Raw genomic sequence first — 573,469 nt, 5'->3', positions numbered from 1 at the left:
AAAGTATTAGATACATACCAAGTACAAAAAATTAACAAAACACTAAGGAATTTGTTGCAATTGTGATTTTACAACCAAAACTCATTTCACGAATAGTAGAACATGCAATTTGAACCACCAGGAAAATTTCTACAACACAAGGGTGATCCACCCATACCGTAGATAAGATGGAAGGAACAATTTGTAACATACATTAAAGCCATTGATGGTGAACGCATGGGAGCAGAAAGGAAGAATAGTATTTTCTTACATTGTTTAGGATCAGAAGGACAGGTAGTGTTTAGAGCCCTACCACAAGTAACAGCACAAGAGGGAGAAGAAAATATAAATGTGTATGTGGAAGCAATGTTAAGAATGGAGAAGAGATTTAAACCAACAACTAACATCGCACTAAACAGATTAAAATTTTATACCAGGGCACAAAAAGAGGAAGAAACTTTTTTTTTTTTAAACAGATTTTATTGATTGCATGGTGGACACATATCAAGTAATGCTCTGAAAGCCAGGGACAATCACTAGAATCAAATTATCCCTCACAATGACATGCCATGAGTTTCATAGATAATCAAACAATTAAGGAAAACAACAGAAACACAGAAGTGGCACAACCCCCGCCCCCCACCCACCCACAACCCCCCTCCCCCCCGCGCACGCCGCTGCCTACTCCGCCCGTGTTTTGCATAAACATATTACACTTGCCAAGCGTGCCACAGTGTCCGCCCGTATCTCAGGCTGTCGGGCCATCAAGCGAACTGGAGGACATCTTCCTCTGGAGGTGGTTCCAAGTCCAGGCCCCGATAGTCCGTCCACCTCTTCCATATCTTGTAGTGCTTGCGCGGGCAGCCCCATGCTACATATATTGGCTGTTCCAGGCCCATACAAAAGTCCATCCCATTCTGCCATGCCATAAGTGACGGGGCTCGGGGTGCTTTCCAAGATCTCGCAATGTCCCTTTTGGCCAGGGTTAGCCCCAACAGTAGTAAATGACGCTTATACCGATTGCCCCCCACTCCAGCCAGCACGTGAAGAAGGGCCAACCTGGGATCTTTCTGAAGCTCCCAGGCCAGGGCCTCATTCAAACATCTGAACACCCCATCCCAGAACCTCCTTATAACCCTGCAGTCTCATACTGTATGCAGCAGTGTACCCACATCTGATCCGCACCTAAGGCAATCTGGGGATGCTATCAATCCCGCCCTCCACAAGCGCTGTCTAGTGTAATACGTACGATGAAAGTACCTGAATTGTATTAGTCGCAAGCGCGTGGAAATGGCCGCTCCCCTGGGTCCCTCCAGCGCCTCCACCCAATCCTCCTCATCTAGCTCCCCAACATCCCGCTCCCACGTGGTCCTAAGTTGGGCAAGGTCTGTGGAGCAGTGCCGCACTAAGGTTTGATAGATGCAGGATATCTTTTTGTCTGGTAGTTCTCCCATAAAAAAAAGAGGAAGAATCTTTTGACGTTTTTTTAACTGCTTTGAGATCGTTAAGTATGCATTGTAATTTCGGCATAATGGCAGATGAAATGATTAAGAGATCAGATCATTGTACATGTAAGAAACAAGAAAATACAGGAAAAGCTTTGGGATATGGGTGATCCAAAATTATCAGAAGCAATAGCTACAGCAAAAGTACTAGAGCAATCAGAAAAGTGGATGCAAACAGTGAGACAGAATGTTGTTAAGACATGGGGTGGAAGAAGTATGTGCGCTAAAAAACAAAAGTGAACACAAGAGTGAGGTACCACATTCAAAATTTGGTGTGGGTAAATACAACAATAGCAATTCTTTTAAATGATATGATAGTTATGTAAATCAAAATTCATGCGACAGGTGTGGTAGTAGAACCCATATGGCATCATTCATGGGTTGCCCTGCTATTAACAGAGAATGGAGGAAATGTGGTAGAATTGGACATTTTGGTAATGTTTGCAGAGACAATAGAAGGAATTTTACTCAACCACGTGGTATGGTGTCTAGCATATCTGAAACTAATAAAGTAAATAACGATAGTGAGTACAAAGAAAATTCTGAATGTGAGAAGGGTTTTGTGGTATCCATTATTAATAATGGAGTAGATTCGAAGGAAGGGAGCATTTTGAGAGCTCCTAAATGTGTTTTATTAATATTAGGAGCAGAACTAGAGCTTATGTCTGATTCTGGTACCCCTTAGACCATAATCACTCAACAGTACTACAATGAAAAAAATTGTGAAATATGTAAAGGTAGGCAAATACAAGCGACCAATATTGTAGCCGAAAGTTTTGATGGATCAAAAATCGATATATTATATTTTAAAGGAAGATGTGCAGAAGTAAAATGATATATTGCTGTGAAAAGTGTAAACCGTCAAAGTTGGCGTGATCAGTGGAAGTTGGGCATCATTTTGAATCCACGATCAAAGGAACCAGTGATGTTAAGTGATGATATGAACCAAGAAAACATTCTGATTATAAGTAGTGGTGAAAAAGAAACAAAATTAATAAATGATTACAAGAATGTGTGAGAAGAGTTAAGAGATATGCTTAAGGAACTCGCAAGTGAAGGGATTATTGAACAAATTGAATCCTCTGAATGGGTTTCCCCCATTGTTTTAGTGCGCAAACCAGACCAAAAATTGAGGGTATGTGTAGATTTGAGAGCATTAAATTCAAATGTCATTATAGATTGTCACTCTCTTCCCAACATAAATTAAGTGGTGTCAATGTTGGAGGATGCAAACATTTTTTCTACGCTAGACCCCAGATCCGCTTACCACCAGATCGAACTCACGGAAGACTCAAAAAAACTTACAGCATTAATCACACCTTAAGGTTTGTATCAATACACAAGAATGCCTTTTGGTTTGGCGTCAGCTGCGTCCGTTTTTCAAAGAGTAATGTTTCAGATGTTTAGAGATATTGATCAATATATAAAATGTTTCCAAGATGATATCTTGATTTTTTCAAAAGATGAGACAAAACACGGAAGCATTTAAATGAAGTTTGAAAGAGGTTAGAAAAACATGGTCTCACCCTCAAGGCACATAAATGCAAATTGTACAGGAAATCAGTTGAATATTTAGGGCATACTTTGTCAGGGGATGGTGTAATTCCCCAAAAATCTAATGTAGATGCTATACTAAATGTGCCAGTACCAAAGAACAAGGATCAATTATTATCATTTGCAGGCATGTGTGAATATTATAGCAAATTTGTGACAAAGATGGAACCTTTGAGAACATTGTTAAGACAAAATACGCCCTATGTGTGGTCAAATGAACAGCAAAAAGCTTTTGAGGATATAGAGATTGTTGGTGCTGTGGTAAATAAAATATTACCCTGGCTGAATTTCTAGGCAATAACAATTAGCATGCATCAAGTGAGAAGCAGAGTCCGTGGTATCTGAGTTAAAATGGGCTTTATTCCAATAACTCGAGTCAAAGGGAGAATATGTTCCATCACCACAGAGGTTCAGGAAGAGTCTTCTAACATTTAATAACAAAACATTATATTATATACTTTTTACTCCTTGTACATAGGAGCAGGCGCAAGACAGAAAATGAGATAAGAGCATGTGGGCGTGCATGAGGGTGTGTACTTTGATGAGTCATAGGTGTGTGATAGGTAGGTGTCATAGGTGGGTGGGTACTTAGAGGAGGAGTTGGCATGACCAGCTCAAACTGTGCCCTAATTGTGCAACTTTGAGCATGACGTGCAATTGACGTGTAACTGGGTGGAGGCTGACTTTCAACCTAGCAGAGAGATCTTTTATGTCAAGGCGACCAGCACATCTAGTACAACTGATATCTAGAGTCAGCAAGCAAAAGGAGCAAAAGGTTGTTCGTCACTAAAAGACAGAGAGGGCATATTTATTCGTTGCATGAGCTTTCTATGGGTGCAAGCACTGTGATTTACTTAAATGGAGACAAGAATGGCTAGGCCTATCTCCCTCGGACGGGTTCTGTTTACTTTTCCTCACCGGGCAGATATGTGACTCCGTACAGCAGACAGATAACTGTTATTCATAAATAATACTGTCTTGGCAGGCCTCTTGCTGGGCTTCTCTCGGCTGAGCTAGAAGTATGCGAGGTCAGAGGGACGTAACTGCAGCTTCAGTGTGTCAGGAGTCATGAACTGCAACTACATAGGCCTTATGCTACCTTAACGTTTGGGAGACTTTGATGACTGGCATTTCTAATGCAGGACATGATTGCAGGGGCCTAGTGATTCAGGCCACTACGGGAAATATGCATGGGTGACATGCACACACATGTAACATAGGGTATATGTAGTGGACATATTTGGTCAGGCAAAATATAATTTTCCTCATTCCCTCCTTGTTCCCTACATAACCCTTTAGGATACATCTATATTCATGAGACCGTATAGTTCATCATACAGAATCATTTGTTCATCTTTAACTCTTTGTTTACGTGGATGGGGAATACAGGCAGTGGCACACAGGCCGCAAATCGCCGGACCACACTGCAGACAGAGACAGCAACCAAATACCATAAGTAGGGCCATTCCTAGGAAGGACATAGCTTTCCATCCCCATGCAGATATTACACCCCAGAACCAACTGGACCAAGTCCATGTGCCTGGATCTTGATGTATGGCATTAGCAATCTTGTGGAGTCTTGTTATTGCTTCGTACACAGATGGTGCATTATCTGGGATGAAAATGCAACAACTAGATCGGATCACTCTACAAGCTCCGCCCCTATCCGCCAAGATGACGTCTAGAACGAGGCGGTTTTGAAGAACGACAAGTCTAATAGCAGACTGTTCCTGGGTTAAGTTCGCCAGGGCAGATGCAGTTACATTTACAACTGTTTCAAGAGTCCTTGTTAACCTGCGTATCAGTTTACTGTTTTGGATGGGACCTATGAAGAAAAAGAATCCTCTGTTGAAATCTGTATATTGCTCCCATGCTGTTTCAGTCTGATCGATACCTGCAGAATCTGTCTCTCTCTTTTGTCTAACATGTTCTAGTCGTGAATCTCTATGATAATTTGATGGGGCTAGAAAAACGGGTGGCAATAAGAATGCTATATAACAAGTCCCACCCCAGTCTAAGGGCAGATGTACGTAGGCTGTCTGACCGCAAATGAAATAGGTATGGCGTGATGTTTTGAAAGAAGATAGTCCGTTATCATCAAACTCTACTACAGTGTTACACTTGCTGTGTCCCATATGTACTGAGCCTTTCTTACTAACACATAAATCACCTTTTGCTGGCAGGACTGAAATAAACGGTGGACCTGTATTTTGCTTGGGCTGAACATTTAACATTATAAAATTAACAGATGCATTTCCCTGTTCGTACTCTTCATTCTCTAAATCGGATCCCTTTCTTTGGGGAAATCCGTCTTTGTCTGGGAAGCATGCTTCATTCATTACTTTATTCAGGGTTCCATATATCCAGCCACCTGGATAAGCTATGTACCTTCTATCTATTGAGGTCATTAGAGCAAACCATGCTCCACACGAACCATTGTGTGAGAACGGTAAAGGGTAGAAGGGCAATACTCCCTCCGTTTCTTGATAAGGTGGCATTTGGCCACATACCCAGCAATCGGTCGCATTGCTGGTCTGATGAGAATGGTGTAACATTCGAATAAATGTATTGTTACGTAGTGCAAGTCGATATGACAGTTCATGGGGAGGCAGGTCACTAAATGTGTGCTCTGCGGTGATGTTACTGGAAGAGTGTATATGTGAGGAAATAGGAAAGAAAACATGTAGCAATAAACTAACACCAATTATAATAATGCACAGAATAAAAAGGATGATCAAAGTAACTATACACCTACTGCGTAATCTCTTGCAGTACTTTTCCTTCTTATCTCTCTTCCTACTATTCTCGTTTTTACTATTCTTGTTTGTGATCTTATACATGTCAGAAAACTTAGTCTAACCGATTCACCACCGGGTGGGCTTAAACAATTAAACTACGTCTGACTTACTAGTTCTTAACCTATACTCTTGCTGAGGGGTATTTTCTAGCAAATTTTCTAGCAAAAGTTTCAAAGTTCCAATGTTCCAAAGTTCCAAAGTGTCTTTTGTAGTGATGAAGGTGAGTTCGGCCTTTACGTCCTTCCACCAACTTCGGCGTCTTCCAACGTGGCTCAAGGGGACTTGAACGATCAAAGATCCTGAGGAGTCCAAATTCTCCTGGTGCTATGGCATGTTCCTTGACCTGGGTGTTTGTCAGGGAAGGCGGCAGCAACCTGTGAATGAAAAGAGAGTAGTGCAGAAATCAAGGAAGCCAGGTAATCTGTCAGCATGTTACTGTCAACATCAGTTATTTACTTAAGCATAGGTGTACCCCACATATATACTCCATAAGGAGATAGGCCTGTTCTGGAATGAGCTACCATACGCATGTAAAAGAGGGCGACCGGCAAGGCCACCATCCAATCCACGCCTTTTTCTGTACAGATCTCAGCAACTTTTGTCTTAATTGTCTGGTTTGTCTTTCTACAAGGCCTGCGGCTTCTGGGTGTCTGACACAATGGAATTTCCTCGAAGGGACACTTGTTTCATTAATTCAGAGGAGAATGGCTGATCGTTATCTGAATAGATCACATGAGGTGATTCATAGCTGGGGAAGTACTGCGCACTAATTGTCTGGCTGTTGTAACAGCAGTATAATCTGGAACTGGATATGCTTCTGTCCATCTAGACAGTGCACATACTACTAAGACATATTTGTAACCTCTACATCTGTCCATTTGGATATAATCAGGAGGATGAAATCCGCCTAGTTCCACCGGAATGCCTTTATCTGGATTGAACTGACAACAGATCATACATGTTCGCACTTTCTGTTGCACATAGGTGCTTGTTAAACCAAATATACTGTAAGCTGTCTATCATCATCTATCATCTTCTCTCCTACGTGTGTTGGACTATGTGCTGAGAAGAAAACAATGTACCTTTTCCCTTAGTCATCTAACCTTGGTTAGTCTGGACCCCTCCTTGTAAAGTCCATTTCTTTATCTCATCTGTAGTGGCATGTGTCTGTATGTCAAGTACATCTTGAGTGGGATCCCTGACTGTCATGCTTTATGTCAGTAATGGTACCTCTGTCCTTGTCGTGTCTGGTGGTGTCTGTGCTGTCTGAGCTGTTCGGTCTGCCAGGTCATTACCCTGGGTAATGGTGTCTGTAACTTTGGTATGAGCTTTATATTTCAGGATAGAAACGGCTGTAGGTAAATGTATGGCCTCTAACAGGGCCTGAATAAGCTGGCTGTGCTGAATCATGGTCCCATGGGAGGTCAAGAAACCTCTCTCTTTCTCCTCAGAACCCCGAAATCATGAACAACGTCAAAAGCGTATTGTGAGTCAGTATAAATGCTTACTTTCAAGTGCTTGGCTCTTATGCAGGCTTGTGTCAGAGCAATAAGCTCTGCTGCTTGAGCAGACAGTGTGTCTATTTTCTGTGTCTCTATGACTTCTGTGGTCACGGCATACGCTGCTACTAAGTCTCCTGTACTTGTTCTCATGCATGATCCATCAACATAAAGCGTCAGGTCTGGGTCTAGAAGTGCAATATCTGTCAGGTCTTGTCTTGGTTTATTCATTACTTCCACATAGTCATGTGGTGATGCATTTACTGTACTTGAGGGCAAAAGCGTTGCAGGATTCAGAATGTTACAACGTCTGATCTCTATGTGTGGTTGAAATAATGTCAGTTCATATCCTGTCAGTCTCGCTACAGTCAAATGTAAAAATAAATAAAAACAAAAAAGCATAAAATGTTTACTGTGACATGGAGTCGCTAAAGCTGGCGCGTGACATAATGCTCTTTTTAATTCCTCAAATGCCAAGGTGTGTTCTTGTGTCCTAGGGAGAACAGTCAAAATGGCTGCCTTCTGTGTAGTTCACTGTATGAGCGGTTTGCTAGATATGCATACTGGGGAATCCATTGCCTACAGTAAGAAGTGAGGCCAATAAAGGCACGTACTTCCTTTTGTGTCCTGGGCTGTGAAAGGTTAGTAATGAGCTGTATGATTCTTGTGTTAGCTGTCTACCGTGTGTACCCTCCTTGGAAAGCAAGTGTTGTACACCACTTGCTTTACACAGAAAGTGCAAGACTGTCAGAGATGCAATGTCACAGTCTGGTTCTGATCTTGCTGTAATTAGAATGTCGTTTGTGTTGGTAGGCATGTAAACACTGTCGAACCGTTCCTTTAGTGTCTGACTGTAAATGCTAGGGCTCACTGTCATCAATCTAGCAAAAATAATTATATAAAAATAAATAAATAAATAAAAATGAATTCTCAATTCAAAAAGCACTATTTTATATTGGGGAACCTCTATCCAAAACCTCTGCAATTTTACAATAAATCCCACTCTAAATCCTGGTAATAGTATGACCATACTACCTACAATATGTTCTCTAAATGTATCTGAATAAAATCCACATTATTCTTGTCATAAACAGAAGGCCTAGAAGCCTCGATACTCCTTTGAGAAACAGCCCCTCCCTCTAGAATTATGTTCGCGCTCGGAGCTTTGAATCAATTCCAAGCCGGGCTACACTGTGATCTAAAATTGAATGACTGCCAGATGCTGAACTCATTGCAAGAGCAAGACTCCTGCCAATTATTCTGTTTACACTACTGAGGGACAAACTTATACATTTGCAAGCGTGACTTATCTGAAGTCAATGAAGCTGGCTGCAAGGAAGAGCCTGACTCAGCTGGAGGACAGCCAATAATCGTCCGCGGAAAGGAATTGGAGGATGGCCAATATCAACAGACAGGCACTCCAAGAGAGAAAAAGCCCTCCCTTTACATAAACAATTACTGGGAGCCAGGCCATCTCGGTCTCGGACTGTGTCTCAAGGTCAAAAACACATTCCTTGTACTTCAAAACATATCTGTTCCCAGGCCAGAGCTTTTCTAACTTTAACTGAAGCAAAATTTAAAACGTGGTAAAAAGTAAATTAATAAAGACATATATTTTTCTGTAACTGAGTGACATGCTAGCATTTTAAAATAATTCTGTACTGCTACTAGCTGCAAGGGAAAAAATAAACAGAACAAAACAATCATGGCATGGGAACACACCATATTTTACTTTTTTGAAAATAACATGTCGAACTTCTTAATTCTGCATTGCATAACCAATATTTTCATAAGTAAGTGTGTCAGCTTTTCTATTCTACCTATTAAAAGGGCCAGATTCATACTTTTTCAAAAGGCCATGTTTTCTAATTTTAGTGGGGACTGTTCTCTGCACATATTAATTGAATCAGCCTGTCAAAGTACATAGGTGAGCCTTGAAACTAAATGAATGCAAACTAAACTAATGTAGGGGACTCCTAGCAATGCACTAACATGGTAGTGTATTGTAGCTATCAAAAAGGGCCACGTTCATTAATTTACAAATAGCCACTTTCCTAAGTGAGTGGGATAACTGTCACACGCTATTCTAAAGGGCAGCTTGCATTGGGAAAAATAATAATTCATATTTTGTAGAAACATCCCTATTTAAACAAAAAACACTGTTGCATTACACTAATTTAAAGCACATTCTAAGATGGGTCTGTTTCATATTTTCTTTCCAACCGTGAAAACATTGAAGCACTTTTTGTGCAAACCTTTATCTCAATTCGACTGGTCTATTTACAACTATACCGACCTCTGAGCCAAACACCCTTAAGGCAAAACCCTTACAAATACACTTCTTTACTCTCCATGCAACATTTTACCATTCAATCTGCAAACTGAATACGCCCATTGGATAACATGGCAAATCGCACCTCCACACAAAACATGCTTTTTCCACCACTTCCACAGCTCAGATCCTTTTCAAATTTTGCATCACAGTAGTCCAAGCTATTCCCTAAATCCTCACCAAAAAGCAACTAAATCCCTCCACTGGAACGGGTAGGAATTTCCGCTCAAAAACACGCCCCCCGCAAACACCAAAAAAAAAAAAAACGCCAAAATTCCTCAACACCTTGTTAAAACAAATACTGCCTTCTCAATAAAAGATATTAACTCTTTGGCAGCCGAAGCACAATCATTCCCCAATGACTGCAGTACATGGGAAAGTCATGAACTCATCTCTCCACGTTATCACATAACACATACGCACATCTTCAAAACATTGTCTCTAAGCACTTGAAAGAGATCCAGCTCTCTCCTGCCTAACGTAATGGCTAGGGACCTGATGATAACATGCTCTGCACAAAACATAACTACATGGCGCTATTTACAAGCCATATTTACAAGAAACTCAACAAGTCACAAAAATGACACGCTATTCACAAGGCATATTTACAAGGAGCTATACTTAAGAAAATTCAACAAACTACTCACAAGTCTTAATCTCAAGTCGCTATTCACAAGCAACTACAAGCCATTCACAAGGCGTTACACACATGGATGTAACAAACTATTCACAAGTCTTAAGCACAAAGCGCAATTCACAAATAAACCAACTAGTTACTCACAAGGCACTTGCGCAGTCCAGAAGGGACTTGTCTAGATACAAGGAAATGAACTCTTCAGATGTTGTTGGCTTTAATTCTACATACTCTAAAGGGTACAGGTGGTGGCGTTCTCTACCTACTGGGTCTTTCTGAGGTGGTCACTTTAGCTAGTTTTTCTGACAGAACGGGATAAATACCAGTTAACAACGGCATTTCTTGGCTTGTTTAGTTCTCTCTGCTTTATTGAATTCTTTCTCTGTTCTCCTATGTGACTCTTTGCGCCATAACTCAATGGCGTCTTTCTGAGAGGGTCTTGACTTCTTTTTCCAAATGGCGTCTAGCCCATGCTTATTATGCATAACATGACCAGGTGTGTCTCTAGGCCGTATTTTAACTGTCTATTCTAGTAAACCTCTTCTGGTCCCTATCTGACGTAATTTTGAAAACAGAAACCAATACAATGGAAACACAATACACAAAAATAGACTGTAACAATCAACAATCATTCACACTAAACAATTTAAACATTGAAACACTAAAACAGATACAACCTAAACTGATACAGAGAGTTAAACATGTACTTGAAAAACAGTTTGTGCACTGAAAATACAGTACAACCATACCGGTCTCAAAAAAGAGACACGTCTTTACCGGGCCCACCTTTTACCGTGGGCCCGTCTTGACCGTTCTCATTTAAAATGAGCCCGTCTTGAAACTTGATACATTTCCCATAGTGGTACTCACCGGGAAAGCAGAACTTGAAACTTGAAGGCCTCGGAAACTTGACTTGACTACGCTTGCGCCTTGGAACAGGTGGACCTCTGGAGACCTCGGACCTTGCTCTCTCACGGGCTGGGCCTCTGGTTGAGACGACCCGCGTTCCTCACCGCCTCACATGGATGCCTGGTCGCAGTCCGTCCTCCTCCGTGGGCCTGAGGGAGTGGCAGGAAGTCCTGCTGGTCCGCTTTGAAGTCCGTCACGGCTGTAGAAGGGGGCAAAGACTAGACCCACAACTCCGGCGAGTGGGGAAAGGGATATGTCCCTGTAAGGGCGCCAAATTATGTGGTAAATAAAATATTACCCTGGCTGAATTTCTAGGCATTAACAATTAGCATGCATCAAGTGAGAAGCAGAGTCCGTGGTATCTGAGTTAAAATGGGCTTTATTCCAATAACTCGAGTCAAAGGGAGAATATGTTCCATCACCACAGAGGTTCAGGAAGAGTCTTCTAACATTTAATAACAAAACATTATATTATATACTTTTTACTCCTTGTACATAGGAGCAGGCGCAAGACAGAAAATGAGATAAGAGCATGTGGGCGTGCATGAGGGTGTGTACTTTGATGAGTCATAGGTGTGTGATAGGTAGGTGTCATAGGTGGGTGGGTACTTAGAGGAGGAGTTGGCATGACCAGCTCGAACTGTGCCCTAATTGTGCAACTTTGAGCATGACGTGCAATTGACGTGTAACTGGGTGGAGGCTGACTTTCAACCTAGCAGAGAGATCTTTTATGTCAAGGCGACCAGCACATCTAGTACAACTGATATCTAGAGTCAGCAAGCAAAAGGAGCAAAAGGTTGTTCGTCACTAAAAGACAGAGAGGGCATATTTATTCGTTGCATGAGCTTTCTATGGGTGCAAGCACTGTGATTTACTTAAATGGAGACAAGAATGGCTAGGCCTATCTCCCTCGGACGGGTTCTGTTTACTTTTCCTCACCGGGCAGATATGTGACTCCGTACAGCAGACAGATAACTGTTATTCATAAATAATACTGTCTTGGCAGGCCTCCTGCTGGGCTTCTCTCGGCTGAGCTAGAAGTATGCGAGGTCAGAGGGACGTAACTGCAGCTTCAGTGTGTCAGGAGTCATGAACTGCAACTAACTACATGGGCCTTATGCTACCTTAACGTTTGGGAGACTTTGATGACTGGCATTTCTAATGCAGGACATGATTGCAGGGGCCTAGTGATTCAGGCCACTACGGGAAATATTCATGGGTGACATGCACACACATGTAACATAGGGTATATGTAGTGGACATATTTGGTCATATTTGGTCAGGCAAAATATAATTTTCCATCACTTTAACGCCATTTTGTATGCAGAAGGAATGTTTTATCACAGTTGAAGCAAGTTTATATGGTATAGGAGGAGTGTTGTCACAAATAAGTGGTAAAGAGGAGTGGAATGTGGCTTTTGCATCGAGAACACTATATGAAACTGAGCGCAAGTATGCTGTGATCGAGAGAGAGTTACTTGCATGTTTATGGGCTATTGAACATTATCGATTTTACGTGTGGGGCAGCAAATTTACTTTAAGGGCAGACTATAAACCATTAGTCAACATTCTGTCTTCAGGTGATGGTTGAAATTCCCCGGCAAAAATCGCTAGGTTAGCATCTTGACTCCAAGAATACAACATAAAAACTGTGTATGTTCCTGGAAAGAAAAAACGTGACAGCAGATTTCTTATCACTGTTACCTAATGTTCACAATGAGGTGAATGTTGTCAAAGATTCTGATTTTATGGTCAATATTAATGATGTACCTGTGCAGTTTAATGATATAACTGAGAATGTATGGGAAGAATGTGTTCACAATGATAATGATTGGAAGGACATACAAAAATTGTAACAGAAGGATGGCCAAGGAAGAATGAAATCAGAACTGAATTATTACCTTTATTTAATGTGGCTGAAGAATTGGAGTTTGAGGGTCATCTACTTTTTAAAGGTAGCAATTGTGTTCCTCCGAAAGGAATGCAAGATGCAATTTTAAAAATTGATCACAAAATGCATCCTGCGCCTTTCATCCTTGAAATGGTTGATTAGGAATTATTTCGGGTGGCCCGGTATGGATAGATTTATTGATTGGACAGTCAGGGAATGTGAAGTATGTGAGTATCTTTATTGTTTGATTAATAAAAATCATTACAATAGTGAACATGCGAGCACTATAAAATGTATGTCATGAACAGTTAAAATATTTACATTTATACCATCACAATGGGAATAAGAGATAAAATTCATCAGAAAAAAACAATTTAAAATCCTAATAACCTGTTAATAAAAGTAGTTGTAAACAGTAGTTATCTGTTCTAGTTTTTCCATCTAATCGGATCAAATGCAGACATTTGCTTATAAGAAGCAACGTTTAATGACTTTAGTAATATAGTTCGGGGTTTGTGGTGGGGATCCTGGGGTTACAGTCCATTTATGTAATGAACCCCCTGCATACAGTGTTTCAAAGGATTCCCAGGAAAACAGGTCAGTCCATGTGCCGGAGCCATTATCAGCTGTTCTTGCGTAATAGAAAGGATTGTAGAAATCGGGTGAGAGTACAACATGGGCACAGGGTTTCGTCTGCTTTTTTAATGGATAACCGTTAGCGGCTTGCAGAGCCTAGCTGTTTATACATTTTCTTGCTGTTGCTGTAACAAACTTGGTGAACATGATATTAAGCTGTGGATTATCTGGGTTAATTGATGCAAGAATAGCCTGACGGCGTGTGCGAATGCCAAGTTTGTTCCATTCGCCCTTTAACAATTTCCTTCGGTCGTCTTGAGCTGCAACACAAAGATATACCACGTGCTCGATTGTTTCTGTACTGCTCCCGCAGCCTCTGCACGTTACATTTGAGTTTGCACATCGCCAACCCGGCAGGTGATACAGAAATGGCCATTCACCCATTCTGAGGGCCAAAAATCTTTTTTTCCACTGCAATGAGTAGGTACATGACAGATGTAGTCCCATGGTCCCTGGCTTGAATCCTGATACAACTGTCCAGGCATGCTTACGTTGAACCAGTTGAGCTCTGTCAGAATGGAAGGACCAGAGACGGACGTTGCTTTTGATATGGGTTTTAACTACCTGCTGCAGTGGATTAGAGGTCCAGATTTCTTCTATATCGAGGAGTTGTAGAGAATTCTGCAAGTAGCGCCGATATGAGCTACCGATTTGGCCGGCTGAGATCTCCAGCCACAAAAGGGCCCCCAGGCTTCCCTCTCTGGAGTTGCGCAGCTTGTTGTGGATCACTGACAGAATATCGACAGTCAAAATATCGACATGCCAAAATATCGACATGCCAAAATATCGAGGTAAAAATATAGAATGCCAGAATATCGACTTCCTACCTACAAACAGGTAAGTACAAAAATATCGACTCCAAAATATCGATAGGAAAAAATATAGACAGTCAAAATATCGAATTTTTTAAATATCTTAAAAGTAATTTACAACGAATATAATAATAAATATAATTAATTTAAACATTCTTAAAATACTTAAATAAACTTAAAATTAATAAATAATTAATGTAACTTTAAAATAAATTTAATTTTTTTTTTTTAAAACATATATATATATATATATATATACATATTATTAACAAAACATATTCAGTATTTTTTCCGCAGGATAGCGAGAGGGTTAAATTTACTATTCCCACTCCAGAGAGCGCAACAGTAGTTGTTGGATAGCGTAGGGGTAAAAATTACTATTCCAAATCCAGAGAGTGCAACAGTAGGGCAAGCGTTGGATAGTGGGAGGGTAAAAGTTACTATTAACACTCCAGAGAGAGCAACAGTAAGGAAAGCGTTGGATAGCGTAGGGGTAAAAATTACTATTCCCACTCCAGAGAGCGCAACAGTAGGGAAAGCATTGGATAGCGTAGGGGTAAAAATAACTATTCCCACTCGAGAGAGTGCAACAGTAGAGAAAGAGTTGGATAGCGTAGGGGTAAAAATTACTAATCCCACTCCAGTGAGTGCAACAGTAGGGAAAGCGTTGGATAGTGTAGGGATAAAAATTACTATTCCTACTCCAGAGAGTGCAACAGTAAGGAAAGCGTTGGATAGCGTAGGGATAAAAATTACTATTCCCACTCCAGTGAGTGCAACAGTAGAGAAAGCGTTGGATAGCGTAGGGGTACAAATTACTTTTTCCACTCCAGTGAGTGCAACAGTACGGAAAGCGTTGGATAGCGTAGGGGTAAAAATTCCTATTCCAACTCCAGGGAGTGCAACAGTAGGGCAAGCTTTGGATAGTGGGAGGGTAAACATTACTATTCCAACTCCAGTGAGTGCAACAGTAGAGATAGCGTTGGGATCAAAATTACTATTCCCACTCCAGTGAGTGCAACAGTAGGGAAAGCGTTGGATAGCGTAGGGGTAAAAATGACTATTCCTACTCCAGATAGTGCAACAGTAGGGAAAGCGTTGGATAGCGTAGGGTTAAAAATTACTATTCCCACTCCAGTGAGTGCAATAGTAGGGAAAGTAAAATTTTCATATATAAATATAAATAACATAAATATTAATACCAATTACCAATTAATTAACATTTTTTACTATTTTATAAAATATATTAATTAATCAATTAAAATAACAAATAAAAATTAACTAATAATGAGAATTACCTACTAATACTAATTATTTACAAATTACCAATAAATTAATTTACAATATAAAAATAATTAAAAATTAAACACAAATAAAAATATTAAAAAAATGTAATTACTTACAATTAAATTACTTCCCAAGCTATTCCCCTATAAACACACAACCCACTACAGAAAAAAATGTAGTAAAAGTAACATATTATCAATCAATTAAAATAAATTACTAATTATATTTTAATTAATTACCAATTATTAATTAATTGAAAATTAATTTTAAATAAATACCAATAAATAAAATAACATATTTAATTAATTATAATTAAATTACTTCCCACCCCATTCCCCTATAAACCCACAACCCGCGACAGAAAATAAATTACTAAAATTAACATATTTATCAATTATTCAATTAAAATGAATTACCAATTATATTTTAATTAATTACCAATTAATAATTAATTGACAATTAATTTTAAATAAATACCAATAAATAAAATAACATATTTAATTAATATAATTAAATTACTTCCCACCCTATTCCCCTATACACCCACAACCCGCTACATAAAATAAATTACTAAAATTAACATATTTATCAATTAATCAATTAAAATGAATTACCAATTATATTTTAAATAATTACCAATTAATAATTAATTGACAATTCATTTTAAATAAATACCAATAAATAAAATAACATATTTAAATAATCATAATTAAATTACTTCCGAGGGGGAGGAGCTACGCTAGCAACCAAGATGGCCACATAAGCTCCCGGCTCCGTCGACCTCCGTCGCTGGTGGATATATCCTGAACTTAATCCTGACCTCCCGCCAGACTCCCGTGTGTCCGAATCGTCACTGAGTCCAGGAACGCAATCCCGGAGTCTTTATCACCTTTTTTGACGAAGTTACACCGTCTGTCATTTTCGGGCCTTCTCCAGACTGTAAGCCGGGGCCTCGAGTACTGACCCAGCCGGGTTTCAGTTGAACGACATCGGCCGCGGGTACCTGGCAGGGTCCGGTCTCATTGGAGTGACACAAATTCTCGATCCTGGTGGTTGTCTCGAGTCCCTGCGTATATTCGCTAGACAGCGACGAGACGTGGATGCCGTGGTGAGTGGGGGTCCGGTTCCTGGGACCCTGCTGCAGCCCTCGGGGTCCGCGGGGGGGCCCCCCGCTCTCGGCAGCGGTGTACCGAGCGCACAGCCTGACAGTCGCCAGTCGACTTCGCCCACCCCACTCCAGTTGGTTTACCCGGAGTAGCCGACCTCCGGGGTTGATGACCTGCTTTTTCATCAATTAAGCGGAGATGGATCGGAAGGCGTGTAGACCGACGCTGGGGACCGTCATGGCCGCCATCGGGGCTCTTCACTGGCAAATGGAGGCTGCTCTCCACAACCTAACCGTACGCATCGAGACTGTTTGTTCGAGACCGGACCCTAGCCCAGAGTCAGACCCGCACCATATGGTGACCCCCGCAAAGTTTGATTTTATCCGGGAGGAGAACCCCGAGCATCGTTCTTATCTGACGCCTATTATATCTGCGCAACTACAGCGGCCCGCGACTGGAGCCCCTAACCAGCCAGCACACTCGGCAAAGTCATCGCCCTCACAGGACTTTTTTCTTTCTTCGTTTCTGGGGACCTCCATCGATATTCATTGGATTGACTTTCGTATCCCTGATAGACTTCGAGAATTGACTCTTCTGACCCTTTCATGCTATATAGATCTTCTCCCCTTTCTACAACGTTCTGACTCCTTTGCTATTGTGCTGGTCCTATTGGAGAGGGTTTGTGTGATGGATCGTAGAGGCCAGGGTTGAACTTGACTGTTTTAATTCTGTACAGAGACTTCCTTTGACACTGCTGGGTGGTATCGGTGGGAGTGAGGGCCATATGGGATTCTTCTTTTTTGGCTTTGGTGTACTGACTGTGTTCGACAATGGGATTTGCTGCCTCTGTTATGTCTGGGGCTGGGCGGGATGGTATTTTCTCTCCTGGTGATTTCTCCATCAGTTTGCTTATAAGTCTGCTTTACCTCTCTTAGTACCATGGTGGGGAACATCTGTTCGCGGCGGGGGGGAGGGGAGTCCGGGAGCCCGCATTGGGTCGTAAGATATTCCTCCTCCGTCTTTTCCCTTCCTTGGGGTGTAGTTTAGGGGGCGACAGGCACACTGCTAGTGGGGTTAGGTCGTAGCCATCCGCAGGGGTGCAGGGTGGGGGGTTGTGTTTTTTTTTTTTTTTTTTTCCTTTCTTTTGTTCTATGACCTATCTTTCCCTTTTCCCCTCTCCACAAGAGATGTGGCATATTCTCCTGAGCCTGTTGTTATGCATATTCGGGTGTCGAGTGTCTAATTTTATATCCTGTATGCTTGGTGGGCAGAGTCTGATAATATTTGCTTATGATTATTTGTCTTATATTGTTTTGACCCAGCTTCGGCTGGTATTGATGCTTTCCAGAGGCCTACAATTGGATTGTATTTCTTTATTCATCTGCCCGTTCGCCACTGTAATATGTTATACCAATGATACCCGAAATGTACATTTCTACTCTTGTGTTATAATTAATAAAAATATATAAAAAAAAAATAATTTAAAAAAAATTACTTCCCACCCTATTCCCCTATAAACCCACAACCCGCTACAGAAAATAAATTACTAGAATTAACATATTTATCAATTAATCAATTAAAATGAATTACCAATTATATTTTAATTAATTCCAATTAATAATTAATTGACAATTAATTTTAAATAACTACCAATGAATAAAATAACATTTAATTAATTATAATTAAATTACTTCCCACCCTATTACCCTATACACCCACAAACCGCTACAGAAAATAAATTACTACAATTAACATATTTATCAATTAATCAATTAAAATTAATTACCAATTATATTTTAATTAATTACCAATTAGTAATTAATTGACAATTAATTTTAAATAAATACCAATAAATAACATAACATATTAATTTAATTATAATTAAATTACTTCCCACCCTATTCCCCTATAAACCCACAACCCGCTACAGAATTATATTACACAAAAATTAATATTAACTTACCTTAAATTCGATATTTTTGTTGTCTATATTCTGTCTAGTCGATATTATGTCCATTCTATATTTTTGATTTGATATTATGTCCATTCTATTCGATATTAAAATTTTCTAGTCGATATTTTGGTAGTCTATATTCTGTCTAGGCGATATTATGTCTAGTCTATATTTTTTACTCGATATTATGTCTAGTCGATAATAAGAACTCGATATTTTGACTCTATACCGCTTGTTGCACAGCCTGATGTACGCTCCGCGCCCTATTGCTTGGTGGTCTTGAAGGCCAAATTCAAGACGTACTTGAGCTCGGGAGGAGGACTTAGGTAGGCCCAGTACCTGTTTAAATACTCTTGTTATTATTTTGTTCACGCAACTGTTGTCTTTCCCTTGCATGATCTCCTGGCTGTAAGTGAGGAAATTGATGGTTTTTGCCTTCATTACAGTTATAAGTGGGGTTAGACTTGGGCCTGACAGATGTCTTGCAAGGGTCTTAAAAGCAACTTGAATTGTCAGGGCTTTAGCTTACACCTCGTCTCTATGTTTAGAGAATGTTCCCCTTCTGTCCAGGTGAACCCCCAGGTACTTATAGGAATGAGCTCTGTCAACGTTTTTGCCATTGAATTGCCATCCGCCACCTTGATATTTCCTTTGCCCAAAGGTGATTGCCTTTGTCTTAGTTAGATTCGGTTCCGTTTTCGATGGTGTATAGGGACAGCTGATCAAGAAGTCTCTGCAGGCCCACCCTGGAGTGACTGAGCAGTACCAGATCGTCCGCTTACAGTAGGTTACTGACTCTTGTCCCAGCCAGTTTTGGTGGATGGGAGTTGACTTTGTCAAGTAACTGCGACAGATCGGAGATGAAGAGGTTGAAGAGTAGGGGCGCCAGCACACACCCCTGTTTTACTCCACGGGTTGTTTGTATTTTCCTTGAAATGTGTGATCCATCCACAAGTTTTATACGTATCCATGTGTTGGAATGTAGCGGGATTATGGCTTGAGGTAACGTTGGTGGAATCCCCCATTTCTGCAATTTGAGCCATAATCTGTTTCTGGGAACGCGGTCGAAGGCGGCCTTGAAATGGACAAAACAGCCATGCATCAACATTCTTGAGGTGGACACTTTACCTAACAGAACAGAGATTGCGAGGAAGTTTGTATGGTACCTGATTTTTGCACAAATCCTGTCAGATTGAAGTTATGAGATGTTTTTTTCCGGCCCAGGATGCCAGATCTTGAAGCAGCAGTTTAGAGTAGTATTTTGATTCCACGTCCAATAGGGTAATCATACTATAGTTTTTCGGGTCCGATCTCTTGCCGCTTTTATAGATTGGATGTATAATAGCTCCTTGCCACGATTCCGGTAAAACCGAGTTAATCCGGCAATAGGAAAAAAGAGGTGCCAACTTGTTTGCCCAGAATTCTATGTCCTGTTTGAACAGAGACTGGGGTAAACCGTTTGGCCCTCGCGCTCCGTCTGAGCGGCCCTCTGTTATGGTTCGGGCAATTTTTTCTACGAGTATTTCTAGGGTTATCGGGGCATCTTGTGATGTTTCTATGGGCTTGGGCGGAGATTTCATATCAGTTGTCGTTGGAGCCCTTATGTATGATTCGGTGTAGATTCCTGGTGTCTTCACATCCATTATGCCTGATGATTGGCATATTTTAGGTTGTAAAGCATTGGCTGATGATCTAACCAGCAGGGCTTCTTTTTCTGGTTCATCAAAATGAGTTGTTAGGTAGGATACCCAATCGGTTTCAGGGATGTTAGCGCTGCTTTGTCCTCCTTGTTTGTGTATTATTTTTGCTTGCGTGTATCAATTTCAGCCAGAACTGCTCAGATCGTTTATTTTTCTCGATGAATATTGCGTTTCTGAGAGCTTTTTGAGCCTGCTTAAAATTGTTTTGATTATGGTCTTCCCCTGGGTGCCTGCGTGCCTGTCTTAAGGCGCTGTTACGTGCTGATTTTAGATTCCTGATTTCGCCAGTTGTTATTACCTGATTTCCTTTTTCAGTTTTCCGTGTGATACGTGGAAATTTCTTAAGCAGTGCCCGGTAGAAGACCTCCCATGATGTAATGGGCCGAGGTGTATCAATACGCATAGAATTTTGCTGTGCTCCGCATTCGCTCATTATTGCTGGTATGGTCGAATCAGTCCATTTCAACCTTTTGAGATTTTCAGTGTGGTTACCTTCTGTAGTCTGGCTGGTCGTGGCGTGATGTGTTAGGAGAAATGACACGGTGGTTACTTGGGGACGGTGGTCACTTTCTCCTCGAACTGCTATGGTGTAGTCTAGGGAGGATTTCCTTACTACAAATGGTGTAATCTAGGAACGAATGGGTTTTTACCATTTGTTCTTGTCCAGTTGGGGGGATTGTCCTTGGGGAAGCGACCATTTAAGATTGTATAACCCAAAGCAGTAAGTTTCAGCACCATGTATTCGCCTAGTTTGCTATGTTTGTTGCCAGCAGGTTTTTTTTGTTCCATGGTGTTTGGCCATGGTGCGTCATACTCTTCCGGGACTTCTTGAAAAAGATTTGTGTTGTAGTCTCCGGACACTATGCAGGCTGGTCTTTTCTAATTACTTTGTATGTTACACAGTACCTGGATTAGATGGTTAAACGTAATTTTTTTCTCCCTGGCGCTTGGTGAGATGTAGATATTGATCAGGATCAGTTGTTCGGTCTGTGTGAAGTTGTTAATCAGTACGCCAGAGATCCAGTCTTCTTCAAATGTCAATTGTGTTATATTAACATTTAACTTGGTTGAAATGTAGATTGAGAGGCCACCGCTGGGTCGACCGGACTTATGCATTTTCTGAGCGGGTGTTCTATATTCCAGGTATCCTTCTAGTGGGAGGCTAACCAAGGACCATGTTTCCTGCAGTTATATAACCTCGTGATCTTTAAAGAAGTTTATCACGTCTGGGGATTGAAGTTTTGATGGGAGGCTGTTGATGTTCCATGAACACACTGAGAGACCGGGTTGAGTTCAATTGTGGTTACCGCCGTCCAAGGCCGCTGGCAGCCAGGCCCAGTCTGCCACTGATGTTTATGTCTCCTTAATTTTTGGGTGGCTGGCCCTTGCTGGGGAACAGCCTTTGGCTGATCTTAAGATTGAGAAGGATCGTAGACCCTGTTTGTCTGATATGGCCGGGGGTTTTGCAAGAACCGAGGGGTACCGTGGTTCCGATTGGGAACTACTTTAATACCCCATTTGTGGAATAAGGCTGACCGTTATATTATTTCTTCCGTGAGTGCTACAGTTGAAAAAGTAATTAGCGTTTGTTCTGCGAACTGATTGCTTCTCATCAGTTTAAACTCAATAGAGATTAATTCGTTGGGTTCAATGTGACGCAGTTCGGGATGAATTAAAAAAGTTTCAGGATGTTCCCTCTATTCAGGATGTCATGTGGTCCATGGCTATAATACGTAAAAAAACAAAGAGAGAGTGAGGGTTTTTTGAGAAGGGGTTTCACTCCTTAGTCCCCAAGTCAATTCAATAATAACAAAATAGAAGGAGTGTTCCCAGGACAGGACGTCCTAGCACGGAGAACGAGGATTGCGAGAAAATAAAGTTCTTTCTTTTTTAGTAAACCCCTCACTCCCCGACCTGGTCGGTGACATGCTTCATCATCGGGGTCCACCCGAGTGACCGAGTGCCACTCAGGTGCGCTGCGACGCCTGCAACTGCAGCGGAGCTGGTTTTTTTGGGAAATGGTGAAGATTAAAAAGTGTAATACGTGTCCTCCCTACAGACTTTATTGTGGAGTCAGTAAAACACTAATAAAAACAAGTGGGATATACTATTGGTGTAAATTGACCAAGGAGTATCAGATTCTGAGTGAAAAGATGGTCAACATGTTTCAACCTTGTTTGATTTGTAGGTTTTCGTCAGGACCAAAGGAATGAGCCAGGGGGTCTGCACGCGCTAAGGTGCAACCGTCCCTGACTCACCAGTGTGTTAGACCTTGTACTTACGATTTAGCTTTATTACGACCTTCCATGTAAGCGTAATCTGAAACAATAAAACAAAGCATAATGATGGTGCAAAGGTTTTTCAGTTGTGGTATAGTATCTTGTTCCATGCTATCTGTTTAATGTCTCCGTGTTTTTTTCAATCTGTAATGCAAAAATACATTCAAAAGTGCATGCTGTGTCACACCATTTGATGAGCCACGTGTGACCCAGCTGGGTGTTTTTTTTTAGATATCGTACATGCCCCACTATGTGATCACATTCAATTACGGGGTGTCTAGCGTACAACGTAGTGATTTTTACGGATGCTATTTGACTATATTTAGTCAATGTGCGCATAACGTCAACAGACATATGTGCACACAATCATGCAAACATAGGGCGAGGTGGCCGAGGTATCCTTCACTAATGAATTTGCAGGTATGATTATTGAGCACACTCAACAGCGGACTTACTAGTTTCTTTTATAAAAAGGCACCCCATGGATGTCAGTCGGGGGACACCTAAGAGCGTTCTGTGAACAGAAAGACAGATTATTTTAAGCGTTTTTAAGTATGCTCGAGCATTATTTTGTCGTTAAAAACAACACTCGCACACCTCGGAATAGCGAGGTGTGGACCCAGTTTTTTAGCATATCCCCCCGCAGGACTTACTTGTCTGTAGGCAGTGGCCCGTAGGATACCTATCCAAACCATACGACATCCCGAGGATAGTGCGGGTCGCACTTCCGTGTATTTTAAAGGTGTCGTGTGATTTGATCAGCGCTAGCCTATCAGAGCGCGTGGTTCTTAGTCAGGTGACCGCGACTCGAAAGGCGCGATTGCAGAGTTTCATGGGGAGCGGGGCACAATGCACTAGTCATGATTCTGCAGTAAGGGAGCTGGTAGAAAAACGAATATATGTCACACTTTGAACTTTATTGATCATTCTTTATGGTTACACAGTGTTACTCTTGTACGGTAGCTTAAAGAATGTTCATCTTGCATGTTTTTCACTTGACAGTGTTTCTTAGGAATCAGGGCACAATGCACTAGTTGTGATTATGCAGTAAGGGAGGAACTAGTGTATGTCACACTTTAAACTTTATTGATCATTCCTTGGTGACACAGTATCACTCTTGTATGGTAGCTTAGACGTATGTTCATACATGCATAGGGATCTTGCATGCTTTTCACTTGACAGCCCGACAAGGTATTACAAATGTCCCAGGCGAGGTTGGTCTCACCATGGGATTGTTACTAGGACGTGAGCCGCATACTGTATTAGTCCCGAAATCGTGTAGGATAGATCATCTCTGTCTGACCGTGTTCCAGGGTATATTATCGTTAAACCAGATGTGTTGGTAGAAAGTCTATAGATCCATCTTTGTTCTTTTTCGAACAGACGCTGTGTGGTATTTCCGCCTGGTTGGACAAGTTCAATTATGGTCCACCTCATGTCATTCGTGGTGTGGTTCATTGCCAGGAAATGTTCTGTAAGTTTTGTGGTCGCCTTCTTGCACCTGATTGTACTTCTATGTTCACAAATGCGTTGTTTCACTTTTCTCCCTGTCATGCCTACGTATCGTAGGCCACATGGGCAGGTTACTAGGTAGACCGCATTTTGACTGTTACAATTGGTGTGGGTTCGCTGTGTCCAGATTTTTCCTGTTTCTAGTTGTAGGGTTTTTGTGGCAGTGGTCAGGTGACACACACTGCAATTGCCACATGGGTGGTGCCCAGTGACTTTAGGTAGGCCCCAAGCAGTGAGTGCTGTGGTTTCTTCATTTTGCCACCCTAGTTTGGGGCAAGTGTGTGTACAAGGGATGTATGACGTTACAACGCATACTTTTACAACGCCTACCTTTACAACGCATTTTTTACACCGCAACATCCATTACAACGCACACCATTACAACGCATGCCATTACAACGAATTCTTTGAAACTACCTTTACAACGCATTCCACTACAACGCATACTACATTTACAACGCATACCATTACAACACATTACATTGCATTGCATGTAAGGTAAGTGTTGGATAGTGTAGGGGTAAAAATTACTATTCTAACTCCAGGGGGTGCAACAGTAGGGTAAGTGTTGGATAGTGTAGGGGTAAAAATTACTATTCTAACTCCAGGGGGTGCAACAGTAGGGTAAGTGTTGGATAGTGTAAGGGTATAATTTGTTGTAATGCTATACGTTGTAATGGTATGCGTTGTAATGACTGCGTTGTAATGGTATGCGTTGTAGTGGTGTGCGTTGTAGTGTCATGCGTTGTAATGACTGCGTTGTAAATGCATGCGTTGTAATGGATGTTGCGTTGTAAAAGTTTCGTTGTAATGGTAGTGCGTTGTAAAAGTTGCGTTGTAAAGGTTGTATACCGTGTACAAGTGTGTCTTTTATACTTCTTGCTCGTTTGAATGTATTTCGTCATTTTGTTAGATAATGTGTTAAATATGGTGACACATGTAAGAGGTGGCTGTCTGTTCTCTTTTACTTTTTCTTCGAGGAGAGCGTCCCGTGGCTGGTTTCTGGCTCTTTTTTGGCCTTTCTTCAGAATGTGGTTAGGATAACTTCTGTCTGATAGTTTTTCAGTAAGCTCTTTTGCCTGGCTCTGGTTGTCTTCTAGTTTGCTGCAGTTTCTTCTCAAGCAGAGATACTGGCTGTATGGAAGGTTTTCCTTGAGTGCCCGCGGATGGAAGCTTTCATATCTCAGGGCATTATTCTTGGCTGTGGGTTTGTGGTGGGGTCTAGTCTGCAGACCCCCATCTTCTTTTGTTATGACTAGATCTAAGAAAATCATACTTTTACTGTCAGAGCAATGGGTGAATTTTAGATTTTCATCACACGTGTTAATTCACGTGATGAATTCACTTAATATGTCCTCCGGTCCTTGCCAAATGGCAAGGACGTCATCGATATACCTCTTCCAGAATACTAGGTATTCTCCGAAGGGGTTCACTTCCCCCAGGATGAATTTCTTCTTGAAATCGAAGACGTATAGTCCGGCTACGCTGGGAGCGAAGGTGCTCCCCATCGAGGTACCCCCAATCTGTAGAAAGAGGGCCCCCTCGAACTCAAAGAAATGTTTTTTTAGTGCTAAAGTCGCACATTCGAGTTCAAAGTGTTTAGGGACATTGTACCACCAGGTGGTCTCTTCTAGAACCTTGCCTAAAACCTCTAGGGTTTTATCTTGGGGCAGGCTTGTGTACAGGCTTTCAATATCAAAGCTCGGTAGGATCGTGGTTTTGTCTACTTGAATGGTTTTTAGAAGTTGGAGGAGATTTTTCGTGTCCTGGAGGTAAGTTATTGTATTCTGCACCATTTCCTTGACAAAGCAGTCGCAATATCTGGTGAGAGGTTCCAGAAGGGACCCGATGCCCGACACAATAGGTCTTCCGGGCGGTGGTGTTTTGTTCTTATGCATCTTTGGTAGAACGTAAAAATAACTGATCCTCTCTTCACTTGTTTTCAGAAAATCGGCTTCCTGTTTTGTTATGTAGCTGTTGGATTCAGCTAGATCCACTAGAGATTTTATTTCCTGTTTTAGTGTCTGTGTGGGGTCAGTGGTCAGTGGTAAGTAGTTCTTAGTGTCAGATAAAAGGCGTTGGCATTCGGTTTGATATGCGGCCTTGTCTAGTACCTCTATCCCTCTTCCCTTGTCAGCTGGTTTTATTATGATCTCCTCCAGTTCATTAAGTTCTCCAGTGCTTGTTTTTCCTTTTTGTTCATATTGCGAAAAGGTCTGTCTTCACAAATTTTTTCAATGTCATTGTATACTGCCTGTTCGAAGGTAGATATTTCTACAGGCGTAGTGTGAAGGGGTGGTAGGAATGTGGATTTGTTCCGCAGACCTGTGTTTTGTTGAGTTTGTGTGTCCATGATCTCGTTTCCTTTTTCAAAGTATGCCTTTAATTTAAGTTTTCTAAAGAAACCAGCTAGCTCACAGTGTAGTGCAAACTTGTCTACTCTGGCTGTGGGGACAAAGCCCAGTCCTTTGTTGAGTGTACTCAATTCCTCCTCAGTTAGGGTCCTAGTGGATAGATTGGTCACTAGGTTTTTTTGCTTGTCCCTGCTTGTGGAGTTTGTGTCTTGCTGCGTGTGTGGTTGCCCACATTGTCTTGTTCCTCCCAATGTACCTGGTTGTTCCCCTTGCGTCGTCCTCTGCCTCTCCGACCCATTCCTAAAAAAGGTTGGCGAAAAGGGTTCTGGGGGAACATTGGTTGCTGAAAAGGGGGTTGCCAACCGTATCCTTGGAACTGGTTGTGTACATTGAATGGGCCTGGATAGTGCTCCATCATAGGTGTGTTTTAATGTTGCCATGGAGGTTGACCTCTGCCTCTTCCCCTCTCTCTGTTTCTACCGCTACCTGTACTTGACCCGCTGCTGATAGAGGAGTCATCACTGGATGCTTCTGAGTTCCTAACTTCTCTTTGTGGAGGTTTAAAATCGGGGTCTGAGTAGGGATAGGTTTTTACAAAGGAGAATCTTTTGAGATCCTTCTGTAGTTTCTGTGCTTTCTGATGTGCTAGATTTTCTTTGTATTCATTGAGTTCTTTATTTATCTCGTCTAGTCTTTTTTTATAGCCAGTGATAGTGGTTTTTATGTAGCTCTCTATCTGTTGGATTTCTATCATGATAGCCTCAGATAATCTAACAGCTGTCTTTATGATCAGGACGATCCAGTCGTGTGTACAATGCCATGCGATCTGGGCCCAATCCGGTCTGAAAGTTGGGTCATTCAGAAAAATTCTAGGTGCATTGGTTACTAGAAGTCCTTTCGGGCGGTGTTATTTGCCAGGTGTTCTCGTAAGATTGTCCCATGTAGTATGGTTCTGATCCTATCTTTTTTCATGTCTGACTGTTTTTCCCAGTCAGTGGTTTGTGCAATTTTTGAGCTATGTTCGCATCTGCAAACAATGAGCTATCAGCTAGGATAGCCTCTACCTCCTCATTAGTGAAAGACAAGCCTTGGTTTTCACCCATATTTGCTAGAGTAGTATTCCTTTTGTGAGGAAGAGAACTCTCACAGCTGTGCGCTGCCTAGGATACGTAAAAAAACAAAGAGAGAGTGAGGGTTTTTTGAGAAGGGGGTTCACTCCTTAGTCCCCAAGTCAATTCAATATTAACAAAATAGAAGGAGTGTTCCCAGGACAGGACGTCCTAGCATGGAGAACGAGGATTGCGAGAAAAGAAAGTTCTTTCTTTTTAGTAAACCCCTCACTCACCGACCTGGTCGGTGACATGCTTCATCAGCAGAGTCCACCCGAGTGACCGAGTGCCACTCAGGTGTGCTGCGACGCCTGCAACTGCAGCTGAGCTGGTTTTTTGTGAAATGAGTGAAGTGGTGAAGATTAAAAAGTGTAATACGTGTCCTCCCTACAGACTTTATTGTGGAGTCAGTAAAACACTAATAAAAACAAGTGGGATACTACTTTTGGTGTAAATTGACCAAGGAGTATCAGATTCTGAGTGAAAAGATGGTCAACATGTTTTAACCTTGTTTGATTTGTAGGTTTTCGTCAGGACCAAAGGAATGATGCGGGGGGTCTGCACGCGCTAAGGTGCAACCGTCCCTAACTCGCCAGTGTGCTAGACCGTGTACTTACGGTTTAGCTTTATTACGACCTTCCATGTAAGCGTGATCTGAAACAATAAAACAAAGCATAATGATGGTGCAAAGGTTTTTCAGTTGTGGTATAGTATCTTGTTCCATGCTATCTGCGACTTAACCGGGGAGAGGTGGAGAAGGGGAGTGGATGTAACTGCTCTTGGTTTTTGATTCTCTCTATTTTTTCCCCTCTTTTATTTATTCCCTCTTTTTTTTCCCTCCTTCCCTTCGCTTAGTATCCTTAAGGTGCGAGGAGGGGGGAAACAAGGGAAACAAGGTGGGGTCCCCCCTAAACCCCTCTGAACCCTGCTCAACCCCTCTTGTCTATCCGCACTGCCCCCAGTCACCTCTTTGCGCTTAATCCCTTGTGGCTGGTACCTAAATCACAGTGTCCACCGGCGGTTCCACAGGGGCGGCACTGCTGTTGGTAGACTGGCTAGTTGTGGGTTGCACGCCTCTTGGCCCCCACAAGCGGTACCCTCGCTTGGGCTACTGGTGACAGTGGCTGTGCAACTCCGATTTGAGCGGCAGAAATGCTGTATAGTTGAATGCCCGGTGCACCAGCTCGCCACTCGCTGTTCTCTCCTCACCCTCCTTGGCTGCAGGTCTTATGCCGCTCTCTCCCGCGGTCTCCTGCGGTCCTGCTGCAGCTCCGGGTCTCGGATGGGCGTGGCTTGCGCAGCTCGCGGCTCTCGGCGGGTCTCCCCCGTTGAACTTGCTCCAGTCTGTAATTAGGTGATTAGGCAGTCCGCGGCAGGCCAGTGGCACCAGTATGCCCGAGTGGTGGACAGGCGATGAGCAGTACTGAGGCAAGCACTGCCACGCTGGCCTGGTCGGACCTGGCCCTTTAGCCTGCCTTCGTCTGTCCTCTCCTCCTCCTCCTCGTCACAGGCCCGACAGGCTCCGCTTGTTGCACTCTCCCTGCTCTCAGTTACTCGGTCCTCGGTGCTGGCAGACGCACAGGCGCTGTTACAGGTCACTCACCCCCCTTGCAGCTCCTCACAGCTCCTTGCATAGCCAGTGCCGGTGCCGGTTTGGCAGGAGAGGGAGCGGGAGGGGGTAGTGAGACAATACAATTCGGTGAGTCTTGGTTGTGCTCAGTTGTTCTCAGCACTCGGTCGTCCCCAAGGCACGATGACAACAGTATAGAGGACAGCGAGGCCGAGGATCAAGCGGTAAGCGGTAACTGTCAGGGTGAGAGCCGAGAGCCAGGAGCAAGGAGAAGCAGATCAGCGTCCTCCTTGCCTACCTCCTTGCGTGCACAAGCTCAGGCTTCAGCTGATGCGAAAACACGGCGACTGGAATCACTGGAATAGTGACTCGTGAAGTATGTGTTTTTGGTGAAAAAAATGTTGAGAGTGAATATTCCACCTTTAAAAATGGTTGAATGGCCCATAGAACCTTGGCAAAAACTTGCTTTTGATATATCAAGACCTTTTAACATGTACCAGAAAATAGCATTGGTCTTAGTTGATTACCATTCAAAACGGCCTGAGGTGAAATTTGTGTTATAAGTTTCCTGAAAGAAGTCTTTGCACGTGAAGGTTGTCCTTCCACTTTAATTTCTGATAATGGCGTGCAATTGACCTTATCAGAAATTAAGTCATTTTTAAACGATTGTGGCATTAAACATATACTTACATCTTTATATGGATCACACAAGAACGGTCAAGTTGAACGCTTTAATCATGTTTTGAAGAGTTTTGTTGTTGAAGCTGTCAAACAAGGAAGTGGTTGGTTGAGTGTTTTAAGGGAAAAAATATGGTTATACCGTATTACTCCACATACCATGACAGAAATTATTCCGTTCAAGTTGTTGAAAGGAAGAGAACCAGCCTCCAGTATTTGTTCGTGGTGGTTCATAAAAGTGTAGGAAGGATGGTTCTGAGAGAGAGTGTGTACAAGACACTGCATTTAGAGTCAAAACCAAGCAATGCAAAACTCAGTCATGGTTTGATAACAAGTGGAGAACCAAAGTACCCTCTTTTACATTGGGAGATCGGGTCAGGATTTTGAAGCCTGGTCTGATGAGTAAGAGTGCGAGCAAGTTTGGTAAGGCTATCGAAATTAAGAAAGCGTTTAGGAATAGCATTGCAACTCAAGATGGTAAAATATGGAACATAAGAAGGGTTGCCAAATGTCCACATAATATATTTGCAATAAAACATGTTTGACATTAAAACGAATAATCTCAGTAATGAGCACCTTGCGGTGCCACATGATATGCCGCCTCGTGAAGCTGGAAATGACTCTGTTTCCTCAAGAGTTAAGGTCTCTAATTGGTTGAGGCAATTTCCAAAAAGATTTGATGATTCTGTGTAGCATTACATATTAGTTTTCACTAGAGATTATTATTTCCTGCAAGTTTTTTATTTTTATTCCTCCTTTTCCCCTTTCTGTTGTTTCATTTAACCCCTTCGCTGCTTCTGTTGGCCAAAGCCGTCGCGAGCACTACCTCCATAGTGCTGCGCACGTCCGTTGACCGACGCGGCCCTGACCACCTAATTAAACCATCGCAACGCGGCGGAATTCATGCCACGGTTAAGCAGTTAATGAGGGGGGTGTGTTACATTCTGTTACCATATTATTTGTCCTATATCTTTAACAAATATGAGCTCATGCTTTAGATTACGTGGCATGCGCTTTGTATACTTTCTTATGTGTTCCATGTTCCATGTAGAGTGTCAGTTTGTAGATTCCAGTTGGGTTTCAGTTGCATCCGGAGCCAAATCTGGAGAGATGTATTTTGCCGTGCTGTGATTAATAAACCAATTATCAAGCTTAAGGATTTCAGTGGATTATTACACACCCTTTCACCCTATCCATCCGTACACTCATCCATCCACTCTTCCACCCATCCATCCCTTCAGTCATCCATCCAGCCCTTTACCTATCCAGCCATGCTTTCACTTACTCATTCATCCACCCAGTCACTCATCCTTCCACCCATTCACCCTTTCAGTCATCCATCGACCCTTTCTCTCTCTCCATCCCCCTTTCACTTTGCCATCCATCCTTCCATCCACCCACCCAGACACACTACTTATCCACTCATTAATCCATCTGTTAAACCTATCACTCATCCATCCTTCACTCATCCATCCTTTCGCTCATCCATCCACCCTTTCACTCTTTCACTCAGTTCAGTTCAGTTCAAATACCTTTATTCGGCACTTCAAAAGATACCATAAAAGATAAACATACATTCTTTAAAAACATTATTTAAAAAAGACAAGTTAAAAAGACATTTAATATAAAAGTCCTAAAATGGGGCGACACGCTCGTTAATAGGGTTTACCAGAGTCTGGGGCTAGGTTACAGATTAATAGAGTCCACTGCTTCTCGTGTGTTCCTTAGTCTCATTGCCATCTTGATGAAGCTTATTATACATATTAAGGTGTGGGGATCTGAAGCTTCTTGCAAAAAAAGTAAAGCTGCTTTCGCCTGTCCCAGCTTCTTTTTTTTCAGAATCCCTACTAAAAACCTACGCCTGGGGACTGAATAAAAGGAGCATAATAAAACAAAATGAAGGGTATCCTGCGGAGACCTAGTGTCGCAGCCGCAGGTACCCTTCAACTCCACTGATCTTGTAAAACCCGAGGAGACGGCGAGTAGATGGTGTAGGAGATTTAGTCTGAAGCGAGTCATGTAAAATCTTTCCTGCGCATTATACATCACCGACAGGTATGGTTCCATTCTACATGATTTTTTCAGCAGGCAATGCGCCATAACGGACGATTTCCCCTTTTCCTTAAGAGCCCTTTTCGATGACATCCAGTCAGAAAAAAGTTTTTTGACCTCAGTCCTATTCTGGTTAGTCATGGACTCAGGGTCCGAAAAGGAGTTCTTGCAGCCAATTGTTTCCAAGGAGTCTTTTACGTACTTTAACCACGGGATCTGTCCCACTCTGTCCCGGCTCATACAGTCTTTAATGATTTGTCTACTAAAGTTAGCCTCTGGGTTGATCCAGATTTTGATCCAAGCCAGAAGCGGTCTAATCATTATTCTGTCTTCAATGTATGATTCCCCTAGTTCGTTATGTGTGATGTACGAAGGGGTGCACTGGGGAACCTTTAATAACCTTTTGAAGAACTTATTTTCCTCTGCTTGGATCTGACACACGTGGTTGATCTTAAAACCCCATAATTCAGCCCCGTAAGATGCTTTGGAACAAACAATTGATCGATACAGGTTAAGTATCTGCTCCGGCGACCATCTGCCAAGTCTCCTCCCGTAGGCCATAATGGCACCCGTTGATGCCACCAGTTTCGCTGCGTGTTTTTCAATGAGACCTTTGAATTCCAATTTCTCATCAAAAAGGACTCCTAGGTAGGAAAAAGACTTTACCCTTCCCAGCCTATGGGACCCTATCTTGTGTGCAAAGTCCCTTTTGGTGCTTGAGCCTATTGACATGACGTACGATCTATCCATCCTTTTGTCCATGTACCCACCTTTTCACTCACTCATCCAGCCTTACAGCCACCCTTTCACTCATCCGTCCATCCATTCACCCTTTCACTTATTCATTTATCAATCCATCCATTATTTTGCTCATCTATTCACCCATTCACTCACCCATCATCTACCCTTCCACTCATCCATCCATCATTTCACTCATCCATCCTGCCATCCACCCATCCCTTCACTCACTCCCTCACCTTTTCACATTAATTATGAGCTGAGCCTTTGTCTGCAGAGTTGCAGACAGAAGAGACCCATCAAGAACTCCACCCTCGTTGTAGTTCCTAAAGCAAGGGGTGAGGTGGGTTCACTATGCTCCTGCACATAGGCAATTTGAAAAAGTGGAAGTCATAAGTCATGCATGATACACTGTGCCAGGACGTGAGGCGACTGTGACATGGTGTTGTTTCCAGAGCTTTAAGTGGGATGAAAAAACTAGGGGGGTCTCTCCAAAGGGGGTGTTCAATAAATTAACGGCGTGGCTTAAAGCACCTAATCAAAACATCTGTGCTTAGTATAATGTGCCACCCGACTGGTATTTTTGTTGCTTCTTTCATTGCATCCAGATACATAATACAACAAGTAACGTTTCACCTAGAACAAGTAACGTTACACCTACAACAAGCCATAACTTTTGGCTTTGTCAATGGTTGTTAGTTGCATAACATTAAAAAAGCAGCAACCATGGCTTCCTTAATTATAATATTGAAAATGCATCAGTTCTAAAATGATACTACTCGGAAAGAACTATAATCCTTTCCTGGGAACTTTTTTCACTGCCTTCTTTTGATCAACTGGATTCTCACGTAGCAACAACATGTGCGTTTTTGCACTTCCGTGTGACAAAATGCCCTGCCCTAGACCAAGGCTGGCGGAGGCCACCACATGCTGTACCAGCCCAGACTGACCCATTGTCATTCTGTATGTGGCAATCATCAGCCCCACACAGAACGACAATGGGCGGAGTGGGGCTGCTCTTGTGGTCAGACGAGTGCGAGGCGGCCCCATCAGGGAGCAGAGGCCTCTAGCAGGGGAACAGCTCTGCTCCATGAAGGGCCCCAAATTACGGACAAAAGGCATCCGTAAAAGAGATCCTCACGGACAACAGACGTGAGGTCCAAATTACGGACAGTCCGTGAAATTTAGGGATGGTTGGTCACCCTAACTGGAAAGGATGTGAATTACCACATTTGTTTCGCCCAGGTTACGGCGTATACAGCCTAGCATGCACCATGTGAAGGCTACATAGTGGCAGTGTATGTTTGGAGCAAGTACTGGCAAAGAGAATAGGTACGCTCCAGCATTCTTTTATTAACCACATCGCTGCGGCGGCTATTCCGCCGCAGCGCTAAGGGGGCGGGGGGTCGTGCGGCGGGCGCATGCTGGTGACGGAACCGCTCCGTCACCAGCCGCGGTTGAGCTGTGCTCATGACGAAGCGGTTCCGTCATGGCCCCGCCCGCTCAATAGAACGCGCCGCGCAGGCGCGAAATCAGCGCCGCGCAGGCGCGTCGGGTGGGCCATGACGGAACCGCTCCGTCATCAGCACAGCGCCACCGCGGCTGATGATGGAGCGGTTTTGTCATCAGCATGGAACCGGTTATCAAGACACTACATCTCCTGCCTTGTTAAATAAAAAGTCACAACTTTAAAAAATAGAAAAATGCATAAATAAATATATGAACAAAATACATTAATAAATATATAGATACACAAGCATTTACAATTCTAGCGTTGTGGTACCTGAGTCACATGTCATGAGCAGGTCACTGGGAACTGGCAGTCGAAGTGTCAGTGAGCTGCACAGGTGAGGTGGAATTATCAGCAGATACAGAGTAATCAACAGTCTTCCTAGACCCAGTCTCTACATTGACTTCGATGTTTGGTGAGTGATGGGCCACATGTAAAAAATTAGAGGAATCTCTCATAAGGTACTTCCCAGGACGCTGGGCAGTCACCATGTGTTCTTTGGTGTTGGTGACATTAAAAGGTTCAACCCCAAAAGAATCATCAGATTTCCTTCTACTGTAATGTCTAACAAGCACTCAATCTCCTCTTGTAAAAGTGATGTCCTATGCATGAGGTCGCCAGTCAGCAGATGTTCACATCTTCTGTTTGCGACCAACATCCATATTGTGAATGTCTTCCCCATGCCTCCGGGCATTCGTTGCGCTTTAAAAGTTTTATTTTCATTTAATTTTTATTCTTAGGTATGAGGTTGGTCCATTTGGGTAGCTTGGTTGTCCTGGCTCTTCCAAACATGAGAGTTGCTGGGCTTTCCCCGGTGGTTGAGTGAGTGTACAAACGGTAAGCCTGAAGAGTAGTGTTTAAAACCACTTTGAGGTAGAGCTTCTTCACTCAACAGCTTTCATTAGAGTTCTCCTGAACTGTTCTACCAGGCCAATGGCCTGAGTCAAAGAAGAGTATATTTTTGCTGCTTTATATAGTGGTAATTTTGAAAGTCTTTAAATTCTTGGCTATTGAATGGTGGGCCTTTGTCAGACTTCAGAACTGCAGGTACACCCTATGTCGCAAAGATACCTAATTTGTGAATGACCTTTTCATATGTTGTGGATGAACGGTCTTCCACCAATGGATAAAGGGAGTATTCATCAACAATGACTAGAAGATGAAGTCCATTTTCCAGGGTATTTTCAGATCACAACCCGGTTTGTTTTTGCTTCTCACCCGATCTACAGTGGGACAAACTGGATAGCCCTAGGTTTACTTTCCTGCTGCATTTACTGATGCCTATGCCGCGTTTTCCTCCGTGAGTAGTCGCCCTGGGGTTCTACCATGACGCGTGTCTGATTAAAACCACGCTCCCTATCTTGCCGCTGCCGTTTTGCACTACTAAGAATCGGCAAGTGATTTATAATTAGCACTTTCTCCGAAGCTACTGAAAATAATCAACTCAGGCTAATGTATTGGTGAAGAGTTACCAGCCTGATATTTCACATTGAAGTTCAAGCAAAAGACATGTAGTGGTACATGTGCTTATGAGTAGGATAGGAACCCCATACACACTGAAGAGAACAACTGGACAATACTCTTATTGGATACATAAGGACTGAGTTACCTTGGAGTGGAAATTCATGTCCATTTCATCCCGTGAAGGGGTCATCAACGAGATCCCTTGCCCCGTCCTATCTGTCCTGAAGAAGACTCGCATGGCCCAGGCATAACCCACCGCAAGGCCGCAAGACGAGTCGAAACGTCGACACCTACTAAAAAACCTGGACCACTAATGTTACCCCCCTCTATTAGTGCAGACATTTATACATCTCATGTCTTATGAATAGCATTAAGGACTGCATATTGACTTATTGAAGTGGCCAGGATATATTGTTCCGGCATTTATTGGCTGGTGTTTTTTCTGAATCATTGAGAATAATTTTTATATACTCTGTGTGATTTCTTTTCCTTTTATCTTATCACGATCACGCTCTTTTGACACTTCTTTTTTCTTTACTGCACGCTCTTGATACGGGGCATTATATATAAAATGTACATAATACTGTGAATTGGCTTTTCATTATGACAATAGATTAAAATATTGCATATATTTGGAGCTTGTTGCTGTTGCCTATTTTCTGCTCTTCATTAATTGAGTAAGGTTCGTTAATATAACATAAGCCTCTAATTATTTAAATTTTGACCTATTGCTTTCATAAATAGATTGGTCTCGGACCATTGTTTGTTTATATTAGCATTTACTGATGAACACTGAATATATGCAGTCTAGCTCAATTTTGCTTAGGGATTTTTTTTTCCAATAATAGAGGATTGGCTTCCCCTACACTAGTATGGGACACTATGAAAGCATATGCCCGAGCCATAACATTACAATATGTGATTAAACAAAACAGAGCTCTTACAGAACAAACAAACACTCTCCAGCAAACTGTTCGCCAACTTGAGATACAGCATGCCCTAAAAATTACTCAGGATGCTAGAGATGAACACCAAATATTTTGCCAGTTGCTAGAATTGGGATCTCGGGCTGAACATAGACTGAAAGAACAGGTAGCGGCTAGGATTATAAAATATAGACAACTGCAATATGAATATGGGGAAAGGGTCCTAGCACATCAAATTGCAGAAAAACAAACTAAGGGTAAAATTCAGGCCATTCAGGGGTTGGATGGTAAGCTCCATACCAAATCTAAACTTATTCTAGAACAATTTTCCGGGTTTTATAGTAAGCTGTACAGCTAGTTGCAGAAGTTTGATCAGGTTAAGTGCCGGGATTATATTTAACAGTGTCATCTACCTTCTCTTGAAGAGAAGAAGGCATATTATTTACAGACAGAAATTTCAAGTCTGGAAATTGAAGCTGCATTAATGGCCCTATCCTCAGGCAAGGCTGCTGGAGAGGATGTGCTCCCGATTGAGTTTTATAAGACGTTCGGGGAGATATTGAGGGTGGAATTCCACCACGTGGTGCTATATATTCAGGCAGGAAGGACTATTTTGGAAAGCTGAAACACAACTAATATTGTAGTTTAAAAAAAAACTAAGGACAAACTTGCTGACGACTTGAACTCTTATAGACCCATTTTGCTGATTAATGCAGACACTAAATGTTTTGCCAAATTTTTGCCTCCTCTTCCATTGATTTCAGGTCTAGTATCTCCACAACAACATGGATTTTTCCCAGGTAGAGATACTACAGAGCATACTAACACAGCTATTACAGCATTTGATATCACTGGAAAATGCAATATGAATGTGGGCAGAGAAGGCATTTAACCAGGTGGTCTTCGATTGCAAATGGGTCACGCTTCCTGCTTTTGGCATAGGCGCTGAATTCGTTCAAATGATCCAGGCACTATACATATGCCCACATGCTGATTTGCGTATGCTGGGAGCTATTCTAAGCTGTTTAGTATTCATTGTGGGACAAGACAGGGGTGTCCACTCTCACCCCTCCTCTTTGCGCTCTACATTGAATCTTATTTTTAATCTCTTCTGAGAAACACAGATATTTAACCATGGGTCTTTGCCGATCAGTAGCTTAAACTCAAAGTTTATGCTGACGATGTGGCAGTCTTTTCTCCCAACCCTGCCTCAGTGGTTACTCAGATTTTTCATGCAGCTAGTACTTTTGGGGAGTTCTCTGGCTATAAAATACATTTAGGTAAAATGCAGGTTCTTATGAATTATAAGGCCAACTCTCCAATTCAGGGGGTCACTACCTTAATGGTTTATTTAGGCATTGGTTTTTTTATTATTAGGTCACCAGTCCCCTAGGGTAGCATGGCACGAGCGGGTAGGCATCCGAAAGCACATGTGTTAAGCGATCATGCAGCACACACTCACACTGAGACAGAAACCTGGGCACGCAATAAATGACTCCACTCCAGAGCTTGTATAAAAACAAGTGATTTGTATTAAGATAAATAATTAAATAGAGCAGGATCAGGGAAATCATAAATTCATTTAAAATACATGTGTCTCAAGACTTGCAATCAATATTGGATGAATAAATATCCGTTCTGCAATAAATATTAAATATTGGATCAATAAATAGTTAAATACATTTTTAGTGGGACACAGGCCCGACCTACGCCTTGCTTCTTGGTCAGTACCTGAAAGGAATACATCTCAAAGTCATAAGAACAACACTGCATTAAGCATCAATATCAATTTCCTCAGGTAAACAAAGGGACAGTTCCATAACAGAAACATCTCCCCGCTGTAGGAATAAACAATTCGTTAAGTGTAGTTCAAACATTTCCTTAAATATGAAACATTTCATTTGCCACAAAAGTATGTGGACGTAACTCTCCTCCTGTAATAGGAATTAAACATTTCATTAAGAATAATTATTCCATATAACAAGGTTGGGCATCCCTTTGGGAGAACTTCTCATTGGGCCCAGCTAACCATTGCATTAGCCAGCACTAACTAGGAGAAAACATTGCAATCTAGGTAACCATCCCCTTGTGCAGGTTTAACTGTATCAGGGCTACACCAACATTCCATCAGGGAAGTAGAAATCCCTACATTGAGCAGGTGTAAGTAGATCTCTGTTATAGCAGGGGTATGAGACCCTTCCCTGGGCAGGAGTAAACATTGCCTCAAATGAGGTCAACACCTTTCATTAGGCATAAAGTATTCCTTTAGGCATCACACACCATCCTATTACCTGATGCCTGAACAGGCAGGACCTTCCCCCTATTAATCAGGAGCTTACAGGTAAAACATTTCCTGCAATAGAGATAATCAGTTTAGCAGAAGTAAAACACTTCACTGAGGGTAAAACATTTCATTAACCATTTCCTTAGGCAGGAATGAAACTCCTATGGCAGGAATAAAAACACGCCACTGCGGATAAAACATCTCATTAGGCAGTGTAACTATATCCTTATAGCATTAACGTTCCCCTACTCAGCAATCAACAGTTAACAACTCTTCAAGGCAGAGATAACCATTTTTAACAGGCAAGCCTGAGCTTAGAAGACTTGGTTTATGCATGTAAAACCTTTTAGTAAATGTAAACATTTCTTTAAAGCAAGGAGCACCTCACTCCATAACTGTGGACATGTGCTCCACCTTTCAACCAACATGAATAAATGTTTCATTAGTCAGCAGACAAAGTTCATTATGCAGCTGTTGGCATTTCCACCCCCAGGCCAGGATCAACATTCTAATTCCTACATTAAGCAGGCATAAACCTCTCAGCACCCAAGAGTAATCCTGTAAATAAGTAGAGGTTATAACACTGGGGCAGGGGTGTAATAAAACTTCTATAGTTCAGAATAATCCTGGTTCCAAGCAGGAATAACCACTTCAAAACTCTTCCCCAATCATAGGTAACATCCCCCTAATCAGGAGTAAACATTACAGGGAAGGAATCAGGCATAGGCATTTCATTAAGTAACTTATAAATAGAACATTACTCATTGCTAAAGAGCAACATCTCATTAAGCAAGCACAAACCTTGCTTTAGATTAGTAAAACATTTCTGTTAATTAAGGTGAACATTTCAATAAGCAATTCAGTAAAGCATTCTCAATGAGCATTTTACTATGCCTTGGACTCCCCTATGCAGGGCTAAGCCATCGCAGGTGAACTCAGTATGTCTTTAGGCCTACGCCGGAACCAGGGCCCAAACAGTTAATGAATGGCAAGCCTGTCCTCAGGCATAAACAGTAACTTAATGGCCTCCACGTCACTAGAGGCACATAGGGGCCAACAGGTGGGCACTTAAGGTCAAAAATACAGCGTTTCTCTGGGGCCTACAAGAGAGCGCTTGGAGGCACAATTACAGCGCTTCTATGGGACATTCAAGAAAGCGCTTGGAGTGAAATTACAGCGCTTCCCTGGGCACTACCTCAGTTCCTCACATGACAGCGCTTGGCCACAGGCAATGCTGGGGACAGCGCTTCAGCAGGCAATCAGGTTTAGATAATAGCACCCTGCAGGTACAGCACTTCACAAGGCAGCAACCCCCTTCAGTACCTCAGCACTCTTCACAGGGACAGCAAAGGAGCATTGGGGGAGTAGGGAGTCAGCACTTCAGAAGGCAGCAACTTCTAGAGCCACAGAAGTTCTTGGTGACACAGCGCTTCAGGGGGATAGCACTTTTCAGGATTCACAGCGCTAAGATATAGCAGGCAATTCACAGCAGAGGTAGCGCTCGGCAGACAGTTCATTCCAGGTAGCGCTGCTGAAGGGCACCACAGAATATAGCGCTTCAGGCAGGAATCACGCCCAGGATTCTAGCGCTTCACAGACAGCAGGGTGCAGGGCTATAGCGCTTTGGCCCACACGAGGTGGGGGCAAGACCAGCAGGTCTAATAACATTCAGTTCAGGGTGCTGCAGTTCAGGCAAATATAGCGCTTCAGAAGGCAGCAACCCCCTCCATTACTTCAGCGCTCTTCACAGGGTCAGCAAAGGCAGCGCTAGATATACAGGACAGGTGACACCCCAGTAGCAGGTTAGCAAGGGAGACCCCAGGTGACATCAGGAAACGCAGGGTCAGTACCGCGCCAATACCTGTTTGCTTCTTCAAAAGTCCTATGATGATTTAATTTCTTCTTAGCGCTTTAGGTTTCTTGCGCCCTTGTAAATAGAGGCTTAGTTTCTTGTTGGCGTGATGTTTCTTGCGCCCTTGTAAATAGAAGCTTAGTTTCTTGTTGGCGTGATGTTCCTTACGCCCTTAGTTTTGTTGCTTGGTTTCTTGTTCCTTGAAGGGGGGAATAGTTTGGTGGCTGGTGTTCCAAGTTCTTCTCAGCCAATCCCTTCAAGTGGTCCCTGGGGGTTCCCTGCCGCGGGGTTAGGTCAGTGGGGGGGGTACAGGATGCCTCAATACTTGTAAAGCAGCACACTAGGCCCTGTCATTCCAGCATCATAAGACCCTGCCCTGACCCCCACTGCCTATCCTCCTGCGTAGGTACTTCCCCAGGTCTCCCCTTAGTCCCTCTGACAGGAAAGTTTACCTTCCTTTCCTTATACAGTGCCAGTTGACAGTTGGCAGTGGCAGTTGGTGTCACCTCACCTGTTCCAGAAGGTTCCAGGGGGTTCTAGGAGGTTCCACCATTCTACCTGTGGGCAGGCTGGCAGGCTAAGTTGATACATTGTTTGGAGGGTTCCAGCCAGGCCCTGGCCACTAGAATGCGCCCACTAAACCCCGCTGCAGCAGCAGTGGTCAGTGGCAGCCATGTTAGGGGTATAAGACACCTGCATCTTAACATCAGTTTCACAGTACACAGGGCTTTCCTCACTACACAAGGCCTATACATTGTTGTTACCATGAGGGCATTCTGATTTAAAAGGGAAATAAAAAGGCGAAAAATTTTGGGGAAAGGGCCAAGTCTCACACATTTCCCCCCCAGCCAAAAGCCAGGGTAGACCGATCATTCCCTTGATGGGCTTCCCTGCTTGGGGCGGAAAAAGGTGGACGCAGGCCCAATACCACCATGACATCCTCGCTAATCCAACCACCCCACTGGTGTTCCTAGTGGGATGCGGCCAGGACAGACCTCCAATCCAGATGTCTCTGGCCCTTACTCTCTCTCAGAGTGGGGGGCAGTCGCCCCAGGCCCGTGGTACCTTTTTCCACTCTCCTCCTCAACCTAGGGTCTAAACCCTTAAGTTGAATTGGTGACAGGGGCGAGACCTACCTCTCCCTGCACCCCCTACCAGGGTTCCACACCCTCCCTCCTGGATGACACATCGGGACAGCCTAGTCTCCCAACCTGGGGTTCTCTTAAAGAACACTCCAGGCCCAGTGACCACAGCTGGGGCACCTCGGGACACCCCTGAGAGTCACAACCGGGGGAACTCTGAATACAGAGATTCCTCCCGCCAGGTCAGGCAACCCCTGAACCTGGCCACCCAACCCAGGATCTTAACCCCGTGGCTGGACCGGTGCCAGAGGAGAGTCCTTCCTCCCTCTGCACCCCCTTCCAGGGTTCCGCACCCTCCTCCCCGGATAGGTACCCCTGGAAGTCACAACCGGGGGAACTCTGAATACAGAGATTCCTCCCGCCAGGTCAGGCAACCCCTGAACCTGGCCACCCAACCCAGGATCTTTAACCCCGTGGCTGGACCAGTGCCAGAGGAGAGTCCTTCCTCCCTCTGCACCCCCTTCCAGGGTTCCGCACCCTCCTCCCCGGATAGGTACCCCTGGAAGTCACACTGGTAGGGTCCATAGTTACTGGTACCCCACCCTCCAGGTCAGGCAATCCCTGCACCTGAAACCCCAGTCCAGGTTCTACACCCCGTGACTGGTCCAAACCCCGAACCTCGGGTACGCTGCCACCATGGAAGTACCTGGCACACATGATTTCAAGGTCTTCAGCTCTGTCTCTGTTTAGCTGAAGCCTGTGCACCAGCTTCCCTTCCTTCATTGCAAGGCTCACACTCTCCCTTTTCTGCTCTAACCTCTTTGATGACACACACCCCCTTCCAAGGTTCTCTGGTGTGCCCGCCTCCCTGGGTGTGACCTGCCCCTCCTGTCCCCATCCCCTCTCCCCTCTGGGTGGGCTCCTACCCGTGCCCCCAAAGTGGTACGGAGTTCCTTCTTCCCGCCGCCCAACAGGCACCCCCATCCCCTGACAACACTCCAGTACGCCAGGTGGGGACTCAGATAATTCAGGAAAAAGGTTCTAGGATGTGGCGACAGAATGAGGTCCAACAGGCCCTGATACACTCACAGGCTAGACAGTGGAGGGGTCAATTACTAAGGCTTACACACACAATAATTGTGCAGCCCAATTGCTGTGCACCCTGTCCCAATGGAGGGTGCTGCATGGTCACAGGTCCTGGATCCCACCGCTGCCACCAATATGTTGGAACTGGGGTCACCAGTCCCCTAGGGTAGCATGGCACGAGCGGGTAGGCATCCGAAAGCACATGTGTTAAGCGATCATGCAGCACACACTCACACTGAGACAGAAACCTGGGCACGCAATAAATGACTCCACTCCAGAGCTTGTATAAAAACAAGTGATTTGTATTAAGATAAATAATTAAATAGAGCAGGATCAGGGAAATCATAAATTCATTTAAAATACATGTGTCTCAAGACTTGCAATCAATATTGGATGAATAAATATCCGTTCTGCAATAAATATTAAATATTGGATCAATAAATAGTTAAATACATTTTTAGTGGGACATAGGCCCGACCTACGCCTTGCTTCTTGGTCAGTACCTGAAAGGAATACATCTCAAAGTCATAAGAACAACACTGCATTAAGCATCAATATCCATTTCCTCAGGTAAACAAAGGGACAGTTCCATAACAGAAACATCTCCCCGCTGTAGGAATAAACAATTCGTTAAGTGTAGTTCAAACATTTCCTTAAATATGAAACATTTCATTTGCCACAAAAGTATGTGGACGTAACTCTCCTCCTGTAATAGGAATTAAACATTTCATTAAGAATAATTATTCCATATAACAAGGTTGGGCATCCCTTTGGGAGAACTTCTCATTGGGCCCAGCTAACCATTGCATTAGCCAGCACTAACTAGGAGAAAACATTGCAATCTAGGTAACCATCCCCTTGTGCAGGTTTAACTGTATCAGGGCTACACCAACATTCCATCAGGGAAGTAGAAATCCCTACATTGAGCAGGTGTAAGTAGATCTCTGTTATAGCAGGGGTATGAGACCCTTCCCTGGGCAGGAGTAAACATTGCCTCAAATGAGGTCAACACCTTTCATTAGGCATAAAGTATTCCTTTAGGCATCACACACCATCCTATTACCTGATGCCTGAACAGGCAGGACCTTCCCCCTATTAATCAGGAGCTTACAGGTAAAACATTTCCTGCAATAGAGATAATCAGTTTAGCAGAAGTAAAACACTTCACTGAGGGTAAAACATTTCATTAACCATTTCCTTAGGCAGGAATGAAACTCCTATGGCAGGAATAAAAACACGCCACTGCGGATAAAACATCTCATTAGGCAGTGTAACTATATCCTTATAGCATTAACGTTCCCCTACTCAGCAATCAACAGTTAACAACTCTTCAAGGCAGAGATAACCATTTTTAACAGGCAAGCCTGAGCTTAGAAGACTTGGTTTATACATGTAAAACCTTTTAGTAAATGTAAACATTTCTTTAAAGCAAGGAGCACCTCACTCCATAACTGTGGACATGTGCTCCACCTTTCAACCAACATGAATAAATGTTTCATTAGTCAGCAGACAAAGTTCATTATGCAGCTGTTGGCATTTCCACCCCCAGGCCAGGATCAACATTCTAATTCCTACATTAAGCAGGCATAAACCTCTCAGCACCCAAGAGTAATCCTGTAAATAAGTAGAGGTTATAACACTGGGGCAGGGGTGTAATAAAACTTCTATAGTTCAGAATAATCCTGGTTCCAAGCAGGAATAACCACTTCAAAACTCTTCCCCAATCATAGGTAACATCCCCCTAATCAGGAGTAAACATTACAGGGAAGGAATCAGGCATAGGCATTTCATTAAGTAACTTATAAATAGAACATTACTCATTGCTAAAGAGCAACATCTCATTAAGCAAGCACAAACCTTGCTTTAGATTAGTAAAACATTTCTGTTAATTAAGGTGAACATTTCAATAAGCAATTCAGTAAAGCATTCTCAATGAGCATTTTACTATGCCTTGGACTCCCCTATGCAGGGCTAAGCCATCGCAGGTGAACTCAGTATGTCTTTAGGCCTACGCCGGAACCAGGGCCCAAACAGTTAATGAATGGCAAGCCTGTCCTCAGGCATAAACAGTAACTTAATGGCCTCCACGTCACTAGAGGCACATAGGGGCCAACAGGTGGGCACTTAAGGTCAAAAATACAGCGTTTCTCTGGGGCCTACAAGAGAGCGCTTGGAGGCACAATTACAGCGCTTCTATGGGACATTCAAGAAAGCGCTTGGAGTGAAATTACAGCGCTTCCCTGGGCACTACCTCAGTTCCTCACATGACAGCGCTTGGCCACAGGCAATGCTGGGGACAGCGCTTCAGCAGGCAATCAGGTTTAGATAATAGCACCCTGCAGGTACAGCACTTCACAAGGCAGCAACCCCCTTCAGTACCTCAGCACTCTTCACAGGGACAGCAAAGGAGCGTTGGGGGAGCAGGGAGTCAGCACTTCAGAAGGCAGCAACTTCTAGAGCCACAGAAGTTCTTGGTGACACAGCGCTTCAGGGGGATAGCGCTTTTCAGGATTCACAGCGCTAAGATATAGCAGGCAATTCACAGCAGAGGTAGCGCTCGGCAGACAGTTCATTCCAGGTAGCGCTGCTGAAGGGCACCACAGAATATAGCGCTTCAGGCAGGAATCACGCCCAGGATTCTAGCGCTTCACAGACAGCAGGGTGCAGGGCTATAGCGCTTTGGCCCACACGAGGTGGGGGCAAGACCAGCAGGTCTAATAACATTCAGTTCAGGGTGCTGCAGTTCAGGCAAATATAGCGCTTCAGAAGGCAGCAACCCCCTCCATTACTTCAGCGCTCTTCACAGGGTCAGCAAAGGCAGCGCTAGATATACAGGACAGGTGACACCCCAGTAGCAGGTTAGCAAGGGAGACCCCAGGTGACATCAGGAAACGCAGGGTCAGTACCGCGCCAATACCTGTTTGCTTCTTCAAAAGTCCTATGATGATTTAATTTCTTCTTAGCGCTTTAGGTTTCTTGCGCCCTTGTAAATAGAGGCTTAGTTTCTTGTTGGCGTGATGTTTCTTGCGCCCTTGTAAATAGAAGCTTAGTTTCTTGTTGGCGTGATGTTCCTTACGCCCTTAGTTTTGTTGCTTGGTTTCTTGTTCCTTGAAGGGGGGAATAGTTTGGTGGCTGGCGTTCCAAGTTCTTCTCAGCCAATCCCTTCAAGTGGTCCCTGGGGGTTCCCTGCCGCGGGGTTAGGTCAGTGGGGGGGGTACAGGATGCCTCAATACTTGTAAAGCAGCACACTAGGCCCTGTCATTCCAGCATCATAAGACCCTGCCCTGACCCCCACTGCCTATCCTCCTGCGTAGGTACTTCCCCAGGTCTCCCCTTAGTCCCTCTGACAGGAAAGTTTACCTTCCTTTCCTTATACAGTGCCAGTTGACAGTTGGCAGTGGCAGTTGGTGTCACCTCACCTGTTCCAGAAGGTTCCAGGGGGTTCTAGGAGGTTCCACCATTCTACCTGTGGGCAGGCTGGCAGGCTAAGTTGATACATTGTTTGGAGGGTTCCAGCCAGGCCCTGGCCACTAGAATGCGCCCACTAAACCCCGCTGCAGCAGCAGTGGTCAGTGGCAGCCATGTTAGGGGTATAAGACACCTGCATCTTAACATCAGTTTCACAGTACACAGGGCTTTCCTCACTACACAAGGCCTATACATTGTTGTTACCATGAGGGCATTCTGATTTAAAAGGGAAATAAAAAGGCGAAAAATTTTGGGGAAAGGGCCAAGTCTCACACATCTCCCCCCCAGCCAAAAGCCAGGGTAGACCGATCATTCCCTTGATGGGCTTCCCTGCTTGGGGCGGAAAAAGGTGGACGCAGGCCCAATACCACCATGACATCCTCGCTAATCCAACCACCCCACTGGTGTTCCTAGTGGGATGCGGCCAGGACAGACCTCCAATCCAGATGTCTCTGGCCCTTACTCTCTCTCAGAGTGGGGGGCAGTCGCCCCAGGCCCGTGGTACCTTTTTCCACTCTCCTCCTCAACCTAGGGTCTAAACCCTTAAGTTGAATTGGTGACAGGGGCGAGACCTACCTCTCCCTGCACCCCCTACCAGGGTTCCGCACCCTCCCTCCTGGATGACACATCGGGACAGCCTAGTCTCCCAACCTGGGGTTCTCTTAAAGAACACTCCAGGCCCAGTGACCACAGCTGGGGCACCTCGGGACACCCCTGAGAGTCACAACCGGGGGAACTCTGAATACAGAGATTCCTCCCGCCAGGTCAGGCAACCCCTGAACCTGGCCACCCAACCCAGGATCTTAACCCCGTGGCTGGACCGGTGCCAGAGGAGAGTCCTTCCTCCCTCTGCACCCCCTTCCAGGGTTCCGCACCCTCCTCCCCGGATAGGTACCCCTGGAAGTCACAACCGGGGGAACTCTGAATACAGAGATTCCTCCCGCCAGGTCAGGCAACCCCTGAACCTGGCCACCCAACCCAGGATCTTTAACCCCGTGGCTGGACCAGTGCCAGAGGAGAGTCCTTCCTCCCTCTGCACCCCCTTCCAGGGTTCCGCACCCTCCTCCCCGGATAGGTACCCCTGGAAGTCACACTGGTAGGGTCCATAGTTACTGGTACCCCACCCTCCAGGTCAGGCAATCCCTGCACCTGAAACCCCAGTCCAGGTTCTACACCCCGTGACTGGTCCAAACCCCGAACCTCGGGTACGCTGCCACCATGGAAGTACCTGGCACACATGATTTCAAGGTCTTCAGCTCTGTCTCTGTTTAGCTGAAGCCTGTGCACCAGCTTCCCTTCCTTCATTGCAAGGCTCACACTCTCCCTTTTCTGCTCTAACCTCTTTGATGACACACACCCCCTTCCAAGGTTCTCTGGTGTGCCCGCCTCCCTGGGTGTGACCTGCCCCTCCTGTCCCCATCCCCTCTCCCCTCTGGGTGGGCTCCTACCCGTGCCCCCAAAGTGGTACGGAGTTCCTTCTTCCCTCCGCCCAACAGGCACCCCCATCCCCTGACAACACTCCAGTACGCCAGGTGGGGACTCAGATAATTCAGGAAAAAGGTTCTAGGATGTGGCAACAGAATGAGGTCCAACAGGCCCTGATACACTCACAGGCTAGACAGTGGAGGGGTCAATTACTAAGGCTTACACACACAATAATTGTGCAGCCCAATTGCTGTGCACCCTGTCCCAATGGAGGGTGCTGCATGGTCACAGGTCCTGGATCCCACCGCTGCCACCAATATGTTGGAACTGGGGTCACCAGTCCCCTAGGGTAGCATGGCACGAGCGGGTAGGCATCCGAAAGCACATGTGTTAAGCGATCATGCAGCACACACTCACACTGAGACAGAAACCTGGGCACGCAATAAATGACTCCACTCCAGAGCTTGTATAAAAACAAGTGATTTGTATTAAGATAAATAATTAAATAGAGCAGGATCAGGGAAATCATAAATTCATTTAAAATACATGTGTCTCAAGACTTGCAATCAATATTGGATGAATAAATATCCGTTCTGCAATAAATATTAAATATTGGATCAATAAATAGTTAAATACATTTTTAGTGGGACATAGGCCCGACCTACGCCTTGCTTCTTGGTCAGTACCTGAAAGGAATACATCTCAAAGTCATAAGAACAACACTGCATTAAGCATCAATATCCATTTCCTCAGGTAAACAAAGGGACAGTTCCATAACAGAAACATCTCCCCGCTGTAGGAATAAACAATTCGTTAAGTGAAGTTCAAACATTTCCTTAAATATGAAACATTTCATTTGCCACAAAAGTATGTGGACGTAACTCTCCTCCTGTAATAGGAATTAAACATTTCATTAAGAATAATTATTCCATATAACAAGGTTGGGCATCCCTTTGGGAGAACTTCTCATTGGGCCCAGCTAACCATTGCATTAGCCAGCACTAACTAGGAGAAAACATTGCAATCTAGGTAACCATCCCCTTGTGCAGGTTTAACTGTATCAGGGCTACACCAACATTCCATCAGGGAAGTAGAAATCCCTACATTGAGCAGGTGTAAGTAGATGTCTGTTATAGCAGGGGTATGAGACCCTTCCCTGGGCAGGAGTAAACATTGCCTCAAATGAGGTCAACACCTTTCATTAGGCATAAAGTATTCCTTTAGGCATCACACACCATCCTATTACCTGATGCCTGAACAGGCAGGACCTTCCCCCTATTAATCAGGAGCTTACAGGTAAAACATTTCCTGCAATAGAGATAATCAGTTTAGCAGAAGTAAAACACTTCACTGAGGGTAAAACATTTCATTAACCATTTCCTTAGGCAGGAATGAAACTCCTATGGCAGGAATAAAAACACGCCACTGCGGATAAAACATCTCATTAGGCAGTGTAACTATATCCTTATAGCATTAACGTTCCCCTACTCAGCAATCAACAGTTAACAACTCTTCAAGGCAGAGATAACCATTTTTAACAGGCAAGCCTGAGCTTAGAAGACTTGGTTTATGCATGTAAAACCTTTTAGTAAATGTAAACATTTCTTTAAAGCAAGGAGCACCTCACTCCATAACTGTGGGCATGTGCTCCACCTTTCAACCAACATGAATAAATGTTTCATTAGTCAGCAGACAAAGTTCATTATGCAGCTGTTGGCGTTTCCACCCCCAGGCCAGGATCAACATTCTAATTCCTACATTAAGCAGGCATAAACCTCTCAGCACCCAAGAGTAATCCTGTAAATAAGTAGAGGTTATAACACTGGGGCAGGGGTGTAATAAAACTTCTATAGTTCAGAATAATCCTGGTTCCAAGCAGGAATAACCACTTCAAAACTCTTCCCCAATCATAGGTAACATCCCCCTAATCAGGAGTAAACATTACAGGGAAGGAATCAGGCATAGGCATTTCATTAAGTAACTTATAAATAGAACATTACTCATTGCTAGAGAGCAACATCTCATTAAGCAAGCACAAACCTTGCTTTAGATTAGTAAAACATTTCTGTTAATTAAGGTGAACATTTCAATAAGCAATTCAGTAAAGCATTCTCAATGAGCATTTTACTATGCCTTGGACTCCCCTATGCAGGGCTAAGCCATCGCAGGTGAACTCAGTATGTCTTTAGGCCTACGCCGGAACCAGGGCCCAAACAGTTAATGAATGGCAAGCCTGTCCTCAGGCATAAACAGTAACTTAATGGCCTCCACGTCACTAGAGGCACATAGGGGCCAACAGGTGGGCACTTAAGGTCAAAAATACAGCGTTTCTCTGGGGCCTACAAGAGAGCGCTTGGAGGCACAATTACAGCGCTTCTATGGGACATTCAAGAAAGCGCTTGGAGTGAAATTACAGCGCTTCCCTGGGCACTACCTCAGTTCCTCACATGACAGCGCTTGGCCACAGGCAATGCTGGGGACAGCGCTTCAGCAGGCAATCAGGTTTAGATAATAGCACCCTGCAGGTACAGCACTTCACAAGGCAGCAACCCCTTCAGTACCTCAGCACTCTTCACAGGGACAGCAAAGGAGCGTTGGGGGAGCAGGGAGTCAGCGCTTCAGAAGGCAGCAACTTCTAGAGCCACAGAAGTTCTTGGTGACACAGCGCTTCAGGGGGATAGCGCTTTTCAGGATTCACAGCGCTACGATATAGCAAGCAATTCACAGCAGAGGTAGCGCTCGGCAGACAGTTCATTCCAGGTAGCGCTGCTGAAGGGCACCACAGAATATAGCGCTTCAGGCAGGAATCACGCCCAGGATTCTAGCGCTTCACAGACAGCAGGGTGCAGGGCTATAGCGCTTTGGCCCACACGAGGTGGGGGCAAGACCAGCAGGTCTAATAACATTCAGTTCAGGGTGCTGCAGTTCAGGCAAATATAGCGCTTCAGAAGGCAGCAACCCCCTCCATTACTTCAGCGCTCTTCACAGGGTCAGCAAAGGCAGCGCTAGATATACAGGACAGGTGACACCCCAGTAGCAGGTTAGCAAGGGAGACCCCAGGTGACATCAGGAAACGCAGGGTCAGTACCGCGCCAATACCTGTTCGCTTCTTCAAAAGTCCTATGATGATTTAATTTCTTCTTAGCGCTTTAGGTTTCTTGTGCCCTTGTAAATAGAGGCTTAGTTTCTTGTTGGCGTGATGTTTCTTGCGCCCTTGTAAATAGAAGCTTAGTTTCTTGTTGGCGTGATGTTCCTTACGCCCTTAGTTTTGTTGCTTGGTTTCTTGTTCCTTGAAGGGGGGAATAGTTTGGTGGCTGGTGTTCCAAGTTCTTCTCAGCCAATCCCTTCAAGTGGTCCCTGGGGGTTCCCTGCCGCGGGGTTAGGTCAGTGGGGGGGGTACAGGATGCCTCAATACTTGTAAAGCAGCACACTAGACCCTGTCATTCCAGCATCATAAGACCCTGCCCTGACCCCCACTGCCTATCCTCCTGCGTAGGTACTTCCCCAGGTCTCCCCTTAGTCCCTCTGACAGGAAAGTTTACCTTCCTTTCCTTATACAGTGCCAGTTGACAGTTGGCAGTGGCAGTTGGTGTCACCTCACCTGTTCCAGAAGGTTCCAGGGGGTTCTAGGAGGTTCCACCATTCTACCTGTGGGCAGGCTGGCAGGCTAAGTTGATACATTGTTTGGAGGGTTCCAGCCAGGCCCTGGCCACTAGAATGCGCCCACTAAACCCCGCTGCAGCAGCAGTGGTCAGTGGCAGCCATGTTAGGGGTATAAGACACCTGCATCTTAACATCAGTTTCACAGTACACAGGGCTTTCCTCACTACACAAGGCCTATACATTGTTGTTACCATGAGGGCATTCTGATTTAAAAGGGAAATAAAAAGGCGAAAAATTTTGGGGAAAGGGCCAAGTCTCACAGTTGTGTTCTGTGGTTTTTAATATCGTCAAATGAAATTATGAAACCCTACTATCTACAACAATTACCAAGTTAAAATCATGGAATAAGCTACCACTCACCATTATTGGGTGAGTAAACATTATTAAAATGGACCTCCTCCCAAATTGTTTATATTTGTTAAGGGCTCTTTCTTTTTTTAGATGTCTAGAAGGTGCTATCAGTAGCTTTATCTGGGGGTATTGACGCTCTAGACGCGCCAGCCATTTTGTGAAATCCTCCTATAAAACAGGGCTGGCTCTCACTTCCGGACTTTAAGCTTTACTCCTGGGCCACTTTTACTGGCCGCATACTTAGCTTACTGACATATGGAGATTTAAATCAAATACCCCTATATATTCAGCTCGGTCTGGGAGTTGAACCCAGGCTTTTCTTTTATCAGCTTGATGATCCCAATTATTACAAAAGGGTACACTTTAAAGTTCTCAAAGATATTATCTGTAGTTGGAAGGGGGTTTTTAAGAAATATTCTTTAGTCTTTTTTAATCAAGATACCCCTACATGGGATAATCCTGCTTTTCCTTTTATCTCTTGCGATGCAAGTTACAGAATATGGGCAGATTGCTGGATTACAACAATAGGCCAATTATTTGATTTAAATGGTTTTAGATTCTTTTCTGACGTGCAAAGTGCCTATAAATTACCTCATCATTCCTTCTTCAAATATCTTCAGTCGAGGGATTATATGAGGGTGGGCTGAGGGCATGGGCCGGGTATCAACAGCTCAGAGTTTTCCTCATAATATTTTAAGCCTGATATTAAACCAACAATTAGTATGACATATCAGGCACTCTCACAGCTAGTTATAAATGATACTCCATTATTGGCGGCAAAATGGAGTAGACTTCTTACATCCGAAGTTTCGGCTGGTGAGGTTCAAATGGTGTTAGACCTGTTGGTCTGCTCTGTATACTCTGTGAATCTCAAACTACAACATTAGTGCACGGTGTGTTTTTTATATTATGCTCTGGATGTTATTCTAAAATGAGGAGTAACTCCGTCAGTAGACAGGGAGGATAGAACCAGATGTCTTAAGTGTAACCTCCTTGCTGCGGATGTCTTGTATTTGTTTGCGCTTTGCCCGTGTATACAAACATTTTGGAAAGGGGTGGCAAGCTGTATGTCATTAGGTTTGGGCCTCCTGATACAACTGTCTCCTAAAGAGATAATGATGGGTTGTACACATGAATTTAAAGGAGGCTTGCAGTAATTGGTCAGAATTATGTTGATATCTGCCTGACTTTTTATTGCTCGAGCATGGATTTCAGAGACTGCCCCTAAAGATGCAGAATGGTGCACTCTTCTTTATCAGATATATGAATTAGAATCTGCTTTTGCTAAGGATAAATGCCTTTCTTCATTGCTAAAATTTGATAAGATTTGGAAGAATTTTAGATGGGATTTTATCAATGCTCATGATGTTTAATAAAGTATAGCAGAGCATAGTAACAGTTTTATCTCCTAGCTATACGTGCCCACACAGTTTATAATTTATATTATATATTATCATAGTTTTAGCCTGTTTAGTAGTAGTGGGATTTTTAATTTAATGATTGGAATCAATCGGGTATATCTACCCGTACCTTTGGATTCTCTACGGATGTTTGATTACATGTGCTGTTGGAGGGGGGGGGGGTGAGGGGTCCTTTCCTACTGATGTTTTATTCTGTATGAAATGCACTTGATGTATTGTTTTATGACATGACCAAAAAAGTTTAAAAGAAAAAAAGAAAAACTTTGTAAATGCTACATTAACTGAAGCAGACGCACATTGCACAGCCAACACTGTAGTGCCGAAGTGATCCATGCCGTAGTTAGGTCATGGGTGACAAAATACCAGGGTATACTAATAATTTATCAATAAGTGAAGGACGGGTCCCTCTAGGGCCATGGGGTTCTTACGACCACCTGCTATGCCTTCCCAAAATGAAGAGTCGGTCAGACAGTAGAGAATGAGAACTTACATTTATTCAGGTATGTACTCTGCAGAGGAGCCCAGTCAGACCTTCACCCTATGATGTCTGTCGAGGGGACTGACTCCCCAGGGTACGCTAATATATAATAAACCTTTCTGGAGACTTTCGACCATGCCTCTGGTGAAAAATTACCGGCTTGAGCGGGGCATGAACAAAGGAGGTACACAGAGATTTGCTAGCTCCTGCCAGAGGGGTGCATTATCAGTAGTTCAAGGCCACTGTGCCGAGTCTCAGCATCTCCTAACGCGGGTGCAGAACTACATGAAAAGATTAAAATGTGCAAATAGAATAACAGTTCATTAGCAAGTCGAGTTACAGCCTTGGGCAAAAGAGAATAATGAAGTACAATTTTCTGCGGAGGCAAGCCTGTTAGGGAAGTAAGGCCTAATGTGAGCACAGCCGAAGCAGTCTTCTAGTGGTTACAAAATACAAAATGGAGTCACAGGGGCTAACTAAGGCCTACATGACGTGGGTTCCATAACATGAATACAAATGGCGTCAATTTTAGCTACACATTGCTAACCTAACATGGCATAACGGGTGCACTGTGGAAAGGGAATTTTAAACCTAACAAACCATCCTTTTAGCATGAAGCTTTATTGCTATCTGGCTGTGTCTTTACAATTCTAGGTTGGGAGGGATATACTACCTAGCCATTCATTGGTCAAAGTGAAAACACAGCAAATGCAAGCATAACATTTTTTTTCCAAAGATCCCCTCATCGATTAACGTTATTGACTGTACTTCTTGCATCATCATGAGGGAGCACTTATTGTCACGTTTGGGCAACAGAACACTAGGAGTAAGTTTGCTTATGCAATAGGTGTAGCAGGCTGGGAGACAATTAATACATAGACATCACGTGAATATGACCCCTGCAATGGCTACCAGGACAAGAAGTATCTTCCGACCCCATGACGTCAATAAACCCCAGAGCCAACCCGAGAGGGACCATGTGCCATTGTCTTTGTGAAGTTCAGAAGCTAGTCTGTGCAATTTCTGTATTGCAGAATATACAGCCGGGGCACTGTCTGGTATGTACACACAGCATCTGCTGCCGATGACGCAATAGGGTCCACCCCTGTTAGCCAAGATAAAATCTAAAACCATCCGGCTTTGAAGCAAGACAAGCCTCGTAGCCTGGAGCTCGACTGTAATATTGGTCAGTATGCCTGCAGTGGTATTAATGACTCCCTCAACTACCCTGGCCAGGCGTCGAATATTTTAGGCATTGAACATGAGGCCCCCAGAATGGTATGAACCCCTTCATTATGTCGGTAAACTGCTGCAAGGAAGTATCTGTTTGGTCAATATCGTCTGGATCTATAACCCTTTTAACATGGAAAACTGGGGCATCCCTACGCTGCAGGCTATGTATTCTGTGGTAGTTGGAAGGAGCTATATAAACGAGGGGAAGGAGATAAGATAGGTAGCATCGCCCGGACCATCCCTCAGGTAGCTACACATAACCACGATCACCACAAATGAAGTAAACATTGGGTGGTAGGATCAAAGGTGGGCTCTTGAGCATTCGCAATATGGAAGTGGTGTTGCATCTAGTGTTCTCTACCTCTATGTGTCCCGTCCCTTGAACACAAAATGGGGACGGCACATCCAACACTGCCAGGGGTATGGGCTTATTGTCAGTGACATTGCGAGCTTAGAAAGATTGTTAATATTCAGATATATTGAACTGCCAGAACCTATCTTTGTCCACCCCTGTTCTCTTCACCTTCCTACCTTCATTTGCCACACTGAGGCTAGAACTCAAGAATACTCGATCAAATCGTCTATCTTTAGGGGAAACACCATGTGGGGATCTATGCTGAGAATACACATTTATTGTCAGAGAACGGGAACTGGTGCCCCTGTGTTCCAAAGAGTCAGGCTGGGATAATTAGCAGATCAAACTAAGTGAGGTGAACCAACCCTCACAGCTATCAACAAGGGACAGAGGCATAGGCAGCAAATTCTTACTGTGATGCGTAACCGAGGGTAACAACCCACACACCCAGCATTTCTATGTGTTATAAACAGCATGTGTTTGATGCAATGTCTGAATAATCTTTATAGGAATTCCGGTGCTCTTCTTTGTGAGGTGCTGAAGTGCCAATAATATGTTCAGAAGATGTCAGTGTGGTACTTATCCAAGCATGCACAGGATATTTCTCTTCTAGAAAATACAGTACCCCAAATACAAAGAAAGCTAAATTATTAGCACCAATACCACTTTAGTCTTAGAGGACCAGGAGGACAAAACGGGACCATGCGGAGCGGGACGCGGAGCTGCAGAGGGCTGCTCCTCATCAGGAATGGGGCGACCAAAGGGATACATTTTCAGAAAACACTTTTGGGAATTGGAGCTGCAATACAACCGGCCAGAGGGGTATTCTTCTTTCCTGTGTCTGTTATGAGCCTCACAGGCAGGCTCCTATCGTTCATCAAACACTCCCATGGTGAAGCTGCACAATTGCAGCCCTTGCTGGAAAACAACCGCAGCCCTTATTGAGAAACTATCCTTCTTCTTTCAGGATAGGGCAACCTCCCTCCAGGGCAAATACCCTCAGCGATCCTGTCCAGTGTCCAGAGGCAGTGCACCAATGTTCTTCACTCTAATCTAAAGCAGGCACCAGAGGCGCAGCACCTAGAACCTAAGCTCAAGTCCTTCCCTAACTCCTAGATTGCTCTACCGGTGCACTGTTTCTGTCTGGGCCGCAGATTGTACCTGGTGCGCCCAGGCTCTTCCTCATTAACAAATAGGGCCAGAACTCAGATTCAGTTCGGGATCGGTACTCAGATGTTTGCACGCCAGTTGCTGGAGTATCCGGGGCGACCCTTATCTCAGGTGGTATCGCCTCGAATAAGGCCTCGTCACTCTCCTTGTCTGTTCGTGTCCCTCTCATCCGGGCGTTGGAGAAAGGGACAAAACGGGGAACCAGCTCTCCTTCCTGGTTGGCGATCCCGTTGCACACCAAGATGTCGTATGGAAGACGAAGGGGCACCCTCTTCACGTGGGAGGCGTGGACCCAGTGCTTTTGGCCATCGATCTTCACTGCAGTGCAGGTGGCCAAAAGCACCTGGGCAGGTCCCCTCCACCTCGGCTCCAAACAATTTTTGCGCTGAATATGCAGAACATCACAAAATCCCCAGGCTGGATCTGGTGCCCTGGGCCCTCTGGCACAGGTTGTAGAGCAGTGTGTATCTGTTGGTGGAGAGAACGTAGACCCTTAGACAAGGCATACAAATAGTCAATCAAAAGAGGGTGCTCTATCTCAGAAAAACGCATGGGTCTTGGGATTCCCCAGATATTGGCAGGCCGTCCGAAGAGACCCTCATAGGGTGACAGCTAACCCTGGGCGTAGTTCGCATAATAGTGCTACGCGTAGCTATGGCAAGTGCTGTTCGCACTACGCAAGCTACGCGTAGCTACACAAACTGCGTAGTGCACCATGCAAAATGCTGTTCGCACTGATTGCACAGTGCCGGATGCTTGTCCGCACTGTGCAATCATTGCAAACCGTATCTTGCACAGTGCAAGCAGTTGTTTTCTGCCGCTCGAATAGATTTGTACTCGAGCAGCAGCTTTCTCAACGCGGACTGGTAGTTTTTCGTCGCGAGCATACGCGACCACTCGCAATGAGAAACCTGACCTACCCGCATTGAATATCTCGTCCGGGAGGTTTATTTTCCACGTTCGCGATCGGCAATTTCATGTTGCTGTTCGCAAACGAGGAAAAAGTCTTGCTGGGATGTTATTTTGCTCGCTTGCAGTCCCCAACTTGACATTTAGGGCCGCTGGCAAGCAAAAAATGCCCGCTACGTGTTTTTGCACTGTGCTATGTGCAATTCGCGTTCCGCGTAGTTGCACAAACTACGCGAGCGTAGCATAGTCCTATGCCCAGGGTTAGTGTCCTGGAATGTGCTGTCACCCTTGTGGACAATAACGCTAAGGACAACGCATATGGCCATTGCAATCCTGTGCTTTCATGTATTTTCGCTAGCTTCAGTTTGAGAGTACCATTGTACTTCTCAACAGACCTGCTGACTACGGGTGATTTTCTGAATGAAATGTCTGTGTAATCTGTAAGCCCTCACACACCAGATCAATGACTTTTGCATTGAAGTGGCTCCCATTGTCACTCCAGATCACGCATGGCAATACGTAGGGGGGGAAGTACTCTTTTAAAAGTGCCTTTGCCGTTGCCATGGCTGTATTCTCTTTGGTTGGGTAGGCCTCGATCCACATACTGAATGCGCAAACTACAGCTAGTACATATTTCAGGTTATTCATTCATTCCATCTCAATGAAATCCATTTGGAGAACCTCGAAAGGCAAGGAAGGCAGTAGAAAGTTACCAGCAGGTGTAGGGGTGCCCTTCCCAGGATTGTGCTTTTGGCAAACATTACAGTAATTTAAAAATGTGCGGCAACCTTAGGGATAGTTTCGTTCTGCCATACTGGGTCTAACAGTTTACATATCCCTTTGGCACTAATGTGCGCCGGGCCATAAGCCATGGTGATTACGGGGAGGATAAATGCATTTGGCAACAACCATCTCTGCTTCCCTGACAAATCAGTCCAGAACCCATCCTCATCCAAACGTCCTGTCCTCTCCTCCCACATTTCCAGTTGGTCTACAGTCCCCTCTCTTTGTATTTCCTTTACACTTTCCACTATATCCTCAAACATCCCATTGTCTGGAACCCATCGAGCAGGACCTGCCACAAATATTTTATTCATTTTTGATCTAGCTGTCTCCTTAGCTGTTTGGCCAGCAGAGGCATGACCCCCTTCTAACATCATCCACAACAGCCTTGTGTGCGTTGGACTTGATTATAGCCAACCTGTCCGGAAGCGTCAATGCTGGCAACAACCTAAGTATCAGGGGACCGTGCTGTATCCTTTGCCTATGGGATGTCAGGAACGCTCTCTCTTCCCAGAGGCGCCCAAAATTATGGGCCACCCCGAAGGCATACTGACTGTCAGTGTAAACATTAACAGCCAGTCCCTCACTCAACTCACAAGCTCTCAGAAGGGCGACTAACTGTGCTGCTTGGGCCGACTTGTATGAAATGCGAGATGTCTCAACTACAGTGCATAGCGTGGTTATCGCATAGGCATCAGTGGTAGTGCCTTCCAGCAATTTGAAACAAGAGCCATCGATATATAGTTCCTCTTGAGGGTCAGATAAGGGAACATCAGTCAGGTCTACCGTCCCTTTGTTTCCTCTTCGGTCTGGAAGAAGCAATCATGGACATCATTGTCCTTTTCTTCCGAAGGGAGGGGTAGTAACGTGGCTGGGTTCAAGGTAGCACATCTTTTGATGGTAATGGCGGAGCAAATAATGTTAGCTCATATCCAATGAGACACGCACTGGTGAGGTGATGCGTCTTTGTCTTGTTCAAAAGCGTGTCCACAGCATGAGGTACATAACTGTGAGGTCAGTATCAAGAACGAGCCTTGACGATTGCCTCATAGATACTGCCACTGCCACGGCAGCTCTCAGGCAGCTCTGGAGTGCTCTGGCAACATTATCCACAATGGCAGTGAAGTATGCACAGGGTCTCTGCTTACCACCAAAACCCTGTGATAGTAAATAGAGAGCGCAACCGTCAGCCTCATGCACAGAGAGCACAAAAGGCTTCTGGTAGTCAGGAGGGCCAAGCACAGGAGCAGAGCAAAGCGCAGTCTTTAATTGTTCCAAAGCTTGCTGGCATGCAGGCGTCCAAGGCAAAGGCTCATGCACATCTTTGGTGGTGAGGTAAAGAAAGGGTTTAGTTAGTAAGGAAAAATTCGGAATCCATTGCCGACAATACAAAGTTATCCCCAGTAACGCGTGTACCTCGCATTGGGTTTTAGGAACAGTCATGTTAGTAATAGCAGCTATGCATTCAGGTGTTAGCTTGCGACCCTCCTTCGACAGTAGGTGACCTAAGTAGGTGACCTCCTGTCGACAATACTAACATTTCTAAAGTGGCACCTTGTATCCATGTTGTGCCAAATGTAGCAACAATTTCATTGTGGCCTCTTTACAGTCTTCTTCAGTGTCTGAGGCCACTAGGAGATTGTCAACATATTGCAGCAACACATTACCAGAGGGAAGTTCCAAAGCATCTAATTGCATTTTCAAAGCCTGTCTATAAATACTGGGGCTTTCTGTATAGCCTTGTGGAGCACGACAGAATCTAAAACTCTGACCGGCTATTGCAAAACCGATCAGATGACGGCTGTTGGGTGTATTGGGATGCTAAAGAAAGCGTTTTTCAAATCAATTACTGAGAATAATTTAGCTGTTGGGGGAATCATTGTCAGGATCGTGGTAATGTCAGGGACCACAGGATATTGAGGAACCACAACTTTATTGACCTCTCTGGAACTCAGGGCATCCTGGCATTCTCCTTTATCTGTATAGAGACTGGTGGGATCTGGAGCAACCCCACATCTGTATCTCCTGTAGCCCATGTGTGCTGCACATATCAGAACTCAGGAGGGAGGGGATCATCGGTGCGAAGCATTGCTTAGCATGGGCAGCTAGCAGGCCAACAGTCATGTAAACCCCGTCTGGGTAACAGTACATTGTTGCTTTGCAATCTTTTCAACAGATCCAGTCCTATTAAGTTCTCCCCACAATTGGACATCAGTAGGAATGGTGAGTCAACTGTGAAGGGGCCAATAGTGAAAGCAAGGGGCTTGGAAATGGGGCTAACAACTGGTACGCCTGAGAAACCCACCAAAACATTGTTTTGGCCAGATAGAGCTGCCCATGGGACCAGTGAACGGGAAACAGAGCTATTCATAGCCCCTGTGTCAACCAGAAATTTCTCTGAGGTACCTTGTAAATCTGCAGTAACATACGGTCCATGCTGATCTATAAGCACCGGAACTAGTCCCTCGCCCTTGGCTATCCTAACTGTGAGACAACCATGTCACTTCGTCCATGTCATAGTCGTGGTGATAATACTGTCTTCCCCGAGGGTCATCAAAATAATTCCCGCTCTGCCTGTTGTAACATGCGTCCTCTGACTGCGTCCCTTCTCGACCTCCTCCTCGCCTTTGCCCTCTGCCTCCAAAACCCTGACCTCTCAGAGCCCCACCTTTCTGCAACAATTCCGGACACTCATTATGCCAATGTCCCTCCTTTTTACAGTACACACATTGGTTGGGTCCCACGGGAACATCTGAAGCTCCACCCCTGTTTGTTCGTGGTGGCCGTGGACCCAAACCCGAACCTCGTTCTCTACCTCTCCATTTCGCAACTCGCTGTATATACACCCTCATCTTCAAATCTTTCGACTTCTTTTCCACCCTTTCTTTATCCTCGTTCTCTCTTTGGTCATAGTACTGTGCCATACTCAATATTAACGACGGGGAGAACGTCGTCCAAGTACTTTCCGAAGCCTGCAACCTAGTGGCAACCTCAGGGACAAAGTTAGTGACGAATCTGTTCACAAACAAACGGACACCACCCTCTTGTGACAAATCCTGACCACTAAAGTCGAGAAACACCCCTTCGAATCTGGTGAAGAAATCTGACATACTCTCATCCTTTTTCTGACGACACGCAATCAACTTACCCATATCCACTTTCTTCGGAGGGATAAAGGAGTGCATATAGACAATAATACATCCCGGTAAAGCCAATAACTGCCTTTGGCGTCTCCCAGGCTTTTGCTCCTTATCCAATGCTCTAATCTCGTCCCATGTGCCGCCCAACTCCAGAGCATGGTCCTGCGTGTGGACCTGCCTCCATATATCAACCGGTACTAACACAGCAAAAAATAACTCTATGTCAGCTAATGTTATCACTGTGGAGGAGGCCGCCTCTGTCAGTTCTTTATAATATGCAGTTGTTTTTAGTTCGTGGGTCTGGCAACTTTCCAAGGAGTATAGATCCATTGCTCCTGAAACCGAGCTTCGACTCGCGGTCTTATTACTGTATCCGTAGAGTCGTGCAATTCTGGTATTTCAGGATGATAAATAGGATGGACTTCCCTCATGGGATACTGCGTCCCTAGCATAGGAACCTTCTGGAGTAACCTGCAGTGGTAACCCACCAAGGTACACATTACTGAAAACTTAATTTGGGGCCATGTCTGTAACATACACTCTGTCCCGTGTGTCATAGATGATCTGCGGTGAAGTACCATGGAAACACTTCTCCCACAATTCTATAAATGTGGCCAACATGTGTTTAAGAGCATGCTGCTGTATAAATGGCTCATAATCTTTCATCACATTCCACACATCCTCCCGCTATAGATCAGGTAACGGGCCCACTGGGCTGCCTGATTCACCACCATCTGTTTCTCCTTGGTACCCACAGCAGAGCGTACCAACACTTTTTCCATACAATCTCGCTCTGCAGCCCAATTGGCCACAGAGAATTCCTTGTGCAGGTGTCTCAGTATTCAACGGTGTTTGTGGCATCGCACCCATAGGGGAAAGGGCATATGCTGACACAGGCACCATCATGTAGGGGGACAGAGTTGTAGGTGTAAAAGGGAGTGTAGTGGTTGAAGCGGAGCCAAAGGACAGGGCAGAAGAAGGGAGAGCCAAGACAGGGGAAGTGGTGGTGTCCACCCCTGTGACTGGCGGGGATACGAGGGAGGCAAGTGGGGCTGTAGCTGGGATCGCAGAAGCGAATGGGGCTGGGCCCGAAGCAGCAGTACCAGAAGCATCAGATGGAACAGCCCCGGAGGTCGAAGACGAAGATGTTGGGACCATTGGATATATCCGATGTGGGGCATAGGGTGGTAGGGGTTGAGAATTCAAAAGCTCCTCAACAAGGTCATCTCCTTCCTCCCTAGCAACATACCTTTTGTCGGTATGTAGCCGAAACTTCCTATCTGCGCACTCGGGGCGTGGCTTAGCACGCAATGGAGAAGGACGCGCTGATGTAGAGCTCCGATCTGAGCTCCTCTTCTCCAGGCGATTTCTCAGTTAAATTTCTCCGTTTCCAGCCCAAATTCAAGGCGCTGCAGAGGGAAGCTGGCGGCTACAGGCGGGTGACTTTTGAGGCCCGGAGTGCAATCCCGCCCACACCGGAGGTCTTGCGACCCAAGCGGCGATTCCATTAACGCTAGACCGAGGCTTCAGTCACCGGTCGAGGCCCCGAGGTGCGGGCTAAAAGTAGAGGGGTTGCGACAGATTGGAGACGCTGTGCCTCGCGGAGGGGATTGCCGTGGCGATTCGGAGGTACGCTGGAGGTGCCCCTTTCACCCGACTGTTGCCTGTCCTGAGGTGGGTCCCCCCCCAATCTGCTGAACTAGATGCCCACTTGCGACGCCCGGGGGGCGAGGAGCACAACATTGACTGCGGAGCGGCCTGTGGAGCTGGAGTTGCCCGGGGTGGGGAGAGGCGGAGGCACTAACCACGAGGAGCCTGCACAGCGACCCCCCCCTGCGCACACGTACTGAGGCCTCACAGAGAAGGACCAGAGGTCTATAGGAGGCGCCTGGGGAGGCACATACGAGATCCATTGCCGAACGCTGGGCGTGAGTGCTGGGTGGGCCTGAAGCAGGACACTGACGGCCTCCCTCGCTGACGCGCCACTGGCGCATGGTGGACCATCGGGGCTATACGCGTCTGGGGCGCCCAGCAGAGCCGTCCCATTACAGCCCGCTGCACCCGGGCGCCAGTCCCCTTCCCCCCCCTCCAGCGCCCCTGGCACTAACCGGAGATATACGGACTGTGGGGCATCACCACGCTGAGCGCCGGCTCCCCACGCACTGCGCCGCCCATGTCTTGGGGTACCTGGACGAGAACTGGCTCTGGTAGTACACAAATGAAGGGGAGAATGGAGAAATCCACAAAACTAACAGATCCTGACTCAACTGCGACCAAGCTGGACACAATGCTGGTGGCTATTGAGCGATTGGAGAAGTCAATGCAACTCACCCACACCTCCCTGGAGATCGCGCTGAGGATGCAGAAGGGCGGGCACGAAGAAATAACGTAAGAATAGTAGGTGTGCCGGAACGATGGGAGGGAAGAGACCCTGTGAGGCATATGGAGGGCTGGCTGAAAACTCTATTACCAGACAGAGCGTTATCACCTCAATTTGTCGTGGAGCGAGCACACCGTGTACCGACGAGACCACTGCCTACGGGATCTAACCCCCGACCGATGCTCCTCAGAATATTGAATTACCGTGATCACGACTCCATATTGCGAGAAACCAGACAACTTCGAGACGTCCGCATTGAAAATGCCAAAACCATGTTCTTGCCAGATTACACGATTCAGGTTCAGCGTCAGAGACACTCCTTCCTAGCTGTCAAGCAAAGACTACGCCAACTGGATCTTAAGTATTCCCTCCTTTTTCCCGCCAGACTGCGAGTGGTAGCACTAGACAAAACGCACTTCTTTGCCAGCCCAGAGGAAGTTGAGGCTTGGCTAGACGGTGGAGTGACTGCGGAACCCAGACCAACATCAGTCCCTTCCTCATTGCCACGTTTCCGAGGGCCACAACGACGCCACAGGAACAGGTCATCGCCAGCTCGCAGGGTACGAGGAGAGACAGAATTTGGTCCACCTGAGGAACTCATACACAGTGAACAACAGGACGCTCTTAAAATGGTGGCGGAACTCAGTGGCTCCCCGAGCACAGATGCTGCCCTAGACGCTAGCCCGCGTGAATTGCCCAGCGATGATGAACACATCTATGGCCTACCTGACTCCCAGATGTCCACGGAGCAGCCGGACGTAACTCCACAAACTGCAGACCTGATTCATTGACTGGATGGTTCCATTACTTGCAACTGTTTCTTTGCCCTCCAGTAAATTTGAATTGCTGCCAGTCCAAACGTTGGCCGAGCCCTCGGCCCTGACGACGTCCAAAAACTGGATGCGTAATGCACCCTTTGCCATCGACATGGGTCGCAGTGAGTACTGGTGCTGGGGTGGTTCTACTCTGGGGGGGAGGTGTACTGGCGAGGGCTCCCCGGTAAACTGTCTGGGTGAGACTGAACTGGCTCCTCGCTGCCTGGGCGAGGAACTGTGGAAAATGCTGGGCCCTCTGATGGGATTTGTTTTGACTCTGGCACGCATATTTAATACGCTGTCCTATTTCTAGCTGGAACATTACACATCGGCTGCACCTGACATAAGATGCCTGGGGAAGGAGGCATCCATACTAATTGTTCAACAGTTGTAACATCGCGGCTGTGCCATGCGCGCAGCGACCCCCCTTGACTTGAATGTGTGTTACCTCATTAGAGAGTTTGGACGGCGACATGTTTATTTGCCGACCTTTTGGCATTCCCCATCTGTTGTGTTCCCCTAGGTTGCATGCACTATTTGGATTGCATTTTTATTTTTATTTGGCGCAGACTTCACTAGTAATTACTGATGTGTCTTTGGTGGTCGTGAACGGGGGAGCAGTGGGGAGGCCGGAGTGGTTACCTGCTGTGGAGATGTGGCGACTGCGGGGTGGGGAGATTACCTAAAGTTGTAAATGTCAATGGTTAATATATGTACGTGGAATGTACGGGGCATGCACACACCCTCGCGCAGATACCAAATTCATTCTTACCTTAAACGGCACCATATACATATAGCCCTCTTACAAGAAACACATCTGAGTGGTGTAGAGGTGATAAAACTCTGTCGCAGGTATGCTACTGAATACTCGTCTTATGCCCGCGGGGCGCTACTGTGGGTGAGGCCCGGGACCCCTTTGCGATCTCCCATTCCCACATAGACCCGGAGGGCAGGTTTGTCATTGTTCAGGGCACACTGGATGGTCAACCAGTGGTCCTGGCTTCCTAATATGCCCCCAATACGGATCAGGGAGGTTTCTTTGCGCAGTTATCTACGGTATTGGCACCTTGACATGGGGTCCCCTGGGTGCTGGGATGCGACTATAACTGTATACTTGATATAGAATTGGACCGTTCCTTCCCGCCCCTGCCTGGCGCTCCTGTGCACGGCGCTATGAAAGCACTAACAAACTGGGCCCTACAGTGGGATTTGCATGACGCCTGGCGGAGTCGTAACCCAAGCATGAAGATTTATTCCTACTATTCAGGCGCACATACACTGCATGTCCGGTTAGACAGATATATTTTATCGGGCGAGCTGCTCCCACATGTCACGGACGCCTACTACATGGGTCGCACTCACTCAGACCACAATCCGCACGTCCTGGAGTTGGCATGAGAACGCCCACACCCGCCCATACCCACATGGAGACTTCAGCCCAACTTACTACTTGATGCGCCCTTTCGTAATTCGCTACACACATGTCTTGCTCACTATTTTGAAGAAAACAACAGCACCGCATCCACCCCTCAGTTTGAATGATATGCATTTAAGGTTGTAATCAGAGGTCACTGTCTGGGTGCACAAGCAGGCATGCAGAAGCAGTTAGATGCAGAACTGACACGCATTGAGACTGACTTACTTGATAGGGAGCGCAAAGCGCTGGAGGGTGACGGGGAATCACTGCGAGAGGCACACACGGAACATGCACGCCTACTAGAGAGGTTACGTCACCTTAGCTATGCGGCCCATTCGGCGCGTACTCACCACCTTGGAGATAAACCGGGAAAATTGCTGGCGTGGCTGATTCAACGAGATGCACGGACAACGCCCGTGGTGGCCATACGCAATAGCCAGGGGGACATAGTGTATACGCAACGCAACATACATGAGGCTTTTGTGCAACATTATTCGGAACTATATTGCTCTAGACTGCGAATCCCTCTCGCTGACATAACTGCATACCTCACTGACATAGTGCAGCCGAGGTTAGATGACGCACAACGCGACAAACTGGAAGCCCCACTTACGCCTGACGAACTGCGTACGTCATCTTTTCCCTTTCCAACAGGAAGTCCCCGGGCCCGGATGGACTACCAGCCACATTTTTTAAAGCCTACTCAGATCTACTGATCCCTGAGCTTTTAAGAGTATATGCGGCGGCCATTTCAGACTCCTCCCTCCCCCCCCCACGATGAATGAAGCTAACCTCATTTCACTCCCTAAACATAACAAAGACTGCACACAACTAGGCTCATATCGTCCCCTGGCCCTTCTCAATACCAATTACAAGATACTTGCTTCTACATTGGCAAAACGACTGGCCCCATTGGTCCCCACCCTTGTGCATAACGACCAGAATGGTTTTGTGTCCACCAGGAACACCTCGCACAATATCCGACGCTTGTTTAGAGTGCAGAGCTATGCCACGCAGCGGTGGCCCCGATCCAGGTGCTTAGTACTTGATCTAGAAAAAGCTTTCGATTCGGTGGAGTGGCCTTACCTTGTAAAAGTGTTGAGGAAATATGACGTAGGTGACGATTATATCCAAATGGTTGGCTTGTTGTACCAGAGACCTACGGTACGGGTACCCACTGGTAAATTGCTGTCGGAAGCCATCCGCGTCAAGAGGGGTACCAGGCAGGGATGCCCTCTGTCCCCGCTCCTTTTCTCATGGAGCCCCTGGCAGCACTACTGAGAGCACAAGGTGTAGAATGGGGGATTCCTTTAGCAGATGGCCTACATACGGTATCTCTATACGCCGACGACTTACTATTATACGTCAGGGACCTGATTCACTTGCCATTGACCCTGTCTGACACCTTCCGCTCATTTGAAGCCATGTCGGGACTGAGGGTCAACTGGGCCAAATCTGGAGTGTACTCCTTCAGCGCAGATACACAGGAGTGTGAGATCCGTATTAACAATGAGAGACTTACTTGGTACCCCACCACATTCCGCGATCTTGGAATATACATCTATAGAACCCTACCAGATGTGCTGGAGGGTAATCTAGTACGAGCCATATCCTCCCTGCAAGCGCAGATGTCCTTCTGGAAAACCCTCCCTCTGAATGTCCCTGCTCGGGTCACATTGACGAAGATGATCGTCCTATCTAGACTATTATACTATAATGCTAACATCCCAGTGTATGTCCCGACTCGTATATTTCGAGAATTAGAAACCTCCGTTAGAGGACTAATATGGAACGCTGGGAGGCCACGCGTAGCGCTGAAGAAACTCTAAGCGCCCCCGGATGCTGGAGGCCTGGCGGTCCCTAATCAGGAGCTGTACTACCTAGCAGCGCAGCTGCAGTGGGTGACCGGATGGATGAGTGGGAAGAATTTGGGCGACACTACCACGGACGACATGATCTGGACCCACACACAAATTCACACGCTGTTTCATCCTCTGACAAAAACTTCCTGCCCGAAGCAATTACACCTGGTGGTAGCTCGCAAATGTTATGTGAGAAGCCTAAAGCTCACCTGTGCTGTGACACCATATGCACCAGTGCTCCCACTGCTGGATACACCCAGGGACAGAGGCGTGGTAACGGAAGCAACGCTGGACACTGGCTGGTGTAGACACAGTGGGGGACCTCTATACAGAGGGCGCCCTGGCTCCTTTTCAGGCGCTAGCAGCGATACGGGCCTTCCGGCCGGGCAGTTTCTCCTACACGCAGTGCTTTTGCACACGTTCTCTCAGAGCTGGGGCGACCTCTCTGAGGAACTGCCGACACACTTGCTGGTGCAATATCTACATGTCATGGGACATGGTTCACACGTGGTACATTGGCTAGTGCAGGCTCTACTGACTCACACGCAATGCTCCTCCCAAGCCTTGCGTGATAAATGGGCAGGAGACAGGGGAAGGGCATGGACGGATAGGGAATGGGCGGCAGTTCTGGCAGGCGCCACCAACATCCTGCGCTACTCCCGCTTTAAACTTATCCAATTCTATATAATACACCGCACATACCTGCCGCCTGATAAAATTAATAGATATTTCGAGGTCACAACATCTGCGTGCCAGAGATGCTCACTCATAGGCGCGGATTTCCTCCACATGCTGTGGTCATGCCCCACGCTACAGACGTACTGGCATACTGTGACGGAGATCCTGACGGAGGGGGTGGGCGACGAGCTGCGACACACGTGGGAGGTATGCATACTGGGCCTGTACAAGAGAACGAACCTGAACAAAGTCCCTTCTAGATTCTGGGACCTCCGCCTTATCACGGCGAAGAGATTAAACACTAAACACTGGAAACGCAGCGAACCCCCACGGGCAATACACTGGCGCAATTCCTTTGATAACTGGGCAAGGGTGGAAAGTGTAACACTGCATAGAGAGGAAACTGCGGGACTACGAAAGTACCCCATCGTGCAAATCTGGGATGACACCATGAAGTCCTTCCATCGGGTGTGTCTTAGTAGAGGAGTAGATCAGGCATAATCCTTTCTGGCCCCACCAGACGCGCGGGAGAGTTAGTGGAGCTGCCTGTTTAGAAGATTGCTTTGTACTTGGTACCTGAATGCAGCATTTCTTAGCCACATCAAGCAGCTGCGTGACAGATCCACTCTCTGAGAACTCTACCCCCACAAGATCATGGGCCTGAAGCGTTTATGGCGCAGGCACTTAAATATTCCCCTTCAGGGGGATCCTGATTGTAGTGGGATTTCTGGCCTTCCGGCTCCCGCACTGACTATTCCCCTGCAACGAAGACACACGTTTACACCACCAAACAGACACACTCCATGCGCGCCTCTTTTGTTTTCCCTTTTCCTTTCTTTCCGTATTATAATTTAGTATTCCAACACTATTTTTAGAGTTTTTCTAGTTGTCAAGATGCTTTGAATATCGTACTATCCGAACTCTGCCCTTCATGTATTAATATCCGTAAACGACATTACCTGTAACATTAGATTCTGCGTCCGTTTTCCGACATGGACAGAGGGAGACTCATGGCTGGGAAATTATACGCTTAGTGTCACACGCCCACAAGACCCGAGGGGTGCACATATTATAAACATACAGCTGCACACTCTCTACAGCTATTTCTAACATACACACCTGCTCCATTTGTACGGCTTATGCCATGGGCCTACTTACATTTCCCTAGCTCCCAAAACACTCTCCTTATTCAAAATGAAACTACTGTTTTTGGGATATGTGATTTCCCTTGGCTACGGCAGGGCCCTTGAGGGTGTTCTTGCTTTATGCGATATGATACATGTAAGATGTTTTGCAGACATTCATTGTACTTTTTCGAGTCATTTTGTATGAATGCAAGATGTTATATTGCATTTTTCCGCTTAACATAATGTTATGTACTGCAAATGAATAACAAAAAATCAATAAAAGATATTCAAACAAAAAAAACGTCCTATCTGTGCACTCTATGCCTTTCTCTGTCTTTTTCCTTTCGTAGGCTACTGCCTTCTGTGTAATTGTTTGTGTCTGCTTTCTCCAAACCTCCTTCTCTGCTCGCATGCATCGCTGCTTCGCTTCTTTCTGCCATACTCTCAAAGAATCAAACATGGACTGCCTACAATTTGTCCTGTAGGAAATTTATTTTCTGCTCATCAAACGAGCCAGTAAGTGGCCATTGCAGCTCAGCATTGTCCCTCGTATAATTATTCCACAGTGTGTTAAACTTAATAGGGCCAATACAATGTATGACATATATGCAAAAATTCGAGGTACCCTCCGTGCGGGTGGCTCTTTTCCAACCGAGCATCAGTAGAACAACATTGACACCGAAAACATCCTAACTTACTTAAACAAGGCATCTTAATATAAGACTCACGCAGTGTCCCCAACGGACAAACAAAAACCCACAACGGTAACACAGAAGATGAGGTAACATAGTCGCACAAGAGCCAAACCAACTGTTTGGAAAGCACAGTCACTCCTTACTCAAACACACTGTTGGACCCGGCCTCGTGGCGTGTGTCGCGCCTGTCCCACCACACCCTGCGAGCTTAGGCCTGCACCCTGGGCCCCCTGCGCAGCATCCCCGTAAGAGTAGCCTGCACCCTGAAGCCTGGTCGTCTCTCCCCCGATAAGCCCGAGCCCCCCGTAACCCACGACCAGGTCCGCCTGTCCCCGTCCCGCTCCCGGCTCCGAGCACCTAACCTTGCATGCCCCACAAGGCCCGGCAGCCATTTTCCCTTCCCGAGATCCCTGTCTCCCTGGGCCTAGCGTGACCCCAGCCCCAGCGAAACCCAGACTCCAAAGGCGCGCCATTCCCGGCTGGGGGTAAAGGGCTCCCCGAGTGTGATAAGCCAGGCAGTTTCGATGGCACCTCCGTCCTCCCCTGAGAGACTGGTATCTGTCACACCTTTGGCCCTCCCCTGTGGGCCATTTTCGATCGCTCCTTTGGCCTCCCTGAGGGCTGGCTCCAGACCTGCTGGGTGTCTGGGAATTCCCGGACCCATTTCTCAAAGGATCAAAGAGCCCCTGGATTATATCTGGGCCCGCCCGACAACTGGCGGGCAGTTGTATCTTGGACCTGAAGCCTGCTGATCTGATGGCGGCTGACCCTAAGAAGAACTCATCTGGAACATCGGAGCCCTGCTGACGCTGTCGCGGCTCAAGCTGAACTGTAACCATCGGAGCCCTGCTGACGCTGTCGCGGCTCAAGCTGAACTATAACCATCGGAGCCCTGCTGACGCTGTCGCGGCTCCTCCCGAACTTCTCCAGAAGAAGCCCTGCTGACCTCGTCGCGGCTCGAGGAGTACTCTGATTGAGAGCTGTCGCGGCTCAAGCTGAACTATAACCATCGGAGCCCTGCTGACGCTGTCGCGGCTCAAGCTGTTCTTGTAACCATCGGAGCCCTGCTGACGCTGTCGCGGTTCAAGCTGAACTATAACCATCGGAGCCCTGCTGACGCTGTCGCGGCTCAAGCTGAACTATAACCATCGGAGCCCTGCTGACGCTGTCGCGGCTCCTCCCGAACTTCTCCAGAAGAAGCCCTGCTGACCTCGTCGCGGCTCGAGGAGTACTCTGATTGAGAGCTGTGCGCTGGATACGCCTCGTACCGGCCCTGAGACTAAAAGACTGTCCCGCTTCCCCCTTTCCAAACCCTCCAAGACCTTGTGGTCCTTCGATCACTGTGTAAATAAGAGTGCTTCCTTCTTTTATCCCTTATATAAAGAACTTATTACTAGAATCCAACGGCGTGGTGTCTGTTCGTAGGTGTGGTGTGTGCTCCGTGTGTACAATCCTAGGCTCGAAGTCCTCCCCGGTGAGGACCTCACAATAAGACTCGGCAAGATGTGTAGGAGAGGTGGGTCTTGGGGTGACCGGGTGAGCATAACCTGGCCCTCGGAGACTGCCCCTTCTAACATTGGTGGCAGCGTCGCGATAAGAACCTACGTCTAGGGATCGTACAGTACTGACACACTACCCGAACAGAGAAAAACAACCATGAGCATCACGGAAGACAAGACTACCTTCCGGGTGGAGCTCCTGAAGGACTATACGCACCGGCAAATGAAGCAATTCTGCAAAGATCTCCACATCCCGACAACGGGATTAAACACCAAAGAAGACTTTCATCAAGCCCTGACCGCCTGGGTGGAGGCCGGAGCACAACCTCCCCCGCCGACAGAAGACGGGGGAGAGGGAGCACCCCTGACCGAAACCCACGCCCCAGAGCAAGAAAGAGCAGAGTCCCCGACGCGGACTCACAGCATGGAGAGAGGTCTGTCTCGAGAGGAGATGACCGACCGAGAACGCAACCGAAACCACGAGCTGGAACTAGCCCGTCTGAAAATGGAAGGAGAACTCAAACTGGCCGAGAAAAAACTAGCCATCGAGCAGCTGCGGGTGCAAGGAGAACTGGAGGAGAAGAAACTCCAGAGAGAACACGAAGGGAAAAGACTCCAGCTGGAGCACGAGCGCAGCATGAAGGAGATCGAACTAAAGGCCCGGACCGAAGACAACAGAACATCGGCAACCCGAGAGTCCGTTCCCCCGGTGGAACCCAAAGTCCATATTCCCAAGGATGTGGTCAAAGAATACTATAAGAACGATGATATCCAGCAATGGTTCAAGGCCTACGAGGTCGTCATGACCTCTCACCGAGTTCCGCAGAAAGATTGGGGAGCCGGGCTGTGGGGTCGATTCTTGAGTGAAGGGAGAGACACCCTACTCGACCTACCATCTGCCGAACAGACCTCCTACAGCCACATGAAAGAAGCCCTCCTCACAAGGTACGGTCTCACCCCTGAAATGTACCGCCAACGCTTCAGAGAATGCAAGAAGATCCCCGGCACCACATGGGTAGAATATGTCAACTTCTACAGTCGGGCCCTGGAAGGGTGGATCAAGGGCAGCCAGGTGTCCACCTTTGAGGGGCTCATTGAACTTATTGCCTACGAACATTTGTCTCTGAACTGCTTTGTGGAACTCCGACAGCACCTCCTGGACAGAAAGTTGGCTGACCCCCGGAAACTGGCCGTCGAGGCCGATCGCTGGGTGAGCACCAGAGTACCCCGGGGGCCCGGGGGAGACTCTGGCCGAAACGAACAAGGACCTTCCCGCCCGAGGGGAGGGGGGGGGTCAGAATAGACAGAGGGGATCCCAGATAGGGTCCCCACGCAGTCCCCCCAGAAACCAGCCCGGCACCTCACCTCCCACAGCGCGCGCAGGGTTCCCCCCAGCCAGGCCAGGGCCCCGAGTCAGCCCAGCCTGCTTCCATTGCCAGCAACCAGGGCACTATGCCAATGACCCCCGCTGCCCTTTATTTAAGAAGCCTGCCGCTGCAGGGCCCCCAGTGCGCCACATCACCTCAGTAGCCCTAGAAGAAGAGGGAGAAGAGGAGTTCGAGGCAGCTGACCCCGCAGCTATGATGTTAGTCTCCCTGGGTGATAGGGAGATGGTCCCAGGAGCCCCCTACCCGACAACACCGAGAAATATCGACAGCAGGTGACTGTCAATGGCCACCACATAGGGGCGCTCCGGGACACCGGGGCCAGTATCACCGCAGTCAAACGCCACCTAGTCACCGAAGCCCAGATTGTTCCCCACATCTCCTGCAGGGTGATCGCAGCTGATAACTCCGTCCGCACCTGCCGGATAGCTCAAGTCCCGTTCGAATGGGGGGCGTCTCCGGAGAGTTACGAGTGGCAGTCCGCTCAGACATGCCCGTAGACTGCCTGCTCGGCAACGACCTAGAGAGCTCCCCATGGCAGCGGGTTGAGAAGAGGACCCACCTGGAGATGGTGGGCCTGCCCGAATGGGCCTGTGTGAACACCCGGTCGATGACCGCCCGAGGGGCAATTCCCGAGGCAGCACCGGCTACCCACGAGGACCCCGAGGTCCCTGAATCCTCTGAGACCCCTGAGCCGTTATCTGGGGAGAGCTTCCCCCCCGACGCAGGTCCCCTCGGTCCTGGCGTAGAACCGACCCTGAGCTTGGACGACCTTCCTGAGCTGGCCCAGTGGCGCCAGGAAGGAGGACCGTCCCGAGAAGACTTCTGCCTAGAACAGACCTCCTGTCCGTCCTTGGTCGGGCCGCCGGTGACCAGTCCGGCTCCCACTTTGTCTATTGGGAAAACGGCCTCTTGTACAGCGAACAAAAATCGGCCGAGCTAGGGTCGGCCCGAGTGCTGGTAGTACCTCTACGCTTCGGCGGCTTCCTCCTGAACCTGGCCCATGATGTGCCCCTGGCGGGACACTTGGGTCAAGACAAAACGTATCACCGCCTAGTCACACACTTCTACTGGCCGGGCATGCGCTCTGATGTGGAGGCCCACTGCAAGTCCTGCCCCACGTGTCAGTCTAGTGGAAAGAGCGGCGGGAGGCGCAAGCCCCCCTCCAACCCTTCCCCGTGGTCAGTACCCCCTTTGAAAGGGTGGGAATCGACATCGTGGGCCCACTCGACCCCCGGACCTCCTTGGGCCACCGCTTTATCCTTGTCCTGGTGGACCATGCCACCCGCTACCCCGAAGCCATTCCCCTCCGAACGGTGACGGCCCCCGTAGTGGGGCGGGCCCTCATGGGGATCTTCTCTCGGGTGGGATTCCCCCGAGAAGTTGTCAGCGACCGAGGGACCAACTTCATCTCGAAATACATGAAGTCCCTCTGGCAACAATGTGGGGTGACGTACAAATTCACCACCCCATATCACCCCCAGGGTAACGGTCTGGTGGAACGATTCAACCGGACCCTCAAGGGAATGATCATGGGTCTCGAAGAGCCCCTGAGGCGTAAGTGGGACGTCCTCCTTCCCTGTCTCCGCTTCGCATACCGCGAAGTCCCCCAGAAGTCCCTGGGGTTCAGCCCCTTCGAGCTCCTCTACGGGCACCCCGTCAGGGGACCCCTTAGCCTGGTCAAGGAAGGTTGGGAGATGGCGGCCCCAGAGCCCCCTCCGGATGTGTTTCGATACATCCTGGCCCTCCGGAACCAGACTAGTAAGTTCCGAGAACTGGCCGAGGCCAACCTCGAGGCCAGTCAGGAAGAGATGAAACGGTGGTACGACCAGAATGCCACTCTGGTCGAGTTTCAACCCGGACAGCAGGTCTGGGTGATGGCCCCCGTGGAGCCCTGTGCCCTGCAAGACAAGTGGACAGGGCCCTTCAAGGTGGTAGAGCGCAAGAGTCAGGTGACCTACCTAATCGATGTAGAGTCCCCCAGGAACTCCTTGCGGGTCCTTCACGTGAACCGCCTCAAGCCCCACTTCGCCCGGTCCGAGTTGAGCTTGCTCCTCGCCACGGACGACGGGGAAGAAGAAGAAACGGAGCCTCTCCCCGATCTCCTGTGTACCAGAGAGAAAGACGGCTCCGTAGAGGGAGTGAGTCTCTCCTCCTCCCTCCCGAGCAGCGGGAGGATTGTCGCCAGTTACTGGGACAGTTCTCAGACCTCTTCTCACTCACCCCCGGCATCACCAGCTGGTGCATCTACGACGTGGACACCGGGGACAGTCCCCCGGTACGGCACCGAGCCTACCGCGTCCCCGACCGGGTCCGGGCCTGCATCAAGGCCGAGGTATCAAAGATGCTAGCTCTCGGGGTGGTCGAAGCCTCTGACAGCCCATGGGCTAGCCCCGTGGTCCTGGTACCGAAGGCAGCCGCCCCCGGTGCTGTTCCCGAGCTGAGGTTCTGCGTTGACTACCGCGGGCTCAACGCAGTCACCAGAACCGATGCACATCCCATCCCCCGAGCAGACGAGCTTATTGATCGCCTCGGGGCGGCTCGCTTCCTCAGTACCTTCGACCTGACCAGCGGATACTGGCAGATCGCCCTCACCGAAGGGGCCCGAGAGAGGTCCGCCTTTTCCGAGTGATGCCTTTCGGAATGAAGAACGCCCCTGCCACCTTCCAGAGGCTGGTGAACCAGGTACTGGCTGGGTTGGAGGAGTTCAGCGCTGCATATCTGGACGATATCGCAGTCTACAGTTCCCACTGGCCCGAGCACCTCCAGCACCTCTGGGCGGTGCTGACCGCCCTGAGAAGGGCTGGTCTCACCATTAAGGCAAGCAAGTGCCAGATCGGACAAGGGTCCGTAATCTACCTCGGGCACCAGGTCGGAAGCGGCCTCGTAGCCCCCCTCCAGCCCAAGATCGATGCAATCGTGGCCTGGGAGGCCCCCACGACCCAGACGGAAGTACGGGCGTTCCGAGGACTCACAGGGTACTACCGAAGATTTATCAAGGGGTATGGCAGCATTGTGACCCCCCTTCACGGAGTTAACCTCCAAAAATCAGCCGAAAAAGGTCAGCTGGACCCCCGCCTGCCAAGAGGCGTTAGAAACCTTGAAAGATGCCATGTGTACGGCCCCAGTCTTACAAGCCCCCGACTACTCCAGAGAGTTTGTAGTCCAGACGGACGCGTCCGAGCATGGCATCGGAGCAGTTCTGTCACAGGTGAACGAGAACGGCCTGGATCAGCCAGTGGCGTTCATTAGCCGGAGGCTGCTCCCTCGAGAACAAAGGTGGAGCACCATCGAGCGGTAAGCCTTCGCGGTGGTTTGGGCCCTGAAGAAGCTGAGCCCTACCTGTTCGGTACTCACTTCCGGGTTCAAACCGACCACCGACCTCTCCGGTGGCTAATGCAGATGAGAGGGGAGAATCCCAAATTGCTGCGCTGGTCCATCTCCCTCCAGGGGATGGACTTCACTGTTGAGCACCGGCCTGGTGTTGACCACGCCAACGCAGACGGCCTGTCCCGCTTCTTCCGCCTCAGCGAAGAGAACCCCCAAGAGGATGGGTAGTTCTCCCCGCCTTCAGCTGGGGGGGACGCGTGTTGGACCCGGCCTCGTGGCGTGGGTCGCGCCTGTCCCACCACACCCTGCGAGCTTAGGCCTGCACCCTGGGCCCCCTGCGCAGCATCCCCGTAAGAGTAGCCTGCACCCTGAAGCCTGGTCGTCTCTCCCCCGATAAGCCCGAGCCCCCCGTAACCCACGACCAGGTCCGCCTGTCCCCGTCCCGCTCCCGGCTCCGAGCACCTAACCTTGCATGCCCCACAAGGCCCGGCAGCCATTTTCCCTTCCCGAGATCCCTGTCTCCCTGGGCCTAGCGTGACCCCGGCCCCAGCGAAACCCAGACTCCAAAGGCGCGCCAGTCCCGGCTGGGGGTAAAGGGCTCCCCGAGTGTGATAAGCCAGGCAGTTTCGATGGCACCTCCGTCCTCCCCTGAGAGACTGGTATCTGTCACACCTTTGGCCCTCCCCTGTGGGCCATTTTCGATCGCTCCTTTGGCCTCCCTGAGGGCTGGCTCCAGACCTGCTGGGCGTCTGGGAATTCCCGGACCCATTTCTCAAAGGATCAAAGAGCCCCTGGATTATATCTGGGCCCGCCCGACAACTGGCGGGCAGTTGTATCTTGGACCTGAAGCCTGCTGATCTGATGGCGGCTGACCCTAAGAACCTCGGAGACTGCTCTTTCTAACACACACATTCTACCAACATTGTCACCAGCATTAGTCTGCAGACCACACAACACCCAGACACACAAGTACATCACAGGTCAGCTCGAAGGCTGCATCCCGTTCAAAACAACAACCCAAGAAGCCATACCAAGTTCAAGGGGACAGGCTTTAACCCCAGACCTTTTGAGCGTACGCCAATTACCAGTGACCTGGCAGATTGTCCGTGAACAGCCCCAGACCTTTTCAATATGCAAGCTGAATTACCGGTTGGCCTTAAAGGCTGCTCGCAAACACTATGGCGTCGATTCCGATCCGGAAAAAAGTGCTCCGAATTGCCGTTGGGAGCGTTTTTCCCCGTACGAATCGTACCCGTAAGCGTCCCCGTACGAATCAGCAAGTACGATCACGACCTAAAGCGTCACTCCCTACGTCTCGTAAACAACGCCGTACAAATCGGAAGTCCATACGAATTGCTGCCGGCTGACGCTCAACGCTACGTCCGAACGTAAATAGACCGCGTCTTCCGAACCAGGAAGTACGATACATGTTGAACACACTCCGTACGGCTCTTTTTCTACGAGAGCTCAAAACTACCGTAAAACCACAGTCCGGCACGAACTGCACACCGGTACGCAACAAGCAGGACATGAACGCCATCGTCCGTCTCATCCCAATCCTGTACGGCCACCACCTCGTACTTAGAAACCGACGACGGCGCAGAAGGTGAGTACAACGAAGTCCAACATACCTGTACGTGTTGCCACATGCGCACATCTCCATTGCATGACTTGAATGTCTGGGTACGTTGCGCCACACACTCCCGCACATCACCAGTGTAATACGGAGACGTGCCGCACCTACGTCATGGCCCTCGGGGTACGGTACGTCACCGCACAACACCAGTGTAATACGGGGACGTGCCGCACCTACGTCATCGCCCTCGGGGTACGGTACGTCACCGCACAACACCAGTGTAATACGGGGACGTGCCGCACCTACGTCATCGCCCTCGGGGTACGGTACGTCACCGCACAACACCAGTGTAATACGGGGACGTGCCGCACCTACGTCATCGCCCTCGGGGTACGGTACGTCACAGCACAACACCAGTGTAATACGGGGACGTGCCGCACCTACGTCATCGCCCTCGGGGTATGGTACGTCACCGCACAACACCAGTGCAATACGGAGACGTGCCGCACCTACGTCATCGTCCTCGGGGTACGGTACGTCACTGCACAACACCAGTGTAATACGGGGACGTGCCGCACCTATGTCATGGCCCTCGGGGTACTGTACGTCACCGCACAAGACACGTGTAATACGGAGACGTGCCGCACCTACGTCATCGCCCTCGGGGTACGGTACGTCACCGCACAACACCAGTGTAATAGACGTGTGGGACATACGTCTGCTATGTAAGTGTAAGAGGTGTGTAGAAAACACCCCCAGCAGTGCCCAGCATTAGAGTGTGTGTGTGGCTAAGACCCCCACCAGTGCCCACCAGTGCCCAGCAGTGCCCAGCATTAGAGTGTGTGTGTGGCTAAGACCCCTACCAGTGCCCAGCAGTGCCCAGCATTAGAGTGTGTGTGTGGCTAAGACCGCCACCACTGCCCACCAGTGCCCACGATTGCCCAGCATTAGAGTGTGTGTGTGGCTAAGACCCCCACCACTGCCCAGCAGTGCCCAGCATTAGAGTGTGTGTGTGGCTAAGACCCCCACCAGTGCCCACCAGTGCCCAGCATTAGAGTGTGTGTGTGGCTAAGACCCCCACCACTGCCCACCAGTGCCCACCATTAGAGTGTGTGTGTGGCTAAGACCCCCACCACTGCCCACCAGTGCCCACCAGTGCCCAGCATTAGAGTGTGTGTGGCTAAGACCCTCACCACTGCCCACCAGTGCCCAGCATTAGAGTGTGTGTGTGGCTAAATCCCCCACCACTGCCCAGCAGTGCCCAGCATTGGAGTGTTTGTGTGGCTAAGACCCCCACCACTGCCCACCAGTGCCCACCAGTGCCCAACATTAGAGTGTGTGTGTGGTTAAGACCCCCCACCACTGCCCAGCAGTGCCCAGTATTAGAGTGTGTGTGTGGCTAAGACCCCCACCAGTGCCCACCAGTGCCCAGCATTAGAGTGTGTGTGTGGCTAAGACCCCCACCACTGCCCAGCAGTGCCCAGCATTAGAGTGTGTGTGTGGCTAAGACCCCCACCACTGCCCACCAGTGCCCAGCAGTGCCCAGCATTAGAGTGTGTGTGTGGCTAAGACCCCCACCACTGCCCACCAGTGCCCAGCATTAGAGTGTGTATGTGGCTAAGACCCCCACCACTGCCCACCAGTGCCCAGCAGTGCCCAGCATTAGAGTGTGTGTGTGGCGAAGACCCCCACCACTGCCCACCAGTGCCCATCAGTGCCCAGCATTAGAGTGTGTGTGTGGCTAAGACCCCCACCACTGCCCACCAGTGCCCACCAGTGCCCAACATTAGAGTGTGTGTGTGGTTAAGACCCCCCACCACTGCCCAGCAGTGCCCAGTATTAGAGTGTGTGTGTGGCTAAGACCCCACCAGTGCCCACCAGTGCCCAGCAGTGCCCAGCATTAGAGTGTGTGTGTGGCTAAGACCCCTACCAGTGCCCAGCAGTGCCCAGCATTAGAGTGTGTGTGTGGCTAAGACCGCCACCACTGCCCACCAGTGCCCACGATTGCCCAGCATTAGAGTGTGTGTGTGGCTAAGACCCCCACCACTGCCCAGCAGTGCCCAGCATTAGAGTGTGTGTGTGGCTAAGACCCCCACCAGTGCCCACCAGTGCCCAGCATTAGAGTGTGTGTGTGGCTAAGACCCCCACCACTGCCCACCAGTGCCCACCATTAGAGTGTGTGTGTGGCTAAGACCCCCACCACTGCCCACCAGTGCCCACCAGTGCCCAGCATTAGAGTGTGTGTGGCTAAGACCCTCACCACTGCCCACCAGTGCCCAGCATTAGAGTGTGTGTGTGGCTAAATCCCCCACCACTGCCCAGCAGTGCCCAGCATTAGAGTGTTTGTGTGGCTAAGACCCCCACCACTGCCCTCCAGTGCCCAGCATTAGAGTGTGTGTGTGGCTAAGACCCCCACCACTGCCCACCAGTGCCCAGCAGTGCCCAGCATTAGAGTGTGTGTGTGGCTAAGACCCCCACCACTGCCCACCAGTGCCCAGCATTAGAGTGTGTATGTGGCTAAGACCCCCACCACTGCCCACCAGTGCCCAGCAGTGCCCAGCATTAGAGTGTGTGTGTGGCGAAGACCCCCACCACTGCCCACCAGTGCCCATCAGTGCCCAGCATTAGAGTGTGTGTGTGGCTAAGACCCCCACCACTGCCCACCAGTGCCCACCAGTGCCCAACATTAGAGTGTGTGTGTGGTTAAGACCCCCCACCACTGCCCAGCAGTGCCCAGTATTAGAGTGTGTGTGTGGCTAAGACCCCCACCAGTGCCCACCAGTGCCCAGCATTAGAGTGTGTGTGTGGCTAAGACCCCCACCACTGCCCAGCAGTGCCCAGCATTAGAGTGTGTGTGTGGCTAAGACCCCCACCACTGCCCACCAGTGCCCACCAGTGCCCAGCATTAGAGTGTGTGTGTGGCTAAGACCCCCACCAGTGCCCACCAGTGCCCAGCATTAGAGTGTGTGTGTGGCTAAGACCCCCACCACTGCCCACCAGTGCACAGCATTAGAGTGTGTGTGTGGCTAAGACCCCCACCACTGCCCAGCAGTGCCCAGCATTAGAGTGTGTGTGTGGCTAAGACCCCCACCACTGCCCACCAGTGCCCAGCATTAGAGTGTGTGTGTGGCTAAGACCCCCACCACTGCCCACCAGTGCCCAGCATTAGAGTGTGTGTGTGGCTAAGACCCCCACCAGTGCCCGCCGGTGACCAGCCGTTAAATCAGAAACATACCATTGTTAACCTCATTACCATCATGAGATAGACACATGTTAACATACCCAAATGTGAACATCACACCAGCTCCCAGGCACACAGCAGTCACAGATATCACCACACAAACTAATGTTCATAAAAAGAAATAAATAGCTTTATTCAGCTTGTTCAAAATAGAAAAAGCAAATAAGAGTCCTTGCTCAGAAAAGGTCAATGGCCAGTCCCAAAAAGTCTGATCAACAGTTTGTGCCTCCATGGGTGTGCTCACACCCAAACTTGCCTGCACATGGAGTTTAATCCGCTGTGGAAACTATGGGGGCACCATCTGTGGAATCCTCCGGCACTGCTGGGACAGGAGATGGAATGAGAGGTGGAGTGGGTGCAGGTGTAGTGGATCCATCCACACTGGTTGGTGCATCGCCGAAAGTAGCTTCAAATACCTGGCTGCACACCTCAGCCAGTGCGGAAAAACTACCACCTGAACCCGGGGACACATTGGGGGTGGAGGTAGAGGGCTGTGAGTCTGTTCTTCTGGGTGTGTGGATGTGTGTGTGTGCTGTGTCCCCTCTCCATGTGGGTGTGCCTACATCCCCTTGAGATTGTGTGCGTGGAGCTTTGAGTTTCTTCTGGTGTGTGGGTGTGCCAGGTGTGTCTGACCGGTGGCGTCTGCGTGTATGTTGTGTATGTATGTGAGAGGCAGAGGTGGATGGGTCTGAAGGATGGGGGGGACAGATGCTGCTGGGTGTACATAGCTGCCGTCAGTGTTGACTCAATGGCAGCCAAACTCCGACGTAGATCAGACATGGCCGATGACATGCCCTCCATGAACGACACCAACTGTGTAATGAGTCGTGTATGTCCATGGAGGACTGCCAACATGGATGTCTGACCTACTGCAATCTGCCGGAGTAGGTCCACAGACTCAGCACTGAGGGCAGCAGGGGACACAGGGGCAGGGGCTGCGGTGCCGGGAACAAAGGAGACACGGGGGCTAGCATGGACACTAACGACTGGGAGGGTGGAGATGGTACTGGAGGAGGGGCGGCCAGCCAAAGATGAAGATGTGACCATTGCTGCATATTCCCCCTCCTCCTGAGAGTCTGACTCGGAGTTGGCATGGTAGGATGTGTCAGTCACATGTCGTCCGGCCTGCAGACTCTCCTCACCCTCCGTGCCACTGCCTCCCTCTGATTCCTCAAAGCAGGTGGCACTGTCGCTGGGTCGCTCTGCCTGGTCCGCGCCTGTGTCTCCTCCAGATTCAGATGATGATGCTGTTGGCAAGGAGATTAAGAAAAACATATCAGTCACCTGTACACATCAGACATATCATCTAGAAATCCATTGGTCACATTTCTAAACATGGCATGCATTATGATTCACATGACACTGAACTCTGCACAATGCTAAGTCTAGTCTTGGCCAATTGTGAGAGACACAACGCTCAATGTATAGTAGGATACAAGCGACAGGCAAGGCAAAAACTTGTATGAGAGACACAATGATGATCCACTGCCTGACAACAGGATAGCTGATGATGCATCACAGTTCATTTCCCAACCCTGCCACCCAATCCCAGACCTGCTCATGTTTGATTTGCTTTCGCCTTGTGCCACATGGGAAAAGTCCTGCCTGAACGGCCATGTGATGCCATCCTGGGACCTGAACCAAGTGTACCATCACCTCACACTGGCATCACAGCTGGCTACACCCTAAGCCACATTGTGTGGCTGCCCATCAATAATATTTCCATACCAACATGCAACATATTTTGAGATTATGCACACACGCACTGCCCAGTGTGAGTATGCGTAAGCCCAAAAAATAGCACATGTACATTGTGCACCTGTAGCTAACACATGACAATTAGAAAGTGTACCATGGACAAAGGCCAATGATGCTGACTCGTGCAGAAAACACATGTTGAGACTCAAGATCATTCACAAAATATGAAGAAGGGCAGACACAGTGCACATGTGGTGCTACATGTAAGGTACCAACAGGTGTCACAGACCCCCTCCAACATGATGATGTACAAAGGAAGATGCATACTAAGACATTGCACCATAGGAGTACATGTGAAAAACAATCATTAGCCAAAGCGCTGGTCAAATGTGGAGTAGGGCAAGGCATGTAAAGAAGCATCTGTAGAAACTGGGCCATTCTTATGCCAATGCATAAAGTGCCTGTCTGACCACACCACTCCAACTATGGGAGTGTTACCATGCCTCGGAGCACTGCAGGTAGCATGTGACACACATGACAACAAACAGACATGTACATACCCCCTACTTGCTGCTGTCCCTCCTGCAACTGCCTATGGAGGTCTGTGAACACCACTTCCAGGACCCGGAGCATGTGGGGGGTGAGGTGGCGGGTGCCGCCATGCCGGCGTGGAGCTTCCAGCGTCAGCTGTACTCTGGCAATGCGGCGGGTCCAGCACCGGATGTCCTGCCACCTCTTCTTGATGTTTCTGAGCCTCCTGCGAGGGCCCCCCTCACTCCTGACAGCCCTGGCGATGTCCAACCAGATTTCACTCTTCTCATAGGCAGATACCTGTCACAAATGTAAAGTAAAAGACCATCAGTACACTCGGTCCATGTTCCAAAGACACACATATGTTCACAAAATACTTGATGACAACAGGGCATCATATGCTCCACACATTTGCATCATTGTCCAGGAGTATGTGGCCTGTGAGCAAACACTACTGCATTACATGCCATTGAAAGGCTACAGATGACATGAGGGGTGCAAAACACTCTTTGAGCATTGCACTCACAGAGCAATATATGCTACATCTGGGTGAACTGCAGCACGTGACATGCTGTCACACACCCCACTACAACAAAGTACTCTCTTGAAACAACACTGTACACCCTGGCACTCACTCCCAACAACATAGCATCTATCCACTATACATACACAGTGGCTATAATGTCACACACACAACAGGTGCACACTCCAAGGTAGTGCACACATCACTCACCTGATCCTCTGGTCTCCCATACAGCTTGCTGTAGTTTAGCAGGAGGGCATCCAGCAGGGCCTTGTTCTCAGCATCAGTGAATGCAGGTGCCCTCTCCATGCTCAGCTAATCAGGGTCCAGAGGATACAGAGACAGCAGCTGTGGTTACCACTCCAATGTTGTGCAGGCAAGTGCCCTCCCTCAGCCACATGCTGCCTTATATCTGTGCTGCAGAGGGTCTGTGAGTCCAAGGAGTAGTGTGTGATAGGCCACCATAGTTAGCATCCTATGTTCCATCCAATCACATCACACAGAAGGCCATGACACACATATGCATGGTTTGAAAAATGAGCAAGAGCTGAACAACAACTTTTGCAACATTGTATACTTTTGCCCAACTGAATTTTCTAGTACACCTGTAGGAGGCTCAAAACTCTCTGTATCCATGACAACCTGGTTGAATTTTGATCATTCCACTGTTCCCCTAGATGTTCCCAATGCCTTTTTTTTGAATACCCACACAAGTATGGTGCCATTTTTGTTGCTAATGCAACCCATTCAATGGTGTAACGAGGCGTACACACGCACGTACCGTTGTGGTACGCTGTGCTCGCGTATGGCTAACATGCAATAGGGAAACGAGGCGTACACACGCACGTACCATTGGGGTACGCTATGCTCGCGTATGCTCAAAATGCAATAGTGAAACGAGGCGTACACACGCACGTACCATTGGGGTACGCTGTGCTTGCGTATGGCTAACATGCAATAGGGAAAAGAGGTGTACACACGCACGTACCATTAGGGTACGCTATGCTCGCGTATGCTCAAAATGCAATAGGGAAACGAGGCGTACACACGCACGTACCATTGGGGTACGCTATGCTCGCGTATGCTCAAAATGCAATAGGGAAACAAGGCATACACACGCACGTACCATTGGGGTACGCTATGCTCACGTATGCTCAAAATGCAATAGGGAAACGAGGCGTACACACGCACGTACCATTGGGGTACGCTATGCTCGCGTATGCGTGTGTCATTGGCGTTGTGTGCGCCGTGATGACGTTGTCTGAGTACTCATACGTTGCCTCTGCGTGCTCATGTCAGGTCCTCTTTTTTCACACCACCAGCGCTGTTCCCGTATAAATGTAATCTTACTCAATTTTTTAACCAATTCATAGTACGATCACTTCTGACCATTTCACTTGGATTGTCTGACTCAGGACGGTGCCAATAGGGATGTCCGTTTCATAGCCTGTGAGGATTGCGAACGACTCATGTCGGTGACTGACCCTCACCGTCGGTGTCTCCACTGTTTTGGCGTCAAGCACGACAACAAGAGCTGCTCCGACTGACGGGAGCAGATATATGAAGCCAGGTGTGAGTGGTCCCACAAGCCGCTTAGACTCCAGCAGTTGGCCCAGCACCACAATAGCTCATGGTCTGGACGTAGGAGGAGTGCCTGGGCGTGGGTGTTGAGACATCAGAGCCCCGGGATTTTACATCAGTCCTCCAGGGCTAAGTCGTCAGGTAACCCCAAAAAGTCAAAGAGACGTCATTGCACATCTAAATCACCACAATGCACGTGCAATGCTGCATGGGATTCCGGTGACACCGGCCACGCGGCTCCGTCTGATTAGCAGCTGTCGTAGCCTGCACCACGACCTCCGGTCCCTGCACAGCATGCAACGCAGGAGGACTAAGTGCGCTTCGTCATGGCCATTATGTCCCTCACTCCACCAACGGCCTACGCAACGGCATCTGGCCCAGCGGACCCATCTGGGGGCACTAGCGGGTCTGGTGCGTTGCCCCTGACACCGTCACTCACTTTGGCTCTGACGCAGGCGGCACATTCGTCCCGGCCCCGCTGGGACAGACAGGATCTGATTGTTGATCCTGGTCCTCGCTGGTCCACCTCACAACCTCACCGGCAACAGTCCCCCAGGTGTCAGCCTTGGCGCCGTCCTCGGGTGGTGCTGTCCCCGATACCACACACTATACGGCTCCGGTGTGGGAACTGCGCTGCAGAACAACGCAGTTAATGCTGCATGGGGAGTTAAACTTCAACGAGCCGGGCACAGATTATGACAACCCAGATAATCTGGGAATGGGTGATAAGGAGTATTGGGAGGGTTATGAAGACCCACTGACACGTGAGTGTCAGTCCCAAAACGACAGGACAGGTGGACTGGGGGATGCGAGGGGTCTGGACACCTCGCACAGTGCAGTGCGGTCACTCACATGATTCTCTTGTCCCGTGCAGCATTTCTGTGCGACGGTAGGGTATCATTATGTTGGTTGGACCAACATCACTTGCTGTTGAGTCATTTTCAAACTGCTTGTCATGTTTAGCCTAGTGATGCAAAGTTGATAGGGCAAAAGACTGCCTACAGAGTGCCTTCATTGCATGTAGGTCATGAGCTTCCTCATCATATGTGATTCTTACAGCTGTTGTGGGTGATGTCAAGTTTGCCTACATGTCCCTTACGGGTACACATTCTCAAATACAGCTATTACAATTTGCGTAATTAGCATTGCCATATGTTTTAATTTGTTTGCTTTTTCCACATCATCAGAGACAGTGAATTAGTATTTGTACACATAGATCTCATTGCATGGTAGATGACTTGTGAGCGTTGCACAAGACTCAAATAGATGACAGACGTTCCTAGGTTGTATGTGTCCGTGTCACAGCATTGGATCTCATGTGATTGCATAATGAGTGAGCTCAAATTGGCTACAGCCGTTACACTTCACATGTGTGACTGGTACAGTGTATCTCATGCGGTATGTTTAGTGTCAGTGACATGAGAAAGTACTCCTAATGGGTCTTTGCCTTTGTTTCAGGTCTCCCTCCCTGCAGTTCCCATCCTCTCCTTCCCTCGCCTGATCACCCTTTTGTGTCTGTCATTTATACTCAGACCAAGGGGCTATTTGGAGGTGGAACCCTTTGAGCATCACACCACTCTGATGAAGAAAGGTACGCCCATTCCCTGGCAGGGTTGTAGCGATTACTTATGCTGCATTACAGGTGACATCATTCATTAACTTATTATTTTGTCTTCTTGCCAATGCCAATGTCCATGTATGTTGGATAATGCTCCATGGCCTCACAAGGTAAATAATCATGTTGTGCATGACGTGTGATTTCTAATGAATATTGTGCCTCCTTGATGTCAACGCACATGTCCTTCTATTGTGCATGTATACTATATGACATGAAGTAAGCTTATGCTTGTTATGTGTTTACGTGTACAGTGACTAGCATGGTGTTGATTAAGGCTAAAATACTATACTGTGTGTGAGGTAGATGGCTGTGTAGCTGCTGGTTAGCTTGGAACACACTAGCTGTACTCTACACCTGCTGACGCTGTGTGTCATGTGCCCCACTTGTCCCTAAGGGGCCTGGTCCCGTGACCATGATCTTTGGTGATTACTGTGCCATATTATTTGCAGTGACCCTGAGTGAAGCAGACCCTCATGCATTCACATGCACATGTTACTTTGTGGCTTGCCAATGCCCTTGTGGTATGTGCTTGTTTTGTTAGTTGTCACACCCCTCCTGCCGTCATGTCTTCACTCATTCCTGGTGCTGCATACACAGCCACAATGCAGTGCACACTATCCAGGACCACACACGCCTACTGGATACCCCTCCTTCCATCCATTTGTAGAGCATGCTCCAGCCACCCTACACACAGAGGACACCAGACAATCATCCTCCTGGTATCACGATGCCTCAAACTCAGCCCTCACAGCTTCTATGCCTGTGTGTGCAACACATACTGGCAAGACTATGCTGAGGCACATGACATTGTGTCTACGTACCACCAGGTCATGTGCCTTGTACAGCACATACACCCCTTCCATGAGCATCATATTGTACATTGTTACCTTGTCAACACCACAGCATGAAAAGTTGGCTTCCTTACAGTCACGTGGCAGTACACGACCTGGTCACACCACTTCAACATAGCCGTCACAGTCAGTCAAGTAGCCACAGGGGACACACACCATGACCACGTCTCGTGGGCGTGGGGTGATTTGGCCGTTCTGGTGTAGAGAATTGTCAGACGTGGGTAGTTGTTCTGGATGCGTTGCACCCATCACAGGAGTATAGTACTTGTAGCTCCATAAGGGGAGGTCACCTCATCAGGTGAGCTTGGGTAGAGTGCTACAGCCCATTGCCCACAGTCTGTCCTGCCACCCTTGTCCTGTGCCCCATTCATCACATCCACAGTACAGCATCATGCTGATGATAGTTCACATACCTGACGACACAGATGTTGGTACTCCCTACGTGGACAACTAGTTTTGTCACACTGATCTATACACCTCAAAGTGACTCTCCCCGCGCCTGGCTGTTATTGCAGTTTTGTGATCCAAAAACCCCTTCAGCATTGACTATTCCTCACAGGTGTGTCTTTCCATCCCTGTATGTAGTTGTTAGGAATTTGTGACCAATGTGTGCCCTCACCCGGACTCAGATCCAAGTGTGTGTATGGCTGCAGTTTGGTGAATACCCTTGCATTTCATACATTTGCACATACATTTCATTTTATACTGTGGCTAGAAGATAACTCACCAAATGCGTTTGATCTTTAGGATATTTATTGGGTGATCTTGTGCAGGAAACGTGAATAGGTGCTGTACAGAGAGGGGTGGAATCCAAAGTTCACAGCTGGAGATGAGATGCCTTACAGTTTCAGTCAACACAGTCCAGGCCACAGTGCTTGGCATCATTGGGCAGACTGTGACCAGCAAGTCCATGTGGGAGAGTCTCATAGGTGATGCTGTTGCACCCAAGGTCAATATGCCAGGTCCGGTGTCCTGGGAGTAGTGCATGGCCCACTGCCACTCAACGTCTTAGCCGTGGACGACCCACCTTCCTTGGGGGACCCTCAGGTGCAGGCCTGGACGATGCATGGGACGCTACGTCAGACTGTTCCTCCTCCTCCCTCCCTGTGTCTGGTGTTGCACTTTGCCTAGATGTAGCTGGCCTGGTGACACAGGCAGGGTGCTGCATGTTGGCAGCAATCTGACGTAGCGATTGGCACATTTCCTGATGCACCGTCAAGAGCTGAGCCAGACTTGCCTCCACCCGTCCATAATGTAGGTCTTGCCTGGTTATTTGCTCTGCCTGCTGCTGTTTCACCTGGTTGAGGGCCTCCCCAAGCTGGCTTACCTCCCTGGTGTCCCGCCGGTATGCCTCCAGGATGTTATGCAGTTCAGGCATACCGGGCCCTGCAGCTGACTGGCCAGAATCTCACCTCCGCCTTGCGCCACTCCCACCACCCTGACCCACACGAGCACGGCCTGCGCTTGTTGGCACATCCGATCGACGGGCCCCCCGATTGCTGGCAGGGTGGAGGTTGTCTGCCACCTCAGGGGTGCCCGACAAAGGGTGTCCCTCATTTTCAGACAGGCTCTCTGGTGGATCATGGGCAGGGCTCTGACCTGTCTGCTGGGATGTGGTGGGAATGGTTCCGGTGGTTGGCAGAGATGTAGCTGGTACAGTTGCAGCAGGGGTTTGGGATCCAGAGGAGCCAGGTTGGTTGGGGTCATCCACAGTGCGTTAAGTGGCGTCCCTACGGTGGGGTCTGAGTCCTGCTGAGCCTGGGCCTGGGATCCTTCTCCCCCTGGTTGGGGGGGGCTCCACACGTTGCCCTGTGTGTGGGAGAGACAGACACTGTTAACGCACTATCAAGTGACATCTAAATAAGTTATCAATTTTCACCATCACAGTTCCACAAGCTTTACATTGATGTAATTGTTCAGTTGTGTATGTAGTGGTAGTACATTGACATGTACTCTGGAGTTATTTCCTTCTTCCATTCTCTTGACAATGACTGACACGGCCATTGCTGTGTCTTGTCTTGGCGACACAACACATATACAGCAGTGCTCAGGTTCACGCAACATTCAGGATACGGTGTTAATCCTCATGTCAGCGTCAAGCATGCACAGAGTTTAGATGCAGCGTGTTCATGTAAGAGACAGAGCATTGTCTGTTCTACTATTTTGAAGTGAGAACTGTGTCCTTTGAGCCAGGTAAACTCAAAAAGTACACCACCAATCACAACACCCAATACAGCGTTGGAAAGGGGAGGTCCAGTAGATGGACATAGGCTATATGAACTGTCACCATATACACTCAAAAGGGGGGGCGCCATCAGTGGTAAAGTAGTCCCTTCTGGCCGTTAGATGTGTCCATTAACTTTCAGAGAGGCAAGTTGTGGGCGTTAGATGGCGAGGAGAACATTGAGATGCGAGGAGATGTCACTGTGCAAAACCAAACACACCATTGGCACTCACAGTGCAGAGTATTTCAAACGCACAAGAATCACAGTGCAGCATGTTGCAAACATGAAATATTCACTCACACACAAATCTTCGGATAGGCAGATTCATTGACCTGGCCATTACCGTTGTACGCTGACACCCGGGACGGGGCTCAGCTTGCATTCACAGGCATCCAATCACGCCACATAACTCGCATAACACATGCAAGCATTGCAATGAATATTTTAGTTACGATTTCACCATTGGACACGCTCCTGTTTGTCACAGGGGGAAGACCTCAAGCAAAAGAGGTGCCGCTTACACGGCGTTTCAGGGCTTAGGCGAGTCTGCGTTCTGCCAGACTGAAGCTGCAATATTTATTGCACAGAGATATTATACATCAAAAAACAGGCTTTTGCATGGCCCCTAAGCAAGGCAGCTTTCAACACAGTACTTGCATCCTAAACCTAAGAACAAAGCTACGGATTCACTAGCCGCTATCTGTTTTACCACTGTGACACTCCCACTTATTGCGGCGCTAAGGAGAAAATTTGACCTCAGGACTTGAAGAAATTTTTCACTCGGCAACATCAACATGTGCTACATAAAATATTGTCTTGTCAGAAGCATAAACATTCTCACGGGGGAGGGGGCGATGACAAAGTAGGAAACACAAGTGACATTAAGTGGAGGGACCTTTGGCCGACAAATTACACAATTTAGTTTTCTAACCGGGACAAAGTTGGGACGGGCTGCTAGTTTTATTGCATGTATTCATCTACATTGGATAGGTGTTGCTGTTCCGTGTTGGCCAAACAATGCCAACACCCCTGGACCTGTACACCCACTTCTAGATCATGGCTTTGGAACGTGGCACTTCTGTAAGACGCATCACCTTGTCAATACCCATGTCCATGTTGATACTTAAGTGCATCCACAACGTTCATGAGATGGGGCACGTGCATTGTGTGAGAGGTACAATGGACTGGAACATCTGCTATGTGCATGTAATAGTTGTATGCGTATTCATATGAGTGAGTGTTTAGTTGTGGTACATGACAATTGGGACAGTGTTGCACTCCATTGCCTGTCCCCAGGGGTTGAGTTTCTGTAAGGGGGGTGTATGACAGGCCATGCTAGTAGTTTGCGTGTGATTATCGGGCGTCCATCCTTCATTATTTTGCTGTCCCCTCATGTAGCATGCTGGCATAATCGTGGTTGTGTGTTCCTGCACAGGATGTTTGACCTTGTCATGGTGTTTGTGTTTGCAATGATCACAGGAGGGACTTGTGCTGCCTACACCTGTGCCCATTGTGTACTACAGAGCATTCAAAACTGTGTGTCCTGACACAGTACAGTGTCGCCTGCAAATGGTGGTTGTGTTGCAGGCACTTAGTAGATGACTGCTGGTAATTAGGAGACATCCCTAAACATTCTGCTCTATGTTCTTTGTAAGGCCTGTGCAGTGCTTGGGTGCAACATGTGTTTGGCCAGGCAGCTGGGGTGAGGTGACAGAGGGAGGAACACTGAGGGATGGATACAGAGGGAGGGACAGACACAGAGGGAGGGAAGGAGACAGAGGGAGGGAGGGAGGGAGAGGGAAGGAGGGAGGGAGACAGAGGGAGAGGGAGACAGGGATGGAGGGAGTCAGAGGGAGGGAGGGAGACAGAGGGAGAGTGAGGGAGGGAGGGATACAGGGAGGGAGGGATGGATACAGAGGGAGGGACGGACACAGAGGGAGGGAGGGAGACAGACGGAGGAAGGGAGAGGGAAGGAGGGAGGGAGAGGGAGGGAGGGAGACAGAGGGAGAGGGAGGGAGGGAGACAGAGGGAGAGGGAGACAGGGATGGAGGGAGTCAGAGGGAGGGAGGGAGACAGAGGGAGGGAGGGATGGATACAGAGGGAGGGACGGACACAGAGGGAGGGAGGGAAACAGAGGGAGGGAGGGAGAGGGAAGGAGGGAGGAAGAGGGAGACAGAGGGAGAGGGAGACAGGGATGGAGGGAGTCGGAGGGAGGGAGACAGAGGGAGAGTGAGGGAGGGAGGGATGGATACAGAGGGAGGGACGGACACAGAAGGAGGGAGGGAGACAGAGGGAGGGAGGGAGAGGGAAGGAGGGAGGGAGAGGGTGGGAGGGAGACAGAGGGAGAGGGAGACAGGGATGGGGGAGTCAGAGGGAGGGAGACAGAGGGAGAGTGAGGGAGGGAGGGAGACAGAGGGAGGGAGGGATGGATACAGAGGGAGGGACGGACACAGAGGGAGGGAGGGAGACAGAGGGAGGGAGGGAGAGGGAAGGAGGGAGGAAGGGAGACAGAGGGAGAGGGAGACAGGAATGGAGGGAGTCAGAGGGAGGGAGGGAGACAGAGGGAGAGTGAGGGAGGGAGGGAGACAGAGGGAGGGAGGGATGAAAACCGAGGGAGGGATGGACACAGAGGGAGGGAGGGAGACAGAGGGAGGGAGAGGGTAGGAGGGAGGGAGGGAGACAGAGGGAGAGGGAGACAGGGATGGAGGGAGTCAGAGGGAGGGAGGGAGACAGAGGGAGAGTGAGGGAGGGAGGGAGACAGAGGGAGAGGGAGACAGAGGGAGACAGAGGGAGAGGGAGACAGAGGGATGGAGACAGGTTGTTTGTGCTTGCTTGCTTGCTACACTGCCTTACTGTGTCACAAAATGATGCATCTCCGGAAGGTGTGTCTGCAAAATGAAATAGTTTTTAAGCTGTGCTCTACTATCTTGTGTGATATTTCCCTATCCCTGTGCATTGGGCATGGTGCTTGGGTGTGTCCCTGGGACATATGGGATGAGAGCAGCCTCCTACCCTCCACCTTCCACCCTTTGTGCCTCCCCCTTGCAACTAACCCCATTCTGTTGTGTCCTGGTGGGACTCATGGCCACCCACCCTACGCTGCTGGGCACTGTTGTTGGTCTACCCATGTAACTTGTGTTTTTTGTACACTCACCAGACTCAACGGCTCCTTCGATTCCATGTACTCCCACCAGTGGCAGCAGGGCCATAACTTTCTCCTCCCAGGGATGGTATACAGGAGGTCTGCGGGGACCACCACCTCCAGTGTAGTGTGCATTGGCGTAGTCCTGGTCCATTTTCTTCTTGACCATCCTCCGCAGATCATACCACCGGCTCTGGCATTCTCCCTTGGTGCGCCGGATGGGTGAAACAGCATTGACCCGGTCTACGATCCTCTCCCACAGGCGTGTTTTTTCAGCCATGCTGGTCTGTCTGACCAATGCGCCAAACAGCTGTGGCTCGACTCTGATGACTTCACCTGTAAGTATCTCATTCTCCGGGTTAGTTAACTTTGGATTCTTGGGTGTGCTCATGGTGTGGGGTGTATGTGATAGAGGGGGTGATGGTGTGTATGGATGAGGGTGTGTGGGTCTGATTGTGAAGGGGGTGGTGTGGGTGTAGATGAGATAGGGTGTATGTGTGAAGGTGTGTGGCTGCAATTGTTTGTGTGCTCTCTGTGTCTTCGCAATAATGGGTATGTTGCAAAGGATGATGGGTTGTATGTGTGGACCCTTTTATTGGTCAAATAGTGGGTGTGGCTTATTTTGAATTGGTGGGGTGTGTGTTATATGGGTTGGGTGTTAGTGTTGACCTCTGTTTGTCAGTTTGGCTGTGACCAGGACATTAATTCTCAATGTAGTGTACACAGGAGACAGGTTCAGTGTTGTTGTGCGACTCGTTTGCATGGTCCTTGTGCTGGTTTGGGTGTTGGCGTTATGTGTGCGTGCGATCGAGTTGTACGGACCGTTGGCGGGTGGGGGGTTCGCGTAGGCTTGTTGGGGGGGTGTGCGTGTCGTACTTGTGCATGCGATCGAGTTGTACGGGCCGTTGGCGGGTGGGGGGGTTCGCGTAGGCTTGAGCGAGGGGTACACGTGTGGTATGTGTTGATGGCGCTTGCTGTGAGGCGAATATTCCCGTATGAATCATTCTTCAAGCGTACGAATCGTGGACAGCCTTCCCGTACAGGATCGTACTAGTGTGTTTGTATGGGCTGTTTACGATTCGTACGGTAGGATTCCCGATGCTTATTCCTACGGGTCATCGACTGTGGTTCGTACGGTTCGCTGTTATTCGTACGGCATTCAACGGAAATGGATCGGAATTCGCAGGTCGGACGGTAATTTCCCATTCGTACAGATTCTGCAACGAATACGAATCGTACGGCGGTTTATTTTACCGGATCGGAATCTAGCCCAATGTGTCCTTTACAAGGGTCCGCAAACCCACCAGATAAAAACCAAGATGGTGTTAAACCGTACCAAGACACAGCCCGTCGACTCGTGTCGTTCAAACAAGGCAGTTCAGAAACTGCAGACAAGACAGTCCGAAAACTGCATCAGGACACAGCCCAGAGGCTTGTGCCGACCAAGAATGGCGCCATTTTCCCCAAGAGCCAAGTCACTCACCTGGTGCATACAGGTCGAGTCAAGTTATTCTCCACTGCCGACTTTTCGGACGCAAACTGCTGACTCCAAGGTTTCGCCTTCTCAGGAACCCAGCCAGTGACCACTAGCCGAGGATCCGCCCAATCGGACAGGGCAGCTGCGAGAACCAAGCTTGGTCTTATGAATGTGGGGCCCCGATCCGCCCGCCAGAGCGACCAGACACCACCTCGGCACCTGCAACCCGATTACGGGTGAGGGGGCCACACTTCGAGTGGTCCCTGTTTGGGTACCAACTGAAGGACGGGGCCCTCGGGCCACACAGGTTCTTACAACCACCTGCTATGCCTTCCCAAAATGAAGAGTCCGTCAGATAGTAGAGAATGAGAACTTACATGTATTCAGGTTTGTACTCTGCAGAGGAGCCCAGTCAGACCTTCACCCTAAGATGTCTGTCGAGGGGACTGACTCCCCAGGGTATGCTAATACATAAAAAACCTTTCTGGAGACTTTCGGCCACACCTCTGGTGGAAAATTACCGGCTTGAGCCCGACATGAAGAAAGGAGGTACACAGAGATGTGCTAGCACCTGCCAGAGGGGTGCATTATCAGTATTTCAAGGCCACTGTGCTGAGTCTCAGCGTCTCCTAACGTGGGAGATGAACTACATGAAGAGATTGGAATGTGCAAACAGTATAACAGTTCATTAGCAAGTCGAGTTACAGCCTTGGACAAAAGAGAATAATAATGAAGTACAGTTTTCTGCTAAGGCAAGCGTGTTAGGGAAGTAAGGCCTAATGTGAGCATAGCCGAAGCATTCTTCTAGTGGTTACGAAATACAAAATGGAGTCACACGGGCTAATTAAGGCTTAAATGTTGCAACGATAATTCAGTGGGTTACATAACACGAATACAAATGGCGTAAATTTTAGCCACACATTGCTAACCTAACATGGCATAATGGGTGCACTGTGGAAAGGGAATTTTAAACCTAACATAAGCAAGCATTATGACTTAACACCACACTTCCCTGCCACTGCTGGCATTCCCCTCCAACCACCTCTGCTGTCGCGTCTGGCTCTGCCGCTGGCCTGGCACTGGTGGCCTGTGTGGCTAGAAAAACATTCCACATTTTAGATGCCAGATACGCATCCATTATTAGTTTTTTAACAAGGTACAACCACAATACATCACCACTGTTCGGTTAGTATCTGCTATCAAAAATATCACTTTGGGCATTTTGCTAGTTAACAGTGTTAGAAAATCCAGGTAGTCAAGCCAAACAAAAATGTTTCATATTGGAGGGCTAGCGCTTTGATGACTCTGAATCATTGCAGTGCATTGAAGGAGTGGAATAAATTGTCAATGAAGGACAGATAGTCTTATTTGGCAAATGCAATGGAAGCTCATACTACTTTCCTGCCATGCTGCACTGTCATGGAAACTGCTGGTATACTGCAAAAATGAATGATAAAACAGCACAATTTGGGGGGGGGTCCACCATTGCCACTCTCTTGTTTTATTTTTTTAGCATGATCAAGAAAAAGAAAGCCTTCTCAACAAACATGCATAGAGAAAAATAGCTTGCCGGAGCCTGCAATCTTCAAAAGTATAGTACCTAAAATCTGTTCCCTTGCCCTCACAGTACCAGTCCACAAGCTATACTAGGGGAGAGCGAATGCTTACTAATAAAGCAGAAGAAATCCACAAACTAGTACAGGCAAGAGGAAGTCAGCTACAGAAACATGAAATAGAAGAGGAGTTAAAAAATGAGACAGTCTAGAAAAATGAACAAGGCGAAATTATTGTAAATAGGGAAAAGTAAAAGTTCAGAAAATAATATTAATAACAGGACTTACTGGGGCCAGAAGATCTTTCGCTGTGACGCTGGTAGTGGTGGTGATACTTCCACCTACCGCGGCACAGGTGATAGCAGCCCCTTCACCCTGACTCACCTTTTATGGTGCCTTCTTCTTGCCCAGGGGTGCGGATGTACAGAAGAAAATAGGATAAAAAATAAATTGATTAGTGGTACAGTTAATCTCCCAAATATATTTTGACAGGCAAAGACAAACGCAGTAACATTGTACTTTTCTAAATCAGATCGCCTATAGTACTTGTATTGAGTTGACCTATTCCTAATTTCCTAAACCCTATTCCTGATTTCCTAAACTACAATTGGAACTACTAATGCACTGCAATGAATGATCTTTGCTTTTCAACCCTGTTTTTATGGACCATCTCAGTCTCCCTTTTCAATGTAGATGCGTACTACAGATCAATTGGAAACTGGGACTGTATGAGCTACATAAAGAAAAGCACTGAGAACGCTAACCCACTGATAATACTTTTACCACTATCTTAGAGACAGGACAGAGGAGTCTGCATGACTTCTTAAATAATCAGCCCAAGCGAGCACCGATGAGTACGATTAGGTAGCACCAAGCACCTGGCTAGCTCAAACTGGATCACATAAAATTCATAACGTAAACGTAACCTACCTCTGAGTGTGAGCAGCATGCTATTTGAAAAAAATCTTTTGCATTGTAGAACACAGCAGATAAATAATTATTCACTGAGCCCCGCAATCTCGAGGCCCAGCAGGTTGAGCAGGTCCTGTTCCGAATCGAGTACAGCGGGTCAGTGGTGCATCAGCTGCTGCATGGTACGCTGGACTCCAGTGCTCTGGCGCATGCACCGGCACATGCTCACCTACAGCACCTGATGCTCTTGCACCCACTCCTAAGCGTTCTTCGTGCTGCCAGCATAAAGGGCAGGTGGCGCTTGTTGGACCCGGTCCTTTGGGCAGGTTCACCCCGAGACTTTTTTCTTTTTCCCAGCCTGTTTTTGGAACCTGGGTTGGTGATTTTTAGGCCTCTGCGCACTTTTTCACTGTGGTACAGTGTAAAGTGCGTGTGCTCTCCGTGTATGTGTGGTGAGCGACCTGCCCTCCCATAGGAATGAATGGGGAATATGTATGCCCATGGTAGATTCCTGATGCGTGGGGAGTGCAGGGTCGAGTTTGATATGTGTGAACTCGTGAGAATGAATGCTGCATAATGGTATATGCGGCATGGCTGTGTCTAGTCTAGAAGTGCCACTTTTAGAAGTTGGCATATTTGTGTAGTGAGTCTGCTGGCACGTGATTGGGTGATGAGCCTGGCCCAGGAGTGCCTGGGCCTGCTTGTGGATTTACTGTCTGGTTTGAGTGGGACAGGGGCTGCAGGGCCCCCGGAGGGGGGTCGGAGCCATCCCAAGGATGAAAGGCCCCATCTGCTATCAGGGAAGGGGGAGGAGATGGTGCCGGGCTGTGTCTGTCAGCCCACCATGCTGGCTCTCCCTCCTGATGGCCCACTGTCACCTCTGACCTGAGGCTGACAGGAGAGGGAAACCAGATACACCCAGGGTTCAGGGCTCGCTGGCACAAAGACTTCAAAGACTTCAAAGCCTTTTCTGTGTATAAGAAGGGGCTGTGTCCCCTTCCAAAAGGCTCTTGCTCTTGTCTTGTTCTTGAGGCTGACTTGAATCTACGGGGGGTGGGCGCTGCCCAGCCCCTGGATGCTTGGAGGACTCCTGATGGACTCTCCTGGATCCCTGGACTCCTGGGGGACCCCTCTGCCCTACCTGGGCTGATGGGGGGACTTGGCTTTACCCCATGGAAGCTCTGGGACCGTTGCAGCATGGAGAAGCTGCATCTTTCTGTGGAAAGCGCTGGAACTGTGTTTCTAGCGCCTGGAGGCGCTGAGCTTCCCCCTGAGCGCTCTGCCTGTTTCCTAGCACTTGGGAGCGCTTGATTTCCCCCTAGCGCGTAGGATCGCTTTATCCTTGGCCATAGCGCTTAGGAGCGCTTTATTGTGCTCTGTTTATTTGATTGATTGGGCCGATCGAGTGCCTACCTCGATTTATTCTTTGTTAAAGAAACCGGTGCCCACCCGGCATTTGCCTCCCATTCACCGCCGCCGCCCGGGCTTGGAATTGCCTAAAGAACCGAAGGCGCCGCGCTCTCATTGGCTGAGAGAGCCAAGCCCCCTCACCAACGCCGCGACGGGATAGGCCCGTGCGGCGCAGCGTCATGGCCCTTGTCGTGCCGTGATTGGAGGAGGAGAGGAGACTCGTCAGCGGGGCCGCGACAGGATTGGCTGGTCGAGGCGGCCCCGGGAAGAAAGGAGAGAGCGCGGGAGATGGCGGCCGTTCGCGGGGCTCCTCTCGGCTGAGGGAGCCCCGAGGAGAAGAGGCGGCCGGTTGGCAGGGCTCCTGTGTGCCGAGGGAGCCCTGCAGAGAGGAGAAGACTCGTGGCCTGCTGCTGGGGGCTCCCGTGTGCGGAGGGAGCCCCGGCGAGGAAGAGAGAAGGCCGGCGCGAGGCTCCCCGCATGGAGGGAGAGCCTCGAGTGAGCAGAGACCTGCCGTCGCCCCGCCCGCGATGGGCTGCCGGTGAGTCTGGGCTGAGGGCCGGGCCGAGTGGGGCAGAAGAGAGGAGGGGCGCCGGGACACGTTGTCGATGTCCTCCCCCCCCCCCAGTGGCGCGAGCTCGCGCCTGTTGCCAGTGCAAAGCCACGAGGGCTCCAAGGGCGGCCCCAGTTGGCAGTGGGTCGCCCCCACGTGTGCGAGCCCAGGGAGACTCAAGGGGCCTCATCTTGTTTGGCGAGCCTAGAGGCTCGTAGGGGCATAATTGACTTTGGGTGCATCTAGGGCGGCCCCGGATGGCAGTGGGTCACCCCAACGTTGGCTCGAGCCCACGAGGCTCCCCAAGGGCAGTTGCAGTTTGGAGGCCTGTGTGGCTCCAACGTTGGGCGCGAGTAATGCCAGAGCCTGTGTGGCTCCAACGTGGAAATAGGTGTGTAGAGCCTGTGTGGCTCCAGCGTGGCGCAGTTCGTGCCTGAGGGCCAGTGAGGGCCCTGGCGCAGTGTTGATGATTTTCCAGCTGCCCAGCAATTAGTGGGCAGCTGCACCGTTTAGGCGCAAGATGGAGAGGGAGTCCCTGAGAGGGACAGAGAGGGCACAGTGGTGCCAGGCCTTCACAGCTGCGCAGCACTTAGTGCCAGCTGCAGCGTTTAGGCCCTTGTGAGTGTTCCCAGGTGCCCAGCAAATAGTGGGCACCTGCATCGTTTAGGCCCCTGACATTGAGACTCAGGGCGTTCTAGCCCCAACAAGGCCAGTTGGCCTAGGGACTGCCACAGGTGGTGGCTTATGTGAGCTTTTGCGCAATTGTATGGTTATTGCACCTCTGAATGTATTTCCTTGCATCATGTGTTATTCCTGCACCTCTGAATGTTTGTAGACATCATGTGACTTTTGCGCTACTGTATTATTCTGGTACCTCTGAATGTATTTTTATTTCATCATGTGCTTTATTCTTAACACCGCTGAATGTGTAGGTTTATGCATTATGTGTTTTTCTTTACTACTCCTCTGAATGTATATTTATGCATCATGGGTAAGGTGTTCTTTCTTAGACCCCTAAATGCTGTGTGATACTTAGGGTGTTGTTCTTTTTAGTACAGGTGGTCCTAGTGAGGTCCTGGTCCCCTGCGTGACAGTCTCCTAAGGGTTTAGGGTTGCGTAGGTGGTACTTACCTGTTCCCAGTAGATACTGGATGTGATCTATAACTGTTACTTTGTGTTACAGTGAAGTTTATATACTTTTATTCTAATTTCTGACAAGTATTTCTATATCTGCGAAGTGTTGATTCTGACAGTGGCCCATGTGGCCCTGTCTTGTAAATAATCCCTTGTGAATATTGCCGTGCCAGTTGGCACAATGTACATGTGTGATTTCTATCTGATATTTTTTGACAATACAAAAGTTATTTTAATATAACCTTGTGTGGAGTCTCTTTTGTGGTGTACCTAGTATGTTGTTGCTGTTGTGCGCTGGCGCAAATGCTTTACACATCGCCTCCGAGTTTAGCCTAGACTGCTCGTGCCAAGCTACCTAGAGGGTGAGCAGGGGTTATCTTGGCGTGTGACTTCCTTGCCCTGACTAGAATGGTGGTTTCTGCCTGGCTTTGGCATCAGCCTTAGCCTACCAGAAATAGCCGGTTCTAACAGCACTGCTTATGAAAAATAAGTGCAGCAAATTCGGCCTCAGAAAGATGTGGCGGAGCAGCACTCCTTGGTAGCGCCGGAGAGCTCAAGGTGTGAGGTTAGCAGCCAGACTGGCACCAATGCTTCTGCTCTGGTGCTTCTCCTATGGCATTGCTCTGGGTAGGAAAAGAAAGGAAAAGTAGGAAGGAAGAGAAGAGAAGGGAAGGGAAGGGAAGGGAAGGGAAGGGAAGAGAAGCAGGAAGAACAAGTCACAGAAAAAGTAAAAAAACATAAAATACACAAACACAAAGGCATGCACTGATAAAATAAAAGTAAATGAGGGGTGGATGAGTGGGATGGGGCGGATCGGAATAAATTTAAATGGATTTAAACACCAGGCACAGCACATGCAGAGTCAAGAAAGCAAGCAAAACCAAATGGCCACACCCATATGGACCACGTGGTGGCACTCACACTGATTTTTCAGCGCAGAATGTACTACTTGCATGAAAAATCGGCACAAAGGGGCAGCCAAGCATTCTTCCGTCCATTTGTGGAGTTCTACAGAATCTCAATTCGTTTTTTAGGACTCCGTGGAATTCCACAGAGCAAAACTCCATGAACTCTTCCCAGGCTTGCTTAAAATGCCCTTTTAACCATCCGCAAGAACCTTAGACCTTCTGGAACCCGTTGACCTACTCCTGTTTAGTAGTAAGATTCACCTTATATGTTTCAACTCACTGTTTACTGCACACCATTGTCTGAAAGCTGTTCAGATTTGCAGCTGAACTACTGGGGGATTCAATCCAGTGCAACATGCACCATCATGATGTCATCCTCATTTACTGAGAGCAGTCAGAAATTTCCTTTCTGAATACCAGGCATGAAGATTGTGGCAACAAAGACCACTGGGCATATGGATGCCTCGAGATTGAATGTACTTCAGTAAAGCTATGTACTCAACACTCCTGTAATTAGTTTTACATTGTGATGAACTGAAAAGCATGCTTGTAGGAGTCACACATCCCCCTCATATAGACGGTTAGGAGTCATATCATGAACATCTTTATTCAGTTTATCTTTGTTATTTGTTTAACAAATCGAGCAGCAGATAAAATGTACAAAAAGAATTTCCACCCTACTCCCCAACAATTTCAACAACCCACAAGAAATATGAAATGATACAAAATAAATAAATCACAACAAAAAGTTCAAATAAGTAGAAGCTATCAAAAATAACCTATTAAAATAAATGCAATAAATAAATCTATCAAATTAAAACATTTACATAATAAGTAATATAATTATCCAATTGAAATAAAAATAATTAACAATTTAAACCAATTGTTAAATAATGAATACATTACAAATGTGTGACTGATAACCTCATTAAGGAATTGAAAAAAATGAAATAACAATGGTTAAGATTAATTAAATAATCTTTCGATTAAATAATTTACACAATGATCTAATCAAATTGTAAAAAGTGTACAAAATGTCTAAAAATGTAAATATATATTTAAATATCACCCCACCGACTCTCCTACTAATCCAACAACCCACCTATAATGGAAAAAGTGAAATAAATTCAAAAACAAGACTTTAAATAAAAACTGAACAATAAAACTACTAAACAAATTACAAACAACTAAAATGAACATATTAATAACTTCAACACACAATCATAAAACATTACAAAACAATACAAAATAGATAATATACACAACTATATTTAAAATGATTTTAAACACTTAAAAACAATGTACTTACCTTTGATATTCTGTTTCACCATATAATTGTCACAACAATATTTTTTAATTATTTTTGTGTCAGACGATGTTAATGTTGTTCACCAAAAGATGCACAGATTCTGTAAAGAAGAACATTTCTACCATTGTAAGCTCCCTATGTTACTTGATTATTTATGTTGAAAGTTGTGTCTCACCCCTTTCAACAATGAATTAATTTTGATTGGAGTGTACCATTACCTTAAAAACGTAAAGAAACCATTTGTCATCACAGCCCCTGAATAATTCCTGCAATATTTTACAAAATTGGATTCCGTAGCTTTCACTCCTACAAGACTCATTTGTTCACATATTTTTTGGGGCAAGTTAGTTTTATCAGAACATGAAAGCAGTGCTGCATACATAGTGGAAACCATATCCAGCTTGTTTGTTTTAGCGTATCATAGATGGGCCATTGTGGATCCTTGTTTATCTTGATTAGCTAATAGCCAATTTCTAAACTGCAGATATTTAAAAACCTCTACAGGACAAATTGAATTCTTTCTGCAGCTTGCTGAAACATCATGGGCTTCATTAAAATTGTGCCCGCCCAACTGCCGTATCACTGTTGTGGCAGTCGGAAGAATGCTGCAAGCCAACAGCATCTCGACCACCGCATTACGCGTAAAATACCGGGCCACCGGTGTGCCGGCAGCGGTCTTGAGGCAGTGGCATGCTTCGCCTCACAGATTGATCCTGGCAGTGGCAGTAGTCTTGTGGCAATCTTACCTCTCTGATCATAATCTGGTGGTCAGAGTACCTACTCAGCTCTTTAATGTTATTTCCTTAGAGAAGGTCTCCATTTGTTGAAACACCCCTATCACACTAGTCTCTGCTTTTTCCAAATGATACAACAGAAATATGTATCTTCCCTGTATAGGGGTCAAATCAAAGCGATCGGGAATCTTAACCATCTTAACAATCAGCCAAATTATTCTCAGTGAATTGATGAGAACTTGGGACCATACTTCCTTAAAGTATCTTGAGTGGCCAAACCTACAGGAAAATCCACACATCTAATTCACACATGTGTATTTGTTGCTCCCTAGCACACGTAAGGAATTTATACAGTCAAATACAGGTGTTTCCACATTACATTTCATACAGCAATACACTAAAAAAAATTTGTCAAGATCCTTTTGTTCAGGGTTTTGTCGTTGTTTAATGAGGAGACGTCACAGCCAACACGTGTTTCGTCGTACTGGGGAATGTAACCCCCGACTTTTTCAAGGCTGTTTAAAGAAAATTGTAATGTTGTAGTACATTGCTACTGATTAAAACAATCAAATTAAATTTAAACAAATTGCTTGTCTGATGAGATAAGGTGGTAGTGCATGCATCCAATTTCATCATACTATGCATGTTCAATATTCCGTCTGGTTCAATATCGCAATTTTGTGCCTTATTAGTTAGATTTGGTGCTTTTTAACATCATTGTGTTTCAAATTCTGTGTCTGTGCTGCAATTGCGGCGGGTTCTGACTAATTCCCCGTAAGGGATTGCCTTTTTTTGGTGTTCCGGGTGGGCACTCGTTGCATGTAGCAGGGAATTGCAGGCCGTGCTTTTTCTATACAGTCTGCTTTGTATTGTGTTGTTCTCAATAAAGAATTCCACATCTAAGAATGGTAATTTTATTTTGCTGTATTCCATCGTGAACCTAATGTTTTGATCGTTGGTATTTAGGTATGTGTGGAATCCCTGTAATTTATCTGGAGTACCTGTCCAGATCATGAAACTGTCATCGATATATCTGCCCCAGTATAGTATATCCTTATTCCATTCTGAGGCCGGTGGACCCCAGATTCTCGTCTCCTCAAACCTCCCCATTACTAGGTTGGCATACGAGGGCGAAAATCTGGAGCCCATCGCCACTCCTTGTTTCTGTCTGTACCACTGTTCCTTATAAAGGAAGCTGGAACAATAAATAACAACGATAGCTACACCGGAACCCAATTGAGGGTTGGAATTATCACCTCAACCGACGTAAGTAGATTCTCGGGTCCAGACCTATAAAATGTGGCCTTCTTAAACATAAGTGTTCAAAGCAGGCCGAGTTTTACGCTTATACACTGCTTCAATATTTCGCCCCCACAGAACGAACTACAGCAACGGAGAATAGGTATCTAAATGGAATGGTTCTTTATAAGCATGTTCCCACTATAACTTAAACACAAACAATCACATGATAAAAGTTTGCATGTCACCCCAATGATAAAGATAAGCTCACACGCACCGGGTTCTCTCCATACCTCCTAATGGGCTCATAATCTCTCCAAATGATGTTAAAAAGCACCAAATGTAACTAATAAGGCACAAAATTGCGATATTGAACCAGACGGAATATTGAACATGCATAGTATGATGAAATTGGATGCATGCACTACCACCTTATCTCATCAGACAAGCAATTTGTTTAAATTTAATTTGATTGTTTTAATCAGTAGCAATGTACTACAACATTACAATTTTCTTTAAACAGCCTTGAAAAAGTCGGGGGTTACATTCCCCAGTACGACGAAACACGTGTTGGCTGTGACGTCTCCTCATTAAACAACGACAAAACCCTGAACAAAAGGATCTTGAAAAATTTTTTTTAGTGTATTGCTGTATGAAATGTAATGTGGAAACACCTGTATTTGACTGTATAAATTCCTTACGTGTGCTAGGGAGCAACAAATGTCCGTGGCTTAGCCTAACTAGAAGAGGGAAGTGGTTCTCTTCTCCTTTTAGCACCGTTAAAACTATTACCCAACTACGTATATACTAGAAAAGTGTAACTTTCCCAGTGGCGCCAGAAACCTAGTATAATCTACCACTATTCTAGAAATAATTCACACATGTGCCCTTCTCTTTTCACGTTTCTCCCACATGAATTGTTCTCTCTCGTCCTGACCCCTCTGAACCTTATTACTTTCTTTTCCTTATTTGGTAGTTCTGTCGCGCAGCCCCCCCCTCGCAGGCCGTTCTCAGCCCCGGGGACCGCTACCTCCACAGGGCAGGCCCTACTGAATTAAAGGAGGGGGCTGCACTGCCCTACTCCTGGAGCCTTAAATGGCCCTAGGGACCACCACCCCCCAGAGACAGCTCCTGAACCGGGGTGCCCATTCCCTGGACATAGCTGTTTACTGTGGCTTGACGGAAGCTTTAAAAGTTCCCACCAAGCCATGACAAAAGCTCCTGATCCAGCAAGTGAGAGCAGTAAAAATGCACTTGCTTGCTGGATGCGGAGCATTTGTCTATTTCCCTTTCTACTGTCAAGCGAGTAGGCAAACAGACAAATAACTTTCATATTAGGAGCTGCATGTTTAGCAGCTCCCTGTGTGTGTGAAATCAATGTCGGTGACTGCAGGAGGCGGGAAGCAGGCTGGGACTGGGAGGGCCTTAAGGTGCCCCCCACTGTCCAGGAGAAGAGAAAGGCTGGCTAAATAAAGGTCAGAAACTAGCAGAAAGAGGCAGAATATAGGTCAGAAAGAGGCAAAATAAAGGTGAGAAATGAGCAAAAAGAGACAGAATAAAGGTCAGAAACTAACAGAAAGAGGGAGAATAATGGTAATCAGAGAGGGGCTAAATAAATGTGAGAAACAAGCAGCAAGACCCAGAATAGAGATCAGAAATTAGCAGAAAGAGGCAGATAGAGGTCAGAAACAAGCAGCAAGAGGCAAAGTAGAGGTCAGAAACAAGCAGGAAAAGGGTGAATAAGGGTCAGAAAAGAGCAGCAAGAGGCAAAAAAGGGTCAGACACAAGCAGAAAGAGGCAGAACAGAGGTCCAAAACAAGCAAAAAAAAAAGGCAGAATGAAGGTCAGAAACGAACAGTAAAAGGCACAATAGAGGTAAAAAACTAGCAAAAAGAAGCTGAATAAAGGTCAGAAATGAGCAAAAAGAGGAAGAATAACGGTCAGCAGAGAGGGGCTAAATAAATGCGAGAAACAAGCAGCAAGAGGTCAGAAATTAGCAGAAAGAGGCAGACAGAGGTCAGAAACAAACAGCAAGAGGCAAAATAGAGTTCAGGCTATAGAGTTCAGACCCGCGTTGTCAGTCCTTTACCGTCTGGAGCCTGAAGTACATCGCCGATTCATTCGTCCTAAATTTGCCGAACCCGCGGCGGCTGCCGCTCGTGTTCGTGCTGTGAATCAAAAATCTGCTCACAAAGGCACATTTCCCGACCTTAGGTACATCAGCATCCCTTATCCGTGCACTCGCACTTTAAACATCAAGGTAGCATCCTGATATTCCCAGCATAAGCGACAACGACCTCCCCAATCCTTGTCCTGAGGAGAACCCTTTAAACTACTGAACGGGTTCGAAACGCGTCGGCGTCCTGCTCCACCCAGATACTGAACTGTCAGGGCACAATAGGAATATAACTTACACACAACTCTACATTGCTGCATAGTTCTGTGTCTTCCTATGTTGTGCACCATGTGATGAATTGATTTATGTGTATCTAGTGGTGGTTATAACAAGTAGGCTAGTTTGTCATCTCAGCTGTCCACTTGTTTAGTTGTATTCAGGATTGGTGCCTCAACAAAGGGATTTTTTTGAGGCATTCCACAGTTGTCTTTATTTAATGTTATCACAATTGTTATATGTGTATGTTTTGATCTAATGTATTGTTTATGGTTCGTCCAATGTACTTGTGAACCTCTGTAAATGCGGTGTGAATCCTTTTGATGCCAAAACATTTTTTCATAATCTTTCTTTATAAAAATACAAGTGACTAAACACAGATGGTTTGTCAGCCTAGCAATTTATTATACTAGGCGCGTACTTGTGTCAACCAACTAACACTGCCCGGCAATCTGGTTTGTTTAGCACTCTGAAGAGCACTGAAGGGCCTGTGCATGCTCTCCAACCAAGCAGTCTATGACAGCCGGGTTGGAGAGGTTGAATTATGCATGTCTGTTTGGCTGTAATAATGTAGCCAGCCAAACCAACATGGGCAATTTACACTGAAAGGACCACTCGTTATTGCTGACACACAGGCCCCGTCCTGCAAGCTCCATTCGGCAGAAAGCCGGAAAACTAAAATTGTAATATAACTCTTTTATTACCATTTTATTTTTCCAGTTTCCTGCAGTTGTGTGCAAAGGGGGGCGACGCTCCTCCGCTCCCATGGAGGAACCACCGCTGAGTAAGAGGCAAAACCAGAAACTGGCAGAAAGGCAGATTAAAGGTTAGAAACTAGCAGAAAGAGGCAAAATAATGGTTAGAAACTACCAGAAAGAGGCAGAATATGGTCAGGAACTAGCAGAAAGAGGCAAAATAAAGGTCAGAAATGAGTTTGCTGAGAATTGCTGAGACCTTGTTGGAGGCCCTTCCCCTTTCTCAACCTCTCTGCACAGGGGCTGGTGAATGGACTCCCCTTGGCTGCTGAGGGTCATTGGGGTCCAAGAACCCCTATTGTGGCCACAATTAAGTCCCCCACAGCTGGATTGCTGAGACCTCATTGAAGGTCCCACTCCCTTTCTCAACAACTCTGCACAGGGACCTCCAGCTGCACTACTGGTTGGGGGATGAACTCCCCTTGGCTGCTCAGGGTTGTTGGGAGCCAAGAACCCTTATTGTTGCGACAAATAAGTCCCCCCACAGCTGGATGACTGAGACCTCGTCGAAGGCCCCAACCCCTTTCTCAACCACTCTGCAAAGGGGCCTTCTGGTGCACTACTGGTTGGGGGAATGAACTCACCGTGGCTGCTGAGGGTGTTCGGCTGTTGGCGAGCACCCATCAAGTCTTGTCATGCTCCCAGCATGCGCGAAATGACCTGACGAGCGCACCAACTGAAAATCTGCTCCGTTGCAGACTTTTTCAGTAACTCCTCATTCTCTGCGAAACGCAGAATTGCCAAATTGAGCAAACTCAGTGAGCAGAGCGGACTTTTACACCCAGGCTTAGAAAAAAACAATGGTTACAGGCACATTATAATTAGGAAATAGAATTAAAAAAACCTTTAAAATTCACTGAAGAAACCAAAGGGTACATAGACATTATAGTTAGGCTCACCTTTCACTCGCATAAAACCAGTGAAATTCGGCAGTTATAGCTACCTAAACTAACAAAATGCACTGCTTATGACCTCACTTATTATATCACTCATGACATGGTTACTTTTACTAATTCTACTGCAGTCTAAACAAGAGTAGGTAAAGCACTTCACTTTAAACACATTACATATATAACTAACACCATGATTGTTGAAAAAATATATAAACTTTTAAAATAAATATTATTTAGTAACATATATATATATATGTCATAAAAAACATTCATTTTACATAATTTCTGTATCTTAAAATAATTGATTATCAATTAAAAAATAATTGCCATTCAATTAGTAATTAATTTCCCACCCTATACGGAGCGACCTCTGACCCTGCCTTCAGGTTAGGTCGCCCCCACGCCGCTGCCGCCTGCTCACCCCGGTCTCCTGCTGCCTCCTTCGCCGCACTTTTCCCGCCGCTGCCTCCCTGCGGCCCCACCCCCCTGACACCCCATTCGCTGCCCCGCTCCCGCCACCCAGCTGCTCCTCCCTCCCGTCAGCACTCTGAAGGAGATCGCGCAGCAGCGCAGGGAGCGACCTCTGACCCTGCCTTCAGATTAGGTCGCCCCACGCCGCTGCCGCCTGCTCACCCCGGTCTCCTGCTGCCTCCTTCGCCGCACTTTTCCCGCCGCTGCCTCCCTGCGGCCCCGCCCCCCTGACACCCCATTCGCCATCCCGCTCCCGCCACCAAGCTGCTCCTCCCTCCCGTCAACACTCTTACGCAGACCACGAAGCGGCTGCGCGCAGCGGGCATGCCGCTGGCGCGCCAATGGCAAGCCCGTCTGCGCCCGTCCGCGCCTGGACCGCGCCCAGCGCCAGGACCCCTGGCCCCCGACGATGCCAGCCCACACGACGGACTTACGATGCCGCCACCCTCCACGCACTCAACGCTTTCGGAACCCCGCCTGCTACCGAGCCATCTGAAACGCACCCACTGACCCTTCACCTGCCAAGCCTGCAAATTCACCTGCCTTCCTAACCTGCACCACTCCCGCCAAGCCAGACACCAGCAACACTCACCTCAAGTGCATCCTGCTCAACACCCGCTCCGTTCACAGACACGCAGTCCAACTCTGGAACCTCCTGGACACAACATCACCAGACGTCGCCTTCCTCACGGAAACCTGGATTAACGCCTCCTCAGCCCCAGACATCGCCATAGCCATCCCGGATGGCTACAAGATCACCCAGAGGGACCGCGTCAACCAAACCGGAGGAGGCATCGCCTTCGTCCACAGAAACACCATCCGAATCACGATTAACTCCGACGACACCCTCACCGCCGCCGAGCACCTTCACTTCCAGATACACACCGACCCCAAGACCACCCTCAGAGGCACTCTCATCTACAGGCCCCCGGGACCACGCACACAATTCAGCGAAGCCATCGCAGACTTCGTCAGCCAGCACGCCCTAATCTCCTCAGACTACATCCTCCGAGGGGACCTCAACTTCTACCTGGAGAACAACAATGACAGCAACACCGCCGCCCTGCTGGACAACCTCGCCAACCTCGGACTCAAGCAACTGGTGAATACCCCCACCCACTACGCCGACCACACGCTAGACCCCATCTTCTCCTCCAGCAAGCACATCTCCTTCAGCCACTCCACCGGACTACACTGGACGGATCACAGCTGCGTCCACTTCAACTTCAGGAGAACCACGACCCACCACCACCCGCAACAGGTTCCCCGCAGAAGCTGGAGCAAGATCACCGCCGACCAACTCACCACCTCCCTCAGCCAGAACCCTCCCACCAACACGAGGGACCCCAAAGAAGCAGCCCACATCCTCACACAGTGGCTCACCAACTGCGCCGATGACCTCGCGCCACTGAAGAACCCTCCCAGCAGACCCAGCAGCAAGAAAGCCTTGTGGTTCACCAACGACCTCAAAAACTCCAAGAAAACCTGCCGCACCCTCGAGAAAGCCTGGCGCCACGACCAGACAACAGAGAACATGACAGCCCTCAAGAACGCCACGCGCAAACACCACCAGCTGATCCGCACCACCAAAAGGACAACATTCAAAGAACATCTGGACAACAACACCCACAACAGCAAGGAACTCTTCAGCATCGTTAAAGAGCTCTCCAACCCCAGCGCCTGCAACAACGACATCACACCTTCGCAAGACCTCTGCGACTCCCTCGCCTCGTTCTTTCACCGCAAGATCGCCGACATACACAACAGCTTTGGCACACAGACCACGCACCCAACCACCGAACCAGTGCCCCCCACCACCACCCTCTGCACCTGGACCCCGGTCAGCACCGAAGACACCACCCGCACGATGAACACCATCCACTCCGGCTCCCCAACCGACCCCTGTCCACACCACATCTTCAACAAAGCCGACTCCATCACCGCACCCCAACTCCGGGACATCATTAACAGCTCCTTCGCATCCGCCACCTTCCCGGAGACCTGGAAACATGCCGAGCTCAGCGCCCTCCTGAAGAAACCCACCGCGGACCTCAAGAACGTCCGCCCCATCTCGCTCCTCTCTTTTCCTGCCAAAGTCATCGAGAAGACCGTCAACAAATAACTCTCCGCCTTCCTCGAGACAAACGGATCCCTCGACCCCTCGCAGTCCGGTTTCTGAGCAAACCACATCACCGAGACCGCCCTCATCGCAGCTACCGACGACATCAGGTCCCTGCTTGACAACGGGGAAACAGCTGCCCTCATCCTCCTGGACCTCTCAGCAGCCTTCGACACCGTATGTCACCGCACCCTGATACAGCGCCTCAGCAACACCAGAATCCAAGGAACGGCCTTGGAGTGGATCATCTCGTTCCTCGCCAGAAGAACCCAGAGAGTCCGCCTCCCCCCGTTCCGATCCGCGGCCACCGAAGTCATCTGCGGCGTTCCGCAAGGATCCTCGCTCAGCCCCACCCTCTTCAACGTCTACATGAGCCCCCTTGCAGCCATCGCACGCCAACACAACCTAAACATCATCTCCTACGCCGACGACACCCAGCTGATCCTCTCCCTCTCCAACGACCCCGCCACCGCCAGAGCCAGCCTCCAGGAAGGAATGAAAGACGTCGCAGAATGGATGAAGCTCAGCCGTCTGAAACTGAACTCAGACAAGACGGAAGTCCTCATCCTGGGACCATCCCCCTCTGCCTGGGATGACTCCTGGTGGCCCCCTGCCCTGGGCATCGCCCCCAAGCCAACGGACCATGCACGCAACCTGGGCTTCATCCTGGACTCCTCCCTCACAATGACCAAGCAAGTCAACGCCGTCTCATCATCCTGTTTCAACACCCTGCGCATGCTCCAAAAGATCTTCGGGTGGATCCCCAGAGAAACCAGGAAGACGGTCACCCAGGCCCTCATCACCAGCCGACTGGACTACGGGAACACCCTCTACGCTGGAACCACAGCCAAACTCCAGAAAAGACTCCAGCGCATACAGAACGCTTCTGCACGACTCATCCTGGACATCCCCCTTCACGGCCATATCTCTGCCCATCTGAGAGACCTGCACTGGCTCCCCGTCAGCAAGAGGATCACGTTCAGACTCCTCACCCACGCACACAAGGCTCTCCACGACATGGGCCCCAAATACCTCAACAGCCGCCTCGCATTCTACACACCCACCCGCCAGCTCCGATCCGCCAGCCTCGCCCTCGCCACCGTCCCACGGATTCGCAGAACCACCGCCGGAGGAAGATCCTTCTCCTACCTGGCGGCCAAGACATGGAACTCCCTCCCCACCTACCTACGTCTGACCCAGGACCATATCTCCTTCAGGAAACAACTCAAGACCTGGCTGTTCGAGCAGTAGCGACTCCCCCTCCCCCCAGCGCCTTGAGACCCTAGCGGGTGAGTAGCGCGCTATACAAATTTGCTGATTGATTGATTGATTGATTGATACGGCTATAAATCCAGCAGGCAGAACCTAAAACATAACTTTAAAAATAAGCATTCCTGAATGTATATATTTAAAATCAATTAAATAATTAATTGACTATTAATTGTTTGGTTTTTTTTTGTTTTTTTTGGTTAAAAACTTTTATTGAGCAATCAGATAAAAAGTACAAAGATGGACCTACAACCACACGGGCTGGCCGCTAAATCGCAAAGCACGACACATGAGGTAAACAATCATTTCCGTGGCCAGGACGAAATCATAGAGTAAATATTGCTCCAGACATAGGACAGGACATAACAATTTTCTATATTAAACATTAAAATAACGAACACCAAACAAGGCGAATGCAGCAATCAAGTCAGCCCGAATGTCAGAGGGGAGGGCCACTAATCAGGAAAACAAAGGTAAATCAATGAGACTCGGCAAGGCCGGGGGAGGGGGGAAGCAGGGAGGACAGGAAAATCCTAAAACAGAATGAAACATTTCGGGAACGTCAGCCTAGGGAGACAGGGTAATATCGGAGGTGTCAACCAAGGGAGGGGTACAATTTTCTCCACGATATGCATTCCATTGACCCCAAATTTTCGTCCACGCCCCGGGTCTGCCCCTAGCTACATAGACGGTCTTCTCTCGGAACATGCACCAGTCCATGTTATCCTCCCACACCGAAACGTCTGGAGGTCGGGATGCGCCCCAAAGTTGCGCAATGTCACGCTTCGCGACCATGTAACCCAAGGTCGCCCATCTAGTCTGGGCCACAGAGTAATCGGAGGGTTCCCACACGTTCAGCAGGCATCGTCGGGCCTCAGGCCGCAGGGCAACACCAGTCACAACAGTCATTATCGCAAGTACATCCACCCAGTAGGCTGCCACCACAGGGCACTCCCAAAGTATATGCATAAAGGTAGCGCTCATCCCACACCCACGCTTACATAAGCCATCCGGGGAAAAACCCATTACAACCAGACGCGGACCAGTCACATACACCCGGTGGAGGATCTTAAGTTGCACCAAACGAAGACGGGCAGGAATGGCGACTTCTTTCGGAGAGGAGAGTGCCGACTGCCAATCCTCGTCATCTAATTCCAATCCGTCACCGACCCACATCTCTCTGAGCCGGACCAACAAATCAGCGCGAGTATGAATCAATTTCTTGTAAATAAGGGAGATAGTGCTGTCGGGCAGGTGTCCATCTAGTATACGATCTTCAAGGGGGGAGGACTCGGGCAGGGCCACATCAGGAGTCAGAACTGAGGACAGGGCATGCCGGACCTGCAGATACCGGAAAAGCTCTCTATCATTCAAGTCGTATTCTGCCTTAAGGGCCTGGAACGACTTCACGCTACCATTCACACAAACATCACCCACCTTACAAATCCCAATCATATCCCAGCGTTCAAAGCCCTTAGTAGACCAGAGACACCCCAAACGTTCAGAAGCATAAAGCGGAGTCGCCAGCGTCAGTCGATTCTCCCATCCCAAACTCACATTCGCGGCGCGCCACACGTTGACTGCGGCCGATCTAGAATAAAGCGCTCTATTAAAGTCCCCTCCCGGCAGCTGGAACCTATCCATCTCAAAGGCCGGATCGCGACCCGGCGAATACATCGCGTGGTTAATGGCAGATAGCTGGGCAGCCCAGTAATATCTCTTGATGTCAGGGAGCGCCATGCCCCCGTCGTACCAAGGGATGGTAAGTTTCGCAAGGGCTATACGTGGACGCCCGTCCCAAATCAGTTGTCTCTGCAGACTCTCGATCTCACGGAAATAGGTAGCGGGAATGTCGTCATAAGAATTTTGAAGTGCGTAGAGGAACCGCGGCAAGGACATCATTTTAAAAAGAGCTGCCCTACCCAGAGGAGATAGGGGCAGCTTACGCCAACGGGCCACATCCAGTCGCAGTCTAAGAAGCGGGGGGAGGAGATTACGCTCAAACCGGAGGGAGGGGTCCAGGGTAATAAAAATCCCCAAATACTTGAAGCCAGACTGGACTACCTGGATAGGAAATCTGTCCGGCAAAGGGGGCAAAACACCCAAAAGAACATACACGCAGGACTTAGCCCAATTAATAACAAGGCCCGAGTTAGCACCGAACGAAGTAAGAACATCAAATAAGACATTTAAAGATTTACGCGGGGAGGTAAGATATAGAAGAATGTCATCCGCGTAAAGAGAGACACGGTCCTCAAAGTCCGGTGACCAACGGATCCCTTTGAGTGAAGGCTCCCATCGAAGCCACGCAGCCAACGGTTCCAAGGCAAGCGCGAAAAGCAATGGAGACAAGGGGCAACCCTGACGGGTCCCCCTACCAAAGAAGTAAAAAATGGTAAGGGGTTCTGCCCACTTAACCCTCCCGTACCTGAGCAGGAGACATCTAAGGATGAGAAAGTAGAAAAAGGGGGTACTGAAGGGATTAATCCTTTTTTAATTTTTCAACAAGAAACTTCAAATTATCTTGTGAAACACCAATAAACCATTATACACATGTGTAAGAAAATTCATATACGCACATATGAGCGGACATCTAGGGAAGTACGACAATCAACAATCTATATACAAATGATCACATATACATTATGTACAAATATAGAAGACATATACAATCTCGACAAACATTTATCTGTACCCTAAATTCAACAGATATATACAAATATATATATACACAGATTTGAGTAAATGCCTCCTCCTGATTTACAAGGGAGTGCACAACAAAAATGAAAGTCCCAAGACAAAAGCACCAGGGGGTTAGACCATTAACCCAATGTCAAATTGTATAGGTGCACAACAGAAACAAATCAAATCTTTTTAAGTTATAACAAGGGACTCCATTAGAAAGGTGTCGACGGGGAAGGCAGAAGGGGACAGAAACTCTACCGTTCACCACTACTTGCGCTAAGGGTTCAACGTACAACAACTTCACCCAACCAATAAACTCAGGTCCAAAACCAAATTTTTCGAGAGCTGCCCAAAGATAGGGCCACTCTACAGTGTCAAAGGCCATCGAGGCGTCTAACGAGGCCAAAATGGCCGGCTCCGTCAGAAGCCCCGCCCTCGCAACAGCACCGTGGAGACGACGTAGGTTAAGAGCCGTGTTACGATGTGGGATAAATCCGGATTGATCCGGATGAACCAAGCCACTAATGACCGTCAGTAGGCGGGTCGCCAGGAGCTTAGCCAGGACCTTAGGCTCAACATTTAACAGGGAAATGGGCCTATAAGACGAACAAAGGTCCCGCGGTGACTATTAATTGTTAATTAATTATTATTCAATTAACTTCCCAGCTGGACACCTACAAACCTAGCAGCCCCCAACTAAAATATAATCAGAATAATTAAAGTCAATGATTTAAATATTTAAAATTCAATTGAAATAAATAAGTAAATTAAAATAATAATAAAAAATACATTAATTATTAATTAAATACTTCCCACCCTATACACCTACAAACCTAGCATCCTGCAGTTAAAATATTAGTACAACTATTCTGTATTCCATATTTTACATATTATTATTTTTTTAAATATTATCACATTGTTAATTAATTATAACTTAACTTCTCACCCAAAACTCTTATAAATCTAGTAACCCACACCTAAAATAGAAGTAAAATAAATAAGTATTCCATATACTGTAATATTAATTAATTATTAATTGATAAATAATTATTACTCCATTTACTTCTTACCCTATCCCCCTACAAACCCAATAACCTGGTACAACTTTATAAATTACTATTACAAAAAATATTCTAAATCACTTTTAAATAACAAACTACAAAAAAATAACCTTTATATAAACAATAGTAACACCAAAAAATTAATAAATGAACTAAAACACATTCAAATAATTAAAAAACAATATTATTTACTAGTATATTATTGAAACGGATATTAAGAATATCAATGTTAATAAAAATGATAATACTTAACTACAAAAATGATATCTTGTCAACGATAGTCCTACAACACGATATTTGTGTATCACAATATTTATTTTCTGATATTTCCGCCTCCCGGTATTTTTCATCCAATTGTTTTATCCAAACACCCCAATTTCATTGCTTCCATATATCACTATTTAACTAGTGAATATGATTGTGCAATTGTAGGGTTTTGTAGAGAATAATTAGCTCTTGAACTCATTTCAACTGAGATTTTACCCCAACCATAGCATGGAGTTGGCTGTGGTTTAAATTCTGGAATAACTGTAGTGCATTGAGAAAAATGGAGGTGCAGAAGCCCTGATCTTTTTAAACGTGTCAGTTCCAGCGGCCTTCAACCACAAAATCCTACTTACTCAACTTCTGAACTGGCCATTTGTGGCTCTGTTTTGCAGTTTGTGAATTCTTTTTTCTCAGACAGATGCCTTCAGGCTCAGCTTGGTTCCCATACCTCTGGCCACAGACAGGTGCCTTGGGGTGTGCTGCGAGGCTCCGTGCTTTCACATTTGCTTTTAAATGTTTTCATTGTGCCATTGGCACACTCATTATTGAGCCAATGGCAAGCCCGTCTGCGCCCGTCCGCGCCTGGACCGCGCCCAGCGCCAGGACCCCTGGCCCCCGGCCCCCGACGATGCCAGCCCACACGACGGACTTACGATGCCGCCACCCTCCACGCACTCAACGCTTTCGGAACCCCGCCTGCTACCGAGCCATCTGAAACGCACCCACTGACCCTTCACCTGCCAAGCCTGCAAATTCACCTGCCTTCCTAACCTGCACCACTCCCGCCAAGCCAGACACCAGCAACACTCACCTCAAGTGCATCCTGCTCAACACCCGCTCCGTCCACAGACACGCAGTCCAACTCTGGAACCTCCTGGACACAACATCACCAGACGTCGCCTTCCTCACGGAAACCTGGATTAACGCCTCCTCAGCCCCAGACATCGCCATAGCCATCCCGGATGGCTACAAGATCACCCAGAGGGACCGCGTCAACCAAACCGGAGGAGGCATCGCCTTCGTCCACAGAAACACCATCCGAATCACGATTAACTCCGACGACACCCTCACCGCCGCCGAGCACCTTCACTTCCAGATACACACCGACCCCAAGACCACCCTCAGAGGCACTCTCATCTACAGGCCCCCGGGACCACGCACACAATTCAGCGAAGCCATCGCAGACTTCGTCAGCCAGCACGCCCTAATCTCCTCAGACTACATCCTCCGAGGGGACCTCAACTTCTACCTGGAGAACAACAATGACAGCAACACCGCCGCCCTGCTGGACAACCTCGCCAACCTCGGACTCAAGCAACTGGTGAATACCCCCACCCACTACGCCGACCACACGCTAGACCCCATCTTCTCCTCCAGCAAGCACATCTCCTTCAGCCACTCCACCGGACTACACTGGACGGATCACAGCTGCGTCCACTTCAACTTCAGGAGAACCACGACCCACCACCACCCGCAACAGGTTCCCCGCAGAAGCTGGAGCAAGATCACCGCCGACCAACTCACCACCTCCCTCAGCCAGAACCCTCCCACCAACACAAGGGACCCCAAAGAAGCAGCCCACATCCTCACACAGTGGCTCACCAACTGCGCCGATGACCTCGCGCCACTGAAGAACCCTCCCAGCAGACCCAGCAGCAAGAAAGCCTCGTGGTTCACCAACGACCTCAAAAACTCCAAGAAAACCTGCCGCACCCTCGAGAAAGCCTGGCGCCACGACCAGACAACAGAGAACATGACAGCCCTCAAGAACGCCACGCGCAAACACCACCAGCTGATCCGCACCACCAAAAGGACAACATTCAAAGAACATCTGGACAACAACACCCACAACAGCAAGGAACTCTTCAGCATCGTTAAAGAGCTCTCCAACCCCAGCGCCTGCAACAACGACATCACACCTTCGCAAGACCTCTGCGACTCCCTCGCCTCGTTCTTTCACCGCAAGATCGCCGACATACACAACAGCTTTGGCACACAGACCACGCACCCAACCACCGAACCAGTGCCCCCCACCACCACCCTCTGCACCTGGACCCCGGTCAGCACCGAAGACACCACCCGCACGATGAACACCATCCACTCCGGCTCCCCAACCGACCCCTGTCCACACCACATCTTCAACAAAGCCGACTCCATCACCGCATCCCAACTCCGGGACATCATTAACAGCTCCTTCGCATCCGCCACCTTCCCGGAGACCTGGAAACATGCCGAGCTCAGCGCCCTCCTGAAGAAACCCACCGCGGACCTCAAGAACGTCCGCCCCATCTCGCTCCTCTCTTTTCCTGCCAAAGTCATCGAGAAGACCGTCAACAAATAACTCTCCGCCTTCCTCGAGACAAACGGATCCCTCGACCCCTCGCAGTCCGGTTTCTGAGCAAACCACATCACCGAGACCGCCCTCATCGCAGCTACCGACGACATCAGGTCCCTGCTTGACAACGGGGAAACAGCTGCCCTCATCCTCCTGGACCTCTCAGCAGCCTTCGACACCGTATGTCACCGCACCCTGATACAGCGCCTCAGCAACACCAGAATCCAAGGAACGGCCTTGGAGTGGATCATCTCGTTCCTCGCCAGAAGAACCCAGAGAGTCCGCCTCCCCCCGTTCCGATCCGCGGCCACCGAAGTCATCTGCGGCGTTCCGCAAGGATCCTCGCTCAGCCCCACCCTCTTCAACGTCTACATGAGCCCCCTTGCAGCCATCGCACGCCAACACAACCTAAACATCATCTCCTACGCCGACGACACCCAGCTGATCCTCTCCCTCTCCAACGACCCCGCCACCGCCAGAGCCAGCCTCCAGGAAGGAATGAAAGACGTCGCAGAATGGATGAAGCTCAGCCGTCTGAAACTGAACTCAGACAAGACGGAAGTCCTCATCCTGGGACCATCCCCCTCTGCCTGGGATGACTCCTGGTGGCCCCCTGCCCTGGGCATCGCCCCCAAGCCAACGGACCATGCACGCAACCTGGGCTTCATCCTGGACTCCTCCCTCACAATGACCAAGCAAGTCAACGCCGTCTCATCATCCTGTTTCAACACCCTGCGCATGCTCCAAAAGATCTTCGGGTGGATCCCCAGAGAAACCAGGAAGACGGTCACCCAGGCCCTCATCACCAGCCGACTGGACTACGGGAACACCCTCTACGCTGGAACCACAGCCAAACTCCAGAAAAGACTCCAGCGCATACAGAACGCTTCTGCACGACTCATCCTGGACATCCCCCTTCACGGCCATATCTCTGCCCATCTGAGAGACCTGCACTGGCTCCCCGTCAGCAAGAGGATCACGTTCAGACTCCTCACCCACGCACACAAGGCTCTCCACGACATGGGCCCCAAATACCTCAACAGCCGCCTCGCATTCTACACACCCACCCGCCAGCTCCGATCCGCCAGCCTCGCCCTCGCCACCGTCCCACGGATTCGCAGAACCACCGCCGGAGGAAGATCCTTCTCCTACCTGGCGGCCAAGACATGGAACTCCCTCCCCACCTACCTACGTCTGACCCAGGACCATATCTCCTTCAGGAAACAACTCAAGACCTGGCTGTTCGAGCAGTAGTGACTCCCCCTCCCCCCAGCGCCTTGAGACCCTAGCGGGTGAGTAGCGCGCTATACAAATTTGCTGATTGATTGATTGATTGATTGATACGGCTATAAATCCAGCAGGCAGAACCTAAAACATAACTTTAAAAATAAGCATTCCTGAATGTATATATTTAAAATCAATTAAATAATTAATTGACTATTAATTGTTTGTTTTTTTTTTGTTTTTTTTGGTTAAAAACTTTTATTGAGCAATCAGATAAAAAGTACAAAGATGGACCTACAACCACACGGGCTGGCCGCTAAATCGCAAAGCACGACACATGAGGTAAACAATCATTTCCGTGGCCAGGACGAAATCATAGAGTAAATATTGCTCCAGACATAGGACAGGACATAACAATTTTCTATATTAAACATTAAAATAACGAACACCAAACAAGGCGAATGCAGCAATCAAGTCAGCCCGAATGTCAGAGGGGAGGGCCACTAATCAGGAAAACAAAGGTAAATCAATGAGACTCGGCAAGGCCGGGGGAGGGGGGAAGCAGGGAGGACAGGAAAATCCTAAAACAGAATGAAACATTTCGGGAACGTCAGCCTAGGGAGACAGGGTAATATCGGAGGTGTCAACCAAGGGAGGGGTACAAATTTCTCCACGATATGCATTCCATTGACCCCAAATTTTCGTCCACGCCCCGGGTCTGCCCCTAGCTACATAGACGGTCTTCTCTCGGAACATGCACCAGTCCATGTTATCCTCCCACACCGAAACGTCTGGAGGTCGGGATGCGCCCCAAAGTTGCGCAATGTCACGCTTCGCGACCATGTAACCCAAGGTCGCCCATCTAGTCTGGGCCACAGAGTAATCGGAGGGTTCCCACACGTTCAGCAGGCATCGTCGGGCCTCAGGACGCAGGGCAACACCAGTCACAACAGTCATTATCGCAAGTACATCCACCCAGTAGGCTGCCACCACAGGGCACTCCCAAAGTATATGCATAAAGGTAGCGCTCATCCCACACCCACGCTTACATAAGCCATCCGGGGAAAAACCCATTACAACCAGACGCGGACCAGTCACATACACCCGGTGGAGGATCTTAAGTTGCACCAAACGAAGACGGGCGGGAATGGCGACTTCTTTCGGAGAGGAGAGTGCCGACTGCCAATCCTCGTCATCTAATTCCAATCCGTCACCGACCCACATCTCTCTGAGCCGGACCAACAAATCAGCGCGAGTATGAATCAATTTCTTGTAAATAAGGGAGATAGTGCTGTCGGGCAGGTGTCCATCTAGTATACGATCTTCAAGGGGGGAGGACTCGGGCAGGGCCACATCAGGAGTCAGAACTGAGGACAGGGCATGCCGGACCTGCAGATACCGGAAAAGCTCTCTATCATTCAAGTCGTATTCTGCCTTAAGGGCCTGGAACGACTTCACGCTACCATTCACACAAACATCACCCACCTTACAAATCCCAATCATATCCCAGCGTTCAAAGCCCTTAGTAGACCAGAGACACCCCAAACGTTCAGAAGCATAAAGCGGAGTCGCCAGCGTCAGTCGATTCTCCCATCCCAAACTCACATTCGCGGCGCGCCACACGTTGACTGCGGCCGATCTAGAATAAAGCGCTCTATTAAAGTCCCCTCCCGGCAGCTGGAACCTATCCATCTCAAAGGCCGGATCGCGACCCGGCGAATACATCGCGTGGTTAATGGCAGATAGCTGGGCAGCCCAGTAATATCTCTTGATGTCAGGGAGCGCCATGCCCCCGTCGTACCAAGGGATGGTAAGTTTCGCAAGGGCTATACGTGGACGCCCGTCCCAAATCAGTTGTCTCTGCAGACTCTCGATCTCACGGAAATAGGTAGCGGGAATGTCGTCATAAGAATTTTGAAGTGCGTAGAGGAACCGCGGCAAGGACATCATTTTAAAAAGAGCTGCCCTACCCAGAGGAGATAGGGGCAGCTTACGCCAACGGGCCACATCCAGTCGCAGTCTAAGAAGCGGGGGGAGGAGATTACGCTCAAACCGGAGGGAGGGGTCCAGGGTAATAAAAATCCCCAAATACTTGAAGCCAGACTGGACTACCTGGATAGGAAATCTGTCCGGCAAAGGGGGCAAAACACCCAAAAGAACATACACGCAGGACTTAGCCCAATTAATAACAAGGCCCGAGTTAGCACCGAACGAAGTAAGAACATCAAATAAGACATTTAAAGATTTACGCGGGGAGGTAAGATATAGAAGAATGTCATCCGCGTAAAGAGAGACACGGTCCTCAAAGTCCGGTGACCAACGGATCCCTTTGAGTGAAGGCTCCCATCGAAGCCACGCAGCCAACGGTTCCAAGGCAAGCGCGAAAAGCAATGGAGACAAGGGGCAACCCTGACGGGTCCCCCTACCAAAGAAGTAAAAAATGGTAAGGGGTTCTGCCCACTTAACCCTCCCGTACCTGAGCAGGAGACATCTAAGGATGAGAAAGTAGAAAAAGGGGGTACTGAAGGGATTAATCCTTTTTTAATTTTTCAACAAGAAACTTCAAATTATCTTGTGAAACACCAATAAACCATTATACACATATGTAAGAAAATTCATATACGCACATATGAGCGGACATCTAGGGAAGTACGACAATCAACAATCTATATACAAATGATCACATATACATTATGTACAAATATAGAAGACATATACAATCTCGACAAACATTTATCTGTACCCTAAATTCAACAGATATATACAAATATATATATACACAGATTTGAGTAAATGCCTCCTCCTGATTTACAAGGGAGTGCACAACAAAAATGAAAGTCCCAAGACAAAAGCACCAGGGGGTTAGACCATTAACCCAATGTCAAATTGTATAGGTGCACAACAGAAACAAATCAAATCTTTTTAAGTTATAACAAGGGACTCCATTAGAAAGGTGTCGACGGGGAAGGCAGAAGGGGACAGAAACTCTACCGTTCACCACTACTTGCGCTAAGGGTTCAACGTACAACAACTTCACCCAACCAATAAACTCAGGTCCAAAACCAAATTTTTCGAGAGCTGCCCAAAGATAGGGCCACTCTACAGTGTCAAAGGCCATCGAGGCGTCTAACGAGGCCAAAATGGCCGGCTCCGTCAGAAGCCCCGCCCTCGCAACAGCACCGTGGAGACGACGTAGGTTAAGAGCCGTGTTACGATGTGGGATAAATCCGGATTGATCCGGATGAACCAAGCCACTAATGACCGTCAGTAGGCGGGTCGCCAGGAGCTTAGCCAGGACCTTAGGCTCAACATTTAACAGGGAAATGGGCCTATAAGACGAACAAAGGTCCCGCGGTGACTATTAATTGTTAATTAATTATTATTCAATTAACTTCCCAGCTGGACACCTACAAACCTAGCAGCCCCCAACTAAAATATAATCAGAATAATTAAAGTCAATGATTTAAATATTTAAAATTCAATTGAAATAAATAAGTAAATTAAAATAATAATAAAAAATACATTAATTATTAATTAAATACTTCCCACCCTATACACCTACAAACCTAGCATCCTGCAGTTAAAATATTAGTACAACTATTCTGTATTCCATATTTTACATATTATTATTTTTTTAAATATTATCACATTGTTAATTAATTATAACTTAACTTCTCACCCAAAACTCTTATAAATCTAGTAACCCACACCTAAAATAGAAGTAAAATAAATAAGTATTCCATATACTGTAATATTAATTAATTATTAATTGATAAATAATTATTACTCCATTTACTTCTTACCCTATCCCCCTACAAACCCAATAACCTGGTACAACTTTATAAATTACTATTACAAAAAATATTCTAAATCACTTTTAAATAACAAACTACAAAAAAATAACCTTTATATAAACAATAGTAACACCAAAAAATTAATAAATGAACTAAAACACATTCAAATAATTAAAAAACAATATTATTTACTAGTATATTATTGAAACGGATATTAAGAATATCAATGTTAATAAAAATGATAATACTTAACTACAAAAATGATATCTTGTCAACGATAGTCCTACAACACGATATTTGTGTATCACAATATTTATTTTCTGATATTTCCGCCTCCCGGTATTTTTCATCCAATTGTTTTATCCAAACACCCCAATTTCATTGCTTCCATATATCACTATTTAACTAGTGAATATGATTGTGCAATTGTAGGGTTTTGTAGAGAATAATTAGCTCTTGAACTCATTTCAACTGAGATTTTACCCCAACCATAGCATGGAGTTGGCTGTGGTTTAAATTCTGGAATAACTGTAGTGCATTGAGAAAAATGGAGGTGCAGAAGCCCTGATCTTTTTAAACGTGTCAGTTCCAGCGGCCTTCAACCACAAAATCCTACTTACTCAACTTCTGAACTGGCCATTTGTGGCTCTGTTTTGCAGTTTGTGAATTCTTTTTTCTCAGACAGATGCCTTCAGGCTCAGCTTGGTTCCCATACCTCTGGCCACAGACAGGTGCCTTGGGGTGTGCTGCGAGGCTCCGTGCTTTCACATTTGCTTTTAAATGTTTTCATTGTGCCATTGGCACACTCATTATTGAGCCAATGGCAAGCCCGTCTGCGCCCGTCCGCGCCTGGACCGCGCCCAGCGCCAGGACCCCTGGCCCCCGGCCCCCGACGATGCCAGCCCACACGACGGACTTACGATGCCGCCACCCTCCACGCACTCAACGCTTTCGGAACCCCGCCTGCTACCGAGCCATCTGAAACGCACCCACTGACCCTTCACCTGCCAAGCCTGCAAATTCACCTGCCTTCCTAACCTGCACCACTCCCGCCAAGCCAGACACCAGCAACACTCACCTCAAGTGCATCCTGCTCAACACCCGCTCCGTCCACAGACACGCAGTCCAACTCTGGAACCTCCTGGACACAACATCACCAGACGTCGCCTTCCTCACGGAAACCTGGATTAACGCCTCCTCAGCCCCAGACATCGCCATAGCCATCCCGGATGGCTACAAGATCACCCAGAGGGACCGCGTCAACCAAACCGGAGGAGGCATCGCCTTCGTCCACAGAAACACCATCCGAATCACGATTAACTCCGACGACACCCTCACCGCCGCCGAGCACCTTCACTTCCAGATACACACCGACCCCAAGACCACCCTCAGAGGCACTCTCATCTACAGGCCCCCGGGACCACGCACACAATTCAGCGAAGCCATCGCAGACTTCGTCAGCCAGCACGCCCTAATCTCCTCAGACTACATCCTCCGAGGGGACCTCAACTTCTACCTGGAGAACAACAATGACAGCAACACCGCCGCCCTGCTGGACAACCTCGCCAACCTCGGCAACTGGTGAATACCCCCACCCACTACGCCGACCACACGCTAGACCCCATCTTCTCCTCCAGCAAGCACATCTCCTTCAGCCACTCCACCGGACTACACTGGACGGATCACAGCTGCGTCCACTTCAACTTCAGGAGAACCACGACCCACCACCACCCGCAACAGGTTCCCCGCAGGAAGCTGGAGCAAGATCACCGCCGACCAACTCACCACCTCCCTCAGCCAGAACCCTCCCACCAACACGAGGGACCCCAAAGAAGCAGCCCACATCCTCACACAGTGGCTCACCAACTGCGCCGATGACCTCGCGCCACTGAAGAACCCTCCCAGCAGACCCAGCAGCAAGAAAGCCTCGTGGTTCACCAACGACCTCAAAAACTCCAAGAAAACCTGCCGCACCCTCGAGAAAGCCTGGCGCCACGACCAGACAACAGAGAACATGACAGCCCTCAAGAACGCCACGCGCAAACACCACCAGCTGATCCGCACCACCAAAAGGACAACATTCAAAGAACATCTGGACAACAACACCCACAACAGCAAGGAACTCTTCAGCATCGTTAAAGAGCTCTCCAACCCCAGCGCCTGCAACAACGACATCACACCTTCGCAAGACCTCTGCGACTCCCTCGCCTCGTTCTTTCACCGCAAGATCGCCGACATACACAACAGCTTTGGCACACAGACCACGCACCCAACCACCGAACCAGTGCCCCCCACCACCACCCTCTGCACCTGGACCCCGGTCAGCACCGAAGACACCACCCGCACGATGAACACCATCCACTCCGGCTCCCCAACCGACCCCTGTCCACACCACATCTTCAACAAAGCCGACTCCATCACCGCACCCCAACTCCGGGACATCATTAACAGCTCCTTCGCATCCGCCACCTTCCCGGAGACCTGGAAACATGCCGAGCTCAGCGCCCTCCTGAAGAAACCCACCGCGGACCTCAAGAACGTCCGCCCCATCTCGCTCCTCTCTTTTCCTGCCAAAGTCATCGAGAAGACCGTCAACAAATAACTCTCCGCCTTCCTCGAGACAAACGGATCCCTCGACCCCTCGCAGTCCGGTTTCTGAGCAAACCACATCACCGAGACCGCCCTCATCGCAGCTACCGACGACATCAGGTCCCTGCTTGACAACGGGGAAACAGCTGCCCTCATCCTCCTGGACCTCTCAGCAGCCTTCGACACCGTATGTCACCGCACCCTGATACAGCGCCTCAGCAACACCAGAATCCAAGGAACGGCCTTGGAGTGGATCATCTCGTTCCTCGCCAGAAGAACCCAGAGAGTCCGCCTCCCCCCGTTCCGATCCGCGGCCACCGAAGTCATCTGCGGCGTTCCGCAAGGATCCTCTCTCAGCCCCACCCTCTTCAACGTCTACATGAGCCCCCTTGCAGCCATCGCACGCCAACACAACCTAAACATCATCTCCTACGCCGACGACACCCAGCTGATCCTCTCCCTCTCCAACGACCCCGCCACCGCCAGAGCCAGCCTCCAGGAAGGAATGAAAGACGTCGCAGAATGGATGAAGCTCAGCCGTCTGAAACTGAACTCAGACAAGACGGAAGTCCTCATCCTGGGACCATCCCCCTCTGCCTGGGATGACTCCTGGTGGCCCCCTGCCCTGGGCATCGCCCCCAAGCCAACGGACCATGCACGCAACCTGGGCTTCATCCTGGACTCCTCCCTCCCAATGACCAAGCAAGTCAACGCCGTCTCATCATCCTGTTTCAACACCCTGCGCATGCTCCAAAAGATCTTCGGGTGGATCCCCAGAGAAACCAGGAAGACGGTCACCCAGGCCCTCATCACCAGCCGACTGGACTACGGGAACACCCTCTACGCTGGAACCACAGCCAAACTCCAGAAAAGACTCCAGCGCATACAGAACGCTTCTGCACGACTCATCCTGGACATCCCCCTTCACGGCCATATCTCTGCCCATCTGAGAGACCTGCACTGGCTCCCCGTCAGCAAGAGGATCACGTTCAGACTCCTCACCCACGCACACAAGGCTCTCCACGACATGGGCCCCAAATACCTCAACAGCCGCCTCGCATTCTACACACCCACCCGCCAGCTCCGATCCGCCAGCCTCGCCCTCGCCACCGTCCCACGGATTCGCAGAACCACCGCCGGAGGAAGATCCTTCTCCTACCTGGCGGCCAAGACATGGAACTCCCTCCCCACCTACCTACGTCTGACCCAGGACCATATCTCCTTCAGGAAACAACTCAAGACCTGGCTGTTCGAGCAGTAGCGACTCCCCCTCCCCCCAGCGCCTTGAGACCCTAGCGGGTGAGTAGCGCGCTATACAAATTTGCTGATTGATTGATTGATTGATTGATACGGCTATAAATCCAGCAGGCAGAACCTAAAACATAACTTTAAAAATAAGCATTCCTGAATGTATATATTTAAAATCAATTAAATAATTAATTGACTATTAATTGTTTTTTTTTTTTTTTGTTTTTTTTGGTTAAAAACTTTTATTGAGCAATCAGATAAAAAGTACAAAGATGGACCTACAACCACACGGGCTGGCCGCTAAATCGCAAAGCACGACACATGAGGTAAACAATCATTTCCGTGGCCAGGACGAAATCATAGAGTAAATATTGCTCCAGACATAGGACAGGACATAACAATTTTCTATATTAAACATTAAAATAACGAACACCAAACAAGGCGAATGCAGCAATCAAGTCAGCCCGAATGTCAGAGGGGAGGGCCACTAATCAGGAAAACAAAGGTAAATCAATGAGACTCGGCAAGGCCGGGGGAGGGGGGAAGCAGGGAGGACAGGAAAATCCTAAAACAGAATGAAAAATTTCGGGAACGTCAGCCTAGGGAGACAGGGTAATATCGGAGGTGTCAACCAAGGGAGGGGTACAAATTTCTCCACGATATGCATTCCATTGACCCCAAATTTTCGTCCACGCCCCGGGTCTGCCCCTAGCTACATAGACGGTCTTCTCTCGGAACATGGACCAGTCCATGTTATCCTCCCACACCGAAACGTCTGGAGGTCGGGATGCGCCCCAAAGTTGCGCAATGTCACGCTTCGCGACCATGTAACCCAAGGTCGCCCATCTAGTCTGGGCCACAGAGTAATCGGAGGGTTCCCACACGTTCAGCAGGCATCGTCGGGCCTCAGGACGCAGGGCAACACCAGTCACAACAGTCATTATCGCAAGTACATCCACCCAGTAGGCTGCCACCACAGGGCACTCCCAAAGTATATGCATAAAGGTAGCGCTCATCCCACACCCACGCTTACATAAGCCATCCGGGGAAAAACCCATTACAACCAGACGCGGACCAGTCACATACACCCGGTGGAGGATCTTAAGTTGCACCAAACGAAGACGGGCGGGAATGGCGACTTCTTTCGGAGAGGAGAGTGCCGACTGCCAATCCTCGTCATCTAATTCCAATCCGTCACCGACCCACATCTCTCTGAGCCGGACCAACAAATCAGCGCGAGTATGAATCAATTTCTTGTAAATAAGGGAGATAGTGCTGTCGGGCAGGTGTCCATCTAGTATACGATCTTCAAGGGGGGAGGACTCGGGCAGGGCCACATCAGGAGTCAGAACTGAGGACAGGGCATGCCGGACCTGCAGATACCGGAAAAGCTCTCTATCATTCAAGTCGTATTCTGCCTTAAGGGCCTGGAACGACTTCACGCTACCATTCACACAAACATCACCCACCTTACAAATCCCAATCATATCCCAGCGTTCAAAGCCCTTAGTAGACCAGAGACACCCCAAACGTTCAGAAGCATAAAGCGGAGTCGCCAGCGTCAGTCGATTCTCCCATCCCAAACTCACATTCGCGGCGCGCCACACGTTGACTGCGGCCGATCTAGAATAAAGCGCTCTATTAAAGTCCCCTCCCGGCAGCTGGAACCTATCCATCTCAAAGGCCGGATCGCGACCCGGCGAATACATCGCGTGGTTAATGGCAGATAGCTGGGCAGCCCAGTAATATCTCTTGATGTCAGGGAGCGCCATGCCCCCGTCGTACCAAGGGATGGTAAGTTTCGCAAGGGCTATACGTGGACGCCCGTCCCAAATCAGTTGTCTCTGCAGACTCTCGATCTCACGGAAATAGGTAGCGGGAATGTCGTCATAAGAATTTTGAAGTGCGTAGAGGAACCGCGGCAAGGACATCATTTTAAAAAGAGCTGCCCTACCCAGAGGAGATAGGGGCAGCTTACGCCAACGGGCCACATCCAGTCGCAGTCTAAGAAGCGGGGGGAGGAGATTACGCTCAAACCGGAGGGAGGGGTCCAGGGTAATAAAAATCCCCAAATACTTGAAGCCAGACTGGACTACCTGGATAGGAAATCTGTCCGGCAAAGGGGGCAAAACACCCGAAAGAACATACACGCAGGACTTAGCCCAATTAATAACAAGGCCCGAGTTAGCACCGAACGAAGTAAGAACATCAAATAAGACATTTAAAGATTTACGCGGGGAGGTAAGATATAGAAGAATGTCATCCGCGTAAAGAGAGACACGGTCCTCAAAGTCCGGTGACCAACGGATCCCTTTGAGTGAAGGCTCCCATCGAAGCCACGCAGCCAACGGTTCCAAGGCAAGCGCGAAAAGCAATGGAGACAAGGGGCAACCCTGACGGGTCCCCCTACCAAAGAAGTAAAAAATGGTAAGGGGTTCTGCCCACTTAACCCTCCCGTACCTGAGCAGGAGACATCTAAGGATGAGAAAGTAGAAAAAGGGGGTACTGAAGGGATTAATCCTTTTTTAATTTTTCAACAAGAAACTTCAAATTATCTTGTGAAACACCAATAAACCATTATACACATATGTAAGAAAATTCATATACGCACATATGAGCGGACATCTAGGGAAGTACGACAATCAACAATCTATATACAAATTATCACATATACATTATGTACAAATATAGAAGACATATACAATCTCGACAAACATTTATCTGTACCCTAAATTCAACAGATATATACAAATATATATATACACAGATTTGAGTAAATGCCTCCTCCTGATTTACAAGGGAGTGCACAACAAAAATGAAAGTCCCAAGACAAAAGCACCAGGGGGTTAGACCATTAACCCAATGTCAAATTGTATAGGTGCACAACAGAAACAAATCAAATCTTTTTAAGTTATAACAAGGGACTCCATTAGAAAGGTGTCGACGGGGAAGGCAGAAGGGGACAGAAACTCTACCGTTCACCACTACTTGCGCTAAGGGTTCAACGTACAACAACTTCACCCAACCAATAAACTCAGGTCCAAAACCAAATTTTTCGAGAGCTGCCCAAAGATAGGGCCACTCTACAGTGTCAAAGGCCATCGAGGCGTCTAATGAGGCCAAAATGGCCGGCTCCGTCAGAAGCCCCGCCCTCGCAACAGCACCGTGGAGACGACGTAGGTTAAGAGCCGTGTTACGATGTGGGATAAATCCGGATTGATCCGGATGAACCAAGCCACTAATGACCGTCAGTAGGCGGGTCGCCAGGAGCGTAGCCAGGACCTTAGGCTCAACATTTAACAGGGAAATGGGCCTATAAGACGAACAAAGGTCCCGCGGTGACTATTAATTGTTAATTAATTATTATTCAATTAACTTCCCAGCTGGACACCTACAAACCTAGCAGCCCCCAACTAAAATATAATCAGAATAATTAAAGTCAATGATTTAAATATTTAAAATTCAATTGAAATAAATAAGTAAATTAAAATAATAATAAAAAATACATTAATTATTAATTAAATACTTCCCACCCTATACACCTACAAACCTAGCATCCTGCAGTTAAAATATTAGTACAACTATTCTGTATTCCATATTTTACATATTATTATTTTTTTAAATATTATCACATTGTTAATTAATTATAACTTAACTTCTCACCCAAAACTCTTATAAATCTAGTAACCCACACCTAAAATAGAAGTAAAATAAATAAGTATTCCATATACTGTAATATTAATTAATTATTAATTGATAAATAATTATTACTCCATTTACTTCTTACCCTATCCCCCTACAAACCCAATAACCTGGTACAACTTTATAAATTACTATTACAAAAAATATTCTAAATCACTTTTAAATAACAAACTACAAAAAAATAACCTTTATATAAACAATAGTAACACCAAAAAATTAATAAATGAACTAAAACACATTCAAATAATTAAAAAACAATATTATTTACTAGTATATTATTGAAACGGATATTAAGAATATCAATGTTAATAAAAATGATAATACTTAACTACAAAAATGATATCTTGTCAACGATAGTCCTACAACACGATATTTGTGTATCACAATATTTATTTTCTGATATTTCCGCCTCCCGGTATTTTTCATCCAATTGTTTTATCCAAACACCCCAATTTCATTGCTTCCATATATCACTATTTAACTAGTGAATATGATTGTGCAATTGTAGGGTTTTGTAGAGAATAATTAGCTCTTGAACTCATTTCAACTGAGATTTTACCCCAACCATAGCATGGAGTTGGCTGTGGTTTAAATTCTGGAATAACTGTAGTGCATTGAGAAAAATGGAGGTGCAGAAGCCCTGATCTTTTTAAACGTGTCAGTTCCAGCGGCCTTCAACCACAAAATCCTACTTACTCAACTTCTGAACTGGCCATTTGTGGCTCTGTTTTGCAGTTTGTGAATTCTTTTTTCTCAGACAGATGCCTTCAGGCTCAGCTTGGTTCCCATACCTCTGGCCACAGACAGGTGCCTTGGGGTGTGCTGCGAGGCTCCGTGCTTTCACATTTGCTTTTAAATGTTTTCATTGTGCCATTGGCACACTCATTACATGTGATGAGCTTGTTCTTCAACACTTATGAGAACAACTCACAGATTTGCTGAACATAAGTGTGGTAAGTGATTAGGGACCGCAGATCTACCCTGAGCACTGCGGATGAACATAAATGATTTCAAGCCGAATCCAACTAAAAACAAGAACTTGTCAACACACAATCGCCCAAACCTTAATATGGTGGATTATACCTTTTTGCATCAAAATTTTAATTCTTATCCATTTCCAGCTTACCACTTGGAGTGTCTTAATTCCGACTTTACGTTGGATTACACAGTCTCAATGAATTTCAAGTGCTGCTTTTTCAATTGTAGAGCTGCCCAGAATATTTCCTTTTCTATCTTTCATTCATAAGATCATTTGGGCCAATGTTTTTATACATTCAAGATTGGCTTATTGGGATCTTCTTACAGCTGTCTTCTAAACACTCCCCTAAACTGCAGCACACTCAGAATGATGCTGCATAATTGTTCTTGGTCCTCAGGATGTTTGTTTCTGTTTTAATCACATCAGATGCTTACACTGTCTGCCTGTAAAAAATGTGTCATCTTCGAGGCTCTCTGCCTTCCCATAAAGTTGTCTATCTGAACCATCCTCTCGTTATTGCTCACAGCTTTACTAGCTGTGCTTTGTGCACCTTGCATTCTGAGTCTAAGCTCCTCATACTAACACATAGTTTCAAAAAAAAGAAAGGAAGTGGAAAAACCTTCAGCGTACTGGGTATGAACTTGAGAAATCCCCTTCCAGTTTCCTTCAAACCGGCAACCAAATTGGACACACTTCCGAGGGCACTGAATAGCTGACTCTTCGATTTGGTGATAGCATCCAAATTGGACCTGTGGTCTAGGCATCTCTTAATAGGACCAAGAGACATTATGTGTTCAGTGGACATTGACCTCTACAAATGTCCATTTGAACTGGATAGTGTTCTAGCTATAACCCCTCCATAGATCTGCCGCCACAGCAGTGTGTGTAGAAGCTAACAAAGAACATGTGAGACTAATATGAGACTAATCACCAACAGTGCCTAATGCCCTATTCAAGCAATGACCAAGGAGGAATGGCAGTAGGTTTCATCACCTGCCAATAAGGGAAATTGCTAGAAGAACCCAACTGAGAAGAAGGGCCATTGAACAGAAGAGGCTAAGAAGGAGCCGCAAGCCTTGATGGCATCAGATAATAGCCATCTGTATTGGAGGAAGGTCTTCTGGTGAGGATCAGCTACATTATCGTGCCTCAAGCCTTGATGGATTGACTTGTATAGTAGGCGAATGCCAAACTTAAAGGGATGGGAAAAACAAAGGTAGAAAACCAACCAAAAGAAAAATGGGACATCATTTTGCAAGATGAGAACACGTGGTCTCAAGGTTTACCCAGATCCTACCCATCCCCATCCAACAAACCCATGCACTGGGCAAGGAACATCACACAAATCCCACTAATGGAGCTGGAACCTAGGATCAGCTCACAACTACATTCACAATATCTCCCTCACACCATAGATTACCTCACAACCCACTGTTGCTCAGCGACGACAAAGCTTCTTGATCAAGTGGCCCGCTCAAACTAAAGAAATGTAGAAAAACCCAATCTAGAACCTGTTTCAATGCAGACCTTAAGGAAGAGAGGAGACAACTGAGACAGACCAAAAGCTTATGGAGTTACAATCCCTCACTGGCCCACTTTTCATTCCTCAGATCTGAACGGCTCTCCTACAAAAAACACATCTTTAGGGGAAAAGCCACTTACTTTCGTAATCAACTTGACTGTAAGAAGAGCAGACGGGGGGAGCTCTTCAACATAATAAAACAACAAACTACCCTTACCTCCTAACATGAAATAATAGTCACAAATGAACGCTGTGAAGAAATAGCAAACTTCTTTACGAACAAAGTTGCAAAAATTGAACAATCTATTTTCCATGACAAAAATCCAACTTCCCGGCCCACCTCAAACGTTGATACACAAACCACCACGAAAACTCCCACCTCAAGATTGAGTGGATGACTAGAATGTCCCTATAAAAAAAGAAAACAATGATTTTCAACAACTGAAAAATAATCCTAAGTGAACAGATTTCTAACCTATAACAGAAAGAGAAGTCTTAAAAGAGAATTGTGTACTTGAAGTCCACATCCCACACTACAGATCCCTTCACTTCCTCCGTAGTACAGAACCTCAACCACATCATCTCGGTTTTAGACCAAAATCATCACTGCTTCTCTCTCGTCAGGCCGTGTGCCTGACTCCCTCTAACTAGGCCAAGTCACACCCATCCTCAAAAAACCTGGTGCCTACCCAAATGACGTCAATAACCTCAGACCTATCACCAATCGACTTTTCCTAGCTAAAACTATTGGTTAATGTGTCTTACTGCAACTCAACCAACACATAGATGGATTCAACCTCCATGACACATGTCAATCAGGATTCAGCAATGGCTGTAACACAGAAACTGTTATGCTCCATATATATGATGACATTTAGAGATCCTTCGATGAAGGTGACTCCTGCTTCCTAATCCCACTCAACTTATCTGCAGCTTTTGATACAATAAATCTTCAGGCATTGCTTGAGACACCCAAGAACTGAACTTGTATCAATGGCACAGTCTTCAAATGGTTCACGTTCTATCTGCAACATTGTTCTCAACAAATAAAAATCAACACTTGTCTCTCGAAGCCTGCTCCAGTTCCACATGGTGTTCCTCACGGATCAATCTTCTCTCCAGCTCTATTTAATCTCTTCATGTAACTATTCACAGTTGTCCTGAACCAAGCAGGGGTCAAATATCACCTATATGCTGATGACACACACATCTACTACAAAATAACATCACCAAGTGGCATCTGTCATCTAAATACCACAATAATTAAGATACAAACCTGGTTAAACAACAGTCACCTAAAACTGAACTCCAGCAGGACTGAAGTACTTCTCCTAAACTTTACCAGTCCATGAATGAATCAAGAATCTGGATGCACTAAACTGTTCTCTTTCACTTTCTAACTCTGTAAAGTCCTTGAGTATCACCCTGGACAAAAACATGTAACTGAATGAACACATCAACAATGCAGTCAAAGGAGCACTCTTTGCACTAACACATCTAATGAAAATTGAACTGTTTATTCCCCCTGACGATCTTAAGATGGTAGTGCAATCACTAGTCCTCTTGAAACTTGACTACGGCAACGACATCATCACTGGAACTCCGAAAAGCCACCTTGCTATTCTCAATGCGGCTGCCACACTCCTCACAGGAATCAAATGTTTGGATCACATCTCACCTGCCCTCAAGAGTCTCAATTGGCTTCCCATTGAAGGAAGATGCACCTTCAAAACAGCTTGTATCACTCACAAAGCCCTCATACAAAGAACTCTAAATACCTAGAAATCAAACTATCGAGAGCAGGAAGAGGCGGGCACAGAAAAACTCCAAATCACTTCTTCTCATAACTCCAAACCTGAAAAATAAATCATTGCAGTCATGTTCTTTCTCAGGAAATGCTCCTAGGATTTGCAACTCACTACCTAAGGGCCTCCACTGCTAGCCCTCTTTTTCTTGCTTCAAATGAGATCTCAGATCTCTACGGCTTAACAACTACTTCAACACGCTCTCTAACTGATCTAAGTTTCCCAAACATCCAGCCCCCATCAACAGGATCTCTCAATTTGATCACCTGACTCACTCAGTCTCCATTCTGTCACCAATGCTGTTGCCATAATGCTGCAATGTTATAGACATATTTGACAACCTTAATGCTGTATAATTGTGTACTCCTTTGCTCTCTGTTTTTGACCCAAACGAATCCTCACATGTAGTTCAAGGAAACGTATTCACAGAACATGTAAAGCGCTCTGATACCTTCGGGTGACTCTTCAAGAAATAAAAGAGACATCCTTGCTGGAAGTAGAAGAGGCAAACCTTTTGGAAGAATGGGAATCAGGTCTGAAAGTGAGAAATTGGAAACATGCGATACACTAGGAAAGAACATGCAAAATAATGAAGAAAGCAATGTAAAAGGAGAAACTGTGGGTAATAACCGCTTGGATCCGGACTGTTTTTATGTCTAACCTAGGCAGCCCATGCACTGTCTCTTAGAGACATGCTGTTATCTACTGTGTGGGCTATCAGCCCGCCCAGTGCTTTCCAATGGTTGTTTGGTATGCCTTTTGAAATTATTTTGATTTCACTGGTGAATACTTTACATTTGTCTGGCATTTTGGCGGTTTTGTTTCGCCCTGGAGACTGCCCTGCTACATGGACCCTTTCACTCTCGGCCATACGTTACATTTTGATGCACTACTTTTTCTTTGCCCTCTATCCTCGTTTCTTTGGTGGTTTCCCATTCCCACCGCCAGGCTTCTTTCCAGAGTTGGTTTTGCATTTGCAGCACTCTCAAGCCATGCGAAGGACTCGTTGATTCCAGTGCCTTGTCTGTGTTTTACCAATCTCATTTTGGTGTCCACGTCACGGAGCAGTTGCTATTTTCTAACTCCCCATCACCTCACATAGGAGATGAAAAGCCTCAAGCTCCCTCTGAGCTCTGGGTTATCAATCAATCAATCAATTCAAACTTTATTTGGATTCCAAGAATCCAAAAAAGCAGAGTAAAATAACAATTATACAGCAAGGTAATAAAATCCATATAAAAATTAATTAGACAGTTCATGTTAATACACCATTAACGATTCATCAATTAGTTTAGCAGAGTTTTCATGCAAGGTTAGAAATATGAAAAATTGGACATCATCTTACGGGCTTGGGTGGCAGTTTTCAAGAAGGTGCAGTGCGGAAAACTAATTATTCATTATTTAAAGAAAGCAGCATTGGTTAGGCTTTGTCCAAGGGGACAGGTCTCTGCTTTTTAAAAAATGGGGTTAAAAAACACTTTACAATATTTTAAATAATAATTTTTAAAAAACTGAAAATGCAAGTCAGTTTGTACACTCACCCCGTCACAAGGGCATAGTGTATGATGAAGATTGGGCTGATAGCCAAAGGGGAAACATAACATAAATTTAACGGTGCCTGCTCTCAAACAAAATAAAAGGCTCCTTTCCCAATAAGTCATAGGCAGAGTAAGATATATTGGTAAGGGATGCCTGTACAGTTCTATGCTCATATAACTTACTACGGAAGATTTCTTAGATTCCGCACTAATCCTTCCAGAGTTATATAGTGTGTAGAGTGCGTTTTTTAACTAATTTTTATGGAGTGTGTCTGCTATACTCGGGTTTAAAAAGAGGCTACCTTTGTTAATGCTGCAGAGACTCTGATAGACCCCCGAGAGCCAAGCAATACCTCGCATTTAACACAATCGCTTATAATTTCTCTGGATAGGGATGCTGATTGGTTCCTCCAGACTGAAAACCAAAAGAGGGCAAGGGGAGCATTGATGAAATCGCTAATAAAATTTAGGTTGAGTTCCCTATGGCAGATATATTGGGAGGTAAAAATTGGGACATCCAGCAGTTTTCTACAAAACCTGTTTTCTTCCTTCTGGGTGCAGTGACTGTTCTCAATCCCCCAGATCTCTGCCCCATACGTAGCTACTGGGACGCATTGCAGTTCAAAATATTTTAAGATGGCTAAAATAGCACCTGTTTTCTTTGGCCGGGGTAGACTGAGGATAGAATTGATGGCCTTTGAGAACTTGCTCATGGAGTGAGCCAAGTGCTAAGTCCAGGAGCCGTTCGCAGCAAAGACCATCCCAAGATAGGGAAAAGTGCCAGTGGACGTCAATTTGTCATTGCCTACAGATATAGAATTGAGCTGGCGCTTTCCTGGCCCGCACGACATAATACAATTTTTTTTTAATTAACACATAAGTCCAGACTGTCCATATAATTAACAAAAGTCTTAACTAAGATACACAGGGAGTTTGGTGTGCGACCTATGAGGACCGCATCATCTGCGTATAATAGTACCTGTAACAATTTACCAATAATTATGGGGACATCTGGAGTCGACGGTTTCAGGGAATTGCTCAGACCATTAATATGGATAATAAAAAGCTGGGGGTGCCAAAACACACCCCTGTCTGACTCCCCTGCCCACCCCGATAGCTCCCGAAACCTCACCCCCTCTGCCAATCCTAACCTGGGCCTTAAGATCTTTGTGGAGATGTGCCAAAAAGTGTACCAATGGCTTATCCAATCCGTAGGCCAATAAAATAGACCAGAGCTTGGACAAGTTAACTAAATCAAAAGCGGATGATAGGTCCATACAGGCCAGATAAACTGGGGAAATTGGGCGATAGTATATTTACCAATGACCAGATTAAGATTTAAACACTGTTCAATGGTCCCAACCTTACTACGAAAACCCAGTTGGCATGGCTCTAAGATACAGCTTTCTTCTGACCACTTTAATATCCTATTGTATATAACTCTGCCCAATATCTTTAAGGTGTTATCGGGCAGGGAAATGGGTCTATAGTTAATAGGTTCCGATCTATCCCCTTTTTTAGAAATTGGGACTATGATGCTCATGGCCCAGGTGCTCGGCAGCGGGGCAAAGGGTAAATTATTAAAAACATTCAAAAGAAGTGGGGCCCAAAACTCAGGTTTCCATTTAATTAGATCTATGGGTAGCCCATCAGTGCCAAGGGCCTTTTTACCAAGGATCTGTTCAATTGCCTCTTCCACCTCTGGCAAGATAATTTGCAGGCGAGATAATTGGCCAGGTTCATACTGATCTGATCCCGGTAAGGGAGTGGCATACATTTGAGAAAAGTGACTCTCCCATGACTGGCTTGAAATGGTACAGCTAACAGGTGTTAGTAGCTGACCCATAGTACGCAGATCCCTAACAGCCGACCAGAATATATTGCCCTTTTTTATACCGGCTGACTCAGATAAGGCTTCCCAGCGATTATTGAGGAGGGCACCCTTCCGCTCACTTATCGCTATGTTGTACCTCCTCCTAGCTGTTCTCACATCTGCGATGCCCCTTGGATTAGAAGTCAAAACCTTTCATAAGTTCCTATTGGCCTCTGAGCACTCGTGGTTAAATTACCTCAGATCTTTTTCTACCTGGCAGATTGGTACTGACAGAAGGGTTTTAATTGCCAAACAAAGTTTGGTAAAATCCTTAATCACCCTTGAATGTAATTCATCAGTTGATAGGCACGAGGTGATTAGGTGCATGTTCCCCTCTGCTAATGTCTGAAACAGTTTGCCACTATCAACACCCCTCCATTTTAATCTTAGATTAAAATGAAATCAATAGTTGAGGAGCAGTTCCTTCCTCTAAATGTAGGTGCTTGATGATTTATAACAGAAGCACCAGATGTGATACCCGCAACGTCTATGACGTTAGTAAGGTTGTGTTGGCTCAGGAAAGTATCCAGCTCCGCGCACATGTGTACAGCAGGGTCCGCCGGTGGAGTATCTGCACCATACAGTTTGGGTGGGAGTTTAGCATTAAAATCTCCTCCTAATAGGATCCCACTAGCCCCATCTGAACCTTGTTGTCTGTCTAAGTTAGAGATATGAGAAAAAAGCTCAATAAAATTCCTATTAGGAATAGAATAAAAATCATTATTACAAAAATTAATCAAATAAAGAGGGACTCTCCTTTTATATCTCAATATTTGAATGTTACAGCTATTGGTCGGTATAACCTTGATACTCCCTCCAGAGGCTATACTAATCCCAATGAACAAACCCCCAGATGCGCGGCCAAACTTGGGCTTGGGTGCGATTACGCTAAAGCAGTGAAAACCTTCTATGTATAATTCATGTGTGGCCCATGTTTCCTGGAGCATTACTACATCTTGGTCAGATATCGTACGGAGCCAGTTCTCATCACCTAGCCTTGACTCCAGACCTGCTACGGTCCAACTCACGACATTCAAGTCAGTGTCAGCTTTGCTCTTGTTGGGGGTTTGCACGATGTTAGGCATATCAGTGAGGACTGGTGATACTGGTCCTGTGTAATTTCCTACCTGTTATGAATGATTAATTGGTACCAGTGTTTGGCTATTATTTGATTGCCGGGCATCCAGCTGCTCCATATGGGTAGCTGGTGTAGGGCCTGATGTATTCTCTGATCTGTTCTCCACATATTCAGTAACACCAACTGACCTAGGTGGTTGTCAATCTTGGGCATCTAGGTTGGAAAGAGCCTGAAACCTGTTACTTCCCAAAGGGATAACATGAGCATTTGTGACAGGAGTGTTTTGGGGTTTATAAAAATAAACCAGCGGTAATGCGCTAATGCTGGTATTTAGCGTTGAAAATTGCTATTGGGCGCTTAGTAATCGACGGACCATTTGAGGTTTACGAAAGTTAATAACAATTCAATCTCCACTGATATTTTTAGGCGAATGGCCAACCCACCCTACTCGTCTGACCATTTCATTCATGTCTGAAGCATGGAATCTTTTATGTTTAACCAACCAGTCTACAAATTTATTGCGTAGGTCTACCCAGGACTCCCTCCGATCCCGGGTGAGATAAGGGATGCCAACTAACACCAGCACATATGGGCAGGCATTTGGAGGTAGACTCAAAACATCATCATTCGGTCTCATACAATTAATTTTGATGTGGTCAGTAGCAGTTGCACCCCTGCTTGGGTTAATTACCTCAAGACCAGGAATGTTACCAGGAGGTGCATGCCTAGAATAGCTATTACCTGAGTTTGTGTTATTGACATCAGGGACTCGGGGTATATTTTGTGTCATCCTTGGGTCAGGGTTGGACTGTAGGGCAGGAAGGTTAATATGGTCCCCACATGCACTACATAAATTACTTGCTATGGGATCAATATACACAGCGGATCTTGGCGGAAACATATCAGACCTATTGTTTATAGGGGTTGCTACTAGCAGGCTGCCCCTCCCCCCATCATCAGGGGTGCACTTCTCTTTAGTACCACTAAAATTGTCCATTGATAGAATCCATCCTTTGAAGCCTTCCCCAGAGTAGGTCAAAGTTCTTATTGATCGCCTCTTTAAGTTGAGATAATGCAGAGTCCAAGATTTTCTCTACCACATTTACGAGCATGGTTTCCACAATATTAGTATCACTTAAATTCACATGTTGATTTGAAATAATATCAGTCTGCGTGCCCCTAGAGTCCAAATTAACATTAAAAGGGGTAACTGCAGAGTCAACTGGGGGATTTCATTACAAGACAGGAGGCTACATTATGCATTAATCCTTTTAATGCAGCTCACGAACAGCCGCTTACATCACAAAGACTAGAATAAGGATAAGTGACATCACAGTATCCATAAAAGGCATGTGCCAGAGAAGATCAGCCTCTTTTAAATGCGGCTCTCAAACAGATAAATTGCCTTTACTGAAGTCTCCTTATATTTGCTTATCTCCTTTGATATTATTTATTGAAACCATTTGTTTATAGCATATGTTTAGAGCTTAACTTAAGCTTTGTGATAATTGAAACCATTTGCTTATAACATATGTTTAGAGCTTAACTTAAGCTTTGTGATAATTTCTCTACTTATGACCTTCCCTATGTTTGCCATAGCTAATTCTTTGAACTCCTTGTGGTCGTGTTACCCTTACTGTAACCCCCCTCCCTAAGACTTCCAATTTACGGTTGTCTTCCCCTTACCTTCGCGACGCTTTTGTCTGTCCTTCTTTACTTCCCTCCACTCTCGTTTTCGTCCCCATTTAAAACGCGCGCTCTGCTTGCAATCCATGTTAAATAATGGATACTCTCGTTATTATCATCTTCCATGTTTAATATTGGTGTTACTCGCAATCCACTGTAAAACGGTGGTCTTTACCCCTCGCGCTTGCCTCGCGCTCTGATACCGATGCCTCGCACATGCTCTTCCCCGCATTAGAGGAATGACCCTCGGCAGCGGCGGCGTAACGCCCCCTGCCTCCTACGGGTCATTCCTCTTTCCCTCGCGTTTACACTGGCTCGAGCGTGTCGGTTACTACGAGAAGCTCTCTCTCGTTACCGATCAGCTGTTTCCTTGTTATTATACGCGCATAACCCGTTCCTGGGCAATCGGCTTACTTTATATAAAAACTCGTTTCTGGGCAATCGGCTTACATTATATAAAAACTCGTTTCTGGGTAATCGGCTTGCATTTTTAAAAAAAATTTAAAAAAGGGGGCAATACTGAATACAAGTAGTTTGATTGGACTACATCCTGTAAAGGGGCATTTTAATAGAGAGTACATTTAATTGGAGTTCCTAACTGAACTCTTGAGACACTACTGAGGTACATCTCATTTCCTACCCCTTATCCCCCTTTATATATTGTTTTATACCAAACATACATTGGCATTATGTCTGATTTGGAATGTGACGACGCTGTCGCAAGTTCCCCTACCCACACTAGCGATTCTTTTAAGAATTTTCTTAAAAAAGAGATGAGATCATGCATGATTAATACTCTAAAGGAAGTCATGTCTCATAAAAGAGCGCTATGTACTGAAGGCGATACAACTCATGATTCTTCCATATCTAAAGCCACTAAAAAAGTCAAGCACAATCAAGGCACTACTGGTATTCTTAACCCAGTTGACATGGGAGGTCCTAGCACCTCACGCAGTATGGGAGGCCATAGCGCCTCAAAAGGTGTTGGTGTCCCTTGCGACACAATAAGGATGGGTGCCCCTGGCGGTACAATTTTGGGAGGTGCCCTTAGCGGCACAATTGGTGAAGACGCCTGTGCTGACTCAGACTCCTACTCCGATGTAGAGGAAGTCTATGATGAGCCTTACGACGAGTTCGTTTTTGATCTTGATGATAATGACTTGGACGACATAGATCTAAACGCGCTTTCTGAGGCGGACTCCTCCCCTTCCTCTAAAGACGCTATTCTTGACCCTTTAGGTGGAGAAATGTTCTCCCCTAACAATATCTCCCGTCCAAATAGCTCTGGATGGTTCCCTCAGGACCATGTCTCTAAGTTTATTACTAAGTGGCTAAGGAATACTCTTGAAACAGATACACGCAATACCATGCGATCTGAATGCCCGAGGCCATGGATTGACGATAAGGTCTGCCAGACCCCCAATCTAGACCCGGACCTAATAAAATTCTTATTTAAACTGGGAAAAGATCCCAGGAAAGGCCTGGAAAGAGCCCTTAAGGCTTGCCAAGACCGCCTCCTCGATGTCCTCGGCCCACTTACCAAAATCCTTGATTTAGCAGACGAATCTCACATCTCTAATACACCCCTTGACATTGGGCTAATAAGAGGTTGGAGCCAGAGGGCGATTGTGCTCCTAGGGAACGCTAATTCCGGTCTTAATATGGAAAGAAGGAAAACTGTTCTCAACAGGATTAACCCCAAACTTGGGGACCTCGCTGAGAAAGAGCCCTCCAATAAGCCCAAAGGTCTCCTATTTGGAGAAGACATGATCAAGACAATCGGAAAGTATGTCTCCACTTTCACCGCTTTAGATAGGGCCCAGAACAACATGAGAAAAGTTTTTCCAACAAATGTTTTTGGGCAGGCCGGAAGAAGGGGCCGCTCTTCCGGCTGTGGAACCTTCCGGCCCTTCTCATCTGGCAGAGGAAGAGGCTTCTACCCTTCCAACAAACAATTCTACCCTCAACGAGGACGTGGTTCCCGTGGCAGAGGCTTCTCCTCCCGTGGAGCATCAAACAACAATTCTCAAAGTAAGTGCCCTTTTTTCTCTCTCACCTCCCAGGGTCGGGGGAAGACTCAAACTCTTTTTTCACGTTTGGAAAAGATTTACACAAGACCCGTGGGTTCTAGAGACAGTTCGGGCATTCAGGATAGACTTTGTAGACACTCCTTACCAGACCACTGCCCCCAGACCTCTAGACCTTCCTTTAGAACATCTAGCAATCGTCAAAGAGGAGGTTTCCTCTATGCTCAAGAAAGGTGCCATTATCGAGGTGCCTTGGTCCCAAAGGAAATTTGTAAGTACCCTCTTCTTAGTCGAGAAGAAGGACAAAGGTTGGAGACCGGTGATAAACCTACGGGAAGTAAACAAATACCTTGTTTATCGATACTTCAAGATGGAAGGGATCCATCTTCTCAGGGACCTTCTCCTTCACGGAGATTGGCTGGTCAAATTGGACTTGAAAGACGCATATTTTACCATCCCCATGGCCGAGGAACATCAACCCTTTCTCCAATTTATTTGGGACGGTCACCTCTATCAATTTCAAGCTCTCCCTTTCGGTCTTTCGTCCGCCCCTTGGTGTTTCACCAAGGTAATGAGAACGATTGTTTCCATTCTGAGAGCAAGAGGTATTCGACTAATTATCTACCTAGACGACATCCTCATCATGTCTCAAACTCATGCACAAGTCTTAGAGGATCTCAAGGTCTCCATGGACCTCATAGAGGACCTTGGCTTCGTTATAAACAGGGAAAAATCCATTCTGACGCCCTCAAAATCCCTAGAGTTCCTAGGCTTCACTGTGGACACCTTCAGCTGTCTCCTCCTACTTCCCAAAAAGAAAATTGCCAAAATTCGAAAAGAGATCAGGTTTGTTCTGAGACAACAATCTCTCTCTCTCCGAGAATTGGCCAGACTCCTGGGTCTGCTTTCTTCTTCGATCCAAGCTATCTTCCCAGGTCCACTGAATTACCGTGCTCTCCAGAGGGTGAAAGCCAATGCACTTCGCTCCGGTCTCTGGTACGGGGACCATGTTTCTCTAGATCAACAAGCAAAACTGGAGCTCTCTTGGTGGCTGGACAATTTGGACGCCTGGAATGGAAGGGCTATCTTTGGCTCGACCCCAGACTTTGTTTTGAGTCAGACGCCAGCCTTCACGGCTGGGGAGCACGTCTCCTCGACCAAGACACCGGTGGAGTATGGACCCATTCAGAGTCCTCTCACCATATAAATTTTTTAGAAATGACTGCTGGTCTCTACGCTCTTATGAGTTTCAGACACTCCCTTCAAGGCAGATCTGTCCTTCTGAAGATGGACAACGTTTCTGCAGTCTCTTATATCAACCGACTCGGTGGTACGAGGTCTGCAGACCTATCAGATCTGGCCAAGAAACTCTGGATGTTCTGTCTGGAACACAAGATTGCTTTGAAGGCGGAATACCTCCCAGGGAAATCCAATATCTCAGCAGATTGGAACTCGAGATTCCTTCAAGATTTCAGCGATTGGAAACTCGATACGACAATTTTCAAGTCCCTGAATCATTTCTGGGGTCCTTTCGACGTCGACATTTTCGCCAGCCGGTTGACCTTCCAACTCCCTCAGTATTTCAGCTGGATGCCAGACCCGGGTGCTCTGGCTGTCAATGCTTTTCTCCAGCCTTGGGCTCCTCTTCACCATTACGCTTTTCCCCCGTTTGCAATGATTCAAAGGGTTCTTCAGAAAGTGAGACAAGAACAGTGCTCTCTTGTCCTGATAACTCCTTTCTGGCCGTCTCAAGCCTGGTTCCCCACGGCTCTGGAACTTTCTTGCGACGTTCCCTTCCTGATTCCCGCAACTCAGGGCCTCCTCTTAAACGCAAACGGGGAAGATCACCACCTGGTTCTTTCAGGGAGTTTGAACCTTCTTGCTTGGAAAGTGTCAGGCAATGTAACCAATTGTCTGGACTTTCGTCATCTGCTCTCACTCTCCTTGGTGAATCATGGGCACCAGGAACCCACTACAGATATAATAATATCTGGAAAAAATGGTCTCGTTGGTGCTTGGAGAGGAACTTGGATCCCGTGGAGACTCCTATCGTTAACATAGTTAACTTTTTGGTAGAACTCTTCGATAATGGTCTCTCCTATAGATCAATTATTTGTTTTAGATCTGCAATTTCAGCTGGGCATTCTCTCGTCAACGGTAAGACGGTAGGTAAGAATGTTATCATTTGTAGAGTACTTAAAAGTATTAGACTTAAAAGGCCTCCTTGCCCCAAATATCAGTCTATTTGGGATGTTAAACTTTTGCTTGACCTTTTTTGTTCATGGCCTGACAATTCTCTCCTTAACAGGAAATGTCTTTCTATTAAACTTGCCTCTCTTCTCTGTTTAGTCTCTTGTCGCAGAGTTTCAGATATTAAAGCTCTGGACATCTCTAATAGATGTTATGACATGTTTGGTGTTAAATTTGAAATTTTTAGGAGAACTAAAACCATGTCTGACTTTGTTTTCTATCCACGTTTTGATTTTTGCAAAAAACTCTGTGTGGTTGATTGTATGAAGGAGTACGATTCTAGGATGTCTAATCTTTGCCCCCCAGATGCAAATCAACTTCTTGTTTCCTATGTCAAACCCTTTAAACCCATCTCATCCTGCTCAATCGCAAGATGGGTTAAATTGGCTATGAACTTCGCTGGTATTGATCTTTCAAAATTTCAAGCTCATTCACTAAGAAGCGCAATGGCCAGCAAATCATACTGGTCAGCTGTTTATGGTTATCTGATCATGGCACAATGCACCTTTAATGACACTTCACAAAGCATTCCTTACCAGGACCACTGTTATCACAGCAGTGCTTACCAGAGCCATTGTGGCAGAGCCTGGCATGATATAAACTTCAGGGGGCACTACTCACATAGGGGTACTAACCATGGTGGCCCATTGAAGCGGTACTTGCTACCTCAGAATAGTAGTGTATGAGGAGCATGTCATAAGCCAGTTAGGTCGTCACTTGTGAGACAATAGTGTTCACCTGAGGCCTAGATTAGTGTAAGGATCTTGTTTGCAATGTTCCTACCCAAACTGCATTAGTCACTTGGAAATCATGGGTAAGACGATGACACAAAGCTGGGATGTATAGGAGGGTAGTGGACACAACACATGTGTTATTGGAGGTGCAGAGGGCGCACCATGGTGTCTCTCTTGGGCTCTTTCAGTGCCTGCGATGTGGAAATGAGGAAACCAAGTGCCCAACGATAGACACTGTGGCTCTTTTTGTTGTGAATGTTTCCAGTGCAGATGGCGAGAGGAAGTTAAGTGGACAAATTTGCCATCCTGTTGGTGTTTGAATATTCTGGTATCCTTGGCTGAAAACTGCCCTTCCTGTTTGCTTCTTTCATATCATGGGTCTGGCCTCGGTTTTAGTGTCAGACTCAGCTAATGCTTGGGGAGGGGAGAGCTGGCCAGGGTGGTCTCCCTCATGGTGTTAGACTTTGTTAGGTATCCGTGGCTGTAGGCTATACTCTGCCTCCTACTCCCCTTTGTACTGCAGCTCACAAGGATGTTTGTTCAGTACCAAAATCCACAGACAAGGCGATGCTTTGCTTGCCAGTCTCATCCAAAGGCATCGTTCACTTACTCCTTGCAGCACGCATGTGGCGTCTACCCATCCACTTATGTGTGTGGCAAGCCCAGCTGCGAGCCTGGGCAGGCCTGGCCCCATGATCATCGCCGACTCCTTTGGGCCTGAGCAGACTTTCCAGGAAACCCGTAGGTCGGTGTTGAAAGAAATGCTGCACCTCATTTTTTAGATCTCGCCTAGACAATGTCTTATTAGTTATATATAGGGTCACAAAAATGCTTATAACACTTTTTTATTATAATTTTTCAACATGCTGCACAGCGCCGACGCTGCTCTACAACAACACTTAAAGACATTGGCAAAGCGCTGGTGAAACACTTATAAGGTGCCAAAAGCAAGACCTCTTGGCTATGCCAATGCTTGTTTTGATGATGTCAGCTGACAATAGGAAGCTCTACTCCCCCATCTCTGAGTGTTGGGTGGGAGGTGTTGGACGGCCCTGGCTGCAACGTAACCTGTTCCAAAGCGATTTTACGAGCTGGGTTTTCTGCCTGGTAAAATTAAGGCTCGGTGATCCACACAAGGGAAACACCTGGGGCAGATTTACGAGCCCCGTGTGCCACATTTGCGCCACCGTTGGGTCAATTTTGTGACACAGCAACGGCGTAAACCATGCGCCACGTTGTGCCCTATTTACAACGTGATGCATCTAGGGAGATGCGTCACATTGTAAAGCTCTGCGCCACATGAAACCTGCATCAGGTTTCATGAGGGCGACCGGCGCAGGGTGGGCGTTCCGTCGCAGGAACGCCTCGGAAAGTGCCTCAGTGAAATCTACAGATTTCACGCAGTCACTTTTCCGATGCCACTGTGTCAAAACCTTGCGCCTGCTTGAAGCAGGCTTAAGGCGTGACGCACCATGTTGCCTCCAGCACTGCGCCAACCTTACGCCGGCAGATGCGACATGCATCTGTTTATCCTTGCGCCATGATGCGCCGCATTGTAAATACGTAGGGCCTTATTTATGAAGGCCTTGTGCCGCCGGTGCGTCACTTTTTCCCATGTTAAAATTGACGCACCGGTGGCGCAAGGCCTTCATAAATAAGGCCCGTTGCATCTATAGTGGCGCAAGGGTAAACTTGCGTCACGCATCTTTCCTGGCGCATCCCTGCTGATTTGCAGGGATGCGCTAGGAAACGTAAATCCGCCCACTGAGTGCCTAAATCACCGGACGGTAATTGCATTCACCGATTTTTTTCTAAATCGGGCCGAAGGCTTGTCTGGAAATTAAAGTTATAATGTTCTTGTAAATAAATAGTGGTAAATGTCTACCAGTAGATGGCGCCAGAAGATAGAGAATCGTCAAACTACTGCTAACTTTTAAGTAGTTTTGAGAAAAATATCACCAACATCTATTCCGTTTCATAAATGCTAGAAAAACGGTGTTAAAGCGAACTTGCAAAAATTGGCACATTCATTTTCACTGCCAACTAGCACTTACGAGCAAATATTGACTCTCTAGGTCTAGAGGAAATACTAGAATCCTAAACAATTATTCAACTTCTGGGTGAAATCTTAAAGTCTCACCCTCTTCACAGTCTGACAATCTTTTCATGTTTAATGATGGGAAGATTATGTGTTGATCCTCCAGTACAAATCTGGCCCTGCTAGATCGCCTTTTTTAATCCCTCAAACCCAACTCTGCCTCCCTTCTCCTGCCACTCTTTAATCCTTCTCCTTCTGACCTACTCAGTCGTGATGTGACCTCGATTGCCTGTCTACCGCCTCAAGGACCCCCGCCTCCCAGGTACCGTCTGGAAACCTGGCAACCTCCAAGGTCAGGACCCAACTGGTGATTGGCACTTTCTACTTAAGGGGCTACACCCAAGAGCCACTAGTTTAACATGCTTGCTGGGGTTAAAGAGGAAGAAAGTTGCACTTGTAATTGTAGTATCCTGTATTGATGTAGTCCAATACACATCTTTTGTTTTTTTGTTCATTTATTTGAGATAGGTCCAATATGGCAAAGCAAAAAAGGACAAAAGCAGCCGGGCTTTCTCAAGGCAATAGGTCTTTGTTAAAAGTCACAATTTTAATTCGTCTGGTGCAGTCTCTGCGGTCCTGATGAATGAAAGTCTTAGATTGGGACTTTCATTCATCAGGACCGCAGAGACTTTAGAGGGCGACTCTCACTCACCGGACCTCCCAGGCAAGGGGTGGCTGCCTTCATCCCCCAATCACTATTGGACCCTGCCAGCTGTCTCCCCCCGCCGCCGCAGCCTCTGACACCGTGCTGCGGCCGCCGAGCGGGGGAGACTACAAATCCCGGCCTGCATAGCGGCAGGAAGCCGCCAGAGCACACTTCCGCGCCAGGAGGCGCTACAAATTCCCCCTACAGACCCGCGTCGCGGGAGCGCGCGGGTGCTCCGGGCTAAGCCCGGGCAAAGGGCGGGCCCTCTACGGCCCTCAGAGGCACGAGGAGGCCGGGACGGGCCACCCCACTTAGTTCCATCATAAGAGGAGGTACAGATACATTTTACCTTATTCATTATTGTGTACGAACTACCTTGTCTCGCTATCGGGCCTTTGGAGTCCTGCCATCATGTCTATTTGGGATGAGCTTAACGCTGTGTGTGGTACAAACTATGCCCCTGACATATCAACTCCCCCCACAGTGTGGAGCGCGACCGACCCCAAAAACTGTACTATTCAGGATGTACTTTTATCCCCCGAAACAACTCTGTTTCAAAATAATACACTGCCTCGGGAGTCACCCAGTAATAGGAACAACGAGGTGATTCCATTAAATATCGATCAAATGTGCTGTAGCTCCCTATCTTTCCCCGCTAATCGAACTTTATCAATGTCATATAATGCGGGTACTACATTAAATGACTCTGTTCTCCCCCTCCAATCGACCCTACTGGCCCAAATTGAGCGATTGTTGAATACAGCTCTATCACCCCAGTTCACTAAAATTAAGGATCTGGGAGACAGGTTGACCAGCGTGGAAAAAATAGTAAAGAGGATCTATCCATCATCAGAAAATGCTGCTGTTTCCCCACGTTCTACGCTCTCTACCAACTCTGACAGGCCTAAACCCATTGAACATAGGAAAGCACGATCAATTGACTCTTCTCTGAGCACACCTATCCCAAGGGGCCGTAACGTCACTTCTAAGCCCACTCATGCCCCTTTTAAAGCTCCTAGGTTTCCTCAAGAAAGAAGGCGACAAATTAATTTACCCCCCCAAGCTGCCCCCTATGTGACTGTTCTTTCCGGGGTCCCTGAACTTCGACAGGGCAGACTAGAAACAAGCGAGGAGCTGCTAAATAAAACAATGTTTTGGCTTAACAACAATAGACCGCTCCCACCAGCCCTAGATGGCGGAATCCTGAGCGTCAGGAGGGTGGGGTGGCTAGGCATGTCGCGCAAATACATTCCGGGAGACCTGATATTAATCAGATTTAAACACAGAAACATTGTTCCCTTTTTAAGATTTTCTCAGCCAAAACCTGGAGATGGCTCTATTTCTACCTGGGATTTATTTGATTTTTACCCTGGCCCCAGAGTATTCAACAATAACACTTGCTGAAAGGGGGCTCTGTCTACCATGCGTTATTACTTTTCATCAGATTGATTTTAGCTTGCTTTAAATAACTGTTGATGTATTTTGTCGTACATGGTATGCTATTTCTGTGTATTTTACCAAATTTAGGAAATCTTTGCAAGGCTCATTGTAAATATACTGTTTGGTTCCCCGGATCTTTATTTTTTTAAATTGGATAATTTGTGCTGTCGTATGTTTTTTTTTTTTTTTCTATGCTATGCATGCTTGTATGATATTCTTTGAAATATCGAATAAAGCTTATTTGAGTTTGAGTTTGAGTTTGACTTTAGAGGCTGCCATTATGCATGTATCTTTTATCTTATATTCAACACTGATTCTCTCCCGCTTGAGCCTCTGACTGTCAGGCAAGGACACTAGATGAAACAGGCATCCTCTGGCAGTGCATCAAGGATCTGGAAATCACTCCAGCTCTTCACACAACCTCCAGTGTGACCACATTGAAAAGGGAACTTGAAATGATCATATTCGAGAGATATTTTCAGTGAGGAAATGCCTCTTTTTGTGTGGTCTCTGTCAAAGTTTTGGACTGATACTGCTGTTTTTTTCAACTCTAAGAGGCCCTGAGGCCTGCTAAACAGAGCTCAGTGCCTGTGCCCTGACCTTAATGTGAGCATGTTTGCTTGGCTTTTGTCCACTTGGCATACGGTAACATACTTGTAAATCCCTAGTATATGGTGCCCAGTGTACTCAGGTCCTGTCAGTTAGAGGGTCACCCCAGGGACTGCAGCACTGGTTGTGCTACCCTGCGTGTGACAAAAGTAAAACGTGGCTCCTAGACTAAAAATGCAAACTGGAAGGGCAGTTTTAAAGAGCTAACTCAACATTGCCATTTAAATATTGACAACGCCAAGTCCTCCCTTTTTATTAATATATGTAAGTCACCTCTAAGGTAGGTCTAGCAGGCCCTAAGGCAGGGTGCTGTATAGTAAGATGTGGACCATATGTTTTTTACATGCTCCAACAGTAACAAGCATTTGCAATGCAATAGGTCTCGCATTAGGAAAGTTTGAGCTATTGGTCTTGTAAATGACACATTTTTTATTTATGTGTTTGTTTTGAAAATAGCGAAATTAATAGCTTTGTCATTTTCAATGCCAATACTTTTATCTTTTGTAATTGTGACACCTATAGGCATTTGTAATGCAACATGTTTTGTATTTACGTGACTTAGATGTATTGATATTACAAATAACAATGGCTTTTAATTTTTTTAAATAATTAATACTTAAATAAAAGTTATTGTAACTTATAATGGCAATATCTTAAACTTTTGTAAATAACTTTTGTGAAGAATATGTTCAGTGTATTTTATTGTGATGAAAATCCAAGAACAGAAGTGAAATATTACCAACTTTTTGTGACATTTGTAATAAAGCTTGAAACATTGAGAGAACATATTTGAACCAGTTGTTGTTGAATGGTTGCACAGATTGATACTGTGGTGGCGCTGAGTGATGGTGTGGCGTTTAGTGATGTTATGGTGCCCCTGAGTGATGCTGTGGTGCCCCTGAGTGATGCTGTGGTGCCCCTGAGTGATGCTGTGGTGGTGCCATAGATTGAGTGAGGGCGATAGATAGGGTCAGGGCGATAGATAGGGTCAGGGCGATAGATAGGGTCAGGGCGATAGATAGGGTTAGGGCGATAGATAGGGTCAGGGCGATAGATAGGGTCAGGGCGATAGATAGATGTGTGCGGTTGTGTGTGTGCGGTTGTATGTGTGCGGTTGTGTGTGTGCGGTTGTATGTGTGTGGTTGTATGTGTGTGGTTGTATGTGTGTGGTTGTATGTGTGTGGTTGGGTGTGTGGTTGGGCGTGGTTGTGTGCGTGGTTGTGTGCGTGGTTGTGTGCGTGGTTGTGTGCGTGGTTGTGTGTGTGTGCGTGGTTGTATGTGTGTGAGGAGGGTGTGTGATGGTGAGGTGTGAGGGTGGGTGAGGATGAGGCTGTGAGGGTGTGTGATGGTGAGGTGTGAGGGTGAGTGAGGATGAGGGTGTGAGGGGGTGTGAAGGTGAGTGTGTGTGGGGGTGTGATGGTGTGAGTGAGGGTGTGAGGATGTGAGGGTGTGTGATGGTGAGGAGGTGTGATGGTGAGGAGGTGTGATGGTGAGGAGGTGTGATGGTGAGGAGGTGTGAGGGTGAGGAGGTGTGAGGGTGAGGAGGTGTGAGGGTGAGGAGGTGTGAGGGTGAGGAGGTGTGAGGGTGAGGAGGGGTGAGGAGGTGTGAGGGTGAGTGAGGTGTGAGGGTGAGTGAGGATGAGGGTTTGAGGGTGAGTGAGGATGAGGGGGTGAAGGTGAGTGAGGGTGGGTGAGGGTGCGAGGGTGGGTGAGGGTGCGAGGGTGGGTGAGGATGTGAAGGTGTGATGGTGAGGAGGTGTGAGGGTGAGTGTGTGAGAGGGTGTGAAGGTGAGTGAGGGTGTGAGGGTGGGTGAGGGGTGTGAGGGTGGGTGAGGACGAGGGGGTGAGGGGTGTGAGGGTGGGTGAGGGTGTGAGTGAGGGCGTGAGGATGTGAGGGTGTGTGAAGGTGAGGAGGTGTGATGTGAGTGAGGGTGGGTGAATGAGGGTGTGAGGGTGACGAGGGTGAGTGATGGTGTGTGAGGCGGAGGGTGTGAGGGTGAGGGTGAGTGAGGGTGAGTGAGGGTGTGTGAGGGGTGAAGGTGAGAGGGTGTGAGGGTGAGTGAGGGTGGGAGGGTGAGTGAGGGTGGGAGGGTGAGTGCGGGTGTGTGAGGGTGAGTGCGGGTGTGTGAGGGTGAGTGCGGGTGTAGGAGGATGAGGGGGTGAGGGGTGAAGGTGAGGGGGTGTGAAGGTGAGTGGGGGTGTGAGGGTGATGGGGTGTGAGGGTGAGTGATGGGGGGGTGAGGCTGAGGGTGTGAGGGAGAGTGAGGGGGGGTGAGGGTGAGTGAGGGTGTGTGAGGGTGTAAGGGTGAGTGAGGGGGTGAGGGTGTGAGGGTGAGGGATGGTGTATGAGGATGAGGGGGTGAGGGGGTGAGGGTGTGTGAGGGTGAGGGGGTGTGAGGGTGTGAAGGTGAGTGAGGGGTGAGGGTGAGTGCGGGTGTGAGGGTTGTGAGGGTGAGGGGTGTGTGAGGATGAGGGGGTGAGGGGGTGTGAAGGTGAGTGATGGTGTGTGAGGGTTGGTGAGGGTGCGAGGATGTGAGGGTATGCGATGGTGAGGAGGTGTGAGGGTGAGTGAGGATGAGGGGGTGAGGGTGTGAGGGTGGGGGGTGTCAAAGTGAGTGAGGGTGTGTGAGGGTGAATGAGGGTGTGTGAGGGTGGGTGAGGGGTTGAGGGGGTGTGATGGTGAGGAGGTGTGAGGGTGGATGAGGATGAGGGGATGAGGGGATGAGGGGGTGTTAGGGTGTGAGTGAGGGTAAGGGTGTGTTGGTGAGGGTGTGTTGGTGGGTGAGGATGTGAGGGTGTGTGATGGTAAGGAGGTGTGAGGGTGAGTGAGGATGAGGGTGTGTGAGGGTATGAAGGTGGGTGAGGGTGTGAGTGAGGGTGGGTGAGGGGCGAAGGCGAGTGAGGGGGTGAGGGTGAGTGAGGGTGTGTGAGGATAAGGGTGAGGGGGGTGAGGGGGTGTGACGGTCTGAAGGTGTCTGAAGGTGTGTGAGGGTGTGTGAGGGTGTGTGAGTGAGGATGAGTGAGGATGAGTGAGGGTAGGGTGAGGCGGTGTGAGGGTGAGGAGGTGTGAGGGTGAGGAGGTGTGAGGGTGAGGAGGTGTGAGGGTGAGTGAGGGTGAGTGAGGGTGTGAGGCCTGCAGTTTTGGCCTGCAGGTGGCGATAGGCGACCACGTCCCGAAAGAAGGTTCACATCACAGGAGGGGGATAAAAGTTTGCGGCATTTAAAAACCAGTGGCTTACATAATGTCATCGACTTTCACTTAAAATAGTCACTCTCAGTGAGAGACGGGTAGATTCCATGTGCGGCAAGAGGGCCTGTAAGCCGACATCACAGGGTGTGGATAGAGGGGAGGGTGTAAGTAGGGAGGGAGAGCGAGAGCAGGGAGATGAGAGAAGAGTTGAAGAGAAAGGCAGAGGGGAAAAGAAATTGTATTGAGGCGGTTGATATAAAGCAGAGAAGAGAGAAACAAAGGGGCAATATGTAGGAAAAAAGGCTTCATTTGTGTAGCTTTCGTGAGTGTCTGCCACCAGGACAATTAAATTCACTCAGTGAAGGCGCTGTTTAACAGTGGGCTATACAAAACTAATCTATCAGGTTTTTTTTGCTTAAAGTCCAAAATCATTGTGTTGTTTGAAAGTTTATTTGTTCAGGCAGTCCTGTATTTTTAGTCATCGCCACTTGTATGTTGGACCGGGAAACCCATGCTTGAATGGGAACAAAGCTAAGTGCCTACTGTAACGCACAAAGGAATCTATTTCTTATATTCATTTTATTACAACAACATAACTGCCGCCTTCTACTCGCAGTGAAGTGCCTCTCAAAAAGTTTCATACGTTATCAAAATGTCACTCATATAGTGAGATGCGTGATGAGAGATAGCATATGCGGGTATGGGATAAGAGAATCAGTGCATAGGCTAGTAATAGTGTTTATAAAAAAAAAAATTAAAAAGACATTTACCGTAAACCTCTTGTGCTCGTCTGATGGCTCTGATCGTCCAGCGGCTGTTCCAGCGAAAGCAGGCCGGGCTGGGCGGAAGTCAGGCAGCCCTCCTCGAGACAGAGGCGGGGCCTGACCAGAAGCAGGAAGTCGACCGCGACCGGAGCTTCCCAGGAGGCAGGCTGCAATGGCTGGCGCAAGGCTCCGGAGCAGAGAGAGGAGAGCCCTGCGTGCAGCCGGCGTCCGCCCGGGAAGCCAAGGAGCGGAGTGCCAGTGTCCCTGTGCCCGTTGACGCCGGAGGGAGCAGCCCGGAGCGGGACGAGTAGAAGTCCGGGTGAGTGGGGCTCCGTGCTTGCGTGTCTGTGTGTATGCAGGGGGTGCAGGGCGGCAGTGTGTATGTGTGTGTGTGTGTGTGCGCCTGTGTGTGCGTGCGTGCATGCAGAGGGGTGGGGGCCACTCATTTAAATTTAAAAGTAAATATGACGCCAAAATAATAAATAAATAAACCAGCAACTTGACCCATTTATTCACTGTGATGCTTCCGATAATTAAAAATGTGCCTTTACAAAGAAGTGTTTTAAAAAGAATACCAGCGTGCATGTTCATTACAAGACGGCTAGAAATAATTACTCATGATGTTCAAAGCAAGCCTGTTCATTTCAAGCTACCCTCAGCCAGCCTCGGAAAAAACGAAAGTAATACAAAAGCGAAACTGACACTGCCACTGCAGACAATGCTGCGCGCTCCCGAGGTGAAATCCGGCACTGAAAACGCTCGTAACACTTTGGTGTCCACTCTCCTAAAAACGGATCACATTAGTTGTCGAGCTGACAGCATTCATGCTTCGCATGAATGCTAACGTCAGCTCGACCTAAAAACCCACAATTGTCATTTTTACTTTGGAAAAGGTAGGTAGCCCATTGGTGAGTGCAGAGTTGCACGCTGCCACAGCAGCCCTTCTAACTTCTGATTGAGGCTACTAAAGTTGGTGCTATAAGGTATAAAACAACTAGTTACATTGATACCCGAGTCGGATTTAATGTAACTTGTTGCAGTGTGTAACTTTTAGAAAGTTGGTACTCTGTGCCTGTTCACATTTGCAGATAGGTCAGTCCCCGACAGAGCTTTCTGTCAGCATGGCGAGATATGCACACGACTGCTAGGAAAGGAGATAATGTAAGCCTGCCTGGAAGAGAGGTGTTACCTCTCCTTGGCTGGGAGCCACACAGGGCTTAGCCCAAAAGCAGAGCTAGAAAGGAGAAGCCGCCTTTAAAGGGCAAATGGTGAACACTTGGGAGAGAGGCTGCTCTATTGTTGAATTAGACAAGTTGGTACTTGGGAAGGAGAGGAGAAACCAGTCGCCAAACTGGTTTTCAAGGGGTGTGTAGCCCTCTTAATAGCCACACATCTGAACTGGTCTAAGAAGCTCTGTACGCAAAGAGAGGGTTTCTGCCATGTTGGAAGTGGATAGAATAGTGGATCCTGGGATAGCCAGATGTCGCACTGCACTGGAAGTGGTCATTAGGAGGGAGAGAATTTAGTAGCCCATTGGTTGGTTCCTAACTTCATCTTACCCTGAAGGCATTTTCCAAGCATAAAAAGGACATCCATGGCACCCAAAACTCAAATCTCATTGATCTGGAGAAGATGACCAAAGAAGAACTGCCCAGCTGCACCAAGGACTTGGCAAAAAGAGCCTGCACCTACGTAGACGGCATCTGCTAAACCTGATGGCTAACAAAGAAGAAGAGACTGACCCTGCTCTTTCTTGCTCATGGAGAAGTCCAGAGCTCAGACAAAGTAAGAGACTCCAGTGATCAGTTGGTTGACCTTCTGTTCACAGCACAGGGCCACAACAGCTGAAGAAGCCTGCTGGGGCAAGTTCGTAACCCAGAACTTCGCATTGCCACCACTCACCACCATGCAGCACCAGAGACTGGGACCCAATGCTCAAAATTGCAGCCAAGTCTGCTGGACTTAGAAGAGTAGTCAAAGTGCTGCTTGGTCACCCAGAATACAAGTAACCATCCAAGGAAGAATTCAGCTCTAACCGCAATACCGGGCAACTGGTAGCGCAGTGGCAACTGAACGTCTTGCAGGACCAAAAGGACTTTGAGGGATGTCGACCCCTGTTGCCAGGACCACCTCCCCAAGCTTGTGGACCGAGGAGTAGCCACAGAAAGTCCCCTGTAGACCGAATCGCATCTACAGCATCCCTTGAGCATCTTCAGTATCCTGCATCCCTTGCATCAGGACCACTTCGATAGAAACCTGTAGCAAGAGGATAAAAGTGTCTGGAACTAACGAAGACTGTTCTCCCTCTGAGGTAACTGTTTCTGACAACGTTGCTGGCTCCTTGACTGGCTCTCTCCCAAAGTTGGTCACCTAAAGTTACTGGAATTAACCACATTGATATTTACCTACATTTTTCTTGAAAACGTTTCCAAGTTTCAAATTTCTTATCTTATCTTATCTTATCCAGAATTTGTACAGCGCACGTACACCCGAGGGTTTCATGGCGCTAACCAACAGTGCTAGGAACTAAACCCATGAGTGAAAAAGGGGGGTCTCGCGAGCGTCTGCACAAAGATCCATGTCTTAAGTTGCTGCCTAAACTGGAGAAGAGTGGTAGCGGAGCGAATCTCCAGGGTAAGAGTATTCCAAAGCTTGGTAGCAAGCGTGCAAATCTGCTGAATGTACCAATGTTTGTTAAAAGTGGATATTTAACATTCCTTGTAAATTCTGTATCTCCGGAACCCGATTGTTGATCTTTTTCATTTTGGTGTCTAAAAATGCATAACCATACAATCTATATTTACAAATTAGTGTTGGGTTTCTTGAGTGTCTCGTTTGTTTATTCTTCAATTATTTTTGTGCTGTTTATATGCTTAACTCTTGTTCCTTTGTGTAAGCCTGACTGCTCAGAGCCACACTACTCAGGGTTAGTGAAATGGGGCATAAGTCTCTAGAGGTTTCCCTTTGAAGTCCCCATGCATCCTGCCTTACCTGCCCTGGCTCCAGACTAACTACAGGGGTTATGCAGCCTTTTGTTTGAAGTCAGCACACATCCTATTCAAGTGTAGGTGGGGCGGTGACCAACTCCTCCCTTCCATCCTGCCAGTGATGGCCCATCCAGGCACACCTAAGCTCCCTATTTTGTGTGGCCTTCTAGGAGGAATACACAATGCTCAAGTGTAATCTACACCCAGTCATGTGGACCAGGTACAAACACTAATTGGCTAAGGCAGAAAAATGACAACTTTCTGAAAGTGGAATTTTTTCATTTTACGTTCCAAAGACACCAAACATGAACTGGTATTTATTTATTTGTGCGTTTTTATATAGCGCGGACCTTACCCGAAGGTGTCAGAGCGCTTCACAATAGGAACAGAACTGATACATGAGAACATTACAAGTGAACAAAATACAAAAGCAAACGTTACATTAAATGAAGCAAAAAAGACAATCGTGAGCCAACAAACTACAAGAGGTAGCAAATGGTGCATTACAAAAGTGACAATCGTGAACCAACAAAATACAAGAGGTAGCAAACGGTGCATTACAGGAGGAAAAAGTGACGTGTGCAGGTTACAAAAGCGTACAAAGTAAACATAGAGGTATAATACTGCAATATATGGAGGGCACTCAAGCACAAGAACAAACGTTACGTAGGCCATGGTGGCACTTGTGCAGGTATCGAAAATAAACAAATGTAAGAGGTAGAAAACAGTGTGTTACAAGAGAAAGTGACGGGTGCATGTTCCACAGGAGTACCAAACACAGGAAGAAAGATAATACTGCAATAAATGGCAGACTCTCAAACCACAAGAACACACTGGGAAGACACTTCCATAGTCATGTAAAGTAGATTTTTCTATAATGGAAGGGCTTCCTTCAGATAATAGAGAGGGCATGAATTACATTTGGAAGTGTCTTTGAAGGAGGAGAACTTTGAGGTTAGTTTTGAAGGCCTGGGAGGAGGTGGTGGTCCGGAGCTGCGGCGGAAGGGAGTTCCAGATTCTCACCGCGTTGCCTGAAAAGGATTGTGCCATCGTTCTTTCCTTCTTGAAAGTGGGAGGTTCAAGCAGAAGATTTTCCACATTACGTGATGGTCTAGAGCCTCCAGAGAGTTTCAGTTTATTCGCCAGGTAGCGAGTAGAGGAGGAGTGCAAGGCTTTGTGGGTGATACAAGCAGTCTTTTAGATGGCTCTAGCCTCGATTGGAAGCCAGCGGAGGGTGTATAACATTGGTGTGATGTGGTCGCTTCTTTTGGCCCCATAAATGAAACGAGCTGCTGAATGGAAAACAGATTTAAGGGGGGACAGGTGGGATTTGGGGAGGCCAGTAAGAAGAGAATTGCAGTAGTCAAGTCTGGAGAGGACCAGCGATTGCACCAGGGTTATAAGGTCCTGCTCCGGGAAGAAGCGACGGATTCCCCAAAGAAGGTGCAGATGGTCTCGAGCAGACTTTGCAATGGAATTGATGTGGGGGGTTAGATTGAGTTTTTTGTCGAGAATGACACCCAGGGATTTTGCACTGTCGGCAATGATGGGTTTAGTGTTCAGTAGATTCAACTGATCCATCCAAGATTGCACCGGGGGAGGAGAGATTGAAGAGGAGAAGAGGAGGAATTCGGTTTTGGAGGGGTTCAGAATCAGTTGATGAGTAAACATCCAGTTATGAATGGAGTCGAGAGTAGAGCTTAGGACAGAGAGATCGTGAGTGGAGGCAACCTTGAGGTAGATTTGAGTGTCGTCAGCATAGAGATGATAATGGATCCCGGATTTACTTAGGAGATTTCCTAGTGGTTCTAAATAGAGGTTGAACAAAGTGGGTGCAAGTATAGAGCCTTGAGGAACACCTTGACCTACCGACACAGGAGATGAAAGACTGTTCGCTATTTTGATCATTTGTGATCTATCAGAGAGGAAGGAGGCAAACCATTTAAGAACAGTGCCCTCCATGCCATTCTCTGTTTAAAAATGTTGAGGAGGGTGTTGTGATTGACAGTGTCAAAGGCTGCAGAAAGGTCAAGGAGAATTAGAAGACAGGGTCCCCCCCCCCCCGAGTCGAGGATCCTCAGAGCGTCATCAACCACTTGCAGTAGGGCTGTTTCAGTGCTGCAGTTTTGAATGAAGCCAGACTGGAAATTCTCAAGAAGATCATTGTCCTTGATATGACGAGAGAGTTGTTTCGCTACACATCTTTCTGTAATCTTCGCAAGAAAGGGTAAGTTAGTGATGGGGCGGAAGTTGTTGAGGTCAGACGCATCAGCAGTTGGTTTTTTAAGAAGCGGGGTGACCTGTCCAGTTTTGAAGGAGACAGGAAGGGAGCCTTGATAGAGGGAGAGGTTGACCAGAGTGGTCCAGTAGGAGAGGGAAAGGGTATAAAAGTCAATGGCAATGGCACTGTGGATGGGGTCCAGATGATGGTTGGAGGGCTTTGTTTCGCGGATGCACTTGAGAAGGGCATCTTCAGATATGGGGACAAAGTTTTGCCAAATGACTAAGGACTTGCACTCCTCTGGAGGGGTAGGATGAGCGACCTGATTCACAAGTGATTTCACTTTTTCGTCGAAGAATATAGCGAAATCCGCTGCTCTCTTTGCAGAATCCTCCAACTTGGAGGAAGAGGGAGAGCGGTCAGGACTCTATTGGAAATTGCAACTTATTAAATGTATTAAGCTGACTCCAATGTTAGGCTATGGGTGAATTAAGCCAAGACTTCATGCTCACTCGCACAGCTTCCGGCTGCAATGGCGCCAATCTAGTATTCTTAGTGCCACTCGCAAACGGAGCAGTCGAGCAGCTTTCTGCTTGAGAATGCATTTGGAGTGGATTTTCTTCTCAAACTGGCTATTGGAGTTGATTTTTTGGACAAGAAGCCATTTAGAAAAAATCAAACCAGAAGGAAGTAACCCAAAGACTCCAACTTCCTGTTCCTGTCGAGCAGGCTTGTCCCAGTGCTTTGTCCCTCTCCTTGTCACTTTTCATTGGGATTTGGAGCTGAAAGAATGTTTCTTCTTGTCTGCAGCATATAAACAATTGTATTTAAGGACTTTGTTTTTGAGATATCACAATTAAGTTGAAAACTGGTATATAAGGGTGTTTTTGCAGTTAGCAAATAGGGGAGCACATTGCAGTATGCACCATTTGCCACACAAATGTTAGTCGAAGTAAGCCTGGTACACATTATGGTACTGGAGGCCAGACGATCCACATGAAAAAACACCACACAATTAAGTGGCAGGAGCACCTTAAAAAAATTGCTGAATGGGGTCGTTGTGGTAGGAAGAGCCGTGGAACATCAGCTACAAGTCCAATCACGGTCGAAGGTGATGATGATGTGGAAGAAGAGGGTGACATCTTCATGCAAAGCAGCCCTGTCCCCAGCAGTGTGCCAGCAGATTCACACACCTCAGCAACTTCACAATGGCACAAGAAGACTCACAGTGAGATGGAGACACTACAGCATACCGTGACTGCCCCACCACCACCATGCTCTTTGAGTCTACCACTAGGATCTACTTCTCAAAAGACACCTGTGTCAGTGACCCAAGAAAAGAGGAAAATCCAGGCTACTATTATAGGCATGTTTAGGCAGTAAGGGCCCTATGAGCGAAACCACCAAACCACACGTTTGTACAATGGGAAGCTGGCAAAAATTTTATCCCTGGACCTACTCCTGTTTTCTTTTGTGGAAGCAGTGGCATTCTTAGAATTTGTGGCAGCAGTCTGCCTAAAATGGAAGGTACCATGTTGGACCTATTTTGCCAGAGTGGCTGTTCCAGCACTGCATCATGATGTGTTGCAGTTGGTTATACAAGCTTTGCAGCAAAGTTTTTGTAGGGGTAAAGCAAAAGATGTCTTTAGATCTTGACCTTGAAGAAAGTTTTAAGAGCATTCAGCGGCATGCAACAGTGGCCATGTTCGCGATGGAGAAATCACATACAGCTGTAAACATCTTGGAAGAATTTAATAGCAAGTTGTATGAATGGCTGCAACCCAGAGGTCTTAGAATTAGATTTGTTGCCACAGACAATGGCAGTAACATAGGCAAGACCTCAAAACAGAGATAGAAAAACAAATGGAAGCAGACGATTGGATAAAGACTTTAATTTACATTAATGCCAGATTGGATGATCATGCGAAAGAGGTTCATGAACGTAAACTTAGGAAGTTTAATAGGGATACTATAGATTACAAGCTAGATGACGTCTACACATGGGCATAGGCTTATGCCCAGAAGAGGGTATTTCATAAACATGGAACATCGTCCTCTGAGGAGAGTGTGGTCACGGATCAGGAGATGACACTATCCAAGGCTCCTGTACCATCTACCATTGGGAGCGTGGTAAGAGCAACGGAATCGGACGCACCAACCACAGTCACGAAGGAGACTTTTTTAGGGCAGGGCCAAACTTCCAACCACCCTCCCGAAGAAAGAGAGTTGACAAAAGGAAGCGAGTCAGGAGGGGACAAAAAAAGAATTGCAGAGTCATCAAGGACTCTGAGGAATCTCAAGAAATCTTAGTTATGAACATTTCACACTAGTCACTGGGTCATCAAGACAGTATTGAACAAAGGGATGTCGTTCATCCCAAAATATGTGTCAAATGCTTTGGAGGCTGAAGTGGCATTTTTTAAGTTGATGAGAAAATTGAGACTGCGCTGTTTTTTTCACACCATGTCAACTACTGAGCAAGCTTCCACTGGAAGTACCTCCGAGAGATTTAAACCAAATAGCGTATTCATGACCCCTTTCTCGCACAAATGGATACGTTTGAAACGCTGGTAAAAAAAGTTTTACAACGTAAGAAGTGTCAACCACCATGACGAACAAATCTCATATTAAAGGAGCAAAGAATTTTGAGGCACCTGAGTCATGACAAGTCATTTCTCAACCAGCGGAGAAGGGGGAGCGCTTGTTGTAATGGACAGAGAATTTTATGTGTGGAAGGTAGAAGATCATGTCTTTAACAAGGATACTTATATTCGTCTGGAGTCTGACCTGATGAAAGAGTTCATGTTGGTCTTATCCACTTTGCTGGATAGAGCTGTTGAGATGGGATGGATTAATGACACTACAAAAAAAAATGTTTTTCAGAATTTCCACAGCACCAACACACATACATGCTAGCAAAAATGCATAAGGATGCTAATGATCCACCATTTCGACACATCATGGCAGAATGTGGTTCGCTACATGAACCTATCGGCAGATTTTTGGATTATCATTTTCAACCTATAGTTCAGCCATGGAGCTCTTACGTTAAAGACACAACCCATTGCTTAATAAAATTGGACAGGATTCAATGGGAAGTCGCCAAAGATACATGGTTATGTACCATAAATGTAGCAGCATTTTATACGTTTTTTATTTATTTATTTATTTGCAAAGTTTTATTTAGTGCTGGCTAGTCCCAGAGGGATCAGAGTGCTTTCCATGAGGATCAGTGAGTTACAGGTTCCATAATTACATAGACAAGTATAGACATAGGAGAATAGAAAAAAACAAAAAACATGAGATTACACAATAATGTGAGAAGTATTATCGTGTACACACGTCATGCGGCGTGCAAAGGTAGAGGGGGAATGATAAACGGGGATAGGGAATGCAGGTAGGAAAACATAACAGGGAGGCGAGGAAAACGGTGTCCGATGTCTGGTTGGGTAGGTGCTGGACGAGTGGTGAACCAGAGCCAAACTCCTATTTAGCTCCACTGGGCATCAGCCAAAGTTGCTAGGGCACTGCAGTATTATTTGCAAAGTTTTACATAGTGCTGGCTAGACCCAGAGGTGGTTGTATGTTCTTACAACACATTCAGTTGCAACGCATGCCTTTACCACGCATGCGTTACAACGGAATGGTATTTCAACGCATAACCTTTTCCTCGAATTCTTCCATGGTGACGTCATACGTCGTTAAGAGGAAGCGGAAGTTTCTTTCCGTTTCCTCTTAAACGACGCCGATTGCGGAAACATCCTGCCGTGACTTCAGGTGAGAATTTTTTTGGAGGGGGGAGACCTGCCCCAGCCCCCCTTTTTTAATTTGAACCTTTACCACATATGCCTTTGCTACATACCTCGTAGTAAAGGTATGCGTGGTAAAGGCTTTCGTGGTAACCACGCATGCGTTGTAATGCATTTGTGGTTAATGTATTAGTGGAAATGGCCGCGTTGTAATGGCCGTTTCCCCCCAGAGGTATCAGAGCGCTTTTTATGAGGATCAGCGAGTTACAGGTTCCATAATTACATAGACAAGTATAGACATAGGAGAAAAGAAAAAACATGAGATTACACAATAATGTTAGATTATTAGCGCATGCACACGTCTTATGGGGAGTGAAGAGGTAGAGGGGGAATGGTGAACGGGGGTAGGGAATGCAGGTAGGAAACCACAATGGGGAGGCGAGGAAAACGATGTCCGATGTCCAGCTTTATAGGTGCTGGCCGATGGGTGGACCAGAGCCAAACTCCTCTACAGCTGCATATGACAGCTCCACCGGGCATCAGCCAAAGTTGCACGGGCGCCATGGTAGGTACAGACAGTTTTGGTTTCCGCCCAGGGGAGATCGTTAAAGTTCCATCAAGAGCACCAGTCACGGTGTTGCTAGTAAACGCCGTCCGCCTCATTCTCCAGTTCGCCCCCAGGTCAAGAGTGGAGAGAGCAGAGGTGGAAGGGACAATTCCAAAGTCCGCAGATCTTCCCCATTCCCAACAGCAGTGGTGAGTGTTGGGCATTTGAATGAATAAATGAATGAATGAATGAATGTTGAATTTATAGAGCACGTGGTTACCCTGGAGCGTCCCAGCGCTGTACCACTGGGGAACCCGTCATGGCTTTCCCTGTGAGATGGTTCCTTTACTGGGCATCCCCAAGGTGAAGCCAGGCATCCCCGGCGGTGGTGGGGCCGGAGTGGAGATTAAGCAAGCTATTGCCCAGAGTTGCAGCGTGGGACCCCATGGTTAGAGTGGCACCGAGGCGAGATTTATCGGGCCCGCTGATACTGGTCCTGCACCCGGCCGCTTCGGGAATTAAACCCTGGTCCCGGGCCGACCTCAGCCTCCGGGTCTGCCGCCTCTAACCGTTGAGCCACACTTCTCCAGAAGGATCCCAGTGGTATGGGAGCCCTGGGTGTTTCGGAGTACTCCTTCCCTACCTAATCCGGAGCAGTCTCCCTGTATACTCCTGCAGCTGTACCTCTCTCGGAAGCTCCGCTGGGCGCTCTTATGTCACGGCATAGATCAGCCTGCATTCCGGTTGAGGAATCGTTGTTTTGGGTGGGATAACAGTGCGGGGGCACACCGCTCAGAAAGCTGGTGAGAGGGTTCACCACGGAGCATCAGTTCCGCACGGCAATGTTGGGGAAAGGGTCCTCCTCCTACCAAGCTAACAGGTTCTCTTTGGTTAGCGCCATCTCTCCTTCTTGTCTGCCTTCTGTTGATGGCCCCCTTGTCTCCGTAGGAGTAACGTAGCTGGAGACTCTGTTTGTTTGCGTCTTTTTAGGTGGCATAGGGTCCTTAGTGTCCACTGAGCGCCCCCTTCGGAGATGAGTGGCACCTTGTTTTGTGCTATATTCCCCTTCTGTGTGCCGCTCATCCGAAACCTGTGTTTCTCCGTCTGTCAAAGATTTTCATCCGGGCTCTGGCCTATGTTTGGGTCTGTGGGCTCAATGTTCCCGTCTGGCATCTCGAGTGCTTCTTGAGTGACCCCCTTGTCCCTGCGTCCCCATGCCTACCGTGGATATTCCCAGAGTAGAGGTGGATTTTACCACAGCGGGCACCAGGTGGGTTCGCGCTAGGTCTCTCCTGATCTGCCAGCAAGGGGCCCGGTCGCCCCCTTCAGGCTTTTCCCCCGCTGTCCGGGGTATCTCCCCCGCTTTGAGTATGGTCCTGCAGGGAATCAGATCCCTTCAGTGCCTTGTAGAGTCGAATTTTCTGTGAAGTCTCTGTGGCTGTGGGAACTTCTTTTTGTGTCTTAAGCTGTTCTATTACCAGTGGGTGGCCGCCATGTTGAGGTCAGGCACCTAGGGGTTCATGAAGCTGCCATGTGGGGCCCCCAGAAGCCTGCATTGCCCTTTGTGTGCTTCTTTCCCGGTCATCACTCACTCTTCGGGCAGCTGCTCCATCTTCATCCGCCCCACTGGTGTCTGCAGCACCTCGGGCCCGTCCACAGCTCATCTGGCCGCTATCTTGGAGTCAGGCGTCTGTCTCCGCGTGCTCCCTGAGAGCCTCCCTAGGTCCGGTGGAGGTCTTCCGATTATTCCCCCGGTGCTCCCACTACCATCTGGGCTTTGTTATCTCCCGAGGGTGGCAACGCTTGAGGCGCCGGGTGCAATCGTACGTCTCTCCAGCACAGCAGGAGCTCTCAAGTTTGCTCCCAGGGCTCATTCAATTTTCACGCCCCGTACAACCTGCTGTTTTCCTCTGCCGGGGGTGGCCCTCTGATTGATACGGCTCCTTTCTGTTGGCCGCTGCCCTCCTCGATGTCGTCCCGGTGCCCCCTGGGGTTACCGCATAGCTCCGCAGCTTCGACGATTCCCGATTCCTGTTGGCGGACCCCTGGTGAGAACTTGGTGCCTCTGTTAATACTGGATACTTAGCGCATTTTCTGGGTTAAAAATGTGCCTTCATTTGCTCATTTAGGTGACTTTCTTACAAATTTCACCACGGAGCCTCAGCTGTTAAGGTCTGCTCGGCCATCTTGACTTCCATTCGTCAATTCCTCATGTGAGGGAATGGAGGCAGTTGAGTGGATGAGTGGATGCTCCTGAATAATGATCATATGGGAACCAATGAAATCTTTTTGATGGAACTGTTACACTTCAACTTGTTTCACAGTTATTTTGTTTGCAAAGATTAATTTTTCTTCCAAAGGACAGGAACATCGATGGGCTTTCCTGGTGTGCCGTCGTATGCCAACATGTTTATGGCTTCTTTTGAGCATACATACATTTTAAGGAAAAAAACATGGACAAGGTATCTTATCATTTACATGTGATACATAGATGACATTCTAGTTATCTGGAAGGGCAACCAGCAGCAATTGGAAGACAACATCAAGACACTTAACGATCAGAACTCATGCACCAACTTCACACATCAGATACATCGAAACACAATAAATTTCCTGGACATTCAGATCACCAACACAGGCACGTTTTTAAAAAACCTACTGACAGAAACAATGCATTAAATGTTTCCAGTTTTCATCCTCCGTCCTTGAAAAAACATTTACCATTGTCCCAGTTCATCAGAATAAAAAGAATTTCATCCACTCAGACACAAGTGGATGAAATGATTAAGGAGCAATACCCAAGAGACGTCATGGTGACGTCATATGTCGTTAAGAGGAAGCAGAAGTTTCTTTCCGTTTCCTCTTAAACGACGCCGATTGCGGAAAAATCCTGCCGTGACTTCAGGTGAGAATTTTTTTGGAGGGGGGAGACCCGCCCCAGCCCCCCTTTTTTAATTTGAACCTTTACCACATATGCCTTTGCTACATACCTCGTAGTAAAGGTATGCGTGGTAAAGGCTTTCGTGGTAACCACGCATGCGTTGTAATGCATTTGTGGTTAATGTATTAGTGGAAATGGCCGCGTTGTAGTGGCCGTTTCCCCCCAGAGGTATCAGAGCGCTTTTTATGAGGATCAGCGAGTTACAGGTTCCATAATTACATAGACAAGTATAGACATAGGAGAAAAGAAAAAACATGAGATTACACAATAATGTTAGATTATTAGCGCATGCACACGTCTTATGGGGAGTGAAGAGGTAGAAGGGGAATGGTGAACGCGGGTAGGGAATGCAGGTAGGAAACCACAATGGGGAGGCGTGGAAAACGATGTCCGATGTCCAGCTTTATAGGTGCTGGCCGATGGGTGGACCAGAGCCAAACTCCTCTAAAGCTGCATATGACAGCTCCACCGGGCATCAGCCAAAGTTGCACGGGCGCCATGGTAGGTACAGACAGTTTTGGTTTCCGCCCAGGGGAGATCGTTAAAGTTCCATCAAGAGCACCAGTCACGGTGTTGCTAGTAAACGCCGTCCGCCTCATTCTCCAGCTCGCCCCCAGGTCAAGAGTGGAGAGAGCAGAGGTGGAAGGGACAATTCCAAAGTCCGCAGATTTTCCCCATTCCCAACAGCAGTGGTGAGTGTTGGGCATTTGAATGAATAAATAAATGAATGAATGAATGAATGTTGAATTTATAGAGCACGTGGTTACCCTGGAGCGTCCCAGCGCTGTACCACTGGGGAACCCGTCCTGGCTTTCCCTGTGAGATGGTTCCTTTACTGGGCATCCCCAAGGTGAAGGCAGGCATCCCCGGCGGTGGTGGGGCCGGAGTGGAGATTAAGCAAGCTATTGCCCAGAGTTGCAGCGTGGGACCCCATGGTTAGAGTGGCACCGAGGCGAGATTTATTGGGCCCGCTGATACTGGTCCTGCACCCGGCCGCTTCGGGAATTAAACCCTGGTCCCGGGCCGACCTCAGCCTCCGGGTCTGCCGCCTCTAACCGTTGAGCCACACTTCTCCAGAAGGATCCCAGTGGTATGGGAGCCCTGGGTGTTTCGGAGTACTCCTTCCCTACCTAATCCGGAGCAGTCTCCCTGTATACTCCTGCAACCGTACCTCTCTCGGAAGCTCCGCTGGGCGCTCTTATGTCATGGCATAGATCAGCCTGCATTCCGGTTGAGGAATCATTGTTTTGGGTGGGATAACAGTGCGGGGGCACACCGCTCAGAAAGCTGGTGAGAGGGTTCACCACGGAGCATCAGTTCCGCACGGCAATGTTGGGGAAAGGGTCCTCCTCCTACCAAGCTAACAGGTTCTCTTTGGTTAGCGCCATCTCTCCTTCTTGTCTGCCTTCTGTTGATGGCCCCCTTGTCTCCGTAGGAGTAACGTAGCTGGAGACTCTGTTTGTTTGCGTCTTTTTAGGTGGCACAGGGTCCTTAGTGTCCACTGAGCGCCCCCTTCGGAGATGAGTGGCGCCTTGTTTTGTGCTATATTCCCCTTCTGTGCGCCGCTCATCCGAAACCTGTGTTTCTCCGTCTGTCAAAGATTTTCATCCGTGCTCTGGCCTATGTTTGGGTCTGTGGGCTCAATGTTCCCCGTCTGGCATCTCGAGTGCTTCTTGAGTGACCCCCTTGTCCCTGCGTCCCCATGCCTACCGTGGATATTCCCAGAGTTGAGGTGGATTTTACCACAGCGGGCACCAGGTGGGTTCGCGCTAGGTCTCTCCTGATCTGCCAGCAAGGGGCCCGGTCGCCCCCTTCAGGCTTTTCCCCCGCTGTCCGGGGTATCTCCCCCGCTTTGAGTATGGTCCTGCAGGGAATCAGATCCCTTCAGTGCCTTGTTGAGTCGAATTTTCTGTGAAGTCTCTGTGGCTGTGGGAACTTCTTTTTGTGTCTTAAGCTGTTCTATTACCCGTGGGTGGCCGCCATGTTGAGGTCAGGCACCTAGGGGTTCATGAAGCTGCCATGCGGGGCCCCCAGAAGCCTGCATTGCCCTTTGTGTGCTTCTTTCCCGGCCATCACACACTCTTCGGGCAGCTGCTCCATCTTCACCCGCCCCACTGGTGTCTGCAGCGCCTCGGGCCCGTCCACAGCTCACCTGGCCGCTATCTTGGAGTCAGGCGGCTGTCTCCGGGTGCTCCCTGAGAGCCTCCCTGGGTCCGGTGGAGGTCTTCCGATTATTCCCCCGGTGCTCCCACTAACATCTGGGCATTGTTATCTCCCGAGGGTGGTAACGCTTGAGGCGCCGGGTGCAATCGTACGTCTCTCCAGCACAGCAGGAGCTCTCAAGTTTGCTCCCAGGGCTCATTCAATTTTCACGCCCCGTACAACCTGCTGTCTTCCTCTGCCGGGGGTGGCCCTCTGATTGATACGGCTCCTTTCTGTTGGCCGCTGCCCTCCTCGATGTCGTCCCGGTGCCCCCTGGGGTTACCGCATAGCTCCGCAGCTTCGACGATTCCTGATTCCTGTTGGCAGACCCCTGGTGAGAACTTGGTGCCTCTGTTAATCCTGGATACTTAGCGCATTTTCTGGGTTAAAAATGTGCCTTCATTTGCTCATTTAGGTGACTTTCTTACAAATTTCACCACGGAGCCTCAGCTGTTAAGGTCTGTTCGGCCATCTTGACTTCCATTCGTCAATTCCTCATGTGAGGGAATGGAGGCAGTTGAGTGGATGAGTGGATGCTCCTGAATAATGATCATATGGGAACCAATGAAATCTTTTTGATGGAACTGTTACACTTCAACTTGTTTCACAGTTATTTTGTTTGCAAAGATTAATTTTTTTTCCAAAGGACAGGAACATTGATGGGCTTTCCTGGTGTGCCGTCGTATGCCAACATGTTTATGGCTTCTTTTGAGCATACATACATTTTAAGGAAAAAAACATTGACAAGGTATCTTATCATTTACATGTGATACATAGATGACATTCTAGTTATCTGGAAGGGCAACCAGCAGCAATTGGAAGACAACATCAAGACACTTAACGATCAGAAGTCATGCACCAAATTCACACATCAGATACATCGAAACACAATAAATTTCCTGGACATTCAGATCACCAACACAGGCACGTTTTTAAAAAACCTACTGACAGAAACAATGCATTAAATGTTTCCAGTTTTCATCCTCTGTCCTTGAAAAAACATTTACCATTGTCCCAGTTCATCAGAATAAAAAGAATGTCATCCACTGAGACACAAGTGGATGAAATGATTGAGGAGCAATACCCAAGAGACGCCAATAGAGGCTATCCTCAAGAGGTACTGGAAAAAGCAAAAAGTAGAGTAACACTTAAATCCTGCGAAAACCTATTAATTCCAACACAACAACTCAAGACTAGAAGATAAGTTTTTGTTTTAAAATTTTCCACTCAAGCATCAAGAATAAATTGAATCATTTCAATAAGATGGAATGTGTTGGAGCAAGAGCCTGACTTTAGCATACTATTCATCGCCAAGCCCATGTTGGCACACTCACGATCCAAGAACATCAGAGAGATTTTGAAATCCACAACTCAGCATGATCAACAAACTCATACTGGGAGGAGAAAATGTTGGACTTGCAGCCATTGAAGGAATTTCATACCAGGAAATGTATTTTTACATCCTCAGACAGGCAAGAAGGTAGCACTCAAGCATTCCTCCGATTGAAATTTGGAATCTGTGATTTATGCTATAAAAAATGTCCATGCGGCTTCACAAATGTGGGATGCACTTCACGTAAAATTAAAACAAGGATCACTGAGCACAAAAGTATGAACAGGAAAAAAAACACAGGAATTCTTGTTTGGAAGCTCCTTGACTAGAGGCACAAGATTCAATACCACAACTCCGTTTCACAGTTCTAGAGAGGATACCCATAGTGTTAGGCAAGGACACACAAAAACAGCTTGCGCGTAGGGAAATGTTTTGAATTAAATATTTAGACACCTTGATTCTTAAGGCATCAATGATAAATGTGAAATTATATGTTTTCTATAACACATTGAGTATAAATAATGATGTGGGTCCCATCATGTGGCACCCACTTAGGATTCTGAAGTTTTAAATATCATAATTCATTTGTGAACTTTGCAATTCCATTGCTTGCGAATATCGTCTCAACCTTACACCTTCAACACTCATGCATGCAATTTGCTCCAGTATTGGAACTTTCATAGATTCCCATGCTTTGTATCATTCCCCCATCGTCGGAATGGGAGCCTCGGTAAATAAAAAATACCATAGCAGTAAGCACAAAAGAGAAAACTAGGCTTAGGCCTCACCTCATTTTGTAGCTTATCCACCTCTTTTTGTAAAAGAGACCAACATTCTGTAACAACCAATCAGAACAGCCTCACCCCATAGAACCCTCCTGAGAGAGCCTCAGAGCCTTAGATTTTCTACCGCACGTTGTGCTAGGGAGTCTCCCCTGAGCTCTGCTCAGTTTTCTCTTCAGATTGGATTCTTTTTCCATTTCCTTATCTTTGATATGTCTGACAAGGAGAAGAAGGCGTTATTTAGAGCTTGTGCTACCTGTTCTAAGAAGAGGCTGTTTGTGGAGGACAAGCATGAGGACTGTATCTACTGCTTGTACCCGGACCACACGGCCACAGATTGTAAAATCTGCAGAACATTCTCTACAAAGACCTTGAGAGACAGGGAAGGCCGCTTGTTGACTTGGCTGCAGAAAATGAAGTCACGTAAGGAGGTTATGTCATCTGACAGTGAGGATTCTTCCCCAGCTGCGTCCTCCAGAAGATCCAAGAAGAGGGGTAGGTCATCCCTTTCAACTTCTATTGAGCCCCCTGTGAAAGCCTTACAAAAGACCTCTGATAGGTCTGAAAGGCTTGTCCCATAAAATCTCCTCACCGAGGTGTAAAGGAGAGGCTGGGACAGACTGAGGAGACACAGACAGCTAAGAAGGTGAAGAAAGGTGTTTCTGTTACTTCTCCACCATCTGAAAAGGAGAAGGGAGGCAAGAAACCTTCTACTGTCCCTCAGGAAGGAAGATCGGACAAGAAACTACGTCCGTCGACGACAAAAACAGCTGGTACTTCGATGACAACTTCCAAAAAAGACTTGGGTTCAGGTACAGCTTAGTCAACGGGACCGTCGGCGGCGCTGATGTCTTCGTCGACGTTTAAGGTACCTGTTTCCTGCTCGTCGACGATGGTGTCTACATTTTCGACGTCGACGATAATGACGACGAAGGTAGTGTCGACGACGATGACAAGGACAACGTCGACGACGACGACGTCGACGACGGCAGCCATGATGATGATGACGACAAGCTCGTCGACGACACCTTCGACGATCAATCCTCCGTCGACGATCAATCTTCCGTCAACGACGATTTCGCCGACGCTTCCGTCAACAACGAGTCCGTCGACAACGTCGTCGACGATTCAAAGGGTCCGTATATTTATAAAAAGGCAGTAAATTACCCCAGAGATGACATCTCCTCGGCGTGTAACACCTTTGCCTCCCACTATGCTTCTGGATGAGGAGTCTGATGACGATGAGGATGGTACTTATGGAGATGCTTATAGCCCATCCCAGTTACAAGTGAAGTTCCAAGATTCGGATTCTGATGAGTGCTATGCTGAAGAGCGCCAGTTTGTTCAGCAAGAAAGGCCTTCTCAAAAGTCACGTCAGGATATGGTGGCTATGCCGTCTGCTCTTATAACGGACTTGCAATTGATTCTACAGGATTACAAGAGGAGGTTTCCGTCGCAGACTGCGGAGCAGCAACAGCGTCCTCCTTCTCCATCCATTCCTACTACTCCTGCAGTTGCAGTGACGCCTTTGGTTTCTCGAGTTTCGGAGCCAGAACCCAGAGAGAGCCATCAGGAGGTTGTGCCTATTCAGGATGATGATGTCTCATCGGATGGAGATCCTCAGGTTGATCCTTCTCATGACCCGGATAGAGGTTGGTACGATGATGTCATTCAGGATCCAGATTCACCAGTGCCGGATACTGCTACCTCCCCTCCTGCTGACATTGGAGGTTTCCATAATCTTATGGAAAGGGCGTCCAAAAGATTTGGCCTACCTATTACGACAATACAATCAGACTGTTTCCTTTACGACTTCAAGGAACCTTTCAGAAAATCCGTTCGTTCAATACCAATTATCGAACATGTATGGTCCGAAGGTATTAAAGTGATGCAGAATCCGGCAACGGTAATTCCTGTTCTTCCCCGGCTGGAGAAGAAATATAAGGCTCCTGAAGGTAGTCCTGCTTGCCTGACTGGTCAGCCGAAGCCGGACTCAGTTATTTCCCACTTAATTCAGACACTCTGTTCATCACCACCCCCTTTTCTGAATCGTTTTTGGCCACTATAGGTATACTCAGACATGAGTCCCTTGCTCACTACTCCATCAGGATTCAAGCAAGCCGGGCCGACGAGGCTGAAATGCCAGAAACCGGTCCCCGGTAGCTTGTATCCTTTCTGGTGAAGAATTGGCTTGGTAGTTTGGTCTGCCCTGTTCCCATGATGCACTGGGCCAGGGACAGACTAATTTGCATATAGCCAGGTTCTGAGCTGGGATGGGGCAGTGAGCTGAATAACGGTGATGGATCAAGCCCTGATCTTTGGACTGGGTAAGAGTGGTCTGCTTAATTCAGACACTCTGTTCATCACCACCCCCTTTTCTGAATCGTTTTTGGCCACTATAGGTGTGGCAGGGTATACTCAGACATGAGTCCCTTGCTCACTGCTCCATCAGGATTCAAGCAAGCCGGGCCGACGAGGCTGAAATGCCAGAAACCGGTCCCCGGTAGCTTGTATCCTTTCTGGTGAAGAATTGGCTTGGTAGTTTGGTCTGCCCTGTTCCCATGATGCACTGGGCCAGGGACAGACTAATTTGCATATAGCCAGGTTCTGAGCTGGAATGGGGCAGTGAGCTAAATAACGGTGATGGATCAAGCCCTGATCTTTGGACTGGGTAAGAGTGGTCTGCTTAATTCAGACACTCTGTTCATCACCACCCCCTTTTCTGAATCGTTTTTGGCCACTATAGGTGTGGCAGGGTATACTCAGACATGAGTCCCTTGCTCACTGCTCCATCAGGATTCAAGCAAGCCGGGCCGACGAGGCTGAAATGCCAGAAACCGGTCCCCGGTAGCTTGTATCCTTTCTGGTGAAGAATTGGCTTGGTAGTTTGGTCTGCCCTGTTCCCATGATGCACTGGGCCAGGGACAGACTAATTTGCATATAGCCAGGTTCTGAGCTGGGATGGGGCAGTGAGCTAAATAACAGTGATGGATCAAGCCCTGATCTTTGGACTGGGTAAGAGTGGTCTGCTTAATTCAGACACTCTGTTCATCACCACCCCCTTTTCTGAATCGTTTTTGGCCACTATAGGTGTGGCAGGGTATACTCAGACATGAGTCCCTTGCTCACTGCTCCATCAGGATTCAAGCAAGCCGGGCCGACGAGGCTGAAATGCCAGAAACCGGTCCCCGGTAGCTTGTATCCTTTCTGGTGAAGAATTGGCTTGGTAGTTTGGTCTGCCCTGTTCCCATGATGCACTGGGCCAGGGACAGACTAATTTGCATATAGCCAGGTTCTGAGCTGGAATGGGGCAGTGAGCTAAATAACGGTGATGGATCAAGCCCTGATCTTTGGACTGGGTAAGAGTGGTCTGCTTAATTCAGACACTCTGTTCATCACCACCCCCTTTTCTGAATCGTTTTTGGCCACTATAGGTGTGGCAGGGTATATTCAGACATGAGTCCCTTGCTCACTGCTCCATCAGGATTCAAGCAAGCCGGGCCGACGAGGCTGAAATGCCAGAAACCGGTCCCCGGTAGCTTGTATCCTTTCTGGTGAAGAATTGGCTTGGTAGTTTGGTCTGCCCTGTTCCCATGATGCACTGGGCCAGGGACAGACTAATTTGCATATAGCCAGGTTCTGAGCTGGGATGGGGCAGTGAGCTAAATAACGGTGATGGATCAAGCCCTGATCTTTGGACTGGGTAAGAGTGGTCTGCTTAATTCAGACACTCTGTTCATCACCACCCCCTTTTCTGAATCGTTTTTGGCCACTATAGGTGTGGCAGGGTATACTCAGACATGAGTCCCTTGCTCACTGCTCCATCAGGATTCAAGCAAGCCGGGCAGACGAGGCTGAAATGCCAGAAACCGGTCCCCGGTAGCTTGTATCCTTTCTGGTGAAGAATTGGCTTGGTAGTTTGGTCTGCCCTGTTCCCATGATGCACTGGGCCAGGGACAGACTAATTTGCATATAGCCAGGTTCTGAGCTGGGATGGGGCAGTGAGCTAAATAACGGTGATGGATCAAGCCCTGATCTTTGGACTGGGTAAGAGTGGTCTGCTTAATTCAGACACTCTGTTCATCACCACCCCCTTTTCTGAATCGTTTTTGGCCACTATAGGTGTGGAAGGGTATACTCAGACATGAGTCCCTTGCTCACTGCTCCATCAGGATTCAAGCAAGCCGGGCCGACGAGTCTGAAATGCCAGAAACCGGTCCCCGGTAGCTTGTATCCTTTCTGGTGAAGAATTGGCTTGGTAGTTTGGTCTGCCCTGTTCCCATGATGCACTGGGCCAGGGACAGACTAATTTGCATATAGCCAGGTTCTGAGCTGGGATGGGGCAGTGAGCTAAATAACGGTGATGGATCAAGCCCTGATCTTTGGACTGGGTAAGAGTGGTCTGCTTAATTCAGACACTCTGTTCATCACCACCCCCTTTTCTGAATCGTTTTTGGCCACTATAGGTGTGGCAGGGTATACTCAGACATGAGTCCCTTGCTCACTGCTCCATCAGGATTCAAGCAAGCCGGGCCGACGAGGCTGAAATGCCAGAAACCGGTCCCCGGTAGCTTGTATCCTTTCTGGTGAAGAATTGGCTTGGTAGTTTGGTCTGCCCTGTTCCCATGATGCACTGGGCCAGGGACAGACTAATTTGCATATAGCCAGGTTCTGAGCTGGGATGGGGCAGTGAGCTAAATAACGGTGATGGGTCAAGCCCTGATCTTTGGACTGGGTAAGAGTGGTCTGCTTAATTCAGACACTCTGTTCATCACCACCCCCTTTTCTGAATCAGTTATTTCCCAGGCGGCGCAAAGCAAGTCCAAAAATCCATCGACACCACTCACAACACCGCCAGACAAAGAAGGGAGACGTCTGGACAATGTGGGAAAAAGATTCTCTTCTATGGCCAACCTCTTGGTCTGAGCTGCTAACGCTCTTGCTATCTTGGGCAGATATGATCGCCAGATGTCGTGCGATTTATCCCCGTTTGTGGACCAACTTCCGGATGGATCGAAAGATGAGGCCAGGAAGATACTGGTGGAAGGGGAGCGTTCCTCTCCAGAGGTGATAGATTGTGCTATGGACATAGCAACTACAGCTTTCCGTGCACTAGCGGGTTCAGCAGTTTTAAGGTGTCAAGGCTGGTTACGAGCAACCTGATTTCGCCAGGAAATTCAAAATAAGATCTTGTACTTACCTTACGACGGAGAGATGCTTTTTGGAAAGCATGTAGATGAAATGAATGAAATGAAAATGTGTTTTGTAGAGCGCAAATAACTGCCCAGAGGCGTCCAAGCGCTGTGACTGGAAAGTGTTCAGACAGAAGGACGAGTAACACAGGGGGGGGAGCGAACCTATTTATTGAACAAAAAAGTTTTCAGGTGCTTCCTGAAGGAAGTAAGATCTGAGTTGGACCTTAAGTGGAGATGATACCCTTCAAGGTATCAAGAAGGACACGGACACGGCAAGATCTTTGGGGTCATTGAATTACCGCAAAGTTCCTTTCAGAGGTGCGAGGGGGAGAGGGTTTTCCTCGTACAGAGGTGGCAATCAACAGCGCTACTCTTCATACTCGCAATCTTACAAGCCACAATATACACAGCGCTAAGGCCAGTCGGCGTCTTTCTCTCGCCAGCCACCAAGAGGGCGTCAAGGCAGAGAAAATTCTAAGCGGCAATAGCGGCTTCATGACTCTTTCCACTGTTCCTACCCCTCCGATAACATTAGTGGGGGGCAGGATTTCTCATTGCCTACACAGCTGGAAGGTTATTACATCAGACCAGTGGGTTCTGAATATCATTCGGAGTGGCCACACGTTGGAGTTTCAACAGCTTCCTCCAACCAGAGCTCCGGGCGCCAACGAATCGAAAAATCTGGGACTTTTACGTCTCGAAGCCCACCAACTTTTCATCAAGGGGGCAATAGAACCTGTTCCTCACTCCCAAAGGGGGAAAGGGTTTTATTTCAGGTTCTTCCTGGTTCGCAAGACAAAGGAAAAGTGGCGTCCAATATTAGATCTAAGGGAGCTCAACACCTATCTCATAAAGCTATCCTTCAGGATGGTCACCCTTCAGGATATTCTACGGCTACTGAATCCAGGAGACTACATGGCGACTCTGGATTTAGAGGATGCATACTTCCATGTGCCGATCCACTCAGCTCACAGGTAATACCTACGCTTCACAGTAGGCAAGAGCCACTTTCAGTTCAAAGTGCTTTCTTTTGGTCTCAGGTCCGCACCAAGGATCTTTACAAAGGTACTGGCTCCGGTGGCTGCGTTTCTCCGAAAACAATCTCTAGAGGTCTTTCCCTATCTAGACGATTGGCTGATAAAAGCTCCATCTTTCCAGGCAGCGTCCAAGGCAGTCACAAGCTGCATTCAACTTTTCAAACAATTGGGCCTTCAACTCAACAAGGAGAAATCGATCCTTCTTCCTTCCAACCCTGCAAAGTTTCTAGGCTCTATCCTGGACACAAATCGCTGCAAGGCCTTTCCATCGGAGGAACGTCAGAACAAACTTGTTCTGTCAGCTCGTCTCTTGCAAAAGAAGAAATCAATGTCGGTCCGTCTCTACAAGTCGCTGCTTGGATCGATATCATCCTGCATACCATTGATTCCGCACTGCAGGCTTCGAATGTGTCCACTACAAGAGCAACTGGACAGGCAATGGTGCCAAGCGGAAGGCTCGTTTGACGACAGGATCATGGTGACACCAGCAATGAAAAAAGCAAGCAGCTGGTGGTTGGTAAAAGACAACATCTCAAGAGGTCTAACCTTCACTCTTCCTCCATCTCCCATGGTTCTAACCAAGGACGCCTCGCTGGAAGGCTGGGGAGCGGTGCTACAAGAGTTGAAGGTGAGCGGTCATTGGGATCCAGACCAACGCACGTTCAACATCAATCTATTGGAACTCAAGGCTATTCGCTTGACCCTACAGGCTTTTCTTCCGAGGATTCAGAATCACACAGTGCTGGTTCGCACGCACAACACAACAGCCATGCACTATATAAACAAACAGGGTGGGACAAGATCCCGGGCTCTGTCAAAAGAAGCTCAGGAAATTTGGAACTGGGCGATTCTCCACAATATTGCTCTTACGGCAGGACACCTCACAGGTTTGCTCAATTCCACTGCGGATGCGTTGAGTCACCAAAGATCGATCAGTCACGAGTGGGAGTTAGACCAGACCATTCTCGAGGAGGTCTTTTCAGTTTGGGGAACCCCAACCATAGACCTGTTTGCAACTCCGGAGAACACCAAATGCCGATTCTACGCAAGCAGGGTTCACCAATGGGGATCCTTGGGGAATGCACTTTTGATAGCTTGGTGCGGCGCATTTGTCTACGCCTTTCCTCCAATTCCACTAATCCCGAGGCTGCTCAGGAAACTCAAGGCGGAACCTTGCACAATGATTTTAATTGCGCCAGCGTGGCCCCGACAGTTCTGGTACACGGAACTCCTCCTGCTGTCTCAGGATCAACCGATTCACCTGCAGCCGATTCCGTCTCTTTTGACGATGTCTAAGGGTCAAGTGCTCCATGCAGACCCGCGCTCACTCCAATTGACAGCGTGGCTCCTGAGTACAGAGAATTCCAGGCATTGAACCTCACAGAAGAGTGCAAGGTTATACTGTCGCAGGCCCGGGCTCTGAGTACAAACAAGACTTATCGGGCGAAATAGAAGAGGTTCTGTCTGGTGTCAGAGGCAGGATATTCATCCATACACTTCAGCTCCGCATCAGCTTTTGCCATATATTCTTTCTCTGGCTAAGTCAGGTTTGGCTCATTCTTCTATCAAAGTACATCTAGCAGCCATTTATAGATTCAGGCGGACGCCTTCAGGTCCTTCACTTTGGTCCGCGAGGATTATTAAACAATTCCTGAAGGGCCTGTTCAGAGCTTTCCCTCCAGTCCGGCCTCCACCACCTGTCTGGCAGCTTAACTTAGTTTTGGCTCATCTGATGAGAGCTCCGTTTGAGCTCATTCACAGAGCAGATCTAAAATTTGTATCGTGGAAACTGACTCTTCTATTAGCCTCAACATCAGCCAGGAGGATTAGTGAGCTCCAAGCGCTCACGATTGAGGAACCCTTTCTTCAGTTTAAAAAGGATGTTCTGATTCTGAGGTCAAATCCAAAATTTATCCCGAAGGTCCCATCCGAATTCCATCTGAATGAGACGGTGATCTTGAAATCTTTTTTCCCACGACCTACTACACCAGCGGAGAGGTCTTTACATTCTTTGGATGTTCAGAGGTGTCTGAAATTTTATCTGGAAGGAACAAAACCATTCAGGAAGTCTTCTCAACTTTTGGTCTCTTATAGTGCTCCGCGGAAGGGATTTCCGCTTTCAAAACACAGTATTTCACGTTGGATCTCTAACACAATTCAATTTTGTCATCAAGAAGCGGGCAAACCGCTTGAAAGACGAGTTCGTGCTCATTCAACGAGATCGGTTGCTTCATCAGTGGCTCTATTCTCAGGAGTCCCTATCAAGGACATCTGTAGAGCAGCTACGTGGAGCTGTACCCACACCTTCACAAAGCACTACTGCTTGGACTCTTCCATGAAGGATGATGCAGCGGTGGGTCAAGCAGTCCTGAGAAATCTTTTTCAATGAGAGCTGAGCTTTCCCTACAATCCCTCCTTCCTGTATTGCACATTTTGTATTGATTATTGTATTCTCTGTGGTAACATTTTTTATGATTTGTTTCCTATGAGGATAACTATGTTGACATGTAAGGATATTCATGTAACAAAATGTGCTTTTATGTTTTACTGCTAGCTACTCTGATACAAAGCATGGGAATCTATGAAAGTTCCAATACTGGGGCAAGAAAACAAGTTACTTACCTGTAACTTTGGTTCCCCAGTAATGGTAACTTTCATAGATTCCCATGCGCCCACCCTCCTCCCCTGGGAAAGCTTGCCCTTTTTCTTTACTGAGATAGTTGCTGTTACACAACGGCTACGAAAATCGGAGGCTCTGAGGCTCTCTCAGGAGGGTTCTATGGGGTGAGGCTGTTCTGATTGGTTGTTGCAGAATTTTGGTCTCTTTCACAAAAAGAGGTGGATAAGCTACAAAATGAGATGAGGCCTAAGCCTAGTTTTCTCTTTTGTGCTTACTGCTATGGTATTTTTTATTTACCGAGGCTCCCATTCCGACGACTATGAAAGTGACCAATACTGGGGACCCAAAGTTACAGGTAAGTAACTTGTTTTCTTACTCTTAAAGTGTGTTATTTTGTAGTCAGCACGAATGGGTTTTTAATGGTTCACTTTTCCTTTTTTCTGTTTCCTTTCCTGCTTCAATTTTCGTTTTGGAGCAGTTAATGCTTTTGTTGGAGTAATAGTGTACATGGGTAACAGTTCGGTTGGTACTGCGTGTCCGGAGCGCTTTGAAGAGGACTGTGTATGTGCACTGAGATCTTTATGAGTACATGTACGAGGGGCATATTTGGTTTTTCAGGTAACTATCATGTAAGCATGTTTAACCACTTCCACGCTAATGACAAAGCCAGCTCGTCATGGGCGTTACCTATGGTGCGCTCATGACGAGCTGGCTTTGTCATGAACAAGCCTTTTTCTACTTCTTCAGCGCACAGCGGGAAAACGCGGTAGCGCTGTAGGAGCTAATTGGCCAGCATACTGTTTGATAGAATATGGCCCATTACATTGTGATGTATTACATTGTGTGCTTTTACAACGCGGTCGTTACCACGACTGCGTTGTTAGAACGCAATGCATTTACATCGTAAGTCGTTACACCGACTTGCACTATGGTGCGTGCTGGACTTAGGAATAGTATTAATTACTATTCCTACTCCAGTTTGTGCAACAGTAGGGATGGTGTTGGAATTCGTTTGCAATACGTCAGTGCGCCCTATTGCAAGTCATCGTAATGACTTGCAATGTAAATGCATCGCGTACTAATAGTAGTGCAATGTAATAAACGTTGTTTGCCATTTTATAGGAAGTTGACTCTGTGATATCACATGGTGTCAGTTGAAACAGACGCAAGATGGGTATGTTTATCATAAGGTAATACCACCTGAGCATGTCTAAGAGAGTGGCATTCTGGGCTTGTTTGGTAATATTCATGTTGCGGCGCATTGCTTTAATACATATTGTTTTTTGATAAGTATCACACAAAGCTGTCTTGCAAACTGAGGCAGCGGCATAAAGTTTTGTGTATCGTGCTTTTTTTCAAATGCGGGTGTGGTTCGGCAGATTAAAAACAGGCGACCATCCGTCCTCCTTGTTGTTTACTCTGATGACGACATTATGTTGATGTAGAGACATTGGGGTTTGGTGGGTAAGTTCCCCAAGAGGGAGAAATGCACATACGATTTAAGATACTTTATGGACCGCAGCAACAAAGGTTTATTGTATTCATTTAGATGGACTAACAGTGCAGGATTGCGCGAGGTGATACAGTGGCGTCACTGGGGTTGGTGTCACCCGGTGCGGGTAACTCATGGTGTCACCCCCTCACGACTTACCTCATGGACCACCTCTGTCGGAAATGTACGGCGCTAGGTACTGTCTTACTCCCTCTAGCTCCCTCTCTCTATCTAGCTCCCTCTAGCTCCCTCTCTCTGTCTTACTCCCTCTAGCTCCCTCTCTCTCTGTCTTACTCCCTCTAGCTCCCTCTCCCTCTGTCTTACTCTCTCTAGCTCCCTCTCTCTGTCTTGCTCCCTCTAGCTCCCTCTCTCCCTCTCTTACTGCTTCTAGCGCCCTCTCTCTCTATCTTACTCCCTCTAGCTCCCTCTCTCTCGGTCTTACTCCCTCTAGCTCCCTCTCTCTGTCTTACTCCCTCTAGCTCCTGCTCTCTCTCTCTTACTGCCTCTAGCTCCCGCTCTCTCTCTCTTACTCCCTCTAGCTACCGCTCTCTCTCTTATTCCCTCTAGCTCCCTCTCTCTCTTACTCCCTCTAGCTCCCTCTCTCTCTGTCTTGCTCCCTCTAGCTCCCTCTCTCTGTTTTACTCCCTCTAGCTCCCTCTCTCTCTGTCTTGCTCCCTCTAGCTCCCTCTCTCTGATTACTCCCTCTAGCTTCCTCTCTCTCTGTCTTACTACCTCTAGCTAGCTCCCTCTCTCTCTCTTACTCCCTCTAGCCCCCTCTCTCTCTGTCTTGCTCCCTCTAGGTCTCTCTCTCTCTGTATTACTCCCTCTAGCTCCCTCTCACTCTGTCTTGCTCCCTCTAGCTCCCTCTCTCTCTCTAGCTCCCTCTCTCTGTCTTGCACCCTCTAGCTCACTCTCTCTCTTACTCCCTCTAGTTCACTCCCTCTCTGTCTTACTCCCTCTAGCTTTCTCTCTCTGTCTTATTCCATCTAGCTCCCTCTCTCTGTCTAGCTCACTCTCTCTCTCTCTTACTCCCTCTAACTCCCTCTCCCTCTGTCTTGCTCCCTCTAGCTCCCTCTCTCTCTATCTTAATCCCTCTAGCTCCCTCTCTCTGTCTAGCTACCTCTCTCCATGTCTTACTCCCTCTAGCTCCCTCTGTCTCCCTCTCTGTCTTACTCCCTCTAGCTCCCCCTCTCTGTCTTACTCCCTCTAGCTCCCTTTCTCTCTATCTTACTCCCTCTAGCTCCCTCTCTCTGTCTAGCTCCCTCTCTCTCTGTCTTGCTCCCTCTAGCTCCCTCTCTCTCTGTCTTACTCCCTCTAGCTCCCTCCCTCTCTGTCTTACTCCCTCTAGCTTTCTCTCTCTCTGTCTTATTCCCTCTAGCTCCCTCTCTCTGCCTAGCTCCCTCTAGCTCCCTCTCTCTCTCTCTCTTACTCCCTCTAGCTCCCTCTCCCTCTGTCTTGCTCCCTCTAGCTCCCTCTCTCTCTATCTTAATCCCTCTAGCTCCCTCTCTCTGTCTAGCTCCCTCTCTCCATGTCTTACTCCCTCTAGCTCCCTCTGTCTCCCTCTCTGTCTTACTCCCTCTAGCTCCCCCTCTCTGTTTTACTCCCTCTAGCTCCCTTTCTTTCTATCTTACTCCCTCTAGCTCCCTCTCTCTGTCTAGCTCCCTCTCTCTCTGTCTTGCTCCCTCTAGCTCCCTCTGTCTCCCTCTTTCTCTGTCTTACTCCCTCTAGCTCCCTCTCTCTGTCTAGCTCCCTCTAGCTCCCTCTCTCTCTGTCTTACTCCCTCTAGCTCCCTCTCTCTGTCTAGCTCCCTCTAGCTCCCTCTCTCTCTGTCTTACTCCCTCTAGCTCCCTCTCTCTCTGTCTAGCTCCCTCTCTCTGTCTTGCTCCCTCTAGCTCCCTCTGTCTCCCTCTCTCTCTGTCTTACTCCCTCTAGCGCCCTCTCTCTCTGTCTTGCTCCCTCTAGCTCCCTCTCTCTGTCTTTCTCACTCTAGCTCCCTCTCTCTCTGTCTTTCTCACTCTAGCTCTCTCTCTCTCTCTTACTCCCTCTAGCTCCCTCTCTCTCTCTGTCTAACTCTCTCTAGCTCCGTCTCTCTATTTGTTACTCCCTCTTGCTCCCTCTGTCTTGCTCTCTCTAGCTCCCTCTCTCTGTCTAGCTCCCTCTCTCTCTGTCTTACTGCCTCTAGCTCCCTCTGTCTCCCTCTCTCTGTCTTACTCCCTCTAGCTCCCTCTCTCTCTGTCTTTCTCACTCTAGCTCCCTCTCTCTCTGTCTTTCTCACTCTAGCTCTCTCTCTCTCTCTCTTACTCCCTCTAGCTCCCTCTCTCTCTCTGTCTTACTCTCTCTAGCTCCCTCTCTCTCTTTGTTACTCCCTCTTGCTCCCTCTCTGTCTTGCTCTCTCTAGCTCCCTTTCTCTGTCTTACTCCCTCTAGCTCCCTCTCTCTGTCTAGCTCCCTCTCTCCATGTCTTACTCCCTCTAGCTCCCTCTGTCTCCCTCTCTGTCTTACTCCCTCTAGCTCCCCCTCTCTCTGTCTTACTCCCTCTAGCTCCCTTTCTCTCTATCTTACTCCCTCTAGCTCCCTCTCTCTGTCTAGCTCCCTCTCTCTCTGTCTTGCTCCCTCTAGCTCCCTCTGTCTCCCTCTTTCTCTGTCTTTCTCTGTCTTACTCCCTCTAGCTCCCTCTGTCTAGCTCCCTCTAGCTCCCTCTCTCTCTGTCTTACTCCCTCTAGCTCCCTCCCTCTCTGTCTTACTCCCTCTAGCTTTCTCTCTCTCTGTCTTATTCCCTCTAGCTCCCTCTCTCTGCCTAGCTCCCTCTAGCTCCCTCTCTCTCTCTCTCTTACTCCCTCTAGCTCCCTCTGTCTTGCTCCCTCTAGCTCCCTCTCTCTCTATCTTAATCCCTCTAGCTCACTCTCTCTGTCTAGCTCCCTCTCTCCATGTCTTACTCCCTCTAGCTCCCTCTGTCTCCCTCTCTGTCTTACTCCCTCTAGCTCCCCCTCTCTCTGTTTTACTCCCTCTAGCTCCCTTTCTTTCTATCTTACTCCCTCTAGCTCCCTCTCTCTGTCTAGCTCCCTCTCTCTCTGTCTTGCTCCCTCTAGCTCCCTCTGTCTCCCTCTTTCTCTGTCTTACTCCCTCTGTCTCCCTCTCTCTGTCTTACTCCCTCTAGCTCCCTCTCTCTCTGTCTTTCTCACTCTAGCTCCCTCTCTCTCTGTCTTTCTCACTCTAGCTCTCTCTCTCTCTTACTCCCTCTAGCTCCCTCTCTCTCTCTGTCTTACTCTCTCTAGCTCCCTCTCTCTCTTTGTTACTCCCTCTTGCTCCCTCTCTGTCTTGCTCTCTCTAGCTCCCTTTCTCTGTCTTACTCCCTCTAGCTCCCTCTCTCTGTCTTACTTCCTCTAGTTCCCCCTCTCTATGTCTTGCTCCCTCTAGCTCCCTCTCTCTCTGTCTTACTCCCACTAGCCCTCTCTCTCTGTCTAGCTCCCTCTCTCTCTGTCTTACTCCCTCTAGCTCCCTCTGTCTCCCCCTCTCTCTGTATTACTCCCTCTAGCTCCCTCTGTCTCCCTCTCTCTCTTACTCCATCTGTCTTCCCTCGATTTGTATAAACAAGAGTGCGAGCAACAGGTGGCACTGTAGTGAAGAGCAAGCTGAAATTTGGAACTGGTTCACTGGAAAACTGAAGACTGTGCAAGATACTGAAAAATAGGAAACCATGCACCCTCAGATGAGCTAGGCTGCTATAGAGTTGCCTTGTGAGCAAAGAAAATTGCAGTCAAGCATTGCAGATCTCCTGCGAGACGCTGGCGAGGGTGAACAGCATGAGGAACAAGCTTGCACAGGGAGCGACAGTAAAGGTGAGAGCAGAGGCGAGGCTGCAGTGCAGATTGGTGTCACCCCATGATTTGGTGTCACCCGGTGCGGTCCGCACCCCCGCACCCCCCTAGTGACGCCACTGAGGTGATACAATAGGAAGTATTCATACACCTTCGCCCAAGCATGGCAGTGTATAGGGTAAGACTTTTTTATGATGTGGTGTGTTCAAATGTTTCTTGTGCATGGTGGCAACAGTTGCTTTTTGTGTTGGTTCAGATCAACTTTGAAGGGGAAATCAGGAGCGGGGACGCTGCTATAGAACTGCCTTTTTTTGTAAGTACTGTTGAGAGCAAACAACAGATATTGTCCAAATCACATTATGTATCCACGAGTGACAACACTATAATTTCTGTGTTTTTTTGTCTTTCATGGAAATGAAACAGCAGAGGTCTGAGTGAAGGTACGCCAGGGTTCAGTCAATTTGAGTAAAGGTTTTGAACGTTACTCTAGGTGCAATCACATGATAGTAATTTGCACTTCACAATATGTTTATGCAACGGGTGTGGCGGAATTTTTTTTATAACTATTTAGACACTCTGGTTTTACCACAATTAATTCTTTGGAACATTTTTACTATTTTAACGATTTTCATTGTTTTTTTTTAAAATTAATTTATTTTGGAATTTTCATATAATTAACAGTGTACGAATTCAAGTTATAATTCTAAGCCCCCCTCCCACCAATCTGACTTTCGCCATCCCTGTATCGTCAGGCGTGTGACTTCCTTCGCTCAGGTGTATACACAGCCATTTAGCCAACAACCCACAGCTGGGCAGGCGGCGCTTGGAAATATATAATAATATATGCATCAACATAATAGACAGTTCTTTAACATTCAAACAGAAAATAAATGCGGCACCTGATATTAAAATAAAATCGCATCTCCGAGTCCCAGAGATGCCACTCTCAGCCCTGAACATGCACAGTAACCCTTTGACTCCTCCGCAGAGCGATTGGCCTCCCTATTGGCCAGGTATGTCTGGTATAACCCCCAGAAGTTTTTAGGTCTGCTAGTGGGGGGCAGGAGCTCACTGTAGTTCTCCGACTGCATGCAACAATACAACAGGGGCGGTGGGTGACATTTTAAAGTGGTGGGGCGCAAAGTGATTTGCATACAGCACCGTAGCGAGCGAGCGCAGCGAGCGAGCCTGAACCCCAATAGGGGGGTTTGGGGGGATAACCCCCCCCCGCGAAAATTTTGAAAAAAAAGAAGAAAAATCGTGCATTTTCAAGCAAATTTGAGAAAGCAGGAAGGTTAATAAAGCAATTGTGAAAGTGCAGTTATTACATTAATAGATGGCATAACATAGGTAGCTGCTTATTCAGTATAACCACAGAGCTTCATACATTCCGTCCTATTATGCTCAGACTGAATCCTGTCACCAGGCCAACTGGCTCACTTTCAAGAACAGGACCGTATTCAAACCACTTACATGGACATACAAATAAGCAAATGACATGGCATTCAACCTACTCTCTGACACCCTACCATGCTACACACCAACTCGGAACTTTAGATTCACCAATCACAACTTTCAAATCAGCAAATGACACGGCTCCCAACACCCTCTCTGACACTCTACCATACTACACACCAGATCAGAACCTTAAATCCACCAATCACAACCTTCAAACAACACCAAAGCCACCATGTTTGCCTCCTAGTTCTGGGACTTTTACATCTCTGTCCTTCTACACTGAAACTCCACATCACCCAATATGTGGCCCATCCAATCGCTGCAGGAATTTCAGATGGCATTGAAAAGACATGTGCTTCAAGGAAAAAGCACAGCGGCATGGCGGATGTCGACAATGGCATTTAAAGAACGTGCAATACAAAATAACGTTATATGGGCAAACATTTTTTATTAAGTAAATAGAACACTATGAGCGATCCGTACAGGAGAGCTGCATAATTGTGACCAATTGACTACAATCAACAATCAAGGGGAGAGGATTTAGCCTTACGGCTAGAGCGGTCGGCTTCGAAGCTGGGTAACCTGGTTAGAGTCTCAGCAACAACACTCTACATGCTGTGGTTCAGGGGAAATCACTTAATCTCCCCGTGCCTACCAATAAAAAAATGAAGGTGTTCATCTATAACGAAACTGGTGCTCATGTAAAGCGCTCTGATACCCGATGTCTCAGGTCTAGTTCGCGCTATATAAAACTCAAAAAAGAAAAAATCTGAACTTCAAGGTCTGCTTAGCCATACAATATGACTATTCAATGATCAAATTATACATGTCCTACACACGGTCACTGCGAGGAACCTATGAAGCAATGACTGATGACTCATATGCCTTCCCCATAGGCCTATACACCCAGGAAGCAGCACGTGACTCTTGCTGTAGCTGCTCTGCGAGTCACTCTTGTGGAATGCTCAAGAGGAACTGACCCTTTTCTAAGCGGAACAGCTTTGAAAAACCGGAAAGAGAATGAGCTTTACTCTGTAATGCTAGGAGTGTTGTCTTTATATCTTTGGCACCTCACCTGTTCTAGGGCCCTCCGGTACGCATGCTTGAGCCTGGAACTTCCCATTATCAGAATAAGTGAGTGGATGTGGTTGTCTGCTTGTTGGTCTCTAGTGTTTGTGGCTGTGTGCATGTGTGAGTATGGTTGAGTTTACATGTGCTGGTGTTTGTGGCTGTTTGCATGTGTGAGCAGGTTTGCGTTTACATGTGCTGGTGTATTTGGCTGTTTGCATGTGTGAGTATGTTTGAGTTTACATGTGTTTGGGAAAAGAATTACAATCAATGCAATGAACTCCCCACTGTATTTATGTCCTGAGTAATTTGCCACAGCCTCCTGTGCACTGAGATATCTACACAACAATATTAACCTCCTCCCTGCAGCTAGGCAACATGCAGAAATGCAATTTCATAAAAACTCATACTTACAGGCCTTGGGGATAGCATTTATACCAGATAAAAGCCAGCCACTCTGTTTCTATTAATGTCAGATTTCTGCATCCGTTATCTCTCTAGAGGAACCATGACCAAGGCTGAGAGGTAAAGTGGGCGTAAAATTAGACTTTAAATTTGCTTTTGTAGTGAGATCAAATCCAAACATTGGCAAAGCGAATGTGTTTGACTTTTATAGTAAATACAGATACACACCATCCAAGCACATGTTGACTCGACATAGATGATACATGCATGTAAACATCCATGCACTCTCAGACTAACACAACTACAGTACTACATGCATACATACCATCGGGCAGACCCCCATGCCAACAGAACAACAGACCCCAGGCAAACAGAACAAGAGACCCCCCACACACAGAACAACAGACCCCCATGCACACAGAACAACAGACCCCCATGCACACAGAACAGACCACCCCAGTGACACAGAACAACCGGCCCCCTGGCACACAGAACAACCGGCCCCCTGGCACACAGAACAACAGACCACCCCAGGCACACAGAAAAACCGGCCCCCAAGCACACAGAACAACAGACCGCCCCAGGCACACAGAACAAGAGACCGCCAGGAACACAGAACAAGAGACCCCCAGGAACACAGAACAGACCCCCCACACACAGAACAACAGACCCCCCCACACACAGAACAACACACCCCCATACACACAGAACAACAGACCCCCATGCACACAGAACAACAGCCCCCCAGGCACACAGACCAACAGAACAGACCCCCAGGCACCAAGTTCCCTATTCCTATTGAGCAGCAGTTCATGTTAGTAAACGGAACGCGTGTCATGTCGAATCGGACAGCTGGAGAAAAACAGATCGGGTGTGCCCTCAGTCCTGGTGACAAGGCCACACATTAGTGTATCTGTGTTATTCATCAGGACAGCGACATGTGGCACACATGACATATCACACCCAGTCTCTACATACTGCTAGCACTGGGACGTGTCTATAGAATAAGGTTGTACAATAAAGCTTTTGTTCTAAAAAAAAAAAAAAACGGACAAGACAGATTACTTTTGCAGTTTTGTACAAAGCGAACTCTTCCCGAAGGTATAACAATGTAAGGTATTATTGTGAGTTTTACATTACAGACAAACAAATTCATTTTTGATAGGCGCGAAGAGATTTATGAAGTGGTGGTGCCCAAAAACAACTGCCGGTGGGACCCACCTGCAGCCACCGGTACAAATTAAGCACTACACATAACCCTAGAAAAGTAAGTAGAGCACTCCTTGTGGGATGCGAGGTCTCAGGATCCGTACCCAGAGTAAACACTTTGTATTTTTTATTTGTAGGGAACAAACAATGGCAGACAGTGCAGGTGTAAAAGCATATAAACTACCAATGTGCAAAAATTTCACACATAATAACTCAGATCAACCGGCTAAAGAAATTAGCAAAACATGCAAGTGGAGTACAAGTTACACATAATAGTACAGTTTATGGTTAGTTAATCAAAGTAGTCATACATTTACATAAAATAAAATGTATAAACTCTCTGGAAATAAAGTTCAAAGGTGCTTGATTAAAATCTACAGCCCACAGATTGCAGACCTTATCAAAATCCAAAAATAAAATTAACAATTGGTATAAATTAAAAAAGGTAACTGCAGTACACCCCGATGAACCACGATATACTGATGAGGATGATTAGAACAGAATTGAAACATTGAATTCAATTAAAAGGAAGACAATTTGTGAAATCATTTTAGAACAACCTCTTAACTTAAAATTCCACCTGGCCATAGTCATTTCTGAATCAGTCCAAAACCACACAGATCTGTTGTACTTGTTACAATGTGCCAGGTTCATCAGGTTCAACCCTTGCACAGGATCTTCCCTCATTAGACTACAAATGACACGAATCACAGCAGTTTGCAATATCTCAAGCCTTGGCAGCAGCACGCTGATGACAGTGCTAACATCTAGCAGTAAACACTGCTTGTACTAGCACTGTTTGTCACCCTGGGACGACGACTATCCAGTTAGCGGCATCAGATGTAGATGAAATGTGCAGCTTTAAACCCTACTTGAATCTGTGTTTCAAAGGGTGAGTGATCATCAAACTGAGAGCATGTCTCTTGGAGAACAGTAATGATAGGAGTGAGAGAGCGGCCCTGGAAGGCGGGTGAAATAAAAGGAAGATATTCCTGCTACACTCCAACACCAGAATCCCAAAGTCATCACACTTTAGATATAACCACTGATCTTCCACCCAAGCATTGGTTGCTGTTTGCCAGTCTAATACCTGGGCGTCATCTTGAGAGTGTGCATGAAATACCACTAAGCATGCCCGTGAGCAGTCAAGACTAATTAAACCTGAAGAAGAAATGGGAAAGTTTAGAACCTTTACGGACTCAACAACTGAGCGCGACCACTGGAGCTGTAAATTGCCCACATGCACCTTAGCCTAGTAAGAAAGACAAAATCTTGTGCATACCGACTACTAATTCCGAAACCCCAGTTGGGTCTGATGGCTTGGTAAAACTACAGCGACATGTGCTTGATCTCAAAGTCACTGGTTCAAATTCTTGCAATCCCACTCTGCCTTTTATCCTTGCGAGGTCAAGAAAATGAATACCAAGAATTGGGTGACAATAAACATCTGCTATGCAGAAACAAGATTCTCTTCTGGGTGAACATGCACTACAAATATTCATCTGTGTAAGGCTGTTGATATCACTGTGTAATATTCTCTTCCATTGCTTCGGTCTCCGGTAGCAGTATTAACATTGGCCTGATGTTTGCTGGGTTCGAATGGACTTTTTTAGTAAAATGAGAGAGTAACACCTTGTTCTATCTCCCTTGGATGAGTGCATCTCTTTACAGAGGCATTAATCAAATAAGATAAAACCTCAACAAAAAGACCTTTTTTTTTTAATCAATGTATGTGGTTAGATAGATGTTCTTGAGCCCGAGAAATGTATGGAAAGCTGCAAAAATTCATTACAGCGCAGGCGTGGCACAGAAGAGAAGGGTTTAGGATGTGCATAATTATCTGTGGCTATATTTCAACAGTTGTAAACAATGTTCCCTCTAATATTTTTCTTCTGTGTGCGGCAGGATAAGGTCTCTGTGCGCTGCAGCCAAGGCTATGTGCGCCAAGAACCCAACCGCATGTGTGGGTGCAGCGACAAATATCAGTGCAAATATCACTCAAACATTTGCTTAATAAAGTGAAAAGACAGTGTATTTCTACACATACAGCACCCTCTCCCTCCCTCTGTCTCCCTCCCTCTCCCTGTCTCCCTCCCTCTCTCTCCCTCTGTCTGTCTCCCTCTGTATCCCTCTGTCTCTCTCTGTCTGTCTCCCTCTGTCTGTCTCTGTCTGTCTGTATCCCTCGGTCTGTCTGTCTCCCTCTGTCTGTCTACCCCCTCCCTCTGTCTGTCTCGCTTCCTCGGTCTCCCTCCCTCTGTCTGTATGTTGCTCTCTGTCTCCCTCCCTCTATCTCCCACCCTCTGTCTGCCACCCTCTGTCTGCCACCCTCTGTCTGCCACCCTCTGTCTGCCCCTGTCTGCCACCCTCTGTCTGCCACACTCTGTCTGCCACCCTCTGTCTGCCCCTGTCTGCCACCCTCTGTCTGTCTCTGTCTGTCTGTATCCCTCGGTCTGTCTCTGTCTGTCTGTCTCCCTCTGTCTGTCTGTCTCCCTCTGTCTGTCTACCCCCTCCCTCTGTCTGTCTCGCTTCCTCGGTCTCCCTCCCTCTGTCTGTATGTCGCTCTCTGTCTCCCTCCCTCTATCTCCCACCCTCTATCTCCCACCCTCTGTCTGCCACCCTCGGTCTGCCACCCTCGGTCTGCCACCCTCGGTCTGCCACCCTCTGTCTGCCCCCTCTGTCTGCCACCCTCTGTCTGCCACCCTCTGTCTGCCACCCTCTGTCTGCCACCCTCTGTCTGCCTGACCCTGTCTGCCACCCTCTGTCTGCCACCCTCTGTCTGCCAACCTCTGTCTCCCCCTGTCTGTCTCCCCCTGTCTGTCTCCCCCTCTCTGTCTCCCCCTCTCTGTCTCCCCCTCTCTGTCTCCCTCTCTCTGTCTCTCTCTCTCTGTCTCCCCCTCTCTGTCTCCCCCTCTCTGTCTCCCCCTCTCTGTCTCCCTCTCTCTGTCTCCCTCTCTCTGTCTCACTCCCTCTTGTAAATAATGTGGCCCGACTTAGAGCACTACAGTGAGTTAGAGACAATAGACGAAATATTAGTGTTAGGAAAAGACGGCTCTCAATACACTCGGCAGTCTAAGTGCCCAGGTGTCTTTACCATTGATTCAAGCGATCACAAGAAAAACTGCACCATCTGTCATAAGGACTATAGGAGTGCGGTAAATATTTCACTATTCAATTTATTGAGGAAAAGTGTACTACGTTTCTCAACGCCCAGCTAGGTAAAATACTGTATTATGATGCATTTAGCACAACCCATTGAATTCAGCTCGTCCATGATCTTATGTGGTAGCAACTAGGAGGCATGCCATGTTTGTCACCTCCAACTGTGTTTCGGAAGGGTATTGTGATAACAAAAACTATCCATCCATTCAGTTTAATAGTCCTGGTTATAAAAAGCCAATAATATTTTAGTACACAAGTTGTCCCAAGTAAACATGTTGCATTCTTTTACATGCAATTAAGGCATTGGATAATTATGTGAAATACTGAGAGTACATTTTTTTGGGAAAAATAAATGCTTTTGCTGACAGACGTCCAAATTGAATAATTGTTTTCCTGATGGTTGATGGCAGAATTCATATGTCTGAATGCAATGCAATGTAAAGTGTCCTTTTGTTTTTTTTCTAACTCGCTTTGGTTCTGAAGACATCCTGCAGACTTTCCCGCGCCTGTGCTTCTGTCAGTTGTCTCCAGTCCTCTGGAAGATCAGCTGGCTGGGCTGAGTATTCCTTTGCATAAGCTTCATTAAAGCGACTAAAATTAAACTTCCAGTAATCTGAGGCAGCGATGCTGGGATCCGGCTGAATGGACCAATCAGGATACAATGATCGATAATCCTTGTAGGAATGCCATTTGCCTTCAGTGTCAGAATTTGTAAAATTTGATTCTGATGCTACATCAGAAGAGCATAAACAATAAACAAGTTTCTTGGTGTCTGTATCCTTGTATCTACCTAATTTCTGCGATCGATGGACGGTTGCGAAGTGTTCGGTGTGCGCCTGACCTCCAGCCTCACAGGGGGCTTTGCAGAACGGACACTGCTCCCCGCATCCAAACACTTTATTGAAGAGCTCGTCCTGTGGCCTAATGGTCAGTTTAGAGAATTTCGCCTCTATGTCACAGGCTTTAAAGGCTGACAGAATATCACGTTCTATATCAGATAGAAAGAACAGAACCGCCACACAAAACTCGTGAATCACCACTTTAAAATGTCACCCACCGCCCCTGCTACAAACTGCTCGGTTTTATATCTCTGTAGCCCAAACATAGCCCAAACACCGGAGCAGTCGCCCGACTGCTCCACTTCCCCAAATAACCCATGGATAGACTTCCCTATGGTCAGCTCCCCACTAAATCTCCAATGTGAAAATGAAAACAAATTATTCTATTCAGGATGTAAAAAAGATGTTATCAACACATTCAGAATTATTGCCCTTGTATTATTCACAGATCACAGTCCTATGATACATAGCGCTGACACCTATGAACTGTGTTGCATTTGTTTTTCCTTGGCAGAAACTGGGCCTCAAATGTGGAGGACAAATGCACTGAATGGCAGCACTATATAGGTTTTGCCAAGGCTACATCATAGCGAACATGATGGTGAGAGCAACCACAGTCGACGCCAGCGCTCGTGACTTCCTGGGGCTGCATCACAAAAACGTCACACTTTCCTTGTTTGTGGCACGCCGCACCTTTGAAAAGTTGCTGCTTGCGCAAAAAAATCAAAGTGCCCCATATTAAAATAAATGCTCACTTCCAGTGCAGCTGCAAACTCGCACTGCCCTTGGGGCCACACATTCAAGTGAAATACCTACGGAGCAGCTATTTAAAAGCTGCTCCATGTTTCACTGTGCAGGCGGTAGTGATGTAATATGTGGGTCCAAATCCAGCCTTTGACAAAAACCACGTAATTGTTAATGAACTCAACATAGTTTGTAAAAATGTTTTCCTCCAGAAGCGTGTCCAGTACAGTGAACTGGAAAAACATGCGGCTGCTGTATTCCTTGGACCGCCCACTGCTGAGGATGTCGTCCACAATGTCTATAATCCTAATACCCAGCAATCAACATATGTTTCAGTATCAATATGATGTGAAGGCCGCTACTTAGACTTTTACCACCCTTTGGCTTAACTTTTGAAATATCTTCTAGGCATTAATAATTACGTTGAAACTGAAACCTCTCAGTGTCTGAGACTGAGGCAGTACTTACCCGAGCACAGTATTCGGGGAGATTTTTGAAATCCGCCTGCAGAATGCTCCCAAGAAAGGGCAGGGACTCACGACCACGAGGAGGCGAGGCGAGTCGACTGAACCGGATCCTCCAACGTCAGCAGCTGCGAAATGGCCAATCACTGCATGACTACATTCCAGTCAGACACAGTGATTGGCCATTATGCAGTGCTGCTGAGCAGCAGTGCACCACCACGCGCGGCATCCAATAATGGATTGCTGCGCGGTGACCGGCCAAGCCAGGATTGGGTAGGGGGGCCCACTGTCTGCTCGCCCTCTGCCCTTCCTAACGCTGGGGGCTGGCCTGCCCGGCTAAACCTGCACCACCCCTGGTCATTCACTAGGAGGGGGAACTTACTGCGCATGCTTGGGCAAGTTTAAGCCCCAAGCTTCACATGCGCTAGGAAGGTGTACCTGACTGTCTCTGCTGCTACAGCGCTGGTGACGTCACACTGTCACTCAAGCTGTGCAGGACAGCCCCCCTGCGCGCAGCGGGTGCTGCCCGGATTCCAGGCTCGGCGGCGCAAAAACAAATTACTCCGACCTGGTGGCGATTTATTTCAAAACAAGTTAAGTAGACAAGTAGTTCAGCAATTCCAGCCGCGGGTCCATGTGGGCTAGTGGGGCTACGCCCCTATGCCCCAATGGACGCACCGCTGCTGCAATACAACATATCGTGTGCCCAACGCTTGAGTGTGGGCTTGGGGCCTCTCATCCAACAGCATGCAACAACCCTCCGGGCTATAAGCAGGCCCATGTCAACCAATCTCCGCGCCGCCCTAGGGAGTTTTTTGGTATATCCTAGTAATGCTACCAAGGGATCAGACGTGAGGTCAACCTCCGTTATGTTACTAATATCAGCAAAGACCCCCACCCAGAAGTCCCAGACACCAGGGCACTGCCATGCAAGGTGTAGAAAGATAGCATCTGGGGCATGGCACCTCTCACAGTCCGCAGTATTTCGTAGGCCATACCTGCAGAGTCTTGCGGGAGTGTAGTACACCCTGTTGAGGAACTTAAAGTGTACTAGTCTATGTCGGCCATTGAGGGAGAGTTTCCTAGTGTTAGTGCAGCAGTATCTCCATATATCGTCATCAAGAACAGTTTACAGGTCAGTCTGCCATGCCAGTCGAGCCTTAGTGTATGTGTGCTCTTTGTGTGTCTGAGATATTTTGTACAGGTTGGACAGGAGTTTTTGGAGAGAAGTGACCTTGATGACGTAAGTAGGTTCCGGAACTTCTGGAGGTTCCGCCATGTCTCCGCCCAGGAGCTCGGATAGAGCGCATCGGACTCTGTGAAACTGGAAACGTGCCAGAAGCGGCGGCGCCTCGCAGGAGCCAGAAGCCTGCTCCCAAGTCTTGGCCACCCCATCACTAAAGAAGTCGCCAGCGACCTTGATGTCCAGTTTCTGCAATGCAAGAATCACCCCTTTCTCCTGGAGAGGGGGCAGCCACCGGGCTCAGTCTAACGGCATCACAGGGGAGTACAGTAGAGCCCCACCCTGCGCCTGCAGAAGGCTGTGCCAGGCATGGTTTGTGGTCGTGATGGAGTCCAGAGCACCAGTCCTACGATCCATCGGCTGGAAGATCGTATGTGGAAGCGAGAGAGGACTGGCGAAGAGTGTTTCCAAGCGCACATGCGGCATACCGCCGTCTCCATGTATCCAGGTGTTCAAATGAGCAGCCTGGGCCACTCTGTAATATAATTCTAGATCCGGGGCACTTAGCCCCCCCCATGGTGTAGGGCAACGTGAGTAACGTCCATTTGGCCCGCAGCTGCCCACCAGCCCAGGCCAGTTTAATCATTAATTGTTGAAGCCGTAGAAAAAAGGATTTGGGGGGAATATAGGGATAGTCATAAACAGAAATAAAAATCTGGGTAACACGACCATTTTCATTATGGATATACGTCCCATTAGGGAGAGCGGGAGCTTACACCAGGCCGCAACGTGATCCTCCAGTCTGCTAAAGGCAGTGCCGTAGTTAGCTCTAAATAGGGTCTCTGCATCTGTGTGAAGTTGGACCCCCAAGTACCTGACCGTGTCAGTAGTCCACTGTAGTGGGTACTCCATAGTCGTGTGCTGCATAATGGGAGTTAAGGGGAAGGCTAGTGACTTTGACCAATTGACCTTCAAGCCCGACAGGGCACCAAATCGGACCACTTCTCTAAGTACCGAAGATAGGTTACTATCCGGGTCTCGGACATACAGCATGGTGTCGTCTGCATACATTGACACCACAATCTTGTATCCAGGAAAGCCTATGCCCTCGTTTCCGTGGTACTCCCGAAGGGCGCAGGCCAGTGGCTCTGCTACCATGGCATATAAAAGGGGCGCGAGCAGGCACCCCTGCCTGGTGCCTCTACTGATGGGAAAAGAGTCAGTGACCATGTCGCCCATTCGGAGCCAAGCCCGCGGCTGATTGTATAGTGCATCTACCATCTGCAGGAAAGGCTGTCCTAGACCCATGCGTTGCAGCACCAATCGCATTAAAGGCCACTCTACGGAATCAAAGGCCTTTTCTATATCGAGGAAGACCGCCAGTGCCTTCCTATCCTGTCGTACATGTTGCATCGTGCCCAATACAGTACGGATATTGTATACTAGGTTCCTGCTAGTGATAAATCCGGCCTGTTCTGGAGCTACCAGCTTTGGTGCCAGGAGCGCCAGCCGGGTGGCCAATACCTTCGCGAACAGTTTAGCATCTACATTCAACAGAGAGAGAGGCCTGTATGAGCTACACTCATCCCGGGGTTTGCCTGGCTTCAGTATAGTGACCAGGAGTGCCTCCCTCATGGATAGGGGCATGCTACCCTCAACGCAATTGTCGTCAAAGAGAGCTGATAGATGAGGGAGCAACTGATCCTTGAAAGCTTTGTAGAAGCCCGCTGTGAGGCTGTCTGCGCCCGGCGCACTGCGCGCCTTCATGCTGGACAAAGCCTCCAGTATTTCGTCTTTTTCTATTGGGTACATAAGAAATTCCCTGTGCGTGTTGTTCAGTGTGGGAATGTCAATGTGGCCCAGGTAGTCATTTATGTCATCCTCCAAGTCCCCGCTCTTTGAAGTGTACAATTCAGTATAGTAGGCCTTGAAGACGTTCGCTATGTCAGTTTCGTCAGTGAGCACCTCTCCGTCCATGGACTTTACCTCTGTGATATGTTGTCTCCCTCTCCTCCCTCCTAATATCCCAGCCAGAACTGCACTGGGTCTTTCACCCTCTCCGTACACTCTAGCTGTGGCGTATTTACCCATATGTTTAATTTCCCTGTCTGCCTCCTCATGATATTCAGCGAGTAGCGTCTTAATGTCATCGCCTATCGTACTGTCCACTAGTCTGCTCTGTCTGCACTCCAGGTCCGCCAGCTGTCTCTCAAGTTCGGCTAGTCTCCGTCTAATGGATTTAAGTATTCCGGAATGTTTGGACATTGCTATGCCCCTTATATATACCTTGAATGCCTCCCATACCACTTGGAAGCTGTCCACAGAGCCCACATTAGCTTCGAAGAATATGTCTATTGCTTCAGCAAGTTCTCCCCTGAACACCGGGTCCAGTAGGGAGTATGGTGGGAATCGCCATGTGAATGGCGGTATAGCCTTACCCGGGGTACGTATCTCCAAAAGTACCGGCGAGTGGTCTGACAGGGTTCTAGGTAGCACTTTGCAGTCCCTAATTTGTCATAGCCTGGAGGAGGGTGCCAGCCAGTAATCTATCCTGGTATGGATGTCATGGTAGGCGGAATACTGTGTGTAGTCCCCCTGTTGTGGATTTCGGGAACGCCAAATGTCCTCCAAGCACAAACACAACATCCCACTCTGTAACTCCAAGGCGGCAGCCGGAGGTCTACGATGAGGGCCAGCCGACCTGTCCAGCGCAGGATCAAGGATGAGGTTAAAATTTTCCCCCCATAAGAGGCTATTCGGGTCGTAGTGTTTAGCCTTGGCAGCGAGGGACCGATAGAATTCAGGTGAATCATAGTTTGGGCCATAGGTGTTAATTATTACTAACTCCAGGCCTGGTCCAACGCACTTAGATATGACAAATCTGCCCTCTGGGTCTGCTACTAGGGTTTGTAACGTAAGTTTAGATTTCGGATTCACCCAGGTTAATACACCCCTGGCGTGCGAAGTGAAGCCAGCAGCAGCAATATTGCCCTCTAAACCCCTGCAACGCATCATAGTGCTGTTCATAGGGAGATGAGTCTCCTGAAGGAGAGCTATATCTATGTGTTGACGCTGTAAGTAACTGATAACTTTTCTGACTTTTCGGTGGTCATTCAGGCCACGAACATTCCAGGTGAGTGCCTTGAGTATGGGAACATGTGGAGTATCTATCTCAGTGGTCAAGTCAGCCATTGCATAGGGTAGCGGGCGCCCCAAGTGTGAAAAACACGCATGTGCCTAATACTTGTATAGCGTCAGAAGTCAGATAGAACACCCTCCCAATATAAACTAAACGTTCCCCCCCACAACCCCTCTACCCCCCACCCACAGCAGACCAACCCCAACCCGGCCTTGCATGGTTGAACCCCTTCCTCACCCCACCCAAACCTGTTAGCAAATTAGAAATCCCCAGAAGGGGATAAAGGTGCATACAGCGCGGGGGCCAAGGTTGCCAGGCAGTCAGTAATGAAACTGAGTACTGTACTAGCTTGGGACCCGGCCCGTGAGCCACCGCCTGGCATCTTTGCTTTGGCTAATAGAAACAGTTTAACACTAATTAACCCGTGGTCCGCACCATTAATGAGTATATATTACGAGCAGCCGCTCCTGCACTGACCTCTGGCATGAAAACAATCTCAACAAACATATGAGGCAGAAACCCAATAGGCTGGGTTCATACTTAGCATGTGTAACAGAACAATCTTACCACCAATCAGTTCAGACCGTTAACTTGTGCTCGATCCGAATTATTCAGTCCACCCCTAGCTCGGTAATATGGTGTGTGCCAGCTTCAATTCCAGTCCTGGGATTGGCACTGGTCTGGCGCTTGGGGTAGGTAATCACATCTCGAAGCGCGACAAGGTCGTTGTCGGGCCATGTCAGTCCTGTTCATCGAGCTGGCTCTGATTCGCTTCACCTTCCTCCTGTCTGCCGATGTCTGTCCGACGTTCTTTGAACCAAACCTTCAGGGCCTGCTTCAGGGCTGTAGGGTCTGTGAAAATGTGGGAGTGACCTTGCTGGTTAACTCTCAGTTTCGCAGGGTACAACATGGCGTAGTCGAGCCCAAGATCACGAAGTTGCCTCTTGTATGGGGCAAAATGTCTGCGTTCCTCCTGCACTCTAGCTGTAAAGTCTGGATATAGGGAGATTTCAGATCCCTCGTATTGCAGTATCTTCTTTTCGCGGGCTAGTCGGAGGGCCGTGTCCCTGTTTCTGTAATTTAGGAGCTTGGCAATAATGGGCCGTGGTGGGGCTCCCGGGCGTGGGCGAGGGCCCAGCGAGCGATGCGCCCGCTCTACAATAAACATTGGGGAGAAGACATTATCACACAGTAGAGCGACCAGGAGCTTCTCGACAAACTGTTCCATGTTGCCCGTAGGCGTCGTCTCTGACACCCCCGTGATTCGTATGTTGGAACCTCTCGAGCGGGCCTCTAAATCCTCCGCGTTATCCTGTATGACTTGCAGTAGTTTGTTGATTTGCTTGCGATCGTTGTCCAGGTCCGTGTGGGCCTCCTCTACCTCTGTTAGGCGTCGCTCTGACATGTCCAGATGCTCTGCATGCTTGTCTACGCGCTCCGCCATGCGGTCCATTCGATGAGCGAGGGCATCTATTTTAGTGCCTATAGAGGCCATACTGTCTTGCAGGCCCTTCTCCATCGATAAAAGCAAAGATTTGATATCAGAGTAGACCGAGTTCTCTGTGCCGCCCGCTTGGTGGGTCTGGTCAGTCTCTTGTGTTTCAGAGGGCTTGGTTTGGCGGTTCTCGAAGGGGAGTTTACTCTGAGTCTTGTCCCCTTTGCCCATAGTGGTGTCTGGTCCGGTGGTGTTCTTGGGGCCAGTACCACACGGTTTGGGGTGTGTGTGTGTCGTCCAATAGTGGGGTACCGCACTGAACGGCACGTCGTGAGCTGTGCCCGGCAGAAACCAAATCCTGGCAGTCTATAGGAGCTCCCTAGAGTTCAGGGGGATGGCAGGGCCCGCACAGGGTGTTTGACAGAAAAGATTCCTCCAAAACGCATGGGGTGATGCGTCCTCCCCGGGCGTCCTCTAGGCTCCGTCCGCAAGGGCGACTCCCCTCGCTCTCCTGCAAACCAGTAGGGGAGAACCCGCCGCGCCACTAGGCGACGCACGGCAGGTGAGGCCCAAAGTCTGCTGAGGGATTGCCTGTGCGCCAAACACCGTCTATAGGCCTCAGAGGTCCGTCGCGCGCCGATGAGTCGAAGGTCCACTGCCCAGATGTATAGTCGAGGCGTGTCAATACTCCGGCAGTGCAGGGAACCAATCCTCGCTGGTGTTCCTGGCCCCAGGTAGGTGCAACTAACGGGGAGCGCCACGGGCAGTCTGGGTGCAGGTGCTGGAAATGCAACTCCCTTGGTATGTCAAAGGCGCGTGGGTGCAGGGGCCTCCGATAGTCTGCAGCCCCCAGCGCACAGTATTGGACCGAGGGGGGGGTGGAAGAGGGAGGCTGCGAGGATGCCCCGGGAGTCGTACGCCTCACCTCCTTGTGAATCGTGATTTTCGCCCCCCCCCGGGCACCGAGGACGCGACGCCTACCGGACCTGGCCGACTTCCCCCAGCCGCTCGTCGCAGCACGTTCCTCGGCGTCTGGCACACGCAAGGCCGTGGATCAGAGGCCTCCTCCGCAGTCCAGGACGTCTGGGGCGCCGGCGACTCTCAACGCCCCCAGAGTCACAAATTCGGCACCCGCTGCACACCGGAGTGTGGCAAGTGTCCGCTAGTGCTTACCTGCTGTGGAACTGACAGCCGATGCAGGATTATTGATGAATTATTCAGGCGGCGGCACAGAGTTCGGGGATTACACGTCCGCCATCAGTGCCGGCAAGCTCCGCCCCCTACCAATTTTCATTGTTGTCGTTCTTTGATCTGTTACATTTTGTCACGGGTTGGCACTGAATTTAGCATGTATATGGGACTCTCATCTTGTAAAGTTTTGTAAACCTTCTTGAATACCAGGGATACTGGTATTATAATCATGTTTTGTTTTTTGTACGTGTTCTGGAAGGTGGCCAATCATTGTTTGAAAGTCATCATGAACGTGCTCCCCTGAAGAAGGGTTCTTAGTACCCGAAATTCATTGTGCCTATCTAAGAAATATACGTGTCATACTGTGTATTTATGGTTATTAACAATTTACATATGTATAGATGTGCAAATTTAGGAAAAGGATTAATCACAGTAACATATTTATTTTCATGTATTTGTTGAGGTACTGAATTTAAAATACAATGGACACAAAGAGATATTGTTCTTGTGTTGTATATTAAGAATGTTTGTTTTACATATTTGCAGCTCATTAGATTTGTGTTGAACCCTTCGGGGCCTTTTGCTTACTGCACTTCATAAAGTGTGCAAGTTTCTGTGCACCAAGCCTAACTAGTGATTTTTTCAGGGATAGTGGCAGATCCCATACATGAAGCAGCACACAATGATTCACTGAAAAGGTAGTTGATTCACTGAAAAGGTAGTTGATTCACTGAAAAGGTAGTTGATTCACTGAAAAGGTAAACTACAATACAGCATAAGTTGAAAAACAGGGAGTGCAGGTTGAATTATTTATTTTGAGTAACAGAGTCAAGGCCATGTCAGACGGATGCTATTTCAGGCTCCTGTATTTGGGCCATTGCATCAACTTGGTAGTGTAAGACTTCCTCAAAAAGGAAGACATAGTCAGCAACATACTGACCACCTGCAGAAGAATCTGCACTCATTTCAGCCATTCTTTTAAAGCCCAGAAGCAGCTGCGGATTATTCAGCATAATAATAGAGCACCAGTTAAAGTCTTGATACAGGAGGTACCAACATGCTGGAACTCCACTTTTTACATGGTACAACATCTGAGCAGTACAAACAGATCAATGGCTATGTCATTCAACGAGGAGGGGGATGCAGTTTGGAAAGCTGTGACAATGGATGCAGACCAATGGGGCCTAATCAAATGTCTGACACAGATGGTACTCCCATTTGAGGTTTTCACATGATAAGTTAGCAAGGCGGACACTACGATGAGCAAAACTATCCCATTGTTGCATCTCCTACAAGACCAGGTAAAAAAGGTGTCCGAAAGGTTCGTCCCCACAGGTGTAAATGAAAACACATAAGCGCATGCCTTGGTTGAGACCTTAGTCCTTCGCTTGGCTTCTAATATAAGGCTGCAACATAACATCATCGAGTCCAAAGAGTTCATCTACGCCACACTACTTGATCCACGTTACAAAAACATTCTTCACACTTTCATTCCTTTTTCCGACGGGCATGTTTTACAATACAAGAGGTGGATTCTAGAGCAAGCTAGAGACTTGGAAGAAGAATAGGTGGAACTGCGAGTCCCACCCGCAGTTCTGGGGTGCAGCCTTCAACTTGCGGAGAGGGCAGTCTTGTCTCACAGCAGCCAACAACATCGTGAACCAGAACAACGGTAAGAATAGCAACAGAAGGACAGGACCCAACCAACAGGTTGAGCTAGTGGCAGCACGAATGACCATCCACAGGATGTTCCAGGAGTATTTGGATGATCCAAAAGAAGTCTATGTGGATCAAAATCCATTGATGAATTGGTCTAAGAAGATGCGCCAATGGCCAGAACTCAGCAGGCTGGCAATAAAGTATCTGGCTTTGTCCTGTCACCAGTGTGTCTGCTGAACGCGGAGTGGAAGCGGGCTGTCATTACCCCGCTTCTGAAGAAACCTAACCTTGACCCTTGTAGCCATAAGAACTACCGACCTATTTCCCTCCTGCCCTATCCAATTAAGGACCTGGAACGCTTGGTTAGTAGGACTTTGTCCCAATATCTGGAAACCAATAACATCTTGGAAGGGTAACAGTTCGGTTTCCGCCCGGGTCATGGGACAGAGTCAGCCTTAGTGGTGGTGCTGGATGACCTTCGGATGCGGGTGGCCAGGGGCCAGTCGGCAATCTTAATCCTGCTGGACCTGTCCGCCGCATTTGATACTGTGAACCATGACACGCTGCTCTCAAGGCTCGAGACCTTTGGTGTGAAAGGAGTAGCACTTGGGTGGCACAAGCTTACTTGTCGGATAGACGACAGGCGGTGGCACTCCCCCCGTTCCGGTCTGAAATGGTGGAAGTTCCTCATGGGGTGCCGCAGGGGTCGGCAATCAGTCCTATCTTGTTTAATGTGTATATGCAACCCCTGTTGGGGATTATCAAGGCATATAACATCAGCGTGACAAATTATGCAGACGACCGCCAGTTGGTGAATTCCCTGGAGGGGAACCAGGCGGAATCATTGGATTGTTTTCATGTTTGTATGCATGAAATGACAAAGTGGCTGAGGGCAAATTCTCTCCAGTTTAACAGTGGAAAAATGGAAGTCCTGCAGTGTAGGGCGGGGGGGGGGGGGGGGTTGCCCGAAGCCTGCCAATAGATTTTTGGCCCCTAACTTCAGACGGTATACTGACCCCAGTGAACACGGTACGTAATCTGGGGGTCAGTTTCAATGAGAATCTTAACCTGGAAACCCACGTTAATAAACTGGTGGGAACTTGTTTTTTCATAATCCGAGGTCTTCGTAAGGTGCTGCCGCTGCTGCCTACTCAGGTCAGAGCTACGGTGGTCAGGAGTACCATTCTTAGTCGCCTGGATTACTGCAACGCCTTGCTTCTGGAATCCCCGGGGTATCTGATTACCAGACTACAAAGTATCCAGGCGGCAGCAGCAAAGCTTGCACTCTCCCGACCTCGTGGCTCATCAACAACACAAGCACTGGTGGATCTGCATTGGCTCCCAGTAGCCCAACGGATCCGCTTTAAATCTCTGTGCATTGTGTATAAAGCTCTCCATGAACAAGGCCCGAAGCCACTTCAGGATAGATTTCAGTGGTACAAGCCTACCCGGAACCTCTGCTCCGCCACCACCAACTGTGTAAGAGTGTCCAAAATAAGGAGGGTGACCCTGGGAGGAAGAGCCTTCAGCGTGGCAGCGGCTCGCCTATTGAATAACTTTCCTGTAGAAATCAGGAGAACACAAGGCTTGCTGCTGTTCCATAAGAAAGTCAAGACCTGGTTATTCCCCAGGATATAACAAGCCTCTTTGTGGGAGGGAAGAAGTAGACCCACTGGATAACGGATTGCTCTCTCATTGTGTAGCTGACAGCCTTCGGGCTGTACAGATTCTTTTAGCGCCAGGGTGCCTGTGGGGTTACAGTGCGCTCTGCAAATGTTTATAATAATAATAATAACGCATGTTCAGTGCAGCTGGTGTGTTTGTCACAGTAAGAAGGACCAGTTTATTGCCTCAAACCGTGGAGAGATTGAATATGATCCAAATAAACCAACATTTTATGGGAAACATCCTTTACAACGCAACTTTTACCACGCAGTGCCTTTACGACGCAACCATTACAAAGCATGTCATTACAACGCATTGCGCTGGGGGCGCTCTAGGATAGGGAATAGATTTAATTTACTATCCAACACCTTCCCTACTATCCACGGGGACTGGTGTTGGAATAGTAAATTAAACTATTCACTATCCAGTACCCCTAAGCGCTATGCGTTGTAACAGCATGCGTTGTAAAAACTGCGTCATAGCAGCATGCGTGGTAAAAGCATGCGTTGTAATGTCATACATCCCATTTTATACCCCAAAATTGCACCATTCCTGCAACAGCAGCACAGGAGTAGGGATTGGTCCAAAATTGAATCAAATGTGTTTGCTGACCAACATCTGGGTAAACCACCTGGGTTTGAGGACGAACTCTACTTCCCAGACTAAGGGGCCGATTAGGATGGCGGACGGACTTGCGTCCGTCCGCCACCCCAAAGGTGGTGGGACCGTCCGCAGGGGCAGCGGCGGTCCCTCCGTGCAAATTAGGATGTGACCGCCACCCTGGCGGTCACATCCTGTATGTTTTAACATGCTTGAAGCAGCACCCGCCGCAATGTTAAAACTGCATGTTTTACATTTACATGCACAAAGCGGCAGGCACCGCGCGGTGCCTGCCGCTTTGTGCATGTAAATGTTGGGGGGTACCATAGGTACCCCCCATGTGCACCCCCCTCCCCCGACACCCTGGGGGCCCGCAACGGGCCCCCAAAAGCCAAAGTCCACATGCTTTTCCACGGCGGAAAAGCCGCCGCGGAAAAGCATGTGTTCGTGCAAATCCTAATTTGGCTGACGGTGTCTTGCAGACACCGTCACCAAATAGCCCTCCTCACACCGCGGATCAGCGGCGGACGGACCTGCCGTCCGCCGCTGGTCCAACCGCACTCCCACCGCCATCCTGATCTGGCGGTGGGTCTTCTATTGCACTGCGGCGGATAATCCGCATACTCCGGGCCGGCGGTGGCTTCCACCGGCCCGGAGTATGCGGATTATCCGCAATCATAATGAGGCCCTAAGTATGCCCCCATAGAACTTTAAAAAAAATTGTTTAACTTAGTTCTTTCTTTGCAACAAAAATTAGCCAAAGGAACATTATTATTTTTGGGTCAGATTTATGTTGCCCCACCTTTGTTATTAGTCACATATATATTGCAGTTGGACCAGTGTGCATTGAAGAAGCCTCCACAATTTCTTCATAACATTGGAGACAACACCTGCCCCCTCCCATGCCTATTGCCTAATGCCTATCCCTTTTTGTATCACTTAGCACTAGAAGATCTGCCCATCAAAATCATTTATTAACTACAAGACTGCCTGCCAATACCAAATTCCTATGTGTTGCCTTCATCAAAGATGATTGAATGCTTAAAACCTAAACTACTCATGCTTGGATTGGAAGAGGTAACTTCAACTATTACAATGGTGAGTGACTGATTGCATGAGTAATGATTTAAGTTGGTTGATGATTCATGCGGTGGCAGACAGTGAGGGAGGGTGTTGAACTGTAATGTGGGAACTTGGCTGAGATGACTGATTTGCAATGTTTGGGGCCGGCGGTGGGCGATCATTTTTTCCCTGGAGGTGAGTGGCCTTCACAAACTTACTTAGCAAAAATGAATTAACCTGTATGGTCTGCTCCTATGATGTGGAGAAGTGTGGCTCAATGGTTAGAGCAGGCAGACCTTGATGCAGAGCTCTGGCCAGGGACCAGGGTTCGATTCCCGCCTCGGCGGGTCTCGGGCTCATTAATTACCCTGACTGGATATTCTCGCCTCAGTGCCTGTTCTGATCATGGGTCCCACGCTGCAACTCTGGGCAATAGCTTGCTTAGTCTCCACAACGGACCCAAAAGCGCTGGGATGCCTGGCTGCACCTGGGGGGTGCCCAGGAGTGGACATTTCCCAGGAAAGCCAGGAAGGGTTCCTAAGCGGTATACAGACAGCGCCGGGACACCTCCGGTGGAGGTAGCTGTGCGCTTTACAAAATTCCGACATCCGACATGATCCTTCTGTTCATCTAGGACGGCTGCCCCAGACAATTGTTTTATTTACAAGACTGTCAAATTCCAACCTGTTGCTTGCATTAAAGGGGAGAAAGTGTGCCTACCACCATACTTGGATCGGAACAGGTAAATATTGATTTACATTGTTTGGGGTTTCTACAACCTAGAAGACAGAACATTTAGATATCTGATAACTTGAGTCTCGGGGGCAGAAGGACTGTGTGCAATGCATTTATCTGTATTCTGTCATACTCAATCCTTTGTTTCCTTCTAACAGATTGATGGTGAATGATGTGCTGCTGCTTATTGCGCAGATGAATGTTGTCCTTGTGTTGTAGTGTTTGTCTCTGTCAAACCTTTCACCAAATCACCTTTCCCATCCATTCATCAAACCCCTAAACCTCTTGCCCAAGCTGTGTGATTTATTGAGGTGTGGCCTAAATTACACCATCAATGGATCACACACTTGCTGGGGCGGTTATGGTGAAAGCAACACCAACTTACTGTTGTATCTTCTAAGCAGTATCCCACACCAGTTCATTACCAAGCATGCATTAAAAATGATACATATTTAAGATATAGAATGAAGAACATCAGTCGTCAGCATCACCATTCAGGCCTTGTGTTGCCTAACCATAAATGCCTAACCTAAGCTTGTCCACTCCAGACTTTGAGTCCATTTTTTATAACTTGAGGATTTCACAAATAATCTGCTAGCTCCACATTGGCCGAAACTTACTAGCATTGGTATTTTTTCTATTTCCGCCCTCAGTCATTCTCATTGTGTCATCACGTACTACTCAGGTGGTGTCAATTCTTTGTAAATCTTTGATAAATATATAACCCACTAACTCACTCTTTCTACTTCCATTTGGAAGAATTTAGGAAAAAGTAAAGGAGTGAGGTACTAAGAGGTGACTGAGTGGGCAAAGGAACAACACACCTTGTGTGTTTGGTTTACAATGCATTGAAAACATTGTAAACACTGTATTAACTGAAGCAGATGCATAGTACACAGCCAACACTGCAGTCACAAATTGATTGAGCCATACTGCACTTTGGTCATAGTTGGCAGAAATGCCATGGGCGGGGAGGGATGATGATGAATGATTGGTAGGATAGATCTGGCTCACTTAAATACAGCGAGTCAAGGGAGTAGAACACAGAATAAAAATAAATAACCCCCACTTAGAACCATAGCTTTGAATGATTTGATAACCCTACATAAACTAAGTAAGCAAAGTAGGTGAGCAGCATGCTCCACATGAGAAGAACTGCCTAGCTTATTCATGCAAACAATCCAAATATTCATTCATCCTTTCATTTTAATTCACCCATATCCACTATGATTAAGCTTTACTTTCTCTCATCCAGTCTTTCACCCACATTTCCAATCCATTATCCACCCATTCAATAGCAACCATCCTTTCACCCATCCATCCCTTTACCCACCCGCACACCCTTTCACCTTTCCACCCACGCTCCCTCACACCCTTTCACCCATCCACGTTTCACTCATATACCATTTCCTTTTTAGGTCTCGCCTACGCAGCGCACATTTGCTGCATTGGAGACCTTTAGCCGTCGTGCAGTTCTTTTTCAAAGCACATACTCATGCTTGTGGCGGCATACGCCTTGCGGGAGTGCGCAGCGGCGTGCCACAAGCACAAGTATGTGGTTTGAAAAAGAGCAGACTGCTCTCCCCAGCGCGCGCACCACTCGCGGGTGCACCCCTCTGCCTCGCTCTCCCGCTGCAGCCTGCACGCTTTTTTTTCTTTCAACGCGAGGCGCGCACTTGTGTTATTTTGTTTCACTCCCTCGATATATACCAGAACATGAACTCTACTAGGTATACATCCATTACAACGCAGTTTTTACCACGCAATACCATTACCACGCATCTTTTACCACGCAAATACTTTTACCACGCATACATTTACAACGCATAATTTTACAACGCAAATATTATTACAACGCATGTACTTTACAACGCATTAATTGACATTTTTTTAATGTGTAATATTTCTTTTTGTTTATTAATAATTATTTTTGTTTATTAATATTTTTATAATTTTGATAAATAATTGAGTAGTATTTTTAATAATCGAGTATTAATTTAATAATATTACTTATTATATTATTTTTAAATATAATTTTATTTTTTTAATATTTATATTTATTTATTTAGAATATTTTTAAATTTTTAATACTCGAATATTAATTATTTAATATTTATATTTATTTATATTTATATATTTAAATTTTTAATACTTGAGTATTAATTTTGCAACCATGTATTACCTACAATTGTATTTATTTAAATAATAATTTCATTATTTAAAACTCAAGTATTAATAATGTATTTATTTAATATTTATATTTATTTATTTAAATTAATATTTTAAAATTTTTAATACTCGAGTATTAATTTTACAAACATGAATTAATTAAAAATGTATTTATTTCAATAATAATCTAATTATTTAAAACTCAAGTATTAATAATGTATTTATTTAATATTTATATTTATATATTTATATTAATATATTTAAATTTTTTAATACTCGAGTATTAATTTTGCAAACATGTATTAATTAAAAATATATTTATTTAAATAATAATTTAATTATTTAAAACTCAAGTATTATTCATTTATTTATTTAAAATTTATATTTATTTATTTATGTTAATATATTTAAAATTTTTATATTTTTATGATCAATGAATTAATTTATTTAGAAATAATAGTATATTTTAAAAAAATCAGTATGAAATAAGTTAATATATTTTGGTATTAATTTATGTAATTTTGTTGATATTATATTTAATTTATAAGCACTTAAATATAATTTAAAAAAAATAATTATAAATAAATTAAAAAATGTTTAAAAAAATTATGTTTATATTTTACAATTAAATAAAAAATGTTTGTAACATTAAGAAATATTTTATGATAATTTAACATAAATACATTGATTATAAATATATTTTAAGTTTTCGTTCCCACGGTTTAACATTATTTCCTATGGTAGGAATTGTCCTTCATTTACTTCAATGACATATCATATAGGTCCCGCGATACAGTTAAAGGATGATTAAATGAAGAGGATAGAGCGAGAAAAGAAAGAAAAAGAAGGAAGAAAACAGGTAAGGAGACATTATAGTTAATATATATACAATATAGTTAATTAATAATAAACAGTAAAAATAAATATAAACAAACAACAGAGGCAGAAATTTATTTGGAAATTTTTTATTAAAAAAAATATATTTTTATTAGAAAGTATTTTTTTATAACATTTATTACATATTTTTTGAACATTTTGCACTACTCGTACAATTTTTTAATAATAAAACAAACATATATTATTCTGTAAATAAAGTAGTCCCTTGTTGATCGTTGTAGACTGCCATGACGTCATGACGTTGAAGTGCGCGTTGGCGGCCATTTTGAAGAGCATCGTTGGAGGAAGCAGCAGGAAGCAGATCTGCGTCCAGCTAGGAAACTTTTTAAACTTTATATTTATGTAAAATATTTATAATGGAATACATTTATTGTACGGGAAGAATAAGTCGAGGTTGCTCTTTAAAAAAAATGTAAATTTATTTAAAAATGCATGTCGCTAATCATATAACGAGAATATGTCTAAGTCGGGTTCCGTGTTAAATAAAACAATATGTATATTCAGTACAATACATTGTAAATATGTAAATAGATGTTTACGTTTATGCAACTTATATATGCTTTATATTTATGCTGCTTTTATTTTTTGAACAATTGTTTGTATAAAAATGCATTTTTGAATGTAAGAAAACATTTCGGAAAATCATAGAGAGTAAATCGAGGTTATTTTATTGATTTGAAAAGCTTCATTGACAAAGTATGATTGATATTGTTTTGATTTAGGCAAATGGATTGTGTATTTGGTTCGTGTTTTTTGAAAACGGAAAAATAGATTAGTAAACGTTGTTGGAATTTGGTTGATTTCGGTGCTTAAAGTTGGAAGATAGAAAGTTATGTTTCTTTGTCTTGGATTTATTTTTGGAGACCGTTTACGATTGAATTATTTGAGAGATGTTATTATTAGAATGAGATTGATTTTTGGAAATATGTGTCTGTGATTTCCTAAATGATTTGGAATAGTTATTGATTTAAGACAATATTTGTTAAATATTATGCATATTAATATTTTTGTAATGCGATAATATTTGACAAAAAAATACAAGCATTGACATGAATACTATGTGTATAATTTGTTTGAAAATTTGTACTTTACAATTTAAAAAATAAAAAAAATTCCAATCTGATGAGAAAAAAATGTGTAGCCAATGTTTGAAAAAAATGTCTTCGATAATTTAGCACATCTTTTCATATAACAACCTTTTTAAGAATAGAATCCATTTGCCATTACAAAAAGGATCTTTGTAGAAGCTTTATTAAAACAATTTTTAGAGAAAAAGGAAAGAAAAGAAGAGTTTACATCTTTTTTCAAGAATGCATTTTTAAAAAATTCCAATAGTTAAAAAAACAAAACACTTTTTTCCTAACTAAAGGGAATCTTCACTAAATAGAAGAAAAACACTCAAAAAAATTGTATTATAGAGTGTAAAAAATATTTCAGTAATAGAAAGAACCCCGACTTCTTTTTGGAATCAAAATTTTTTTTATAAAATTAAAGGCCAATTTCAATTTTTAAGAGGAATTAATTTTGGAGCAAAGCAGGAAAGTAATGTATTTATAACAACTAAAAAGAGAGAATGTTTGCAAGATTTTCCAAGTAATCTAAAGCCACGCACAACGAAAACTGTTGCAGTACCGCCAATAGTCGCTCAGACATTTCCTTTGTTTTTTGAGTAATCCGTGAGTTTAGTTTACCTGTGAGAGTTTGAGAAATTCTCATTTCTTGGAAACTTTGCTCCTTCTTCAAAGTTTCCAAAAAAGAGTAGAAATTAGGGTGATGTTTGCCAATTACATGGTTGAAGGAGTTATGCCATCCCTCTATGGCATTATTTGTTTTAGCCTCTCCCTGTAAGCAACTCGAATAACAGTTCCACCACTCCACATGAAAACGTGGCTTCCTCCTGCGACCCGATCTGCTTAGGTGTCCAATCCATGTGTCTTCCATATAATTTAGAATAGGTGCCAATATTTCTTCATTACTTAAATAATACTCAGATTCTATAATGGCAGTGTAGTATTCATCTACACTTTCGGGAGGGACAAAACAAAGAGCAGTTCATTTTTTAATTTCGACTTGTAGTTTGCTGTTTGATGAATATTCTGTAACAAGGGGTGTTTTTTGTACTTTACGCCAGAATGCCTGGGAAAAATGGAAAAAACACCCCTGAATTTGGGTATCCGTGTACATTTTGGTGATCACATTGATCATGCTCAATTCAAAATCAATAATTATTTTCCTAGGACTTTGGTGAGTTTTGGATTTAATAACAGACAAAAATTCTGTGTATGTTGCAGAAGTTTTATCAGGCAGCAAACTATATACTAGGGGGATTACACTATTGTTAATTTTAGCATGTATTGTATAAATTTGGGTGAATGGATGGGGTGTGCTTTTAAACGTCCCATCCATCATCCAAATTTCACTGCTTTCTAGTTTTACAAGGTTACGGGGAGTACTAAATATTAATATACGTTTCTGAGGGTTTTCATTGTCGTGCAAAAGGAAAGATTCATCAGAAAAAGATATAGTAAGCTCATGAGGTATAACTATGTCTGAAAAGGTATGTGGTGTATTAGTTTGGGTATTACTTGCCTGCTTTTGTCGTTGAATTATTCTACGCAAATTATGGATGGTAGGCATATTACTTGCTATATGTGTAGGGACATGTTGAGCAACCTCTCTTAAAATTGTTCCTGTGGAATCATTGGAGGTGCTTGCCATTACTTTCATCTCATTTACCGTTTCCCTTACATCAACCTCCGTTGCAGAGGCAGAGTGGTTATGGTCAGTTGTTCTTACAATAATATCATCAACCGTTACCGCTCTGCCACTGCAACGGGTTGAAAAGTAATTCACGCACCTCCAATGATTCCTTGTTAAACTTATTCTTTCCCTACAATAAATGTATCCTCCATGATTTAAGAGTCGGTTTCCTTTTCGGGACATTATAAAATTTGCAGTTGGATGAGTAGTCATGTTCTAAAAGAGAAAAAAAAGAGTTTCAATGAAAATTTGTGTATTTATAAAAATTATATTTATTTTTACAACATTTAGCTTTCATTTTACTGCATTTTATGAGAAGTATGAATGGTGAGTAATATGTTTAGAGTTTGTTGTTAATTTATAAATGCATTATTTACTCAGTGTTACAATATTTACTCATTTATTTTTAAGATTCAAGACTTTCCAAAATGTTGCACTTTTCACAAAAATGGAAAAGTATCTAATACATATACACTTTTAACCACTTTAATGACTGCATTCCTTACTTGGAGTATTAATAGTAATTGATAGCCTCAGACTATCCAGCACTTTCCCTACTGCGGCACTTACTTGGAGTTGGAATAGTATTTAATAACCTTATATTATCCAGCACTTTCTCTACTGCAGCACTTACTTGGAGTTGGAATAGTATTTAATACCCTTACACTATCCAGCACTTTCCCTACTGCAGTACTTACCTGGAGTTGGAATAGTAAATAATACCCTTACACTATCCAGCACTTTCCCTACTGCAGCACTTAACTGGAGTTGGAATAGTAATTAATACCCTTACACTATCCAGCACTTTCTCTACTGCAGCACTTATCTGGTGTTTGAATAGTAAATAATACCCTTACACAATCCAGCACTTTAACTACAATAGCACTTTAAGAATTGATTTACCTTATTGTTAGCTGTTTGTTTGTGATGAAAAATGTAGTCAGAGTCTTCTTTGGTTTGTTGTTATCTGGTTGACAGAATATAAGTTGGTTTCTTTTTCTAAAATAAGATAGAGAAATGTTGATGATTATTATTCAGTTATTGCCTTGGTTTTTAAAATATTGTGATTGTTATTTTGAAATTGAAAACTAATTCTTATTTGCAATTGTACAAAATTTCAATGTATATTTGTGGAAAATTGACATGTTTGCACTATCTGGCACTTTCTCTGATGCAGCACTTACCTGCAGTTGGATTACTAATTAATAACCTCACACTATCCAGCACTTTCCTTACTGCAGCACTTACCTGGAGTTGGAATAGTAATTAATACCCTTATACTATCCAGCACTTTCCCCACTGCAGCACTTAACTGGAGTTGGAATAGTATTTAATACCCTTATACTATCCAGCTCTTTCCCCACTGCAGCACTTAACTGGAGTTGGAATAGTAATTAATACCCTTACACTATCCAGCACTTTCCCTACTGCAGCACTTAACTGGAGTTGGAATAGTAATTAATACCCTTATACTATCCAGCACTTTCCCCACTGCAGCACTTAACTGGAGTTGGAATAGTAATTAATACCCTTATACTATCCAGCACTTTCCCTACTGCAGCACTTACCTGGAGTTGGAATAGTAATTAATACCTTACACTATCCAGCACTTTCCCTACTGCAGCACTTACCTGGAGTTGGAATAGTAATTAATAACCTTACACTATCCAGCACTTTCTCTACTGCAGCACTTATCTGGTGTTTGAATAGTAAATAATACCCTTACACAAATCAGCACTTTAACTACAATAGCACTTTAAGAATTGATTTACCTTATTGTTAGCTGTTTGTTTGTGATAAAAAATGTAGTCAGATTTTTCTTTGGATTGTTGTTATCTGGTTGCCAGAATATAAGTTGGTTTCTTTTTCTAAAATAAGGGAGAGAAATGTTGATGATTATTATTCAGTTATTGCCTTGGTTTTTAAAATATTGTGTCTGTTATTTTGAAATTGAAAACTAATTCTTATTTGCAATTGTACAAAATTTCAATGTATATTTGTGGAAAATTGACATGTGTGCACTATCTGGCACTTTCTCTGATGCAGCACTTATCTGGAGTTGGAATAGTAATTAATAACCTCACACTATCTGGCACTTTCTCTGATGCAGCACTTATCTGGAGTTGGAATAGTAATTAATAACCTCACACTATCTGGCACTTTCTCTGATGCAGCACTTATCTGGAGTTGGAATAGTAATTAATAACCTCACACTATCCAGCACTTTCCCTACTGCAGCACATACCTGGAGTTGAAATAGTAATTAATACCCTTATACTATCCAGCACTTTCCCCACTGCAGCACTTAACTGGAGTTGGAATAGTAATTAATACCCTTATACTATCCAGCACTTTCCCCACTACAGCACTTAACTGGAATTGGAATAGTAATTAATATCCTTACAATATCCAGCACTTTCCCCACTGCAGCACTTAACTGGAGTTGGAATAGTAATTCATAACCTCACACTATCCAGCACTTTCCCTACTGCAGCACTTACCTGGAGTTGGAATAGTAATTAATACCCTTATACTATCCTGCACTTTCCCCACTGCAGCACTTAACTGGAGTTGGAATAGTAATTAATACCCTTATACTATCCAGCACTTTCCCCACTGCAGAACTTAACTGGAGTTGGAATAGTATTTAATACCCTTATACTATCCAGCACTTTCCCTACTGCAGCACTTACCTGGAGTTGGAATAGTAATTAATACCCTTACACTATCCAGCACTTTCCTTACTGCAGCACTTACCTGGAGTTGGAATAGTAATTAATACCCTTACACTATCCAGCACTTTCTCTACTGCAGCACTTACCTGGAGTTGGAATAGTAATTAATACCCTTACACTATCCAGCACTTTCCCTACTGCAGCACTTACCTGGAGTTGGAATAGTAATTAATACCCTTACACTATCCAGCACTTTCCCTACTGCAGCACTTACCTGGAGTTGGAATAGTAATTAATACCCTTACACTATCCAGCACTTTCTCTACTGCAGCACTTATCTGGTGTTTGAATAGTAAATAATACCCTTACACAATCCAGCACTTTAACTACAATAGCACTTTAAGAATTGATTTACCTTATTGTTAGCTGTTTGTTTGTGATGAAAAATGTAGTCAGAGTCTTCTTTGGTTTGTTGTTATCTGGTTGCCAGAATATAAGTTGGTTTCTTTTTCTAAAATAAGAGAGAGAAATGTTGATGATTATTATTCAGTTATTGCCTTGGTTTTTAATATATTGTGTCTGTTATTATGAAATTGAAAACTAATTCTTATTTGCAATTGTACAAAATTTCAATGTATATTTGTGGAAAATTGACATGTTTGCACTATCTGGCACTTTCTCTGATGCAGCACTTACCTGCAGTTGGATTACTAATTAATAACCTCACACTATCCAGCACTTTCCTTACTGCAGCACTTACCTGGAGTTGGAATAGTAATTAATACCCTTATACTATCCAGCACTTTCCCCACTGCAGCACTTAACTGGAGTTGGAATAGTATTTAATACCCTTATACTATCCAGCACTTTCCCCACTGCAGCACTTAACTGGAGTTGGAATAATAATTAATAACCTCACACTATCCAGCACTTTCCCTACTGCAGCACTTACCTGGAGTTGGAATAGTAATTAATACCCTTATACTATCCAGCACTTTCCCCACTGCAGCACTTAACTGGAGTTGGAATAGTAATTAATACCCTTACACTATCCAGCACTTTTCCTACTGCAGCACTTAACTGGAGTTGGAATAGTAATTAATACCCTTATACTATCCAGCACTTTCCCTACAGCAGCACTTACCTGGAGTTGGAATAGTAATTAATACCCTTACACTATCCAGCACTTTCCCTACTGCAGCACTTACCTGGAGTTGGAATAGTAAATAATAAACTTACACTATCCAGCACTTTCTCTACTGCAGCACTTATCTGGTGTTTGAATAGTAAATAACACCCTTACACAAATCAGCACTTTAACTACAATAGCACTTTAAGAATTGATTTACCTTATTGTTAGCTGTTTGTTTGTGATGAAAAATGTAGTCAGATTTTTCTTTGGTTTGTTGTTATCTGGTTGCCAGAATATAAGTTGGTTTCTTTTTCTAAAATAAGGGAGAGAAATGTTGATGATTATTATTCAGTTATTGCCTTGGTTTTTAAAATATTGTGTCTGTTATTTTGAAATTGAAAACTAATTCTTATTTGCAATTGTACAAAATTTCAATGTATATTTGTGGAAAATTGACATGTTTGCACTATCTGGCACTTTCTCTGATGCAGCACTTATCTGGAGTTGGAATAGTAATTAATAACCTCACACTATCCAGCACTTTCCCTACTGCAGCACTTACCTGGAGTTGAAATAGTAATTAATACCCTTATACTATCCAGCACTTTCCCCACTTCAGCACTTAACTGGAGTTGGAATAGTAATTAATACCCTTATACTATCCAGCACTTTCCCCACTACAGCACTTAACTGGAGTTGGAATAGTAATTAATACCCTTACACTATCCAGCACTTTCCCCACTGCAGCACTTAACTGGAGTTGGAATAGTAATTAATAACCTCACACTATCCAGCACTTCCCCTACTGCAGCACTTACCTGGAGTTGGAATAGTAATTAATACCCTTACACTATCCAGCACTTTCCCTACTGCAGCACTTACCTGGAGTTGGAATAGTAATTAATACCCTTACAATATCCAGCACTTTCCCCACTGCAGCACTTAACTACAGTTGGATTACTAATTAATACCCTTACACTATCCAGCACTTTCCCTACTGCAGCACTTAACAGGAGTTGGAATAGTAATTAATACCCTTATACTATCCAGCACTTTCCCTACTGCAGCACTTACCTGGAGTTGGAATAGTAATTAATACCCTTACACTATCCAGCACTTTCCCTACTGCAGCACTTACCTGGAGTTGGAATAGTAATTAATACCGTTACAATATCCAGCACTTTCCCCACTGCAGCACTTAACTGGAGTTGGAATAGTAATTAATACCCTTACACTATCCAGCACTTTCCCTACTGCAGCACTTAACAGGAGTTGGAATAGTAATTAATACCCTTATACTATCCAGCACTTTCCCTACTGCAGCACTTATCTGGAGTTGGAATAGTAATTAATACCCTTACACTATCCAACACTTTCTCTACTGCAGCACTTATCTGGTGTTGGAATAGTAAATAATACCCTTACACAAATCAGCACTTTAACTACAATAGCACTTTAAGAATTGATTTACCTTATTGTTAGCTGTTTGTTTGTGATGAAAAATGTAGTCAGATTCTTCTTTGGTTTGTTGTTATCTGGTTGCCGGAATATAAGTTGGTTTCTTTTTCTAAAATAAGGGAGAGAAATGATGATGATTATTATTCAGTTATTGCCTTGGTTTTTAAAATATTGTGTCTGTTATTTTGAAATTGAAAACTAATTGTTATTTGCAATTTTACTAAATTTCAATGTATATTTGTGGAAAATTGACATGTTTGCACTATCTGGCACTTTCTCTGATGCAGCACTTATCTGGAGTTGGAATAGTAATTAATAACCTCACACTATCCAGCACTTTCCCTACTGCAGCACTTACCTGGAGTTGAAATAGTAATTAATACCCTTATACTATCCAGCACTTTCCCCACTGCAGCACTTAACTGGAGTTGGAATAGTAATTAATACCCTTATACTATCCAGCACTTTCCCCACTGCCGCACTTAACTGGAGTTGGAATAGTAATTAATACCCTTATACTATCCAGCACTTTCCCCACTGCAGCACTTAACTGGAGTTGGAATAGTAATTAATACCCTTACACTATCCAGCACTTTCTCTACTGCAGCACTTACCTGGAGTTGGAATAGTAATTAATACCCTTACACTATCCAGCACTTTCTCTACTGCAGCACTTATCTGGTGTTGGGATAGTAATTAATACCCTTACACTATCCAGCACTTTATCTACTGCAGCACTTATCTGGAGTTGGAATAGTAAATAATACCCTTACACTATCCAGCACTTTCCCCACTGCAGCACTTAACTGGAGTTGGAATAGTAATTAATACCCTTATACTATCCAGCACTTTCCCCACTGCAGCACTTAACTGGAGTTGGAATAGTAATTAATACCCTTACACTATCCAGCACTTTCTCTACTGCAGCACTTACCTGGAGTTGGAATAGTAATTAATACCCTTACACTATCCAGCACTTTCCTCACTGCAGCACTTACCTGGAGTTGGAATAGTAATTAATACCCTTACACTATCCAGCACTTTCCTCACTGCAGCACTTAACTGGAGTTTGAATAGTAATTAATACCCTTACACTATCCAGCACTTTATCTACTGCAGCACTTATCTGGAGTTGGAATAGTAAATAATACCCTTACACTATCCAGCACTTTCCCCACTGCAGCACTTAACTGGAGTTGGAATAGTAAATAATACCCTTATACTATCCAGCACTTTCCCCACTGCAGCACTTAACTGGAGTTGGAATAGTAATTAATACCCTTACACTATCCAGCACTTTCTCTACTGCAGCACTTACCTGGAGTTGGAATAGTAATTAATACCCTTACACTATCCAGCACTTTCCTCACTGCAGCACTTAACTGGAGTTTGAATAGTAATTAATACCCTTACACTATCCAGCACTTTATCTACTGCAGCACTTATCTGGAGTTGGAATAGTAAATAATACCCTTACACTATCCAGCACTTTCCCCACTGCAGAACTTAACTGGAGTTGGAATAGTATTTAATACCCTTATACTATCCAGCACTTTCCCTACTGCAGCACTTACCTGGAGTTGGAATAGTAATTAATACCCTTACACTATCCAGCACTTTCCTTACTGCAGCACTTACCTGGAGTTGGAATAGTAATTAATACCCTTACACTATCCAGCACTTTCTCTACTGCAGCACTTACCTGGAGTTGGAATAGTAATTAATACCCTTACACTATCCAGCACTTTCCCTACTGCAGCACTTACCTGGAGTTGGAATAGTAATTAATACCCTTACACTATCCAGCACTTTCCCTACTGCAGCACTTACCTGGAGTTGGAATAGTAATTAATACCCTTACACTATCCAGCACTTTCTCTACTGCAGCACTTATCTGGTGTTTGAATAGTAAATAATACCCTTACACAATCCAGCACTTTAACTACAATAGCACTTTAAGAATTGATTTACCTTATTGTTAGCTGTTTGTTTGTGATGAAAAATGTAGTCAGAGTCTTCTTTGGTTTGTTGTTATCTGGTTGCCAGAATATAAGTTGGTTTCTTTTTCTAAAATAAGAGAGAGAAATGTTGATGATTATTATTCAGTTATTGCCTTGGTTTTTAATATATTGTGTCTGTTATTATGAAATTTAAAACTAATTCTTATTTGCAATTGTACAAAATTTCAATGTATATTTGTGGAAAATTGACATGTTTGCACTATCTGGCACTTTCTCTGATGCAGCACTTACCTGCAGTTGGATTACTAATTAATAACCTCACACTATCCAGCACTTTCCTTACTGCAGCACTTACCTGGAGTTGGAATAGTAATTAATACCCTTACACTATCCAGCACTTTCCCCACTGCAGAACTTAACTGGAGTTGGAATAGTATTTAATACCCTTATACTATCCAGCACTTTCCCTACTGCAGCACTTACCTGGAGTTGGAATAGTAATTAATACCCTTACACTATCCAGCACTTTCCTTACTGCAGCACTTACCTGGAGTTGGAATAGTAATTAATACCCTTACACTATCCAGCACTTTCCTCACTGCAGCACTTACCTGGAGTTGGAATAGTAATTAATACCCTTACACTATCCAGCACTTTCCTCACTGCAGCACTTAACTGGAGTTTGAATAGTAATTAATACCCTTACACTATCCAGCACTTTATCTACTGCAGCACTTATCTGGAGTTGGAATAGTAAATAATACCCTTACACTTTCCAGCACTTTCCCCACTGCAGCACTTAACTGGAGTTGGAATAGTAAATAATACCCTTATACTATCCAGCACTTTCCCCACTGCAGCACTTAACTGGAGTTGGAATAGTAAATAATACCCTTACACTATCCAGCACTTTCCCCACTGCAGCACTTAACTGGAGTTGGAATAGTAATTAATATCCTTACACTATCCAGCACTTTCCCTACTGCAGCACTTATCTGGAGTTGGAATAGTAAATAATACCCTTACACTATCCAGCACTTTCCATACTGCAGCACTTACCTGGAGTTGGAATAGAAATTAATACCCTTACACTATCCAGCACTTTGTTTACTGCAGCACTTAACAGGAGTTGGAATAGTAATTAATACCCTTATACTATCCAGCACTTTCCCTACTGCAGCACTTACCTGGAGTTGGAATAGCAATTAATACCCTTACACTATCCAGCACTTTTCCTACTGCAGCACTTACCTGGTGTTGGAATAGTAATTAATACCCTTACACTATCCAGCACTTTCCCTACTGCAGCACTTAACTGGAGTTGGAATAGTAATTAATACCCTTACACTATCCAGCACTTTCTCTACTGCAGCACTTATCTGGTGTTGGAATAGTAAATAATACCCTTACACAATCCAGCACTTTTACTACAATAGCACTTTAAGAATTGATTTACCTTATTGGTAGCTGTTTGTTTGTGATGAAAAATGTACTCAGATTCTTCTTTGGTTTGTTGTTATTTGTTTGGCGGAATATAAGTTGGTTTCTTTTTCTAAAATAAGGGAGAGAAATGTTGATGATTATTATTTAGTTATTGCATTGTATTTTAAAACATTGTGTCGGTTAATTTGAAACGGAAAAATAATTATTGTTTGCAATTGTACAACATACATAGAACAAGTACTGCACAGCCAGCAGCAGTGCAAATTTCCTCACACACGGAGCAGCTACAGCACAGGTAGCAGCTGTGCAAGCTTCCCTCACACACGGAGCAGGTACAGCATAGGCAACAGCATTGCAAGCTTCCCTCACACACAGAGCAGGTACAGCACAGGGAACAGCAGTGCAAGCTTCCTTCACACATAGAACAGGTACATCACAGGCAGCAGAAGTGCAAGCTTCCTTCATACATAGAATAGGTACATCACAGGCAGCAGCAGTGCAAGCTTCCTTCACGAATAGAACAGGTACATCTCAGGCAGCAGAAGTGCAAGCTTTCCTCACACATAGAACAGGTACAGCACAGGGAACAGCAGTGCAAGCTTCCTTCACACATAGAACAGGTACATCACAGGCAGCAGCAGTGCAAGCTTCCTTTACACATAGAACAGGTACAGCACAGGCAACAGCAGTGCAAGCTTCCCTTATACACAGAGCAGGTACAGCACAAACAGCAGCAGTGCAAGCTTCCCTCACACACGGAGCAGGTACAGTATAGGGAACAATACTGCAAGTTTCACTCACGCATGGATCAGGAACAGCACAGGTAGCAACAGTGCAAGCTTCCTACACACATAGTATAGGTACAGCACAGGTAGCAACAGTGCAAGCTTATCTTACGCATGGAGCAGGTACAGCACAGTCAGCAACAGAGTAAGCTTAGAACACACATAGAATCGGTACAGCGCAGGCAGCAACAGTGCAAGCTTCTCTCACGCATGGAGTAGGTACAACACAGTCAGCAACAGAGTAAGCTTACAACACACATATAATCGGTACAGCGCAGGCAGCAACAGTGCAAGCTTCTTTCACGCATGGAGCAGGTACAGCACCAAAATATTCATATACCACTTATACTAAATTTTTCATTATTCTACATTTAAATATTACTATGCTATTAATAATTCTGTTTACTCGAATTTTATTAAACATTAATACAATAATATTTTTTTTTATTTTACCTTATAAGGTGAAGACCTTGAAAAAGTCGATGTTTGAAAAAATTTATATTTTCGGTCAAATATTGTACCTGAATAAAATTTGAAAAATATTTTAATTAATAATTTTATTTGCGTTTCACAAGATTAGAAATAATGTATAATAATATTTCTTTTTTACCTCGTAATTTTATTAGCACAGTTTGGTAGCTGTAAATCTTTGCGTCAATGTTTTCAGTTGTTCAACTAATGGGAAAAATAAAGTGTGAGGAAAAATGTTTGAACTTAAAAAATTAATATTAATTTTAAGTAATTTAATTAATTATTTTATTGGATAGTTTTATATCATTTCCTTAAATATCTAGTAATTTTAAAAATAATAAATAATTTAATTATTTAACTTTACGTTTTAATTAATTATATATATATATATATATATAAACTATTTTATTTAGGGATTATATCAACAATTAATTGTTTGAATATGTTGTTAGCTATTTCATTTACTTACTTTTAAATCGCACAATTGTACTCCATAGATTTGATTTCTCTTTTGAAGAGGTGAAAAGGTGAGAGAGTCAGATTTGGCGTCTGGTCACTCTGATAGTTGCGGATCAACTGATCTTAAAATGGTGTCTGTCTCCTATTTATATGTATTGGGTTATTATTTCAGTTTTTTCACATAAACACAACGTTGTAATGTAAAAATTAAAACAAATACATTTCTGTGTAAACATATATTTTTAATTTTGATTTAAAGAAACGTAAATCGGGTTATTTGTGTCGTTTTGGCATCCATTTTGTAAGTACTGTTATGATTTTACTGTCATTGAAATTGTTGTAGGACTACTTTTTCATTTACTTACTTAAAATGGCGATACCTTTTCGAAACGTAAACAATGAAATATGTTAACTTAATTATTATTATTATTCATAAATCGAAATATTTAAATGAGTACATTAATTAATTTATTTCTGCATGCGTTGTTTTAGTAATAAAGTATATCATTTTGTTGAAATGAGTATTGAAATATATTATGCTTTTGAATAATCGAGTATTATTTTTTATACTCGATTACAAATTTTGAAAAAAAAAACATATTTTGATAAATTATTCTAATTTTTTAATACCATTTTTTAAAGCAATTCCCCACCTAAAAAATCTAGTTTTACTGTATTTCGTTTATTAATTTAAAAAAATAAAATTTAAAAAATAAATTTAGTTCACTGTATATTTCTATTTATTTAATTTATTTAAATTATTTTAATTTATGTAATTTAATATAATTTAATTTAATTAATTTATTTTAATTTAAATTATTTTAATATTTAAATATATAATTTTTAAATCGTTGAGTATTAATTTTAATACTCGAGTATTCATTTTAATACTCGAGTATTAATTTTGCTGACATTACACATTTTTTCATTAATGCGTTGTAGTTTTTTCAACATTTTTTAAAACACTTCCCCACCCAAAACCCCTATTTTCCCTACATCCCGTCCCAGTGGTTATTGTACTAAAAAAAAAATAATAATTATATTTCATTTGCGTTGTAATGGTATGCGTTTTAATAGTACTTTTTTTAATATTACATTATATTGCGTTGTAAAAGTACTCGTGGTAATTACATGCGTTGTAATAGTATTAGCGTGGTAAAAAATGCGTTGTAAAAGTATGCGTGGTAAAAGTATGCGTGGTAACATCATATATCCACTCTACTAACATTGCCACGTCAGCCTGTGTGACCTTTACAGACCACATGGTCTGTTCCACTGTTTACCTGTAGCTTTGTTTGTCTCTCTCTCTCACTACTCTACTTTTTGACAATGGATACTTCACGGCATGTGTTGCAGAATTGTTATAGTGCTTGATACTGCTGACGAGGCTGCCAAGCTCTCCGGTTTGCATGTTTCCATAGCACCCTTTAGTGTGTGGATGGCAAGATGTTGGATAGAATTGGTGTTAATGAAGACGAGGAGTCTGAGTTTCAAGACACGTACGTGTCGGCAACTTCCTTAACTTCACTTGCCTATCTATATAACCCCAACCAACGTTCGATTTATTCAACGTTTATAAACATGGCGCGTGTTCTCTCATTGGTGTGGTCGCACAAATGTTTGACAGGCTGTGACTTCATACTAAATTATTATATCTTGAACTATAATGAGTCAACTGTGGTAATGTGTTGCGGGTAATGTAATTTACCATGTTTCTAAATGTCAATCATTTTTTATCCAAATATTGGTTCGTATGGCAAGTCCCTTCCTCACTTCAAACTAATCTATTCCATGCCCTCTATTCAGATCAGTGTGGGTCTCTCCCTCTCCTTCCTTCATGTGCTAACCACGCTCCATACCAACCTTCGCTTGCAGCCACTCTCCAAATCAGCTTGCCCCCTGAGGTAGCCGGTGCATCTGCACATTCCATTCTGCCGCCCCCAGAACTTCACTGGCAAATATGCTATTTAGGACTGGAATATATTTTTCGTTAGGATTCTTTAATGTATTGTATTTTTTGGTAATACATGTAAAGATAATTTAGAACACAATTGCAGGACCTGGCACTCCAAATAAAGCCGGGTAGAAAGCGATATATATATCACTGCTGAGAAAAAAAGTGGTGATCTTGGATTGGTTTGCAGAACTTTTGTAAAGTGATTGGCTTTGGGATTTGTTTCTCAGTTTCTTATTGGCTGCGGAGTTGAGAAGAATATATAGTGGTCTGTGATTTGTTTAGTACATTTTGTCAGCTGCTCATTGGCTGCCTGAGAGACACCAAATAATTAATGAGCATGTGGCACAGTATTCAGCTGCTGCACATCTCTGTTCTTAATCAGTGGCTTGTCGTGTTGCATTGCTTTGATTTGTTGTCTCTCAAATTAAAAGGTGGAATGGTTGAAAAGGCATGAATGGCACATGTTGAATCATGACTAAGTTGTTTTTCGTCTAGCCATTGCTGCCGCATTCTTCTCTTTACATAGCCCTGATGATCATTTTATGGTATTACATGTTTACTATCTTGCAATTAGCATTAAAAAAGCAGCATTTCAGTTGAAGCATGAGGCTATCTGCATCTGTAGTTTCCCTCAGTGCCATCACACATGTGCCACTCAGTGTAGTAATGAAATATGTACCATTTTCACGCTAACACAAGATTATACTATGTGGACTTTCTTTGTAAGGGATGCTTTTCACTATGTGGAACTATTGTTACACAAATTGTTAATGCAAATGACACTCAGACTTTTCAGGGTGACAATTGATCACGTGGATAATCAATCATATTTAATGCACTATCCTGACCACTGAGTCCAGGATCTCCCTCCTCTTGACTCATTTCAAGTATTTCCCAAACTGCTCACCACCATTTCCCAACTCTGTGGATCCAAAGTCCAGCATCTAAACTTCTGGCCCTTTCGGATGTGCATCAGAGTGCAATCTGTCTCTTTGACAACACAATACCCAGGGAACCAAACCTAATAGTCTTTTGACCCCATTTTTAGGTCGCACTTAGGCAGCGCTTGAGCTGTCTCTTTGAGACATGCTGTATTCAGGATGTGGGCATTAAGCTCTGCCCACTTTCCACCCATCTTTTTAATTGGCTCCTGTCCTTTGTAAATGGTGGCTTTTCATTGGTCAATAGGCTTAGTAGTCCCTACTTATTACCTCCTTATCTTGGGTAGGGTGGATTCACCATATCTTCTGCAGGGTGCAGTACCATGTCTGACCAAAAGAGGTCCGCAGTGCTGGTGCCTTGCTCACTAGGGACCTCTAGGAGCAGTTCGCGGTACTGTACCTAGACATGCAGTGCTGGGGCCTTGCTGAGCAGCTTGCGGAACTGCACCAAGACATGCAGTGCTGGTCCCTTGCTCACTGGAGACCTCTAGGAGAAGCTTGCTGTACTTCACCTAGACATGCAGTGCTGGTGCCTTGCTCACTGGAGACCTCTAGGAGAAGCTTGCTGTACTTCACCTAGACATGCAGTGCTGGTGCCTTGCTCACTAGGGACGTCTAGGAGCAGCTTGCAGTACTACACTGAGACATACAGTGCTGGTGCCTTGCTCACCAAGGACCTCTAGGAGCAGCTTGCGGTATTGCACCGAGACATACAATGCCGGTTCCTGGTTCACTACGTAAGCATTTGCAATGCACTAGGTCTCGCATTACTGAAAGTATGAGCTATTGGCGTTGCATTATTATTTGCAACGCCAATAACTCAAACTAGCAGTAATGCGAGACCTATTGCATTGCCAATGCTTGTTTTGAGTTACCTTCCGTTCTTTCATGTCGCCCTCACGCCATCAATGCTCATTATGTGAGATTTTGCTGAGTTGCAGATAGAAGAGGCTATAATAATAATAACTCAACCACTGCTGTTGCTGGTAAAGCTGGGGGGAGGTTCACTTCACAGTCATTTTATATGAGTACGAGCGACACTATGGCAATAGCTAGTGAGCATAGTAATTGCAAGATATGATGTGACTTACCAGTGCCCATCCCTGTTGCCGCTTCTCTCTCTCCAACTGACCCATCTCCTCCTGCAGCAGCACTGGATGTTCTGTGCCGCTAGAATAAAACATTAAACATAATTTAGATGCGAGATACACAACCCCAAATATAACTGCAATGCAGAACTATAGCTGTTAGCACGCCATTATCTTCCAAATATCACTCTGGGCATTTGATTGGTTGGTTCACAAAGTTAAACAGGCCAGGCATGGAATCATGGGAAGATATATGGTGTTGGTTTGCATATGCAAAGGGAGTGGGACCTCCTACTTTTTTTCTAGCGTTGCTGCACTGTCATGGAAAACTGCTGGTATATACGAGTCTACAGCACACTACATTGGGGGCATGGGGTGGTGGTCCATGATGACCATGGACACTTTCTCGTGAGCTAAACTGTGTTAGAGTTAGGTATAAGTAGGAAAAGGAAATCCTTCTCAACAAACATATATGGTGACTTTTATTTATAATTAGGGCACCCTGTTTTATGTAATTTTTTTTTTAACATTCCCGTCTGTATTTATCCATACTTATTTTTAGGCCATTTTATCTGTATTTATCCATATTTATTTAGCGTTTTACGGATAAATGAAGTCGTAAAACTGTACATTTCCATCATTATTTAACTGATAGACATGCACTCATACTTAGATGTCTGTCGTGTTTTAGCTATTCAAACTGCCAAATATTACATAAAAATACATCCACTGGTAAATATTAGCATTATACCACAAATGTATGTTGAAATATACCATTATTTAAAGAAATGTTATACTGTTTTTTAACTTTACATGTTGTCCATCTGCTCAGCTGCTGGGCTAATTCATGAAAAAAAGCACAGACAGTCCCATAAAAGAAGCCCAGTTTTCTGGGAAGACAGAAAACATATTACTTTCTGTCTATATTTATCTGTAAAAATCTGTAAAAAACGGAAAAGCGTGAGCCTTATGTATAATACTAGCTTACTTGCGCCTGAATCATTATGATAGACATCCCCAACATTCCAATACCCCAAGATTCTACCCTAAGAAGTCCACAACAGCTATAAAAGGACTTACAGGGATCAGCAGAGCCCTTGGCAGCGGCGCTGGTGGTCGGCGTCAGCTGACCAGCTTCTCCTGGATCCTCAGAAACTTCCCTCTTCTTGCCCGTGGGTGCTAATGAAAGAAATTAAGAAGATAAATAAAAATAGATGTTTTATGAAAAGCAAAAGCAGTCACATACTTCGCTAAAACAGATCACCTATAGAACTATTCATTTCTACTCAATTCTATCAACTGTTGTTAAATCCATATTCCAAATTACCTTAACAAAAACTACATTTGGGACTAATGTATGGCAGAAAATGATCTTTGATTCTATTCCTATTTCTCAACACCCTTGATGGACCAACTCATTCTACCTTTTTTGCAATGCATAGATGCATACTTCACATCACTGTGAATTCAATTAAATAACCTGAAACTGTACGAGCTACATAAACAAAGTCACACAGAGAACGCTCTACTCACTGATTCAGTATAGTGACAATGGCTTCTTACTTAATGATGAGTGTGATTAGGTAGCGCTGAGCACCTGCCTAGCAGAAACTAGAAACTGGATCACACAATAATATACCAGCGTAAACTAAACATAATATACCTCTGATTGTGAGCAGCATGCTATTTGGCATTTTTTGTTTTGCATTGTAGAACACAAACACAACAAATAATTAATACTCACGAGCCCTGGAATCTCGAAACCTAGCAGCTACTGTTCCCGGTCCAGAATGTCGGCCCAGCAGTGCATCAGCAGCTGGGCGGAGCGCCAAAACTGGCTGGTGCACGCACCCACTGGCGCACAGTTCCCCAGGGCTGCCAACGTTCCTGCAGGGGGTAGCCGCTGCCGGGGCTGCCGCCTGCTGCCAGCATGGAGGGAGGGTGGTGCAGCACAAAAAAAACTAGTGCTGCCACCTCCTCCTCTCCAACGATCGCCCGTGGCTGCACACCTGTGTGGCAGTGCCGCCCGCAAGGAAGTCGTCCCTCTGCCATGGCGCTGTGTGAGGTAGAAATAAGAAGGAAAAGGAAGGGAAAGTAAAGAAGAAGAAATAAGGAAAGATGGGGAAATGAAGTAAAAAAATAGGCAGAAAATGTAAAATACACAAGCAAAAAGACACACACTATTATAAAAAATAAAGAGGAAGAATTAGAAAGATTAAGGACAGATACAATTTAGGCCCAGCACCATTACAGAGCGTGTGGACTGCGTTGTGCTGTTTGACCGCAATTTCGAATGTGAGAACACACTTGAGAACTGCATAGTGCCGTTCACACGCGATTTCGGAATGTGCGAATGCACTCCACGTTCGCAATGCAAATGGTAGCACCGGCAAACTCTGCCTGCAAGGGGAACACCGCATAGAGTGGCGGCGTTTTTTTTTACTCCGTGGAATTCCACATAGTAGGACTCCGCAAACTCCACGCACCCTTACTTTTAAATACACTGAACCCTGCCCATTGGGCTCTCCAGTGCCTACTTAGTGGTGACTTATTGCCAGGTCAAAATGACAGTTTGAAAGCTGCATACACGGGCTGCAATGGCAGGTCATAGTCGGCGGGCTACTTGAAATGAAAATGAAATGAAAAGAAGATTTCGAAAACGCACTAAACCCAAGGATATCAAAGCTCTAAGCCAGTATATGAAACATATGCCTGCTGCTGGAGTCCCAACTCCAAGGGGAGAAGAACTAAGAGGAAGAGTCAAGTTTTGAGATGTTTTCATAAAGAAAGCAGAGTCTTGATTTTTGCAATATAAGCTAGTAGTGTATTCCATAATTTCAAAGAAGCAGCACAGAAGGAACATCCTCCCAATCTAGCTTTGAGGATGCTCAGGACAATCACCTTTCTGCTAGATGCGGATCTGAGTGGCCTGCTTGGCATGTACCACTGAAAAGACAATCTAATGAGCCAAGATCCCTTTTGGCATGGGGCCAGAAATACTGTACAAAGAGCTTTGAAGATCACTTGCTTTCTAACAGGAAGCTCGTGAAGGTTCCGAAGACCTTCTCTGACAGAGAGATGTTTAGGGGTATTCAAAATAAGACAAGCATTTTGAATATCCTGAAGTTTATTCAAAGAGGAGTTGCTGATGTGTAAATAAAGTGCATTGCAATAATCTAAGTGTGATATAATCAAAGAAATGGCCATTTATTTGCGATGTTCAGCAAGCATAAAAGGATTTTTTTTCTCATAGTTGTGATGATATAAAAGGGAGTACTAGAAATATGTTGGGTTTTTTTTTTGTCCTCATATATGCCACCAGATATTATGACTCTAGATAGGATCTCTCCAAGCCGCCAGCACAAATCATTACTATGCGCCCTGGGATTTTATGCATAGCGGTTGAAGATCACCCAGAGGTAGGTCGTCTACTAGTCCAACTCCCCTTATCGATATCAGTAGACCTTGCCCCTTTGGAGGACCAGACCACAAACCCCTGGCAAAATCATTGGACTTTTCATCGTTTATCTGTCCGACCATTTTACCAACGGAGCCCATATCTTAGCCGCACCCTCTCCACCGCACAACAAATCTGATTTAGTTATAGCCATGATGTTCCTTAGGCAATCCGCAAACCTTGGGGGGGTCGAAGATTTCCATTCTCTAAACACCTCCCTCCTTGCAATGACAATAACATAAAATATAAACTGAAAAAAACTGTCTCTGATGTCGTATTCGTGTGGCAGACCAAAGAGAATCAATCTTGGGCTGCAAATTACTGGTCTCAACAATACATCTTCTAAAAAACTACAGACCTGCTGCCAATAGTTTTTAATTTCTGGGCAGTCTGCAAAGATATGTAGGTCATCTGCTGCTAAAAGCTTACATCTTGGACAGTAATACGATTCTCCAGAGATTTTTGTCAATTTTGAAGGGGTCCAGTAAACCCTGTGTGCTGTGTAGAGATGGTTCCTTCTAAGATTGCCAGGCTTTATTGTGTTTTGAGATATTTTGAATGAATCTGTCCAAACCTCCAGTTTCCTTTCCGGGTTATCTGCCAGAAGGTCACCCCAAAGTTTAGAGAATTCTTCCTCCTGCCGATCTTTTGCCCCAGTTAGTAGAGTATACCAGGAAGAGACCTCCCCCTTCCAGCCTTCCTGTCTGCTGGCTAGTTCCAAAAACCCCTTTCCTTCTTCTTCCAGCTCCCAATGTTGGCTTCCCCACCAAGATGATAGTTGATAGTATTTGAACCTTGTGAGGGACCCTCCTGTTATGTTAAATAAGGATGTCCAATCAAGGAGCCCTAGATTGTTATTCAGGTCTCCCCATCTTACAAGGCCAGCATCCCTCAAAGGGAGTGATAAGCGATCTAATAAACATTCAGGTGTTCCCGGGGAGTCCCAGATTGGAGCTAGGGGATTATAATAGGGGATTCTCCATGTTTTACAAACTGCTTGCCACAACTTAAGTGCTGTAAGTAGGATTTTTAAACAAACCTTCTTGTAGAACTTCTGGGCACCAAATTTGAACAAAAAAAATTCAAGGCCCTGTGGTTGGTCGGATAACATCGCCTGGAACAAACGGCCATGCGAGGATGAGCCCAGCTTGTTAGCCAGGAGTCTAAAATTCTTTAACTGAAACGCATAACAGTACAAAAGTAAATCAGGGAGGGCCAGGCCACCTATTTTTAAACCCCTTCTCAGCTTCTTCCAAGCGATTCTTGGTGATTTAGTAGCCCAGATAAAAGAACCTATCTTGCCCTGGAGACTAGAGATGTCTTTATTGTGGAAAGTCAATGGGATACTGTTAAATAAAAAAGTTACTTTAGGCAATACCACCATTTTTATTAGATTGACTCTACCATATATACTAAGAGGTAGACCAGCCCATCTGAGTAAAGGTTTACTTATTACTTTGACCACTATTTGCAAGCTAATTCTGGGGACATCAATTAGCTTTTGCGTAAGGTAAATACCCAAGTACCTAATCTTGCTTTTGGCCCCAGGTATAGGGACAGGGCTGTTCCAACTCATTATTTCTGTTTTGCTCTTGTTGATACTAAATCCTGAGACTACACCATATTCCTCCGCTCATTGGAATAACTTCGGAATAGCCTCTAGTGGATTGATGGTATAAAGCAATAGGTCATCCGCGTATAATGCAGTCTTAAGCTCCAGACCTCCCATTTTAAACGGAATAATTGTTGGATCCAATCTCAGCAAAGAAACAAAGGGCTCAATATAAAGATCAAAAAGGAGAGGAGACAGGGGACAACCCTGTCTTGTCCCCCTTGAAATCGTAAACCAATCAGTCAGGCAGCCATTAATCAGTACTTTTGCCTGTGGGTTCCCGTACTATTTTTTAACACCTTGAATAAAGGGAAGTGGAAAGCCGAACCTAGTCAGAGTATCCCAAAGGAACGGCCAATTGACCTGATCAAAGGCCTTTGCGGCATCAATTGTCACGATGGCCAACGGCAATCCCCTTTCTTCTGCATAATCTATTGCTCCAATAGCCTGGAATGTCAGCTCATTTAACTGCCGACCTGGCACAAAGCCCCTCTGGTCCGAGTGGATAATATTTATGATAACTTTCGCTAATCTCCGAGCCAGAATTCCAGAAAATATTTTAAGATCGGAGTTCAGAAGGGAGATAGGTCTATAAGACTCTATTTTCATAGGATCCTTATTGGGTTTGGCTATTAAGGTAATAGTAGCCTCTGACCATGAGGGTGGAATACCTCCCGCTTGCTGATATATGTTGTTAAAAAGAGAGCACAGGTGGGGAAGAATCTCTTCTAAATTATCCTTGTAGACCTCCGTTGGTATGCCATCGGGGCAGGGGCCTTGCTCCTACTCATCTTTTTTAACTGCACCCTAATCTCCCCTTCGGTAATCTCACCCGATAGAGTCTTTTTATCAGCCTCGCTCAATTGAGGCAGTGTCCTCCGGCTCCACCACTTCTCCAGATCCTCTGTTCCCCTACTTATGTTCTCCTGATATAGCTCCTCCATAAATCTCCTAGCTTCGACTCTGATCTCTTCGTCATCAGTCAACAGTTTTCCTGAGCTCCGTTGGGACAGGGTATTGATGTTGTTCCTGGTCCTATCGGATCTGGCTTTCCATGCCAGGAGTACACCACATTTCTCCCCATACTCAAAGTTCTTAAGTTTGCTGGCTTCCCACCTGTCATGAATCTGCTTATCTGCTTTGGCTTTAAAATTTAATTGTAGCTCCATAAGCTCCTTTTCAAGTCCCGGGATCTTATCTCTTTCTCCCAAAGCTGCCAGCTGCAATTCCTGTTCTTTCCTCTTAATAGAGTCCAGATCTTTAGCTTCTAGTTCTTTTAGATTTTTTATTTTCTGTTTCATCTGGTATCCCAAAAAGCCTCTTATAAAAGCCTTGAATGACTCCCAGACAGTTTGTTCTGTGGTCGAACCCACATTGAATAAAAAGAACTCCACTATACTGCTCTTAATTTTGGCTCCAATGTTTCCCTCCAATAAAATGGTTCTATCGAGAGTCCATCTAGGTTCATACACAGGAGGCTTAAAGTTAATAGTTAGTTCTACAACCGAGTGGTCTGAGAGGCCCACTGGGATATGGGAAACTGAAGTCAAAACAGACTTAATTATATGGTCTACCAGGAACAAATCAATTCTTGAGAATTGCCTATACTTTTTACTGTAGAAAGAGTACTCTCTTAAGTCTCCATTCTTGACCCTCCATCCAGCAAGTTGAAGTCTCTTATTATGTTCTTAAGGGCTAAAAGAGACCTCGTAGGCGGAACATACTTTGCTCTGGAGGTGCGATCCAGTTGACAATCAAAAACAAGATTAAAATCACCCCCGAGAATAACAGGTGCTTTACCCAAGATTAATATCTTCTCAAGGTTTCGAAGAAAGATTTCATTGTCTTCGTTCGGGCCGTAGTATACTGCGAATGTATAGGGAGAGCTAGCAATCAGAAGGACAGCCACCAACCACCTCCCTGACTGGTCAGTGTCCCAGCTCTGTATCCTTATTCCCTTGTTTGCCCTAACGATTATTGCTACCCCCTGGAGATTCCCTTCTGTCTAGAGCATAGCACTTCCTGTACCCAACGTTGTTTCTCAAAAACCTTCATGCATGCTTCTGCCTCAAGATGAGTCTCCTGTAGCAAGTATATACTGGCCTCTAAGTTCTTCAAAAATTCACACACCCTTTGCTGTTTCTTTCGACTTCCTATACCGTTAAGGTTCCAGGAGATGATTTTACTACTTAAGAGCAGATTTGCAGCCATAACCGGGTCCACCAACCCCCCTAGATGACAGTAACATCTGAGTCAATGTATATTGCATTCCTACGACCAATGAGGACTTTTTGTTCCTTTTCCCCCACCCCTCCCCAAACCACCCACACCCTCCCCTGAAGAACCCTCCCTTCATCTCAGGCGTTGTCTAGCCCCTATGGAGCTCCCCGCCTTCCAGCACCCTGTCTAACGCTTCCCCTTCTAACTACTGTATGTGGTTTTTTTTATTTGTGATACTTTGTACTAATACTAATGTTATATGTGTTTTTTTTAAACACCTATTATTCCCCGCCTCTTTCTACATCAGAGAGAACCCCCTTGTGTTTTTGTATTTTTTATTATTATTTAAGCTCAGTGCTGTACCACCTAACCATGGGCAAAGAGAGCTTTTCATTGTCCCTTATATACTGTATTCATTTTCATGTAGGCAGTGACCAATTAGCATTTTGAACGATAGGCAGAAACTTCCCACAACCATACCAAACTACTCCCTCATACTCATTAACAACTCATCCACCTCTTCTGGCTGATTACATGTATGCATTTTGTTGTTCCACGTGATTTTTAACGTGGCAGGGAACTTCATCTGCACTCGCGCCCCTAATGATCTGAGCTCAGGCATCCTTGAACCCAGCTCCCATTGTCTTTGGGCTGTTCGTCCTCCTATGTCAGACCTGATATGATACGGGTTGGCCCGATAATGGAGTGAGGCGGCCGCCAGGGACCTGCTGAGTATCAACTCCTTAACACTGTATGTCTGGAAATATACCAGGATTTTCCTGGGTGCCTTACGGTCCGGGTGAAGTCTGAAGGGATCTCTATGGACCCTCTGTATATCTGCCTCTAAGTCTATGTCTAATCGATCTTTCAATACACCCTCCCTAAGGAGTCTACAGACAAAGGCTTTAATGTCCTCCACTTCCTCCCCTTCGGGTATCTTCAATATGTGGAGATTGTTCCGCCGTGAGTGAGTCTCCAGGCGTTCCATGTCCATCATTAAAGCCCGATTTTGCTTTTTTAGGGTGCATAGATCAGCGGAGCTTTCTGCAGTGGTGACCGAGAGGGTAGAGACTTTATTTTCCAGTGTGGTTGTCCGAGTCTCTATGCCTTCTAATTTGGCTTCCAAAAGATCGAACCTAACATGCATTCTTTTTTGATTTGACTCGGAGATTTCAAACTTCTCAAGTAAATCCCCCCGCAATGATTGAAATAAAAGCCCTATTTTATCAAGTTCGTGGGCAGGGGCAGGGGTAAGAGATGTGTCCGTTTCAAGCCTGGGATGAGGATTAAAAAATTGCTTCCGAAACAACGTGCTCTCCTAATAAGGGGTGAGATGGTCTTGCGCCCTCTGTTGTCTAAATAGTCGTGGAGTTTTTAAGTTCTGAGCCCTTTGAGGGGTTTTGGGATGCTACTGTATGAGCTTGATGAGTTAGAGCTCTCTACGCCACTAATACAACCATTTGTCAGCATGCCTATCCCCGGATGAGTCAGATCAGCTGGATCTTCTATCACCTCGTCGGCTTGCGTTTCCGCAATAGGGGAGTACCTGTTCTCCAAGGCCAGGGCGGATAAAGAAGAGGTCTGAGTTAGTTGTAAGTCAGCTTCTGCTCCTACACCCTCCTTAACGGAATTCATTTTCTCCATGGCTCTGAAGTAACTTTTAAGAGAGGGTGTGCTTTTTTGAGTCAGACCCTGTACTAGAAATATGGTTAACCTGAATGTTGAAATTTATAGAATTATCAAAAAGAACCCAGATGTTCTTGGCTGATTTCACAGGAATGGGGAGAGGGCCACATAACGCAGGTCTGAGTCATGTTTAAAGGGCTATGTAAGTGATTGGTACAGTCAGTGCTGAAGCCACACTAGTAACATTTAACTTACAGGCCTTGGAAACATGGAGTTTCACTTTACTAAGGGTTTACAAGTAAATTAAATATGGCAATTGGGGATAAGCCAACAATGCAATGTTTTTAAGAAAGACAGCACAAGCACTTCAGCACTGGTTAGCAGTGGTAAAGTCAGGCCCAATGGAAGGATGCAGCAGGAGATAGCCCAATTATGGAGCAGGGTTGAGTAAATTATGCAGCAACAAAATACAAATTATGCAGCATAATGCTGCACATTTTCGAATAGCATTACTTCTTTATTTCATGGGGGATCCATATAGAGGAATTGTGATAGTTGATCCTTTCAACCTGTGTACCAAAATATTGAATAATGTAAAAAAAAAATGTTCTGCTGAGAGCCTCAACTGCCACATGTAAATCATTAGGGGCCAGATGAACAACCAATCCAGTTTGTGGGATTTTTCGTGACTCTCAATTTGCGACTCGCAAAACGGAATGTACTAATGTGTCTCAGAAACATTTAGCAATCCCCAATGGAGTCGCAAATGACCTGCCTCATGAATATTCATGAGGCAAGTCGCAATTTGGTGACTTACTGGGGGCAGCAAACCACCATGTCTGTGTTTGCTTTTTAAATATAAAGCAACATTTTTTTCAAATGCTGCCCATTTTCTTTTAAGGAAAAGGGGATGCGTTTATAAGAACAAATTAAAAGTTTTCTTTAAATTTTTTATGGGCAGGCAGTGGCCCTAGGACCACTGCCTGCTCCTAAAAACTATTTGCGCTGCCAAACACAAGGCAGAAGGGTCCCCTGGGGATTCCTTCCCGCTTGTAACTGGCTTACCACCAATTTGAAATTAGTGGTAACTGTGATTTTTGGTCATAAAACTATTGTACATCCCCCTGCGACGCTCCATTAGGTAGGGCACCCTTCCTTATAGCGACTCGCAAACATTATTTTTCGAGTCCATAATAGGTTACCAACTTGCAAAATAGGGTTTGTGCATGCTACAACCCTTTTTAGGTCTCGCCTACGCAGCGCACATGCGCTGCGGAGGAGGAGACCTTTAGGAATCGATACGCTTTTTCGCCCAAAAACTTACACATTTTGCATTGCTTTCAATGGCAACGTGTGCACGTTTGGCGATACCCTTGCGGAAGCGAGCTTTGGCGACATCTGTTTGTAATTAACTTTCAAACAGATGGTACCCCTGCTCGCTCCCGCAAGGGAAACACTTTGAGGTCTTTATTTTTTTTGCCCGTTCTCTCTACACGTTGCACTCCCTCCCCCTTCTTGTTACACATACCGTGGTTCTTGAGCAAATGCAAGGGCAGAGCTCAAGCAGCACAGAACGTGTGATGTAAAAGATAATTGAAATTAGTTAATCTGATACATGACACTTGGCAGAGTTGAGAGCACATGAGATGAAGTCATGTTCAGTTTTGTTACGCATCTTCACAATGATTACAGCGAACGCATAACTTGCTAATCCACTGTTAAAGTACAGTGCAATTGTGTACACGGTTGAACTGCAACTGTGCTGGAGAAATTGAATAAACTTTTGCTGTAAAATGTTTCATGAAAAGCATTCAAACATGTCAAATCATTTGGAGAATGTGGCGCACGTAGGTTTGAACCACGTCCTTTTTTTAGCAAATTGGTGGGGATCATGTGAAAGTGAAAGTGCACAGCGAATGTTTAGGGCACGTGTGGTGTGTTTGCACGCTCTATATGGGATATTTTGCCCACACCTAACATGGCCCCTTCCTCAACTATATCATAATGCACTAAAATGACAAAATCTAAATTTGCGGGTTAGTGTTTGACCTGGCTTGGATACTGGAAGGCGGAGTATTTTGCTCCCCTTTTGCTCTGCGTTTTGATTGGCAAGGATATCGGAGTGTTGCCAAGTGATGGCCATCTGACATGATCTGTGGACGTGATCTGTGTTACAGATCTTTTACTCTTGAGTGGCCATGATCGGGGTTTGCCAGCAGAGCTGCTGTCAAAGGTGTTCTAAGGTCAGCCACTGGTGGTAGCTACATGTCAGCATGAAAAATAAAGGGTAGCGATTGTGGAGAAGCACAGGGCATGCAGCCAAGAGAGTGTGGGATGGGATAAGCAACAAAAAAAGCATTGGCATAGCCAATAGGTCGCGCCTTTGGAACCTTGCAGGTAAAAAAAAAAAACAGAAGTGTAAGACTTTACGTTTACATGTACTGCATCCTAAATACGAAGTAAATGTAAATGTGAAGTCTTATACTTTAGGTTTATTTTTTTTTCCTTGCAAGGTCCCAAAGGCGAGACCTATTGGCTATGCCAATGCTTGTTAGCTGTTGCAAACAGCCTGTTTTTCCATTTGAGACCACTAAAAATGGTCGTACATGCGGCCCATAGAGGTCAAGAAACGATTGTTGGTCAGGTTTTTGCACCTTCCAAATAATTAATATGGGGCGTTCCCCAGGATTCTTCCCTGTCGCCCTATCTTTTTATTGTCCATATTATGACATTAGCAACTGTTGCCCAAACCTTTGGTCTAGATTCCATGAGAAGGACACAGTAATTGTTCAAACTGAGTCTTATTATATGCAATTTCACTTTTCTAGAATGGACTCATTGCTGTCCACACATGGCTGAAGAGTTTGGGAGTTAAAAATTACTGTGACTTACAGATGGACTGTCAAGTTTTTTCAGTAGTTAAGACATGCACTTTCCACCTACACCAAATATGTCCAGTTCTACCATACTTAACACAGTAAAGCAGTGCCATGGTCATCTCAGCAATAATTGGATCAAGATTAGACAATTTCAATTGTTATTATCTCTACATAAAAACCTCTCTCACACACAAATCTATGATCCATTTAAAACTAAGCAGCCAGACTAGTAGTTTGAGTGCCAAGCTTAAGCTCCACTGCTGCTGTTTACTAGAGCCATTGTCAGCGTCCCGATACAGCACTGCATCACTTTAAAAGTTCTTAGCATACTTTATTGAGCCATGTATGGCACAACTCCAGATGTCATTTCAAATCGGATCAAAACATATTCACCTCTAAATATGCAATTGTGAGCATTCACAACTGCAGGCGTCCAGAGGAAAGGGTGGGCTTTTGCACTTTTCCCAAGTGGGCTTCTATTCTCTGTGTTCCTATGCTCTGTATCCGAAAAAGTTAAACTATTCTTTTCCATTACGTTTTGTACAGTTCTAGCCTAGATAATGTTCTCAAATTGGTCCAGGCGTCCCTCGGGTGACAGTTCAGTTTATAAATATACTAAACATAAAATTACTTTGCAGGGGCAAACCTGACTTCTGTGGCTTCTCAGCTTTGGTTGACTCTGTCCTGCCCGGTAGGTGAAAATAAAACACTGGTGGCTAGGTGTGGTTACCGCACAGGAAACCGTTGCTGTGTTTCCTGTGCAGTAACTAATGTCAAACGTTGCAATCATAAGTGACAAGACCCCGGTCATGACTGAACATCAGACTGAATGCATCTGTGGGTGAACCTACGAGCTTCCCTGAACAGTGAACTGGCAGCCCCTACTTTGAGATATACAAGAAGGAACGTGTGGATCAGCCAGCTAAACATCTATGTCATGGTGATTCCAAAAGTGTGGTAAAATGGTTCCTAATGCCACACTACTCAGGGAAGAAATAAAAAACTATTCCTCACACTTTCTGACACAGATGATGACAACTGTGAAACGTTTCTGGCTGCATTGGAAGCTCATTTTAACCCACAAATCAATATAGATAATAAATGGTGTTAGACCATAGGCCTGTCAGCCTTTGGGTGGTCTTCTCCAAACTTTTTTCCTTTTTTCCTTCTCCCCTCCTATTTTTGCTGAATTAGCTTTTGTTGGCCTAAGGACTATGTGCATGTTACCAGGGCTTGTGCTCACTCCCTAAAACATGGTAATATTGGCATACATCTGATAGGCATATTTAATTTACTTATAAGTCCATGGTTAAATAGGACACAATATACCCAGGGTGGGTAAATTAAATGCTAGTAGTGTGCCGGCAGCACTTATTGTGCCACCTACTTAAGTCAACCTATATAAAATGTGTCAGACCTACCTTTGCAGCCTTTTAGCGGTTTTAAAATACCACTTCAACTTGGCAAGATATCCCCCTTGCCAAGCCTTCAACTACCTTTTGTCACATATATGTCACCCCTAGAGTAGGCCCTAAACAGTGCATAGGGCAGGTGCCTTGTAATTAAAAAGTTGGACATGTACTTTTAAGTTTTATATGTCCTGATAGTGAAAAACTCCCAAATTAATTTTTCACTACTGTAAGGCCTACCTCTGCCATAGGATAACATTGGGTTACCTTATTACATTTAATAAGTGCTAACTTTTGACTGGGAGCGGGTTAGGAAAGTCGTGGTTGGTATTTGAGAAATTGTAATTTAAATCCTCTTTAATTGAAAAGTCATATTATAAATCGCAATTTTGAAAATGCCCCCTTAAGAAAGTTAGCATCTTCCTGTCCTAACTATTTGGTGCCAATAGTCTGTTCCTGGGCCACATGACTGGTGTAGTTGGCTTCTGTATATGCTTCTCAGACAGCCACACAATAAAGAGATTAGGTGTGCCTGGATGGGCCATCACAGGCACGATGGGGAGGCAGAGCTGGGCACACTCCCACTTCCAAGTGTGCCCTGGATTCACACAAAGAACTTTACCCCAGTCTTTTGTGCCTGAAGACAGACTAGGGCTGGGCAAGGAGGTAGAAAATTCCATGCACTTTTGAAAGGGGATTTTATTGAAACTTCTCCTACTTATAAGAAGCCACCAGGTAGAGGGGTCAGGTACAGGGATGTAACTCAGGCCCCAGAAGCCCCTGCGATGCAGGAGTCCCCAACCCTTCTAGAGCCCCTAAACCCTTTAGAGGGGCCCCATTCCACGCAAAACCTCTGAATATCTTTTTTTAACAATCTTTAGTGAGTTTTGACAAATGTAACCCCCCACCACCCTCAACCCCATCCAAGCCAGAATACAAAAAAGAAAAGATAAACTAAAGTAACAGGCAGGTGGAAGCAGTAGACATGTATATACAATGACAACATATAAATGTCACAGATATTTTAAATCATAATGCAATACAATACAGCAGCACCAAACCACAAGCCGGATGCTACGGAATATCATGCGTGACAAGCCGGTCATCTCTCGTCATGTGTTTCAAGTCAATTCCTCAGTGGAACCCAGATTTGAAACCCTCTTTTCAGAGATTTTATAATGTTGTATCTGTAGGGCAGAAGATAAAAGCATTGATTGGGCTAGTTCCAGAGAGGAGACTGTCCCCCTCTGTTGTTTGTAGTGCCCCCTGATATCAGGTAGTGTGTTTCTCAATATCGTCCCCCACCCAATCATTTAATAATTTATAAATAATTCCAATCAAAGGCATACTTTTAATTAACAGATCAAAAAGATCGACCCTATTAAGCCCCTCCCCCCTCTTTTCTTCCCCACAAAGTGCCTGATTTGCAAACATTTAAGGAACTCATTCTTTCCTAAGTAGATTTAGTCTTCAGAGACTCAAAGGTAGTAAAGCCTTTATCGTTGAAAAAATACCCAAGAATGAATGGACCATAATTTTTCCCCCAGCGTCTAATGTGGGGATCATGAAATATGTCCAGTAAAAAGAGGGTTATCTTGGAGGGGAGTATAAAACTAAACTGGCCAAACCCAAGTTTTTTCCAGACACTAGTACAAACTTGAAATGCATATGATGGGGTCTTAAAACTAACTTTCTTACAATAGCCAAATTCTAATGCCGAAACAGACATCTACGGACCACGTCACAGAGGGTCAATTCAAAACATGGCATGGTAGTGTTGAGTGGGGCCACTTCTTGAGTTGGGCCAAACAATAGAGGGGTTATTTGTTGCAGCACCGAGGCCCAATAGTACAGCTGGAAGTTTGATACTGCCCAGCCACCTCGCCCTCTTTTTTTTTTCCGGAGTTTTATATAGCACAAACTTGATGCGGTATCGGGTATCAGAGCGCTTTACATTGCACCAGTTGTGTTACATGAGGACACATTCATTTTTATTAGGCACGGGGAGATAAAGTGATTTGCCCAGAATCACAGGATGTTCAGCGTCATTGCCAAGACTCAAACCCGGTTTCCCAGATTCAAGGACGACCACCCTAGCCGTTAGGCCAACTCCTCTCCCCTCTTGAAAGGAAGAGGAATTTCAGAGGCCTCCGGGATCTGGCATTGGCCCATAAGAATCTCCTGATCATACCATCCAGAGCCTTGAACCATATGTTCTTCACCTCGAGAGGTACGGCTCTGAAAATATACAAAATTCTTGTGAAAAATATCATTTTAATTAGACTGCTCCTGCCGATCAAGGTGAGTCTGAGATTATTCCACCTAAGCAGCTCAGTCTTAGTTTTATTAATTAGTGGGCCTAAGTTACCCTCCACCACTTTATCCGTATCTGCACTAATATTAACGCCCAAATATGCTGCATTCAATAATACCTGTGCACCCTCAAACTGGATATTATCATTTATGAGTATCTATGTTTTGTCGTGGTTGATCTGTAACCCAAAATACGGCCAAACTGATCAGCCACCACTTCAATTTCCTTTACAGCCAGGGTGGGATCTGAAGTGACAATAGCGAGGTCATCTGCGTATGCCAGGATTTTAGTGTCCCAGCCACTGGTGGACATCAGCAAAATTGAAGTAAACCTTTAATTCAGTGAATTAGAGGATCAGCATAAAGGGCAAAGATCAAGGGTAAACATGGACATCCCTGCCTTGTCCCCAGCTGGATAATTACTATCTCAGATTCTCCCATTAGCGAGATTTTGACCGTAGGATTCATATATAGTTTTAATCCACCCAATAAACTCCCGCCCCAGACCCTTCCTCTACATTATTACCCATAGATAAGGCCAGGCGACCCTACTGAATGCTTTCTCACCGTCTAGTAATAGCAAAGCCATAGTCTACTTGGATTTTAGCCACATCAAATAACGTAATCACTTGACGAATGTGGTCTGTAGTTCCCATTCCAGGAATAGAACCGTGTTGTACAGTTGAAACTATTTTCTTTATGATCTCAGATAACATTGATGCTAATATTTTCTCATAGATTTTAGTGTCACAATTGATTAATGTAATTGATCGATATGACCCTAATTCCTGCACCAGTTTGCCCTTTTTAGGGAAAACCATAATCTTCGTGGAGGCCCATGAGTCTGGAGGAGGAGTGCCCCGCTGAATAGCTAAACATCCCTCAAGCATATATTTATGGAGTCTAGGGGCTAAGATTTTATAAAATTCTCCGGGATAAGGTCTGTCCTTGCATCTTTTCCAGACGCTAGTCTGGAAACTGCAAGGGTGATTTCTTCTGGTTGATCTAAAAGCTCACAATCCTATCTAATGGTTCCAGGGCCTCGTAATCTAGATATGACTATCTCACCTGAGTCTACAATCCCCTCCGCATATAGTTGCGGATAATATCTCTGGAAGACAAAGTGTATCCCTCCTACATCAAATATAGGTCCGAGCTCAGGGTCTTGAATTTGCTCGATATCCCCACAAGTTGCCTGTTGTCTGGCACATAATGCTAGTGTATGCCCCACCTTTTCATTAAATTATTATGTTTTGTTCTTTCAAGCCGTATATTTTTCGGCCGCTTTCTTAACAGAGATAGCCCCTATTGCGGTTTTAACAAATATAACCTGGAGCTGGGCATCTTTAATATCTAGTCCGGCAGAAACAGCGTCCACCAGATCTACCTCACTCTGCGATAAAGCCTGATAGAGTTCCTACAGGTGCTGCTTCTCCTTCTTCTGTCTAATCCAGCTAAGTCTTGTGGTTTCCCCATGGATCCCTGCTTTGAATGTACCCCATAATATACCAATAGGGGCAATCCCTAAGTTTTCAGCCATAAATATTGGAATCCACTTCCTCATATGCATGACATAGTCATCATCTAACTGCAGAGCTCTCTCAAATGACCAGCCCGTATCAGTTTGTTGGCTAACTTGAATATCTAATTCTAGCACTAAGGGATTGTGATCAGACATAACCCGGGGGTATTTGAATATTCGGGAAGCATGCACCAGCCCACTAGATATAAAAAATAATCTAGGCGAACATGCACCTGATGAGGAGCAGAAAATAAATGTATAGCCAGGATCCATAGGTTCTTTATCAGCTGAAACATCGTGAAGCCCATGAGTAGTCACAAGCAGCATCAATGACCGGAAAACCTTGGCTCACATCCTTGATAGGTTGTTACGCCTGCCCTCAGAGCATCCCCTTTAGTATTGATGTTAAAATCCCCACAGACAACCAGAGGAAGGGCCCACCCGGCTAGTTCAGGACAAAGCCAGTCCAAAAAAGCTGAATCGTCAATGACTGGCCCATAGATAGAGCAAAGTGTGAAAGACCCTCCTGTATAAATATGTTCTGCAATAGCCCATCTACCATACTTATCTGCCCTGGCTCTAGTGTATCGGATCTTGCCCTTGCGTGCAAGAATTGCCACCCCACAGGTGTGGGTTCCTTGCAGAGTCCCAGAGATAACTTGATATCCTGAAAATTCCAATAAATGTTTTTGGGACCCCTCAACATGTGTTTCCTGCAGACAAAAAAGGGCAGCTTTTAAATACTGCAAGTCTAAATTCACCCTTTGCCACTTTCGAAAATTATTCAACCCCCAAATATTGATTGAGGCTATTCTTAAGCTAGTCATCCTTTATTATAGTGCAGTATAACCTGGCGACCACCTGCCCGCACAAACACAACCCAACAAATTGCTTGAATCCCCCCACAGCCTCCCCAAGAGGCCCCCCCACCACCCACTCCCTGCCACGAGCAAAAGGGTCAATCCTGACCCTGGTGATGGTGCTTACCAGCGTCCCTATCCACCACCCCCCTCCCCGGCCCTGCCCAGTCCATCCAATCCCACCAAAACCCTACCAAGCCCAAAGGAAAGCAAAAGACAGGAAGCGGCAGTAACCTCCCATAAAACCCTCTCCAGAAGACTAAGTGGCCTATGCAATAGATCCAAAGATATACACATAGGAAAAAGAAGACAAAAAATAAACAAGCTAGAGAAGAGCTCCCATCCACACAGAAATAGAAGCGTCCAGGGGTTTATCAACCCTGTCCAGTCTCATTGGTAATCTCCTTCAGGTATTCTTGAAGTTTAAACCTCTGAGACAGATGTCCACGTCTTTCCCTTGATATGATCTTGAAGCCGAACTTAACAGATACACTTCACAGCCAAGTCGCTGAAAAGGGGGAAATGGCTGCCGGAGCTGCCACCTCCTCTCCACCATCACATGACCTCCTTGCTTCTGGTCTTGCCTTATCAGATAGCCTGGCATAGGAGAAAGTTGCCAAAATAGACCAGGATAGCTCTAGGTCTCTCCACCAGTTGAGGATGTTTTTTCTTGAGCATTAGAGGAAAGCGGTGCACCCTTTGAACTTCAGATTCCCAGTCCCATTGGGCAAGGTCGGGGAAGGCTCCTTTGAGCAGCTTCAGCATGAATGATCTGATGTCGCTACCCTCCACATTCTCTGCAAGGCCAAGAAACCATACGTTGTTTCTGCGTTGACAGTTGTCAAGATCCTCTAGCTGGGTCTCCTGTAGGTTCTACCAATTATTTCAAACATCAACTGTCTGAACTTGAGGACGCACTTTTCACCAACCCTATCAGGTGTAAGATTCTTGCCAAAGTTTTAATGTATATCTGCCTATTTATCTCCAATGATATTTTTCATGCACACATATAACAAACAAATACAGTGTGCTGCTCTTTAAATCATAAACAGTTTGTAGAACATATCCGTAGAAAAACAATATAATGTTGCATTTGAAATGAAAATCAAACTCTACACAATGTAAATATAGCATTCATTGCAGCAGCTCCAAAACACTGTCGCTTGATTTATTTTCTTTGTGGAGAAGTCATTTCTCAAAACTTCAAGATAACGTATCAAGGTTCACAAATCCCAATGCATTTCAGAGCAAAGCACCTTCATCAGGGGAATGCTGTAAAAATATACAAGTATGGCAAATATTTCTAATATTCAGATAGTAAACTGTATAACATAAATGTCAATAGACAGAAGGGGATACTACCGACTTCTACTAGGGAAGCCATTATTGTTCCGCTCCTCAAGCCAGGGAAGCCTCCGACTGACCCAGCCGCGTACAGGCCTCTATCTATGCTCCATGACTGACTATAAAATACTGAGCCAAGTGCTGGCCACTAGACTCCTTCCCTTTATGACGCGATTGGTGCATCCAGATCAAGCCGACTTTATCCCGATGCGCAATACCGCCAGTAGCATATGTCGGTTGATAGGAATATTGGATGGAGGCTGTGGAATGGAGGGGCAAGCGATGGTCCTTTCAGTTGATATTGCTAAGGCATTCGACAGTCTGGAATGGCCCTATCTGTTCTCAGTCATGACGGAATTCGGGCTTGGAGCCGGTTATGTCCATTGGACTGAAATACTGTATTCGTCGGCGACTGCTAGGTTTCGTGTTGGTGGTGTTGTTTCCTCCTCCTACCCGGTGGGGCGGGGCACTAGGCAGGGTTGCCCGCTCTCCCTGCTGTTGTTTGCCCTTGTGATAGAGCCATTGGCAGCGCGCGCTTGGATGGGGGGGCGTACCGTGGCCTCCAGCTCCGTGATCATGCGCACTATATTTCGCTTTATGCGGACGACCTCTTAATGTTTCTGGGAGATGCGGGGGAAGCCCTGGAAAGGGCGCGCACTCTCCTTGACCGTTTCGGGGACATCACGGGACTGCGGGTTAACTGGGCAAAGACCTGCGTTTTCCCAGTGTCTAGTACATGTGACCCGCCCACACTACCGCCCTATCGTGGTCCCCTATCTGGGAACGTAGGTGTATCACGCTCAGGAGGATCTCCTTGAGGGCAACATTGGTAGAGCGATGAGAGGCCTGAGGGGTAGCATGATGTTTTGGGGGACCCTGACCGAGAGCTGAAGGGGGCCTTGCTACCCGAGATTTTGAATTGTACTATTTGGCTGCGCAATTTCAATTTCTTACTCAGGCGGTGGCGTTGGAGCTTCGGGGACCGGAGGAGGTGTCTGTACCGGAGGTGCCGCGGCATGTCTTGTCATTCGTGATCCTACAGCAGCGACTGAGGACTGCTGATTTACCGATGGTGGAGGGAACCCTGAGGCATTGTTGGAAACGGTTCCACAATAGAATTGGGGTGCAGCGTCCTTACGCGCCCGAAATACCACTGGGCATGTGTACGGCATTGCCCCACAGTGGTGATTGGTCCAGCCTGGTGGAATGGGAGGAGATGGGCCTGCAGATGGTGGGCGACCTGTATGCAGATGGCGTATTGTTACCCAATAGTGCGTTGCAGGAGACCTTTAGTCTTCCACATGGCCATTTCCTGCTACACGCAGCATTGATTGCCGCCATACAGAAGCATTGGGGTGCTGGCCTCTCAGAACCACCAACAAGCGGAGCATGTCAATACGTAGTGATGGCAGTGGGCACGTATAAGGCGGTTACCTGCCTGTATAAATGAATGCTAGGGGATGGGCTCAATCCGTTACAGAAGCTACGGGAGCAATGGGTGACGGACTTAGATAAAGCAATACCGGACGCGGCCTGGTTACAGATAATTAAAAGAGTATGGAAGAGTACCAGGAACGCTAGGTTCCAGCTAATCTAATTTTTCATATTACATAGGGCATACCTCACGCCAGCTAAAATTTATCAGTATTTCCGGATCGACACCGCGATCTGCCCCCGGTGCCGGCTGTAGGGCGCGGACCTGAGCCACATGCTGTGGGACTGTCCTCAGCTGGGAACATATTGGGAGGAGATAACCAAGTTGCTCTGTAGGGTAACTGAGCGACAGGTTGCTATGGATAAAGGAGCTTGCCTGTTACACTGGTTCCCACATACTAGCAAAAATAGGATAACTAGCAAGTTTATAGACCTGGGACTCATTCTGGCCAAGAGAGAAATTACGTCCCCCTAGAAGGCGGCAGCTGGTCCAAGCTATGCTAGATGGAAAGCAGCATTGCTTATGTGGGCGGGCAGCGAGAGTTCAGTTCGATTGCAGCAGGCTCATAGATCCCATAGCGATAGGGCACTAGAAGCTGCGCGGGCGTGGGAGGCCTTGCTGATGGAGCTCCGGACGCCGGTCTTGGATACTGGCTCGGACTCCAGCGCATCGACGGAGGAGGAGCATTAACAGGCGGCTTCCTCTGGGCTCAGGGAGATTAGCGTGGAGGGTGATCCCCGACTTCCAGGTGGTTGCGGTGATTACTAGTATTATGGATGCGCTGATCTGCACACACTCCACACATTAGGGTAGTATTTCAATGACACTCATTATTTAGGTAACAGCGCCGGCGGCAGGGGTGAAGGGTTAGGGAGTTGGTAGATATTGATGGTGGCCATGCATGGGGTACTGAATGACGACATAGAGCCCTGGGTTCCGATACGGTACTATGCTGATTGAGGGGGCTTGACATTGCAGCGCCAGACCGGGAATAGGGACCATGTGCCTTGTTGAATTGCTGGATGATTGTCGAGTCTTCTCTCATTACGAAATGTCGGACTCTTTGTGCTCATGATGGTCCCCCCCTCAATTTTGTTTGTATTTTGAAACAATAAAAAGATTTAAAAAAAATAAAAAATAACATAAATGTCAAGTAATTTATAGGACATTACTTTTAAATAAGAATTTACAGAGCATGGTTAGGCCCCAACTACAATTCTTAGTGTGACATTGTACAAGTCAAAATACATGCAAATGTGCCACTGAGGCAAACAATTCACGCAAAAACATTAGTGATGTGAAGTCACCCTACCGATTCTGAATAGTGTAAATGAGAAGACAAGTGCCAGATAGGAACGATAAGAAAAGAGTACCCATGACGAACAAACCAAAGGAGGAGCTAAACAAACTATAACTCGCAACATGCCAAAAGAATACCGCTGGGATAAAACTCACCTACAACGGACTAACGTTCTAAGGAGATGAATGTACGATGATAATTGAACTCTACAAAACAGAATCAACATTTAACGAAAGGTAAGACTTAGTGCAACCAACTACATAAACGCCATGTGCAGAAACCACAGGAATCGGATAGCTACATACTTTCAGAGCCGAAGCTGGACCGTATCTCTGCCGCAAGTCCTCCATTCTATGGTATTCGTAAAGTACTGTGAAATAGACCAGGCGTGATGAATGCCAGATTTTACTGTCTCAAATCACCCCAAGCCCAACGCGGGGGCAGCCGCTTACCATGATACGCAGTATCTCTGTGTTCAATCAGCGTTCCTTCCTTGTTATCGGGCAAACGTTCCAAAACCCGATTTAAACTACTGCGTGTGACGAAAGACGTCATAAACACAAACGCGGACTCCAAACATCGCTACGCTTCCCCTCCAAGAGGGCATCTAACGTTATGCCTAAAACAACTAGACTGCTACCTGCTAGCCTAAAACTGAGCGCGCATAGAGCTACAGTGAAATCAACATAAACAAAAATGCACACATCCAGACAAAGTAAAGATAGGTAACATATATACCAAAAGGAAAAACTGAAAAAGTCAATAAAAATAAGCCAATATAGATAAATCACCATAAATGTGAAGCTGTACACAGAGATGTGCATGACATTATATGGACGTGACCACATACTTGAATGTTTGCGTGTTTTGAATCAAAGTAACAATAACGCAATCACACTCATAGTTTATAATGCAACTAACGTGATGCCACAATCAATAAAACAACAATACAGTACATCAACATGCTGATATCAGAAGTGTATTCATAATGTTTATGTGCTAATTATAAAAATCAAGTGAATTCAATCTTGTCATTCAATCCACAAGGGCTCATGGTATTCAGAAAACTGATCCAAAATGGTTCTCTTTGTGCAAGAAGTCTGGTGATATCACCATACAGTAATACTGACACCCTTTCTAGAACTGTGTAACGTAACTGTGGTATGGTGTGTTTTTTCTCCATCCAATGTACCGCTAAACATGATTTCACATTAGCCGTACGAATCATACTTTTGTGCTCAGTGAGTCTGATTTATACCTTCCAAGATGTACGTTCAACATATACAAGCCCACATGGGCATTTGATGGAGTATATGACCATGCTTGTGTTGCAGTTAGATGTGTGCCTGAGTTTTATCTGTTCACCAGTATGTGGGTGTGCAAACTTGTCACCAACGATCACGTTACCACAGTGACCGCAATTGTGGCACTTCCGCATACCCAAATGTGCTGATTCACACCCAATCGGTGTTTTCTTGTTTAAAAGTTCTTTTAAGTTTTTTGATCTAGTGAAGGCAAATATAGGACGATCCATGAAAACACCCTGAAAATCCTTTTCCTGTTCTATAATCTCCCAGCGTTTAATACACCGCTTGATGTCTTTAAATGTGATTTGCTTAACAGTTGCTCTCTATCAAGATTACCAGCTCTTTGTTTTGCTGTCGCAATCACCTCGGTCGGATACCCTCTCTTCAATTATGCCTGAGAGGCTTCCTCAATGTGTGCTCTTCCCTCGGATTCCTCAGAACAGATTCTTCTAATTCTAATGAATTGTGACAGTGGCAAGTGGTTTTTAAGGGCGGGTGTGTGAAAACTGTGATAGTGTAGGGCATTGTTCCCATCAGTCGGTTTTTATACACACTGGTTTCAAGATTATTGCCTTTTCTTTCAATCAAAATATCCAAATAATTAATGGAGGTGGAATTTATGGTATGGGTGAATTTGATGTGTGGATGACACTTGTTTAATAATGTAAGTGCATCTTCCAAAGACCGCTTTGTTCCCTTCCACAGTACCAGGATATCATCAACATACCGTAGATATAGTAAAAGGTGATCAGTCCATGTTCTTTTTCGTGTAGTATATAGGTATCTTCAAACTTAGCCATAAACATATTGGCATACGCCGGTGCCCCGGTAAACCCCATAGAGGTACCAGTCTTTTGTAAATAGAAATGCTGTTTCCATGAAAAGTAGCTGTGGTATAGGCTGAATTGGAGTAGTTCCAGTAACAGGATATTAAGAGTCTCATCATAATTATGTCTCAGAAGCAGCCACTCGACGGCTTCTAGCCCTTCTCCATGTGGAATGGACGTATAGAGTGCCGAAACATCGACAGTTGCCAACCATAGTTCAGTAGTGTCTGAAATGTTGACCCCCTTCAATTTTTTGAGACAATCTGTGGTATCCTGAACATATATAATCCATTGTTGTACCAATGGCTGTAGATAGTGATCTAAAAATGTGCCTACCGGCTCATGCATTGACCCACACCCGGCCACAATGGGTCGGAATGGGGGATCAGCAGGATCCTTATGCATCTTGGGGAGCATGTAAATATGTGGTCTCTTAGGATATTCAGATGACAGAAATGTAAAAGTATTCTCATCAATCAAACCAAGATCTTTAGCTTTGGTGAGGATTTGTGATAAAATCAATTGAAAAGCACTAGTTGGATCAGATTCCAGAAGTAGATAGTTCAAGTTCAAGTTCGGATATTTGTATAGCGCACTACTCACCCAGAGGGTCTCAAGGCGCTAGAGGGAGGGGGGGTGCTTTACTTGTCGAAAGATAGGTGTCAGTGTCCCGTACGTGTTGTTCGACTTTAGATTCGTAATAGGTGGTATCCATGTGTGGCAGCATGGAATGAACTGGACGCAAACTGGGTCTGTGTAAGTAAGGCTTTATTTTCTTTAACACCCGTTTTTGTACAGAGCCTGTGCCATCTAATGAGCCGGGTCAACCGTGTCAGACCCCCTCGAGGAGTTAACCTCCACTTTCACAGGCGCAGTTAATAGGAGCGCAGAGGCGGCAGACCAACCTTGATCCTTCTAGCGTTGACCCACAAGTTTACCAGAGAAGATTTCCAGAATAGAAGGCTGTCTCTCTTTTGCGGCTTCAGAGCATATCGATTACCCTTGTACTCCTGGGTGGTCCGATTTCAGCCCCTCTGCACCAGCATTAAATATCCCTGTAGCAGACCCTGTGCCTTCCACTGCTTTTCACGCTGAAAGCAGCTGCTTGCTGTATGGAGCGGTGCATGCAGAGACTGACCCGACAGGCTCCACCCGCTACTTAGGCTGCTTGCTGGCTTTCGGCAGCATAGTCCATGGAAGCAGGAACCAGGATGGGGCACCACAGAGGCTGTTAGGAGTGAGTGCGGCTCTCCAGGAGGTCTTGCCTGTCTGCAACAGCCCAAGAACGTAACTGAGCTATCGACGGAGACAGGCACGATCCAGGAAAGAGGTGAGATCAACCATCAGCACTGATGTTGAGGGCTGGGGAGCAGCTAACTCGGCAAGCTAAGCAGCCGCCATCCTGCTCAGCCCACAGATGATGTGCGACAGCAAAACCTCTGAATATCTGTGAGATATGGGAGATTCAGGGACTCCTCTTTGCTTTCTGCATGGGGACTCCATCATTTTACATTACACCAGTGACTAGATATAAAAATAGGATTCCCAGACCCACTGTTTAGTGCCCTCCTGGACCTGCAGAAGGACTCCCAGAGGACTAGTAACTCCTGCTGTGTCCTTCAGAGGGACTGATTGGTCACCAAGAAGGGCTTCTCTGCTACCTGATGCCTGCTCTGATCCCTAGAGATCTGCCCAGCTGGTTGAGCCCTACTCTTCAACTTTAACCCAGGACTTCTGGAAGTGACTCCAAGGGCTAGTTGGCTGGCCTCCTGATCAGAGCCTTACGGACAGAAAAGGCTCCAACCATTTTTCACTCACACCTGGACCCTGCTTTAGTGAGTCTTGACCCTCCAAGTGGCACCTCTGCAGTCCTGGACCCTTAGAAGTGGTACTAAAGGTACCCAGATATCCCAAAACCAAAGCCTGGGACTTTTTGGCCAAAAAGTGCTTCGAGTACCGAGAGGAGACTGGGACCGACCTGCTCATTGATCTGCCCAAGATGTGTCACCAGTGAATTTGAGGCAGCTTCTGATATGTTCTTCTTTGCAGAAGTAAATCCTGTTCAGCAGATCCTCGCCGAGGAGGTATGCAGCCTCGCGGAGCCCTTGTTGGCTACAACCTGCAGCCTCGTTCTGCTGGAGATTTTCAACTTCCAAAAAAGAGACTAAGGGCCTGGTTTAGATGTTGGCAGATCGGGCCCCACCATCAGTTTGTTTTTTTAGGGTTTCATCACCCACCTACTTGGTGGTCTGCCCATTGTATTTAGATGTGAGTGGGTCCATAGACGAAAGCCTGTCTGAGTCCCGCCTAATCCGTTAGGATAATTCAGCCTCCTCAACGGCATCAGGTAGAATCGGCTGCCAGGGGGAGTCCAGTAAGGATTCCTGTCGAACTAACCATGGCGAGAGATGTTATGTGCTCAAAGGCACCGCTCTTTGACATAACAGGCACAGTGACACAGACAGCAAACACCTCCACGATCGGGCACAGATGGGTAGGGACAGAGTAAAGGAGAGATTTGGCACCCATGGGTGCCAGTTTGTACCATCCGAAAGAGTGTATGTGGCAGAGAAGACCTGTGCAGCTCCAAGTCTGAAGACAACCCTGCCCTGCCCCATAGTTCAGGACAGAAGACGCTGTGGGCTCAGGGCAGCAGCAGCCGCCAGGCCTGCGCTGCATTTCTAAATCCCAACATATCAACTACGTCTTATAACTGAGGATTTCTTAATATTTTTCCAGAATATTCCAGTGCTGGAGGTAGAACAGTGAATTAGTGGTCTCATTGTCTGGTGCCAGGAGGGCATACAAAAACTTGCAGCCACAAGCCAGGTGGGGCTGAGCAGGTAGAACACGCATGTATCTCTCGGATTACAAGTGAATCGCAACAGTTTAAATGAATGAAAAGGGGAATGATCTATTCCATAAGCTGGAAGTGGGCCAATGCCATGTCTGGCACCCTGGGGCAGTCTAACAGCACTTTGCATTCTGGGATGTCGGAGTTTTTGAATGAAGCAAGTTAAACTATACGTCCCAGAACGCAATGTTTTGGATAAAACGCCAGGACTTGCTGAAAGTAATACACTTCAAACTGTCCTACGTGGCAGCTCTAAAGCCTCTGCCCTTGAAAGAGCCTGTTTATCCCTGGATGCGGCTCGTCTTGCGTTGCACACCGTCCTGCCGGGCCCTTCCTTCGAGGTTTGCACGCAGCCTGCCCCTTTAAATGGCGCTGCGCCAGGCCCGGCGGCCGCGGCTTCCCCTTCTGTTGCAAGGCGGACAGGCCCGGTTACTGTGGAGACACCCTGCTGACACCAGGGAGGGCGGAGCCGCACCTGCCCAGCCCAGGTGAGCTGTCTGGAGCGGGAGGCGGGCTGCTCCCAGCACACCCCGGGGACTCTCTGGTGTCTGCTCCGCCCGGCTCCTCGAGCCCCAGGTAGGAGAGCGGACTCTCCATGAAGCTGCCGCCGGAGCAATGGGGTGAGGGGCTGAGGAAGCCCGAGCCCCCGCAGCAGGAGATGCAGGCGGTGGAGCTGGCCGGGGGCGCCCCGCAGACGCCGGTGAGTGATGGGAGCGGAGAGGTGGGGCTGGGGCTGCAGGGAGGGGCTCCCAGGGACGGGCGAATGAGGGGGCTCCTTGCAGAGCTTGGGAGGGGTTGGGGGATGCCAGGGCTTCCTGGAAAGAGTAACAATGAGGGGCGCACGAACCGGTACAACGAGGAGGAACCCAGTAGGAGAGAATGAGTTTACATGCCAACATATTAGGACAGGGACGTGGGAGATTGAAATAAAAAAATCGGGAGAATGCAAATTCCCCATTGACTTCTATTGTAGAAAGTGCAGTTTCAGGCGGGAGACCGCTGAAATAAAGCAATTTTTGGCTTGAAAAATCGGTAGTGTCCCGCCTGAATCGGGTCTATTGGCATGTATGATTGAGGGCTCCTTGGAGATGTGGCCCGAGGGGGCTGTGGAAAAGGAGGGTGTCATGTGGGCAAACAAGACTTCTAGGAAAAAGTAATTATATGGGCCTCATTGGAGAGATTGTGAGGGGCTTCTTGGGGGCAAAGAGGTTACTGGGAAAAAACACCCAGGGGATAGCTTGTCTGGGGCTACCTGGGATGGACTATGAGGGGTTCCCAAGCGTGTGCAATGCCAGGCGTGCATAGCTCACACGGTCCGGTGTCATTTCCTGATCTCTGGTGTTTGTAGGTCAGAGCTTGATGTGAAAGGCAACACTGTGAAAATAAAATCCTGGACTGGACGGCTACTCACTCGATGGAGGGTCTCGGGTCTCACCCTGAGGTAGAGGAAGGGGTGCAGTAAGAGGACTGGGTGAATGAGCTGGCACCAAATGTAGAAAGGTGTAAAGGCACACTTGGCGTTAGTCACGGAGTGCTGGCAGCTAAAGGGGTATCTAATGTGGGAAGGTGACGGGAGAACCCATGGACTGCAAACTTGAGGATATACAGAGAGGGCTGATGATGGGGCGCCCATGATGGGCTGATGATAGGGCGCCCATGACGGGCTGATGATGGGGCACCCATCATGATGGGGCGCCCGTGGCGGGCCGAGGATGGGGCGCCCGTGGCGGGCCGAGGATGGGGCGCCCGTGGCGGGCCGAGGATGGGGCGCCCGTGGCGGGCCGAGGCTGGGTTGCCCGTGGCGGGCCTAGGATGGGATGCCCGTGGTGGGCCGTGGATGGGGTGCTGCCGTGGAGGGGGTGCCTCTGGGTGGTGCAGAGGGGGCGCCCGCGGAGGGGGCACCTGCGGTGGGCTGATAAGGTGCCCGTTATGGGACGCCTGTGACGGGCTGAGGGTGGGGCGACCGTGACGGGCTGAGGGTGGGGCGACCGTGACGGGCTGATGGTGGGGCGACCGTGACGGGCTGATAATAAGGCGCCCGTGACGGGCTGACTAGTTGACTTGGTGATATTAGGGATGATCCAAAAGAAACCAGTGAGTGGGGTTACTCAGGGCAAGCTACAGTCAAATGGTGAATGTATGGTCTGAATCTGGATCACAATTTTTGAAAGAAAATCTGACCTGCGATTATCTTGGTTCATCAAAGAATATATTATGAGGCTCTTCACTAAGGCCTCTAAAAAAACTAAAAAACCTTTTCAGACTAAGAGTGTGGGGGAATTCAGGGTTGCCATTTGCGAACTTGATGTCAGCTGTAATGAGAAAAGTACTTATTTTGAAAGTATTTCTCTTTACATAGACTCGTATTTAATTAGTTTGTATCTGTTTTAAATATAAGTGGTATATTTTTGTTCATGTTCTGTGCCCTTAATTTATAATTGTTTAACCCGATCAACAGCTATGGACCTTGTGGGTGAAATAAATATATTGATGTTGCCTATGCAATACGTAATTGTATCTATACAGTTAATAGTTATGTTAGTGTTCTGATTTTGTGTATATTTTAAGAGCTCTCTGTATGAAATAAATATTTTGAACCCTGAGAATTTGGGTAAGAATGTGAGCATGCCCTCAGGTTTGACATGGATGGGCACCTCTGAGAGAAGATGAGCTGAAACCCATGTGCAGCTAATCTGGAGGTACCTAAAGATAGCTAATGATGAGGCACCCGTAGTAGGTGGATATAGTTACACACCGTGTGGGTAGTTGAGGAGTTTCACCCAAGCCAGGACGTTAGACCTTTTCTTTGCTCCCACCATCTGGAACAACATCCCTGTGGACGATTCTCTAAACTGGCGGCAGGCCACGGCCAGCAGAAAACTCCTTTTCCAGCGAGCAACTACGGCCTTGATCTCCTTCTCCAGGAAACTAGGCAAACCTGCTCCCCAAGAACTTTTAAAAATCTTCTATGCTAAATGCCATAGCGTGGCCACTTACGGCGCAGGAGTCTGGGGACACAGTCCAATTGATCCCATCCAAGTAGTAGAGAACGGGTTCGCTAAATACTTGTTGGCCCTCCCACAAAGCGCCCCGAACTATGCTACCCACAACGAGCTTGGAATGGATTATATCACAGACTATATACGTGTCCAACCAATTCTTTTATGGCAACGTATATGGTCAAAACCAGAATGTCACCTGACACGCTCACTGATTGAGGAATGTACGGCCTTAACAAACTGGCGGAGAATTCCCTGGCTAGCATATGTGGAGAACTTTTTCAAAGACTTAGGTCGAAGTTCATATTTTGACGACCCACCGAGTGTGGAGGATATATCCAGAAAAGATCTAAAGAAAATAAGCATGGACCACTTAAGAGAACTTTGTAGCACAACCGAGATCCAAAAGCATTCTAATCTCCAAACCCAAGCAATTCAACTAGGTAACCTTATACAACCGTATTTAACATATTATTTGTCTAATTTTGAAAAATATCTTCTGACAAGATTTCGATTCAATACTTTTTTTCGTCTGGTTTCCTTTCCTCGGATACAGTATTGGTCGAAAGACATTATGAACTGTCCATGTGACGGAGTATCGACCCAATCAACCCTACACATTATTTTTAGGTCTCGCCTGTCGATGCGCATGCGCATCGAGCAAGCGAGAGTATTGCGACTTATCCACTCTTTATCCACACTGCAAGGAATCGTGGCGATTCCTTGCAGTGCCCGTGACTTTTAAGGTCAATGCGCATGCGCATTGAGCTTATGCGCATGCGCATTGACCTTAAAAGCGCGTGCACGTCCGTCTTTGTTTACCCGCTCCGCCCCCTCCCCTTCCCGCCGTGTCGCATTTCTCCTCCCCCTCCCCTCTCTTCCCTCCGTCTTGTTTTAGCACTTGTGCCCTGGGTGTAATTTCAAGACTTTATGTTATAAATACATAAATTCCCACTGTCTAAACATTAAACTCGGTCACCACTGACGCGAGAACAGAATGGCTGTGGCTACCACACGCATGTAAGTTTCTTTTTCTTTTTTCGAGTCTTGCGCAGTGTGTGTGTTCTTGCGAAAGGGCTGACCGTGTGCAGAAAAGAACGTAAACTTCTGCAAACCCTTTTAAAGTTGCATCTGACGCATTGGCTGTGTTTTGCTGCTCCTCGTGCAGTGTTTGGTGGCGGGTCCACTCTGAACGACTTCTTCTCATCCCTGGTATGCCTGTGTTTAGCGACCATTTGTTCTGCCACTTACCCGTATTGACACGGTTACATTTCCTTTAATCACAGAGTGTAACTTTGCCCTGTTTTCACGAAGAATGTCGTTGTTTTGTGTTGTTACCCGTTCATGTGCCTGTCATCAACGGGTATTTTGCCATAGCCAAATATAGTGAGCGGACAACAGACTGATATAGATTGTAGCATGCTCAATAGTCATTTTGTTGTTCTGAAATATCAGTGGGTGTTTTTTTTCGGTCAGTCTTTTGCTTAAACCTCAGACTAGTAAATTTGGCAAATGTTGAGCAGCCCGTTCTAAAGATAGAAGCTGTTTGCAAACAGTTTCAATGTGCGGCTGAAAAGAAAATTGCTGTGAATTGTGTAGACAGGATAATGGGCAGTCGGCAGGGTTTTTCTTGTAACCCAGTTCCCACCTCCTAGGCTCCCTGCCGCCAGCAAGCAGAAGCACACCAATTAGAGGGCACGCTTCATAAACTGCCTTTGTGTTCTTCTGTATAATCAAAACCGTGCAGCTCAGCCACATAGATTTTCATCGAGTAGACGTTTTTTCAAAAATATGAAATACTTTCAGAAGAAATATCCGAACTTAATATACATGAATATGTAAAGATTGCTTACTTAAAACTTCTCAAAATTATAATGAACAAGGAAGAGATTAAGGACCCAACCATACGGTGAGCATCTCAGCCATTGTATCATTAGCCCTGAGAGCACAAGAAAAATGTGACAATGCTCTAGGAGACCTCCATTGAATAACAAGGAGTGACGTACCACGCCACGCAGTATAACATAACATAACACAACCTTCTCAAACTAACCTATCATTCTCTGTTTCGACGATCCAGTAGAATGCTCGAGTAGAAGCTAACACTATTTTACTCACCGCTCACTCTCTCTAAATGGAGAACTAATCCCGTTAATTTAGATTGCACCGTTTTGTCAGTATTTGGTTGTAGCTTTTTTCATCCTTCTATTGTCATTTAATATTAAAAGTGCATATACATTGTGCAGCTCTACAAGTCCACGTAAAACTGCCCACACATAGTAAAATACACATTTTAACATTCACCATGTAAGGAGTTACATCAAGACCATGCTGTCAGAGCTTACATAAGACTCTGCGACCTATGGGCATACTGTGTCTTTTAGTGTATATTCAGGACTAAGGCAGGAGTGGGTAACCCTCTTACTTGCAGAAACATCTTTGTGAATCAAGCTTTAAATAGCACCTTGTGCAGAATAAAGATGAAGAAGTGGATGTCTTGGCAGTAATATCTTTGATGCCACCAATGTCAACATCGCCGATGTCCTATACAGGCGGTACCGCCACAGAAGGATTCACTGAATTTGTCTCTTTTGATAAAGCTTAACCAATTGTAATCTCTGGTTTCTTGGTTAATCTGCCTGTAATGCTGTAAAAACTTTGACAAAGAGAGATAGATCCTAAAAATCTGGATATCTCAGGGACGCAGCATGCAGGCATACTTTGGCAGAATCCAGACCATTTAATTTACTAACAAGTTGTTTTTGCATAATTGTGAAAGTACTCCTAGGTATTAACCCCGAGTGCCCATAGCAGCGTTTTAAGTGTACCCTCACCCTCACCCACCCTCACCCACCCTCACTCACCCTCACTCTCACTCACCCTCAACCCCTCACCCTCACTCACCCTCAACCCCTCACCCTCACCCACCCTCAACCCCTCACCCACCCTCAACCCCTCACCCTAACTCACACTCACCCTCACTCACCCTCACTCTCACTCACTCACCCTCACTCTCACTCACTCTCACTCTCACTCACTCACCCTCACTCACCCTCACTCTCACTCACTCACCCTCACCCTCACTCTCACTCTCACTCTCACTCACCCTCACTCACCCTCACTCTCACTCACCCTCACCCTCACCCACCCTCCCTCACCCTCACTCTCACTCACCCTCACTCTCACTCACCCTCTCTCACCCTCAACCCCTCACCCTCACACAGTGCAATAGGTCTCGGAGCATTTGAGTTAGAGCTTTTAGAATTGTTTATGGCTTTTCTTATTTGTAATTCTTTAGCATTGGCTACAGGAAACAAAAATGCTAAAGATTTACAAAAAAAACCCATAAACAATTCTAAAAGCACTAACTCTAATGCTGCGAGACCTATTGCATTTCCAATGCTTGTTTTCTGTTCTTATTATAAGACACCACAAAGAACTTGGATTCTTCCACTTCTCCGTTCATCTGGTCATAGGTCCTGTCACCTAGCTTATCTTTCTTTACAACTTTTGAACTCAACTCATTCTGCCAAATGTATAGCCACATTCCTAAAAACTACAATCAAAATACAAGATGCTCTTGTTTGATTTGTGTTTTTGTGTAAATGCATTCATGTTTTCCTTTTTGCTATGTAAAATAATTTTATTTTTATCTGTACTTTTTATGGTTGCAAACAAGTGGTAACCGAATAAAAGGAATAAAACTAAACTAAACTAAAACATCCCTGTATCCATCAGGACTGCCCAATGCTGTTCCAGTTTACGAAAGAGTTGAAGACTCGCGTCTTCAAAGAACACTACATCACAATATATGAACAGCCTGATAACCTACGATCTCACCTAGCACTCATTTTGGTTATGCTTGCCTCTGCCCCTATACAGCTCTCTGATGCCTTTTAGCTAGATTTGCACTATGCAAGTATCTGCACACATACATGCAGGGATTGGCTGGGAGTAGTGTCATGGTTATATAGTAAAATAGGGGGCACACACCCGAAATAGACAGTTAGGTGAGGCTTTATGCAGGGTGGGTCGATAAGTGGGACAGTTGGTGAGTGGGGGGCATGGGATTAGCTAACAATGGGGCACGTTAACCTGTGTAAGCAGAAAGTGCCGTCCAGTTTGAAGAAAACCCTAAGGAAAGAAAAGGAGGGTACAAATAGGAAGAGGGTGGGTAGAAATGAAGTGAGCAATGAGAAGTACAAGCAGTTCTCATACAAACGCAGTCAGTGGTGAACGAACCATATCAAGTGATACCTGAACGTTTTTCCTTAAGTTCAGCAGTTCTTTGTGTTACACGCTCTCATGTTTCTATAAAGGAGAAATTGTACAAAAGCTTGTGGAAAGCATACGCGAGATTGTGTTTAACACCTGAGGCCATAATACAATACATTTTGCGCTGGAGCAAATACATGCAGGACAAATCAGTGTTGCATAGATTCACTGTTTCTGTGATATGGTACAGTGTGCATGTTTAGATCTGGCCTGATAGCACAATTCTCTGTTGTACGTTCTGTTCCCAATTCTTTTAAATACACATAGAGTAGGATTTGGCTTCACAGAAAGGAGTATCACTCTCTCATCCGATTTGCTGCTTTGTGAATCATTCCACCCTCTAAGAAGTGCTTCCATTAGATTGAATACAAGGGTATTTTACGTTCAAAAAGTATTTATGCATATGCTGTTTCTGTAGAACAAACATAGCCAAAATGCAGCAGAGCACCCTACATGGTCAAAGACCAGCATAATGTCAACAAGTAATAGGAGAGGATGCAGGGTTGTGGACGGTTAAAGTACACTCAACCATTGTGCTGTTCTACACAAAAAGTAAACATTTTTGCTACTTGTTTCCCTTCAGTAGAGCAGGCTTTAATATGGTAAACTGTGTTTGTGCATGGATCAGGTGGGGACAGCATTTGTGCACAAGTGTGTGTATGTGCATTCAAGCCAGAGCTATTGCCTTTGCCAATGCTTGTTCCTGTACCAGAGTCTGCAGATGACATGGCCGCTTTGTGTTTTTCGAAACAGACATGTTTGTGATTGAGGGTATGAAGGATGTTCTTCAGTGAAGGGGAAGGGCTCTAAAGACAGCCCATGTAACTCAAATGATGTTTGGTTTGTTTAGTTAAATGCTGCATTTTCCCATTGGTATTGTTCCAGTGTATGTGGATTGGGGATTGGAGAGATGGCCATGCATTTTGATATCCAAATCTGAGAATAGGTCAAAGGGTTGTCTCTGTGGGTTGCATCGCCGTGGTGGTGTGAGCCTTTGACCCTTTGTCTAACTTGTCAGCTGAGTGCTGAGTCTTGTTTTACATCATATTGTATGCATAGCTGCACTTTCCTAGGAGTCTGTCTGGTCGTTAGGTGGAGTGCATCCTTTTGCTGGCTTGGTTTGGGTGGAGTGCATCCTTTGATGGCTTGCTTCGGATGGATGTATTTCAGCTAACCTCTCAGGGAATCTGCGAGGTTATAGTCGATTCTCTTTGTGGTTAATGGGTGTTGGTCTGTTGTCTGAGTCAGAGGGCTCCTTGTTCAAGTTATTGATTACAGAAGGACTGCATTGGTATCCACTTCATTTGGTGTCTCGGGGCCCCTTGTCTCCTTGTTCCTTGGTTTCCCCTTAATTCTCCGGGAACTTAGTTACCAAAAACATGTGGGTATTTACCACACTTGATTTCCCCACCCCCTTTGATCGTTTATTGCTCTTTTAAGTTTGACCCTAACAAACAGCACAACTGTCTGGTTGTAAAAGACCTATTGTGGGATTATCAAGAACAGTTCCCTCAATGGAGGGTGATAGAAGCTTTACGTGTGGATTCCCCCTGCTTCGACAATCAACCACTTAAATGAGGTAGAGGCTCTCACGTCAGGGCCGGCTCTAGGCTCACGGAGGCCCTGAGCAGGGAGTGTAGGTAGGGGGCCCGAGGCCGCCAAATCCCTGCCAGGGGCCGCCACGCAAATATGTATCTAAGGATATATATTGGCGTGGCGGCCCCTGGGGTTTGGCGACCCTGTGCAGGTGCACAGCTTGCACATGCCTTAGGCCGGCCCTGCTCACGTTCTGGTGGGGCCTTTCAATGTAGTGCAACCCAATTGGTTTATTTTTAGGACTCTCACCCACTGTGTTCTCACTCCAGTGGTATGCTTCATCATAGAGTTCTCCTTACAGATATTAAAATTATATCTGGGCGCAAGGGAGCTCGTTAGATAACTTTTTATTTTTTTATTTTTTTTTTTAAGAGAGGCAGGATCGAAATGCCATAAAAAAGACTTGGCTTTATTGGCTGGCCGCCGCCTCTCCTCCGTCCTCCTCATCTTCCTTCTTTCTGCAGTCCAGGCTGGCAACAGGAAGCACCTGGACAGGCAGGCTCCCATGAGCCAATCACAACGCTGCAATGCACACTGGAACAGGGAGCTGTGTAATGCAGCCTGGTGGGAAACATGCAAAGTGTGCACGAACTATTTGGCTGGCCCAAGTGGGCCGGCGAAACAGTTCCTGCGCACTTAGGGATTGTAAACTACTCCTCCCCTGCATTGACTAGCACCCCTCCCCCCGCCACTGACTGCATTGGAAAAAATAAAAGGATAACTTATTATCCTTTTATTTTTCCTTGTGAGCAGGGGGTGACGGAGGAGCGCCCACTGTTTCTGTTGTTTCTGCCCCCCAACCCATGTTGGTTTCCCCACCGCACCCTCCTTCTGTTGCCTGTTGTTTCTCTTCCCCATCCTCTTGTTACTTCTGCCCCGTTGCCTTCTGTGTTGCTTCCCCCACACACTCCCTCCTTTTCTGGCACCCATTCTCTTCCTCCACACCCCTGTGTTGCTTCCTCCTCAACCTCCATGTCGCTCCTTCCTACACACTCTTCAAAAAAGTATTTTGCGCATTTTTGTTATTTTGTTTGCCCACCCCACCCACCTTGTCAAATAAAAATAAAAAAAACTGCGACTGTCATTTTGCAGGCATGTGCATAGATGGTCGTGTTGCACACGCCTACAAAATGACATAGTTGACTGCGTGATGGGCTTCTTTTCTCCTTATTTAGCCGAGGTGCACAAAGCATGGCTAAAGAACATCGATCAAGCTACTGTCTCAAAGACGAGGCCTAAGGGCTATGACAAGGCTTATTTTTACTTGATTTGGGTTTTGCACTCATCCGTTAGGCCAAAAGTGGGGATTTTGCAAATGATGTTGCGCTGTTTTTTTTTTGTTTTTGTTTTTTTTGTTTTTTTTTGCTTTTGTGAATAAAAAAGTTTAACAGTTTTATTAATCTCCTACACAATCGCGTTACTGACCTGATGAAAAGCAGAACCTTGCTTTCTATAAGCACAATAAAAACAACGCGAAATAAGTTTGCTCCGTGGCTTGCTCTGATGCTGACCGTCAGTTTGCAGCCGTTCTAGTTCCCTATACTACATTTCCTATGCAAGAAAAATGGATCGAACCGCTTTGCCAGGGATTGTGTTTTTGCGAAGCGCTTCTCTGCCTTTGGTGTGGCCTCGTGGCGCTCTTATGAGCACACTCATTTGAGGACACATTTTTGCACTGCGTTATTTGTTAGAAGTGTCACAGGATGCTGTTGAAACTCGCCGGACGCTGTTACAACAACACGTGTCCCCTCGTGCAGCAACACCCTTGCACGCCTCTCGGCAGGCCGCCGCACCAAGCAGGGGTGTTGAAGTGTTTGAAAGAGTGAGTCATTGAAGGATTATCGAGGGGCGAGGTCTGCTGGCAGACGGCCCTGGCTGGGGACTCCGAGAGCCAGACCTGTCATCTTCTGCAAAAGGAATTTGTTTACATCTATGGGAGGAGTTGTCCTGGTAGTTATGTTTTGAATTTGCATAAAAGCTATATACTAAAAATATACTGTAGGTATGGAAAGTTATTTTAAGGAATTTAGTGATAAACCCAGTAAGCGCCCTGTCTTTGCGTAACTTTACCTGTGGCTTCTAGAGTGACCAACTGGCATGAGTGCAAATTCAGGACAATGAGTGTAAAAATTCAGGACAGGAGGTCAAAATTCAGGACGAAAGGTAAGTTTTACAGACACTTCAGAGAAGGTTGCGTAATAGTATATATGTAAGTAAATAGACAACTACTAAAGTACAAGTGAAAATAAGTTTATATTAGGTTGAGACAATTGTGCACTTCATGGTTTGTCATTATGCGCGCAGCTTTAAGCAAATGTGCAGGTCTTTTTGTGGTAACCAAACCGCCCCCACCTTTCCAGCTCCCAGAGAACGCCTGATGCCCAGTCCAGCCAGCCTGGCCTTGCTACCACCCTCCAATGGGGCCCCTCATCTTCACATACTGCCTCTCTCATGAGTATTTAATTTCTTTTATAGTGCTACTCATCCCAAGTATGTAGGGCAGATTGTTGGAGTGCGTTGCAACACACGCATATATTATATAGAGACAATCCCTCATATAAATGTGAAAGTCAATGTACAGGGAATGTTGCTTAAGATAATGGGGCTTACAATGTGTAATCATACTTTCACCCATCATTTAGTCTTTCGCCATTCATTCTGTCCTTCCATCTGTGTGCCCATCCATGTCCATATTCATCCATTTACAAACCTATCCATCACGTTTCCTTCCATCCATCATTTCACTCCTCCATCCCTTAATCCACTCTTTTACTCATTCATCATCCATCCATCCATCCACCTTTCATTCTATCCATCCTTCCACCCATCCATCCATCCTTCCACCCATCCAGTCACTCATCCTTCCACCCATTCACCAGTTCAGTCATCCATTTACCCATCCCCCTTTCTCTTTCAATTCCCCCTTCACTTAGCCATCCATTCTTCCACCCATCCATCTACTCATCCACTCATCCATCTACTCATCCACTCATGCATCCATCCATTGAACCTATCATCCATCCATTCACTCATCCTCCATCCATCCTTTCACTCATCCTCCATCCATCCTTTCACTCATCCATCCATCCTTTCTCTCATCCATCCACCCTTTCCCTCCTTCACTCATCTATACATCCTTTTGTCCATCTACCCGCCCTTTCACTCACTCGTTCAGCCTTACATTCACCCTTTCACTCATCCGTCCATCCATTCACCCTTTCACTTATCAATTCATCAATCCACCCTTTCACTTATCAATTCATCCATCCATCCATCATTTCATTCATCTATCCAGCCAGCCATCCATCCAGCCATCCCTTCACTTACTTACTCACTCACCTTTTCACATTAATTATGAGACCCATCAAGAAATCCACCCTCGCTGTAGTTCCTAAAGAAAGGGGTGGGGTGGGGCAGGGTTCACTTTGCCCCTGCACATAGGCAATCTGAAAAAGTGGAAGGCATGAGTCATGCATGATGCACAGTGCCTGGACGTGGGGCGACTGTGACATGGTGTTGTTTCCAGAGCTTTAGGTGGGATGTAAAAACTAAGGGTGGTCTCTCCAAAAGGGTGTTTAATGTAATAAAATGCGTGGCTTAAAACACATAAGCGCCTGAGGATGGTCCAGCTTCTTTGACGGGACACCCAAGACCGGACTCGGTAATTTCTCAAGCGGCGCAAAGGAAGTCCCGCAATCCCTCTGCTCCTTTAACAACTCCTCCAGATAAGGAGGGAAGGAGATTGGACAACGCCGGGAAGAGGTTCTCTTCAATGGCGAGTCTTCTGGTGCGGGCAGCAAATGCCCTAGCAATATTGGGCAGATACGACCGCCAGCTATGGTGTGATGTGTCACCGTTCTTGGATCAGCTTCCTCCAGAGTCGAAGACAGAAGCTAAAAAAGTTTTACAAGAAGGGGAGGCAACATCAATGGAGGTCATTGACTGTGCCATGGATATTGCCACGACGGCGTTTCATTCTTTGGCTGGGGCTGCGGTCCTTCCGTTATTTGCACATTTTGTATCTTCATGTCATAATGGCTATTGCAATGTGTTATACCACAAAATGTGTTTTTTATTGCTAACTGCTTGCTACTCTGATACAAAAGCATGGGAATCTATGAAAGTTCCAACACTGGGGCAAGAAAGCAAGTTACTTACCTGTAACTTTGGTTCCTCCGTATTGGTAACTTTCATAGATTCCCATGCGCCCACCCACCTCCCCGAGGAAAGCTCAGCCTATAGCAGAGATGGTTACTGTTACACAACGGCTACGAAAATCTGAGGCTCTAAGGTTCCTTCAGGAGAGTTCAATGGGGTTAGGCTCTTCTGATTGGCTGATGCCTAGTTTGGTCTCTTTTACACAAAGAGGTGGATATGCTACAAAAGGGAATGAGGCCTTGGCCTTTTTCGTTCTCTTTTGTACCTACTGCTATGTTAGTTTTGTTACCGAGACTCCCATTCCGACGACTGGGAATGATACAAAAGCATGGGAATCCTATGAAAGTTACCAATACTGGGGAACCAAAGTTACAGGTAAGTAACTCGTTTTCTTCCCCTGCAAAGCCTAAAACTACGGACAAAAGGCGTCCGTAAAAAGGATCCTCACAGACAACGGACGTGAGGTCCAATTTATGGACTGTCTGTGAAATTTACAGATGGTTGGTCACCCTAGTGGCTTCCGCTAGCCATTACTTTAATTTTATTATTGTGCTTTTAAAGTCACTTCCGTAAAACTAGGCGATGTCTGTGAAATCTAGATCTAAATTCTAACCCCAGTTCACATTTCAACTGCACTGTGTGATCCTGGGAGGACTCCTTAATTTCCTTGTCTTCTTAGTCCCTTGCCTGCCAAGAGCGAGCGAGCATATGTAAAGCAATGCTGTGTTACAGACCGTGCTTTAACTGAAATAAAAGTTGGGGGTCTCTAAAAGGGTGTTGTCAAAGGAGTGCATTTATGTATATTTTAGAAAAGACGTGGCCTGTATAATTATGGGCGCGGCCTGAAGTGTTCATTCGGTGCCACCTGGGCTGTATTTGGTTTTGTCAGTCTGTGTTTTCTTGTTGGTGCATCCGAATACACAGAGGTGTGGAAGTCCATAAAGAAAAGTATGGGAACTGCGATTCTGCGTACAGTAGGACGGGTTCAGATTCATAGCTAAAGAAAACATAATATGAACTGTTTTGTCGGACTTTCACCTACAGCCAACTGCATATAAAATGCATATAAAATATAATGCCCACATCTCAAATGAAAAATAAAAGCAATTTTTATTTGCCCGTGGGGAAGGGCATTTTTAAGGTATGAAAACTTGGTTGGTTAATGCGATTACTTCAGACCTGGGCAGCAGACAGACCTGAACTTCGGGGGAGGGGAGGAGGGTCCTAACACTCCCAGCCAGGGGTGCCCTAGCACTGGTCGCACAGGGTGCAGCGTCTTTTTAAAAAAAAAAAATTTGCACCCATTTCCTCCTCCTCCATGAATTCCTTCACTACTACTCGCCAACAATGCGCCTCATCTCTCTATTGCCCCTTTCTGACAAACATTTCATTTTTTTATAGCGCTACTCATAGTTTACTCACACTCAATTCTGTGATCTGCATGGTACACATTCTTTGTAGCTGGCACATTAACCCTCTACACTGTGTGGATGGCAGGAGTGACTATGTGAGGCAATGCAACAATGTGAGAGTAGAGTGAGCGGAGTGACTGCAGGGTGAGTGATTTGACCATATGAATTTGGGTTCAGATGTAAGTGCAGAGTGGGACAAATGAATGCCTGGTTAGGGATGGACTTCTTTGAGTGAGATTGCAGATTTAGCAGTGAGGGGGACAGGTGAGTGAAGTGACACATGAGGGCAGGGTGAGTAGTGTGCTCCTGTGACTGTAGGGTGAGGTACAGGTGAACAGTGCAAGTGCATTGTGAGTGCAGGGTGAGCAGGTGAATGGTGTGAGTGCATGGTGATCAGTGTGAGTGCATTGTGATCGCTGTGAGTGCAGGATCAAGGTGAAAGTGAAGGGCGAGAATGAGGAGCGAGTTGTCTGAACCCCTTCCAGGAGGTGAGTTGTCCCCCCCCCTTGCTTCAAACAACTGCGTCCCTCGTGCCCATCAAATCAAAACACTGACAAATTGCTTAGGTGCCAAAAAAGGTCGCAGTTTATTCAACATAACATCTTCATACATTTGCCGAAATCATGGTTATCCTCATGCTCTCTTAATATTCATGTGAATCTATTTCCTTGTCTTTGCAATTATTTTCCTTGCTGCTTGGACCCAGCCTCCTCAAGTGCCGGGGACTGGAGGAGCCACCAGTCTGGGCCTCTGTTTCCCGGGTCAAGGCTTCTACTTGCTAACGATTTGGGACCTGCCCGGGCTGCAAGCGCCGTCCCACTTGCCCTTTCCATGGACCCTCCCTGCCAATATGGCATCCAAAGGACCTTGCTTGAGCATCTACTCTATCTATCATGAGGCTGAGTCCTTCCATTTTGTTCCCTCGGTACCCCAGCCATGAAGCATCCCAAGGTTCCTGCGGGAGCATCACATCTACTCTTTCCATGGCAGTAGGCCGCCCATTGCTCACTCAGTGCCCCTGCCGTGAGGCATCCCAAGGACACTGTGTCAACCTTCCCTCTACCTTTTTAGTAATTCTCTTTTTTTCGACCTTTCTTGTGCTCTTTCTGCCACACTACCCACGGTTTACAGATCGGAGGTAGCTCCCCCCTTACACTCGGGTTCCAGCGCCCTGCCCCCGCTGCCCCCATCTGGAGGGGGTGGGAGTACCTCTACCTCACTCCCTAGCGCCTGTTTTTATCTTCATGGTACCCTGCCCCAGGGGCCCACTTACAACGGATGGCGGGGTGATTCCCGCTGCATGCTCCGCAAGTGTGCTGAAACCTGCATGAGACCCCCCACTTAGAATCATCTTTTTCAAATTTCCAGCATTTTTGTCCAGATTTATTATTGCCTTGGTGCTTCCCTTTGAACCCTTGTCACTGCCCCTAATCTTCGCCCCCTACTCTCATAGGGACGAAAATTGCCGTCTTTGCCATTGACGCCTTCCATGGCTGCCACTATGTGCATCGAGAACCCTTCCATGTCCTGGCAATCACAACCCATTATCGGCTACACCTACATCTTCTCTCTGAAACCCTCATCGTATCTCAGCCATGCATCGCCCGGATACTGTTGCTGCGCCTAGTGCACTTTTTGCATGTATAAAATTGGAGCTGCTGCTCTTTTGGGAAATTTCTCAATAAAAACGCATGCCAATGTTCGGAAGGCATTCAGCCAATTCTCTATTGATCTTTCTATTCTGGGCTTGCGGCGGTCTCTCCTGTCATAGTCTTTTTTTGTCTCGCGCCGATAAGTCTATGAACTTCTTCCTCCATGTTCTCTCCTTCACTTTTAGTGGGGTGAGATTGGCCATACCTAACAGTCTTGTGGTTGTGGGGGGGTCACACTGGGAGGGGCGCAGATGCTGGCTGGCTTTCTGCTCTAGTCCAGGCCCTCCCCAGCCCTGCTTCCCTCCCTAACCCAGGGGAGCTGTCCCCTTCTTCGTGTGCTCCCTGTCCTCCCTCCTTTTTATGTAGAGTTCGGCAGGCATCCCCCTTTTCTTTGCCTGTGGTCCCTTTCCTGCTGCCCCCTTGGTCGGCCCTCTGTTCTGGTTTTTCACTACCCCCTTGCCTCTCCGTGCCCCACTGGGGGGTTCCTTGGAAGTGGGCTCCTGCTCCTGGCCATGGCCACCAAGGCAGCCATGACGCCAGGTGAGCGGCACCTGGTCCTCACGCTTTCCCTTGAAAATCCTGTTGCCCCCGGTTTAACTCTGCCTACTACGGGGGTGGCATGGATCATGGCCCCTGCATCGCTGCGTTGCTCGCTCCATTTGCGTGCCTACGTTAAAGCGGAGCCCTGGTCACCCCTCTATTGGACCCTCCTGCTGTGCCCTTGCGTGCCCTGTTTTGCTGCTTTGCACGCACTACATACCCCTCTCCTTGTTGGTCATGTTGGATCTCCGTTTCATTGTCTCCTGAGGGGCCGCCGTGCTGGCCACAGACCCCTCGTCATCGCTGCTTTCCTCAGTTTCTGAGCCGGACATCAGCTCTGGAGTTGCGGCCCTCCTACTAGTGGCCTGCGGTTGCTTCCTCCCACTGTGCTGCCTACCCTTGTCCTGGGTGTTTTTTGTGTCGGTTTTGCTGGCAGCGGCGGCCGCTATTTTGGCTGCATGCCCCCCACCATGGCTCTCTTTGTTCGTTGTCTTGTTGGCGCTCCTTTTTGTGGCATCTTCCCATGAGCCCCGTCCTGGATCTGCTTGTGCATCTATGCTGCTCCCTTCAGGGCCACCAGTGCCCAGGCTGTCTCCACCATTGCCTGCAAGGCTCGTCCTGCTTGGGCCCCACGTCCCCTCTGCGCCTCTTTAGACTGCTCTTGTTGGCCTCTTGCTCGACTCTGTCCTCCCTGAAGCATGTTGGTAGCCATGTCTTCCTCCAGGTTTGCGCGCGCTTGCTTGCCATCACCGATAAAACACCTTATACACTGGTGCCTTTTGGGAGCCCCTCACTGTTCTCCGGCCAGCCACTGATAGTGCCTTTCCTGCTTGCCTTTCAATGTTTGCCAAAGCTGCACCAGGTGTGGTGTGTTTTGAATGCCTTCTCGATTTCTAGGTGGGAGCTCATCTCCTTATTTCCAACATCCGATTTTAGGTTTAAGGTTTTTAAACTGAGAATACACTGGTACTTGAAACTTGGGCCCCCTGATCTGCCGAAAAAAGTTCCACCACTGAGCTATCCTCTGGTTCTGATTGAAAGCCCCAAGCGCCGTTTGTGCCCTTTTCTGCCCTCTTGAGTGGCAGCGTGACCTCCTGCTGGCCCCCGGCCTCGTTCCCGGACTCCACCGCCGTGGAGATTCCACCGATGCAGGCTTAGAGGCCGACGACACTGCTCTGCCCTCTGTCGCGGAAATTGGCTAGTAGCGGGCCGTGTGTCTTTAACCACCTTCGCCGCGGGGCTAATTCGCCTGCGGGGCGGGGGTGGCCGCGTGCTGCGCCGCGGTGCTCGTGACGAGCTTGGCTCGTCACGCTGCACGGTGGCGCTGTGCTCATGATGAGCTGTGCTCGACAAGACCACGCCCGTTTAATGGAACGCCCAGCACAGCAGGGGAATTATCCCCGTGTGGACACGCCGCAGCAGTCATGACGAGCTGAGCTCATCATGAGCACAGAACGAGTTAAGGGTAGCGGAGGCTCACCCTTGATGGAGCTGCCGCCATAGTGTTCATTCAGCTGAGCAGCTGGGTCCAGGTTTATCCGCAGTGCCGCACATGTTCCCGAAAATTAATCAATGGCCTTTCCTCGGCTGGCAAGCTCTACCACAGGAAACACTCCCAGCCATGGGATGCAGCTGAAACGCCACCTCATGGGACAAGAGTAACTTCTTCTAGGGGTGCAGGGGCACTCTGCCCTTTGTCTGCGCAGGCTGCCCTATCCACCGCCGCGCGGAAACCGGAGACCCCCTGCTGACCTCTGCCGCCACTGGGGAGCTTCCTTTGTTCCTGGCTCCGGATCTGTTAAAATCGCTTAGCCCTCCCATCGCAGAGGGTCTGTGTACCTTTAAGGAGGAGCTGCTGGGCGTGCATAGGTATCAGTTGGTTTATGGATGTGAACAGTCATGTACATAAAACAGTAGCACATGGTAGTTCGTAACGCAGCGCGTTAGAAGCTCACATCCATAAACATTTCAGGTGTTAATGGAGGCACATTCCAGTCTGCACCGTTACACGTGAAATAAAATAAACGTATGGATTTGGTATACTTTTGACCAAGAAAGAAGCACATTATCAAGGCAATCAAGACTGGTGAGGGGAAGGGGAGTAACCAGTGGTGGAAGTGCATTAAAAAAGCAGAGGAATTGTGATGCTGTGCGCAAAGGGGTTGGCGTGAGTGTAGGGGTGGGGTCTAAGACGTGTCTAAAAAAAAAAATATTCAGTAACTTTTTTGAGTCTTTCACCTTCAGGGAACTGTAAGGCTCATCTTAAATAAATAAATAAAAAATAAATGCAACTCAAGTTAATCAGTGGTAAATGCGTTATTGTACATTATGAAACCTCTTTGTTCATGCACTGTAGAGGTCTGTGCCTGTAACCAGAGAGCCACAAAAGGGAATCAAGGTTAGTGTAGTGGGGAATAGTTACTTGTGTTTGTTTAGTGCTATGAGGACCCAGACTGTGACAGAAAGCACTGTGAATTATTTTAATCTTGCATTACACATAGTAGAAGTAAGGCTCCCTATTTTCCATTTTTACAGATAAATACAGATAGAAAACAATTTATTTTCCTGACTGTACTTATTTTGAAATGTTGATAAAAACGGAAATATGGGATGTTTTCAAGTGATTCTAAATGCTGCCAATCTTGATTGTCAGGCCAATTGCTGTGCGGATTGACAAGCAAGTGGATAAAAAAAAGGAGTTAAGTAAAGTGCCTTAAACAGCTGTAGATTTGCCCAACCTTGATAGGAAAATGTAAATATTTTCTTACAAGTGCATATTTTACCATCTGACTGTGTATATATCCTTGAAACCAGTCGGGCATTGAAGCACGAGAGCTCATTAACTGGTTAAATTAATGCCGACATTTCAGCTGAATTGTTTCACACAACCTAAAATACATCTGGATTAATACAGGTAAAATTAGCAACAAATAAATATGGATAAATACAGACGGAAATGGCAAAAATAGAAATACCATAAAACCGGGAGCCCTTAGTATAAGATAGGCTACTACAAAATGCGCACAAAGGTTTAAGATAAAGTGCTTCCAAAATATAGATTTTAGTAATACCCAGACTGTACATAGTGCAACTTTTTTATAACAGTCCTTTAAAAGCACACGTTCACAACTCCGGTGGTAACTACCTTGCAATACCACTCTAAAAAAACATAAATCTGTGTCATCAGGAAGCTTCAAGTGATTCCATCAATTAATGCCAATTACCGGCTTCCAAGCAATATCTCCATTTGCAAATTTGCAGTTGTGTGCATTTACATTTCTTGCAGGCACCCTGGCAAGAAGGCTTGTTTAGCTGTCTGCCTGCCGTGGATTCCAACTCACCGGGTTGCCTTACACTCCAACTGAAGCATTTCAGCTCTCTGAATCAACCATCCAGGGACTGCTGTCTTATTTTTTAAAAAAGTAGGGGAACTGGTTTTCTTAAATTAAAAAAGTATGGTTACGTCGAGCCCCTCAGATTCCACCCACTGGGAGTAACACACAGCATAGACACTGGCTGATAGACATCAGGAGAGGGAAGGAAAAGAGCAGGGAGTTGTGGAAATTAGGACATAACAGCTGTAGAAGTTTGAGAGCAAACGAGGGATGGAACAAAATGGTGGGGTGCTGCAATTAACAAGGAACCACAGAAAATATTTACAAAAAATGTAAAAGTGGAAACGCTTACAAGTAGCTTTAGAGACTATTGAACCATAGAAATATTCCCATAACACAATTTCGCTGCTTTGTCGAACTAGCCCATAACGTTTTTGGTTTTTTTTACGAGGAAGAAAAGAAGAATTAAAAATAAAAAGTAATTTTATTTTAGGCCAACCTAGGATGGCATGTTAGAACGGATGTGTGACTTCATCAGCAAGGGATGGACGAAAACCAAAATAAACGAAGCGCATTGTTTCGTTTTACAAGTCCATTAAAGCCTTTTTTCTTGCTGCATTAAAATACTTAACATTTTTTGTATTAATGGATATGAAATTGGGCCAAAAGTTTCAGAAGTGCTACAAAGAGTGACCAAAGCCACGTCCCTACTATACATTGTTTATTGGAATTGCCTAAGAAAGATCATTTAACCCCCTGGCTGCGGTGGTAATTCCGCGGCGGCTCTAGGCGGCAGGGGTGGCTGCGCGGCGCTGCCATGCTTGTGACGGAGCCACTCCGTCACGAGCCGCGGTGGCGCTGTGCTGGTGACGGAATGGTTCTGTCACTGCCCCGCCCGCTAAATAGAACGCGCAGGCGCGGCGGCCGGGCAGTGACGGAACCATTCCGTCACCAGCACAGCCCCACCGTGGCTCGTGACGGAATGGTTCCGTCACGAGCGTGCAAGGGGTTAATGAACATAAATCATAAGCACATCCTGCAAGAGCCACGATTTAGAGCTGAGCTCAAGGCCTTTCCGCCAGGGAGCCCAGCACGCAGGCCTGGGACAATGTAAACTAACAATAGCGGTTGGGTTGTTAAGGGCCCCTTTACATTCCTGCAGTGCCAAGTGCTGTTTAATTACATAATGCTCACAAATCAAGCATATGTAAACCAAAGGAGAAATGTCTTTCTGAGGGAAACGTCATGGACGTGCTCTGTCTCACTATCTTAAGCACAGAGCTGAACGCTAGGGGTGTGGGGTGTGGGGTTGGGATGGATGGAGAGAAGAAATAGCACCTGAAATCACAGCGCGACAGTGGATGGGGTGCAGAGGGATACCAATTATAATACATTGATCTGTGCTTGGTCCATGCGCCACAGACAGAAAAGGAAGTGACTCTGGGCAAGCACTGCCCACTTGGAAGGCAGCACAGAAGAGTGACAGTGATGCCTATGAATGAAAGCAATAGGCGGGTTCCAAGCCCATTATTGAACACGCAAGTCTCACCAGGGAGAGCGCATACACTAGCGCATCCTCTAGCGCATACTCGACATAACAATAGACATTAGAATGGGTTCCTATTTGGTTGTACATTTATGACCATACCATTAAACGTACAAATACTCCTCTCTTTCTCAACAATGTGTGCAAGGTAATCAAAGTCTGCAATGTACCCCCGTTAAGTTTACACTTTTTACCTCTTATTGCATAGCATATGTGTCCCTGTTGCGTAGCAGCATTCCATTTAGTCACAGATGTTTCTACAGTTTAATTTTCCATATTAAGTAGGAGCCTTTTTATAGCATGTGCTGCAAACTGATTCATGTCTAGGTATTTGGGTGAGTCCTCGGTGTAATTGCGTGTTTATCACCTCGGCAGTGAGGCTGTATGTTTTGTGAGTTTCTCAGTGTTAGTCTCTGTGTTCAGGCTACGTGTCTGAGGAGTTCGAGGAAAGGCATTAAGAAACCTCCCTGCTGAATGAAGGCCGCTCCGCCAATCATCTAAATTAGGGAAACGGGAGGCGTGTTGCCGCCGCAGAAAGGCAGCCAGACGAGTTACGACCTTTAAGACTTCAGGTGCTGCTTCAAGGATGAATGGCATCATCTGTACTAGTAGTGTTGGTTCACCACCATGAAGTGGCGGCAGAAGGACAGGTGCACAAAAGTGAGCAGCCTTTGGCTAACTGAGAAAAAATTGTATTTGTTCTGAATGGCTACCAGGACCTGCACAAGATAATTTTATTGGAAGCCTCCCCCACCAGAGACCATGGATCTCCTGCACGCGTGAGGATAGTGGCCGAGGCTTTTGACTGCTTGACCGTCATGAATTCCTGGAGAATGGATTTGAGTTTTTCCCTGGGAGAAAGTGCCCCGTCTTGAAAGTGTGGAAAGACCTCATCATCGGGGGGGAAATATTGGGATCTGGCCGTATTATCTGATTGACACCCACAAATGTGACTTTGATCATTTCATACTGTTGGAGTAGCTTTTCAATAAAGGGGATTAAAGAGATTCTTATCACTGAACAAGAGTTTGATGCTGTTTTCCTGTCCCCTGTCTTCACATCAGCAGATTTCTCCTATGCTAGCCAGTGCACAAAAAGACCATCGTTTGTGCTCCTGGCACAAGTCCTCGTGAAGCCTTAGGACAGCTGCAACTTCTGTCCAGTTACTCCTTGCCCACAGCGAGCATAAACATGTACTCCTTCTGGTCACGGTAAAGGAGCGGCGAGGCATAATGCCTAAGGTCTTGCCAACTGTGTGGGTCATACCTCGCCATGATGCTACTGGTATGGGCTTTCCTGAAGAGGAATGCTAAGACTGTTAGTTCCTTGAAAATATTATTTCTGCTTGTCCACGTGGGAGGACAGCTCTTTGCCATTCCGGGAAGATGCACCACGAATTGATCAGGGGTTTACGCCCGACAAAGAAAGAAATGTCTTTGGGTTCCCATTACTTGTTACTCTGAGAATATAATGGTTGACCAAACAGGTACTTCTGACTTCACAACCAGTTACTAGCACCTTCTGCCAACGGGGCAGCGAACACTTGGGAGGAGAGAGTGTTCCTGGCCAGGCGGCCTTCTTAGTTTACTGATGCCAACATACTCAATCCCAGGCCTTGTTTATGAGCCCTTATACTTATCCGCTGGCTCTTATCCGCAGTTATGGAATTCAACACCTCTGTTGGGATAGGGCCACCTTTGCGCACCAGCCTGTCCTGGAGGGCCCTCCTTCCCATGGTAGCACATATGGTCATTGGATGACTATTGGGTATGTAGGGGTGAGAGGATCTATTAGTGCAAAAGGTGGGAGAGAGGACCAGCAAGCATGTAAAGAAGAGTCGTGTTCCACAGTCTACTCGATCTGAGAAAGAATGAAAAATAAATAGAACTAGATCCCAGCTTCCCAATCATTTCGAGAGTGGGGGCTAGGAGAGACTATACAGAGGGCCTGGCCTGTTCCATAGGGTGCAGGGTCAAGACTGATTTGCATATGGCTGGGTCCAATCTGGGGTGGCATGGTGAGCAATAGAATGATGGATTTAACCCAGATCTGTGCCTGGAGGTGAATGTTTGATTTGTTCTGCATGCCGTCCATCATTTGTTTGTGTTTTATAGGAGAGACTATTAGGCAGTGCAGTTGGGGGGAGTGGGGGGGCTCTGGTTAAAGCAGTCCTCTGTCCTATCACTGGATTTGCAGAGAATCCAGGGGAGGCGTGGAGCAGGAGTCAGGGTGGCTTCGCCTCCCTTCCATCCTCCTAGGGCAGCTTTAGGCTCTACGTTTATAAAGTAAGAATGCTTCTCGCCCTGTTGAGCATTTCCAGAATGGAAATATTTATCTTTTTCCATCATCACACCATTCATACGTGTCCTAAACTAGCCATAGTATAGATAAACTGGAGACTTTGTGGCTGTTCTTATATATGATGCGAGGGATGACGTGCTGTCTTCGACTTGAGCCATCCTTTTTCTAGCAAGTGTTGCATTAAATAAAAACTGTACTTACTGTATGTAGGAAGTCTCCTCTTAGAATAGAAGAACTTTACTCCATTTAAGGCAGCCACTCTTTACATGTTGACTGCAACAAATCAGCCTGTGTTAGTGCTCTCAACACATGCGACTTCCCTGCTTGTCTGATCTTTGGTACAGCTCTCCAGTGTTCAAACCTTGAAGACCGGTAACCCACCACCGAACCCTATGTGGGGCAAAAAGAAGTGTATATATTTTACTGAACTCCAGGTTGGCATACGAGTAGAGCCGCCACCAACATGTGAAGCGCCTTCTGTTTTATTGTGCATAGAACCAGATGTGGTCTCAATGACCGGAAGGAGTAAGTAGAATTACTGGTCAGTAGGTGTGGCATTACTTCCTCGGAGTGCCCCCTGCTTTGTGTCCCACTTCACTGCTTGCAACGGCTTCAAGTCCCACTTTCTTGCTCTCTTCCTCGTGTAATATTACCCAGCATTTGAATAGCTCACACCCACCGTTAGTGTGGCATATCGGCACTGTAACTGTGTGGCTTGATTACAAGCTACATGATTTGGTTGTAGAAGTGTGTGCTTGTACTATGACCTAATGTGGGAAGAGTTGGTTGTGATTGATGAGGTCCTCTACAGAGAGGGGGTGGGGTGTGTGTGTGTGTGTGTGTGTGTGTGAGAGTGTGTGTAAGCAGGGCTTTAAGTGGGGGAAAAACTGGGGGTGCTCCAAAAGGGACGTGGCAAATTTCTCAAAGGGGTGTGGCCTATTCGAGTAGGGGTGTGGTCTAAATCAAGATAATTAGCATTGTGTGCTTAAGAAAATCATGAAGCTGCATCCAGCAAAGGATAATAAAATAGGCAAAAAAGTATATTTATTAAGTATAAGCCATAAAATACCAAACACTTAAAAAAAAAAAAAAAAATTCCAAACTTGGAATTTAAAAACCATCTTCACTAAACAATGTGTTATTAAATTCTGAGTTTAGGCAGAGGCGCAACTAGAGCCTGGGGGGCTAAGAAAAAATTTCGGGGGGTGTAGGAAGGTAGATCCCTGACTATGGTTGCCCCCAACTTTTTGCCTGGTGTTTTGCTGGTTTTCTGACTTAGTTGACCTGGGACCCTGCTATTCAGGGCCCCAGGCCTACTGCTCTCTGTAAAATGGATTCCATGTACCTTAGGTACATATCTAAATTGGATACTGAGTCACCTTACCAGTCCCTGTACAGTGTACCTTAGGTACCCAGGGCATAGGTGTACCCAGGGCCTACCAGGGGCTGCAGCATGTATTATGCCACCCCTGGCTGGCCATCCAAATCTGACACAACTGGCTGCTTGACAGCTGGGGCAAGGTGGTGTAATCACCCTTTGCTTTAGATATAGTATACCTATATCTAACCCTAAAATGGACACACAGATCTCCTATCAGTCACTCCTATGGCAGGCCTTAACAATCCTGAAGGCAGAGTGCTTGGAATCGTGTGAGATGGTGCTCTGGCATGAGCTGAGCCTGTCTGCGGCTTTCGGGATCCATCCCTTAGCCGTTTCCATGATATCGCATACCATATACTCTTAAGTGCATTATAATCCTCGCGGTTATATGCCAACTCTGGTATCGCTTTATCAAAACATGTCGAGTAAGGTGTCATACGAATTGGAATACTAACCCCTCGCCAATTCTGGCGACGGGGTTAGTATTCCACCCTTCTAGAGGGACACGACATGGATGTAACCCCTAACCCCGGTTAAAGTCAAACAGAGCCTCAGCTCCACAAAATGGATGCTGCCACCGAGACACAAGTCTGCCCTCCTGCTGCTGGGAGTCCTCCCAGAGCAGGAGATAAGGACAAAGGGTTTCCTGCCAGGGGCGGTGCCAGCACCGTCCCAGACAGGGTTTTGTGTATTGTAGGTAGGCAGGGCTTTAGAGGAAGGTGACTGCACGTGGCACCCCGGTGCTCACTGTGCATAGGCTGGCTGGAACCAGTTCCAGGGTCACTCCAGACCCTGTGCTGGGGAAAAGCCCGCCAAGGAAGTGGGTGTAACCACCCCCCTCCTAGTCCCACCCCTAGGGCAGGACTTAGTCGCGTGCCAGCCCCTTTTTACAGGATAAAGGTAGGAACTGGCCCCCTTCCAAATCAGATCATCTTTGAATCCTGAAACTACTTTCCACGAAAGGAACTCAAGACTTCTTCCTAAGATTTCTCCCTTGTGACTAAGGAGTAGTCACCCTGCATCCGCAGGCACCATCTAAAGAACACTGCGGTCTGCTGTAAGTCATTCCTCCGGAATCCGACTGCCCAGCTCGACGAGAACCGGCTTCCCTGGCACCTCTGACCTCTACCCACCTCTACAGCCCAGCTGAGAACCGTGGGTGCGACGAGACCTCGAGGGACCGGCCATCTTCAAGACTGCACGACTTCTTTCCAGCAAGCCCGCCGAGTGAATTCCTGGTGAGTGCTTTGGGGTCCGAGAAGCCCCCACCCTGAGCAGCTCCAGCACCGAAGAGCAGCCCCCCAGCATCTCCACGATCTGCGTGGGGCCCTTCTGCTTTTTGCTGCTCACCGCGTTGTTTGGCTACTAGCCCGCTGGCTTGTGGCCTTCCTGACGACGCCCGACGACATTTCTGCTGCTGGTCTGGTTGCTCCAGACTGGCCCTTGCTTCCCTCCATCGGAGAAGTACCCTGGACCCTCCTGGTCCGCCCAAGACGCCATTTTAGGTCCACCGCGTGGGCCTTGCATTTGCCAAGACTTGTTGCCCAATCCTGGGTCCAGCGACGTCGACAGCAAGAACCTTCGTGGGACAGCTCGCACCTCCATCCTGGTCGCCGACAACGCCTCCTGGTCCGAGAGACTGCAGAGCCCAGCAGCGCCCACTCACCTGACTGCGGTGACTTCGCCCGGTGCCATCCTGGTGCCCACTTAATCACTGGCTAGTGATTCAAGAACTTGGTCCCCTCTGCTTTCAGGTTTTCGTCTTCCTTGATCCAGGCTTGGATCCATCGAACTTTTCTTCACTGGTCGCCTGCCAGCAACTTCTTCCTTCCAGGCTCCTGGTCCGGCAACGAGATCCCCGACGTCTTTTCAGACCTATGCAGCTGCAGCCCCTGGGCTAGGTAACTTCGGCACTCCGGTGTCCCAGCATAGCCTCACTATCCAAGGGTCAGGATCCACTGTCGTTTTCTCCCTACCAGGTCGGGTTCGCCCGTGAACACTAACTTTGTGAATTCTAGCTTCCATAGACTTTGTCCCGCATCCCGCGTGAGAGTGCACACTCTGCACCCGAGTCCCCTGGGCCTCCTAGTAGTAATCTAACGATTCCCTAGTCAAGTCCTAGCGATTCCAAAGCCTATTAGAACTGTTACTTACCTGCTAGTAATTCGCATTCCACTTTTAGAGTATATGGTTTTTCGTGCCCCTCGGGCATTTGTGTATAACGTGCTAACTTAAGTATTTTCGTAAGAGTTTTGTTGTGTGCTTAGCTCCCTGTCTCATAAAGAGCCAGGGTAGTCTTGTTATAAATAAATACACTGTTTATTTTCATAACAACTTGTGTGGTGTCCTTTCACTGGGTGTTCAAGGGGTAATGTGATGGTAAAACAGCTGGCTTAACACGCCCTCTAGAGTCTTAGCCTTAGACTGCTCGTATCCATGCTACTAGGATAGCTGGTCTATAAGGTTGACTTACAACCAATCATTAATAAGGGTTGTTTGGACTGATATATAGTGATCACTAGAATAGTGAACACTGCACATCAGGCCAACTTCTCACATTGGTGAGCAGCGGTTGGGATTTGAGCTTGCTGTTGTTTTACCACACATGCCCTAAGAATATCTTGTGAAAGATCACATAAGTACTAAAGGTACATATAACTTAGCTTAGAATACTCTGAGTTCTACTGAACCAGCTGTTGTAGCTCCTAGGGCCTAGCACACCCTAAACTACAACTCTAGCAAGGGATCAGTAGGCAAACATATAGTGTAGGTAAGTGCACCACTTACACCTCACTAGAAAAGCATGTCTACCCAGGGAGATTCTACTGAGACTCCCCTGGTCAGTGTTGACCCTCCACAGGTCACTTCAAGATATGCAGCTCTCAGTTTCCAGGAGATGAGACAAATCTGTGTCTCCAGAAAACTGAAGCAGGGGTCTAACCCCACCATTCCCTTTCTGATAGGTCTCTTAGAGACATATGATGCCAGAAAGCTTTCTCAGTTACATGAGAACATGCCAGCCTTAGAGGGAACCTCTGGGGATCCAGACCTCCCCAACACTGCTACTGCAGTTGAGGAGGAGGATCAGGAGGAACTCTCTGGGGATGAGGTAGACAAAGGTCTTGAGGTAGTCAGAAGGCTAACTAGGGCCAACTTAGACCTACTTGGGGAAGGATCTGGGGGACCCCCAGTACTGACCCTAATGAGGCCTAACCTTGGAGTTAGGAGAGATAGATCTCCTTCTAGGGACTCCATTAGATCTCTGCACTCTAATGCCTCTTCTCAGGGGAGAAGGAACTCTCCCCAGAGGAGATTGACTTCCCCTCAGAGAAGAGAGCATGAAGCAAGGATGAGACAAGCTAGACTGAGGATTGAAAGGGAAGAACTTGCCCTGGCCAAAGAAAAGCTTGCATTTGCTAGAGAGCAGAAGATGAGTGGGTTAGCTCCCACTGGTGGCAGCAATCTCCCAAGAGATAGAGAGAAGGGTTTAGATACTAAACACCTGACTAAAATAGTGCCCCCCTTTAAGCAAGGGGATGATATCCAGAAATATATGGCTGCTCTGGAGAGGGCCTGCACTGTGCAGTGCATTCCCCAGAGTCAGTGGGCAGCTATACTGTGGCTCTCCTTTGATGGTAAAGGTAGAGATAAGCTCCTCACTACAAGAGTGGAGGATGCTAACAATTACCAGGTCCTGAAAAATGCACTGGTTGATGGGTTTGGCTTAACCACTGAGCAGTACAGGTTGCTGTTCAGAGACACCCAGAAAACTCAGTCTCAGGACTGGTCAGACTTTGTTTATTGTGCCACTAAGGCTTTGGAAGGCTGGCTACTGGGTAGTAAGGTTACTGATTTCAAGGGATTGTATAATCTAATTATGAGAGAGCAAGTCTTAAATAATTGTCAGAACCAGTTATTACACCAGCACCTGGTAGACTCTGATCTGACCTCTCCACAAGAATTGGGTAAGAGGGCAGACAAATGGGTCAGAACCAGGATTAGGCCCAAGAACCAAGGTGGTGACCAGAAAAAGGAATCAACCAAGCCTCAGGAGAAGGGTGGGAATAAATCTACAGATCAAACCACATCAGGGCCCCAAAAATCCTCTGAGGGGGGTGGGTCCCAGAATCCTTCCAATAACCAAAAGAAACCTTATTGTTATCCCTGTAAACAGGTGGGTCATTTAAAAACTGACAGCAGTTGCCCAAAGAATAACAATAAGAAAAACATACCCCCAAGTAACATTCCCAAACCTCCTGTTACTACTAGTAGTAATCCCCCAGGTGGTGGGAGTGCCCCCAAGAATTTGGGTGCATTTACTTTGGGAGTTCCTGGGGACTCTGGCCTAACCAGGTCCCCAAACTTAGATACTCTTGTCTGTGAGACTGGCATGGGGTTTGCCAACTTCACAACTTGTCCCAACACTTTGGGCAAGTACAGACAGGAGCCCCTCATCAATGGTATAAAAGTTGAGGCCTATAGAGATACAGGGGCTAGCATCACTATGGTGACTGAGAGTCTAGTCCCCTCAAGGCAACTTTTACCTGGTGCCACATACCAGGTGACCAATATTGACGGAGTACAGAGAGATCATCCCATGGCAGTGGTCAATCTCAGCTGGGGAGGTGTCACTGGCCACAAGAGAGTGGCAGTGTCACCAAACTTGCCTGTAGATTGCCTACTGGGGAATGATTTAGAGCTCTCAGCCTGGGCTGAAGTAGAGCAAGAAACCCATTCTAAAATGGTAAACATCCATGGTAAGGTTAGTGGGGCAGTGATAGCCACAGCCCCAGTCCAAGATGTCCTCCCTGAACAGGTCAGGAGGGGTGTGCCAGTCACAACCCAATCTCAGACAACTTCCTTCCCAGAACAGGTTGTCAAGGCTGTCATGGTAACAGCCCACACCCAAACTGAGCCCCCTCCTGAAAAGGTTGGGAGAGTTGTGATGGCCACAGCTCAAACTCAGACAGATGATAGTGTTGTGAAGCCTGAAACTATGGATCACTCCACTCAGACAGAGAGCATTGAGGAGGAAGAGAAATCTCCCTCCCACCAGACTTTAGGAAAAGATCAGCCTCCTCAGGGAACTGATCTGACCCCTTGTGAAGAAACTGCCACAGAGGTAGTCAGGCCTAGCCTGGCAGAACCCCTGATGTCAGTGGACCCTTCCAAGATGGGACCCAGTCTGGAGCAGGTAACCTGCCCCTCTCTACCCTGCCTCAGTCAGCCCAGGGCTGTAGAGGTCAGGGAGGCCAGTGGTGGACCCCAAAGGGCCCCCTGTCCAAAAGAATTCCCCAATCAGCAGATTAAGGGCACTGAAGCTAGTAGTCCTAGCCCAGTGAAAATAAAACATACTCCTGAGGGATCCCCCTTAAAGTTAGTTAGGGACCTCCCACAGATGGACACTGTTGGGCACAGCCAAACTTGGGACCTGAGGGCCCCAGACCTGACCTGTCCCTCCAGTAAGCCAAACAGAGGGACCCAACCTCCAGCTGTAGGTAGCCAGAGGTTGACCCTGAGAGCCCAAAACAACTCAGTCTTGGAAAGAAAGGCCTCTATGGTGGAAAGTGATTGGAGGAAGCTGAGCCCAAAATTAGTGGAGCCTCACTTCAGTACTCCATTTCAGCACCAGCCTTTTACTTTGCCAAAACACACCACAGGTAGAGATTCCCTATGGTGGAGACCCTCAGACACCCTTAGGGTGAAGGATTGCTTAGTGGACCATGAGATAGGGGGTAACCATGCCAGTGCTGGTCCTTCCTTATATGGCCACTCAGGCAATATAGGCTTACCTGGCAAGGCTAGCCTTATCTCCTTTCGTTTGGGGGGGGGGTTTATGTAGGAAGGTAGATCCCTGACTATGGTTGCCCCCAACTTTTTGCCTGGTGTTTTGCTGGTTTTCTGACTTAGTTGACCTGGGACCCTGCTATTCAGGGCCCCAGGCCTACTGCTCTCTCTGTAAAATGGATTCCATGTACCTTAGGTACATATCTAAATTGGATACTGAGTCACCTTACCAGTCCCTGTACAGTGTACCTTAGGTACCCAGGGCATAGGTGTACCCAGGGCCTACCAGGGGCTGCAGCATGTATTATGCCACCCCTGGCTGGCCATCCAAATCTGACACAACTGGCTGCTTGACAGCTGGGGCAAGGTGGTGTAATCACCCTTTGCTTTAGATATAGTATACCTATATCTAACCCTAAAATGGACACACAGATCTCCTATCAGTCACTCCTATGGCAGGCCTTAACAATCCTGAAGGCAGAGTGCTTGGAATCGTGTGAGATGGTGCTCTGGCATGAGCTGAGCCTGTCTGCGGCTTTCGGGATCCATCCCTTAGCCGTTTCCATGATATCGCATACCATATACTCTTAAGTGCATTATAATCCTCGCGGTTATATGCCAACTCTGGTATCGCTTTATCAAAACATGTCGAGTAAGGTGTCATACGAATTGGAATACTAACCCCTCGCCAATTCTGGCGACGGGGTTAGCATTCCACCCTTCTAGAGGGACACGACATGGATGTAACCCCTAACCCCGGTTAAAGTCAAACAGAGCCTCAGCTCCACAAAATGGATGCTGCCACCGAGACACAAGTCTGCCCTCCTGCTGCTGGGAGTCCTCCCAGAGCAGGAGATAAGGACAAAGGGTTTCCTGCCAGGGGCGGTGCCAGCACCGTCCCAGACAGGGTTTTGTGTATTGTAGGTAGGCAGGGCTTTAGAGGAAGGTGACTGCACGTGGCACCCCGGTGCTCACTGTGCATAGGCTGGCTGGAACCAGTTCCAGGGTCACTCCAGACCCTGTGCTGGGGAAAAGCCCGCCAAGGAAGTGGGTGTAACCACCCCCCTCCTAGTCCCACCCCTAGGGCAGGACTTAGTCGCGTGCCAGCCCCTTTTTACAGGATAAAGGTAGGAACTGGCCCCCTTCCAAATCAGATCATCTTTGAATCCTGAAACTACTTTCCACGAAAGGAACTCAAGACTTCTTCCTAAGATTTCTCCCTTGTGACTAAGGAGTAGTCACCCTGCATCCGCAGGCACCATCTAAAGAACACTGCGGTCTGCTGTAAGTCATTCCTCCGGAATCCGACTGCCCAGCTCGACGAGAACCGGCTTCCCTGGCACCTCTGACCTCTACCCACCTCTACAGCCCAGCTGAGAACCGTGGGTGCGACGAGACCTCAAGGGACCGGCCATCTTCAAGACTGCACGACTTCTTTCCAGCAAGCCCGCCGAGTGAATTCCTGGTGAGTGCTTTGGGGTCCGAGAAGCCCCCACCCTGAGCAGCTCCAGCACCGAAGAGCAGCCCCCCAGCATCTCCACGATCTGCGTGGGGCCCTTCTGCTTTTTGCTGCTCACCGCGTTGTTTGGCTACTAGCCCGCTGGCTTGTGGCCTTCCTGACGACGCCCGACGACATTTCTGCTGCTGGTCTGGTTGCTCCAGACTGGCCCTTGCTTCCCTCCATCGGAGAAGTACCCTGGACCCTCCTGGTCCGCCCAAGACGCCATTTTAGGTCCACCGCGTGGGCCTTGCATTTGCCAAGACTTGTTGCCCAATCCTGGGTCCAGCGACGTCGACAGCAAGAACCTTCGTGGGACAGCTCGCACCTCCATCCTGGTCGCCGACAACGCCTCCTGGTCCGAGAGACTGCAGAGCCCAGCAGCGCCCACTCACCTGACTGCGGTGACTTCGCCCGGTGCCATCCTGGTGCCCACTTAATCACTGGCTAGTGATTCAAGAACTTGGTCCCCTCTGCTTTCAGGTTTTCGTCTTCCTTGATCCAGGCTTGGATCCATCGAACTTTTCTTCACTGGTCGCCTGCCAGCAACTTCTTCCTTCCAGGCTCCTGGTCCGGCAACGAGATCCCCGACGTCTTTTCAGACCTATGCAGCTGCAGCCCCTGGGCTAGGTAACTTCGGCACTCCGGTGTCCCAGCATAGCCTCACTATCCAAGGGTCAGGATCCACTGTCGTTTTCTCCCTACCAGGTCGGGTTCGCCCGTGAACACTAACTTTGTGAATTCTAGCTTCCATAGACTTTGTCCCGCATCCCGCGTGAGAGTGCACACTCTGCACCCGAGTCCCCTGGGCCTCCTAGTAGTAATCTAACGATTCCCTAGTCAAGTCCTAGCGATTCCAAAGCCTATTAGAACTGTTACTTACCTGCTAGTAATTCGCATTCCACTTTTAGAGTATATGGTTTTTCGTGCCCCTGGGGCATTTGTGTATAACGTGCTAACTTAAGTATTTTCGTAAGAGTTTTGTTGTGTGCTTAGCTCCCTGTCTCATAAAGAGCCAGGGTAGTCTTGTTATAAATAAATACACTGTTTATTTTCATAACAACTTGTGTGGTGTCCTTTCACTGGGTGTTCAAGGGGTAATGTGATGGTAAAACAGCTGGCTTAACACGCCCTCTAGAGTCTTAGCCTTAGACTGCTCGTATCCATGCTACTAGGATAGCTGGTCTATAAGGTTGACTTACAACCAATCATCAATAAGGGTTGTTTGGACTGATATATAGTGATCACTAGAATAGTGAACACTGCACATCAGGCCAACTTCTCACAGGGGGGCTGAATCTTTAAGCAATAGTCAGAGTGGAGCTGCAGGGGCTCTTAGACAACAACAATTCTTCATTAATATGCAAATGGTCTTTTAAAGACCTGTGAAGTGCTCGGGTGCGGCTGTGTGTGTGCCCGGGAAGCGTCTCATCCCGGGCTGCCACACACGACAGGGGGAGGGAGGTGGGGGGGGGGTGGGCTGAAGCCCTTTGAGTCCAATGGGTGTTGTGCGCCTGAGTTCAGGGATACCAGATTCCATATGTCTATCTCGCTAATATGGGAAGATATCTAGCTAAACATGTCACACAGTATTCCCCATGTTATCCTATGGGCAAGATAGCCTTTCAATAGTGAAAAACGAAATTGCCAGTATTTCACTATCAAGACATGTTACCCACACTAGTAACACCAAACAAAAATCGGGACTTCCTACCTTTTGAGGCCCAAAAATTGAGCCCCCTAGAGCCCCCTTTCGAGGCCCTCCAAAAAAACTGGGGGGGCTCAGACCCCCACAGACCCCCCCCCCCACTTAAAGCCCTGTGTGTAAGTGAGTGTAAGTGTGTGTGTAAGTATATTGCGCTCTCAGACCCTTTCTCTCTGTATACCCCAGCACAAAGGTCCATAAAACACAGAGGCACAGCTTTAGGGAGTTGCGTGATATCTTTTATTCATTAAGAAAGACAGGACAATAACTGACCGACACGTTTCGGCTGTAACTTTCAACTGGGTCATAAGAAACTTTTGTGTTCAGACTGTCTTTTTAAAGGGACCCTCACCTTTATCACATGTGCTCTATTTAAAAACATATACAGAATTGGTCCATTCCTACATTATTTTTATCCATTCTATAAGTTTGACTTTTTTGTTTTAGAAAACAATATTATGCACATTATTATAAAGTACAATTCTTGTTTTCTCCCAATATATAAATTCCATCAGAAATGTATTGTTGTGGATGGGAGACGAAAGGAAAACTAAGTTGAGGAGAGAGATAAGTAGAGAAAGAAGAGGAGACGAAAGTGGGAGAGAGGGCAAATGTCTCAAAGAAGAAAAGCCATTTCAGATGTATACATGTACAATCTCCCATTTATATATATTTTCGTTTAAGCTTTACATTAGATGGTCTGTGTTGGATATGGCTCGGCTCCAATGGCGAGCCAAAATAGGTACACCCAGGTCATAGCACTCTTTGGAGACACAAGCTGCTATTAAGGTTAAAAATAGGAGTCTGTGCCACCGCCCTGGATATTATGAAACCTCGATACTTGATCTGCACGCGCTGCACCGGGGAGAATGCCAGTTTCACACTCTCAATCCAATCCGTCCATTGATTGTAAACGTCTGTGGCTGAACCGGTTAGGATTATTAAAATAAATGTGTTGCCGACAGTGTCAGCTGATGTATGGAGGATAAGGACTGCTTAGTGGTAACTTGAAAACCTTATCATCTTGGAAAATCCACTCCTTGCAGCAAATTCATAAATACAGGGTGCCTACCTTGTGAGTTAGATGAGAAACTGGGATAGAGTGCTCGGTGTGGGGCACCCCAGATACAGTAGATGCTGGGCCACTCCATGTCCCTGATCATGCCTGATAAACACCCCTCCATGGTTGGCAGTTGGGGTCTGCCTCACAGCCTTCTAGCAAATTTACCAGATGGTTCCATCATTAGGGACTCTCCACCTTGTTCTATGTCTGGTTCACATCAATTCAACAAATTGGACTAACCTACTTGGAAATAGTGATTTGAAAATAGTGAATGGATGCTGTACCTTGGTGTTTCTGCTGATGTGGAGCCATGTGGTAGGTACTCTTACCTTGGGGCGTGATGGAATAGGACAGACTGAGGAGCAATCGGGGAATGGGGGCCTACTGTCCGACTGTCCTACTCGCATCCCAGTCTTGGATTAAAACCCTGTGGAGGCCCGTAGCCAGCAAAAGCAAATTATCTCCTAATACATGTTTGAATTTTACCAACCAACAATTTAAATAAATCCATTTTATTACACAATACTAGGCATCAACGATTTTTAATGTTCTTAAACGATTTTGTTGTTGTTTACTTTTAATAAATTAACAAAATGGTAACCATTCAATGGGTGCATTACACGAGTACAGTATTTTCTCTATAACGTCTTTAATGTAAAGTTTTCGTTTCTTTGAGTTGATTATTTTTTATCTCTATCTTTTGGAAGCAATTTAAGAAAGCTTGATTGTAATTTTCTTTCAAGATCAAATAAATATCATTTTGATCAGTTGTCACGAGGCCCCTAAAAGGAGTGGGGCCGGTTCCCACTTTGCCTATTTGGTAATCCGGAACTGCTCATGCCAACTTCCCTGGGCACTGGGCCGGTCCTATCCAGGGGAGACTACATTTGGAACAGACCTACCCAGCTAAAGAGTCGGTGGAGACCAGAAGGGGCGCCCAGGACTTAAGCAGACCATGAAGGGGCCTTGGATGGTGATGGAGAGGCAGGGCCCATGTATGGCCGGAAAGGCCGGACTGGGCGTTTATTGCACCCCCGCCGAGGGAGTGGAGCATTCCTCTGCGAGGTAGGCATGGCGCGAGATGCCAGCCGGGGCTGTGGGCTGAGACAGTTGTAGGGTGCAGCATCCGTCTGTATTCCTCACGTTGGTGGTACATCATCCTCTAGTTTGTGACAGGCGAGGGCCTGCAGCTCTGTCACGTGAGCCTCAGCGCCCAGTTGCTTCAGCATCAGTCTTCAGGGCGCTGATGGGAGCCGCCTGTGTGCCCTAATAGAACCTGAAACCGGCTCTGTGACTGGAGCAGAAAACAGCCTCCAAGCAATAAGTACATGCACGGCCACGGATGTGACGTGGGTGTGAGGTTTATCCTTGGCTGCTGTGCACCGTCAAGATAAACAAGTTCCACACGTTTGGCTAAAAACAACACAGAACTGATACTGACCTGACGGACAGAAGGTCCGCTGCTCTTCTGAGGTGCGCACGTGCCACGTGTGGTCCGCAATGGGGCAGGAGGGCCGGTTCAATGCCAGATGTTCAATGTATCCATGCGTTCTAGAATGCAGTGGTTTCGAATGGGAGTCCCTTACCTAGCTTATGACTAACGTGAATATATGGGCTGATGCTGTCCCTTCTGGGCCTATGCTGGACTCCCCCCACCTAGGCCCTGTGTGTTGCTGATTACCGCCTTCATGCACTAACACTGTGGTTCTTAACCTTTTGACTTCCGTGGATCCCCCAATTAATCATTGCTGAACACCTCCCCCACCCCAAGTGCTAAGTGTAGGAGTCTGGGGACCCCCACTGGTCATTACTTGAATCCGGTCATTTATAGTGAATGTGAAATGAACAACATACAAAGTACACAGAAGCCAGCATTCATCAAACACTTACACCTTGCAGTGAAATGCGCTTTCTTTATCTAAATTTAATAAATAAAATAATTGTAGCCTTCAATCATGGACGTCATTTAGGGGTTGCCAGGGGATGCAGCTGTGACCCTCACCCCTGGCTTGTCCCTTGCGACCCCTGGCTCTGCCTTTGCGACCCCGGGCCTGACATGTGGGTTAATCAGTGCCAGGAACACAATCGTAGATCGACCTTATGGACGTCGGTTGTGTGTCTCCACTCTTTGTTGTCTCTCCATGTTTTTATTACACTAATAGTGAGTAACGTTTCACTATTGTAATAAAAACTGGAGTCCAATTAGTTGCAATATGACCATCCCTTGCAGCTGAGGTAAGGTAAAAAAAAATGCTTTCAATATGCTGTGTGCAAGCTTGAGGGTGAGTATCTAATTCATTTACCTTATGCGCAATGTCCATCACAAACCATCCCGTAAGGCCCTAAGATGGGTGCCCTTTCCTTATAGAAGGAACTGCCTTGGTTTATAATTTGCATAATCGTCTATAAATACACGGTCAACCAGCCATGGTCCCTGATATATTAACAGCGAATTGTGATACAGTCTTGTCTGTCTGTATCGTACAGTGACAAGTGTATAGACAGATAATCACAATCATAAGGTCTTTTTTTAATTCAAGGCTTGCCGTAGCTTCGATCTGGGTACTGTATCAAAGACACATTTTGATTAAAAGAAACAAACACAAATAAGGATGCCTTGCCTAAAATTACAGCCTACCATTTAAACTACAAGAACCTGAACATTTGATCAAACATGTGATCCTGAAATCTCACTTGGCAATAAGATAGAATATCTTTATCCTTTAACCAATCTTTAAGCCTATCAAAATGCATCTGGAAAAAATATCTGTGAATTGTCGATAAGGGTAAAGGGCCTATAGTTATTTGGACGCAATAATTTGCCATATATGAGTATTGGAACTATTTGGGCTCCCAGACAAGAAAATGGTATTGGGCCTCCTGCAGCTATTTGCATTGAAAATAATCTGAAAATATGGAACCTCAAATCCAGGCTCTTTGACAGACCCTTCCCCTCCCCCCCTTGATGGACTGGAGCGTGCACCCCCCCCCCCCGCCCAGCGCCTTGAGACCCTTACGAGTGAGCAGTCGAGCTCAACAAACACCTGATTGATTGATTTCAGGGATCTCTTTTAAGAGGAGGTCAGTAAAGAGATATAATGAAACTGGTCCTCTAATGGTGAGAAATACATATTTTTTAAATGTCCTACCTAGATATTCGTATGCGTGTCCGGAATCTCTATAAAGGTCAAGAAGCCATTGGTAATTATATGCCAAAAGGTATGCATATCATTGATTTTTCCATGACGCCAGTAGGGACGCCCACTGTCGTTCTGCCAATTTTCCTGTTGTTCTTTGAAGATGTTTCTTATATCTTCTTCTGGTCTCTATTATTTCCAGCCTCTTCTCCACCACTCCAGTTCCACTACGAGTTGTGTAATTTTGAGTTTGCCGTACTTGACCTGCCAGGGAAGTGAATTTGCTCTGTAGTATCTGGCTAGTTTTACTCTCTGTGAAATAAACCCTTTCATGGCTTCTGCACAGCTGGCAGTGGATACTCTAAACTTTGTTGTAATTTGTAGGGTTCACAGCACACCTCTCCTCCACTGATGGAACCACCCTGCTATATACCTCTGCAAGTACGGTGCTGTTCACAACGTTTGTCCATCTGATACCGCTCTTATTATTTGCTACAGAATTAACTTCTTTATTATTAGACCGGTTGTAGTGACCAATGAGGCAGCCGGAGGATTTAAAGGAACGATTCCTCCTCAACGTTCGATCCTGTGGTTCTTGATCATTCTATACCATTGGTTTAATCTCAGCCTGCTTAATAAAAGGCCAACAGCTGCCGTAATAATACATTACCTTTATATGGAGCCCATCTTCCATTATTGAAGGTGGGTTTCAGGGGAATTCTGGTTCAATGAGCCCACTGCATGAAAGAAGACTGTCCCATTGTAAGGGAAGCTACTTGCATTGACAAGGAGGTGGTTTTTCATAAGGTTCCCCATATGCCTCTGGAAGGCGAACGACCTTTACAACGCGGTCGTGACACTGCGATACGTTTACATCGCGGTCATTACAATGCAAGTCGTTACTACAACTAGCGCTGGATGGCGCTCTAAACTAAGGAATAGTATGATTTACTATTCCAAAACCTTCCCTACTGTTACACACACTAGAGTTGGAATAGTAAATCATACTATTCTTAATTCCAGCGCCTCTAGCGCAAGTTGTTGTAACACATGCATTGTAATAACCGCAATGTAACGTACCGCGATGTAAATGATCGCGTTGTATCGTCCTATATTCCCTCTGGAATCGCCGAGGACTCATCCCCCTTCTGTTTAGTTACCTCATTAACGAGGGAGAAGGCCTCAAACCTGTGTTTCAGATCTCCAGCAGAAACGATAGTAAGACTGTCCAGGTTAGGGTTTTCTAGTAGAACATGTAATTGTTCAAAAGCTGTCAAGTTTCCCATGTGTGATGTGCCGCTCCAGTCCAGGTTTTTTTACTTTGAATTCTGGGACTTGTAATCCATCCCGTAAGCCCCCAAGAAGGCCGCAGCTTTCTTATAGAAGGAATTGCCTTAGTGTTGTAGTTTACATAACATTCCATAAATATGGGTTCAACTGGCCATGTTTCCTGGGTTCAATGATTGTTGTGGCATTCTACACATCAGGCAGCAAGTATTTTTAGGTTTGGCCTAGAGAAGCTTTAGTTGCCTCATGTAACAACAATTGAATAATAATGAATACAAAAAACATACAGAGACAGGCTTTCAGACAGCCCTCTTCATCCATTGACCTCTTAATCATACCTGTTTTGCTTCCGACCACCACAGCATACACCATAGACTGAGTCTGCACGCTTCAGTCACTGGCTCTCTTGTGTGAGAAGTTGTCCTGATACAAGGTGATCACTAGAACTAGTGAGCATCATATATCAGTCCAAACAACCCTTATGGTGATTGGTTGTAAAGTCAACCGTATAGACCAGCTATCCTAGTATCGTGGACAAAAGCAGTCTTTTAGGCTAATCTCTTTTGGCATGTGAAGCCAGCTGTTTTACCATAGTATAACCCCTTGATTACCAAATGAAAGGACACCACACAGGTTGTTATGAAAATAAACAGTCTATTTATTAACAACAACACCTCTGAACTCTTTATGAGATCAGAGGGCTAAGCACATGACAATACTAAAAAGGAAATACGAGTTCGCACAATATTTACACAAGTGCCTTAGGGGCACGACAAACCATATACTCAAAACAATGGAATGCGAGGAAAGAAAATAGTGATAGGAGATCCAGGGGCTGGAGGATCGGTGGGACTACGCTACAAACTAGGTAAGTAAGGAGCAGGAGGCCCACGGGACTCACGTGCAGAGTGGAAACTCTCACGCGGGATGCGTACCAACGTCTATGGATGCAACAGTTTACAAAGTTACGGATTCCGGACGAACCCAGCTGGATGGAGGGAAAACAACAGTGGACCTGGACACTAGGATAGTGGACACGGACTTCAGGACCTAGTAGCTTTAGTTACCTAACCCACAGGCTGCGGGTGCATAGGGCTGAAGTAGTGTCGGGTTTGCTGCATTGATCCCGGTGATGCCTGAAACAAGAAGTTGCTGGCAGGCAGCCAGATGGAGGAGTCCGGTGGTTCCAAGGATGGAACTAGGAAGAAGGAGACCTGAAAGCAGAAGGGACAATGTTCAGTCACTAGCCAGTGACTGGAGTGGAACCAGGAAGGAACCAGATGTCGTTGTCGTGTTCAGGTGAAGAGTGGACGCTTGACTCTGCAGCCACGTGGACCAGGAGGTGTCTTCGACGACCAGGATGGAGGCACGAGCTGTCCCACGCAGGCTCTCGCTGTCGGCGGTGTTGGATCCGGGATTGGAGGCAACAGGCCTTGGCCAAGGCAACCCACGCGGTGAGTGGAAAAAGCGTCTGGTGCGGACTAGGAGAGTCCGGGGTGCTCCTCTTTTGGAAGGGAGCAAGGGCCAATCTGGAGCAACCAGATCAGCAGTGGAAATTCACAGGTTCGTCGTCTGGGAGGTCACTAGCCAGCCGGCAAGTGACCAGACAACGCGTCGAGCAGCAACAAAGCAGAAGGGCCCCACGCAGATCTCGTGGATGCTGGAGGGCTGAACTTCGGTGCAGGGCCTGCTCGGGGTTGGGGCTTCTCAGTCCCCAAAGCACTTGGTCGAGTTTACCTCGGGAGTCGTGCTGGGAGCGAAGTGCAGTTTCTTCCAAGATGGCCGGTCCCACGTGTCTCGTCGCACCCACGGGTCTCTGCTTTGCTGCAGATGTGAGTTGAGGTCGGAAAGGTCTGGGAATCCGGGTCTCGTCGGGCTCTGAAGTCTGGATCCTCGAGGATAGACGACAAAGGGAAGCCGCTGGACGCTTGATGGTGCCTGCTGGTGCAGGGTGGACACTCCTTGTCCACAAGGGAGATTCTTCAGTCTTCTGTGGAGCAGAACGTCGAAGGCCAGAGTTTCTTCTTCTTGAATAGTTCAGGATAATCTAATTTGGAATGGGACCAGCTCCTACCTTTATCCGGCTAAAGGGGGCTGCACTACGACTAGGTCCCTCCCCTGGGTGGGACCAGGAAGGGGGGTGGTTACACCCCCTATCCTTTGTCCAGTTTCCCGCCAGAGCTGGGGCTGGAGTGTCCCAGCAACTGGTTGGAATCGGTGTATGCACAGGGCACCTTGTGTGCCCCAGGCATGTCTCATTCCTTTCAGCCTGGCCCTACCTAATACACAAAATCCTGTCTGGGGTGGTGCTAGCACCTCCCAAGGCAGGAAACCCTTTGTCCAAGCCACCCTCTTTGGAAGGACTCCCAGCAGCAGGAGGTCAGACTTGTGTCTGTGGTGGCAGCATCCATTTTGTGATGCTGAGGCTCGAGTTAACTTTAACCGGGGTTCACAGTTACAATCATGTCGTGTCCCTCTAGAAGGGTGGAATGCTACCCCCGTCGCCAGAATTGGCGAGGGGGTAGTATTCCAAATCGTATGACACCTTACTCGACATTTTTTGATAATTTTATACCAGAATTAGCATGTAACCGCGAGGATTATAATGCACTTAAGAGTATATGGTATAGCGTTATCCTGGAACAGCTATTAGGACTTGGTTCCGCAAGCTGCAAACGGGCTCAGCTCATGCCAGAGCACCATTTCGCATAATTCCAAGCACTCTGCCTTCAGGATTGATAAGGCCTGCCATAGGAGTGACTGATAGGAATATATGTGTCCATTTTAGGGTTAGATATAGGGATACTATATCTGAAGCAAAGGGTGTTTACACCACCTTGCCCCAGCTGTCGTGCAGCCAGTTGTGTCAGGTTTAGATGTCCAGCCAGGGGTGGCATAATACATGCTGCAGCCCCTGCTGGTAGGCCCTGGGTACACCTATGCCCTGGATACCTAAGGTATACTGTACAGGGACTGATAAGGTGGCCCAGTACCAATTGGTAAATGCACCTAAGGTACATGGTTGTCAATTTAGAGAGAGAACAGCTAGGCTGTGGGTCTGATTAGCAGGCCCACAGCCAGGGAAAGTCGTAAACCAGTGAAGCAAAAAGCAAAAATCTGGGGTGGCCATGGGATTGCAGACCCCACTTTCCTACATAACCCCCCCCCCCCAAATTTAGGGACATTAAACTAACCTTGACCAGGTGAGTCTTCTTGCTCTAAGTGGAAGTACCTGGAGAGACCATCTGCATTACCATGGTCAGTCCCTGGGCGGTGCTCCACTGTAAAGTCCATCCCCTGTAGGGAAAAGGACCACCTAAGAAGTTTGGGGTTTTCACCCTTCATTTGATTTAGCCATAAGAGGGGCTTATGGTCGGTCTGAACTTTGAAGTGAGTACCAAACAAGTATGGCCTCAACTTCTTCAGGGCCCAAACCACAGCAAAGGCCTCCCTCTCAATAGCTGACCAACGTTTCTCTTTAGGGGTCAGCCTTCTACTTATAAAAGCAATGGGCTGGTCATGACCATCAATATTCAGCTGAGATAGAACCGCTCCCACACCCAACTCAGAAGCATCTGTTTGGACAATGAAAGGTTTGGAGTAGTCTGGACTCTTGAGAATAGGTGCAGTGCACATGGCCTGCTTTAGGTCATCGAATGCCTTCTGACAGCTAACTGTCCACTGAACTTTCTTTGGCATTTTCTTACTTGTCAGGTCATTAAGTGGAGTCACAATGGTTCCATAATTTCTGACAAATTTCCTGTAATAACCAGACAGGCCCAAGAAAGCTCTGACCTGTGTCTGGGTGGTTGGAGGAGCCCAGTCCTTTATGGCCTGTATCTTGCTCTCCAGAGGTTGAACTTGGCCTTCACCTACAAGGTGGCCCAAGTATACAACTTGACTCTGCCCTATCTGGCACTTAGTAGCCTTGATAGTGAGGCCTGCCTTTTGCAGGGCCTCTAAAACTTTCCTCAGGTGGATCAGGTGATCCTCCCAGGTGGAGCTAAAGACAGCAATATCATCTAGATATGCTGCACAAAAGTCAACCAACCCAGTGAGAACTTGGTTCACCAACCTTTGAAAAGTGGCAGGGGCATTTTTCAAACCAAAGGGCATCACCACAAATTGGCAATGACCTCCTGGGGTAGAAAATGCTATCTTGGCCTTGGCATCCTCAGCTAACCTGATTTGCCAATAGCCAGCTGTCAGGTCAAATGTACTCAAGAACTTGGCAGAAGCCAATCTGTCAATGAGTTCATCTGCTCTTGGTATTGGATGGGCATCTGTCTTAGTGACAGCATTGAGACCCCTGTAGTCTACACAACACCTCATCTCTCTCTTACCATCCTGGGTGTGAGGTTTAGGCACTAGAACTACAGGACTAGCCCAAGGGTTCTCTGAGGGTTCAATGACTCCCAATTCCAACATCTTTTGTACTTCAGTTTTTATGCAGTCCCTGACGTGGTCAGGTTGCCTGTAGAATTTACTCTTTACAGGCAGACTGTCTCCAGTGTCCACCTCATGTGTGCACCAGTTTGTCTGACTGGGGGTCAGAGAAAACATTTGTCTGAAGGATTGAAGGACTTGCTTACAATCCTTTTGCTGATGCTCAGAGAGGCTGTCAAAAACGACTACACCATCTACTGACCCATCATCAGGGTTCTGAGTGAGCAGGTTTGGGAGAGGGTCACTCTCTTCCTCCTGTCCCTCATCTGTGGCCATGAGCAAGCCCATGTCCTCCCTGTCAACAAATGCTTTGAGCCTATTCACATGAAGTACTCTGTGAGGGCTCCTTGGAGTTCCCATGTCCACCAAATAGGTGACTTCTCCCTTTTGCTCAATGATGATGTGGGGTCCAGACCATTTGTCTTGGAGAGCTGCTGGGGCCACTGGCTCCAACACCCACACCTTCTGTCCTGCATGGTAAACAGTTAGGACAGCCTTTTGGTCATGCCAAGCTTTTTGAAGTTCTTGGCTGGCCGCCAGGTTTTTAGATGCCTTCTCCATGTACTCTGCCATCCTGGAGCGGAGACCAAGTACATAGTCCACTATGTCAAGTTTAGGCTTTTTGAGAGGTAACTCCCATCCTTCCTTCACAAGACATAGGGGTCCTCTTACAGGATGTCCAAACAAAAGCTCAAAAGGGCTGTAACCAACCCTTCTGTGGGACCTCTCTGTAAGCAAACAGAAGGCAGGGTAAAAGGATGTCCCATCTTTGCCTAAGCTTTTCTGGTAACCCTTTTATCATCCCTTTGAGGGTCTTGCTGAATCTTTCAACAAGCCCATTGCATTGTGGGTGATAGAGTGTGGTGAATTTGTAATTGACACCACATTCCTTCCACATAGCAGTCAAGTATCCTGACATGAAGTTTGCACCTCTGTCAGAGATCACCTCCTTAGGGAACCCCACTCTGGAGAAAACTCCAACCAGGGCCCTTGCCACAACAGGAGCTGTAGTGGTCCTAAGGGGAATAGCTTCTGGATACCTGGTGGCATGATCCACTAGCACCAGTATAAATCTGTGCCCAGATGCTGTTGGGGGGGTCCATTGGTCTAACAATGTCAATCCCCACTCTCTCAAAGGGAACCCCCACCACAGGTAGTGGTATAAGGGGGGCCTTTGTTGTGCCACCTGATTTGCCACTGGCTTGGCAGGTGATACATGAACGACAAAAGTCCTTAGTGTCCTCAGACATGTGAGGCCAGTGAAAGTGTGGGGCAAGCCTGTCCCAAGTCTTGTTCTGGCCTAAGTGACCTGCAAGGGGAATTTCATGGGCTAAGGTGAGAAGGAAACCTCAAAGAGACAAGGGGATGACCATCCTCCTGGTAGCACCAGGTTTGGGGTCTCTTGCCTCAGAGTATAGGAGTCCATCGTCCCAATATACCTTGTGGGCACCTGTAGCATTCCCTGCAGCCTCAGCAGCAGCCTGCTGTCTGAGGGGTTCAAGAGATGGGCAGTCTAACTGTGCCTGCCTCAAGTCTGCCCTGGAAGGTCCCCCTGTCCCAAGAAACTCAACCTGTTCAGGCTCAAGCTCTTCTAGGACAGTTCCTTCTGGGGTCTTGGGACCAGTCTCCTGAGAGAGCTGATCCTCCACCAGAGGCAGGTTGGTTAGTGTCTGGTCCATTCTTCCAGGATCCAGCACTATTTCAGCTGGGCATTTCTTGGCCTGTGACCTGGTCACAGCAAGGACATGTGCTGACAAACCTAACATTTCCACATGAGTCCTATACTCCACATCTGACCATAAGGAGGATTCCAAATCATTGCCCAAAAGACAGTCCACTGGGAGGTCTGAACTAACAACAACCCTTTTGAGGCCAGTTACCCCTCCCCAGGAGAAATTAACAAGTGCCATACTATGGGAGGTAGTGGCATTGCTACCATTGGTCACCAGGTAGTCTGAACCCAGTATTACCTGGTCAGGGTCCACAAAGTTTGGTGTCACCATAGTGACACTGGCACAAGTGTCCCTGTAGGCCTGAGCCATTTTTCCATTAATCACAGGCATTTGCCTGTACTTGCCCAGAGTACTGGGACTTATTGTAGGGGTCATATCCATGTCCCCAGTACAAACAAGAACAGCCTGAGTAGGTGTTGTGACTAAGTCAGAGCCCGCCTCAGTTCCCAGGGTTAACCCCACTATAGCCTTAGGAGGATTACTACCACTACTAACTGTACGAGGGGGTGCAGATGCCTTAGGGGCAGTAGTGGTAGGAGTTGGGCCTTTCTTGGTGCACTCACTAAACCAGTGAGTATTACTTTTACAGTATTGGCACCATGGTTTCTTCTGACCATTATTCTTCTTCTTTTGGGAATTCTGGGAATTCTGGGACCCACCCTCTTTAGATTGTTGGGGCCCTGTTGAAGACTTCTGGTCATTTTGCTTATTCTCATTACCCTTGGGATCTGCTTTCTTCTGGCCACCACCCTGGTTCTGGTTCTGCTGCTTGACCCATGTCCTGACCCATCTGTCTGCCTTCTTTCCCAATTCTTGGGGAGAGGTCAGATCTGAGTCCATCAAGTGCTGATGCAACAACTGGTTCTGACAATTATTTAAGATTTGTTCTCTCATAATTAGATTATACAATCCTGTGTAATCAGTAACTTTACTTCCCAGTAACCAGCCTTCAAAAGCCTTAGTGGCACAATCAACAGAGTCAGCCCAATCTTGAGACTGAATTTTCTGGGTGTCTCTGAACAGCAACCTGTACTGCTCAGTGGTTAAGCCAAACCCATCAATCAGTGTATTCTTCAAGACTTGGTAATTGTTAGCATCCTCAGCTCTAGTAGTCAGGAGCTTATCTCTACCTTTACCTTCAAAGGAGAGCCACAATATAGCTGCCCACTGACTCTGGGGGATGCATTGGACAGTACAGGCCCTCTCCAAAGCAGTCATCCATTTGTGGATGTCATCCCCTTGTTTAAAGGGGGGGCACTATTTTACTCAGGTGTCTAGTATCAAAACTCCTGTCTTTATCCTTAGGGATATTGCTGCCACCAGTGGGGACTACCCCACTTAACTGTTGCTCTCTAGCAAAGGCAAGCTTCTCTTTGGCAAGGGCAAGTTCTTCCCTTTGGATCCTCAGATTAGCTTGTCTCATCCTTGCTTCATGTTCTCTTCTCTGAGGGGAAGTCATTCTCCTCTGGGGAGAAGTCATTCTCCTCTGAGCAGAGGCATGAGAGTGCACAGATCTATTGCAGTCCCTAGAATGAGACCTATCTCTTCTAACTCCAAAGTTAGGCCTGCTTAGGGTCAGTACTGGGGGTCCCCCAGATCATTCCCTATGTAGGTCTAAGTTGGCCCTAGTAAGTCTGCTGACTAGCTCAGGACCATTGTCTGCCTCATCCCCAGAAATAACCTCTTCATCCTCTTCCTCCTCTACTTCCTCAGTTTCAGGGAGGTTAGGATCACCAAGGGTACCTTCTAAGGGTGGCATGCTCCCATCTGTATGAGTAGCTCTTCTAGCATCATAAGTCTCTAAGAGACCTAACAGAAAAGGAGTGGTAGGGTTAGAACCCTGTTTTAGTTTCCTGGAGGTACACAATTGTCTCATCTCCTGGAAGCTAAGGGCTGCATATCTAGAAGTGACCTGTGGAGGGTCAACAACCACAAGGGGAGTCTCTGAAGACTCTCCATGGGTAGACATGCTTCTAGTGTGGTGTAAGTGATGCACCTACCTACACTATGGGTTTACCTACTGATCCCTTGCTAAGAGTTGTAGTCCGGGTGTGCTAGGCCCTTTCTACTACAACAGCTGGTTCAGTAGAACTCAGAGTATTTCTAAGCTTGTTATATGTACCTAGGTACCTATGTGATTTTTCAAATGATATTTTCAAGATTATACGTGGTAAAACAGCAAGCTCCAATCCCAGCCGCTGCCCACCAATGTGAGAAGTTGGCCTGATATATGATGCTCACTAGTTCTAGTGATCACCTTGTATCAGTCCAAACAACCCTTATGGTGATTGGTTGTAAAGTCAACCGTATAGACCAGCTATCCTAGTAGCGTGGACAAAAGCAGTCTTTTAGGCTAATCTCTTTTGGCATGTGAAGCCAGCTGTTTTACCATAGTATAACCCCTTGAATACCAAATGAAAGGACACCACACTGGTTGTTATGAAAATAAACAGTCTATTTATTAATAACAACACCTCTGAACTCTTTATGAGATCAGAGGGCTAAGCACATGACAATACTAAAAAGGAAATACGAGTTCGCACAATATTTACACAAGTGCCTTAGGGGCACGACAAACCATATACTCAAAACAATGGAATGCGAGGAAAGAAAATACTGATAGGAGATCCAGGGGCTGGAGGATCGGTGGGACTACGCTACAAACTAGGTAAGTAAGGAGCAGGAGGCCCACGGGACTCACGTGCAGAGTGGAAACTCTCACGCGGGATGCGTACCAATGTCTATGGATGCAACAGTTTACAAAGTTACGGATTCCGGACGAACCCGGCTGGATGGAGGGAAAACAGTGGACCTGGACACTAGGATAGTGGACACGGACTTCAGGACCTAGTAGCTTTAGTTACCTAACCCACAGGCTGCGGGTGCATAGGGCTGAAGTAGTGTCGGGTTTGCTGCGATGATCCCGGTGATGCCTGAAGCAAGAAGTTGCTGGCAGGCAGCCAGATGGATGAGTCCGGTGGTTCCAAGGATGGAACTAGGAAGAAGGAGACCTGAAAGCAGAAGGGACAATGTTCACAGTCACTAGCCAGTGACTGGAGTGGAACCAGGAAGAAACCAGATGTCGTCGTCGTGTTCAGGTGAAGAGTGGACGCTTGACTCTGCAGCCACGTGGACCAGGAGGTGTCTTCGACGACCAGGATGGAGGCACGAGCTGTCCCACGCAGGCTCTCGCTGTCGGCGGTGTTGGATCCGGGATTGGAGGCAACAGGCCTTGGCCAAGGCAACCCACGCGGTGAGTGGAAAAAGCGTCTGGTGCGGACTAGGAGAGTCCGGGGTGCTCCTCTTTTGGAAGGGAGCAAGGGCCAATCTGGAGCAACCAGATCAGCAGTGGAAATTCACAGGTTCGTCGTCTGGGAGGTCACTAGCCAGCCGGCAAGTGACCAGACAACGCGTCGAGCAGCAACAAAGCAGAAGGGCCCCACGCAGATCTCGTGGATGCTGGAGGGCTGAACTTCGGTGCAGGGGCTGCTCGGGGTTGGGGCTTCTCAGTCCCCAAAGCACTTGGTCGAGTTTACCTCGGGAGTCGTGCTGGGAGCGAAGTGCAGTTTCTTCCAAGATGGCCGGTCCCACGTGTCTCGTCGCACCCACGGGTCTCAGCTTTGCTGCAGATGTGAGTTGAGGTCGGAGAGGTCTGGGAATCCGGGTCTCGTCGGGCTCTGAAGTCTGGATCCTCGAGGGAAGACGACAAAGGAAAGCCGCTGGACGCTTGATGGTGCCTGCTGGTGCAGGGTGGACACTCCTTGTCCACAAGGGAGATTCTTCAGTCTTCTGTGGAGCAGAACGTCGAAGGCCAGAGTTTCTTCTTCTTGAATAGTTCAGGATAATCTAATTTGGAATGGGACCAGCTCCTACCTTTATCCGGCTAAAGGGGACTGCACTACGACTAGGTCCCTCCCCTGGGTGGGACCAGGAAGGGGGGTGGTTACACCCCCTATCCTTTGTCCAGTTTCCCGCCAGAGCTGGGGCTGGAGTGTCCCAGCAACTGGTTGGAACCGGTGTATGCACAGGGCACCTTGTGTGCCCCAGGCATGTCTCATTCCTTTCAGCCTGGCCCTACCTAATACACAAAATCCTGTCTGGGGTGGTGCTAGCACCTCCCAAGGCAGGAAACCCTTTGTCCAAGCCATCCTCGCTGGAAGGACTCCCAGCAGCAGGAGGTCAGACTTGTGTCTGTGGTGGCAGCATCCATTTTGTGATGCTGAGGCTCGAGTTAACTTTAACCGGGGTTCACAGTTACAATCATGTCGTGTCCCTCTAGAAGGGTGGAATGCTACCCCCGTCGCCAGAATTGGCGAGGGGCTAGTATTCCAAATCGTATGACACCTTACTCTACATGTTTTGATAATGTTATACCAGAGTTGGATTTTAACCGCGAGGATTATAATGCACTTAAGAGTATATGGTATAGCGTTATCATGGAACAGCTATTAGGACTTGGTTCTGCAAGCTGCAAACGGGCTCAGCTCATGCCAGAGCACCATTTCGCATAATTCCAAGCACTCTACCTTCAGGATTGATAAGGCCTGCCATAGGAGTGACTGATAGGAATATATGTGTCCATTTTAGGGTTAGATATAGGGATACTATATCTAAAGCAAAGGGTGTTTACACCACCTTGCCCCAGCTGTCGTGCAGCCAGTTGTGTCAGGTTTAGATGGCCAGCCAGGGGTGGCATAATACATGCTGCAGCCCCTGGTAGGCCCTGGGCACACCTATGCCCTGGATACCTAAGGTATACTGTACAGGGACTGATAAGGTGGCCCAGTACCAATTGGTAAATGCACTTAAGGTACATGGTTGTCAATTTAGAGAGAGAACAGCTAGGCTGTGGGTCTGATTAGCAGGCCCACAGCCAGGGAAAGTCGTAAACCAGTGAAGCAAAAAGCAAAAATCTGGGGTGGCCATGGGATTGCAGACCCCACTCTCCTACATCTTGCAGTGTGAAGAACAGCATTTTGCCTGATTATAGTAAGTGCACCTACTCCCAGCGGCATAGCGTGGGTTGCCAGTGCCCGGGGCAAGGCAAGTATTGCGCAGAGCAATTTGCGCCCTTTAACCTGTGGACCCTAAGAATTTTGCACCCGGGGTAACCGCGCCGGTGGCCCCGCCTACGCTACGCCACTGCATACACCTAAACAGAAGTGTGCGTCAGTGCTAGGGTAGGTAGATGGGCCTGTACTTGACTTTGCTAATGTATTTCTCGAAGGACAGTGGGTGGGTGATAGTAAAGGACCTGCTGGCTGAGCTGGCCCCTTAACCGGACACGCCATGACATTTTCCTGGGGTAGCCAGAGAGGGGGGAAAACACTTTAATCCTTCCTTTCATCTTGTTGGGGTGCCTGGTTTCTGAAAGAAAGTGTTAAGGAGATAATCGTGGTTCTATTGAGAAACCTTTATGGCTGTGAGCCATTGCTTTCCCTAACTCTTAACTGAATATCATCTTGTTGTGTTTGCTGCGTTCACCCTAAGTGGACAAGGGTATACCCAGACGTGGGTCCTGTGCTCACTGTGCCAATGGATTCAAGCTGGCCTGGCTTATAAGGGGTGACACCCTGAAACTGGTCCTATAATGCTTGTTTCTGGTCCAGGGAGGACCTGGCTTGGCAGTTCGGGCTGGACTGTTCGCATAAGGAACAGGATCAAGACTGATTTGCATATGGCTGGTTCCAAATTGGGGTGGCGAAGTGAGCAGGGAAACCATGGATTCAACCCATATCTGTGACTGGGGGTGGGTGGTTGAAAAGTTTCTGCATTCTGTCCATCATCTTGTTGTGTTTAATAGGTAGGATGCAGACGCACATTGTCCTCTGACCCTCCACAACTTGAGATCAAGGAAGCAGTTCTAAACAGTTATTAATACGTGGGCAGTCAATGGACAATTCGTTGCAAGCCTTGTGCAAATGGTCTGCCGTTTGTGTGCCCTTTTAATGCTTTTGTCTTGGATTGTCAGTGTGGTTTGTCCCAGTTCAGGGCGGTAATCTAGGCATCTGGTCTGGTAACCTTTTACCAGACTCTAGAGGAAGAACACTCGTACTGTTTTTCTTTTTCTTTTTTTTTTTTTTACACTGTTCAGCTGTAAATAGAAGATCCATTCTCTGTATTGACGCCCCAGCAAGAACAAGCCAATATCTCCTCCAGAGAACCTCCATCAATTGCCACTCCATAGGATGTTCATATTCACAGCATCTAGAATAAAACATCACGAGAAAACGATGGTAGCCCTTGAAGAACATATGGAAACAAGAATACCCAACACAAACCAATTTATGTGTGGGTCCACTGGCTCATTGTCCTTCACGGTCTTGCACTGTGTGTTTATTCTAGAGTTTTTGCACTCCTTAATTTTAGATTTCTCACTGGATTGGGGCGTCTGGGGATCGAATACAAGTTAATTACTTTATCAATGTGGCTTGTGATCCACTACTTAATGACCCCATTCTCTCGACCACTGGAATTATGCGGTAAAAAAAACCCACCACCACCGCTGCCACCACTCACGTATTCAATCTTGTTTTTTATTGAGCTCAATATTGTATTTTTCAAGCAAATTATTGTACTCTTAGGATTTGCAAAAGGGGCAGTACCAATAAAACTGTGTTTGTGTGCCTCCATGAAACAAAATCATTCATGGTTGGTATATGATCATTTGATCTGGATCTTCTGAATGGCTTTAGTGTCCTTTGTAGCAAATCTATGTATTTCCTGTAGTATTGGGAACCCCTAAAAATGTCATAACAGCCAGATAGTGTTTGCAATAATTTGTCATGAATCCAATCAAATGCCACATACTGTAACTTCCCTTGCTACCTAATTTGTTCTGCTATTTCGGCACAATTCCTGCCTCTCTGGCAATATATACCAGAATCCCTTGTTCTCACTCCCTGGAGTGCACACTCTACACTTTCCATGAGGCCTGGTCCCAGCTCTTCATTAGTGGGAGGCAGAGGGTGAACCTGACATGGTTCATGACTATTGGAGGAGACGCATAGTAATAATAAAATTCTACATTCGTAGAGTCTGACTTATCACCCCTAAGGGTATCCAGGCACTAGGGGCCGTCGAGGAGATTAAGTGAGCTATTGCCCGGAGTCTCCTGATGCTGAGCTACCTGCGCCAGGGATCGACCCGTGAGCCCCTGTGGCCGCTGCACCTCACCTCTGATGATTATTGATAGAGGATGGTCTATGACCCACCTGAATATGAATGGCCGGAGCACAGATGAGCTCCTTGCAGCTTTCGCACAACCAGGGCCGGCTCTGGGGCGGTGCGATTGGTGCCACCGCACCTGTCGCTGACTATGGGTGGGTGCTTTAGAGGTTTGTCTAGTGGAAGTTTTGGCTCATCCAAAGGTAGCGCAGGGGGTTAAAATGCCTGCTGCTAAGAACGTGAACCATGCAGATAACAAAGTGCATGTAATGTAGATAGGTCAGTGGGCTACTGCTTCTGCAAGAGAGCTCCATGTGTTACTTGGCATTTGTCAAAATTCTGATATAAAACATTGAACTATTAACTGTCACAAAAGAGCTGTGTGTAAACTGCAAGGTATATGATAGAGCTACCAGTATTGATGACATGTCACTTTTACACTACACCTTGTAGTCCTGTCTGATGTAACGTTTCCTCTACACTGATTTACACACCTATGATTGTCTCTGTGCAATGTGTGTGTGATGTAAAGTGCTCTGACACCTTACACTGGTATGAGCTGCGCAATACAACTAAATGAATCTGAGAGACAGTGTTTATGGAAACTTGAGGGTCACTATTAAAGGGTGCTAGTGAGGGAATCCGTGGCAGAGGTGGTCATTGGGGGGTGCCAACAAACATTATCGCACAGGGCACTACCAGTGTTAAAGCCGGCCCTGCACACAAGTCTGGCAGCCATTTTACGGCTCTGAACCACGGAGGGCCACAAGCAGGAGCTGGGAGTACCAAAGCTGAGAATCCGGCTTTTGGTAAACCGAGCAAAGTCCGGCTCACATAGTGGCCGCAAGATCAGTGCTGTGAGCCAGCAATCTCGGTAACTTTCGAAGTACAGAAGGCAGCTATAAAGCACACAGCTAAAGGGCGGGAGTACTTCTGTTGTCACTGGTACGGATACTAATGTATTATTCGTCCAGGACAAAACAAATTCTATAATACCAGTTATGGCATATTGACATTATTTGCTGCAGTGCAGGTGTCTGAACTGCAGGTCTCCAACTGCCAGAAGTTGAGCAGCTCGAAAGTACAGTTGTTAGGGTGTCTGCACAGCCGTAATCCCCTCCGGCAGAAGAAACAAACATAAAGGAAAATGAATGCTTCATTCTATCCTGCAATACCCTTTCTCCTCCATAATCCTACGTTTTAAGCGGTGCCTTTGGCTCTAGTATAAATGAGGTAAACTCACTCAAGTTTGGGCAGGAGGCCCACCCACCTGAGACAGTCGGCTCTGTCTGCCCAACACGCATGAAAGGGATCCTTACTTTATGCAGAGTTGCATAGTGATGCATGCTTCTTAAAGAAAACGGTGCTTAGTGTTTTTAAACCATTGTAATGTGCAAGCTCCCTATAGAAAGTCGGGGCTCGTTCATGGCCAACATGAGCTGGGGCGCATGGATGGGCGGGATCTTGGAGAACACAGGGCAGTTCAGGTGGAATGCCAGCTGACGTGCTTCATGAAGATTAATGACTTGCATCATGTTATTAAATTTGGTTTCGAATCTGACTGATTGTGTTGGTTAGGATGAGCTCATGGGCTGCACCTTTTTTCCCTTTGAATACAAGCAAGTTGTTACAGAGACTTAAGTGTTCAAGAAGTTAACCACTGCTGTAATATGAAGGCCGTGACTTTGAATGGTGTTAAGACCAAATGAGCCTTTCATCCTTCAGAGTTTGGTAAATTGTAAGACCTAAAATGTACAGCTCGAAGAAAGGGCTGAAACGTGTTAAGAAGTTCTCTATAAAATAAATGGAAAAGCTGCCCTCTCGCTCCCTAATACACCATGAACAATATTAGGGCTGTTAATACCATTTGACAAGGTTTCCTGTCTTGTTGATGAGAATACTTCTGTATATAGTCAGTTGATGTATTTAGTTTTGCATGCAGTTGTTTTTTTAACTTTTGATCCGCTAAAGCTATAGGCCTTTCTTTCCTGAAGTCTGCAGGATATACACAAAATGCATTATGTAAATCCCTGAATATCTAGACATTGCAAAGTCCCAAAACGTCAGTGATCCTGGTAACTGCAGGGAAGGGAGCCGTAACTGCATTGAATAGCGGCTGTAATTTTCCTGGTTGGTTTATGATGGTCACTGAATGAGATATGCTTGATTTCTACAATTGAGAGCGTGTTACTTAGTTTATTCTGCTTCAGTTGTATAAGCATTTCAGTAGTAACCTCTAGGACAGTTGGTTCCTGCTTCACGGGCACTCATTTATCCACCAAAGGGTGAAATTGGGTCCCCTTTTTCTGTCGCTCAGTCATGAACTTTATTTTGATCAACCAAGGATCATAAAAGTACAATAAAAAACATGTAAACATCCTGATCAATATCCATAGGTGTCGTAAAAGCAAAAGGTTGCAGGGCAAATATTACATGCTTTGAACTAAGCCATTTAATACAGAGCATCATATGCAATCCCCTCGACCCTATAACACAATAAAACAAGGTCTACTAGATTTAACGTTGGCTAGACTTAAGATGCATGAATAAATTCTCCGTCTAAAAAGGCGGTGCAACGTGGGGCCAGGGTTCGCTATACACAACATATCCTACTGGGCCTTGGCTCAACTGTACACAGTGCAGTATAGCTGTTCAAGGAGAGTATAAGGTCTAGTATTTTAAAGTACAGATTTCCATTTAGACTCTTTGTGGGATTTAAAGACCCAACGCCTAATAATAAGTTTAAGTTAAACACAAGTGGAAAAACTTTTTTATAGTTAAATGTAAAACCTCTAATAAGAATAACAATACAGGCACAATAATATAAATGGCCACTTACAGCCCCAGCTTGTTTTGCCTTTTGAACCCGAAAGGATGTGCAAAATAACAGTGAATCCCTAGGGATTTAAGTGCAGTGCCTTTAGACTCTTCATCGAGCGTAGCAGTGAAACCCTAGAGAGTAAAGTGCAGTTCCTGATTTGACTCTTTGTCGAGCATGACTCTCTTCCACTGGATTTTGGTTAAAACACAATTAGAAAGTTTGAATTCGAAATTAAGGTCTCTAGTAACTACACAATCACAATACCACAGATAACGAGCATTTGCAATGCAATAGGTCTCGCATTAGGAAAGTTTGAGCTATTGGTATTGTGAATGACAATTTTTTTATTTGTTTGTTTTGAAAATAGCGAAATGAATAGCTTTTTCATTTACAATGCCAATAGTTTTAACTTTTGCAAATGTGACACCTATAGCATTTGTAATGCAATATGTGTTGTATTTAAGTGATAGAGGCCTGAGTCATCCAGGCCTTTTCTGAGCCCAGATTTTCAGGAGCAAAATCAAATTGGAATTATATTTTCTTAGAAAAAAAGTCTTGTTAGTTTGCTTGTCGAAGACGGCTCTTCTCTGTTACTAAGGAAACGCTTCTTATTATGCATTTCACTTTCCCTTGCTTCAAGTGGGGGTGCCAATGTTGAAACTGAAAGTTGATCCAGGTGGCACTGCATTTGGACTGAATTATTAGACATATTTTCCTTGTTAGTAACAGGATTCGCACTCCAGCCTTGCGGCCTGAAACAGTTTTGTTTTTAGTGTTATTAAATGAGACAACATAAACGTGCTTGTCCCCTGGGTCCTTGTTAATAATCCCAAAGTTAGCTGGTGTGATCACTGGTGCCGCTGTGGCTGGGCAGGTAGCAGCCACTGTCTTTTTTGTCCCACTTCGGTCTCACTCATAGACGTTGAAATGTCACTTCATAATTACACTGCAATTATGAAAGTGTCACACACAGCAATCTGAAATATTGGCAGCTATGAGGGAGTTATTGCTGGCAGGGTAGTACTGACATTACGGGGTCACAAACAATGCAGACAATATGTGCTGAGGGGCAATTCTACTTCGGAGGATCAGTGAGCATTGCTCTGCGGGTTATCCTGCCGCATATTTCCTCTTGTCTTGCAAAAAGTGTCACTCAACAATGTCACACGAAATCAGATGTCACATGGACTGTAAACATGGCAGTCTTGCTAACCCTCAATATAGAGTCGACCGGTTAATAGGAATTAAAAGTTCTCTCGCCCCAAAGACACGCATTCCAGTAAAAAGAGACAGAGAGCTCGAGGAAGGGGGATTGTACCCCCTCCCCCAACACGTTCTAGCAGAGTGAACAAGAACAAGTTTCGCTTTGCCATGAAGGGAGAACGATAAATTGAACGAAGGATGCTTAGAATGTAATGCGCGGTCCCGGTGAAATTCGTTTGGGTTGGGGGGGAAGTGGCAGGGCGCAAAAGCGAAAAAGGGGGGTGGGAGACGGTAAGGGCGCCAAACGGTAGGGGCGTAATGAGGGCACCAACGCAGGCGGCCAGGGAAGGCACAGCGGAGGGGGTTAGCGACAGGAAAGAGGGAGTCATCAAAGGAAAGGAATTTGTAAGATGAGGAGAACAGGGAGGGCCGCAGATGGTACTAAGGGCTGGCAAATTGGGGGGGGGGGGGTGCCGGCTCCACCAGGCATGGCAGGGAGCGGCAGATAAGGGCTTGAGAAGTGCCGGCATGGTGTTCGGGGACCCCCCCCCCTGGTAGTCAAATAAGGAGGCATGGGTCAGCGCAACAGGGCCACGGATGGCTACAGATGGGCAGTTAAAGTGAGCACAAGAGGGGGTAGAGAGAGGGGAGGCAAGCATGGCACACCGCTGGCGGCCTCAACGCTTCATTGCTTTGCTAGGGTCTCGTGCCGCACACAAGTGAGGATGGGGGCCCAGGGGGAAGAGCTGTCTGGTCTGGTCGTAAGAATGGACTGGGGCAGACGGCGGCCAACACGTGGGTTACAGGCCGAGGCTCCGGGCATCCATGGAGTCAAGAAGGTATAATGAGTGGAAAACGGATGATAGTGGAATGGGGGCCTCGGAGGTCTAAAAGGGGGATGGGTCCAGGCAGAGCTAGTATAGGACGATGCCTAAGGAGGGCTCATGAAAGGACGTCGCGCAAGATGGACCAGGGCTTCTAGGGAGTCTAGCGAAACATAGATAGCGGCAGTAAGGGGAGGGCGGATCCGAGAGTGGAGCTGCCAACGGGATGCCGAGTCTACTGTGCCCGGGAGCAGTGGTCGAGGGGTGGGCGGGTGCGGAAGGATCGGCGTCGTGCAAGGGCCCTTCATCCTTCCGGGGCAGATTGGGATGGCGTTCAGTGCTGCGGGCGCTGGGGGGGGGGGTCACTGCGGGGTCAGGCGCTGTCGCAATGCCTTCTTTGGGCCACTGTCAGTGTGATTTGGGGCAAGAACGTACTCTTATTTGTTGTAAGTGTCTATGAGGAGCCAACAGGGGCAGAGAGATAGGGGCGTACGCGTGAAGGCTTGGACGCGGCAATAAGAGCTTGAGAGGGGGGCCGGATTCGAGTGGGGGTGAGCCGGTCGAGCGTTGCGGATGCGGGGGGGCGAGGCGCGGTAGCACAGGGTGTGGCCTGGAAGATCGGAGAGAGGGGTGGCGGGGGGCCTCCCCTGGGTGAGACAGGCCGGGGGCTGGAGAGAGGGGTGACTGCTGCGCAGCATGTCTAGCTCAAGGACGGCCTGGCCGATGAGAGGGTCAGCAGGGGGAATTCCACGGACGCCCAGCTCATTGCGAGGGTTGGCCGGTTCGATGTTGCCCGTTACTCTACTAGATGCGCGGCAATGATTTATTTATTTATGCGTGTTTGTGTGGCGCGGACGTTAACTGTAGGCAGCACCTCTCTTTAGGTTCAAAGGCGCTGCGGATGTCTAGTCAGGGGTGCACAGTGATGAAGGGCGCTGCGGCACATCATGCCATGGGCAACTCTCCTCCGTACAGCACAGGGACTCCAATTACATCTGGTTTTCCCCCCTCCCGCTATCCTAAGTTCTCCTCGGTTGGAAGGGCGGAGTGGGCTTTCCGAGGAGTGTGGAGTAGGGTCGAAGGTTTGCAGTGCCAGGCACTGGTGAGCGCTACACCCACGGCTGGGCCCCGGGGTGGGGAGGGGCATTTGACGCGGTGGCTGCATTTATACTGATGCGGATGAAAAAACACGGAGGGGAGGTGTGGAGTAGGTGGTTTTAATTATGCGTTTTTATATAGCGCGGACGTTACCCGAAGGTGTCGGAGCGATTAATGTAAGAGGCGGAACTGATATAAGAGAACATTACAAGCGAGCTAATCGCGAAAGTTACGATACAAGCACTGGTGAGCGTCACACACAGGGCTGGGCCCCGGGTGACTCGGGGTGATGGGCTGTCTGGGGGGGGGGGGGAGGAGGATGATGAGGCGCTATACAAGGCGCAAAGTCTTCGTGTTATGCATAGGGCGAGGGGGGGATAGGAAGGACACTGGGAGGCTGATGCGGTGGAGGCAGTGTTCAAAACACCAAGCAAAACAAGTGACGTCAGGCGGGCGCACGCACTTCCGCGCAGGCGCAGAGTGTTCTTGGTCGCTTCTCCGGCACCCGTCCGCCCATCCATTGGGAGCCGGGCAGAAGGAGCCCACAAGAAAACAGGGCGAGAAAAGAGCCTGGTGAGGTAAGGGGGGGGGGGAGCGTGTGTGTATGCAGTGTGTGTGTGTATGCGACGGCGGGGGTGGGTTCTCTGTATGCATGGGTGCTCGTGTGTGTGTCTCTGGGTATGCGCATGCGTGTTGGAGCTTCCGAGGCAGGAGATGGGCACGGCGCCGTGCGCGCCCACGAGGTGCAATCTGCGCTCGTGCCCATCTCTTGTCCACATTCCCAAATACGGCTGACAATAGGTCTAGAAGCAGACAGCAATCAAAGCTTTGCTTTGAATGCAGGTCTGCTCGACCTAAAAATTATGTTACAATGTGGATTGTCTGCAAAACAATGTAGCACTATTTATTATGAACAGTAAAAGACTTAACTGAGACCTTCTGCATGATTAAAATCCTGTTCGCTTGCTCGGTTACACTTTGAACATCAAAACCCAGGCAGCCAGAAGATACCTTGGTACAGCAAATATCACCACCCCAGAGCAGTCCATCCTGAGGGAATATTCTCTTAAGACCCTCTACACACCGAGCACGCATCATGCGTGTGCATCGGTCTACTTAGTACAGAAGGCTCTAGTGGGAACTGGAAGAGACTGGTACCTAAATTGTAAGAACTGTTTCCTGGCCAAGGGGGCGTAATTTCATCAGTAGTCTTTTCATACGCTGGGAGGATTTTGTGATTGATGAATTCTATTGTTAGCTTACCTCTACTACTGCAAATAATTTCTGTGGAGACATACTCCCACTATGCCAATTTAAAGTCCCTTTTAGAAACTGAATTCGACTCCTTCGGCCTTACCCAGAGCATCTCCAGACCCAGGATCCTTAGAGTAGGTCCAATGTACTTGAGCCATGGGTCTTTAAGTTCACCAGGTGTGATGAAAAGGTCCCTTAAGGCTTCTCTATACGCTCCCAGTATCGGCAAAGACCATAGTCTATGCCAATAAAGCAAAAGCCTATACTCTGTCTTCTTGGATATTTTCCAAAACACCATATCAAGATTCAGCGTGATCGTAGGCGAACTCTTGAGACTTATTGATAAAGTGCTACAATTAGCATGACCCCAAATCTCAGAGGCGTACAATACAGCTCCCAGATCCTTCACATTGTAAATATCAATAGCGGGGGCAGCCCCCTTTGAGCTGTTTTTGTTATAAATACAATTAGGTGACCCATCCAGTGAACATAGTCTAGATGGGGACAGCGGGGTGCTATCCTTGCCACTGTCCTCCAAGATACAGGTTTCTCTTACTCTAAGTGGGCTATACCGTTCTTCACTGCCCAAGGGCTTGCTCCATCCCAAACCTCTGTAACTGTATTACCCACCTCTGGGGCTGTCTTCCTACAGGCTCTCCCTAAGTGGTGGAATTATGTATTCAGTCGCAGTCTCCCAGCCCTCAGTGTTGGGTCGGTCCCTGGGCTAATTGAGTTTCTAATCCATCCCCATTTTTTTTATCTGAATTTGGGTGTTAGCACTACATATCCTGTAAGTGTCCATGGCCAACAGACTGTTAATCGGTGCCTGGTCCCACAAACCCACTCTCACAGGAATTGCCCAGGGTCTCAATTCGCTCAACTCTCAAGATATCGCTCCAGATATTGCTCTTAGTAATTGAACAGCTTTTCTTCACATTCCAGAGCCAACTGGTTTGATGGTGGGGGTCTACAAGACTGTGGTGCTTTGGGTTCCAGCCCTCCCCGTGAATGGTAGCAAGAACGTGTAGATTAATCATCTTCAATACAATCCTCATTGAGTACCCCACTGGATATAACGGACTTCCTGGGGAACCTTCGTTTTGGCTATAAAGGTCTGTCCTTCCCACTGAGAGAGCTGCGTGAGTATTGACTCCTCTGTTCTTGTGATGTTGTGCGGGGGATGTGGGCGGGGACTGCAAGGCCCTGTGCTGGAGGAAGAGCAAGTGGTCCTGGAGGCATGGCCATCTGCACTAGAGGGGGTGTATGGGGTGATAGGGGCTTATTCTCCCTGTGGAACTCAGCAGGCAGGACAATCTTGGGACCATAGCCTCACTGTTTTTTCTTCAAGACTTTTCACAACCAATCTCATATCCCAAAACTCGTCCCTCCATCATCTTTACTAGTCGATTTATAACCAGGGGCATTTTGGGATGTGCGTCGGGTAGTGGGAGGGGAGGATCCAGTTTGGGGGGTGGGGCAATTAAATCGGGGTCGACAGGAGGGTTTAATATCCCTTCTACTTCTTCCAGCAGGCCATATATTCTGTCCATGGCACAATTTCCTTCTGCTGTTCTGGGGCCTTTCTTTGCGGGGGCGAGGGGGTCATTGGCTACATCAGCAGCCTTTCCCATTTGTATTTCCACAGTGACTGTCGATTGTAACAATAAGAGACCACAACAAGCACTCTCCTGTGCTACCACTCAACCAGTTAAAGCACATAGAGCCCAAAAATACAAGAACAAAAATAAGAGGTCCACTACTTCGAGCGCATAAGTTCTCGAGTGCGGTCTGAATGGTTTTATTCAGAGGAGTCCCGCAGAGAAGCCGAATCTCCCATGGACTGGTCCAGATGAGAGAATGCCAGCCATACAACTGAGAAGAGTGACATGTTTCTTCAAATCTTGACCAGAGTCGGGCTGACAATCCTTGGCACATGGTGGGCTGAACCACCATCTGATGCTCATCCGTGGGATATTGTAATGTAATGTAACTTGGACTTATATAGCGCAGAAAAACTGTCGCCCTACGGGTATCCTGGTGCTGAGACTTACCCTGTTAGTATGCATAAAGCTGACCTGTTCGCAGATATTGAGTACCTTGTATTACTGTTTAGTGGCACCACTGCCATCAGTTGGCATCTGATGAACCATGCAGCCCTAAAGTGAATGTCCACGACTTATGGTGGCCACCTTCGATCTAAGGTGGGCATGTGGGGTTTCTGGTGGGTATCCCTGACATCTGGTATGCACCCTAAGACTGTGAATGGCAGCCCTTGTGATTTTGACACCTCTTTGGGCATCGAAACTGTGTATGTTTGGTTAACCGTGTCGCTGCGGGGTGTTTCCCCCCCGCTGTGCGGGGGGAGGGAGGCCGCGCGCGGCGCCGCTGTGCTTGTGACGAGCTCAGCTCGTCATGAGGCACAGTACAGCTGCACTCATGACGAGCGGAGCTCGTCACAACCACATCCGTTTTTCGAACGTTCAGCACAGCGGGGCAACGTTCCAACGGCCGTGACGAGCTCAGCTCGTCTTGAGTGCAGCTGCACTGTGCCTCATGACGAGCTCAGCTCGTCATGAGCATAGAAGAGGTTCAACAAAAACGTTTTGGGGGGCCAAAAATTGTTTTCAGAAAAAGGCAAGTTGATGGTTGTGGTGAAAATGGGTTTAATTTACCAAATAATTAAAAAGTAGTAGGTGAACATCTGTGAATTTTCATCAAATGACATGCTAGTATTTGGGGCAAAGTGGAAGTGTTTCTAAAATATATTTAAAGCTGCTATTTGAGTGATCAAGTATGCATAGCTGAGGACACTGCGTATTTTATATTGATCACTGGTCAATCATCAGGTGAGTAACTGGGAGAGCCGAGCCAGAGCCGAGCCAAGGCTGCACTCTAGCTGTAACTGCTCAACCACAAGCCGAGCCCTGAAAATATTTGTGTTACAAACATCGTGTTAGAGTATTATAAGGTGTTTTCAAAAATTCAAGAAAGTATATTTATTTAACACACAAAGCGGTTCCTTCTTAGTACATCAGATAATTTAATAGTATTCGTTAAAAGTGAGTTTTTTTTAATGGATTCCTGCCCCTTCTGGATGACAATACTGTTAGTACACTAAGGCAATCAGCTGTCATGTATATGTTAAATGTTGCCTAGCTTCTTCTTGTAGGTGCAGCAAAGTTATACGCTAGTAAATCAAACACGACCAGTTTTTTGTACAGAGCAATCCAGAACTCGGGTATTGGCAGGTGCTCTCGTGTCATAATGAACAAACCGAAGGCTCCGCGTCATAGAGTATTTGCCTAGAATCAAACAATTTGGTCGAGTAGAGAAGCTAGGATTGAGCTCAGATTTTCCACTTTCACACTACAATTCAGCCACTAGATGCGTATCTCTTTCTGGCATTAAAGTTTAGTGCTGTGTTATTCATTCTCGGTGGTGGATAAGAATAACGCGTGGGTAACAGGCAAAATCCACGTGTTATGTTTTAGCAGTTTTACATAGAGCTAGCCCTGCCCAAGGTCATTAGAGCGCCTCATAGGCGACACAGACTATGTTACACTTTTTTTGTTTCGGCACAGGAAGATTTGAAGGGATTTCGCCAGGATTCACTGGATGCTAAACTGAGGCCTCGATCCTTCGTGCCAATATAGGCTACCTCCCCCGCCAGATGTACATAGCATGCACTGCAATAAAAATTCACACATAATAGGTTTGTTGGAAAACAGTTTGTTATTTCATACAAGAAGAATGCCAACGTGGTGGGTTGACTTACGGGCGAGCCATGGGCAGGCAGTCGTGACTAACCTAAGCTACCCTGCCTGCCTGATGGGCCATTGCACCGTGGCCAACCAAATCGTTGCTACCATTTATGTGGGGATTATACCCTTAAATACTGTGGAACACGGGAGGAGGAGCCTAGCCTGCAACCATGATGGCCGCCTGATCCCTCGGCTCCGCCGACCCTCTCGCTTTCCCTCCAAAGGGCTATTGATCCTGTCGGTTATCCTGTACCCACGCTGATGTTTCGGACTCGGAAAACTGTCCTGACTCCAACGGTGCGCTCCCGGGCGTGCTTACTGCAGCGGATGCAACGAAACGTCCTTGTTCCGTCTGGGCATGATGGCGGTGTCCTCGTATTTGTTCTGCGAGGGCGGCCGACCCTGAGTGCAACAGCCGTGCCCACTCACGACGGCGGCGGTCGGCTGGCGGAGAGCGGCTGCTGTACTGCTCTTCTCGCCGCAACATTCCATCCCCCCAGCTCACCTCCACGCTTGCAACACTGTTCCCGCGGCCAGTGCTACAATGTGTCCTTCCCCCAGCCGGTAGACGGCTTTTGATGCCTCTTTGTCTTCCAGCAACGCTGTGGGTGCCATCTTGGACCGCGCACTCGGCACTCGCATCTACCGACACTGGGCTGCATTACTGGTGTTTATGGCAACTGGCGCTGCACCGCAAATGAGTGCGGTGGCATAACGGAGTGAGTGGCCCCTGGGCCCCCGATGTGGCTTGCTCTACGGAGTGCTGGCCGACTGTTCACGATGGATGTCTATGGCCGGTGTTGGAGTCAGACCTGTGTTTGTGTGCCCCGAGTGCGGGATGCTGCTGCATCTACCTCACCTGCGGCGTCTCTAACGCTAGACAATGTTTTGAGCGCTTTGAATACTTTGCGAGCTGCCCTATCTACCAATGCCCGGGACCTGGGGGACCGACTTGATGCCATTCTGTCCGCGGAGCCCCCGACTTGCCGTGTGGGTCTAAGTATACTGTGCACTTCGCCACACCCTGTGCTCGGCTGCCGGGATGTGCCTACCCAGATCTACGTGGAGGCCTTAGATGACCCAGCTGTGATATTGCCTGTCATGGTTAGGCAGCGGAGTGCGCTGTCTGGGCTGGTGCACTGGCTGGGAGATGGTTTTTGGACGCTATGCCGAGCAACTCCTTTGTGTACTACCGGCATGTTTCTCTGCCCTATCCTGGCTTTGTTACTCTTGTCTTGGCTGATTGCTCTTCGAGGGATGCTGTTGTGTACCTCCCTGTTTTGTTCAGCCGACGACCACGGGACATTGAAGTGGACAGACCTTGGTGGACAGAGCTCTTTATTGTGGTTGTCGTTTTGTCTGTTTTTTCCATCCACGGGGGCTACGCTACGATGGTACCTCGTCGTCGTGCTCGATCGGAAGGGACAAGGTTGATGTTTTTTCTCCTTTTTTGCCTTCTGCTGCCTGTTTTGATTGGATAATGTTCGCTGGACTGGGGAGTTAGTCGTTGGTTTTGCTTTGGGTTCCGGGGGAGGGGGCAGCTGGGATTAAATGTGTTTATGGTTTTGTTTCCAACTGTTTAGCTCTCCTCCGATCTTCACCGATTCCCTTTTTCTTTTTCTCTTTATTATTTCTATATTTCGGGTACTCTTCGGGGCGACAGGCACGCTGCTGGGGGGGTTGGCCGTAGCCTCTGCATGCGTGTAGGGTGGGGGGAAGGGGTTTTCTCTATTCCTTTTCGGTTTCTATGGGCCTTTTCTTCTTTTCTATATTCTTATTTCCGCCTCTTTTCGGGTGGTGGGCGGGATTGATGCGGGGTGGGTAACGACTGGCGAGTGACGTGCTGTGGGACTGTTCATCCTTTTGTGTTATCTGTATGCCGCCATTTTGATTTAGTCTTACGGCTTGCTGGATCTCTGTTGGTGTAACTCGCCCGCTTCTGTTTTGGACAGATTGTATGGACTTCAATCCTCCTCAACTCCTATTTTTACGCTATACTATAAATTTTAAAATGTAAACCTTCACTTATCCTACTTCTCGGTATTACCCATGTCCCTAGTGTACTACAGAATGCTTATACTTTGTTTTGCTTTGTTACCGAGTCGCCGTTTCGATCGCTGCTTTGACCTGCAAGATGTTGTGGCCGGCCGGATGGTTGTAGGCCCGTATTTGTTTGCCAATACTACGAAATAAAGGTTTTAAAAAAAAAAAAAAAAAATACTGTGGAACACGAGTCCATCTCTTTACTCACGTTATTTTAGGGGCGGAGCATTGCAAGGCAAGTCCCCAGTTGCTCAGGCTTATGACCGCCCGAAGAACTACCGGGGCGCCGTTGTTTCCATCCAGGGTCCTGCCGTAAAGACTCCTGGGGTTTGGCTATGGCACCCCTATTGTGCTCCTGAAGAGGTTACCCCTATGTACCATTCAGACTCCATATCGCCCTGTAACTCCGCCTGCAACACAAGTTAACATGTTCCCTACCTGGCCGAGCCCTCCAGCCAACACGCAGGGTATGCGGTAGGGATGGAGATGGTGTGACCATGAGGAACAAAGAGAAAGGTCAGATGGGCGGGGGAAGGGAGAAGTACCTTGCCCTGACCCTCTGGTGCCGGAAGTGATGCAGAATTGGCACCATACTTTGGGGACTCCCCGAGGGTCCCCAGGACTGGAACATGGTGATGTGGCAGTAAGGTGGCTGCCCTTTTGAATGGGCGCCTTGCGTGCGCCGCGGGTAGTCTCAATCCCAGCTCCCAAGGATACACAATTAGCTGCTGTCGCCAGGAGCCCACGTTGCCCCCTCCCCCCACCAAGGAAAGCATGCATTGCGGGCCCAAGATGGCCTCGAGCTGAGCCGTAGCCAGGCATCTGGCCAACCCTGGCTCGAGGTTTCAGTGGCACACCCTCCTCTCATCACTGATGTGACATATTTTGTGACTCGTGGAGGCATTTCATTATATATAATGATAGCTTTCTTATGGCATAATTATAACAATTAGTTCGGCCTTTGGAGGCAGAAAAGCGTAAAATTGGTGTCACCAAAGGTGTGTTTCTGCTCTCTGGGAAGCAGCTCTGTTACCTGAATCTGTGACACCTGTGTATTGTTAGCTGCTGCCTGGGTCTAAACTGTAAGATCCAGGTAATTTTACATTTCCCAGTTGATCCTTTTTAAGACGATTCTTAGTCCGCTGACTGAAAATCTACCTGGAAGGGGCAAGATATAAAATTAAAAGTAATGTGCTGCATACATTTTGGAAAACATTTGAAGACCATGTCAAAGTGCACACCCCATTACTTGTACCAATTATGCTAAAATACACAACTCTCCTCCCCTTTTTCTTAATATATTTCCTGATGCATGATGTTCTCAAACAATCCTTCGGAAAGTCAGACTTGCTTGGCAGACAATGAAATCTAACTATTTACATGATTGCTCTTACAGAGCTGCTTATCAAACCTGTAGCGTTTTATTAAATGTATCTGAACATTGTGCTGTAAAGTACGCCCTTCGATTCCCGCTTGCTGCGTCACGGCAGAAAGGTTAAACCATCTGTGCAGACAACACTGTACCAATATTTTAACATATACCTAGAGAGGGCTTTGGGTCCGCACCTTACTCGCCATTGGATGGCTTTCTTGTCTATTTCAACTCCCTGCTTAAGATTCTCTGACTTTCCTCCTTACTTTTGTTCCTGTTTCACCCCTGGAGAATTTAGACTTCACCTTGACTTTTTTTTTTTTTTTTTATTTCAGAAAATTTTATTAGAGAATTTTTTTCAGTACATATACAGTGAAGGCAATACTGGTGTCTTATACGCCGTGAGGGTTACATGATTTTTGATTAGTTAAGTACATCCCTTCACCCCTGAGATTAGAATTTTTGTTTTCTTTGTTTTTTTGTGACATTTGTGATGTAGTGCTCCCTGGGATTGTAGCACGTATTACTTCCTCACCGTTTTCCCTCTCTTTGACTCTCTTCCACCTTACTTTAACCTTCTACCCCTCCCCCACTTTGTAATTGTCACTTCCGCTGTACTCCCCACTGCCTCATTATGGGTCTTCCTCCGCCACACAACACTTTCACTGCCTGTGTCTCTCGGTCTCCCCTCCCCCACCTCTGCTTCTTGCTGCCAGCTGTTGTTCACTGTTAACGGTTTTCACAATGCTTGTAGAATTGCATTGGCTACGTTTATACTGGTAACTGGCCATCTTGGAATGTTTTTTTATACTTCCAATATGGCCTTAACGTTGTGTGTGTGTGTGTGTGTCTGCAATGTGAAGTCCATTTTGAAACTACCAAAAATAACATTCTGAGATGACCAGTCACCATTATGGGCTTTCCCAGTTTCTGCATTGCAGTTTAACGAGCATTGGCAAAGCCAATACCTGGCTACTACATAGTGTAAAGACGCAATCTGGTGGCCATTTTGGAAGTATAGAAAATAAAATTCCAAAGTGGCCAGCACAGCATTTCTATGGGCTTTGGCAATGCTTGCTCTGCATTGGCGAAACAAATACCAGCAACTATCCAGCAATGGCAAAGCAAGATCATTTGGCTTTGCCACTGCTTGTTTTTATAAATTCTTCCCAGGCAGCAATCCTCCAAATTCCTGTTGAGGTTGTCGGGCTAGCGTTCGGTGCTACTTGCTTAATGCTGTTCCTTTTGTCCAACCATCCTCAAAGATACCCAGGTGCCACTGACCCCAGCATATGACTTTCTTGGGCACTTCACTGATTACCCATACCCCTCCTGCACAGTGCTTCCCCTTCCTCAGATCTCTGGAAGTTAGCTTTTAGCCCAAAAACTGCATTCTCAAATGCAGAATGCAGAGTGTCGGCAGTAACTTCCACCATTACATCCCTCCAACAGGCCACGCAATGTTGGTTTTCTTTTTAGATAATACACTCGTGGACTTGTTCTTGCTGCATTTTGTTGTAATGTGCATTCAGAAAATCACACTTTTGAAATATTTAAATCTCAAAACAAATTGCATATGATTTAAAGGGGTGCATTCTATGTAGGGTGAAGTTGTGTGTTTCTTACAGGCATGATTTGTGTTTAGATAATTCAACGGCGTCATACGATACGCATGTTCTTCCCATGTGTTTCCTTTTACCAGCCTCTAAGCATTCTGGGTCTTTCAACGCTGGTTCACCATAAATGAACAAAGGTTCTAGAAGGGTGTTTCATTGGAGGAACACTGGGCTTGCAAGAGCTGTCATTGTTACGAGATGTCTACGGTGTCACCAAGAGGTTTTGGCTCTATACAAGCTGCCAGATAAATCTCAAAGTTCATTTAAAAAGTCTGCAAACCAAGGGTAGCGTGACTTGATGGAAACCCCGAGACCTGCGCCTTCCTCACTGAGCAGGATTACTGCAAGGAGGAAGTACAGGCCCCCAGGCGGATGCTGGTGTAATCAGTGTCACTCAATGTTCTTTGGTGTGTCACAAGATAAGCAGGTGTGATGTAGTGGCCAGGACTGCTTTTGAGGTAAACGAACAGAGCTATGCACATAGGAGAGGTGTTAGGAAGCAATATGACATTGTGTACCGATGCTGGAGGGAAGTAGGAGGGAAATGGTATGGTCCTGGAGGACAGAAGGGGCAGGAAGAGAAGAGATTAATGTTCAGCTTCTATCTTGAGAAGACCCCAATATTCCTCTTTGCACTTTTTGATTTCAATTCCAGAGATGTTCTGATTTTTGCATGTTAAGCTGGTCTTCTGAGAGGGTGAGCTCTTCCATCGGGTAATTTGGCTCAGTGGTTGACACTGCCTTGTTAAGTTATATTATTTTAAAATATTTGTAATGTGCATGGCTGCCCCAGCAACGGGGCATCCCAGCGTTAGTCTAGGGAGATGACACGGCGAAAGGAGCAGAGGATTAGATCGAGAACAACCAAGTCTTCACAGCCCTTCTGAAAATCCAGTGATTAGGAATAGTCCTAATAGACCGAGGTAGCGTATTCCACTGGGCGGGGGCTTTTGCAGAGAAAGAGCGGCCTCCTACCCTCACTCCTCTCACCCGAGGGACATGAGCTAAATATAGCTTAGCAGACTGCAAAGCTCGGCGGGCGTTGGGTAGGGGGGGACATGAAGAGTGAGCAGATTGGCTAGCTCGGGGGCATAAGGACTAAGCAGATTGGCTAGAATGGGGGGACGCAGATGATTTAGAATTTTTTGGGTGAAACATAAGGTTTTAAAAAGAATTCTTTGTTCCACCGGCAGCCAGTGCAACCTATAGATAAAGCCAGAAATAGAACATGATTTAGGAAGGGCGAATAAAAGCCAAGCCGCAGCATTCTGGGCTATCTGAAGCCTTTTGATCACTCTTTTATTGGAACCCAAAATAAGCACATCGCAGTAATCCGGCTTAGAAAGTATGGTAGACTGGACCATCATCTGGTGAGTGTGGGAGTCAAAGAATCCTAGAATGGGTATTAAACCACGTAGGAGTCCAAAGCAGATGCCTACCACCGATTTTGCTTGGGCTTCAAAAGACAGAGCATTGTCGACCCTGACACCAAGATTCTTTATGGCTATTTTGGGCTGCGGAAGTAAACCTAGTGCCCGGGGCCACCAGTGATTGCTCCACATACGGGAATCTCTCCCTAAGGGAAGGATTTCAGATTTGCTGGCATTGAGCTGAAGGCAATTGGCAGCCATCCACTCTGCAATGGCCATCATGTCCTGTTGTAATTTGACTAAATTCTGCATGGAGTTATAAGCAAAGAGGTCCACCAATTACGTATCATCAACATAGGATACTAATGTGATATTCCGTGTTTTGCCATCGGGGCTAAAGGGAGAATATCGATATTGAATAGGGTAGGACTCCAGGCGTAGCCCTGGGGGACCCCATAGCGTAGCTTTTGAATCTGAGAGTGATAGGGAGGGGAAATAATATGGAAAGGTCCATCAGTTTAAAAAAGAGGTGAACCAAGCCAGTTCCGCTCCCCCAATGCCGATATTCTGAAGACAACATAGCAGGATCTCATGTGAAACCGTGTCAAACGCTGCACTCAGATCAAGCTTAATCAAGTCAGAGGATTTGCCCTTGTCAAAGGTGTCTCACAGGTGCTCGGTGACCGCAAGCTGTTCGAATTCGGTGCTGTATTGAGGTCTGAAGCCATTTTGAGAGGAGTCCAAGATCAGATTCCCCTTCAGAAAATTAGCTAGAATAGCATCAATATGCGGTTCAGTGATTTTGGCCAGAAAAGGTAGAATAGAGGTGGGGCGGAAATTTTCAGGCTTGGAAGCATCCAGTGCGGGATTTTTTAGTAAAGAATAACTTTAGCATGTTTCCACATAGCTGGTACTGAGGCTGACAATAGTGACAGATTAATCAATTCCAGACAGACAGGGAGCAGACAGTCCTGAAACTTTAGAAAAAGGTCGGGCCTAAGCGGGTCGTCGGGAGAACCCGATTTTACTTTATTTCAGAGGATGAGACCTTCAAAAGACAGAAGGGGTAAGGCATGTAGGAGTGTGGGAGAATGCCGAATAGGCCGCTCTGAGAGGTAGTGCTTACTATGTGAGACAAACTCTCCTTGATCTGTTCTAGTTTCCTAATGAAATATTTGACTAATTTTTTTTGCATTGAATATTAGAGGAAATGATGGGATCAGCTGTCGAGGACGTTTTTGTCAAGCCCTTCAGGAGGGAGAAAATCATTTTAGAGGGGTTATTATTGTTTTTTATTTTGTCCACAAAATATTCGTCTCTCGACTTCCGAATTTGTTTGTGATATGCCTTGATAGCCTCTCTGTAGCGTATTTTAGCTGCGAGCTCATAGGAAGGTCTCCAATCACATTCTAGTACCTTTTCGTTTTTCTTAGCTAAGGTCAAAGACTCACTGAACCTTGTAGGTGATGAAGCAGGTCTTGATGATGGGAGGAACCTCTATGGACATGCATTCATCATTTTGAGTCCGAACACATTTGATCCCAGCAGCATTTCTATTTCATCAAAACAGTGTTATCCTGGGCAAGTCATTTTTTGCCCTATAGAATATAGCAACAGGAGTGCACCAGTATTTGCATTTGACAAATTTGAGAAGTTTTCTAAGATGCAAACATGATGAACTTGCAGCCATTAAACGATTTGACCGCAAGCCACACACTCCTCCAGACTGGGTTTCTACCGCCCACCTTCCATCTGTCCTGCAATTGCAGGCTGATGCAATGCAACCACTCATTTGTTTTGTCTTTTAAAAGATGAAGGGGTGCTTTTATGTGTTGCCAATATATTGGACGCCTTTTGCCACGCATGGTCTCTGCCAACTAATTGGGAAGGTGGAACCATGGAATCTTTTAATCCCAATTTCCCAATTTGACTAAAATTGAGTGACCCTGGCTCACGTCCCTTTCACAATGTTGTTTCTGTTGAGATTTCAAGCATTTAGAAAGTTGCTGATACTAGGCACAAAGAAGCCTGGAGTTTAGATTTGCACAGACTCCTATGAACAGATTACCCAGCAAAAAGGGAGCGTTCAAGCAAGCCCTGCGCACAGGGCTTACAGTTCTTGTGCCAACCCACTGAGCTAACCAACTCTCTTCATTCCAGCCAGTGCACTGGTACTTTTGTCTCCCTAGACAAAGGGAACGCAGCAGGTGGACAAGCCTGTTGTGGTTTCCCTGCGTGTGTTCTGCATTGAGTGTTGTAAGATTGTGGTGAAGCATAAGGCACATTTTCAAACCCCTATCATTACCCAACTCGCCTAGCGGTGCGTCAGACAGGGGCTTCCTGTTTTCTCTTCTCCCTTGAAGTTGTGACACTGAGCCTGAGGGCAGAGCTGGGCTTTGGGTTATAGCCGGCCTGAGGACGTAGGGCGCATGGCCACACAAAAAAACGCTTTAAGTCTGTATTTATTTAAGGGTAGATCCAGTTAGTGATGTCACAATACAGCTCAAAAGCAGAGGTGACGTCATCGAACAAAGCAGCATTGCTATTGATAATTGTTAGTGATGCAGAACGGGGTAAAGAGCTGTTCTTTCTCCTCACAGGTTGGCTCCTTTAAATTTCAGGATACATTCACTGCCTCCAATTACTTGCTCAGTAACCAATACATTGTGTACTCTTAACAAACCTCCCTACAACTAGTCACCACCCCACCAATGTTGGCCCAGATGCCCCCGCTTTCACGGACCCCCATACTATGGGCTGAAGAGTTCACTTAAAAATCTTCCCTTTATTTATATTAAATGATCTGGCAATTTGATATAAACTGCCAAAATTAACTACATTTGGGGTGGCGAAAATTGCCACAGGAATCTGTGCCTCAAAATTGAATGGCTTAGTTCAGTCAACTTGAAAGGGAGGGTAAAAAGGCAGATGAAAGTGGCGGGCCGCGTGCCAGCGTGCGAGAAAGAAAAAGACACACAATTGATGGACGGAATGCAGAACAAATCAAAACATTCACCCCCAGTCAAGCTATCTGGGTTAAACCCATCATTCTTTTGCTCACCATGCCACCCCAGTTTAGACCTGGCCCTAAGCATATCAGTCTTGACCCTGTGCCTCATGGGAACAGTCCAGCCCGAACTGCCAAGCCAGGTCATCCCTGGACCGGAAACGAGCATCCTAGGACCGGTTTTGGGGTTGCACCCCTCTTTAGCCAGGATAGCTTGATTCCAGTGGACGGTGAGCCCAGGACCCACGTCTGGGCATACCTGGTGCACTTAGGGCAAGAAAGCAAAACACACCCAATTGATCGAATGAACCGGTCCTAGGATGCTCGTTTCCAGTCCAGGGAGGACCTGGCTTGGCCGTTCGGGCTGGACTGTTCCCATGGGGCCCAGAGTCATGACTGGTGTGCATATGGCTGGGTTCAAGCTGGAATGGCATGGTGAGCAAAAAAAGATGGATTTAGGCCCAGATCTCTGTACTGGGGTGAATGTATGACATTGTTCTGCATTCTGTCCATCAACTGTTTTTGCAAGCGTGTGAGAAGGGTCCGCTCTGGCAGTGACTGCACGCGCTCAGTAGCTGCAAGCTCATTGGTGGAGGAAAGAGATGCCGCGATGTGCAGGCAATGCTAGGAGAAAGGGAGTTTTTTTCCCCTGGTCATGTCCACCACCTATATCCACAGAGTTGGAGGGCAGAGAAGACGCAGAGCAGGTGGGAATTAGCAGTGCGTAATTTGTAAACGAATAAACTTTCCTCGGATGTCTATGGCCGTTGTGGTCAAAGGGCAGCGTGCCGAATATCAAGCCTGTGTAGTCTTGATTCCTCTTCCTGCCACCTCCAGACAATCCCTGCCTCTTTACCTCACTCTTGAAGATTCTTTTTTTTTTATCCTGCTTTCTTCCTTTGTCACTGTTTTCTGCCTTTTTCATCCTCCTCCTTTACCTCTTTTGCGTTATTTATTCTCTCTCTTGCTTTAGATCAAAGTCTGCGTACCGGCGGGCCCCACTTGAAGCCACCCGCTCAGATGAAGTATCCGCTTTAATACCACCTTGGTGGTCAATGCAGCCATGGCGCATCGTTGAGTGTGGACTTAGGCTTTCAGATGCCTATAGGGAGCGATTTGAAAAGCAAACGTGAGATTTTGGGGTCACCCAGACTTCCTCTTTCAGCATACTCCCAAGAACTTCAATTTTTTTTTTTGCAGAGTTTTATATAGCGCGAACTAGGCCCGAACCGAATCAGGTATCGGAGCGCTTTACATATCACATTCATCCTTTTAATTTGTCCATCGAAACAGCTCGTACAATTCCACAGTCACTCTACATCGTATAAAGGTTCCTCGGAGTCCAATTGCCTTTATTTTGGGTCAGGTGCTGTGTTCAGGGACCCCCCCCCCTCTTCATCTGTTGCACTCTATCTCATCATCTGGTGTTTAGAAGAACTCTTAAAACTCATCTCTTCCGTTGAGATCCTGCAGTTGGTTGGTTGGTTGTTCTAGCGCCACGTTTCCTTCAAGCGGTAGCAAGCGCTGCAAGCATCCCAGTTCATGCCATTCCTTTGGTCCAGGAGAAAGCCTGATGACCTTCGGGGTCCTGGAAGCCAAAGCTAATGGCAGCGGTTGTGGGGGTGAAATCTTGGCACTGAGGCGCAGTTTGTAAAGCCCCTCCTGGATTTGCTTTTGAAGGACACAGTTTTTTTTTGTTGCAGTGGATACATCTTTGAACTTGCTGGAGCCGGTTCTCCAATGCGTGTTTTTGATCTTCTGGGTGACCCAGATGATTTACTTGGGGGGACACCTTGAAGGACTGGACTTTTAAGAACCAGCGGTGCCAGGGAACAACACCTGAAACCTTCGTAGGATACCTGTTCGGCGCACAAGTGACAGAGACACGGGACACTTCCTTCGGCGTCAAAGATCAGCGTTTATTACTGCAGGGATGCAAAAATCATGGGAAGTACAACAGAGTGTAGGTTCCGAGAGTCTGCTTCAAATTGCAAATGTGGATCGCTCCTTTTATACACATTTTCAGCATTCAACAACGTAACGAACAAAAGGTTACAACTCAGTTCCCACAATAAACTTAAAAGGGCTTCATTCATGGTGTCGGAAACCCGGAACATAATCACAGTAACATTTGTCGGTTCCCAACTGTAAAAGCACATTATCCTGCTGCTATGCACATTCCACTCTAGTTGTAAAAGGACGGGAGTAAGAGACAGGACCAGGTGCAAGGAAGTCAGACAACAGAAGAAGGAGTGTGGAGGTAATATCGGAAGCGCAATCCCAGGATCAAAGGATTCGAGCCGAGCGCATGCAAGGCTGAAACAATAGGCCAACGTGGGAAGATTACCCAGCTGCGGAGCCATCTGCCTCTGCCGTGTCATCCCCCAGTCTTGGGAATCACAGGGTCATGAGGCGGACATTTGCCTGTTCGCTGACTACGTGAGGGCAAGAAACAAAATGGATGCCGTATCTAAAATGGAACCCGAGGGTTCAAATGACGAAACCTGTAAATAAGACGAACCCTTCTAAGTAGCGTAGCGAAAATGCGTACACCTATTAATCTCGTCATTTACGGTTCATAGATACCACACTCGCTAGCATCGTAACGGTTTTCATTGGTCCTCAACCTGAAGTGCCCCCAGCAATAGCAGGAGCTAACTGTTCTCTCATGAGGTGTAAAATCCTATACCTGGGGTCTTTCATTTGCCCCTGTATGCATGTTGCAGAGTGTAACATGAGAGCGGTATCTCCTAGGGGGGTCTAGTGATTGAAGCACAGGATGGTTGGTCCCCCTTAGGTTGGGTTTGTCCCTGTGATATCCTGTATAGAGTTTCCCTTCTATTCCTCTGCCAGCCCTAAATCCCATCTGGGAGGGTTGGGGGAATGCCCATTCACACTCCCCCAGCCAGAGCTCTGCTTGAGAACAAAGGATTGACAAGAACCAGTTTTAGCACATTTCCAGCCCTCGCCCCGACTTACTCCGCAACTGCTTCCCCTGGCATTGGATATCTGGATTGTGCCCGGCCAAACCTACACCTCTGAGGCCCCATCTTTGCAGGGTGATTGGCCATGCCTGGAACAGTTGGAGCCGTTCTCTGGAAGCCTAATCTGTGTTGCTGTAGTCCAAAGCCTCTGTGTGTTGCTATGTCCCCTGCAGTGAGAAAGAAGTGTGCTGCACTACAGTGGCTGAAAATATGCTTTTTTGAAAATGATTCACCTGGTGATTAGCCCTACATCCTGTCCGTGCCCCCGGAACTGGTGAAGAGCTAGCCAGACATGGTATGTTCCTTGGATTTGCCTCGACTCCCTAAGAAAGCCCTCAGCATCCTCTGAGAGGAGGCATCAGACCAGGACCGTGTGTTGCCAGGAAGCTGTCAAACATAGGAGGTTGAGAAACCCTTCTTCTAAGACTGGGAAAGGAGTTGCTTGACTCTGACAGTAAAATGGAGGCTCAGCTGAACTGAACCTTGCAAAAGAAGGTCTGCAGTGCAAGAACCACACGTGAGCCCTGAAGTCTGCTGCCAGCGTTTTGATCTGAGCCCAGGGAGCTTTTCTGAACCAGGGTTTTTCCTTTCTCCCTGGATGCTCGCCTTATATCATTGACTGATTCTGGAAGCATTTGACCCATTTCTCTACTGCCCATTTTTCGAAAGATGTGGGGTTCAAGGTGCAGTAGTTAATCCTAAACCAGTGCTTCACCAAGTTGGTGGTGGGAGCCATTGGGTGGCACAGGTCGCAAGGGTGTTCCTGCTACTGGAGAGTGTTGATGACGACCAGTCATCTACAAGGTATGTGTCTCCAAGAATCCCTCTGTGGGAGCTATCGCGTAAGAGGGCATCAATTGGGGCAGAGGTGGATGTACCGCACTGTCCTGATCCTCCTCTTTCATCGACCACTGGGCCCTCAATAGCCAGATACCCCAGGACTTAAGGCTGCCCAGTTCCCTTTTCTCCAACCTCAAAACTTGCAGGTGGTGAAATATTGCGTTTTGAGATCACCATCCCGGCCATTCTGGTTGAGGTCCATTAAACTATGCAGCTGGAGACCAGAGCTGGAGTGGTAACACTGGTTACATCAGCAATACCATTGCACGGTAGGGTACATTGTATCATCTGGCGCCATCCGCAGACGCAGTCTACTGGACTGTGGTAATGCTCCCTGATGGTGATCCTTAGACACTGTAATATCTCTTTTAGCTTAATTTTGTTTTCAAAGCACTAGAAACCTTTCTCCTTACTTATCCCTACTCCAGCACGTGCTCTGGCCTACTCTGTTTGTTGTGCTTCATTGACACAGCTGAACTTATCCTACCTGCCAAAGACCTATCTTTATGACATAAACCTCTGAGTGTACATTGAGGTTGTATTTTATGCCTGTGTTCTGTTGCATCAGAGTCCCAAACCCTCCACCACCTCCCGGAGTAATCCGTGACGATGACCCTCTTTTTCCAAGACTCTGGTGCACAAAGGAAGTCATTTAACCATACAGTCAAATTGCAGTAGAACTTGAGGCCCCGACACATGAGCAGTGAGTGGACCCAAGACGGAGGCTGCCCTGTAGGTCACTATATGGTCCGCTTGTAAACATCAATGCCATCATTAGATGTGTGTCTCGCCTGACCCAAAAAAGGGAAGTTGACAAAAGCAGAAGGTTATGAACAAGAGGGTATCCATTTCAGATGGTCTCCGGTTCCCACTTGCCTTGTCTCGCTCTATTGATTGCTCTGGCTTCCTTACTGCCCCCTCGCCTCCATAGTGACGCAGACCACACTCATTGTACCCCGGCCACCTCGTCTGCACATAGTATCCCTATTTCCTCTTTTGTTGGCCTCATCTACTCAAGCCCATCAATGTGTACTAAATACTTTTACCTCCATATCTGCATGGGTCTGCCTTCCTTCCCTGGCAGACTTGTAGAGCTATAATGTACTATGTCTGAGTCTCGGCTGCCCCGCACAGTACCCTCTTTTTCTGCCTGTATTCCAGGCCAGAGTACGCTTCTTTGGACCAGTGTAGCGGGGTGGCAGGGACAGAGGCTAAGAAAGACTGGTGGACCATTGCCGACAGTAACTCTTCTGTTTCATCGCCTCAGGACCCTTGGGAAACAGAGTCCGACGCGTGGTGGAGTCCGGTACAAGCACCCAGGGAAGACTGTGCCTTTAAGGAACCAGAGGCTGACGACGAAGGCACTTCCCCATATGACGCACTCCTCAGCCAAGCCAGCGGGTTGGAAGACTGATACCCGCCCTCGACTGGAGGCGGACACAAAAGACCGTAAAAGAACAGGAAGGTGTGTCTCGACACCTGGAGGGAGTACAGAGATCGGAGAGAGACTGCCGAAGAAGCGGAAGAACCGAACAAGGACGTCGCGGAGGAGCAGAGACCGAGAGTTGCTGTGCCTGGAGGCCAACGTTCTCAAGCACCGCCCAGCCACACCCACGGAGGAGTGTGGCTCACCCAGGTGCGTGACCGGGTATCGGGTTGGCTGGGTCGGCGTTAGCCTTGTATATAGCCGTATATAGTCGTCACCTGTTCTTTCCGTCCCTTCCTCTTCCACACCCCCTGCCCTGTCCTCAACCCTCACCCTTTTCCCCCACAACTCGAGCACAGCCTGAGACATAGCACAAAAGTCACCGGTGTCCGCACTTCCCGAAGGGCTTCCCCCTGGGTACGCTTCATACCAAACAGAGCGCTAACAGCCATTCTTTGTCTCCCGCATGTGGCGTTGGGACCCGGCCCGAGACCGAAGTCGAGAAGCCCCCGAGGAGGAAGGAAGACGACGGACAAGCCCCCGCCGATTCCGTGCACTAGCGGACACATTGGATCCTGCAACTTTAGCACGAGAAAGACAATCTCAGAGAAAGAAAAAGACCTTTATTAAAATAAAACCACATCTACCCAGTCCTGTTGTCTTAGTCCCTCCTTCTGATCCGCCACAACCACATAACGAAAATGAATTCATTCTAAGGAGTTTGACCGCCGTCACATATTGATGTGTGCATAAAAAGGTGTGTTTGCCAACTGAGGGGTTGATTTTGATGGTGGTGGTCAGGAGTCCACCCGACAAGCAGTCTGTGGTTCGACTGCCAAATTAGGATGTGACCGCCGTGCTGGCGGTTCAAAAACTGCTCTTTAAATCTGCATCTTGTGTTGCGTCCCAGGATAAGGGCCGCAGCACAAGCCGCAGTGTGAAAGAGCACTTTGTGGACTTCCATGCACTGTGTGCTGTGCACCATGTGGTGCGTGGCACACGGATAATCGATGTGTGTGGGGGCACTACATGTGCCCCCAGGGCCACCATGCAGTGCCGCACCAGGAATGGGAGCTCTATTTGGGGTCCCCAAAGTCCGTTCTGACCGCTTTTTCATGGTGTTCGGTACCGCCATGAAAAGGCTGTCCAAAAAAGACTTCGTAATCCCGACGGCAGTGCCTGCCTCGACACCACCGTCATTCAGGATTGCGTCGTCATTAAGGATTGCGATCCCACCGCCGCCCCGTCTGGATCAGTAGATCCTGTCGGAGGAGGCGGTATTTCCCCACCTGACAAGGGTCCGACAGTTTGCATCATAATGCAGCGGTCAGACTAAATGGCTGTCTGTAAATGGGACTGCCACAGACGGCCTGTTGGTGGCTGTACCACCGACATTGTAGTTGACCCCTAACTTACCTGCTGCACCTCTTGTATGACCTCACTCTACCCAAGATTTGAATGGTCTTTTTACTGTTACTTGTCCTTACTCCTATGGTCACAGCCCAAGCCCTAAAAGACTCTGTTCCAAACTGACGAGAAATGACACCTAGTGTTGTAGTGATAAGAGACTGCATCTACTTCACCCTTCAAAGTACCCTTTAAACTCCCATAATCCTTCCTGCCACTTAGGCCACCATTTTGATCTCATTGACTAGCAAAGACGTCTGACCCGGATGTGTTTCAAGGCAAAGGGCAGGGCCAGCAATGCCTGGATGCTGCGTTGCACCGGTGTTTCTTGCATCGGGAGCGCTCCCTGCACCTCCTAATGATGCTGCTCTGATGTCGGCAGCCTTCTGGCCGCGCGCCCCCTTCCCCTGAGGGACATGGCGCGAACACGTGACTTACAGACCGTGTTACTGTCAGACTCCTCTCCGCCTTCTTAGGCCTGCTTTACAGCTTCCAGGCCTTCGGAACTTGGAGCTTTCGAAATTGTTCTTGTGTAGCTGGTCCTAAAGGCTGTATATGAATATATTGAGGCCCATACTGCACTGATATAGACTGTGGAATATCGACTACCAGCCATTTGGCAAGGTAAATTCTTATGGAAGTATAGATTTATTGTTCTTAAATACTTACATTTAAGATCTATTTATAGCCGATCTGTTCGGTCAATGTAAGTGCACACGATGTAAAAAAGACATCTCGATATTTTGTTAGAACCGCATACTAATCTTTGTTTGCAATGGCCTAGACTTAAATCAATATTTTGTGACGGTTCTTGTTGATTCATAAAGGGGGTGGTGATGGACAGAGTATCTGAATTAAGCAGAAAACTCCTACCCAGTCAAAAGATCAGGGCTTGATCCATCACCGTTTTTTAGCTCACTGCACCATCCCAGCTCAGAACCTGGCTACATGCAAATTAGTCTGACCTTGGCCCAGTGCATCATGGGAACAGGGCAGACCAAACTACCAAGCCAATTCTTTACTGGAAAGGAAACAAGCTTCCGGGGACCGGTTTCTGGCATTACTGCCGTCTTCGGCCCGGCTTGCTTGAATCCTGATGGTGCAGTGAGCAAGGGACTCACATCTGAGTATACCCTTCCACACTTGTAGTGGCCAAAACGATTCATAAAGGGGGTGGTGATGGACAGAGTATCTGAATTAAGCAGAACACTCCTACCCAGTCAAAAGATCAGGGCTTGATCCATCACCGTTTTTTAGCTCACTGCACCATCCCAGCTCAGAACCTGGCTACATGCAAATTAGTCTGACCCTGGCCCAGTGCATCATGGGAACAGGGCAGACCAAACTACCTTGCTTGAATCCAGTGGCAAAGTGAGCAAGGGACTCGCGTCTGAGCATACCCTGCCACACTTATGGCGGCCAAAAGCGGTACAAAAGGGGGTGGTAATAGGCGGAGCATCTGAACCAATCAAACACTCACACCCAGTCAAAAGATCTGGGTTTAATCCATCACCGTTCTTTAGCCCACTCTGCCACCCCAGTTCAGACATGGCTATATGCAAATCAGTTTGACCCTGTGCCTCATGGGAACAGTCCAGCCCGAACTGCCAAGCCATGCCTTCCCTGGACCGGAAACAAGCTTCCGAGGATCGGTTTCTGGCATTACAGCCGTCTTCAGCCCGGCTTGCTTGTATCCAGTGGCAAAGTGAGCAAGGAGGAAGTTAAGCTGGTGAATCCGAAGCTGTGTGTGACGCTGAAGAGGGACACCTGAGCCAAGTCTGAACGGTATCTGTATCCTCTATCTAGTTGGACAGTCTCCAGCCTGCTTGGAAGGGGAGCCAGTGTTTACCTTTTGAGGGCTGTTTCAGTGATTAGCAGGTTAATTGAGTCATAATGTTTATGGTCATCAAAGTCACCTTACCTGTAATTAAGAACTTCTGTACAGCCCTTCCAGGCAGAGGCTCCGCCCCCTCCCTTCGTTGTGTCCTCAGTGAGGTGTCCACCAATTGCTCAACCCCTGCTTGGGTGGTAGGGCCTGCTCCACCAGATCCTCTGCTACGTCACAACGCGCTTCCTTTCATCTGCTTGGCATTTAAACCTTGGTTACCCTCCAAGTCTGGACCGCAGAATGGAAAACGTTGCGCCTTGGAGCACAGTGAACCACTCATACCTGACTCTGGACAATCCAGTTTCTTCCTGGTTTCGTAGATCACTGGTTTGTTATTTGCTTCAGTTACTTGACATATGAGTCTTCTCTGACCTTGGAACCGCACCCGCGTCCAACCTTCAGACGTGTTCATGAAAGCCCAGTGAGCCATATGTCCATTGATGAACGACTGTAGTCACACTGGGGTGTTTTACCTCTGCCTCGCCACCGAGCTCTTACCTGCCTCGACCTCTGACCACCGTTATTCCATGTGTACAGATCCTGCAGCCAGGAATAACGGAGGTCCTGCTTGCAGAAAGGGGTAGCTCATGAACGTCGATTCACCAAAATGACAGGGGTAGGGAAAGTAAAAAGAACAAATGATGGATGGAATACTGAACAAATCAAACATTCACCCCCAGTCACAGATCTGGGTTTAATCCATTTTTTTGCTTACCCCAGTTTGGACCCAGCCATATGCAAATCGGTCTTGACCCTGCTTCCCCTGGGAACAGTCCAGTCTGTACTGCCAGGCCAGGTCTTCCCTGGCCTGGAGACAAGAATCCTGGGACCGGTTTTGCGGTATCAGAAGTGACATCACACACCATTTAACCTTTCTTTCTCACACACACAAATACACGTCCATGCTAGCATTGAATGCAGCAGCTCGAGTGCTGAGGCATGGCGTTGGCTTGTGCATGTCAAGCTGCCCTCTGTGCAGTGACGGCCAGTGAGGGTTTTCCTCTGATTAAAACTGCCCATTTTGGCCTCTGAGCCGGTCTGCAATCTTGAGCCAGAGTGCAGTTCGGACCTCTTTTCTTGGTCTGCGTAAGCTATGGTAAACCCTTTGATTAGTCGATCTTCCCGTGGAAATACCTCGGCTCTCCTGGTCAGCCTCCACTGAGCCAGCCCGCGCCCAGGGTGCCTGAACACACCTCTGGTCCCTCTCCACTGCTGGTCTGTGAGGGCTGATCCAAGCCGGAGTTTCAAGATACCTACATGAGATAGATTTGTAATCTATGACTCTACTCGGGAATCCATTACAAGGATGATTCCCTCAATATCTCTTCGATCGAGTCCTAGTGGATTAACAATTGGTCTTTGCATTTTGTGGGTCAGTAGGTGTTGGGCTACCTGTTATAGTCGGGGCTACTGGAATTATATGGGAGGGGAGGGCAGAATTATGCTTCAGGGTTGAATAAATTATGCAGCAAAAAAGGCAAATTATGCGGCGTAATGCGGCACATTATGTGATTATTTTAGTTCATTATTTGGGCGGTTTTACACTTGTTAACACTGTCTGGGCATTGGTTGTACCTCATTAGTACCAGTTTAATACCCAAATATAGCAATAAGCAACAGAAAAGCGATCAGTCCAGTCAACCTTTGCAAAGTGCCTTCCACTCGGCAGCAACACATGTTGCTCCATTATTAGGTCTCGCCTCTCAATGCGCATGCGCATTGAGCAGAGCGAGACTATAGCGACTTAAACAGACTTTACCCAACCGGGCGATTTGGTGCCGTGCCCGTGCGCTTTTAGGTCAATGCACAAGCGCATTGACCTAAAATGCGCGTGCACATCATCAAATCGCTATCTTTTCCCTCAGCCGCACACCTCCCTCACCTTTGAAGTGAAGCTTAGCTTCACTTCAAAGGCCCCTGCTGCTTCACACCCTCATCGCCGCTCTCCCCGCTCCGCCCCCTCCCCTGCCCGCCGTGTCGCATTTCTCCTCCCCCCTCCCCCCTCCCCACAGCAATGCCCTCCGTCTTGTTTCCTTTCTTGTTAGCATAGGCGGTCATCACGAGATAGACGTGTGTGGTGCCCAAATCGCAACCAGTTTTCTGACCGAACAGCAGCTGGCAGTAGCACTTCCTTCACTGGGCGAGACTTACACTCTTTGGAGAAGTGACTCATTTATTACCCCCTTGCCTCGACTCACATCTTTCCGTAAATGCATTTGCCATTTTAGTTTAGTGTACCGTGGTTTTGTGGAATCCTTTTTGTGGGCAATGAACTCTGCCATGCGGGACCTGTGGCATGATTACTGATAGTAATTCCTCTTTGCGCATTCTGAGAGAAAAGGGCAGTTTATACTTCATGAAGTCATGCTCTGAAGCTGCTGCAGCTGTAATTTCCTTCAATGCAAAAGTGAGGTTTGACCGCGAGAGGGAAGGGAAATGAACCGCCATTAATGCCAACAAGCTGCACTCAGTAAATCCATCAAGACGAGTTTCTTCCAATCATTCTGTTATCGAACCGTCACATTATTATCTCAAAATAGTTTACCATTCCAGTCTTAGATTTCTATTTTGGAATCGACTCTTTTCATTAAACGAAAAGTCTATTTGAATGCACCGAGCTGTGAGCTGGACTACTCGTGTGCTGGCTGTGTTTATGCAAATTAAGTGCTTTTTAGCATAGGCGGTCGTCACGAGATAGGCGTGCGTGGTGCCCAAATCACAACCAATTTTCTGACTGAACAGCAGCTGGCAGTAGCACTTCCTTCACTGGGAGAGACTTACACTCTTTGGAGAAGTGACTTCTTTATGACCCCCTTGCCTTGACTCACAACCTATTTTTGTTAAAATTAGCATACTATGCCACAAATTAATAATTATGCGAAAAACACAGTGGCTGCACAATTACATAATTCCAGTGGCCCTGGTTATAGTCTTAAAAATGAAAACTGCATGCCAGCCGAATCTCTGAAAATTAATCTGCCCCAGAGCGTGGAGTGTTTCCTTCTCATCAGCCCTTTGATGGGAGCCCTAGGCCACTACTTTTGGGACCTCAAGGGGCCACTCTGCTTGCAACAGTTCATAAACCCTTTCTCACCCTGCAATGGATATTCAGCTTTGTTCATTAACTCAGTGAGGCAGAGAATTATTTTATATGGCCATATTACAGGTGGCAATGTCCAGTTAGGAAAGACCCATGTGAACTATGAATGAATTCAACTATATGAAGGGATAAAGTGGCGTACAGGCCTTGGTTACTGTAAGAACACTAAAGGCTTTGAAATGGAGTCTGGAATTGTATTGTAATTACATTTGCATAGCACTTCCTACCCCTAGCGAGGCGCTGAAGCACATTATGATGAGTAGCTGCTACTCTGGGCCCACGGTTAGTTGTTTTTGGTTAGTACGTTTAGTCGTGTGTTCTCAGACGAAACTCTTACAAACACTACCCCAGATTGTTTGTGGTGGGATCGGAGAGAGCTGGGTGTCCTGGCGGTGGCAGTGGGAGGCGAAGCTAGGATTCTCTGGTCAGTGGGGTGGAGAGCTGCTCTGGGACTATGTATCCCCAGGGCGGTGCTGCTGGATCCGATTTGGCTATTCCAGTCCAAGCTGGATGAATCGGTGGGTCGGTATACAGCGTAGCTGGCCTCGGAGCGCTGCTGTGTGGAGCATCAGCAAAGACTCAGTAGGCACTAGGTGGGGCTGGGCGAGACTGTTCAATCACAGGGGGTTTTATAAACTACCCAGTAAGCCTCTCCCAAGCAGTATGATGAGTACCTCAGTACACATGGACTGTTTCACCACCTTACTCCTCTACCCTGATTCTGCCCCCCAACTTTTAACCAAATGCTAGTCTTTTTTTAACCAAGTCTGCTCCACTTCCATCCTGATGGGATTTCTCCACCAAGCAGAACAACTCCACGCACCCCTTGCTTCTTTTAACTGGGCCAGAAACTCTTGAATGAAACGTGGCTTCAGTTCTGTTCAAATGCATTTAGATTATGTGCTGGGAAAAGAGCCTATTGCCCAGTTTCCTGTGTTAATCTGCAGAACTTGTGCCATCTGTCTGCTGATTCCCATCCGAGACCACTCTCCAGCCTACCAGGATCCGCATTCCTAGCGCCAGATTTGTGGATGAAGACTAACGCCCTGGTTGCCTCTGCGGATCCGCTTGCATCACTGGGGGCCTGTAGAATTAGCAGTGATCGAGCCAGTCTTCCTTGGACGACGTCACCGTATAGGCGTTACCTGAAAGGAGGTGATGTGAATATAGTCCAAAGGAGTCCAGCCAGTCCGTTTGGCTACAAGGCAGGGTGCTGCCGGTGATAACGGGGTTGGGGGAGGAGGTGTGAGCATCTTAAACCTAAACCGTTGTTGGGGTCCAGCTTCTTGCACGAGGGGGCAGATGGCAAAGTAGTTTGATGTTGGTATTACCATAAATAAAGACTCTGCAGAGGTGGAGGATTTACGTTGTATTTATTAACTTGTCTGCCCTAAAGAGCGCCGTGCCGCTGGGCTGCCGATCGCGGCTTTCACGCTGATCTGCGCGCCTGTGCGCGCGCAGCCGGAACATGGCCGCCTGCACGTCACGCCGGAACGTGACGTGCGTACGCTAGACTGCGCCACTACATATCTCCCCTTTTTTCCCAAATACAGAAACTGTTAACTCACAGTCCGCCGTTCATGTCAAAGTCTCGGAACCAGGCTGGTTTGACCACCGGCCTCCCCCTCTGGGTCAGTCTCACCGGGGTAGACGGGGTTCTTCCTTCCTGAGTCCCTTCATCGCACCTTCTTCTCCCTAGCGCCGCCGCACTACTTTCTCTCCTGTCCATGTTGCCTTCACTCGCCGATGCCTGGTTGGTATCACCAGGTCTCTCTTCTTGCTGCTCTCTGCTCCTCTCGTCTGGATATGTCTCAGAATATCCTTGCTCAACCGTTCCTTCCTCTTTGTCTTCCAGGTCTGCTCCAACCCGGTCCCAACTTAGAACTTTGTTGCATCTTGCCATGCGGTCCAATGACCACACGTTACCGTCGCTTAACAGAGCTGCTCTGCCCAGCACTTCCTTGACCTGCATGGGTTTGCTGTACTTGCTGTCTCCTTTCCTTTGCAAGGTGGCCAACTTTACTCGCACCGATTCTCCTTTTTCCAATCTTGTCTCCTTCACGTTCTTCCGGTTGTTGTAGTGTTTTGAGTAAATAGCTTGCGTCCTTTCCAAGTTGGCTCGCACCACTGCGGGGGACCATTCGCTCACTATAGTCTTTTCCTTCCATACACGATTGTCTTGAGTGAATGGTTCGCGGCCCCTTAATATCTGGAAGGGGCTGTACCCTGTCCCTGTAGGGGTAATCCTGTATGCCCAAACCAAGTGCCATATCTCCTTTTCCCAGTCCTTGTTGTTGGAGATGGCTGCTTGAACGGACCCCATCACCACTCTATTAAATCTCTCCACCAGTCCATTTCCTGCGGCGTGATATATTGACGTGTGCTTTACTAGTATGCCATTTCTCTGCATGAACTCGTTCCATTTCTCTGACTTGAACTGGGGACCATTGTCACTAAGGATGGACTTGGGGATGCCTTCCCTCACAAGTGTCAGCCAGGAACTTAATGATGGTCTCAGAATCCATCGCCTCATCTATTTTCAGCTCAGGCCACTTGGAGTATCTATCCATTAGAACACATACATACTTTTGGACTCCTTGTATGTCCAATATCGGGCCCAGAATATCCACTGACAACTCTTTCCATGGGTTCCTTGGGAGATTGAACTTTCCAAGAGCTGGGCGTAGTGGTTTAAGTGTCTTATCTGCCCCTTGGCACTGTGTGCATTCCCTGACATGCCTCTCGGCCCTTACGTCCATCCCAGGCCACCAGTAGTTTTGCTTGGCTCTCCATTTCAATTTCCCTATCCCCAAGTGTCCTTCATGGAGTATGTCCAATAATTTGGGGACGATTCCTGCCGGGGGGGGTGACTTTCTCCCCTCTGTATACAAACACTCCTAGGTCGTCCATCGACAACTCTTCTCTGACTTCAAAGTATGGGTTGAGGTCCCCCCGGGTTTGTCTTTTGTCTGGCCATCCTCCTGTGATGTATGACTTTACTTCTTCTAGGACCTGGTCCTCTCCGTATGCTTCCTTCCACTCCTGATGTCCTATGGTTTTCTCTTGGTCTTCCGTGAGTGCCACCATTTCTTACGTCCATGCTTGGTCTTCTCCACTTTGGTCCATAGCCGCTGCTCTACTCAGATAATCAGCTACCCTGTTCCTGCTGCCGGGGATGTGTTCTACATCGTATCTAAATTCTAGCAGTTTGAGAGTCCTCTTTGAGATTCTGGGCGTAGCGCTTGCGTGTCCGCTGGACGTTAGTACCTTTAGTTTAGGTTTATGATCTGTCCTCAACAGGAACCGCGTGCCCCACAAGAACTGCCTGAATCTGGTCATGGCCCACACTACCGCCAGCATTTCCTTTTCAATGACACTGTACTTCCTTTCGATTTCACTCAGCGTGCGGGAGGCGAAACTAATCATTTCCATTCTCCCCTGACCTCGATCTTGCATCAGGACAGCACCCAGCCCCTTGTCGCTGGCATCAGTGGTGAGCACTGTGGTTCCTTGGGGGTCATAACCTTGCAGCGGTACCGCTCCAGCCACTTCTCTCTTGATGACATCGAATTCACCTTGCGCATCCTCCGACCAGCAGAATTCTGTGTTGTCTCTTGTCAGCTGCCTCATGTGGTGGGTTTTGGAGGCGAAGTGCTGCACGAACTTACTATAATATTCCGCCATTCCAAGGAACGAATGGACTTCTTCTTTGTTGGAGGGCGGCGGTGCTTCACAAATGGCTCTCACATTGTCTGCCTTCGGGGTAACCCCTCGCACCCCAATTTCATGTCCTAAGTAAGTCACGGACTCCATTCCTATCCGGCACTTGGTCCATTCGGCTGTGAGGCCCTTACTCTCAAGGATCTTTAGTACCCTCCCAAGTTTGTTATCGTGATCCATCTTGTCTCGTCCCATCACCAGGATGTCGTCCTGGAAATATTAGACTCCATCTGTGTCTTTAAACAGTTGGTGCATCAGCTTTTGGAACACCGCAGCCGCTGAGGCTAGCCCGAACGGCATGCGGCAGAACTGGTAGCACCCGAATGGGGTGATGAACGATGTGAGTTTTCGGCTTTCCGGGTGCAGGGCGATCTGGTGGTAGGCGGAGGTCAAGTCTATGGTGGAGTACCATTTGACCCCCCTGGTTCTAGCCAGCATTTCCTCGATCCTGGGCAAAGGGAATTTCTCCACCACGATGCTCTTGTTCAGCTCGCGCAGGTCGACGCACAACCTGACCTTCCCGCTTGGCTTCATCACTACTACCAGGGGAGCGAGCCACTCCGCGCATGTGATGGGTTCGATGATCCCTTTCCTTTCCAGATCTTGAAGTTCCTCTTGTACTGCGTTTCTCACTGCCAATGGTACATTCCTCACCTTGTGGGCGACCGGTACGGCATCTTCCTTCAGAATTATCTTGTGTGCGAATTTCTCCATCCTTCCGATAGTGCCTCCGAACACCTTGGGGTATTCTCCTTTCCATTTGTCTAGGTCAGGCCAGGATTCCGGTTCCGTGAGTAGTATCTGTTCCTTGCCCCCTGGATCCAGCTTGATGCCCAGGTCGCCTTGGCCAAGCCATCCTAGGCACGATGGTCCTCTCTCTGATATGTAGAGTTTGCAGAACGCGGACCGGCCTCTGAACTTGAAATGTAATGGCCTGAACCCTGCCATGGGTATGCGGTCCCCATTATACGTCACCGGGCAATGTCCAGTTTCTCCAGTTCTGGGCCTAGGTGTGGTGCAAAACTCTCCTCCCATACCGCTCTCTGGATGATGGTGTAGGGCAAGCCCGTATCAGCTACCACGTTTATCGGTATTCCTCCCATCGACATCTCCAGGACGGGTTTCATTGTTCTCTTGCCGTCGACACTCATCACTTGACCATCCACCCCTAGTACTTGGTCCTCGATATAAATGACAGTGACGACGTCTTCTCCTGCGCCCTCATCTTGTTCTTCACTGTCTTGTCCGATGTATTTTACCATGCTCTTCGATGCCTTTCTCCGACACACCTTCTCATAGTGTCCCACTATCCCGCAGTAGCTGCATTTGGCGCGGAATGCTGGGCACTTCCTGTCGTGCGCTTCGTGGGACCAGCTCCCGCACCTGTAACATGGCTTCTTGGTGTTTCCCGCTTGCTTGTCCGGCGGGTCTGGGTTGCCTTGCCATTTGTTGGGTCCCTTCGCCGCCGACCCCTTGTACTTGTTGTCCCGGCGCGGTACCTCGTCGTCTACTCTGTTCACCACGGCGGTGGGCGCAGTCTCCTTCCTTGTTGCTTCCGCGCACCTGCGTGCTAGCTCTGCTCTTTTGACGATCACCATCACTCCCTTCAGGGTGGTGTCTCCGCTGGCCCACAGTTTGTCCTGCACCGCTGTGCACGTGGTGTGCATCACCACTTGGTCCTTGATGAATTCTTCTTCCCAATTATCGTACTTGCACGTGGACGCCAGTCTCTTCAGGTCTGCCACATATTCATCCACAGTCTCGCCTGGGCGTTGTTTCCTCTGTTGGAAATTAAATCTGTCCACTGACACGCACACCGCCAGTCGGTAGTGTTCATTCAGGTCATCGATGGCATGGGCGTACACATTGTCATCCGTGCTCCCTCTTTCCTTCGGCACCAGGCTCTTGTATATTCTCAGACCTTCGGGGCCTAGGTTAAGTAATAGGATGCGTTTTTTCCTCTTGGGATTGAACTCCTCCTCACTTTCGTCTTCCAAGACTCCTATAAAATTGTCTATGTACTCTCTCCAGTCCTCCCACTTCATTAGTGGCTCTCCTGGCCTGGGTAGGAATTGTACTGGCGCCATCGCGTATCCTGCCTGCGCACTCAATTTCTCGCTTTTAATCGTGGAGGGCGTGCTCCCTTGGTTCCTGGGACTACCTGGTGTGTTGTTCTGCTCTTCCTTACTTGTGTGAGACTGGGGACTGCTTTCGTCCGCCCCCTCGCTCTTTAGTGGGGGATCCAGCGCTGTCTCTGTCTCGCCGGTCGCTGTTTGGTTTGGCGCGCTTTGTCTTGTGCTTGTTTAGCTGGGCGCGATCTCTTGTGGGCCCCTGGGTAGCGTTTTGTCCCTGCAGTGGATTTGTTCTGCTGTTCTGGGTGACCCTGGGCTCTGCCACGCTCTTTAGGGCTGGTACCTGCGTTTTTTTCCTCTAGCTGGGCTCTTCCCGACCTCCAGTTCTCATGCTCTTTCAGCGCTGTGGTCTTGCTCATCTGCCACGTGTCTTCTGTGCCCCGGTGTGGTTGTTGGTTCCCTCGGTGGCTCCAGTTTGTGTTGTACTTCGTGGTGGGCGGGTCTAGAATCCCACCCTCGTCGCCATTGTGATGTTGATATTACCATAAATAAAGACTCTGCAGAGGTGGAGGATTTACGTTGTATTTATTAACTTGTCTGCCCTAAAGAGCGCCTTGCCGCTGGGCTGCCGATCGCGGCTTTTGCGCTGATCTGCGCGCCTGTGCGCGCGCAGCCGGAACATGGCCGCCTGCACGTCACGCCGGTACGTGACGTGCGTACGCTAGACTGCGCCACTACATAGTTAATAAATGCGCCCCTGTTTCTACTCCCGTGGTGGGGGTCAAAGTCTCGCGAGGTGATTCACCTGAAAATCGTCTCAAGGCTTATGCATGCAGTTATATAGATGGTGAGGGAGATTGAATCACCAGAGCCTGCAGCACGGAGGCCACATTCTCAACAGGGTCTCGGTGTCCAGGAGGTACAGGGCTAGTTCTTATTAAAGAATGTATGCTCAGATTTTTTCTTTTTTAAATTACTCTTGCTGAGAGGGAATGGGAGCAGACTTCAGTGGAGCTGTAAAGCTAGTTCATGAGGACTGAGGCCGTCTCTGTCAAATTACCTTTTGAGCCGAATTGGTTCTCATTTTCACCTGATCACAGATTATCCGTGGATCTCGCGAGAAGAGGCAAAATATTTGTAGTTGTAAATGCAAGTTCTAGTTAAGTTTCTATAAAGTCGACAACGACAAATACAATAAAACTAAAATCCCTTGTTTTGCGTATAAACACAATCTCAGTTGGAACTATTCAGCCTTGCAATCTCCTGGTCTCCAGCCCGCCAGGGCTAGTGAGATCTGGATTGAGCAGTGTTGTACCAGCATTAAGGCCAAGCGGGCTGCAGAGTTCTGAGCCCCGGAAGTGACGCTGCAACATGAGATGGGGAAGGGAGGGTATATGAAGGTTCCATCTACTTTCTAGGTCTGGCCTAGAGACCCCTTTAGTTGATTTATCAATCTCCTGTTTTCAAAATAAAAATGCATGCATATTTAGATACTTACAAGTGCTTTTGGTCAGCCTTTCTAACATTGGTCTGTTGAAGTGTCATTCACATTTTGCTTTCACCCATATCAGCTTACAGAAAGAGGCGGTCGGTAAGCCTACTTCATCCATTGGCTGTCTTGTACTGTGAGTGATGCCATTTCGTCTATTCAAATGCGCACAGCCAATAAAAAGGAGTGAGATTCAGTGCAGATCTGGTGGGCCTGCAGTGCTTATCCACACATTTATTTTTATATTTTTCTAATGCTTGCCATTCTCTCTGTGTTGGGGAAAATAAATAAATAAAAGATAATGACTTGCCAAAACAAGGCTTGGCTTTGCCAATGCTTAAGGTTATATCCTGAAATATTCTTTGAAAAGTAAATGCAATTATGAACCCTCTCTAAGATTTATTCTTTTTGAGTCGTGTTGCAAGGGTGTTGCCAACTGATCTGTCGAGTGCATGAATTTAATAGACCGTTATAAAAAAAAATCTGCACTGGGTTCTTTCTGAGTATTACTAAAATCTATATTTTGGAAGAACTTTTTTCACTTTTATACCTAAAACTTTTTTGTGCATTTTGTGGCAGTCTATCTTATATTGTTAGTAATGCAAGCTTAAAATAATGACTTACATATTCACAGTACAGTTCGTCACAGGCTGGGAACTCATAACACTAAAAACACACGAGTCGCTATTCCCACCTGCACCAACCAGAATTCAATGCTCTGGCTCTGTTACATGCACAAACATGCAGTCAGGGCTTTAAGTGGGACGGGTCTCAAGGGGTCTGAGCACCGGCAGTTTTTTAAAGGGGGCCTCGCAACGGGTCTGTATCGGGCTCTCTTTTGAGCCCTGGCACAAGCGGTCTGTTTTTTTTTCCAGTATGCAGTTTGCTGTCACTGCAGTCCGGAAAAGAAGTGCCAAGACGCAAAGCAGCCCGATAGCAGTGGTCGAAGTGGGCGGGAACGGCAGGGCACGGCGTGCCCCTACTTCTTTAATTCTGTAAATTCCGTTCCCCTACTTTTTTTATTATGAACATGCGTCCCTGGACATCAGAAATATTATGTTCGTGGACGGGCGGGGAGCAGAGAAGGAAAAGGTCTCTGTCTCTTACTTCCTGCCGCAGACAAGACAAGGAAGGTGTCCGCTTCTGCTCTGCCGCTGGCAGCAGCCCCCTCTTTCTTACTCCTATTCCCTCTCGTTCTGTCTAACTCCTTCTCACTTTTTTCAGAAAATCATGAATCAAGAAATGGTTCTCACCGTCTCTTCCTGTCGTCCATTTGTACCCCTGTGAAATGGATGCAAAAAAGAAAACAACTTTAGCTGGAAATGCCATTTTGACATTTTGTATTCCAAAGTGCAGCCTCGGAAATAATGTTCAAACTCTGAAAAATAATTAAATAAAGCAAGATGGAGTGTTCTTAAAGTGGCCAGATCATTTATTTCAAACCCCAACACATTAGCGCCACTTTACAGAGTTTGCCAGTAAAGTGCTACTTTTGTTTTCTTGTCTTTCTTTGAACAGCATTGTTTTCCTCCAGTACCTCCTACCTGGAGGCAGTGCCGGCGCTAGGCTTGGGTAGCTGCCCAGGGCCTGGCACTCTGCCTGCCAGAATGGGACCCCCACAATGGCAATTAACACCCCACTAGTCCTCGTGTATGTCTGCCGATCAGAGTGAAAGAAATGCTTCACAAACGGGCTCATGGGAGGCCCCCCTCCTGGGGCCTCTAAGGGATGGTGTGGGAAGGCCTAGGGGAGGGTACACCTCTCAGGCAGCCAGTTCAGAGACTCTGCAGGGCACCCATTGTCAGCACTTTATCCCACACAGGTTTAACTCAGCCCCCAAGCAATTCTCACACCTTCAGTTCGAAATGGGCTGTACAAGAGTTGCTTGGGGTGGCTGAGAAGAGGAGCTGCGGCCCAATTGGAGTCTGCACAAAGCAGCTTCCCTGAGATCAGAAGGTGTCACTTATGTAGATTTCAGGAGCCTCCCACATACCCTTTTGCCCAGGGCCCCGAAAATCCTAGGACCGGCCCTGCCTGGAGGTACTGCAATACCTGGTTGATGGGTGGATTGGAAAACGAAATGTGTACGGCGGCTTTGTGTTCACAAATGTGGTATTTTGAAACCATACTGCTTACGTTTTGTAAACATATAAGCAGTGGATATTGAAATGGGTCCTTTCTGGGCCCTGTAGTTATGTCCTTAATTTTTCAGGCAAAAATACTTGTTGATTTCTGAATAATGACTGTAAAAGCGTTAAGTGCACCATGTTCCTGCTTACATTTTACATGCTTTATTAAATCTTTCATTCCTTATGAGTGTTTTCTTTTTCCAGGATGTTGTTACCTTTTCTTTTAGGAGGCATATTGCTCTTGCCTAGTGTGTAATTTGAATTGAGTCGCATCCAGTTATTTATAGCGGGTCAAATTGGATTGTAGCTGAAGGCAGTATTAGTTTCTCTCAGTGGGGCAGTATGGTGTTCAGTGAGGGAGCAGATGTAGCACTGGGGGCAGAGCTGCTAAATTTAGAACTGGGGAACCAGGTTCAGCCTTCATGAACAGTCCCCCAGACCACTCTCCTGAGCGTGCGCATTCCCATGCCAGACCTTAGAAGGCACCAGAAAAGCCCTGGTGTGTTAGCAACAGCAGGTGGACCCTAGCAGTGGCAAGTGTGGGTTCACCTTGAAGGCTTGCCCACCACAATCCATACTGAAGTTCACTTCCAGTCTTGCGGGCAGACCTACGAAGTAGCAGACCCTAGAGCAACAGTGGCTCTGTCACTGAGGTCACAGGACCCCTGAGAAGAGCTGGCTCTAGGGCGGTGCAACTGGTGTGACCGCAACGGGCGCTGACTTTGAGTGGGGGCGTCGTATATTATGGTTTTAAAAGCACTTGCTGCCTCCTTCCTGGCCTCCAGCTATTTTCGGCAATAATAAAAATGTCATTATAACTCTGATGAATAAACTTCTTCCTAGAGTGAGATCGGAGATTTGTCTAGTGGAAGTTTTGACTCATGGAAAGATAGCGCAAAGGGTTAATGTGCCTGCTGCAAAGAAAATGTACCAGGCCCATCACAAAGTGCACATATTGTAAATAGGTCAGTGGGTTACTGCTTTTGTCAGTGAAATCCTTTTGCTACTTGCAGTTTATAAGTTAAAATCCTAACAAAGAACAGTGAGCTATTAACTTTCATCTAAGAGCTGCATACAAACTGCAAGGTATAAACTAGAGCGTTATGGTTTTTTCCCCTAAGCCTTTGATTATCCTAATGTTACAAAAAGTGTTATTTTTGATACAAATCAATAATGATTTTTAAAGAGAACCCCCAATCATGGTATTAAGTTTTAAATTCTGAGTTTGTGTTTCTCCAGGCCAATCACTATTAACCATACTAGTAGACAGTATAGTTTATCATGTGACTCCTACACCTTGTAGTCCTTTGTCTTATGTAACATTTACTATACAGTCATTTACACACGTAAAATTGTTTGTCTCAGTGTATATTGCTGATGACAGAAACTCCATGGCTCGGAAACAAATGGCTGGTGCTTCCGCTTTTAAGCATTTTTGGGACATTCTGTGATTAAAATAAATTCACAAAGTGGAATATGTTTCTAATGTCAATAGCTCATATTATTCGTTAAATAATCACCTGTATCCATTGGTTGAATTACATAACATAATAAGCTGTAACTTGTCAGTGAAATGCCACACAAATACTAAAGATTGGGATGTTTTGCGCATCCTGGCCACACCTCTAACTCCGCCCACTGATCCAATGCTCAGGTTATTACTGCCCTCTGATTCTCCGCCCACAGTTCCCCTACTTTTTTTTCCCTACTTCGACCACTGCCCGATGGAGACCCATTTCGAGACCGCAAGCACATCGATGTGCGCTGCCCACACTGCTCACTTCTCACTAGTGGAGAAGTTACTACATGACGTAATGCAATGCCAGATGAGCATTGTGGGAGAAGGGAAATCCTTTAGTCATTTTCTTTCTGGATTTCCCTTCTCTTTCTGAAACGCAAGAGCAGCAACATTGTGGGAGGGTCACCAGGGCTTTAATTGGAAGCTTTTTCAATATTATATGTACCAAGCCATAGTTGCAGCTTATTTATCTTATGCAACTAATGACCATTGACAAAGCCAATAGTCCTGACTTGTTGAAGGTATGATGTTACTTGATGTATCTCATATCTCTCAAGGATCCTCGCTGAGCCCCACCCTCTTAAACGTCTACATGAGCCCCCTCGCGGCCATCGCACGCCAACACAACCTCAACATCATCTCCTACGCTGACGACACCCAGCTGATTCTCTCCCTCACCAACGACCCCGCCACCGCCAGAGCCAACCTTCACGAAGGGATGAAAGACGTAGCCGAGTGGATGACAACCAGCCGCCTGAAACTGAACTCAGACAAGACGGAAGTCCTCATCCTGGGCTCCTCGCCCTCCGCCTGGGACGACTACTGGTGGCCCCCCGCCCTGGGCACCGCACCCAAACCGACAGACCACGCACGCAACCTGGGCTTCATCCTGGACTCCTCCCTCTCCATGACAAGACAAGTCAACGCCGTCTCCGCATCCTGTTTTCACATCCTGCGCATGCTACGGAAGATCTTCCGGTGGATCCCCACTGAGACCAGGAAGACGGTCACCCAGGCCCTCGTTTCCAGCCGACTGGACTACGGCAACGCCCTCTACGCCGGAACCACCGCCAAGCTCCAGAAGAGACTCCAGCGGATCCAGAACGCCTCAGCCAGACTCATCCTCGACATCCCCCGTCGCAGCCACATCTCCGGACATCTAAGAGACCTGCACTGGCTCCCCGTCAACAAAAGAATCACCTTCCGTCTCCTCACCCACGCACACAAAGCCCTACACGACCAAGGCCCGAGCTACCTCAACAACCGCCTCAACTTCTACGCTCCCAAACGCCACCTCCGATCGACCAACCACGCCCTCGCCGCCGTCCGCCGCATCCGAAGAGCGACAACAGGAGGAAGGTCCTTCTCCTACCTGGCTGCCAAGACCTGGAACTCCCTCCCGTCCGACCTGCGCCTGACCCAAGACCACCTCTCCTTCAGGAAGAAGCTCAAGACCTGGCTGTTCGAGCAGTAGCAGCACCCCCCCCCCCCCCCAAGCGCCTTGAGACCCTCCGGGTAAGTAGTGCGCTCTATAAATGTCTTTGATTGATTGATTGATATCTGGATGCAATGACAGAAACTGCAAAATACAAGTCGGACGGCACACCATGCTAAGCACAGATTTGTAGCGTGTTTTAAAGCCATGCTCCTAATTACACTGGCCATGCCCCCTTTGAGACCCCCCAGTTTTTTCATCCTACTTAAAGCTTTGCATGCAGTGATCACTTTAAGCAGTAGAGGTTTTGTAACGTAACATAGCGCATCTCTCACTGATTAGTTTAACTAGCATTTATTTTTCATTTTTGGTGTGCTTTATTTTATGTTCAGTTACCTCCAGGTGAAAATCTAGCAGAATATTTAGCTTTTTCTTTTTAGCTACTCCTTTGATCCCGCCCCTAAGTTCACTGACCCCGCCCCCATTGCACTCACGATCACAGTTCCCGTACTTTTTTTTTTATTGCACTTTGACTGCTGTGCCGTACAGTGAATTTAAATGGAACTCTTTTCCATAGTGCTAATCCTGTAAACCTGATTCAGAAAAGGGGGTGGTGATGAACAGAGTGTCTGAATTAAGCAGACCACTCTTACCCAGTCCAAAGATCAGGGCTTGATCCATCACCGTTATTTAGCTCACTGCCCCAGCCTGAATCCTGTAAACCTGGCATGAGTCTAACCCTTTTGGATTTACGATGGACGCCCCTGCTCTGGAGCCTTCTCCATTTCTAGTCCTTCAGGCTGTTTCCTTCTCCTCAAAGTCAACATACGACCCTCACTAGTCTGTACGCTTATTGTCTTCCTTCCCTCACCCTACCCTCTCTCTGGATTACGGTTGTGCCACATACAGCTCGCAGGCCAGGGGGCGCCACTAGTGCTGGTTATGTGACCCTCCCAATAGTAGTACATGTTTGTATTTTTGTTAACCCCTTTGCTGCGTTTGTCGGCCAACTTCCGTCGTGATCACTACCTCCGTAGTGCTGCGAACGTCCGTTGGCCGACACGGAATTGCCGCCACGGTTAAGTTACGCTACATCTGAGGACACTTCTCCTTGTGCGTATGCCCTCAGCTCGGTAAACTGCGCTCTGCCTGCAGAAGATGTATTTATTACTACATATCTCAGCAGCTCTGCTGCTGCAGGGACTTCAACAGCAGACCACCAAGTATTAACTTTAAAAGTTTCAAACGCCCATTAAGCTAGGGCCTGTTCTTTAATTATAAAGAATCTATTGCGAGAATCCTAGTCAACACAGGATATGTTGATTCATGGCCGACTTTAGGGCGGTGCCAGCGGTTGCGGCCACACTGGACGCTGACCTGGATGGGGGCACTGACCACAGGGGGGCGCTGTGGTCAACAGTAACTTCCAATATAAAAACACCTGCCGCAGAGTTCCTTGTGTATCCAGCTTTCCGGCAGCACTAAAAATGTCAAAATAACTCTAGTGATTAATGTTCCTGCTACAGAGAAATCAGAGTTTTGTCTAGGGGTAGTTTTGACTCCCATAAAGTAGCTCAAAGGCTTAATAAGCCTGCTACAAAGAACAGATCTGTATTTAATGTGGATAAGTAAAGCCAGCCTTTGCCAGCGCTTTAAAAGAAATGAAATGTATGTGAGGAAGGGCCTATGGAGAGATGAGGGATGCATTTGCCGGGTGGAAGTGAGGGAATTCAACTAGGAGGTCATGAACGGGTGCGCCCAAAAGATTGTTGCACCAGGGTGCATCAGCGCTCAAGGTGGCCTTGTGCTGATTATGTAAAAAATGTACTCCTGTTGAGTTGCCATAAAGCTCTAAAACCGCACAATGCGATGTATTTTTTTTGTTTTTATTTAAGACTTTACTATTGCTATGAAGACTTTTATGATGAACCAGTCAAACAGAAGAGATTCCCTTGAACATCTAATAAAATATAGCTAAAGCATGGCTTAAGTCCTCAAAATAAAATCAATTGTATTACAACCAACAAATATAGAGTATATATCATTTATTAAACATAAAAGGTTAAAAACAATTGGTTTCTTTACTAAACATGTATAAATTCCTAGGTAATTGGTTAAAAAGGCAAAACCAATTTGACAATCCACTATGACCGCACAATTGAGAAGACAGACATAAAATGTAAAACATAATTTTTTTTGTAAAATACAATTTATTGTGATGACTTAAGCTATGCTTTAGCTATATTTTATTAGATGTTCAATGGAATCTCTTCTGTTTGACTGGTTAGATAACCTAATTTCCCTTGAGTTCCTTAAGGGGTACCTCTCATTCTTATATCCGACTTTTATGATGAAACCATGCTAACTTGCCGCCTCGGAAGTTTAGCGTTAAATAGATTATCAAACCTTAAAATCTTTTTTTTTGAAGAAATGGCAGATTCGACCTTTGCAGCCGTCATTCTGCGAATGTTCAAAGGGTTACTAACTATTGCATTAACTACCAGAGAACTCCGACTAGTAAATGTTTGGGAGTAAGTGGCTAAGTTGCAGACCTGGGAACTGAAAGACCTGGGTTTTAATCCATGCTGGTTAAAATGTGTTCTTCTAGGCACATCACTTCATGTTGTTGTACCGCAGCTGCTTCCTAGTGTGCACTTTGAAAAACAATTAAGTTGCAGGAGATGAATGAATAGAAGTGAGGAGCAGGGAGTCAAAAGAAAGGAGATAAATCGAGCAAGTGCTCAAAGAATGGATAGTGCGAGATAAGATATGAGAATTGAATAATAAAGTAAATAGCAAATGGGTCTCCCCTTTGGGGCCTATTGGTTTTGCCACAGGTTTTAGCCAAATCCGAGATGAATCGATAAATAGAAAAAAAGTAACGCAAGCATGTAGGGGAAAGAACGCAGGTGGGGGCGTGGGGGGTGGGGGGGCGCGGAACAGCACAGATTGTGGGGGAAGAACACGGGTCCAACAAATGCAACACTGAGGACGCGGGTGGGGGAAGCAACACTGAGGACGCGGTGGGGGAAGCAATACGGAGAGCACAGGGAGGCAAGCAACACTGAGGACGTGGGTGCGGAAAGCAATACAGAGGGCACGGGGGGGCAAGCAACACTGAGGATGCGGTTGGGGAAGCAACACGGAAAGCACAGGGAGGCAAGCAACACTGAGGACGTGGGTGGGGAAAGCAATACGGAGAGCACAGGGAGGCAGGCAACACTGACGACGCGGTGGGGAAGCAACACGGAGGGCACAGGGAGGCTAGCAACACTGACGACGCGGTGGGGGAAGCAACACGGAAAACACAGGGAGGCAATCAACACTGAGGACGTGGGTGGGGAAAGCAATACGAAGGGCAAAGGAAGGCAACCAACACTGACGACGCGGTGGGGCAAGCAACATGGAGGGCAAAGGGAGGCAAGCAACATGGAGGGCACAGGGAGGCAAGCAACACAGAGGGCACAGGGAAGCAAGCAACACGGAGGACGCGGTGGGGGAAGCAATACGGAGGGCACAGGGAGGCAAGCGACACTGAGGACGTGGTGAGGGAAGCAATACGGAGGGCACAGGGAGGCAAGCAACACTGAGGATGTGGTGGGGGAAGCGACACGGAGGGTACAGGGAGGCAAGCAACACGGAGGGCACAGGGAAGTAAATAACACTGAGGGCACAGGGAGGCCAGCGACACTGAGGGCACAGGGAAGCAAGCAACACAGAGGGCACAGGGAGGCAAGCAACACTGAGGACGCGGTTGGGGAATCCATATGGAGCACACAGGGAGGAAAGCGACGCTGAGGATTCGGGTGGGGACGCAATACAAACGGCACAGGGAGGCAAGCAACACTGAGGACGCGGTGGGAAAAGCAACACTGAGGGCACAGGAAGGCAAGCAACACTGAGGGCACGGGGAAGCAAGCAACACTGAGGGCACAGGGAAGCAAGCAACACTGAGGACGCGGTGGGGCAAGCAACACTGAGGGCACAGGAAGGCAAGCAACACTGAGGGCACAGGAAGGCAAGCAACACTGAGGGCACGGGGAAGCAAGCAACACTGAGGGCACAGGGAAGCAAGCAACACAGAGGGCACAGGGAGGCAAGCAACACTGAGGATGCGGGTGGGAAGACAATACAAAGGGCACAGGGAGGCAAGCAACACAGAGGACGTGGTGGGGGAAGCAACAAGGAGGGCACAGGGAGGCAAGCAACACTGAGGGCACGGGGAAGCAAGCGACACTGAGGGCACGGGGAAGCAAGCGACACTGAGGGCACAGGGAAGCAAGCAACACAGAGGGCACAGGGAGGCAAGCAACACCGAGGATGCGGGTGGGGAGGCAATACAAAGGGCACAGGGAGGCAAACAACACGGAGGGCACAGGGAAGCAAGCAACACTGAGGACGTGGTGGGGGAATCAACACGGAGGGCACAGGAAGGCAAGCAACACTGAGGACGTGGTGGGGAAGCAACACTGAGGGCACAGGAAGGCAAGCAACACTGAGGGCACAGGGAGACAAGCGACACTGAGGGCACAGGGAAGCAAGCGACACTGAGGGCACAGGAAAGCAAGCAACACTGAGGGCACAGGGAAGCAAGCAACACTGAGGACGCGGTGGGGGAAGCAGTACGAAGGGCACAGGAAGGCAAGCAACACTGACAACGCGGTGGGGGAAGCAACACGGAGGGCACAGGGAGGCAAGCAACACTGACGACACGGTGGGGCAAGCAACACGGAGGGCACAGGGAGGCAAGCAACACGGAGGGCACAGGGAAGCAAGCAACACTGAGGACGCAGTCGGGAAGCAACATGGAGGGCACAGGGAGGCAAGCAACATGGAGGACACAGGGAGGTAAGCAACATGGAGGGCACGGGAAGGCAAGCAACACTGAGGACGCGGTGGGGAAGCAACACTGAGGGTACAGGGAAGCAAGCAACACTGAGGGCACAGGGAAGCAAGCAACACTGAGGACATGGTGGGGGAAGCAACACGGAGGGGACAGGGAGGCAAACAACACGGAGGGCACAGGGAAGCAAGCAACACTGAGGACGCGGTGGGGGAAGCAACACTGAGGGCACAGGAAGGCAAGCAACACTGAGGGCACAGGGAAGCAAGCGACACTGAGGACACAGGGAAGCAAGCGACACTGAGGGCACAGGGAAGCAAGCGACACTGAGGGCACAGGGAAGCAAGCGACACTGAGGGCACAGGGAAGCAAGCGACACTGAGGGCACAGGGAAGCAAGCGACACTGAGGGCACAGGGAAGCAAGCGACACTGAGGGCACAGGGAAGCAAGCAACACTGAGGACGCGGTGGGGGAAGCAGTACGAAGGGCACAGGAAGGCAAGCAACACTGACGACACGGTGGGGCAAGCAACACGGAGGGCACAGGGAGGCAAGCAACACGGAGGGCACAGGGAAGCAAGCAACACTGAGGACGCAGTGGGGAAGCAACATGGAGGGCACAGGGAGGCAAGCAACATGGAGGGCACAGGGAGGCAAGCAACATGGAGGGCACAGGGAGGCAAGCAACATGGAGGGCACAGGGAGGTAAGCAACATGGAGGGCACAGGGAAGCAAGCAACACCGAGGACGCAGTGGGGGAAGCAATATGGGGGGCACAGGAAGGCAAGCAACACGGAGGGCACAGGGAGGCAAGCAACACTGAGGACGCGGTGGGCAAAGCAACACAGAGGGCACAGGGAGACAAGCAACACAGAGGACACGCTTGGGGAACCAATATCGAGGGCACAGGGAGGCAAGCGTCACTGAGGGCACAGGGAGACAAGCGTCACTGAGGGCACAGGGAGGCAAGCGTCACTGAGGGCACAGGGAGGCAAGCGTCACTGAGGGCACAGGGAGGCAAGCAACACGGTGGGCACACGGAGGCAAGCAACACGGTGGGCACACGGAGGCAAGCAACACGGTGGGCACACGGAGGCAAGCAACACGGAGGGCACAGGGAGGCAAGCAACACGGAGGGCACAGGGAGGCAAGCAACACGGAGGGCACAGGGAGGCAAGCAACACGGAGGGCACAGGGAGGCAAGCAACACGGAGGGCACAGGGAGGCAAGCAACACGGAGGGCACAGGGAGGCAAGCAACACGGAGGGCACAGGGAGGCAAGCAACACGGAGGGCACAGGGAGGCAAGCAACACGGAGGGCACAGGGAGGCAAGCAACACGGAGGGCACAGGGAGGCAAGCAACACGGAGGGCACAGGGAGGCAAGCAACACGGAGGGCACAGGGAGGCAAGCAACACTGAGGACGCGGTGGGGGAAGCAGTACGAAGGGCACAGGAAGGCAAGCAACACTGACGACACGGTGGGGCAAGCAACACGGAGGGCACAGGGAGGCAAGCAACATGGAGGGCACAGGGAAGCAAGCAACATGGAGGGCACAGGGAAGCAAGCAACATGGAGGGCACAGGGAAGCAAGCAACACTGAGGATGCGGTGGGGGAAGCAACACGGAGGGCACAGGAAGGCAAGCAACACGGGCACAGGAAGGCAAGCAACACAGGCACAGGGAGGCAAGCAACACGGAGGGCACAGGGAGGCAAGCAACACGGAGGGCACAGGGAGGCAAGCGTCACTGAGGGCACAGGGAGGCAAGCGTCACTGAGGGCACAGGGAGGCAAGCGTCACTGAGGGCACAGGGAGGCAAGCGTCACTGAGGGCACAGGGAGGCAAGCGTCACTGAGGGCACAGGGAAGCAAGCGACACTGAGGGCGCAGGGAAGCAAGCAACACTGAGGGCACACGGAGGCAAGCAACACTGAGGGCACACGGAGGCAAGCAACACGGTGGGCACACGGAGGCAAGCAACACGGTGGGCACACGGAGGCAAGCAACACGGTGGGCACACGGAGGCAAGCAACACGGTGGGCACACGGAGGCAAGCAACACGGAGGGCACACGGAGGCAAGCAACACGGTGGGCACACGGAGGCAAGCAACACGGTGGGCACACGGAGGCAAGCAACACGGAGGGCACAGGGAGGCAAGCGTCACTGAGGGCACAGGGAAGCAAGCGACACTGAGGGCGCAGGGAAGCAAGCAACACTGAGGGCACACGGAGGCAAGCAACACTGAGGGCACACGGAGGCAAGCAACACGGTGGGCACACGGAGGCAAGCAACACGGTGGGCACACGGAGGCAAGCAACACGGTGGGCACACGGAGGCAAGCAACACGGAGGGCACACGGAGGCAAGCAACACGGTGGGCACACGGAGGCAAGCAACACGGTGGGCACACGGAGGCAAGCAACACGGAGGGCACAGGGAGGCAAGCAACACGGAGGGCACAGGGAGGCAAGCAACACGGAGGGCACAGGGAGGCAAGCAACACGGAGGGCACAGGGAGGCAAGCAACACGGAGGGCACAGGGAGGCAAGCAACACGGAGGGCACAGGGAGGCAAGCAACACGGAGGGCACAGGGAGGCAAGCAACACGGAGGGCACAGGGAGGCAAGCAACACGGAGGGCACAGGGAGGCAAGCAACACGGAGGGCACAGGGAGGCAAGCAACACGGAGGGCACAGGGAGGCAAGCAACACGGAGGGCACAGGGAGGCAAGCAACATGGAGGGCACAGGGAAGCAAGCAACATGGAGGGCACAGGGAAGCAAGCAACATGGAGGGCACAGGGAAGCAAGCAACACTGAGGATGCGGTGGGGAAAGCAACACGGAGGGCACAGGAAGGCAAGCAACACGGGCACAGGAAGGCAAGCAACACAGGCACAGGGAGGCAAGCAACACGGAGGGCACAGGGAGGCAAGCGTCACTGAGGGCACAGGGAGGCAAGCGTCACTGAGGGCACAGGGAGGCAAGCGTCACTGAGGGCACAGGGAGGCAAGCGTCACTGAGGGCACAGGGAGGCAAGCGTCACTGAGGGCACAGGGAAGCAAGCGACACAGAGGGCACAGGGAAGCAAGCAACACAGAGGGCGCAGGGAAGCAAGCAACACAGAGGGCACAGGGAGGCAAGCAACACTGAGGACTCAGTGGGGGAAGCAACACGGAGGCAAGCAACACGGAGGGCACACGGAGGCAAGCAACACGGAGGGCACAGGGAGGCAAGCAACACAGAGGGCACAGGGAGGCAAGCAACACAGAGGGCACAGGGAGGCAAGCAACACGGAGGGCACAGGGAGGAAAGCAACACGGGCACAGGAAGGCAAGCAACACGGGCACAGGGAGGCAAGCAACATGGAGTGCACAGGGAGGCAAGCAACACGGGCACAGGGAGGCAAGCAACACGGAGGGCACAGGGAGGCAAGCAACACGGAGGGCACAGGGAGGCAAGCAACACAGAGGGCACAGGGAGGCAAGGAACACGGAGGGCAGAAAGAGGCAAGCAACACGGAGGGCACAGGGAAGCAAGCAGCACTGAGGATGCAGTGGGGGAAGCAACACGGAGGGCTCAGGGAGGCAAGCAACGCTGAGGACAACGGTGTGGGAAGCAATATCGAGGACATGGGTGGGTAAAGCAACACTGAGGACGTGGGTGTGGGGAAGCAACACTGAGGACGCGGGTGGGGGGAAGCAACACTGAGGACGCGTGGGAGAAGGAATACAAAGGCGAGCAACACGGAGGGCACAGGGAGGCAAGCAACACGGAGGGCACAGGGAGGCAAGCAACACGGAGGGCACAGGGAGGCAAGCAACACAGATGGCACAGGGAAGCAAGCAACACTGAGGACACGGTGGGGGCAGCAATATGGAGGGCACAGGGAGGCAAGCAACACGGAGGGCACAGGGAGGCAAGCAACACAGAGGGCACAGGGAGGCAAGCAACACGGGGGCACAGGGAAGCAAGCAACATGGAGGGCACAGGGAAGCAAGCAACACAGAGGGCACAGGGTGGGAAGCAACACTGAGAACGTGGTGGGGGAATCAATATGAAGGGCACAGGGAGGCAAGCAACACTGAGGATGCGGGTGGGGAGGCAATACAAAGGGCACAGGGAGGGAAGCAACACGGAGGGCACAGGGAGGGAAGCAACACGGAGGGCACAGGGAGGGAAGCAACACGGAGGGCACAGGTTGGGGAAGCATCACGGAGGGCACAGGGAGGCAAGCAACACGGAGGGCACAGGGAGGCAAGCAACACGGAGGGCACAGGGAGGCAAGCAACACGGAGGGCACATGGAGGCAAGCAACACGGAGGGCACATGGAGGCAAGCAACACGGAGGGCACATGGAGGCAAGCAACACGGAGGGCACAGGGAGGCAAGCAACACGGAGGGCACAGAAAGCAAGCAACACGGAGGGCACAGGGAGGCACGCGACACTGAGGACGCGGGTGGGCAAAGCAACACGGAGGGCACAGGGAGGCAAGTGTTGGAAATGGGATCCCTGGCTGGCCAGGGCTTTTGCCAAAGTCAGTCAGAGACCACCACTACCAAGTCAGGGCAAGGGAGTTACACGCCAAGATAACCCCTGCTCACCCTCTAGGTAACGTGGCACGAGCAGCAAGGCTAAACTTGGAGGCGATGTAAGTTAAGTATTTGCGCATGCACCCCAGCAACAACACCCAAAGGCCCACCACAAAGGAAACTCCACACAAGGTTATATAAAAATAGCCTTTGTATTACACCAAAACACATTAGATAAAACACACACTTTACAATGTGCCAGAGGCACGGGCAGAATTTACAGGGGATTATTTACAAGACAGGGCCACCTGGACCACTGTCAGGAACCAGAAGTAACACTTTCAGAAATAGCACTTAGAATGTAGAAATCACTGTAGCACAAAAATATAACACAACCAGTAATTACTGGTAACCAGGACCTCACTAGCACCACCTGTACTAGGGAGAAAACAACCACCTAAGTATTACAATACCTGTAGGGGTGTAAGCACATAACACATGATGCAATGCATAACATTCATTCAGAGGTGTCAGGAAGGAAAACACATGATGCATCAACAATACATTCAGAGGTGCAGAAAATGAACAATTGCGCCAAACTCACACAGGTCACCACCTGTGACTGTCCCTAGGCCAACTGGCCTCTCTAGGGCTAGGACGCCCTGTGTCCCAAATGTCAGGGGGCCTAAACGTGGCAGCTGCCCACGAAGTGCTGGGCAGCTGTGCAGACAATACTGGGGCCAACGTGGGAGCCTCGCTAGGCTCTGTGCCCCAGAACAAAGATGTGCCCCCTAGAGCCTCTCTGGGCTCTTAACACAAATGTGGCGCTGTGGAGCCTCTGGGCTCCTAAATACAAATGCGGGACATGGGCAGGGAGCCTCTCGTGGCTCAAAGGAAATGATGTGTCCCCGGGGCCCTTGTGGGCTTCACATAGAATGCGGCCAAACCGTTGGAGTCCCACACGGGGGACTCGGGAAAACAATGGCCGCCCAGAGCCTCGCAAGGCTCTCAAACAAGGATGCCCCCAGCCTTGGTGGGCTTTAAATCAGCACTGGCTGCCACGAGCCTCGCAGGCTCTCAGATCACTGTGGGGCCCGTGGGAGTCGGGACTCTAGAAAAGAAGAATGCCCCTGGAGCCCTTCTCAGGCTCGAAATACGAAATGCCTGCTGGGCCTCTCGGGGCTCCTAATGACAATGCGCCCGTTGCTGGAGCCTCTCTTAGGCTCTAAGGAATGCCTTGGGTTGGGGGAGCCTCGAGAACTGGTGCAGCACTCACCGGGACTTTTGCTGGTGCTGCGTGCCTTTCCTCAGCGGCGGCTCCTCTCCTCAGCTGCGGCTCCTCTCCTCAGCTGCGGGCGGCCTCCGGTGATCCTCTGTTCTGCTCACCAGGTGCCAGGCGGGCCCTCCCGTTCCCCGGGGGTGCCCCACTCGATCCAGCGCTGGTGTCTCGGGCTTCCCTGCAGCTTCCCCCAGCTGGGCCAATCCCAGCGCGGCTCAAGGGCGGGACTTCCGGCCTGCTTGGAAGCCGGCCCACGTCTTCACTCTTCTTGCCTGGCTTCCGGTTCTAAGGGCCGCCAATGGCAGCGCGGCCCTTGGAAGGGAGGCGGGTACAGCGCCTCCTGGTAGATCTCCGGGCCGGCGGCGGTGCTTTTCACACGGGGTAAAGGCGTTGTGGGCAGCCGCTCGATTATTCAAAACCAGCGAGGTGGGCACTTGCTTTAAAAGGTCGATAAGGCGCTCCCAAGCGCCAGGGCGGCAATTTACAGCCAAGGCAATGCCGGGTGGCACCGGCTTCAACCAATGGGGCGCTCCAGGCGCCAGGGGGCAATCACAGCGCTCCCAAGCGCTACAATCCCAAATAAAGCGCCCTCACAGCGCTAGAGGCCAATAAAGCGCTCCCTCAGCGCTAGGACAAAAAGAAAGCGCTCTCAAGCGCTAGGGCCCCAAGTAAAGCGCTCCCAGGCGCTTAGCAGAAGCAAAGTCCAGCAAAGTTCAGGGAAGTAGGCAGAGGGGCAAGGCTGGGCCCAGAGCCAGCTCACTGGGTCTCCAGGCAGGGAGACACTCCAAGTGGCGGTCCTCTGGCCCAGCGACAGCAGCAGCAGCCCCCTCAGGATCCTGGAAGAGAACAACATCTGTGGGGACACAGCCCCATTTTTATACAGTGAAATCCTTTGTTTCAGCGTGCAGGGTGGGGGGAAAACCAGTTACAGCTGGCTTGGGAGCACTCTTGATGGCCCAACCACCCATTTCTTTCACTGGCAGGGCTTGGGTCGTTAGACACACCACAGGGGGGCGGAGCCAGCATTGTGTGGGGAAAACCCAGCCCATCCAGGACACCGGTACACTCCTCCCACACATCACTCATGCTAATCTCCCACTCACCACCGGGCAGACCCATCCAGACTTCCTGGAGCCTGGCATGCCAGCCAGCTCCAGCCAATCACGCTCCAGCACCCTCACTGCACACGTACAGCCATGTCTAGGAATGACACTTCCCCAGTAGACACATACATGCCGCATACACCATCTTGCAGCATTCACTCTCACGAGTTCACACATACCAGACTCGAGCCTGTACACCCCACGCATCAGGAACTACCAGGGACACATACATTCCCCATGCATTCCTATGGGAGGGCAGGCCTACCTTACACACGCACTCAGGGAGCGCACACACTTTACACTGCGCCACAGTGTCAAAGTGCGCAAAAACCAGAAATCACTATAATTCAAGGCAAAAAGTTCAGGGGTGAACCTGCCACAAGGCCCAAGTCCAACACAACCCCCTTCCAGCCAAAACGCAGGGTAGGCCAATCACCACTGTGATGGACTTCCCTGCTTGGGGCGATAGAACACGGACGCGGGCCCGCACTGCAGGGACACCCTCCGGTTCTACGCCACGTTGATCCATACGACAAGCACATACTTAAAAAAAAAACAGGCCCAACTAGGCTACCCCACTGGTACTCCTTAGTTGTCCACGGCTAGGACCAGGCCCTAGGCCACCCAGATACCACTGGTCCCTGCCAATCCACAGAGTGGGGGGTAGTAACCCCTGGCCTACAATAGCCATTCTCCACTTCCTTTCTCAGTGTAGTTCCAAACTACCACTGATCATTCAACCTAGGGTCCGCACCCTCAGGCTGACCAGAGGTCAGAGGCAAGAATGCCCCACCCTACCTCTACTTCTGAAGCACCCTCCAGAACACAACTCTCCCACCAGTTTAGGACCTGACTTCCTCAGCAGCAGTGACCACGGTCAGACCACCACAAGAGCGGTGTAGCGAGGCGTTGCACGTTGCGGTGCCTTCCAGTTGCGGTGCAGCCTATGGCTCGTTGACGGCGTCGGTGAGCGCAAAGGCGGCGTTGCTCGAGTGGGACGTTGCTCAGTGCGGTGCCTACAGGACACCAGGGTGGTCATGACGGAGTCACAGCTCCCTTAACTGGTTTACCACCTGGGATTCAAATTCACCGGATGCACAGGGGTCAGACTCCCTCTGACCCCCTTCCAGAGTTCTGCACCCTCCCACTGTAGAACAGGGTCCCTCCACTTAAGGTAGGCCCCACCTGCTCTCAGGGTAGTACCACAACACTCAGCCAAGAACCCTAAAGATCCCTGCTAGGCCTGTACCACCCCTTCTGGGAAACACAGGGTCTCTTCACTTAAGATGAGCCCCACCTGTGTTCACAGGGGTACCCCTAGAAGAAAAACCGGCCAGGACACTGGCTACAGTCGCCCTGCCGTCCAGGACAGGCAACACCTGAACCTGGCTCCCTAACCTAGGGACGCTACCCTTTGGTCAGATGCCTGGCGCACCAGGACTTCTACAAGTTGAAAACAAAAATCTAAGACTTTCTCTCCTCCTTCAGCAGCAAGGCAACCACTGCAGGTCAATCCCCCATACAGCTTACCCGGTTCCTTCTCTTCAGGCAGGAGTTCCCTCTTGTAACTTCAGGACACTACATACAGTTGCCCTTACGTCCAGATCCGGACACACCGGCTACTGGCTCCCCAACCGAGGGACGTACCCCTTTGGTCAGATGCCTGGCGCACCAGGACTTCCTTGAGGGTGACACAACTAATGTGTCGTGTACAAGTCTGCCTGACACTCAGGACAGAAGTGGCATCACCATGGTCACTCCCTGGCGACACAACCCTTCTGGCTGGCCCCTGACCCACTGGCTCTTCCACTGGGGAACCTATCCCCCTCGCACCCCTCCATCTGGACTTCTGCACCCTCCCAACTGGAGCGGTACTGCCAGACACCAGAACTACTAGAACCCTGGTTACAGAGGTTCCACGTTCTCCAGACACTCTGGAAGATCCTCCTCAAATGACCTATTGGTACAGCCTAGGCCCCCGACCTGATGTTCCCTTCAGAAACATTCCAGGCCCTGACACTGGGTTTCGGGCACCTGGAGACATGCAGTCCCACCCACTCCTTCTCCTCTTGAGACAGGACGTGAGCCCCTACACCGAGACCTAGCTGGGCTACACTGAACCTCTTCCACCACGCTGGGCTGGAAGACACCTCGGACACTCCTTTTGGAATCACTCCATCCCCTATGTCTCCCTACTCCCAGAACATTACCAACTCTAAAATTCTGTCTCTAAACAGACCACAGAAATAAAAAGCAGGCTCCACTGTCTGCAGACGTTCTTGGGAAAAGTTTAACACACGGAACTTAGGTATCTGAACAAAACAAGAGTACACAAGCATTCAGCAAGCTCCCCATCCAGAGAACTCACACACACGTCCAGTGCCACACACCATTCATCCACACACACCCCTCCCCAGACTGGTAAGGCAGTTTCTACCACCCCTGACTTCTCAACCTGACCACACTTGACACAGGTACCATTACTCCAGGACAGGGACGGGGGACACATGCACTGGACACACTTATGCTGCCACCACTGGATCCCACCCTTCTGGGGAATCCAGAAAACACACTGCACTTAGGGGGATGATCTACCCTCCCGAGCTAGGGACACCTAACTCACAGCGCACAAGAAACACATTTCCACAGAAATGACATTTTCAGCAAACTTAAAACAATAATACCCAAAATGTGGTTATCTAAAATGCAGAGTCTTGTGGTGCAGCCAGCTGCTACTGTGGTACAACGCAAACACAAATCCTTATCCTCACCGCTTGCCGCCAATGTTGGAAATGGGATCCCTGGCTGGCCAGGGCTTTCGCCAAAGTCAGTCAGAGACCACCACTACCAAGTCAGGGCAAGGGAGTTACACGCCAAGATAACCCCTGCTCACCCTCTAGGTAACGTGGCGCAAGCAGCAAGGCTAAACTGGGAGGCGATGTAAGTTAAGTATTTGCGCATGCACCCCAGCAACAACACCCAAAGGCCCACCACAAAGGAAACTCCACACAAGGTTATATAAAAATAGCCTTTGTATTACACCAAAACACATTAGATAAAACACACACTTTACAATGTGCCAGAGGCACGGGCAGAATTTACAGGGGATTATTTACAAGACAGGGCCACCTGGACCACTGTCAGGAATCAGAAGTAACACTTTCAGAAATAGCACTTAGAATGTAGAAATCACTGTAGCACAACAATATAACACAACCAGTAATTACTGGTAACCAGGACCTCACTAGCACCACCTGTACTAGGGAGAAAACAACCACCTAAGTATTACAATACCTGTAGGGGTGTAAGCACATAACACATGATGCAATGCATAACATTCATTCAGAGGTGTAAATTCAGAGGTGCAGCGCAGGAGAACACATGATGAATAATCAGGCCCAAGTCCAACAGCAAGCAACACTGAGAACGCGGTGGGGGAATAAATACGAAGGGCACAGGGAGGCAAGGAACACTGAGGATGCGGGGGGAGGCAATACAAAGGGCACAGGGAGGCAAGCAACACTGAGGACGCGGTCGGGGAAGCAACACGGAGGGCACAGGGAGGCAAGCAACATGGAGGGAACAGGGAAGCAAGCAAAACTGAGGATGCGGTGGGGGAAGCAACATGGAGGGCACAGGAAGGCAAGCAACACTGAGGACGCGGTGGAGGAAGCAATATGGAGGGCACAGGGATGCAAGTAATACTGAAGAAGCGGGTGCGGGAAGCAACACGGAGGGCACAGGGAGGCAAGCAACACAGAGGGCGCTGGTGGGGGAAGCAACACGGAGGGCACAGGGAGGCAAGCAACACCGAGGACACGGGTGGGGGAAGCAACACGGAGGACACGGGTGGGGGAAGCAACACGGAGGACACGGGTGGGGGAAGCAACACGGAGGACACTGGTGGGGGGGAGCAACACTGAGGACGTCGGTGGGGGAAGCAACACACTGGGATCAGGGAGGCAAGCAACGCAGAGGACAACGGTGAGGAAAATAACACTGAGGACGCGGGTACGGTAAGCAATACTGAGGACGCGGGTGCGGGAAGCAACACAGAGGATGCAGGTGGGGTAAGCAACACTGAGGACGCAGGTGGGGGAAGCAACACTGAGGACACGGGTGGGGGAAGCAACACTGAGGACACGGGTGGGGGAAGCAACACTGAGGACACGGGTGGGGGAAGCAACACTGAGGACACGGGTGGGGGAAGCAACACTGAGGACGCAGGTGGAGGACGCAGGTGGGGGAAGCAACACTGAGGACGCGGGTGGGGGAAGCAACACTAAGGACGCGGGTGGGGGAAGCAACACTGAGGACACGGGTGGGGGAAGCAACACTGAGGACACGGGTGGGGGAAGCAACACTGTGGACACGGGTGGGGGAAGCAACACTGTGGACACGGGTGGGGGAAGCAACACTGTGGACACGGGTGGGGGAAGCAACATTGAGGACGCGGGTGGGGGAGCAAACACTGAGGACGCGGGTGGGGGCAGCCTCACCGAGGACACGGGTGCAGGAAGCCTCACCAAGGACGCGGGTGGGGGGAAGCCACACCGAGGACGCGGGTGGGGGGAAGCCACACCGAGGACGCGGGTGGGGCAAGCGACACCGAGGGCACAGGGAGGCAAACAACACTGAGGACGCAGGTGGGGTAAGCAACACTGAGGACACAGGTGGGGTAAGGAACACTGAGGACGCAGGTGGGGTAAGCAACACTGAGGACGCAGGTGGGGTAAGCAACACTGAGGACACGGGTGGAGGGCGCAGGTGGGGGAAGCCACACCGCGGACACGGGTGGGGGAAGCCTCACCGAGGACACGGGTGGGGGAAGCAACACCGAGGACGCGGGTGGGGGAAGCAACACCGAGGACGCGGGTGGGGGAAGCAACACCGAGGACGCGGGTGGGGGAAGCAACACCGAGGGCGCGGGTGGGGCAAGCGACACCGAGGGCACAGGGAGGCAAGCAACACAGAGGGCACAGGGAAGCAAGCAACACGGAGGGCACAGGGAGGCAAGCAACACGGAGGGCACACGGAGGCAAGCAACACAGAGGGCACAGGGAGGCAAGCAACACTGAGGATGCGGGGGAGGCAAGCAACATGGAGGGAACAGGGAGGCAAGCAACACGGAGGGCACAGGGAGGCAAGCAACACGGAGGGCACAGGGAGGCAAGCAACACGGAGGGCACAGGGAAGCAAGCAACACGGAGGGAACAGGGTGGTAAGCAACGCTGAGAACGTGGTGGGGGAATCAATACGAAGGGCACAGGGAGGCAAGCAACACTGAGGATGCGGGTGGGGAGGCAATACAAAGGGCACAGGGAAACAAGCAACACTGAGGGCACAGGGTGGCAAGCAACACTGAGGATGCGGGGGGAGGCAATACAAAGGGCACAGGGAGGCTAGCAACACTGAGGACACGGTGGGGGAAGCAACACGGGGGGCACAGGGAGGCAAGCAACATGGAGGGCACAGGGAAGCAAGCAACACTGAGGATGCGGTGGGGGAAGCAACATGGAGGGCACAGGAAGGCAAGCAACACTGAGGACGCGGTGGGGGAAGCAATATGGAGGGCACAGGGAGGCAAGCAACACTGAAGAAGCGGGTGCGGGAAGCAACACGGAGGCAAGCAACACAGAGGGCGCTGGTGGGGGAAGCAACACGGAGGGCACAGAGAAGCAAGCAACACCGAGGACACGGGTGGGGGAAGCAACACAAAGGACGTCGGTGGGGGAAGCAACACACTGGGCGCAGGGAGGCAAGCAACGCGGAGGACAACGGTGAGGAAAATAACACTGAGGACGCGGATGCGGGAAGCAATACTGAGGACGCGGGTGGGGGAAGCTACACAGAGGGCACAGGGAGGTAAACAACACTGAGGACGCAGGTGGGGTAAGCAACACTGAGGACACAGGTGGGGTAAGGAACACTGAGGACGCTGGTGGGGTAAGCAACACTGAGGACACGGGTGGGGGAAGCAACACTGAGGACGCAGGTGGAGGGCGCAGGTGGGGGAAGCCACACCGCGGACACGGGTGGGGGAAGCCTCACTGAGGACACGGTGGGGGAAGCCTCACTGAGGACACGGGTGGGGGAAGCCTCACCGAGGACACGGGTGGGGGAAGCCTCACCGAGGACACGGGTGGGGGAAGCCTCACCGAGGACACGGGTGGGGGAAGCCTCACCGAGGACACGGGTGGGGGAAGCCTCACCGAGGACACAGGTGGGGGAAGCCTCACCGAGGAAACGGGTGGGGGAAGCCTCACCGAGGAAACGGGTGGGGGAAGCCTCACCGAGGAAACGGGTGGGGGAAGCCTCACCGAGGACACGGGTGGGGGAAGCAACACTGAGGACACGGGTGGGGGAAGCAACACTGAGGACACGGGTGGGGGAAGCAACACTGAGGACACGGGTGGGGGAAGCAACACTGAGGACACGGGTGGGGGAAGCAACACTGAGGACACGGGTGGGGGAAGCAACACCGAGGACACGGGTGGGGGAAGCAACACTGAGGACACGGGTGGGGGAAGCAACACTGAGGACGCAGGTGGAGGACGCAGGTGAGGGAAGCAACACTGAGGACCTGGGTGGGGGAAGCAACACGGAGGACCTGGGTGGGGGAAGCAACACGGAGGACCTGGGTGGGGGAAGCAACACTGAGGACGGGGGTGGGGGATGCAACTCTGAGGACACGGGTGGGGGATGCCTCACCGAGGACGCGGGTGCGGGAAGCCTCACCAAGGACGCGGGTGGGGGGAATCCACACCAAGGACGTGCGTGGGGGGAATCCACACCAAGGACGTGGGTGGGGGGAATCCACACCAAGGATGCGGATGGGGGGAAGCCACACCGGTGACGCGGGTGGGGGGAAGCAACACCGGTGAGGTATGTGGGGGAAGCAACACCGAGGACGCGAGTGGGGGGAAGCAACACCGAGGACGTGGGTGGGGGGGAAGCAACACCGAGGCACGGGTGGGGGGAAGCCACATCGACGGTGCGGGTGGGGGGAAGCAACACAGACGGTGCGGGTGGGGGGGAGCCACACCGAGGACGCGGGTGCGGGAAGCCTCACCAAGGACGCGGGTGGGGGGAATCCACACCAAGGACGTGGGTGGGGGGAATCCACACCAAGGACGCGGGTGGGGGGAAGCCACACCGGTGACGCGGGTGGGGGGAAGCAACACCGGTGACGAGTGGGGGGAAGCAACACCGAGGACGCGGGTGGGGGGGAAGCAACACCGAGGCGCGGGTGGGGGGGAAGCCACATCGACGGCGTGGGTGGGGGGAAGCAACACAGACGGTGCGGGTGGGGGGAAGCCACACCGAGGACGCGGGTGGGGGGAAGCCACACCGAGGACGCGGGTGGGGGAAGCAACACCGAGGACGCGGGTGGGGGAAGCAACACCGAGGACGCGGGTGGGGCAAGCGACACCGAGGGCACAGGGAGGCAAGCAACACGGAGGGCACAGGGAGGCAAGCAACACGGAGGGCACAGGGAGGCAAGCAACACGGAACACAGAGGGCACAGGGTGGTAAGCAACACTGAGAACGTGGTGGGGGAATCAATACGAAGGGCACAGGGAGGCAAGCAACACGGAGGGCACAGGGAGGCAAGCAACACGGAGGGCACAGGGTGGTAAGCAACACTGAGAATGTGGTGGGGGAATCAATACGAAGGGCACAGGGAGGCAAGCAACACTGAGGATGTGGGTGGGGAGGCAATACAAAGGGCACAGAGAAACAAGCAACACTGAGGACGCGGTGGGGGAAGCAACACGGAGGGCACAGGGAGGCAAGCAACACAGAGGGCACAGGGAGGCAAGCAACACGGAGGGCACAGAAAGCAAGCAACACGGAGGGCACAGGGAGGCACGCGACACTGAGGACGCGGGTGGGCAAAGCAACACTGCGGGCACAGGGAGGCAAGCAACACTGAGGGCACAGGGAGGCAAGCAACACGGAGGGAGCAGGGAAGCAAGCAACACTGAGGGAGCAGGGAAGCAAGCAACACGGAGGGCACAGGGAGGCAAGCAACACGGAGGGCACAGGGAGGCAAGCAACACGGAGGGCACAGGGAGGCAAGCAACACGGAGGGCACAGGGAGGCAAGCAACACGGAGGGCACAGGGAGGCAAGCAACACGGAGGGCACAGGGAGGCAAGCAACACGGAGGGCACAGGGAGGCAAGCAACACGGAGGGCGCAGGGAGGCAAGCAACACGGAGGGCGCAGGGAGGCAAGCAACACGGAGGGCGCAGGGAGGCAAGCAACACGGAGGGCGCAGGGAAGCAAGCAACACGGAGGGCGCAGGGAAGCAAGCAACACGGAGGGAGCAGGGAGGCAAGCAACACGGAGGGAGCAGGGAGGCAAGCAACACGGAGGGCGCAGGGAGGCAAGCAACACGGAGGGCGCAGGGAGGCAAGCAACACGGAGGGCGCAGGGAGGCAAGCAACACGGAGGGCGCAGGGAGGCAAGCAACACGGAGGGCGCAGGGAGGCAAGCAACACGGAGGGCGCAGGGAGGCAAGCAACACGGAGGGCGCAGGGAGGCAAGCAAAAGGGAGGGCGCAGGGAGGCAAGCAACACGGAGGGCGCAGGGAGGCAAGCAACACGGAGGGCGCAGGGAGGCAAGCAACACGGAGGGCGCAGGGAGGCAAGCAACACGGAGGGCGCAGGGAGGCAAGCAAAAGGGAGGGCGCAGGGAGGCAAGCAACACGGAGGGCGCAGGGAGGCAAGCAACACGGAGGGCGCAGGGAGGCAAGCAACACGGAGGGCGCAGGGAGGCAAGCAACACGGAGGGCGCAGGGAGGCAAGCAACACGGAGGGCGCAGGGAGGCAAGCAACACGGAGGGCGCAGGGAGGCAAGCAAAAGGGAGGGCGCAGGGAGGCAAGCAAAAGGGAGGGCGCAGGGAGGCAAGCAACACGGAGGGCGCAGGGAGGCAAGCAACACGGAGGGCGCAGGGAGGCAAGCAACACGGAGGGCGCAGGGAGGCAAGCAACACCGAGGACGCGGGTGGGGGGAAGCAACACCGAGGACGCGGGTGGGGGGAAGCAACACCGACGGTGCGGGTGGGGGGAAGCAACACTGAGGACGCAGGTGGGGGGAAGCAACAGCGAGGACGCGGGTGGGGGGAAGCAACACCAAGGACGCGGGTGGGAGAAGCAACACCGAGGGCACAGGGAGGAAAGCGACACTGAGGGCACAGGGAGGCAAGCAACACTGAGGACGTGGTAGGGGAATCAATACCGAGGGCACAGGGAGGCAAGCAACATGGATGGCACAGGGAGGCAAGCAACATGGATGGCACAGGGAGGCAAGCAACATGGATGGTACAGGGAGGCAAGCAACACGGAGGGCGCGGGGAGGCAAGCAACACGGAGGGCGCGGGTAGGCAAGCAACACAAAGGTGTGCTTTGGTTATACTGTGATTTTAGAGTGGATTTGTGTGTTCGAGTGTGTGTGCGTTTTGATTGTGTGCACTCTAGGAGTCAAGGAGTTACTAATTTGACGTGGTAAAGTCACTTCAGATGATGTTACAGGGTTCAAAGGTTGCACCTTACATCTCAGCCCCCTCCGGGAAATTTGGAAGTTGGCTGCTCTGGCAACCGTTGATTCGGACATTTAAAGAGGTGCCAACTTGGTGCTGGCATCCCCCTTTGATAGTTTGGTGACGGGCTTCTGTCTGCAACAGCAAACAGCCTGAAGCCCGTAGATTTCATTCCAAAAAGTGGAAATACTGTTCTCTGTTTTGTTTCACTTATCACTTATCAAGAGATAAATGCATGTTTTCTTTCTGAACGCAAAGTGTAATGCGAGAGGGCACTCAGACTGTAGAATAATTTCTCCAATGTTTCATCATTTTGTAAAGTCCCATTTTTTAAATCAAATAGTATTTGTTTGTGAAACCCGTACATAATAAATATGACACGTAGTATAGCGTGGGTGTTTCTAATGGAAAGCGACCCTGGGGTGTGAACGCATGGTAAACCTAGAACTGAAAACAAGCTTTAGGACATAGTTGGGATGCACAGTGTAAATGTAATACACCATACATTTTTAGTAGTATGCGCATGCTGCTGGTCTGTTTTCGGCTGACTTCAACACTGTATATGTTTTACATTTTTACTTAGAAGATTTTACTTTGGAATGTAGAACGTAAAGGACAGTGCTAATATAATGGGCTTTTGTGTTTCAGTGCACGATAAAATCATTAAAATTTCCCTACAAAGGGGCATATTATCAACAGCCAGAGATAATTATCGCTGCCCGCGCTTAGCGATAGATTTTTTATCGCAGGGTATCGCAGGAAATTATCGCCATGCTAGCACTGTATCAACAACGCATAGCGCAATGGGATAATTATTCCTGCGGTAGCGGTGTTTTCCATTGAACAGTCAGGATTTTAGCAGACTATACTTTTTGGCAAAAAACGAGGTTTTCGCCAAAAACTAACGTCTGCTAAAATCCTGCGGCCACCTTGTAAATATCGTGCTGTGCATTTCGCGATAATTTACAAGGTAGTCCATCAGGGGTACGCCAAGTCACGCTCACTTTGCATCTCATTAGAGTTGTAAAGCGAGGCATCGGCAAAACGGCTGCTAACATGCGCTAATGCATGTTAACACCGGCTTGCAAATAGTGCAACAAGATTATCTCAGCTTTTTTGGCTTTTGAATCCAAAAAAGCTGAGATAAAGCCCTTGTCAATATGCCCCCAAAAAAATTTGAATAGGGTCTATTGCATCCTAAATGTAAGTAGTGAGATGATAATGTCTTCGAAATTGTTCGATAATATCTCTGTAATCTCAAAGCATATCTCCTAATTTTCTTTCCCTTGCTGCATAATTCGACTTGGACTACTCGACTGCAGTAGTCTGAGGGTCAAGTGCTTAAGGGGGCTCTGGGTGTTCAGTTTTGGGGCCAATATCAAGCTAAGATCCGAAGACGGCAGAGGTGAAAGGCTCTGATTGTTACAATCTGAGCCCTATATCCACTGAATGCCCTTGGACGCATGGAAAAGTTCCACTCTCAGCTTTTCATTTCTGTAAAGTTGGCCTGAGCCCATTTGATCATAAGGCTGTTAATAGATCTATTCCACTAGAGTGGTAAACCCATGCCATTACCAGGCTTGCAAACTGCAATCAGGAGCACTTTTGAAAAGCCTATGATAATTGTGCGGGGACGCTCTATTGACTACTTAACCAATTTGTCGGACTGATGAAACAGGATCTGAATGTAGGGCGAAAGCCGAAACCTTCTGCATGGAGAGCTGAACAGCTCCCAGACATACGGCAATTGAACTTGGGGATTTCAGGGTTCTCTTTTTGAAAGCACAGGATTGATTTCACAGCTCAGATTGGGCTGAGCAAAAACATCCAAGAAATAAAAAGAATGCTATCTGGGTATTAATTAAACTGGTGTCAATTACTGTTACAATGCCCACATTTCAAGTGTTTGGACTGTTGTTTATAAAAGGACCCCTTTCTCACGGTAACTGCTTTAGCCAAGGACAGATTGGGACAGAAAATAGGGCCTGGCACCTTAGTAAAATCAGTGAATCAGATCGCTAATATGTGGCCCTTATTTGTAACGCAGAGTCGTTTTGAACTTATACAGAAAAGCTTTTCAAGGTGTCGAAGGGTTCATTTATTTACTCTTGCTACATGCGATTATCGTGGTAGTATCAAGGAAAGGATTCCATAATGGGTCACCAAGCTATAAACAGGCCCACGTCAGAGGTGGGTGAGCAGTGAAAGCTTGAACCAGATGCCTGGCTCTGGCTCAGGTCGAAGTCCTCTTGGCCCTTAGAGCCCAAACGAGCCTGGCCGTTTCCCACTCAAGAAGTCCACAACGTTTGCGCCCTGCCATTTGCTTGCAAACCGTTATACTGTCCCTCTTCGGGTTTCTGGATAGGCATACAATACACCTGCCACTCACCATCAGCTGAGGCAATGCACTGCATAGAGATTGAACTGTGTGTTGATCAGTGACTTCTGATGTGAGCAGCTGAGCTCCAATTAAAAATGCTAATCCTCCTGCACTGATGATGAATGGGGACCGTCCACCTGGTATAATGGCAGCTGCTGTTTCGCCTCACAGTGCCACTATGTTTTTTAAATGAGTTTAATGCTATTGCAATGGTTTCTATAGCCCCAGTTTGACTGAAAACCAAGGTCGGGGTTTGTTGAACATGAATATAGGGAAGACAAGAGGCATAGCATATTCAGTTTCATTATGTGTCTCACAGTGCCTTTCTACCTGAGAACATTGCTGAATTTGGATAGATGAGAAACCATTCATCAATGACATGATTCGCCCTTGTTTCTTTCTCGCGACTTTGCACACACCTCTTTCACGTATGATCCCGGGCGTTCACACCAATTTCACACATAAACTTAACTCACCTAAAACGCACATCTTTTAGCCGCTCACGCCTCTTTCGCACATCTTCACACTGCACGCATACTTTTTACATACACCACTTTCAAGTGCACACGACCGCCGCCCATTATTACACGTAGCTAATACCTTTTTAAAAAATCCACATACTTTAAAGGCAAACATGTTTCATGCGCTGCGAACTGTTTTTTTCATAATCTCACATTCATACCGAGTCGAGTCTTGCTATGTGGTAACAATTACAAATGGCCAGGATGGGACAGGCTCACAGCGCACGTCACTACCTAAAGGTACCAGATGGTGTTTATTGCACACTGCTCCGTGACAATGGCGGAAAACTGGTGGCTTCTGGTCTGACTCTCCATCGTGGTGAAAGACCTTTCTAATTTTCAGACATCAGACTTCTAAATTTACCAGCTCTCACCATCATTTTTATTATTTGTAATAAGCCTCATTTGAGCACGCGTAGCCATGTGGTGCTGTTGAGTTCCACAGGCAAAACCACTGCTCTATTGGCTCAGGTGCGTGCTAGTTAGGGCATGGTTTGAAGGGCCGCCCAGATTTGAGTCACGGATGAGGCTGCGGCTGCCTTTCATCCTTTCAAGGTCGATGGCGTGAGTACCTGTGGCGTGTGTTACCGACGTCCCTGTCGACAGTTCATTTATTAGGGTGTGCATGCCATACAAACGGTGCAGTGTATACATGTTATTTTGCTTATCCCAAGGAACGCATAAGCCATGGTGAAAATGAATACAGGGCGTAACATTAACTGAATCTGGTGAAAATAATTCTCACTCTATGGCCTAACATACTAACAATAATGGCCTTCTGTAGCAGTCACCCCAGTGCAAAGGGCCGCTGGACGAATTTTGGGTCTTAAACTAGTACAAGCAAGGTCCTAAATTTGCTCTGACATTTCTAATTTGCTTTACAATAGCAAACTATTGCTGCCATGATTTGTGCCACAGTTTTCCGCATTATTTGACTTTTCTTGCCGGACAATTTTGTCACCCTTCCATTGTGGCATAATTCCAGTGGCTCGGTACGCCTTCCATTTGGGATTGAGCGGACAGTGCACTCCAAGAAATCCTCAGCAGCCAGCTGATAAGTAGACTGACGGCAACTGGTATAAGTAATTGCATAATGCGTAGCACTTAAAATCCACATAAACATGACGCATCCATTCCTGACACCCAATTACCCCTTAAAATAGTAGCATCTATGTATCATAATGTCCTATTAAAAAGATTCAGATGTTCCGTCCATCACCACCCCCTTTTGTACCGCTTTTGGCCGCCATAAGTGTGGCAGGGTAGGCTCAGACGTGAGTCCCTTGCTCACTTTGCCACTGGATTCAAGCAAGCCTGGCTGAAGAAGGCTGGAATGCCAGAAACCGGTCCTCTGAAGCTTGTTTCCGGTCCAGGGAAGACACGGCTAGGCAGTTCGGGCTGGACTGTTCCCATGAGGCACAGGGTCAGACTGATTTGCATATAGCCATGTCTGAACTGGGGTGGCAGAGTGGGCTAAAGAACGGTGATGAATTAAACCCAGATCTTTTGACTGGGTGTGAGTGTTTGATTGATTCAGATGTTCCATCCATCACTACCCACTTTTGTACCGCTATTAAAAAGAGCAGCCTTGTGCCTTATTCTTCCGGATGTACTGTTAAATAGCGCATATTCTGCACTATGTGACCGGAAACTCAGCTAAATATTAGTGTATTCTTCCAATACCCTCTAAAATTGTGTAGGTTCAAAATTAGCTGTCTGCGTCATGTTAAATACCACAGATGCAATGAGTTGTTTTTTATCTGGCCTGTCTGTGAAATACATTCCATAAAGCATTATTTAGCCGAATGGATGGCTGAACAGCAGGTTATGCCCTAGTGATCAGGGTGTTCTGTTAATCAGCTCAAATTCATCCCTGATATTTGTGGCGCTATGTTAAATAACTGATTCTGCCTGATTTATCCGCGTAATAGTGTGCTTTAATTTATCACACTTCTGTCTTTTTACACTGTAAATACCTTGTTTTACTACCCAATGTAACAGTATTCAATTCAAGGCGTCCTGTTGGCCTGACCGTGTCCATGAAGCTAAAACAGCAGTGTCAGGGGGACGGACGTATTTTTATAAAGAAATGCTGCAGCCACTCAGGGAGAAATAGCATGTAATGTACTCAATGCCTGTGTACCAGAAGGCCAAAGATGCCAGGTCTTTGCTGTCTTTAATTCATGAACTTAATATGGAAAAGACATTTACAGAGACAGTAGCTTTACTAAAAATAGTAATTACCACTCCAATGATAACCTCAGAGGCAGAACAATCTTTTTCCGCCTTAAAGAGGATTAAGATATTCCTGAGGAACACCATGCTTCAGGAAAGACTCAATGCGTTGGCAATGCTCTCTATAGAGAGCAAGCTTGTTCAAAATATTGCTGACTTTAACGTTCAAGTAATTGAAAAATTTGCTGCGCTTAAAGACAGACGTGCTGAATTTAGATACAAAAAGTAAATATGTTGAATGGTGATCGTTTGTGACCTCTTTAGTTGGTTCTTTTGGTGTTTGCAGTTTAAATCAAAAAAGTTGTTTGTTTTGTTGTTTGCAGTTTACATAAAAACAATCTGTGAGGTTCTCAGCATTGTATCTTGAAGTCTGTTATAAAGCTCTGTGGTTATACTGAATAAGCAGCTACCTATGTTATATGACAGCTCTTTAATAATGTAATACCTGCACTTTCACAATTGCTTTATTAACCTTCCTGCTTTCTCAAATTTGCTTGAAAATGCACCATTTTACCACTATTTTTTCAAAATTTTCTCGGGGGGGAATTCCCCCGGAACCCTCCTTAGGGGGTTCGGGCTCGCTCGCTACGCTCGCTCGCTACGGTGCAGTATGATTATCAGTTTCCGCCCCCACCACTTTCAAATGTCACCAGCCGCCACTGGTTAAAAGTAGAATTTTATTGTGAAAAGAAATGTGCTGGGACAAGTGGGAACACACAGGGAATGGGGAATACGGATGCACTCTCGTGGAGTGCTTTCAGAAATAGATTAAAATGTTCCCAAAAGGCAGACACTTGTGGAAGGATCAAAGAAGCCAATCGGAGATAATGTGAACAGACGAGAGGGACAACGCCTAGGTGGATGGACTTAAACAAAGGAAACCATTGAACAGAAAGCAAGAAAATGAGTGACAAAACAAAAAGGCAATTGAAAGTAGTGGGCGGAGTTGCTTTCCAGGTGAACTCCAGACGTATCCTCATGTCTTTCGCTGGCAGACAGCTGCGCTGTTTGTAAAGCTTCGACGTGCAAAGGTTACCCTGGGAACATAAGAACATGTTTTACAACGATGCACGGAAGAGGCTAGAGCAGAAGAGACGAACGCGAGAGGGGAAAGCGTAGTAAAGAGAATGTGATTGGGAAGAAGGGTCCGATTTAAATATGGAAAGTACAAGAAAGGGGGAGAGGGAAAGAAGCAAAAGAACAGGAGTGACAAGGGGACTGAAAAGAGGGGTGCATCAAGAGTGTAGAATAGGAAGGAAGAGGGAGAGACACAGCTTGGTAAGAGGGAAAGAACAGAAAGCTAGAACCATGACCATCTACAATGACATAAAAGCACTGCCAGGTTGGCGCAGGATTACAGGTCTTTGGGGCGGCTGGTGGTGCGTGGGCCATTTTGTCCCAGTAGGTCATGCAAGTAACAACTCGGGGCCAGATGTAGGAGGCCATTTACCGGCCGATTTCGGCCGTTACCGACCGGTAAATGGGTTTTTTGGATGTAGGGGCATCTTTTTACAGATTCGGTAAATTTACCGAATCGGTAAATTCCAGATGTAGGTAGCACTGTTTACAGTGCTACAGGCCTTCAGAATTCGGTATATTACCACACAATCCTATTGTGTGGTAATATACCGAATTCAGGTGTGCATGCACATCTGTGCATGCACACCTATGCCATGTGACAGACAGACATGCCCTTAGGGCATGTCTGTGTGCCACATGGCGCACATGCCTGTTTTTGGGGTGCTAGAGGGTGTCAAAGTGACACCCCCTGCACCCTTGCTGGAATCGGTATTTACCGAATCGGTAAATACCGATTCGGTAATGCCCATTGATTCCTATGGGCTTCAATGCCCATAGGAATCAATGGGCATTACCGAATCGGTATTTACAGAATCGGTAAATACAGAATCCTAAATATTCGGTATTTACCGATTCTGTGTTACCTACATCACCCCCCCTCCATTTTACCACTTCTTAAATACCGAATCGGTAAAATTCGGTTTTTAAGAAGTGGTAAAATGAAATTACCTACATCTAGCCCACAGTTAATTTCTTTCCAATCTGCCTTATATGATCTTCATCATCCAACTCAATGCATGTAGCCTTTCTACCGCTCCGGTCCTCCTACCTCTGACGCTTACCCTACTGTGCCCTTCAGCCTACTAAGCCCACACCTCCTTGTGTGTGCCATAATGTTGAGTTTATACTCCTCTGCATCTCCCCCTCACAGCCAAATGCTGCATACTGAATATATGGGAAGACGACCCACCTTCGAAGTATAAGCTGTGGGTAAACTGGGTCTAGGGGTAGCTAAGAGTAAAGTAGCACAAAGCTGGGGGGTGGGGCAGCGGAACCACTGCTCCTACGGGACTGGAAGCATGACATGGAATAGTGCATCCTTGCAGAAGAGACAATCTACCAAAGCAGGGGCTGCCCCAAAAGATGTGGAAAGATATGGTCAACTAAAAAAAAGAGAGATGTTCAGTCAAATGAGTGTGAATTCTGTACAGGAGACTCAAGAAAACTAGAGACCATACAGCAACCAAAATGAGACCACATCAGGCTAAGAAACTCCCATCAGCCCACCCAATTGGCGGAGCATCATCATATGGGATTGTATTAAGGATCCAACCAACAACTACACCACCAGATGGTGGTGCGAAGATGGATACCAAGGGGCCCTCACATGGGACTTGGATAAAAGGGGAGAGCCCGAAACAACCACTTAAACAACAGAGACATCCGGCAGGGCCTGATTCATTATATACACTGTCCCAAAGCGTCAGAAAAATGTACTTCATCTCAAGAGAACTACATGTCAAGCCTGCTACTGTCTTTTATTCCTTGATTTTGTTGTCACTTTATGTTGAAAACTAATAAAATCATTAAAATAAAAAAGAACTCTAAAGTGAGCTTTCCAAGGTAATTCCTAATATTCCTAATATACCCTGCTGTGTGCTCGGTACAAGAACCTTTTGCTGGGCTTGGCTCCTTGCCATGCTGTGGTTTCTGATCTGCCACAGGTTAGGTACAGTTCAGCATAGTCACCCTCTGTAGTAGTGGAAGAGCAAGGGAAAGTGGACACTCCTGACCTACTTTATGAACCCTTCCGGCCTCAGGTGCCTGCCGTTGAAATCCACCTCACGGGTGGCGGTGTCTGAGAGCGGCCCAGGACAGCCTTGCAGAACTGCTTGAAAGAAGAAAGTCATCAAGGAGTTATTGGTGTTTCTCTGCTGGGGGCTCGGTGTGCTGGATTGGAGGATTACATGACATTTAACGTTTAGTGCGGTCACATTTCACAATTTTTTTCATTATTTTTTATATTGAGGTATTTTGTTACTTCTTGATTGTGTTTTTTTTAAGCTTTTGAGTGTATTTGAGTGATTATTACTAATGCCCTCATTTAGCCAAATTGTGTATAATATTGTGCCTTACAACGTACAGTTTAATCGTTGTCTTCTCATTGCCCTACACATGCACCTTTTCCCGCCTTGATCTCGTGACCGTCCTGGGAAGCAAGACTAGACCACTCGCCTGTTTTTGTAGCGAGTGCAACAGTGTGTAAAACCAGCACCATGTTTCTTCCCCTGGAGAGAGGAGGATCCATGCTGGGGACCTCTCTGACAGACTCCGGCCCATATGAACTAAAGCATTTTACCATAGACACAAAATGGGTAACCGCTTTGACACATGCATCCTCTTGTCCTGGACTGACCCTGGTCAGCATGGCTCTCTGGAAGGGCCACCCCTCAGAGGAAAGACATTGAGGGAGATGAGTGCATTTTCACAGATCAACAGAGCACCACATTGGGTATATGTACGAACACACTTTCCCATAGACACAGAATGGGTACAACCCTTTGATACATCTGGCCCATTAATGTCCAGGTTTGGTTGGTCTCCAATTACATTTTTTATTTTTTTTCATTTCTAATGCTGAGCTGTGCTAATAGTCTTTCATTTATAATATGCGCTAGGTTAGCATATAATAAAGCGTTGTAATGACACCATTGATATATTTGTTGAGTTATCAGAACCATGTGGGGGACTCAACTTAAAACGATCAACATTCTGGGGTTTCTGGCAAGCCTGGAATATCCTGTGTACTGACCCATGTCAGTGATTTGGCCAGGGTGACCCCAGTCCAGTTTTACTGCTCTGCTGGCCCACAGGCTATCTACACCCGTCTCGGAACAAAGAAAATCTACAGGAGGGAGGCCCCCCGTGGCTTGTGTCACAGATTCTATTGTTAGTTGGACCTCCAGAAACCCTTCAATGGTGGTTTTAAGTGGCCTCTAAGACCTCTCTGTTTAAAGAGGCGTTTGTAATGTAACTCTATGTTGTGACTTAGAGTTTAAGCCTATGGTGACTCACCTGAGTACTCTAAAGTAGTGAGTTAAAGTTATGAGCTGCTTTTACAGTGACGCGTGCACATTGCCTCCAAGTTAGACCTGTCTGCTCTCTGCTGCTGATACCAGGGGGTTGAGTTCAGGCTAATTTAGTGACTTTAGTGATTCACCCCAACAAGGATAATACCCCAATTTCTTACATGTTCAATGTACCCCAGTTGGCTAGATAGAAGGCAGAGTCTGTTTTTTGTGGTATTCTAATTCATGACCTCCAGGACACCGTATTTGTCAGCGGTGAACATTCAGCTCACTGAGCCACCCTCCCGTGATACGTTTCCACACACTAAAGGAGCTCTTCTCGATCTAACTCTGAGCCTGGCTTGGAGGGGTGTTGATTTGATTTATAATTTTGTAGAGCGCGCGAATGCCCATAGGCGTCTTGGCGCTATGACAGTTAGAGAGTCTGGGTCAACAGCACAGGTCTAGCAGGAGGAGAAAAGCCAGGTTTTTACTGCCTTTCTAAAGGAGAGCAGGGATGGACTGTCTTTAATAGAAATTGGGAGGAGATTCCATACCTTTGCTGCGTGTAATAGGAAGCTTCTTCCTCCCCATCTGGCCCTTCTATATATAGGCACCTGGATTAATTTAGCTTGGCTGGATCTAAGAAGCCTGGGTGGTTCGTACAATTTCAGATAGATTTTTAAAAACTGCGAGCCGAGTCCGTGAAGTGCCTTATAAGCCAGGCACAGCGATTTAAACTGCACTCTTTTAATAACAGGGAGCCAGTGAAGGGTTTTCAGTTTATGGGCAATAGGCTCAAATTTGGGAATGTCCATTACCATCCTTGCTGCTGCATTCTGCAGACGTTGTAGTTTTGCTAGGATTTGGACCTTGGCCCCGGCGTACAAGGCATTCCCATAGTCTATCCTTGAGAGAGCCAGGGCCGTCACCACCGTTTTCCGGGCGTCTGCTGGGATGTAGGGCAATAATTTCCTAATCATTTTCAGTATGTACCATACTGATGAGGCTAGTTTACTGGCTTGAGCATCAAATGAAACTTTGGAGTCAAGAATAATGCCCAGATTTTTCACCTTTCCACTGGGGTCGGACAGTTACCAAGGCTGTCTGGCCACCACTCCGGAGACTAAGTGTTTGAATCAGCCCCCTGCACCAGTACCTCACTTTTATCCCCATTCAACTTTAAGCAGTTGTTCCGCATCCATTGTCCAACTTGTATCATACATGATCTAAATTTGTTTGTGGTCTCTTTAGCATCCTTGCTGATAGACACCACTATCTGGGTGTCATCAGCATAGGAGACTGGAACAAAGCCGTATTCTCTAATGATCCCTGCCAATGGGGCCACATACAAATTAAAAATAGTAGGGCTTAATGATGACCCCTGTGGCACCCCGCAAGGTGAGCTAAATAATTTGGACCTTGCTTCTCCCAGCTCAACTGCAAAAGTTCTATTGCACAAGTAGGATGCCAGCAGAGAGCGTGCTGAGCTGTGAACTCCGGCTTCAGCCAGGCGGATCAGGAGCGTCTCGTGGCTGACCGTGTCGAAGGCCGCCGATTAGATCCAAAAGAATCAAGGCGGCCTTCCCTCTGTCATCCAGGACCCTCCTGAGTTCCTCCACCGCCGTTACTATTGCCGTTTCAGTCCTGTGTCCCTCTCGGAAGCCAAACTGTGAATGGTCTAATACGTTTCCTTCCGAGAGGAATTGAGCTATCTGCATGTTCAGGAGCTTTTGTAGAATTTTCGCGGCAAAGGGTATCCTGGCAATGGGTCTATAATTGCCCGGTTCTTCGGAATCTAAGTTTGATTATTTTAGAAGTGGCATCACCGAGGTGGTTTTCCAAGCGTCTGGAAAAATCTCAGATTTTAATATATGTGAGAAAAGTTTCTCTAGTTGTGAGCTTAGTAGTTCAGAGAAAAGCTGCATCACCTTGGGCGGACAAGGGTCCATTGGGCTGCCTGATGTAGTGGTCTTCACCACTTGCAGAATCTCATCTGCTGAAGGTGGTACAAATTTAAACCCTGAGCTCTTCAGTATCGTCACGGATTCTTTAATTGGCTCTGGGGGTGCCTGAACGGGTGTAACTATATTGAGTCTTGTAAAGGAGTCCTAAACTGATGATACTTTGTTGACGAAAAATTCGCCCAGCGTATTGCAGAAATCCGATGTCATTGCTACTGTACTGTTGGTATCTAGTTTAGTTAGATTTCTTACTGTGGCAAAAAGCATTTTGCTAGAGTTTTTTGTCTCGTTAATTTTTTGCGTAAAATAGCTACTTTTTTCTGCAATAATCATATTTTTTATAGACTACTAAGGCAGCTTTATAGTCTTCTTTCAGCCCTGAGTCATAATTGGTCCTCCATCTCTTCTCAGCTCTTCTACAATTCTGCTTTTGTAACCTAAGAGCTTCCGAGAACCATGGCTGAGATGGAGATTTCCTCTTAAAGGTGACTTTTCTTATCCGGACTGCAATATTAACTGCGGCGGTTATCCAGTCCATGATTTGATCATTGGCCGTGTTGCTTTCAGGAGCGAGATCGGGACATGAAGCCTGCAGTTTCTCTAAAAGAGTCTGTGAATTGGTCCTCGACCAATCCCGGTAAGTGGCAGTCTTCGATGAGTCAGTGGCCCTGCCTAATTCTTCCTTTACTTCCAATGAGAAGGTGATCACCTTATGGTCTGACCAAGGGACTTCTAAAATGTCCACTTTGTTTATGCCCCCACAAGACGTAACAATCCCATCAAGGGTGTGACCGGCTCTGTGAGTATCATGAAGAACCTTCTGTTCCAGGGCAAAATTGGCCTTTGAGTCTCTAAATGTTGAGACCGTTATATCTGAATTTTTTTCTAAGTGTAGGTTAAAGTCTCCGAGGATGGTGTAATCGGGGCCTTTCACACTTGATTCCAGGAATGGACTAAGTGAAACTATCAGTGGCGTCTTGGCCTGTAAATTAGCAGGCCGTTAAAGGTGAAATTGTTGGGACCTTAATCTGAAAGGATAACATCTCACAGTCCACCTTTCTGCCCTTTTCTGAGCTCTTGACCCTAAACCTGTCTCTGAATATAATTGCTAGTCCCCCCCGCCCCCCTTTTCTCTTTCCTGTCAGCTCTACAGATGGAAAACCCCTCTGCGATTGCAGCGGCCAAATCAATGTCCGAGGCCTCATCTGCCCAGGTTTCTGTGATAAACAGCAGATCGAAGTATTGTCTCTCTATTAACTCCGCCATGTGGGTGTTGTGTTTAACCAATGACCTGGCATTGATTAATCCATTTTTTTTTTAAGTTCAAGAATATTTTATTGAAATAAACAAAGTTGTCATTATAAAGAACAAAGTGAGATACAACATCGTCAAAAAGGTCAATAAACTAGGGCAACATAATAAATATCATTAGATAATGAATGCAGGGGAAAAAGAAAAAAGAAAATAAAAAGTGGAGGAGGCTAGAAAATGCAAAAGATACACTGGGGAGGCTTGGTAACATGGGAGAATAATACAACTAAAAGCAGAGATGTAAAAGCTAGTGAAAAATAAGGAACAAAAGGCAACTCAGGGGGGTTTCGAAACCTCTTGCTGAGATGGTGGCAGGTGAGAGGAACGTTTGGCACAAACGTCTAGGTAAAGGGTGATAGGAAGCCATAACTCCTGTCGTTTAGGGGCTAAGGTGAGGGGATAAACAAATGCAGTGTCTAATCTATGGTTATAGCATACATTAAACCACCAAGCTTTGAAAGTGATATCCTTCGAATTTTTCCAATTAACAGTAACCTGTTGAAACGCAACAGCTAATAACAAGTCTACAATATGAGCATTTGCTTCAACTTCGGTCCAGGAGGAAGAAAGAGAACCAAGGAAGAGGTCAGTGAGAGAGAAAGGGATAGAAGTCTGAAAGATAGAATTGATTTGGTCCCATACTTTGGTCCAAAATGCGTGCGTAAGAGGGCAAAGAAAAAGCATATGAAAAAGCGTGGCATTGGGGGCAGCACAAGACCAGCAGAGGTCCGGAGTCAAGGGGAATCTTTTGTGAAGAAGAGATGGCGTGTAAAGAAGTCTGTTGTATGTGAAGAAGAGTGTTTGTGTGAGAGATGCAGCTCTAGAAGATTTGCGAAGCTTAATCCATATTTTATCCCATATGGAGGTGGGCCAAGAAACGACAAGATCAGATTCCCATTGCTCTTCCACGGTGGTTTTGGGCCGAGGTGTAGAAGGGTTATGAAAGGAATGATAGATGGAAGAGGCGGAGGGATTGGATCGCAATTGGAGATGTAGCGAGGAAGTAAGAGTGTCAGAGGTCGCAGGAGAAGACGAATGAGAAAGGGAATCATATGTAGACATAACGGCAGACTTGAGTAAGAGGTATTTGCGAAAAAAGGAGGAAGGGAAAGAGAAGGTTCGACGAAGGTCAGGGAAGGATATGAAAGCAGAGCCAGTGAAGAGTTGGGAGATCCAAATTAAACCACGCTGCCTCCAAGTTTTCCAGTAAAAAGGCTTCTGGTTGATAAGAATACTAGTGTTATACCAAATAGTGGTGGCGAGAAGGTCGGAAATAGAAGAGGGAGGTGGTGGAGCAGAGGCTAAGAGTAATTTCGCAGTATATTTATGAATGGGGGTAGATAAGAATTGGGGTTTGCGAGAGAAGGAGAGATATTCGGCAAAGGAAAATGGAGAAAGAGAGAGTCATTCAAGGTCCGCCCAAAGGGGTAGGGAGTCAGAAGTGTCTTTAAGCCAGATGGCGGCCTGTTTCAGGAGAAAAGCTTTATGATAAGCGGGGAAATTAGGGAAATTAACCCCACCCTCCGATTTGGGGAGACGTAGTCGAGAGAGGGACATACGCGGTTTTTTCCCCGACCATAAAAAGGATGCTAATGTGGTATTGAGTTTAGTAAAAAATTTTACAGGAATGGCAAGAGGAATATTAGAAATGGTGTAGAGGACGATTGGGGAAAGCATCATCTTAATGGTGTCGAGGCGTCCCCACCAAGAAAGATATAAGGGATGCCATCTAGAAGTGAGGTCAGTGATCTTCTGAGTACATTTAGTCAGGCATAATGAAATAGTATCAGGGATAGAAGGAGTGATATGGAGACCGAGATATTTGATATGATTCGGACTCCATTTAAAATTGGATGTGGCAAAGTCAGGCTTGAAGGTGAATTTGGTGAGGGGCAGAATCTCGCACTTATCATGATTAAGTTTATAACCAGAAAGATGGGAGTAAGCAATAACTTCATCAAGGAAAGCCGGGATGGAGACAGATGGGTTAGAAATAAAAAGTAGAATGTCGTCAGCGTAGGCGGCTAGCTTGATTTGGGAGTGAGAAAGTGGAAAGCCATGAATATTTGGGTTTTGACGTAACTTAGATAAAAAGGGTTCTAGAGCAAGGTTAAAAAGAAAAGGGGAGAGAGGGCAACCTTGTCTAACGCCCCTTCCAAGACAAAAATAAGAGGAAATTAGGCCATTGGCGCAAACCGCCGCTCTAGGGTGTGCATAAAGAAAGGATATGAGGGAAATAAAATTAGGGCCAAAGCCAAACCATTTTAAGGCAGAAAAAAGAAAAGACCATTCCACTCTATCAAATGCCTTTTCGGCATCCAGGGCTATTGCGGCTAGGGAATCACTGAATCGGGACGATTTAGAAAGGACATTAAAGAGGAGTCTGGTATTGTCAGAAATAAAGCGACCCTTAACGAACCCTGACTGTTCAGGTCCAAGAAGATCCGGGAGAAAAGTGTCCAGTCTGATGGCCAAGGATTTGGCATATAACTTATAATCAATATTGACAAGTGATATTGGTCTGTAATTTTTACAATGTTGGGCATCCTTCCCTTCCTTTGGTATAATACAAATGTAGGCATCCGAAAAAGTGCCCGAGGAGGCACCACTGACTTTGAAGGAATCAAGAAGTAAAAGTAATCTGGGTAGCAGAAGAGGAGCAAAGTGTTGATAAAATTCGACAGTAAAGCCATCGGGACCGGGGGCTTTGTCTTTCTTAAGGGAGTGGAGTGCAGTATGTAATTCACGAATGGTGAGGGGAGTTTCGAGGGAGGTTAGGTCAATAGGGAAGGTAGGAGGAGGTTGAATGCTTGCAAAGAAGGCGGAAAGAAACTCAGGAGAAGGATGGGTGTCAGAGGAATAAAGTACAGAGTAGAAACGAGAGAATTCCTCCAAAATATCAGCATCTTTGTGTTGCAGGACCGAGTTAACATCAAAAACAGATTCAATATTCAATTTGTCATGTTTAACTTTCAGATAATTAGCAAGAACTTTCCCCGCCTTATTCTTCCCACCATAAAATTTCGAACTGGATTTCAATAAGTACAGTGATGCATCATCAGTGGACTGCTTGTTATAACTCATTTTTGCATTTACAAGGGCAGTTAAGCTTTCTTGAGTATGAGAAGTGTAAAAAGAATGTTCAAGGGCTTTGATCTGGGATAAAAGGGCAGTGGTGTGTTTACGAGCAAGTTTATGTTTTGTGGACACATGTCTGATAATAAAATCTCTGGCCGCAGCTTTGTAGGCGTCCCAAATAGTGTGGGCAGGCAAAGAGGGAGTATCATTAATGTCAAAAAATTCAGTAGTGAACTCAATAAAGGAGGCAGTAAATTTGGGATCAAGAAGAAGGGTATTATTAAAGCGCCATCTCTTAGGTCCGGTGGACGCGGGTAAAATATCAACATTAATGAGGACTGGAGCGTGATCAGAAAATACTATGGGGCCAATCTCAGCTTGGGAAAGGGATTGGGAAAGGTGATGAGAAAGAAAGATATAATCAATGCGGGATTGGGAATGATGGACCGGGGAATAAAATGTAAATTCTTTACTGGTCGGATTACATATGCGCCAAGCATCAACCAGTTTGTGCTGAGAAATGGCATGCGTGAAGAGTTTGTGGGATTTGTGAGGGACAAAGAAAGAGCTGGAATGTCTGTCCAAGAAGGGGTCCAATGGCATATTACAATCGCCCGCTAATATGAAATTATCAGCAATACAAGCACTGATACGAGAGGCAAATGCATTCCAAAAAATTGGATTACCGCCCGTAGGGGCATAAACATTGAGTAGGGAAATGGGGACATCTCTTGAGGAAAGTTTAACAAATAGCCATCTACCTTCAGGGTCGCATTCGGAATGCAATACAGAATGAGAAAAAGACTTACGAATTAATAGGGCAACACCATTTCTTTTACCATCACCCGGAGCAGAAAAGACTTTACCCACCCAACCTCTTTGGAGCTTGAGAGCCTCAGCATCAGATAAATGGGTTTCTTGCAAAAAGGCAATCTCCACATTCAATTTAGCTAAGTGGGAGAGTATCTTTTGCCTTTTAATAGGAGAATGCAAGCCTTTAACGTTCCAAGAAATAATACGTACTGACATCAGGAATAAGGAAAAAGGAAAAGTGGAAATAGGGCATAGAAGAAAGCCTCACAAAGTGCGAAAAAGGCGAGACAGAAAACCAATGGAGGAGAATAGAGGAGCATGTCAAAGGAAGGAAAAACCAGAGAGGTAGAAGTCAAAGATAAAGAACAGTCAGAAAGCAAGAAGATAACAGTCCAAAAATAAGAAAATATCATAAAGCAAGAAGGGAGAAATAGGGAAGTCTTGAGAGAGTACAAGAGAAGAACCGGAATAACTGTGGAAGAAAGAGGAACAGTGCCAAGAAAAAAAGCAGAAGAAATAAAGGAATGAAAAACAAGTGGGAGAAAACTCTCATCAACAAAGGGAAAGGAGGAAAAGGAGTACAGTACAAAAAAGAATCCACACAATAAGAACATGATGCAGTAAAATAGGGGGGAAATACTTACACAACATTTTGGAAGAGAGGAAGGGTCAACGACGGGACCAAATGGGAACAGGACGAAAGGAGAAAACGGGAGGTAGGTAAGACCAACCAACGAAGGGCGAACAGGTAAGGCAACGGGAAGTCCAATCGGAGAGAACAGGACGGAACGCTATGAACAATCTGTGGAAAAAAGGAGAACAATAAGGTAAAGTGCTAACAAGGGCCAAGGCACAGATCAATAACGAACTAACAGATAAGAAATCAAAGAACAAATAACAAGAAAGATATATGTATAGACTCAATGAGAGTCTCAGAACACGAAACTAAGCAACCATGGGTGTTCAATGATCACAATGAGTAGGGAAAATCAATGCGAATTGCAACAGAGTCAAGGTGGAAACGAAGATGATGAGGCAGAGAACTCCATGCCGGTAGGACCACATGAATTGAGAAAACTCCGGAGCCTTATAGGATCCTCATAGGAAGTAGTCTTGTTGTTATAGGTGACTTTGAAAAGACACGGATGAAAAAGGCCATATCGAGCTCCAATGGATCGTAGAGCAGGTCTCATGTCCAAGAAAGCTTTGCGGCGGTCAGCAGTAGCCTTGGCGTAATCTTGAGCAAAATATAAGGTGGTGCCTGTCCAGGTGATGCGAGGAAATGCTTTGGCAGCTAAGAGGACCTTCATCAAGTCCGTGTATTCAAGGAAGTACATTATTACCCCTCTCGGTTTAGTAGAAGGCGTCGGAGAAGATGGGAGTCGTCCAAGCCTGTGAGCACGTTGAATGTTGAGAGAAGTGTCGTCAGGCAAGTGCAATAGCTTGGGAATGAAGGATTGAAAGAAAGCAATAGGATCCTCCCCCTCGCTTCCTTCCTTCAGGCCGTAAAGACGTAGATTATTGCGCCTATTTCTATTTTCAAGATTTTCAACCTGTTTCTGAAGAGAGGATACCTGAGAGTCCATATGAGCGACTTTAGTCGTCGTGTCATGAAACGAGGAGACCTCCATTTCCACATTGGAAACCCTGGTGTTCATGACGGACCAGTTATCAGTAAGCGTTTGCAGCTTTGCATTGGTGTCCTCCATAAAGGGTCTCAGAGCACGAATTTCCTCCAGGAGCAGTTCAATTGAAATAGGCGAGGAGGAATCCGAGGAGGAGTTTGATGGAGAAGGGGGATTCTTTTTCAAGCGTTTTGGGAGTGAGTCAGGTTTGGGTGCCACCTGAGAAGAAGTTGCTGCCACAATGTCAGTGGATGGGCTTAAAGACGTGTCAAGGCTGGCCAGCGTCGTAAATAGCTTAGAATTTTTAATAAAATTGCGCTTAGGAAGTGTGGCAGAGCGTTGCGCCATTGGAAGAGCAAAAAAAATGCGGCGTCAAGGATAGCCCAGAGTACAGCACCACAAAATGGCCGCTCAACTTGAAGAGGTAAACAAAATCAGAATAATAATAACTGGTCAGCACATAAAAACGAAAAGAGTCACCTTCGTGGAGAGAGGAGCGAGTCTAGCCTCATTGACAGGAAAACAGCATCAACGAGGAAGTCCTTATAAGCCAGTGGAGGTATTTGCTGTGAAGTGCGCAGCTGTGAGGAGCGCCGGCAAATATAAACAAAATGGCGGTCGCGACCCGGAGGAGCCGCGACTTAGAGGAGATGCCGGCAAGAAATGCAGCTCGTTACCGAAGAACCACAGAAATCAGCTGGGGCGGTGCCTGGGGAGCTCCGACATCAGGTAGAGTGTTCCATTGCTCAAAACAGGAGAGCGAACCGCCTGAAAGCTCCGACGTGGACGGAGCCGCTACCCGGCTGCTTCCATTCGCGTCGGGCGCTTAGCCACGCCCCCGGCGATTAATCCATTTTTGGTGATGTTAAGTTTACAATCTGATCTGTTGGGCTGTGTATTGGGTGTGGTCAATCCTTTAATAGGCGAAAAAATGAAGGTGTGAGAGAAAGCTGGGCAAAGTTTGGTTTCTAAATGCATCTCTAGTCGAAGGCAGCTGGCCTTACCTCTGAGTGAGCGCAATGCTTGACTCGAATAACTAATCCTCGCATGCTCTGGTAGAATTTGAGCAGGGATTGTGGCCCTTGGCCCGGTCCCGGCACGGACGGGCACACGGGCTTGCCTTGGGCGCGCCCGCTGCGCCTCCGGTCTGACATAGGTTCAAATAGTGAATGTATACTGGAGCACTAGAGTGCGTCTCGTAGTGCCGGAATTGCCCCCAAACAGGAAGTGGAGAAAAATGATCTGACCCGATGGGGCACCCTCCGTTCAAGCGGCACTTGCCGTGACGGACCGGGGTGCCTGGGGCGACCAGCAGGAAATGTGCAAAGTAAGCAAAATAAGTCTATGTGCAAATGGCAAATCGAAATTTTGAAAGTCTTAAAAGTACCTACACACAGCCTAGGCCTGGCCGAGCAGCGTTATCTCTAAGTCTGTCTTCTGCAGGAAGAGCTCAGTCCGGAGAGTAGAGATCCCTTCTCTGTATGAACTCACTGATCTCTCCTCTGGATTGAGCACTTCCTCTAGAAATAGGAAGCCTTTCCATCACCGGTGCACTCTGCATCTGCCTGCGTCTGGATTCCTACAGCTTTACCTTCAGCCATAGCTACCCCTGCTGAGCTGTATATTCCATATCCTATTATGTGCACACCTCTGCATGCACTGTGACATCCATGCCAACATTTTAGGAGAGGGACGTGGGAGATTTAAAATTAAAAATCGGGAGAACTAAAATTCCCCATTGACTTCTATTGTAGAAAATGCAATTGGTCTATTGGCATGTATGCTGTGAGTGCTGCACAGTTGCCGTTGCTCCGTTTTCTAGCCCTCAACCCACGTTTTTAGGGCTCGCCTGCTGATGCGCTTCAGCGCATAGCTGGCGAAGCTCTATTGCGGCTTAAACAGAGGTTAACCACCACTGGCGATTGCATGTAGTGCATGTGCTTTTTAGGTCATTGCGCTTGCGCAAGCCCTAAAAAGCGCGTGCACAATGCCACCAGCCGCCTGCCTGCCTGCCTCGCGTTACCACATCAAAGGCAGCCCTCCGAGCGCATTTCTCACCCCCTAATTATTCACGGCCGGTCGGCAGGCACATCAAAGGCTGCTGCTGCCGTGACTCGCATTTCTCCTCCCTCCTCCCCTATCACTGCCCTGGCCGGCCGTACTTTCTCTTTACACGGGCGCCCATTCCTGAATCACTTGAAATCTCTCCACATTATTTGCATTTTGTTAATTAAAAAAATAACGCTATCTGTTCTGAACTTTACCAAGGTGCTCGGCCCCTTCTTTCTTCATTTCTTACTGACACGTGTCAAATATATTAAAAAAATTTACGTTGCGTAGTATATTTTTGTCATTTTTGCCCAGTGTTTTATCACGGTATTGACAACATCGAGTCTGCTGTGTCCTAGAATAAAAAAGATTTGGCGTTGTGGTTATGCAAACACTTTCCTTTTTTGATAGCATAAGTCATATGCTTGTGTTTTGATGTGGACATTTTGCATTTGCAATGCCAGCTTCCATGCACGTTGTGAAGGAGGGCTGCCGCCTTGTCCACGTTGACAATGATGCTTGATGGGCGCATGCGATTTGTCCAATGCGCTATTTTCCATAATCGTGGGTTCTCCGGTTTCAGTTAAACAGTTACAAGCTGTCTCTGGAATGCGGCCATGAATCCCCCGACGTATCTGGCTCAAGGTTGCAGTAGGAATGTTTCTGTTACATTTGGCAGCAGTGCGATGACATCGTGCTGTTTTGCTTCGGTAGAAAAAAACAGGTCGGGGAAGGCAGTACCAGAGGATGCTTTGCTAGGGTACTCCCAATTCAGGCATAGGACGCACGCAAGGGCTGCATGTGCAGGCATTCTCCACGAGGAAAGATTGTATGGCTTGGAGCGAATGTTAATTACATTCTGTTTTTGCATGCCGTGTGTCTCTTGCTACATTTCATAGCATCTCGAGGTGTCGAAGGTACATCGTAACCCATGTAGAAAAATTATTTTCCATTTCCATGGTGGCCTATTGTTGAAAAATCCTTACTTCACCCTTAGAAGTTAAAACAAAACTGGAGCTTGACAATAATACATTTGATTCATGATTGATGCTACAAGAAAGCTAAGTTTTTTTTTTCTGAAATAACTAGTATCGCTGTAGTTTAATTTGAACCCAATTATGAAAATGTTTCTTATTTGATGTTTGCATTTTGTGTTTAAGGGTTCTTCCGAGGCCTATTTAAATGAAGCGTAGCCACCACAGTTTAAAGGCCACAATCTCCACCCTCACTCACCCTCACTCACCCTCACCCTCACTCACCCTCACTCACCCTCACTCACCCTCACTCACCCTCACTCACCCTCACCCACACTCACCCACACTCACCCACACTCACCCTCACTCACCCTCACCCACACTCACCCTCACCCTCACTCACCCTCAACGCCTCACCCTCACTCACCCTCAACCCCTCAACCCCTCACCCTCACTCACCCTCAACCCCTCACCCACCCTCAACCCTTCACCCTCAACCCCTCACTCACCCTCACTCTCACTCACCCTCACTCTCACTCACCCTCACTCACCCTCAACCCCTCAGCCTCACCCTCACCCTCACCCTCACTCACCCTCAACCCCTCACCCTCACTCACCCTCACCCTCACCCTCACTCACCCTCAACCCCTCACCCTCACTCACCCTCACTCACCCTCACCCTCACTCACCCTCAACCCCTCACCCTCACCCACCCTCACCCACCCTCACCCTCACTCACCCTCAACCCCTCACCCTCACCCACCCACCCTCACCCACCCACCCCCACCCACCCCCTCACTCACCCTCAACCCCTCACCCTCACCCTCACTCACCCTCAACCCCTCACCCTCACTCACCCTCAACCCCTCACCCTCAACCCCTCACCCTCACTCACCCTCACTCACCCTCACTCACCCTCACTCACCCTCACTCACCCTCACTCACCCTCACTCACCCTCAACCCCTCACCCTCACCCTCACTCACCCTCAACCCCTCACCCTCACTCACCCTCAACCCTCACCCTCACTCACCCTCACTCACCCTCACTCACCCTCACTCACCCTCACTCACCCTCACTCACCCTCACTCACCCTCACTCACCCTCACTCACCCTCACTCACCTTCAACCCCTCACCCTCACTCACCTTCAACCCCTCACCCTCACTCACCTTCAACCCCTCACCCTCACCCACCCTCACCCTCACCCACCCTCACCCTCACTCACCCTCAACCCCTCACCCTCACTCACCCTCAACCCCTCACCCTCACCCTCACTCACCCTCAACCCCTCACCCTCACTCACCCTCAACCCCTCACCCTCACTCACCCTCACTCACCCTCAACCCCTCACCCTCACTCACCCTCACTCACCCTCAACCCCTCACCCTCACTCACCCTCACTCACCCTCAACCCCTCACCCTCACTCACCCTCAACCCCTCACCCTCACTCACCCTCACTCACCCTCACTCACCCTCACTCACCCTCACCCACCCTCACCCACCCTCACCCTCACTCACCCTCACCCTCAACCTCACCCTCACTCACCCTCAACCCCTCACCCTCACCCTCACTCACCCTCAACCCCTCACCCTCACTCACCCTCAACCCCTCACCCTCACTCACCCTCAACCCCTCACCCTCACTCACCCTCACTCAACCCCTCACCCTCAACCCCTCACCCTCAACCCCTCACCCTCAACCCCTCACCCTCACTCACCCTCACAACACATATTGTGTTACAATAGGTGTCACATTTGCGAAAGATAAAACTATCTAGAGATGTAGCATAACGACCAGAGCTGCCATATAAGTCACGTAAATACAAAACATGTTGCATTCCAAATGCTATAGGTGTCACATTCGCGAAAGTTATAACTATTGGCATTGTAAATGACAAAGCCATCAATTTAGCAATTTTAACAATGATAAAATAAATAAATTATGTCATTTACAAGACCAATAACTACAACTTTTCTAATGCGAGACCTATTGCATTCCAACCCCACTCACACACGCAACGCCACTCACACACGCAACGCCACTCACACACGCAACGCCACTCACACACGCAACGCCACTCACACACGCAACGCCACTCACACACGCAACGCCACTCACACACGCAACGCCACTCATCCACGCAACGCCACTCATCCACGCAACGCCACTCATCCATTTGCAAAACGAAAAATGTCAAACTCTTCTATTGCGAGACCTATTGCATTTTCAATGCTTGTTCCGATTACTTGCATTCCCAATCTTCTCTTCATTTTGGGTGCAAGGCCGGTTCTAGGATTTTTGGGGCCCTGGGACGAAAGGGAATGTGCGGGGCCTCTCTAATTTGCATACGGGACATATTCAGGGCCCCAGAAGCTGGTATGTTCAAACTCCTCCTGGGCCGCAGCTCCTCCTCTCAGCCACCTACAAGCAACTCTTTTACAGCCCATTTCGGGCTTTAGGTGTGAGAATTGCTTGGGGGCTGAGAGTTAAACCTGTGGGCGCTAAAGTGCTGACAATGGGTGTCCCGCAGTGTCTCTGAATGCGCAGCCCGGCAGGAGGCCTGATTGCAGGACAAACCTGCAAAATGTCTCCTTGCAACTGGGACAGCATCCCTAAGAGGCCCAGGGGTGGGCCCCGCCCCTTCCATCCCTCCCTCTTATGGGCCCAGTTGCAAAGACACACTTTTTCTTTCAATTGAATCAGCATGAGTACAAGAGGGCTGGTGGTGTGTTGAACTGGTTCGGGGCCCCATGCTGGTGGGCTGAGTGCGAGGCCCTGGGTAGATGCCCACACTGCCCATGCCTAGTGCCGGCCCTGCTTGGGTGTATTTACAAATGTGAATATGTTCTATTGTTTTCATGTGTTTGTGTTGCACAGTTTTGAGTTTCTCTTAAAATGACCCCTGCGACCCGGAAGTACATAATTGTGTTCTTTATTTGCAGGGTAGCCCGGCACACCTCAATGGAGTCATCTACGGGTACGATGCCTCGCAGCAGCAGAGCAGCCCGCAGTCCCCAGGCGAGACCCAGCCCTCCTCCCCGGCTGCCCCCTCCATCCCCCCAAGGCAGACCTGGGGTGGCAAATACGAGTTCCTGCTCTCCTGCATCGGCTACTGCGTGGGGCTGGGCAACGTCTGGCGCTTCCCCTACCTGTGCTACCGGAACGGCGGAGGTGAGTGTCGCTTGGTAACCTACCTCACACATCTCCTTCCAGCCATTGAGTGACATCTGGGCTGGCTGAGGAACTCTCATGGTGGCTTTCGAGCGGGGGCGTAACTTCCATCGGTGCAGCAGGTGCAGTGGCACCGGGGCCCACTGGACCCTGATCATTTCTGTATTTCACATCACACTTTGAGTCTACTCTAGAATGTTATGTTATGTTTGTTCTCTGACTTTGGAGTGTAGCACCTTGTATGGTTCATGACTTGGTGCCAGGCATTGTAAGTAAAGAAGTAAACCATGTCCATGAGGAAAGACAAAACTTAAACCGACAAATAGAGAGAAAAAAACAAATTTGATTTGTAAATATTAGTCTTGCTGGAAGTCAGTGATGCTTCCGGTGTGACTGGCACTAAGAAGAATGTGGCCAAAGGTTTCAGGAAACTGCACGTTTATTTTTAGGGTTCATTCCCTTTCCTCTGTGCTGAAAGTGCTGGTCCTGACTTGAGCAACATTACTTGGCTTTCGACTGTGGTAAATAAATAAATAATACCTCTATTTTTGGATGAATAAATGAATAACAGATAGCTCAATAAATAAGAGTCAAGATTCGAGGTAGTAGGAGTTTTGCAGGTTTAATACAGCATAAGGACAGGAACAGGACAACCTGCATAGGAATAGGATGGCAGGGCCCAGCAGCTGCTGGGGCTGGATCTGGGATGAGCGCGCTAACATTTAATAACAATACACGATCATATATACTAAAACAGTTGCATTACAATACATACGATAGGCGGAGCAGTGGGTGTGGTCAGTAGCAGTCGCGAAAGATAAGGGTGAAAGTGGGTGTAACAGAGGCGTATACATAGACATGTGATGCAAACGTAACAGAATATGTCATGAATGGGGCGGAAACCATGGAGGGGGCTACCTGAGGAGCCGGGACCTCTAACCTGATGGTGCGCGCAAACTGGCAATGACGTATTACTAGGAGAAGCTGGGGGCTTCGAACTCTGTGCTAGGAGCAGAGACTGAAGTCTGGAGAGTCAGGGCGACATGTACCTAAGCAGTATCTAGTATCTGATGTTTAGGGAACATGTTGATATGAACTAAGAGTCAGGAGGGGAGAGGCTAACGGACTCTAAGACTGGAGCATGCATTATTCTATATGTAGTGCGTGATGAAGAATATTAAATGACCATTAAATGCAGTATTTCTCTTACATGGAGACGTAAAGGCTAGACAATGACGGAAACTATTGATGCGATTCAGTAGCTTTAGGAATGCAGAGAAGGAGGACTGAACTGATAACTGGAATCATAACATACTCTTGGCAGACTCAGAGGCAGAGCCAGGCTGAGCCGGGCACTGCGAGGCAGGAAGTAAGTGAAGGGTCGAGGATACAGGTGGGGGCTGTATCGCTCCTCAGCGAGGCTTCAGGAGACAGGAGACAGGAGCTGAATCTGGTGTCCAGGCCCTTCTGAGGCCTAGAAACGGGGACTTTACAATGGAATAACGTGCACACTGAGAAACGTGGCAACGTAACTTTACATAGGCCTGATATTCGTAGTATTCACGAGAACTGGAAACTGACATACTAGAGATGGACACAACTATAATTGCGTCATTAATCGAACATAGGGAATGCATATGCATATTTAATCATGCTCACATAACATATGATGGAGGACGCGTAGGGACACAGAACATGGCAAAATTTACTTTTCCACATTCCCTCCTTGTCACTACGTTTCCATCAGGAAACATCAATATTCATGATACCATCTATCATTTCATACAGTATCATTTGCTCGTCTCGAATTATCCTGGAACGGGATCTAGAACGGGGCTTGGGACTAGGAATACATGATGTAGCACAAATGCCGCAAATCGCAGGGCCACATTGTATACAGAGGCAGCAACTGAATATGATCGCTACTGCAATACCTAGAAAGGACAAGACTTTCCATCCCCAGGCGGAAATTATATTCCAGAACCAACCGGACCATGTCCAGGTGCCTGGATCTTGGTGTAACAGATGGGCAATTTTATGGAGTCTGGTTATAGCTGAATAAACAGACGGCGCGTTATTTGGAATGAAAATGCAGCAACTAGATCCGATGACTCTACAGGCCCCGCCCCTATCGGCCAGTATGACGTCAAGGACGAGACGATTCTGTAAAACGACAAATCTCATAGCAGATTGCTCTTCGGTTAAGTTACCTAGAGCAGAGGCAGTCTCATTGACTACAGCTTCAAGGGTTCTGGTTAACCTACGGATTAGCTTACTATTCTGGATAGGTCCTATAAAGAAAAAGAAACCTCTGTTGAAATCTGTATACTGTTCTAGGGCAGTTTCAGTATAATCGACAATGGGGGACTCCCTTCTATGTCTAATGTGTACTAGATGTGTATTTCTATGATAATCAGATGGGGCTAGGAAAACTGGTGGCAGTAGGAAGGCAATGTAACAGGTTCCCTCCCAATCGAGGGGCAGACGAATATATGCAGTTTGACCACAAATAAAATAAGAATGGCGTGAAGCTTTGAAAATGGATTTCCCACTGTCACTATACTTGACAATAGTAGTACAATCGCTATGTCCTACATGTACGGAACCATTATTTCTAACACATAATTCGCCTTTGACTGGTAGTACTGAAATAGCAGGTAAGTCTGGAGTAGTATCAGACTGAACATTCAGGACCATGAAATTCGAAGAATAATTACCTAAATTGTACACTTCATTTTCTAGATCTAACCCTGTTCTGTGGGGAAGACCTTGCTTGTCTGGAAAACATGTACTGTTAAGAAAAGACATATCTGTTGAGGATGACGTTAACGTGGACCATGCTCCACACGAACCATTATGTGAAAATGGATAAGGAAAGAGTGGCAGAACTCCCTTCGGTGTCTGGAAAGGGGGGAGTCGACCACACACCCAACAATTTGTGGCATTGCTGGTCTGGTGTGAATAATGTAACATGCGGATGAAAGAGTTATTACGCATAGCGAGGCGGTAAGAGAGTTCATGAGGAGGCAGATCACTAAACGTGTGTTCTACTGTAGCATTAGCAGACTTATTTACATGAGAAACTGAAAAATACAGATAAAATGCATAACTGGTGCAGGAAATCATAATGCTGAGAAATAATATGAAACATAGAAAAACGATACATCGGATTGAGTTTTGACTAACTCTCTCACTATGGGGGTCTATTTTATACATGTCAGAAACAGTCTAACCGTTTCACCTAGGGGAGGACTTAGACAATCAAACTGGCTGACTTATTTTACTAGACCGGAGTTTCAACTTATACTCCTGTTGCGGAGTTTTCTCTAACGGGGAGGGTGCAGTATCATTGTTCTTTGCGGGACAGTCCTTGAGAATGGTACTTTGGCAATCCTTCAAATCCTGGGAAATGTTCTTTGAGACGGGTTTCAGTCCATAAAATTTCTTTACGTGCGAAAGGTGCACCCAGCCTTTGCGTCCCTCCAACTTCACGGCTGTACGGGTGGCGAGGAGGACCTGTCGGGGCTCCTTCCAGCGTGGCTCCAACGGACTTGAGCGGTCAAAATTGCGAACCGAGACCATGGATCCTGGAATGATTTCATGCGGTGCCACCTCGGTATTGTCTGGAAATGCGGCGGCAACCTGTGAACGACAAGAGTTGAGGGCAGACATCAAGGAAGCTAGGTAATCTGTCAGCATATTACTTGAAACATCGGTAATACTTCGGGGTCTAGGAGTACCCCACATGTTAGGGGGGCGGCCGAAAACGACCTCATACGGGGACAGACCTGATCTGGAATGTGCGACCATGCGCATATAGAACAAAGCGACTGGCAGCGCTACTAGCCAGTCCACACCTTTTTCTTGACAAACTTTTGCGATACGGATTTTCAAAGTCTGGTTATGTCTCTCTACGAGACCGGCTGCTTCAGGATGGCGTACACAATGGAACTTCCACTGGTACCCTAACAAAAGGGAAACATGCTTCATTAACTCTGAGGAGAATGGCTGGCCGTTATCAGAATATACGACCCTAGGGAGTCCATAACGGGGGAAGAACTCACGAACCAACTGCTTGGCAGTGGTCGCGGCTGTGTAATCTGGAACTGGATATGCTTCTGTCCACCTGGACAAAGCGCATACAACTACAAGGACATACTTGAAACCTCGACATCGCTCCATCTGAATATAATCCATCTGGAGGACTTCAAAAGGGTGGTCAGGAGGTTGGAATCCCCCTTGTTCCACCGGGACACTTTTACCTGGATTAAACTGGCAACATATCATACAGGTACGGACTTTCTGTTTGGCTGCAGCTCGTAAATGCTTGTTGAACCAAATGTTCTGGATACTGTCTAACATAGCTTTTTCTCCTAAATGTGCTGGACTATGTGCGGTATTGATAATGACTTGAACCATAGAGTCGGGGAGAAACCATGTGGCTTTTCCCTTCGTCACCCATCCCTGATCTGTCTGTACCCCTCCTTGTTCAGACCATTTCTTGATTTCATCGGGAGTAGCATGTAACTGGATATCTATGACATCTTGAGTAGGGTCTTTAACTGTCATACATGTAGTCGGATCTGGAGTGTGTGTCGGTGTCTTATTTACTGGAATGTCTGGTGTCTGAGCTGTAAGCTTGGCTGTGCGATCTGCTAGATCATTACCTTGGGAAATGGTGTCAGTAACCTTCGTATGTGCTTTGCATTTCATGATAGCAATGGATGTCGGTAAATGTATTGCATCTAACAGAGCTTGAATAAGGAGACCATGCTGAATCTTGGTTCCATGAGAAGTCATGAAACCTCTCTCCTGCCAGAGCACTCCAAAGTCGTGTACGACTCCAAATGCGTAGCGTGAATCTGTGTAAACATTAACTTTCCGGTTCTTGGCGTGTATGCAGGCTTGTGTCAGAGCAACTAGCTCTGCTGCTTGAGCGGACAGGGTGTCAATACGGTGTGTTTCAATAACTTCAGTGTCAGTAGTCACTGCATACGCGGCGACTAGTTCTCCTGTACTTGTTCTCATACATGAACCATCCACATAAAGTGTCAGGTCGGGATCTGGTAATGGAATATCTGTCAGATCTTGTCTTGGCTTTGTCATGATGTTAACTATTTCCACACAGTCGTGTGTGGCAGAATTCGAAGTAACTGATGGTAACAGTGTAGCAGGATTTAAAATATTGCAGCGTCTGATTTCTATGTGTGGCTGAAACAGTGTCAATTCATAACCTGTTAAACGTGCAATTGTCAAGTGCTGAGTCTGTGTTCGGTTTAAAAGAACTTCCACGGAGTGTGGAACTTGTACTGTCAGGGAGTGTCCTAATACTATGGAATCACTTTGTCTGATAGCTAGTGCTGTGGCTGCAACTGACTTGAGGCACGCAGGCAGAGCCTGGGCTACAGGATCTAATGTGCTTGAAAAATAAGCACATGGCTTGTATTGTCCTGCTTGATCTTGTGTGAGAACAGATAATGCTGTACCTTCGCGTTCAGTGACGAAAAGTGTAAAAGGCTTACTGTAGTTCGGTGTTGCTAGAACTGGAGCTTGACATAGGGCTTTCTTTAACTCATTGAAACTGAGTGTATGTTCAGATGTCCAAGGGAGGACAGTCGATACGGCTGCCTCCTGTGTCGTTAACTGTATCAGTGGCTTGGCTAGAAATGCATACTGAGTAATCCATTGTCTGCAATAAGAAGTAAGGCCAATAAAAGCACGTACCTCCTTCTGGGTCTTGGGCTGAGGAAGACTCGCTATTAATTGAATACGGTCAGGTGTCAACTGCCTACCCCTCTTGGACAGTAAGTGTCCTAAGTAGACCACTTGCTGGACACAGAATTGAAGCTTCGAAGGGGACACCTTGTGTCCCATCTCGGCTAGGAAATACAAGACTGTAAGGGATGCTCGCTCGCAAGCACGTTCAGAACGGGCTGTGATCAGTAGATCATCGACATACTGGAGCAGGGCAGTGTCAGTTGGCATGTGAATGTTGTCTAGTTGTCTCTTAAGTGCTTGACTGTAAATACTAGGACTTTCTGTGAAACCTTGAGGAGCTCGTGTGAACATATAGCTCCTTCCATTTAAACAAAATCCGAAAAGAAACTGGCTGTCTGGATGAATGGGAACACTGAAAAACGCGTTCTTGAGGTCAATTACAGTAAAGAACGTGGCTTCGGAATCGATGGCTGTCAATAGGGAAGAGATATCTGGAACGACTGGGTACTGAGGAATAATACATTTATTAAGCTCTCGTAGGTCAATCACTAATCAATATACTGGGGGTGCATTTGGATCAGTACGTTTCATGACTGGAATGATCGGAGAATTGCATACATTGGAGTCAGTTTCTACAACCACTCCTTGAGCGATGAGCTCGTCAATAATTTTGGATAAGGCTGCTACAGCCTCAGGTGGCAATCTGTACTGTCTGATTCGTGGTAACACTACACCTGGCTTGAGAGTCACACGATGGGGTGTGATTTGCATATAACCAACATCAGTTGGACCTTGCGCCCATAGATGCTGCGGAACATTAGACAATCTGGGATCAAAATCTCGTAATACATAGTGACCCTTGAAGTCACGTAGGAACAATCGTATTCCCTCTGGGGAACAGCATATAACTGCACCTAATTCTTTCAGTGTTTTAATGCCTAACAGATTTTCTGGACATGACTTAGTAAGTAACAGATCAGTGGTACGGGACAATGGACCTACTTCTAGAGTAACTGGCTTTGATATCTCATTTACGATAGGTTTTCCTGAAAATCCAAGGGAAACATTTCTTGAGCCTGAGAGCGGAGCCCCTGGAACTTCGGCGTGGCTAATTGTGGTCCTACTTGCCCCTGTATCAATCAAAAACTTTCTGTCTTTCCCTAATACTTGACTGTGAACATAGGGACCTTCTTGATCTACAGGTATCTCGATGAGAGGCAAGCCTACCTCCCTCTCTAGGCTGTTTCATGAATACTGCTGGTACTCTGGATACTCAGACTGTGCATACTGGTACATCTGCTGTGTAACGTGCTGTGTTGCAGCGATGGGCTGCGGTGCTGTAACTGTCTGTTGTGTATTCTGTGGCTGAGGAGTCTGTGAAACTTGTTCTTGTCTAGGCGGACGTGGTCTTTCTTTAGTCTTACCAGTAGCTATGTTGTGTTTCAGAACTGCACACTCGTTTATAAAATGACCTGGCTGTTTACAATAATTGCAGTTTCCTTTAACGGGAGCTGCAGGATGACTGGCTTGATTCGGACCCCTCTTCTGACTGTCTTGAGGAACGGATTGTGCAACTAGTACTTTCATTTTCGTGTCTTTCATACGCTTTCTCTCGTGTTCTTGTTCTTCCCTGATTCTATTCTGGTGGTATTGGAGCATCTGTAACATCTGGGACGGGGTATTAGCTTGCCAGGTACTTTCGACTTTCAAAACTCGATTTTTAATTTGTGGGCTTGAATTCTCGACTAATTTAGTAACAAAAAGATGAGGGTATGACTCACTACTTGTCTTGAGGCCACTGTTTATGGTAAAACATTTCTCAAATCTGGAATAATAATCACTAATATCTTCGTCTTGTTTCTGTTTACAGGCTGAGATTGCATCCCAGTCTTCCTTTCTAGTTGTCAATAATCTGGGTAAAACTTGTATTAATAATTCTGGTAATTCTTTACATTTCGCTCCAAGACCGGTACCTGGTACTCGTGCCTTATCTTCAGCTTCTAGAACTGCCCAATCGATCTTTTTCTCTCCCACCTCCCATTCTTTTTCCTTGAGCTTTTCATACACCCCTGCGGGCAACAGAACCTTTAACATTTTAATTATATCTGGATACGTGTATTCTCCCATACGGAGCATGTCTTTTAATTCTCGATGGAACCCTGCTGGATCTTTATCATGACAGGGGATTAATTTTTTCATCTCTAGGAGTTCCATCTTTGTAATCGGAGTGTAAACAAACACTCGTTCTAGTTCGCCACCCGTTCCTCTAACTGGGTGGACTTCTCGTAACGGATTCTGTCTGTCCATGTAAAATGGTTTACTTTCTGGGGGTGAGACATGAACAAAATGCGGGTTCAGAAACGTTCTATATTTGTGACGCTGTTCTAGAATGACACTAATTAAATCGGTACCTAAACCTTTCCATTTATACTGGAGTAACTCATTCAGGACATCGTGTAACGGACCTGGATCAGAATGTTGACCCTCATACAATGTAATGAGGTGCTGGATCATATACATACCCGCCAGTCGTTGCTCGGCTGGGGGCATTTTCAGAAACATTTGTGCCACTATTTCGTCTGGAAAAGTGGTAGAATCAGTAATCCATCGGACTGCTGATCGGACCAGTTCTTGTTCATGCATAGTACTTAACTCACTATAACCGATTCGTGATTTCAGAATGTGATCGGTAGCTTGGAATACTTGTTCTAGAGAACCTTGTTCTGGTGCTGGATGGTGGAAAGTTGACTTGTGCTCTAGGCGTAAATGGCGATCTGGAAATCTAGATTTTCCTACATACGCTATTCTGTCGGGATTCTCGTCCTCTACCTCTTCAGTATCAGAGTTACTTTCTTTCTCGCTTACTTGTGCTGCTTTACGTTGTTCGTGTATCCTTATTATTTCTTTACGAATCTTCTTATACATACTCTCTATAGCACCGATAGTCTTGTGCTTACCCTCGGCTATATTATCACTCCACTTTGTCAGCGTTCTCATTTCGGCTTGATCTTTGATCGGATAATCTTGTTCTCGTATTAGACAATTAATCAAAAACTTTAATAGCATGAGCTGGACTTCAGCTTTTCTTTGGCACATGACATCACTAATACTTTCTGGATCATTCCCTGTACGGATGAAACGATATATTCTGTCTAGATCTTCTTTCATATCTGGTAGGGTGACTAGATACTCGGTCACCTTTCTTACGCGTAATGAATACAAAACCATACTATCCTCGCCTGGGACTGGATCATAGCCACATTCGTTAAGGGCTTTTCTTATTTCTGCTACAGACTGATGTCTGGGCGTACGCTGTGACGCTTGTGCATGTAATTCGGCTGACGTTAAACGCTTATGTGGCGGCGGGGTTTGAGGAGTACCTCCTCCTGCGGCCCCTAAACTAGAATCGTCGACTGATCCTCTTCGTACTAGTGTGGCAGGAAATTGAAATGCGGGCTGAACTGGTATGGCGGGCTGGACCGGGGGGACCGTAACAGGTACTGCAAGGGGTACCCCGGTGTCTGGAGGAACGGGAAGTGCCTGATTTACAGGGACTGGCGGAGCGTGAACAGGATTTGCATATTCTGGGACTGTGTCGTCCAAATAGGACGAAATAAAAATATCAGCTGCGGTCGGTTTGTGACGTAGCTTGGTCGGAACTAATGGTGGCGGGAAATTACTGGATGCTTCTGGGGTCGCTTTTGGCAGGCCCTCTGCAAGAAGAGGATACATACCCTTAATAAGAGCATGCCTCTGTCTGTCTGACTGTTCGGTTTTAACTCGTTCACCAATCTCGATTAATTCCCTTTCTTGGGCTCGTTCCAAGGATTCTCTACTTAATTCTGACTTTCTGATTTCTTTTTCCGTTCTTTTATGAGCTTCTTTGCGCCATAACTCGATGGCATCTTTCTGTGACTGTCTGGCTTTCTTTTTCCATAATGCTTCTTCTACTCGCATGATGCACTCGGCATCCCATGTACCCGATACGGGCCATCTATACTTTTCTTCTAACTGTTTGGTATACTCTACCCATAAATCTAGATATAATATGGCACTTATGCCATGCTTCTGATACATAAAATGACCTGGACTGTCCCTAGGCGGAACTGGAACTGCTGCTTCCAGCAGACCCTTTCTAGTTTTTAACTGACGTAACTTAGAAAACAAGGGCATGACTGGACTGTAATCTAGACACAATACAATACACAATGAACACGATACTTATTCCCCATTCATACCACGACATTAAAATACATGAAGAACATTTAAAATAACAGTTCGAACAGAATACTACCTGGAATACGGAACACAGAATACATGAATTTTCTCGAGAACAGAACTGACTGGAACAGGAACTAGATGCACTGCTGAAACAGTACGAAACTTACCGGTCTCATACAGAGACACGTCAGGACCCGCATCCACCGAAGTGGACACTTCGTTTGTGGGTCTGTGTACCACCAACCCACGGACCAGAGTCAATCAGATTGACCCTGTCTAGATACTACCCCAGTAACGGTACTCACCGGGCAGCAAGAACGGAAGGCCTCGGACTGGACTGGACTGCTTCGACGTCGGATGGACGAACTTCGGACTTCTGTTACGGGTGGGCCTCCGGATACCTCGGACCTTGGACTCTCGGCTTGGGCTCTGGTCGGGACTCGCCGCGTTCCTCCACCGCCTCGTCTGGATGCTGGACCGTCTCCTCCGTCTCCTCCGTGGGCCTGAGGGATACTTGAAGCAGAAATATCTGCACGTGCACGGTATGGTTCCGTCACGGCTGCAGAGGGTCAGGGGGCCGGCGTGGCTTCACCGGCGCGTGGAGAAAGGGCAAGTCCCTGTTCGGGCGCCATTATGTGGTAAATAAATAAATAATACCTCTATTTTTGGATGAATAAATGAATAACAGATAGCTCAATAAATAAGAGTCAAGATTCGAGGTAGTAGGAGTTTTGCAGGTTTAATACAGCATAAGGACAGGAACAGGACAACCTGCATAGGAATAGGATGGCAGGGCCCAGCAGCTGCTGGGGCTGGATCTGGGATGAGCGCGCTAACATTTAATAACAATACACGATCATATATACTAAAACAGTTGCATTACAATACATACGATAGGCGGAGCAGTGGGTGTGGTCAGTAGCAGTCGCGAAAGATAAGGGTGAAAGTGGGTGTAACAGAGGCGTATACATAGACATGTGATGCAAACGTAACAGAATATGTCATGAATGGGGCGGAAACCATGGAGGGGGCTACCTGAGGAGCCGGGACCTCTAACCTGATGGTGCGCGCAAACTGGCAATGACGTATTACTAGGAGAAGCTGGGGGCTTCGAACTCTGTGCTAGGAGCAGAGACTGAAGTCTGGAGAGTCAGGGCGACATGTACCTAAGCAGTATCTAGTATCTGATGTTTAGGGAACATGTTGATATGAACTAAGAGTCAGGAGGGGAGAGGCTAACGGACTCTAAGACTGGAGCATGCATTATTCTATATGTAGTGCGTGATGAATATTAAATGACCATTAAATGCAGTATTTCTCTTACATGGAGACGTAAAGGCTAGACAATGACGGAAACTATTGATGCGATTCAGTAGCTTTAGGAATGCAGAGAAGGAGGACTGAACTGATAACTGGAATCATAACATACTCTTGGCAGACTCAGAGGCAGAGCCAGGCTGAGCCGGGCACTGCGAGGCAGGAAGTAAGTGAAGGGTCGAGGATACAGGTGGGGGCTGTATCGCTCCTCAGCGAGGCTTCAGGAGACAGGAGCTGAATCTGGTGTCCAGGCCCTTCTGAGGCCTAGAAACGGGGACTTTACAATGGAATAACGTGCACACTGAGAAACGTGGCAACGTAACTTTACATAGGCCTGATATTCGTAGTATTCACGAGAACTGGAAACTGACATACTAGAGATGGACACAACTATAATTGCGTCATTAATCGAACATAGGGAATGCATATGCATATTTAATCATGCTCACATAACATATGATGGAGGACGCGTAGGGACACAGAACATGGCAAAATTTACTTTTCCACACGACGCTTAATTAAAATTTAGTACCATGTTTATTGGTCTATTTAGTAGCAATTTCCTTGATTTCTAGAACAGCTCGATAACATTTACCGATGATCCCAAAACACATTCTTGGAAAAATGGCCGTTCAAATAAAGTGTTTTAATAAAATGGTGTCAATTCTGATTTGTAGATGTTATCAATTTGTAAAGGGCATATTTTTATCTTTCCATAACTTCAGGGCGCTGGAACACGTGCAACAAAAGGGACTAGTATATGCAATAAATAGAGCAGGATAAGCAGACCATTAAAGTCATGTCGGGTTAGGCGGCATCACGTCTGACAATCTGTTATTGCAGAACCGGAGTACCTTTATCCAAAAGCTTCCTTAAACAGTTATTTTTTCATATGGTATCTGAACCGGATGCGCTTGGGCCCAGCTCTGAGTTTGGGATCCGGGGCGTTTCCACCCTTAAAGAACATCCTTTGTGTTTCAGCCCGCTCAAGGGCCATGGAGGAATCAAATGTGGTGATGCTGACCATGCATTATTATGAGAGATTTAATTTTATGCCTATGTTTGTTCCAGAAATCCCCTTGGATGGTGCAGTGACTTGAACTGAATGCCAGCATTCAGTGGCAGCTAGAGGAACTCTTTCAGATCCAGTTATGTATGGTCATGTCTCCATAAACTAAGACACATCTTGGTCCTTGATTTTGGAGCCTTTGATCTTTCTTTACTTTGTCAAATTACTTTATGAGCTACTAATAGGTTGCATATCTCAGGCATTCGCCAAAACTTGACCAAACCTCACACAAGTGTGACTTCCCCAGGGTTAATGATCAATAGGTAGTGAGACGAAATCAGGATATGTATTTCTCCTTAATCCCACCAAAGTGTGGCTGTGGCTTAACGGAGAACCACATCTGGAGCAAGACCGACCGTCCAGAAATAGCTGAGGCCCAACTCTTGCTATATATCAATGACCAGAGTTGACAAACTGAACAAGTGGTGACCTGCAGCTAGTTACCCACCTACTTTCACTCGCGGCAAGCTAGCTTAGGGTCCCTTAACTCCTCTTTGTTCTCTGCACCTGCGTACCTGGTGGAGATGGACTCTTGTCTGGGGTGGCTTCAAGGAATCTACAGACTAGTGACTTGACACTAGCCGTGTGCTAGACCTTCCAACACCTGGGCCTAGTTCATCCTATCTTCATGCTCAGACCCTCTGCCTCTTATGCTTGGGTGTGCAGTGGAGATGCCCTGGAGGGCTGCCCAGGGAGTAATGCACTCCCGACTCTCCCTTCCAGTACTCTTCAGACTCTCGTAATTTACATCTTTCTACACATTCTCACCTCTTTGCACTCCCAGAAGTCAGGCACCTACCTTCCTACCTGTTTGCACTGCTAGCATCCATCCTAGACATTATCTACAAAAAGCCTATCCATGCTCTGGATCTAATTATAATGGGGAGATCAGTTCCTTATGTGCCTTCCATCTCCCTCACCGCCAGCGGATCACAAACTAAGCGTGACTAGATTTGATATCACAGATATACACTATTGGATAGAACCTGCCATACTGTCTTCATCTCCTCTACCCTCTTGCCTCCACCAGCCTCCAGTGACACTACTCTCCTCTTTGTTAAATGTAAGTCTGCAATTAAGTAATTGTTGGTAAAATCACATCTCTTGCCAGGAAAACATTGCACAAAACCAAGACCTTTAGTTTGAGTTCATTCAGCCTCAGTCTCAATAAACACCCTGAATGAAGAGCCAAAATATTATGGAGAACAGAAACTCTTCTATCACTCTGCTAGCTCAAACACAAAAGGAGAATTTACAAAACAATCTCTTCAACAACAGATTTGAGAAACTTTCGAAATTCTTCACTCTGCCAAACTCTTCATCCTCCATTTAGGCCTACTTCAAGCTGGATCTTCCTAAAGATATTCTCAGGTTAAAATCCACTTTCAATGACAAACTTTTGACTAAACTGCATAAGACCTCTAGAGCTGCTAACACTACTCAAACTTTATTTTTCATTTACCACAGAACTCTATTTACTCCACTTGCTTTGTCACGGTTTTCACCAGACACCCCCTCTACTTGTTGGTCTTGTCCTTGCCCTTCTGCTGACCTTATTTTTTTTTTTAATTGTTTTTATTGCAGAATCATGGACAAAACACTGGGAGAATTCAACCATCCTCACCACCTCAATACAGGGTACCATAAATTTTCAGGGTTGTACACAGCCCATCAGCCCACATCCCGGAGGCCGGGTGGCGCAAGTTCAAAGTCCAACAAAAAGTCTCCTAGTATGTTACAGAGGGGTATCTGGTCAATACCATAACGATGCATCTGCTTTTTATTTCCCCTCAACAACTCCCCCTCTCCCCCTAGACACCCCCTGGCGGAGCCGCGCCTACCATGTGAGCAACACATAAACCCGCTGGTTCTGTGGAGCAGGGTCACACTAATACGTCGACTGTCCATGTTCCCTACCCGTCGCTACCTGCGTTCCTAGCCCTACCAGGGTGGTCAATGAACTCCCCTATATCCCCCCCCTCCCCCTGAATGCTGCTGATGTGGGTTGTGATTGTGGGTGTCAGACAGAATGGCGCGTCATCAATAACGTTTAAGTGGTCGTGCCTCTGGTCTCACGGAACCCCAGTCTCCGAAAGCCTCTCCTCTGCATCTTCTGTTAAATAATCACACAAGGCCTGTACAAGCATCTCCCAAGCCCGAGCCTTCTCCAGGCCCCTCTCATTTCCCATTCTGGTGGCCTGCCGCATCCTCAATACACTCTCTCATCTCGACCATTTCAACAACTCATTCGTCCACCTCCGCACCGCAGGGCCTTCCTTGTTTTTCCAGCGCCATGTAACCTCTCTCTGGGCCAACATGAGCCCCAGATCAATGAATTTGCTTGTAACTTTCGTTTTCGCGGTGTGAGGAAACCAGAGTAATAGGCATGCAGCCGTGTCAAATTCCACCCCCCTATCTTTGATCGCGTTCAGAAGGGTACCCACCTCAGGCCAATATGTACCCAGCTTTGGAAAGTCCCACATCATATGATCCAATTCAACCTCCGGTGCCGCGCACCTCGGGCATGCCGCGTCATGCACTTGAAAGTGCCGGCGAAGCTTCCCCGGGGTCAGATAAGCTCTATGCAAAAGGAAAAAATGTACCTGTTGGAACCTAGCATTCCTACTACCCTTCCATGTTCGTGCTATGTGACCCCATTCTACATCCGGAATAGGCTTGCCTATACTCTCCTCCCATCTAGCCTTCAGCGCCGTGAGCGGTTCTAGCCCTTCGTTCAGCATCCGTGATTGGAGGCAGGTTACCGCCTTGACCGTACCCCCGGTCATCACCACGTACTGACAGGCCATGGTCGTATCTGGCTCCGTCAGTCCCACCTTCCAGTGTTTTTGCATCGCTGCAGATATCGCCGCATGCAGGAGGTAACCCCCATCCGGAAGGCCAAATTGCTCCTGCAGCACCTCAAACGGGGCCATTACTCCCTCCGCAAACAGATCGCCTATGACTTGTAGGCCCAACTCCTCCCATTCCAACAGCGGAGACCAATCTCCCCCGTGCGGCAGCGCCGTCAGCATCCCAAGAGGGATCTCCGGGGCATAAGGTCGCGCAATCCGTGCTCGCTTCAGGCTCCTATTCCAGCACAACCGGAGGGTTTTTTCCTCTAAGGTGAGCTCACTTAATGCCAGTCTCTGCTGCATAACAATATAGGAGAGGACGTGCCTCTGGATACCCGTTCCACGAATCCGATCAGGGCCCCTAAATTCCCTAGCGACATTCTGTGTCAGAACCTGAAGCTGGGCTGCCAGGTAGTATAGTTCGAAGTCCGGGACCGCCATCCCCCCCCTCGAGTTTGGGCCTAGTCATGGTGTGCAGCGCCACCCTACGTCTGCCATGCCCCCAGAGGAACTCAATAATCATCGACCTCAGGTCCCTAAAGATCCGCTGTGGGATCCAGATAGGCAATGTTCTGAAGTAATACAGCAGCCGAGGGAGAGCCACCATTTTTAACAATGCCACCCTACCCTGCACCGACAAAGGGAGAGAGGCCCAGAAGGACATGCAGCCACGCAATCCCCTAATACACCGCCCTATGTTGCCCTCTAGGAGGCTCGCCGCATCATGATAGATCCGGATTCCCAGGTACGTAAAGCATCTGTCTGCCCAGATCACGTCTACTGCAAGAGGAGGGCGCTGGATATTCGTTCGCAGGGGGAAAACACAAGTCTTAGTCCAGTTCACCTTAAGGCCCGACAAACCGCCGAAGGAGGAGAGCAGCCCCATGGCCCCCCTCAATGCCGCCTCCGTGTCCTCCAGATACAGCAACAGGTCGTCAGCATATAACGAGATGTAATGAATACTCCCTCTATAGTGGATTCCGGTATAGGATTCCCCCTTCCTGGCCTGCGCCGCTAGTGGTTCCATTGCGAGAGCGAACAGAAGGGGAGAGAGCGAGCATCCCTGCCTAGTCCCTCTGCGTACCGGATAAGCGGAAGATATGAGTGACCCCAGTCGCACCCTAGCGGTGGCAGAAGAATAGAGAACTTTCGTCCATCTGCCAAACCCTCCACCTAGTCCGAACTTCTCTAGCACCCCATCCAGGTAGCACCATTCAAGGCTGTAAAAAGCCTTCTGAATATCCACCGACAAGACCGCCGACGCACAGTCTGAGCTCAAGGCATCCTGCAGTATACGGATCAGCCTGCGGGTGTTGATGGCCGTGTTTCTAGTAGGGATGAACCCCGCTTGGTCATCGTGTACCATCATGGTCATGTGAGGTAGCAGTCTGGTGGCCAAAATACGGCTCAAGATCTTGTAGTCCACCGTCAGCATAGAGAGGGGCCTGTACGACGTCACCTCCAGCGCATCCCTGCCTGGCTTCAGAAGCGGTACCACCAGCGCCTCTCTCATGGAGACGGGGAGGTGCCCCAGAGTCAGCGCCTCCGAGTACACCGCTAGTAACTTGGGTGCCAATACATCAACGTACTTCGCATAAAACTCAACTGGCAGGCCATCTACCCCCGGTGTCTTGTTTCTAGCCATCTGCTTAATAGCCCCTCGGATCTCCAGTAAGGAGATCGGGCCACCCAAAGCCTTCGCCGTCTCCTCATCTAGCACCGGGAGCTGCACCGTGCTTAAATAGTCACTGATGTCGGAAGGCCCCGCCTCCAACTGAGTATCATAGAGGCCCGTATAATACGACTGAAAGCGTTGCAATATTGCCGTCGGAGAATGAACCAACTCTCCCGTGGCGGTTCTGATACACATAATTGGACCACTCCTTGGTACCGTGTTAGCAAGTTTTGCTAGCAGCGTGCCCACTTTATCCCTTTCCGCATGGATTTTTGTGAGGTACAGCTTATAGTCATAGCATCGCAGTCTCTCCGTTTCTCTCGCCACCACCTCCCTCGCCTCCAACAGTCGACCCTGCAGATCTGGCCGCTCAGGCCTACACCGCTCAACCTCTCCCAGCACACATTCCGCCTTCTCCAGGTCCGTTAGGACGATCGTCCGTACAGTCGAGAAGCTGCCCATGCATACACCCCTCACCACCACTTTCATCGCATCCCACTCTATCGATCTCGTGGTAGCCGATCCCTCGTTCTCAGTGAAATAAAGCGCTATACCCTGGTCGACCCTGTCTCCAAACACCAAGTCCTCCAGAGTATCCGGCCGTAGCCTCCATGTCGGGATCGCAGACCTCGCCCTCTGCCATCTTACCGCCATCAACAAGGGATTGTGGTCCGAAATGTTCCTAGCAAGGTATTCAGTGTGTGTCACCATGGCTGCTATGCGGGCGCTACACAGTATGGAATCTATTCTGACATGTAGAGCATGCAGTGATGAGTAGAAGGAGTAATCCCTAACCGTAGGATGTTGTGTTCTCCACACATCCAGCAGGTCCCACCGTTCTTGCCAGTCCCTCCTATGCTCCGACAGTTTGCGCACCGGGGAGTCAGCCAGTGGCGGGTGGGACCTATCCCACGCTACATCGGTGATCGAATTAAAGTCTCCACCCAATATAATGGGACCTGCCAGAAAGTGGGCCAGCGAGCCAGTGAGAGCATCAAAATATCGGGCCTGATCAACATTGGGGGCATAAACACTACACAAGACAACCTCACAGCCATACAGCCTCCCCTCCACCGCCACAAACCGACCCCCAGGGTCCACCAATTGACTTGTGACCTGAAATGGGATCCCCGCCCTGATCCATATCAGCACCCCCCTTGCGAACGCTGAATAAGAGGTACCAAACACACGGCCACGCCACCTTTTCTGCAATGCATCACACTCTTGTTTGGTTAAATGAGTTTCCTGCAACATAGCAATTTGAACACCCCTCCTCACCAGATATGCATGCACTTTGTATCTCTTTGACATAGTCCGGAGTCCACGAACATTCCACGTGAGGCACTTTAAATCAGGTAACGACCCCATCGCTGCCGTCCCTTGCCCTTCTGCTGACCTTAAACACATGTTATTTGAATGCCCGCCTACTTCCCAGTCTGGCAGTTGGTTTGGGGGCAAATACAAAAGATTTTCCATTTTCAGGTTTCCTTTTCATCCTCACTAGTTTTTCTTGGCTCCCTCTCATCAGAACTTCCTCACTCCCCCAATCACTACCCTTTACTTGCTATAGCCTTTCATACTATCACTTCTAATTGGAAACAGGCTGCAAATATTTCATATCAGTCTTGGTGGAATGCAGTCTGTTTTAATCATTGATTAGACACCAATTATGTATCTCCCATCTCCCTAGCTATCAAACGTGACCTGATTTGGCTCCCTTTGGTAACATACCTCTCTTCCTCTGCTCCTGTTCATCCCTCTCCTACTCCTGATACAGTTGAAGTTCGCAAACCTCCGTGATTTTCTTATTACCTATTATTTCTATTTAATTGATTACTATAATTATGGTATTTCTTTATACTGTGTTTTTTCTTATTGTATTTATATTCTCATGATATGTTCATAATTCCTCATGCTAGTAATGCTTACTTTTTATGAAATTGTTATTATATTGTTTATTTCTTCCACCCACTTATTGTAACTCTTCTCCTTCATCCCCCTTCCTTCCCCCCCCCCCCCATATTTTTTCTTCCTTAATAAATCAAACTTAAAAAAAAAAATCCACTTTCAAGCGCATCCAGAAATGGATGGAAAAAAAGCATCTCAAATGTGATCCCTTGAAGACTTTCTTTCTCCTCCTAACCCTACCAAAGACCTTATCTGGCTTGAGTCAATAAAATCTGTAGACATCACCTGTCACATGGCCACCACTGCAAAGTATCTGGCATTTCTTACCGACACCATCCTAAACCTCAAAAGCGAAAGCAAAGCTTTGGTTAAATCTGTCAGATTCCACCTTCACAAACTTAAGTCCAAACACATACTCTCCTTTCATGATATGAAGCTGGGAGTAGAATCTTTGGTAAACTCTTGTGTTGGTAGGCCCCTTGCTCACCTACTGTAAATAGATTAGGCATTCTCAGAACACTGCAGCATGCTTCAGCAAGATTCCTCACTAATATACAAAATGGAATTAGGTTACCCCTACACTTGTGTCTTAAAGTAGCTCCCCAGTGAGGCATGCTGCACCATGACAACTGCCTGGCTTACCTTTAAAGCTCGGAATCACCTGCTAGCTGAACCCGATGTTCTTTTTTATGATGCCTAATACTTTGTGTACATTTACCAAATTATTTACCTTCATTCCTGACTCTTGTTGTTGTGAGGCGTCTTTAACCCTTGCATGCTTCTGTCGGACAACAGCCGTCGCACGCACTATCTTCGTAGTGCTGTGCACGTTCGTTGGCCGACGTGGCCCCGCCCACTCTGCTAAACCGCTGTGGAATTGCCATTTAAGCGGTTAAACTTCCCACACTACCAAACTCCTAGGTTTTATGATTTTCCACTTCCAGTCACTTTTTTGACCTTCTGAGGCCTCTGTTGCTTGTATGTTCCTCCCTGTATGAGCAATGGTGGCTTGTGCAAAGTGCCTGTTTATTCTATCCTCATACTTACTCTTGTGGGTTTTTTACTTGAACTCTGATTATATGCAGTCTGTTCAATTCTCAGTGTTTATTTTTTGTGGATTTCGGTGATGGTTTCTTAGTGTTTAACAAACCGTTTAAAATTAGTGGCGATCAGTGTTTATTCAGCTGCCTACCCCTCAAAATAGACAAAAACAGTTTTTCCAGTATTTGTAAAACATGTTGTTTTTGTATTGGTTGTTAAAAGGTAGATATTTAATTTAAAGAAAAAGTAATGGAAGCTATGTAGTGTCTTCCCATTGGCAGTGTATCCAATGGGCTTACGTTAGACTGTTTGAAGCATAGAAATTCTGCATATTGCACTCACTCTCACATATCATTGCACTCTCTTGCTTCTAAGCATAGCCTCTCACATTCACTCTGTCTGGTTCACAGGGCTGTTAATGGATTTAAAAAGTAACCTGGCTATATTCAAATGTTTTCATAGATAAATTCCTGTACACAATTTTGCAGTCAACATTGTAAGGATGGACACAAAAACACAAGCAGTGTATCAAAGGATTTTACCTATTCTGTGCCTTAAGTGCGATAGTATCTATTGGCCAAGATTCTTATGAGCCAGCCATTTCACCAGTCGGTGAATGAATTAAACCTTGCCAAAAGATCATATGTGTTGTGAATAATCCCAGATTTTCTGCAGTGTATAAAATAATTAGATCAGACTCAAAGCATGGTTCTCAACCCTGCACCTTTACCTCAAGTACACAAAACTGGAGGAAACCAAAGGAAGAGGAAACAATATTTTGACATCTATAAAAATCAAAACTGAAGAAAAATTGTTTTAGACTAGCCTTTCTTGCTGCTATCTTGTATAACAATGTTGCATTGTGTTGGCCCCTTCAGGAAAAAATAAAAATTACTATTTCTCTTTTACTTTCCTTTCAATGAATGGCATTTTAGTTTGTGGTTATGCAGGTGTTTATCAGTGTTTATACCTTTACACTGAGGAGGGCTTTTTCACTTTAAGTGAGGTTTTATCAGTTATCCTACTTCTAAACCTAACACAGGATATGCAACCCAGTTGTCTTGCTCATAAACTTTACTACGACCAATGGTGCCTTATGCAAATTGCTGTTTTGTGCTAAATACTTAGTTATTCCTTTGTTTGTACTTGTGGTTTGTTTTGGGAATGTATGCTGCTCTAGAAGTTCTATTAAACTTACATACTTCAAACTGCTTATTGCTGCACAGTTACCTAATTGGTACACCTCTGAATTGTGATATTTTTTAATTCTAAGGCACTGCACTTTTATAAAATGTAATGCATTGTTAGCCACCCTATACGTCATTGTACTGAAATCCTCTAAAATTCTCAAACAGCCATGTCTGTTTTTTATGTCCTCATTCATGAAAAAGGTTTAAGAGGTATGAGCTCAGGCGAAACACCAAAGGAGAAGAAGTTATATTTTGGTTCAAAGGGTTCTGGCCATTCTCTCCCGAGTTCCTTAGTACTCGCCTCAGATACACCAGGCAGACTGAGGATTTCCGAGGACCTGAATGTTTCTTCCTCATCTTGCCATGATTTTCACATGTTTCATAATCGTTGGACCTTATAAGGATGTTATCTGAAAAGTGTTATTTACCCAATCCTCCCATGCCTCCCAAGTTCCTGCTCTCTGTTTAGATAGGCAGCAGCGTTCCAGACTATTGACTCTGTTAATGGACTTAACCCAGTCCTTATATTCTGGTGACGCACAGGACACCCAGTTTAAACAAATGACCCTTCTCGTCAATAGTAATAACACAAATGGCAAATGTGCATGCCTTTTTAGTTTTATCTGTCAAAAGTCAGCAAAGCAAGGCTTACCTGAATATCTTTTCCCAAAATTTCAGAGATAGCCTTATCGACTTCTTGCCAGAAAACCTGGATCAGAGGACACGGCCAATACATATGTACATCATCTGCTTTTTCCATGGCACTCTTTAGACCGGCTTTCATTTCTCCGCCTCCCAACTTTGATAGCCTTTTCGGGGTCAAACAACCATGTTGTAAATGGTATTTGTGTGGGGTCTCCAGCCATCATAAGGTGACTCCTGCCTCGTGTTTCCCACTCACCTTAGGTACGCCGCTTTAAAACCATGTGGGTTGCAGGATGCACTATATAAAAGAGAACCATACATGCAAGTAGGGAGGTCAGACTGGATTTCCATTCATTAATAAAAGCACTTGGTTAGGAGAACTTGCAGTCCCCCCCCCCCCCCCCCCCAAGAGGTGGGAGTGGAGCTCAGGATCCCACCTAAAGGATAGTCCATTTCAGAGCTGTGAACCAGCAGTAGTTGAATTCACTTTCTCTAATGCTTCTATCATTTTCACGCCAGGGCAGGACTTTTGACCTGCAATTTAAGATGTTCAGAGGACCTGTCTGTTAGGCGTGCCCCGTATTTTGTAGGTGGGGAGCCCCGACTTTGCAGCATGATATCCTGAGGAGCTTGGCTGACCAAGAGTTATCCTGGTGCCTCATGTATTTTCCCTTTTTTGCACATAATTCAGTCATGTATATGAAGTAAGCTTCCACAGCTTTCCTCACATGCTATGAGCGTGTGTCTGTTTTGTATTGGACACACACTGCTTCTCTATTTGTGTTGGTGCCTGTTGAAGCTTACCCAGCTTGCATTGCTTCTCCGCATGTTTTGAAGTTAGCCATGCTCTCATTAGTTCTGATTGTTGTGCCTCTTGAAGCTAGCCAAGCTTTCACTGTGTCTTACTATGGCTGTTTTTGTTAGGCACGCTTGCTTTTTTTTTTTTTTTTTTTAATATTTTTATTGAAAGTAATTTTTTCCCTCATTATTTCCCCCCCCTCCCCCCCAAATTACATGGACAGAGCACATTGATATATATAATGAAATCATAAAAATTGGAGAAAAATATTACAGTAAACTTAATACATACGGGTTCAGACTATGCATATACAAACAAAATCATAAATATCTACATTTCAGGACTGCTTATTCTTCACATTACATTATTCAGTTTCAGACTTCCACTGAATCAGAGGTCCCCAGATTTGTATCCCCAGTTTTTTACCCTTTCTGCCCTTCCTGGCATATATAGCTGTTTCTAATTTTTGTATTGATAATGTTTTGCCTAGCCATTGATGATACGGTGGAGGATTTGGATCAAGCCAAGCTGAAGCCACTAACAATCTAAATATCGCCATTGCTACAAACATAAAATATTTACAATTTATTTGCCCATTGGGGTATACCCCTAACAGAATGGTCACCGGGTTTAACTCAATTGTTGTTTCTAAAACATTTCTGAGAAATTTCCCAATATCATTTTTTAACTTGTCTAGGTGCGGACAGGTAGTAAAAATATGTATCAAATTAGCCTCCATACTGCCGCACCTAAAACAAGTAGTACCGGATAAACCCCCCCACTGAGCAATTTTCCATGGCGTATAATACAAATGATACAAAGTCTTGTAATGCTGGGCCTGAAGGGACTATGAGCACAATAATTTACTTCCCATCTCAAGTGATTCAAAAAAAATATCCCTTTATCTATGTCTAAATCTGAAGACCATTTGACTGCCCATTTCTCAAGATCATCCTTCTTTAACTTTGTCATTTCTGAATAGAATCTCTTTATAGTGCATTCATGACCATTTTGTATAAGATCCATCATTATGTTCCTCCCAAAACCTAGTGGACCCCCTTTTTTTTTTTTTCATCACCGTGTTTATTAGGAGTTTAAGCAGAGTATATGTACAGTCCTCCAACATCAGGAGAACACGTCAGTGGTCAACATACAATAGAGTATATGCATAGCTTAAACGTTTAACTGGCCCCACCCACCCTTCCGTCCCCCCCAACAACCTTAATAGTCCCCACTACCCACCCCGTATCCCGCCCTAACCCGATGCACGTGATCACAATCAGCTGCATTATATACATTGAAGCAAAAACAGGAGTCATGGAGCCACCTAGGCCCCGAGGTCTCTATCAGTAGACAGTCCATCATCCATGTCAATGGGAGGTTCCAAGGGCAGGTCTCTGTAGTCTGCCCACCGCTTCCAGATCTTATAATGTTTCCGAGGGCAGCCCCTGGCCTCAAACACTGGCAATTCCAACCCCATGAGGAAGTCTAAGCCCGCCCTCCATGCGCCAAGCGGGGGAGCACGATCACTCTTCCAGGCTCTCGCCAGATCCCTTTTGGCCACGACGAGGCCCAGCAGAAGGAGATGACGCTTATAGATGTTACCACCCACTTGATCCAGGATATGAAGAAGACCCAATCTGGGTGTACGGGGAAGATCCCACCCCAGCACCTCCGATAAGCAGTCCCACACTCCATTCCAGAACCGAACCAGGCCCACACACGACCATACAGTATGCACCAATGTGCCTCTCTCAGTCCCGCAGCGCAGGCAGTCTGGGGAAGCAATAAGGCCCGCCTTCCACAGTCTCTCTCTGGTGTAATAGGCCCGATGCAGATACTTATATTGTATGAACCGTAATCTCACTGCAATTGCTGCACCTCGGGGGGACTCTAGTGCCTCCCGCCAGTCATCCTCATCTAACGGACCGACATCCACCTCCCAGGAGGCCTTCAACGACATAAGGGAAGAGGAGCAGTGAGTGACCAGCGTCTGGTAAATTTTGGAGACTTTTTTATCCCCCAGGTCTCCCATGAAAAGCTTAGCTTCCACGGGGCTAAACTCCGGGAGCCGGTCCAGCCCTACCAGACTCGGCGCTAGAGCATGTCGAAACTGTAGATATTTGAAAAATTGGGTCTTAGGCATGTCAAATTCAGTGCTGAGTGCCTGGAAGGATTTGAGGGTGGTTCCGGTAAGGACATGGCCAAGGGACGAGATCCCTATGGAGTCCCAGCCACCAAACCCTTGCAGCGAGGCCAGCGCAGGGAGCTGTCCGTTATTCCAAAGTGGAGTTTCGGCCGTCAGCCGTCCCCACCAGCCCATGCGACGCACTCCTTGTCTCCAAATCAGGAAGACTACTTGAGTAGCCCGCGGTAGTTTCTTCCGCTGCCCGGCCGAATACAAGAGGGTATGAAGCGTGGCATCCCCCATCAGAAAATGTTCCAGGGCGTACGCCGGATCGCTATGTCCACCGTACCACTACTCATTTAAAACCAACAAATGGGAGGCTTGGTAGTAGGACAAGATGTCAGACGTTGCGAGACCCCCACAGTATGTGGACAAAAAACAAGTCCGCAGTGCCACTCTGGAAGCACCCCCAGCCCATAAAAAACGGCCCAGCAATGAATTCACACGACGGAACCACTGCGGGTCCACCCTGTGTGGATGGTTTTGCAGTTGGTATAGTAGTCTAGGAAGGGCCACCATCTTGAAAATTGCAGACCTGCCATAGATATTAAGGGGCATGCGCGACCATGTTTTGACGTCTGATTGGACCTTGTCCCATACCGGCTGTATGTTACGCTCCCATGCAATGGCAGCCGACTCCGACAGGAAGACTCCCAGATATTTCAGTCCACCAATCGCTACTTGCAGATCCGACGCCCAAGAAGACGCCTCGGACCGTCCCCCTCGCACCCAGAGAGTCGACTTTCGCGGGTTGAGGTAGAGTCCCGAGACGTCACCAAAAATGCGCAGTATCTCCAAAATTCGAGGGCCCGAACGATCAAGGTCTGTTAAAGAAAAGGACGTCATCCGCATAGAGCGCGATCCTATCTGAGAATCCCGCCCCCATACAAAGCCACGAAGCTGCGCATCGATGCGCACCCATGCAGCTAGTGGCTCCATGACCAGTGCAAAGAGATACGGGGATAGGGGGCACCCCTGCCGGGTCCCCCTAGCAACCGGAAACCTCTCCGATATGGCTCCTGAAACACGTACCGAGGCGGTGATGTCCGTGTATAGCAGTTTGACGTATGAAACAAAAACCGGACCCAGATTGAGGCGCGGCAATAAAGCAAAAAGGTAAGTCCAGCTGACAGAGTCAAACGCTCTGTCGATGTCCGCGAGCAGGAGCGCCGCCTGCTCTTCTGTCGCCCCCATCGCATCCACCGCCACCTGCGCACGTCTGATATTGTGCCTTGTCGCTCTGCCTGGCATAAAGCCCGCCTGATCTGGGTGGACCAAATCCACTATATACGGGAGGAGACGATTCGCTAACGCTTTAGCCAACAATTTGGCTTCAAAATTGATTAGAGATATTGGGCGATACGACTCGTGCCTATCGGGAGACCTGCCCGGTTTCTGGAATACCACAATCTCAGCCTGACGCCAGTCCACCGGCAAGCTACCACATTCCCGCGCAGCTTCCAACGCCCGTCGATAGTGCGGTCCTAGCTGCAAGTGAAATTTCTTGTAGAATTCACTGGGAAAGCCACTCGGTCCGGGCGCCTTACCAGCGTTGAGTTGTCCCAGTGCATCGCCCAATTCCTCCGCAGTCAGGGGAAGGTCCAGAGCCGTCCTGGCCTCATCCGATATCGCCCGGGGGGGAAGGTCAGCTATGAATTTGTCAATTGCCTCCGGCGGGAGACTGTCCCGTGGGGCGTATTGTACCGCATAGTAGGCAGCAAAACTCGCCGCAAGGGCAGCAGGATCTGTCATGGCAATCCCCTCCCCGTCCGTGAGACCCGGTAGAGTGATCGGTTGCAGAGTTTGTTGACACAACCGGTGGAGCATGGTGCAGGACTTGTCGCCCCACTGGTAGACCCTGCTCCTTGTGGCTAGCCAGGCTTGTCGAGCCTCGTCTAGTAGGACCGAGGCATAGGATTGCTGTGCCTGCAAGAGCAGTCTTGACGCGACATCGCCATTGTCTTCCCTACACCGGTCTTCCAATGCTCTCACCTTAGCTGCAGCCGCCACTGTGACTTCCCGGCGCTTTCGACGGGCGGCAGCACACCAGGCGATGTCCACGCCTCTCAGCACTGGTTTCATGGCCTCCCAGACCGTCACACTATCTACACCCTCAGTCAAATTCTCCTGCCAGTATTGGGCTATCGCACCGCGGAGGCACGTCGTATACTCTGGCAGTTGGAGATGCCACGAAGACATCCGCCACCGAAACGGCCGGCGTGACTTGCGCAGCTCGATCCGCACCATGACCGGGGAGTGGTCCGACAGCCCTCAAGGTTGTATCGCGGCCTGCTTCACCCTATCGAGGAAGGCCCCTGGCACAAACGCACAGTCTAGCCGGGAGAAGGAGCCATGTACTGCTGACACATACGCGTATTCACGCGTCCTGACATGCAAATGTCTCCAAGCGTCCACCCAGCCCAATCCATCCACCATTGCCCTCAGACGTGATGGGGAGGTTGCCACTGCGGCCCCTTGCATTCTCTGCCTGTCCAGACCCACATCCAGCACATCATTCCAGTCGCCACCTATCACAGCCAAGCAGTCCGGAATCTCAGCCCACAATTCAAACAGGCGCTCCGCCAGGGCCCATTGCAGAGGTGGGGGAGCATATACACTACCAAACACCACAGGTTCCATACCAATCATGCCCTTAACAAACACATAACGACCCTGGGGGTCGATCCAATGGCGTTCGTGAGTATAAGACAGTCGTCTATGAATAAGGATGGCTACTCCCCTCGACCCCCTGGCAAAACCTGCATGGAATACCTGGGTATATCCAAACCGTTGTAAGCTTAGAACCTTCGTTCCCAACATATGCGTCTCCTGCAACATCATGACATCAGCTGAATCCCTCTTACCCCAGCGCAGCACTGCCCCTCTCTTGATTTTGTCCAGCATTCCCCTGACATTCCAACTAAGGATTCGCATGGAGCCACTAGTAGGCGCCGTCTCCGGGGAATCACCCATAGTCTCGATAGAAAAGTCTCTGAAGGTCCCAGGACCCAGTCCAAGCTCCCCGTACCACTGACATCTTGGCAGCAAAAATCACGTGCATCCCCATCCCATCACCACATCCCCCCCCTCCCCTGCCCACCAACACAACCCCCCCAACTACCCAACCTCCGCCCTTCCCCCCACCCCCACCCCTATACCTCACGGAACTTTGAAGTATCTGTCGCGGCATGGGGAGCTCCAGGCCCAAAACAGAGCGCCTAAAGCCACCCATACCAATGGATCCCACTACTCTCCCCAACTAACAGTACCTCCCCTTAGGGCCCCCCCTCGAACGTGAGAGGACTAGGCCGCCCATGGGTCAGTACCCCGAGCCCTATTGAACCACATGTGACCTACCACTGAAACGGCGTGGGATAGCTCAACAACACTCATAACGCCCCTCCCGTGCCAAGCCATGTCCCAGATCTCACCACCCCAGGCGCCAGGTAATTGATCAGTGAGGCAACCACTCAGGGCCACTAGCATAGACCAGTGACGAAGTGTCGCTTGGGAAGCAAGAAAGGGGCTTCATGGCCCTCAGGTCCCAGACTCTGATTGCGTAGTGTCAGACTGTGCACCATCCAACGGGCCGCCCCCGGATCGGGAGCGCCGCCGTGAACGAGACTTCCTGTGTCTTTTGCCCTTGTTGGAAGATTCGCCCCTCTCCTGCGACGACCCACGCGATGCTCCAGGGTTCAAGCCCGGCTGGGCATTCGGTCGGATCCTGACCGTCTCATCAGTCCAGCTAAACACTGCCTCCGGGGTGTCAAAATAGTGGGTCTTGGATTGGAAGACAACTCGAAGACGAGCCGGGTACAACAGCGAATATTGGATTTTCAGACCCCGCAATTTGTCCTTCGCATCTTGGAAGGATCGACGCTGCTGCTGCACCAGCCTAGTATAGTCCGGGAAAATCATAATCCTGTGGCCCTCGAACAACAGATCTTCCTTGGCCCTCGCTTCACGAAGTATGGTGTCTCTGTCGTGGAAGTTGAGGATTTTAGCGATGACCGGACGTGGCCGCTCTCCCACCGGCGGTTTCTGCATCAGGGCCCTATGGGCGCGCTCCACTACAAAGCAACGCGACAGGACGTCCGGGGGAAGCCAACTCTCCAGCCAGTGCGTCAGGAACGCATCCATGGACCCCTTCTCACAATCCTCTGGAAAGCCCACGAATCACAGATTATTTCGGCGTGCACGCCCTTCCGCATCCTCGACGCGTAGTGCCAGCCCCTTCTGGATCTTGGCCATGTCTTCCACCTTCTTTTTTAGGGCCACTACATCATCTTCCACCCCTGTGATCCGAGTTTCCGTTTCTGTGATGCGAGCAACAGCGTTGCGGAGGTCTTGGCGCAGCAGCATGACATCAGCTCCAACCGCACCTATTTTGGCATCAAGCATGTCCCTGGATTGAGTTATGGCGGCCATCAAGGCCGCATTATCAGGACCCGTGCCCTGGCTGCCCCCAGAGGCCCCGGATCCCCCACTGGGTCCAGTGAATTTATCAATCGTTCCTTGTTTGGAGGAACCAGTGCCGCCCCCACCTCTCGTCATGGTGAGCGATAATTGAAAGGTCCGCCCTGCACCTGCGGTGGGGCCTTCCCGAACAGCTATCCAACAGCAGAGTCCACACGGGGGACCAAGAAGACACTGTCGAAGCCTGGACGCCGTCTCCAGCGAGCACCCCCAGATAACGTGTGCCGCAGCCAAGTTCCGGGCGGTAAGGCCCAGTGGAAAGCAATCGTCCCCACCAGACGTGCTGAATAAGGCAGTCTCCTTACTTGTTCAGGGCCTCCAAGTGCTAGGTCCGGACCTCCACCAGGGCCTATGAGCCAGGGTACGTACAGTGTAGTCTCAGTTCACCAGGACGCCCAGTCGCGTCGGACCTCCTGGCTCCCCCACACCCCACTCGGGTCTCAGATCAGCAGATGTAGGACAGGCACCGGGGCCCCCAAACCGAATAGTATAGATCACCCCCGGGCCGCAATCCTCCGCACTGCGCCACAGAAGCAGGCTCTCCAGGGAGGGTGAGGGGGTGGGCACTCAGTTTGTCGCGGGCTATCTGCGGACCACTCCCGGTCCCCACCAGGGCAGCAGGCGCGTACCTCCAGGCGCGTATGTAGGTTCCACTGGACGGCACTACACAGCGTCACTCCACCGCTCCATCCAGCACTGCGAAATCAGTCCCAGCCCTCCAAATCGGACGTGGCGCTCGACCCTCCAGCGCCCCGGCTGCACAGTGCTTGTACCCTCGTCCAGGAGCCAGTGAGGATACTGTCCGGCGGGGGGTCGCCAAAGTCCAGGCCCCGGCGTCCCCAGGGCCAGGCAGGCCGCAGTCGTACTCTGATGCCCCAAGTGCCCGAAACAGGATCCAGCAGGGACTCCCTCCGACGCGCCGCCGGTTCCAAGCGGCCCCGGGCCAGGCCAGGGGAAGCGCGCCTCAGGGCTTACTTCATGAGCAAAGTCCAGGCCACCGGGCAGCCGGGCCCCAGCTGCAATCCACCCCTTCGTGCTCCTCCTGTGTGTGCCCCGCGGTCTTCGGGCGCTGCAACCGCCCCACCAACACCAGGGGTGAGCCTCGGCAACCCACCGTCATCCGGGCCCGGGCCGGCCCGGGGTCGCGAAACTCGAGGCCCCGGCTGCTCGGGGTCCGTATAGGCCGCTGCGCCTCCCCGCCGTCTCAGAGTCGCCTCAAGGAATGAGGCCGCTCCACAGGGCCCCACAGTGGCGTCCACAAGCTCCGGCGTTGCTGTCTCCGAGTGGGTAATCGCCTGACCGGCCCGACCACCGGCCGTTGGCGTCCGACCCCGAAAATCGAGGTCCAAGCTCCGCCCGTGAATTCCAGGCCGCACCTCGTTGCTGGCAATCTCGGGTCACTGGGACTGCAGAGGGAGTGGGTCGGCACCCCGGAGAGATCCGGACACCACCAGGAACACTCTCCACACCGGTAAGGCAGTTAGCGGGCTCGGGGCCAGGATAAAAGGACAGATTATGACTGGGCCGGCGGGAGCTCCTCTAAGCTGGGACCGCCATCTTCGCCCTCCAAGCCACGCCCCCCGTGGACCCCCTTTTTTATTTAGTAAACAACTCCTTATTTGAAGATATTTAAAAAAATGATTTGTATTTAACATATACTTATTTTTCAAGTCTATAAACTGCATCATACCATTATCATCCAACATGTCACCAATTTTACCTATCCCTCGTCTTTCCCATTCTTGATATACCATTCCTGAAAACACTGCATTAGGTAAAGTAGGGTTATTTTTAAATCTTGTATATGCATTGTATTTCCCTATTCCAACCTTTTTAGTAAATCCTTTCCATATGTTATAAGCAGCAATAATTGTCTTAAATCGTGTTCTTTTAAAATAACTTCCATCTGTAAATCTCAAAAAAATATTTTCAGCATTTGCACCCAAAACTATACCATAAATAGCAAGCGAGCCTATCTTATCCCAACCATCCTTCTCTGCCCCTCCAATTAGTCCCACCATTCCTTGTAGTGCTGCAGCCCAATAGTAGACCTTTAGGTCCGGTAATGACCACCCTCCTTTCTCCTTGGGAAGCGACATGTATCTTAATGCCCTCCGGGTTTTACCTCTTGCCCAAATAAACCGATTTATCATGTGTTCACAGATTTTAAACCACTTATTGTCAATTAAAAGTGGTATTGCCCTGAAGAGGTATAAAAATTTAGGTAAAACCAACATATTAATAATGTTGACTCGTCCTACTAGTGACAGATGTAAATTCTCGTAACGATCCAAGTCTTTTCTTACTTTATCGATTACTGGGGCAATATTATTTTCCACCAAATTATCTAAATTAGACGTGATATTAATTCCCAGATACTTCCCTGTTGGAACCACTCGCCTGTCATCACAGGATGCCCACGAATTTTTGATAATTTGAGTTTTGGATGCATTCAATGAATACCCTGAGACTTGTCCGAATCTTATTGCCTCTTCCTCTACCAATGTAGTTGCTTCCGTAGGGCATGGTGTTATTACCGCTACATCATCAGCGTAAGCTAATATCTTGCATGGCCCTAAAGTTGTGCAAAGTGGGATAATCTCTGGTAATAATTCTATCTTACGTATTAGTGGATCCATATACATGGCGAAAAGCAGGGGAGAGCATGGGCAACCCTGCCGAGTTCCTCTCTTAATCTTAAATTGTCCTGTAGTACCCCCGTTTATTCTCAATGCAGCAACTGGTTCCTTATACAGAGTCTGAAGTGCTTTCAAATAACCACCCTTGATCCCGGCTCTGGCTAAAATCTGCCACAAATAAAGCCAGGAGACCCGATCGAATGCCTTTTCCGCATCCAAAAGCATTACTGCCATCGGGTCCCCTGTTACCTCGGCAGAGTCAAATAGAGTTATAACTTTCCTGGTATGGTGAGTTGTCCCCCTTCCAGGAATAAAACCATGTTGATTATCGCTAACCAGAGTGCTTATCATTCTAGCGAATCTTACAGCCAATGCTTTGGAGTATATTTTGGTGTCATTATTCATCAAGGTTATTGGGCGATACGACCCTGGTTCAGTCGGAGATTTCTCTTTTTTTAAAATTAACACTATGTCCGCACCACCCCAGGATTTGGGAACAAACTCGCCCCTCTGTGCAGCTTGAAACGTCTGAATTAAATCATGTCCTAGACATCCCCAGAAAGTTTTATAAAATTCAATGGGAATCTGATCGGGACCAGCAGCCTTTCCCGAAGGTAAGGCAAACATAGCCTCTTTGATCTCAATAACATCCAGCAAAATCTCTAATTCATCTGCGTCTTCAGAAGAGATAGTTTTGAACTCAATATTCTGGAGATATTCTTTTATCCTTTCAGTACTACTGGGGTTTTGCTCATCATATAGTGACTGATAAAACGTCCTAAAAACTTCCCGAATCTCTTCTGGATCTGAATGTATTAGCCCCTTTTCATCCCTGATCTCCTTAATCGTCCCTGCCGCCGCTATCTGCCTAGTACGTATAGCAAGAACCCGACCTACTTTCTCACTGTACTCATGGCATCTCTCCCTTCTGACTGTATATTGCTTTGCTGCTCTATTTGCAAGTTCCTCCTCTGCTTCACTTTTCACTTTCATTAAATCTACTATAAGTTGTTCGGTCGGTTCTCCTCTTATTACACATTTATTAAGCTGTTCTTCTGCATCCAAAACTTTTTCCTCTCTCTCGCTGTATCGCAATCTGTAGGAGAGTAGGGTCTGCAATCCTATGATCACCCAGATTTTTGCTTTTTGCTGCACTGGTTTACGACTTTCCCTGGCTGTGGGCCTGCTAATCAGACCCACAGCCTAGCTGTTCTCTCTATCCAAATTGTACTGAATTGGCACTGGGCCCTCTCCAAGTCCCTGTACCCAGGGCTGAGGTGTACCCAGAAGTCTCCCAGGGGCTGAAGCATGTATTATGCCACCCCTGGGCTGACTAACTAAACTGACACAACTGGCTGCTTGACAGCTGGGGCAAGGTGGTGTAATCACCCTTTGCTTTAGATATAGTATACCTATATCTAACCCTAAAATGGACACACAGATCTCCTATCAGTCACTCCTATAGCAGGCCTTAACAATCCTGAAGGCAGAGTGCTTGGAATCGTGTGAGATGGTGCTCTGGCATGAGCTGAGCCTGTCTGCGGCTTTCGGGATCCATCCCTTAGCCGTTTCCATGATATCGCATACCATATACTCTTAAGTGCATTATAATCCTCGCGGTTATATGCCAACTCTGGTATCGCTTTATCAAAACATGTCGAGTAAGGTGTCATACGAATTGGAATACTAACCCCTCGCCAATTCTGGCGACGGGGTTAGCATTCCACCCTTCTAGAGGGACACGACATGTATGTAACCCCTAACCCCGGTTAAAGTCCAACAGAGCCTCAGCTCCACAAAATGGATGCTGCCACCGAGACACAAGTCTGCCCTCCTGCTGCTGGGAGTCCTCCCAGAGCAGGAGATAAGGACAAAGGGTTTCCTGCCAGGGGCAGTGCCAGCACCGTCCCAGACAGGGTTTTGTGTATTGTAGGTAGGCAGGGCTTTAGAGGAAGGTGACTGCACGTGGCACCCCGGTGCTCACTGTGCATAGGCTGGCTGGAACCAGTTCCAGGGTCACTCCAGACCCTGTGCTGGGGAAAAGCCCGCCAAGGAAGTGGGTGTAACCACCCCCTTCCTAGTTCCAACCCTAGGGCAGGACTTAGTCGCGTGCCAGCCCCTTTTTACGGGATAAAGGTAGGAACTGGCCCCCTTCCAAATCAGATCATCTTTGAATCCTGAAACTACTTTCCACGAAAGGAACTCAAGACTTCTTCCTAAGATTTCTCCCTTGTGACTAAGGAGTAGTCACCCTGCATCCGCAGGCACCATCTTAAGAACACTGCGGTCTGCTGCAAGTCTCTCCTCCGGATCAAGACTGCCCAGCTCGACGAGAACCGGCTTCCCTGGCACCTCTGACCTCTACCTACATCATCAGTCACGCTGAGATTCGTGGGTGTGACGAGACCTCGAGGGACCGGCCATCTTCAAGACTGCACGACTTCTGCACAGCAAGCCCGCCGAGTAATTTCCTGGTGAGTGCTTTGGGGTCCGAGAAGCCCCGACCCTGAGCAGCTCCAGCACCGAAGAGTAGCCCCCCAGCATCTCCACGATCGGCGTGGGGCCCTTCTGCTTTTTGCTGCTCACCGCGTTGTTTGGCTACTAGCCCGCTGGCTTGTGGCCTCCTGAACGACGCCCGACGACATCACTGCTGCTAGTCTGGTTGCTCCAGACTGGCCCTTGCTCCCTTCCAGAAGAGGAGCACTCCGGACCCTCCTGGTCCACTCAAGACGCCATTTTGAGTCCACCGCGTGGGCTTGAATTAGCCAAGGCTTGTTGCCCAATCCTGGGTAACTTCGACGCCGACAGCTTCATCCATCGTGGGACAGCTCGCCTCTCCATCCTGGTCGCCGACAACGCCTCCTGGTCCGTGAGATCTACAGAGCCAGCGTCGCCCACTCACCTAGTCGAGGTGACTTCGCCCGGTGCCATCCTGGTGCCCACTTAATCACTGGCTAGTGATTCAAGAACTTGGTCCCCTCTGCTTTCAGGTTTCCTTCTTCCTTGATCCAGGCTTGGATCCATCGAACTTTCCTTCACTGGTCGCCTGCCAGCAACTTCCTTCTTCCAGGCTCCTGGTCCGGCAACGAGATTCCCGACGTCTTTTCAGACCTATGCAGCTGCAGCCCCTGGGCTAGGTAACTTCGGCACTTCGGTGTCCCAGCATAGCCTCACTATCCTAGGGTCAGGATCCACTGTCGTTTTCTTCCTACCAGGTCGGGTTCGCCCGTGAACACTAACTTTGCCTTTACTAGCTTCCATAGACTTTGTCCCGCATCCCGCGTGAGAGTGCACACTCTGCACCCGAGTCCCCTAGGTCTCCTAGAAGTAATCTAGCGATTCTATAGTCAAGTCCTAGCGATTCCAAAGCCTATTAGTACTGTACTTACCTGCTAGTAATTTCGCATTCCACTTTTAGAGTATATGGTTTTTCGTGCCCCTCGGGCATTTGTGTATAACGTGCTAACTTAAGTATTTTCATAAGAGTTTTGTTGTGTGCTTAGCACCCTGTCCTCATAAAGAGTACAGGGTTGTTGTGATTCTAATAAATACACTGTTTATTTTCATAACACTTGTGTGGTGTCCTTTCACTGGGTGTTCAAGGGGTAATGTGATGGTAAAACAGCTGGCTTAACACGCCCTCTAGAGTCTTAGCCTTAGACTGCTCGTATCCATGCTACTAGGATAGCTGGTCTATAAGGTTGACTTACAACCAATCATCAATAAGGGTTGTTTGGACTGATATATAGTGATCACTAGAATAGTGAATACTGCACATCAGGCCAACTTCTCACATTGGTGAGCAGCGGTTGGGATTTGAGCTTGCTGTTGTTTTACCACACATGCCCTAAGAATATCTTGTGAAAGATCACATAAGTACTAAAGGTACATATAACTTAGCTTAGAATACTCTGAGTTCTACTGAACCAGCTGTTGTAGCTCCTAGGGCCTAGCACACCCTAAACTACAACTCTAGCAAGGGATCAGTAGGCAAACATATAGTGTAGGTAAGTGCACCACTTACACCTCACTAGAAAAGCATGTCTACCCAGGGAGATTCTACTGAGACTCCCCTGGTCAGTGTTGACCCTCCACAGGTCACTTCAAGATATGCAGCTCTCAGTTTCCAGGAGATGAGACAGATCTGTGTCTCCAGAAAACTGAAGCAGGGGTCTAACCCCACCATTCCCTTTCTGATAGGTCTCCTAGAGACATATGATGCCAGAAAGCTTTCTCAATTACATGAGAACATGCCAGCCTTAGAGGGAACCTCTGGGGATCCAGACCTCCCCAACACTGCTACTGCAGTTGAGGAGGAGGAGGATCAGGAGGAACTCTCTGGGGATGAGGTAGACAAAGGTCTTGAGGTCGTCAGAAGGCTAACCAGGGCCAACTTAGACTTACTTGGGCTAGGATCTGGGGGACCCCCAGTACTAACCCGAAGTGGGCCTAACCTTGGAGTTAGGAGAGATAGATCTCTTTCTAGGGACTCCAATAGATCTCTGCACTCTAATGCCTCTTCTCAGGGGAGAAGGAATCCTCCACAGAGGAGATTTACTTCCCCTCAGAGAAGGGAGCATGAAGCTAGGATCAGACAAGCTGAACTGAGGATTGAAAGGGAAGAAATTGCCCTGGCCAAAGAGAAGCTTGCCCGGGCAAGAGATCAGCAGATGAGTGGGTTAGCTCCCACTGGTGGCAGCAATCTCCCAAGAGATAGAGAGAAGGGTTTAGATACTAAACACCTGACTAAAATAGTGCCCCCCTTTAAGCAAGGGGATGATATCCAGAAATGGATGGCTGCTCTGGAGAGGGCCTGCACTGTGCAGTGCATTCCCCAGAGTCAGTGGGCAGCTATACTGTGGCTCTCCTTTGATGGTAAAGGTAGAGATAAGCTCCTCACTACAAGAGTAGAGGATGCTAACAATTACCAGGTCCTGAAGAATACACTGGTTGATGGGTTTGGTTTAACCACTGAGCAGTACAGGTTGCTGTTCAGAGACACCCAGAAAACTCAGTCTCAGGACTGGTCTGACTTTGTGGATTGTGCCACTAAGGCTTTGGAGGGCTGGTTGCTGGGTAGCAAGGTTACAGATTACACAGGGTTGTATAATCTAATGATGAGAGAACAAATTTTAAACAATTGTCAGAACCAGTTGTTGCACCAGCACCTTGTTGATTCAGATCTGACCTCTCCCCAAGAATTGGGAAAGAAGGCAGACAAATGGGTCAGGACAAGGATCAAGCAGAACCAGAACCAGGGTGGTCAGAAGAAAGCAGACCAGAAGGGTAATGTTAAGAATGAGCAAAATGACCAGAAGTCTTCACCAGGTCCCCAACAAACCAAAGAGGGTGGGGGTCAGGCTTCCCAGAAGAAGAAGACTCAAGAAGGCCAGTCAAAAAGGTGGTGCCAGTACTGTAAAAGTAAATCTCACTGGTTTAGTGAGTGCACCAAAAGAGGAGGACAAACTCCTGCCACTACAGCCCCTAAGGCAACTGCACCCCCTAGTACAGTCAGTAGTGGTAGTGTACCTCCCAAGGCATTAGTTGGGTTAACCTTGGGTACTGAGGGGTCTGACAACTTAGTTGGCACACTCACTCAGGCTGTCCTTGTCTGTACAGGGGATATGGATATGCCCCCTGAAATAAGTCCCAAAACTTTGGGCAAATGCAGGCAGACACCTTTGATAAATGGCAAAATGGCTCAGGCCTATAGGGACACTTGTGCCAGTGTCACCATGGTGACACCTAACTTTGTGGACCCTGGACAGATCATGCCAGGTACTGATTTCCTGGTGACCAATGCCAGCAATGTCACTACTAGTCATAGTGTGGCAATTGTGGCTTTCTCCTGGGGTGGAGTGAAGGGACAAAAGAAAGTTGTAGTCAGTTCAGACCTCCCAGTTGATTGTTTGTTGGGCAATGATTTGGAGTCATCACAATGGTCAGAAGTGGAGCAGAGGACTCACATGGAAATGTTAGGCTTGCCAGCACATGTGCTTGCTGTGACTAGGTCACAGGCCAGAAAATGCCCCACTGAACAGGTGCTGGATCCTGAAATGATGGACCAGACACCTTCCAAGAAGAAGAGCAGTAAGGGTAAGGCTTTGCCTTTCCCCTTACCCCAGGTTGAGGATCAAGTCTCTGAGGAGGCTGATCTGAGAGAACTGAGGGAAACTGAGCCTAAAGAGCTTGAACTTGATCAAGTTGAGTTTCTGGGCTCAGGGGGACCCTCCAGAGCAGACCTGGGGAAGGAACAGTTGAGCTGCCCTTCCCTTGAACCCCTCAGACAGCAGGCTGCTGCTGAGGCTGCAGGGAATGCCACAGGTGCCCACAGGGTATACTGGGAAGATGGACTCCTGTACTCTGAGTCAAGAGACCCCAAGCCTGGTGCAACCAGGAGGCTGGTCATCCCCTTGTCTCTGAGAGGTTTCCTTCTCACCTTGGCCCATGAGATTCCCCTTGCAGGTCACTTAGGTCAGACAAAGACTTGGGACAGGCTTGTCTCACACTTTCACTGGCCCCATATGAATGAGAATACCAAGGAGTTTTGTCGCTCCTGTGTCACTTGCCAAGCCAGTGGTAAGTCAGGTGGCACAACAAAGGCCCCCCTCATACCACTACCTGTGGTGGGGGTTCCCTTTGAAAGAGTGGGGATTGACATTGTTGGTCCAATGGAACCCCAGACAGCATCAGGGCACAAGTTTATACTGGTGGTGGTGGATCATGCCACCAGGTATCCTGAAGCTATTCCCCTTAGGACCACTACAGCACCTGTAGTGGCAAGAGCCCTAGTTGGAGTGTTCTCCAGAGTGGGTTTCCCTAAGGAGGTCGTTTCTGACAGATGTACAAACTTCATGTCAGGATATCTGACTGCAATGTGGAAGGAGTGTGGTGTGAACTACAAGTTCACCACACCCTACCACCCACAATGCAATGGGCTTGTTGAGAGATTCAACAGGACCCTGAAAGGGATGATTCATGGACTACCTGAAACTCTTAGGAGAAGATGGGATGTCCTGATCCCCTGCCTCTTGTTTGCTTACAGAGAGGTCCCACAGAAGGGGGTTGGCTACAGCCCTTTTGAGCTTCTGTATGGGCATCCTGTAAGAGGACCCCTGTGTTTGGTGAAGGAAGGATGGGAGAGACCTCTCAAAAAGCCTGCAACCAACATAGTGGACTATGTACTTAGTCTCCGCTCCAGGATGGCTGAGTACATGGAAAAGGCATCTAAAAACCTTGAGGCCATCCAGGAACTTCAAAAAGCTTGGCATGACCAAAAGGCTGTTCTGACTGTGTACCAGCCAGGACAGAAGGTGTGGGTGCTGGAGCCAGTGGCCCCAGCAGCTCTGAAAGACAAATGGTCTGGGCCCCACACCATCATTGAGCAAAAGGGAGAGGTTACCTACTTGGTGGACCTTGGAACTCCCAGGAGCCCTCTCAGAGTGCTCCATGTTAACAGGCTCAAGGCATATGTTGACAGGAAGGACATGAGCTTGCTCATGGCCACAGATGAGGGACAGGAGGAAGAGAGTGACCCTCTCCCAGACCTGCTCACTCAGAATCCTGATGATGGATCAGTTGATGGTGTTGTCTTTTGTGGCAGCCTCACTGAACATCAGCAACAGGATTGCAGGCAAGTTCTGCAATCCTACAGACATATGTTCTCTCTGACACCCAGCCAAACTGATTGGTGTACCCATGATGTTGACACTGGAGACAGTCTGCCTGTCAAGAGTAAAATCTACAGACAGCCTGATCATGTTAGAGACTGCATCAAAACTGAAGTGCAGAAAATGTTGGAGCTGGGAGTCATTGAGCCCTCAGATAGCCCTTGGGCTAGCCCAGTAGTTCTAGTGCCAAAGCCTCACACCCAGGGTGGTAAGAAAGAGATGAGGTTTTGCGTAGACTACAGAGGCCTCAATGCAGTCACTAAGACTGATGCCCACCCAATACCAAGAGCAGATGAACTTATAGATAAATTGGCTTCTGCCAACTTCTTAAGTACATTTGATTTGACAGCTGGGTATTGGCAAATCAGGTTAGCTGAGGAGGCCAAACCCAAGACAGCATTTTCTACCCCTGGAGGGCATTATCAATTTGTGGTAATGCCCTTTGGACTGAAAAATGCACCTGCCACCTTCCAAAGGTTGGTGAATCAAGTCCTCACTGGGCTGGATGACTTCTGTGCAGCATATCTAGACGATATTGCTGTCTTTAGCTCCACCTGGGAGGATCACCTGGTCCACCTGAGGAAAGTGTTAGAGGCTCTGCAAAAGGCAGGCCTCACTATCAAGGCCACAAAGTGCCAGATAGGGCAGACCCAGGTTGTATACCTGGGCCACCTTGTAGGTGGAGGCCAGGTTCAGCCACTGGAGAGTAAGATACAGGCCATCAAGGACTGGACTCCTCCAATCACCCAGACTCAGGTTCGAGCTTTCTTGGGCCTGACTGGGTACTATAGGAAGTTTGTCAGAAATTATGGGTCCATAGTGACCCCTCTTAATGACCTGACAAGCAAAAAGATGCCAAAGAAAGTTCAGTGGACAGCAAGCTGTCAGAAAGCATTCAATGACCTAAAGCAGGCCATGTGCACAGCACCTATCCTAAAGAGTCCAGATTACTCCAAGCCATTCATTGTCCAAACAGATGCTTCTGAGTTGGGTGTGGGGGCTGTTCTGTCTCAACTGAATTTTGATGGTAATGATCAGCCTATTGCTTTCATTAGTAGGAGGTTGACACCCAGAGAGAAAAATTGGTCAGCTATTGAGAGGGAGGCCTTTGCTGTGGTCTGGGCCCTGAAGAAGCCGAGGGCCTACTTGTTTGGCACTCACTTCACCATTCAGACAGACCATAAGCCCCTCTTGTGGCTAAATCAGATGAAGGGTGAAAACCCCAAACTGCTTAGGTGGTCCATTTCCCTACAGGGGATGGATTTTACAGTGGAGCATAGACCTGGTACTGATCACAGCAATGCTGATGGGCTCTCCAGGTATTTCCACTTAGAGCAAGAAGACTCACCTGGTCAAGGTTAGTTTATTGTCCCAAAGTTTGGGGGGGGGTCATGTAGGAGAGTAGGGTCTGCAATCCTATGATCACCCAGATTTTTGCTTTTTGCTGCACTGGTTTACGACTTTCCCTGGCTGTGGGCCTGCTAATCAGACCCACAGCCTAGCTGTTCTCTCTATCCAAATTGTACTCAGGTACTGAATTGGCACTGGGCCCTCTCCAAGTCCCTGTACCCAGGGCTGAGGTGTACCCAGAAGTCTCCCAGGGGCTGAAGCATGTATTATGCCACCCCTGGGCTGACTAACTAAACTGACACAACTGGCTGCTTGACAGCTGGGGCAAGGTGGTGTAATCACCCTTTGCTTTAGATATAGTATACCTATATCTAACCCTAAAATGGACACACAGATCTCCTATCAGTCACTCCTATAGCAGGCCTTAACAATCCTGAAGGCAGAGTGCTTGGAATCGTGTGAGATGGTGCTCTGGCATGAGCTGAGCCTGTCTGCGGCTTTCGGGATCCATCCCTTAGCCGTTTCCATGATATCGCATACCATATACTCTTAAGTGCATTATAATCCTCGCGGTTATATGCCAACTCTGGTATCGCTTTATCAAAACATGTCGAGTAAGGTGTCATACGAATTGGAATACTAACCCCTCGCCAATTCTGGCGACGGGGTTAGCATTCCACCCTTCTAGAGGGACACGACATGTATGTAACCCCTAACCCCGGTTAAAGTCCAACAGAGCCTCAGCTCCACAAAATGGATGCTGCCACCGAGACACAAGTCTGCCCTCCTGCTGCTGGGAGTCCTCCCAGAGCAGGAGATAAGGACAAAGGGTTTCCTGCCAGGGGCGGTGCCAGCACCGTCCCAGACAGGGTTTTGTGTATTGTAGGTAGGCAGGGCTTTAGAGGAAGGTGACTGCACGTGGCACCCCGGTGCTCACTGTGCATAGGCTGGCTGGAACCAGTTCCAGGGTCACTCCAGACCCTGTGCTGGGGAAAAGCCCGCCAAGGAAGTGGGTGTAACCACCCCCCTCCTAGTCCCACCCCTAGGGCAGGACTTAGTCGCGTGCCAGCCCCTTTTTACGGGATAAAGGTAGGAACTGGCCCCCTTCCAAATCAGATCATCTTTGAATCCTGAAACTACTTTCCACGAAAGGAACTCAAGACTTCTTCCTAAGATTTCTCCCTTGTGACTAAGGAGTAGTCACCCTGCATCCGCAGGCACCATCTTAAGAACACTGCGGTCTGCTGCAAGTCTCTCCTCCGGATCAAGACTGCCCAGCTCGACGAGAACCGGCTTCCCTGGCACCTCTGACCTCTACCTACATCATCAGTCACGCTGATATTCGTGGGTGTGACGAGACCTCGAGGGACCGGCCATCTTCAAGACTGCACGACTTCTGCACAGCAAGCCCGCCGAGTAATTTCCTGGTGAGTGCTTTGGGGTCCGAGAAGCCCCGACCCTGAGCAGCTCCAGCACCGAAGAGTAGCCCCCCAGCATCTCCACGATCGGCGTGGGGCCCTTCTGCTTTTTGCTGCTCACCGCGTTGTTTGGCTACTAGCCCGCTGGCTTGTGGCCTCCTGAACGACGCCCGACGACATCACTGCTGCTAGTCTGGTTGCTCCAGACTGGCCCTTGCTCCCTTCCAGAAGAGGAGCACTCCGGACCCTCCTGGTCCACTCAAGACGCCATTTTGAGTCCACCGCGTGGGCTTGAATTAGCCAAGGCTTGTTGCCCAATCCTGGGTAACTTCGACGCCGACAGCTTCATCCATCGTGGGACAGCTCGCCTCTCCATCCTGGTCGCCGACAACGCCTCCTGGTCCGTGAGATCTACAGAGCCAGCGTCGCCCACTCACCTAGTCGAGGTGACTTCGCCCGGTGCCATCCTGGTGCCCACTTAATCACTGGCTAGTGATTCAAGAACTTGGTCCCCTCTGCTTTCAGGTTTCCTTCTTCCTTGATCCAGGCTTGGATCCATCGAACTTTCCTTCACTGGTCGCCTGCCAGCAACTTCCTTCTTCCAGGCTCCTGGTCCGGCAACGAGATTCCCGACGTCTTTTCAGACCTATGCAGCTGCAGCCCCTGGGCTAGGTAACTTCGGCACTTCGGTGTCCCAGCATAGCCTCACTATCCTAGGGTCAGGATCCACTGTCGTTTTCTTCCTACCAGGTCGGGTTCGCCCGTGAACACTAACTTTGCCTTTACTAGCTTCCATAGACTTTGTCCCGCATCCCGCGTGAGAGTGCACACTCTGCACCCGAGTCCCCTAGGTCTCCTAGAAGTAATCTAACGATTCTATAGTCAAGTCCTAGCGATTCCAAAGCCTATTAGTACTGTACTTACCTGCTAGTAATTTCACATTCCACTTTTAGAGTATATGGTTTTTCGTGCCCCTCGGGCATTTGTGTATAACGTGCTAACTTAAGTATTTTCATAAGAGTTTTGTTGTGTGCTTAGCACTCTGTCCTCATAAAGAGTACAGGGTTGTTGTGATTCTAATAAATACATTGTTTATTTTCATAACACTTGTGTGGTGTCCTTTCACTGGGTGTTCAAGGGGTAATGTGATGGTAAAACAGCTGGCTTAACACGCCCTCTAGAGTCTTAGCCTTAGACTGCTCGTATCCATGCTACTAGGATAGCTGGTCTATAAGGTTGACTTACAACCAATCATCAATAAGGGTTGTTTGGACTGATATATAGTGATCACTAGAATAGTGAACACTGCACATCAGGCCAGCTTCTCACACAATCGTTCTGTTTTCCTTTTATAGGCACTATAACTACAGGTTTCACCGCGGACTCCTGCCTTAAAGGCATCCCATACTATGCCCACCGCTGCGCTTCCTCTGTTATGTTCAAAGAATTCATTAATCCATTTAGACATATGATTTATATAGCCATCATCTGAGAGAAGTCCCCTTTCGAATGTCCACTCCCTCCCTATTTTGGTTCCCCCTCCTTGCGTTATTGTTAAGATTAGGGGATTATGGTCGCTGAGTATTCGGGGTAGTCTATCAATTTTTACTGTGTTCACTAAGTCATTAGATATCAAGAAATAGTCCAATCTAACGCAAATATGATGTGGTGCGGAGTAATATGTATAACCTGCTTGCTCCGGTCTAGTTGCCCCCCAAACATCTCGCATTGTGTTATTTTCTAGAAGATCAATAAGGGCCTTATGAACCTTTTTCTTCCTACCGTTGTATTGCCTTGTTGTGCCCAATCCCAAACCTTCTGCCCCATTAATATTTAGATCTCCTCCTATGATAACCCGAGGGGCCCAGACTGCCAACTCAGAATCCAGGAACTGTAAAATTTCTGGATCGTCCTGGGTAGAGCCATACACCGAAACCAATGTTGTCCACACTCCTTCTATTAAAATCTCGGCCATAACCCACCTCCCCCATTTATCTTCTAATTTTCTCCTTAGGACTACATCTTTACTCCTTGAAAGAATAGCTACCCCTCTTTGTTTTACTCCTTGTTTAGAGCTAGCTATTAAGTGAAACCCCAACTGATTAAGACATAGCTCCTGAGTACTCATTATATGTGTCTCTTGGAGAAATACAAAATCTACATTCATCTGTCGTAACCGTATTCCTATCTTCTGTCTTTTTTGAACATCATTTAGGCCACATACATTCCATGTCACTAATCTAAGAGACATTTTTTTTTCCCTGGGGTACTATCGGCTATCTGCTTGCTTTTATTTATCACTTCAGAAAGTTTATGCATCATTGGTTCTAGCGTACTAACTAAATCATTTTCCATATTTGTGTCGATAATCTCATCAATACAGTCATTATACTCATACATTTTTTCCCAATTATGCTCACCAAATTCCAGTAAGTTTCTAGCTCCCTTGTGCCCTGTCCTTTCCCCTACCCTCCCCCACCCCAGGCTGCCCACCCACAGGCTCCCTCCCCCCCTACAGGCAAAGAGGTCCAAGGGACCTAAGTCTGGCCGACTTTTGCCCACAGGATGTCGCACCCCTCGACCCCCCTGATTTTCCATCCCCGCTCCATGTGCTCAGTATCTGCCCAGCATATTCCCCCCTTGTTTTTATGTCTTGTTTTATGCCCAACCTCTACCACTGATATTGATATGTTAATGCCAACGATTTATTAAACAAATCACACATCTATCAAATACACTACGAAGAAAAAAGAAAAAGAAAAAATTCATGTACATAAGAGAAAACATGTTTACCTCTTGCTTTAGGTAAACCCTTGTATCTTGCTATTGAGTCTTCAGGCATATCAGGACTACATCTACCAGCATGCCTGTGGGAACGCCCACATGGGCGGGACTCCTTAATTGAATAAATCAGTTGTTCATAATGTACCGGCTCACTTCTCATCATTCTGCCAGTGATCAAGAGCTCTTGAGCTCGAAACGCGTATGGCTATTGTAAAGGGATGTGACATGCTATCTGTCGACTACCTGTGGCGTCATGTGCGGTAACCCTTCCTTGAGTGGCGGCTCCACAAGGGCAACCTTTCGTGGATGGAATATATATATATATATATATATATATATATATATATATATATATATATACCTACTGGCGGTCGCCAGTAGGTATATATAGTTAGGATTTTTTCTCTATGGGTTTTTTGAAAATTCTATGTCTAATAACTTTGGCGTTTGTGGACGGAATCGGCTGAAATTTTCAGGAAAATGGCACATTTTGTTTCTGAGCAGCCCTTGAAAATGTGGGGGGGGTTCGTCCAGTGGGGGCCAAGAAAAAAGGGGGGTCCCAAAACGTGTTTTTAACATTGAGTTTTCCATAGGGCGGTTGGCCTCACTTTTAGCCCGAACGGCTGAATGGATTTGCACGAAACTTGGCAAAATTGTAGGGACTGGTAGCCCGATGTGCCTTTTGTAGGTCTCAATATATGTGCTCCAGTGGATTTTGAGAAATTAACGTTTAAAAAAAGATATATATCTGTAACAGCGGACCGGTTAGCGCTCTGGTTCGCGGACTTTTCGCGCAACGAGCTTTGTGAAGCGAAGCTGATTGGTTCTCCGGCGTCTGTCAACATTCCAAACAGTCCGTAGCGGCCGCCATCTTGTCTCTCGGTAGGATCGAGAGACAAGAGGAGGTCAAAACAAAGGGGGAAATAACTATAAGGGGGCATAGTAGATCCTCGCTGACCCCCTAGGTTTGATGTGGAGGTTTTAAAAGGGCCCCGCGGGGCAAAAAAAAAAAAAAATAATAATAATTGAACGGCTGAATGGATTTGCACGAAACTTGGCAAAATATTAGGGACTGGTAGCCCGATGTGCCTTTGCTAGGTCTCAATATATGTGCTCCAGTGGATTTTGAGAAATTAACGTTCAAAAAAAGATATATATCTGTAACAGCGCTCCGCTTCGCGTAACGGAGGTTTGCGAAGCTGATTGGTCATTCTGTCACTGGGCTATAGTTGGGCTACATCTGGCTGATATTTGGGCTACATTTGTTTTTTTGTGTGTCTGGCGGCCATCTTTGGGCTACATTGGGCTACATTGGGCTTCATTGGGCTACATTCGGCTAATTAGCAAATAGCTCATCGCAAACTAGGAATGGTAAAGAATCGCTATTTATTCCTTAAAGTTCGCTATTTAGGAAATGCAAATAACTTTTATGATACATATGGCGGTTCATCTCTAACAAGATAAGAAGCATAGGGATAGATTTATGATGACTGGCGCATCACCAGGGATGTGTTAGTCATTCTGTGCCGCTGTTCCGTCACCTATGGTGTGCTGCATTTACAATGCGGCGCATCATGGGGCAAAAACAGCACAGATGCGTGATGTATCTGTGCCGTAAAGGTGGCGCATTGCTGGAGTTGTATCGCAAGTGTGATGAAGCTCCAGCAAGGGTCGGGGGTGCCCCTGTCGCAGGGTTTCTGTTCTCACACAGAACTGTGGACAGAGGATTGGAACCTCGGCGAATTAGGGTGTCCCAAAACTCACGTTAGTAATCAAAAACTATTTAGCAAGCTAGGTACAGTGTCACATTGGATATAACAAACTCTCAATGTTTAGACAATCCAGAATATGAACTTATAGTACCTCAGGATACGTGGAACTCATGAACAGTCGGTCGTTATATATTTCTTAGAAACCAGAACATGGAGTTAAGAAGAACACATGTGTATTTGAAATGTTTATTTACTAATGCCGTCTTCTCAGGCGTAGTACCTTAGATAATAAAAGTACACATATTATCAGTAGCAAAATTACCAGCATAGTTACTAGTACATAAAAAGTGAATGGTGATAGTATGTTAACATGCTGTAAATGAATAAGAGTTAGCAACACTTATAAGCAGCCGCGGGCCGTGGAGGGAGTTACGGTGAGGCAGGGAGGCGGGGAGGGGGAGAAGCAGGGTGGAGAATACAAGTACACATATTATCAGTAGCAAAATTACCAGCATAGTTACTAGTACATAAAAAGCGAATGGTGACAGTATGTTAACATGCTGTAAATGAATAAGAGTTAGCAACACTTATAAGCAGCCGCGGGCCGTGGAGGGAGTTACGGTGGGGCAGGGAGGCGGGGAGGGGGAGGGGCAAGGTAGAGAGGGCTCCACCCTGCTTCTCCCCCTCCCCGCCTCCCTGCCCCATCGTAACTCCCTCCACGGCCCGCGGCTGCTTATATCTCACCCTCCCTAATACACATATTATATTATTTGCTAAGAAGGTCTCTTTGTGTTGGTTTAGGGCGTGTCCATACTTTAGTGTCTTAGATTTGAAGGAATCACATCAGCATACACCAGCTCTCTCTTCATGTGAACCGCATCAACTGTTGTGTATGTGTGTTCGGCAAAGCAATATAAAACCCGCCTCATGCCCAGAATTGGCAGAAGTTGCACTTATGTTATGAGTATGAAGTCGTGGAGATCAGACCTCATAACAATTCTGTATCGTGTTGTTCTTGAAACTTTAGCACTCGCTGTACAGATATAGTTTAACAAGTAAAGCAGATAGTAGACCAATAACATATTATTCTCATGTAAACCACGATGAACTACTAGGTGGAAAGCTAAAGCAACAACTAAGTGTCGTGTGCAGAAGTTGCAAAAAAGGAAAAATGGCGTTTAAACCGGTAATGAGCCCATGCTAACTTAACACGGTGTAAAGATATCCAGGACCTAGATGACACCTCCTCATGATCCGGAAACGAACTGAATAAGATAATAGAAGTGCCATCTCATGAGAGCAGATTGCAAGTTTATATGTGGACGGTCCGCAAGGTAAAGCATTAAAAACTAGGAAAATTCAATGCTAAAGAAAAATAAAACAGCCAAGTACTTTATCGAGTCTTAAGCCAATAGGCAAGGTAAATAATAAAAACTTGACAAGTAAGTCAATGAATTGTCAATGAAATGCTAGTACTCAGCATATCAAACATGAAAAAGGTCTATGACATAACTGTGTATGCAAAATAAGCTGCAACAGCCTCCAATAGGAAGTCACCGTCTTCATCCGAAAACAGTTCAGCCATCCAATTTAAAAGCGGAAAAGAACATACGTGCTCTCCCAGCACCGGATCCTCTATCACCATCAGAGGACAGCTCGGTGGGTTTTCAAGAAAGCTGTGTTCCAAGAAAGACTGTGCTGCCGCCAGTAAATTCCAGGGACCAAGTAGTCCATGCATCAATGCCACAGCCATAATCCTTTCGCCAGGACAAATCAACTCGTGAGTAATGATAGGAGTCATCAGCTGATTAAAGTCGACGTCAGGAGAAACCGGTCCGCAGAGACACAAATCAATGGCCCAATCGAAATCACAGGTCAGGCAGTGAAATACAGGCTGGACACAGGTGAAGTAGGAGAACCGAAAAGATAATCCATATGCCGTGCTTAATATCGCCAACGGCATTGTGCCATAATATTCTAGCATGCGATTGCGGAACAGTGTCAGCAGCTGCAGGGTCGGAGGTTGCATAGGAGGGACATCCATATTTAAAAATGTAAAAAAGCACAAGAGCGTCCGCTGGTAATGCAAGTAAAAATGCAATCCACGAACCAGAGTGGAGAAAATGGAATGAAAGGGAGCAGGGATGACTCCAAAGATTTTCTCAAATGAAGTCACGAGACCACTGGTAACAACTTTAAAAAAGTGTGCCAGGGATTTTGTGGAGGATGCGTTAAAGATAGTCGGAAACATGTTGCTGAAATTGAAAGGCAAACCTGTGTACGGGTGTTCGCTATGTGAAGTACGAAAGTTTCACGGGCCGAACTCAAGGCCACCTCTCTCTGAGACAAAAGAGCTCTTATTCTTGTCATGCCGTTGAAACGTGTCCCAAGGTTGGTATTTGTGGCCAGATTGAAAACTCCCTATGTTCATGTGTGGGAGGAAATAGAACATTTCTGCAGCAAATAACCCGTTCACTTACTGTTACGATAAAAGGAATACTTTTTAATTAACTCAGAACAATCTTCATTATTGAGCATCAAATAACTACCATTTTCCAACAACTTGAACGTGGGGATGATAGCAGGAACTGGCGTGCCTTGCAACACGCAAGCCATATTTGGTCGGTGTTTGTTGCATGAATCGTGTAACTGTATGTGCCTACACATTAGTGAATGATCTGGCGTCTCAGTGCATTCCTCTCCATTCAGATAAACTTCTTGATCATCTTTGAAACATCTGTATGTGTATGGAAGCGACCAGACCTCATGAACAAAAGCACTACCTAAAGGTTCATAAAGACCTATTGGTATATATTTCATACAATTTGAAAACTTATATAAAGCAAAAGGCAGCGTTATTAAACCGTGGATAAGGCATGTTGCCAAAAAACCCGCAATCCTCTGCTGATGATGTCACTGAGCATGTCATGAATGATGTAATATGTGACATCATCAGTAGTGGATTATGGGTAATAGTATCTCTAGTTTACTCCCCTATAGCTGTCTTTCTTTTAACATAAGTGTGTGTTTCCTTCCCTTATACTTACTGTTTTTGGTTCGCTTCCAGTTCGCGTACCAGCGAGCGAACTAGGAAGCGAACTAAGAGAAATAGAGGTTGGCACAGTTCCAAATATTGTACCAATTTTTTAATAACGGGGAGGTAGTTCTGAAAAGAACTTTTTTTTTTTATTTTTCTGAACATTTTTTTACTGTTTTTGAATTTTTCGGAACAGTTTTATATTTTTTTGGGTTTTTCTTGGAGGGGGCAATGAAAACGATTCATTGTAAAGGGCTCAACAGGAGCAACAAAACAAAAAAAAGAAGTATTTATTATTTTGGGCATTTCGGACAAACTTGCATATGATAGTCAATAGCTCTGTTGATCAGAGTGATGCTTCTTTCTCCGTAGGAAATGAATCCATCGCAAAATACGCAGGTGTGTTTTACTTCACCAAATCTCATTTGTATATTTGGCACCATCTCCCTGCCCTCTGGTCCCGTTACTTCCGGTACAACAGATCTTCTGGCCATAATAGGGAGATTATCTAGGTCGTTCCGAAACTGTGCAGCACTGTAGTTGTTAGGATGCCACCTAGTCATATGGCGATGCATTGTGTAGTTTCCGAAACTGTATTTTTTGTCGGTCCCTCTGGACAGTCTATCTTGACATATAAGGCAAGTTACGTATCTTGCATTTACTTTTTTCTGACCTTTGGGAATTTTAAAAAATTGCCAAATGAAGTTTTCTTTCCGGTGAGACGTCTTGGGCTGCTCAGGCAAAAACTGCCTCTCTTCGTGCTCGTCCTCCTGTTCCTCTTCTTCTTCTTCTTGTTGAATTACAACTTGAGCAGGTGGTCCACTCTTCCTTGGATGTGGTGGAGGTGGTGGGGAAGCACCAGCTGAAGCTACTAAAGAAGCCATTGCTCAGTGATCACAAAGGGTCTTTCTCTCACAATGATGAAAGTCAGAGTGAGGAAAGAAGGAGGGATTTTCATCATTTGGGAAAAACAAGAGTTCTCAACCAATCAAAAGTGTTCATTTTAGATTATATGACCTAGTCTTACATCATTAGGAAACCAAAAGTGAAATGAACCAATGAAAAGTGTTATTACCAAGTCACATGACTTGCTGTGTTTACGTTAAGCGCTTTGCAGGGCCTCCCGGTTTGCTTCCAGAAACCTGCGCTTTGGCACTCGCTTCGCGTACCAGTTTGCTAACGTAGCACGTCATATGACGTATCAAGCGACAACGTGGAACGTCATGCGGACGGGAGGCGTCACGATGTTGTTTTCTAACGCGGCACTTGCGGTAAAGAAACGTTTACCGGCTCGCGGTCTATTTCGCGGCATCAAGGTCAGCTAACGGGAAGCTTCCCGATTCGCGAAGCGGGAACGAAGAAAAAAAAATATTTAAAAAAAAAATTATTCATAAACATATAAAATATATTTTTGGATTTAAAGAAGAATACATTTTACAGCTACAGATATTAGCTGTTAAAAAACCAATGAAATTCACAGAAAAAACCATAGGTTATAGACCATATATAGTTAGGAATTAGCATTTACAAAACCTTGAAAATTCACTGAAAAAACCATAGGTTATAGACCATATATAGTTAGGAAATAGCATTTAGAAAACCTTATTTTACTCACAGAAAACCATTGAAATTCCATATATAGTTAGTTGCACTAACTATATATCGCGCACCTGCAATCCACTGCTGATGATGTCACATATTACATCATTCATGACATGGTCAGTGACATCACTGATGACATCACTGATGACATCTCAAATGACATCACTGATGACATCACTGATGACAACATCCAGTGACTGTATGCTTCTGTAAAGTTAAAATATGTCTTACATATTGAAGAATGAGTGGATGTATAAGTGTCTGGATGAAGGATTTAGTAGGTGCATGACTGACTGTATAAGTGAGTGATTAAATGTGTCTCACTGAGTGCATGGGTTAGTGACTAAACTGTTTTAAATTGTGCATCATTGTGTCTGTTGTTTTGTAATCTGATGCATGTGTTGATCATTAGCTATATGACTAACTATATGGGTTATTGATTAGTTGCCCAAGTATTTGTATGGGAGACTGAGTGTGTGTGTGGGTGTCTGGGAGGTGTATGACTCTGTGCATAGATGTGTGAGCAGTTGATTCACTAGATGTATGGGTTCAAAAGTGCATGTGGAAACATCTGTATGGGCGGTTGACTGTGTGCATGAGTGTATTGGTGAGTGAATGGATATCTCAGTGCTACATGTCAAAGTAAGTACATATGTAAAACACAGTACATGTGATAGTTGACATATATAAATAACTGTGCATAAGAGCCAGTGAATGTGTGAGTGGCTGTATGGATTATTGTGAACTTGTATCAGGGATTGTATAACAGAGTAAATATGTGTTATTATATGTTCCAATAAGTAAGGTGTGTATAACTATATAGTTGAGGAAATCGAGGTGTGATTGATTCTTTGCAAGACTGACTAGGTGTGTGAGTAACTCCATGGATGAGTGACAGTCTGTGAGTGTCTGTTTACACTGAGTGTATCTAAGGTTATATTAGAGTCTGAAGAGGTTCATTGTATCATCACATGAATGATGTCATCAGTGATGTGATCAGTAATGTCAAATGAGATGTCATCAGTGATGTCATCAGTGATGTCATTTGAGATGTCATCAGTGATGTCATCAGTGATGTCACTGACCATGTCATGAATGATGTAATATGTGACATCATCAGCAGTGGATTGCAGGTGCGCGATATATAGTTAGTGCAACTAACTATATATGGAATTTCAATGGTTTTGTGTGAGTAAAATAAGGTTTTCTAAATGCTATTTCCTAACTATATATGGTCTATAACCTATGGTTTTTTCAGTGAATTTTCAAGGTTTTGTAAATGCTAATTCCTAACTATATATGGTCTATAACCTATGGTTTTTTCTGTGAATATATATATATATATCAAACACAAAAGTTTTCAAATCATTGATGGCACTCCACTCGAAGATTGTTTTTCAATTCTTTAATGATAACAATTGAGATCGCCTACGCGTTTCGAACTGAAGCGTTCTTGATCACGGCATAATTTTAAACAGTCAGTCCTTCTTCCCTTTCACATTATATACACATGTATGCAGCTGTGCATTGTGGGACTTGTAGTGCAATTTTGTCATGTGTGCGTTTGAGCAATTTAATTCATTGGTCAAAATCGCGCATTATCAATTATTACATTCGCGTACACTTGTGCCTTTAAACAGTAGGTTATTGGGCTGAGTGCCCTTTGTGTGCTGTTCTGTTTTCAAGTGTGTCATCGCTGATAAACAATTATGAACATCTCTCCCTTTACCTGAATGGTCTTGCGGTGAAATGCTTCCTGTGCGCTATTATCATTAAGTCGCGCACTATATACCCGATATCTAGATGTGTATGGGCATGCAGATGTGGTTGGAGGCATTTAAGGTTCACGGGCTGAGTGCCCTGGTCACCGCATTTGTTGACCGTAGGTGTACGGGAGTGGTATGTGAAGTGTTTATCATAGGGTGCATAAATCTACAGTTTTGGCAGGGAAGATCTCCTGAAAACAAAAGTACCAAATGACCAAACCAAAAAAGAGGGCAAATTCCGCCTAATCACTCCATACACCAGTGACTCCATGGAAATGAGGAAAATCATGCAAAAGAACTGGCATATTCTGGGGACAGATCCAATACTGAAAGGTGATATTCCAACAAAACCCCTGATCACGTACCGGAAAGCAAGATCACTGCGAGACTCATTGGTGAGAAGCCATCATAAAAGTGTGACACCGAAAACAGGCAAAATAGCGGAGATGGGGGGGTTTTTTCCTTGCGGCAAATGCAAGGCCTGCGTGGGATGCAAAAGAGTACGCACATACGAGATCCCAGGAGCAAATATTACCAAGCCCATCAAAAGATTCCTAACCTGCAGTACCAACTATGCAGTGTATTGCCTAATCTGCCCGTGTGGACTAAAATACATTGGGAGCACGATTCACCCACTTAAGATCAGGGTCCTCGAGCACCAAAGGGCTATAGAGAAAGCGGATCCCACATATCCGGTGGCGAGACATTTTGACCAGGTTCACCAGAGGGATAGAACCAAATTACAATACTTTGGCCTGGATTCGGTACCTGAGAACCCAAGAGGAGGGGACAGATTAAGGACACTGAGACGGTTGGAGTCAAGGTACATAATTGACCTTATGACAAAGGCCCCCAGGGGATTGAACCACGGGGAAGAATTGGCAGTTCATTTGGGAAAGTAAACAAGATGTAACATACAGACCTTCTGGAAACTGTGTAAACGCAGCAGCGTGGGTTCTGAGTTTTGAGTTTTGAGTTTTGGGTTTGGCACTGTGTTGGGGACACTGTACATATTGGGCACCGGAGACTTAATTGAACATGAGATTTACCAATGCATGGTATGATGGACTCTGGAAACTTTATTTTGGGACTTATTATGAGCACCAAACACCCACCCCGGATGTGCATAGACGGGGGACCACGCCGATCCACGGCGAGACACAAGTTGTTTCCATGAAAGGGCAAAACAGCACCTTATGTTGAACTGTATCTAACATGTTCCAAGATGGCGCGCCCGTTATCACGAGTGAGTCCATCTTCTATGTTAATGTTTGCTATATCCATGGCGCGTCCTCACAGTGTAGTTGACACTGAGGAAGGCGTAAGCTGAAACGCGTCTGTTAACAACTATCTGTGATTAAATTTTGGCGTGAGCACTACTAAGCTGTTTGGTCCCACGAGTGCAGTTCTTTGAAGTTGGATTAACTTTTGGAGGCTGAGCTTGATATATATATATATATATATATATATATATATATATATATTCACTGAAAAATGCAAAGGTTACAGGGATGTTATAGTTAGGCTCAAGTTTCACTCATACAAAACCAGTGAAATTCAGTAGTTCTAGTTAGCCCAGCTAACTAGAACTCATTCCACCAGCAATGCACTGCTTATGACCTCACTTATTTCATCACTCCTGACCTGGTCAGTGACATAACTGATGAAATCTCATTTTTTATTTTGCCACAAATTCGTGGATCCTTCCACTCACGAGTCTGAGGCAATATAAAACATGTTTTATACCCCCGGCGACCATATCTGGGGGGTCAGGGTATTCCTACCGTGCCTCCTTTTCTTTATTTTTTTACTTTGTTTGTGGGACTCTGTTTCAAGCAGAGTCCCAAGATGGCTGCCAACACTTCCTGGTTGAAGTGCTGGAAGCCAATCAAATTTTAGTAGGATCCGCAAATCGACTGCAAGGACTTGTGTCCCCAGATATCTATATCGATACCTCAAACTACTGAACTTATTTACACCTAATCACAAAAAACATGCTTTCCTCACCAACATCTAGCTTTCTGCTAAATTTGGTATAATTCCATTTAGCAGTTCAGTCTGGAGTCGTGTTCAAACAATGAAAAATCCCCATAGACCTAACATGGGGAAAACTTGTTTTAGGACCCCCCCATTTTATGTCGGTCCCTGCTTGGCAGATCACCCTGAAACTTTCAACACAACAGCTGAAACAAAATGGGAAACTGTGAAAATTTTGTGGGGATTAGTCAAGCTGCGTCAAAGTTGTAGGGAAAACAAAAAACGCTTTTCCTGTGGAAGCTTTGGCCCGAACTTGCCCCCCATGCCTGCTCCCCAAATAAATAAATAAATTATGTAAAAGAAGACTGGGCAACGGAGGAGTAGGTGATAGAAAATAATCTGTGGTGGCTGGCAGGGAACAGGGGTGAGAGGCGGAGAGAATTTGAGAAAAAACACTTACCTTTCAAATGGCTGCCGCCTCTCCATGATGCCGCTCTTCTCAGCGAGGTCCGAACCAGGAAGCACCCAGGCTCCCCATAGCCAATCACAATGCTGCAATGCAGTGTTATGATTGGTCTTTGCGCCGTATTAAGGTGCTTAGACTAGGACAGGGAGCCTGTGCATGTTCCTCACCAGGCTGTGCCTTATAGCCTGGTGGGGAAGAGGCAAAGTGTGCATGACTTTTTGGCCAGCCCATGATGGCTGGCAAAACAGTCATGCCCACTTGGAATGTGCAAACCACTCCTTCCCCATGACCCTAGCCCCGCACTAACCTAGCCCCATAGACAAGAAAAATTAAATGATACTAACAAGGTTACTATCATTTTATTTTTTATCTGCTCTGCAAGCAGTGAGGCGACGCTCCTCCGCCTAAGTGGACGAGCTGTCCCTGAAAAGAGTGGGTGGGAGAGAAGATAACCAGCGCACAAATGAGAAGTCCGCACAGTAAGGTGAAGGATGTATTTTAGCGGGGAAGAAGCATTCAAAGGAGATCTTTCAACACAAGGGAAGCAGCAAATCTAAGCACGGAATTAGGTAAGCTATGGGCAGGCTGAAAACCCATGTCCATTCTTCATAAACCCACAATAAGCATTTTATCGGCATGATTCACCAAAATGCCAGGGGTCGCGGAACAGTGTCCCAATTCAGGAGAAAATAATGGAAGCAAGACTGTTGCTACCAGTTCCATACCTCCCCTGAGGCTTCTTTACTCCAGGTGGCTCTGCACCCAATTTTGAAATGCATGTGCCCGAGGGCAGCTGGACAAAGCCATGGCAGACTTGGGTGGGTTGTGCTGAGCAATGTACCTTAAGTGAGGCAATTAGTTAGCCAATAGAGGCCAGTCCACTTACCTGGGCAACCACAGAAGAGTTCAATAAGGGTGAAAGCTGAGCTCATGCATGTGATTGGCTGCAGCAACCCCACCCCCAGTGTGACTGACTCTGGCCAGAGCATAGCTGAAGAGAAATTAATCCGCAGCAGGTGACCATGAAGGGGAGAAATGCACCACTCAGCTGATTGTGTGACAATCTGCAATCTGAGCTGTGATGCAGGGATGATAGCGGTATACCCAATTATAACTCCAGATGTATGACACTTGGCAGCGCCGCTGTAATAGCCCATATATACTACTCTATACATACACATCAAACTTGATCTGCAGCCCCCACTTCAATCCTATATAAAATAAAGGGATTGGTGCATCTTTTTGTATTTGTGCATTTATCAAAGAGTCGAACAATTGACCTCGGAAGATGAAGGAAAATATGGATAGAAAGTATAATGGAACTGAACAAGAGAACTACACAAGATTGGAAGGAAAGATCAGAGGAAGGCCTGCCAGGGAGGCCAGGAGGCTTCTGTTTACTAATCTCTGGTTTTATTGCATATATCTATAGATCATTCAGACTACTGATCATGTATGTTCTTCTGTCATTGTTCTGCTTATACTTTTATGTATCAGCAGTGCTTGATGTTTCTGCGATGGTATTTGATCATTATTTGTCTTATGTTAAAAAAGAAAAATTTAATAACGAATTGAGATACAAAAAAAAGACGATATAGTGATTGATTGAAAAAGCTTTATTCGAGTTGTACACTCATAAAAGCACACACATATAAATTACATACATTTCTTAAAAACATCAAACAATCTATAACAGTTAGTTTATAGTTAAAAATACATAATACACAGACATAAAAAATTATTTGTCAATTGGAATTAATATAAGCTTTTTCATACAAAGCAGAAACTACATGCATGTTACAGTATAGTATAGAAACCTCCGCGTTACGGACCATTCCCGGATTTATACAATAAAACTCATAGCATACATGTTATCCGCATTTTAAATTTAAAATTCATATATATCTCCCAGTTGCTATCTACAAATCAAAATCGTACACAGGAAATTGGGAGGATGTAGAATTCAGAAGGTACTGGTAGCTAGAGCCCTCCTCCTTAAGGACCACGCCCACCCCAAATATTTGGCAGTTCCGACTACAATGAACATTTCAGTGGAAGAACAAATAATTCTTAGCCCCTCAACACCACTTAGGACGCCGAGATTCCTACAAACTGGGGCCAGCCAAGATTTCCTTGGATTTACATAAGCCACACATGAGAATAGAAAATGTGCGATGCTTTCATTGGGGGCCCCGCATGACGGGCAACACGCACTACCTCCAGTCTTCCAACTGGACGTCATACACCTCAAGGGGAGAGAGCCTGCCCTTAACTGGAAAAATAGTTTCCTGTCTGTTGGGAGAGTTATAGTATCCCAATATTTTTCTAAGGATGGCTGATGTTTAATTTCCATGAATCTACCCCCCAAGGATTCCGAGGTTACGCTTCTCCAAAGTTTTTGATCAATGTGGTTCCAATATAGTTCTTTAATACTGGATTTACTGGGGAATACTTCCCCTAAGGGGTTTTCCCACAGTTTGGAGAGCCCAAGCTCAAAAAGTGCATCTCTTAACGTTTTTAGCCATGCGATTTTATGGAAAACATCAAGTTTGGCTAATGCACATCAAGTTTGGCTAATGCACATCAAGTTTGGCTAATGCACATCAAGTTTGGCTAATGCCACATCAAGTTTGGCTAATGCATATAGTGCTTTTTGCTCTTTTCTCAGCCTTTTCCACCTTCACATTCTGGTAATTTTCACCTGTAAAATATGCATGTGAAAGAAAAATGATATGGCGGTATGGCTTTTCAAAATTACAACTTGTGATTCTAAAAAAGACAAACGCCTGTGTTCGCCTGCATCAGAGTTACAATTAAATCTGTGATGAGGTAATACATATCTAGTTTGAAATGAGTGGAGTTTTGCAGTATTTAGATCTTCATACGTGCATGTACAGGCGTGTACATGTGTATAGGATAGATCAGAGGTAACTCTGTAATATGGTCCTATATTGCCGTTATGGTGGTGACCTAAAGGGCAAGGCCCACATCAGAACCCACACATGGGCACACACTCTTCACGATTGTCTTTGATAGATGGTCCCATCAGTTTTATCCCCTTGTGTGCCTATCCCCACACCGGTAAACATTTCTAGAGCCTCCACTACTCACGATCTTCCCCGAACGGGATACAACATTTCTAGTAAGATCAAGATGCACTGATGCACAAACCTGGCCTGCCGACTGCAGGTCGAGAGCCGACCAAGAGATGGTGTGCTGACTGCAGGCTCAGAGCCAGCCAAGGGATGGCCCCCTGACTCCAGGTTCAGAACCAACCAAGGGATGGCCACCTGACTCCAGGTTCAAAGCCAATCAAGGGATGGCCTGCCGACTCCAGGTCGAGAGCCGACCAAGAGATGCTTGACTGACTGCAGGCCCAGAGCCAGCCAAGGGATTGCCTGCTGACTCCAGGTTCAGAGCCAACCAAGGGATGGCCTGCTGACTCCAGGTCGAGAGCCGACCAAGAGATGGTGTGCTGACTCCGGGTCCAGAGTTCAGAGCCAACCAAGGGATGGCCCACTGACTCCGGGCCCAGAGCTGACCAAGGGATGGCCCGCTGGCTCCAGGTCCGGAGCCGACCAAGGGATGGCCTGCTGACTCCAGGTCCAGATCCGACAAAGAGATGCTGTGCTGACTGCAGGCCCAGAGCCAGCCAAGGGATGGACCCCTGACTCCACTTTCAGACCCAACCAAGGGATGGCCCCCTGACTCCAGGTTCAGAGCCAACCAAGGGATGGCCTGCTGACTCGAGGTTCAGAGCCAACCAAGGGGTGGCCTGCTGACTCTAGGTTCAGAGCCAACCAAGGGATGGCCTGCTGACTCCAGGTTCAGAGCCAACCAAGGGATGGCCTGCTGACTCCAGGTTCAGAGCCAACCAAGGGATGGCCTGCTGACTCCAGGTTCAGAGCCAACCAAGGGATGGCCTGCTGACTCCAGGTTCAGAGCCAACCAAGGGATGGCCTGCCAACTCCAGGTTCAGAGCCAGCCAAGGGATGGCCTGCTGACTCCAGGTCGAGAGCCAACCAAGGTATTGCCTGCCGACTCCAGATCCAGAGCCGACCAAAAGATGGTGTGCTGACTGCAGGCCCAGAGCCCAGCCAAGGGATGACCTGCTGACTCCAGGTTCAGAGCCAGCCAAGGGATGGCCTGCTGGCTCCAGGTTCAGAGCCAGCCAAGGGATGGCCTGCTGGCTCCAGGTCCAGAGCCGACCAAGAGATGGCGTGCTGACCCCAGGTCCAGAGCCAGCCAAGGGATGGGCTCCTGTATCCAGGTTCAGAGCAACCACTGTGCCTTACCTAGGCAGGGTCGCCCCCACGCTCCTCCCGCTTGCTGCCTGATTCTGCCACCACTTCCTGCTGGACTCCTCTCACCGCTGCAGGCGACCCAGCCGCCGCTGAGCCGCCTGCACTCGTCTTCCCGCCGCTGCCTCCCTGCGGCCCCGCCCCCCCGCCAGCCAATTGGCCCCCCCGCTCCCGCCACCCAGCGGACCCTCCCTACCGGCTCCCTTCTTATGACGCCTCCACGCACGCGCAGCGGGCGCGCCGATTGTGCGCCGAAGGCGCGCCAAAGGCAAGCCCGTCTGCGCCCGTCCGCGCCTGGCCCGCGCCCAGCGCCAGGACCCCTGGCCCCCGCCGATGCAAGACGACCCAACAGACCTACGACGCCGCCGCCCTCAACGCACTCAATGCCGGCCGGAACCCCGCCTGCTGCCGGGCCACCCCGAAACGCATCCACGGACCCTTCACCTGCAAGACCTGCAAGTTCTCCTGCCTCCGAACCTGCACCGCACCTGCCAAACCAAGCACCAGCAGCAACCACCTCAAGTGCATCCTGCTCAACACCCGCTCCGTCCACAGACACGCCGTGGAACTCTGGAACCTCCTCGACACAACATCACCAGACGTCGCCTTCCTCACGGAAACCTGGATGAACGCCTCCTCAGCCCCCGACATCGCCATCGCCATCCCGGACGGGTACAATATCATCAGGAGGGACCGCATCAACCAGACCAGAGGAGGCATCACCATCGTCCACAAGAACACCATCCGCATCACAACCGACTCCAACGACACCTTCGCCGCCGCCGAGCACCTCCACTTCCAGGTACACACCGACCCAAAGACGACCCTCAGAGGCACCCTCGTCTACAGACCCCCGGGACCACGCACACAATTCAGCGAAAACATCACGGACTTCATCAGCCCACTCGCCCTCCCCTCCGCCGACTACATCCTCCTAGGGGACCTCAACTTCCACCTGGAGAACAACAAGGACCGCAACACCGCCGCCCTGCTGGAAAACCTTGCCAACCTCTGACTCAAGCAACTGGTCAACACCCCCACCCACTACGCCGGACACACGCTTGATCCCGTCTTCTCATCCAGCAAGCACATCACCTTCAGCCACTCCACCGAACTTCACTGGACCGACCACAGCTGCGTCCACTTCAGCTTCAGAAGAACCACGACCCACCACCACCCGCAACAGGTTCCTCACAGGAGCTGGAGCAAGATCACCGCCGACCAGCTCACCAACTCCCTCAGCCAGAACCCACCCACCAGCACAACGGACCCCAACAAAGCAGCCCGCAACTTCACGCAGTGGCTGACCGCCTGCGCCGACGACCTCGCACCACTGAAGAACCCTCCCAGCAGACCCAGAAGCAAGAAGGCCCCCTGGTTCACCGACGAACTCAAGGACTCCAAGAAGACCTGCCGCACCCTCGAGAAGGCCTGGCTCCTCGACCAGACCACCGACAACATGACCGCCCTCAAACAAGCCACCCGCAAGCACCACCAGCTCATCCGCACCACCAAGAAGAAGTCACTGAAGGAACGACTGGACAGCAACGCCCACGACAGCAAGGAACTCTTCAGCATCGTCAAGGAGTTCTCCAACCCCAGCACCAGCAACAACGACATCACTCCTTCACAAGACCTCTGCGACTCTCTCGCCTCGTTCTTCCACCGCAAGATCATCGACATCCACAACAGCTTCGGCGCACCACCCACGCACCCAACCATCGAACCATCGCACCCCACCGCCACCCTCCGCACCTGGACCACGGTGACCACCGAAGACACAGCGCGCACGATGAACACAATCCACTCCGGATCTCCAACCGACCCCTGCCCCCACCACGTCTTCAACAAGGCCGACTCAACCATCGCACCCCAACTCCGGAACATCATCAACACCTCCTTCAACACCGCCACCTTCCCGGAGAGCTGGAAGCATGCAGAGCTCAGCGCCCTACTGAAGAAACCAACAGCGGACCCCACCGACCTCAAGAACTTCCGCCCCATCTCGCTCCTCCCTTTTCCTGCCAAAGTCATCGAGAAGATCGTCAACAGACAGCTTGCCGCCTTCCTCGAGACGAACGGATCCCTCGACCCCTCGCAGTCCGGTTTCAGAGCCAACCACAGCACCGAGACCGCCCTCATCGCAGCCACCGACGACATCCGAGCCCTGCTCGACAACGGGGAAACAGCGTCACTCATCCTCCTGGACCTCTCTGCAGCGTTCGACACTGTCTGCCACCGCACCCTAGTTCAACGCCTCAGCAACATCGGCATCCAAGAGAAGGCACTGGAGTGGATCTCCTCGTTCCTCGCCGGAAGAACACAGAGAGTCCGCCTCCCCCCGTTTCGATCCGAGGCCACCGAAGTCATCTGCGGAGTTCCGCAAGGATCATCACTCAGCCCGACCCTCTTCAACGTCTACATGAGACCTCTTGCAGCCATCGCACGCCAACACAACCTCAACATCATCACCTACGCCGACGACACCCAGCTGATCCTCTCCCTCACCAGAGACCCAGACACCGCCAGAACCTGCCTACACGAAGGGATGAAAGACGTCGCTGAGTGGATGAAGAACAGCCGCCTGAAACTGAACTCGGACAAGACGGAAGTCCTCATCCTGGGACCATCGCCCTCCGCCTGGGACGACTCCTGGTGGCCGCCCGCCCTGGGCACCACTCTCAAGCCAACAGACCACGCACGCAACCTGGGCTTCATCCTGGACTCCTCCCTCTCGATGACCAGACAAGTCTACTCCGTCTCGTCATCCTGCTTTCACACCCTTCGCATGCTCCGCAAGATCTTCCGATGGATCCCGACCGAAACCAGGAAGACGGTCACCCAGGCACTCGTCACCAGCCGACTGGACTACGGGAACACCCTCTACGCCGGAACCACAGCCAAGCTACAGAAAAGACTCCAACGCATCCAGAACGCCTCCGCCCGACTCATCCTGGTCATCCCCCGACGCAGCCACATCTCCAGCCACCTGAGAGACCTGCACTGGCTCCCCGTCAACAAGAGGATCACATTCAGGCTCCTCACCCACGCACACAAGTCTCTCCACGACCTGGGCCCCAAGTACCTCAACAACCGCCTGACCTTCTACACGCCCACCCGCCAGCTACGTTCTACCAGCCTCGCCCTCGCCGCCGTACAACGCATCCGAAGAGCCACCGCCGGAGGAAGATCCTTCTCCTACCTGGCGGCCAAGACATGGAACTCCCTCCCCATCCACCTTCGACTGACCCAGGACCATCTCGCCTTCAGGAAGCAACTCAAGACCTGGCTGTTCGAGTAATAGCGGTCCCCTTCCCCCAAGCGCCTTGAGACCCTTCCGGGTGAGTAGTGCGCTATACAAGTGGTATGATTGATTGATTGATTGATTGATTGATTGACCAAGGGACGCCCTGCTGACTCCAGATCCAGAGCCAACCAAGGGATGGCCTGCCGACTCCAGATCCAGAGCCGACCAAAAGATGGTGTTCTGACTGCAGGCCCAGAGCCAGCCAAGTGATGGCCCGCTGACCCCAGGTCCTGAGCCAACCAAGGGATGGACGAACACCCAAACGTTCCTAAAGTTGACAACTCTATTCCCAGACCTGCTCCACTGCTCGCACTTCTTTGGGCTGCAGTCAGTGCAAAGGCTGAGGATGTTCATTGAGCCTCTTGGCAGGAGCCCAACTCCATTAATTGATATTTACTCTGAGATAGGCACCCGTTCTCGGGTGGATCATTGGTTCCATCTTGTATGCATGAATCTTGATCAACATACCTTCGTTCAGCTGCCTTCATCAGTCAAACACTCCAGAATATGACAAACGCGTCTCACTCACTTTCGCTGTCTCGTGGGGTAACACTCTGAACCACAGGTGAGCCCTGAACTCATTAACACATGGTCCTGTTCTGATTTAGCACTCGGTTTGTCATGGAAGGTGTGTAGAAAGGTGACCACCATCTTCATAAAGGTTTAGATTGTCAGTGTACTGGTGGGTAGCCGATCATAATCCATTTGCATACCTCAAGAGCAGATTTCCCCCCATTTGGCTTTGAGAAGACAATAAGGACTGTAGAGATAGATTCACTCGGAATCCCACGCCACAGGAACTGCCGTGAAACCCAGCCATCGCCCAGGAACGCGAGGCAACTCTTGTAAGTAACACATTCGAAGGCACTCTGGGTTACAATAATACACAAGTATCACAATACACGAGTAACACTTAGTGCATCACCTTTCCCTTTACAGCGAAAAGAAATTAAAATATTGTGAGGTTTTGCAGTACAAAAGGTATAAACCTTATGTAGTACTAAAGGCATCCGCATAGCTGAGAAACACAAGCACAGGATTAGTACAATACAAAGTCTCTACATTTCGAAGGATTTTTGGGGGACCTTGCTACGGAAGTGTCAGTAGGGTTAGACTCAGAGTTGCCGACTGAAATGAGCAGTGGGCTAAAGGGACTACTAGAAACACCCCCGTCAGTTGCAGCTGAAGCACACCCATCAGTTGAAAAATGGTTGCACCCAAGGTGCGCAGTCTGATTCCAAAATGGGTTTAGTTCTGTCAATGATGTTGGCTTGCTGAGGCGTAAATCTGACGAATTGACGTTTATTCCACCACCCTCTGCCCGCGAACTATACAGAAGCTTTGCCGGCCCTTTCCACCTGGACTGAAACTCAATACGTGTATTGTCCTTTGGTAACTCTCATAGGACTCTTTAGCACCCAATCACCTACCATAAATGGTTGCAATGACACATTTTGTTTTTTGTGAAATTATTCTTTCATGTTAGGCTGTTGGAGTGTAACTTTGGAAACCGGTTTCCCTTTCGAAATGGTAACCTTGTCTACCAGATCATCTAACCAAGATGGAAATAGGTTTCTGTGACCTTCTCTGCCTCTAAGCAGGGAACATGGTGTAACGCCTGTGGTGCAATGTGGGGACGTGTTATAACACCACACTTTTTGTTTAATAAACATTCCAACATCGATGTTGCTTGCCAATGCGGTTGGCTCACCTTGATGAATCTGTAACCCCTTTGTACCAAACCATTGGATAAAGGAGTGAACAAGGCAGTCCCTAGTGTATGATGCCATATTGTACGAAAGATTTGGACATGCGAACAAATGTAAAGTGTGAACCATTATTGTTAACCACATGTTTGGGTGAACATTCAATGAAGAAAACCCGTCTTGAAAATTCAATATCTGACTCAGTCTGTAGATTTTACAAAGGAAAAGTGCATCCATTTAGAATGATAGTCGATCAAAGCTATCAAGTACCTCATGTGGTCTGGTAATAAAATTAATGGTCCTGTAAAGTCTAAACCTAAGTTCTCCCATGCAGCATTAGGATACTGGACAGGATGCAGAGGGGTGTTGAGTGTCATCCAGTGTTTGTTGGAAATTAGACATTCAGGGCTCCTATCAATCAAGAATTTCACCTGGGCATCAATTCCACGCACCAGTAGTACTGTTTAATTTTCATGATGATTTTGCTAGAACCTAAATTGCCGTGGTGCGCATGTTTAATAATAAAATCCCTTACTTTTGTCAGAGGTATGTACAAAACCCCTACAAAAAACGTACATAAGTAAACCATTGGCTAAAGACCATTCATCTGCTTCTTGAGCAAATGATCATCTTAGTATTCTTATTTGCGGCCAACCTTGAACAACATACTCCCAGCCATCAATGCTGGCCGCACAAGTGGGAACTTTGAAACACTTCCAGAATTACATTCTATTGTTAATACTACAATATTAATTGATTCTGTGCATTCATCCACCTGTCTGTCAATAGAGCTGACTCTTATGGTGTTCTTATTACTTCTGCAGACCGACTGAAAATGTCTTATTATCTTGCAAAAAAAAGTTTTTCCTGAAGCTGGACATCCGGCAAAGCTACCAATGTGACTCTTGGAGACACATCAGAAACAAAAAGAACCAGCTTTGCGCTGAGTAGGTCTGGCACTCTTATACTTAGTTTAGTGTTCATAGTACATGTGATCCGCTTGAGTACTGTCCTCTGTTGTCAGGGTGCTGACTGAAGCATCGCTGTGCAGGGCCTTGGTGGAAATGAGCGAACGTTCGATGCTCTTCGCTAAGTCACCGGCCTCATCAAGGGTGGGGTTGCGGCAACTTAGTATTCTTTCCTGTATTTTACGTGAGGCACAGCTAAATACAAACTGATCATGTATGCTAGTATCGACAGTGGGACCAAATTTGCGAGTTCTGCAACATATTCTTCCACACTTTCACCTTCGGCCTATTTGCACTTGAAGAAATTGTGACGCTCTAACATGATAATGGGTTCCGTTGCAAATTGTTTTTTAACTGCTCAAGAGCCTCGATATAAATGTTTACGTGATAAATTGAAGATCTGTTGGGCAGCACGTCCAAGACTGCCAAATAATAGGGCACATTTCTCTGTGGATTGTAATTGCCAGCGTCGATCGCCACAAGATGATTTTCAAAAAGTCTGAGCCACTCTGAACATTTGATGACTGGTTTACCTGTTTTCGCTAAAAAAAAAAGGAGGTGGCTGGGTGATTTGCTAAGGGGTTGCCATGTTGAGGACAATGTAACCAGGCTATGTATCTGAAAATTTGCGAAATGTAAAATGAAAGAGAAAATCTTTAAAAAAAGAATTTATATTTATCTTTTTTGTAAAAATGATTTGTTGTTTTTAACTTGTTAATATTTAGTGGGCTGTTGAAGAAAAGCGCAGTTTCGAGCAGAAACAGTTAATGAAGTTGTTGGCAGAAGTATTGACTCCAAGGTGCAGGAGCAGATATTTCCGGCGATGTTGAGACCATCTGTGCATTGGTGAAGAATAAACTGCACCAAGATGGCTGCCCCGTTGGACGTCATGTGACGTCATGCCCAGGAGGCCAGAGAGCACTTGCGCAGAGAGGAAGCTAACAACAAGGCTCCGCAATGCTAAGTGGCACTGACCCCAAGGATTAACCCGTTCGATGCTCATGAAGGAACCCAGCCGTCATGAGCCACGGGTGGCCTGTGCGCATGACGGCTGGGTTCCGTCACGACCATGCCCGCAATTGTTATGTTATGTTATAAATTCTTATATAGCGCGCAGCTGCCCCAGCTAAGGGGCGTCCCGGCGCTTTAAAGGCAGGAGTATCGGCTACCGCAGGAATGGACTCGCGGCTATAACATAACAGAGCAGTTTAGCAGAAAAGATAGGTTTTGATGACCTTTCTAAACGTCAGAAGGTCGTTTAAGCCGCGAACCTGGAGTGGTAAGGCATTCCATCATTTCGCGGCAAGATAGCGAAAAGAGCGTCCTCCCATCCGCGAGCGCTTTATTAGAGGAACCACTACCAGGTGTTGACCCTCCGAACGCAGAGTTCGCCGAGGGATATAAGGGGTCAGAAGGGGACAGAGCATGAGTGGAGATGCAGAAAATCAGGATTTTAAATGACAGACAAAGGGTCTTGAATTGAATCCTCTTCTCCACGGGTAGCCAGTGAAGTTTAGTCAGGGTACTAGAGACCGAGTGGAAGCTGGGAAGCCCTATCAAGGCTCTGGCTGCCGCGTTTTGCACTCGTTGCAGTCTTCCCACCTCAGCCTGATTAGCCCCTAAAGGTAGAGAGCTTGCGTAATCCAGTCGAGAAAGGATAGAAGACTGCACTATGAGCTGACGGGTGGGTGGATCACAGAATTTTAAAATCGGCTTAAGGTTCCAAAGAATCCCGAAACACATCGCTGCAACCTTTTTAGTGTGATGGATAAAATTAAGAGAGGAGTCTAGCCAGACTCCAAGGTTTTTTACCTCACTCTTAGGCTCGGAGGGTTCCCGAGTATTTCAGGCCACCATTTATCTCCCCAGGCCGAGACATCCTTTCCTACGAGTAAGACCTCAGTCTTGTTGGCATTGAGCTGTAGGTAGTTAGATGTCATCCAGTTGGTTACTGCTGTTAGGCCCTGTTTAAAATTGGACGCACTCAGCCCTGAGTCGTCACTCAGCAATACCACTAACTGAGTGTCGTCTGCGTATGAGATTATAGATAGCTCCCACCGTTTGGCGACCTCAGTCAGTGGCTGGACGTAGAGATTAAATAACGTCGGACTGAGTGCAGATCCCTGGGGTACTCCCTGCTCAATTGAACGTTCCTTTGATAGAAACGGGGGGGTAGAGACTCGGAAGGACCTTCCGGTCAGAAGCGCCCTGAACCAGTCTAGTGCCTGTCCACAGATCCCTGCTGCCTCCAGTCGATACAGCAATACCTCGTGTGAGACCGTGTCGAAGGCAGCGCTGAGATCTAATAGAATCAGCGCTGTCGTCTGGCCGGAATCCATAATGGTCCGAAGATGTTCCGTCACACTCAGGAGTGCTGTTTCGGTGCTGTGGCCCGCACGGAAGCCATGCTGGGAGGCGTCTAGAGTGGTGTTGGAGCAGAGGAATTTCGTTAGAATATTATTCACGTGGGACTCGGCCACCTTGGCTGGCCAGGGAAGCAGTGAAATAGGTCTAAAGTTTTCCGGTCTTGTGGGGTCTAGTGTGGGCTTTTTAATAATGGGAGATACCCATGCTTGCTTCCATCTAGTGGGTATAGTGGCAGATTTAAACGATGAATTAAGGATTTCTCGAAGGGGGTTGAGTATGAGCGTGGAAGCTTCTCTAAAATGGGCAGGCTTTAGAGGGTCTGCAGGAGAGCCCGACTTGATTTTCCCACAAAGTCTGAGAAAATCATCCTGACTTAGGTCAGGTATAGTCGTAAGTTTGGAATTGGAATGGGAATGTCCAGCACCGGGCTGGAATTCCTGCCACAGGCAAGGTGTTAAGTAAATACATTTTGAAGCACTTGCGAAGTGTTGAGCGGGCTCTTGGACAGACTTCAGGACTCCGATGTGGGCAGCACGGCAGAAGCTGACTGCTGAAGAAATGAAAGCCGACCTGCTGGGAAGAAGTGTGGCTCACTGGTTAGAGGCGGCAGACCCGTAAGCAGAGAACGGCCCTGGACCAGGGTTCGATTCCCGACGCGGCAGGGTCGAGGACCAGGGTCAGCGGACTCGATAATTCTCGCCTCGGTGCCTACTCTAGTCAGAAACCACACTCGGCAACTCTGGGCATCAGCTTGCCTCATCTTCACAACGGCCCCCCCAGACTGCCGGGGATGCTTGGTCGCACCTTAGAGATACCCATCAGGGACCATCTCTCAGGGTGAGCCAGGACGGGTTCCCCAGTGGTCGAAGCGTGGAGATACTCCTCCGGGAGTCGATTCCTAGCGCTATATAAACCCACAATTAAATTAAATTAAAGGTGATGAAGCTCCACTGCGGGCATGAAGCGGTCTGCGTCTGGCTTATTAGATGTAGCTTGCAGGGCATGAAATGGCGTCAATGGGCTGCCGAAGAGCGGCGCAAGATCCTGTAGTCGCCAATATGTAGAGATTGATTCACTCGTAAGCAGTGTGAACATCCAATGAGATTTATTAGGAATGCAAGCCAAATCTTGTAAATCAATAACACATTTGAGGGCACACGGGGTTGGCGCGGGTCCTCAATAGCATATACAACCATACGCAAGTAACGCAATACACGAGTGATACTTACTACAAGGACCAACCTAGTGATGTGAATGAGACTGCTGTGGGTCATTAATGTCTGTTGTCACAAGGGTCCACGGTTCACAAAACCGTGCATGTTAACAAACGGAGAGGAGGAGCTTTTCATTGGTTATGAGCCGAAAGAAACTTAGGTGGTAATCCATAAAAGACTCGTTCCCCATCTGCTGTTAACCCAAAGACTCCATCTTGTTGAAATAAACAGCAGGAACCTGTATGGGTGGTGATGCTGGAAAAGAAAGAACCTGACTGATAGATAGGTGCCAGTTTCAAGAAACTTGTCTACTTCCCGTCCCCCCACTGCCCCCAGCCTCCATATGTTACACGTGGCAACTGCAAGCTTGAACTTGTCTTGACTTGCCCTGATCGGCTTTTTTCCTGCCGTGTTGCTGTTTCTTCTTGGACTGCACCATCTATGGGCTTGCTGAGGGTGCTTCATGTTTTATTGCTCGCCAGCAGAGTACCGGCTCTTTTGTGCCAAGGGTGCACCCAATGTGTACCACCACCCAGGGAATGATGACTATCGCTGACACACCAGACTATCAGGAGGATGAGTTTATTTAATTAACAGTTTTATATAGTGCTGCTTTATCCAATATGGATGGTTGTCTGCCATACAGAAACTTGATGAAAAGTGGCTGATTGTATTGTGAAGATTTAGAAGTCTTTCTACCAGTACCCCTGAAAGAGTCCATCATATACCGGCATGTACAATTTGCCGATTCCTGTGTAACAGAAGTCCCTGGCTGGGGTATAATGACAGCGTGGTCCTCTGTGAGTGATCCAGATCAGTGATAGCAAGGATAATGCAACCCCTTATGAGCCCTGAAGGGTCCCATTTTAAGGGACAGGGTCAGAGTAACTTGGCTATCCAATTGAAATTAAATAGTATCTGAGACCCAGAGGTGAATGACCTCACCCGCCATGGATGTTATCCATTCACCATTGACTGTCACAGAATATGGAAAAAGGGACTTGTGGCAGCTTGCAGGGAACTTTAAACTTGTCTTAGAATTGTTTCTACTGAAAAAAACCGAACATTTTTAGAGTTTAAATAGTTCTAGGAAAGTAGGCACGTGGCAGCGAAGAATGCAAGATGCTATTTACCGGCTCCCTGAAGTGTGTGGATGTGTGTATATGCCGCACCCGCTTCCTGTGGGCATGTCTCTGTGGGCCTGCCATCCCCAAATGAATAACTGTTTACTAGCCATGTCAACAAAGGCGCTTGGCAGGATGCCTGTCATGCCTTCTGTGTATCAATTAGCAGCCAGTCAGCAGGGAGTCCAGGATTGGATCGCTTCTGGCAGAGTCAACCTGCAGCCAGGCAGCGGGGGAGTCCAGGAATGGATCGCTCTGGCAGAGTCAACCTGCAGCCAGGCAGCGGGGGGTCCAGGAATGGATCGCTTCTGGCAGATTCAACCTGCAGCCAGGCAGCGGGGGAATCCAGGAATGGATCGCTTCTGGCAGAGTCAACCTGCAGCCAGGCAGATGGGGAGTGCAGGAATGGATCGCTCTGGCAGAGTCAACCTGCAGCCAGGCAGCGGGGGAGTCCAGGAATGGATCGCTTCTGGCAGAGTCAACCTGCAGCCAGGCAGAAGGGGAGTGCAGGAATGGATCGCTCTGGCAGAGTCAACCTGCACCCAAGCAGCGGGGGGTCCAGGAATGGATCGCTTCTGGCAGAGTCAACCTGCAGCCAGGCAGCGGGGGGTCCAGGAATGGATCGCTTCTGGCAGAGTCAACCTGCAGCCAGGCAGCGGGGGGTCCAGGAATGGATCGCTTCTGGCAGAGTCAACCTGCAGCCAGGCAGCGGGGGGTCCAGGAATGGATCGCTTCTGGCAGAGTCAACCTGCAGCCAGGCAGCGGGGGAGTCCAGGAATGGATCGCTCTGGCAGAGTCAACCTGCAGCCAGGCAGCGGGGGGTCCAGGAATGGATCGCTTCTGGCAGAGTCAACCTGCAGCCAGGCAGCGGGGGGTCCAGGAATGGATCGCTTCTGGCAGAGTCAACCTGCAGCCAGGCAGCGGGAGAGTCCAGGAATGGATCGCTTCTGTCATGGTCAACTTGAAGCCAACCAGCGGGGGAGTCCAGGAATGGATCGCTTCTGGCAGAATCAACCTGCAGCCAGGCAGCGGGGGGTCCAGGAATGGATCCCTTCTGGCAGAGTCCACCTGCAGCCAGGCAGCGGGGGGTCCAGGAATGGATCGCTTCTGGCAGAGTCAACCTGCAGCCAGGCAGCGGGGGGTCCAGGAATGGATCGCTTCTGGCAGAGTCAACCTGCAGCCAAGCAGCGGGGGAGTTCAGGAATGGATCGCTTCTGGCAGAGTCAACCTGCAGCCAGGCAGCGGAGGAGTCTAGGAATGGATCGCTTCCAGCAGAGTCAGCCTATGCTGGCATGGTCAGGAGAAGAGGCATGCTTGGGCAAGACTCAGTACCTGGAAAGGGAGCTTGCTGTGCTCCAAGAAGTCACACCTCCTAAGACTCATGCTGCGGGGCACACACATTTTAATTCTCGTCTCCTCATATTTATGTAGATTAAATATCTTAAAGTGTAAAAAGATCCCTGGAGTAATTGATGCTTAAAAATCAAAACTTGAAAAGATCATGAGAAAAGATGACTTATACCATAGTAAGCAACCAAAATAAGAACATATTCTAAAACAAGAAGTGGGCAAATGACTTGACTTGGTATAACTAGCACTGGCAAAGAAAATAGGTCTCTCCTTTGGGTCCCATTAGGAATGCCAGTGCTTTTTGACGAGACTGTACCAGTCAAAAGGAGTTTTGTCATGCCATTATATTAGTTATCTAATCTGATATTTAATTTTCTAAACTTTGGGCCTGATTACAATTTTGGTGGATGGGAAACCTCGTCGCAGACGTAACTGATATTCAGTCCACCTTATTACAAGTTCCAGAGGACATAAATGAATTGTGATTTATCGGACGGGATATCTGTCACGTGTATGACGGAGTAACCCTGTCCGCCAAGATCATAATCGGGCCCTTTGACATCAGTTTGTGCACCCTACCAGTCACCTTCCAAAATTTGGCTTCTACTTTGTTAAACTTCGAGTTGGCTTCTTTCCGCCAAATCATTGTCCTGACATCAGAATGGGGGCAACTTTTGCTTAATACACCAACTTTTAAATTTGTTAGGAAAAGCCTTCATATATATCCTATTAAATTGGTGAAGGTATCTGTAACCGTTTTAGTCCTCTGTCAGGGCTTCATCATCATCATTCTTCTTCTACAGCCTTTCAGAAACAGAAGGCCTGAGTGTTTGTAATTCAGAACAAGAACAAATATGGTCCTGTGCAGTAAATGTCCTTGTATTTGTCGAGGATGCACAAATCCTGCTCTTTATGAACAAAGCGATAATAGACAACTCGTCAAGACCTCTCTTCACTCTAGCGTGGATGTGACCTGTATAACTGACCGAATATAGGAAACAAAAATATCATGTGGACAGAATAGTGTGTCAAATAAATTGAGTACCAAAATATCGAGAAGGGCAGTGCAAATAGATGGGTATAGATTTACTATTCTTAACTCCACATCTACGTATTATTAAGATACAAATATCATCAAGGTACATGTATGTGGAGTTATATATAATAAAACGTTGCTTACCTTTAGAATTTGCCACAATATTTTTGTCCCATGATATTCAATTTCTGATATTCTGTCTCAATACTCTTTCGGTACAATACCGTCAATGTGGTCGACTGCAAGAATGAAGTTCAGTGCTCCTGATCACAGCTGAACATCCAGCTATGCCAAACACAGATTAAAAAACAAGGAGTTCAATGTGCACCCTGGTTTGACTCTTCTATATCGGGGAATGCTTGACGTTCACTTCCTACTCGCACACAACCACACGGAGATCCAAATATCCATGTAGAGTTTCGATTGCAGCCAGTGACCCATGTGGAATTCTGTATTTCTTCAACTCGTTCCACGACGTTTGCCTAATGACTAAGTCAAATGTAGATTTGAAATCCACAATGCAACAAAACAATGTGGGGAAGATCTACAGCAGAGCCAGTGTAGGTAAAGTAGCAAGAGCAGTGCAGCTGTGGTTAGTAGAAGATGCTCTCTAAAACATGTTGAGAAGCTGATCATAAAGTCCGTCCATTAACCCAGTTCAATAGATGGATCTACAGATATTATACTTCCTTGTTGTAGGTGTGTTTTTTTATTTTAATTCATTCATTTGGAGTAATTTGCATTTCCAAAGAAACAGCCAGCTTTTCTGCCTCATGCATTGATCGAAGTAATAGTGACCATGGGTGCAGTTGCACCAGAGTGGTGAGGGATTCATGGCTTCAGTCGCGTCTGCCACCTCATGGCTGACTTATTATCCAACCTTGCAGGAGACGGGGATATTTTCCATGATTGCTCTTCAACCAAATTTCACCCTACTAGATAGCCATCAAAAACAGGCCAGTGATTTTAAAAAAAGTTTTCAATACATATGTTATTAGACATAAATTCTTCATACGAGCCTCCATGGTCCAGTCAGCTGTTCAGACAGGAAAGTAGTAGGAGACCACAGGTACTACCTTGCCTTTAAGGCGAATCCCACCGATGTGAGTGTTGCCGTGTATTGGTCCTCTCTGTGCACCACATACAGTGTTGGGAATGCTTGAGTTTGGATGAAGAGCCCCGATTAATCTAGTATGTGCATTCTTGAAGGCGACTTCCCTGCAACGGACTGTTCCTCGACACTACCTCAAGGAAAACAGATTGCTCCCTAGAGTCCGCTCCCACAGTTTGGAAACTGATTAAGCCCAAATATAAGAGATTTTGACACCTATAAGCTGATTGGTTCCTCTTTTGAGACTCCCACAAGTTAGAAACTGGTTTAAGGATTGGTTTGCGCTTATGCCTGAAGCCTTCAATCAAGCGATCGTTCACTAGGGATCTTCTGAAAAGATCTGAGTGTGGTCGGATTGTTCAGTTTCTATTTTTCTGCACAGGCACAAAATCATCATCACTTGATCCTAGAGAAGAGTGCCCCTTTGCTCGGTAACCTCCTGCCCACCCCCAAAAGTCCTGGTTCTTTAAAGCGCACACTAACAGTTGTCTGGTTGACTCTCCCAAATGTTATGGTGCTCCACCATTTACTTAGTCTTTATAGGCTTTTTTCTGACCCAGCTGATAGGGCACCAACACAGTGCATTTATGCTAGAGCAACTGCAGATACTACATTGGAACGCTGCTTGTTTAATGCGCTGGTGGTAAATATAGTAACCATAACTTTGTGCCACTAGAAACCAAAAGAACTTACTGAACCAATGTGGATCAACTGGAAAATGAGAATTACCTCCCTGGTTAACTACATCTTAACTCTGATTACATTGTGCTCTTGTGAGTGATGTGCACATGAACGTAAATATTTGCAGCACGTGAAATGCTTATAATCTTCTACAACGTCGCATGCTCTGTACATCAACAGCTGCCATAAGACTGTCCTGCGGGTGTGGTCACCAACATGGATGTGTTGTGCGTCTCACCGAGACATCCATTGCTGGAAACTGGGTGGACAGAACTACATGCCATCAATTTAACACATCTGTGCCAAGGCTAGATATGGCCAACATACCACTGGGCCTTTTTTGCCTCGTGCCAGTGTGACAAGGCTGACCAGCATGGGCCAAACCGCGCATTATAGGGCGGGGTTGGTACAATGATGGGAGAGCTAAATTTAAACCATCAGTTCTGATGCCCTTCTAGGTCTGTGGTGGCCAAGGTGAGCATATCCACTGACTCCATGGGAGATTACCTAGCTGTCCATGCACAGTAAATTTACATACAAGGAATTGAAGTGGAACTCAGTGATGCAGTTTATGGATTCTGGCCTCCTGGGCATTTTTTGGATGTCCCTCTTCTTCAAAGTATTTCTCTGATCATCAGAGTTGGTATTATGTCAAAGCAATACTTATTTGTAATTTTTTTGTATCTCTTTACCTCCCCTCTTGCTTCTGCCGTCTTTTCCACAACCTTCCCTTCCTCTACGCCATTTACCCCATGTAAACCCTGTTGCCTACACTTGTTGCTTCTTCTCCCCCCTCCTCACTTGTGGCTTCTTCTCCCTCCTCCCCGTCCTCACTTGTTGCTTCTTGACCCACCCCATCCTCACTTGTTGCTTCTTCTCCCTCCTCCCCGTCCTCACTTGTTGCTTCTTCTCCCTCCTCCCCGTCCTCACTTGTTGCTTCTTCTCCCTCCTCCCCGTCCTCACTTGTTGCTTCTTCTCCCACCCCATCCTCACTTGTTGCATCTTCTCGCATCGCCCCATTCCTCACTTGTTGCTTCTTCTACCACCTCCCCGTCCTCACTTGTTGCTTCTTCTCCTATCTCCCCATCCTCACTTGTTGCTTCTTCTCCCTCCTCCCCGTCCTCACTTGTTGCTTCTTCTCCTATCTCCCCATCCTCACTTGTTGCTTCTTCTCCCTCCTCCCCGTCCTCACTTGTTGCTTCTTGACCCACCCCATCCTCACTTGTTGCTTCTTCTCCCTCCTCGCCGTCCTCACTTGTTGCTTCTTCTCCCACGCCATCCTCACTTGTTGCATCTTCTCGCATCGCCCCATTCCTCACTTGTTGCTTCTTCTACCACCTCCCCGTCCTCACTTGTTGCTTCTTCTCCTATCTCCCCATCCTCACTTGTTGCTTCTTCTCCCTCCTCGCCGTCCTCACTTGTTGCTTCTTCTCCCACCCCATCCTCACTTGTTGCATCTTCTCGCATCGCCCCATTCCTCACTTGTTGCTTCTTCTACCACCTCCCCGTCCTCACTTGTTGCTTCTTCTCCTATCTCCCCATCCTCACTTGTTGCTTCTTCTCCCTCCTCGCCGTCCTCACTTGTTGCTTCTTCTCCCACCCCATCCTCACTTGTTGCATCTTCTCGCATCGCCCCATTCCTCACTTGTTGCTTCTTCTACCACCTCCCCGTCCTCACTTGTTGCTTCTTCTCCTATCTCCCCTTCCTTACTTGTTGCTTCTTTTTCTCGCACCTCCCCCGTCCTCACTTGTTGCTTTTTCTCTCACCTCCCGTCCTCATTTGTTGCTTCTTCTACTCCCCACTCACTTGTTGCTTCTTCTCCTATCTCCCCTTCCTTACTTGTTGCTTCTTCTACCACCTCCCCGTCCTTACTTGTTGCTTCTTTTTCTTGCACCTCCCTGTCCTCATGTGTTGCTTCTTCTACTCCCCACTCACTTGTTGCTTCTTTTCCCACCTCCCTACTCTCTCCCACGCAGGAGCCTTCCTGATCCCATACAGCATCATGCTCTTCTTCACCGGCCTGCCTCTCTTCCTGATGGAGCTCAGTCTCGGCCAATATGGCGCCGCCGGACCCATCACCGTCTGGAAGTGCTGTCCCCTCCTTAAAGGTAAGGTACTGTGGGGTTAGGGGAAACTGAAAAGTTTCTATTTCATTAATTCCCCGCATGAAATATATCCTGCTTTTTTTTGTCATTATTCTAGATAAGTGTTTTATACTTTTTCGGTCCCTTTTAAATACACTACTAATTTAAGTTTATTTCCATCTGTTTTTCATAATGTATAGCCTACTTATATTATCAGTACTGATTTATTCTTTGTTCTAGAAATAAATGCAATTACAACACATGTATTGTTATACTTGTTCAGTGTGTGTTAATTTCGCCAATCATTTATCCTCCGACACCCCTGAAGTACATCACACACCACTCCATGAAGCAGCGCTTAGTGCCACACACAGTGGGATCACTGAGGTAGGTACCGCTCCATTCACGGTTCCTGCACCCGGGAATAACTGGTGCACGAACACCAGGTCCAATTCCATAAGGTGCCCAAACCACCTGATAAAATCCCCTCGGAAAGGGCCAGGCCACCCCCACCGCTTGACCCTTTCCTACACCATTGTGGGTGCGGGGCATGCAATGGTCTCCCTCAACTGGCAACAGCCTGCCGATGGCCTAGGCACCCTCAAACCTTCATCCACTCCCACATACTAGCTGCTCACTGCAGAAAGCGGGGGTGCAGAAAAATCACTAATAGCGGGCAGTATAACCATGCGGAAAATGACCCGGTATTCCCGGGTCTGCTCTTCTGGCACCAAATCCTGAAATTGCATGGTGCAGGGGTGCAATTAGCATCTGGAATGAATGAATTAATGAATTTATGAATGCATGTATGTGGTATTTCTATAGCATGAACGTAGCCAGAAGACTGCGGAGCACTGTACATGGCCAAAGCAATCTTTGATCCCGATCCCAGTGTTTTTCAGCATTCTGCAGCCTCCAGGACCTTGGTAGGGATAAAGAAGTTCATAAAATATAGCACTGTGATGGCTTTTATGCCAAGCCTTCTAAATCCAGAAACGTAATCTACTCCCGTACTCTGTGGCAAGAGCCAGAGAGAATAGCCCACCCAGGATCCATGTACTCCCATTACGAAGAAGCTCACAGTTAACAGGGGCTCCAGAGTCGCTTACACCAGACAGTGTTAAGTCACGTACACTAGCTCATAAAGCAGTTTATGGATCCATCCCAAAAGACCTCATATACATACACCACATATATCGCTTTATTAGGGAACTAGCTCCAAAGATGGAGGGCTCCTAATTCAAAATTGAATCCTCTCCTTGGAGAGCGGGTTCTGTTTGGAATGATTTGTTCTGAACCTAGGGCTCTGTAGCGGTTTGCTCCTACTCATGAAAGCTCTCCAAACAGTATGGTTTAAAAATTCAGATGACATCCCAAGCCCTTCTCTTGGGAGCCTTTGGGCAGTAAAGCGACGATGGGGATGACCAGGCCGGACTGGAAACTCAAATCAGCCCTAGCTATTTTCTCGGACCGTTCCCTGGGAAAGCACGTCCTGGCCCCAGGAAACGCTTGCTTTTGTTTCTGGGGGCTGATATTGCAGTAACAAAACCAGGCTCCACCACTGCAAAACCGTCCTCCACCCTTCCTGCCTCCTGTGGAAACGCCTAAAGGACGGTACGGCTAGTCTGGCCCTGATGATGACGATCACCGGGAAAAGGAGAATATATATAAAGGCATTGACCAATTAATGCGACATTAACAATAAAACGCTGTCATCGCTTTATACTATGAAATGCCACTTCGTAGAGTAGAGCCATCATGCGCAGTTTAGTCATTAAGCAACTGTTAGGATAGAATTTGTGCCCTTGTCAATTTTTTGTTGCCAGTAATCCTATCTCCTTGTATTTTGGCCAGTGATCATTCTGTCGCTTTCAGTTTTTGACCGAAATTGAACACGATTTGGGTGTGCTTGATCCAGGTCTTAGCACCCAACTGGAACAAGCATTGTCAAAGCCAATAGATCTGGGCTTATTGTGATATTGCATGCAGTGTTATTTATTACATTTGAGCAAGATCCGCAAGAGGGAGCCCGCAGAGAGATTAAAAAGTGCTATAGTTCTAAAGTAGTCCTGCTTGTAGTTTTGTGCAAGCACTGGAATGGAGGCAGAAAGATGCACCCAAACAACCAATAGCATTAGGTAAGAGATGAATAACTACAGGAATGAGCTGGGACATTATAGACAACGTCTCAAGCCAGTGACTGAAAGTGGTTTGTTGAAGAAAGCCAATGGTGGAAAGATTCAATCCCAAAGCTGCTCTTTGTATATTTTTAGCATAAGGTCCCAAAGCCCCCTCTCTGTATATTTTTATCAATAGTTTATTTGACCGCTTTGCGATCAAAAACCATAACCTAAAAGAATGGCAACCTTCTGTTTTTCAAATGAACCTTTTATTGCTATATACTAAGAGAAAATGGTTATTAGGAAAAATAGGACTAAACAACTTTACTCTGGTCTGTCACCCTTAAAGGATTTTCATGATGGTGTGTCCCAGGCCTGGGAGAGACCCTTACAGGGTGAATGGGACAGGACACACTGGGGGCCATGGGTTAGACATGGAAGCATACGGTTGGTCTTGACCCATGACCATCATGTCTCTGAAGCAATGGCTAATGCTGGGGGTAGAAATGGCGCTGAATGGAATCCGGAGTCAGTGGCATTTCCATGGCGAAATATGTCAACAGTGCCATTCAAATCACCAACCTATCGGAGAGCGGGCTCAGAAGGGACCCAAGAACTGGAGCCAGGGAAAGGGTGTCCTATCCATACCTATCTGCAAGGATACACAGCTTGGTCTTTCATAAAGGCAATTGGAGATTTCTCGCCCAATTATTCAGTGTCTTAGAAATGTCAAAGTGAGTTCCAAAACTTAAGAATTTGATAAGACCTTATTTATTTCCCTATGAAACTAAGTTGCTAAAAGAAAGGTTAGCACAGCTAAGAGGTGAAGAATTAAGAGGGTGATTGTCTTTCTAATGGTGTCAAGTCCACCCCACACGAGTGTGGGAGGAGAGAGGGAATCGGTTTTCTTTTTATCACCATGTTTACACATATCGGTTGGCTCGATGAAGACTCCGGGCTTCCCTCTGCCATTAGAAGCCCGGGGCACTCCATTCTCGTCAATGGAGCGCTCAACATTCCAATTACCTTTAGTGTTCCACAGATATTTTTTTTTATTAGTGTGTCCTCGGTGTCTGTATGCCAGATGACCAAGGCTCATACATTTTCTGACAGATTACATTTCAGACCTATGTTTTTTTTACTTTTGAGTTTCAGTAAATGATCTATTCATTGCTACCATCACTGTCCGGGTTTACCTTGCAGAATGCAGTGGCGTGCAGTGGTGTGCTGTGCTGTGCAGCAAGTGCAAGTCTTTTGCTTTGTGGATTGTCAGATTGGAGTCCGGGACAATGAGCATGTTCTTTAAGAATGACATCAACCTCTCCAATATTGTGCATACTGTTCATATGTCTTCTCACTGGTTCAGCTTTTACATTTTAGAGCTACCAATGTAATGGATATTAAGTTCCGGAACAAAGGTGAGCTCACTTGGTTTACATAGGAAGTGATGCCAGGCTCTGAGGCTAAGGTACCTGATAGAAGCAAACTCATTAAACCGTACGTGTTGCTCTTGATGGTGTTAGGTTACCAGCAGATGCCTACAGTGAGAGGGGTTTGAGTATTAAATGGTGATCTTAAAGATTCTAGATTTTAGCCTGTGGGTGGTGGTAAAGGTTGAAAATGCTCCAAATGGAAGCTAACTACACACAAGGTCCATGTTAAAGCCCCTGACACCATGTTGTATCCATATTGTGAGGGTAGAGTTTGACGTGGTCGAGGGAGCACTACCCCTTTCAACCTTTGTCTCTCTACCATTACAGAGACGAATAGGAATACAGATCTATAGGACCTGGTAGACCGGCTCAGGCCGGCTCGTGGTATGTGAAGGACGATCACTAGTTCAGTCTTCTGGATGACCTCCTAATGCTGACCACTGTCCATGGCTTCGGCCTCATTTTATCCAACCTTGAACAAGGATGAGGTCCTGCTTTCTGGAACTGATCCCTTCAGGAAGTGAAGGTACTATCTAGGTTGTGTGCAACATGTTATTTCTTTTGAGAGGACATTCCAATGTGTTCCTAAGGAGAAAGTTTGTTTCCCTCAACATTTTTAATCTGGAAATGTCAGGATGTAAATTATTAGTTTGCTTGTAGAGGTTCCAATGGATTTTTGTCTCCTAAACTTGTTTTTCATACTACAAAAATGGTTTAAATATCCAACACTGAGTACCTCAAAAAAATACTCTAGCCATAACCAGTGAGAGAGAGAGAGAAAACTTGTTTATTTAGACCTTGGTCTTTTAAACAGTACAAAACATACACGATCAGGATCAAAAGGAGTACGAACAGATAAAATTATCCAGTATTAGGGGTGTCTTTCATAGATTCACATGCCTGAATCATTCCCCGTCGTCGAGACGGGAGCCTCCGGTATATAGAAAAGTAATGTCCTATAGACATACATAAAGAAAAATAGGCCTAAGGGCCTCACCTTAGTAGCCTATCCTTGTCCTTATGCAAAAAGGACCAAACTCTTAGAGCCAGCCAATCAGCTATCACCTCCCTCTAGAACCTTCCCTGCAGGAGCCTCAGTCTCTCAGATTTTCTACCGCACGTTGTGCAGGGAGTCTCCAGCCTGAGCTCTCCTCAGGATATCTTCTAACAACTACCTTTTTTCACTTGGACAGGATTGCCTTCTCATATTCTTCAACTGAGATATTTCGGACTCTTCTCTTGCAGTAAGTGCTGTCTTTCCTTGCCTCTTTTACGGAATGTCTGGATCCCAGAAGAAAGCCCTCTTCAGGGCCTGCTCTTCATGTGGGAAGAAAAGGCTCCATGTGGAGGACAAGCACGACCTGTGCTTATACTGCCTTTATCCGGACCACGTCCCCAAGGACTGTAAAATCTGTCGCACCTTCCCTAATAAGACCTTGAGGGATAGAGAAGGCCGACTTCTCATTTGGCTGGACAGGCTGAAACAGAGTGACGATGTGGTGTCCTCACAGGGCAGCTTCTCCATGACTTCGGAAGTCTCCCTCAAGAGGCCAAGGGGGGACCCCCCTGGCCCCTCAGACACTCCTCCTATGAAGATGCAAAAGATCTTCAGAGGCTAAATCTACGACCTCCTCAGTGTCTGCAACAGGCTCTCACGCCTTTAAGAATCCTGCGCACTCATCCACCAAGCCTGCGCCATCTTCCACGCAAAAGAGAGCTGTGACGCCACTCGCCGTCTCCACAACGACGACGACGGTGTCGACGACGCCGGCGTCGTCAGTCCTTGCATCGACGACGAACACCCCATCATCGTCGTCGTCGGCAGGTAGGCCCATCCCATCTGTCATACTGCCGAAACTGTCGTCGACTAAAACATCATCGACGACGAAATTGGGACCGTCGACGACGACCCCGTCGACGAAGAGCTCATCGACGTCAAAATCGGGGCCGCCGACAATGACACCGTCGACGAGGAACCCATCGTCGACGATGACACCGTCGACGAGGAACCCATCGACGACCAAACCAGGGACGTCGACGACGAAAAGCCCGCCGTCGACGGAAGACGCGTCACCAAGACCGTCGACGAAGAAGACGTCGACGAGGAATGAATCGTCGACGAGAAATGAATCGTCGACGAGTGCGTCGTCGACGACCGCGTCGTCAACGAAAACATCGACGACGACGAAAATCTCGTCGCTTGAACCACCGACGACGGAGAACATGCCGTCGACGACGAAACCGTCGACGGCAGGGTCGTCTACGACCAGGGACAATGCGGAACCATGGCTGAAGTCCAAACTAGTGGAACCGTCGTCATGGACGCAGCCCCCGCCGACACCACCGCGCAAACTGCCAAAGAAGCTGATCACGCCGGAAACGACATCCCCAAGCAAAGTGCAGAGCCACTTACCTTCTGACTTTCTCCAGAGTGAGGAATCGAAGAGGAAATTACGACTCAAGCTATGTCCATCTCTGACCTACACGTGAAATGCCAAAGCACTGATGAGGAACAAGAGGAGTTTACCTACCAGGAACACTCTTTCCAGGCGCATATATGGACGGACGTTACCCCAATGGTGTGCCTTCCTGTGTCCATCGTGGATGACCTTAAACTTCTCATCCAGGACTACAAGCAGCGTTTCCCGGAGGCACGGGCTGCTGAGGATAGGGGCCCAACGCCGGCTACATCTGCTCCACCGGCAGCCCCACGACAGACGCGACCACCTCCGCAGGCCTCCAATGCGGCAGTCGCACCTCAAGTAGTGGAATCCTCAGAGGAGGAAGCTGAGGAGATGGAAGAAGGCGAAGTCCTTGAGGATCGCACGGATCAGGACGACGACGACGAGTATGTCGCGCCCTCCCCAGCTTCACCCCAACCGCGCCAGTCGGATTCTCCACCAGTGGACATTGGTGGGTTCCATAAGTTAGTGGAACGGGCAGCAAAGCGTTTCCACATGGACATGGAATCAACGGAAACGGAATGTTTCTTATATGATTTTAAAGAACAAACAAAAAAGGTCACTAAAGCAATTCCGATTATAGACTTTCTCTGGGACCAGGGAAAGAAACTGATGGCTACGCCGGCCTCCATACCGGCGGTGATTCCACGGCTAGACAAGAAATACAAAGCTCCCACCAAGGCGGCAGTTTGTTTCCATGGGCACCCGAAACCAGATTCAGTGGTGACCCAGGCGGCTCAGAAGAATTCCCGCAACCCTTCCTCTCCCTTGTCAGCACCACCGGACAAAGAGGGAAGAAAGTTGGATACCATCGGGAAACGGTTTACCACTACGTCAGCCATGACTATCAAAGTCGCCAACTCTATAGCTCTGTTGGGACGTTATAATCGCCAACTGTGGGAAGACATAGTCCCTTATTTGGAGGAGCTACCTGATACTATGCAAGAAGAGGTCAAGGCACTGCTCTCAGAAGGTCAAGCCTCGGCAGCGGAAATCATAGATTGTGCCATTGATGGAGCCATGACTGGCTTTCGCCAATTAGCTGGAGCTGCAGTCCTGCGGCGCCAGGGCTGGCTTAAGGCTACTTCATTTAGACAAGAAGTACATACGTAGGTGCTCGACATGCCCTTTGACGGCCAACATCTTTTCGGAGCCACAATTGATGAAGCGCTCCAGAACATCAAGAAGGACACCGATACGGCTAGAGCGCTGGGTACGCTGCAGGCTAGAAACCAGTCCTTTCGGGGCAACAGGTCCAGAGGTCAACCCTCCTACAGGGGGTCATTCCAGAATAGATCCTCATATTCATACCAAAACAAATCGCAGTACCCGCAGAAGCAACAGCAGAGTCGCCAATCTTCGTATGGCAGATCGAACTTCCGTGGAAAGAACCAGAGGAGGGGCACTGGCGGACGCCAGTGACCAATTGCTCCAGCCAGTCCCGCCACAATCTCCCTCATTCAAAATTGGAGGAAAGTTGACCCATTTCCTACACAATTGGCATCTCATAACGACAGATCGGTGGGGACTACAACTAATAAGATTCGGCCATTCCCTGGAATTCATCACCATCCCACCTCCAACACCGCCACGCAAACTGCCACACAAACACCTGCGGCCTTTGCTCCTGGAAATATCTGCGATGTTGACGAAGGGAGCAATCGAGATGGTCCCCTCGTCTCAAAGAGGACAGGGATTCTATTCCCGCTTCTTTCTTATTCGCAAAAAGGGGAAAAAGTGGAGGCCCATACTGGACCTCAGAGCCCTCAACTCTTTCCTAAAGAGTCAGTCGTTCAGGATGGTGACGATCCAAGAAATACTAGGCATCCTCGAAAGAGGAGACTTCATGACATCCCTAGATCTCCAGGATGCCTACTACCACATCCCAATTCTCAAAGGGCACAGAAAATTCCTAAGATTCGAGGTGGCAGGACGCCACTACCAATTCAAAGTGCTGCCGTTCGGCCTCAAATCCGCGCCGCGGATTTTCACGAAGTGCCTTTCTCCTGTGGCAGCCTTCCTACGTCAAATGGGTCACCAGGTCTTCCCTTACCTCGACGACTGGCTGGTGAAAGCTCCCTCAGCGACAGGCGCGACCTCATCCTCAAACGCCTGCACCAATCTCTTTCTGCACTTAGGATTAACTCTCAACCTCGAGAAATCCTGCATGACCCCGACCAGACGCATCTCCTTCCTGGGGGCGACCTTGAACACAGAATGCGTAAAAGCATTTCCTTCAAAGGAACGGAAACACAAGATCGTATCTCTAGCCACGGCAGTGGCTTCGAGAAAGACCATAAAAGTTCGAACTTTCAAATCACTACTGGGCATGATGTCGTCCTGTATCCTCCTCATCCCACACTGCCGCCTCAGGATGCGCCCATTGCAAGAAGCCCTCTCATGCCAATGGACTCAAAGTACAGGCTCTTTCGACGACACAGTGAGAATGACACCACAGATGTCCAAGACCCTGCAATGGTGGATGAATCACAGGAATCTGTCGACAGGACTACCCTTCCTCCTCCCAGCAGCACCTATGGTGATCACCACGGATGCATCCCTGGAAGGTTGGGGAGCGGTCCTCCAGGACCTCCAAGTCAGCGGCAAATGGTCGGAGCAGGAGAAGAAATTCCACATAAACCTTCTAGAACTGCGAGCGGTCTTCCTGGCACTGAAGGCCTTTTTGCCACGTATCCAGAACTCCCAGGTGCTCGTCAGGACGGACAACACCACGACGATGCACTACCTGAACAAGCAGGGAGGGACGCGTTCGCTCACTCTATCTCGCGAATCGCAAGGAATCTGGAACTGGCTCGTGCTCCAAGGGATCACGCTCAAAGCGGAATATGTCCCGGGCAAGGACAATACCATTGCAGACGCTCTCAGCAGACGGACGTCTCTCACTCATGAATGGGAGCTCAACCAAGGTACACTGGATCAGGTGTTCTCAGAATGGGGAATCCCAAGGATCGACCTCTTTGCCACCAGGGAGAACGCCAAATGCCCAAACTACGCAAGTTGGCGTCCCCAACAAAGGTCACTCGGAAATGCCCTTTCCATCAGTTGGTTCGGCGTCTTTGCGTACGCTTTTCCCCCCTTCCCGATGATTCCCAGGGTCCTCAGGAAGATGAAGGCAGAACCTTGTACCCTGATCCTCATTGCCCCGTTCTGGCCGAGGCAGCACTGGTTCTCGGACCTTCATCGCCTCTCCATCAGACCTCCGATTCGTCTGCAACAGCACCCGAACCTGCTAACTATGTCCAACGGACAGATCCAACACCCGAACCTACCATCGCTCAGATTATCAGCCTGGCTCCTGAGCACAGAGAATTCTGTCATCTAGACATCCCACAGGACTGCAGGGAGGTCCTAGCGAAAGCACGAGCGGACAGTACCAACAAAACGTACTCCCTCAAATGGAAGCGGTTTTGCTTATGGTGCGTGGATCACAACTTGTCGCCTCTCCGGATCACCCCTGTACAGATCTTGCCATACCTTCTACACTTGGCGGAGTCCGGGTTGGCACATGCATCTATAAAGGTTCATTTGGCTTCGACTTCACGATACACTAGGTCCTCGACGGCCCCTTCGCTTTGGTCCAGCAGGCTTATTAAACAGTTCCTCAAAGGCCTCTATAGATCGTACCCGAGACCTAGAAGGATTCCACCTACATGGCATCTAAATTTGGTCCTCGCCCAACTTATGAGGCATCCTTTTGAGCCCATTCATCGAGCGCCCATCAAGTACATCTCATGGAAGGTGGCTCTTCTGCTCGCTCTAACATCTGCCAGGAGAGTCAGCGAGTTACAAGCTCTATCCATTCAGGAACCATTTTTGCAATTTAAACAGGACAGAGTGGTGCTGAGGATGAACCCCAAGTTCATACCGAAAGTGCCTTCAGACTTTCACCTTAATGAACCGGTGGTTCTACGTTCCTTCTTTGCAAACCCTACCACTGCAGCAGAAAGAACATTACACTCCTTAGACCTCAAAAGGTGTATAAAGTTTTACTTGGACAAGACGAAAGACTTCAGGAAGTCTTCACAACTTTTTGTGGCCTACAGTAGACCAAGGCTTGGTCTACCTCTAACGAAACAGAGTATATCTAGGTGGATCTCTTCAGCGATAGCATTCTGCCATGACAAGGCCGGCCGGCCGTTGAATGCCACGGTTCATGCACATTCCACAAGAGCAATGTCCACATCAGCAGCGCTGTTCGCTGGAGTGCCGATTCTGGACATATGCAGAGCAGCGACGTGGAAGTCACCGCATACGTTCGCCAGGCACTACTGCCTGGATGTTGAGCTTCTGCAGGACGCAGCAGTGGGTCAGGCGGTGCTTCGACATCTATTCCAGTGAGGTGAGCCTTCCTACATCCCGCCATCCTGGTATGCACATCACTTCTGTTTGGTTATGTTGATGTATCCTAATGCTTACAATCGCATGATACTAAGTGTATTATATAACTGTTTATATAGCATCATTGCTTCGAAGATGTGCATAGTGTATTGCTAACTACTCTGATTCAGGCATGTGAATCTATGAAAGACACCCCTAATACTGGATAAGAAATGCGTTACTTACCTGTAACAGCAGTTATCCAGTATTGGTGTCTTTCATAGATTCACATGCAACCCTCCCGCCTCCCCTGGAAGGTCTCACTTTCTCTCTACCTGCATTACGCCTACCTAGCTTGGTGCATACGAAAATCTGAGAGACTGAGGCTCCTGCAGGGAAGGTTCTAGAGGGAGGTGATAGCTGATTGGCTGGCTCTAAGAGTTTGGTCCTTTTTGCATAAGGACAAGGATAGGCTACTAAGGTGAGGCCCTTAGGCCTATTTTTCTTTATGTATGTCTATAGGACATTACTTTTCTATATACCGGAGGCTCCCGTCTCGACGACGGGGAATGATTCAGGCATGTGAATCTATGAAAGACACCAATACTGGATAACTGCTGTTACAGGTAAGTAACGCATTTCTTCTACAACATCTTAAATAGATAAAATTCAATGCATGTTATTGGAAAGTTAAAAGAGGGTGGTGCCCTCAGAAATGCAACATACAATGCACCCTATTTTTACAGAAATCTCAATCGCTAAAAGGATAAAATTGAAAATTTACATTTTATAAAACTTTAAAATGACTTAATAAATCAGTGCCCCTCCTTCAAAGTCTCCCTTCCAAATTCTTTTAAACCCTTCAAAAATTAACCCAATCCAATTGCAATTTCTAACGTGGGCATATCGGTAAGTAGGCAGATGGCCTGGGCACGTGAGGTTATCTTATGTGATAGGAATATAGGACGTAAAAACAATTTCCTTATATCATGTACAAATAAGCAATCAAGTAAAATATGCAGCATATCCTGGCTTAGTCCACACCCACAGTTACAGTTCCCTTCTGGGCCAATCAGAGCAGACTTTAATTTTCCATCTATCTTCCAAGGGTTAACCCCAACCCGAGTTCTAAGAATTTCATATCTCAGAACTTGGTTGGGCAGTATGTCCAAATACGGGAACCAGCCATCATTAACCCATGACTTTTTTAGCCACTGGACTGATTTTTTCTCTGACATATAAACTAGGTCCTGCGCCTTGGAGAGTGACTGGCCTTGTTCCCTAAGAGTTTTCTTAGTAAAATCGGCTATCAAGGCGTCCTGGGAGAATTTCACATTAAGTCGCCCTGTTACATTCTGGAGAGTTTTACTCACATCCCTTGCCCAGACAAGGTTACTTATTTGGATCTCATCTCTACACCATTGTGAGACCTTTAGTGTCACTCCTGGGTCTTGGCGCTTCCAGAATCTTACCAGGGCCATTTGGGATTGTACAGTCCATGAGGTTAGCCCTAGCTCCATTCTTATTGCTTGAACCATAGTACAGTTCGGTAAGGACAATAGAATTTTTAAATAATTTCCCTCTTCCTGGTCCCACTCATGTTTACCGCTCAAGTACAACACTTCAGCCCCATACAATACTTGGGGGGGGGGGATCATTGCTCCAAAAGCCTTTAACATTGGTTTATGAGTCATGTCACCATATTCTTTGTTAAACCTTTTCAACCCACATGTGGATGAAAAAGCTTTGGCTCTTTGAGCCTCTAAATGAGTGCGCCATTTTAGTGCACTATCAAACCAGAGGCCTAGATATCTATATTCCTTGACTGCCTCTAGTTTGTCATTACCCAAAAACCAGTTAAAGTTCTTCTTACTCCTTCCAAAACATAAAACCTTAGTTTTTTCCATATTTACAGTCAGAATTTTCCTATCACAATAGCTTTTAAAAACATTTAGTTTCCTTTGAAGTCCTATTTCTGTTTGGTCCAAGATGACTAAGTCATCAGCATATAGAAGACAAGGCACTTTATGTCCGCTCATTCTAGGGCTTGCGCTTCTTTCTACTTCAAGTGTCGCAGGGAGATCCGCCAGAAAGATTGAAAATAACAGGGGTGCCAAAACGCACCCCTGCCTAAGGCCATTCCCTACCAATATCTTATGAGTTAGTGACCCATGCGAATCTCTAATAACCTGGGCCCAGTTCCCTCTGTGAAGATCTCTCAAGATCATCAATAAGCCATCCGGAATTCCATATCCTGACAGATCCTCCCAGAGTTTATTACGGTCCACAGAGTCAAGCGCGGCCCGGAAATCGACGAAGCAGCAGTGCAACTTCCCATTTTGTTCTATTGATTTCCGGGCCAAAGCCCATAGGGCAAAGCAGTGGTCTATTGTAGAATGGCCTTCTTTGATACCCAGTGACCAGGAGGGGCACAGAGTATTCCAAGAATGAGGTTTCCTGGTGGGCACTTGATTTTGTCACGTAAGCAATGAATGTAATATCACTTCCTTAGTTATTGTGTACTAACCTACATATATATCTCAAATCTCCAGAAGTTCTTCACCGATTGCTATGAAATTTTGACACAAAATTGCAGTTGAATACACGTATGTTTTAATATACACAACGTTGGATTTGAATACTCGCTTGTAGAATACGCGCATGTTTTTAATCGAAAGCACAAACAGACACATAAAAATGTCAATGTAAGTTTGATAAAAATCTTAAATCTCCGAAAGTTCTTCAACGATTGATTTGAAATTTTGACACAACGTTGAATTCGAATAAGCGCATGTTTATATATACACAACGTTGAATTCGAATGCGTGCATGTCAAATAAACGCATAGACAATAGTCTACATATATTAGGATGGACAGTTGGTGTCAGAATGGCAGACCGGGAAGTAGGTGGAGGGAGGGGAGAGGAGTTGGTTCACTTGGCAACATTAAGAAAGGACGCATAGAGACAATAGTCTACATATATTAGGATGGACAGTTGGTGTCAGGATGGCAGACCGGGAAGTGGGTGGAGGGGGGGGGAGTAGTTGCTTCACTTTGCAACATTAGCGCATGTTTATATATACACAACGTTGGATTCGAATACACGCAAATTCAAAACGCGCGTGTTAATTGAAAGGCCGAACAGACCCTATTGATTTGGTTGCTATGCAACAAATACAAGAGACGCATATAGACAATACTCTACATATATTAGGATGGACAGTTGGTGTCGGGATGGCAGACCGGGAAGTGGGTGCTGGGAGGGGGGAGGAGTTGGTTCACTTTGCAACCCGAACAGACCCTATTGATTTGGTTGCTGCGCAACAAATACAAGGGGTGCATATAGACAATAGTCTACATATATTAGGATGGACAGTTGGTGTCAGGATGGCAGACCGGGAAGTGGGTGGAGGGAGGGGGGAGAAGTTGGTTCACTTTGCAACATTATGAAAGGACGCATAGAGACAATAGTCTAAATAGATTAGGATGGACAGTTGATGTCAGGATGGCAGACCGGGAAGTGGGTGGGTGGAGGGAGGGGGGGAGGAGTTGGTTCACTTTGCAACATTAGCGCGTCAGACCGGGAAGTGGGTGGAGGGAGGGGGGAGGAGTTGGACAAAAACATATTGTATACCCACAAGCATTGTGAAATTAAACATATTAGAAATGTGCGCTTACTCTTTTCTTTCTCTTCTATTTAACCGGTCTGAGCCACAGCAAAGCGTGGCCGGGTACAGCTAATATAAATATATATATATATATATATGTCCTGACCCTCCAAGTCAAAAGGAGGGACTGCTAGCAGGTACAGACCACAGCAGAGGAGACATCCAAAGAGATACGTAGGCAGGTTTCAAAGTTCCATCATATATTTTTATTCACCCATAATGGTACAGACAAGTGTCCGCCTCCGACTCGTTTCGATCGCCTCCGCGATCTTGTTCACCTGACGCGCTGAGGCCGGACCACCATTTTAAATAGTGTGTAACCAATCAAACAAAAAGAAATGACGGTGATATGTAATAGACATAGAAAACATGTGTTATCAAACAAGGAGCACTGAATTGGAAAATAGACAGTTTCAAAACGAACAAATTCGATTTGGGTATTTAAAAGAAAGCCTTAAAAAATGTTTGTAAAAATAGCGTAAGCAAATCCCTATGGTTCATGATTTCTAATGGCAACATTGTAGAGGTGCACATCTGAGTATTGTAGGAACCAATAATGGCAAGTGCCTGATAGTGCCATGTGATCATTCTCAGTAAACTATATAAATATAGTATAATAAACCACTGGTGTAAACCTTTGTCAGTGAAGGCCTACGACACAAACATGAAATGGTTATAGGTAGTTAATAAATAAATGAATACAGAAAATGCTCCTAAAAGACAAATGTCAGATATTGTGCAAAGAATGATACTTAAAACCACCACAATAAATAGAGATAAAAAAAACCACCTACAAACGGTGGGGCTAATGCAAATGATGGCTGGATACTGTAAACAATTTGCAATAAAGTGCTAATGCTGACAGAAAAACTACCAATAGGAAGTCCGATACATGTCAATAAAATGTCAATGGTCAATGATCAATCTAATTGGAGACAAAAAACACAAGTCACTTAACCTATCAATAAATCACGTTGTAGGGAATCAAAATCAATATAATTCCGGAGTAAAAGACATGTAGCTACAGTACACAAGAAGATTATTAAAAGACTGAGGCAATAAAGTTCGCCATAAGCTTTTTTTTTTTTTGTAAAAAAATTGTGAAGATCTTCACTGGTGTTTAATCCATTAGGTATTCCGGTATCTAATAATAGAATAAATGAAGACTCCAGCTGACGTAGCTTTCTTTCCCGATTGTAGATGGAGGGACCGCTCCTATTACAAAGTAATTGAGATCACAGACTTTGTTGGAATGGACGGCTTTGAAGTGTCGGGCAACTGGGTAATTTGAATCGGAGTTGTTAATCGCACATAGGTGTTGTAATATACGAATAAAGACTGGTAACTTAGTACTGCCAATGCACTTGAGATGGCAAGTGCACTCAAGAACGAACACTGCGAAATCTGTACGGCATGTAAAATGGCTTTTAATGGGGACAGGAATGTCACTAAAAGCTGTGCAGTACTCGAAAACATTTCTCCCAAATTTACAAGCTCGACAGGATGAGCATTTAAAAAAAACACATAAAAAATATATATCTCTGCTCCGAATGCCCCCTCCCCCCCCCACCCCTCTCCCCCAACCAGGGAAGGAAGCGGCCGCACTCGCGTGGTCAGTTAAAGAAAATTCAGTTTATTAACGCACAAACAGGACGCGTTTCGACGAACGTGCCTTTGTCCCCTGTGCCAACCTGATTATAGAGGCTGCCGCCATTTAAAGCATTTAAAAAAAGACCAATCACATATTTTTCGGGAATTCATAAACATAGAAAAAGGACAAATTTGGCAATATTACTTTGGCAGCCATTTTAGAGTGGTCATGTGCAGTTAGAAAAACAATCATATCGCTGCATGTTATATCATTGTATAACCATAATCAAATTATTTCAATTCAAAAATAAATAAATGGTTAACTGTAAGGCCATGATTAACATTTTTAAAGTCCTACCCATATAGATTATGCAATGAACAACAAAATTGAGCCCTGTATGGGAAATGTCGCTTACTGATGGTGTGTCTAATTGATGCAGATAAATAAATAAAGGAATTATTGCAATATGGACATAATATATGACACATTCATGAATCTCAGTCAATAACCATCCTTAATGTACACTCAATACAAAAAACGTATTTGTTACTATAAGCAGAGAAAGCACAACCCAATGGGTCTGAGGAATCATGGTATTATTAACCCAGATGTATTGAAAGTTCCTCTTCAGAATGAAGACCAAAGGGAATAATGGTATGCAGATCAATAATGTACCTCGATTCAAGTCTGCGTAGTTTTTGCAGTCTATCTCCACCCCGTTCACTCACTGGGACGTGGTCAATACAATAAAACTGGCAGGATGTTTAGTGCTGCCAACATTATCTATCTATCTATATATATATATATATATATATATATATATATTGACGAAACGCCCCCAAACTTTCAGGGGACGCTCAGAAACAAAATCTGCCATTTTCCTGAAAATTTCAGCCAATTCCGTCCATCAACGCCAAAGTTATTCAACATAGAATTTTCAGAAATCCCTATTCAAAAAAATCCTAACTATATATACCTACTGGCGACCGCCAGTAGGTAATATATATATATATATATCGGAGTTAAGTCGCAGCATACCGTTTTTGTAATAGTGAACAGCAGAGTAAAAAGGCCTTTTTATTTGTGCCTCTGAAAAGAGGCCTACTGGCCCACTCGCGAGGTTCTGTTGCTGTGTACCTGGCTCACCTTTGGCCTATATCCTGTTAGTATGTAGCATTGGGCAGCGCTCATATGTTTGCATGTGCATGCTTTAATGTACTTGTGCCTGTGTGTGGTACAGTATATGGAGGCCTGTGGATTCCTTATTGGAAACCCAGGGACTTGGAAAGACATGTGAAGAAGCCAACCCAGGCAAATATGTGGATTGCCTTCATTCATGGCAGCAGAGATGCACACACTGGACGAAGGGAGAGCCAAGGTTTCTTGTGCTCTTAATAAATGCATCTGTATCCCTTCTGCTCTTCTTCCTTGCCATGGAGCCCCTGGCGCTGGCCTTGCGTCACTCGGATCGTATTGTGGGCATTCCTACCACCGATGGACCTTCTAAACTATACTTGTTTCCATTCCCGTGGTTCAGGAGCCCATAGAAGGGTTTACGGCCATATCAGGTTACAAAGTTAACTGGGGTAAGAGCGAGGCCCTCCCACTTTCGAGAGTTACCACATGTACTGCCGTCGCTGGATTTCCATTTCATTGAGAGGCAACCCGTCTAAGATACCTGGGCATCAATGACAGTAGGGGCCTGGAGCGCATGATCAAGAATAACTTTGACTCACTCATGGAGCGCAAGGAACTCAGCCTTGATTAGTGGTAATATATGAATCTGTCTTTTTGGGGACGTGCTCAATCTGTGAAAATCGTGACCCTCCCCCGCTTCACCTACGAACTGGGATGCTCCACCTGCTAACGCCTCTCGTATTTCTGACAAGAGGACAAGGCCATCAAGGCCTTCATCTGGGGTCAGCGAGGTCCCGAATAGCCATAAAGAAACTTATCACCCACCGGTCTGCTCCTCTGTGGAGCACTTGTATGTCCCTCCACCTGGTGCAGTTAGAATTCGTGCATACCTGGGTTTTAGATCCCCCATTATGGGTGCCAATAGAAAACTAGCTCGTCCGTGGTTCGGGGCTGCTCCTCCTCTACCTACCCGTACTCACCAGCACAGGAGCACTGAACCAATGGTCCAGGCAATGTACAGATCCAGGGCGTGAGCCCACAAGCTCCTCTCATGTATTCCTACCTTCATGACAAAGCACCCATGTGGCATAATCATGGCATCCGCATTGGTGGGTACCTGCTTGATTGGACTCTCTGGCACGCGGCGGGCATGCATACCTTGTCGCTCCTTCTCTCTCATGGTGAACTCGAGTCCTTTGCGGCATTGCGGAAAGAATTCGGACTTCTACAAACCGAGCACTGGCGCTATATACGGCTGCGCCACTGTTTAGCGAGCAGACTAGGGTAGTGACCCTGGTCTGTACTCATCCCCAATGTTCACGTACCTTGATACGGTGCTGGCCTTACAAATGTGGCGTATGTTATTTGTGGTGTGCTGTAGTTTACTTTGTAGTTGTATATGAATCCTACTGTTTAAAATAAAAATAAAGTTTCTGGCTGGGCCTTCATTTATTGGGGTTTCTGTTTGTATTTTGAGACTTGTACCCATGTAAAGCTTCTACCTCCATCCCCCCCAGAAAAGCCTTGGACTGGTCGACCTGTGCAACCAGTGTGAGTCAAGTGCGGGAGTTGTACTTGGATCAGTTACTCAGAACCCATAGCAGGTCGGGCCCTGGGACATCAGGAATAAAAGGCCTCTGCCTCCATGGTTGGGCGCATTAGCACCTGTTTGCCCTGTGACCTTTTTAAAGGGTTGCATCCGGTAATAATCAAACTGCTTGCCACCTGATTCCTGACTTTAGGCATATCCATCCACACAAGGATAGGGGATCACATCCATAGAAACATTTGCCATAAATTTGGTTTATGCCAGTTTCCCTGGCAACAACTGTCTGTCAATTATCATCATTACAAAGTTCACAATGTTGTCTTTCCGAGATGCCATACCCACCTCATCCTTTCCTTTTCTCTTTGCTTTGTTCTCCTACTGACAAAACCCTTCCATGCCCAATGATATGTGATTTGCGGACCGGGACAGGGAGTTTCCATCTAACTGTAGGACTCTGACCTTCCTAGGATCCATATTGTTTCTCCTTTTCTATCCATGGCTGGTGGCAGCCCGGGGAGTCTCAACCACTGAAATCGCGATACTTTAGCAATACCAGTATCGACCTGTGATATGTAGTACTTGGAGGACAATATTCCATCGCAGACACTCTAACACTACTCTTAGCAGCTGCAGGACCCAAGAGCAGGATGTTTGTTGATCACTACTCCTATCGCCTCAATGTCTATGACGGAATTCAGTTTCTTGTTCTTGCGTCTCTTGCCTCACAACCCCACTGCTTGCAAAACGAGAAAGAAATCTTAAAAGGTAATGCTATACTTGCATTCCACACACGTTTGCCATCTCCTGTAAATGCTGAAACTCCACTGTTTAGGTGACCTGGTCTGTCTAAAGTCATAGAGTCACTCCAGTATAATTGCCCAAGTATCTATTCCAGGTAAAATATCCTGCCTCATCCCTTTCAAGATCCTAAGCCTGTGTTGTGGTTTCAGTGTCCCCCACGTGGCTAAAGCCACCAGTCTGCAAAATGACCTATCCGGGGCCACCACCTTACAGGCAAAGTTCAGAGATTCAAAACTTGCTTCATTTTTCTCCGTTCGCATTTTTCTCCCAGCCATTTCTAGCAGTAGGTCTCTCAGTATATCTTGTATATTTTGGTAAATTCGACTTCATGCCTAATGATTCAAGTTCAGTGCCCAGAAATGTTTTCTTTGTGGCCGGTCCTTCTGTTATTCTCGGGCGATCGATACGCCAAACCTGTCATCAACGCTCTCCAATGTCCTCATTAAACTGATGCATTTTCTGCACGCTTCTCTCCTACCTAGCAATAAAGTTGTTGAATGAGTGCATCACCTGTTGTGACCCCCCACCCCCACCACCACCACCCCTCCTCCTCTATGTTCACCAGCCATTCCAAAAATATACTAAAGGTCACAAAGACCACACATGTAACAGAGCAGCCCACCAGCATTGGCTTGTCCACAAATATCGAGCCTTCGAATTGAATCCTCAAGAGGGGAAAATCATCCAGGTGAGCGGGTAGTGTCTGAAGCACAGACTTGACGTCCACTTTACCTGTTTCAGCGCCAGCCCCATTTTTCGTCACTAGGACCATTGCCTTGTCAACGCTGGAGTAAGACACTGTGCTTTCACTCTGGTCAATATAGCTTTTTAATGGACTCACCTTCTGGCCATAATAGGTGATGAATCAGTGTGTACTCTCCTTTCACCTTCTTGGGGACAACACGGAGAGGTGATATGACAAGGTCTTGTATCGGGATCTCCTGAAACAAGCCTAGCTTGAACGTCCTTCACCAATATAGTTTAAACAATTTCCGACATGTCCTTGGTGGGTGGCAAATTATCAGCCGGGGGCCATACCGTGGCCCTAAGTATGGATTCCTAAATCCTCTAGCAGACCCTTCCCTCTGCCTCTGTGCCGCCTCCCTGTCTGGGTATCGTCAACGCCACGGTTCCATCACCTCCAGGTCAGCTGGAGTACTGATCCAATTCCCATAGCCCCGCTTCCATCGCCTCGGTCCCAAAAGCTACCCCGTCCCCTCTCCAGCCAATCATTGCAATCGGGATGTTTATCATGAAATGTGGATTTTTTGAGTCCGAGTTTATATAGCAAACCTCATCATTTGTTGAACTTCTAACGAGCACCCGCCATTCCCCTTCTAGTGGTGAGACATTCGGGTAACCTGGGAAATACAGGTACATGGCAGCAGTACGTCCAATAGAGTAGTGTTTCCAGTAGGAGAAGACCTCTCTAGCAGCTTAGGAGGGGGCTGCTGCTGGCCCCCCGATGGGCTGGAATACAGTGCCTCACTTAAATGCTAATGCATTTGTTTGCCGTCTGCAGACAAAATGCTCCTAAATAAAATATTTAGGAATTGGATAATAAAGGGTTGTGGGTTCAGGGTAGACCTGTACACTGAGAGTAACAGAGAGAGCGAGAAATTATGAAAATAGGAGAAAACTGAAGGAGAGAAAAGAGAGAGAGATTGGGTGTGAGAGATAAAGGTAAGAAAGATACAGGAAGGATGAGCGAAAAACCGGTAGACAGAGGAAATAACCGGAGGAGAAAGGAAGGGGGAAAGATGAACGCTTGAACGGCAAGACTGTAGAAAAGATTGAAAGGTAGGTTTGGGAACGGTGGGAAAGAGGAGTAAGGATGGGTTGAAGAGTGAAAGGATGGATGTATGGATGGAAGAGTGAAAGGATGGGAGGAAGAGTGAAAGGATGGGTGTATGGTTGGAAGAGTGAAAGGATGGATGGAAGAGTGAAAGGATGGGAGGAAGAGTGAAAGGATGGGTGTATGGTTGGAAGAGTGAAAGGATGGATGGAAGAGTGAAAGGATGGGTGTATGGTTGGAAGAGTGAAAGGATGGGTGGAAGAGTGAAAGGATGGGTGTATGGGTTGGATGCGTGGAACGGATGGGTGGAAGAGTGAAAGGAGCAATATTAAATGGTGAAGGAGCAGAAGGATAGAAGAATGACAGACGCGGTAGATTGAATGAGTTAGTGGGTATATTGATGGGTGCCTGGGTGAAAGGATGGAAGGATGATGATACGGTGAAGGTACGTTTTTAGCTTACACAGTCGACGACATGGGCCGCTTAGACACAGCAGCTTTTAGGCCAGGTGCATGACCATGTTGAGGTCATGGAGACCCATGCAGTGCACAAATGGTCTTTGATTCTATTTAGGCACTGGTGGGGGCGTGGCTATCAATAATGCTGCAGGTGCAGTTGCACCGGTGTACAAGGACTTTAGGAATTGATTGCCCCCAATAATGGCTGTAATGTGTTACCCATTAGGTAGATAAAGAGCGCACTTTCATGCCTGGCATCTAACCCTAGAACTCTATTCTCCTCTAACGTGTGACTGTAGCGCTGTCATCAGGGACCGTGGACTCTAGCCGCTATTCTTCATGTTTGTAGTGCATCATATGAGGAGCTGTTGAAGAGGACGCATGTCTCTAACCTCTGATCTCTGTTTTGTTTCCCCCCTTGTATCACAGGCATCGGCATTGGGATGTTGCTGGTCTCATCACTGGTTTCGCTTTACTACAATGTCATCATCGCCTGGACCTTCTACTACCTGGGCATGTCCTTCCAGAGTCCCCTGCCGTGGTCCTGCGATGCCCCTCAGAATGCCCACCTCTGCAAGGTGACCGCCTTTTATTGTGCTTAGAAGTGAAATGCATTGTCAGCACCACACTCAGCCATGGGAACATTGTGCATGGAAGTTACTTACAATTCACAAATGGCAAAGCATTTCCCTACTGAATTGGCCTCCAAGTTGTGAATTTACTTGGATTGTGCAACAAAAACATCCGAAAAACAAAAATGTGATGGTTGGAATGTTTGCATTTATTGTAAGCCTGTTGACCGTTGTTTACTTTGGACTATATTAGTCCTTTTTTGTGCCCACCCTAGACAGAGAGCGACTATTTAGAAATCATCCCAGGTCCTGCTCCAGTAGGAACCGTCCTGCCTGAACTAGAAGGCCACACGCCCCGTCTGAACGGAAACACAAGCGAGCCAGATCCATGCCAACCACGATGGACCACATCAGTGAGCTGCAGCTTGAGTCTTAGCACACAAAGCACACCAGCAGGGGGTGACAGAGAAGAATACAACAAAGGGGATGAGTGGAATGCTTCAGTTTGTCTCTTCCATTCATCCTTGCTCTGGGCTGCATTCCAGCCCATGGATGGCGGCCCATCCCTTTTTGTGTTCATTGAACCTCCTATAAAAGAGGAATGGCCACACATGTGTCCTCTGCTCATTGTGCATCAGGTTTGGGGCATTTGTGTTCCATTTCAGAGGGGATCTGGCAGTTTGGGCTGGCCATCCTCTGTGGTGTGGGGCCCAGACGGATTTGCTTATAGCTGGTCTCTTTCCATAAATGCTAAGGCAAGCTAAAAATGATGGAATGGAATATAATCATGAGTGGTAACTTGTAGCTATGATTAATTCAAGCATTCTACCCTTTACTTTTTGTGCCATCTACAAAAATATCCAAATCATCCCCGAGTCCTGAAATATACAAGTATGGATGAACTGTTGGGAGGTAGCTGGTTTTGTTTAATACTTGTTGTATATTAGACTGTTCTGTGTGTGTCGATTATTTATGCATGTAAGGTACTGATGTTGAGAGCAACGCACAGTAGTAACTGCAAGGTCATTCTTTTATTTCCATTCCTCCAAATTTACCCTCCTTTAACTAATGTCTCCCACCATTTTTCCAACCCCATTGCAAACTAAAGGCTTTTGTTCCCAGCTCTGGATTCACACGTGGCACTGTGTGTGGACAGTGACCCCTCATTTATATTGGCTGGGATTGTGGCACAAAGAGGGAAAATATCCGGAAAAAAACATTTCACCTTCACGTTTTTTCCGCCTATTTTAATCCCGTCTGCAGCGGCGGAATAAGGGCTGTGAAATGTGCCCATAAAAATGCAGAGATAGTTTGGAAAAGGTGTGAATAAACCTGAGGGCAAAGAGTGGTTCTTAAAAACCGTTTCTAAGAACCTTTTCCCTCCTTTTTCCTTTTTAAAGATGATGGGAGGTGTTTACCATGGCATGGTTCAGCATTTTTTAAACAGTCTGGTTTTCAGTAATGGGCGTGTTCTTGCGGTGCTTTCAGAAAAACAACTTGGAAATAACTTGTGCTTTAAAATGAAAGGTTGGCAATATATGACTTGATGCATGAGTTGTATCATTCAAAGTTTGGGAGGGAGATCATTAAATGTGTGATGTGCTGAAAAACACTGACTGAGCTATGAATAAAGTGGGAGAATGGACCAAAAGAAAAATAATATACTGTTGCAGAAAATCAACCTTTTCGACATGGATTTTTCTATCTTTTTTCTTGATCCTATTTTTGGTGGTATTAGGGCTCTGCATTTTAACACTACTATAAAGTGCCACCGTGTGTGTGCTCTGACCCTAAAATGGTACTGTCCAAATTGGTTTCAATTAGTTGGTCTGTTTCATTTTCTTGTCAGGTCATGGTAGATGACACTAAAATGAACCAATGGCTCTAAAGTCAATTGTAATGCGTGGGCCTCGGTGTGTATTTACACTTCCCCAAAATATTTAAAGAAATATAGTTTTGGGTGCCAGGAGCACAGCCGTGCTCTTAACTGTGCTGCAGTTTTGAGAATGCAGCAGCGATATATGAAAGGTAAAAGTACCTTTGCCAAGAAGGAAAACATAAATATTTCTTAATGTTAACCCTAAAGTGTGCTTGGTAAGTCCACAGGGCTGGGTGCTTAATGTTTTAAAATAAAAAAAATGGCATACTACATATTTAATGTACTGTGTCGTTGCCACAACTAAATATCCTAAAGATGTTTTTGTAGTGTAGGTTCCACTATGTTCACCATGAACAAACCTCGGGAGAAATAAAATCATTCATTTGTATATTTGCCTGGGAAAATAGTAGCACAATGACTCCAAGGTAGTTTCCACTCAGTTTTCCTAATCCAATGTAATAGTCAAATATGATTCCGTGAAAAAGTAGCTTTTAAAAAATGTACTTTTTGCGGCTGGAGGCACATCAGGGACACATATGTCCCTTGTAGGCTACTGGAGGCTCAATACATATTCTTAGCTGGAATTAATGACCTTGCTCTCCGGTGGACTATGGCTTGGCCCCAGGACCCAGGGAGGCAGGTGCGTTGCCAACAACTAGCCACTTAGCTGGGATTAGCCATCTGTGAAGGATGCATGAACAAATGGCAGAACAAAGAGCCTTCACGCTACCTCTTGATTTGGAGACCGTGAATGGGACTGACAGAATCTGTTCCCATTCATTCACAGGATGCTCCTAGATTCTGACTCCAGTTACAGGAGTGCAAAAAACTGTTCTCAATGCTGATGGAGGAAGGTGACTGCATCTAAATAAGGGAGTAGTGTAAGAGAGCCTGAGACTCTTGTGATGGGAAAGGTGTTAACCATTTTGGACTTGGCATTCTGGAAACGTTTACAGTAAAACAAAACGGAAGTGCTCCAAAAGGAGGTAAAGCATAGCCATGGAGCCAGAAAGTACACAGGATTGGGTTGGGAAAATTCTCCTATCACTGCTCAGTATACTGGATACAACTAGCACCTCACCATCTCCTCAGAGAATTTCTGGACCTATGAAAACCACACCTGACGAAGTTCCTGTTGCAAGAAAGAAGACTCCTTCTACTGGACAGTCAAACAGGCTGTACCTATGTATTCTAATGGTGGAGTGTTGTGCGCAAGAGTACCATTATGGGGTTGGGTCAGTTAGGAGGGCTATTGTTCTTGGCCCAAAAAGTAGTTATATGCACTTTTAGTTGCCTAGTATTGCCATTAGTTGGCAGATTCTGATTGCGCTGTGATCTAGACTACACAGAGGATTTGATGCAGATCATGGCAGTTTGTGATGCTTACATCTCTTGCTTGTATCTTTTTATTTCTCTTAGGCTTTGTATATAGCTGTATGCTTTGGGTATCAGAGGTCCTCTTTCAAGTGTGTGGCTGGCTGTGGCCTTCACAGTGGAACTATCTGCAATGTTATGTAAAACCAGTAAAGAAATTAGAAATGTTTCAAAAACAAAATGAGAAAGGAGACCCAAGAACACCTGATGTCTGCTGGCACCTAGGGGCTACTACCGCTCCCCACGTACCAGATGGTTGACCTCCTGTTTGCCTGTTCCATGGACTGATAAAGCAGAAGGGCCCCTGTCTCCAAGAGATCCTAGCTGAACACAGGAGTCTTGATCACAGACTCTGCAGGAGCAATGGCTAGAAACGGTTCATGTGCCTAGACGCCTGACCTGAGGGCTAAAGGAGTGACCAGCAGGAACACTTACAGCCATTGGGAGAAAAGAGAGAGGTAGTTCTTCTTTCCACCTCCAGAAGTTCCAGAAAAGGTGATTAAGTACCTCCAAAGAGGACAAGAAAAACAGATTTGCCTTACTTGGAGATTTTTGCAATACTGGAAAGTTCCATGCGGTCATGCTGAACCAAAGATATCCACTCTTGTGGGGCCTTGCCTGGCTACAGCTTCCAGTCTGGCTTCTTTGGAGTATTTTGAGAACCAAAATAGTAAATCTGAAGTTAATAATTTGGACCAGTGTGAGATGCAAATCTATCTCAGCAGCAAAGCAACCTGGGCGGTTACAAAATACAGCTTTGTCCTGCCTGAGATTTTGGTGCTAACCCCTTCAGCAGGAGCTCAACAATGACATATGTGAATCCAAGGGACTCTCACTGGCTACTGCCTGGAACCTTGCCCCGTTGAAGGCTTCTGACTTAAAACAAAAATAGACTAAGCTAAAAGGTAGAAACTTTAACTGAGACCACCCACATTTCATGACCTACCGCCTGAAATCCCACCTACGGCCTGGACAACCTCTGACTGATATTTAAACTGCTTCTTTCTTTTTTGCATAGGCTTTTTACCATAAGAAATTTAAATGAATAGGTTTGGTTCTTGTTATTCAGTTCTAATATTTTTGGTGTATTTTTGCTTGTTACATTTTTCTCTTTGGTTTTGGATTTTTTTGCATTGATTTCTTGACTTTGAAGTTGTTAGCACTGCTTGAACTTGGCCCACATTTCTCTGGGGATTTGCATTCTGCTTTTGCTAATGAAACTAGGGTTGAACAGAGATTCTCTAAGAACTGTGTGTAGTCATAACAAGACTGTGTTCATTAAGTCAGTACAGTCCCCCTCCCCATGGACATCATTTTGGGATCTCCAGGGGTCGTAGCTGCGACCCCTGGCTTGCCCTTTGCTACCCCTAGATCTGCCTATGCGACCCCAGGAGTCAGAGGTGAGAAATTCAGTGCCAGGAACACCAAGGCAGCTGGGGCTCCACTTTCTTTATTTGCTGTCAATTCTTTATTACACTAATAGTGAATAAATAAAATATATTATTCACTAATAGTGTAACTGGCATTTGCAATGCAATAGGTCTCGCAGTTGTTAGAGTTTGAGCCATTGGCATTGTAAATGGCAATGCATTTTATTTATGTGTTGGTTTTTAAAACGTAAATAAAAGGCATTGTCATTTACAATGCCAATAGGTTAAACTCTTGCAAATGCGAGACCTATTGCATTGCAAATACTTGTTTATGAAATCCCTCCGAGGGTACTGGCTAGCCTTTCTCCTTTTTGGATGCCCTCCTCTCTTACGGCTGGACGGTAGCTGCCTTACACTGTTAGCACCCAAGCGACCCTGCTTTGGGTTTTGCATCCCTCGCGACCCCTTTTATCAGTGTGCAGAGCACTTCTCTACTACAAGTCACAACGCACCCACGGGGCGGAAGAGCCAGAGCCATGATAACACATTACAGCAACAGGACACAAGCGGCTAGAAAAAAAAAAAAACAGAACTCAAACGTAGACTTTTTTTGTCTCAATGCATAAACACTTTCTTTGATTTTATGGGCCCGAATTACATGCACTGCCTGGGTGGTACTGATTTTTACTGGGACACTATTTTACATAAGTGCGTATTACATAGGTGCGCACAGGAGGTAAAAATAAATAGTAAAGGCTGGATAACCAGCATAAGGAAGAATGAACATTCTCAGATTGCTTAGTTTGCAGGTTGCTTAATTGGCGCCGATATTTGAAAAGATAGATGCAAATGTTTATTGTAACTTGTCAACACGTGCAGATTTCGGTGCAAATTGCAATTAGATACGTTTTGCTCCACTAGGTTCGTGAGCTCAACCTCTACCTGGCCTATCTGCTGCGAGCTCAGGTGGGACCCGGCGAAGCCTTCTGCAGTAACGCCCTGTTCAGCGCCAGCGAGTTGATGAGGGCGTCCGGAGGCAAGAGGAGGAGACACGGAGAGACTGACATCGGGGAGATTGAGCCAGAAAAGCAGAGCCATGAGAGGAGGAATGCATGCACTTGGACATCTTGTCATCATATAGTGGACCCGCCTACAGGATGAATGAGAGTCGCGTTCAGGAACACCGGTTCTGTGCATGTTTTACTCCTCCCTGGGGCGGTTGACGGCCCTTGTGCTGATGCACCTCTTCCTGACAGAGACAGCTCCTGTCATCTTTCGAGTTGGAGCCGCCACACTACAATGGCCAGGTCCTGTCTCGAGCAGTCCAGGGTTACATTTTATACGGCAATCCTTAAAGGCCGCAAGGCCCCCTAGAGGCTAGCTGATGATACGGCCTCTGAAGTTAACAAGCAAAACCGAAAGCAGCTTGACATCCGGCCTGGGGAGGAGACCTGTGACGGCGAGGGCTGCCCGCGAATGCGCTGACCTGCAACTTTTGCGTGCCCCGGCACCAAAGAGTAAGTGCGGGGGCTGAAGTTCTCGGACCCGGGTGAAGAGCAGGACATAGCAGTGTGGGGCTCCCATGCCTATGGAGAGAGCCCCGCATTGTGCAGCCAGAACTGTAGAAGAGCTGGAGTGCTCCGGCTGCAGCCAGCCCCCGTTTAGGAGCACCCCCCAACCCCTCCCCCCAGACCGGGTGAGTCGATGGCCCAAAAGTTACACTGTAGTGGCTGAATGCGAAAGTGAAACTGTATGCTGGCTTGCCTGCGAAAGCGGGACAGGCGATGTGCGCGTGGCTGTACGTGTGCGTCCACAGACCCCAATCACCGCGCGTGCCCCGGGCTGTCTCCCTTGAGAGGCATGACACTGACAATAAGTCTTGCTGGCGACAGTGCTTTTGTGCTGCAACGCCAAGCGAGACCTAATAAAAATGGAGAACAATAACTGAAATATGCCCTTCCAACGCAGCTGAGGTGAGTAAAAAAATATTTTATTTTTATGTATGTTGTGTGCATGCTTGTGGGTGAGAGTGTGTTTGTGTGAATTTGTGTGTGTGTGAGTGAAAGTGGAGGTCAACGGCTATGTGATGTCACTTCCTCTACTCATGGCATTTTGGTGAATTGATCCATGCCCCTCTCCAATGCCTAGTTTGTAAATTAACAGACATGCCAGGGCCCTCTTCAGGATGCAACATCAGCTTGCGCCACCCATTGCCCCTTCCAGTGCTGGCGATGGGCAATGACACTGCCAGCACAACTACTAACCATCACACTCCTAGAAGAGTGACAGTTCAGACTATTCCCCAAAGCTATGAGAATGGTTTGTACAGTAGGAATTCTTAATATTTTATTAAATTAAACAATTCTTGTGTGCTCATCTTTAATTTAGGCAAACAGTTCCACCATGTGGCTGGCCTTCATAAGTACCCGTGTTATAAATTAAAATGCCAGTGCCAAGCACCGGAAACCCCGGCTCAAATTAAGCTCTGTGGCCCTCATCGGCTTAATAGCCCAATTTTTATACAATCTGGTCATAAGATGGAACAGAGTTTCAAAGACTTTTGCAGCTCAACAGGAAATAAATGTCTGTGCGCCCTAGAGGAAGCAAAGGTACACCTTCTCTTTCCGCACTCTCTGACCCTGAGCATCTATAAATAAGGGTGTGAATGTGTGGACTATGTGCTGCTGCCTGAAGAGGCCAAGGCTCCGCAGAGCTGGGGAGAGGATGTGGTGTAAAGGCCAGAGCTGCTGACTTTGGAGCTGGGGATCCAGGTTCGAGTCTCGGCGTGGTCTCAACATCCTGGGATTCTGGGCAAATCACTCAATCTCCCCGTGCCCACCAAAAATGAATGTGCCCTTGTGTAATGCAACTGGTGCCCATGTAAAGTGCTCCAATACCTTCGGGTCGAGTTTGTGCTATATAAAACTGCACACAAAAAATAACGGAGGTACCACCCTAGTGCTGATGAAGTGCATTTCAGAAGCCATCATCAGATGAGATTGATGGCAGCAGCGCAAGTCTGTGCCTTACTGATGCTTCAAAGTGTCTAGATGGAGGTGAATAAAACTAAATTTAGTAAATTTTCCAGAAAGTGACAAGCTAACACAATTCAGTTTTTAACAGACCAAAAATATATACATCCTTTAGCAAACAGCCACACGGAGTGCTTGCAGTAAAATTCAGTAAAATACTCCCGGTCATTGTGTGCCCATGCCCATGCACACATCACATGGTGGGCATACAGCATCAGAGGAGGTAAAACTCTCTGACCCTGAACATAAGATACACCTTAGCAGAATAGAGTTTCCTTCTAAGAACTCATTAGCAAAGAATAACAACGTTGTGTTTTTTTTTTTTTTTGCACAGTGCTGGCCTCAGTATTTTTGTTCCCTCATACTGATGCCAATAGCAGTGGTCCGTGACAACAGTGCAAAGGGCATGTACTGCGGGGCATGTAAGACACACCAGGGCAAATCAATGCCCTTCAGATGGGCAGAACTCCAAGCTCTCTGTGCCAAGCCGTCTTTCTAGGAAACCGTGCCGCTCCTATCCATGTGGGCACAGGCTGCCAGCGAGAACATTGTGTAATCAGACCTTGGAAGCAGCAGGCCAACTGATACTTATTTGTTTGGGGGCAAAAGTGTCCTGGTACCCTATAGCATGGTTTGAATCCAGGCCACTGGAATTATGCGGCAGGAGAGGGCCAAATTATACGGCAGGGTTGAGTAAATTATGCATCAAGAAAAGGCATATTAGGCGACATGATGCGGCACATTTTTTAACGGTATTACTTTATTATTTTGACATTTCTACACTTATTAACACTGCCTGGGCATTGCTTGCATCGCATTAGTACCAGTTCAACACCCAAATACAACAACTAGCAACAGAAAGGGGACCAGTCCAGCTTTGCAAAGGGCCTTCCACTGAGCGGCAACATGTCGCTTTTCTTTTAGTAACTTTTGAACCATTTGCGGAAAAGTAAATGTTGTTGTTAAAATCTTCAGATTATGCGGCAGATGATGTATTATGTGGCAAGTGCGGCAAATCAAAATGTATGTAAAATCGCCGCACAATCGCATAACTCCTGTGGCCCTGCATTAATAGATCAGAGAAGAGCTCAGCTAAGGTAGAACATACTAAGAACCGCCAAATAGCTGCTATGCTGCTGCCCCAGCTGACACAATAGCCACCGGCTAAGTCTCCATTCACCAGCTCTTCTCCTTTTTGCCCTGAAATTGCATTCACTACTAATAGTGTAAGTGGACGTTGTTCTGGTAGGAAATCCTAGAAGGTCAGCAGGATGCCTCCTTGAGTAAATTGGTAAAACTAAGGGACCCTGTGATTTAAGAAAAGTAATGGTATTGCATGGAGGGGTGAGGAGAGCAGGATAGCACAGGACAGGTGGCTTTCTCTTGCACTGGGAGGGCAGCAAACTATCAAGCACTTTGTCTCCCAGCCTTGCATGTGCAGGTGCTAGTCCGCCTGGGGTTTGATGCCTCACATTTGGGAGCCTTCATGAGCATCAGAGAGGCTTGGGGTGCGACCCCTTGGGCACACATTTTTGTTCCTTCTTCCTAACCAGTGTAAGTGGTGTCTGGACCTTTTAAAGTTTGTGTAGTTCCTGCTCAGGTTGCCAGCCTTGACTTCTCTTTAATTTCCTTCCACCTTTACGGAGTGTAATTATGCAGCAGTTAGTAGCGGCTGTGTCTTTCAAAACAACAACAAAAAAATAACATGAAATGATGCATGGCTACTCCTTAGGCCACCAATTCCCATTCTTGCTCTTCTGTCATCCTTTTAATCATTCAACAGCATGTCTGCCTGGTTCGTTCTGCCATATTTATTACAAGGTCTTCAAGTTCTCAGATGACCCCCTTTTGGGTGTACAGACACACGTTATCGCATAGCACCTACGGCTAAACTGGTTAGTCTGTATTACAATTATATCTTGCACATCTATGACACATACCCTCCAAATCACACCGTCAGTGCTGTAACACTTTTCTCCCTAAGTGGGTTGGGTATGCCCAGACGTGGGTCCCTTGCTCACTGTGCCACTGGATTCAAGCAAGCCGGGCTGAAGAACGGTGACATACCCTGAAATTGGTCCAAGGATGCTTGTTTCTGGTCCAGGGAGGACCTGGCCTGGCAGTTCGGTCTGGACTGTTCCCATGGGGCACAGGGTCAAGACTGATTTGCATATGGCTGGGTCCAAACCTGAGTGGTGTAGTGGGCAAAAGAACGGAATGATTTAATTCCTTTTGCCTTAAGAACTGTTTAGAATTTGTTAGAATCTACAATTGTCCTCAGTATGATACTGTATAAGCAACGTGTTTAGATAACTAAAATACATTTTATTGTACCTTTGCCTTTCCCGCCGATTGTATGGTATGCTGTTCGTAATATTACACCCCTACGTTTAACACATAAATAGGACGAACTGTCCACCGAATCGGGACATCTCTGTTCTTCGACCCTTCTCAGATGACCCCCTTTTGGATGTACAGACACGTTATCCCGTACCACTTAGGGCTAAACTGGTTAGTCCGTATTACAAATATATCTTGCACATCTCTCTCACATACACTCCCCATGACACCGCCAGGCGCCGTGTCCCATAACACTATAACCGCACCTTTGTGGGCATTAAACACAATATTAAAAACGCTTCCTGCATACACTCAAAACAAAAACATCTTTCCCCTTGCACACTGTAGATGGTGTAGCTTGCTATCCACATTTGTAAGTACGTTAGCACCCTGACAAAGCGGTAGTAAGCGCTGTATAAGTGCTACAATACACTGTTTGTCCAGATTGAAGTTTCATTTCAGGTTATAGCACTGATTACAACATCCAGCAGGATTTGTCCAGGATAAGATGACCTTAATTATACATAAAGAGAGTGCCCAGAGAGCAATGGCACAACATAAACTGAAAATGAGGATCCTGCAGAAAGGGGAGTGACGTCAGCCTGAGCTTGTGGGTGTTGACAAAGCTGTCCGCCAGTGGCTTCTGGGTAGTGGAGCAAAACGGGCCCTGAATCTCACTGCGGTACTACATTGTATGTTTTCAGTGGAACAGGAGTGCAGGCTTACAGATGGTCCAGAGGAGAACTACCCAAACATGTAAAAAATAATCTGATATGTCTGACTCCAGAAGTTCTAAGGATCCAAGCATTCCAGTGATGCAAATATAAATGTGCCAGTGCTTTAACAACCCCACTTAATAAGGAGTTTAGCAGCTTAGAGAGCCAAGGCGCATAATAGTGTCAGAATAGAAGAAATAAATAGCCTTTCTTTCAACACACAATAAATTACCATGTTCTGAAAAGAGTGAGTTCTTAAAATAGTTAATACATCATGTAGAAAATATTCACTGTTTGAAATGTTACCAACTGGGTGTGACGCCTGTAAACCTCTTTGTCTCCACATCTTACCCTTTCTCATGCCTATGTGCTTTCTTTCCAACAGTACCATCCATTGTGAATCCGAAACGTTTCCACCACCTTCCAGTTTTAGTTTTTTTACACTTGCGATGTTATTCCAGCCTTTTTCAATGCTTTCAAAGTTCAGCTTTCATCATCTGAAGGAGGAATACACAAACAATCCTTGTAGGAAGCTGGCTCAGTATATACTATTCCAAAGTAAGGTATAGTGTGCACAGAGTCCAGTGGAACCCCAAAGGTAGGCAGAGGTAAAAGTAGAGAATACCTTACTCTCTGTTTGTGGTAGTGGGCAAGCAGTAAGGCATTATCTGCGGGTAGTGCTAAGCATGTATTGTACACACCCAGGCAAGGAATTATGTCACACACTCAAAGACTGAACTCAGCCCAATTTCTGTATATAAAAATATTATTTGGTTTTTTTTATTTCTAGAACAAAGCCAGGCCTGGTGCAGGTAAGTGAAGTAATACTTTTGCAGATATAATGCAGTTCAATACAATTGAAATACAGTTGGATGCAATTGGTTTGTTTACAGGTAAGTCACCAGTAAAAATTACTTTACAGTTGCTTTGAGATTACTTTGTACGTTACTTTTCAGATTACTTTCTAAGTTACGTTTTCTACTATGTGTGATATTCCCAGATATCAAACTGGGACATTTCTGAGAGAAAAGGTACGTAAATCTGTTTTTGGTACATTTGCAGTTTCTTAGGTTTTCATACAAACCAACTCCACGCTTAGAAGATTTTTCACAGAAAAGCTGTCAGTGCAGTCCTATGGGAGAAAACATTATCGGTTTTAAGGTAAGTACTCGGGTCTTGGAGTTGGTATTCTGGGGTTAGAACCAGGGTTCCCCCAGGGTCAAGAATGCTCTCTCAAAGCACCCTCAGTGACACTAGAGTGGCCGGGTGCAGAGTGCTGTTATCCAATAGGGGGCCTCCGGTTGGTGACTGCTCACGAGCAGGCCACAAGGTTGTGGAAGCAAAGCTCCTGGACTCAATCCCTGGTAGTGATACCGCAGATCCTAGCTATCTATGTCCTGCTCACCCAGGTATGAATCCATTAATTAACCCCTACTCACAGGCCATAATGTTCCCTAGGTCAAGGCAGGGGACTGCAAGATTAATGCGGTTTAGTTCCATGCACCGTCAGAAGTCAGTCACCTACTCCTTGGGGAAGCATTGGGTGAGCATGGCATAGATACCTAGGATCTCATGTATCAGTACCAGGGATTAAGTATAATAAGACTCTAGGGTACACATGCATCAAAATAGACAATCGCGATTCTTTAATTGTGATTATTAAGGAATCGCAATTAAAGAATTGCTATTGGCTATGCATGTAGGCATCTCAAACAAATTTGTGATTCCTACAAATTTCTTAATTGCGAGTTGCAGTTAAGGAATTGATTCCCATTCATTCTTACGGGCCCATAGGAATGAATGGGAATTGCATGCGCAATTTGCGAGTACCCAATAGGAGCTCAGAAATTGCGCATGCAATTTCAAGGGTTCCAAAAGGATACCCTGTTGCACCCCTGAAATTACAATTTATCCAAATGTTGTGCACACACATGCCCCAATGGCATGTGTGTGTAACATGGGAATTTGAAAAATGCACTTGAGCGCATTTCTCAAAGAAATCGCAAATTACTATCAACTTTAGATTGATGGTAATTTGCGATTCATATTTGCGAAATCACAAAACAATGGTTTATTACATTGCATTTAAGGTATTGCAATTTGTGATTCCTTAAATTCAATCGCAATTTAAGTAATCGCAAATTTAGCGATTCCTTAAATTGCGATTCTTTCAGCATCCCAAATGTAAAAATACCGGTCGCAAAGGGGCAGATTCTGTGAATTTGCCAGTTTATGTCCAGTTTTAAGGTTTAGGCATGGGGCCCTAGATACCACCCGAACTCGGGTAGGGAACATATATTTTGGTCCTAAAGAAACGCTTGGGATCCAGCAAACAATCACTTTAAAATAGTCAAAAACATAACTTACCTTTGAGTTAGAAATGTGGTACAGGTAAGTTATGTTTTTGACAATTTTAAAGTGATTGTTTGCCAAAGAAACTTATGGCAAAAGAAGAGTTCTTGATGCAACCAACTTCCTGGAAAAAAAAGCTAAAAATTGAATCCTGGCAGCATGTTAGAAGGAAAAAAATATCAAATGGAGAACAACAAAAGGAAGATCATTTGAGATGGTAGGAGTACGATACGTGAATATGTGTTCACTTCCCTGGATTTGGGTAGACTGTAGTCCACGCTCTTGAGAACAATACAAAAACATTTAGGCTTGAAGCAACAGTTGCAGAATCTGATGTGGATTTCCAGAGCTGACCAGGGAAGTCTTCCTTACCTACCAGAAGTCAGCTCACATTTACAACATTGTCTCTTACTGGCTTTAGTTTTGCATCTGTTTATCTGTCTTTGCTGTAGAAAAGAAGTGAAATGTACAGACTTCTTAATGGCAGAGTACATATAGACTTCACCAAGTTTCCCAGACCTGCTGTACCTGCTGTCCAGAAACTTAGACATAAGTCACTGAACAGCTTCACCGCCCCCCCCCCTTCCCCCGCCCAAGTGGCCATGCGTTATTTTATTCCATGCTTATAAGTCCCAACACTTCCTCATTCCTCGTACCCTCAAGATATGGAAACTTGGTGAACCAAACGGTGCAGTCATACCACACAACATTGATGTCATAAACTAATTCTCCAGGTCAAGGGCCAGCGATTGCTTCTCACGGGACTATCATGTACTGCCATAAGATTAAACACATCTGTCTAAAGTTCTTTCTCCGCCTTCTCACACAGATCTCTTCTCTCTTTCCGTGAGGAATCACCGACACAACCACATCCTCTTACGAATGCAACACCCTTTGGTGTGTAGGAAATTGCTTCTGCTCCTTCCGTATCCAACCTGATATCTGCACACTCGCTTCACCATCATTCACTCGCAGCCTCTTAACATCCTCTTTTCTTCATCTTGTGCCATGCATTTTGCTTCTGACACACCCTCCAGCTTTTCTGTACTCCAATGCCACCATCCCATCCACCCGCTTTTAAACAAAAAACACTAATCCTGTCTCCTGTCCTGTTGTTGTGTTCTCTGCTGCATTCTTAAGCCACCGCCAAAGGTCTATGAATGGGCTATGAGTGGTAGGCAGTATAAACTCTGTTACTCCCAACAATCCAGGCCCTCCCACTCACACAAAGTAACATGCCCTGAAACAACAGATACAACTTCTTCGAGCCTCCTGTCATCTGCAGTAGTAGTCCTCACAATACACGTCCACTCACATCTGTCTTAATTATATATTTGTAACTTGCGTCAAAAGCTTTTAATGTTTTTGACTCTACTGTATCCTCCTTACCTCGCCCCAACACATTGCACTTTTTGCTCCACACAGTGGTTTTATCCTTTGTAAGACAGAAACATTTGAGTTCTGCCTTTTGTGATACAATTCTGGAAAATAATTCTGCTAGCCCCAAGAATGAATTCTACTGATCTTTGTTAATTGCACTGCAAGCCTCTTCAATGGCATGCACCAAGCTCTACTGGCTCTACTGGCGGCAATCCTTGTTTAACACGTGTCCTAAATGCTCCACATCATCCACTGAGTTTACAGTTCTCTCTTCTTAGAGTTCACTATCGGGGACACTGAACACCTGTTCCAATGCCTCATGTTCGTGTTCACTCATCCTAAATCAAAGCATGTCATCCTGAGAAGCTGCTGCTCTTAACTTCATAAACAAAATGTGCATGGCTTTTGGAAAGAGAACAGATACTCGCCCTTAACTGATTACCTTCTTTTATGCCAAAGCACACCCTCGGAGGTCCTGACTACCTGTGTTGGTCTGCCTGATGAAACAATGAGGGCACCAGTCACTCCAAAGTTTGATTTCTTCAGTTGTGTCTAAGTGACGATCGATTGAACTCTCTTAAGCTTCTTTTTTAACCTAAGCAGAACTCGGAACTTTGCCTACCTAGGGTCGGGCATTATCCTTCAAGACAATCTTGTGGCAGAACTATTGAAACTTCCCAGCATTTGCTAATAACAGTCAGGAATTTTCCTCCCAAATGGATCCAGAAGCCTTTCCTTCCTCATTGGCACAAGGATCTTGATACAGGTGAATGGGATCCATTATGACGTTGAGATTTCTTCTATATGAGACGACAATATTCATCCTTCAATCCATACACAATGCCCTCATTATTCCTAAATCTCAGCGCATGGTGTCCACTCTACTGCCTCACTTCCATGGAGCAAGGTTTTCCCTTCTATTTTATCCCTTGATCTTAACCCTCAATGGAGTTCTACTCAAACTCGCCCTTGGTAACTAGGTTACAGGGAGACCCTGTACCTGCCATTACCCGTATACCTTTAATACAACGCATAACAACGTGTTCCCGCCAAATACTCTCTTCCTGAGTCCCTTCCGCCCTGCTCCCACACTTTATCAGGGTGATTACGCTTCCTTACCCAGGCACACCCTCGCATATTGCTAATTTGTTACCTTTATAACATGTTTGTGACCACGCTGAAACGTTTTTAGATTCCTTCCATGACACTTACTTCTTCCCTTCAAGCAGCCTCTGTCCCTATTCTAACAGGACGCCTCCTGCTCGTTCTATACTCTCTTGTTTTGACCTTAGGTTTACATTTGCCAACTCTGCACCTCGTGATGAGGGTCACTTTTGACTCACACTATCAGTTGTCTCATGCAAGATGCTGCAGGTCAATGTTTTTGGGCAGTTTTCACAGCCTGATCCAAAGCTGGGGTCCTCGGTAGGCAACAATCCTTTTTTTAAACTATTTTTCTCAATGAACTGGTCTCTAATCCTAATCTTTAAACTCTTGTTAGTTGCATGTAGCAGCTTCTCTTCGCGCTACCATGGACGCATCAACCGGTCCCCCAGGCTTTTGTACTCTCTGGAAAAATGGATGGGTCCTCTTTCTTCTCGGTTGAAACCCTTATAGGATATCTTGATCTCTGATGCATATTCCTCTACTATATCACTTTAGCAGTCCCTCTAAGTTCTATTATCTCTAAATACACGTGAGCATATTTCTTGCTCCAAATTAGACCGTACTTTAAAAGTCAAACATCCTCCATGCAGTAAATACTTTCTCGCCAATCGCATCTAAGTAGGTCCCAGCTTGCTCCTTAAACTGTTCCCAATGTAAAGGCACAGATTTGAAGGGTGCAAGTGATATCCCACTATTCATGCTGAACAGAGTTTCATCGGTGACGTCCACAGGCACTGTGTTTAGGGACACTCCTCGCACATACCTGATACAGTCCGCAGGCTCCATATGCTCGGTGCGCTATATTACCTTGTTCAGGTGTAAACATTGGATGCAAGTTCCTTTAGATGTTACCATGTTGCTGATCAAACTGTCCGATAAGCAGTGATGACATTAAGTAATGAGAAAAATGACAGCACAACCTGTCCATATTACTTCAAGTCCATGACTCTGCAGAGTAGACGCACCACCCTACGATGCCTTCCTACAAAAATAATATTGCGTAGAACAGCATATAAACTAGGTACCTTTATGATTCATCAGTGCAATTGTGGCCTATTTTAACAAAAGTTGAACCCCCACGATGGTTCAATATGGAACTTGGACCACTTCATCCTACACTTTGTCCCATTGGTGGTTGTTTATGCCACAAATCTGCTTTGTTGGGCTTCTTCACAAACTCTCAGCCTGGTGTTTGTTGCCCGCCCATTTGTCGGAGTTGCTGTGATTTGCTACTTTTCTTTTGTAAAAGATTTGCATTCGAAATGTTAGGGCCAGTAAATAAAATTTAAGATGGAGGCCTTTTTCAAGAGTGTGAAATCCTTTAATCAAACCTAGGAGCAGGTGTTATTGTACCCCTTATTCCCAAGTTGCTTCAAGTGGTGGTGCTGCTGCCACACTCTGGAGCTCTGATCCCTTCCCAGTGAGCAGAACAAGGAGTGGTGCAGTCTATTGGACAAATGTTGTCCAGGAAAGCATCGCTTGCTTTATAGGCCATCCAAGATTCTGCATTATTCAAGCCATTGATTCTCCATCCAACACCTACAATATGCTGAACTCTGAGGCATGACCCACATCCAAGTCTCCCTTGAGGGATGCACTTCAGGTGGGTGTGACCTACTTGAAGTACTCTAGAAGGATTCCAAATCTCTTTTGTACCAAATCTAATGCTCCACCCAGGCACATCAAATGAGATCTTGCAGCCAACATTTGATTCACCCATTCGGCAGCTGCAAATCACCCACACGAAATAACACCGCGGCTCACAGAACATGGAGCTGTGGAAGCCTTCATGAGAGAACCTACTAACTGCCTACAACTGTAACCTAGCCCTTCCTAACCAGGACAGTAGACCCTGAAACCCTTCATTGGCTGTACAGTTTGTATCTGCGGACTTCCTTGATGGTTCCCTCCCTCCCTTCCTACCAGCTAGCTGGTGTAAACTTAACTCTGGCTCCAAAACCCTCCTTCAGCATGAAGACTCTTCACTAGTCCCTTCCTAGTGCTGTAAGGGCTAGCACCCTCCTGGGCCCCAGAGGCTAGTTACCTACCATGTGTTAGAGTCCACCCACAGGTCTGGCGTTAGGTGGCATTACCAACAGGTTACCCTCTCAGATGCCCCTGTCTAGGTCTTTCCATGCCATGTCTGTGGGTGGAGAGCCCAGGCCACCTCTCACCTTTGGCAGAGTGTGGGTATGAGTGTGTCTGTGTGTATATATCTGTGTTAATGCAGATGTGGCTGCATGTGTGTGCGCACACGCGTCCCTGCAATAGTATGTGCCTTTATGGCAGTGTGTAGTTGTGAGTCTGATTCTGTATGTATGTGTTTGGTGACACACACTCATACAGCCATGTGAGGGTGTTAGAGACCATGGTCGCCTGCATGGATGTCTTGTTGAACGGTGTGACAGTGTGTATGTGACCGAACCTACAGTTGTGAGTTTATCCATTGTGCCCGTAGCTGTTGTGATTGCTTGTAGGTCATTGACAGTGTGTGGGCAGCTGTGTGAGCGGCCATCTACTTGACCATCTCACTGGCTTTCAGATGGTCTAATCGTTGGACAGAGCTAGAGGCGCACCAGGCTGCGGGGGCCTTACCGGTTAGATAGTTCATTGCTCTTTCTGTTGTATGTAAGTGTGTTGATGCCCCATACAAAGGCAGTGGGTGGAGACGCGGTGGGATTCCTGCATCTGTCCCCTGGTATCATCACCTGGACATTTTGAATACTCCTGGAGTACTGTGCTCCTTGTTGTGATTGGTTTACTTTTTCTAGTCGTCTCCCGACAGAGTAATCCACCCAACAGTATTAATCTGGAATTGTACCCCATTCGGGCCTTAACCAATATTTTGCACTTTCATGGCAAACTTTTTCCAAATGGACTTCAGAGGGTGTTTACTACAACATGAATCTCTTTTCTTTTTCAGAACGTGACTGCAAACACCACCCAGCTGAGCGCCAGCGAAGCCTTCTGGAAGTAGGTGCTTGCATGGGGTCTTTCATACACCTGCATAAGTGGGGTCATGGTAAAGGCGAGACATGCCGGGTGGGGGACACTGCACTGCCCATAAGACCTGCTTACTATAGGAAAGGTACGCGTATCCGAGATTCCTAAACGCTGCCTGACCAGAGCGCGCTGCAATATGTCCGGGTGCAGTGCCCAAAGTCCATAAAAATGTACTGCGATTTAGACAAAAAAACGTTATGGACAGAAATGCTGCCATTAATTTGATCACTTACAATTCTCTGTTCACATTCCATTCCATTGTTTTGGGCTCTTTTTCTGCAGTTACAGAATAATGGGTCCATCATATGCATATCAGTGTTGTCAACACCCCAAAGGGCATGTCTAAGAGTGAACTGCTATGCTGACCCCCTTCTGAATCTGAACACAAGCAACCACAGACTAGTTTCAGTCTTCTTTGGTCTCACCAGTGCTGTGCAGCTTCAGTCCATGTCACAGCCAGCTTGGGAGCCACAGCTGACATTAGCCTCCCACCGTGCACGACCCCTTCACCCCTCTACTTCTTTGTCTCCCTTCCTTATATATTAGTATTGTTTGGTGTTGGTTCGTGTATTGCAATCATCATTTGTATCTCAATATGGGTCCATGCTAGACTTGCATGTCACTGTATTTACTGTTGTTTTCCAGTACTTTATGCCAATACAAATTAATGCAAAAAAAGACTTCAAAATGGAAATGTCTGGAAATGCTTGAATGAATCTGACCGTTTATTGGTGGCATCCTGTGGGAATTACAATTAGGCACAATCCATGATATGCTAAGTTGGACAAGTTTTATGAAAAGTCACTATTTAGCCTATACAACATCATATATGTTAAAGGGAGACCTGTACAAAAACCGTGGAAAAGGTGCAACATACAAAGTGCTTACATTTGTCTGAGGTCAGAAGAAAATGGGCCTTCGGTAGGTTGGGTAGTGGCGGTGAATGCTAGGACTGTGATGAGTGTGGTTTAGGAGCAAGTGTAAGATGCACTTGGAGCAGTACTGGGGGACAGTGTGGTTAAAAGGTGAACGGTGAGGGGCAGGAATGAAGGCCATAAAGCTTGGCAGGGGACGGAAACTGGCATATTTGAGAGACACACATATGGCACTTGATGTGTTGTGCTTGTGTGATCTGCGCTGCTGGAGTAGATGCTTGTCGTGGGTTGCCGAGGGCGAGTCTGGTGGCGGTGTTCTGGATGATCTGGAGTTTTCGGAGCAGGGTTTTGTTGATTCTGGTGAGGATGGTGTTTCCGTACTTGAGTCTGCTGGTTATGAGTACATGGGTGACGGTCTTTCTGGATTCAGGGGGGGGGGTCCATTTGGGGATCTTGAGGAGGATGCAGAGGGTGTTGAAGCATGTGGCGGAGACGGTGTTGACCTGTCGCGTCATGTTGAGGGATGAGTCTAATATGATGCTGGGATTATGGGCGTGGTCTGTAGGTGTGGGGAGGTTGCAGAGGGCAGTGAGCCACCAGGTGTTGTCCCATGCAGAGGTGGTGGGTCTGAGGATGAGGACTTCTGTCTTCTCTGAGTTGAGCTTCAGGCAGCTGCAGCTCATCCAAGAAGCAAAGTCTTTCATTCCTTCCTGGAAGTTGAGTTTGTTGGTGTTGGGTTGCTTTGTGAAAGAGAGTATGAACTGGGTGTCGTCGGCGTAGGATATTATGCTGAGTCAGTGCTGTCTGACAATGGCAGTGTGGGGGGGCATGTAGATGCTGAAGATCGTGGGGCTGAGCTATGATCCTTGGGGTACTCCACGGCTGATTTCTGTGGGTTCGGAGAGGAAGGGTGGAAGTCAGTTTTTTTGGGTGCGGCCGGTGAGGGAAGGACGGATCCAGTTGAGGGTGATTCCCTGTATGCCGGCCTCGTGGAGTTTGGCGGTGAGTGTGCGGTGGCTGCGGAAGGCACTTTTGTAATGAGATCAAATATTCACCTGCTGTACCAAATGCTTCGCAGAGAGTGAGTGGTATTTTTAGTGTCTCCTCATTTCAAAATCTAAGCAGTGAACGGAGGTAATGCTCTGCGATAGCCGCTCGGGTCCGCTAGGGGCGCTGCTGCTTAACAGACCTCCTGCCAGTTGGAGACTGATCACATTATTTCCTCACAACAAAGGCCATGTCGGGCCTTGTTTTTCTCACCCGTCTGGGCTCTCATTCCTTTATTATTCAGGCAAATGTTTGTCTCCAAATGAGCTGTGTTCATAAAATTATTGGGGGGGAGGGGGGAAGGTAGGTCCTAAAAGTTGGGGCAGAGTGCGGTGGTCTCATCCACTGCTGAAGTGTATTCCTTTACATTCATTTTAATACAGGTGGGTTATTTTAAAATGCAACAAACCTTTATGAATACAGAATTAGACAACCTGTGCTCACACACCGCTCGCGTTGCTTTCCGCCCATTCTGCAGACGCTGCCCTTATGCCCATACAGCTCCACATTTGTTCCCTGCCCCTTCTCACACACTGTCCCATTGCGCATACCCTGCCCCTCCTCTCTTGTCACTTCTGTTCAACAACTGCCCCATTTGTCACATCCTCCCCCTTCTGCTCAAACAGCCTTTTGCTCCTTGCCCCTTCTGAAGACATACTGACCCCTACTCCACACACTACCCCATCTGCTCAACCACACACTGGCTTCTCTGAAGACACACACTGCCTTACTCTGCTCTACACACTGCTCCCCTCTGCTCTGCACACTGCTCTCTGCTCTACACACTGCCCCCTGCTCTACACACTGCCCCACACACTGCTCCCTGCCCTTTCTGCTGTGTACCCTGCCACTTCTGCTCATACACATCCCCTTTGATCCCTGCCCCAGCAGCTCGTCAGTGTAGTTTCACCTCTGTTCGGCACACCGATGACCTCCCTTCGGCACACCGCGGCCCTCCCTTCGGCACACCGCGGCCTTCCCTTCGGCACACCGCGGCCTTCCCTTCGGCACACCGCGGCCTTCCCTTCGGCACACCGCGGCCTTCCCTTCGGCACACCGCAGGACCTCCCATGGGCACGCCCCTGGACCTCCCATGGGCACGCCCCTGGACCTCCCATGGGCACGCCCCTGGACCTCCCATGGGCACGCCCCTGGACCTCCCATGGGCACGCCCCTGGACATCCCATGGGCACGCCCCTGGACCTCCCATGGGCATGCCCATGGACCTCCCTTGCGGTACAAAAGGGGAGTGATGGACAGAGCATCTGAACCAATCAAACACTCACACCCAGTCAAGCTTCCTAGGATCAGTTTCTGGCACAGGGTCAGACTGATTTGCATATGGCCATGTCTGAACTGGGGTGGCGGAGTGGGCTAAAGAACGGTGATGGATTAAACCCAGATCTGTTGACTGGGTGTGAGTGTTTGATTGGTTCAGATACTCCGTCCATCACCACCTCCTTTTGTACCGCTTTGTTCGCCATAAGTTGGCAGGGTATGCTCAGACGCTAGTCACTTGCTCACTTTGCCACCGGATTCAGGCAAGCCTGGCTGAAGACGGCTGAAATGCCAGAAACCGGTCCTAGGAAGCTTGTTTCCGGTCCAGGGAAGGCATGGCTTGGCAGTTCGGGCTGGACAGTACCCATGAGGCACAGGGTCAGACTGATTTGCATATGGCCATGTCTGAACTGGGGTGGCGGAGTGGGCTAAACAACGGTGATGGATTAAACCCAGATCTGTTGACTGGGTATGAGTGTTCGATTGGTTCAGATACTCCGTCCATCACCACCTCCTTTTGTACCTGGACCTCCCTTGGGCACGCCCCTGGACCTCCCTTGGGCACGCCCCTGGACCTCCCTTGGGCACGCCCCTGGACCTCCCTTGGGCACGCCCCTGGACCTCCCTTGGGCACGCCCCTGGACCTCCCTTGGGCACGCCCCTGGACCTCCCTTGGGCACGCCCCTGGACCTCCCTTGGGCACGCCCCTGGACCTAACTTGGGCACGCCCCTGGACCTCCCTTGGGCACACCCCCTGGACCTCCCATGGCAGGCCACCCCTGGACCTCCCTTGGGCATGCCCCCCCTGGACCTCCCTTGGGCACGCCCCCCCTGGACCTCCCTTGGGCACGCCCCCCCTGGACCTCCTTGAGCACGCCCCCCCGGACCTCCTTGAGCACGCCCCCCCCGGACCTCCTTGAGCACGCCCCCTCTGGACCTCCTTGAGCACGCCCCCCCTGGACCTCCTTGAGCACGCCCCCCCTGGACCTCCTTGGGCACGCCCCCCCTGGACCTCCTTGGGCACGCCCCCCCTGGACCTCCTTGGGCACGCCCCCCCTGGACCTCCTTGGGCACGCCCCCCCTGGACCTCCTTGGGCACGCCCCCCCTGCACCTCCCTTGTGCACGACGCCTCTGGACATCCCTTGTGCACGACGCCTCTGGACCTCCCTTGGGCACGACGCCCCTGGACCTCCCTTGGGCACGACGCCCCTGGACCTTCCTTGGGCACGATGCCACGACGCCCCCTGGACCTTCCTTGGTCACGACGCCCCCTGGGCCTCCCTTGGGCACGACGCCCCCTGGGCCTCCCTTGGTCACGACGCCCCCCTGGGCCTCCCTTGGTCACGATGCCCCCCTGGGCCTCCCTTGGACACGACGCCCCCTGGGCCTCCCTTGGGCACGACGCCCCCTGGGCCTCCCTTGGGCACGACGCCCCCTGGGCCTCCCTTGGGCACGACGCCCCCGACGCCCCCTGGGCCTCCCTTGGTCACGACGCCCCCTGGGCCTCCCTTGGTCACGACTCCCCCTGGGCCTCCCTTGGTCTACACGCCCCCTGGGCCTCCCTTGGTCACGACGCCCCCTGGGCCTCCCTTGGTCTCGACGCCCCCTGGGCCTCCCTTGGTCTCGACGCCCCCTGGGCCTCCCTTGGTCTCGACGCCCCCTGGGCCTCCCTTGGTCTCGACGCCCCCTGGGCCTCCCTTGGTCTCGACGCCCCCTGGGCCTCCCTTGGTCTCGACGCCCCCTGGGCCTCCCTTGGTCTCGACGCCCCCTGGGCCTCCCTTGGTCACGCCCCCTGGGCCTCCCTTTGGCACGCCCCTGGCTATGTATATAATTCCTCTATACACCCTTTGTATGTAAATGCATTTCGTGGGTGGCTTTACTCTATGACTTGGGGACCTACGCTGGGCACCCTTGGGTTAGCAGCTGTCTTGTCGGAACTGAGAATTATCAAATCTACACCTTCTTGTACTCTGAGGAGGCCTAGTTTGTCTTTTGGGATTTTATCTAAGTGTCTGGTCTCCAAGCTCATGGGTCTTTCCCAGCACCTGTACTTCCTTGACCTGAGGTAGGGGGTGCTATACACTCAGTGTGTTTAGGGCCAGAGCCATGCTTTGTGTTTATTGAATGCCATGCCTGTGTAAGTCTTCACTAACCATGCCTCCGTCTTGGCAGCGACAATGTGCTGGGCGTGATTCACAGTACCGGTCTCAGCGACCCAGGACCAGTCCGGTGGCAGCTGGCGATATGTCTGCTGATGGCCTGGTTCATCATCTTCCTCTGCATACTGAAGGGAATCCACAGCTCTGGGAAGGTGAGTCAAGATATCAGGACAGCTACCTGCCTCATGTGGCCAGCACATCCGCCCTAGCCCTTGGGCAGTGATCCTATGTGGAAGGACACCACTGCCATCCAATAACAGTGTATGGGGACAACCAAACAACAGAATAATGCACAATCTCTCAAACGCAGAAACAAACAGGAATGCAAATCAATACATAACTAAAGCATCTGCCTTAATAACAACTAACTTTCCTCTACACTAGAAACTGCATGCGCCTAATCGGTACAGCCAGGGCTTTAAGTAAGCTGAAAAAACTGGGCGGGGGGGGGGGGGGGATCTCTCAAAGGGGCGTGACCGATTCAGTTAAGGGTGTGGTTTAAAACGCATAAGCTAACAAGCATTTACAATGCAACGGTTTCGCCTTTGGAGAAGTTAGAGCTATTGGCATTGTAAATGACAAAATTTGTTTTTATGTGTTGGTTTTGAAAACAGATAAATAAATGGCATTGTCATTTACATTGCCAATAGTTTAATCTCTCGCAAATGTGAGAACTATTGTCTCCTACGGACGAGCTCAGCAGACAGCAATTACTACCACACACACACACACACACCCAGAGCCAGCCACACCCAGAGCCCCCCCCACACACACACACACACACTGGAGCAGTCACACACACACACAAACACTGGAGCAGTCACACACACACACACACTGGAGCAGTCACACACACTGGAGAAGACACACACACACACACACACACACACACACACTGGAGCAGTCACACACACACACACACACACACACTGGAGCAGACACACACACACACGAAATGACTGTTCTTTCTCCCTACTGACTTCTGTTGACGCCCCTGGATAGGGTCTTTTTGATTGTTCTATAACTTTTGAGTGGAGGGTGACCCTGTCTGTTTTTCCCTCTTGGCTCCTATTGAGGTTTTGAGCTGTCTGGTCTTACCTGGACAAGGACTTTCAGATAGGGCAACTTTTTACAGTATACTCCAACATGATGAAAATAGATTCCACCATTACAAACCAAAACTAAAAACCATCCATTCAGAAGAAGGACCTGCTCTGCACAACCAACTACAGACAGAGGGAAAATGCATGTAGACCACGTTGGGACCCTTAATGAACACCCTACCATGTGGCCATGAGCTATGCAAAGCCATCTGAAAGGCAGACGTTGCACCAACTAAATAAAAAATACAAAACAATTAAAACCTTTCAATCGAGTTTTTCCTCAGTGTAGCATCACCTTAGCCAGGCCCAGGGTAAAAGAAGAAATATTTAACAAATACAGCCACTTAGCAGATTCATCCACCTTTCACTTATTTATACTATTGCACTTGCATGCACCTTTGGGCAACTTTCAACCATATGCAAAGCTATATAACAAAAAAAAAAAAAAAAAAAAAATATATATATATATATATATATATATATATATATATATATATATATATATATATATATATATATATATATTTTTTTTTATTTTTTTTTTTATAAAAAAAGACTGCCTGTTCACTGTTTTAGAGGCCAATGAAGCAAGGGGACCTGCAATCAGATACCCAGAAATGCCCGCCTATCAAATCCAGTTTCATTCGGTTGAACCTTGCAGGTCTGCTAAGAGCTAAAATGTGCATCAACTTTTTTTTTTAAATAATGGAATAAAACACTATTTTAATGACACAGCAGATAAGGAATGAACATGGTTAACAGGGAAACCTGATTAGGTTGAGCCTACCAAAGAGCACAAAAGCTCTGGTTGCAAAAACATGGTGGGCTTCCAGCCTAATCATTGCTTTCCACTGGCTGGCTTTACAGTCACTCATTTGCATGCCTTCTATAAGATTGCTTTCCTTATTTCAACATGTCCATCTTGTGTTTGTCCCTCCCATGGAGTGAGCCTCTTTACCAACTCTTTGAATGGCTGGCTTCTGTGCATGCTTTTAAGGAACGACTTTTTTTTAATGTATTTAAGCACTCCATGAGTATGGGTTTATTAGCCGTCTCCCTCGTATGCTTTTCTCACCCTTCACGTTCTTCTCTCTCGCCCATGTGCTTCTCCCCTAGCACTCCAAACTGCTTTCACCTATGTTCTCTTGCCCCCACCCACCTTATGGCTTCTCCTCACTGGACTCCTCAACTCGTTCATCAGTTTAAATGTTTTTATTTTAAAAGCGTGTTTTCACGTTTTAAATGAGCACTTGAAGACCCTTTTAAAAAATATATATATTTACCGATCCATCCAGAAAAAGAAAAAAAAAAGAATCTAGTGTCTTTTTGTAGGCATGTGCATGCATGTTGAATGAATCAGTGCACCTACAAAATGACCCCGCGGCTGCATCAACTCATCCTTTCTTGAAGATATGCACACACTAGTGTCCGTGCTGTACATTATGGCCAAAAAAAAAGCACAGGCGAAGTCAAATGGTCCACCTTTTAGCCTTTGCCAATGCTTGTAAGAAAACACAGGCGAAGTCAAATGGTCTGCCTTATAGCTTTTGCCAATGCTTGTTTTGTAATACACCTGCGGAAGATGAGCACTCAAGACCTTGGGTTGAAGGCACCCTAATGGGACTGTGGTGCGAGTTTGTAGTAATAGCTGAATACACCCTATACTCTGTCCACATAAAAAGTAAAAAAAATAATAATAATGAAAACGTACAATTACATCATGGTGAATAAAGAAGCCCAAATGTACTGGGAGAAATATTTTCCACTCATGAAACTTAACATACTGTCGCACCAACGAGTGTATCCGAGATACAGGATGTAAACTGCAGTATTCATCCGCCGGGCGCTCTTATCGGCCCGACACAAAGTGCAGCCGTCGGCTTATCCGGCATCTGGGCTGGTTTCCCGCGCCGCCCGCCAGCTGTCGCCTCAGACATGTGCCTCATGAAAGGACCGCGCGGAGGACCCACGAGGCCCGATAAGGAAGCAGCTCCGTTCCGCACAAAGGCGCCATTCAGGAGCCATAAACTGCTGCAAAGGGAGGGCCGGGCAAAATCAACAAAACCCCATCTGCGAGTTTTATTAATAACAAGCTCGGTTAGCGATACATTATCAATGCTACAGTGCATGACAACTAAGAAGGCGGGAAAACTGTACACGTGAGCTTCGTTACAACATACATATAAAAAAATCTCATATATAATTTATCTGGGAAAAAAGCTTCTTTTCCTTTCTGCGAAAGCCTTTCAAATGTCACTCTAGCAGCCAGCCGGTGTGAAATGCTCGGGGAATTTTCTTCCACACCGCCTCACATTCCTATTCCAGCAAAAAGCTGGCTTTCCATGATTTTTTTTTTTAACTGTAAGTGCTGTCATTGTAAAGTCATTCATTCCGGCAAGTTAAAAAAACGTAATTGTCTTCGAGTGAGGGTGAAATGCCTCGGGGGCAGAGACGATGTAAAAGCGCTTCCCCGTGATGGGGCTGCAGCATGGTCCCAGCGGAGCCAGCAGCAGAGGTAACCCGGGCCTTCCTGTCGATCATCACAGGATCAGTCTCTGGTTGATTATTTTTCTGTTTATTTCTGCCAGTGCCACTGAAAACACAAAAGCCTTCTCGTCGGAAAGGGTTGCGTACATATCCACTTCCTTTTCCTGCTTTTCTGTAGAAATAAAAAACAAGTCAGGTCCCGGGCCGGCCAGCCAATCACAGCGCGGCCCGGGGAATGACATCACGGGGGTGTCCCGGGCCGGCAGCCAATGACAGCGCGGCCCGGGACAAAGGGGCGGGGCTTAAAAAAAGCCCAAGAAACGCCCCCGAAACGCGTTTTCTCGAGAAAGCGTGATTGACAGCCTCTGTCTCCCAATGGCTAGCCTCCATTTATGGAGCTAGCCAATGGGAGACAGAGGCTGAACCAAAGTCGATATGTAGGATCATGAGGTTTCGCTGTGGGCTGAGCAACTGCTACGCAGTTGCAACGCCCAGGGCGAAACCTAAAAATCGGTGCTTAGCATAGTGTGCCGCCTGACAGACATTTTGCTGCTTCTGTGATTGAATCCAGATATATAATATAATAAGATTACCTACAACAAGCTAGACGAGTCTCTTTGAAGTTACATCAAAGGCAGTGAAGGGTGGCACTGCTGCAGAGTTCAGGGTTTTTTTTCACCTGAGGGTGAGGGCAAAAATGGAGAGCCCAATAGAAACCCGTTTCAGCACCTGCTTTTAGAACTGCCGATGCTGAGCACCAGCAAGACCCGGCCCACTTAAAGCCCTGGGTATGGCAAAACGTACGATGATGCATAACATACGCCTAACAGCAACACTTACAGCTAACACAACAGAGTCTCTCTGGGCCCTGCCGTGAAGCATGCAATTCTTCTGCAAAGCACTTCCATGCCTCTTCCCACTCAGGGACCTATTTTATGACTAATAATGCTCATTTGCCATGACAATCCTGTATAATAATGCTTTCACTCCATCTTACATAATGGCTGTGAGAGTTCACGGATATCCCCATTGGTGCATACAAATTCTACCTCCAGGTGCATGTCACCAGGGGTCTCCGGTATGCCAATGTTTCAAGATATCCACATGAGATGGCTCTGCATACAATGAATCTAAAGGGGAATCCATAACATGGCCCTTGGTTATCCATGAATGTTACCTACCACTGGTCTCCTTGGACCAATTTTAGGTACCCATGATATAGATGACGCAATGGTTACGGCGTTGGTAATTTTATATCACCGTAATGCTAATAAGTTCCTAAAATCATTCTGATGTCTGGGGGGACAAACATGTCCAGATTTGTTTCCTACAACAAAATATGTGAATACACCAGGCTTTCCTGTATGAATTAGTCTGGTTCAAGTCAACTTTTTTTATTTTCACTTTAAATCCATAAACCCTGTCAAAACCAAAAATTGCTCATGTTCATTTGAACAAAAACACATTACCCACATACTAAAATGCCACCTTAATAGAAAAAGCAATCTTAATAGAAAATGAAGAGAAAATTGTCTTTTTTCATTTTCTCACTGAATTGGTCAATGGAGTGTGAGATTGTGGAACTAGTCAGCAGGAAATGGTCTAAAATTCGCCAGCTTCTGTTTTGATGTGTAAGGTTGCCTCTAAAATAGTTTTTGCTTTTCTGCATCATAGAACTCTTTACTGAAGTTGTAAGTGCTTGACCAATTCCCCGCTGCGTCCGTGGACCCCCGAACACCATTAAACAGTTGAGACGATTTGTAGGCTTTCATTCAACAGATTTATTCTGAAGATTCATTGGCAAAGACATGTTTTGATGCTATTTTCATGAAAATGACCTATTTAATGGTGTTTTGGGGTCCACACACGAAGTGGGAATTATTCAACCGTTTATGACTTTAATGAAGATACCTATGATGCAGAACCAAGACTACAGGTACTTAACCTATTTTAATTTTCCCCATTCTTGTTTCCTTGAATTACAAATTCAAGGCTTACCAGAATCTTTTCACATTTGATGTAGTAAATGATTGTTGTATCACTTTGTGGCTGATTTTCTTCTGTTGCTGACTGGCACAATGGCGCTTTTCCAATAATTCTTTCTCATAAGCCAGTATCCATAGCATAACACACTGGAAGCATGCCAAGCTTCAGTCAGTCCATGCATGATGAAGTGTGGGATATCTGTGGGCAGTGTGCTGGCCTCGTGTGTGTGTGTGTGTGTGTGTGTGGGAGGGAGGGCAGTGTTGGGATAGTCGGTGGCCTGCATGGCTTGGAGAGGCCCAGACCCTACCTGAGGTTTGGCCTCCGCACACGCAACAGGCTCACTGTGATATGGAAGTGACCCGGGTGTTATTTCTGTCGACTAGAGGGGCGTGCCATGTGCAGACCCCTTTACTAAGCATGACTTCTGTCAGCTGACCAGGTAGTGGAGGCCTATTGGAGAGTTCATTTGGCAGGTTAGGCCTTTTTACCTGTCGCCCGATAGGGAATGTTGCCTACCGGTATCTACTCTATTAAATCCTCTATCGGTACCCTGCATCCTGATTTTTCAATCTGTACACAGCATGTGTGGAGTATCTGCTGACATGGTGAATTATTTTCTTTTTTTGCATGGATCTGTGGCATTTGCACTGTAGCACTCAATAAGATGCATGTTCTTTACTTTCCTCTTTCTCCTTATGGGACAGTGTCTTTCTATGTTCTCTTTGTCCCGCACTCACTTCGCCAGTCATCTTCACCCCCCACGCACAACGCTTCTGTTTTGCTTTCTGCCCCCTCTATTCCCTCCCCACGTCCACTAGGCACTCTTGCTGCTTGCTGACTTTTCTCTAGGCCCCTCCTCTCTAGATCCCACTGCTGACCAGCTGCTAATCACACATAGATTTCGGCCTTGGATTTGCTAGCGCTTGTGGAATTGCAGTGTAAGCCTTGGCATAACCTGTAGCAGAAGGCAGCCATCATGGAATACAATTGTGTACACTTCTACGATGAGATGTATATTGGCGTCAAGAAGCAACATGACTGCTATTTGGTGGAACCGGGCCGACCTTAGGCATGTGCAAGCTGTGCACCTGCACAGGGCCGCCAAACCTCAGGGGCCGCCACGCCAATATATATCCTTAATATAATAATCCTCTGAGGATGGATACATATTTGCGTGGCGGCCCCAGTGGCAGGGATTTGGCGGCCTCCGGCTCGGTTCCACCCGGACCCCCTCTTCCGGGGCCCCCTACCTACGCTCCCTGCCCAGGGCAGCCATGAACCTAGAGCCGCCCCTGCTGTGTTTACTTATTGTTACACTGTTGCATTGCATCAAGGCTACAATTCTAGAGAAAAGACAGTAATATGAAAATGTGAGACTTTCACCGGTTCGAGCCGCATTAAAACAATGAGACTGTGCAAAGGAAAGAAAAGTGAATCGGGGAATGGGGTCAGAGGGACACATATGGAGGGACATACACCTATATCATTTAAGGCTTGCTAGCAGTGCATTCTTTATTATTAAATAATTATTAAGGACTGTACGTGGAGTGGAGCAGACACGAATAAAGGAATGTAGAGCATAGCAGGGAGGAACACTGAATTCATGAAAGGATATAGATTTAGTTGTCCAGGGGATTTAGATGACTGAATGAAGACCAAAAAAACATGCCAGACACCCACACATCTGAGGTTAACTTAAAATGTTTTCCCTGTCTCTGGAAAGAAAATATATTGGTTATTTTATAGGTTTTTTTTCCAAGTGTCGAATGATGTAAAATATTTGCATGACTAGTGAATGTGTTTTATTATATTGGGTTCAGTATATATTTTTTTTGTCACCCCCCCCCCCCCCCCCCAGTGATGACACCCGGGGGGGGGGGGGCTCACCCCACTTCTTACGTCACTGTCTATTGCAGGTTTTAACGTCACACAAGACACACATTGCATTGTCTTCTTCCTTCCCGCCCTTACAGTCGATGCTCAGGTGCTCCTCGCCTAATATTGAATTTCCGGTCTTTTTCCAATTGTCCCATAGATTGTGTATTTCACAGCAACCTTCCCTTACTTTGTCATTCTCGTGCTGATCATTCGAGGCGCCACTCTGGAGGGCTCCATCGAAGGGGTGCGATTCTACCTCACGGCAGATTGGAAGAGGCTACAGAGCGCTCAGGTAGGTCATACTTCTGATTAATGGAACTCACTGACTATATGTGTCTGCCCATACATATATACACATTAAAACTGGAAAGTGGGAGATTTTGAAAAAGTAATGTTTATTGAAGTGGAGTTAGTTCTAGGCGAGAGACCGCTAAAAGGCTTCAAAATCTGAAGTCTCCTGGCTAAATTGGGTCTATTGGTATACAGGGTCTGCCCCCAAACCACACCACTAGAGTATGTTTCTCATGTTTTTCTCTGCTGCCTACTTTTTACAACTTCCGTATACCGGTTACCCTTTCACACTTGTTACATTTGAGAATGGCATGGGCACATTCATAAATGGATGCACTGTGTTGGGTCCCGAACTAGTTGGAAGTGTGCCATTTCCCTAAATGCACGTCATACAGGAGTTGACTAATTGACCAAGGCAACAGAGGCATCTTTATGGAAAGCCGCGATCTCATTAGACTCATGGTAAGTAGAATTGATCATTCTGGCAGAAATAGCAACATAGAAATCTACTGTATCTCCTCAGCATTCCAGAATGTTCTTTGCGCAGTCGTCTCCTCACAGCAGCAACCATGTCTTCTTAATCCGTCAATCCCCTCACTCTAGCAGCACATTGACAGCACAGGGGTCTTGGCCATCATCTGAATGGGTCCACCTTTCGCCAGACCAAACTGGCCCCCTTAGACCCTCTCTCCACTGAGGACCTGTCAAGCATCTTAAACTCACTGAAGCCCAAATCAGATAAGGGCAACCTAGGCCCAGTATCAAGAGAGAGCCATCGCCTGCGTCACTATCCAACCACAACTCAACATCATCATGCCCCTCAGCATTGGCATCTACCCAATTCACACAAGACTGGAACAATCATGCCTGATCACCCACCTGCCGTTCCCAAGTAAGAGCATTGAATAAGCAGCCTGGACTTAACTGATAGATCAAGCACAGCACCCTCTTCCAAGACGAGTAGTCCAGAGTTTGGCCCCCATGTTGCACAGGCAGCCAACATGCAACTAAACTATGATGTGCTCCAAATCACCAACAGTGGTCAGTATCTCCTCTCTACGTCCTTTGACACACATCAGTCATTAAACCCCCTCATCACCATCTACTCAAGAACAGGATTTGCTGGAATAATCCTTTGTTTCCTTTCATTCATGCCGGATCAACCAGACAAACACTCCCAGATCTGATCTCTCCCTGTGACCTGCTCAATCACAGAGTCCATCTTAGCTCCAGTCAACTTCTGCCTCTAAATGGAACACCTGGGAACCCTTCTGGCTAACCAGAACAGCAGGGTCTAGCAGGAGACAGCCAGCCCCAACTAAAAATCACACCTGAAAATGACTCCACCCAGCTCAAATATCGCCTCGCTCTCAAGCAGGCTTGGATATCCAATTCATGCATGAAGCTGAACTCCCTAAAGGGTATAGTCTGTACTGATTGCCAGCGGCAGACAACACAACTGTGTACAAAACAGGTACTCCCACAACTGGTCAGCTGTGCTAAGCTCCAAGGATTCTACAGTCATACCACCCTCCGCTTTACAATGCTCATCACCCCCAAAACATATGGCAACTCATCATGCTGGCAAACTAAAATCTCTGTGCAGAAGCTGACTTCAGAACAGCGGTACAGTCTCTGGCCTATTCTAACTTCATTGAATTCAGTGTCCTGCTCTCTGGTATCCTAGGATCACATTGTACCCCCATGAAGAACATAGTTGACGTTGCAGTCTAATTTAAGAATGGTCTTAGGAAGTTTGACAGATTCTCAGTAAGTCTCAAAGATCTCCCTTGTCTCCCTCTACAGCCTACATTTTCTTCAAAATCTGTAACATAACCCAAGAAATAGTAATCTCAGACTCCACCATTCCTGACTTCCAAAATCTCTTGCTGGCCGTGTAATGCTTGCAGCAGCAAATAAGACAAATAAATGCAGCAAGGATAACAACAAGACATCACATATTCCCTTGCTATGCTCCTGGGATCTAGAACTTCCATCTAGTCCCAGAAAGCCCCCTCGCACCAACTGCTGAGGGCTCTCCTCTTCAAGCAACCCTCATCGCTGAGTAACACTCGGATCATGGATCCAAGTTAGTAATGTCCTTTGTCACCCTCCTCCCTGGTCCTCCTTACTACTCCCTCCATTGCACAGCATTTCTTTTACTTTCCAGCCAGGTTTATGCTATGTATGTACATAAATGCACACTGTGTCAATGAAGGATTGTTCTAGAGAGTTGCATCCAACTTGCAAGGGAGCTGGTACCTAAACGTTATTCTTATAAAAACCAACCACTAAAAGACTAATAAACCGGACCGCAGCTGGAAAACACGAACCGAGCATTCTATTTAGTCCTAAACTGGTGCACCTTACCGTAGCGTCCAGTGGATGAGGCATCACTTCTTGAACTGAGTACACTTCTGCATATGCAGCCTTGAAGGGGTCGCTCCCATGATCCTACTGCCCAGCTCCGTATTACATGAAGTTTTGATCCATGGAAGACCGAGAGAGTTACCATAGACCAGATATGAGCCCGTGATGATAGTAACAGCCAAGACATGACCGCCCATCATCAAGGAGGGCATGGTTGTTCTCAGAACAAAGCGGTAAAGAAAGCAAGCATTAGAGAGAGTGCACAACCCTGTGGCTTTAGCGATAAACCGTCGTCATACTCAAGGTTGTGGATTTCCTAAGGTTGTATCACAAGGGCTCAACTCAGTAGGATGGATAGAAAAGAGATTTCCTGCCATGTTTCCTTTTATACGTGCTTTTACAGAAGATCTGTACTGTCAACACTTCCATGCCTCGTCTGTACACCAGATGTTCAGGGTTTCCCAGTGTCTCATTATCCTGATGGTAAGCTGTGTACCAAAGCTGTCTGCTCCAAATTCTAGGATTCCCAATCCTGAGGAGTTTCATTTTCAGCTGTAAATTGTAATGTATATAAAATTAGCACAATGTAAAGACCTGCTCTGTAGCCCAAGCCTTGCATTCCCCGCAGCTGTGGAGCCGGTAGAGGTAAGAAAGTAATCTTGTAACTTCTGGCCCAGACTCAGATCTCTGCCTTTTTATTTCTTTCCCAGGTGTGGAATGACGCCGCCTCCCAGATCTTCTACTCCCTAGGGATTGGCTTCGGCGGTCTGCTCTCCATGGCCTCCTACAACAAGTTTAATAATAATGTCATCAGGTAGGTTGGGAGCTGGAAAGACTGGATTTCTTAATCTTACTGCTTCAGCCATATATTGCATTAACAATTCCAAAATAAAGCAGATTATGCTGAAATAATGCGTTTGAGAGCAGTACATTGGCATAAAGTGCAGGAACGTAAGACTCGTCCAATATATAAAAAAATGCTAAAACCAATTTATAAAGCAATGCTTGAAACGTCCGGTATTTAAATGACACTGCCTAATGGTTATTGTTAAAAAAGAATTAACATTTGAGCAGGAGCAGCAGCGAAAGTGGTGACGTTTACCTGGACAGTTTCAGCATGTCAAGGAAAGATGGAGGTTCTAAGAGGGGAGATTTGGCTTTAATATATGCCGTTTGAAAGCACTTTGCTACGATGGGTGAAGATGAAATCTTAGATGTGACATGAAGAACTTACAAATATTTGTTATGGCGATATCGAGGCTTAAATTAGCGAGGATCCAGACCAATAACACCAGAACTAATACTTCTGTGCAGTCACTGTACTTTTGCCACAGGAAGGGCTGTGATTGGACAGCTCTTATTGTCAACCCTGGACCTTAAAGGCTCTTTATCTTCTGCTCCATCAGCACCATCGAACATTGGTAGTAGGAGCTTTCATTGATTCCTGACTTGATGACCGCAATGTGATTTAACCTGGGCTCGCTTGAGACCTCGTTGGAGGGTCAAACTCTGCTGCTAAAGCCAATCCTGGCCTCTGGAAAAAGACCCTACATCATCTGTCTGGAGGCCACTACACTCCCTCCTGGTGTAAGCCACATTTATTTCAAAATGGCATATCTTTCCTTGCAATGATGTAACTTCTTACTCCACTATATCTTCGCTCAAGAGAACAGCCACACTTTCCATGTCGTAATATACAGAGTAGAGCTCAAGCTTTCTTATTTGCAGATACGTTTCGCCTCATCTCTCATAGTGGACGTACTTTCTTGGTACAAGATCCCTGGTTTGGAAGTCACAATGGCTCCGGCTTTCCCCCACAAAATCTCAAGAGTAATCTTTTTGATTAGGCAGGGTTTCTAAGACCAGCACCAAGAGACCCCATCGGGTAGTGAGCGCTATCAATCATTCAGGACATCATGGACTGACAATCACTGCAATAGCCGGTAACTTCACTTCTCTTTTCTGTCTGATATTGTTGCATTGCTGTTAGCAATTGTTAATTTATAAAATGTAATAACATTAAATGAGCTAACCAAAAACATAGCCAGCCCTGAAAACCAGATTACTGAATTGAGTCATAGCAAAGCACAGAAAAGACTTGAAAAATACTAGTCACTCCAAAGCACTTCACAGTTGCATACAGAGAGCTAGACCGATCCATCAGAATTACAAGTACATCTCATGTGCATTTAAATGACTCTCGAATGCACTCTCTCCTGACTTAAATGGGTGCCAAATGCTGCACTGCGCATGGATGATTTTCAATGTACTGTCTGATGTAAAGCAGTAAAAATGTGAATAACATATTGCTGAAACCAAGAGACTATACCGACACAGATAAGCTTGAAATCAACTTTAGCTAAACTAAGGCGCTTGTGTTCAGCAAAAGTCCCGATAGATCAGAGCTCATTTATGTGAATAACCATAAAATAATTCAGGGACAAATTTATAAATATTTAGGAATCCTTAGTGACATAAAATACTTAGTCATAAGGCCCACATAAAATCTAAAGTGGGTCCTTAATAGCAGCCTTTGTAGCACTTGAAAAGAGTCTGGGAGGTTAAACCCTCTATCCATTATTGAAAGTCATCAGCTGCTTCTCCCCACGATCACACATGGTCGTGAAGCTCTCTGTGGTCGCCAATCAGAGTGGTTAGAAGCCCTCAACAGATAAAGACAGCTCTTCTGCCTTCCATGAGTGCATCCTGAGCCCAAATCGGGCTGGAACGCGGGCTTGAGAAGCAAATGTATGCAAGGCAATGTGGGTATGGTAAAGCCAAGAGCTACCCAGGAGAGCTCGCTGGACCACAGGCTCTCGCTAGAACCGTCTACCTATACAGGGAAGTGCATCTTCAGTGAGCATCTGCAGAACAGTAAGCGACCTGCACATAACCGGTGTGTGGGAGCAGCCAATCTCAAGTCTTCAAGAGGTTTGTTAATAGCAACATGTGGGCGCTGTTGCTTCTGGATGAAAAGTCCGCCTTTGCAAAGCCTCTCATGCTTGGCTCAATCATTCGCACAAAGCTCTAATGCAACAGACGCACTTGGGCACTTGTTACTCCATCCACACGAAAAGGACATTTATGTCCCAACATCTCAGAGGAGTTTTGACTCTGGACCTTTGTCCTAAATGGTTGGCTAAGGGAAATTACAAAGTTTACAGATAGTGCTGGCAAGCCCAAGAAGCTTTATGCACATTGTTTGCCTATGCCCATCGCCTCTGAATGAGTGACGACACTTTTTGCGACAACAGTTTAACAACCTGGGTGTGTGAACATGCTGGCAAGCTGTTATCACATGCTGTGATGGGGGAAATACAAGTCTCAACGTACAAATCATACGGGGTTTCAGTCCGGCTGAGAATATTTTTCCCAAAAATATTAAATATGAATGCAATATATATTAATACACGTTTCTTGATAATGTTGAAGAAGGGTATAACATTTTAACTTGACTTTTACTCATTGTGCATTTTTTTAAGATCAATTTTAAAATAACACTTATGAAATTATTTTTATTAACTATGCATTCATACATTTGACTTTGAATATGAATGCATGTGAGTGCCGGGCAACCGTGATTTACACTTTTTGGTGTCCCTGCAGAGACACCCTGGTTATTGCCATCGGCAACTGTTGTACGAGCTTCTTCGCTGGCTTCGCCATATTCTCTGTGCTGGGACACATGGCCTGGAAGAAGAAAGTGCCGGTGGGAGAAGTGGCCGATTCAGGTAAGATGAAGAGTGGCTCTAGGGGAGAGCCGGGTAAGCTGGTTGTTGGAATACATCACCCTATTGATTTTATCCGCCATGGTTATTGGGACTGAGAAGTATGGTGGACACGTGCATCGTCCCACCCAGTTATTTGAATCCTCACGATCCCACCCGCCCTTTTCCCTGAAATTCTGCTGAGGAGCCATAAAATGACTCCATTGTAATCCTGTCTCTTAACTGAATGCTTCTCGGACCAGATCTTAAATGACCCAACATGTCCCTTCCTAAGATGGGTGAGAGTGAAAAACTCTTGTTAATTTGGTAGCAGAAACGAAGGTAACATTCCGAAGCACTTGGGTATTTAAGTTGAATATAATTTTAAGTGTAAATTAGGTCCCAATTCTTGACTACAGGAATGAAACAGACAAACCTTGAGGTCAACCACTTGGCTTAAAAACAATAGGCATAGTCTGTATCTTATATTGGAGAGTATTTCAATTTAAAGAGGAGTATTTTTTCTTCTGTATAACTCCACAAACTTGTGGGATCTCAGGAGTATTTTCACAGATATTTGTGAACGACAAAAGAAAAACCGGCTTAGAATTGTTTCATATTACCCAATGTCCAATTCAGAGGAAAATCAAAAATACAACTCTGCTTCTTTTTTATTCCTTCCCCCTCCCGCCCCCCCTTCCCCTTTACGGCCATTTTTAAAAGACAGAAACGTGAAAGAGTGACACAAACTGGGAGCTAGCAATGAGGTCTTTATCACTTTAAGGCATACATGCTGCCTCGGATTCCCACAATGCATTGGAATACTTGCCTCCCTTTTTAGGCTCCATTATTTTCTCCACACTGTGAAGCAGGAATCTGTGAAAATGATGCTTTTTCTTTGCAATTTTAATCTCTTCAAATACGTTTTGATGTTTTTCAAATCTTTCTCACTTTTTTTTCTTAAAAAAAAAATGTGTGCAGGTACTTGTGTATCTTCTATGGTGAGGGAATGCTCCGAAAAAAATCCAGAAATACCACGAGGATATCTGCTTTGTCGGTCTAATGAGTAGTTAAGTGGTGGATGGTGACAGTGCTCCATTTCTAAACACTTCTAAAGCCGGAGTGGGAATAGACAGTGAGGGTGGTTGGCTACAGCCTACCTTCAGGTTTGTCTATGATGCCCAAAAGGAAGACCATTTCTTTCAATATGGCTGAGGCCCAAGTTGAGTGCAAACTAGACCTTGTTTTTACTTCACTCGCATAATGACATACCTATCACAAGTTCACTCAACCAACAATGAGGAAGGAGTGCCACAACCCCCACCTCTCAAAAGAGCTTGAAGATATCTGGCAATTGACCCTGGCTGGGGGACTTCACCTCTCTGTAAACCAACTTTCAGTTGAGTAAAACATGAAAGTAGAGGTGATGAGGAGATCTCTTTGACTCGACCCAATATAGGTCCTAAATGAGGTGTTCCAAGAGACTTTCGGATTGTAGCAGACTCTGCGGTTGAACCTCCTTACAAGAGAACAAAACTCAAAATCATGAGACTTGATTCCCGTTGTAGCGGACCTCTAGATACCTTAATGTGATCAGATGTTCAAACATTTTTCTATATGGGTTTCCATACATTCCACTTGTATCAAACTTTCCCCTTAATTAATATCAAACATGAAGTTATTGATTTTTTTTTTTCTGTCTAAAAGTTTATGAATCCTTGTTACATTTTCACAATTTCTCCAAATTCCTTATTTTTGGTCAAATTTGGTCTGGTTTTAAGTGTTTCAAAGTTCTTATATATTAAAGCATTCAATAGTTAATTCTGCTTTCGCTGTTTTAATTATTGTTGTTATGCCTATAGTAACTGCAAAGCCCAAAAATTCTTGGGTAGGAACACAGTGACGCATCCCTTAAGATAAGCTGTTAAAATGCATGTCAAATAATAAGGTCGTACCGAGCCCCTGCGAGGATGCGTGCAATGTTTGGGGCCTTGGACACAAGCTGGATTGACTGTAGGGAGAGATGAACCCCGACCCTTAAGTGGTGGTCATGTTAACATGTGCAGTCAAATTGCAAGGAAAACCTATCCCACATTAGACTTTTTTACCCTTCCACTTGATCCCACAACTCTGCGATTTAGGGGACCAGGAGAACATAGTATTTACCTATTCATAACTCCAGCTCGGAAATGAATTGCTCATCTATTGTTCGCCGCAAGATTAGCAACCGTGTATGTTTGGAAACTCCAGAAACACCCTCCTATCCACCAAAGCAGATGCATCTGTGGAGGAAAAGATCTGGAACCTGTATGCTATGGAAAAACTATCTGCACTATGTTAATGTTAATGTTAAAAGTACTTCTAAAGCGCTAACATTCATCCTAAAAGGATATCATGGCGCTAAGATTGACGCTGTACAGTGAGCCAGCACATGTGAACTATCAAATGAAAGAACGCATTAATTCAAGAAAGTTTGGAGACCATTCAAAATCCATGTGAAAAAAGACATGTGCCGGGAAGCGGTCTAGCTTTTATCTGATGCTCCGCCTCGTTTGATGGTATGTGAAATTACTTCTTCCTCTGGAAGCTCAATAGAAGAAGAGATCCTCCAAATGATGATTGAAAGATGCAAAGGTAGCAGACTGGCTTTAAAGAGATATTTTGCTTATTATTTAAACATCAAGCAAAATTTCACCTCAAAGTGCGAAATAATTGATATTCATATGTAATCTTGGACAAACATACATACATGCTATGATGTCCCTGTAATGGCAAAGAAAAAAAATCAAATTAAGTTGTTAAAAAAAAAAATGTTGCTCTGCTTACAATGGATGGAGGGGCCGTCGATTCAGGATATAAAAATTGCTGTGTTCGTGCTTGATGGCACTACCACACAGAACCAGCCAGCAGATGCAGTTTGATTGAGTCACACTTCCAGTACTATTGATAGTCAGCAGCACAAGCTTTCCCTTCCCCCATCAGAGAGGTCAGAGGTCACTGTATGTATCTTTGTTTCTTTTATCCCGGATTTCTTCTTCTCTTCCTATGATGAACTGTGCTAGGGGAGTAATCTTATTCTTCTCATGCATGCACTCATTGCACACACCACCCACACGCGTCTCACAAGTCATACCTGTTGGTTCTTTACAGAAGACAACTAAACCCCTAGTTACACAGTAGCAGGTGCCTGTGTTGGAATCAAATAGCAAATTTGGAAATATTCTTAAAAGAAGGGGGAATAAGCCTGACCTGCATGGACAGTAAACAGATTTGCCACATGGTTATTGAGTTATAACTCTACATGAAGTCCTAAGTGTGTTGCCTTTTGGACTGGTGCCCCAGCTAAGACTAGAATGCACATAAACCCGAGTAAATGCAGAAATGGATTTCTTTATCATGCAAGACTAACCCCAGTACCCAACTGACCAATGTTTTGGGCTCCCTGGTGCTAGTCGCTGTAAAGCACTTTAACATCTCATAAGGAATAGTAAGCGCTATGTAAATGCAATTTCAATATAACCCTGATGCCTTACCCAAAATATTTTAGCTTTTCTATTGGAAAATCCTAGGGTGGTTTTTCGGAAGTTTGTTATTGGAAGAGCAACATCTTACTTTCTGAAGCAAAACAGGAGGGATGGCACTCTCGAGTCCTGCGTCTGTTTTAACAGCATGAGGATAGTATTGGCAATAAAATGCTTCCAGTGAATGGGTCGGTGGCGGCTTTGTAATGTCTAGTTCCCTAATTCCATCAGATACTCTGTGGAAACCCTATCTAATCATATCACAAACATAGTAATTTCCTACATTGCAATTAGACCGTCCTTTCCTTTTACCACATGCCAGGTTTAATTTGAAAATACCCCTTTTTTAATCCTATCCTGGTGATAAAGTTGATAACTTTTCCATTTTCTGAATTTCTGATTTTCATTTCGTAAACGAGGCACAAAAAATTAGACAACTGTTAAAAATCCCATTATTCTGGTTTTTAGATGACTATGTAGGGATGACGTTGTGACATTAGGGCAGAATAAAACTCTTTTACGTATTTTTTTGCAGCGGCAATAACGTTGTTGCAGAAAGATGCAAATAACTACTGTCCTTTTGTTCCTTAGGTCCAGGGCTGGCATTCGTAGCCTACCCGGAAGCTCTTGCCCTCCTGCCTGGGTCGGTATTTTGGGCCATTCTGTTCTTCCTGATGCTGTTTACTTTGGGAGTGGATACCCTGGTAAGTAGAGGGCACTGAGGCTCGCGTTCGCCATATTGCGAGTTGATTCGGTACAAAGAGTATTACAGTATAGGTTGTACAGTTCACAGTTTATGGTAGGGTGGTCCCCCTGTAGTGTACAGGTTTTAAACCACAAAACTAAATAAAATCCACTTCTTGCAGCTTTCGAACATAACCAGGGCTCCAGTGTTTGTTTTTGTGTTCGTTCATGGTATGACCTAGACCAGAAATAATACAGGCATTGATGTAACAGCAATAGCATAACTATCGTCATTTATTGAGGAACTGGAAATGTTGTGAAGGGCATTGTCCACAACATTGTGTGGATTTTACCGAATTCTGTTCAAAGTCATGAATTGTGATGGAGAAGTTGTGTACTTTCATGCATGCCTCTGAACGGTCATGGCCATAATCACTAAGAGCACAGCATTCCGAATCTGGAATTGTGGAAGTAACCTCGAACCTTTCAAAAACAACTTGCTTTTTCCAGTTCTGTGGCGGTTCTGAACAAATGCTGCATTAATAGCTTGTCCCTTGGAATGCCCTTTTCATCAGAGGCATTGTATTCCATTTTAAACCCCTGTTCTGTCTTTCAAGAACAAATGTGTGCTATGCTCTGAAGATGGGAAGATGCAGCATCTTCAGCCAATGGTGCACACGCTACACATGCCACATCACAGGCATGTGTCTGAGGCATATACTTTTGGACTACAGACTGCTTACTTCAGAAATATAAGGAGTGCATGGCCCAGAGTGGAAGTCAACCAGCAGACGGTCTGTTGCTTTACACCTAGGGCTCTGTGTCGACCAACCGTGTCGTAAAAGTCCCTTTGGGAATGGAAATCGACAAAACATTAGAATGTTCCTCTAGAAGAGTAATCTAGTATTTTGTGATGTAATTAGGAGAATATTGCTTCCATGATGAGAAGGGAGCTCTAATCCCAACTGGTTTGCTACCTATTTTAAAATAACTCTTGGGCAGAGATGTTTTATCCCCAAGTCGTGAGATTTCCAGAAGTACTGATATGTGGGAAGACACTAGCACACAGCAGCTGGAATATAGTGTTTTATTCAAGGTGTGTGAATTAAATTATTTGGCCCAAGGCAAGTCGGTCTACACTCAACCAGTGAGTCAAGGAAGGTCGAGGGGGAGAGGGGGGAGTAGGGGTTTATGTCTGGATCAGTAAGTATTAGTGATGACAGACTGGAGACGGTAAGAAGGATCAACATTCTAGTCTCGGTCAGATCCAATACATGGAAAAACAACCAATGCTCAAGGAAGCAGCAAAACTAAGCCTGGAGAATCAGAAGCCCTTTAGAAGATGCATAAGACAATGTATATATTGCAGATTTAACCGAGGGGCTTTCAAGTGCAATACAGATAACAGAACATAGTATCTTGACAGTCAGAGTAATGGGGAAAGGACACTTACTCATATAAGAGGTGTATTCTGAAATGGTAGACTGCAGATTTGACTTTTCCCTTTCAGGCCAGTGTTATACTGAAATGTGCAAAAACATTTTGGAGTATTTATTTTTCAATCAATCAATCAGGGGATTTGTAAAGCGCGCTACTTACCCGTGAGGGTCTCAAGGCGCGGGGGGGGGGGGGGGCGCTACTGTTCGAAGAGCCAGGTCTTGAGGAGTTTTCTGAAGGCGAGTAGGTCTTCGGTCTGAAGTAGGTGTGTAGGAAGGGTGTTCCAGGTCTTGGCGGCGAGGTAGGAGAAGGATCTGCCGCCGGAGGTAGTTCGTTGGATGTGGGGGACGGTGGCGAGGGCGAGGCTGGCGGAGCAGAGCTGGTGGGTGGGGGTGTGGAAGTTGAGTCGGCTATTCAGGTAGGCTGGTCCGGCGTTGTGGTATGCTTTGTGTGCGCAGGTGAGGAGTTTTAAGGTTATCTTCTTGTCGACGGGGAGACTCAAGGCAATATCCTGGGTGTAATATTGAGCTTTGCTTTGCTTCACAGAATGCTTAGTTTCCTAATGTGTTAGAAAGCCATGTCATTGTCCATTCATAAACAGGTGTTCTTCCTCGTGTCTCTCCTTTTTGGTGAAAGTCCTGGAAAGTTGGAATCTCAGTGGAGTGGTGTGGCTCACTGGTTAGAGGCGGCAGACCTGGAAGCAGAGAACGGCCCGGGACCAGGGTTCAATTCCCGACGCTGCAGGGTCGTGGACCAGGGTCAGCGGACTCGATCATTCTCGCCTCGGTGCCTACTCTAACCAGGGATCACACTCGGCAACTCTGGGCATTAAGCTTGCCTCATCTCTACAACGGCCCCCCACAGACGCCGGGGATGCCTGGTTTCACCTTGGAGATACCCAGAAGGGACCATCTCACAGGGAAAGCCAGGACGGGTCCCCCAGCGGTCTTCAGCGCCGGGACGCTGTGCGCTTTACAAGTCCCACAATCTGTCTGGAGAAAGGTGCCTTATTCGAGGTTTTGCAAACTATTTCAAAGACTCTGCATGGTACTGACAGCCCCTGGACGGTCTATGGACAAGATAGCCTGATAAGGGAGTCAACATGAGGGCCTAACAATCCTTGAGAAGAGACACAAGTGTCTTCAGAGTCTCATGAGTAGAGGGAACTTCTCCTTCAAATTTCTATTCAAGGCACAGTACCCACAAGTGATACTAGAATCTCATGTGACCTTCACTAGCCATGCCTCTTCGGAGTTGTATAGAGCTCTATGCTCTAATGGTATAGTGCATGAATAAAAACAGTAGAACACATATCCTGCAGTTACATTAGTTATGACTACCTTTAAACCAGTGTCTTAACATAAACCTATGAAGAGACCTTGGATGTCCTTGTTACGTTGTCAAGGTGCTTTTCCAGGGTTGCCATGGTGCAGACCTAAACAAACTTGAACCCAGGCAAGGTTTAGATTGAGAATATGGGTTGTTTGTAAATATTAAAGATTAAGCAGTTTCTGACGGTACTCCTGTTCTTCTTCACTAATTATCCTTTTTTAAGGAATCCGTATCAACAATTAATTGGCTCCACACGTTTTTGCCTGCTATAGCCAGGACAAAATATCATAGTTTTAGAGTATTCTGTGGTATGCGAGTGACCTGTCCATAGTGGATCAATGTGCTTAAAAAATGGAGGTCCTGTAGAAGGCTGAATGGAATTAATGAACGTCTGTAACATGTCCACTCCACAATTAGTTTCATTGCATCACTGGCCTTTTTGTTAGAATTGGCTGTGAACTTTATCCCTACAGTTTGGTATAGTGTTCATCAGACTTCATAACTGCAAGACAAGTGTTTTGTCAGGTTAGAGCCAGGCAAAGTTGATAAATGTGAGGAAACGGCTTAAAACCTGTTGGTTTACTCAGGAGCCTCATTCTCATAAAAGTGCTAGATTCAGAACACCCCCAGTTAATAGCGTACAATATAAATAAATACATTCCCATAATAAGTAGCAGTTTTTAGAGTTTACATTTTCTTCGTACATTCTCTTATGTATAGGACTGTGTCTTGTTTCTATGCTGTTTATGTGCCTATCATGTTTTACAAATAAATATTTTGTATGAATTAATTTTACTGTAAAATTACCCGGACTTGAAATAGAACGTGTAAATGGTAGCTTATTGATGGTACAATTTTCTCGAAAAATTGTGTTGTTAAATTAGCATAGTCATAGAGTAGTATATATGTTACAGATAATGGAAGAACTTACTTGTAGCATTTACAAGAATTGACTAGCATAGAGTTGCACCTTGTCACAATGTTAGAATTCCTGCAAGATCTGGTTTATTTCTCTGCACGTATGTAACTGGAAAACCTGGTCGCTCTAATGCCATTTCCTGCAAAGATGCACGTCATGTTCGTATATTAAGGAGATGTGTCCTTTTAAGCACTAATTAGATTAATTATGGAAAAACACCAATGGTGATTGTATCTGACTGCATGCAGCAGCCTTTTTTCTGCATTTCTATTTGTCTGCCTAGTGATGTTTAGAATCAAGACAGTCATTTTATCTGGGTCTTCAGCATGCCTGTGTTTACCCTACATACCACCACACACCAGAACTTGCTGTTTCCTGTTTGTGTATTTCAGTTTGGTAACATGGAAGGCATCACCACAGCCGTGATTGACGAGTTCCCGTCCTTACGTGACTGGAGGCGGAAGACCATCTTCCTTGGCGCCCTCTGCTTCGGGTTCTACCTTCTGGGTCTACTCCTTATTACAGAGGTACTAGAAAGGTCCTATTGGTCCACATAGCTTCATCCACACCAAAGCCTCAACTCCACAGAGCGGCTCCAGAAAACTCATCCTTTAGCGAATCAGGGGCCGTGTACTGCCCCAAAGAGAGAGTGCCAGAGGGACAGTGGCACAGGAATGTCTACTCCTGAGGCAAGTGTGTACTTTCTGGAGATAATCTCTCCATGGATATGGCTGGGGCTGTGGGCTCAGAGCGCTGTGCTGCAATAGCAGCTAAGTGACTGTTTTGAAGATAAATGTGGATGAAGTAGTGCTGTTTCATCTGAAGACGCAAAGGCCTGGATAGAGACTGCAAGAGTCCAAGTCTGAGGCTATGTTTGTGAGATGTTGGCCTGGTATATGCTGACCACTAATTATAGTGGGCACCTTGTACCAGTGCAAACAACCCTTATTGATGATTAGGTTAAAGACTGCCTTTATTAAAAGCTATCCTAGTGGTAGGTATGGAGGGCAGCCTTCAGGCTAAGTCTCGAAGGAATGTAAAGCAGCTTATTTTACCAGATCAGAACCTCTTGAATGACCAAATGAAAGGGGAACCACACAAGGAATATACAAAATATATGCATTTATTACTAAACACTCTCTACTAACCTCTTTATGAGATTAGAGAACAGAGCACACAATATTAAATCACTAGAATGACAGTAAATAGCCCAATACACAGTGGGCTCCAGGGGGAGACCAAACCATATACAAAGAAAGTGGTATAACAACCACGACTTGACTAGACACAGTGCCTAGAGCACGTAGAATCACTGGGACCCCAAGGAACCACCCAAGGTAGTGACACAGGGGCCCCCACGGAGGACATGTGCAGTGTGAGAACACAGGCGCTAGCTCCATACAACTCTATGGGAAAGTCGCAGTTGGAATTTTAAAGATTAAGGACACTTCGGAGAGGACTTTGAGCAAACCCTTTTAAATACAGAAGGTTCTAAGGCCAGCACCCTTGTGAGCACCGGAGTACTCTTGTTACCTAACCCAGGGAAGCCGGGTGCATAGTTGTCAAGTGATGTCGGGAATCTTCTCATTTTCAATGGTGTGATGCTGAAAAGTGCTGCTGCCGGGAAGGTGAAAAGTGTCCGGTGGAATCCAAGCCTGGATTCGAGGTGAGAAGAACCTGAAAGCAGAGGGGACAGAGTCTGGGTCACTTCAGGGTGGCCGGGCGCTCGGTAGACAAATGCCCAACGATGTTGGGTGTTTCAGGTGAGTTGATGCAATGCTTGACTCTGCAGCCACGGGGACCAGGAGACGTCAACGATGACCAAATACTGTTCAGGTTGCACAGTCCCCACGAAGGATACGAGCCTTAGAATTGCTGAGAGCGCAGATCCACCTCAGAGACCTCGGGAACCAACCTCCTGTGTTGCAGAAATCTTAGGAGTCCTCAGAAACTTCAGAGATGCAAACCGGTCAGATGCATTTTGGTGCCTGCTTAGCTGGGGAGTAACTCCTTTACTCCAAGGGAGATTCTTCAGTCTTCCAGCGTCGTGCAGATTGTCGAAGTACTTGATTTCTGTAGCAGAGTTTAGTCCAGGTAAAATCTAAAGTCCTGTAGTCAGGGGTTCCTACTTTATACCCAAGAAAGGGGTGAGACAAACTCTGGGGACCCACCTATGGGAGGGTCAGGACAGAGGGGTGGTTACACCCATGTTCTTTGTCCAGTTTCGTGCCAGAGTAGGAACCAATTACTCCTGCAACCGGTTTGAACTAGACTATGCACAGGGTTACCAAATGTGCCCCCAGTGCAGACATCAAAGCACTCTGAGTGCACCCACCCACCCCCAATACACTAAAACCTGTCTGGGAGGTGGTTACACCTCCCTGTGACAGGAAGCCTATTGTCAAGCCTTACTCTGCTCGAGCTTGGCTCAGCAGCATGAGGGCAGGCTCATGTCTGTGGCTGGCAGCATCCATTTTGTGATGCCCAGGTCGAGAAAGCTGGTACTCGCATATGTCCCTTTAAGATGGTGGAATCATATTTCCCCCGCCAGTTACTGACTTGTTTCTAAGAAGCCGTTTTAAAGTTAGCATTTACCGCAAGGTTATAATGCACTTAAAAGTATATGGTTGGCTGCATCACAAACAACCCCGAAAAATAGGTTCCCAAGGCTGCAGAGGGGCTCTGCTCGTGCATGGGCACCCTCTCACATAAAACCCAGCACCCTGCCTTCAGGATTTATAAGGCCTGCCATAGGGGTGACTGATAGGTTTATATGTGCAGTAATATAAGGTAGATATAGTGAACCTATATCTAAGTACGGGGTGCATGCACCATCTTACACAGGCTGCAGTAGCAGACCTGTCGTGTCAGTTTGAGTGGTCTCTCAGGGGTGGCACAATACATGCTGCAGCCCCTGGGATAAAGTATATTCAATATACATGGCAATTTATCAAGGAATATACGATGGTTGCAAAAGTGCCCAGGGGAGAACAGGGAGGGAGGTGAAAGTCAAGTGAGGATGTGAAGATGGAAAGAATTAGTGACATTAAAATCAGTCAATTGGCAATATTCTCTTGACAAATTGAGTGCAAAACAAACTGACCAGAGGTTCCGGCATTTCAACAAAAAGACATACTTCACATAGTACAATTATTGTTACAATGATGGCGTGAAGTTGTCACTGAACAAGGTGGTTGTCGACATTTCGACCCTCAATTGTACGCAGGGATAGTTGGTGCCCTTGCTGTGGGACCTTCTTCAGGACCAAAAGGGGGAGGGGGCAGGCAACCTAATAGAAATATTTAAAGGCAAGCGGTATTAAGTATCGGAAAACGAATCAAACTAACATCAGGGTGAGTACACAATGGACTATTGGAAAAACCAAATTACATAACAAAAATATATTGTTCCACAAGGATGTGTGAGTAGTGCCTGGTTAATATTGGCACACCTGTCCAGTTACCGACTGTCACAATGAATAAATTCCTGAAGGTAATAAGGAATTGGGGTCTAGGGCGTTATAATAGGGCAACTGGCTTGAAAAGACTCTAAACCCAGAGTTTAGGGAGTGAGTCAAATAATATATACCTGCAAGTCCGGACTCGCACCGTGATTCGTGGTGGCGTCACATGAGGATTATATATTGGATACGTGTCTGCAAGGGAACACGTAACATTTATAAAGGGACAAGTAAGCAATTTGGACTGTAGCATAGAAAAATTATACTGACAAGTGGTTGAGAAGGCTTACCGACTGCTTCGAAATCGTGGAGAAATTGCAGTTGTCGCTAAAACCAGTCACACCTACAAAAAAAAAAAAGGGCGCACTGGTCAGACTACACCCGATGGATCTGAGCAATGTAGGTGCAGTACCATTCTATCATTGAACACACAGGTTCACAAAACACTCACCGGTAGTGATGTGGTTCGAGGGCAATGCTGCCAGTAGACCGCGGGTTCAAAGACTCCGTGGTGTCTGTAGGAAAGAATGCACGCGGATTAGGGTTTGGCCGTTGGTATTAGTGAGTCGGTAACTATAAAATAGGGAGAGAGAGTACTTACAAGCGCCGTATCAATCGGGACTAAGAACGCCATCCGACCAAGCCATGGCGGGGCTGATTTCCTGATAGTAACATAACCATGGCAACTGGGCCACGTGATGTTCGAGTAGAACTAGAGGAAAGACTAACGTCCTCGTACGAGGATTCGACTCATCAGCTAATACAGTGAACTCATCCGTAATTTCAAAGGAGCAATGGTTAAAATTAAACTGATAGGGCCAGGCGCGATAATTATTGTGATTGAGATTGAGAGGCAATTCGAGTCGCGACCAAGGCATACCACAGTAGAATTGCTGAAATCCAACTCAGTCACATGGTACATTTGCGGATCGCGATTCAAATCCCCAGTCCAATTGGTATAAGAGTCCCATGTACAGCGGTCTCATGAGGGATGAAATAAGACCTAGTCAAAATACCTAAACATGATGTCTATAAGCAAAGGCACTGAAATCACTAGCGTACCTCCCAAACATGGATGAAAAAAAGGTCTCATGAGGGATGAACTTGGACACAGACAAGATAAAACATATTCAAAATACCTTAACATGGTGTCTGTAACCTAAGGCAATGAAAACACCGGCGTACCTCCCAAGCATGGGGGTAAAGGCCATAACGCTGGTTGGAACAATGTAGTGGTTTGCCAGCTATATCTATCATGTGAGGGCAAATCAAGTAAATGTATAGCAATGCTCAAATAGGGCATATCATTTACACTCCGAAACAACCTCTCAAAATCCAGAAATACAATGCATCATGATTGCAGGAGGGCCTCAAGGTAGTATGGCCAGTTGGGAGAACGAACTATCATGCTCATTAAGACCAGTATTGATCAAATCAAAGAAATACATCCACTTGAGTTCTCGTGTGTTGAGGATAACAGATATATCACCCCCACGGGGTCCTAGGGTTGCCTTTTCTATTACCACCCATTTAAGACTCTCTGGGGAGTGTGATGCCACCTTACAATGGTCCACTAGGGGGGCACCCTGTACATCACACCTGATACGACTTTTGTGCTGTAAGATCCTGGCTTTGGCTTTTTGTTGGGTTTGCCCAATGTAGATCTTATTGCATGGGCAAATTATGGCATAGATAATGTTCACTGAGTTACAATTGCTGAAAGTCTTCAACTTGATTCTGTGATGACGATATTGAAATTCTTTAGTCTGGATAGTTGAATCACAAGCTTTACATTGGCCACACTTTTAATGACCTGCCCTTGATGGCATATCCCACATAGATGTAATGGTAGGTTGATCTGGTGTCAAGAATAGTGATCATACCACAAAGTTTTTTATGCTTTTGCCCTTTTTGAAAGCATGTGGAGGTGTTTCAGATTGGCTGACATCGTCTGATACCAAGTGCCAGTGGTGATTAATGATGCGTTTGATCGTATTGCTCTTGGTGTTGAAAGTAGTTACACAGACAATGCATTTTTCTTGTTGGGTGCTTTTGTCTCTGGGTGTAAGTAATTCATCTCTGCGATAGAACCAGGCACGTTTGCGTGCGCGCTTAACCAGACGTCTAGGGTACCCCCGTTGTTGAAGTCGGTTAGCCAAATCCTCTGATTCAGAGAAGAAATGTTCTTTATTGGAGCAATTCCTTCGAATTCGTAAGAATTGCCCAAAAGGCAGGTTATCACGAAGGGCTCGTGGATGGTGACTGTTGTAAGCTAACAGGGAGTTTCTTTCCGCCGGTTTTCGATAAAGTCTGGTAAGTAATGTTCCCGATTCCTGATAGATAGTGATGTCAAGGAAATTGATGGTTTGACTGTCAGATTGGATAGTAAACTTCAGATTAGTGGATTGTTGGTTAAGCCAGGTGAAGAATGACCCCAATTCATCTTGATTTCCATTCCAAATTAGAAGAATGTCGTCGATGTACCGCATCCAGAGACCAACCTGGTCTCTGAATGGGTTCACCAAATTGAGGACAGTATCTTCCTCGAAAGCCGCCATATAAAGGATGGCCACATTTGGAGCAAAGGGAGCCCCCATCGCTACCCCCGATGTCTGGAGATAGAATTTATTTTTGAATAGGAAGACATTTTTAGTCATCGCTATTCGGAGCAAAGCCACAATAAATTCAGCCGGAACTTGTACAGGGGCAGGCCGTCGTTGCAGGCATCGTGAAATCACCGTGAGAGCCTCTTGTTGGGGAATACAGGTGTACAATGACACTACGTCGCATGTGGCTAGTCGTTGGTGGTGGGGATCAAAAGGCACATTTTCAATGATGTTGATAGTATGCATTGTATCCCGTAGATACGATGGAGTAGATTCAGCCAAAGGCTTCAGGAAGAAGTCAATATATTTGCCCAATGGCTCGAGGATGGAGCCACACCCAGAGACGATGGGGCGTCCGGGAGGGTCGATCATACTTTTGTGGATTTTGGGTATTGTGTATATTGTGGCCAGACGAGGGTGTTTCTGGTTGAGGAATTGCAATTCATAGTCAGACAAGAAACCTTGGTCGAGGCCAGCTTGGGTTAGTTCCAAAATTTCAAGAGCAATGGCTTTAGAGGGGTCAGACCGCAGTAGTTTATAGCTCGTGTTGTCATTCAGTTGACGGAGGATTTCGGATTCATAGATAGAAGCGTCTTGAACCACAATCGCCCCGCCCTTGTCCGCAGGCTTGATCACTAATTTGGTGTTGAGAGCTAGTGACTGCAGTGCTGCCTTCTCGGTCTTGCTGGTGTTGTACCTGATGAAGGATTTGTCGTGAAGGAGGAGTTGTACATCTCTCCAAACCACAGCCTCATATGCCAAGATTTTGTGTGACATAGTATTAGCATAGGGGACAAAAGTCGAGGGTGTTCTGAGTCCGGTCACTGAAGAATTGGGTTGTGGTTCGGAATTGCGAAAGAAGTACTTGAGTCGAATCTTACGGAAAAACCTGAAAAGTTCTGTGCGCACAATAAAGTCATTGGGTTTGTGCGTGGGGACATATGAGAGTCCTTTGCTCAGTACTTTGAGTTCATCATTATAAAAGGGCATGTTGAGATATATTGACAACCGGATTCACAGTCTTCGTTGTCTCTACCATTGGTAGGTTTTGTTGCGAGTCGTCCTTTCGCTATGTTGTTCGGGTTGGAACTGAACTTGTTTCGAAGATTGTCCGCGTTCTCCATCCCAGTTGTTCGGGTTGTGTTGGGGGCCGCGTTGTTGGCCTCTTTGCCAGTTGGATCCTCTGCCACGTGGGGGTCTCCATGGTCGCTGACGTTGTCCTAAAAAAGGATTGATATGGTGGTGTTGGTAATCGTAGTCGGAATAATTAATACCGCTTCCCTTTAAATATTTCTATTAGGTTGCCTGCCCCCTCCCCCTTTTGGTCCTGAAGAAGACCCCACAGCAAGGGCACCAACTATCCCTGCGTACAATTGAGGGTCGAAACGTCGACAACCACCTTGTTCAGTGACAACTTCACGCCATCATTGTAACAATAATTGTACTATGTGAAGTATGTCTTTTTGTTGAAATGCCGGAACCTCTGGTCAGTTTGTTTTGCACTCAATTTGTCAAGAGAATATTGCCAATTGACTGATTTTAATGTCACTAATTCTTTCCATCTTCACATCCTCACTTGACTTTCACCTCCCTCCCTGTTCTCCCTGGGCACTTTTGCAACCATCGTATATTCCTTGATAAATTGCCATGTATATTGAATATACTTTATCCCATTGAGAATTAAAACAATGTGGATACATTGATTGTTCTGTGAGTTTCAGTTCGTGATTCATGTGTAGTATTTTTTGTTCACACTGGGACCCCTTCCTCCTAGTACTATTAGAACCCAGGTCCCAGTGACCTTGTCTGGGTAAACCCCCTCATTTATACTCCGCAGCCCCTGGGAGGCCTCTGGGGTACCTATGCCCTGGGTACATAGTATACCATATACTAGGGACTTATAAGGGTACCCCAGAATCCAATCTGGAGTGTACCTAAAGTACATGCAATCAATTAGAGGAGAAAGCAGCTAGGCTGGGGTCCTGGATAGCAGGATCCCAGCCAGTCTAAGTCGAAAACAGTGAAACATCAGCAAAAAGTGGGGGTAACTATAAGAAGCAGATCTACTCTCCTACAATGTTGAGGATGACACTGACGTTTTACAGACATTCTGTTTCCTCCTAAACCTAAACGTTCAGGCTGAATCATTATCTGAGTCTCAAGCTAAACTAAAGACAGCTATCCCTTCCTCTTGCCTCTTTAGATAGGACCCTCTAGCTTAGCGTGACTCTTTCCGGGGCCAAGACCTCCTTCTGGTGATAGTGCTGCCGTACAGATCCTCTAACAAGCACCACACCTGGTATCCTTCTTAGGGCAGAGGTTCAATGAAGTAAGTCAGGGGCAGTCATTGCGTCTTTCCCAGTATCCTACTTTGACCCTGGTCATGTTGCCAGTAATTCGCTGCAACTAACCCTGGCAGTGGACGATCATTCTAGGGAACAAATAAACTGGTGTATCCTTAGGAATCCCCCAACCTCGCAATGCTGGGTAACTTGGGAAACCTGTATTTTGTGCTCACAGGAGGGGTGACACTATGGCAATATCTTAAATAGGGAATATGTATCCTACTCGTGTCTATGCTAACAGAATACATGTGTGCGTGGACCAGGGGTCAGATGTACAGAGTGATTTTGTTGTTACAAACCCTGCGATACACAAAATGATTGCGTTTGCAACTGCAAAATGGCTTTTGTGTGTGGGAATAGCATTTCAGACTCGCACAATGGATTTACCGGCCCATTCTGAATCACATTAGGATTGGCCATCTCATCCTAAGAGCAAGCCAGAATGGGATTTATCAAAGGGTTGCAACAACGATACAAACTACCGAAAAGTTACAGGTGAGAGGTGGAAACAGATTCACAAAAGGAAAGCTGTCCCCATTGGACAGCTTCCCCTTTGGCAATCGTGTCGGGTAACCTCAGGCAAGCAGGCAGTTGTCCTAGGTACCAATTGCTCTCCCTGATGCGTTCCCACCACATTTTTCTTTTTTTAAGTGGCAACAGTTTTTTTAAGGAACACATACTGCTTTAAAAACAAAAAAAAGTTCCCCCATTTGGGAATGCAAACACAGGGATGGTGATCTGTTGTTCTTTTCAGGGCACCATCCATGGGTATGCCTAGTTAATTAATTTGGCGGGTTATTCTGTGACCCCTCTCACTCCCAACCTCCCCAGACTGGACATTTTGCGATGCAACCTATTAGTACATAGAATTCGCCTCAAAAGTAAAGACTAGTCTCTAAAGGTCAGTGACCAATTTCTAACCACTTGTTGTGACCAGTCTTTTCATACTTCTAACCCCAGAATCCCCTGTGGATGCAGGAGCCATCACCGTGGCAGAGCAGACAACGTCCTAGGCACATATTAATGTACGTGTCCTTCAACATTCAGATAAACATATTAAGCGATAAAGGTGTTTACAAGAAGCAATCAGGAGATGTGTTAATTTGAGTGTACAAAGGATCACACTTGGTTTCCATCCATTGGTAAATGGTCACCTTGATGTCAGTTCATTGGCTCTTTTCCTCTTGATTCCTAGGGCGGTATCTACTGGTTTACTCTAATCGATTCCTACAGCACCAGCTTCGGACTCATTATCATCACTCTCTTCATGTGCCTCGGCATGACCTGCTTTTATGGTACGTATCTTGGAAGGTCTCCTTATAGTGACTTTAGCTGGTGGGCCTCATACTTGTACAAGTGTAATTAAACATTTACTCCCATTCAAACACATAATTTACACCCTTACATGCCCTGACTGCCTGTAGCACATAACACCTAAAACACCCATTGTGCATAAAGTGCCTGTGTGTAGCTATTCCTTCAGGGCACGCTGGATGTTGGCTGATGAGGGTAAAGCATCTGTGTGATACTGAGTGCCTGGTTTGGCTCACCAAGTTGTGCTTGATATCAACTTTGTTCGAGGGAGGACCCCGGACAATCATGGTAAAATGTCAACACTTGTCTCGCGCTCTTCCCTTCCCGGCATGCAGAATAGCAGGAAACACTGTGGGCGAGCAATGACTGCTATTAATAATTATTATACAATAATGCCACCAGTTTATAATCCTGTGTAAGAGGCAAAAATGGATTGGGTCCTCCTGCACTGGACATTGAGGCTACTCTACAGCACTCATGTACTCGTGTTGCACGGTGACCATCGCTGCAGTCTCTGCTAAACTAGTGGCTCCCTATAACTGCTTAGCTCCTAAATACAAAAACAAACATTTGCAATGCAATAGGTCTCGCATTTATGAGAGTTTGAGCTACTGGTATTGTAAATGACTGCCTTTTATTTATGTCTTCTTTTTAAAACAGATAAATAAAAGGCATTGTTATTTACAATGCCAGTAGGTCTAACTCTCGCAAATGTCAGACCTATTGCATTCCAAATATGTGCCATAACATTTTTTTTTAAAGCCTATGCAGAGAGCATGTCCTGTCTGCAACAACAGGCAGGACAAAGCTATTTTAGAAAAAAGTGCTCGGTGGCTGAAATTAAAGCCTACAGAGTAACAACACAGGGGGTGTCACCACTGGGTGGTTACAAAATGAGACAAGGCAGTACTAAGGAGGGACTACTAAGCCTTTCGAACAATGAACAGGCCACAGTTTACAATCACACAAGCCAATGAAAAATATGGGCGGAGAGTGGGCGAAGCTTCAATTCCCTACCTGAATGCTGCATGCCTCACTGAGCAGCGCATGCAGTGCCCAGGCTCTACCTAAAACAAGACGAGAAATAAATGTTTCTCCTTGTTAAGCCTTCTCTGGGAAGGGGTAGCATTTTGACACATTCCTAGGTCTACCACTAATGGTAAATCTGGGAATGCGCCAAAATCCATGAGTGGATGTGTGCGAACTCCCACACTCCACCCAAGGAATGCCTTCCTGGGTCAGAGTAACGCAAAGCAGCGGCTTGCACTGCACTGTGTTACTCCAGATGTATCAAGCCATGCATGGTGACCTTGTGTGGCTTAATAAATGTGACTTTAGTGTTGTGCTACCCTTGCGCCACCAAGGGTGCAAGGGCAAAGCAACACTATGATAAATATGGGCCCTAATATTTACACTAACAGTGCAATAAATGCACAACTTGGCCTCATTTTGGGGGGGAAAATGTTCTCAGTGGAGAGTGGAGACCCCTGAAATCCTCTGAAGGAAGACAGACTTGCTCACTCGATTGGCCCAATTTGAGGTGGATATTTGCACACGAACACTTTAACAGATCACCAGGTTGGTGTAAAGACTCGAATGTAGAGTAGGCAGGTGGGAGCTTTGATGCATAACTGGAGAGGCGGGTGGATGGGTGTGGCACTTTCAGAGTACTGCATGTTGTACTTGCCAGTCCATGGATATTTCAATAGTAAGCATGTCGGCTTTTGGGTGGAGCATGGAGAAGTAAAGTGTCATGAGATCTTAAGGTCACACATGGGAGTCCTGATGGGATTCGCAGTCAGTCCTGACGTCTGCCGCCTGCCTCACCCTTCCCGCCCTCGGTCACTCGGCACTATTCCACTGCCTCAGACATCTTGGTCTGCAGTAATTTGGATGGGAGGCATAGTAAATGAGGACAGGGCACCGGCCATTATCTGTTGACTGGTCGCCAGACTACCGACAGGTCAGTAATAGATAAAGCAAATCTTGCAAAGTCACAAAACAGAACAATCAAAGATATCACGCAGGCATATCAATAACTGGATGCTACAAAGCTTCAACCCATACTGCAGCCCAGCCTCGTGCACTGATGCTCCCCAAACCTGCATGACCTAACTCCAAGTGATGCTATCCGCATCATGCAAAGATGCTGTTACAGCTTCATTCAGTTGCACTATCGGAGACTCGCAGTGATGCAATACGTGAGCTTGTGGTGCACACACGAATGACGATGGTGGTTGCACGCCACTCTAATGGTCTTTCTGTGCCCTGAAACCCTACCCTGGCTCTGCTCCTCCTTACCGTGTACCCTTTGGGCTCCAGGTCACTCTCCTCATACGGAAAGGAAGGAATGAGCACCTCCATGGTAACAGCGAGCGGGGCGCAGTGCACCCCACAACCCGACGTCACAATTTACCAAGAACAGCAACAACCGTACATCAGTGACGTCACTGCTGAGCCTGCAAACCACACCAAGTAGTAGGGCGCAAGAGTGCACGGAAAGTTACACATTCAAGGCTGTAAGAACCTTGGGAAGCGACTATGGCTATTAAAGGCATCCCGTTGAGATTCCGATTGGCCCGCAGCCAGACATTAAGTGATTGCCTCCAGGGTGATTGGGTGGATGGCTGCGTGACTATCAGGGTAGTGATTGGAAGGGGCCTAGTGATATCAGACGTTAGTTGAGATGGAAGAAGAGGGCGGGAAGTTTGTGGAACGGAATGAAGGCGTGGCTGTAACGAAGCCTGGCGGGAGGCACCGACTGTGAGCCTACGCCGGTGGGAGGCCCCGAGGCAGACTCCAGGCACTGGACACACACACAGAAGATGGGTGCCGGCCTGCAACGTGGGCCTGCTTGTGCGCCAATACTGACCGGGTTGTGCCGGTGCCCTAGCGCCAGAACAAAGAACCGGTAATGGCGCCTGCTACTGCTGCCTCAACGAAGCAGGGGCTGGAGACTGTTGTGCTGGGGCTGAGAGTCCACGAGCGAGAACACCCACCAGATAGAGAGGTGGGCGCTGGGAGGGGGGCACCGGGCGTGGTCGCGCCTCAGGCTGAAGAGGAAATCGGGACGGCTGCCTGCTGTAACCGTGTTATTGTTGTAGGAATAATCGTAGCAAGTGTAGTCATCAGGACATGAGTGTGCAGATCAGGGACGCATGCCCTGCAGTCTGAGCGTGACATTAAAAGTAAAACGTGTTAGGAGAACGTGTAAGGTAGTCACTGCACCGTGCACTAACACTGAAACATAAATGGTACTTGTGCATCGTGCCTGCTTTAGGAAGTGCACTGCTGCGGAATTAGTTTTCTCTACAGTGCAGGTCTGTACTGCAACTGTAAATGAGGACTGCACTCTGCGTTTCAACAGCAGAGAGTGTGGGGTGGGGGCTAGAGTAGCGAGGGGAGGGAAGTAACCAAAGAAGCACGTGATGGCCCATCAGATAAGAGACCAGGGAAAGTGAAAGCGCCATGCCCGCGTTGTAGGCACGGCGTGAGCGTACACATCGGTGTGGCCTTGAAGGGGGACAGGAGATGTGCACACCCCGTGGCTAGAAGCGCGTACACCTGCTCAAATCGCCAAAAGGTCTGCACGTGCCCATCTCCGGTCTCCCTTCCGAGGCAAGTCCACAACAATAGAGCTCGCTGGCGACAGCGCTTCACGCTGCGTACGCCAGGCTCGACCTAATGATCACAAGTGGTAGTGAACAAACAGTAAACCTGTAAGGGGTGGGTCTAAAACAAGGCAACCTCCATGGCAATAGTTACAATGGGTAAGGGTTGTGTGGTAAAATATCACAGTTGACATATTGACCTGAAACTGTACCTCGATATCCACTGTCAAAACATGGTCAAGATAAGTGTAGATTTACAGTTATTTATCCACTTTTTGGGGAGCTGATATTATTGTCATGATATATCTTCTGGTCAATATTTCAACGACATTATTGTGGTTAAACATCTTGCTTACTAAAGAAATCTTGCTGTGCGATATCCGATAGATTGGCCCATGGACCAGAGTTGGTGAAAGGCCAGAGGAAGATTAGATCATGGAAAGCAAATCAACTACCCGTGTCTGGAATATCTTATCTCAGCATCTTGCAAGAATCCTGATGTAAATTGCATTTTGTCATGTACAAATAGAGCTTTAGCACAGGAGCCATTTGCCAGGCTACCATTTTCACAGTCAATCCAGTGGCTGCTGAAACACTGGAGCGTTATCTATGAGATACACTAGCGATACTGCCTCGTCTGCCGTCCTGAAGAAGATTCACAACTTTATGAAAATTGAGTGTGGCTCTCATTGGGATGCCTAAATAATTCCATGACCATAGTTCTGTGTTGGTGACATTATTCAATGTACATTTAAGAAAGGAAGAGATTTCATTATTAGTATATTCCTTCTCTGGACGCTTCCAGTCCACTTTGATGTTAATCTGTGGTGCCCAGGAAAACATGCACCCACAGATATATCTCTGTCATCGTGCCCAAAATAAGAAATCCAGAGCTAGAACTGGTATTAGTAATTGGTTCACACAAAGGTATGAACGATAAAGATTGGCATCTATTCATTAGCTAGTGGCATCTTTCATTGTGTCTTTTAGACAACGGGTCTCTTGGTAACCCTAATGTGAAGGAATACCAGAGCTCTGCAGATCTTACAGCATTGAGAATGTAGCACAGGTTCTTCCAAGAGACGTAGAGCGCAATGAGACCGAACAGGAGGTTTGTTAGGTGCATCATCTATCAGAGGAGTTCAGGGTGTCAAGAGAGGTCCATGTGGCTGCCCCAACAATATGTGTTCAATAAACGTATTTCATCTCTCTCTCTGGTGCCCTCTGTAGACTCTTTCTTTTCCATGGCAATCAATGCACCAATAAGGATCTGATACAGACACCGGCATTCCATGATCCAATACTACTCTTATGCCCATGCTTCCTACAAACACACCCTACAAGTGTATCCTTTCATACTTGAATGTTGAAAAAATGTTGGACACCTCCCATACGTATGTCTTTGTGCATTTAAATTCCCTTTGCTGCTGCAAATATTTCACGCACCTGTTCGGAGGCTCAGAGATTGGGGATGGTTGTGAAAGGTTTCTGACTGGTGCTTGGCACACTGTTAAAAGGAACTGATATGGTCGATATGCTGTTATAACACTGGCTACAGTAAATAATTCATGTTTTCACTGGCGGCTTTGCTTGGTTTGTCTTGTGTGGACCAGTGTGGTAAGTTTATTAGATTGGTGCTGTGTCTGCAAAATGATTTTTTTGGCACAGACTAGTTTGGGAAGTGGTTTGTTACTGACTAGTGTTAAACGTATTTAAGAGTACTGGCTTTAATTGAAAATGGTGAGTTTCCTATCTAGGGATCTTCATTACTATTCATAAAATCTCCCAAATCATCACCAGTGTGTACAATGAATTATACAATTGCTTCAAAGTAAAAATGTGCCTTCCCGTATAGGCAAAGTTGAAATATATATTTTTTTTTTTAAAGAAAGAAGTGAAACCGTTGTAGTTCCCAAGTTTTGGGTGGAGAGCAGCTCCTTTATATGGAGCACCCCACAACACCACTGACACCACAAAACTTCTCGGCGCAAGTGTCTGTTTTTCACTATCATTTGAGTTAATCAGAGAGACAAAGCTTTGTACAGACACAAGGGAGCACCCTGTATAAGCCAAAGCAATACTCTTTCAGGCATAGAGTGCTGCATAAATTATGCACAAAAGGTATTCTGGGTAGTTCCCAGGTTATAGCAGATCTTTTAAATGTAAATGGAAGACTTTACAACCCCACAGCACTTGCTTCAATGTGAAAAACGTATGTGTGCGTGTGTTGTCCCTTTTCATCCCCCCTTAATCTCCTGTGTCTGTATATACATTAGCTTTGTACACCTGAGTGGGGATATTGAATGTTAATAATCCTAAGTAACATACAAATGATGAAGAACTGGGATAACAAGTAATATATCCTTATTTCGCTTACCAGCCTGGTAATTTATTTAATAAGGCTTTGGTTACTAAGATGAATGGCTGATATTGCACTGTTCTGAAATGTCGGACTGCTCTGTTTAATTGTTTCAATTACCTTCTCAGGAGTGAACCAGTTCTGCCAAGACATTGTCGATATGATCTGCCAGTGTCCACCGTGGTGCACGAAGCTCCTCATCTTCTTTAAAGCCTGCTGGGTGTTTTGCACTCCTCTCCTCCTGCTGGTGAGATTCCCTCTAAGGAGCTGATCTGTTTCTTCCATCCGGTCAGGCCCAATGGCACATTCATCAAGGTTGCGTGAGCCATGCAGTTGGCATCAGTCCATGCTAACGAGCTGCCTACCTGCTGCTGGGGGTCTTGCAGTTCATGGGGCAGAAGTAGTATTCTACACAGGCCAAAACTCACTGCTACACAAACACTATATACAGGGCACTAGTCAATGCTGTAGAGGTGCACACCGATCTACATACCAGCAGGGTTCTGCTACAATGCTACACCTCTAGGCTGACAGTCAACCAGCCTGCAGAGGTACACCTGGCGTATTCGTGCAACTGAGGTATATTTGAACACAGACTGGCATGCAGTGCTTCATAGCTGCACCAGCTAAATACACAAGTGACTGTGATGTGCAACATTTGATGCTGCAGAGATTAAACAAATATTTTTGCAGCATAGACGCTTTCTAGATTCACCTACTGTGCATATCCCGTCACCTTGCTATCTTTTTTTTTTTTTCTCTTTTCCCTGATGTGTGGTTGTGAAACCCGATCCTCCTGGTCAGGCTACAACCCCTTTGGTGTGTGTGCAAGCTCGCAGATTATTTTTCCTGCCATGGACATCAGAGGTGCAGTGAAGATGTCTGAGAAAGTACAGCAGCAGACGCAGGCATGAAAGGAAACCCACCAAAAACTCCGGTGAGAGAGGTGGTACCAAGGAAGGTTGCATGAGTGGGAAATGTTTGAACAAAGTAAATATATATAGATAATCGGAGAATGCTGCAGAGCTACAGCTCTACAACGACCAATACTCAATGCTGCAGAGCCACACCAGGCATATGCAAGCCATGGGACCTGCCCTTCTACACTACCCAACACTGCATACTGACCACCTACACCTCTACAATGACCAACACTCAATGCTGCAGAGCTACACCGACCAATGCTCAATGCTGCAGAGCTACACCTCTACAATGACCAACGCTCAATGCTGCTGAGCCACACATCTACAATGACCAACGCTCAATGCTGCTGAGCCACACATCTACAATGACCAACGCTCAATGCTGCTGAGCCACACCTCTACAATGCCCAACGCTCAATGCTGCTGAGCCACACCTCTTCAATGACCAATGCTCAATGCTGCAGAGCTACACATCTACAATGGCCAACACACAATGCTGCTGAGCCACACCTCTACAATGACTAACGCTCAATGCTGCTGAGCCACACCTCTACAATGACCAACGCTCAATGCTGCTGAGCCACACCTCTACAATGACCAACGCTCAATGCTGCTGAGCCACACCTCTTCAATGACCAACGCTCAATGCTGCTGAGCCACACCTCTACAATGACCAACGCTCAATGCTGCAGAGCTACACCTCTACAATGACCAACTCTCAATGCTGCTGAGCCACACCTCTTCAATGACCAACGCTGCAGAGCTACACCTCTACAATGACCAACGTTCAATGCTGCAGAGCTACACCTCTACAATGACCAACGCTCAATGCTGCAGAGCTACACCTCTACAATGACCAACGCTCAATGCTGCTGAGCCACACCTCTACAATGACCAACGCTGCAGAGCTACACCTCTACAATGACCAACGCTCAATGCTGCAGAGCTACACCTCTACAATGACCAACGCTCAATGCTGCTGAGCCACACCTCTTCAATGACCAATGCTCAATGCTGCTGAGCCACACCTCTACAATGACCAACGCTCAATGCTGCTGAGCCACACCTCTTCAATGACCAATGCTAAATGCTGCAGAGCTACACATCTACAATGGCCAACACACAATGCTGCTGAGCCACACCTCTACAATGACCAACGCTCAATGCTGCTGAGCCACACCTCTACAATGACCAACGCTGCAGAGCTACACCTCTACAATGACCAACGCTCAATGCTGATGAGCCACACCTCTACAATGACCAACGCTCAATGGTGCTGAGCCACACCTCTTCAATGACCAATGCTCAATGCTGCTGAGCTACACCTCTACAATGACCAACGCTAAATGCTGCAGAGCTACACGTCTACAATGACCAACACTCAATGCTGCTGAGCCACACATCTACAATGGCCAACACACAATGCTGCTGAGCCACACCTCTACAATGACCAACGCTCAATGCTGCTGAGCCACACCTCTACAATGACCAACGCTGCAGAGCTACACCTCTACAATGACCAACGCTCAATGCTGATGAGCCACACCTCTACAATGACCAACGCTCAATGCTGATGAGCCACACCTCTACAATGACCAACGCTCAATGCTGCTGAGCCACACCTCTACAATGACCAACGCTCAATGCTGCTGAGCCACACATCTACAATGGCCAACACACAATGCTGCTGAGCCACACCTCTACAATGACCAACGCTCAATGCTGCTGAGCCACACCTCTACAATGACCAACGCTGCAGAGCTACACCTCTACAATGACCAACGCTCAATGCTGCTGAGCCACACCTCTACAATGACCAACGCTCAATGCTGCTGAGCTACACCTCTACGATGACCAACGCTCAATGCTGCAGAGCTACACCTCTACAATGACCAACGCTCAATGCTGCAGAGCTACACCTCTACAATGACCAACGATCAATGCTGCAGAGCTACACCTCTACAATGCCCAACGCTCAATGCTGCTGAGCCACACCTCTTCAATGACCAATGCTCAATGCTGCAGAGCTACACCTCTACAATGACCAATACTCAATGCTGCTGAGCCACACATCTACAATGGCCAACACACAATGCTGCTGAGCCACACCTCTACAATGACCAACGCTCAATGCTGCTGAGCCACACCTCTACAATGACCAACGCTGCAGAGCTACACCTCTACAATGACCAACGTTCAATGCTGCAGAGCTACACCTCTACAATGACCAACGCTCAATGCTGCTGAGCCACACCTCTTCAATGACCAATGCTCAATGCTGCAGAGCTACACCTCTACAATGACCAATACTCAATGCTGCTGAGCCACACATCTACAATGGCCAACTCACAATGCTGCTAAGCCACACCTCTACAATGACCAACGCTCAATGCTGCTGAGCCACACCTCTACAATGACCAACGCTGCAGAGCTACACCTCTACAATGACTAACGCTCAATGCTGATGAGCCACACCTCTACAATGACCAACGCTCAATGCTGCTGAGCCACACCTCTACAATGACCAACGCTCAATGCTGCTGAGCCACACCTCTACAATGACCAACGCTCAATGCTGCTGAGCCACACCTCTACAATGACCAACGCTCAATGCTGCTGAGCCACACCTCTACAATGACCAACGCTCAATGCTGCTGTGCTACACCTCTACAATGACCAACGCTCAATGCTGCAGAGCTACACCTCTAGAATGACCAACGCTCAATGCTGCAGAGCTACACCTCTACAATGACCAACGCTCAATGCTGCAGAGCTACACCTCTACAATGACCAACACTCAATGCTGCTGAGCCACACCTCTTCAATGACCAACACTCAAAGCTGGTCCTCCATGACCAGCAGAAAACATTGTAATGAGTTGCACTTTAGTAAAATCAGAAAGTAGGAATCCGGCCAAATGTCTCAACTGAACAAAATGCTTGGATTGATTGATCAGGCTAGTATTACACAAATGTAGATTGTACACAATTTAAAATTCATTGCATTGCGAACTACAACTCCTCCAATTTGAGTAAATAAATTAGGGTCAGAGGCAAATCCTACTAATCTAAAAACAAATATCAATGCATCCTGTTCCCCCATCCATCTAAGGACATCTTTGCCAGTCTTCCAACCCACCAACCTCCACTAATCCCCGCTCATTTCTAACATTTACAGAGTTTATGGATCAACCAGTGCAACCTCTACAATTTAGAAACAGAGTGCAGGAAGTCAATATTAAATGGTCTTTTCCTTGATGCTGTTCTGATTCCTTTAGCAAACACAGAGCTCTCGCTCCTTAAGATGATGGTGAAACTTGACCTGGTTAGGCAGACATCTGGATTAAACACCAGTGCCTCCAGCTCTCCAACCCTTAAAGAGTTAGAGCCCAGTGAGGTGTTGGAGATCTCAGGATAAACTAAACAAATCTGCAGTCATATCGTCAACATCTCTCAACTTAGAATTTTAAACCATATTTGATGCTTTTGGGTCAATCTTTTAACCTGTTAATGGCACCCTTTGAGACAGCATGCAATTGCTAAATATAAGACCCATCTCAGCTCATCTTTCATAAAGTGATTTTGGTGACTCTGCAACCCCCTAAAAGGACGGTGCTCTCAAATTTCAGTATTCGAAGTATGAGTGTTATAAAGTCTAGTCTGCATGGTTCAGTTTGTGATGAGAAAACCTTACCGGGTCATGCATGGGTTTTAGAAACGTCTGACTTCTCCAAGGATAATCAGTTAAAACTAATACAAAAATTACGATTAGAATTGACACAAATACAACATCTCAAGATGTTGTCAGATACCAAGTTTAAAATACAAAATAATATGCCCTCTGCCTCCTCTGCCATTCACACAATCTTACCTTGAATACCAAATACCTCCTGAGCCCAAGAAGAGTCTAGAGGAGAAAGCGTAGCTCTCGGGAAAGAAGAGGCGTGAAATCACAGCATTGAGAGAACATAATAGGCAACATCGTGGATGTTCACCCGGAGAAACCTGATGTTTGAAGTGGGAATCTAAGGAGATGAAGGGGGTGGGTGAAGGGGTATTTATTTTTAAGAGATATGCAAGGGAGGTGATTTATGCATTTGATTTGAAAGTTGATCACCCATTAATGACTATTGTAGATGGTAGAAAAATAATAAAGACATATTCAAAACAAGAAGGTGCTAAGGAGTGTGGCTAGGCTGGAATGACTACAACACTGAGGTTTCCCCTATTTTAATAAAGCATTCATTAAAGCAAGAGAATTGTTAAGGAAAAGTAAAGTGTTGTAAGAAAGAGACAGAACTAAATGCCTGTAGTTTTTTTTTTTTAACTGTGTTTAATCTTGGACAAGTGAGAAGGAGACAGTAGGAAGTTTAAGCTGTTAATGGGGTGTGGTGTGAATAGTTATCAAGGAAAGATCTGACAGAAGACAGGATGTCTGGGTAGTGGGTCTTATTTTACTATTCTCCTCTACGTTCCATGTGAAAAATGCATTTTGTATTGAAATATGGAAAAACAACAATTATTTTAAAGAAACATATTAAATAACTCCAGGGAATAGGCAGATGAATGTCGCATACTACTCTTCAGCTGAAAAAGGCTTTTCAGAAAACTTTGGTGGCACTCTGCATGGTTCACAGGAGTGTGCATCATAGGGACCTCCACTGATATGTGCTCTTTTATCAACTTATGTTCCCAGTAGGAGTTTAAGATCCTCGAACGTAGGTCTCTTGAGGGTGCCACGCGTTCACAGATCCAGATGGGGTGGCAGATCGTCTCTTAATTGTCCCCCAAACTTTGGAATTCTCTGCCAAGAGAATTAAGAATGGAGATTCAGTTCAGGAAGATGATCAAACCATGGCTCTACCCTCCTTAGTTTAACTTAAGGTTCAGCTCTAGACGATTGGGGATGCACACTCGACTGACTTGGCGCTGGGAAGTCTCAGGGTAGCTAGGCATTGTATAAATTTGCATAATATCAGAGAGCTGATGGAGAGGCATGCCACCTGCCTTGTGCTGCTCCCTTTGTCTCTCACTGACTGAGACACCTACTCTTCCCACTCTAGTTTTTGTGACATGGATTTTGGTGTAGCATAGGGTATGTGATTTTGAAGAAGTGGTGTATTTGCTTCAATAAGATGACACTGTCTTGTATTTCATAAAGGGGTTTAAATTCAGAGTGGGCTCAGTCTTAAAGTTGCCTATCAGTATCAGCTTGCAAATGTATCTATTGTGACACAATGAATGGATTAACAGAAGTGCACAAGAAGTATGCCAGCTTTTGAACCCGCATGTTTTACCTGAAGATCTTCTCTTTTTTCACAGTTCATCCTCTTTTATATCTTCATGGAGATGTACAACACACCGCTGCACTATGGCTCGTATGAGTATCCGCGCTGGGGCAAAGCCCTGGGCATCTGCATGGGGGCGCTCTGCTGTATACAGATTCCCATCTGGGCGGGAGTGGCCATCTTTAAGGAAACTGGGACCCTGACAGAGGTAAGTACAGTATTCCTTCTGGAGATTTTTTTTTTTTTTTTTTTAAAACCTTTATTGTGCATTTAAAAGAAAAACAAATACGGGCCTACAACCAGCAGGCCGGCCACGATACTGTAGGCACAAAATGTAAGCAATGCAATTCCTCAGCGGCATCAAACAATATAGCATCAATCAGTAGCAGTCACAATACACAAGAACACGTCGCCAAGGGTAGGAGCAATGAGGTTTAAGTTTTAAATTTAATCTAAAGAAAATCAATGAAGAATAGATGCAAGAAGAGCTGAGTCCATACAATAAAGATTTGATGCACTTGTGAACAGAGAGTAGTAGCTTGATAAGACTACAGCAAAGCTGCTTAGACTGCAAGGCATCGCTATAACGCTCAGCTACTGCTGGACATTGTTAGTGTTCTGTCTGTCCTTCCGTCCCTCAGGTGACAGACTGAGGCAGGGTTGCAGTCAATTTTTAGTGAACATCCAACACATTTGCTTATGCGCACTGAGATTGATGCATAATAGCACTATCCTGGAGCATTTGTCGCATTCTTTGTTCAACACAAGTGTCCTTGACCATGAGATCTGGCAGAATGTCTGGTGACACTAGCTCTGTCTGGGCGCATCTGATAACCTCTTAGAAAATCTGTCTTTCCTATTGCTCCTGTAATTGATAACCTTGGTGTGTGAATGCCTGTGCTGGAAGAAACCTGTTTCATCTCGGTCATTAGATCTTTCCAAACCTGAAATCACGTATCCTTCGCTGAAGCTTCTATTCATTGCCTTACCTGTACTACAAAAGTCTTAAATGTGGGAGAGTTTTTTATCAATGGCTGAAAGCCTAGATCAACACTTTAGTGTTAGAGTAGTATACTCTGGTGGTACCTTTATTTTAGGAGCTTTAAATACTAGGATGGCATCCGACCGGTGGTGCGGCTCTGCACTTCTATAAGTCTCTCTGAGGTTCTCCCGACATGTTTGGCAAGGAAGCCATAGGCTCTTTAAAATGCAGTCACTGTCTTTAGCTCAGTTTGCTCCCGTCAACGTGGATGGCTGAAAGCTTTAGGGCCTGCCCGTTCAAGAGAGGGTCATGTTACAGTCCTGTCCACACTTATGTAGCCTTTGACTATCTTCGAAATTGAACTCAGTCGCTGTCCTGGTGGACTTCTCTACTAATATGTCTCTGCAAACTTACCTGAAATGTTGCTGTTCTACTTTGGAAGGAATTGTGTGGTTTAGGTTATCGGGGGCACCTCAAATCCATGGCCTACATCTACAATCAACATCTCTTGCACTCTAGGGGTCCGCAAAGCCTCCTCGGGTGGTCCGTCACTGCTTAGAAAATGAACTAATATTAACAGATTAATAAAGTGTAAATACATAAAGTGGCTAAATGTACAATTGGAAATGTTTAATGTACTGTAAATGTCTAGGAATTTGAAACTGGAGGCTAAAAATTAAATTGGTATCCTCAGATTGATTTGTGGGAGGAGTGCAGGTGCATCAAACAGAATATAGTATGGCCCATAAGTGGCCTCAGTCGAATTTAGAAAATCTCCAACCCTTCCACTAAAAAAATCATATTTGTTTGCAAATTAAATGTATTATCATTTATGTATGTGGTTGATGGAATGCTTGTTTCTGGATTGTTTGTGTATTGTTTTGTGGTTCAAATCATCAGCAATGTTTAGGCCTGGGTTCCTGACTCAGTGAGGGGAGAGGGGGTGGGGGTTCCTGGGCTCCAATAATGATTCAGTGGGGGTCCCGAGGTTCCAGTAATGATAAAGTGGGGTCCACAGAAGACAAAAGGTTGGAAACCACTGCCTTGGGGATCTATAGAGGTCTCATGGAGAGTTGGCAACATTACTGTAGGAGGGCTCATTCTCTGTACCACCAGCGGCAGCCACATCTGAATGTGCCTTCTAAGAAGAGTGCTTCAAAGCATTTGTTTTGCAACAGGCAAAAAACGCAAAATCTACCTCTACCTTGCAGAGTCCTTTAAATATCTTTCATAAGCCAGCAACGTTTCCCTATTGGCAAAGGAATAGCAAGTGCTATAAATATTAAAGACTTTGTTACTTTTTTTAGCTTGGTGTGGATGGCATTGAGCTTACCCTACGCCTAAAAAATGCCATGAAACAGACCTTTGAGGTGAGCAGATTTAGAGTGTCTGTAGTGTTGAAGATGTGTTCCATAGAAAGGAGCAGCTCTCAGCCTAAATTCTGGAAGTACCCAAGTTTCCCAAATTGGAATTTGTATAATTTATACAGCACTCTCATATTGCAAGAGCATATGTGTCAGTAACGAAAGAAACATGCAAATAATTCTAACTTTAATTATTATTACCCAAACTGGTATTTTGCTGTTATTTGCAGTTATTGCACCAAATGTAGTGTCTCACTGTACTGGTCTTGTTGCCTCAAATACTGTAAAAGCGCATTGACGCCCCTGCTGGCCTTTGGTGCAATATGAATAGATGTGTTTATAATTTTTTTGTCTTCTACTTTTTTCCTCAGAGGTTTAAGAAGTCCATTCGCCCTTTGAACTCTTGGCGTTCAGCCAGTGGCCAGCGAGGGGAATCCAGTGGGGTTATTGATGTGCCCTACACAGTGAACCTGACGGACCAAGACTTTAACAACCCAGATTGGCAGACAGGTAGCAGTGAAGCGTGACCTTTATACCTCCATCATATGGACCAGTGCCAGGGGTGTTGCCATTTGACTGATGGACTTTTTTTAACGGCAGCACCCCATGGAACCATGAGCTAAAATCCATTGAAACCTTGTGGCAACTGCAGTAAGGGAGGAATGAACAGACCAGGAAGTGGCAGAACAGTAACACTCCTCTGTTACTAGTATATGCCACACATCACTCAGCTGCCATGTTGGTTACCCGAGGAATGACCCACCAGAAAGTAGTTGAACCAGAACAATTCTGTGATAAGACTACCATGTTTGCTGCTGGAAGGATCAGTCAACCAGAAGTGGCAGAACAGAAACAATCCTATGATCCAGCAGGACGTCACTTGGCTGCCATATTTGTTACTGGAAGGATGAGTCAACCAGGAAGTGGCAGAACAGAAACAATCCAAAGACCCTGCTGGACGTCACCTGGCTGCCCTGTTTGTTACTGGAAGGAGGAGTCCACCAGGAAGTGGCAGACCAGAAACAATCCGGCGATCTGGCTGGACTTCACTTGGCTGCCATCTTTGTTACTGGAAGGATGAGTCAACCAGGAAGTGGCAGAACAGAAACAATCCAATGATCCTGCTGGACAACACTTGGCTGCCATGCTTGTTACTGGATGGCTGTCCCAACAAGGAACTTCCAGAATCGGAACAGTCCCATAGGACTGCTGCACAACACTGTATTTGGTACTGCACTGACTCTAAAATAAATGTCCCCCTCATGCAAAGATGTGGAAGAGTGCCATAGGTATTTCTGGAGCTAAGTGAAAGTGCACAGCAGAGACATATATGTTTAAAAAGGGAAAAGAGTATACTCTTCGAAGCTTACCAGATCCATTCCTCATTTTCCTCCGACTACTTCATCATTCTTTCTGATGGTGCTTACGTGTTATGAGGGCTGCTTGCACCATGTACAGCACTCTGTGCTAGAGTAACCAGGGTTCATAGCTTTTGAAGAAGTGCCTACAATCTGAGCTTGGCTTAGATGATTTTGTTTGTTGCTTATAGATTTTCTACTCTTTCTAGCACTTTGCAGGCTTGTGTTTACAGTACGATTTCCAGTCTGCTTTCGGTCTGGAAGAAGGCTGTAGGAGAAGGCTCTGTTCGATGTCTGTAGCATTCCAAAGACCCTCTTCCTTTCGATGTCTGAAATAATTTTATGGGGCATCAGGCCTTTAAGTGTTTAGAGGACGCCTTATCTGGGAATGCGGGTACCACTAAAGGAGCACATAATTCTTATTTTAAAAAGTTAGACTGCTTGCGATATAAAGGCGCCAACCCTCAAACTCTGATAAACCTGTGTCTGGCTTGCTTTTTTGTGGATATGACATTGGTGTCCAAGCAACATGTACTGTTCCGCCTCATCGCAGTCATCCTCAGGCGGATGCCAGACTCCTTTCAAACATGTCTCGAGATGACTGAATAAGGCAGCTCCTGCTGAGAAAATGTTAGGCTTGGCCTTGGTGAGATGCACATGAGAAGCTGTTAGTTGAGGGCAGATTCGGTTCCACCTGTGCAGATGTTCTTTATGCTGACTGTCAGTGTGCCCTGCCCCGCCCCTGATGGGCACAGTTGAAACTCACTCAGAGCTTGCTTCACTGCTACTGTGGGACCACAAATTAATTGATTTAGATTTTCTAAGACAATAACCATGTCTATGTAGAACTATATTTATAATGCATTTATTAAGCACGACTACTCACCCGTAAGGGTCTCGAGGTGCTGGTCTCAATACAGATACTGCCCCAGACACCGCGAAGTCAATGTACACCGCTCACGCCAAGGTCCTGTAATTCAATTCTGCATGAGAAGCATCTGGAACCAAACCCTGTGCTTTGGCATCTAGAATCCATTGATACACCCTCCTGGGCTGCCAGAGATTGTTAAAAATGTTGTTATTTTGAACTTCTCTGCAATAATTGCCACCAAGTATGTTTCCCATTCGCCTGTTCTTTGAAACTTAATCCACTGCTGCTGGTATACCGGGTTAATAAACAGGTCACGCCACACATAAGATGTGGAGCAGGAAACTAATTTAAAAAACCTTACTTACCAAAATAAAAGTCTACTTTAAGCAAACACCAAAAATAAAAGCTTAGAAGAAAGAGGTCCCGTCTCTCCCAGCCCTATGTTATGCGAGATGGTTACTTTACATTAAAACTTCAACTGGACCTCTGGCCTGAAGCATCGAGCCTATGTGATGTCTACACACCTGAGTCCTCTAGGTCTCCAAGCACTCGATGTACAAGCCTGAAGCGTCGAGCCTATGTGATGTCTACACACCTGAGTCCTCTAGGCCTCCAAGCACTCGATGTACAAGCCTGAAGCATCGAGCCTATGTGATGTCTACACACCTGAGTCCTCTAGGTCTCCAAGCACTCGATGTACAAGCCTGAAGCGTCGAGCCTATGTGATGTCTACACACCTGAGTCCTCTAGGCCTCCAAGCAATGGATGCATGAGCCTGAAGCATCGAGCCTATGTGATGTCTACACACCTGAGTCCTCTAGGCCTCCAAGCACTCGATGTACAAGCCTGAAGCATCAATCCTATGTGATGTCTACACACCTGAGTCCTCTAGGCCACCAAGCACTCTATGCACAAGCCTGAAGTGTCGAGCCTATGTGATGTCTACACACAGAGTCCTCTAGGCCTCCACGCACTGGATGCACGAGCCTGAAGCATCGAGCCTATGTGAGGTCTACACACCTGAGTCCTCTAGGCCTCCAAGCACTCTATGCACAAGCCTGAAGCATCGAGCCTATGTGATGTCTACACACCTGAGTCCTCTAGGCCTCCACGCACTGGATGCACGAGCCTGAAGCATCGAGCCTATGTGATGTCTACACACCTGAGTCCTCTAGGCCTCCAAGCAATGGATGCATGAGCCTGAAGCATCGTGCCTATGTGATGTCTACACACCTGAGTCCTCTAGGCCTCCAAGCACTCGATGTACAAGCCTGAAGCGTCGAGCCTATGTGATGTCTACACACCGAGTCCTCTAGGCCTCCAAGCACTCTATGCACAAGCCTGAAGCGTCGAGCCTATGTGAAGTCTACACACCTGAGTCCTCTAGGCCTCCAAGCACTCTATGCACAAGCCTGAAGCGTCGAGCCTATGTGAAGTCTACACACCTGAGTCCTCTAGGCCTCCAAGCACTCTATGCACAAGCCTGAAGCGTCGAGCCTATGTGAAGTCTACACACCTGAGTCCTCTAGGCCTCCAAGCACTCGATGTACAAGCCTGAAGCAACGAGCCTATGTGATGTCTACACACTTGAGTCCTCTAGGCCTCCAGCACTCTATGCACAAGCCTGAAGCATCGAGCCTATGTGAAGTCTACACACCTGAGTCCTCTAGGCCTCCAAGCACTCTATGCACAAGCCTGAAGCATCAAGCCTATGTGAGGTCTGCACACCTGAGTCCTCTAGGCCTCCAAGCAATGGATGCATGAGCCTGAAGCATCGAGCCTATGTGAGGTCTACACACCTGAGTCCTCTAGGCCTCCAAGCAATGGATGCATGAGCCTGAAGCATCGTGCCTATGTGATGTCTACACACCTGAGTCCTCTAGGCCTCCAAGCATTCGATGTACAAGCCTGAAGCATCGAGCCTATGTGATGTCTACACACCTGATGTCTACACACCTGAGTCCTCTAGGCCTCCAAGCACTCTATGCACAAGCCTGAAGCATCGAGCCTATGTGATGTCTACACACCTGAGTCCTCTAGGCCTCCACGCACTGGATGCACGAGCCTGAAGCATCGAGCCTATGTGATGTCTACACACCTGAGTCCTCTAGGCCTCCAAGCAATGGATGCATGAGCCTGAAGCATCGAGCCTATGTGAGATCTACACACCTGAGTCCTCTAGGCCTCCAAGCACTCTATGCACAAGCCTGAAGCATCGAGCCTATGTGATGTCTACACACCTGAGTCCTCTAGGCCTCCAAGCACTCTATGCACAAGCCTGAAGCATCGAGCCTATGTGATGTCTACACACCTGAGTCCTCTAGGCCTCCAAGCACTCTATGCACAAGCCTGAAGCGTCGAGCCTATGTGATGTCTACACACCTGAGTCCTCTAGGCCTCCAAGCACTCGATGTACAAGCCTGAAGCATCAAGCCTATGTGGTGTCTACACACCTGAGTCCTCTAGGCCTCCAAGCACTCTATGCACAAGCCTGAAGCATCGAGCCTATGTGATGTCTACACACCTGAGTCCTCTAGGCCTCCAAGCAATGGATGCATGAGCCTGAAGCATCGTGCCTATGTGATGTCTACACACCTGAGTCCTCTAGGTCTCCAAGCACTCGATGTACAAGCCTGAAGCGTCGAGCCTATGTGATGTCTACACACCTGAGTCCTCTAGGGCTCCAAGCACTCGATGTACAAGCCTGAAGCATCGAGCCTATGTGATGTCTACACACCTGAGTCCTCTAGGCCTCCAAGCACTCGATGTACAAGCCTGAAGCATCAATCCTATGTGATGTCTACACACCTGAGTCCTCTAGGCCACCAAGCACTCTATGCACAAGCCTGAAGTGTCGAGCCTATGTGAAGTCTACACAGCTGAGTCCTCTAGGCCACCAAGCACTCTATGCACAAGCCTGAAGCATCGAGCCTATGTGAAGTCTACACACCTGAGTCCTCTAGGCCTCCAAGCACTCTATGCACAAGCCTGAAGTGTCGAGCCTATGTGAAGTCTACACACCTGAGTCCTCTAGGCCTCCAAGCACTCTATGCACAAGCCTGAAGCATCGAGCCTATGTGATGTCTACACACTTGAGTCCTCTAGGCCTCCAGCACTCTATGCACAACCCTGAAGCATCGAGCCTATGTGAAGTCTACACACCTGAGTCCTCTAGGCCTCCAAGCACTCTATGCACAAGCCTGAAGCATCAAGCCTATGTGAGGTCTACACACCTGAGTCCTCTAGGCCTCCAAGCACTCTATGCACAAGCCTGAAGCATCGAGCCTATGTGATGTCTACACACCTGAGTCCTCTAGGCCTCCACGCACTGGATGCACGAGCCTGAAGCATCGAGCCTATGTGAGGTCTACACACCTGAGTCCTCTAG

The 573,469-nt window shown here is 47.1% G+C and overlaps 1 protein-coding gene across 1 annotated transcript; it reads left to right on the top strand.

The window, feature by feature from the left end:
• Positions 1-256,461: 256,461 nt before the first annotated feature.
• On the top strand, positions 256,462-569,689 carry LOC144773566 (sodium-dependent proline transporter-like). The gene is made up of 15 exons (XM_078658672.1): positions 256,462-256,730; positions 398,990-399,218; positions 475,881-476,012; positions 497,771-497,919; positions 516,447-516,496; positions 521,900-522,038; positions 529,498-529,632; positions 532,712-532,815; positions 535,608-535,732; positions 539,821-539,933; positions 543,994-544,128; positions 553,208-553,307; positions 559,425-559,543; positions 565,541-565,714; positions 568,224-569,689. The coding sequence occupies exons 1-15, from the start codon at positions 256,626-256,628 to the stop codon at positions 568,377-568,379; spliced, it is 1,965 nt and encodes a 654-aa protein (XP_078514798.1). The 5' UTR covers positions 256,462-256,625; the 3' UTR covers positions 568,380-569,689.
• Positions 569,690-573,469: the final 3,780 nt, after the last annotated feature.

Source organism: Lissotriton helveticus, chromosome 8, assembly GCF_964261635.1.
Source record: "Lissotriton helveticus chromosome 8, aLisHel1.1, whole genome shotgun sequence".
NCBI lineage: Eukaryota > Metazoa > Chordata > Amphibia > Caudata > Salamandridae > Lissotriton > Lissotriton helveticus.
The sequence above is the reverse complement of the archived record's forward strand: the minus strand, read 5'-3'. Positions and strand labels throughout refer to the sequence as shown.

Coding starts and splice junctions, on each gene's coding strand:
- LOC144773566 (XM_078658672.1), top strand. CDS start 256,626: ATGAAGCTGCCGCCGGAGCAATGGGGTGAGGGGCTGAGGAAGCCCGAG. Junction 522,039..529,497: donor GAATCCACAGCTCTGGGAAG/GTGAGTCAAGAT, acceptor ATTGTCCCATAG/ATTGTGTATTTCACAGCAAC. Junction 532,816..535,607: donor TTTAATAATAATGTCATCAG/GTAGGTTGGGAG, acceptor GTGTCCCTGCAG/AGACACCCTGGTTATTGCCA.